Source organism: Chrysoperla carnea, chromosome 1 (assembly GCF_905475395.1).
Source record: "Chrysoperla carnea chromosome 1, inChrCarn1.1, whole genome shotgun sequence".
Lineage (NCBI taxonomy): Eukaryota > Metazoa > Arthropoda > Insecta > Neuroptera > Chrysopidae > Chrysoperla > Chrysoperla carnea.
In genome coordinates, this window is record NC_058337.1 from 92,492,858 (window position 1) to 93,069,573 (window position 576,716).

The following is a 576,716-nucleotide window of genomic DNA, read 5'->3' on the forward strand; positions in this document are numbered from 1 at the left end:
TCGTGTTCAAAGTCATAAATTTTTTCGTTAATTTCTTTTTGTGACGGTTTGTGTTTCTAATAAGGAACATTTTTGGCATTTAAACTTTTTAGGACCCAATTAATCTAAATTACTCATTTACGAACTCGACCTCACTCTTTACATTTTAAGCACGATATAAAAATTTCAGCTTATATCTCTTGAAGAAGAAGATGCACTATTCAAAAACTATTTGCAAAAACAGTTACAAAAAGAACATGAATAACTTTTTTGGCTTTTCGGCGCAAGGGTTAACTTGCGGGGCTAACTTCCGTAATTTAGCGATAACTTGAAATCCTGTCATTTCCATGACTTGTGACCATGGAAAATTTTATTCAGAATGACTTAAACTACCTTTCCCCAAAATTTGTGCGAGGTCCTTTCATAATTTACTCATTAGAATCTACTGTAAAATAATATTTTTATGCATAGTGTATAAAATATATTCGTAATTTATGTGAGTTGAATGTATATTTTAAACAATATTAAACCATATAATTTTTTATTCAACAAAATTATAGGCTATGACTGCAGGCAAGAACAGGGTGTCGAAAGATACAGGATTCTTGTTATATAATCAAAAGCATTGGATGAAGAAATAAAATTCCACTTGCATGACATCAACATTAGGAAAATCTATAATTAAATAATGCAAGTAGTGGCCGCGTTTTTATTTGATATTGAATATGGTCGAGGTTTTATCCTCATGAGTAAAAGCGTCGTCACATTTTTTAAATTTTATCTCCGTTTTTTATAAATTTTTTTTGTATTAATGCCTTACTTAAAGGTATTATGGTGAAACATTGATCTTATTTTGGAGGCTGAAAGAACACCGATTGTCGTAAGGTATTTTCAGCATGGTATTTACAGCACATTCTAAGATAATCGAATAAAAAATGAAAAATCAGTATGTCCGATCTTATATAAATGGGGGTGTCCGTTGTTTGACGTCATAAATATTTTAATGTTCTGAGGGTTCGTTTAAAGCCAGCGCCAATTGTGTACTATATAAATGTTAATAAGATCAAACAAATGAAAGAATACTATGAGAGGCTTGGGCCAACTTGCTAGTGGATAAAGCTTAGGAATAAGAACCCTATAAACTATGCAAAAAGTATCTAATAATTTTTAATTTTCTAGTACGTCGATTTTACTACAAGAATAGTAATGATTGTTACACTATAATACCTTTTTGAAAGTTATTAAAAAGAGTAAACATTAATAAAAGGAAAAGTATGCTCATTAAAAATTCAATTACTAATCTGTGATATACACATGCATCCTTTTTAGGTTCCTAATTTTTTAATAATAAAATAAAATACATCGTGTTTATTTAAAAAGTATACATCAGGCATGGGCAAATGTAACCAGTGTCAACCAATAATACGAGTAATCTCGCTTCCTCCTGTATGAGCAATGCGGACTTGGATAAAGAAACACACAATAAAGTTAATGGCACACAATAAAATTATAACAATGGTGACTTCGACTTAAAATAACTCGCCCATGCCTGGTATACATCGTGCTTATCTAAAAAAAAATATAATGTTGGCTCATAGGCTTTGCTAGGGTTAGTGTACTTTTCAGCTTAAATATTTTATTGCGAACAAAACTTTGCGAAGCTGTTGTCTTGGATGCCTCAATCTTGACCTTTTTATAGATTTGAAAGGGGTTTTTTACATACGAAACCGAATAAATGAGGAAAAAAATTAATCTGGAACTTTTGAAAAAGTTCTATTCCTTGCAAAGAATGTTATATTTAGTGAAACAAAATCGTCTGTAAGGCTAGAATTTTCCTTCTGTATATATACAAAATACACCTTCAAGCCTTCTTTGCGCCTTTGAAGCATACAGATACTGCACTAATGTATTTTTTTATACTAGTTTTAAGGGAAATGTGTTGGCACTTTTAGTGTAAGCAATTTTGGTATTTTATTATAATCATTGATATCCACTGCTTTGATTATATATTTTTTGAAATGAATAAACTAATTCAATAAATTATACGCGGAGTCAATGAAACGCACGCTTTTATACAGAATATACAGGGTTAATCATGAGGAATGCACCGAACTCCATGAGTTTTTCATTTGTTTTCAAGTTATTGCGTAATTAAAAAATTTGATACATAAAGAAACCGCCAAGCAGAGATGCTACGAAAACCGTCACAGATTCTTTGAAATAGCTTAAGGGCAAGTTCATGTGTAGAAGACACTCCTGAATTTCGGTGCATTTCTCACGACTCACCCTGTTTATATTATAATGTGCGTTTTTTATGACACATGAGTGTACATTGTAGGGAATTCCCTAAAAATAAGAGTAAGTTGATTTGAGGTCATTAATACAGGGTCAAATAAATCATTGGATGATATAGAAGAAAGAACTAACTTTTGTGAGCGATAACAAAAAATTTGTATTTTTGTACGAAGTCAAATATTTTAATTAGTAAACCAAAATTTTTTATTTTTTTAAATATAGGGTGGGCACATAAAGGAGAGATTGATATACAGTAGAGCAAGTAGATATACTGATTACTTTATTGGACATTATTTTCCAAACATAATCAATTTGGAATACTAAAAATTATTAAAATCAACATTAGAAACATTATCCCCACAAGAAAGTAGTAGTACGCTTCCACCATGCAACCATAAGAAAACTAAAGGGAATTATTCAGAAAAATACGAATAAAAATCTATACCTATATAGCCAGCTTTCGTTTCAAATCAACGCGTCAGCACTCGCGTAAACTATTCGATAATCTTTAGTCGCGATAGATTTGCTAAAGCGCTCTACATATTCATTAAATATTTTTCGCGTTACATACTCTTTAACTTTGTTAATCATAACCTCTACTACTATCTTATTAAAAATAGTTTGATAACGTGATTATTGAATAATGTTTGGAAGTGAAAATATTAGAGTAGATTAAAAATCTAAATAATAAATTTCACAATATTTCAACAGGCCTGAAAACTCTAATGTTTTCTTGTAAAAATATAATAAAAATGTAAAAAGTTGGATTTGACCAAAACCAATGAAATAATTTTTTTAAATGTTTTTTCAAAATAATATAATCCAATCAAATTAGTTTATATCCCTACTTTAGCTGAATATTATTAAATGAAATTTACTAATATCTACATAATAGCTACTGAAGTATATCACGGAAAATTTATCGCTAGTTTTGACAAAAAAGCGATTAATCAAAGTATCTGTATGTATTTTCTTTAATATTCTTCAATATTTTTAAGCATTTGTCATTTTTAATTTATGTATGCTCTATGTCATTAAAATCGTACCAAATAAAATATTCTAAATGTACTAATCGCATATAATATTGTAATATCAACACTTAGAATGTTTTAAATATTCGCACAGTGCGTGAGTTTTATTGGAGGCGTTTCCATGGTAACGATACACTACTTTAATTTTAGAATTGTATGGATGCATATATATTTGTATGGATTGCAATTATGACTTACATTGAAAATTTAATATTATTGTCTCACAAACTTAAATAAATAATTGTGATAATTACATTTGAAAAATAATATTTATGCAATTTGATTTCTTATTTTCACAATTTTTAATGCATTAATTTTAATTAGTGTTTTTCATTTTAATTTGACATTTTTTATAACATTAACATGTAAAGAATTGCAAATTAGTCATAATAGTCTCCTATCGCCAAAATTTTTCAATGGAAGCGCTGGCAACGATTTTATTGTCCCTACCATGATTACCCCCCAACGAGTGAGGTAATTACGATTATTTGAATACAAAACGAGTTTGTGCAAATCGTTTTTTTATTAACCCTCTCTTGCACTGCATGAAATTGAAGCCTATGCTCAAAGACATGAGACGATAAAAATAGTTTATTATGGAAGGATAATACACATTGTAAATAATTTTATTTTATATAAAAATAAATAAAATTTTACAAAACAATTATTTATTACAGGAAAAACAAATAGAAAAACAATTTTACAATAATATATAAAGATGTATATTATAAATAAATAAATAAAAGTGTTTTTTGTATGTAGTACCTAATATTTAGTCATTTTTCTTATAAATTTTCTTTTTACACATACTTTTTTACTTCAATATCCTTTCTTTGTTTAACCCGTTTTTCTTCCTTGACATCTGTTCTGAGGAAATAAATCGCTTGTAACAGGTAAGTATATTATTCGTAGTAATTTTATTGTATTGTGCTTCCTATACAGTACGGAAGCCTTTATGACTCACTGTCAATTTATGAGAAAGTGGCGCTACACTAGCTTATTTTTTAAATGTGGACTGTCCACCAGTATAAATCTAACTTATAAAAAGTCACTAGTTCATTTTCAACAAGTGCACTTGTGACTTGTGGCATTATGGAAACGAACCCTTTTGAGAATGTCGGGATTATGTCATGTGCAGATTTCTAATTATAACGTCATAATAAACACTTAATACTACTTTTAAAGGTTAGAAATTAGAAATGTGCAAATGCAAAAGAATAACATCAACAATTAAAGCATTATATTTTTTAAATATATAATCCTAAAGAAAATTTTGAATTAACTACATAAGCTAAATTATAAAATTATCATATTGTTATTAAATCCGGACATATAATTATTAATAATTCAAGACAGTTTCGGTAGTGTCTAATTAAGTCACAAGTGCACTTGTTGAAAGTGAGTGACTTTTTTAAAAGTAGATTTTATACTTGTAGGTAGTACAAATTTAAAAAATAATTATTGTAGCGCCACTTTCTCATAAATTGACAGTGAACCATTCAGGCTTCTGTAATACAGAGATATGAAAAAATCTAGATTTATCAGGAACCGTGACAATACAAATATACGAAAATAATATCAGATTTATTTTCTACCTATGAAGGTGAAAAGCGTTGATATGGGTAGATTTACAAATTGTCAAATTCATTATATTAAGTTCTTCCTGATAAAGCCTGCTATATTTAGAATTGTTAAGGTCTACAAATAAGGTTTGAAATTAATAATTTGCTTAGAATTTCGGACCGAACATTCGAAGAAGATGTACAAAAGAAATGTTTTAATCGAAATCCAATTATATTTTAGGGGCATAAGTCTCTGACAACATATTATTATCCATATTTAACAGATTACAAAGTTATGGATTATTTAAATACTGGATTATTTAAATACTAATGTTAATCCAAATTTAATCTAAGTTTCCTCTATAAAATTATTTTCCATGATATAATTTTTGGAAATTTTATTCCTATAAAAAATTTTTAGTGAGTATAATTTATTAAAACATTTTACGTGAGTAGGTATTTGGAAAAACCTAAATATGTGTAAATTTAGAACATTTTGAAAACCCTTACCCAAAAAAAAAAATGTATAATATTTGTATTTTTAATATCTAACTTACGTCAGTATATTAGCATAATTTTATATCCTAGTGAAACCGATCATAAAAAATGGTTAAAACCCAGGTAAGTTAAAAAATTAAAATAAGATCATGTGAAATCAAGGTAAGTTTTTAGAACAAAAATTAAATCAGAGTTAAGGCTAAAATATATCAAATATTCTAGCCAATTATTATATGTCAAATGTGTATATTCTTTAATTAATGATATAGAAATTATAGATCCATCAAATTAATACATTTCTAAGATTATCCTCGAAGGGATTGAACGCTTGTATTTTTGCAATAAACGTATGTCTAAGGAGTAATTTGTATAAACCATATAACCAGCAATCGGTGGGAAATTTTTTGAGATCTGGATCTCAAAAAATGGATACAAGAGATCTCAAAACATAAGCATTTTCGAAAATTCCAAACCTTTCTTTTTTAGACCGAATATATGTTAAGTATAGAACGAATAAAACTTCTAAAAAAAATGGCTTAGATATTCCTTTAAAGTAAAAATTGAAGAAAATTCTTTACCTTTATATACTTTACCTATATATACTTTTAATGGTAAAGTTATAAAATTAAACAAATTATTTTCAATACCCAAACGTGTATTACTATATGCTAAACTTAAACCGAGAGCCTGTATTCAAATAAAATCTTTCTCTAGTCATCAACCAGGAAGTATAGAACAACAACTATCAGGATAACTAGTACGTATATTGTAATAAATTAGTAAACAATATTTTAATTACTTACTGAATTAATTTAAAACGATAGATAGAGATAGGCATACAACTATATTCTCCCTGGTTATGAATACTAAAATCTAATACAAATATTTTATTAGTAATGTAAATTTAATAATAAACATGCACATAAATTATTAAAAGTATTTGCTTAAACCACACTAAATAACTTATTTGATTCAAATACAAATGATGATAATTTTAAGCAATTGTTATGGTTTTACAATGATTGTGATACAAAATTGGGAAAAAATTCAATTTATGGAGTACACGCACGTTTCTACCACGTTTATTAGCCATACCGATATTCAAATTGGTGGGAGCGCTGGTCAGTGTAATAAACGTTTGCCAATTTCAAAATTAAATCTACCTAGCGCTCCCACCATAATATTAAACTATTAGGTAATTTAATTTTTCTTTAATAACTGCTAAAGAAAAGCAGAATAGATTAAACATTTATAGAAAATTGTTGGTGGTATGCTGTGATTTGGAAATGTTTTGAATTTCGCCGGTTTTCTAAAGTGTTCTACTGTTCTAAAAGTTATCTTCATGGTTTTTGCTAGATAACAAAAACTTGAAGCAAGAAGAATGTCTAGCAAAGAAAGAAGAATACCTAGAATCGGTACAATCGATACCAATGAATCAGTCATATGGGGACACAAATTTAAAAAATATATTTTTTTACAATTTTGATGGTGAATCAAGTTGCCATCCTCGTGGAAATAAGACTAAAGAATATTCATTGATGATTGTTTTGTTCGGAATGAATGGCAAGTTTCTGTCTACTGCAGAGTGAATTCTACTATTATTTCAAAATATTTCCTGCGACAATATTATCCAATTTTATATTTTTGTCTATTAACTTAAGCGCTAAAACTTTATTACTAAAGCTATCTTTTGAAAAAAATTGTTGTCTGGGCGAAGCCAGATACAACTAGTTTAATATAATTTTATATTAATTCAAGTAATTAACCGATAAGCGTGTATGCATTTTATTTAAGAGCGAGCGACATATTAAAATAAAATTCTTCAGAACTTGTATTCAAAGAAGTAGTAGTTTTTAAATTACAGACTTTAAAAGTATAATATACATATTTGAATTATATAAATGTAAATAAATATATGCAATGCATATGACTGACTATACATACAATGATACAGGGTGGTTAATAATAAACTTCTACTCTGTATATACACTTTGATTCGTAAAAATATGATTGTGAAGTCTTTACTCAATTTTTGTAAACTTTTATACCAAGTTTATTTAGTAGCAAGTAGCAAGTTGTGATTGTGACCTAACAAAGTATAATGCGAGTGGTTAAAATTTGATTTTTATCACCGTGTTATGAAAAAAATTAAATCGTTTAAAAAATTTTCTCAAAAAAAAAAGAAAGTAGTTCCCGTTTTGATGTTATATTTGTCAAAAAATATTATTTCGTCCTAAGCTATAAGGACTACACTTATGAAGGAATTTTTACCGTCAATTGTGTTGTTTTGAAAAGAAATCGCGTACATGCATTACAAACATTTATAGAGATGCATAGAAAGTCGGTTAATTATTTTTTAAGCTTTCGGCTATGTGTAAGGATTAAGTACACCAAAGATCGAATCATCAAAAGCGCGTATTTTTTAAGGAATACGTGCACATACTGACACACTTTTCCATTGTTAAGTCGGTTAGAAAGGAGCATACACCGATATTTACCATGAAAAAATATAAACTTTAAGCAAATTGAAAACAATCGCATATCATTGAAGTTCCTAAGTTAAAATTTGATAGTACTTGTAAACTCAGAGAGAGAGTGAAAATCGGAAACTAGTGAACCTACCCGCAACTAATAAGTAAGTATTTAACTGAATTCAATTTTTTTTAGTCACTTAGCAAACACATTTTTATCGAACGTAAGGGAATGTTGCTGTAGGACATAAGAAACAATATTTATTAAGAAAAAATCGTAGGAACGTCAAAAATTTTGCATCCTTTTTCTAAGGGAAACTACCTGTTGAATGTTATAAATAGCTGATAGTAATTTGTAAGTAATGTTTTGTACCCGAAAACTCACTTTCGATTAGATTCAAGATCAAAGGATTTAAAAATATCATTGCTTGGCTGTTTACTAAGTAGATCATCAAAGTACTCAAATGAAAAAAGCTAGATCAAATTTTACTCATAAGCTAAGAATAAATATAAAGTTATGTAAAAACACATATCAGCTATTATGAAAGTGAAGCTTTACCGAAATCTATTCTTTTTTCAAATTTTTTAATTTTTTTGAAATCGGCATTAATTTGGAATCTTTTAAAATCTTTCATTACTCGTTTGACTCGAGGTTTGATATATCTAGGTGCAAATCTGCAATATCTCTAGAAGAGTGTGAAGATCGACAAAAAAAAAGTTTAGAAAAATTTGTTTCTTTTCTGAATATAATTTTTGGAATTTGCCTGTTATGAAAATACTTTTTTCACATAAGATTTTTGGTTTTAAAAACAATTTCCGAAGGGGACACAGAATACTTTTATGAAATCTATGGTTTTTTGAAATCTATGGTTTCAAACTAATTTAGGTACAGGTAAAATCTATTAAATAAAGTAAGTTCACCGATCGTGTTACCAAGAGAAGAAAAAGCTATTTTTTTAATTTAACAACAAAATTATTCTCTATTTAAATGTATGCTTGATTAGAAAATAAGATTACTGTATCATAAACTTTAATACGACTAGGTGTCTAGTAAATAACAAAAAACAAAACGAAAAACATCAAAAAAATCCTATAATCTCTATCTGTTAAAAAAAATGACATATTTAAAAATATACAGATTGTTCTAAAATTAACAAAAAACAGAAATTGTCATAGAGAGAGACATACTGTAATTTATTATTTTAAAGAAAATATTGAGGAATAATTCAATATTCAAAAATTAAAGTTATCCAGATTCTTGAAAATATGTAAAAAGTGAAATTTCTTAATAACTGTACTCTTATTGACGATTCCGAAATTTTTTGATAATTTTTGTTAAAAACTAATAGCATCCTGTACTCACTTTCGCGGAAAGCACATAATTTTAAGGAATTTTAATTTTAAGGAATGACTTTTTAAACGACTTCAAACAAAAAAGGTGGAGGTACTCAATTCGACTGTACTTTTTTAAAAATGTTTGTTGGCTCAGAAATGTCGACTGGATGAACCGATGTTGATGATTCTTTTTCTATTTAAAAGCTGGTACTTACCATGTGGTCCATTTCATTATGGTCCAGTTCTGACTATGGCACCCATAGTAAAATCATGTAAGTCTTAAATTTGCATTGAGAATGTGCGCGACAAATGGACGAATAACTTATCATCCTAACCGATTTTTTTAGTGACAAATTAGTTAGTGTACTTCAGATTCATTAAATATCATAAAATATAAAAACTTTTAACAAAAAAACCGACTTCAAAAGGAAAACTACTCCAAAAAAAATTAATATGCACTAAAAAGTAAAAAAATTACGATAATATAATGTAACTACAATTATTGTTATTTTTGGAGTCGGTGTCAATCAAGTTTATGTAGCAAACTGTTCTGTCACAGTTGTTTCCTTGGCTGACACCGACTCCAAAAATAACAATAATTGTAACTACATTATATTATCGTTTTTTTTTTTTTACTTTTTAGTGTAATGTAAAATTTTAAAAAGGTGTTGTTTATCTTGGCTATTCTAGCGGTAGATTTACTTGATGTTTTTCATTTATTTTTCTTAAACAAAAAAAAAAAAATTACCAAAAATTCCGTGGTACAGCATGTATTAAACATACCTATTATAGGTAAGAGTTATTTCCATCAAACTCTTAAACTAAAATCATATAATTTTAAGTAATCATCCTGTATAATATAAATACAGATATACATATTTAATATTATGTGAAAAATATTGTTTTAAATTAATATGAGATAGTTAAAAGGATCAACTTTTGTCACATATGTTTTCTGTTGTGAGAGATTAATATTTAATATTCAGTGGTACACACAAAATAAACTGTATATTTCTACTCATATGTGTGCATAGTTTTGTAAACCACAAAAGCAGCATCAGTTTAGAGAGAAGATTTACAAACAGCGAACAACACACATTATTTATTTTATTATAAACAATTTTAAAATTTCGTTTATATTAAAAAAAAAATTAAAATTAATTTTGTGTTATTAAAATTGATTTACTAATAGTGCTCTGAATTTGTTGTTGGATGGTGTCGGGAAGATTTTGAATCTCAAAAAAAATGGTGTATAGTTTTTCATTTAAATTTCCTGTTTGCGCTCATCCAAATCACATAAGAAATAAATCATAATCGGATACAATTTTTTTTTTCTTATTTTAATTTAATATTTTTATTTTGTGATATTTATTGTTTTTGAAAATTTTAAAAATATTATGGAAATAGTTGGGGACTGTTGGTTTTTGTTGGGAATATTTTATGTTGTTTGTGTTAATTCTGTGGTTGTTTCAAAACATCAACAGGTATGGAATCAACATTTTTTATTAAATAAATTGAGTAGAGAAATATACTTTTTTTATTTAAGGTAGTACTATCGGTAATAGACTTTGCATTCAGAATTTAATGAAACTTGGCATAGTTGTCCATTATTATATCATAATTAACCAGTTAAAGTTTTAGGGGCTTTCAGACAACTGAAAAAAAGATATTTTAAAGATATTTGAACATTAATCCTTATGGGAAATCACAGATTTTATTTTATTTCACAAAACTGGACGTTAAGATTTTCAGTTCTCTGAAGGCCCCTAAAAATTTAACTGGTTACTTATGATATAATAATTGGACAACTATGCCAAGTTTCATTAAATTCTGAATGCAAAGTTATTATTACCGACAGTACTACCTTAAATAAATGTGATTGAGAAGTTAAGAATACTGAATTAAGATTTATAAAATTTATATTAATAGAAAAACGCTCACTTTTCTTTTACCCAAAATAGTTTTATTTCTTCAAGTAATACAATAATATATCTAATTTAATATGAGGAAATAAATTGAGCGATTTCACTAAAAAAAAATTATTCCTTTTACATATGGTTTTACATTCAATCACACAAACATAGTGATAATTGCAACTCCACCTCCATCGAAGTTAATATTTAATTTCTTAAATAAACACAAAAAAATTATGTAACCCAATACGAAAGGATACCATTTAAGTTATAAATTTTCGATGATCTCCAAAAGATTCTACGTATACATAAGTACTTCCAATAATTTTTCTAGAAGTAAGTACAGTTCTAAGAATCTTCACAGTTCTCAGAAACAGATTGCCTAAGATATCTCAGTATTATGTGGAAGCGCAAGAAAAAATATAACATAATTATGTATGTATAGCAATAAACTATTTCCCTGCGCTCCCTCAAATAAAAGTTACTAATCTGTTTCACTTAATTCCAAATTTATAAACGAATACCACCGCACAATGTCCCTGATTCCATATTTTCCGAGTTTAACCTCCTCGACGTCCTTTAGATCCTCTCGTCCTATGGCTTACGTATCTCGAGCCGTAACCTGAAAACTCGCCTTGTTCACAATACAGTATAGATGAAACCAATAATAATTATTTACAAAACGACTCTTTTCTTTAAAACTCCATGGTTATTTAAAACAAAACCTGGGCAGAAAATATATTTCCATACATTCCTCTCTGGGTCAAGTAAAATTTGATTATTGTACGTTCGTACGTACTTCGAGTTTTTCAAGTTAGAGTATAAAAGCGATTCAGACTTAGCCAAAAACTGTTGACTTTATGGCTATAAAATACTTACCTGCTCTACGACTAAAGGTTTATTTTATAAGCATAAGCCATAAGAAAATGTTTACGCTGTGATTAAAATTGTAGCTGTAACCAATCATATAATATAATAAATCTTTAAGGATGTACAAGCGCCAAGTTAATTTCGGATAAAAGGCTTGATTTTTTTTTATATGCAGTTGGCCTAAGTCTAAATCGATTTTGAAAATTTTAGGGAAGTGGAGTGGGTTTGACCGATTATTTAAATAAATAAATGACTTCAAAAGTAGGCATATTTAACATGGGTATTATGGGAAAACGGTAGATGGAGAATATGTTTTCATAGATTTCCCCAAAACTAGTCGGTGGAAATTAAAAAAAAAAAACTATTGAAATTAAAGTTAAAACCTTAATAAATCGTTGAAAACAAAAGAAACCCGTTGTGCTCGACTAATTAAGGATGTATGAGTACGGTATCGGGGACACAAATTTAAAAAAATATATATTTTTAATTTTGATGGTGAGTTATGTTATCACTTGGCAATAATATAAGACGGAAAGTAATAACAAATTTTTCGATACTTGGAATAATTTTCAAATAATCTAAAATTAAAAATTTTGTTCAATTATTTAGCTTTCAATATTTCGAAAAACAAGGCAGATATCGAAAAATTGTATTCTTATTTTCTTGATTCATGAAGTTATAACAAAATTCATCACCAAAGTTGAAACTTAGTTACAAATAATTTCAACCACAAGCCTAAACTTACCCTGTCGCTCATACTACCTTAAACATTACACGAAATCTACAAAAATAAATAGTGTGCAATTACGGAAAAGCAAAATAACAAGATTAAAATGAAATAAAAAACATCTATTGTTTTAGTTTTTGCACATTTTTATTTTACGTGAGTTAAGGTGAATCTTCTTACACATACCGTGAGTTTCTTGGAAACAGTTTTCTTTAACAGAACAACTAGCTTAATTAAATGATTTGTAAGCAATTCGTCAGAATAAAATTTATGCATATTATTTATATAAACTAAATAGGCATAAAATCAGATAATTAATTGTTGATTATGAATTTCTGAGTAACTCGTTTCCTCTTAAAAAATCTGAATTAAGATTACTGCAATTTGATAACTGAAAATCAGCAACAGCTGTAGAAATTATTTAATAAGCTAACCTGTACGTACCTTGACCTGAATATAATTCAATTTTTGAATTCAGACATATTAATGACATTCATTACAGTTAGAGCGTTAATATTATAATCTGGAAACATCGTAGAGCTTCAATTAATATATCTACTCATATACAGAGCTATTCATGTTATTCGACACGAAAGATTAATGCTAAACTGTAAGATATTGATAACATATTGTTTCTGGGATAGAGGCTTATTGGCTGTACATTTTAAAATTACTTGCGTTATGTACAGGATATCCGAAAAACAAGAAAAGTATCAAATTTTGAAATAAGTACACTCTGTTTATTATTGTATTTCAAGTTTTACGGTGATTTTCCTAAGGTTTACTTCACTTAAACTTCACAGTTTTTGAAATATCCCGAATTTTCTTCAAATTTAGTAACAATTTTAACGTATAAGTCCTTAAAGCTTATATCCGTTTTTGAAACCAGATTCAACTTGGAGTCTACTAAGCGATTGAGTTTTTGCCGCAATTGTAAATAAAGGAATTACGTTTACAGGTTGTCCCAAAATTATGACTAAAGAATTACAAGTTTTAAACGATAATAAGTTGGTTAACTTAATAAATGTTAATATGGTTTAACTCAACTTTTCTATAGCTATCTGTTCATGGAAAACGCACATTTTCTGAATGCGAACTGATTTAAACATATTTAATATGCATAAAATCACCTATGAATGATTCAAGTATACAATATGTTTCAAAATTGTACGGCTACTATTTCAGATGCGTGTTCCATTTCTCTACCCGAAAATAAGCAAAAATTCATATAAACATACTTTTGAAAATAATTTATTCTCTAAATACAGAAGACTTAATGTTTATTTATTTTTCTCACGTTCATCAAATTCGAAATCAAGAAATTTTAATCAAGGTTTAAAAAGCTTTACGACAATAATTGAATATTATTGCTTGTTTGGCAGGTGATTAAGAGCTTGTCAATTATTAATAAGCACTGGTTGAGTAGGTTCACACGAACTTCATATAAGTAAATACTGTTACTGTTGAACATCTTATAATTATGGCAGACACCACAAAATTTTCCACTTTTACAGAACAAACAGACAGGTATGTTTTTTATTCTATGGAGCGGAATAAAGAAATGATGCGACTCTTTGCACCATTTATTTTGAACATATCGTGTTGATATGCGTATTAGAAGCCGCAAAAAACTTATACAAAAAACATCATGATGCTGTTAGAGGCCATCCATTAATTACGTACGCATTTTGGGAGGGAAGGTTGGTTTTAAAAAATCTATTCATGTGTGTGTGTGTGTGGGTGGAGGAGGGTGGTGGATTTAACCCATTCTTACGGAAAGTTTTATGACTTGAATTTTAAAATTAGAAATAATGTATATATCGCGAACTTTAGTCTCTATGCTAAAGAATAAAAATCTTTAATCTACGTCCAACTGTGAGTTTTAGTGTAACTAAAGGGGTTCCAGAAATCTTTTTTTTGCTTACATAAATAAATAAAATTGTCAAAATTATGCTAACGTAGTTAATGAATGGCCCCTAAGAAGTTCCAAATAAGCATAGTTGGTGCTGTTAAATAACCATCATTTTGATCACTTATCTCAGAAATAAATTATTTGAAGCTAGAGAACACAAGCCTTAAAAGGTGTCATGCAATTTTGAAACAACCAATTGTAAAAATTTCACAAGGAGTTGCCGCAATGATAAGGACCGCACGTATACTTTAATGGAACAGTAAACTTTCATGCTCGTGCAAAATAGTGCCCCACCCCTAATGTAAAACATTTATAGAAAAAATAAAACAATGTTTTTTAATTTTGTTGCATCGGCTTAAATTCAACCCGCAACCCAGGTATACCGCGTGTGGATGATGGTACGCAAAAACCAACTAAGCCATTCTAGAGGATTTATATGTGTAAAATTATTTCGAAAAGTTAGTATATCCAAATCTGTTAACCTTCAAAAAGGTGTTATTTCTTCATAAAGAAGGCGAATGTAGATGGAACATAATTCTATACAAATTAGGTAGTTGAAATAATAAAAGTGGCGGCGTCTGACGACCATTTTTATATATCGATTTGTTATTTTCAAATTTTATGTAACAATTCGACTAACTATTATTTAATTAAAAAAAGTTCTTCTAAAGATTTATTTAAATGTCTGTACATACAATTACAAACACATATTAATTAGTATAAAAAGCTTTGCTTATAATGCACTTTTATACATCATATGTATGATAATAATCAAATAATTTATGTTAAAAGATTTGTGTCTCTTGTGAATTAAGTTTTTAATTGTCTTAGTACGAGTATATAAGTGTTTTGTAGTACAAAGTCAAACAAACAAATAAATTTTCAACACGATCAATTACTGTATAGTACAGAACAATTTTATTATTCTTTTCCAATTCTTTTACACTTTTATGTCTAAAAAAAAGCTAAAATATATGTGCATATTTTTTTTAACGGTTATATATCGGCATCGGTGAGGCTAGGAGACAAAAAATTACTTAAATAATCCAACATTGAAAAATGCGCTTATCAAATTTCAAACTATTTAATATTTTCATCGAAATTAGTGTCTACAATGAGCGTTTTTTTGAAACACATATATCTCAAAAACGATGAGCGTTTTTTTGAAACACATATATCTCAAAAACGATAAGCCTAAATAACAAGTGAAAACAAACAATTGACTGAGTAAATTGTTGAAATACCATGCATAATCAGTGTTGATTTCTTATCACATAACACATACAAACATGTGACACATACACTGATAATCAAGTATAGTACATATTATAAAATTTCCGCCTTATTGGCGCCCTCACGGGTAAACAGTGATGTTTACGAAAAAATGTTTCAAACAAAGTTGTTTAATTTTTGATAAGGAACATTTTTCACATTTAAACTTTTGTTCTATCTCTAACGGTTTACAAGATGGGTCCTACGGACCCAAGACCCAATTGACCTATGATGCTCATTTACGAACTTGACCTCACTTTTTACGCCCTGAGTACGCTGTAAAAATTTCAGCTTGATATCTTTTTTCGTTTTTGAGTTATCGTGGCCACAGACGGACGGACGGACAATCGGAAATGGACTAATTAGGTGATTTTATGAACACCTATGACAAAATTTTTTCCCTAGCATCATTATTTTTAAGCGTTACAAACTTGGGACTAAACTTAATATACTATGTATATTTCATATATACATGGTATAAAAAGTGTCAAGATACAAAAAGTGATAATAATAGTCAAAAGTATACAATCATTTGGTTTTCTAATCAAATATTTGATCAAAGACCGATGTCTATAAAACCAGGAGGCTTGGCGCAAAATACCAGCAAATAAAAATTGTTAAAAAATGTTCCAAATATAAGATCCAATTGGTTTTAAATTATATTTTATCAAAATCAAACAATAATCCTTAATTTTTCAATATCAAATTTTCATCAAAACAAGCCGTGGATAGTTCGTGGGTGCGGCCCTTGAGGTCCACACGAATAACTTCTCAACCTAATAAATAGTTTAAAAAAACAAAAGCAGACCGAATCGATCAAATTCGACCTAATACTATAAAATTCTTTTCGGATCATATTGCCGTTAATACGCTTCGTTTGACACCTCAACGAAGTCGGTATCATTTTTGTTCGCACGATATCGATCAAGAATTAATTATCTCTCTATAAACTCCACCGACTCGAAACAACTCGACGCAATGTTATGGAATTCTTTTCGGATCATATTTCCGTTAATACTTTTCGATCGACAACTCATCCAAATCGATTTCGGACCGAATTCAGGAACACACTGAAGAAATAATTTTCGTGCGTAAATTTAAAGGTATGTTGAAAATTTTGATTTCGAAAATCGCCCAATGACAATAACTTCCTATACTGGGAAGTTAATAACGAATTTTTGAACGACTGTATAGGTATATATTTCAAAATATAAGATCCCATAGTTTCAGAACAATTCGTTAATACGGGCTTGCGCTCGTGCACGTAAATTTAAAGACCACCAAACTGACCAAACTGACCACCTTCTGACCAAACTGACACTCTGATACGAATAGTTTGCGTCCGGTACCGTAATAATCGTAGCGAACTATTAAATGCCGACAAAAAGAGCCATTTTTCTACTTAAAGGAATAAAAGTATCTACATCAATTTAAACCTTGATGACAAATTGTTCGGTTCCGGAAAAAAAACGATGAATTATTGAGAATTTTCTACAAAAACGTTTAAACTTATCCCAATGAATTTGGAAACATATCTAAATTGTAATTATATTTCTAGTTTCGTTCGAAGAGATCAATTATGATCGAGCTTCACCCGCCTTCGGCGGGCTCGCTCGATCTTACAATTATTACTACTTGAAATGAAAACAACTTTATAAACACCTATAGATATTAAAGTTGATTTATTTGGAAAGTTTTGTATGTTTATGACGGTGAACATATAGTTGTTGGCTTGATGAGTAATATTATATTTATATTATTATAATATGTAAATAATATAATTGACAATTAGCACAATCAATTGACATTAATTTGCATACAACATTTTTTTTTTTTTCATTTTTTATTTTATCTAAATTAAAACGTACTTTAGTAATAATAATTAATTATTACGTTTAGTTATAAAAATTGCATATATTATAAAAAATAATGTTTCAAATTTCATACAGTTCATAAAACTTTTTCAGTTAAGTTTCTTATTATAATATTATTATCTTAGTTTCTGCTAGAAAGTTTTGAACCATAAATGTTTTTAATGGTTTTAGTATTTTGTTAATAGCTTCTACAAAAAAAAAAAAAAAAACTTGGAAAACTTGTTTGTTCGATCTTTGGTCATTTCACACAATGAGCGCATAATACTTTAAATTAGTGTCATTATAGTTATTCATTTTCATGTTTTCATTTGATAACGAAATATGAATAATGACTTATTTTTGGGACTAATATTATTACTGGGACTAGGTGGGTTTTTTCCTTGCAGGTATCTACAAACTGAACATATTTTCAGGCTCAAAAATATAGCGGTCAAACTTATAATATCCTTCTTTTTGGTTGTTTAGTTTTTTATAGGGAACACTTTTTATACTTAAAAATTGCATCAGATTTCTTAATTTTCTTCATTAAATAAATTATGAGAACTTGTAGAAATAGAAAAGCCAAACATTAAGCAATACGGTAATATCGTCGGAAAAAGGAAGCCAAGTTAACCTGCAGTTCGATTTAACACAGTCCTCGATAAAAAAAAACTATGTACTATACTTGAGTTGTTTTATCGAGGTCAACTTTTTGAACTTTAAAGTGTGTTTTGGAGCCAAATAGTACAATTTAATTGATTCGAATTTATATTTTTGATAAATATCCCGACTAGAAATTGTCCCAGTACTTATATTGGGGCCCGCTTGGGATTTGTTGGGGCATGGCCCAATAGGTCTATCCCAATTGGGATCCGATTGGGAACCTTTTGGGATAGCCCAATGTAAAAATAGGCGATTTTATAATAGTTTTTCCCAACTGGGGCCTATTTGGTAACTTATTGGGAAAGCCCAAATTAAATTAAAATAGGTCTATCCCAATTGGGATCCAATTGGGAACCTTTTGGGATAGCCCAATGTAAAAATAGGCGATTTTAAATAGTTTTTCCCAACTGGGGCCTATTTGGTAACTTATTGGGAAAGCCCAAATTAAATTAAATGATAAAAACAACGGTTTTGTTTGAGTGGGACCTGGTTGGGAACACGTTGGGATAGCCCGGTGTAAAAATTAAATAATCTTTACTCTATTTTTACCTGATTTTGAAAAATTTGATTGCTTTGAATAAAGCAAATATATATGTTCTTAATCTTAATACAGTTAATTGATTTAAAAAAATTTCCTACTTTATTAAAAACAATCATAATTTTTCAATTAATTTTTTTTTGTTTAAGTTATTTTTTTATAGTAAGTAAATAGTTAGAAAAAAATAATTTCCCTAAAAAAGTTTTAATTCAAAACGCTTTACTTCACTTTTAACTCTGTACTTTGAGTATTTATAAACTTTTCGTTTTTTACATAATCTATTTTTTTCTCTTAATATTATTCTGTTATTCCTATTTCCCTTCTATTTGCATCAAAAGTATCAGTTGTTCATTTTTGAACTTTCCGCGTTTTATTTATTTAAAACATTTCACCAGATGGCGCTGCGAGAAGTTTTTTATTTGTCATAATAAAAACACATTATGTACGGTCGAGTTTGAATCGAAAATAAGTGATTTTTTATAGTTTTTTTTTTGGTATTTTAATTTATAAAAATTCAGCATCATACTATATAATGAAATTTTTTTAAGTGCATTTACGTTTAATTGAATTTTATTATTTTGACACGTGTGTAACAAACATTTTGAATGTAATTGAAAATGTCAATTGGATATTGAGGTTATGTAAAATGTGAACTTGGACGTCTACTGATCAGAAGATTTCGTGAAACAACTCCGCACTAGTTTTTATTCAAGTATACAAGGTAAAAATTTCGATCACAAGTTATATTGTGATTATTAAAAAAAATAGTTCTTTCATTAATAATTTTTTTTTTTTTAATTATTATAGATGTCTTTATTAAAAAACTAGCTTCCAGTCCCGAAAACCCACTAGACGATATAGAAATTTTGAAGGCAATGACAACAGTGATACAAGGTGCTCGAGATTGGGATGGCCATCGTCTTCTTCGTTTAAAAAAATGATCATTCTATTGACTGGATCTATTGTATTTTTATAAATTTATAAATAAAAAAATTTGCTTGGTAATTTTCAGTTTATTTTTAATTTGAAGCTATAGGCTACATCATGATTGTATTGATTAACAAGGGGCAAATGATTTACAATAAGGTAAATTAAGCGGGAACAGACCGAGATTATTCGATTGGGAACCCATAGGGCTTGCACATTCGGGAACCTATAGGGACTGCCCAATCGGGAACCTATAGGGACTGCCCAATCGGGAACCAATAGGGATCGCCCCACCGGGCCCCAAATAAGTTTCTGCGTTACAGCCCAATTTGGGGTCCCAATTGGGCAACCAAGCTGGGTCCCAATTGGGAGCACGTGAAAATTTCTAGTCGGGATAGATTAAATTAGATTAAAACCTGAATTAGACCTGTTGGGCAAAGGCCTTCCTCCGTATATTCCCTATTAACAGAATCTTTCAGATCTCATCTCTTTTCAAAAATCTCATCTCCCCACCTTGTTGGAGGTCGGACCCTTTTCCGTTTGAAATTAAATAGTATCTATGAAGTACATCTGGTCGTCTATCATCTTTTAGTCTGGAAATTTGTCCGGCCCATTTCCATTTCAATTTTTTAATACTGACAGTAACATCTTTGGTCTTTGTTATTGATCTAATAGTGCTAGATGTAATCCTGTCAGCAAGTTTGTGGTTAAACATAGATCTTTCCATACTTCTCTGGCAAGTTCTTAATTTTTTGTAATTTGAAATGGTTAGATCAGATGTTTGAGTGCCTTAAGTTAAGATCGGAATGATGTACGCATCCCAAACTTTTCTTTTTAAAAAGAAATTTAATTTGCTTTTGAAAATTTTATTTAAGACCAAAAATTTTTCCATGTATATTCATTATTCTTTTTTGAATTTCAATACTGTTCTGATCCTGGAACGAGATTATTTTTCCGAGGTATTTAAAACTATTTACCCGCTCTATTGTCTCATGCTCTAAACTAAGTCTAAGGTTGAGACTATCTTCAGTTGCATTTGACATTCATTTGGCTAAATATTATTTTAAATCAGAATTAAAAGATCGAACTACATAAATTAAACTGTGTGCTATAAAAAGTACTTTGTTTCTTTTAATGTGGGCTTCGATAAAACGACTCAAATGTAGAAAGGAATATGCTACAAATTACTGCTCAAAACGCATTAGTTTATATCATAGATCAAATTCCACCATAATTTCCACGAATTTGTTACAATAACTTTCAAATACCCTATTTAATACTATTGTCAAAATTTTTTATATTTACCTATTTAATTATAAAAAGATTATTTTCCACATGTATATGTAGATACATATCAGGAAACAAAAAGGTCATAAATATTATTAATCCATAATGTGACAAATTCATTATCCTCCAAATTTATTACACATTCGGGCAAAATTTATAATTATTTTGACAATCATTAAGTTTTATTAGTTCCACATGTTTGTGATATTTAGCTAGTCAAGGGTACATTGAAGTAAAAAAGGATACATGTTTAATTTAATTAACCCTTGTAATTAATATATTTTATAGGAAATTAAATACAAAATTCATATTGGTTTCACCATTCATATTGATACATTTATATCATATGATTGTTTTATTGATATTGGCGAATTCTTTACCTCTGTGCTCATGCAATTCAAATCTATAATGTTTTCTCCCTCGCGCTTCGTTCTGTTGATAATGTACCGTGATACAAAATACCATATAGTTTTATATCATATCTTTATCTTTAGGCTTAAAAAAAAGTCAAATAACAAATTATTGTAAAATCTTTTTTATAACCTTTGTATGTGAGACATATTTCTACTCTGTTAATAGTTGTTTAGAATAATTTATCCCTAAAACTTCAATTCTAGGTTTCTGTAAATAGTACATTTCCAGAAAAAAATTTGATAATAATATAGTACAGTTTATTTACTTGGATTATAATATACCATTAGTAACCTACCCACTGCGTGCAAATTCCAACTTCCTGAGCAAGAATCACCCTAAAGAATTAATCTTTGCTCTCTTGGGCTATCAAATAGTCTTTCGAACTTACCTCAGTGCTCGCCTTAGAGCTCGCTTCATTCGAAAGATGGTGTAGATATTTTGGTTTACACCTTTAAAGAAAGGAAAAGGAGTCAAGGAGGCCTTAAAAAATCAAAAAGTTAAGTCCTCTGGCATAAAAAATAGACGTCAGTCCATCTGATCTTTTATAACGTATATAAAGTTGACTCTTCCAATGCAGAGTAATCTTTTACTAAAAATATCAGTAACAGTTGATTGAAAATAAGAAAAAACACTTTTCCTTGCAAGAGATAACTATGCCTGCTGTGATTTAGTAAAAGTTGAAAACGTAAATTAAGTAAATAATTATGTCATATTTTTTTCGGTAAGGATGAACGGACTCTATCGTGTGTTTAGCGTGAGTCTCACGTTAAGATAATTTTTAGTAGATGATTGGCGTGAACAAAGAATTATTTAAGTTTTTTGAGAAAAAGTTAATAGTTTTTCCGTGTGATTGTGTTCATTCACTATTCTAAGAGTTAAACATGCCGTTTCCTTTCAAACAGTCAACTATCTCAAGACAGTCAAGATTATACTTTTCCTAGCTTTAGTTAGCTCTGACTAAAACATGATGATCACATTTCAACACTTTGCGGTTTTAATAAAATCTTACTGGAATGACCAGCAACAGTCGACTGCACCTTGGAAGGGTCAGCCTTTATATTAAGCTTTAAATATGTTTGTATATAGTGGTTATATGGCGTTCTAACCTGATTTTTTCGATTATTTTTTACATTTATTAAAATGAATTTTTTTTTCCTTTTTGTTAAATACCCATAATTTCATAATCGTTTAGTGTTTTTATTAATAATGATTTGAGGTCATTTCAGTAACCACTTATTAAAAAAATTAATTTCTATTAAACAATTTTAAATAGTTTATATTTTTTTAATAATATATTTAAAATCAAAATAATATATTATTAAACAGTAGCAGTTTGAAAATTGATTTAAATCTTTTGATTGAATTTCTCAAGTACGAGTTTAGTATTTAATATAAATGGTTTCGTTCTTTTAGTATTCAAGATAAACAGACAGCTTTGTTCTTTTATCGGTTTAGTATTGGTATAATATCTCTTATTAAGGGGTCAAATTGAAAGCATGTAATCTCATTGCCTCCAATTGAAACCATGTAAACTCCTTTGCGAAAAATCTAAAGAACAAGAACCTCGTTATAAATACATTTATTTATGCCACGAACAATTTGCAAATAAGTTTCAAGTGTTGCCGTTGCTCTCACTTTTCAAAAATTTTTTGGCAAAAGTTATTTGTTTTTGGATAAAACATAAGAATTTGCTACAAAAATGATAAAATTCTTGAAAAATGATTAAATATAATAATAATGGGGTTTAACCTTCGTTTCTCTGACATATTCCTTAACAGAGGCCACCCACGTCATTATTTGTGAATCTTTATTTAACTACATGTTTAAAAAAAATTTACAAAAAGTTTGGTGGTATTGAGAAATTTTTTCTTCAAATCTGTGATAATTTTTGTAAATTGTTACTGTATTGTTGGTAATGTTTTGCTTATTTATTTTTAATTTTTTAATTTTGCCTAAAATGTTTGTAATGTGTTATATGAATAAATTTTTGTATGTAAGTCCGTTGTATGTTTTTAAATAGAATTTCTTAATATACAATTTTATTTCGAGTATCGTGGTATTTATTTCAAATAACTATACAATTTACATATATAAAAGTACATTTTATGATGTGGGTGGAATCGGTTACTTCCTTCTTATCCAAGCGACGAGAATGTGATCGATTCTGCACCCCCGGAAATATTTGTTCATACTGCCGCTGCCTGGATTCGAACCCGCAACCTCTCAGTCAGTAGCCAAACGTTCAAAGATTAACGCCTTAGACCGCTCGACCACTGAGCCGGAAAAATGGTTATAGTTGATCTCTGTTTGACGATGACCACGTCTACGTATACAATAAAAACTAAATGCTATACTTTCATTCCCCGTAAAATGACGTGATAAGTGTTTTCACTTTTTTTTTTCATTTCGTTTTCGGAAAACGAGGATAGAAACTTTTTATAGAATCACAATCACCTGTATATGCGAGTGAAGCTAATAAAAGCTAGTATTACAACTGCCTTTGAAAGGCAGTTCAAATCAATTCAAATCAACTACAAGCTTATAGAAGCGAAAAAATCAACTACAAACTACTATGTATTTTACCAATGTTAATTATTTAAAATAGTTGATTAATTAAAAAAAATTTTAAAAACATACTACGGAATCCTAAACTTGTAAGTAATAATAAATATAACGTAATTATAAGATTACAATTTATTTATTCATTTTGATAAAGAAATTGAATATTATGTAAAATTAATTATTTATTGTGAGATGAATGAAAACAGTATTTAATCAAAATGATAAGAGGTGTGCTTTTTGCATATCACCAATCAAATTAAAGTAAATTATCGTCATATTTTTTCTCGACGTAATTATAAATACGACTGAATGATTGTATTTTTGTTATGAATCTGATATAACTAATTATGTTATTGGGATAAACATAAGTAAACATTAATTCAAAATTAATTGATATGAAGTGAAAATCTTTATAGATCATGACTTTGAAGTCTGAAAAATTTATGCGGAAAGAATTTAAAGACAACGATAGCTCAAGAGTGACTGTAAGAAATTCTGAAAGATTTACCGTTGAGTTTTGATTTTTTTTCCTTTAGATTGTATATAACGAATCTATGAGAATGGCATCATAATTAAATGATATCAAATATTAATAAATATAAATAATATACGCTATAATTTTTATTTTATTCGTAATAAAAATAATATATAAATTAAAATCACTCTGGATTTTGTAAACAAACAGCAAATTTTAAGGTTATTTTTAATATTTTAAATAACAGTTGATCATTGAATTTGACATTTAAATTTTAGTCAACTCAATTTTTATTTTATTATGATCAATAAAATATTATATTGTGTTATTTTAATTCATTACAAATTATTAGTTGTAAAAGAAAAACTCAAAAATGATTGCTGATTTGACTACACTTGTTCTCGCCTCGGTACTACTTTAAAGTAAAAATTCAAAAAGTTGTGCTTCAATGCCCTTTTAACTCTCCTCTGATATTTAAACTTAGTTATCAAATTCATGAAATCCTTGCGCTAAGAGTAAAATTATTGCCGAAAGTTATAAAGATGGTCATGGGGTAAATCCGGTTCAAACCTACCACCGGTACAGACCATCCAGGGCCAACATTTTTCCGAACACAAATTTCAGAATCAGTAGTTCGTTATGTACTTTGCATGTAATGCCTCCTTACTTGCCTTTGGATTGTGTGTATAACTTTATTTATAAAAATCTCGTTTACGCTAACTCTTGCTTGCGTAAACTTGAGAGATAGGATAGTTTTTATCTCGATAGGTAATTGTCAGAGCGAGACGTGTATTTTTCCGAGGGAAAACATCTGTTTACAACCCATTTCCTTACAATTTTGTATGAATCAAATAGACTTTTCAAAATGGAAACATAAATATGGAACATTGGATTCATATTAAATATAACCAAAACAGATTATGTATTTCCACCTTGTCTAAAATAAGACACACAAACAATCCTTGATAGCTTTTTAAATTTTCCTTCTGATACTTCTTGAAGTTTATGACCTATTGCACCAGTTTAAAATCACATAAACAATATTTCAATTTATCAAAATACTGTTTAAAACTTTTTGTTGTTACTATCGCATGAATTGCATTTTGTTTCTTTAAACTTTTTCACCTCCATGTAGCAATTGCCACAAAAGTTTAATCTATACAGTGTGTTTGTACCTCTATACACTTATCATAACATCATGGTAGAAACTAATAATCATCTTCCGTTATACTACGTTTTCCAGATTTGCAGTTTATAACGAACGTATTTGTTATCCAATCCAAAATATCTACTCCAAAACAACAACATACTTAAGACTAGAATATTGCGGGAATAAATTTCCTATTAAAGAGGTTTGAGACAGGGCAACCCTCTATCATCTAAGCTCTTCAATGCAGTGCTCCAGCTAGTATTCGAAACCTTAAACTGGAAAGACTACGGGATCAGAGTTGATGGATTTTACTTGTTAAATCTTATATTAGCAGATGACATAGTTTTGTTTGCAACGAACGAGTAAGCTTCTATGATAAATCAACTTGATTTTCAAATCAAGCACCTTACTAAGCTTGCAAATAAACATCGATAAAACCTAAACCATGGCAAATGAAAATTCGGGCTCAAGTACCAAGCTGAAGAAAACGTCAAAAATTTAGTATATAGGTGTATAAAATTCAAAATAAATATCTAAACATATGAGTATGTTTGCTATGGCAACGGCTCAGTCAAGACCTCCATAAAGAGGTATTCTGCCATTGCTTCACAGTCACACAACTTCCTCGTACAATCTTTTAGATTATATATAGAAGTTTTATAGCTGCTTACACCAGATATTTTATAATGTATTATGAATGAATTATTTCCCATTCAAAAAAGTCTTTCCTAAATGTATATATATCGATGAACTATAAAAAAAATGACATTTCATGGTCCATAAACTAATCTAAACGATTTTATTAAATTTATTTATGATAATATCTCATTTTTTATATACAGAACACAGAACGTACGCGTAATTTTTTTTTAAATTGTTGTGTTAAATGGTCCATTGATCTCTTAATAAATTCCAAACTAATAAGCTACTTATATCATTTCTATGCATAATATGGACAGTTAAATTTACAAAATTTGAACTAATTTTGAAGAACTATTTGTGAATACATTTATTTAAAGAACGGTATGTAGTTCTAAAATAAGTCGGAATTCAAAATGGGATCGTGACAGAAAATTTTCAAATTGATTTGTTAAATTTTGACTAGCAAAAAATACAAGATTGAAATCTCCATCCAGCAGTCCAACTGAAATGTATTTTTGTGTACTAATTTATAGTAGGTCAGCCACTACTTTTCTGACAAAACATGTCGAAACTCGAAACAAAAAATTTGAGCCATTTTTTCAGTTATTTTTTAATTTACACCCCGAAAACCGCCATTGAATTTTGTCTTTTGTTTCTCAAATTTAAGCGATAGTCTTTACTTACTATTGACGCCAAACTGTTTGAGTTCACTTTTTTGCGATTGCGCTCCCACTCTCTCTTTAGAGCCATTTGACCATATATATATGGTTGGAAAAAATGCTACTGATTGGGAATTACCTCAAAATCATAAGTATCAAGCCATAAAGATCCATGAATTTAATGGCACTTTACCTACTAGATTATTAGCAAATATACTTCCATGACGTCTCACTACTTTCAACATTCTCACACACGGCAGAGACTACCAAGCATTCCTAATATCAATGACCTTTTCAGTCTAAATGACTTTTAAAATTAAAAGTACAAATTAGTCTATTAGACGAGGAAATTTAACACAAAAAACGTCAAAACCGTGAAAATTTCTAAAGTAAGATGCGGTTTTTTGGATTAGGTTTCAGAAAATATTTCTAACTTTGTGAATATTTAAGATTATTTGAAATAATTTCCCTCTTTTGTGCATAAAAAGGGGCATTTTTTTATGCACTTTTTTAAGCAATTATAAAAAATCATTATCCCATCAATAATGTACCAAATGGTCTGAAAATGATTACCCAAGGTGTTTTTGGGGTCGTTGAACACGAATCCGATGTAAAAAAATTCTTCGGAGAACCCGGAGACCTGGGCATTCTGATTTCAAAAGCAAAACTTGTTTTTATTTTATAAAGAGCTTGTAATGATCATGAAAAGTAAAGCTGTTAAAAATTGAAAAAATTCATTTTCTTATGATTATTTACTTTGTTAAATGTACAAAAACTATACAAAAAATTCATTTTTTAATGCACCATAACAAGGGAAATTATCTCCAGATAATCTGCAATGTTTACAAAGTACCGTGCCGTGTAACTTAATGCAAAAAACCGCATCACGATCCATCTTACTTTAGAAATATTAGAGGTAAAATGCTAAATTTCTCGTCTATATTTGCCTAATTTGGTCACTCATTCTCATATAGTAGGTTAGGTTAGGTTTAGGTTATATTGGCTGTCCACGAAGGACACACTTGAGCCATAGAGCCCATTGTGACACCATATATGTGTTTTACCACCTTTCCGCAGATAATTTCATTTATCAGCTCCTCAATTTCAGAGGCTGAGTGCACCTCTTTCATGCATATTAATTAAATTAATTCTGTTGCGACGGCGGGAATCGAACCCGCTACCCTCTGCATACCTCGGACGGAATTGGTTACGCCTTAACCAAGTGAGTTAATAGGACGACAATTAGCAAAAAAAAATCGGATTAAATTTCTTGATCAACAGCTACATTTTTTAACAACAGTGTACTTATTATAATAATAATAATAATAAAAACATCATCAATTGATTATAAATTCGAACAAATAAATTTGATATCTTTTAATAAATTTAAAAAAAATTTAAATTGCATACATAAATAATAAATAAATATTACCATATTCTATGTTCAGTCGTATTACAAAAAAAAACACGATGTTAACACCCAATCAAGTCTGACATATTTGATATATTTACAACATTTTTTTCTGTTTTATTTTTATAATACAAAATGTAAAGGCAAATAAATTGTAATAAAAATATCAATGCTCAAAAATTTTACTCTACGTTATTTTTCACGTTTATAGTTCTTTTAGATTGAAAAAACAAATTTTCGTGTATTAAAATAATTTTTGTGTACTGTTTAGATTCAGTATGGTAGGAATAGTCATAAAACCTGCCCCAATGTCTAGTACAACAAAATGCGTATTTATAGTAAGGAAATTAGATCTCGCACAAATTAGATGAAATCTACTATATTTCGGCCAAACTTTTTCAAATTTCGGCAAATGATAGTTTAAGTCATGCTAGAGAAAAGTTCCCATGGTCACAAGTCATGACAATGACAGGATTTCATGTTATAGCTAAATGAAAGTTGGAAAATGTACTCATTTGTGTAATATATGCCTATGTGTGTATAGGCAAATGCATAAACAGATATGTATAACCTTTGTATAACTACATGCATAGGTACGTGTGTTTTTTAATGCAAGAGGGTTGTTTTTAATTATTGTTTTTTTGTTTTTCTTTTGTTTTAGTTCGAATAAGAAGCAGTGTTAAATGTTCAAAGGATCAATAATATGAATTCCAGTTAAGATCAATATTTTCAGCTACATATAATACGTACAAAAATTTTTTTATACAAAGGAGCACATTTTCCAACTTTAATTTAGCGATAACTTGAAATCTTGCCATTTTCATGACTTGTGACCATGGGAACTTTTATTCAGAATGACTTAAACTATCATTTTCCAAAATTTGAAAAAGTGCGAGGTTTAGGAATTGTAAACGACTGCATATTTGTTCAAATATGTTCATCTAATTTAATTCTAATTATAATAATATTCAATAAATTATCAGTGGCTTATATTAAATTCTGGATTTAAATTTTTTCCTCATCCTAAAACTCCTTTGCGTCGATTTTCCGCGGCACTATCAACTAAATTAAATTTGCAAAGTAAACTGAAGTATATTATGGATTGCCAATCTAATAAATATAGATCTATGTTACTAGTTTCCTCAATACGCAATCCAAAAAAAAAAAATCATTTTAAATTACAACAATTTTATTTGATGGGAATTGGTTAGAGAAAATTTAAAATTTTAGAAATATAAACGCTTTTAAATCACTGGATAAAGAATTATGGTTTGTTACATTTTCCACTCGCTATTATACTTTCAGGAAATAATAAATTCATTCTAATCAATAAAATTCCCAAAGGCCTCCTACACACTAACATATTATTCATTTTCCAAAATAAATATATAAAAAAATATCATTTATTTAAAACTGAATAAAATTTGTTTAACGATTCTCTCAGCTTTGTGATTGTGCCTCTTGTTTCGCTACTGCTTAAGCAAAACTCTCTTGTTTCGCTAATGCTTAAGCAAAACATGCAAAAATTAACCAATTAGTTTTTGAGTAGACTATTAACCCTCCATCCACACTCCCGCGGAGTATCCTCGCCGAGTATACTCGCTAAACTTAGCCGAAGAGAAGCACATGGCTGACATCGAAATGGGAACAGCTGTGTACTCTCTATATGTTATAATAAACCTTGTAATCTGAACCAAGCAAGTATTCATGAGAATGATACTCGCCTGTACTCCTGTGAAAGCCTCGCTTGGCCTTTGACTAGGGAAGAAAAATACTTTCTAGTGAAGTCAGATAAGGCGAGACGGGACTCCACAAATATCACCCCCCACATTCTCGTTCCTGGCCTGACTTCGTGCTTCTTCGCGAGAATGTGGGGGAAAACTAATTGTAAGCAAATTTTTTAGAATTTTTTTCTGCAAAACTGAACAACGCTAATTAGTAGAATTTGAATTGCCTAATGGTTCAAGAAATTGCTTTATCATTCGACTTGCTTTATCAACAGACGATCAATTTTGTAATTAGGACGACAAAGTGTATGTTTATATTTATAAACACTATTCTAAAGTACAAAATCCTTGAACCGAACTAATGATCTTCTTACTGAATTAATAAAAAGATGAACAATTCATAAAAAAAATTTGGATATTTGCGCATTATTTCATAAAATTTTAATAAAAATTTACATTTTTAAACAAACTTTATGACGCTAATAAATTTTTTTTAAATTAATTATTAATTACAAAACCCAGTGGTTCGATGAAAATTTGTAGGTACTGTTTCTATAAAATAAGTATGTATTTTGCAATAGACTAGTAGAGCCTTAGCATTGTATTTTAGATTGCCACTTTGTTTTTATTGACTGCAATTTTTATATTTCGAGCCAGATTGAACTCATTATTATTGATGGCATTATATAATGTAGATAACCTAATTAAGTACAAATAAATTATAATTAATTGATCAAGTTCCAAGATAGTGGCATTGCCATTGTTAAGCAACTATTGTGTCCACTAACTTAGGCTTTTTAATTTGACTTCTGTATTATACAGGCTGGCCCTATAGGGTTTGTACAATGCCCCACCAGATGTAGTACAACTCAAAATAAATAAAGTAACTACACTCTAAGTGCGGAAAGCTTTTTTGCTTAAATTGGCTATGTTTATATTGTTTTATAGGACAAAAAATCCCTCTTTAAAAATTAAGTTAATCGCCAATCTATTGACGTAGAGCTTGGGGTGTTTCAAACTCTCCTGTATTTTGACGCCCATGCAAGGTAAAGGAAAGGAAGTGTAGAATATAGATTTAGTTAATTGTGGGCTTAAAAAGTACCCATGCTAAAAATCATTTATCCTTATGGTTTACTCGAAATTTACAATAATAATAAATGGAATCGGTTTCGACACAAAAATTGAACTATGAAAAATTACGTTCAATAGTTTCAATTGTTCTTTACATCTAAATATATCGTTAAAAGAATACTTAAGGGTCCATACCATGGAGATCTAGTAATGAATGAATATTTTATGATCTTTAAGTACCTACTCTATTAAGAAGTAAAAAGTATTTTATAAAAAATTGAATAGTTTTAGTATAATTATAGTTCTAAAAAGGGACAAGTAAAAGAAAATAATATTTCGGAGAATGGTAAGCGCAAATGTATACAATTTGGATTTACAGTTTACTCAAGGGAATAAATAGCATCAAAGGTGATAGAAAATATCTGATTTACACAATTCAACTATATGTTTCTCTTACAGACAATATAATCTCTGAGAGTCCAGTGACAACTTCAACAAATTAATTAATTATTATTTCTTAAATTGGCGTTCTGACCTAAGTATAGCAAAAGAAAAAATGTCACATTAAGTACTGGTTTTCATTTATTACTGATATTGTTGTTTTTGTTTTAACCCTCTAACATGTTATTTTTTAAACTAAAAAATAGCATAACACATAACCCACCAATTAGCTTAAAATTTGATTTAAAACACAAAAGAAAATAGCCACCTTAATTAAAAAAGACAATTTTTTTAAACTGTTTGCACTAGAAAAATTTTTTATATTTTACTTGAAAACATCTACACAATCATTTTCTCGGTTGTTTACCCTCTGGTAAGCGAATCTTGTCTTCATATAGCTACTTTCTCATAGATAACAATATCGCCAAAATATTTCAAAAAACTGTAAATTGATCCATAAAAAGAACATTGTCACTAAGATACACTATACCCTAATTCAAAATACATAATTAATACATAGAATCATAGGTATATAAAAATTAAATTAAATTATAACTTGGACATTTATCACTCAAGTAAAATAGGTTAATTAAATATATATCAATTATAATTCAATCAGAAAATCAAAATTATACATTTCAAAAGGTAATAATAATTTTAATTCTCTCTAATTAGTACATTATAATATTATTATTTATCAGAAAGTCACATAATTATTATATAACAAGATTCACACATTTAGATTTTAATCAATTTTTTTTAAATTTATTTTTTCAGGGCCATTTACAATATAATGATTTTATTCAACAGCCACAACAACAAAATGATCAATTATTGCAGCGTACAATACAAAATTCAACAATAATTAATAAGAGTCATTTAAATGATGGTAAGTTAATTTGTGTAAAATTTATTCAATAAGAATGAGACCATAAATCACAAAACTTGACTTGAATAATATATATCTGTCTGTCAATTTAAATTTGTAATTTGTGATGAATTATTTATAATATATTTCGGTGCACACATGCGAAAAGTTTGTTGTCAAAATAATTCTTTTAGATTTTTTATAGGAGTCATCAAAAATTGATTATTTTGACAGACAAGCGGAAGGACAGACAACCGAAAATGCACTAATTAGGGGATTTTAAGTACACCTATACCAACATTTTGTTCGTAGCATTAATATTTTTAACCGTCACAAACTTGAGACTAAACTTAGTATACCTTGATATATTTCATATATACATTATATAAAAAATACGCGAATTTTTCTTTTGTTTCATTTTTTAATTCGATAGGGTGATAGCCCGTAATTCTTCGTAATTTAGTAAAAACTACCTATTTATGAAATAAACTTCAGAGAAAAAATATATTTTAGGAAGTTAGAAAAGGGTAAGGGGCCCGACATAGTTAATTCGACACTGGCGGCTTTAGTTAAATTTAAGATTTTATAAACACACTTACAGGTTCAAAAACAACCTAAATGATCTACAAGTTAAAGGTCACTATAATTTACTAGGGAATCCTAGCTAATTAATAAAGTTTTGAAGCCACTTGAAATTGATTATGCAGTGATATTCTGACGCTTAAATACACTAAATTTTCAAAGTCTCTGAGTTAAACAATGATTATTAAATTCGATCAAATATCGCTTTGAATTATACGGGGGGCCCTGTAAATATTCTAACGGTTGTAGTTTTATGTGGAGGATAAAAATCTCAGATAAAAGCTAAGACTGTTCGAGTAATGTTAGCAAAAGTTGAAATTTTTATTATTACTAAAAATTACGATAATTAATTTTCGTGGTACCTTATACTACTTGAAATGATAAGACGATAAATTGTAATAAATTTATATTTTGTATTATATTTTACCAAATCAAAAATCATCTTTGAATCGGAACTACGAAAATATTCTTAGTTTATACAGGGATTTAAAAGATTTAAAAGTATTTTTACTAGGAAATTTTCACAATGGCTATCTATCTTTATTGACCTTTTCATTTTTAAGCAATTAAGAAAAATTTGTACATGAATGCAAACGATAATATTTTATTTCTAGAATCAAATTTTGCACCAAACTGGACGCAATGGTCACACTGTAATAATCATTGTAAACAAATTAGAGAAAAACATTGTATAAATCAACAAAAATGTGCTGGGCATGTATTAAAAGAGGAACGCCATTGTCTGCACACAATAAAATGTTTACAGCATCATCGTCGGCGTAGTAATGCACAACCAGGAAATAGTAATCAATCAAATCGTGAAACTTTACGTACATTGCATAGATATTCAAATAATAATGATATTTTTACAACATCATCGCCAACACCAACATATCCTGCATATATATATTCTACAAGACGAACAAATAGACCATTAAAAACTCAACAACGTCAACATAGTACAATTTTACCAACTAGGGTAACGCCAACAGTTACAACACAATCAACGCTATCGTCAACCTTAAATTATAACAATGCTGGAGGTTACACCTTAAACATAAACAATGGCCGATTAACTACACCAAATTTACCATACACTAATCGTCATAGATATCAAGGTTATTCCATGGCACGGATGCAACAGCAACAACAACAATCAAATAGTGCCATTATTGACAACAATAATCGAAATCAATTGAATAATGATTTACATTCCGCACAACATACTTCCGCCCAACATCATCGCCATGATCCAGGACATGTATCACGTGCGTACGATCGCGTGATAAAGCAATCAAAGCATGGTATACGTGGTAATGATAATGCAAATATTACGATACTTAGACGTAGTTTATATACGAAATGGAGTAATTGGACCAAGTGTACTCGAAGCTGTCAAACACAACGGTTCAAACATTGTAAAAAGAAGGGAACATGTAAGAAAAATGTGATAAAAGAAACAGCATATTGTTATGTGGAAGGCAGTCCATGTCATCGATGGATTGCTGATCATTTTGGTATTAATTATGACGACGATAGCGAAGAAGGTAAGATTCCATTTAATTTTTATTTATAATTATCTTTTAAAGTCCTGCTATTGAAGCAAAACTTAATAAACTTTTAATTCTCTTTATACTATATCGTACCAAATAAAATAAGTATGCTTAGTGTGAACTAAGTTGGAATCAAGGGAATTTTAATGGTAGATAGGAGATGTGCCCTGGAGGTAAGAATGAGATAAATAATTTTACGTGCAAAAGCTAACTATTATTATGAGAAAGTATTTAATGTTCAAAAAATTGCAGAGCTATACAAAATAACTTGAAAGGCATGAAAAGACTTTCCAGTATCGTGAAGGAATTCTGTTGCAATCAAAACCCAAAGATGCCCACCCTCTATCAAATTATGAAATATGAAATTCGGAAACAATCAAATATTGTTTTCGACAGTTATTGTCATAACATTTTTCATGGCCACGTAAAATGAATATTCGACGTCGAAAAATTGGCATCACTTAAAAAATTTTAAGATTGAACCCCCTCGTTGGCAGTTCGTGAGTGGAAATTTAAGGAGGTTTTTTTGAAATATATAACCTTCACGCTTAATACTGTTCAAGCTCGGATATTTAACAACATTCCAGTAATGAAGATCGATTGGATAAAAAATTTACTTAGGAGAAAGCAAACAATATTTTTCTTCGGAATTTTATTATTGAAAAATACGGCAAATTGATATTTTGAGACCAACAATATTGGTGAATGATTCACAATACAAAACAGTTCTTCACAACACTCCTCTTTAGAAATAAAATAAACAAATTATTTTGATTCTTGACATTGAATAATTTCATTTTTTTTATCATTATTAATTATTTTTAATTTTAATAAATTAATTAATCCTCCAACCTTGAACTTCACTAGTAACATTTTATTTCTGTCCCTATAAATGAAAAAAATATACCACTAACACGAGTAACGACTAATAAATTAAAAAAAAATTCTCTAAAAGTCTAGGTTTTTTATTTATTTTATTGACAAAATTATCAAGGTTGTTGTATCCATAATAATAAATTGACCTTATGCTTAAAAAAAAAATTTGCTTTACTTCAAATTTTATCATGAACAATGGATTAATAATGAAGTTGCGCTGGTAATGCACAAAATAAATTAAAATAGGATCATCTTATCAGACAGGCGCGTAACATAGAAAATCTTAATTTTTTTGTTTATTCATATTTAAAAGACGCCCCTTCATGATGATCAAGTGTTTGCCGGACGAAAATCTAGTCCCATTTGTTTACAACTGCCAAATTTATTCTTTCATTGTACCAAATAAAGTTTTCTTTGGGTTCTTTGAGTATTTTGAACAAAGGATTTTCCCTAAAATTTACCTTTTCCAAGCTATTAACGATTTAATGTTTGAAAAACCTCAGAATGGCCTTTATCAGGAATGGAAAGCAATGATTAATAATGAAATTACAAGAATTTTAAAATAATATTTGTCCATCTCTACACAAAATTCTCAAGATTAATTATTCGCCTACAGATTATTTCATCCTATGATTCGAGTATCGAGTTTTATTATAAGGAAATCGTATTTTTCCGAATGTACGAAAGATAGGTGATCGGAAGGGGTAGGTAGTTTTGATAGACCTATTAATCGTAATTTCCGGGTGGCCTAATAAATTTATAAAATATTTTTAAAGGACGCAAACGGAAAACAGAGTGTTTTAGATTCCCACAAAATTTACATTCCCAGGCGTGAATTTTTTATATTCTTTCGCAATGTAGACTCATCTCCTAAAGTTAGAACCATTTTTGCCGATCCTCCTTGTATGTTTTGAGCTAATAAAAAACAGATTTTTTTTCCCGTTTTTTTTTTTTTTTTTCAATTTATATGATAAATTTTTTAGAGATTACGATAGCGTTTTTTGTGTATTCTCAGTATTTAATTAGCACAATACTATTCCATTATTAATAATAGTATTTATTTTTATTAAAATTTTGCTTATTTTTGTAAACGGGCCTATTGTATTCAAAAAGTAGTAAATAATAAAAAATAATTTTTGTCTATTACAGAAGATTATGATTACAAAATCAACTATGATCAACAGTATGATTATAAAACTGACGACATACCATGGAATTTACGGAGCAATTGTGGTATTGCATTAATATCAAATTCATATACATGGCCAATGTTACGAATTGTTGGTGGACATGCGAGTGTAAAAGATAAATGGCCCTGGCAAGTAGCGATTATGAATAAGCATAAAGTAAGAACAAATATTTAACATTATTTTTATAAATATCCTAATAATAATAAGTTAATGTCACTTTACCCATTCATAAATTACGCATAAAATCGTGTCTTCTTCAGTGTCTCTGAAAAACTAAATAAAGAATATCCATGCAAAAGAAGGACACCTCAAAACTAAAAAAAACCTATTGACAGTCTTTTCCACCGCCTAAAAATATTATAAACAATAAAAAATAAACTATTGAATGAATTGATTGTTTTAACACCCTGTGTATACAGTGTTGAATACCAGTACACATATTATTATACCCTACATATAAAATATATCAGAGTATAATAAGTTTAGTTCCAAATTTGTTTCGCTTAATAAAATTGATACTACAAACAAAATTTTGATATATGTTCATAAAATCACCTAAATATATCATTTCCGTTTATCCGTTCGCCCGTCACCACGATAAACCCATGGGTGCATACCTTGCGAACCGTAGAGATAGAACAAAAAATTAAAATTTTTTAAATTCTTAGAAATTTTGTCGAAATTTTCAAAGAACAAGTGAAAACAAACAATTGAATGCGTTAATTGTTGAAATACCATGTATAGACATTGTTGAAATACCATGTGTAGAGTGTTGAAGAAGCAATCGTTTGTTTTTTGACGTCAGGTAAATAAAAAAAGATATAGCCACACACACATAACTGATATTCTCATACTAATACATACTATAAAATTTGTGTACTACAAAAAAATGTTTCAAACAAAAGTTGTTTATTTTGTCATAAGGAACATTTTTTACGTTTAAACTTTTGTTCTATCTCTAACGGTTTACAAGATGGGTCCTACGGACCCAAGACCCTATTGACCTATGTTGCTCATTTACGAACTCGACCTTACTTTTTACGTCCTGAGTACGCTATAAAAATTGCATCTTGATATCTCTTTTTGTTTTTGAGTTATCGTGTTGACAGATAGACGGGCAGACGGACAGGCGAACAGAAGTACAGACAACCGGAAATGAACTAATTAGGTAATTCTATGAACACCTATACCAAAATTTTTTTCGTAACATCAATATTTTTAGGCGTTACAAGCTTGGTACTAAACTTAATATACTACATGGTATAAAAAATGGCCGCTTTTTTATCTTTCATGAATCGCTCTTTTTTTAAACTTATTAATAAAAATAATACAATCACTGACATTTTCCTCCACTCGCTCTATTTTTGCGTTTCTTGGAATATGGGTATTTGAAAATTTTTTCACAGAATATTTACCCTTTTGATCCCTTTAATGTTATTTGATGGATCATCGAACTCACTATTTGAAGCTACCTATAAATCTTCAAGTTTTGTCCTAGTTTGCACCCTTGCAGGAAAACTATCATGTTTAAGAGAAAGTGTTTCAAATAATAGTTTTTTGTTTTCCCATAAGAAATCTCTCAGAATTTATTGATGTTTTCATTGTCTATTTTCTTACTGTTCCAATGTAATGGTAATGGACTTTTTCAAAATTAATTAGAGACACCTTTATTTAAAAAGTTGAAGTTATTCATGAAAATCAGTGTGTTATCCAATGGGTTTGTACTTATTATATTCATGTATTATTGATAAATGTAGGTATTTTAAATGTAATTCCTTTTTACGTTAAGTAACAATCTATTTTTATTATAATTTATCGCATTTATTGAATAAAATAATATATAAGTGTATGTTTTCGGTAAAAATATTCAATTTTTACGATGAAGATGATGTATTTTCAAGGTATGATCTTTCACTGAGCACTATTTGTATAACTTCTCCTGAAACAAATAACCTTTAAAGTTTCTTAAGTTTATAGAAATAACAAAAATGACATAAAAATGGCAAATGATTTTGAAACACTGTTGTCGTTCGCTACTAACAACCATTTTTTTCTATTAACAGTTACTTTTTTAGGTTTGACTATAAAGTAGTAATTTTAGATGAAAAAAGTGTAAAATGAGTAATTTTTTTTTTTGTACTTTAACCTGTTGGCATTTTTTTTAAAAATATATTCGAAGGTGCATAGATCAAAATCTACATCTAACTTGGTGCCGCTATAGAAACTTTGATCATTGCTATTGGCCAAATAGGCTAATTATAAGAATGAATCCAAGGTACCTATGAGATGCCCGTCTTTGATATACACATTTGCTGGAAACATTCTATTGTATCTATAGATGAAAATAACTTACTTTAGAAGAAAGATTCCTAGTGATCCTTTGCTCTATGAAAAATTAAAACAAATCCATCCCACGGGAACCATACATTTTAGCGGAATAAAAAGTAGCGTAAGTTAGCCGGGATAAGAGTGCTATTCCAGACTATAATCTATCTCTATGCCAAATTTCATCCAAATCCGTTCAGCGGTTCTGGCGTTATTGAGTAACTAACATCCTTCCATCAATCCAAACTTTCACGATTATAATATAATATATCAGATATGCTATTACATTACTCTTACATTATGTTCAGATGGCTCCCCCATGAGAGTGGCAACATCTATCTGGATAAAATCTCTCGGATTTACGTGGTAGCATGTAAGTTAACATTGCTAATATTGATTTGTTATAAACTTATAACCAACAATATTTTTATAATTGAAAAAAAATTACAATGATAGTTGCATTTGATTTCTTAAATTCGCCTTTCTACACTAACATTAGTTGCAACGGAACTCTTCGTATGACTATATCTATTCAATAATATTTCTAAAACTTTAATACTATCGTTGCAACGGACATAGAAAAAGGCGTAGCAACAAATGTTGAAACTTAATTAAACCCAAATTATGTAATAACAAATTTATTGTCCGTTATGTAGATTAGTCCCCAGTTGACATTCACTCGAACCTCAACGAATAATAATAACTCATATCATCCATCAAATAAACGCTCGTATTTCAAAAGAGAATATACATTATATATGGAATCTTTTTTTTTTCGTATTTATCGGAAAACATCTTAAAAATATTTTTATATTCATTTCGTTACTATCATATTTTTTTACGACCCATTTTTATGGAGTTGTGTCACCGCCATGTTTATAATTAATTTTTTACAGTCTCGTTTTTATTTCTTTGTTTTGTTTTACTGACGTTCATATTGTTATAAAAAGATTTCTTGAAACATTGAAGCGAAAATTTCCATCAATTTGGATAATATAATGACTACATTTATATAATAATATTTTACATTTCGAATATGGGAGTAAACAAACAAAATCAAGCTCGTAAAAATGGTTATATAAGCAGGCTTGAAAGGATTGTTTGGTGGGACCAGGGGGAAAAAACATATATCAAATTGAAATCGCCAATAAAATAAATTAATTTTTGATCCTTTTGAAAAGATTTATCAAATAATTAATAAATCAATAAAAAAGTACAAAATAATTTTGAAAGATATATAAAATTTAGTCCAAATAAAAGCGTGACATTAAATTATTAAACTGTTGTTAACCGCCCAACTAAAAAAGGGGTGTTATAAGTTTGACCGCTATGTGTGTGTGCCTGTCTGTGTGTGTCTGCCTGTCTGTCTGTCGCATCGTATCCCCAACGAATGAATCGATTTTTTTTTTTTTTATTTCGTTTGAAATGTAATTTAATGGAGAGTGTTTTTAGTTATGTTTCAAGCTCAAATTTAGGGTTCCATATTCAAAAAATTAAAAAATTGGTTATGATCTTCAAAATCGGTTCAGTTTGGAAAAGGCTTTAAGTAAAAGGTTATTTAAATGATGGAGAGTGTTCTTAGATATGTTTCAAGTGCGAGTTTAGGATTCCGTACCCGAAACATTTGTCGGGTGTTTTTTAAATTATGTAAATTTCTCTTATTCAATCACAAAAATAAGTGATCAAATCATAGTTCAAAAATGTGAAATGTGATGAGGCGAAATTCCTATAAAAATTTGTTGAAATCGGTGTGGCAAAGTTATCTCCACGTTAACTTTTACAGAAGCTTGTTATTCTTTTCAAAAATTAATCCAGCAAGACTCTCCACAATGAGACGAAAAAAAATTAAAGTTTTCATTAGATAATTTTAAAGAAATGAAATTTTTTTAGTTTTTGTGCTATAGAACATACCTATACATGAAGTATCGTAAAATCCTGAAAGATTGTATAGCTATTTGTTTTCCTCTATTTTTTTTATTTCAAAGGACTCTCACTAATTCAAATGAGATGAAAATCGACAAATAGGTTCAGTTAATGTCAGAGGATATCATCTTCCGAGGCACTTTTTCACTTTTTTAGGTCGAAATATCATGATATTTCGCAATTGTTATGGCTTTGACCACATATACTGAGATTTCAAATTGTTAAAAATCAGCCAGAAGGTTGAACAACTGTCAAGAAAATGTTTCTTTGGGTTGTCAACTTCCCAGCTATCCTACCTTCTCTGTTATGCCAAAAAATCATATTTTTAACACTTTGGACACGACAATTCCAGGAAATTAAGTTAGGGATTAAAATATAAACTTTTGGTGAGTTCAAAAACATAAAAAGATAATAAAAAAAAAAAAAAAAAACATTTCAATAAAAAGAATTAAACAAGAAGAAGAATCGAATGAGGACAAAAATTTTACCTTAGGGTAAAAGCTCTCCTGCTCACGAGCTTTTTCTTTTTTTACCCTTAGATTGTGATCAAGGAATGAATTTAAAAATAAATATTTCTGTTGTGAATGAAAATCTAAGAAATATAATCTTATAAATATTTTATAAAAATGATCATTATTCAAGCTTTAATATTTAACAAAATCTCTTTAATATAAAATAACTATAAACTTCTTATTCGTTGCTAGTTTTTTATGAATCCTTAATCCACGAAGAATATGAGAAAATCCAAAAGTCATTCTCTGATTTGTTAACAAACATTTACTTTATGGTCGTTAATGATAAGAACAACTTGAATTCAATAAACTTATAAAAAAAAAAGAAACTCATTAAAATTTTGGTAATAAACTAAACACGTTTTCCTTTTTCTATTTAAGCGCGCATACATAAATGGTATCTATAAACATTGCATAATTGATTATAACAATAATATTTATATTTGTACACTCTTGTTTAAATAACATAGAAGTACATACAAAAAGAGCAAAAACTTAAAAAAACCAATAAAAAATTAACATAACACCTGACGAATTTTTCCCCAATTATTTGACCCCTTTAACCCTTTTAATACAGATTTGATATGCAATTATTTGATATAAACTCGATGCGCTCGCAAGAGGGTTCCCCCTTTACACCTAGGACGGAATCCATCCTTTGATCCGCGTCCCAGAAAAACTCATGACATGAAATAAATAAAAAAAAAACATCTTTCTAGCTTAAAAAGAAGAAAAGGTGTAGTTTTAAGGGTTTTCCCAATTTTGGAGGGTTGTAATGTAGGGAATGAAGTATTCTGTTAATAAATAGCCAGTAAAAATCCCATTCTTCTAGCATATATTGAACAAAAAACGTATATTAAGGATTTTTTCCGATTTCCAGGGTGGAGGGGGGGTGTTGTAATGAAAAAGTTTAAGTTGTTTATTTTTTCATTAGAAACATTTTTTACATTTAAATTTTTCTCTCCTCACTCGCGGTTTGAAAATAAATTCTATACGTGCTCACGATTCAATTGGCCCATGTTGTTCATTTAAACACTCAAAGTCATTTTTTTGCGGCATTAACACGCTATAAAAATTTTAGCGCCCTATCTTTTTCACTTTTTAGAGGTATGGCGAGTAGGTAGACGAATGGGCGTAAAAACGGAAATGGACCAATTTGGTTTTTTATGAACACCTATACCAAAATGTAGTTTGTATCATCCAAAATTTCTAAGCGTTACAAACTTTAGACTAAAATTTAGATATTCCTGGTTTATTCCATAGATAAATAAATGCCTAAGGTATAAAAAGCGAGTATTTCATGTAAATTTACGACTGAACAAGCATTCATAAATTTTATCAAAATACAAAAATTCCACCCCCCAAAATTTGAGAATAGTTAATATTAGAATGAATAACTACTTCATCTAATATCGTTTCTGGTATAAATTTCTAGAATATATGACTTTTTTAATACGATTAGCATTCAATTAAAACTGGGTCAGAAATGAGCGAAAACAATTAATGAAATCATTTATGTATCCCAAATTTGCATAATGTATGACAAGAATAGAGACATATTGAATGACTAGAAAAATTATCGTATATCATTTCAGATCGATTCAATTTTTTTCAACTTGATTATACCAAATAAAATTTATTCAGTAAATAAAATTTAAATTTTATAGGTTCCATTTTGTGGTGGGACATTAATTTCACCTCAATGGATACTAACAGCAGCACATTGTTTAAGGAAACATTTATACGTAAGAATCAATGATCACGACATTTCATACAAAGATGGAACTGAATACGAATTTCGAATACAAAAAATGGTATCACATCCCGAATATAATCCCGAAACGGTGGATAATGATGTTGCGTTACTGAAACTTCCATTTGAAGTAAGTAGTATCTAAATATTTTTTTTTTTCCAAGAAATTTAAAAATTGAAATTAATTTTGTTTTTATGTTTAGATATCCCAAACTTTCGCGTGTTTACCCAGACATAATCAAACCTTACCATACAATATGATGTGTACAATTACGGGATGGGGTAAGCGAGGTGCAAAAGACGAACATGGAACAAAAATTTTACATGAAACTGAGGTAAGAACAAATAAGTTTCTTCGAAAGAGTTACATTTTTGTTTACGGTAAAAAATGTTACTATGGTATCTGATTTTCTTGAAAGCATCAATAATATGTTTGAAAAAAACTTTCCAGAAAGCTAGAATTTCATACTATTTTAGTGTCCAATTTTATAAGTACCCAGTAAAGATATACATATTCATAATTAGCCGAAAATGACCAACATACGAAATTTCGGGTATTCATTTGCTTCCAACCTGCATATGTTAATTTTGAGTGACCAGCGAAACCATGGCAAGGAAAAATTTATTTATTGATACTTATTTATAATTTCAAAATACTCACTTTTGTAATTTTTAAATTCGAACTCGAACTCGAATCAATTAAATTGTACTACTAGGCTCGAAAGCACACTTTAAATTTTAAAAAGTTGGCCTCGATAAAACAACTCAAGGATAAATTCAAATGTTACGTTTACACGCTATCTCTCTTAAACGTACATACAGGAATTTTGGAAATTTTCGACGGTCACCCTAGAGGGGTTTAAAGTGGGCAATTTTTAACTGGTTCTTAATCGATTTTATTTCAGCAGCAATCCGAAAATGCATTCAACATTTTTTTTTATTAAAACTAAATATGGATCTTATCTGAAACTTTTTTCAAAGTCACCATTTTCGACAAAATTAAAATATAAACATTTCTCATGTTTTTTTCCACACTTACCGGGAATGTAGCACAAAAATAGTTGCTATTTTGAGTTCCACAGTTCGCAGAGCGACGAAAACATAAGTAGGAGGGTAATTTTTTTCGATTCCTTGAGAAATTCATTTTGACTAGTCTGGTATTAATTGTTCAATTATTCAAAGTTTATTTTTAAACATTAAACGTATTTCAATAATATGTTTTTAAGGTTCCAATTGTACCACGTTCCGAATGTCGAAACGCTCATAAAAATTTACGTATTACGTCCAATATGTTCTGTGCTGGTTTTAAACATGGTGGTCGTGACACATGTGCTGGGGATTCAGGTGGACCATTAGTATGTCAAAGTAAACCAGCTGATACTGTAACAGGATTAAAACCATGGGTGGTGCATGGTATCACAAGTTTTGGAGAAGGTTGTGGACGAAAATCCAAATATGGTGTTTATATTGCTGTTGATAATTATGTAAAATGGATTCATGAAGTTATAAAAAATAATTAATAAATTTTTAAAACTTTTGTTTTCTATGTTTGTGAAGAAAATATTATTTTTATAAATCGTAAATTGAATAAAAATTAATTAATGCTTTATTATATTAATAAAAATATTTTTTCAATTTTTGTTATTGCACCATATCTTTTACACGGTCTAGCACACGGCATTTTTTAGGCTTTAAAAATTTGAAATCGATACATAGATCATTTCCTATGTTTTTTTAGCTCAACCAGTTTCTCGCATTCAACATTTTGGTGCAATTTTTATCGAAAAAAATACTCACCGGGTATAAAAAACATAAAATATACGGGTCAAAAACCTAGGAAATTATCTATATTTCAATTTCAACATTTAAAGCGGTCAGAATTCCTGTCAGTATCTATGTACTACTCCTTTCACAGATTATCACATTATTCGGTGTTTAAATTAAGATTTTGGAACGAATATTGTCGCCCAAATAGCGGTTTTATGTTGACAAATTTTTTGCAACTGACTAAAAAGTAAATCATTATACATGGTGCCCCAAAAGTGTGGAAATCACTGAAGATCTCGCAGTCAGCCGGAAAAAGGGTTTGTCAGAATTGTCCTTCTTGCCTCAGAGTTTCCTCCTTAGGAGTATGAACTAAGATCTTTGACCTTGGAATGACCTTGAAGGTCATGGTCAAAGTCATATTTGGACATAAAATATTATGTTTTTCCAAATCCGTAATAACAAAATATGAATTCCCATCGATTTTTGATTTGCTGTAGCTTTAAAGTTGTGTTCAAGCTCAAATCCGAGGTCACCATTCGATTTCCTGTCTAAAAGTATGTCGGATGTGGTGGTTATGCAGGAGTTTCCATTGCAAAAATAACTTTGACCTTGGAATAGCCTTGAAGATCATGGTCAAAATCATATTTTTGATCTTATTTTGGAGGTTCCCATTTGAATAATCGATTTTTGGTTCGTTGTAGCTTTGAGAGAATTACGTCGGATATGGTACTTTTCATTTTTTTCTCCGCTTACTCTGTGATATCTTCAGGAGTAATCATATTTTTGTGACACCATGTATTTATTTACAGGGTGTTCAGAAGTCCTTGAAAATCTGGAAATATCCTTGATTTTCAATTTTATCCTGGAAAACCTGGAAATATCCTTGATTTTTTTTCGCATCCTTCCTCGAACATGTGTATGTTTGTACTTAAAATCGGGTACGATAAATTTTCGTTTTTTTTTTTATCTTGATCTAATAGCATTTTGAAGCATCGGAAAGAAATATCTTTGATTCGGTCATGTATTTATAGTATATTGCATAAATATTTGTTTAAAAAACCACTAATTGACATGAAGTGGTATAAATATTAAAATGAATTGTGTAAAATGAATTGTTTTTAAAAAATTTATCGTATTTGATGCCAGTGTTCATCAACAATAAACTGATTTCTTCAACAATACTTTCTGATTGAATATTATGTCATTTGGAAGACAGATGACTCTGAAGCGAAGTTGAAAAAAGTTGATGAATGTTTATCTACAGATGTCACTACTATAAAATGTCACAGTGAAAGTTAAAAGTTGACAATTCTGAAACGTGTACAATCAAATTGCTCTCAATAACATATGAAAATTAGGAATGCTTTAGAGTTTTTCATAAAAAAGCAAGAAAATGGTTCGGAATGTAATAGCTGAAGATGCGTTACTGCCTTACATTCAAAACTTAGGAAAAATAGAACCATGTTCAATTGGTTTGATTTTAGGTCAAGTAAGAGTTCATGTTTAATATTAATTTTTTCTAATATTAATATTTTAATTATGTTTAGTCAACTCCATCGAAAGACTATGTTATTCATTTTGCAAGAACGCCTCAACCGGCGATAAAAAATGTTAGTGAAGAGAATTTAATTTCTTCAACGGAAAGTACAACCGAATTACGGCGTAAAATGACTAATTTTGTAGAAATACCAGAGTCATGGGTTGGAGATCATGCTAAACATGTTACAAGAATGTTACCAGGAGGAATGTATGTTTTAGGTACCTATTTTTTCTTAAACAAATAATTCGTCTAATCAAAATAAATTTTAGTCAATCTAAACGTTTCATATTCATTTATAGGAATTTTTATTTCAACAAATGAAGATATTTTTAATACGCACATGGGGAAAATTCGAAAGATTATGTCTCAGATAAATAAAAATTTAGGTTCAAATATTTATTTACATGGAAATCCACCATGTACCAATGAAAAGCTAGTTTTGGTTTATAATCCGTCTCAAGGAAAGTTTTCTTGTAAAAGTATTGAATTCGTAAGTGGTTCTCAGAAACCCGCAGAGTTTAAGTTTATGGCTAAACCAACAAAATGGCATCAATTAGATTGCAATTACCAATTTGATCACTTAATTCCTATAACTAGAGAAAAAGTAGATTGGAATTTGAAAGAACATTTACAAGGTATGTAAGTATTTAATTTTTTTATATATCCGTCTTTCAAAAATTTAATTTAGTTTTACCTTATAAAAACTTCATCAAATTCGTGTTTTGTGCCGTTTTCCACAAAGAGTATTTAGACAATTTTGATGATTGCCGACGATTATCTTAATCTGAACAAAACTGCAGCAGAAAAATTTTGATTTCTAATTGGTTAGCATTGAACAACATACCGGACGCCGGGAAATTAAATCGAACATAAATTGGATTTTGCAATTTTGAGAGAGATTCTTATCTAGCGGCCAAAGCAAAAGGCATTTCAGACACCCTTTTTAAGCAAAAACAAATTATTTACTCATTAACGTCATTGTCTATTCAAGTCGTTTATTTGATTTAAGCTCCTGCTAAAATTCAAAACGCAAATTGAAAGCTGTGAAATGGTTAAAGACGAACATTTTCGATAAATATTACTGCTTATATACCGAACGAATTATAATAGAAATTTTGGAATGCTAGGATACAGTCTGCCTTTTTAATACTCAAAAGAAAGATAGGTCTTAATACAAAATTTTATGCGGTCGTATGTGTTCATAATGCAAATGAACACTTAAAAATAGCTCATGATCGTTAATAAAGTTTTGTTTTAAAAAAAAGTTTTATATACTTTTTCCTTTACCTGTTACCAATTCAGTTACCAGTGTACCTGTTCAGTTGCGAACTATTTTTAGCTCCCGCATTAAGAACTCTCTGTTATGAGTATCAAAAGAGCAGACTGCATTCTACCATTCCATTATTTTTGTTTAAATAGCTCTTTATTTTAAAGCATAATTTATTCGGCGTAAAACAAACTGATGTGTTTTCTTTAATTTAATTTCTGATTAAGTCAAGCTTCTGTTGTGCTTAGGACAAACTTAGGACATTTTAAATAAATAGTTAAATTTATTTTGTTTTGGATCTTCAAAAAGATGGCTGCCTATTTTCCTTTCTTATGGCAGGAAAAATGGAAAATGAATTAGGTTGTAACATGAGGAATTTTTTCGAAGAGTCTTACACTAGCATTTATTTTTAATTTAATTTTTTCTGCCTTTCTGAAAAAATATACATAATTTCTTTTGAATTAAAACAGGTATTTTGGAAACAGTGGAGAAGAATTTAAGTCGAGCAGTCATTATGATTGATTTGGAAATAAAAAACGAAAACGATTGCTTAGAGCAAATAGGGAAGAAAAAAATTAAAAATAAAAACTCTCCTCGCATGGAACAATCGGAATCGTTAAAAAATTTACTCGTAAATATATTCGTGCCATGCGAAGATGATGTTACGAACGACGATCCAATTGTCACGACTTGTAGCGGTGATATGCACTTTAATGGTCAATTAGCAGTACGAGTATTTTTACATCAAAAAGCAACTATAGCAGAAGCTACACAAGCTGTTAAAGAGGATATTGTACGTAGTTTAGCAGCCCGATTTGAAATGCATTGGGATTCATTAATAGAAGAGGAAGCTATGTCACCCGAAGAAAAATGTAGTGTTCATGAACCACCTAGACGTGTTCTAGTACCATTACCATCTAGTAAAATTACGCTTAGCGATTATTTGTTTCCTGGTGAAGGTCCATCAGAAGCATTAATTTCATTAGAAGAGCTCTTAGATTTAACGGTAAATGAACATGATGTTATAAAGGATTTAGAAATACAAGCTGAACCAGGTGATTATTGTCCAGTTGAACAGCCAGTTACGAAGAATAAAAGTGAAGACGATTTACCGAATACATCACAAACTAGTAAAGTTGTAAGTTACATGTTAATTGGGGTTTTTGTTGTTGTACTGGCTTTTATTATTCAGTTATTACGTACTAAATATTTATAACTTGGTTCTTATTTTAAATAAATTATTAATATTTTTTAAAGTAATGTATTTTTTAAATCTATTTAAATTTTACTCTTCTTATTTTATCCATATTTTTTAACTTGCTGATAAAAGAATCAGCAAGTTAACCTCGAAAATCGAAAAAACAAAAATTTGTATTATATCTTTACATTATGAGATATTTGCAATATTATAACCGAATATATATAAACCAAGGTTTTGAAATTAATTGTTCCATTTTTATATTTAAGAATTTTCCCACCATAACTAATTCTAACTCCTCTCCCTCCAAATTTTCAAATATGGTTTTAAGGCTGAGAAAGAATTTCTTATAAGAAAGTCAGAAACAAATAACATTTTCTTAGAAATTCTGTTGAAGACGCAAACATATTACGCATCATATCATATTATGTGCAGTGTATTTGAATCTTAAAAAGAATTTTTGATGACGTATGCTTTATGTCAGACATTCTAATAAGAATTGGTTGGAAAAAAGGGAACAGGTATACAAAAATTAATAAATATTAATAAAAATGGGTTCCTGTAGATTTTTAAGGTTAGCTTGTATGAAAAATTTAATCACTGTTATTGTGGAAAGAACATAATTTTCCATATAGAAAAAAAACAAACGTTATTTAACATTTTTTTTTAACTCTTACTAGAAAATACTTACTTTTTGATTCTACTTTTTACCGTTTAGAATCTAAATTGGCTATTAAAACCCGAAGACCTAGGTGCAATATAATGTTAGAACATGATGACCCCCATCAAACTACAATTTTTGTTGAGATCATTTTTTAATAGGTGAGATAATCAGATGCCTAGATCAAATAGCAAACCACCCTATATATAAAGGGTATAAAGAGTGAATTTACGGTGATTTTTTTAATTTAACAATTATTTGATAATTCGATTTTATAGTTTCTAGGATAGATTTGTAATTTTATAAATGAAAAACTAAATTGATTGTGATTCTATTAGATTATATTACAGTCAACGAGGATCTACTACTTTTGTTGGGTCATCTTGAGTTTTTTTTTACAATTTGTGATTAATTTTCTTTTTCTAGAAATTATTTGGATGAAAAGTAATTTTAAACAACTTATATTTTAGAATGTCAGATGTCTAAATTTTTTGATTTTTTTTTACATTACCCAAGATTGGGGTCATAAGAACTATTGTTATTTCTCGAATAAAGATCTACAAAATGACCTTATTTAAACTAAATTTACTTGGAAAACTTTTTTCAGTATAATTCAATAATTAGTAGGTCGTTCTTTAGGAACCAAGTATGACATTTCCATGTGCGCTTTTATATAACTAGAAAATAAGTTTGGTGAAGAAACCATAATGCCTAAATTGAAACTTACGTCGTAAACAGTCCTGTGTATAAACTATAAAGAAAGTTATGTATGTATTGCAGGTTCATGTAGGATAAAAGAATCGTCGACACATTATTAAATGCAAATTAAAATGAATTTATTCAATTATAAAAAATAATACATTAATTGCATAGACGCATTGAGTAAGTGTTAAGTGTTCTTTTAACATTAAAAATTAAAAAAAGAAAACGAACTACCATCTAACTAAATTTACACTTTGAAAAATCCATTTCTGGATGTTGTTCCATAAACCTGAAATCACAAAAATAGATTAGTTAAGATTCAAACCATAAGTAATATAATGACAGCAATAACAGATGGCAAAATATACAAACTTTTTAATAACATCTTGTTTTTTCTGTTCATCGCTAGTGGGTAAGCCCAATTCCTTTTGTCTTTGATCGTACATCATTTTTTCAACCAAACCACGTGTTTCGCCGTCTAAATCGGATAATTTTGATGGCTCCGGCTCAATTTTACGTACGCTGATATCAGGATCGCTAACTATTAATTTCGGCCACCAATTCATTTTATTTACCTAAATAAAAATCAAATAAATCTTTATCATTTATTAAATAAAAAAACAAGAGGGTCATTTGAATTTTTCAATTTTAGTGTGAAAAAAAAAACAATCATGGAATGAGTTAATTTAGCGTGGTAATAAGCTTTTCATGCTCAAAACTTCCTTCAAAAGTAAATATTGATAATCAATATGAAATTTTATTAAAACAGTCGGTAATATTATCGTTTCTAGAGACCATTTTAATATAAAACGAACCGCATAAATAGATCTTTTCATTTCAATTACGATTCATTATTGTTTCGGATTGACTGTAATAAGTTAGTAGGACAAAACTATATTTACTTATATTACTTTTTTAACAAACATTGCCAGCTAGTGATTGGTTGGTCGTACTTTTCTAAGGAAAGATTCATTGTGAAAGATGCGTAATTATGCCAAAAGTTACGTTTTGATTAACATATTTAATTTCTTTTTATTTAATGCATTTTTTAATAATCATTATTTTATCGAGTAGTCGAATACGCATCAAAGCTCTTAGGAGTTTTATACTAATAGGACAAAATAAAAAAATTATTTGTATACCTTTTCTAGATTTAATAAAATTGTTTTTCCGTCTTCGATAACCCATGTCGATTCTTCTAATTTAATTTCATGTGGAAAATCATCATCAATAATTGGTTTTTGTCCTTTGATTCCACAAACTAAATGCTTCTTAGTTAATTGAACAACTAAATCCTTTTGCTTAGCATGGAAAGTTATTTTCAATGGAATGCGAACCTGAAACAAAAAAAATTGATTACTGAATAGAAATATTGAGAATATTTTAGACAAAAATCTAAACAATTTTACGCCATGAATTCTCGTTAAATTCGAATGGATTCACTCTTCTACAATTTGTATAAATAGGGTTGTTGTGTAAATAAATTTTTCAAATGGATTAAAGAACTATCCAAAAACTCTAATATATTTTCCATAATTTGTTAGTAACAATTTAGACGAACAAATTCTAGCTTTGGGTTCTATTACTCGCTTTAGCTTCTTAAAACACAAGGAACTGTACTGTTAAGATTTACAAGTGTAGTTTTCACTTTTTGTTTAAATTAAATATTGAGTACAACACTACGTACGGGACCGCTGTTGTTGCGGTTAAAGTATATCTTCTCCCTTCTAACCAAGATATGTGTTAGGGTTAAATATGGAAGCTTAGATGAAAATAAAAGTAAAAATATTTATTTGTTATGGCTCAATTTCTAAGAATTAAAGTTTCCATGCTAATTAAGCCGGTACTTATATAAATATTATTAAATAGATATTATTATTAATTAACGATAAAAAACATGATTATTATTCAACGCACTATAATTTTGATTACCTGAGAGAACAATCCTATCACGCAGGATGCGTTAATGTTATAAAAATAAACAAACAACCAATAATTATTATCAGATATATCTTACATATTCTACAGATCGTGTTTATTTGTCTTCTTTTTATACCTAATTAATGTGTAAAGAATAAATGTTAAATAATATATTCCTACGGACCATTTGGTCCTCTTTCAGACTTAGCAATGTAGCAAATGCTCGTTGATGAGCATTTGTTCTATCCATGAGGCTCAGACTTTCATGAAGCTCGATCCCGCGATCAATAGAGACTCATACTTTCATGAGAAAATAGTTTCCGCGGATCGAATTTACCAAAAAAGAACACAGATTGAATATTGAGTTAACAAAAAAATCGAGTGTACCGAAATAGTTCGAAGAACTGTGTCACAGGGATACCAGTATCCAAAATTGTCAAGGGGTTACACTAGGGGCCTTACCTAAATTACATTTTATGAATTTTTTGCCACACCCTCCCCGTCTTTGTCGCAGGTGGTCCATTTGTCAAACCTCCCCCCCTCCCTGGTGTGATATTTTCCAATTTTTTATGTAATTTTGATATGTGATGTCACAAAGCTTTTGTCTCCGCCTAGACCTTGTTACACAATGTCCCATTTCTTTGACCCTCCCCTTCCCTTACCATGTGACATAATTTATGCATATCCTTTAGGTTACAAGGCCCTGACCATTCGTTCTGGTTCGTATAACTTTATGAAGTCGAAAATATCATGAAAAAGTGAGGCCTCTCTGTATAATAACATTAATATTATAGTTACTATATAAAATACTATTAGTATAAAAAGTAATCATGTCAAGGTTTGTGACAAAGAATTTACTTGTTGCTTATAGAACTATAACTACCAAATAGCTGATTATACATATTACATATGTGCTACGGTATCAAAACACATACATTGAATCCCTGCCGTTGGATGTATCAATTTAGGGTTTTGATTAGTTAATTCTGTTTGAATAAAAAGCATAACTTTTTAGGTTCGTTTTAGAACAAAGGCATCGTTATTGTAGGGTTAATTTCTCCATGTTTTTTATTATATTTTCATAAATTCGTGGCTTCCGATATTATGTATGATAAGAGAGTATATGTTCCCTTGCAGTTTCCGGTGAGAATGCCCCTAGTTTAGAGGTTATCTCAATGAGTCCTTTCAATCTCAATAATTTCAATCAAATAGGATTGTTGATTGAAGAGACGTTTAAATAAAATATTTTGTTATTTTTTACAAATTTTCTTGGTCTAATTTTTATTTAGATTGGGGAGATAATTTGATTTGTATGCGTACTTTTTTCGAAATACTAATTTTGTATGAAATATTAAGATTTTCCGCTAAGATCAAGCGTTTTTAAATTTTGCTGAAGTTAAGATAAATGAAAATTTCTTTATAAAACTATCTACCCCTAAACTACAACTAAAGCAGTTTATATTATTTCGCTTTTGTCAGATGATTCTTATCAGATATGTTTTAAAATTTACTGCGGGCGTTTTTCAAAACACAATGGGATTAATTGCAAGTAAAACTAATAAAATGAAATAACAAAACCAGCAATCCTGGGAAATTGTGTTTTCATAGAATTTATGTTTTCACATATACCTACTACTCTTAAAAAGAATAGAGGCAACGATTTTCAAATTCTATGTCATAATTTTTAGGTACTATAATTAGTTCTTCTTCTTCTAGAAAGTTTTAAAATATTCATAATGCAAAAACATGAGCGAAAATCTGTGCAAACACATTTTTCAAATTAAATAATTTGAATAGATAAAGGAAATACTTCCCCAAAATCATTATTTTTATCAAGTTAGTCACTTGCTTAATATGATAAAATTTCATATTAATATTTTTATAAACGTGCAATATTGCAAATTTAAATGATACAAATAATAAGATTGAAATGATTACTTATGCACACATGTATTTTGGCACGTAAGCTAAATTAAAATTATGTGTGTAAAAATATTTGAAGTCTGCATAATTTGCAATTAATGTAATTTTGTTAATCCCTGATAATAAACAATGCGATTTCGGAAGTCTCAAGTCTGTAAACCTAAAGTTTCGATTACGCTTGTGTCAATTAAAACACACAATTTACCAACGTTTGTTCGAAGTATATTTTATTCTTTTAATCTACCTCCCCCACAAGGAAGCCTTATGACCTAAAATTAGTCTATTTCTTTCTACTTTCTTTCTCCTTCTACACTTTTTTAGACACATTGGGGAGGGGGGCACTGTATAAACTCAAGGGGAGTTTATACAGTGTGTCCAATGGGAAACTTTTTTATTATTTGTTTCATGAAAATAAGTTACTCTTGATACAAAGTCTTGCATGGCCTAGAACGCATTATGAAATAAGCAGATATCAATTTTTTGCATTCGTATACGAGGCTCCTTGAAAAAGTTTGCACAAGAGTAGGTATTTTAACTTTATTTAATACAATTTTGACAAAATTTCTTCAGAAATGTTGAGCCTAAATGAAAACTGTACTTAGATATTCAATATAATTAGGAAGCCAATTTTTTCTTTGGTACCAAACTAAAAACTACGTCAATAAAGTCGTAAATATAATAAATTGATAACAATATAATCACTTAATGTCTATATTCAAAGCGCACGTGGCAAAGACACGTGGTAGGAGCATGTTCAGCTTCTGTGTTAATCATACCTTGTAGCTATGAAGAAGAATGAGTTTATTTAAATTTTATCTCTTTTGGTACAAATAAAAAAAATATTTATTTATTTCTCCATAAATAAAATCTTCAATTAACTAACCAACATTTATTGATTTTTGCAATAATTATTATAACACAGTGAATCATTTTTCTTATAAAAAATGATCATTGTAATGTCTTAAAATAATCCTAAAAAAAGTTTTTCAAAAAAGTAAATATTTATCTACTTATTATTTTACATACATATATATCCTTTTATGATTTTTTCTTATTAAACTGTTCACCTTTATACAAAGTTAAGGAATGTCCGATGTTAAAATGTTCGCAGCAATCTCACATATTAAAAATACTACATAGTTGTTGAGGTTTAGGATATCTTAGCTTAAAAATTTCATATACAAAGTGTCACTTAATTACCGTGCCGTTTTTAATTTATATTAAGCAAAGTTGTAGAAAATAAAGTTAACTATAATTTATCATCACAACTTTTTCCAGTAAGTTTAATATTTACAGAAAAATTTACGTTCAATGTTCTAGAATAATATAAAGTTTTATTTTTTATACCATGTATATATGTAATATATATAAAGGTATACTAAGTTTAGGTCCAATTTTAAAAATATTCATGCTACGAACAAAACTTTGATATAGGTGTTCATAAAATCACCTAATTAGGCCATTTCCGGTTGTCTGTCTGGCCGTCTGTGTACACGATAATTCAAAAACGAAAAAATATATCAAGCTGAAATTTTTATAGCGTGCTCAAGACATAAAAAGTGAAGTAGAGTTCGTAAACGAGCAACACAAGTCAATTGAGTCTTGAGTCCGTAGGATCCATCTGGTAAACCGTTAGAGATAGAACAAAAGTTTAAATGTAAAAAATGTTTCTTATAAAAAAATAAACAACTTTTGTTTGAACCTTTCTTTCGTAAGCATAACTGTTTACCTGCGAGGTCGCAAATTAGGCTCAAATTGAACAGTATGTATTTTAAGGGTTATCAGTTATGTATGCGTGACATGTATATATACCACACATATATACTTGTGACAGTGTAATCAACACTGCCTATACATGGTATTTCAACAATTAACTCAGTCAATTGTTTGTTTTCACTTGTTTATTTTAAAAGCGAACGTAAATTTAAATATAAATATTAAACTTAGTGAAAAAATGATCTGAAGAAAAATTTTAGTAAACTTTATTTCCTGTAACTTTGCTTATAAAAATTTAAATTTTCCTAATATTAGTCGAGCAATTTTTTAAATTAAAAACGATAATTAACATAATTAACGCAAGCTTGAAAGACGCAAAAGAATGCCCATACTACAATTTCGTAAATAGTTCATAGTTTCTGTTTAGCCCGGTGATTTAGACCATTCTATACAACCATTAATCCTAGTTAGTTAAATTTTGACCAATAAAAAAAATTTAATTCAATAGGTTTTCTGTAACAATAACTATTTTCACAAATAAAAATATGTAAAACTAAAACAAAAAATATGATTATCTCATAAGTTAATAATGTAACTTAAATATTTGTTTGTATATTAAGTGTGTAAGTTGTATAATATTCGTAAATATTCAAAACATATTAACTACTTTAGTACCTTTAATATTAAGAGTCTAATATAACATTACAGTACAGTATATAAAGAAGTAAAGTTTCAGTCCTTGACTGAAATATGCAAGAATTATTAGTGCATATAACCTAAATGCATTATTATACAAACTGACCATTATAAATATAATGAGTATAATAGTATTATATGAATGGATAATATTATTATATGCTTAATATTATTGTCCGGTTTCTATAAAAAACCATCTTAAAACAATATATTTCAAATCAGACGAACAAACCCGTTGAAAAATTTATGTAAAACTATAATTATTTCTCAAAAAAAATTCTTAAATAAGATTACCCTATTCGAGAAAAAATATTGGTAAATATAATCCTTACTTTTTCTTGTTTTTATTTTTATAATAAAGGTGCGCGATTTATGATAACATGTTTATGTGATTATTTTTAAAATGAATTAAAAAGTGAAATTTTTTAAATGTTAAAATTGCGTAGTCGATTACAGTTGACCAGATTACATGGATCTGTGGAAAGGTTACTCTGTTTCGGATATTTTAACCATGATTTATTTCGAGGTTGTTTGAATTTTACCTTTGAATTTAAAAAATATCTGTCTCAATTCTCAAGCGGGATAATAAAAATATATACTTAAGCGAGAAATTGCCGAATTTGATCCCTAAATTATTCGTGAAATTTCTTTGCCGCTCATTAAATTATTCAAAAAGAAATTAAGGTGCTTAGAGATAGAACAAAAGACTAAATGTAAAAAATGTTCGTTATAAAAAAATAAACAACTTTTGTTTGAAATTTTTTTTCGTACATATCATTTTTTCCCTTTAGGGCGCAAATTAGGGAAAAGATTTGGTGTCCATTTTTTCTGAAATTTTCTTCATATTTTATTTGTAAAAAAAGTATCCACCTTTTAAAGTTTTTTTAGCGGGAACTTTTTATCTTGAAAATATCTGAAAACGCGTGCTCAATTTTTGCGGTAAAACACAAGAATTTCATGTGTAAAATAAGTAGTTCCATTTAGAAAAACAAACATCAAGACAACCCCGGACAAGGTGACATCTCCCGTACAGAATCCCTGTTTGAATATCAAGGCGACCCCGTACTAAAAAACTAAATAATAACAGACATCGGATATCGAAAAGACGACGTTCAAGCCAATTAATATACTCTTATAATATGTAAATGATCTCTAATATGTAAAGATTTATTTAATAGTTTGTGTAAAACGTGTGTTTGCAGATTAGAAATATGTATTATTGAAAGTATTCGGAACTTAAAACGAAGATCTAGCTGACGTTTAAGATGTCTAGCCTATCTGAGACAAGAAAAGGGAGATGTAAAATAAAAGTCTCAAAAGCTATAAGGCATATAATTACTTATCTTTAGAGATATTTTTACACATTATACAAGAACATTTTATCAATTTCCAAGCAAAATAGCTCGAGAATTAAGAGCTATTGATATTTGAATGATATGTTTATACATATATAAGATAACTTAGAGCAATACTCTACCATCCAGCAAATATAAACCAAAGATGCCAGTTAAGTTTGGTCTAAGTTGGAAGTTAATTTTCGTTTATATATTACTTTTTACTAGCGGCTATCATTTATAATTTACATGGATGAATTTTAATAATCTTTAATACTGAATTACAATTACATAAGAAAAAGAATAATTACAAAAAATTATATTTTAATTTCATTACAAATATAAACATTGAAGGAAAATACTTAGACGCGTGTTTCAATTAAATCTAATCATGAACTTTTTTTTAAAATAAATAATATAATGAATATAACTTCGTTTAAACCGAGTGGAACAACTGAAAAATAATATATATACTTACTTTTTTTGGAAAGGGTGCATTTGTACAACAATTGCTTATTTATATAAAAAAAGTGACCTTAAAAATTCAACCTTAAGACTTCGACCCCGCAGTAAACTTTTTTCACCGTTGTGTCGTGAATCATAATATGTTAAGTATTGAACTAGCCGGCCCTACTACATTATACAATCTTAACCTTTTTCCTAAAAAAGGGGTACTTGTTATCTTCATACAAAGCCCAACAAAATAATAATACCAGAATTGATCTCAATAAATGAGAAAAGGTCTCCACCTATATCTACTGTATGAGGATATATGAAAACAATAGTAATTGCTTTGTCACCTAACACTAAACCTTCGGGCTCTGTTTGGGCCCTAATCAATTAATTTATAATTAAACCACTCAATAATATGGTAAAAATTTCAACGTGTAAACTGTTAAAAATTGAATTAATTCGAAATATCAAGAGCAGAAAGATAGGAAGAGTTTGAGTAAAATCTAAAAGACAAAAAATATCAAAATACATTTGATTTAATTTGAGTGCAGTATTTTGGAGATGATCTAATTTACAAAACATATAAAATTTTTCCTTTAAAGGGCCATGCACGAACTAAGTAGATTTTGGGTCTCGGTCAATTCGATTGGTTTAAATAGTATGTTAAACATTTTCAATTCGTGATAAAAATTTCTTAAAACGAGGAAATTTAGGGCGAGAAAATTAGAAGTAATTTTAAATAGTAGGAAAAAAATTTAATACTGTAACAAAGTTTATTTTGTAACAACTATCACGAAATACCCTAAGAACAATTACCTATATAACAACAGTAAACGAAATTTTGTTAAAGAGAATATCCTCCGACATTTTTTTGTCTCAGGCTTTACTTTATAATTCCATTTTTTGACCCTTGTTGGGAGTATTTACCAACATATAACGAGATATGACTATGATTAGGACTCAAAACGGAAACCGAATGATTGTTGTTTCGTACATTCATTATCTCGAAAAATTTGTAAAAATTATATTTTTTAATCTGTCACAAATTCGGTCAGAAAAGTGTAAGAAAATATAGATGAGGTTTTGCTATATAAAATTACTCCTACAATTATATTATTTTGTATAGTTTTACTTCCACCCTGTACATAAAATACATTCATTCAATAATACTCAGTAGATAATTTTGTTAATAAGTTAATTTTTGTAATATAATTACTACTATATTCAAACATATAACACCTCAATATAATATAAATTTATAAATTATATAAAAATTATTATTGATTTAATTATAAAAAATATCAATAATTTATTTTATTTATTTTTATAAATTATATGGGTCAATGTTAAAAAATTTATCAATTTTATTTGAGAGCTAACCAGCAGCACGACAATAACAAAGGTATGTTTTCAACTAGTTTGATAATTTATTAGGTTTACAGTAATTTATTGTTGGCTTTAACCATCTGTGACAAAGTACAAATATTTTAACCGAATTTTTATATTGGCATTACACATGTCAATGCAGATATGATTTATAGACCAAACGTGACCCAATTTTAACGAATTTTGCTTTGTAACCCACATATATCCATAAAAATCAAGGCCTTAAGTATCGTGATAAAATGATTAAGTAATTATTCCAAGACGGTGTAATAAATCCAACATTGGCTTAAGCCCACTGGAATAATACGCCAAAGTTAGAAGAATATAACATCTTTTGCCGTAACATTTCAGTTTTTTAATCGAACTGAAAATTCAAGTTATTTGCAATCTGTTGAAAATTTTGCATTATGTTAATTACTTCAGAGCGATATTAATTATTTAAGTACTCGTAATACAGGTTATATCAAAGCTAGTTATTCTTGTCCATAATGCACTAAATTACAGGAGTTTTTTTTTATTTAAATAGGTTCACTATCACGTACAGAATGTAAACGTACAAAATCCTTACAAAAATAGACGGGGAAGTGCCTCCATTTTAAGGAAAACCGTTTATTTATATGGACATAAACAAATATTCTAAGCAACTTTTTCTAATAATTTTTTTCGATATCTCTATTTGTCATTTTGTAGTAGGCTGAGTTTAAGGTCCAGGTTTCGGTTAAATATCTTAAAAAATGTGACTGCAAATCCCCCTGTATGACTGCAAATTTTCAAATCGATATTCCTATAAATAACGAAAGAGTGAGAGTGTCTTGCGACACACTGTATATAACTTCAAGCTTTTCAAGATATCATGTCTGGGAAGTGGCATATATTTTTCTTGTCCACTTTAGAAATGAAAGCATTTTATTTCTTTAATAGAAAAATACAGTATAAAATTTTAAATAAAAATTAAATTTCAGGTATGTAACGGAAGTGTAGTTACATTAATTGAAATTAATCTTTAAATTAAAATATTACACGTTAAATCGTGAATACATTTTTGATGGAGGAGATCGTTTTACAGAACTGTGGCGTATTTACAGAATTTCTTCCTTAATATAGGATACTATAAGCTGTGAATTTACTACGGTCAGCTTTTTGATCACAAGTTAAATAAAAGAATATGATAAGCAAGGTTTGTTGATATTTTCTTGAAACAAGGGCAGACGAGAAAATATTTTCCTTGAAATAATTTAACGTTATATAATTTTATTTCACAAAAAATTTCGTAATTATATGAATTTCAATAAATTTTTAAGTAAAGGTTGTTGTGATATTACATGTTAATTACCTTCATTATATTCAAAAATGTCAATAAATAGGATTCATGATGATTCATTTATGATTTACATGAAAAGAAAATCATAAATAGCTAAATATAAAAAAGTAAATAATTATTCCAAGAATTAATTAATTTTACATGATTGTTCACCAAATTTTATAATCTTTTATTCACCTTAAAATCAAATTATTTTTAGATTGAAATTAATTCAAGTGAATTTTTCATCAATAAGTACCTACTGTGAATTAAACGATTATAAATTTTTTTAATAATGAATTAACGAGAGAATTTAAGCAAAAATTTACATATATTTTGTGTAAAGTTGGTGAATCGGTCAGGGTTCTTTTTAACTATAATAAAACAACTATTTTATGGAAATTTATTTCTACTAAGTATTACTTTTTAGCTTTGTTACCTCCGTATGTAATGTGGATTGTGACATAGAGAAAAAATATTCTATGTTGAGTTTTTATTCTCTCTTAATGAAAATCTAAATTTTTTTTTCTTCAGTTTCTTGCTTTGGAGATGAAAATTAATTTTAAAAATAAATATGAGAAAATTACATGAAATTATGAAATATCCTCCCACCATAACTTATAGTAGGCTACCTTTTACCCTCAGCAGCAGCTTCGTTCCCAAATTTTCAAATATAAAAACGTTATGATTATATTTTGAATAAAAATTAAGCTGATTGAGACAAAAGTATGTGTGAGTAAAAAAATTTATACACTTTTTTCAACCTCTTTACCGCTTGAACTAATATCTTGTGCCAAGTTAGGATGTGCCAAGATCACAACATCCTGTAAATAACATAATTTAATCCATTATTTAAGCTATAGAGCAACAAATAATAAAGAACCTTTCACACGGATGTAGTATACCTAACTCATTCTCTTCGAAAATTTTATTTGTGGTCGAGGTGACCTATATATACATAGTTTCAATACTCTTGATGTTTTGAAAAGAAAACTAAGGTTAGGTTAGGTTATATTGACTGTCCACGAAGGACACACTTAGGCTATAGAGCCCCCCCCCCCCCATTGTGATACCATATATGTGTTTTATCATATTATTTCATTTATCAGCTCCTCAATTATTTTTTGAGGCTGAGTGCACCTCCTTCATGCATATACCATACACTACACCGGCCCATCACAACTATTAATTACATTAATTTTGTTGCGACGGCGGTAATCGAACCCGCTATCCTAGGCATACCACGAAAGACTGTTACCAACTGAGCAACTAGAGTTGACGTGGGATAAGAAATGAAAGAATACTAAAAGTTTGTTAAAAAATTTATAGAAATTATATCGTTATGTAAATTTAAAATATGTGGTACTTTTGTTGATGGATGTCTGTTTGAGTACTCCACACCATCATCATATTATTGACTAAGATGTAATTACTAAATATGTATGTGAGATGATCATTAAATAAAAATATTATTGAAAAATTTGCATTTTGTATTTTTTTATTCAGTATTACAGGAAAAACATAATTGAATTCTTTTATGTTTCAAATCAAACGGATACTATTGATAGTTTTATTATTTATTATATTCAAGATATGCATTTAATTGTGCTTGGACATGTGCGTATTTTCAAAAGTAAAAAGGTAAAAGTTTGAAATATTTTGAAACGGTTTTGTCTAAATAATTCATTTGAGAAAAATCGCACTTGTATGAAGATGAATTAGGCTTTCCTCACCTAAGGTGTATTCCGGCTCTCAAAATCAATAAGTAGCTGAAATATCGTAAATTAAGTCACGTTCGTATTATACGAGTAAGTATTTGAAACGAGATGAAGTATAATAAGGGAAGTTATAATTTGATTTAGATGGTGGCGATATATCATGTTAAAGCCCGCGTAACCAAAGTACAAGCCGAAATTCACTTTTAATTTTCAACGTACGTTTAGAGATAAACTTTTTTAACTTTGACACGATTATTTTAGTAGAAATACCTTAATTTTAAATAAACAGGTCAAAATCATAAATAATCAACTGTCATTACTATTTACAAATTATGACGATGACACACAAATTAAAAAAACTACGTAAATTCTCACAATAACATTGCTTACAAATCAAGGTACGTAAAAAATTCAATTCACGCAGCATTCAAAAATTTCTTTTATTCATTTTTTATCAATAAAATGTATCTTTTCAAGTAAAGGATGATGCTACTGTAATAATTGTTCAATGTTAAATTAATTGACTTGTATTGTAATGAATACCTACATGATCAATCTTCATTCATGATTGCAATTAATTAATTAAACAAAATAATAAAAAAATTAACATATAAAAAAAAAAAAAAAAAACAATTATCTTAATAAAAATTTGTAATTCAGTGATTTTATAGAATGCCTATATAGGTAATATATGCGAAGTTTCTTAGTAATTGACGCCAGAGCATTCCCTGATAACAACAAAGGTAAATTTTTGTTCAAAGTTATTATAGCAGGTTTTAAAAGCTTTGGAAATCGAGGTCTTCTTTAACCCATTTGGGAGTTCTAGACAATTCGAGATACTGAGACCTCTAAGGCAATGCTCACATGATAAAATTTCCGTGGAATATAGTGGAATTCTTAATTCGCGAGTACGTATGTTTCTTGTAACTCCTGATTTGGTAAATACAAAAGGGTTTAGACAATTGTCCACATTGCTTAATATAAAAGAAGAGTTCTATAAAAAATAACCTTCCTAGAAAATGCTTTATGATTTCCATCTAACCTAAAAATATGACGCAGCAATTCCTAAAAATTGCAAAAAGTATTTGGTCTACCACTTGATATGAGAAATCTACATTTGATATGAGAAGTTTATCGTGAAATACCAGGTTTAACAAAATGTAGTTTTTTTTAAATTAAATCAAGTATAAATGATTAAAGATTCAAGGTACCATTTCCCGAAATATTTAAAAAATAAGAAAATTTTGCTGGTTAACCTCCATTTTTGTGGCCGGTGACAGTGACTTCTAAAATGGTATTTATTAAATTAGGAAAACATTGAAAACTCATCATTGAATTTTCGGGTGGAAAAATTTCCAGTATATTGTAGTAAAATTTATTTAATGAGGTATGAAAAAAGTGAGACACAGATATTACAAGAGCGTTAAAAAGTCTACAAAGAATGAAAACATATTCGAGAAAGACTGAAAAAGGATTGAAACAAGTACATCTTGTAACTAAAAACTATTTGTTTCGGGATTTTGGTATCTTTATAAGAAACTTTCTATAGCTCTTAACAAGGGAGGTTAAGCGTCAAACAAACTTCCAACGTTCGTTATTTCAAACAAAAAATCTCTTTGAATACTATTTTTGGAATCTACATATTTTAAAATGAATTTTATTTTACATGGTATTTTGCATTTTTTTGGAATTTTGTTTAAATAAATTTTTCTTATGAAATCAAATTTGTTTTTATTGACATCTAGGACATGTTTTGAATCATGACTATTGCTATTGTCTATTATTAGTATTTTGAATAAAGTATTGGTATTTGAAAAATTTTCGCCATCCGTATTTGGACATTTCACAAAGTATCTAGACATTTGTTAAAATTTAAGTTTAATTGTTGACATACATAATTTATGCATTATTGTTAAAAATTTATTATTATTATCAATAATCACACATATAACTACTGAATATAATTTTTATTATTTATTTTTTAGTATTGTTATTTTATTGTTAAGACACGATTTTTAATTGTTTTAGCATTCAAAAATATAAAAAATTTCATAATTTTTATTTTATTTAATTTTTTGAATGTAGGATATTTTAGTCACGAGAAATATTTTTATTAATAGAGACATTAATGTACAACTTAACTACTTAAGTTAATAATGGCTATGTATAGCCCCAGCAGTTCAATAATGTGATCAAGGTTTTCTTATTTTTAAAAATGGATTATGTAATTTTTTTATCTTATGTTAAGTCAACTGTAGCATTTGTGAATAATTTTTATTGTTAATGTTATTTATAAAAATTTATATCGTGCTATTAAATGTTTATAATAATTTTATCTGTGAGGGAACGGGTAGTGTAACCAATTCTAGACATTACTTATTTAATTCAAAAATATTTCCACTTTATAAAGTTTGATTTAATTAATAAGATTTACTCTTTACAAGTAACATAACCTATACATTAAATATAGACAAAGCCGTTTAAAGTTCGCAGATTGATGATTGCGAAAGTTTGGGCTACATATTAACTTCTTTCAGTAAAGTTATATAGTTCGAAATCCGCAATCAACATGGCTTAGAGAAAATTTTGATAGGAACAATAAATTTGATAAGATATAGGTTAAAAACAAGTTTGATCTTTTATCGCCTTAAAAAGTTATATACTTATAGCTTATTCCGAAAGTTATTATACACATACATAAAAAATTAAAATAAAGACGTCCTCATTCCGAAGTTGGCCGTTTCATATTGAAATAAAGTAAAAATACTTTCAAACAATTTCCTAATGATTGGAACAAGTACAGCTAAATATTTGTATTTACAATAGAATGGGATTAAATTTAAAATATTAACTCATTGATACAAAATCACTGAAGTTAAATAAACGAAAAAATCATTACTTCTATGAAAGAGATTGATTTTAGTTTAACGTCATGTATTCTATTGATTGAAAATAAAATTGCACTAAGTTGGAATATATAGTCCTGTAAATAAAGCGAATAGTCTAATTTAAAGAAAATTTCTTTGCGTTTGCTTTAAATACAGGATTTGGTTATAATGAACACATACCTGTCATGTCTAGCCAATGAGCGTTTGTGCCAACTACATGAAGATTGTTGTTAATCATTTACAGAGAGTTTAAATAAACTTTTATAATATATATAACATATTTTATACATATAAAACAACCATTTGTAGCCTAGTTCGTACAGCGTTGGGCTTAAGACTCTATAATCGATAGTAATCCATAGCTCCATAGCTCGCTGGTTCAAGTCCCATTCGAAGAAATCTACTTTTTTTTTTAATTAACTTAATAACTCTGCTCATGTGGTTGTGTCAATCACAGCACTACTTTGTTAAAATGTTTATAAGTGGTAGAACCAATTAAAAAAAATTGTTTAAAACTATGTTGCATTTCAAAACAACAATATTTGAAATTTGTTAGACGGTATACTACTTTCATACAAACAACTCATGTGGTTGTGTCAACTTCCCCACTCAACCCCGTTCGATAGTTCTATCACATTCGTGGCCCCAATCGCCATATTTGGCTTGCGACGAGGTTGAGACAACCTCATATCGGTTGAAATAAAGAATTTTTTTTCAGTGTACGGAAAGAAGAAAAGGAACGCTTAAATTCAACATCAGAACTACTAAATATCCATTCAGTGCTTAAATGATTATCGATAATGAAACATCGTTAATCAATCGTCTCTATAGCAAAGCAATCTCTAAGATTTCCAAATATATATTTTGGCCAATTTCATTTAGAACAATGATAATGAAAATTCAGAAAAATTTCCAAAATATGAAATACTTAAGTTTTAGAAATGAAACAAGCAAATCTCCAGTACGGTAAGGTTTAATTTTTATTTACAAAAAACATGTTCTCTAGTAAAAAATTTATTTTATTCAAAATATTTATTCCATTTAATCAAAGTTCTATGAAATTAAAGATGATACTTCTTAAAAAAAAATTTAAGAAATGTTTCAAAACCAATTTTTAAGCCAAAGAAATGTTTTTCAAAGAAAAATTAAAGTATCAACGTAATTTTTGGTTATGATATAGCAGAATTTCTAAGAAATTAAAAATAACACTACCTCACTTAAAATAAACGTACACTAAGTTAATAATAAATTTTTCAATAAAATTGGCTGGTGAAAAAAGACTTTTAATGATAGTGTAAGCTGAAAACCCATGAATCTTAGGTGTCTGATTCATCATGAATCAAACACCCAAAAATAAATTTTCTTCAAAATAGTTTAATTTTCTAAAAATAATAAAATTAAACAAATATTTACATATATAGGTATAATAAAATTGATGATCTAAAAAATTAGCTTTTTTTACAATGTCAAGGTTGAATAATCTTACTTTAAACAAAAAACAACAATAAATTCAAAAATAAATAAAAGTATTTAATGTAATGAAGGAACTATTTTGATTTGAATATGCAAAAAATGGTGTGCGAAATTTTATCATTTTACCTTTTTAGCCTTAGTTTAATGCATATAGGAAAGCATTAGGAAAACCTACATTAACAGATTTTATCAAAAACTATATCCCAAAACGTTACACTCAGTTACAAGTTTTCGGGGAGATAATCTTTATGTATTTAGTCATCTAAGATTTGTTTTGGATCAAGTCCTTAGTTTTCAAGCAGGTAATCATTATACACTTAGTCATCGAAGATTTCTTTTAGATAAAGTTCTTGGCCTAACTAGTATTTACAAAAATCTCCAAATATACATAATTTTAAAAATTTTCAAATACAATAGTCTCCAGACATCTAATCTGTAGCTTTTTTAGCCAGTTGAATGCTTATAGGAAAAACTTTGGGAAAACCTCCATTAACAGATTTTTTCAAAAACTTTTTCCCAAAACGTTACATCAAGTTTTCAGGCAGGTAATCTATTTGTACTCAGTCATTTAAGATTTTTTTTGGATAAAGTTGTTAGCCTTATTACCCCAACAGAAAAAATTAGCTCATTAGTTTAGGTATACTCAACTCCGATTAGGAACTAAAGTTATAAATTGTTATTATGTTTTATATGAGAAGACTTCAACAGAACTCAACATCTAACTTTACAGTATTTATTCATGGTCAGTGAACATGACATCGGAAAGTAGTTATTATGAAATCAAAAGTAAGTTTAACACTGATATGTGTTTAAATATTATATGGTAGGTAAGTATAAGTGTATTTTGAAGGTATTAATCAATAATAAAGATGTATGATAAAGTATTGGCCATGCGTGTACGTCCGATGTTTCTGCATAGGTAAAATTATCGCAGGAAGTTAACGAATTTTCTTAGAAAACATTCATAACATAACTTACCATAAAGATATATTAAATAATCATAAGGAAAATTGTTTTTCCAAAAACTATAGTTTACTGAACTATTCTTTTACTACATAAGGTAGTACGAGCGCCAAGGCAAGTTTAGACTTGTGGTTGCCGTGCATACGTGGAGTTCTGCTTGACCACGTAGATATAGGTACACCGAAATCGAAAGATATACGGAAATTTCAAACTGTTAATGGTGCTGACTACATGACAATAAGTTAGTGATCTTTCTTCAAAGAACGTAGGTCTACTTATTGAAGATACGTCTCTTAAATAGCTGAAGAGTTAAAGAGTGGCCTTTCCGAACTCTGTATCCACTTGCTCTATTTAGCAGGTATAAATACGTTGCCTACTATCTAAGTTTATTCATTAATACTGTTATTGGAAAATTGATAAAATACGATACGAAAAACGGCTAATACGATTCAGAAAGAATTATTTAACTTATCGATTTAAATCTTTGTGCAACTTGTTGAAAATAGCTAAATCTAGTCCCAAAGTTTTTTTTTATTGCCATCTTTATATCAATTTTTGACCAAAAAACTTTTTGTTATTTGCAATTGCATGCGCTTTTTTTTATGACTAAAATTATGATTAATTTTGACATTAAGGGACTAGAAGATGATATTAGTTACAAAATTAAGTTATATTTGTTTCAAACTACTAAAAGTGACATTAGAGTGGGAACCGATTTACATCGATTTGCACACTCTTTTTAGGATTATCTCCATCAATGTGTAGTAAACATGTGTTTTAGTTAAAAAAAATTTTGTTATATTCTTTAATACTTGCATGATATTATATAATTTGTTTTTGCCATAAATAATAAAGTTCCTAAAATTAAAAAAATCCAAAAATATTCTAAAAAATGGAAAAGATCGTTAAGCCCGAAACTAAAATATCATACTTACTTCAAAAAAATCATCCCTCAATAGAAACATTCCCATTTTTTCTTTATTTCTCAACATGTTTCAACAATTAAATCAATAAAATGAACCGAGTAAGTTCCATCCGTATGAGGACACAATGTCAATCAAATTAATATTCAAAACGTTATATTTTGACATAAAGTATTGCAAAATTTTATTTGTTTTGTAGTAAATAAAGAGACAAAATTTGTATGCATGTTAAAAATTCACTTATACTTATATTGTATTCACGTAAAATTAATATTTTATTTTATAAGACCTTAAATAAATTTTGGAAAAAATAATGAATTAATTTTTTATACAGTAGCTATTCAATATGGTGTCTAGCATACACGCGATAGAATAAAACATAAAATCCGATCTCGAGTCATAGCCCTACCAATTAACATTAAATTAAATACTTTGTTAAAAAATTTGTTCAGTTGATTTGGCATAAATGTCCAAATATTTGTAAATGTGAGGTGAAGTGTTAAATTTTTTGTTAAAATTTAATAAACTGTGTGAATTATAATCGAAAAGATTGTCATAAATGTTGAATTCAAAGGTAAGTAATTTTAAATTCATGGAATACAAAACACAGTTATATCAGAACCCATTAAACCCTTTTTGTACCATTATTTGCATTTTATATATACAATTTTCCGCAAAAATTTTTATATTCTTTTACTTTTTTTTATTGAGAATGAAACCAAAATGAGAAGATTATGCCTTATGTTTTATAAATTTCTAATGTGTGTACCTTGTAAAATATCTAGCATTCGAGTATTTTGATTTTTCTGTATCATGTGTTCTAATGCATAGCCGCCGATAACTAGGGATGGCTATACATTACTATTTTTTGTAAAAACTGGACGCGCACGATTTAAAATATCATGGATGATTCGGGGGGCTTCAAGCTCTTACAAATAGTCAAGTATGAGTGACCCATAAGAAAAATTATTATCTTTTTAATTTCCGAACTAAAAAAAAGTGGTTTTATAAGTTTGACCGCTATGTGTGTGTGTCTGTGACATCGTAGCGCCTGAACGGATGAATCGATTTTAATTTTTTTGGTTTCATTTGAAAGGTAATTTAACGGAGACTGTTCTCAGCTATGTTTCAAGTGCTTAGGTTTCCGTACCCGAAAAAAATTAAAAATTGACTATGATCTCCAAAATCGATTCTGTTTGGAAAAGGCATGACATATAAATAATTACTATGGAAATGAGCGGTCAAATAAACCTGGTTCAATTCATTTTGAAAAGTGAAATGTAAAATGATTAGGTAATTTAAAACAATAATTCAAAAGAACAAAGTCAACTCAAATATTTCAATTTCAATTAAAATATTTCCAAAAATTTGTCCCAAAAAATGATAGCTTTTTAAGTATCCTTTTCATCTCATCTGATGTCCTTGACTTATATTTTGATATAAGAAGGAGTGTTATTTGTTTATAAGATTGAGAACATTTTATAGCAAAGTTTCCAAAAATCGGTTTGTAAGTTATAAATCGCATTTGTCGGGGGTTTTTTAAATTATGTAAATTTCACTTGTTTATATAAATACCTTGCACAGGAAATGTTGAATGTTAGTGTTTGCCTAACTTTTTGTAAGTTTGAAGGATTAAAAAAACCAACACAATTATGGCATCCTTTTGGGCGCCATTTGCTTTTGTTTTCAAGAATTCCGAAAATTTTCGATAGTATTTCCTAGAACTTTTCTTTGTTTTTACCTGCAAATTTTCAACTTCCCATCTTTTATAGTTTTGGAGAAATTAGACATCAAAGTTTTGTCCTAATTTTGCTCTCACGGGTAAACCAAGATGTTAAAAAAAATTTTTTTTAAACAAATTTTTATGTATAAGAAACATATTTTACTTTTGATCTAATCTCTAATGGTTTAACAGCTCCAATTGAGCTATGCTAATCAATTATGAACTCACTTTTTACGTCCTGAACACGCTATAAAAATTTCAGCTTAGTATCAGTTTTCATTTTTGAGTTATCGTGGTGACGGACGGGCAAACGCAAATGAACTAATATTTCTAAGCGTTATAAAAAGAATGTGTATCAAATATAGTAGGAAAATAAACGTATGTGCCAATTTTCAGCCCGATAGCTTTAGTGGAAGTGGGCGAAACATTGATTGCAAAAATCCAAGACATACATACAAGTGATGTTAAATAAAAGCTTTTAATTAACAATTAAATTTTAGCGTAGGTTTTGCTAATGAGGATCTTGTTATACAATTCATTAGTGAAGGTAGGTAATAAAGTTATAAATACATATTATTATATTGGAATGTTGAGCGCTATTAGACAGAGTAATTAATTTTTGTATTAAAAATGTTGGTCAATAAAATATAGAAAAACCACTTTTTTTTTATCCGCGTATGTATCACCAGGCAGCGTGGATTTGTTAAATAATGTTTTGTGTGCAAATTTTTCACATTGAATAAAACGTGTGGATTTTTATTCACATGTGCAATAATGGTGAGACACACCTCTTTTTTCTGAGAAAATTTTTACGTACGGGATTACAATTTAGTTAATATGATATATATAGATTTATTTATTATTATATAGAATGCCTTAAATTTTAGTTAAACGTAAGAGGTAGCCAAAGCATCGTCACTTGAAATTGTAAGTTTGTTGGATAAATTTATATTTCTGCGGGAAGGAGGTCAAGTTTGAATTAGATATTTAGACTAGGTACCAAAATTATAATTTTGAGATTTTATTTAAACTGGGGAATATCTTTAACTTTGATTTTTAAATAATTTGCTCCAAGTCTCCAAAAAAGCAAAGTTTGGGGGTTATCTTGCAAAATAAAAGTCTGATCATCGTTCACATAGCTACTTGCCTCCAGATCCAAAGTTTTTTTTTTATTTAGTATCTAAAACAAGACTCGATTGACCAAGACCAAGACTGAGGCTACTTTTGCAAAACCAAGATCAAGATTCATCTGTGTAAGACCAAGATTCGATTTTGCAAGACGAAGATGGTCAAGATCAATACCAAGACAACTTCGATCTTGATTTTGTTCTTGGTTTCGCTCACCAATGGTGTATAGTTTGTAGATAGGAGGTGTGTATTTATATTTATCTTTTGTCGTTCGGTTTGTTGCAGTAGTACATACAGCATAAACTTTAAAACTTTAAATTAAATTGATTAGTATAGAGCTTATCACCTAAATTGAGGAGCCATAATATTTCTCCCGAAAACAAAAAACAGAACTCTCTTGAAACATAAAAATTTAACATAACTAAAATAGCATTTCAATAATTTTAAAAACTAATTTTAAGAAAAATGACTTTTTCACTGTGAATATTTAAATTAAAAATAGCAAACTAATTTCTATATGAATTAGCAAGCAATTTGCTAATGCTTTAAAGGCTGAATTGACTGTTTTAAATAAATTTTAAAGAAATGGAGGCCCTGGATTTTAGCCTACATATTGCAATGACTTTTTATCATAAATAATATTTAGATAAGCACTTTTTAAACTTATTAAATCAATTTTCATTATTTAAAAACAATGAAACATATTATTAAATATTCTTAATTTATGGTATTATTTCACATTTAAAGTCACTTTTTGAATATAAAAACTTTAGTTAGGTATAGTTAATTAATAACAATATTTTTTGAAACAATTTCATATGATCATATAATTGTATAGTATATTTCCGATAAATCATATACGTAATATTTTTTGATCGATTTTACATTTATAGAAATGTAAGTGGCATCACTTTTCTGTCTTATCTTCTTTGTCTTTGCTTTTGTCTCCAATTTCTTATTTTTCCATTAGAATAATAAAATCTCTTTAGTACTTCTTTCCTCTAAGTAACAATTCTGTATGTGAAGTATCTTGAAGCATTTTATCAATTAAGCGATATTTAGGCAGAAAAATAAGTCGGAGCTCTAATCCTGACGACTTTTAAATTAATTATTAGCTTACTTCAAAGGAATATTTGAAGTTAGCCATCGCATATTTATACCGTCTCTCTGATTACGTTATTGGTTAAAAAAAGAGGGAAAATATAAAGCTAGGCTTTTTATAGGTAAATTCAAACAATCCTAAAAATAGGTACTCCGGTACAAACGAATGCGCTGTGTGTTTACTCTTGTATCGCTAGTAAATTTTACAAACCCCCACGCCCCATTTGAAATGGGATTACATTAGAAAAATCATCTTCTAATGTATATGCTTTAAATGACAAATGTGGTATCGCAGTACAAACTTCACAAGAATAGCACATCCATAATAATTGTCTCATAGCATATAATTGTCACCCATAAATGTCCTCCCCACGGCTGCAGTTTTCATTAAAAGAAACTCAAAATGAAAAACCCTCAAAATTATTGCTTTTCTAACAAATAAATGTTTCTAGCAGAAATCAACTGAATTTGCAATATGTTTGCTAGTATAAAAAGATGGTTGGTATGTTTTATGCGCCGTACTCTTTATTTTTTCTTTTTTATATTCTGGAACAATCCTTAGTAGGGCAGTTCTCTCTATAATTCTGTCTATAAAATTGTAGTAAAAAAAATGCCCTGCGTATATAAAACTGAATATCTCATTAATGGGGCGGTACAAAAGAGTGCCAAGTGATTTGGGTGCCAACTTCACGGTGGTTAAAGAAACTGTTAACAAAAACTTAATAAATTTGTGAACATAAACTTGGGAGATTATTATAATTATCACCTTAAACATTATACATGACACCTAAACAACAACAATAATAATAATTTTAAAATGATTGTTGTTTAAGGCAATTGACTGTTATGTTGTCAACATAATCGTTATTTTAAAAGTATATTATTAATGATAATATTAACATAGTTTATTAATTATTATTATATAAATTTAAAGACATGTACATGAAAATTATATAAATACACAAGGTTATATTTAAGTAGATTACACTATATACTGAGCTAACAATCGTATTATTGTACCTATAATTATAATTATTTAATACATTCCATATAGTATGATCTCATGTACAAATAACGATTATTGTTAACGAAACAAATTTAATTCTGGTATAACATATCTAAATTCGAGTATTCTAAGTTCGACCAAGTGTTAAAAGAAGAACAGACCTTCAGAATAAAAATCGTAGTGGCAAAATGGAAAAAGTCATTTTACTCTCTTATTTAATATATGCAATTTCTGTTATGTATACCAGACATGAATACTTTTTTACTGCAAACAAATTTCGAGTAGTGCTGGAAAAGCCCAGAATCGTAGTGTCCGGAATGGGAAAGCTGAATTTTCTCCTTATTTAAGAGGTACAATTTTTGTTATCTATGCTAAGCAAGAATTTCTACACGTTTAATTGTATTTAATTTACCCGTTTTTATAAAAAATGTTTGAAACGTAGTGTCAGGCATGGGAAAACTGAATTTTCTTCTTTATTTGAGGTACAATTTTTGTAATGTATGCTAAACAAGAGTATCTCTATGACTATAATATTTAGACCTTAGAAGAACACTCGAGAATTAATCACTGTCATTGTAAATGTGCTATTAAAATTTTCGATATCAATTTTTTTGGTGTTTTTAAGAGTTGGTTCATGTTTTTTTGTGGTTCTACTATTTTCAATTTGGGCAAAAATTTTGTCCCATTCAAATTTGATGGATAATTTGAAAGGCACACTCGTTTTGCTTGGTGGTACACATTATTAAATTTTTTTTAAGGTGAACCTACGATATTGTAAAAAAGTTTTGATTTTTTGCACGGTACATACATATAAACCAAATATATGCTTTGTAGTCAAATAATGTGTTATTTTTAGCTTTACAATACCACGCACGCAACTACAAAAATATATAATATATTATCTGCAAGTGCTGTTTATAAATTTGATAATATAGATACTGCTCTTCAATCATCAATACTATAGTCGTCTCTATTCATCAAATGATGGATCTTCGATGAACTCATAATTACATTAAAATTTTGTTTTTATACCATCGGCAACCTTATATTTTTATGGTATTATAAACTACAAAATTGTCTAAATATTTTAGATAGTTTTTTATCACACTCTCTAGAACTTTTGATATAGAAATATTCAATTGAAAAGGATAACCTGTATGATTCACCATTTTTTCAGTCAACTTTAAACCATAAAATAATAAGCCCGATGACCTAACAATTTTTTGTGATTTTTGGAAACTTTGTTGATCAAAAAATGCATTTATAAAGTTTTATTGAAATCCCTAGTAGTATTCAATCCTTGCATGTCTTTTTAACAGAAAACATACTTCGAAGTGGCTAGACTTGATATGGACCTTGCTGGTTCTTTTACTAAGCTATGAAAATCTTTTACGTGCGCTTACCACACCTAAGTTACGTAACTGAACGGAGATTAGCAAATTAGAAACGTCTTTTTGTCATTAAACTTCATTCTCATTTTTCAAATCATAGGCATATTAAATATAAATAATAATAATAATATATAGATTTTTTAAACATATAAAATATGATTATATCTTTGTATCGAATTTAGTCTTTTTGATTATTGTGACAAAATTTTTTTAAATATTTATAAAAAAATCTTTTCATAAAAAAAACAACTATTAATTATCAATTTGAATCAATTACAAAATGTATGTATTAGGAAAATATGTTTTTGGAATTTATTTTATAAATGCGTATTTTTTTTTTTTTTCAATAAACAGGTTTTTATATTTTTTTAATTGGATATATAAAAATCAAATATAAATTGAACTTTGAACGGCGCCTTAAATTTATGGTTTAAAAAATAAAGTGAGGTAAAAACAGATGTTAAATTGTAGTAGGTACCATGCACATTAAAAGTGTATATTGAAACAAAAGATTTTTGACGTATAGATTCATCGATAAACATATTTGTACATTTGGTACCAATAATGGTCGAAATTTTGAATTAGCTCCCAAAATCAGAAAACGATTGTTTATACTACTAATAATACTAGTAATAAGGTAACGTTGTATTTATTTTGAAAATTCTTTATTTATTCTTCCAAATCAAATTTCATCCCCTTCAAAGTAATCCCCTCCCGATGCAATGCACTTATGCCAACGGATTTTCCAATCTTCGAAACACTGGTTATAGTCACTTTCTGGGATTGCATCCAGTTCCGTCTTCGTTGTGGCTTGAATCTCCTCTATCGTATCAAAACGGTTTCCCCGGAGCGGTATTTTGAGCTTGCTGAACAGCCAGAAGTCGCACGGCGCGATCAGGTGAATACGGTGGTTGCGGAACGATATGGGTTGAGTTTTTGGCGAAAGAATCACGAATTATGAGTGCAGTATGGGATGGTGCATTATCGTGGTGTAAAAACCATGAATTGTTTTTCCACAATTTCGGCCTATTAAGGCGGATAGCGTTACGAAAATGATGCAAACGTTCAAATAATATTCCTTGTTGACTGTTTGGCCGGGCGGAAGGAATTCATAATGCACAACAAACGCGCGCAGTTTAAATTCAAATGTCACCTTATTTTTTGGTGGCCTTTAAACTAATAAAGTAAGAAATAGGGCCTACAAAGAGAAGATAAACGCATCCAGATAACATGGATCTTTAGTAGCGATTTACAAAAAAGCCCGATCACAAAATTAAGTTTCATGCGAGTGCGCCATCCCGACTTGTCAAAATTTGTTAAGCTATCACGAAATAATGAAAAAATATTCTATTTGCTTCTATATGGAATTTTGTAAAATAATAACAATTAAAATATTCATTTTAAATAATAAATCAATAAATAATTCATAATACTTGCCCCCTATGTGTACAAGGTTAATTATATATGAGCCTTGGCTTAAAATTTGAGTATTTTTGGCAAATTTTAAAATTTTTGTTATCAATTGTTATTAATGTCATTAATTTTAAATTAAAATATATGAAAATTGTGTACATTTTTTAAGAATCTTGAACTTGACACATTTTTTCTTGAATTTATTATGAAATTTTAAAGAATTAATTTGATGTCATTTTCTTTGGTTGAAATAATCAATTTTAAGAAAGTTTGGAGATTTACTGACTGTGTGTGTTGCTGATACATTATGAATAAGTAAGTATTTACAAATAAATACTGTCCTTTTAAAAAATTCCATAATTATTAAGACTGCTTGTGAATAAATTTACAATTATAACTTTTTTTTAAGATGACTTAAGTAAGTCATTGACCTTGTTTATTACATAAACAAACGTAAATAAGATTTCATATACTGAATAGATTTTGTTTTTATTTACTTTAACTAGTCTTGTAGGTAATGGACTATTATGACTATTTTGAAGATGTTAATGACAGATTTTGTTAAAAACGAAATTCCTGAATATCAACGCAGGCGGCGTTAGTGACACTTTTTTGCCTTACATATTTCTTTGCAAAAATGAGTCGCCCTATTAGCTCAGTTGGTTAAGGCGTAACCAATACCGTCCGCGGTATGCATAGGGTAGCGGGTTCGATACCCATCGTCGCAACAAAATAATTAAGGGAAGGTGGTCAAACACATATTTGGTATCACAATAAGTTTCTATAGCCTAAGCGTGTCCTTCGTGCACAGCCAATATAACCTAACTTAACCTAGAATTAGAGTAATATGTCCATGCCATATTACCCTTATTTTGTCTCAATGTGTGTATTGTTTATTTTATATACGAATTTTCCGGATATTTTTTCAATAAAAATACTTTTGTTATCTACAGAATATTTGTGTTTTTCCTATTAAAAACTTGAATGGGATTAAGTTTTCAGCAAAAGTGTTTCAAAAAGTTATATATTTTTAGCTTAGATAAAGACTACAGAAAAAAAGGATAAAGGAGTTTTAATTTAAAAATTGAATTTGACCTGCCGTAAAAGATAAAAGAATAATTTACACCCACAAAATCATAATAGGTAACCGGATTTACACATTCCAACTCATTAATAAATTAGGCGCGACTACCTACGACTTATAACGACTCGAATCCTTTTACAAACATATAATAAAGAATTAAGTAATAATAAACTCATTCAAGTACCAAATTATTAAAGTTTATTATCTACTTGTAAGTCTGTTGTTGTTCTGTATATTTTTAAGTATTTCCGTGAATTGTATTTATAGACAATATATTTTTTCTTAAGTTAGGAAAAATTTTTACCTACGCATAGCATTTTTTACTATTAACATTAAATCAACAATATTTCATTGTTATTTATAGCCGCTTCTGTTCTTTAATTAAATATTTGTTTTGTATTATTATAATCTAGTAAGGTAATTGAATTGTTAACTAAAAAATTTTATGACCATACATGGACAGATCTTTACATTTTATAATGAAAGAAGATACATGAAAAATTTATTAATTTGTCGAAAAAACTTTTCATTTTTCCTTCAGCATTATAATTTTCCGATTCATTTAGCATTTGAAAGTTTTATTTGAATCAAATCTGCTAATAGTCTAAGATCCCAATTAGGATCGACCTTCACCGATCTGTTAACCGGATGAAAGTTATTTTTTATGAAATATAAAATGTTAACAAATATCCCTGCAATGGGTTGCCTAAAAAAAAGTGGTCCAGACTACTTTTAGTGAAAATATCAAGAGTAAAATTTTTAGAAATTTTTCACTGACTTTCATATCTAACGAATTTTGATCTACTCGAAAGTAAAAGCCATAAAGAATATGCAGCAGCTATGCTGTCTGCCTCTTTTCGTTCACTATTTTCGCATTTATACAAGTTGTGAATAGTAATTACGTTCATCTGTTAATTCATTTCCTCACATATATAAATAAAGATAATTTTATTGCAAATACGGTGGTATATGATTGTCCACAAAATATCAGTCAAAAAATAAAATTTACAAGCTTTCCAAGTTTTGATATTTTATTAAAAGTTGTCTGGACCATATTTTTTAGGGCAACCCACAACAGGGATATTTGTAAATATTTTACATTTCATAAAAAATAACTTTCATTCGGTAAACAGATGGGTGAAGGTCGACCTTAATTCGGATCTTGTACTATAAAGTAAATATAGAAGATTCATTTAAAAAAATTAAGTTGTTCTATATTTCACCTTGCACGCTTTTACTAATGCTGCTCAAGACCACTAGTTAAAGCTATCTTCAGTTTTTCAACTCCCTATCTTGTATAGTTTTGGAGAAACAGGACACCAAAGTTTTGTGGTTATTTGCGCCCTCAGGGTTAAGCAGTGATGTTTACGAAAAAAAGATTTTCAAACAAAAGATGCAAATTTTTTTTATAAAAAATAATTTTTACATTTAAACTTTTGTTCTGTTTCTAATGGTTTACAATTTGGGTCCTTTTTATTTGATTGAAGGAGCAACAAGTGAAATTTACAAAATTTAAAAAACACCCGACAAATTTTTCGGGTAGGTACGGAACCTGAAACTCGTATTTGAAACATATCGATGAACACTCCGAACTGAGCCCATTTTGAAGATCATCGACCATTTTTAGTTTATTCGGGTAAGGAACATAGCTAAGAACATACCTAAGAACACTCTCCATTAAATAACCTTTCAAACAAAATCTATTCATCCGTTTAGGCGATACGATGCCACAGAGAGACAGAACCATTTTAAATTGGTATATCTCAGTCAATTTTGAAGCCAGGAAGACAAAAAAAAAAATGCACAATTACTTCGATAATTTGTAAAAAAACTGATTTCTTTTTTTTAACCTCCAAAAAGGGATTTGGTTGGTTTCTTTGGTACGAAGTTTTTACAACCTAGTAACCAACTGTGATAAATTTAAAAGATGCAACACTTTTTTCTTTATTACCATGATTTTTTATTTAATTTTGTTGTGATAATTTCTGGTTTAATGTTCCTTCTAATAATTTCTTCTGCTGCTCATAAAATTGGAATTTCTTCGTCAGAGTTACTGTCCCTTTGCTGCTTGTTCTGCAGTCATGGGTCATCAAACTTTGATTATGTTTTAAGTCTAAATAAAATAAAAGTATTAGCCTCAAATTTACTAGACATATTGAATTTTATTCTTTGCTCTTTAAACGTTTTTTATTTTCATTTCTTACATAATTTTTTAACTCTTGCAAGGAGAACTAACAATTACTATTATTTTCAATATATTCATAAATGCCTTTCATCGCTTCAACACATGAATACTTTTTCGGTTTTTTTTCCTGTCTTTCATTTGTAGTTATTACCTGTATTATTAACCGCATACACTTTAACAACACCCACTTTATGTCTTTTTTGTCTTTGACAAACGCTTCGTGATTCTTAAACATCAAACTATCCTATTAACTTTGTAATTTGACTTTGAAAATATTATAAGCTAGTAATTTTATCCCAATTAAACAGTCACAATTTCGTATAGGATTGTTATACTCTTATTGTATTACATGTATTATTATTATTAATAATATTACATCAGCAAAAATTAAATATTGATCTTTTTATAATAATCAGTAATAATTTTAGATAAAACAAGTGAAAACAAACAATTGACTGAGTTAAGTGTTGAAATACTATGCATAGACAGTGTTGATTACTCTGTCACATTACACATACATACATGTCATACATATATAACTGATATTCCAATGTAATACATACTATACAATTTGCGCATAATTTGCGCTCTCATGGGTAAACAGTGATGTTTACGAAAAAATGTTTCAAACAAAAGTTGTCTATTTTTTATAAGGAACATTTTTTACATTTAAACTTTTGTTCTATCTCTAACGGTTTACAAGATAGATCGTACGAACCCAAGATCCAGTTGACTTATGTTGCTCATTTACGAACTCGATCTCACTTTTTACGTCCTAAGGACGCAATAAAAATTTCAGCTTGATATCTCTTTTCGTTTTTGATTAATCGTGATGACAGATGGCAGACAGACAGACAACCGGAAATGGACTTATTAGGAGATTTTATTAACACCTGTAGCAAAATTTTGTTCATAGCATCAATATTTTTAAACGTTACAAACTTGGGACTAAACTTAGTATACCTTGTATATTACATATATACATGGTATAAAAATCTATACCACATATAAAATAATAATAACAATAATAACGCCAGCATGCATATGATATGTAAGTGATGATAGCTCATTCAATATTTACAATAAAATATATTTTATAAAAGTAATGCTCTTATCACCTTCTTTTGTTTGATTCCTTTACGGTATACTTTTATTAGCATGTTGCAATAGTATCAATTTGATTTCATAATATATAATAGTTTAAATCATGTATAAAATTTTCTTCAATATACTCTGCCCGAAGACAGAAATATAATGCCGGTTTTCCACTCGTGTCGACTACTGCCGAAAAAAATAAAATTGCAAGTTTGTACAAACTTTTTGAAGACGGGCAATGGTCATTACAGTTTCAGCTTTGTTTTTGTTTTTCAACAAAAACCTAACTGTCCGTTTAGTGCCTTTCAGTGCCTTATGCAAAAACCGGCATAAGGGACTGAAATTGAATATTTTATTTGAATGTAGATTAAGCTTACATGAGTACAAGTGAAATTTACAAAATTTAAAAAGTCCCCGAAAAATTTTCGGGTACAGAACCCTAAACTCGCTTTTGAAACGTATCTTAGAACACCCTCTATTATATTACAATTTCCTTAGAGCCTTCTTTAAACTAAATCGCTTTTGAGGCTTATCGCCTATTTTTTAGTATTTTTAACTAAATTAAGTAAATTGTTTATTTTCATTGTTTTTTTTCTTGTACTAGAACATTTGTTTGTAAAATGCGAATCGATTTTAGGACATTTTAATATCGAAGGAGATTATTGTATAATTAATTTTTCAACAAGTGTATGGATATTTATTTATTTAGAATTTACATATTTAGAGTTTAAATCGAAGTCATGAGCGCAGCAAAACTTTTATTCAATGAGGTAAAAAGATATATTATAGAAAAAATGGGATTTCGCACGATTTCGATAAGAACACGATCATAAAAAAAAGTCTGTAATACTGTAAACCTGAAATAGCATGTTTTGCGAAAATCCATGATCTAGATAATCGATTGATTTTTTGAAATGTTAAACGTGGAAGTATTCAATTTGATTTTAAAAATTAATTCGAACTTAATTCATTAGTATTCACGTACCATATTTCCCAGATTTTTCTCCAAAAATTTTAGCATAGTTTGTTCATAACAAAAAAAGGCACATGGTTTTTCCTAATAAAGAACCGACAGGTTTTATACTACGTAGAAAATTGACATTTTAACCGTGGGCCATGTACACAATTCATGAAAATCGAGATTTTATCATTGTCTTTAGATAACTTTTATCTCAAAAATTCTTTCGATTACGTGCAATTATGAAATATTTTGATATCTCGAATATTCTCCGAAAGCTTACGATTTTCGAAAAAATGTTTTGAATAAAGAATGTTGAGTATATAACTTTCTGTGATATTCTACCTGTCACCTCTAAGGATCCAAATTGACATTTAAAGCAACCCGGAGAACTAGATGCAATCTGATGTCACGACATGATGTCCTGGATCAAACTGTGCAACTTTTATTTAAGTTATTTTTGATTGGTTAACTACAAAACGAGCAATTAGTCATACTATTTTACAAAGGTCCAACTTCGTACCGTCTAACATTCGATTCTTCTTTTTTTTAAATACTTATTCTGCTATTCGGGACAAAGGCTCAGCTAATAAATTTGTAAAGCTTAGCTATAAGGTGCTCTCGAGATTTGCGCTTAGCAACACTTTCAGCGATTCATTTTTATATAATAGATATTAATGTCTATTATATAATAGATAGATATATAATAGACATTAATATTTATACGATACTAATGTCACTCAATTGTTTTGCTTTCCCGGAATCCCTCTATTAACACTTTATGGTATGGTATTAAAGTTCAAATTGACTTTTAATTATTATTACGAATCTTCTGTATGGGAATATAGAAAAGTGTTGTTTTTAGACTTTTTCGGACAATTTTTTAAATTTTTCTCCCCGTAAGAACAATCTTCGTACTTCAAGGAATATTATAAAAAAAGAATTAGTGAAATGGGTTCAACTGCTTTCGAGATTTGCGCTTAGCAAAACATTCAGCGATTCATTTTTATATTATAGATTGGTTCATGTTTTACGCTCCTGAATAAAATTATTATTATATATAATAAATACTCTAAAAACTCTGATCATATAACAAGAACAAACACATTGATGAAAACACAAGTTAAAATATTTAATAAATGTTACATACCTACTACAGTACATATAAATACAATATTCGTGTATTTTATATATTATTTATATATTTGAACCGGTTATCATCAACATTGTAATGATTACTATTTAATGGATGCAATCATACGAGAACTTTATTTTTTTATAATAACTTTAAATAATAATCAGAATCAAATAATATAAATCTTAATAATAGTTTAAATAAATGTATACGGTATTCGAAATTAATTTACAAGAATTGAAAATTAATGTTAATTATACTCAATGACAAAAGCAAATAGCTCGTTTTGTAGTTAACCAATAAAAAAATAACTTCAACAAAAATTTCATAGTTTGAGGGGGCCAGACATCAGATTGGATCTAGTTTTTCGGGTTACCTTAATATCCAATTTAGATTCGAAACGGCAAAAGATAGAATAAGACTTTAAATTAGAAAATTGTTCCTCATAAAAAAACTAGCGATTATTGTTCAAAACATTTGTTCGAAAAACGTTAGCTTTCAGAGGAAGCTTAGCGAGTTGAAAATATGTCATTATTGTATTTACTCGAAAGCAAATGCGTTTAAAATTTATCGATAACTGTAGGTCAAAACCAAGGACACAAGCGAATGTCCTCTATTGCCCTTGACAACTTTTGGCTAAAGCATGTTTCCGTAGTTAGCGTTTTTTCTTTGGATTAAATGCAATAATGACATATTTTTAAGTCGCATTAATAATAAAAATATTAAAAGCAAAAAATGGTGGAAACGCAAATAAATAATGCTTTATATTGCCTCATTATGTACCTATGTATTTATTTCCGCTCCCACCATATTTATCTAGAACTGTGAACAATGTATGTGAATAGTATTGAGGTATTATTCAGGTATTGGGAATATTTATTTATTAGAGCTCTATATGCAAGCGAAGCGAGCTCCACTTCCAAGGACTTCACTCAGTCCGTCGGACGAAGGCCTGTCCAAGAGATAGTAGTCAAATTTGTGTTAATAAATTAGAGCTGCAGGTTAATGAAGATTAATAATTGCTGATCAATAGTTGCAATTAATTAAATTGTATATGAAACGAAATTCATCGGATCATCTAGAGGTATCAATATCGAATAAAATGTTCATAGTTAAGACAGGACAACGTCTGTCGAGTCAGCTAGTATATATATAGATTTTATGGTGTATGTTTATATAAGGGTAAAAGTAGTTTTCTATGTCTAGTCAGTTATGCTAAATATTAGGTCAAGGACTAATTCAAAGTCGCTATGTTCCCAATATAACCTAACAACTTTTGCTTTAAACATTTTGCACTATGAAAGATAATTTTTCGTGTTATTTGCTTGTATCCAGTTAAAAAACAACATATACTGAATTTTAGCAAATAATAATTGAAAAAATGAGCAAGACAAAAGTTCTAGGATTTCGCTCGTGCAATCTAACAGTGGGCTTGGATTTGACCTTAACCTTGACCATGAAGGTCACTTTAAAGTAAGTCGATTTTTTTCAAATGAGATTCTTAAATGATTAAATTCATCATAAAAGTATTCGAATAAAATTAATGAATGATTTTCATAACTTCCACGGGTGCCCATAAAACGTTGGTAATCTTCGATTTAGCATTTTTTTGCCACTCCTAGCCCCTGATCATGCATAAATTTTTAAGGCCATGTAACTACCTTAGTTTACCATCACTATTAGTAATTCAACGTCTTTATTTGAAAACTCTATAAAATTCTATATAACTCTATATAACTTCTACATTCCTCGATAATTATGAGAAAGGCCTTACTTGTTGCACACAAGATAATGATTTGCCGCCCTCTTGTTACTCGTTACAAGTAACATTATTTAACTAATGATCAAACGCCCAATACACGTTCTTGTTGTTCATAATACATTGCATTTAAATTATTAACTTTAAATCTGTGTCTAATGTTTATAATTCTTACAAAAAAAAGAATGATAGTGAAATTTTTGTTTACAAGCCTCTATTTTTGTACAAATACAAAAAGAAAACTAACGGTACTTTAGTACATTAGGCGCTGCGCTATGTAGATTATCAATTGCATAATAAAGTTGTCTGTGTTTAAATACTTTTCATTTTATCGATAGTATTTGAAGAATGTTTACGTACAAATATTTCATTTCATTACCATGTTTATATAAATATAAATCTTTATGTAGAATATTAATTTATAAATTTATTCATGCTGATAATTCACGAAAATGAACGGGATTTTAATTTTAAAGGAAAGTTTGTTAACTTTTATTCAATTCTTGTACTAAACTGGTCTGCTTGTACTAAACTGGTCTGTAAACTTATGAGAGGAAATTTACGCGTGCCTATCGTGAATTATGGAAAAAAATTTGTTTTCCTTAATCTTGATGGTCTCTTGGCTTCTCGCAAGCATTAATAGGTCAATATTTTACGATAAATTTCATACTTTCAATTGACAGAATATTACAAAAATATTCCTAAGAAAAATATTGGCAGAATATTACAAAAATATTTCTGCTTAGAATTGCATTTTTTAGAGTCTATCTATGCAAAGATTTAGATATGGTCATAACAAACATTTAGACAAATTTACACATTTGGACAAACGGTCATAGCAAACATTTAGACATGGTAGAACGCACAAAAATGTAGCTGATTCGAATATGATCCAAGAAGGTTTGGGTAGTGAGATTAAACAAATTTTTCTATTCGTTGTGTGCGTAGTCATGGTAGGGATAATAAAATCGATGCCAGCGCTTCCAGTGAAAAATTTTGGTGATAAAGGGGGCTGTTATGAATAATTTGCAATTCTTTACATGTTAATGTTATAGAAACTGTCAAATTAAAATGATTGAAAAACACTAATTAATTAAACTTAATGCATTAAAAATTGTGAAAATAAGAAATCAAATTGTACAAATATTATTTTTCAAATTTAAATTATCATAATTATTTATTTAAATTTGTGAGACAATAATATTAAATTTTCAATGTAAGTTTTCAATGCAATCCATACAATTATATATGCATCCATATACAATTCTATAATTAAAGTAGTGTATCGTTGTCATGGAAACGAAACTCACGCACGGAGCGAATATGCAAGGCACACGGAAACCTCTTTTTCCATAGTCTAATGAAATTTAAAATTTTTTCTATTGTCGAGTGAAAATTGATATACTTTTAAACCCTTTTCGGGTCAGAAACAACAAAATGGGAAACCTTGAACTCTCACCATATCAAGAAACTATCTTCTTATTAACTTTATGATGAAGAGATTTCATCGATCGAAGTTTACGAAAGTTGTGCGTTGTGTCTCAAAAACACTGCTACATATATATTCAGAACTGCTACATATATACATAAAATTCGCAGGAGCTGCGTTGGCTAAGCGAATTCCCTCAGATGCATATGTATATACATAATACATACCGAACTTTAGTCTGCGTAAAAAAAAGTTTGTAGGAACTTATATGATAATATATAATTGTTAATTTTTAAGTCGCGGACCAAATACGCTTACTCGCTTTGCTTTACTCGAATATCAGTTTTATCCTTCAACTCATTTCTGAGCTTCATATGCAGGAATTTAACTATTAAAAATAAAAACTTACAGAATGTTTAGTCCAAAGGAGAATCATTCTCCATAAGAGATCTGCAGTCATTTAGCCTTCTTCGAAGCAGATCAAGATAATGTGGGACGTTTCCTTCTAATCTCATAGTTACCGCCTTTGATGTTTTGGAAGTTAATTTAAGATCAATCAAATAATGAAATGAAACTATTATTTTTTATTATTATTAAAAAGAACTAACTATTCACGTAATCCAAATCACTTGATGGCGAAATAAACAACGATTCGATCGATGAATCAATAATATTAGAATATACAAGTAATAAAATATGAAATTTTATGTACTTCTTCGTTCTTCTCCAAAGTTAGCCCGGAGATAATATTTAGCTAGCAACGATAAAAATTAAAAGATAATTAATAATATTAATACGACATAAAACTTGTAGAATCTTATTAAATAACCCAGTATTTTAGAATATCCGAAGCCTTCAAATATTATAAAAAGTTTTCTAATTATCCATTCATTTATGTCAAAAATTGTCGGGAATCCCGCATTAGTTAAATATGTATGAAGGAAAATAATAGTAAATCAAAATATTTGTAATTATCTGTTCAAATGAATGTTATTAAGTGAAGATTAATTTTTAATATATTTATTCTACTTCATATATTCATAAATTATATAATATATTAGGTAATATTTAAAGGATCTATATTTAAATCCGTCACGATCCTTTTTCAAGAACATATCGTTTAATGTCATGCACTATCAATCATATCTATAAAGTCTGACAGCTGATGGTATTACTTTAGGAACACAACACAATGTTTTTATAGTTTTTTAAAATTTAATAATTTTTCGATATAGACCGCGCGAAAATTGTTATATACGCATTACCGGGCGATAATAACGATTATGGACAGGACGATAGTAATATTAAAATCTTAAATATTAAAAATAAGGAAAAATAAGGGCACAATAGAATCGATTACGTCTCATTTCCTACACAGTTCGAAATCACTAAAAAATATAAATTTTTGAAGATAATTACTTTGTGTATTTTCACAGGTTGTCAAAGACGACAGGACTTATGATCCTGTCAAGTATGCAGTGATATAAATGTTTCCGTTTTATTATCAGAATGTATAAAATAGGCTTTTGCGGAGTATGATTGTACGGTCGCTCAACGACCTAACTTTTACATGTATTTCTTTCTTAAGAATTTCATGTCCGTGCATAGGAAATATATGTTACAGATTTTACATCGTTGCACGATAATCTTACAATCATCCTTCGCAACGTCAACTTTACACATTCTGTAAAGAAAACGGGAAAAAATATTTATTTCACTTCTGTTTTGTAGTGGGCTAATAATTATATTATTTTTGACTAGACTGCAGGGAAGTTTTCGAGATATCTCCGAGGTATTTTCGACTATTTAATGGATCAAGTTCCGCATATAGGGTACAGAAATGACAAAACAAATTGCTAGCATATATTTTAACTTTTAAGTCGATGCACTGTCAATCTTTGGAATTAAAAAAGTTTTTCAAATACAAATTGGAAAACAAATTTATGTCTAATTTAAGTTTTAATGGAAAAATACAAAATACTTAGGTAAGTGTCGTTTTGGGCTTATAATTTTCTTCATATAATGTTCCCTGTTTGCCAAATTGAAAAATGTATTGAGTACTGATTCGCTGAGTTAATTGGTATGTTAGAAATGAAGAGTGGGCGTGAGTTTTAGTATATCTGATTCTTTTCTAACAACGTTTTATTATTCGGCAAAACGAGATTGTATCTTACGTAATATGAGGAGAAGGTCGAGAAATTTTATGTACATTTACGTGCGGGTCCCTTAAAGTATTCAATGCTATGGAAGTCAAGTTATAAAACAATTTTTGTCAACGCTGGATAGGTTTAAACTTTTATATCATTGATCGCGCATTAACTATATAAACGCTAATAGTATAATTTTACGAACAATATTAGTATAATAAATATGTAAGATCAATCAAATAATGAAATAAATGAAGTTATTATTATTTATTATTATTAAAAGCAACTAACTATTCACTAATAGCATATAATCAAAACCACTTGATTACGAACTAAACAACGATTCGATCTATAGATCAATAACAACAATAATAATAGATCATCATCACACGTTATAAATAATATGCAGATTTACCACATAATCTTTCTTTTAAACAAAGTAGGTGATGTATTAGAGTTAAGTTTATATTAATATTGCAACCCATTGAAATATGAATAGTTGATATAGTACATTATTTTTCAAATTTTTTTTTATTACCCATCATTACATTATCAGTTTCTATTAAGGTAGTATAAGCGCCAAAGCAAGTAGACTTGTGGTTGAAATTATTTGTACCTTATTTTCAACTTTGATCATGAATTTTGTTATGAATGTAGACAAAAATAAGAACAAAATTTTTCGATATCGCCTAGGTTTTCGAATTATCGAAACCTTAATAACTAAACAAAATTTCAATAATTTGAAAATTACTTCAGATATCGAACAATTTTATTCTTACTTTCCGTCTTATATTGTCAAGTTATACCGTGCTCATACACCATTAATTAGGGGGAATTTTTTGTTTTCAATAATTTATTAAGGATTTAACTTTAATTTAAATAGTTTTCTTTTTAATTTCCACAAACGTTGATTAGATGATAATATCAATAAGATTTATCATCAAGGACTTGTGGTCCAATTAGATATCGTAATTATTTTTCAAGCATCAATCTTTAACATAAAATCTAGCGCTGAATCAATTATCTTGCTTGAAGAGACAAAAAGTATTCAAGAAATCTATAACATGATATATTAGTTTATTATGTACCTTGAAGGTATCGATCAATTCATATCGGATTCTGTTCCGATTACGTAAGATTATTTGTAATATTGAAAAAATATAATTTTTATTATTTTTGCTGCTAAATTATTAAATGTGCGATCGTGATAGCTTACAGGTTTTAAATAATAGCATTGTTAAGGTACTTAACAATAAAAGTGTAATATTGTAAACATTGTTAATTATTTAGCTTGTTAATTATTGTAGCTTGGAATAATGTAATAAAATTAAAATTTATTCACAGGAATTCCCAGATGAGCTTTCTGAAATTCGCCGACGATTTAGAATATCATCATAAATTCGCATGTTTCATTCATGAATCAATTTATTAATTTTTTAAGTGAACTTTAACATTGATCGTTCAATTGAATTAAAAATGTATTGATTATTAACAAAAAGAAACATTTTCACCACTAACTTATGCCTTACTAATGATATTTGTCACCTAAGAAGCACATTCCATGAGATTTTAGCAAAATTCGAGCGGTTTCTTTCAATTTTCTTTTGTTAGCCGATTTGTGTAACTTAAAGCAAAGCTGGAGACTTAACAGTAATTAAATAACATAAATATAATTTTTAGAAAATCAAAAACACCTATGTTTTACTGTGCTCCACCTTTTCAGTTTGATCAACCATACATTTTTTTTAATAAAAACAAAAATAAAATTTGAGATATATTGAGATATAGGATAAAATGTTAAATTTTAAAGGTAAGATATAAAGGACACGCTAGAATAAGTACCGCAAAATCATTTTTCAAAACCTTGACATTTCAATTCATTTTAAAATCTTATCACAAAATTATTAAATAATTAATACTTGATTAATTTTTAATTAAAAAAAAAAGTAAATAAACACAGACTCTAGACAATGTAGCACATAATGGAGAATATAATTTATGTCCACTTAAATAAAAATTTATATCCTGTAGAACAACCTAAAGCATTTATTACCTAATAAGTGTTATTTTAATTAATTAAAACAATATTTTTTTTAATAATGAAATTTTTAACAAATAAGTTTAATTAAGATGACAAACAAATCCTTTAATAATTTAACTATTTTTCATATTTGATTCGTAAATTGAGAAATTTTTGTCAACAATGCCACATGAATGCTGAGAAAATAGTCAATTATTTCTTAAATATTTCTTTTCGTTCGAATTTTCCAAATTAGTGGTGAAAGAATGCGTATGCAGCGCCAGTTTTTCTTCTCTGGGTGTTATTTTATTTTCCTGTTGCTTGTTTCTGTATATATATCCCCTCACTTATCATTGGCAGACTGTAAAAAATTGATTATTTCTAGCTGACAGTCTAAAATAACTTACATTTTTTAATCGACAAATCAAGTTAAAGAATGACAAAAAACTCATCATTATTATAATTTTTATGTGAAGAAATTCTCGTTTTATTACGCTTCTGGGTGTTTAATTTATAATAGTACTACTAATTTTAGTATATTTCCTGCATTTGACCTTTATTAATAATAATAATATTTTTATATTGAACATTAATTTATGGGTTGTAAAATTTTCTTGATGAATAAAAATATGTTTTAAAATATAAATAAACAGACTTTTGCTTATAATTAGCTTGTGAATGTAGGATAAATTGTAATTACCAACTTGTATAATTACCCTTTTGTAAAACAAACAGCTTTTGTTTGAAACATGTTTTCTAGTTGTATACGAAGAGAAAATAGAGAAAACACAAAACATCGAATAGATTGTTTCAGTTTTAGCATCCTAAGAGACGGATCTAAACATTTAAACATTGTTTTCTACATGTACAGTAGCATCTGGTAATAGTACCCATAACTCCTTAACTATTGGATTTTGAACAAAAGTCGAAAAGGCACTGTAGACTTAAAATTGTTCCGAGAATACATTCTTATCTTATGGCCATCTAGCCACAGCGCACAATGTATACATAATAGTATAGAGCTTAAATATGTACGAAATAAAGGGCCTGGAAAGAGCACCTTGTATGTAAACCAGGCATGGGCGAGTTATTTTAATCCGAAGTCACCATTGTTATAACTTTAATGTGTGTCTCTTTATCCAAGTCCGCATTGCTCATAGAGGAGGAGGCGAGACGGGTATATAACTCGTCTATCTATCTCAGTTTCTCTTATAGTAATGAGATATGTAGAAAAAGTCTCTGTCTTACTCGTATTTTTGGTTGTCATTGGTTAGGTTGTCACTGTCTTACTCATATTTTAGATACAGAAGTATGAGGGACTTCTTTAAACCATGCTTGCCGATGCTTGTTGTAAACCTTTAAAAATTACATCAATAAATTAAAATTACATTAAAACCAGGCATGAGTAAACGTGACTTAAAAATTTCATTTCAACATTTGTTTTCTACCTATCTCATTATGGGAGAAACTGAGATAGGGAGAAGAGTCGTATACCCGTCTCGCTTCCTCCTCTATGAGCAATGCGGACTTGGATAAAGAGACATACAATATAGTTTATGACACACAATAAAGTTATAACAATGATGACTTCGACTCAAAATAACTCGCCCATGCCTGATTAAAACATTACAAACATATATAAAATATTCGAAAGAATGCTTCCTGATAAATAATAAAAGTATGTACGTATAGTTTTTAAAATCACAGTGGGAGTTTTTAAAGAAAACAAACGAGCATTATAATGTTAAAAACCTTCAAATACCCTATGCATACATTATATTATTACTATAATAGGTCTTTTTCACTTACAATAAGAAATTATAATAAAAATAGAATAACATTTTCATTTCATTAACTTTAAACAATAAAATAAAAAATATTTTAATTATTAAAAAAATATTTTTAAAATAATCAATTTTAAATAAAAGACTTATTATTATTAAGGTATATATCAGAATAATTATTAAATTTATTAAAAAAAAAAAACGATGGAAATGATTCCACAGAACTTTCATTATGCTTTCAAATTCATTTCAAAGCACTCCATACTTTTATCTTTGTTTTGTTAAGGTGTTTGTTTCCCTACAGTAATACAAAAATATGTTATATATTGTGTGCAAGTGCTGCTTATAAATTTGATAATATGGATATCGTTCTTCAATCATCAAACTCTAACTATAGTCGTCTCTGTTCATCAAATGATGGATCTAATCAAATTAAAATTTTGTTTTTATACCACTGGCCATTTTTACCCGATATTTAAATCTATTTGACCCCCTTATAATATCTGATGGGAAGCACGGATCCAGGGGCTCATGACATGCTCCCCAAACCAAATATAAGCCGCCATATCAAATACTATCTTTTATAATAATAAGTCTAAAATACAAATTTGTGATACGCCGACCTACTTTTTTCAAATTATTGCAAGTTCAAAAATTAACAATAAAAATATAAGAATGCAAACGAGCACTTCTACATTTAAGCGATTAAAATTTGTAACTTTCAATATCTGTCAATAATTGAAGTATAATTTTATTTTAGAATTATCTGTTTTATTTGATACCATTCGCGAGCCATTACAAAGTTATACTTTAAGCTAGTTATTTTTCTAATTTCGATTTCTACGTGTTGTGAGACGTCAAAGCCCCAAATTGGAGAGATAATTTAAATTTTTTTCCTCTGACTAGATTACAATAGTTTCTTTTCTACTTTTTTTCTCCATAAATGGATATATAAACGAAAAAAAAAATCAATTCAGTTTTACATACTATTTTTCCTTTATTGTAATTAATTATTAGTTGTATAGTTAATTATTAATTAAATATTAATTATATTTATAAAAAATTTTAAATAATTGAAATATTTAATTAGTGTTCAAATCAAATGTTAGTAATTCATTTTTTTAAATAAAAAACAGTGCATCAAATAATATTAATAAATAAATGAAGGCTGTCCTTGTTTCTTTTTACCAGAAATTTACCATTAAGAATAACCTTTAGTAATTAAAACATTCCAAATAAACAACACTTAGTTTCTATACAGAGACTGACGTAATGCAAGCTTTCGAATACTGAAATTATAAAGATCCTCTTTCCATTTATAAATGACTAAGCATTATTATCAAATCGGCCAATAAACGATTCAAAAAATGCAATAAGTTTTTTGCTTAGATTTTTTTTTATATGTACTATTCGAATGGGGTGTTATGGCAGTCTGTAAATATAGGTGATTTCAAATTTTCGGTTCAAAATATACCACCCACATGTCACGCTTGACTGAATGATTAAAAAATTTTCATTTATCGAAATTGATCAACTAATATGAATCTCCAGTTTTGACAAACCAACTTGATACATATAATAGTTAATACCCACACTCACACTCCGGAAATTTTGACTTATTTGTTATCCGGTAAAATATGGTTTCGTTAAATTTTTTTCCCATTTATTCCATTAATTATAATTCCCATTTCTTCTATTAATGCTACGAGCAAAACTTTCTCATAGGTGTTCATAAAATCCATTCTCGGTTATCCGTTTGATATCTGCCCGTCCGTTCGCCTATCTATGAGTGAAACAAGAAAACACAACGAAAAGCTGAAATTTTTATAGCGTGCTCAGGACGACGTAAAAGCTAACTTCGTAAATGAGCAACTTAAATCAATTGTGTCTTGGGCCCATAGGATCCATCTTATAAACCGTTAGAGATAGAACAAACATTTAAATATAAAAAATGTTCATTATAAAAACAACTTTTGTTTCAAACATTTTTTCGTAAACATCACTGTTTACCCGTGAGGTAAAAATAAGGCGCAAATTATATAGTATTTATTTTACGGGAATATCAGCTATGTATGTGTCACATGTATGCACATGTGGCTCTCTAAGAGTGGCTATATTTCTTTACCTACATGACCTAAAAAAACAAACGATAGCGTAATCAACATTGTCTATACATGGTATGCCAACAATTAACTCAGTCAGTTGTTTCTTTTCACTTCATACATATCGAAGCCTAACCATGAACGCGATTTTTTCCTGTTTAAGGTCGGTAACATTTTTCTTAGCTGCTTTGAATATTAATTGAATCAGTTGCTTTTTCAGTAAATTTTTAGTTTAAAAATTCAGTTTTGAGAGTATAATTCAATTTTGAATACCAATTGTGTATTATCCTACATGTAATATATTAGCTATTACTTTTAACAATTTTAACTACGATTGTGTATTCTATTATCATAGTACTCACTTCGGCCATGTAATTATCGCTGATGAAAAATAATTATGATTTTACATCATTAAAATTTGTCGTTTGTAAACGGATTTGAAATCAAGTGTTATTGATATTTTATAGAGAGTGAGATATATAGTTTAAATAATGTAATACACACCCATAATAATTTAATAATCTCTATTAAAAATTAAGAGTATGCGTTGTAATTAGTTTATATTTAGTTATTAACGTAAGCTGCACGCATATTTATCGATTTGTATTAATAGATTCATGCACGAATTACCGATTATTAAAAAAAAAATTATTATCAAATTCTTAGTAAATAAATAACAGTAAAATAAACATCTTGTGGCTGTCATATTTAGTACGAAAGTTAACCTTACAAAGATATCATGGTGTCGATCAATAAAAAAAATTAGATTTTAATATTCAGCTTCTTACTTATTATATCTTTGACTTAGGTATATAAGTTAAGAAACAAGAACGTTTAATTTTATTCCAAAAGTTCTTAAAGAAAATAAATTTTTTCGAAAACATTTATTAAAGCCCATATTACCAATGTAATTTCAAAAAGTTGTGTTTAACTTAAAATTGTTTGTCTCCAATAAAGTTTTTTTTTTCGCTTCTCGAACTCTTAAAAAGCATGTCATATTACATGCTTGATTATATTTCATTTTCGATCACAAAGTCTTCAGGGAAACGAAAAGTAGTTGAAATAGAATTAATTAAGTAACTTTGAAACTTTTATATACGACCTTTTGAAATCAGAGTGACGATATGATTATTTTGATCACTCAAAAAGGAGAAAGATATCAAGCTGAAATTTTTAAAATGTTCTTAGGACGTAAAAAGTGACTTGGAGTTAGAAAACGAGCAAAATAATTGGGTAAAGTACTGATACAGAACATCGTCTACACAGGTTATTTTAAAAAGGGAGTTAGTTGTCATTTTCACTTTTATTTTAAAATTTCAATTCACATTCAAGATATTTTATAGCATATACTTTTAGCTCAAAAATATCAATAAATTATGCGTCTTAAGTTTTAACGCAAATAAATAAAACAAGTTTGATGTATAAAGTGTGTTTTCTAGTAAGTAAATTGAAAAGACCCGCTAATGTTTAAGAATTGTAAAAATTTTTTATTACCAATTTCTTTGTTTTAAAGTATTTTGGTATATATTTCAATTTTACACGTATATTGGCGTAAATACGGCCTGGAAAAACTTAATACTCGAACATAATTGAAATTTAATTTGAAATGTGTCTTTAACTTGCATTGAAGTCTCTACACTACTACAAACATTAAAAAATTATTTATATTTTACAAAACTCTTTTTAAGTCTCAATTCTTTATTTTTTGTCCCTGCCAATGTCATGCCTCTTTTGCAACAAATGCCAGGCAGTTTCATAATTCTAATAATAAAAACTCAAATTCTCTTCTACACGCAACGAATATCTGATGCCATGAAAGCTTACTTATTGATATTGACCTGGAAATCCCTTGCCAGGTCGAAACTACAATAGAGCATTAGCTCAATTGATCGTAGCTCATTGGGGCAGGATAGACTTGGTAATTTAGTGATACTAAATTAACTTCAATAAAGTCAATTTGCTGCCGTAAAATCTAGATTTAAGTTTTATGTAACGAAATGTTTTGAAATCGCGTACAACATTGCGAATATATCATGGGTATCATGATTGTTTCTACTAGGTAGTATATATGTGAATAAAAATTTTGTGTCGAAAAAATACTGTTATTTTTACTTTGCATTTCTACTATTTTATTAAAACGAGTGATTTTTTGATAGGGCTCTCAAATTTGGTTTTGCTCCGGACTCTTTTTACTTCTACTTTCGACCCTGGTCCCTTGCGACTGAATCACGGATTATTGTATATTATAGTTTTACAAGAAATATTTTAACGAAGTATTTACTTCTAAATTAACAACAGTAGTACAATGACTCATTTAATAATAAATAAGGTTTGGTTTTTCATTTTTTAAATAAATCGTGATTATTTTAATATACATTAAAAACAAACTAAAAATACACATTCTTTTTACGCAATTTATTTGGAATATTGTGCAAGATTTTTTGAATATATATGTTGAGGTTCTTCGATGGTCGGTCAGAGTTAATTTCATATATTTTTGGAATTAATGTTTTAACCTTGATAATACATCCAATTTATAACAACCACGCCATTAAAATATATCGAGTGCACCAAAATTTAATAATGATTTTCCTTTTAATCACTTAAAACAAATCGTTACCTCCACACCTTGCTAAAAACAATTTCTCTTATTTTCTTTGAAGTATTGCTGGTAAAAATACCAATATTCTTCAACGATTTGTCTTTCTATAACCTAGCACTGCATTCTATTATTTGAGGCTCACTTTACGTTATGCTTACTTTTGAGACACTTGATATGATACATAAACATTTATTATAAAAATAATTTAAAAATATCTATTTTGAAATAAATGTTTTCAATTCATTTTAATTAAAAAATTTTATTTAAAGTATAGAGAAAAAATAATACTATATTTGAAAACCATACTGTAAATTAACTTAAAATCAAATATAGTGAAAACTAACATAAAGCAGGTCGAAATACTGCACTCTTAAAAAAAGCGGATATTAAAGTGCTTATATACACTGCTATCCTTAAAAATGAGGAGGAAACGGAAAATGTGAAATTTCTCGCTTAATATTAATCAAATGAAAGGGCAAATTGTTCTAGGAAATAATTTTAACCTTAACTTATCAGAGGGACATATCAATCATATGACCATTTTTAATTAAACGCACCTTGAATAAGATTTACAGCGTTTAATGTCCGCCATCTCTAATAGCCAATCACGGTTAACTCGACCATAATTTTGGGTGGCAACATTATTAACTTTTAGATACTAAAAGTGTCATAATTAAAAATAGTTAAATGTAGCTGAATCAGAAAATCTTTAAGGCATATCATTGTCGCGGCATGCATTGTTTTCTATGAGCTGTGTTCGATACAATTAAAATTGTCTAATTGGCAACTCCGAAGTTAGGAATTTATGAAAAATGCTCATTGCGCGTACTTTGGCGTCAAATTAATGTAAATTCCACAAATTGACGGCATACATAGAACACAGCTGTTGTCTAAAAAACTGTTAAGCGTTAAACAGTTAAAATAAATCACATAAGACATAAAGCAGTAATTATACCTATACACCATCATACACATAAATATTATAGCTCTTCGATTTCATGGTTGAAAACACAAAATATTCCTGTGTAAATTGCAAATGGTTAACTTACATTGCATTTTAGCATACATTACATTTTTTAAAATTCACCAAATGCAAATGTATTTTGACTCATTTCTAACTGTAGTGAGATGTACAAGAAAAAAAACAAAAAACTATCTTTGTGTGTGGGTTATTCTATTAACAAAAGATGAAAATTGAAAAGTCGCAAAGACCTCAGCTTACACTTCACAGACCCCAATTCTTTTTTCACTCACATGGACCCCTTGTAGCCTTGGAAATCATTGATTTAAATGAAGAAGAAATAAATAAAATTTTAATTAATTTATGCATAGGGTAGGTTGGTCTATGAGTACGCAATCTCAATAACTCAATATTTACGATACGTGACCAATTAAACAAACTACAAATATTTAAAAAAAAGACAATACTTTTCGGTACGCAAAAAAGGGATAACTAGATGTATGTCCCGAGTGAGATCGATTCCGGTTGACGCAACTGGGCGGCGTTGTACATCGTCCGATTAGAAAATATTGAATGTGTTCAAGAGTACGCACTTGACCATGTTGCAAGAGTACGTGCGTACTCTTACACGCAATGTTTTTTTAAAAATCTCCGGATAGTAATGGCAATATTCCCGAGGATTCATCACTGCCCTTATGCCCAACAGTTGAAAGGGTGCATTTTGATAGAAGGAATCCGCACACCACTTACGTCCATAGTCATTATAGACAATATACGTTTAAGCTGATTATCGACAATTCCATATTTGAATTTTAAATGCGTACTCGTAGACCAATCTACCCTAATAGTTTTATTTTTAATAGATCAAATTATATTTTTATAATCAGTGATTCATAGCTTTTTTCATTATAAATTTTTTAATTTTTACTTATGATAATTCATGACCAAACAATTAGTAAAGCCATCAATTATAGTAAAGATGTTAGCTGGAAAATCTATGCATATTCTTTTGCAGAAATGAGCTTTTGCACACAATTAACATACGTCCTTGGGGAACTGAAGAATTTGTGCTGAAGATAGTACTACCTACAGAATTATGGTTTTTTTAAATCTTAAAAACAAATTTTTACCATACGTTAAAAAAATTTTCTAAGAAAAATAATAGTTTAAGAATTATGCGCATTTTCGTTATTTACACGATGTGCTCGCACAAAAATTGGTTAAGATACGATGCTTAATAAATAATTTGTGAATTTTCACATGGAATCTGTAAAATATATTTTATCGAAAAAATGTATGTTTAGAAAATAAAGGTTAAACAATTTTTCTCAAAAAATAAGAAAACAAAGATATTGGTTTGCTTTTCGTTCTGGTGAAGCCAATACTTATAGAGTTATGGCTCATTAGACATAGTATTTTGTTCATATGGTTTTAGTTTCAATTTTATAGTTAGTTACGTGTGAAATTTTTATTTCCAGACTACAATTTGGAAATTTATGAAAAATAGCTCGCGATTTACTTTTTTAACAGCATAAAAAACTATTTTAATGTTATATATAATTCCTTAACAAAATTTGTGTTGTAAAAATTGATACATATGTTAATATGATATGTACGTGTGGTTTACAAGCTTTTAATAAAAAATTTCTGTTAAATAATATGTATTTATAGGCGCAAACTATAGTTCTTTTTTTATTGCTAGGTAGAGACTTCCTTAGAACTAAAATCCATATACGAGAAAAACTTATCCTTTATATGTGTCATTTTTATAATAGTATCACATCTGAAACGTAACTTTAGAGCGCAAAATCATTGTGTGTCTCATTTCAGACAAATAAAACACGTCGTTCTGCCAAATTCATGCCACTAACCTCTATACTAATAATTTTGCAATTTTATTATTATTCATTTGATAAATTGCATTTAATAAAAAACTGCATTAAATTTGTTGGTGGATAAGGTATATTGAACTTGAGCTATAAATTAATTAACTAGTCCTCTTTTAAATAAGCTGTCAAATACAGAACAATTTTTTAAATTATACTGAATGGTAGATTAGTTTGACGACCATTTTTTATTGCTGCAATAAAATTGCGAACAATTATTTATTGGAAAAACCTAGGGGCCTACTAATTAAATGATTTACCGGTCACGGATTTAATACGGATGATAATGATAATTTAAAATTGACCCACAAAGACTAGGGGCATTGAACCAAAAATCAAATTTTATTGTTCATTCAATTATAAACTGCAATTTTGTGTCCAAGTTAATATTTTGAAATATCTTCAGTATTTTTTCCTATTAAGGTAGTATGAGCGCCACGGCAAGTTTAGACTTGGGGATGAAATTATTTTTATCTTATTTTCAACTTTGATAATGAATTTTGTTAGATCTTCATGAATGTAGACGAAAAATAAGCATAAAATTTATCTTCCTTAGTTTTCAAAATATCGAAAGCTAAACAAAATTTTCAAAGTTAAACACGATTTTGTATCAATTAATTCATATTTTAAATTCATTCCCATTCTAGGGTAAATAAAATACAAATATTTAGCTGTACTTATTCCAAACATTAGGAAATTGAAAATGAAGTTGTCATTATTTAAATTTTTTCAGTGCACTTTCTTATAGCTAATTACACAAAAGCCACTCATCAACTCTTTTCAAAAAATTATTTTATACGTATGAATTATCAATTAATAATAACAAATTGAAAATTCAGATTTAAATCTAAATATTGCTTCGGTTCCATAAACCTTAAATTCTTCAAGTTATAATGAAATTCATCATTAATGTTGAAAATTTGATAATTTCAATCCTCAATCTACTTTGTTCGTACTTCCTTAAGGATAACAAAATACTAAAACTATATGACGGTCAATAAACTTCATCAATTAATATTATAACCTATTATATTCCAGACACAAGAAAAATTGATTTTATTTGTCTTTCAAAGATGATTACTTGCTTGAAGAAAAGGTTAGTATCCGTGTAGGAAATACCAACCTTGTAAAGAATCGTGATTTTGCCATTATTGGATTATTTTATTGGTTGCTAAGTATATATGAAGGTTTAAATTACAAACATGTTTGTACCCACAATTCCCATTTTGAAGCTATAAGCGATAAAGCAAACATTAAATCGCAAAAATGTTCCTTTATATCAACAATGCCAACAAATTTTATTCGAAGTTTTTTTTTTCGAAAACCTAATTAATATGCCACGGATTTATCTTCCAGTGACCCCTTTTAGTTCAAATGAGCATGTAAGGTTACATATAAAGACAAAAAGCTGGAATTTATCTAGCATCTAATGAGGGAGAAATAAGACCTTGCTGTCGAAAATTCATGGTGGAAATACTTTAAATGGGGCAGAAAGTCGCTTTACTTGTAGAATATACCTAAAAAATGTGTGTCATGCATCCCAGCCCTATTGAACTGATTTATAATGTAAAATGTGATTTTATTTTTATTCAAATGTGTAAAACTTAACCATATTAAAATTAATTTATGGCACATGATTAGAGATTAAATAATTAATTAATGTACAAGCAACACATAGCCAAATTAACATACCGTTACAAATTACATTAAAAATCGTTTGTGTAATGGAAAATTTATGATATATCGAAATCTAATCAGTAATATTAGTTTACTTTGAACCGGTATTGATTAAAAAAACTTATTTACATCTGTTGATGTTTTTTCCCAATCTTGAAGAATTTATTTATATTCTATGTATACGCAAAAAAAAAAACATACAAAAAGATTAAAATATTATGATTAAATAATTTGAAACTAATAAAACATATCTGTAAATTTGCAAAATAACATATATAAAAACTGGATTTGAAAATATATTGTGAGACCAAAGTAACTCACTCGCAGAGTCTCTATTAATAAATAAAATAATAACAGTTTTAATTGCGGTTTAGTGCCCTATATATGGTATTTGGAAATTTTGACATTTAATTATTTTTATAATTAATTGATATAGAAATAACTGTAGCTAAAAATGTTTTTATTTGAAACATTATTTATATCAACTGTTACGAAAAGATTGGGTCAAATGTCTTTCTTATAATGAATGTTAAAAACCGAAAATTGTGGAAAAAAAATGCCACTTTTTCCCATAAAAATAAAGAATATTTGAATCCATTTAACAACAGCTACAAAAACATGTTTGTGGTCTGCGATTGTTTAGAATTATTTTAGAGATACAGGCGTAATCTTGAAGATATACACTGCTCGAGTATTCTCCTTGACCGTAAGTTCTGTTAAAGCAATCGGAAGTGCCCAACAAGAATCTTAAATTCAAACATCAATTCTGTGCTAACTAGTTTGACCTTACGCCAAAAAGTCCGGCGGTTATTTTTGTTTTATTTTAGCCCATAAGCTATTAATGGTATCTACTCTGCTTTTGCAACTTTATCTTATTTTATAAGATTTAAAATTTAAAATGAAGTACGTCAATTATTGTTGTTTTTGTTTTTGGAATATATAGAAAAAAAGGTAAAAAATCAAAGTTAAACTGACGGGTATATTATTAATCGAAATATCTCCGAAAGTCTGTATCTTTCCAAATTTAGTTTATTATAAATTTTCATGTAACTATATACTAAAAGAATGTCGTCTAGTTAATTACCATAAATACCATAAATAAAATCATTTAATAAATAAAAATGAATGAAATATCAAATTTGCATAAAAATAAATCATTTCAAATACATACTAAGCAACTATTTCGACTTTTTAAGAAAGTCGGAAGGAAGTATGCTAAAAAATTGATTTATTAATTTGTCGTTTTTAATAATTAAACAATGCATATACATTTTCAAAAATTATATGGATCATTATTCATAAATGGAACTTATTTTACGAGAATATTTGAATTCTCATTATTTTTCATGAACCTAAAGAAATGTTACCAATGCTTTTATAAACAAATTTAGCGAAATATAACGGTAAAGAGTTATATAATGCGCCCACCTGATATGATTATTATGTTAATGTTATTTAGCATTTAATTTAATCATGCCAGTTCAAAAATGATCAAGTCAAGTCGATTTATTAGTTCATTGAAAGTGGCCAAATAAAAGATATAAATCCAACTAAATAGAACACTTTCTGGCAAAACAATCTAGCAATGTTTTACCCAAAAATACGCAAAATTTTTCGAAATTTGGAAGCTGTAACTTTGGCACTATTTAGGTACTTGAAAAGAAAAATTATTCAACTGTTCATCTCGTTAAAGGGATAGGATTTTATTTCTAGGGTGGTTTGGAGCATTTCCAAGAAACAATAATAAAATAATTGTTCTTCTTTAATTTAAGATCGCTAATGAACAATTACTTACCTAAAATAGAGAGCTTTAAAAATTTCAATTTTCTTACCTGAAACAAAAGAACAAATAAATTATTTATATAAATAATAAAATTAAAGATCATTTATGTGATGTCTTTAGTTAAAGGTATTCTTTGACGTATAAAGTGTACATTGTAAAGAAGTTTGCAACACTTTTATGGGAAATAGCTTTAAAAGTCTTAAAGCTATTTTCCATATTTATAGGTAAAATTTTCTACAACTATATACCTATTCATTCTTGGAGAGTATAAGAAAAATCATAATGGCCGCAAAGTTTTAGTTTTCCGGATATTTTACTTTAGAAGTTTTTAAGCATTATTTTTTGTATATTTTGTATATGGAAGTAATTGAGAAATTCACATATGTGAATATTTGTGTAAGTGATCGGTAACACAAATACGGTGGAGAAATAATAATACATGGATAGACATGTAAAGTGGCCTAGTTCCAATTAATCTTTGTAAGGAGAAGAAAATATTAATACCTGTACATAACCTGACAAAGGCATCTTAATTATTTAGGGTCATTAATATAAATTAAAAATGAATACATTAGCTGTAAAAATCCTCATTTGTTGTTAAATAGATATTTTCATGGCTACCAAAATGGATTTAAAGCTTGGATAGTGAGGTAAATGATACTTGAATGATTGTGGATCTATTATCGTCAAATGTATGGAAATCTATAAGAACTTTTGAGTCTTTAGACTTTTGTTCTACTCTTTAAGAACATTTCCTAATATTTTGGAAAATATTGTTATTTGCTTTGAGGCGTAAGTTACTTATTAAAATTGTCTAAGTAGATTGAAGATTACTTTCGGAGTTTTAAGTCAAAGTTTCGGATAAATTTCATTTGCGCAAACTTCCAACCTCGAATTGAAAACTTGATGAGAAATAATGAAAAAGATCAGGCATACAGTATAAAATTTAAAAAAAAAAAGAAAGTAAACACAATTACAGCTATTTGCAATTTGGTATTAATAAATATATTGTTCAAAATACTGAATAATGTTGTTTCTGTTCAACTTATTCGTAATAAACTTTGCATATTAATGGCGTCTTTTGTAACTGTATTAAAAAACATTTTTTTTCTGTTTTAATCAAATGTGTATATCTATAGATATTCTATTGACTATTCTATGCAAATTTTTTGACAAAATATTATCAACCATTTGTGTATATATTTTAATTTAAAGTATGTGTATTATATGCAATTTATGTTACCGTTATAAAAATTTTGAATATTAAAAATATCACAAACTTTCATCGAATTTTGAAAAAATATTTAACTATAAAATTTATATTTAATAGTTTCTTGCACTACGCATACTTACATCGCAGTAACAAAAACTCGTCAGCAGCAAATTCACTCGTATTTCCCCTCAATCAATGCTTTCTTCCCTTTATAAGGAGCAGTTTCATTAGATGTTTTAAATTGCAAAAGCAGGCAATGACTAATAAATCGTGCCTTACTTTGCTGAATGTTGCCAATTCCTTGGCCAAGGATAATAAATCTAGGTTTGAATTGCAAGCACTTGCCAAGATTTGGTCGAAATTAATTTGCGAAGCCTTCATATACAGGTCCTCGCCCACACGTCTAGATCAATGAACCAAGTTTATTGTTAATTTATATTTATGTTTTCCGCTATTATGATAGTAGAGAGAACTGTCGTGCGATTAAATATACATACCTAATATCCATAAATCTTAAAAATAATAAACACAGATAAAATCCCGGTAAAAATACACCATGATATATTATGATACCACAAAAAATGAAAACTTTTTATTTGCATCCAAGCTTAGGCCAAGATCTGACACTCAACGTTAAAACGATGTTATCATTAGATGCTATAACGAAATTGGGTCAATTTTTGTTTACAAGCTTAGTCCAAAGCTCAACGAACTTCAAACAGAATTGAACCAATATTAGCCCGGTTGTTATTTCCTATAACGGTTAAACAATTCCTTTGCTATTTTAGAATTGGTAATGTCTGTATACCAATATTCAATCCGTAATAGTTTTAACACTTGTGTAATAATAATGGAGGTACTAAAGTCCAAAGATGACCAACAGATCTGATTAGTGCAACTGTTTCTATGCAGGTGTAGAAAAGTCAGTTTGGTAGAAAGTGTGGTCTTTTAATTTACGTACGTGAACGCGCTTACAAGTTCGTAATAACCAATCGTGCTAAAAACTCACGAAAATGGAAAAGAAAACAAACCTTATTTGGCATTTTGATGAAAATTTGATTTCGACAAAATTACCATCATTGTATGGTTTTGATCAAATATTTGATTCGAAGGCAATTGGATTTTAGATTTTGGACATTTTAAGACCACGATTTTTGACCAAACTGACCTTTTCTACACTCACATATGAACAGCTTGCGCCCGGTCCCGTAAAAATCGGAGCCGTACTATTTTATTCTGATTTAAAATGACTTATTTTTTCAACTATGATATTATTCAGTTCATTCAAAAAAGTTATTAAATAAGACAATATAAAGATAATAAAACAATGAAAAACAACAAAATCTAAAGATTTAATCCATTGGAGATTTTACTGCGAACTTAAAGTTAAAACTTAAGAATTACAAGAATTTTAAATCTTTCGAAATTATGTTAAACTTAAGCATCAACCAATAGTGGCTACTAGTTTCATTTTTGAAATAATATATTTCTTAGTAAATTGCAATGTGTGAATTATATTTGTTTTTAAATAAATATAAAAGTTTCTCATTTTTTATTTGTCGTTTTTGTACAATTTTATTCAAAAACAACAAAGAAAAGTTATTTTGAAGTCAGGTATTCAGTTTTGTTTTTATTTTAAGTCATAAAACATTAAATTATTGCTATCGTGGAATTAAGTATTACCCAATACAGTGTGTCGCATTTAAGGTTGAGATACCATTTTCGTTATTTATAGGAATATCGATTTGAAATTTTGCAAAGTCATACAGGATGATGGGTCTTATTTTTTAAGATACTTAACGGGAATCTGAACTTTCAGCTCACTCTACTACAAATTGACAACTAGGGAGGGCTGGTTTTTAATATTTTAGAGATGGTTAAAGATATCGAACAAAAATTATTAGAAAAAGTTATACCTAGAATATTTTTGTATACCCATATACCGATTTTTTGGTCTACAGTCATAATTATTACACGTTTATTAAAATATTTGAATACATAGCACTATTCAATTATCAATTTGTCCAGTTTTTACGTTCCATAGCAAACTAGTTATAAAATTTAAAAATAAACTTTTATTACTAGTGTGCTGTGGGAATGGACTAATTAAAAGTTAAAGAATTAGATTTTGGTCAAAATTGAATTTAAATCATATTAAATGCTGATAGAATAAGATCCGTGATTTTAAAAGATTCATTAGCCACAACTTTTCAAAAGCAGTTCCAAAATTTTAGTATTAGTTTAATTTTTTTCGTCTTTAAACGATAATAGGGTAGTTTCCTGATGTCGAATTGGCCATATTACCCATAACAACGTAAAAGTAGATTTGATACCATAACAAGATTTCAAAGTTAAATTAAAATCGATTAAATAATGAAGAAATTGTAAACATTCCAAATTGTTGCCTGTCTCTTTTTTGAGAAACAAAGTTTTATATGTAATCTCTGTAGCCATACCGTACAATGACGTCACTAATCGATATTTTCCTCTTTGTTTAATTAGGATTTTTAAACGTTCATATTTTGCGTATTTCTAAAGGTTTTGAAAACCAACTTCACTTTTCTATTCGTGAAGTGAGAATTTTTCTTTATCCGGAGTGATTAAGTCAACATTCCCATTAATGAAGCCCATTTTTTATGAACAAAGGAACTTTCGCCTAGAATTTTATCTTTTACATCGCTATGTTCTTCTTATGAGGTGGTTTTGGGATATCTCATGTTATTTAAAAAAAAAAATGATGTGATGTTTAAATCACATTAACTGATAATAGAACATCGGGCGGGTCAAGGTATGCCAAAAGATAAATATACACCACAATATAAAAAAAAATTAATTATTTATTTATATATTGATTAATTATTTATTGTTGACTAAATGGTCAATTATATAGTGTTAATTATCATTCATTTAAATTAGTTCAATGTGACGTGTATGTGTGTCCTTGCCACACAAAAAAAATTCGATACATAAAATTAGCAACATTTAATATGATATACTGCAAAAGTATCAACAATTACTTCCTGTTAAATGTTGTTATTTTAAAATTTATTAATGGGATTTAACGCTAATTATTGGTTATTATTATTAAATTTATGTATATTTTATCATCTTTGTATTGATAGATGATGAAAAAAATTAATGGATAGATCCTTGCTGTTAAATAGGACAACTATATAGAACAAAAAATAACAATATCTAAATCTTTTGTTATCCAACTACAGTTAGTCGAAACAAACTTTCGCTAATAACGTGCACTGAGAAATTTGTAGATAATAAAATGACGCATCGGATAATCGAATTTAGTCAATAATTGATCAGGTCAAATAAATTTCAATAATAATACTTGTCCAAGAGATACCATCAAAAAATTTTATTTGAGTATTTTATGGTTATTTGTGTGATATATGAAATAGGATGGTAGGAGCGATATAATTCAGATTGGGAAAATCATCAAGCAAATTACTGACCTTTGTTATCATTAACAATGACCAGTTTCAGATATATCTGAAACTGGTACTTCAGATATATGGAATACTGCAAGTATACTTGCAGTATTCCATATGATTTTATACCATATTTATATTCCTTTTTTCTATAAATACAATATTTTGATAGACACAAATAGGTATTTCACCCACAAAATTAAATAAAAATGTCATTTTGAGGAAAATCAGAAAGTTTTCGGGTTTTTCTATTATCTACTAAATCTCAGTTTATGTTGTCATTGTCCATTCTTTAATTACTAAGGATACCCAGAAGCTCTAATTCAGGATGGATTATTTAAATCGATTATGGCTAAAAGCTTGTTTTGTTAACCAAATAAAGAATAACTAAAACAAAAGATGCATAGTTTGATAAAGGGCATCAGTTCTAATATCAGACTGGACCTAGTTTTCGGCGTTGCTCTAAATTGTACATTTAGATCCTAAGTGGTAAGAGATAGAATAACACTATAATTAGAAAGTTGATCCTCATAAAAAAACATTTTTTCGAAAATCGTCAGCTTTCGGAGGAAACGAGACTTAAAAATATGTCATTATTGCAATTAATCGAAAGAAAGTACGTTTAAAGTTTATCGATAATTGTAGGTCAAAATCATGGACAGAGTTATCGATTTCTTTCGATTAAATGCAATTATGAAATATTTTTAAATGCAATTTGAAGTCGCATATTCCTCCGAAAAATGATGATTTTCGGAAAAATGGATTAGATGAAAAGTGTTAGTTTTTAATGAGGATCAACTTTCTTATTTTTATTTAAAGTGATATTCTATGTTTTACCAGTTAGGATCTAAATTGACTATTAGAGCAACCCGGAGACTTAGGTCGAATCTCATATCAGAACCTGATGCTCCCATCAAAGTTTGCATCTTTTGTTGAAGTTATTAGCCATACTAGATTAAAATGGTGCACTTTTGTGCCAAAAACAAGTAGAAAGTAGTTGTACTATGAAATGTCCAAAAGTATAAAAATTACATCAAAATATCATAATTCTGTAAGTTTTAGACGAAGTAATTTTTTTTTTTTTTTTTTTTAATAAATAAATAATATACCTTTAGATATTATAAATTTGATTCATATAATTATTGTTATAACATATGATGGCCTTGATGGTAGATATTACTACTACAACTGCATTTAATTCCACTGTGGTAAGTAATAAGTCAATGGTGAGAATATATCTCAATAATTATAGCGTATGCATACGAAGAAGCATATGATATCGACATCTGATGTTTGAGTATGTAAATTATCACCTGTAATGTAGTGTACTGGTGAAGCCACGTGAAAATTAATCATAAATTTAAATCAATTTGTAGTCTTATTATTTTTTTAAATAAATCATATTATATCTATAGACTGGAAGAAGTCAGCAAATGATCTAGATCTGGGCTAACAAAACTACACGGTTAAAATATCTTATGGATATCACTATGTCAGTTAGTATCGGTGTCAGCACAATACTGTGTATTGTATTGAGAGAATAGTAACACTAATAATAGTTAGGCCCATACTGCTTAGCAATATCCACAATACGTCTGGTGGATAATCCTATCCAAAACGATAATATTACTTATGCTACCATAGATATTATAGTATCTGTCTCTATAAAATAAAAAACTTTAAACCGAAGACTACAATTTATAATTTTCCGTTGTATAAAAATGAGAGTTAAATCCGCGATGATAGTATTTTTTTTAGATATATGCAAATGTACATAAACTTTAATAACATAAAAAACCACAAGTGTTACCTAGAAATTCTAAATAAGCAGATATAAATCAATTTTAAAATACCGTAACTTTTATTCAAAAGTATTATTTTGAATTTTTATTTTCAGCCAGAGATTTTATTAATCGTCTGGAGAAAAGTTTTAATAAACAGAGTCTTCGGTCCGAAACCAGAGTGATGGCAATCCAAGACCGCGAATTGACAAATTTTAGGTAATTTTTCCATTCACAGATTTGTAACATTTTTTTGTTAATTCAATTCTTTGATTAAAATTAAAACAATTTCTTGATTGAAAAAAGTACTGAAATTTACATTCCCTTTATTTTGTTTTGAGTAGTATGTATTGATTTTATCGCATCTAACTGTCAGACTATCTGATAACTTTATATAACTATCAATAAACCGGAATATTCTAATCAATTTTATTATACAACTGATACATGACTCAAACCTGCATACATGCATTAATACTTTTTTTTCATCTTCAATATCGATATTAAAATGTATATAAATCAATTACGAAAATTTCCTTAAATAAAACTCGACTTTATAGACACATGATTCAAGATGAATGTGTTTCACCATCCACACATATCACGTATTCAAAACATATGTTTGTTATGATTTACGTTTATATAAGTTCTTTAAGGCAGTTGGAGCAATAAATTAGTTGAATCAAGGCTTCAATCCATACCCATATAAAAGTATCAAAATTTCGATCATCAGATATATTCATCTATTAAGCTATCAATTACTGCTATCATTCTATGTTTTCCAAAGGTCAAATTTGTATCAAATTTGTATGTCACACAACATTAACTATAATAATAAAGAAATCGCAGTTTGCACCAATCTGAGACCAAGTCAACGTCCACGGCCAAGACACACCATATTAACTATAATAATAAAGTAATCGCAGCAAAACCTTAGACTTGGCACGACTTTGTCTAGATTTCATTACTTTAGAGAGATGCTTGTTTATCTCTTAAAAGTAATAATCCTTTGAGACATGGCTAGTTTTATACAGAATGTTTTTGGTGGGATAAAATTTACTGGATCTATAACCACACATTACCTTATCAAGTTTGAAATTACGCACTAGCGTAAGTTTCAAATTTTGCTCTTGGTGCTTGCACAAAAGCGTGAGATTTTGTCTCAGCACAAGAGTAATGATTATAATACGAAAGACCGGACTGAAGAGTTAAAAATCAATATAATTTTGTTGAACATTTGCTGGCTTTAAATTTTGGTCTTGTATGACGTTTGTATTAAAATATTCAGAAATCAATAGTTAATAATCTTTAAAATACCAACCTCCTTAAAGAAGAAAATAATAATATACTTTAAGAGGATTGAATATAAAATTATAAATTATATTTGTAAATGAAGGTTAAATTTTTAAGTTTGAAATTTTTATGATTTTAGTATAGATATTATTATTTTTACTGAATTTTTTAGTAATGATATATTCCAGCAGATACATACCTATAAAATAATTAACTGTATATTTATTCAATTATTGTTAATTACTACTGGTTTTCGAATAAAAAAAAATATAAATAAATATATAAACAATATTTTAATACACATTTTTTTTCTTTTACATTAAAATGTCAATCAATCTTTTTTCGTTTCAGTCAATTAATTTGGAATATTTTTTTAAAATATATATATGAAAAATTTATGTGAATATATCTTGAGATTTTGTTCAGTCACGAAATCGCTTTTCACCTACTGAGGAGAAGGTCGTCAAGTTTGACCATATTTTTTATTTCTGTCTATAACTTTCATTTAAAACCGAATTTGGGAAATACAAACACATTGCTTCAAAAAATTCACCAGGCCTGAGAAAAAGAAATATTTTTCTATAAATACAGGGTTTTCGGTTAAATGTGATAAGTCTCTGGAGCAGTCATAATTAGGATTAAATCTTAAAAGAGCGGCATTAGGCTATGGAATAGAGTATTATTATAAGAGTAGCATACATTATAAGAGTAGTACAAAGCGGTCAACATTATTTTTCAATTTTTTTGATACATTTTCGATTTATTGTGGATGTAAAGTGGTTGAAGATTGAAGATATATGACATCAAAATTACCCCTTCAGAATTCCGAAACTTTTATACCTCCCCCTAGCCTACTATTTAAAAAAAAAATTTGTTAACAGCAGGAATCAACGCTTTTTATTACAATTAATGAACATTATTAAGGCGCACTTGACCTATTGCGTTTAAAACCTGAATGTGTGATTATTGTTTTCTTCAAAACATCGTGCAATAATTAACACTTTCATTAACTCTTTGCATTATTATAATAGACCTTTACACAATTTGTTTCACAAAAAAAAATATCATCGTTCAATGTAAAAAAATATAATTGACAGTTTTTTATCTGACGTAAACATTTTTTCATCAATATCACAGGAATGCAGATTTAAGGTGAAGGCCGATTTAGGATTGAATTAAAGTAAAAATACCTTTTGTCGATTAAATTATGCCAGAAAATACTCCAAATGTTGAAAATCTGACGGGCTGCATAAAATTCAAAAATGCATTTTTAGAGGAATATTTATCTCTGCTAACCCCTGTCTTCCAAACCACTCCAAGAAGAAACAGTCTATAAAATGAACATTTTGTCTCCGGAGTTTTAGACATTTTTCCCGGAGATTTGTGCTATTTTTGATCACAAAATTAGCATTGAAAGGTTAAAATTGAAATATAATCAATTTACTGTTTTAATTTTTTCCAAGAGGTTTATTGGTTGGGGATCACGATTCCGGGGTCTAAATTCTAAAATATTACTGATTTTGTCGACATCCAATTGATAAGCTGCTGGCCAAACAAAGCAGCATGTACATAATAAATATATTCATTATTTCCTTTCTACCTCCCTTCTAATGGCTTCTCTTCCCATGTCCTTTTGAAAACAAATTTGATAAAGTTTTACATATCATTCGAATAGCATTACATATTTTTCAATTATTCAACTAACATTTACTCATACTAAAAATATATTTTTGTGTTACCTTGCTATAATATGCTCGCACAATCATTAATAATAGCTCAGAAATTAGATTTTTTTGTTGGATCCTTATTTCCGTATAAAAAATGATAAATGATTGCATGATAGATGTTCGCTTTGAAAAAAGATGATTTTCTTGAATTTGATGAATCTAACCAATAATCAAAAGAAATATTTCTCTTATGTTTAATTGAAATAATCACCTTGAGTTTTTGGGAGTAATTATTTTATTAAACTACACAGAAGGAAAAATATTTATTTAAATTACAATGTATTACAAAATAAATGGATCACCGACCAAACAAAAAGTCATTCTCGAATCGTCATACAATCAGAGGCATTGTGATTTTTTGGAACATAGCCCCTTATCACAGACCCTTATGGCAGACGCCAGCTACGTCGAAAAAAGTTTTTAAGATTTTAATTAAAGAACTGTTGAAATTGTCCACTGCCTCACTATCTTTTTTCGAAATTCAAACATTGGAAGACGGACAAACACTTGTTTTGGCTTGTACCATAAAATTAAGATCTGTCCACTACCTGAATTAGGTTTAATTTATAAATTAATATATACTACCAAAACAGGAAATTTGACGCACTTGTAATATTTTCTGCGCACTTTTTAAGATTGTTCTTTGTTAAAATTTTAAAGGGATTGGTCTAATATCGCGCATACGTATTTAAATTTTGATAAAAATTTCCCACAATTAACATTTATACAACAAAGTGACCTTTTTTAACTGTCATATTATACCGCCTATCAAATGTCAAAATCATCATTTTAGTTAAATAAAAAGATTATTAATGGATCTGTTATTTTAAATGTTGTTACCGCATATTTAAGATAAACAAAACATACTGTATAATAATTATTATTTACTGTTTGAAACCCGTTAAAAAATCACAATCATTTAACCATTACAATTTATCATACATTTATGATTATTTATTTTCTATTTAGTGCTTATTTTAGTTTATAGTGATAAATACGGTATCCAGAAACAAAAAAATGTGGTGTAAGGAACATGCGCGCAGAAACAACGTCTTTTGTTGCAGTGGCGCAAAACTACGAGTTCCTATCGTTTTTTGCTTGAATCAAGGTTGGAAGTAGTTCCCCGAATATATAGACTTATTCCTTTTCTTATTAATTGGATTCATGACCCCCCACTATAAGAAACTGTGAAATTTCTTACTATTAACTAATATTTGAAATATTTTTTGACACAGAATATATGTTCGTCAGTAAATACATCTCGAGTTTGTTTTAGACTCGAACAAATATAAATAAATGAACAATGATAGGTGGTCGAGTTTTAAGTCGAGTTAAATCTCTTACCAGTTGTGAACAGAAGCTATTTTCTACCTTTTGGGCTATGCAACACCCACAAACGGATAATTATATTTTGATTACAGTCTACAAGGGGTTCGTTTCTGTTAAAATCACCAGATCTATTCGAACCGTACATGAGTTTTCTCCGTGGCGTTTTCTATGGTAACAACACTACTTTTTTTATATAATTGTATGGATAGACATATAATTCAATGGTTTGTATATACGGTTTAAATTGATAATTTAATAATATTTTCTATCAAATTTAAATCAGTAATTCGATTTGATTGTCCCTACCATGACTATGAACCCAACGAATAGAGAGTATTAGAAATACATAGTATATTGAATACAAGTTCTTAATTTAATTAACTTTGATACTATTTTTCCTGGGTAGAAGACATCGGACCTGACTGATAATTACATAAATTGATAAATGCTATAATTAAACACTTAAAAAAATTAAATACTATAAATAAGAAAAAAAAAAGTAAATATTTGTTTGCATTTATAATGATGTCCCGCGTTGATTACGAGGACATGCAAGATGGTAATTAAACTAGGAAAAATAAATTTTGATAGAGACATTAAGTATTTACTAAAATATACTAACAAAAAATGATCAAAGTTCGCTTTACACAGTTAAGGGCAAAACTATAGTCATTTAATTATTAAAATATTTTTTTATTCATTTAATAAAATGATCATTAACCTTCCATTTATTGACTGAATGAAAAACTATTTAAGGACTGTCCAAAAGAAATTTTTAGAACTCGCTGGAGTATAAAATTAATACCATTGTTACCAACTAGTTTTACTTCACAGTTTATTGCCACGATGAAATTTACACCGATAATTATGTTTAATGGTTTTGAAACTGGCTTATATTTAAATTTCGACTGCTTTGCGAGTCTTATTTCGATTTAATAAACTGACTTAAAAAATTATAATCTTTATTTTTTTGTTAGGGTGATGCTTATTCTTGAAACTCTTATATACTACAGATCTACTATCCTCCTATTATTTGGGCCAAATAAACTAAAGTCAAATATTGGAGCCATTTCCAAACGTGCTCTTTCCTCATATTGTCCACGGGAATCGCCTTTTGCCAGTTTGAAAGGAAACTAACACGCGTATCAAATTGAATAAGATAAACAAAGTTATGGAAAACACATCAAATATGAGGTCTCTCGAGATTACCGCATTATAGGAAAAGAGTAAAAAAAAAGGTATCAACAATTTATCCACTTGACGTATTTTCTCATATTTCATATTTACGGAGTTATTTACTTTTCAGTGTTCTACAATACAAAATTGTTTGTCAGAAAATTGAAACTTTCTTATAAGGAATTAGATATGTTTGATATTGCAATGCATTTTGATATTACAATGTGCTAGTTTTGGAAGCTGTATAATACCTATACAAATTTCGATATTGGCGCGCAAAATAAGGTAACCCTAAAATCCGTTCAAGAATAAAAATTGAGCTGGGCTTGTTACGTATATACCAGTATCTTGATTGATTTATGATACAAGCTAGTTTGGAGGTGTATGATGGCATGAAAAAATAGCGCGCAAGGAGGACATGGCACGTTGGTATTTCGAAATTATACAATAAGTGACCCCTTTGTGACACCCTGCAAGTAATGAAGCTATCAAATTTTATTATAGCAAACGAATTAAACAAAGAAACTTTCTCCAAGAGAGGCACTATCATAGTGAAAAGAATTTTAGAGGTTTTTATAAAACTTGAATTTGCACCTTTTGACACTGCCAATTATGAAATATTCGTAATGATATGCAGACTACCATAAATTATATAAAAAAATTATATAATACACAAATTTAAATTCAATTCCTTGTTGTAATGCTTATATACTTACAATTGTAAATTATGTTGTTTTTGCGTAATCATAGGTACTTCAATTATGAAAATGCATAAAACTGAAGGTTAATATCAAGAATTTTGTTGAAAAAACAAAACAACAAATTTTAAAAATACCTAGGCTTTTAAGTAAAAATTCATATATCGAATACATAATGCTCTTGGATGTCCGATGTAAAGAGTTTTGTCTGAAATCTAATGTCAAATATAAGATCTAGGTAATTGTTTTGAATGAGCTTAAGCTTCCTTAGAGTGGTGGTTAATAGTTTATTGTGAGCAGGCTTAAAAAGCACTCTCTTTGCTGCGCTACTTGCGTGAGTAAAGTACAATACGTAAGGTAAATGACAAAAATAAAATTTTTAAGTGTTTTTTGAGAGAATCTTCGACGTGTGGATGACTTAGCATGTTTTTTCAAAAACACCTTCAATTCTTTTCTTAATTTTTATCTGTTAACATAGTTTATAAAGATTCCACGAATTTCACCAAATACAAATTTTTTGTTATTTCATAATTAAACGTTAAATACTTCCTTACTCCATTTTCTGCGTACAAAATGATATAAATAAGCCATTTATAGGTAAGAATTTCTTTTAGGAGAAAGAAAAACCATTGTATTATGTAGACTTTTATTTTGTGTTATTTAAATTCTCTCATGTAATGTACGGTTTTCGAGTTATTCGCAAAAAATGACTGGAAAGTTTTTAATGAACATCGACATGATAATTAGTTTTTATTGCTTTTCGAAATAAAAAATTAAATTGGTTACTATTAGTTATTCAACATGTTTTTTCGCTCGTTGTAACATTTATTTTTTTACTTAATAAGAAAGTTATTAAGAATTATTATTTATTTAAAAAGAAGTATTTTAAACATTTCCTATTTTTTTCACATTAAACTACACCAAAATCTAACAAGTCAGAAAAAAATAGTAAGATATCTTCCGTAAAAATAATACATTTTTTCAATGCTAGTATTAATAATTAATTTAATAACCAATTACAATTATAAATCGTCATACTCATTATTAAATAATATTATTATTAAAAATAATTATTTATAAAAATAGGAAATATATATTTTAAGCATATATGTGACTCTGGTTGGTGCAGAAATACTATTCGATTTGATTTAAAACATTGATATTGCTATTAACTCCTAATTATTTAATATTTATTATTTTTTGTTTGTTTTGAAACAATATTAATAATAATTTAATTAATTAAAATTTATAATACCATGAAATTTTAAAATTAAAAATAAAACCGATAGGTAAACAATAACCTAAAATATAAGGATGCTGAAGAATACTTTCTTCCATGCCATCACAAGCATTTCCATAGACAACTGCAAATGGCAGGAAATATGAAAATTGGATAATAATTAAGTCATTATGGTCAGAAAATATTAAAAGAAGGTATGATGTAAACCTTATAAATTAGTTTTTATATTTGAAAATTAATAGTATATTACATATCTGGGGAGCAAAAGTAAAGAATGTTTCAGATATCGTTCATTTCAGACATTCAACATGAGATTTCAGACATTCCATACTTGCTCCCGTGGCGTGCATACTATTTTTGTCTCCAACGGAGGCAGAAAAAGGCAACCTCGTTTTGCACAGCGGGACGAAAGTTGACACTTTCTGCACGGATGTGAGAAAAGTACTTTTCGATAGGAAGAATAAGAAATACCAGGAGATCTATAAATGGTATGACCCTACCATATTACGACAGAATAAACAAAATAATAAGGTGGAAGTATTGAAAAACTAAATCATTACAACCTTTTCTTAAAAATTTAACCTAAACCCAAATTAACGGATATCGGATTTCAATTTTTTTCGTATATAGCGATTTTGAGGTAGTGACACTAGGTTTTTTCAATTTGTATATATCCATAATCATATTTTATCAATTTTTAACATAGGTTTTATTCTTAATTTTTGTTAGTTTTACTTAATTTTATAATTATATTGTCACCATGTTACATAAACGCCGTTAATTTAATTACAAAATTAATAAATTATTATATATAATGACCTTGGTCATCAACAATATTAATTTTAGATTTTATCATTGTTGATGGTGTTAATACACAGTTAGACACGTAAAAAAGTTAATTATTTATACAGTTAGTTATGCATTTGAAAAACATGAAATTTGTACCTACAAAGAATTAATTTTTTTTAAATTTCAGCAGCTAATAAATTTTTTTTATTTATTTATATTTATATTTTTTTAACCAAATCCAGTTTTGAAGAGAATAAAATGCATTAAAAATAATTATATTAAAAAAATCTAAGAAAAACCATGCTTATATTAAATTATGATTTGAAAGTAATTTATTTAAAAGTTTAAGAAACATATTGTACTTTTTAGTCCAGCTTTTTTTTATTAAAGTATTTTCATATTTTTATAATTTTTGAAACTATACACAAAGTAATACCCCGAAATCCTTAGCCGTCTTTTAATGAGATCTGTTTTTTTTAAAGAACCTAAGGTAGTTTTTAATTTTAATAACAATTATTATTTTTTCTAATTTTATCATTGACATTAACAGATCAGGAAACAAATTTTATATTTTTATTTAGGTAAGAAAGATAAGGGTAATTAATACATACTTTCCACCAGTTAAATCGCTTGTAAGCGATGACTAAATTATCAATAACAACTATGATTTAGTTCCGTAGCTTTGACAGCATGAAAGCGCGCTTAAGGAGATATGTAAGGATTGAATAATACTAGGATTTTCAATAAAACTTTATAAATACATTTTTTGATTAACAAAGTTTCCAAAAATCACAAAAAAATCCTAGGTCATCGGGCGTTTTTTTATTACTTTATCGTTCAAAGTTGGCTGGAAAAAATGATGAATCATATAGGTTATCCCTTTCATTGGATATTTCTATATCAAAAAATCTAGAGTGTGATAAAAAACTATATACAATATTAGGACAATTTTATAGTTTATAATAATATCATAAAAATATAAGGTTGTCGATGAAATAAAAAGAAAATTTTAATTTGATTATGAGTTCATCGAAGATCCATCATTTGATGAACAGAGACGACTATAGTTCGAGTATTGATGATTGAAGAACGATATCTACATTATCAAATTTATAAGCAGTACTTGCACATGATATAATTATTATATATTTTTGTAGTTGCGTTTATATGTATGTGCCGTGCAATAAACCAAAACTTTTTTGCAATACTGCAGGTTTACAATCACCTTAAGGCAAACAATGAACGGTTTTACTAATTCTTATCGACCAATCGCTATGGAAATGTATCGGTATTAAGTTACTGTAATTTCTAATAAACAAAGGAATGAATGACTCAAGCGTATTAAAAACTAATTCAAATACATATTTTGATATACTCACGTGTTTTTTTCATAATTTGAAATTCAAATTATGTGTTTGATAATTTATTCAATATTCTTTTTTTTTTACAAATTTGCTTTTATAAAGTATACAAATACAACAGTAAATGTTTTATCCGGTAGAAGTTTAAGCGGTAAAATTTATGATTCTTCTCACAAGTTTTAAAATATTTATTTTTTTTAAACAAATATGTAAATGACGCGCATATCCAATTAAAAAAGTATTTTTTTTGTATATGTCTGGTTAATTGACTCCAGTGAGACTGGGGAAATCCGTTTATTAACTGAAGAATGAATTGAATAACATGTGAATAATTTGGATTGAAATATTTTAAACATAATAAAATCAAAAATTAAACTTTTAACAGTTAAAAAATTTGGGTGAAGGATGAAGAGTGAAGATAGCTAGAAGACAACGCTTAAAGAGTTTCAGCAGACAACAGAGCATTTTGTGACAGTATTTCGCCTTTTAATCCGCATCTATAAGGTATCCACGCCTTATGTGTGTTTGTTTTCTGAAATTTTTTAAGTTGGCGATATAATTTTGAAGGCTTGTGAATTTTGAAGGCATGAAGGCATGCTTGTGAATTTTGAAGGCATGAACATAATTGTCCGAATCTGTCGAAAATTATTTTAATCTCTCTCAACCATAGAAAAAGACAAGATGTGTCCAGTTTTCAGACCAGGGGGGGAGAGAAGCAATACAGAAATTTAGGCCTAAAAATTTCATAAATTCAGCAGTATTTTGTCATTAACACATTCAGCCAACCAAAACATTGATAAATTCATGTCCAGGGGAGGGAAGTTGCCCTGACCTACTAAAATTAAATAAAAATAAATAAACTTTGAGCGAATTAAACAAATGATCAGAAATGAAAAATTTTTCGGAGGTAAATTATTCGGCAAATACCGAAAATTGAAAACTTTGTTGAATCATTTAGCTTCCGATATTTCGAAAACCAAAATATATATCGAAAAATTTTATACTTATTTCTCGTATACATTCACCAAATATAACAAAACTCGTCATCAAAGTTGAAAATAAGTTACAAACAATTTCAACCACAAGTTTCAACTTGCCTTGGCGCTCGTACTACCTTAAAATGCTTGAGCAGTACAAATCATTCTTTGTCATTCTTAAGGAAGAAGGATTATGATTACATAACATTGTACATTTCGGAAGATCAACTTGATAAGACACAAATTTCTCATGGACAAATATTATATTATCTGTATAGGATAATTTTAATTTTTGGGATTCTGTTTTACTCTGTAGAATTTAAAAATATAATCAATCTATAAATCAAACTCACGGACCATCATAATAACCATTATAAATGCAAGAGTCGAAAACAATTTTATTAATAAAATAAATATTTATTATTCGGTAAACGTAGTAAGCATTTATATTTATAATTTTTTTTGCAAATAATAATATTATAATTTTTGGGTCATTGGAGTCATTGGACTCTAGAATAAATGGTGAATTTTAGTGAATCTTGTTATCAAAACGTTTAAACTTTTCATTATATAATTTTTTATTAAAGTTACATTTTTTATTTATATAATTTATGCATAACAACATATATGATGATTATGATTGTTGATGTTGATATTTTTTATATAAATATTGAATACAGTACACACCTCCTACCAGGAAAAACTAATTTAACATCTATTGTTGGAATGAATGCAAATTATTAACTTTTTAATTCAATTGTTGTTGTTGATTTCATATAAAGTGAACACAATATAAATATACATTGTAAATAATTAATAGTAACAGAATAATTATTGTTCATTTCTGTCAGCTAATGCGTTAGCTAAGCGAATTTCCTCTTAAGAGATTGAAAAAATAACATATTTTTCTTTAAAAAATTCGATATCGACACCACAATAAAAACACTAGAAGCAGATAATTTTTAAATTTTCCAAAAATTTTAATTTTGCAAACTGAGCGTCTAGAGAAAAAATCACAAGAGTACTTTTTTGCTTAAAACTGATCAAAAATATAAAAATATTTTATTTTGAAAAATTCAAAATTCTGTACTTTTGGTGTTTTGAGCAGTCTTATACCTTTTATTCAAATGAATGGCAGTACGCTATAAAAAATGGTTCATTATATTTTACATACAAATGTTAATTTTTAAGCATGCGTTAATGCGTTATGCATGTTATTTTATACATTTTTCGGTTGCTTGTGGCTGTAGTCCCATATATCATTGGCAGACTGTAAAAAATTGATTAATTTTTTCTGCCACTACCTAACAGTCTTTAAAAGTGGGATTGTTAACAGTACGGTGGTCAAGTGAACCTAGGCCCGCATTTAGGTCAAGTGAACCTAGCCCCGCAATATCTGGACACGCCCAAATGTTTCAAAGTATTTTAACATTAGAACATTAAAAAGGGGAACGAAATATTTAAAAGTGATAATCCCATCTTGGTTCATTTTAAATAAAAAATGGAGCCTGTGATTTTTTAGAAGTTGACCGTTTTCGATTTAAAACCAGGCTTATATTTGTAGAAAACCTAAAGATAGTCGTTTATAACTCTGAAATAATTTTGAAAAATGAAATTTTTTAAACAAAATGTTACAATAATCGTTATAATTGAACACATTTGTTAACAAAACCCAACCACTGTTCAACAATGAATTAAATAATTAACGCTCGCTAATGTTAATCCCGAAAAAGTTATTGGAGATTACTACATTCTTATTTCTAACTTTTCGTTTGAGAATTTATTCCGCAATTATCTGGAGTACAAAACAACAGGCGTTGCTAAGGTAATGTTTGTATACAAAGCAAAGTCGCATCTATCGAATGTACATATATTCGATAGAAACGCAATTACAATGTCGTCACAAGAACTACCTTTTTTTTGATTTTAAGCATCAATTGATGTCTTTGAAAATCAAAGTAAAGATGAAAGTCATAATAAAATGCCCTCTGCCGAGCACTAGAATATTAAGTTTTCCATTTTTAGGAAAAATGTTTCGGTGAATAGCTATCACATCTAAAAAAGATCATATGACTTCAAGGAATGGCGTGACTTTGGGAGATACATACGCTACACTCAATCGATTTCGGGAACTTCACAGACGCCTCGGTTAGCATTAAATTAATTGATTTTCTTTCAATAAGAAATGAGACGAACCTGCAGAAAACATCAACAAAATCAAATCAATAAAGTATTTAAAGGATAGAATTTGCAAAATAATGGAAAGGGGCCAATGACAAGACTTTTTACTTGCTACCAGTTTTTTTTAAAAACAATTATTATAATGTATCCTTTTCAAATTATTAAAATTAATTTTTTATTTCTGATGACAAATTTTATATAATCATAGAGATAGAAATCATTATATACGAAGCGAAATCATACAAAAAATTCATTTTTTAAAATTATTAATATAATAGCGGTTTTTATATTATTATTTTTATTGTTATTTAATATTTTAAATATTATTTAACCTTAAATTTGTGGTTAATTTAATATTATTTATAACCTCCGGTATTTGAGACTATCATCGTAATCACACGATGACGATTTACAAGTGAAGTGATTTACAACTTTTTATTAAAAGTATAAACAAAAATAAGTAATAAAATAAAATCAAAAGTGAAAATAATTATGTAGTATAATAATAAGACGACTCCAAAATGAAACGAACACGACGAAACAAAAAAATTTTCATTCAACCTCAAATAGCCGAAATTTCACGAAAATTGTAGTTCGTTTTAGAAGAATTAGATTCTCTTTTTGAATTTTCGCTACCTCTTAAAAAGTAATAATAAGTTTTCGCGAAAATACGTTTATTTGAGGTTGAGAGACACAAAATTTTCTTGTGTTAATTTTGGCGTCGAGTGTATTTATTTTAATAATAAAACAGTAATAATGTATTGATATTAAAATGAAATAACGAATTTCATCGTGGCAACCATAGATTTTCAATTGAATATTCAGGACCTCCATCTTCACATTTCATATATAGTTAGTTTTCGGCAGACAAATTTATTAGAAACATGAAATTTGATAAAGCAACAAGTTTGTTACATGTAGTACCAATCTACATCAAATATGAACGAACGCATTAGTACCAAAAGAAAATGAAGTTTTTTCCAAAATTATTATTATTAAACAAATACGTGCCAAAAATAATGAAGTGGATTGAAAGATTAACATAATTGAAGTTTCAAACTTGAACTAAAATTTTACGGCAAAATATCTTATGAAACTGTGCTCGCAATTAACCAACAAGCCCTTGAAGTTTTTATTTCAAAATTACTATTTTTTAAAATAATTTAATAAAGTAAAATTATAGTATTTATTTTATTTTGGTTTTACATACTTTAGTAACAGTTGTCAGTTTAACCAAAAACCCAAAATACGGACACACAAATTATTTAATTTAAATTAGGTACCAATTTAAGTAAAAATAATTAAAAAAATATTCATCAGTTTATATTCAGATCACGGTCTCATTTATTTATTATGTTTATTTTGTAAACTTTTGTAATCCACATTAGAAGAATAAAATATCTAAAAATCACTTATCCTTTAAATTCGGAGTTTGCCTTTTCAGTGGACTACTTTATCGAATTGAAATAAGTAATGTAATGAAGGTTAAGGAGAGTTATTTAGGTACACATGCATCTCTACGGGGTGCATACCTTCTAAATAATGTCTCAATAGATATCTATTATATACAGAATTGCAGATATTTATTATTATTAGTTATCATACAGATTACATACACTCATAAAGTACAGTACAGTTTAAAAGCATGTAAAAACTAGTACTATATTTAAATATTTATGTGTGCGTTAAGGATGGATTTCTATAGAACATATACATAGTGATCAGTTTACATCTAGGCATAGGCCTACCACGAGTATAACAGAATACATGCAACAATGCGTCTAAGAAAGAGGTGTTATATGTGTTGAAGCTTCGCTACGCGTTGAGTTAGTTGAAAGCCGCTTGGAATTGTAAGGCATACTTTGCAATTTCATATAAAATCTATAATACCTCTTACTTGGATGCATTGCTTAACGCATGTACTCTGTCATACTCGTGGTAGACGTCTATGCCTAGATGTAAACTGAACGATTAGTATATTATTGCTATTGAAGTATACAACATTTTTACAATATTGTACGGAGAAAACCAGCTTAAAGAATCGATAACAAAAATTTTCAATGTTTATTATTTTTTGTTTCTATGGAATGAATGAATCAATTGTTTTTGGTTTTTTATCTAATTATTTGTTAAAAAATTTCGAAAATAAAAAAGTTTTGAATAGTCAAAATTAGAAAAAATTAATTATTAGGCATAGACATAATTGGGCATAATTGATTTTCATTTTTTGATAGTAGGTATGTTGTTCCTGCGCAAAAAATTTGATAAAAGAAAATTTTTGTTTTATCGGAGATGGATGATAGTTGATATTGTTCGCTAAATTTATAATTGAAAAAACCCATTAGCTTCTTTCGCATATATATCGGCAACTTCGCTAGCGATAAACTAGCGTCAATTTCCTTAAAGGTTTTAATGATTGAAATTTTCAATAGAATGTGGAGAAAAGTTATACCAGCTTATAAAATTATCATGTAAAATAATTAATTCAAACTAATTCCATATGTAGAAAAAACTTAATTGGAAAATTGGAGATCAATAATTTGTAAAAAGCACGAACATAAAGATTCGTAAGTTTAAAAATAAAGATAGAAGAGTACTTTTGACTGAGATAATAAACTCTTGTCTAATAATTAACATATTTTTTAAAGTTTTTCTTTTTTAACAACGATAAAATAATTGAATACTTAAAATTAATAATTTTACCTTCTTTAAAATGATAATATTAAAAAATTTAATTAAACGGTGTGCTAATTATTAAATCCACTATTATTTTTTCCCAAAAACAACTATAATTTTTCATTGCTATCACACTTTTTGGGAAACAATAAATCTATTTTGTATTTATTTTGTATTAATTAATTTATAAATATCAATTAAAATTTTAAATACTAAATTAATTTTAAGTGTTTATTTTCAATTTAAATGTAGTAAGATAAATCTTTGCTGACATTGGACATAAGTTTCCGAAGGTTTAGTATAATTCGTTTATTGACGTTCTGAGAGAAAGTTATTGTTTTCATCTCGAAATTTAAAAAAAGACAAAATCCAGACTAAAAAAGATCAAATTGAGCAACAGATATTTTTTGGCAAGTGGACATTCAATGAGCGCGACATTGGACTGTTTTTGTGGATGAGGCTATATACACAAAAATTGCGCACTAAACTCTATCTAACGCCTGCTCTACAATTCGTGCTACCTTAAGCCCCAAAATCTGAAGAGAATCTCTTCAAGAAAATGGAAAACTAAGGTACGTTTTAAAGGAAGATCAAGCAGATCGTTGGAGCCTATCGAAAAGGTTGGATGAGCATTTTAAAACGCTCACTGTTGCCTGGGGAAAAAGTAAAACCCAAACCACACGAATTATTGACTGGTTTCTAGACATATAACCCATCAAAATCGTTTTCGATTACGCGATAACAGTTTAAAATATTGAATTTCAGATTGTTTTGGTCGAATTCCGGCATATAGATTTTAAAACCCATAAGGTATATAACTATAACTATAATTATGACAATATTTTGAGAGGCGTCCAATGGAGTCTTTCGTAAAAGCATTAATAGTCCGGATAATTGACGGTGGTTAATTGGCGTGGCAAAAATTTTGGCGCTTTATTGTGCATAGATGTTGTGTGATAGACTTGCTAGTAAAAATTCTCACTTTTGTTTTCTCCTCCACATAAGTTTTAACTAATGTATACCTTACGGCTATATTTAATTTTAAATGAATTTGTGCAACAAAATGCACTTTCTAGATACAAAACAAACTAATATCATTTTTTAAAACGTGTTCTTCAATGCGTCATACAAGAACAATTTTTAAAATAATAAAAGTATATTGAGAGAAGTAAGAAAAAAAATTCAAAAACTCGATTTTATATACATTTAAAAGATCAATGGCATTATTAATGCAACGATGAATCAGAAAGTGTGAAACATCATCAACTTACTGAACTACATAATCATAACAAAACAAGATAAATTTTAATATGTTGCAAAAAGGAAATCATTAACATAATATGACATAGGATTTTATTTTACATAATATTGTCTTATTTTCATTGATCAATTTCGTAGAAAATTAATTCAATGTCGGAAAAAAATTATAGGATCTTAAAAAAATATTGTATCTTAAAAAAATATTGTAATTATTTTATGGATATGTCATTAAACTGCATATGTATTGAAAATAATCCTAAATCCTGTTTACTTTTATTTATAGTTCGATTGAAATATTTCAGAAAATAATAATGGGAAATTTTAAAACTTTCAACTGTGATTTTTTTTTTTGTCGGAACAAAAAAATCCTTCATAGAACACAGATTAAGATATTTCAAGGCCCAGGTTCTTTAAAACGATTCCTAAATTAAAAAATTTTATTTATCAATTAACCACCTGTTTACCTATACATCTTTTATGAAAAATTCATATCGATTCTCAGTACGTTTTATGAGAAATTAAGAATCAAAGTCAGCTTTTTAACCCAAAATAGGTCTTATACAAAAAAAAAAGCGCTTACCTCGATAGATAATTCTTTATAAACCATACTGAGAATCGTGCTGAATTTATAAAAGATGTATAAACAGATTGATAAATTAAATTTAAAATTTTTGATATCATTTTCAATTTTGCACGTATATCGGGTCTCAAAATACTTTTGATTTTTTTTTTTTTTTTTTTGAGCTGCAAATTCAGTGTGATGATATATTGACAATAATGCATCATTGCACTGGCTTGTATTCCAACAAAATAAACACAAAAGTTGATATAACAAAAATAATAGATAAAAAAATGTAAACACACGCTTTTGTAACTAGCTGAACTAAAAGGTAGAAAATAATTTCTTTAAATTCAAAAAAATGATTTTATCGTATAAAAGCGTGGGGTGCTAAATTGCAATTATTTCAAGTAAATGTTTTATAGGCAGATATTGGTAAAAGTAAAGTCATTATAAAATATCTTAAAAACACCCCACGCTTTTTTACGATTGATTTTTTAATTTAAAGAAATTATTTTTTACCTTTTAGTTCAGCTAGTTACAAAAGCGTCTTTCTAGTTTTGTTAAACTATTATTTATTTTGTGTTTTTTAGTTTCTTTATTATTTATTTATCAAATATGCAGTATTAATATGGTGGAAGCGCAAATAAATGTATATATTAGGCAAGGTCGAGGCAGAAATTCATACCACATAATTAATTTTTTTACTGGCTTTAATCCAATCAATAGAAGCAGAGATATTGAAGAAAACGTCACCAAAGGGAGCAATGTAGAGATAAATTTTCCTAAAACCGTGTGAAGAACGTCGAGCGGATTGTTCCGGAACCGGAAATCTTCTTTCCTGTATTTTTTACAACGAAAGAAACCTATTTTAAAAATGAGCCTTCTCAAAAAATTTTCCGAATTGATTATCAAAATCCGGAAGATTTACTCAACTATTAGTCATATATATTTATTTAAAGCTCCTCGTACCCCTTTGATACAAATTTCTGATGAGTAACCTTCCTCAGTGTGATGTAATACATGGATAAGGTCCAAAGTGGATTCGTATTTTGACTAATTCTGCGATTGTTCAATCAAATCTTGCAGCTTTATTTGAAAAAAAAAAAACTTCCAGTATAATTTTTCTTTTAAGAAGAAGTAATAATCGCAGACTAAATAGATGCTACGATATATGCATTAATCTTAACAAATGGTTGGTAGTATAAACTAAGAAACGGAGATCGGTCAAGATCACCAACAACAACAAATCTATCCGCGTATATCATTAATTAGAAGAACAAAAATGTATATATTCAAAATCCCCAGAAAAAATTACATATTTTTATACAACAAAACTGTATGTATGCATATACTTATAATACACATTTTTAATAAAATGCAAAGGTAATATATTATTATAGGTATTTCAAATGAGCGGAGTATATTAAAAATATATTTTGTTTTAAGTTTCTTTAGCTAATATTCTACTTCTGAAAGTGGAAAGTTCAAAAAGATACATTACAGGTAAATGTGTTCGATAACCGCTGTCTTTTATATAGTTAGACAAATACCTGTAGAAACAATGGATTTATTTTTTTGATCTATTGGTATGCCGGATGTATATATTCATTCTCTAAAATCCCTACACAGTGAGTATAAAATGAATTTCTTGATAGGATATTTCTAGTTAACGTCCCTAACGTAATGTTATGTTGCATGAATCACTCAGATAAGCCACCCTTATTTAAAAAAAGAAAAATTTTTACCGGAGTTTTACATGTATTTCCATTTATTTTGCATTTTTTATCACAAGAAACTTGTGAAAATTTGTTATAATAAAAACTTCAAAGTCCCACTTATTATTTATTTTAATGTATTCGAAAAGATTGCGCAAGAAAAATAATCGAAAATTGGATACTTCTCTACTACAATTGATATCGAATTTATGGTTTATAGTGAAACTCTCTTTAACCTTAATCGGTTAATGTTCAAACTTATAGTAGCGCAAATTTTTAATAACAATTAAATATAAAAAAAATGTACTCACTTTCCTCTGGAGTAAGGAGAAATCTATCGTGATTTTTGTATGTTTTTGTACTATGAACCCAATTTTCATTTACTTATTTTTCTTCTTTTTTCATTTATTGCGCATTTATCTTCTGACAGATTTCTACAGAATAATAATTTAATGTATCGGAGAAATAGTAATCTCTACAATATATTAATTCTTCGATTCAATAAAACAAAATAAAAGATATCAATCATTCAGAAATAGAGAAACGCTTACTTCGTGTGTCTGGACATGGTTTTAGACAAGTATTTATCAAAGGATCGCGGAATAGAAGATCGGTTAATACTCAAACCAAATGATTTATCTGTTCAACACTGGAATATTTATTCAGTAAACATTTCGCGGAGATATTAGAAATGTGTAACACGAGTTACCAAAAAGCGTTCCTTAGGGCATTTCTGTGATCTAACGAAAATAAGCGCCTGTGTTATTCAGAGAAAAGAAATAAAATTTTACTCTAAAAACAAAAATAGTGAAAAGTAAAACAAATCACTATTTTGTAGAGGCTTTTCACTATTTTCATTATTTCAAACTTAAGAGAGTAGAGTTTAAAATATCAAACTACTTTTCTATTACTCTAATAACCTCCTGGGAATAGTTCTTTTCTGGCTCAACTGCATATTTTTTGAGAATGATGAAGCAAAATAATAATGTACAAATACAGTAAGTGAACAATTTTCTGTATTGGAGACGTTTCACAATTTAAAGATCAGCAAGAATAATTGAGCCAAGAGGTTAGTTAATTCCTTCTTTGGTCTCAAAATATTATTCCATTTGAAATTTTTATTCCATCGAAAAATGGACAAAAAAAACTTAGTAAATAGTTGCCCAGGTACTGTTTCTATCTAACATTGTTTCCCAAATGAATTCAAATAAGAATAAGAATGAATATTACGTGCCATCGGAATAGGTAAGTAATCATTTTCATCTGGAGTGTAAAAAAATAAATGCGTTAAAATAATTTAAAAAATTTACAAAATAAGTACCCCAATACCTGCAAAGAAAGGCTTCAAAATATACAGACAAGGGCAGATAATATAGAAATACACTTTGTATATTCCTTTCTACATTATTTAAGCCACTAGATAACATAACACCACTGTCCTTAAAAAACCGAGCTTTTAAGGAGATATGTACGAAGTAAAAAAATTTCAACGAAAAGTAGCTTTTGGTTATAATATTAATTGCCGCTCTTAAGATATATTAAACACGACTAGTAGTATTTAATAAGATATGTCTAGTGTTTTGACACTTCAGTCATATTGGCCGACTGCTACAAAGCAGAACTAACAGAGTGAAATAACATTCACTTTATTTAAAAAAATTATATCACAATCTCTAGTCGATAGCTTGAGTTCTGTGTTATATATTTAATTATTATACAGGAGCTAGCGCTTTCGAGAGGGCATTGTTGACCATAACAATTAGGCAAAAAAAAAACCACGCCAAATTATCTCAATATTATTATTGTTGTGATATAGTTGGCGCCTAAAGAAAAATAAATTAACTATCCAAAATTTTATTAATACAGTGATTGTGTTTTGTATATATTTTTGGAAAAAGTTTCTTTTTCTGTGCTAAATTTTTTGTCAATTTTTTATGTGTGCAAATTTTGTTTATAATCCACAATGGCAGTTGACGGATACATGGTAAACAACGTGAGTAGAGAATTTTTTCTTAACACCTCTATGTAAATATATACAATTGTGAAGGTTATATTTTCCCGTTTGAATGTATGTGCAATAAAACTCGTTGCATAATAATTATTGCAATTCTATGATTAATTAGAAAAAAAATACTCGGAAGTCCAGGATGCTTCCACAAAGCTGTTTTTAAAATAATTAAATTTTTTTGTTTTTTATTTTATTTTATTTTATGTTTTCGTTGAATTTAATCAAAATGCAAATACTGGCTAATAAAAATATAAAAATAACAGACCGGCGTCTATAAGATCCGTTTCGACAATTAAACATGATAATGACCTTAGGTGGTATTTTGCAAAAAAAAAAAAAAAATATTTTCACAAACAAAACGTCAAAATAACAACTGATATTTTAAAAAACCAGTTTTTGGCTAACGATTTCATATATCAAGCTTGCATGTATGCGGATGGCCTAACATAAATTTTGTGATAAGCAGATAGTAGCTACATAGGAGTTCCTAAAAACCCAATTCTTTTATAATATTGTGATGTGTTAACCTTTGTTACGGATTTAAATAACATTGGCTCAAGCAAATGACTCATTCTAAAAGAATTTCTTCTCAAAAGATTACTATAATCTTGAAGTTGATAAAGTGATTGGATTTTTTGAATAGTGTGTCAATGTAATAAAATTAGTAGAAATTACTCATTTGCATCTAGCCATTTAAAGGGACTATTTATTATAGGTACCGATTGAAAGCTATCTTGTTAGCTATATAAAATATAAGAATTAAGACGTTTTTACGAACGTTCTTATGTATAAAACAAAGAAGGACTGGATACTGTGTGTTATTGGTATTGTATGTTTACAACTTAAAGTGATAAGTCTAACCGGCTGTGTGTATTCATGTATTCACATATACAATAATTAATCTTTGTTTTATACATTAGAACTCTTCTTACTTCACATAATATAAATGGTTAACGATATGGTTTACAAACAGTATACTACAAAAGTATCCGTATCTTGTATTTAACGATGGCAATCAGTATCGTTATCGATAGAAGCTTAGTTTAGTTAAAGTATCTATATATCAACTATCGCAATAACCAACACCGTCTAAATCAAGTCTAATGTCGTTAGGTAAGTTTAACGATAATGATTAGTGCCCTTTTTCTACTCTAATGGAGTTCGTTATTCGCCCAATTACGAGTCAATGATATCTAACCGTAATGCATGATTTAAAAAAAAAATGTAATAATATTTAATGCAACGTCTATGGGTTATTTTAGACGTTTAATCTGAAATTACGACTTGTAGATACCTTACAGTCTTTTCGTTTTTGAGTTGAACTGACGATAGAAACAAATATGAATTTGTGTAAATGGATTAATTAGATATCATCGACATTTCTGTGTTAAAAGTGTTAAAACTTATCCTAACCTAATATATTTATTTATTTTACTTTTAGTTTGTTGGAAATTTAAGTTCAAAAAGTAGTAAAGAGCTAAATAATAATAAATACAGGATATTTTAACAATTAAATTAATTATTAGTATTTATTTACCTAGTTGAAACATTTATATGCCAAAAATAATTTACTTCCCCGCATAATGTTATCAAAAAGGTGAGTTCCTATTTGAACTTTGTACCAAGTTATGTTATAATGAACTCTCAGGCAACGTAAGTCAGTGATAGTAATAAATAAAATTAATGATTAATAACCTTGAGTAATTTATACTTCTATTTTTATAATACAAAATTGTCTCTATTTTGTAATAGTTTTTTTTTTTTTTATAAATCACTTTTAATGAGTTTCCGTTAGTAAGTGAATATAAATTGTTAAGAAATCGTTAGTATTTCATGACATTTCCGAAAAGTCTTCTTCATGGAAGACATAGGTAATTGTGATTTTACGTGAAATTTAATAAAATAAACGACAATTATTTATATGTTATAAAAAACATTCTTTTAAGGAATTTTTATAGCATTTTGTTTGATTAATTTTACAGCGACAAATGCGTTCTTTTATGGTATCTATCTTTGCAGGGAATTCTTGCCGGGGCAAGAACAATTAAAGTTAAAAAACATGAAATACTCGATATCCCGAAGCCTCAGAAAGTAATTTGAACGCATGTAGAGAGCACTATAACACTCTTTTAACATTAAAATTTTCATTGTTTTTAAAAATTATTCTGTTCTTATTGAGGGAGACCCAGTGACCAATTTTAGGTGGCCATTACAAAAGTCACGAAACTTTTCATAGTAAAACCTCAATACCTACAGATACTGAAAAGCCACTACTGGCAGCCCTGTGTGGTCGGGGTGGACTACCCTAAATTTTTATGGAGGGTAAGAAATAAGACTTATTTTGGTTAAAGTATAAGTCATAAAATTAAAGGAAATTACTGACGAAAGTATTTTTACTTCATTGAATTTTTGCCAGAGCATTTACATCCCTCCTAATTGCTGACAGAACGCTATAAATATTCATTAAAAAAAATCCAATTTAGTCATTTCATCGGTAATAAAATAAATTAATTATTCATAATATTTAATGCAAGAACGAAATTCCATCCAACAGTCTGCCAGAGCGAAAAACGTGTCCGTGTGAGTGCGAGCAATGCATATGGAAACCTATGAATTAGAGTGAGAGCGCTTATTGGGCATTGTTGCATAGGATTCAACATCTCAGTAGTCGGTATTATTTTCTTGTAAAAAATATGAAAAACATTATTTAAAAAAATGTTTTTAAGAAATTTTCCATTTTTTGCTAATAAAATCGAGCCTGTATCAATTTACGTATTTGCTCTTATCTGTTATGAATTTCCCTGCAAAAATTCATGAATAGAACCGAAATTTATTTGCTTTTTTACAGGGTAATTGCAAAAGATGTGAGTGGGAATATTATAAAGGGGTAATGAAATATTTTAGCGATAATATTTCAAAAGCAAAGCATTTGCGCGGTAAATATAAATTTTCTTCTCATTTAGATGAGATTAAAGATCTATGTTCTCTAAAATTATGTAACGTACATTTTTATACCCTCACTTTACTTTCATATTAACGGCAATGATTTACGACAAAAAAACATCAATAAATTGCATCAGTTTATATTTAAAAACTTTTCTTAATGGAATTTAAATTACAAATTAAATAAAAAAACAATTATATGATGAATGAAAATTTCAGAAAAACATTATTCTAAAAATAAATTAAAAATCATAAATAAATATATGTATATTAACTAATTAATGTATATTAATTAAATAAAAACTGGAATAAACATTAAATTGAAAGTAAAATCTTATATATGATTCTGAAATTGAAAACAATTAAAATAAATAAAAAAATTTATACATTATTACAAATTAGTGAATATTAAAATTATATTTAAATATTATTTTCACATTAAAACAATTACAGTTTTTTTTAATGAAGATTTCGTTCACATAAACAAAATGTAAATTATTACACTTATATTTAAAAAATTAATTATAACTATTTGCGATGAGAGAATTAAAATTAGGTCTTTATAAATAAAATTAAAATTAATCTTATATAGTATTTATTGTTAGAAATTTTAATTTTGTTTAGAAATTTTTGAAAATGATAGAAGGCTAGGAAGGAATTGAATACAACAGTATTAATTGCGAAAAAATTGCAACTTTCGATCCAAATTTCTTAGAAACTGCTTAAAGATAGGTTTTTTTTTTGTTAATTTGCAAACTAAACTGAAAAGAACTTAATTTTCTTATATCTTGGGATATATGATGCTTTAACAATATTTGATTACCCCAAATAAATTTAACTTTAGCGATGTTTCAACCGAAAATTATAGCTTGTAGTAGAAATCTTTGTTTATAAATCTTAAGAAAGTTTGTCAAAAAGATACATTCGAAGTAAATGGTCTTGATTTTTGGGAATATTGTGTCTTTTTCTTATGGCCTGAATGATTTTTCGATTTTTTTTTAATCTAAAAAAGTAATATATTTATCTATTTTCAGTAGAAAAAAATATTTTATGATTATGTACAAAATAAACAATTGATTGAGCTAACTGTTGAAATCCCCGGTATAGACAGTACAGTGTTGAATATTAGTGATTCAATAATTTTTTATAAATCATAGAAGTTTAAAAAACAAAAACTTTCATATATAAAAAAAATGTGGCTTTCAGGTCGTTCTTTCCCTGAAACAAATTTTTAAACAAAAAATTGTCCCTTTTTAGAAATTGAATCAACACGAATTTTCAACCATCTATCTTGGAGGAAATGAAAACTAAAGTTTTGCCCTAATTTTCGCCTTTACGGGAAAACTTTATTGTTTACGAAAAAACGTTTTGAACAAAAGTTGTTTATTTTACTATAAGAAACACTTTTCGCATTTTTTGATGGACGGAATAGTCGGACAAACCAAAATTTCTAAGTGTTACAAACTTTCGACTAAATTTACTATACTTTGATATATTTCATAGCTATTATACATGGAATAAAAAAGCCACAAGAAATCATTGTTTAAGTTGTAGAGTTTTCTCGAATATTTTTACGAACAATTGTTACAGGTACGTCAAACAAACATAATATTTAATAATATGTAACAACACACCAAAAAATAATCTTATATAATTTCAAAGAATAAACACTTCAAACAAAATACAAACATTGCTTAACAAAAACACTTGTAGTAACAACAATTGCTACAATAAAATGTATTTATTAAAAAAATAAATATTAAACTTAAAAATATAGTTTATATAATAACCATTAACAACAATAACAATTAAACATATTTAAAGTGTTGATGACTTATTAAAACACCGTTACACGTGCACAAAAAAGTGTGTATACAGTATACAGATATGATTAATACAATATCGGTAAAGCCAGAAAAGTTAGGTATTCTTAAAAAACAAGGGTTCTTTGATCTTTTAATTTAATTCTTCCTGTGACCGGTAGAAGTTTGTTACGCAACTTCACATATAACCTTGGCAAAATTAATAAATTATTCAAACAAATATGTAAAATAAGCATAATGAACTGTTATCAATCTTTTCGTGGTGGGCGCGATAAGCCTACGTAATTTGGTTACAACTACTAGTGAGGCTTGACCTACAATCGGCTTTTTCCTCAATTTATCGTAAACGCCACATAGAATCGACGGTGATAAATTTTTGAGTCCGTTCTAAATTGTTATACATATTTCCAAATTATAACAACAAGAGTTCATCAAAATGCTGTTCTAAAAAGCATGGTGCATTATATAACATTATTGTACTTGTAAAGTAAGTGGCGTAAGAGATTTTTTCGAAAGGAGGTGGGGATACATCAATATCTTCACCGATAATTTTCATCATTTTACACTAGAAGACTTAGATCAAGAAGTTTCTTTCCACCGTTCCCTATCAATTTCCCCCTAAAATTTCTACACCTTACATCTAGAAAAAGATGCTTTTCCGGCTGTAAGTTTATTGAGAAATTGTCGTTACTTTAAAGTTATCTACCATTTAATAAAGTCCTCCTGTTGTTACTTGAACCGTCATTGTATATGTATTACCCTGTACATGGTAATAATTAACAACTGACGGTAATCAATTTATTTACGGCATCCTAAATATTAAAAAAATTATAACAGTAGTGGATTTATAAATGATTTTAACATTACTTCAGATAAAGACACACCTACATACAAAAAAAAACCCAAAACGTCACTAAATTTCAGACTTTTTTATGTCATGGAGTAGACGACAGAATATAATCATTACGTAATGAATTTTAAAGTATTTATTCATAGTAAATACCAATACTCATATTTATAATAAAATAAATTTTATTAAGTATTAATTTGTCAACACAAATGCGTAAGCATATCGCGCACACCGCGAAAGCATTGATTCATGTCACTGAATAGGCACAAGTAGTTTTGTGTTATATAATGGTAAAACAAAATTATTTTAAAGTTTATTAAATACAAATGGATACACACCCGTTGAAAATAAACAATATATTATTTTTTTTAAGTTTAAACTATCTCCCTACTCATTTTGTATCCAATAAAAAAGCTATCTGTTCGACTTTACTGCATGAACCTAAGAGCATAGAAAAATTGAAGTAAAATTTCATTGCAATTTTTCTATGACCTTAAGGAGGCTCTCACCTGATAATACTTCTCCAAGGAATCAAATGAAATTTCGACACATTGATATCACAACAATTTTAGGAACCCGGACAAAATTTCAGCTAATAGCATAAGTAACAAATTTTATTTTCGGCTTTTAAATATAAATTACTCTACAGAAATGAGCAAAAGTAAAATAATGATACAGTAGTAAAATAAATATTACATTGCCAGGCAAAAGAAAAGTTTTTGATAAAAATATAAATTTTTAAAAACAATTAGACAACACTGCAATATTTACTTTTATACTCTTACCAGATGATTTTAACTTCCCGTGAAAAAGTTTCTTTAAACGCCATTAGATTTTTGTTTGATAAAAAATATTTTTCGAACCGTCTTGGAGAAATACGCGTGTTTTTTTTTACAAATTCATGCATGTTTTCTATATCCTACTTTTTGTATACTTTTTCCCATATTATCGGATATTGCACATAAAACAGTCAAGCCTATACTTTTTTTAAATATAAAATTTCTAAATTGCATAATATTGACGGAGGTTCTTTTTGTAAATTATTGTTTATTGTTGCTGAACTGCCACAAGTCAAAGTGTATACATATTTTGATTATAGTATTTTTATTTTTGATATTAAAATGCAATTAATATGGTTAAGTCATCAACATTAATTAATTTTGTTTAATCTGCTGTCTACAATATTTTTAAGTTTATGATTGATGTTCAATTACGATTTTAAAGTTTTTTTAAACTTAAAACTAATACGTATTTTTGTAGGAGATGAAAGGGATGAGATATAAAATTGAACCTGCAAACCTCAAGCTGAAAATTAATTTGAAACTGTTTAATTATCCTTAAAAAGCACCAGTTTTAATATTACTTAATCCTAAAATAAGACCCCAACTTCTTCTCTGGCATAAAATTTCATTTTACTAAAGATGTTTTGGATACTACAATACGTATTCGTTCTTCCGAATAATACCTAAAAAGTTGTAATAAATTCACCACTTTCTTTGTACTAAAAATCACATCGATGAGTACCCAATGTAGGTTATTTCTAAATATTACATCATAATAGTAACCTATGACTTCTCGGCATCAATCAAACCGAGCACATATTTACAATACGTAAGCGAATTATTTAGTCAAAAAAAGAAAAGAATAACCTTTTGTTTACAAACATTTTTTTCGTTATAACAAAAACAGCACTGGGTAATTTAAACTAAATTACACACATAAATTTGTGCTAAATCTTTCATGTTTGCTGAGGTATATTGATTTTAAGAATATTTCGCAATGTTATTTATTTGGTCTATTTTGTTGTTTGAAAAAATTGCACAAAAATAATATTATTGAACAATAATTACAATTAAATATATATTTTTTCTCATATTTTCTAATATCAAAGATATTTATTTACCTTAAAATTAACAATGTACTGAGGGTTCATAAAATGTTGAAAAAAACAACATCATAAATTGATCTTTCTTTAAATCGTTTCCCCCTAGTAAGAGTTTTTATAATTTAAAACGATACATGTGATATAATTTTCACTACACAATGTAGTATTATTGCATCCATACAAAAAGCCTCTGTAAGTTTTTATTAAGTTGAAATGAAAATAAAAGAATAATAAGAAGTTTCTTAATAAAAAATTTTCTCTCATATTTACTCACATTTTTTTTGTGAAACTTTCCGGCCTGGCTCTTATCCTGGCGAAGCGTCAAAAATGTAATGAATGAAAATTATATATTATAAATATAGTCAAACCAAAGTAACACAGAACTGGATAAGCAAGAAAAACTGTACAAGTGAGAATATTTATCAGGTCCCGGACTTTGACCTCTCAAAAACCTCTACAAGTGACAAACAAAAACCTGTATAAGTGGCAGTCTTTTTTCCTACCCTGACCTCTTTAACTAAGAGTCTTTCTTGCCTGTACCTCCATAAGCGACAATTCAACTTTTGCTATGTATGACAATAGATTATCCTTTACTATGTTTATTGTATTAATATTTTGAATATTATTAATAGACCTCTGTAATTGAGACAGACCTCTCCTGTACCTCTATAAGCTCCAAACGAATTAGTGAGAAACCTCTATACGCCAAAAAAAAGTTCACGATCCCTTCTAATTTCTCTTAACCAGATTTGACTGTATGTGCATCGCCCGAATATCAAAACGGGCCTACCCTTGTAGCAGGCGAGCATTCTAAATTATAATTGTGGATGGTCATCATTTATTTATTTTGATAAAATTTTGATAATTTGTTATACATATTTGATATATTTACGTTCCTTGCTATGTCTAGATCCATTAATAACCCATCTAACATAGGTGTAATTTGCCTGAGTTTTATTTGAAAGCGGTAGGTAGTATCGAATATTACTATTAAAGAAATGTATTTGATTGAATAAATTAAGCCGTCTCAATTTTTTTAATCAATGTTATTACTTTCAAATATTTATTCAAAATTTTCATTTTATCTTTACTCATTGAAAAATGAGAGTTAAACCTATGATTATATGCTTGATTATATTTAGCTTGTTAGCTTACAATCTGAGGCTGAAATTTATCGGAAACTTTTCTTAGGAAGTTTTTAAGAATATCAATCAATCTAGAGAAATTCCAAGATTCAACGATAATAATATTTCATAAATATCTGAAGCTAGTCAGTCGTCAATATTTCACAAATACCTCTTACAAGTATGTATACATGGACTTGATATGACTCACAAAACACTGTTAATTTCATAATATAAATATTTTGTAGTTGTTAGTTGGCACTGGGCCCAATCTCATATAGGCTCGCCCATTTAATATTTTTTCCATAATTATTGATTGCAGTGATTGTGTTTGTAAATTATACAGTTATTGGGTATATAATATAATGGTTCTAAAATATGTAATTATTAAATAATTACTTTCTTTAAAATTCTATACGAGTTTTAGTTCAAAACTATTTACTAAAAAATATTTATTATAAATAAACAATTTTTAAATTAGTGTGTAAAGGACCTGCTCATTAAGGGTTTGGCATTGGCATAAAAGAATGAACTGGCAGCTTACAACTGCAAAAATGGACTGGCAGTAAAACTGTCTAATAATATAATGTTTGCCAATGATACTGATTTTTAGTTATTTTGAAATATGACTGTTAGCACTAATATTCAATTTTCACATTTTATGTTTGAAAACTGTTTCCGCAAACTTAATAAATTCGGGGAAAAATGTTTCGAAAAAAAGTTATTTAACGATATAAAGACTAACGTTCTAAAATAAATCTTCCTCCATTTCTTGCCAGTTACAAATATGAAGTATTTTTTAGCCCTCTACACCTAATATAAATATAGTGGGAACTTGAAATTAGTACCAATCAACATATTTTACAATAACTAAATGCCTGCCTGTGGCAATGACAGAAATTAGTTCATAAGAACTTGAAATTAGTTCCAATCACCATACTTAACAATAACTTAATGCCTGTATCCGTCAATGAAAGAAATTGTTTTATAAAAAAATTTTTAACCAGAAATGCAGAAAATAACAAGTGAAAATAAACAATTGACTTAATTGTTGAAATGCCCTGTATGCACAGTGTTCTATATCAGTGCTTGCGTTTTTTTAATAAATAAGAAAAGTCTAAAAAATCAACACATTTGTAGCCTTTTAAACAAATTTTCAACTCTCTACCTTTAACAATTAGTAGAAAATGGACAAACGAGTTTTGCCTTTAGGAACTCAAAGTCACATTTTACGCCCTGAGTAGTCCGCTATAAAACTTTCAGGTCGATATTTCTTTTTGTTTTTGAGTTGTCATGTTGACGGGTGGACGGACAAACGAAAATGGTCTAATTAGGTGATTTTATGAACACATATACCAAAATTTTGTTTGTACCAATATTTCTAAACGTTAAAAATTTGAGACTTAATTGAATATACCATGATATATTTCATATATACAGAGTATAAAAATAAACAATAAGAATTATCAATACTTAATCATTAATAATATTAATAATATTTTGCTCTTAATCTAAGCTATTATATTATTTTAGAGCTTCTTACATGTAGAAATTTAAGTGTTACAAAAACGAAACCATAAAAATTAAAAAAATTCAAAGTCACTACCTTTACATGCCTTAATAACCACATTTATGAAAAACCACTAGAACAAACTTGATCAAATATGACACCATAATATTACATTTCGATTTTATCAAGTTAATAATTTTAATGAGAAGACTATAAAGATAAATAACAAAGATTGATGAAACTGTCAAGTAAAAAACTCATTTTCGATTGATTATAAGTGCATCGAACCATTTGGGAATTTCCAATCAAATATTAAAGAATGTTGTTATTAAAATATACTTCGTTATCTTTAATAATTATGGATATAACAATCTTAATTTTGTTTAATAACCATGGATCAACAAAACATATCGAAACATTCACTATATGTTTGTTTCTTTGTCCCAATCAGTGTTGCCAACGCAGTGGTTTTACAGAGTGGTTTTAGTCTTCCTTTATAGTGGGCAAAAAAAAATTGTGCTAAATATCACGAACATCTTAGCCAAAATAAGTGGTCAATCTCGGAATCTTAACGGAATAAGCTGAATTTTTGTACAAACCTTAATTTTGATTTTGTACAAATGTTATCTCAAAAGTGACATATGGTCCACGCGTGCAAATTCTTAGATATTCAAGGTCAAAGGTCTCGAAAATCAGTTTTTTTGTGAATACCTCGTTTCTTTTGCCTTCAATCGTAATAATATTTATTATAAAACTTGTAGAGGATATAACTTTCTACAAAATTTGTCTGAAACTTTTTTTTGTATGTTGAACCGTTTTTGAAATAGAGGGCGCAGAAGTTGGTGCGTTCAGCTTAACGTACTTCAGAGTTGGGTCAATATTTATAATTATAAGGTATTAAATAATGATTTAAGTAGTTTTAAATGAATTTAATGAAACCATAAGATGGTTATTCCTTTAGATTTTGAGGTGAAACCCTAATAAGATTGAATTAAAATAATCGACTTTTTTTAAATCCATGAACTGAAAATTAACTTAGAATAGCTGAGCCCGTTTATGATATACATACAAAGGATACAAAATATATCTTTATCTCATATTACTATCAAAATAAGACTATCAGGGTTGTTTTAAACATTTGATTTTAGATAACAGTCTTATAGTACTGCAAGAAAGTGGAAATTAATTAAGTCAATTAGATGCGCATTTACCTATAATTCCGATGAAATTTCATATCCGGAAAAAATGTATATGTTTATAAATATGAAGGAGAAAAATTAATTCAGGAGTACCGTATATCAATTAGGTGGTTTGGTTCAGAAGACAATAAAACATACATTAACCTTCAAAATTTATTTAAAAACATAAATCATTAATCAACCTTCAACAATATACAGATTAATATCAAATTAACTCTTCCTTTAACAAAAATCTGTATCATAAGTCCTCCGCTCTTCAATTGCAATTATAAATCAATACCAGGTCATAATATTCGCAAAAAACACCAATTGGTCACGACAAGGTCATAACAACAAGAAGTCTGAGGAATTACTATAACGTATTCAAGGATTTTGAATATTGATACTTGTACAAGTGGTAATAAAAATAATATCATATACGTCTCAGCGCGATAGCGTCCAACGTATCTACCTGTCGTTTGTATAATTTACAAAATATGTTATGCATAATATGTCTGCTTCATTGATTGTTCCATGCATTTTGTTTTTAAAGATTTCATTTTATCTTATTGTAATTGGTTTTGTAAATGAAATATGATTTAATGAGTCTCTTTAATTCAAGAAAAGAAACATGCCATCAATTTGACTGAAACTTGTTTTAGCGTCTAAATCGGATAAAATATTTTTGAGATATTTATCATTCAAAATGTATAACGTAGCGTAGACTATAAATCTTTGTAAACGCTTTTCCAATATAACAACAATGAAAGCTCTGTCCCAGATAATTATAGACCAAACAAAACACAGTAATTATAAATGAAATTTCCATCCAATAGTTCCTAAGCAATTTTTGGATCCGATCCGAATGACGGTGAAATTTCTAACATTTGTCATGAAATTTATGTAAAAATTTGGTTCAAAAAATGCATAGGCAGATTTCAAAAATCATATTCACCAAAAATTTATTGCAGAAAAATCAACGAACGTCAATTACATAGAGCAAGAAATCATTTATTTCTTGCTTTTTGACAATTTTATTGAACCCTTGATCCATTAATATATATTAATTAATTTTTAATGTTAAAATAAAGCGAAACTAAATGATATATATGTTTTTCAATTAATATTTCTTTGAACATAGGAAGTAATTTTTTTATTAAAATAATTATAATTTAATTTATTAATTATAATTAGCTAATACAAACATTTAATTTTTGACAATAAACCTAAATGCATTGAAAATAATAAAAAAAATTCCTTGATATGAATTTATAAATTAACTTACTGTACCTGGTATGGGTTGGTTGCTACGCAGTAAAAGAATGTTTGGTTGTATATTCTGTTTATTAAAGTGCTTTTTGATACACAATATTTTTGGTTTTTTCGTCTTGTGTGTACACAAAGTCAGCAGATTTCCTGACGCGGTAGCAAGCCACGTGCAGTCTATATGGCAATTTAAATTATAATAATTTTTGAAGTTCCAGATTTCTTTATTTAAATAGATTTATTGAGTCAATAATCATCATGGACCCCCTTGTGAAAAGACTCTACTAAAGTTACTTCACAATCGGATCAATTGTTTAAAAACACTAACATACATTCATTTTATTCAGAACATAAATTTTTACATTATTTAAAAAAAGTCACTGTTTACATGTGAGGGGTAAATTAGGCTGGACATACATACATGTATTGTATTGTATATACAATTATTGTATGTATGTATGTGTTTGTTTATTATTATTTCCACAGAACAGAAGAAAGATACTTCTATTAATTTATGTGTAAGAGTAACTATCTTTCTTTACTTACATGACGTAAAAAGCTAACTATTGGGTTATCAACACTGTCTATACAAGGCATTTCAACCATTAACTCAGTCAATTGTTTCTTTCACTTGTTTATACTTAATTTTAAATAAACATATGCGTTCAAATAATAATTGCATGTTTTATAGAAAACAATCCATATTATATGCATGTCAAGTGTTGCAACAAGAATAGTTAAATTAATTAATTGTTAATTTATTCACATTGCGCTAAACTTTTATTAGTCTAGAACGTAGGTATATTGTAATGACATTAAATGTAAATTGTTTATGTAAAAAGATTTCAAAAAATAAATTTTAAAAAATATACGAAAATACAATATTGTAGAGTTGTTATTTAGAATTCATTTGCAAATAATATTATTTAGTAAAAGGCAAATTAACAATAATAATTTGAAATATATTTAATAATTATTATGCAGGATTTAAAATATAGGAAAATATAACTTTGCTACAAATATAAATTAGGAAAGCAAAAATTTTTATGTCGAATAATTTTGAATTTCAGTCAAAATTTAATATTTACATAAATGATTCACTCTCTGATACACAAGAGTAAAATATTGAAATTCGTTAATGAACTCATTCAAACTTCTTTCTCGAAAATTTGGAACCACTTGGAGAGTTTTAAATGACGGGGAAGGGGTTGGCTGACTGCTATTGCTATTTTCTAAATTGACTACTATTGTCCTTGTGTAAAAATCCTAACCTCCTGACGAGATTGTGATACAACAATACTTTTGTTTTTTCTGACAACCGAAGTTTTCGCGATATTCGTCTTTTTACTGCTAGAAGAGGTTAAATAAAAAATTTTGTCTGACCTCTTAAATCGTCTGTTATCGAGTCCTAAATAAGTTTCAAACCACGCAGTCACGGCCGGAATTTTAATTGTATGCCCTTTTAGCTGTATTTTTCAATGATTTTTAAATAGAAAAAGAGATTAGAATTAAAACTTTTGTCATATCACGTGGGGATAGGTTCATTTGGTACTCGCTAACATCCAGCTAAGAGGCGAGACAAATAAATATTTTCAATTGAACCACCCATGTAGCCAAAAACTGAATTTCTCAGAGAGATCGGCTTTTCCAGCAAAGTTGAAGATAACAACACCTTAATGATAGAAATGTATGTATCAATTACACTTGACGGCTAATAAACGTCAGCGCGAGATTGCTAAAAAGCTCTAGGTAATTTTTCCCAAATATTATGTAGGAATTTGTTTGTGTTTTTGAATGAAATTGTGTTAGTTAATTTTTGACTGTTCATAAAAAAATTGTTAATAAAAAATGTCTTTAATATTACATTAAATTTTTATAATGCTTACCTCAGATCTGGCATTTGCAAATTAAACTTGAATTTTTCTTACCTGAAAACAAATGAAAAATTGTACATAAGACATAAATTAATAAATTTTTGTTTATTCAAATTTTTATTGGATTTTAATGGACATTTTTGGAAATGTTTTTCATCTAAAAATTTAAATAAAAATTACATTAAAAATTTAATCATAAAAAATGTAGATTTTCAAAAAAAAAATAGTCGAAGAGAGAGCTGTTTAATGACTTTTTTATTTAAGAAATTACAAATAGAATTAATAAATTAAATTACAAACATTATATTTATCTGCAAAAAAGTAAACAATAACAAAAAAAATTAGTTATTAACAAGCATAACTGACAAGATTAAAATACATTTAAAAAAAACTCCATTTCTCCAGACCACTACAACGTGTAACAAAAAAGGAAGTGACATTCTAATAGCTCAAACATCAATAAAACAAGAAATGAAAAGCAAATAACGTCTGAAATGGGCAAACTCAAATTATGAAACAATTCTAACTTTGGGGTTAGAAATATTATATATTATTTCTCATATCGCGAAATCTTCCTCATTCATGATTAACCCCTCAATTTAAAGATTTTCGAGCTGGCTTATGATGAAAAACAGACTCACGATCTAATGTACCGCTTAGATAGTAGCTCGTTTTGCAGTTAGCCAATTAGAACATAGCTTTCACAAAACTTGCAGAATTTGATGGGGGGATCAAAAATAACTTCAATAAAAGTTGCAGAGTTTGATCCAGGGCGTCATGTTCTGACATCAGATTGGACCTACTTCTCCGGGTTGCTATACTCAATTTATATCCTTAAAAGTAAGAGATAGAATAACACTTTAAATTAGAAAGTTGATCCTCATAAAAAAATATCATTTTAATTTAAAACATTTTTTAGAAAATTATCACCTTTCGGAAAAATATGTCACTATTGCATTTAATGTATCTATGGCTTTGAAATGAATATGAAATTCTAATTGAAAGACCATTTGACCTTAATCATCAAATAATCTTGGAAATTTACCTGGGCTTTAAAGTTATTAACACAAGCGATTGACCTTTCTTGTCCTTCATTACTTTTGTCTCAAAAACATTATCTAGTGCTAACGTATTTTCTTTCGATTAAATGCAATAATGGCATATTTTTAAGTAGCATTTCTTCCGAAAACTAACAATTTTCGAAAAAATGTTAGTTTTTTAATGAGAATTAACTTTCTAATTTAAAGTGTTATTTTATCTCTTATCATCTACGATCTAACTTGACTATTAGAGCAACCCGGAGACCTAGGTCCTATTTTTAAATCAATCTTTAAATATTTTAATGAATAAGTATTTTAAATTTTCGCCAAATAAATAAGAAGCTAAAATAATCTGTGAAATAGGTAATAGACAGTGGGTTGTGTGTCCAGCTAGGACAGCCTATAATATCTAGTTTTCACCAAGCAAAAAGTAGGTCGGCTATGAACATGGACGAGTGGGTATAAGCACCCGAGAAAATAATAATATTCCAATACCATTTGTTTATAAACTGAATACATTCTAACTCGCTCGTTGCACTGAGCACTCGCTGGGTCTAAACTAGGTAATAAGATGAGACCCATTTCCTATGACACTCGGTACACGTAGACATTTCCAATTTGCGATTATAATAAATAGTTATAATATGCAAATTTCTTAATCTATAAATATACAATTACAATTTACATGTAGAATTTACTTGAAACATAATTCATTCTAAAGTGGAAAAAAATGTATGTGTGTAGTATACAAAATAAAACAGACAAAAAATAAAGTATGCATTATTATGAAAAGGCTCATTGTACCGTAGCCAAAACAAAAATAAATGAATATATATGTAAAGTAAGTAAGTAACCTAATTTCATTTGTATTCCGTGATTAGTATGAATTTTATTAAGTCATTTTACTTTCATTTCAATAAGTTTACAATTTTTATATGTCATAGAAAATATAGTGGTTTAATTCCGCATTTTCAAATTAAAAATGATTTTAACAATCGTTCTTACATCAAAAATTATTTATACAAATCTCAAATAAGGTTTAAAGATGTGCTACACTTTTAACTTTACGCAAGCACAAGGTTAGAAATGAACAGCAAAATTTTCATTATGTATGCAAATATTATTGAATAGCGGCATGAATGTAATTAAACTTTGACATAAATTTATCAAATATATTATCTGATCTTTACCCAATTATGGAAGCAGGTTATGTTTGATCCAATTTTCATTACGTAGGTATACCACCAACAAAATCAGGTTAAGCCGAGCTTAGAAGACGAAAGGACCAACTGAGAATGGTCTATTCGTTTGGGAGCTAGTTAAAACTTATAAAAAATGCTGTTACGTAATATATATGCCCGTAAAAGAAACGATAATTTAACTTGTAAATTAAATTAAAATAATTATATGCAATTTTTCGCAATCGATATTAAATCAATTTCTAATATTTTACTAAGATTAAATCCCAATATTAGAGTCAATATATTATTGGACTCTTTTCCTATAAATAAAGAAATCATATTACCTATAGGCTGTAAGAGAGTGCCTTATTTCCAAGTGTCTTCTTTGAATCGGCCTTAAAAATATACCAACGAAGACTAAAATGAGGGGAAATTTACAAGAAAACTGTGTGAATAACATATCAAAAAATGCTTTTTCAAATTTTTAACCACTTAATTTTACTTGACGATACGATGAACTTATGCCAATATTTGTAAAGGCAGAAAATTGTCAAACTTATGTAAAACAGATCCTTAAACGCTTTACTATTTGCCTATAGACTCATCGTTTTCGAAGTAGTAACATAGAATTTAATCATTTAAAGATGTGCGACCGCCAGGGCAATTTTGGATAAAAGGCTTGATTTTTTTTTAATATGAAGTTAAAAAATTTTTGAAAAAAAAAATGTGCCCGACTAATTAAGGATGCATACGCACGGTGGTGGGTATACAAAAATATATATTTTTTCAATTTTAATGATGAATTATGTTATAACTTGACAATATAAGACGAAAAGTAAGAATACAATTTTTCGATACCTGAAGTAATTTTCAAAATATCGAAAATTGTTATTTGTTTATTTAGCTTTCGATATTTCGAAAACCAACGCAGGTATCGAAAAATTTTATTCTTATTTTTCGTCTACATTCATTAAGTTATTACAAAATACATCAAAGTTTAAAATATGGTACAAATAATTTCAACCACAATTCTTAACTTGCCTTGGCGCTCGTACTACCTTAACGTGGTAGATATATCTATTTTTTGTAGCTTATCTGCAAGTTTTTAAAAGGGTTTAGAAATTAACTGAAAACATTCAAATTCTTCTACAATTTCTACATATAGTTATATCAATTCATTGAGCAATTATTTACCCAAAGCGATTCACAAGACCATCCTAAATAATATATATATATTTTTATTATTATAATATACAAAAACAAAAATAATTTCCCGCTATTTATAATATTACCAATCCAATTAGTCATAAATTATAATAATTAATAATATTCCATAATACACAAAAGTACAAACACCTTTGTGTATAAAATAACATCTACATCTACATATAATATAATATGAGATTTAAAAAAAAAAAAACATTCACGTATTGAAACGACCTTCAACCCGTGTGTACGTACGGTTATTTGCACGCTTACATTACATTATTATTATGATACATTAATGTATCGTATAATAATAACCACCAGTATGATTATAAATTGATTGAACTAATTATACAATAATTAAATTTATTTTTAAAAATACAATGATGTAGGTATTGCAAATATTATTAATTCATTTACAAAATGTTCTTTATTTACAAACCTGACAATACGGATTCGATTTCTATCCGCGGTAAAGATTTGCCAATGTGCGGGTAATTTAAAAATAGATCAAGTTCGAGGTGCTCCGTTTTATTAATTATCAAAAAAGTTTATTTGTTTTAACTCTATTTTTTGGATACAACTGAATTTCATCGTGAATATAGACCCTTAAAAATTATTTTTTGTCCGTGAATTTGGCAAATACATCTCGTGAAATATTCAAATGACGAAAAAAATCACAATGCTTTTAAGATCTACCGATAACCGATTCCTTTTACGAAATATAATGAACCGAACGAATGGTGGTAGAGAAAATATAAAAGTTTTCATAAAGTGTGTTTTTAAGAGGAATAAAACTTTAGATAAAGGCAGCTACATGGGTAGACACTTCTTATGTAGCTTTTAATTTGTTTTTCTTGTGATTGGCAAATTAAAATAAAACGATTTTAAACAAATACACCTTTTTCACATTTTATTTTATTTTTTTTTTTTAAATGAAAGTAAAAGTCTTGATGATGATATGACCGAGAAAACAGACAATGAAAATCATTAAAATTCAAATTGGCGAAAAAGATACGGAAAACGAAGTTACACGAAGGTCGGTTTGACGTCCTTTAAGTTGATAATAATGATATATTAATAGGACTGTTGACACTGATTTATTGTCATTGCTTGTCGGATTGACATCACAGATCACGTGTGCGGTGAAGCCAAAATAATAGTTTTAAATTATTTCAAATATTTTTTTAACAATTTTTTTGATAGTGTTTTTATTGTTAAAAATGCGTAATTTTCGAGTTACAGGCTCTAATCAACCTATATTTTCATAAAAAATTAACAAAAAGCATTTCTGTTTTTCATGAAAAAGGTCTATAGTAGTAGTTTACTTCCAAAATCAATGTTATGTTCGCATATTACTCATACTAACACTCATGAATTCTATACTGTGACCCACAATTTTTTATTTGCATATCTTTTTCGTCGAGTAGAAGTTTTAAAAACCTTAATCTTTAAGTTTAGGTTTTGGTTTAGAGTTAAATAAATATTTGACACTTTTGGAATATAAGACAATAATTCCAGATACTGAATTTATAGAGTATTTTCTAGCAAATCTACCTAATACGACATTAGCATGTCCAGATATCCAGCGCAATTTACTGTTGTGTACATTCTGAGACATCCAAACCTACGTAGACCAAGACTATAATGTTGTTATTCTTAATATTTTACAAACACTGTATAGAATAAAATATTCAGTTCAATTTTTTTTATAAAGCAATATGATATTTTAAATGATTTTAAAAACCACATAGAACTGCATTAGTTAGTTTATTATGAAGATAAAATATGAAATAAGATAGGTATACATGAATTATATTACAAATTTTAATGTAGTCACACGGTATTATAATAGAATACAATAATATGACATATTATACACAAGTTTTTATATTATTACAGAAAAAATATTATCAGAAAGCATCATTATCATGGATTAAGAAAATATTTTAAGCCACGATACATTGGAAGGATAAGTTTTGTGAAATAAGCATTAAAAATTATTAAAATAGCGCTTTTTTGACTATCAAATCGCTAACGTTAGTAAACACTCTCAGTTTTACTCGACTGCGGGACACAAAGGGGAGTAATGTATGTTCGTTTGTGGCGCTCTACAGACGGAACGTAGAGTCCGATTGTAATGATTTTTATGTCAATCCAAGTGTCTTAATCTTGCGAGTATCGCTATAGAAAAACATGCCAGTAATCGAAATTCAATATGGTATTTTAAAATCCAAACTAAAAAATAGAAAAAAGGTAATTCAAAAATCGAAAAACCCGACTGCATAAAAGTCAAAAAAACCAAACTACGTTAAAACTTTAAAGAAAGAGAAGTCCATTCTATTGAATGAGTAAATTTAAATAATAATCGAAATTTGGAATACTATACAAAAATGTAGAGGAGGCTGGTAATTATAGAATATTATAAAATGAGGGAGTGGAAATCTTTTTTTTCGCATTTCTACCCTTTGGTCAGAAAGAAACAAAACTTGTACATCGATTTTTGTTGCTTTAGGAAATTTAAGGAGTTAAGTAATGCATAGAGCAGCCTTGGCATAATTAGGTTTAGTTTTATGCTATCTTTAGTAATAATGTAAGCACATTATCTCCCCAACCAATATCGATCTATACTTTCAATTATATCTGCAATTACTCTTACTTTCTTTGAAAGCTATCACAGAAAGTGTGAACAACGCACTTATAATATTATAATATGGTATATTATTACCCTCTAAACTTGTTTTGAAAGTCTTTACCAAACAAAGAATAAATGTAATGTTTTTTCATAAATATATTGAAAAATTATAAATAGTTGATTCACACACTAAAGAAGGTGAAATTTCATAGTTTGTATCTAATAAAATTGTGTATGAATATGAAGCGAAGCATTTGCGTTGAACCCAAAATTGCGAATAATAATGATTATTAGATCATGAGACAGAAACCGTTAAATAATACTATTTTCGTATTAAAAAAATACAGCCGAATCATATTTTCATACCCAACTGTTGATGTACACGCTAAAAATTTTTTACCGATATTACGATAATTATAGGCGTGAACGCAAATCTGTTTTATTTCTATGATTTTTTAACAGCTAGGGCGCATGAGCCGATGTCAGTATTGGTTCCATGCCCATACTGACTGGTGATATTCACAATACTTATGGCCAAGAGTTCCCATTTAACACTGTAATGTCACTGATGCTACCTACTAATGGCATACCAGCAATATTTATTAAAATGACAAAATAGGTTAAGAATAATAGAGTGAAAAGCAGTGTGACAGCAAACAAAGCGTTTACACCTATACTGAATAGGATGATGGCAGTTCAATAATGCGTATTGATAAACGCGGCAAAAATCATAGCTGGAAAAACAATTGTCATTGCGATATCTGCAAAGTAGTATGCTATTTACTAATGTAAGTGGTGCCCAACTTTGTCCATTATCTGTCCCTATAAAATACCAGCATTGTAATAAACGCCAAGTCAACATACATAAAAATTAGCAGTTTGATTTGTGTTTAAGGTATGGGAATGTAATTGGATCGTATTTTTGAAAATCGAAAGGTATGAAGAGCTAGTAATTTACATTCAATCATTTTTAATTTTAGCCTTTACTGAAGCCTGTGCCTGTTTTTTGAGTTATATTACTCGTGAACAACGCAACGATTTAGAAAAAAGTAATCAGGATATCGAACATCGGATAAACAACAAAATTATATCTGTATGATGAGAATTTTTATTTCAGTATGTGTAAATTAATTTAAGGTTAGGTCAAATCATTTCATTTACAAAAAATAACAACATATCATCTCGTTAGATGCGTGATTTTTTTTATCTAAATGGAAATTAAAATTTAAAATTAAACAAAAAAAAAAAAAAATGAAAGTTTTCGGTAGATAACAATATGAATTTTTTAATTATTAAATTTTTTCACATACTAGTTTCATATTTTTTGTTAATGTTCCATAAGAAACAAAACAAATTAATTAGATATTACAATAAACATTAAAAAATGATTTCACAAAAATAGTTATTATATTTTTTAAACTTCCAAATTTTTTTCATCAAATAATAGATGAGATATTAAAAGAGTCATAAAACAAAAAATACATAGTAAAGTGATTTTATAAAGCTTGTGAAAATTGTACCCTTAAAATTATTTTACGATTTAAAAAAAAAAAATATAACAATCAATTAAAAATATTCAATTTAAATTACATTAAAACAGTATTTGTAAAATGGGGGATTCACTTGTTTATTTACTTGCTTGTGATGTCATTGGAAAGTATTAAAACTCATCCAAACATTTTGCAAAAACAACAACTAAAAAAATTTAAATTGTAGGTTTTGAAGTGAGTACGTCCATGTTTTCGTTTTAAATACTCTGACAATGAGAGAAAAAGTTTTGCATCTGACAGATGCCTCTTACGAATGGAAAGCAAACATAATTAGCTGAAGGCTAGTAGGTATATAATAGTTGAACTTATGAATTGTATTTTTGAACGACCAATTTCAGATTTTTGAAATTATGAAACAGGATTTATGAGACATAGAACTTATCTTAGTTGACTTAATTTATCATCAACCAGATGGAATCGATCGCTAAAATACTAATTTCTCACTGTGGGTAAAAACTGATGCTTATAAATTTATTTAAAATTACTCCCAAAAATTCCATTGACATATCTCCACCTTTGTGATCACCTGCTAAATTATATTTTGCATTTTTAAAGAATCAATTTAAACAAATCTTATCTGATTGCAAATAAAGTAAACAAAATAAATTTGAAACAATTTAAATAAATTACTGTATCTTATTCATGCAGCAGATTAAATTAATTTAAATAAATAAATGAAAATTTCTCCAACAAGGTCGAATCGTGCGTGCATTGTGCTTATTGAAGCAACAACAAACAGTGTGCAACAATCTATATCTACCCACGACAAAATAAGTAACAAAAATTTTTTGAAATGAAGTAGGCATTTGGATTTGTAAATACAAAGTGTCTACTAAATAAATATCAACTTTATATTAAATTTTTAAGCAGTTTGAAAATTTTCAACGTGAAGAGACTTTTATAGTTTTTTTCTTTACTTAACGTTCTCTTTGTTTCCTGGCCGAAAGAGATTCATGGGTAAGTAGGTATTGTATGGGTTCATTTTGCCGATATTGGATAATGTAAAATTTAGATTTCGTTTCTGTGAAATTTTCTGAAAATTTTTTTGTCATTGACATTCAAAATGAAAAATTATCGAAGATAATTAGGTATATTAGATTAGTAATTAAGGTATTTTAGATAGGTACTTGCGATAAAATTTTAAATTCGCCCACGCTTATTTCAACTAATTTGTATTATAAATACGTATTTCGACTACAATTTAGTCCACCAGTATGAATTTGCCAATCGTAATTATTCTTCTAATATATGTTACTCGCCGGTAAATTGTTGGCAGTTTCACGTTTTATTACACACAAAAGTTTATCTAGACGTTGGAGTGAAATTTAAATTTCAGTTTTACTAAACTAAAAGATTTATTCTTAGAAATATATTCGTTTTTTGATTGTCCACTCTATATAAGAGATTGTATAATTAGATTATTATGAATATTATTTTATTAATAAAATCAGTGTCTGTTGATTAAAAAATAAAATGATTTATCTTAAATGTAGATCATAATAATTTTAAATGCCAACCGCGTTAGAAAAGAATATAATAAACTTCAGTATAAAGTTGCCCAACCTTTGTGCACAAACCGATAAACTGAATATAGCCTATATACTAATTTAAAGGTATAAAAGGTAAAAAATATCCTCCATCATCACAATTTAAAGGATTGGCACTTTAAATATTATTTTGAAATATCCTGTTACAATTTTTGTATTGATGATTTTAAAATTATTTAATTTTGCAAAATAAATGAAAAATATTTTAAATACTATATTTATATTTTTACGAAATATCCTGTTTGAAACAGTTGTTGAATACTTTTAATGGGCCGGGCCGGGTAAAAATGCAAATTTTTGTTTATTGATATAATTAAAGGTTATATTAATTAAATTAAATAAATAATTATGGGGTTTTAATAACTTCTTTTATTAAGTTAATTGACTGATAAATTTTTAATATAATCAGTTTAATATAAATTCATTCATACTTAACTTATGGAAACAACGTTCTGTTTTGAAGGAACTTTAATGCACAAGGTAAATTCGAATAAATGCGAGGGAAAAGAGATGATATAAAATTTTGTTTTGCTAAAAGGAGATGGGCAACCTTTGAATGCAATCTTTGATTGCTTATAACTTCTTTTTTTTGATCAATTTTAATGGCCCTTTCAAATTTTGTCATGGTCAAGTCTAGTTTTACATTTTTATGGGTAATATGGCCAATTCGACATCAGGATTATTCAACTATTATCGATTAATTTTTCAGAGGCATAATATTTTGGGTAGCAGAAGAGAACGATCATATACTTTTAAGGAAGTCAAACTGAAAAAGTGATCATCATAATTAATACCAGATCAATAAGCGATCAAAAAGCCACTAATGTACCCAGGGTTTGATATAACATAAAGTAATTTTTCATGGACACGCGATAATAAAAAAATATCTGCACAAGAATAAGACAGACTTATTAGATGTAGAATTAATGTGCTTGCAATATAGCAGCCAAGTCAAGATCTACTGTCTAAAATAACAATTTCAAGTTCTTTTAAATTCAAAAAGTCTAACTAAATTCGATATTATTATTCTTTTATAGTAAGTCATTCAAAACATTGTTTATAAATGAACAAAGGATGTAGGCACGTTAAATGTCAATGGCCGCTATTTTAAAAACTAATCCAGATTATTACCTGATTCAATAAAGCTAAATTTTACCGATGACCTGGTCGATATCTAAAGATTTGTTGGGTCGCTGAATTCATATATAATGTCAGTTTTTCCGATTATCAACCCCTATAAATAACTATAGAAATCTTTAAGGGGGATGTAAATGTGTTTTTTAACGGTTGATTATGAGAAAAATTTAAAACTGACATTATAGATACCGATTCTCAACAGTTTTTAACTTTTTTTCCTATTTTTAGCAATTCTCCCCTTATTTGGACAGTATCCCCCCTTAACGACAAAAAACTTTCAAATTGATATTAAAGTATTTAGCTACTCAAAAACTCCTGGATAATAATTTCTAGCAATTTTTATGTATTTTAGGGAGTGATTATACTTCCATTTATTAAATACTAGCGACCCGCCCCGGCTTCGCACGGGTGCAATGCTGATATTAAATACACTACAGAAAAACTGTGAACGTTGTATATAAAAACATAGCGGCCCGCTCTGGCTTCGCACGGGTATAAAATATATAGCCTATGTGATTAAAATCGATCCAGTAGTTTTGATTTATTCATTACTGCCCGTGGCCCGCACGCGTTAAATTTGGAGTAAAACAATCCCCCTTTCCCTATACCGTGAAGATTTCCTGCTATGAATATTTCCTCAAAAAATGTAATTATTTACGACATCACATTAGAAACCTCAAAAATAGCAGTACTTCTCCACTATTTAATGGATGTTATTATACATATAAACCTTCCTCTTGAATCACTCTATCTATTAAAAAAACCGCATCAAAATCCGTTGCGTAGTTTCAAAGATTTAAGCATACAAAGGGATATAGGGACAGAGAAAGCGACTTTGTTTTATGCTATGTAGTGATGTCCAGTTCACAAAACTAGAGGGTTCAGCTTGGTTAAAACATCAAAACAATCCTTTAAAATAATTATGAAAATCGGAGTTGAGTCAATTTTTTTGACCTTATTGACTCGGGTATATGGTATAATTTGTGTAGCGAAACCTCTCTAACCGATTGTTTGGAATATGGGTATTCCCAGACAGTGATTCATCTAAGATAAATCATGAAATACAAGATACATACATGTTTATATGTTACTGTAATCATTGTTCAAATCCAGTCGGAATTTTATAAAAACATAATCAGAATAAAATATTTAGCGAATTATAACAGCTACATCGCACATCGCGATATTGTTTTTATTTTTATTTTATAATGCACAAAGCATTAAATACATTTTTTTTTTTTGTAAATAAATTATATATAATTTTCACATGATCGAGGCCGACAATAAAAAAGCGATCTTTATGTGTGTTCTTATACATTGAGGGGTTTGTACATTCGTTATAAAATTTATCTGAATAAGAGTTAAAAAGATTGGATGCGTTTAGTTAAGGTGATCGGACAGTCAATTTACTTTGTGCTCGCTCAAAAATTTATTAGTATCGGCACCCCATATATGACAATCCTTTTTTTTAAGTATATACATGAGGTCCAATACTCTCTTTCAAAAACAAAAAAGATTGAAAAACAAAAATTTGGACTCCTAAAATTTAATGAGTACTAACATATTATCTGTCAGTACTTTTTCTTTTACTAAACCTTCTACCATTTGGTTAGTTTCATCATTACACCAAGTTTTTATTTCTCGTAGAATTTTTACAATCTGTACCCAGTTCTCGTACTTAATCTCAAAGAAAACGTCTATTATTGATACACCACACTTTGTGATTTTTAGCGAATTGCCGAAAAAAATGAAGCTATTGCTTTTGTATTGATGATGAAATTTTGAAAAATCAGTTTTAAGTAAAATAGTAGTAAGTAACTAAGTACCTTGTGATTTTTTCTCTAGACACTTAGTTTAGACAAATTTTTTTTTACTCGCTTTGGTGGCTCGCCGCACCTTTATTGCTCATATCCGGCTTATATCTTCAGCTTTCAGAAAAATATGCAATTTAGAACAAAAGATGTTAATTTCAGAAAATAAATTTTATACCTCTCTGGTAGCCCCAGAATATTCTCCATATTTTTCTTATTAAAGAATTATGAGAATGAAAAAATAATTTGTAATAGCGCTTAATTAAAAAATTATTTTTAAATATTGTAATTCTAGAATAACGTTCTTTGTTTCATTTTAAGTGTACATACCTAAAGTCATTCCGGATCCCGGATTCAATATAAACCGGCTTCAAGAGTAATTACTTAAGTTCACGTTTACGTCTGTAAGTATATTACTATTAAATACATACGCACATCAAACCTTGAGATATTTACAAAAAGATATGGAGAGAATTTTCAAAAAAGGTGGTGTTTTGTTTGTTGTTAATATATTGTTAATTATTTATTTATACCGGTTTTTGTTTATTATTATTGCTGCAATATTTTGTTAAAATAATTTTTATTAAATATTTTAAAATGTGTATCAAATTGATTTGATTATAAATTGACATACATTTTTGTGAAAAGTTCAAAAACACAATAAAAATAATTTATGTTCGATATTAATCTAGAATATATATTTTTATTATATTAAATTGAAGGTAGAATAATTTTATTTGCTTATCATAAATCAAAAATGTCTATATTTTATTTATATTTAATGAATAATTGGAACTTATCCTTTTGATTTTCGTATTTTGATGCATACTTTTACTGCATAAAGGTCCATATTACAATCAAACCAATCTTTGATAAAAATGTTTCATATTTGTCAAACGCATACCACGTACAATGCAATAAAATTGTTTGATGAAAATAAAATAATTAAAATTTTCGAGCTTCCTTAGAAGACAGTGATTTAGAAGATTTTTGGTAGTGTATAATATTTTTAAAGCTTCCCGAACAAGCGATTAAATAAAAAAACTTCAAAAGAAAAACTATTCCAAAACAAATTAATATGCACTAAAAATTAAAAAAAATAACGATAATATAATTAAGTTATAATTATTGTTATTTTTAGAGTCGGTGTCAGCTAAGGAAACAACTGTGACAGAAAAGTTTGCTACGTTAACTTGGCTGACACCGACTCCAAAAATAAAAATTATTGAAACTAAATTATATTACCGTTATTTTTTTACTTTTTAGTGCATAGGTATTAGTGTGTTTTGGAATAGTTTTTCTTTTGAAGTGAATTTTGTTAAAAGTTTTTTATTTTGTGATTTTTAACGAATCTTAAGTACACTAATTTGTCACTAAAAAAAAAATCAGTCATCAAAATAAGTTGGAGTGATATTGAGTTATTCATCCATTTGTCGCGCACATACTTAATGCAAATTTAAAACTTATATGTTTTTCTCATGGTTGTCACATTGTCAGAACTGGCCCAAATTTAAATGGGACCTCACGGGAAGCATCAGCTTTCAAATAGAATCATCAATCGGCTCACCCAGTCGAAAGTTCTGAGGTAACAAACATTAAAAAAAATACAGTCGAATTGAGAACCTCCTCCTTTTTGTTTGAAGTCGGCTAAAAAATTGAGTAATCACCGACTAAAATTTATTAAAAAAATTAATTTTTTTTCAAGAAAACAAAGGTTAAAATTAATTTTATATATAATACACCAGAAGATCTGACAATACTTCACAAATGCCAAATTTGTGGTAAATATTTAATAAAATTCTTTTGAGGCACACAATGATTGCTTGATTGCAGATAGCTTATGCTATAAAAAAATTTTTCAAGTCAAAGATTCAATCACAATTTTAGTGTGTTTCTTAATAGACCAATGATTCACGAAAGCTTACCCTCTGTTCACAATTTTAAACATCCCAATTAGTAGTGAAGTTAAGTCGCAAAAGATGAATAAGGAAGTGATATTATTAAAGTCCTTCTTTGATTAATATCTTGCAACGTACTTCAGTTCATTGAATTTTGTTAATTTATAGCATCTTTATTATAATAATTATTGTAATTTTTAATAGATCAACTAATAAATATTAATTTCAATGGTAATTACACTTGAAAACTGAACATGTCTGTAAGGTTGTGACACACCTAATTAAATTTTTCTTACAATTCAGTACAGAAGTACATGCATATACGTTTGATGTTTACTTAGGTAGTATTTCTAGGCTGACAACTCATAAATATGAGATAGTTAACTAAACTGATTTTCATAATTTTTACATAAAATCCAAATGTATTTCGAAATTAAATGACATTATTGGAAAATTAATATCCGGATTGCTTCTATTTATTTTAAAATGGTAAAGCAACTTACATTATTCGATCAGACTAGCATCATTTGTTTTACCATTAATAAATTGTTTAAAGTATAATTAAATTAAAGTACCTTCAATTATTAATTTGTATTAAAAATAATGATTTTTAGCATTTATACATTATATTATTTAATATATTATATTTTACTATGGAAGTGCAGGGGAGAAGTATATTTTATCAAAAAACAACCTATACTCATCCCGGAACTTCTACATTATAACAAAAGCATGTTTGTTTCGTACTCAACCGGATTTAGCGCCCCGCGTGGAAATGTTTATGAGTATCTCATTCAATTAAAGCTTATTTTAATAAGAATAATGAAAAGTTATAAAGTTTGTAAATATTTACGTTCGCAATGATAAATTCAGTTGTGCAAAAAAACGGATAAGCTCCGGTTAGTATGTAGTAGTTTCGGGAAGGGTAAATCGTTTAAATAGGAGGTCATTTCGTGAACAGGAACACATGCACAAACACCATCTGTCGATGCATAAATGAACGATAAGTAAACAACGTTTGAAACATTAGTTCTTATTGTTTTTCCAATTGTCTGAATATTCTCTTATCAAAAATACATCCAACCAGGGCTTTTTCAATGTAATTTAAAATTCATACATTTTATTAATGTGTAAATAAATGCAGCTAGTCCGGAAAATCCGGAAAACCCAATCATCATATCAAATCGTTCAGGTCTCGGGGCATCGTCCAAAAGTTATACGATTACTGATGCACATCCCGATTATATTAATTATAATTATAACATAATTTCATTGATATCTTTAATTGTCGTTTATTATAAAATAATAAATTTCTTTTTCTTTATTACAGGTACGTATTTCATTTGTTAAACTTCCCACACTTCTACATTCTACAAACTCCCAAATTGTACGAAAACGGTAAGATTTTCAACAATACACATAACAAAATTGTTTGCCGCAATACAAATAACAAGCATTTCTGTGTTAATTGTTATTAAAATTTTACTCTGAAAGCGCAGACCCTTATGTTTATCTTTAATTATTCTCGGCGCTTCCACATTTTACTCCTTAACTTTGACTAATGACATCTGAAATCATAGATAGGTATAATATTTTTAAGACTTTGTTACGTGTTGAATTCAGCGAGTTTAAGAAAATAAAATTCAAAGAAAAGTATGTCTCTAGAACCCATATTAAAAAATAAAATTTATTAAAATTGACTAATTATAGGTAAGTGTTTTAGAACTAAGCTCTTGAAGTGTGAAATGTATATTCTATAGCACTTTAAGAACTCGATATATCCTAGTTTTAGACATAAGAAAACGTATTTCGATATAAAATTACTAAAAATTTCCATTCAAAAATTATCGACTTCAATTCAAGAAGTAATTCACAAAAGACAATTTCAGTCAAGAAAAAAATAATTTTAATACATTTAATAATTACATCAATATAAGCCCTTGACTTTTACATTTTATTATTTTTTTTTTTTTTTTTTTTTGTATCCATCAAGTAGTCGAGTACATGTATGTTGTAATTTATTTTAATTTTATTTCGGTGTTGTTAATTATATGTGAAATTATTGATTACATACCACAGAAGGACAACCGCTTCTGGAATTTTTAGGTGTATTTAAAAATAGTTTATATTTGTTTATTAGTATAATGATTAGTTCTATTTTTAAATTACGTGTTAGAATATTCATTTAAGGTAGTTGCCGTGCTATGAACATAGTGTCAGAAAATTATTAATTTTTCTATACTCATTAAGGATATTATAATACAATTACCATCAAACTACTGCCAGAAACTTAAGTTATAAAAAAAATTGTTAAAATATATTAACGCTAACTTAAGCCATTTATGAAAAAATGTACAAGACGAAAACTTGAACATAAACCTTGCAACTTGCCTTTTTGATTGAATACTCAAAATAGAGATAGTTCTAGATACTTAAAAACAAATTCTATGTAGTCGTGGGTACTACATAATGCAAAGATTCTAGGTTAGAGACTTGAACTTCCTGACGTTTGTTATTAAAGATATAAAGGCTCCACTTTGATCCTTATATTTTCACATAACCCTCCCACATTGACCCAACATTCAAGACGTGGGATGTATACTGTTTTTCCTAAAAAATAAATTGTCCGCGAATTCACTGCATCGTCAATAGAATCATTTTTAACGTTCAAAATACAGATAATTCAAATACGAAATTTTATGCAGTTGTGGGTGTACAAAATTCGGAAGGATAAAAGACAGTACGCTTTTCCGTACTCTCGTACATACGGTTGCTACGAACATGAACTTTTTTAGCCTTTCGAATTGTGTATAAATGCATAAAATTTCGCATTCCTCATTTGGAACTATCTCTATCTTCTACGTGATTCTGTAAACCACGCAGCAAAGTCGCGTACAATTCTTGTTTTAATTAAATAACCATAGTAATGGCCTAATCAAACAACTAACATTAAGCAAATTTCAAAAAACAATAATTTACATAAATTTATGTTACAATAGAATACAAAATAATGCTATAAAATCAATTAAAAAAACTTCCAAATTCATAAGTACTTTCTTCTTTACGTTTTAAATATTTACTCTTTACGTTACAAATATTAATTAAAAATAATACAAAATAAAAAACAAAACACTAGCAAATGTCTCTTCAAGATCACAAAAAAACATACTTTGAAATAAACCCAGGCGAAGAATATACGAAAATATGGAATGAAAAACTCAATAATGACACATCTTTATTAAATCAAATCAAACTTGTTAAAAAAATTATCGAAGAACTTCACGACAATATAAGTGAATCTAGTGACGGAACTGCTAAATCAAAATCGGGGACATTTAAACGGCCCAAAAACCTTCTTCCAAAACAAAATGATATTATAAAAGAATCAAAAAAACTATTAAAACGAGCCGATGAATTAAAAGACGAGTTTTTATATTTGTGTAAATCTGTTGATGCCACTACACATACATGTCCAAAAAAAATTAAAAAAACGATTAACCATGTTAAAAGAAAACAATTAACTATACCACCTCCTCCGCCTGAAATCAAAACAGAACCACCAGAGGAAAGATTCATTCAAACTGACCTGGAAGATTTTAATGACAACGAACTTAATTTATTAGTGGATCGTATTTTAGATACGAATCCAAGAAAGATTGTGGAAAAAATCATCCATAATCCGGTATTATCATCAATATTGAATCACGAATGTCCATTAAAGAAAGAACAAAAAAATAAAACACCTAAAAAATGTCGAAATCCACCTGAACACGAATTGAAATCGTCAACTTTAAATGCAGATACATCAGAATTATATAAAAATGTTGGACAAAGTGAACATTGGAGTTCGTCATCGAACTCAAAATCAGGGCAATATACAGTTTATTCGCAAGGTCCAGCACAATCGCCTAGTAAGTCTTCTAATGACACTTATGTTACTTATCATTCTAAATTTGGAAAAACAGAAAAGTTTCAACGTCCAAAATCAAATCCTCATTTAAATGATTTTAACATACCTATAAAAATTCCTTCAACCAAAAGCAATGATTGGCCATATAAAATGAAATATGAAACAATTGATCCCTATCCAAAATCGGAAAGATTTGCAACAAGTTTAAATGATAAACAGTACAAAATTAAATGTAAAACTAGTGAACCTTGCTCAGATTCGACAAATCGATGTCACGAAATTATGGCAAATGACTCTAAAACAAAGGAGGTAAGTAGCATATGTAAAGAGGAGCCACAACGTAAAAGGAATTATTTTACCAAAACAAACGATGATCATTGCGAAGAAATGTATGGAAATATATCGAAAATTTTGGATTGGTTTAAGATGAATGATTTGTACAAATGATTATTATAGGTGTGTTAACTAAATAATATATGAAAGAAAAAAAATGTTGCGGAAAATATTTAATTTGAGTGAAAGTTATTTTTTTAAATGAGTCACATAAAAGGAGACATATATGTGATGGACTTAACTTCAATAATATTATAAAATTTGCCTTGACAATCAGCATATAATATTTTTAATACACAAATAGTCAACAGACAATTCCTTTTTATACACTTCGCAATTTATGCCTACTGTTTTCCAATTTTTTTAAATAAAGTTATGTCGTAACTGTTCATATTTGATTCATATTATATTTTTTGGATATTATGTAACAAGCATCGGAAGCACAGTTAGTTAAGTTGTAAGACTTAGGACATTATAATCAATAGTAATCAATATGTCATTGGTTCAAATACGACTCGAAAAAATATAACTTTTTTTTTTTTAAATAAACCTATTATGAGGTATAAACTTTTTATTTTTTTACCTGCTCATATAGTTGTGAAATTACATCAATTACATTTTGTCACAATATTTATAAATGGTAAGAACGAATCAAAAAAAAAATTGTGCTTGAGCTTGACCCGTTTCTCCCCACTCACCCAATAGACATGTAGTCGCAAATAAATTTTATTTCGAGATTTTAATGAAAATCATTCCATTTTACAGACAATCGATAATTAATTACAAGATTTTGTTACAAAATGTTTCTAATGGTTTTTTAAGAAGTTTGTTAAAATCGAAATAATATTTTTGAATATTGTTTAATGACGCGAAGACAACCATTTTTGTATTTTTCGAATATTAAGCTGCTTATATAAATAACGCGTTTTCTTAGATGAAGCAGAAACACATTTTTATATTTTTTATCAGCGTGGAATTTTCGAACTAAACGTAACGAAGTTGTAATACGATATTCTAGTTTTAAAAACATAACGTTAAATTTTGAAGAAGTGAAATTTCCAATACACAAAGATAAGTACCTTAAATCTATTAACATAATGTACCATTGATCCACGGTAAATTTGTATTCTAGATTCTACCTTCCCGTTCTATATTATATGGTAAAGCTTAAATTTAATAAAAATCGAGAGTTTTGGAATTACTGTCTTCTCTAATTTTTGAAGACATGTTTCGTAGCCACTATTTCCAGACGATGATGAAATATACTAACGCAAAAATTACTTTATTAATTTACAAAAATGAATTTATTAAGACGAAACAGTACAAATTAAATTCGCATAAAATATATTAATAAGACAAGCGCTTATCAAAATACAACAAACAAAATTAAGTAATTTCACTTTCTCTGCCTTTATACTAAATATAAACAAACACACATGAAATTATACAGGTTCTTTAATTTACGCATGTGTAAGTGTACAAACACAGACATTCATTTATACACACATACCTACAACAAGTGCTAACACAAAAGTATAACTTAAGTAATATTAAATAATATTTAATAATAATTAGACAAATCGCAATAATGTATTTACAATAAATATATATTTATACAATGTGTCTCTTATAAAAGTCCCAATACATCTACAATTTACTTCAATATAAATAAAATGTATTCATGCAGAGAAATGATAGCAAAAAATATGCACCAGTTAAAACATTTTATGATAATTCATTCCCGCACTAGGACGGTCATGAATTCATTACGATTGTCCAACTTGTGCTACGCACTCCTTGTGCAGATTTTGCGGGCTTACGTTAATAATACTGTTATCCCTTACTGTTATTTTTTAAAAATTTTTTATTTCATCAAAATTTCTTTTTAAGTTTGGCTTTAAGTTAACTCGTTTAATTAAGCATGGGCATGGATAGCAAAAATATGCACCAGTTAAAATATTTCAAGTGTAGTTAACTATGTATAACATAAAGTACTTAACGTCTCCGATAGCTAAGAAAAATTATTCAAGTTGAGAGTGCATCCCGATTTCAAAACAATAATTTACATTCTGGAAGTTTTATTAAATATATAATTTTTTAATTCATTATTTTTATCCTGGCCAGAATTTTTTGGACAACAGTCTATTCACATGGCAGCCAATTTTAAAATAAGACGGACCTGTCCAATCATCTTAAGTAGGTGTTGAAACTCTCTTTAATACACACCCTGTATATATGCATAAATATTAAAGGCGTATACTTACTAATTATTATAGTAAAAAAAAATTGTTCAATACAATTTTTTGTTACGATAAAAATTAGAAATCGTTAACTAATCAAATTATCTAATCAAAATTCATTTGAATTTTTTATTAAGTTATTTTTGTTCTTTAGATAAATATTGTTTTAGTCACCAAAAATAGAGGTACTATATATTTCATAAGATTTTTTATAGTTAGAGGAATGGATATAATTTAATTAATAAAATATTTGTTATTAATTAATTTTTCTTCCGAAGCGAAACAGATTTTATTGTTCATATTTTTAAATTAAATCAAGTAACTGAATCGAATTTTTTAAAATTTAATTAGATAATAAGATTTACGGTGAATTTACTCACAATTTTTATTGTTTAAAAAAATTAATTGAAGTTGCAATAATTTTAAACCAAAATAAGTTAAGTCTTAGCATATTGTATCAATCATTCGGATACACAGGCTATGAATCTTAGCTTTCGCATTGCCGTGCTCTAATAAAGAATACGTCGAAGCATTGTAAATATTACAAAAAATTTATATCTACTAAATGATTAAAAATATAAATAATTGAAATGTACACTTAAGTCCGATTCTTAAATGCTTCACCATTGGTTGAGCGTTATTCTGATAAATTTTACTCTTCAGGTTAAAACCAGAAGAAATCCCGCCCTGGATGTTTTTGTTTTTTGTTTTTTTTTTTTTTGTCTAAGATGGTCAAAAATAATTTGGAAAAATGAACACTTTCAAAATTGCTCTGTACTCTGTTTTTCTTTAAATTAAAAAAGTTCATACATAGTTTATAGAACATGGATTCCAAAAATGTATTCATTTTTTCGGTCGAAACAAATTTTCTTTTATTTTCAAAGAAATGCAACAAGGGTACTTTCCTTACCACGGTTAACACAAATTTATGAAATATTTTACACAACGAATACAGGTTTTTAGCAATTTCTTTGATTATCAATTCGAATTCGCGTTTTTTACATGGGCTGTTCTTTTGCATTAATATTTCAAATTCATAATTTTAAAGATTAAATCATTGTATTTTAGATTATAATCCCAAAAGAAAAAAATTCTTGAATAAACTTTATTTTTTGGGTCATTGTTACGAATGTATTACACAGTAAAAATTTTCCCATAAAATCGTGTATTTTGCAATAATTTTACACTGATTTTGATTGATTAGATACCATTTAACAAGTTAAGTGTGGTCACTTGTTTCATGGCCATACAGGGTTTTAGTTAATATATTAAAAATGACCCTGTTAACTTATTAATTTTTTTTTATTTACCAATTTTTACGGTTGACTTAAAATTTTTGCACATTTTTTTCTTATAAATTATTGTGCAATTTTTTATCTCACTGTTTTTGCTAACCTTGAAGATGGTTTTAACTTCTATAACTTAAGTTAGACATATAAACGATTAATAAATCACGCTACAACTTTTATCAACATTAGAATTTCGTTGGTTATTGAAAATAAAAGTTGTAAAAATTAACCTCACTATAAAAAAAAACAATTGTAATATAAATTTGCCATATTTTATCAATAAAGTTTCGAAAAAATTTTCAAAGAAGTTCACGGGGGAAAAAATTATTATTATTGAAAATTGTCTAGTAGATTCTAGTGAAACAATTGTATAACTTTTACAATATTACGTCATTAATTTTTCTAATAAGGAATTGCTTCTTAAAGAAGTAAGGGACATATCCGTTATATTATACGAGTAGAGAATCGTGTACATTATAAAAGGTTGTCCGTTAAAAATGATATCAAATCTAAAATTAAACAGCTTGTGCACGAGATAAAATGAGAATTATCTCAAAGCAAGTAAAGACGCCTTCAACTCGCTTGGCTACTGAACCGGTTTTGAATACTGATTATTTGCTTACTTTTGCCTTTGTAAAACAATCCCTCTATCCCTATTTTGAATGTTATGGAAGAAGGAAAAGTGAGCTCAAGAGAGGTAAAGGGCAATAACGTGGTAATCTTTACTTTTAAACCCAGCGAAATAGCATGCCAGTTGTGTATATGATTCCAGACAAACGTACCTCGCAACTTCGCTGTAAGGGACGGGTCCTCAACGAAAAATACCATTTCTCTATTACTCGATCGCGTAAATTTGGTATCATAGATGATATTGTTTGTGCTTACTTTTAAGGGCACTAGATCAAGCCTCGCGTTTCTCTGACTTTTACATGTTATTTCATTATTTGCTGAAAGAGTTGATATAACATTTATTACCAAATAATAACAAGTGAAATTTACAAAATTTTAAAAACCCCCGACAAATTTTTTGGTTACGGAACCCTAAAATCGCATTTGAAACATAGCTCAGAACACTATTCATTAAATTGAGACAGAGAGATACACACACATAGTGGTCAAATTTAAAAGACCCCTTTTTTTTAGTTCGAGGGTTAAAAATTAGACTTCTTTGGACGAAAGAAAACCATATGGGTACATGGCTTATAGCAATGATAGTAAAGATGGCAATGGAATGTAATAATGATATGTAGTAATTTTTAGTTTTTTCTTAAAATAAGCATGTAACACGGTTTGAACTGGGAATTTTTATGATACGGAACAGGCCTTCATATCAAATTTATTCCAAATGTATTTTTTTGCTAATAGTATTTAAAATTGGTTCCGTTATTCTCAACAGAGACACGTCACCGTATTAGTCATCACACCACAGAAAACAATACTTTTGGGGACACAAATAACTGTTTTAGTTTCATTTTTTTAAAAACACGTAATATATTTAAATTTCAATAGAAATATTCATACCATAGGCAAGGCCGGTATAGATAAAATTACTAAATCAAAAAAAGAAATTATTATTTCACCAATTAATATATTGAGACTTTTACACGTAAGTACATTGTATGTACTCTACAAAATTTAATAATAAAAAATTAAAAGCAAGGACAAATATCCTAGAGCAAAATTTTATATAATATTTGATATAGAATATTTTATTATTATTATTCACTTCCTTGTCAATTTTATTAATTAATAAGATACCTATTTACTTTTTTTTGGTAATTTGATACACATAACTAAAAAATTTTATTATAAGCTAATGTATACTTTTTTTTTAAACTGCAATTATCGTAAAAATATGAATTTTTTTTGTACTATATTAGGATGAAGCATATTCATGTAATGGAAAACGCAATTAAAAGTATTTTAAATTTTTTTTAAAAACGTATAACCTTTCTTAGAACTAAAGATTAAATATCTATTTTTTTACTTTTATTTATTTTTTTATTATTAAATTCAAGTGTTTACAAAGTCTGATTTTAAAGAAAATAAGTTTTCACTTAAAAGCTTACATGGTACAATTTAACAGAGTACTATGTTAAGTTATGGAGCCCCTATTTATCTTGAAAATTCGCCTGTTTGAATTTTTATATAAATATTTCCCAAGAAAGCACGTTTAATCAATCTATTTTCCCACTTAATAATATTTACAATTGATTTATTTATATTTAAACGATCAATTAATCAGCTGTGTAATTTAAATAAAAAATACAGTTAAAAAAAAAATTTTTTTAACCTTGATTTCAACATAGAATTGAATTCTCTGAATGAAAGTATTATACTTAGTGATAAAAATATTATTTTTATGAATATTTATTGTAAAATTATATTTATTACACTATTAAAATAAATATAATAAAAGATTCATTTAAATTCAATTTACCCATTTATTTATTTTTATGAAAATAATTTAATAATATACGTATATTACTTCTATCTGTAGTATTAAAATTACAATGTTTATTTATATTTGTTAATCGTTTTTACGTGTGACTATACTCACGTGGACAGACTGCAGTTACACGAGACTTGCATTCCATCGTTTAGTTTTTGGAATGCAAGTGATCACATATAGCCAAAAAATATATAGCCGAAACTGCTCGAGCTATTTGACCATATTTTCAGTATCTAAATAAAGTAAATTGAAAAGTGGCAAGCATTAATTTTAGTTCCCGTGGTAAATTCATCAGTTTTGTGCTGGATAAAACATAAAATCAATGTAGATACATGAAACATTGTTTTCATCATAGCTCCGCTACTTTTCGTGCAAATGACTAGAAACTTTTTCATTTTCAGGGTTTTTTAGAGTACTTTAAAAAATGTATATAATACTTTTTTCAAAAAGCGTCCTATTTTTCAGTTATTTAACGTTAAGGAAGTTCCCTCACCAGTAATAGAAAAAAATAAATTAGTAGAAAATGATCCAAATTTTTAGTATGTTGTAGTTAACGATACATATTATTAAATAAAAAAAAAAATTGGGCATCTTATCGATCAATTAAGAGAGTAATTAATTAATTAAAAATACACTAAATAACATAGCATGATATGAGGATGGTATGTTATTTAGTGTATTTTTAATTAATAAAAACTCTCTTAATTTATCGATAAGATACCCAAATTCTTTTTAATTTAATACTATGTATCGTTAACTACAACATACTAAAAATTCGGATCCTTATCTACTAATTTATTTTTTTCTATTACTGGCGAGGGAACATCCCTAAATATACTCCTAATTTCAATCGCCAATAGCTCGGAAAGTATTGACTTTTCAAAAATATACTTGAGTGCCACTTTTTGGTTATTTGCTTTGATTCCCGCTGTCATCTTCTACATACATTTTATTACCGCCTAGAAGAAGTGGTTACCACCCTCTGGGCGAAAGCACCACTAGGCACCTTATAACATTTGATATAGTAAGTGAACAAAGCTTAATCCCAAACTTTCATCGAAATCAGTGCCATAGATCAAAATTTAAACATTCTTTCTTTTTTTTCTTCTTTTATTGGAGTATAACAACAAAGGTGTAGTTGCAGAGAGCATCCCCAAACAGAGCCATAGAAATTAGAGAATATTGGGAATTATACTTTTATTGTTTAAAATATTCTATAGCTATCTTCTCCTGTCATGGATACAAAAGAAAAAAAAAGCACCGATGCCAATAATAATGTTTTGTCAATAAGACAAAAAATCAAAAGTAAAAAATGTATAGCACGATATGTTTTTTTCTCACATTTAAAAAATAAAACGACCAACTGACAGCCTAACATTAGCAATCAATGTATAATAATAATTATTATTTATATACAGGGTGCTCCAAGAGCTCACGTCGTAGTAAAATAATTTAAACAATTCTGCTCACATCAAATATTTACCTATATTAAATTTAATCTGAAACATAAGGGCTATATAATTTTGCTAATTAGATTTTGTCTGGGTCTCCAAGCCAAATATTTGTGCATGTAGGTGTCTTAAATTGATCGAAAACATTGGGTTGTTGAGAATGTTTAGATCGAGCTCACCCTGTTATTCACAATAGTGATGTATTGCGTTGTAAGAATTATATTTGGCTTACCACTCCCTGGCATACGAATCACTTTAAAAAGTTCCACACGGTTAGTAAGTGTTTATAATAGTACAATCTGGTAATAGAGAAAAATGAATTTTAATCGTAACTCGAATGTCGAATTTATAGAAATCGGTTGTTACGATTAAAGGAAATCCTTTGACAATTTGAAAAAAATTACAATAAATTTGCAATTTTTGAAATGGTTGAAAAATTGAAACAAAATTCGAAATTTTTTTAATAGAAAATCAATCCTGTGGACGGTTACAAACCGTTGCCATTTATTATATTGTCAAGGGCTTCCTTTGTGTAAACTAGGGCCTTGGTTAAAACCTAATTTTTCTTTCAGCAAGACACAACCTCTATATCCTTTACACGAAAAGAAAGATTTCTAAATAAGTAATAATTAACTCTCAAACGGCATTGACTTAAAATAAAAATAATCGAATTGTTCAAATAAAACATATAATTACGACTGTGTCTTTGTAAAACACTACGTGATTCCCTGCATACAAGCAAACAAATATATACCATCTGTCATATATTTAAAAAAAATTACAAATTACATAAAATTCATCAATTAAAAAAGAAGTAAATCGTGATTCAAGTAAATGATGTATTAAAAAAAACCACACATCATAATATCATTGTAAATCATGGATAAGTAATTTTCTAATTAACCTATTCAAGTAATTGACATCTTTCTATACTCAAGTATATAGAAACAAAAAAATTACTATAATTATTACATTTACTAGTAGTTGAAACACGTTGAATCACCAACGATTATCTGTTTTTTATCAATTACATTCTTGATCATTATTCATTAAATTTTTTATCGTTTTTCGAAAAAGAAGAAGGTAGTAAATTCGGTATTCATTTTTTTCTATTTTCAAGTACGTACACTCATTTCTACAAGTTCTGATTACCGCATTTTAATTGGAACACCAAAAGCATTGGACATTTTCTCCCAGAATTATTGTTATTAAAAATATTCGAAAATCAAAACAAAAAAAAATTCGTAGGGCGGGAGCTGCGCTAGCCAAGCGAATTCCTTCAGAGATAACACATTTTCTAAAAATCGAATATAACATTATTAATTTTTCAAGAATTCTTATTTCGAAAACTAAGCGCTTAGAGAAAAAATCACAAAGGCACTTTTTTCCTTAAAACTAATGAAAAAAAAAAAAAACAAACAAAAAATTTATTTTGGAAAAATTCAAAACTTTGTACTTTTAACGAACTTGACCTGTACCAAATACCAAAACCCTTCTTGATACCAAATTGTATTCAAATCTTCTTGATACCAAATTTTGATGGACGTTTGAAGAAATTTTTCCAAAATTCTACCATCAATACAAGAACAATAGCTTCATTTCCCTCGGCAATGCGCTAAAAATATCTTAAACCAATTTAAAGAACGTGAAATTTTTCGCAAAGAAGCGATTAATGCCAAAACACAAATATCTAAAGAAAATTGCATTGGAGTAAAATAAAAATCAAATTATAGAAGAGAAATCAGGGATTTCTTCATGTTTTTAAACTTGTTTATATTAATTGTATTTCTTAATAATTTTTATTATCGGATTGTATTTCTAAATTATCGGAAAGAAACTTGAATACTGAAGTTGTGCAAATACTGATAAAATCTGTTGTTCATCACACTCGTATTCTTGAGAAATAAAAGTTATAGTAAAAAATTTGTTTTACAAAAAATATCAGAAAACTCAGAGAAGTTCTTTAAATAAAGTTCCTTTTTTTTTTCTTTTCTTTTATATTTTGCATTTTTTAAAGAAATTTGTATTAAAAATTGCCCAAAACTGTAAGTACTAATTTAAAAAAAAAAATAGAAGTTGTTACGAAAAAGTTAAAAAATAAAAACTTAAATTGGTTCAACTATTAAATCAATCTTACAATACGAGCTATTAAAAAGTCAACCCAAAAGAATTCAACCGTTTTGTAATCAAATCATGCAAGTCAAATTTGATCCACTTCCCGTTTTCCGATTGCGATTTAATTTTGCATGCACATTTAGTTTGAATGACAATGCATAGTAAGGCTTTGGCGTCCTGATTTTCCCATCGCTTCCACCATATTTGATATGAATACATTTTTTAAATCTTAAAATAAAAAATTAATGTGTAATGTATTATTAATGTAAAAAAAATACTTTTTAAGGGACAAGCTTTTATTGTACTAAAAGTAGAAAATAATTTTATCTATGAGTCACTCATACCCGACTATTTGTAAAAGCTTGAGACGCTTAATATCAAGAATGAATCGAAAAATAATTAGGCATGTAGAGTAGATAAGGCGTTCCGATTCATTTTTGATATTTTAAAATGAGCGCCTCAAGCTTTCACAAATAGTCGGGTATGAGTGGCTCATAGATTAAATTATTCTCTACTTTTTAGTACAATAAAATTTTATTTCTTAAAAAGTCGAGGTTTTTGTCGAGGTTTCTTCCTATTGATCAGCCTCAACACAGTAACATAGACACCGGAGGACTTACAAGAATGATTTTATAATGATCAATCGTTAAAATTATATTTCTTATTATGAATTGAATCAAATGTTAGATGTGGTTTGTGTTAGAAATTTTAAAAAGTGTATCTGATAAACAATTTATCGATTGTTTTAATGTAGATTTTTTTTTAATAATAATAAAAACTTAAACAATGAAATGAAATCTGAAAAATAAAAACAATACGCAAAGAAAAAATTATGATTTTATTACTTGTAGTAGGGAATGAACAGAAATCATATTGTTGTCAATTTCTAATTTATTAATATTTGAAAGTCGTTCAATAATTACGATTAATAATAACTCTTGGCTGAAAAAAAAATTGTTACTGATGTTTCCGTTTGACAAATTCAGCGATTATTAATGTCATCAGTTATTTCAAACATTAATGTAAAAAATTTAAAAATTTTCATCGTGAAATTTATTTGAATGCTTTAAAGCTTTAATTGAATTTGTAAGTAAAAAAGATAGAAATTTGTTAAAGAAAATAGTTGAAGTTAGGACCTTTTAAATTATGACGGCATTAATAAGATTAATATTAGTCGAGATATATTTTAATGTATTAGAAAATTATATAAGGGATTAAAATATTGCAGTTGTACATGTCAGATTATAAATGATTTAAAAGATACAGATAAGTATGGCACGCCATTTTACTATTTAATGTCCGAAAAAAAATGATCGTAATAATAATACATTATTATTATGTTATCATCATAATAATAATCATTTTCATTATGTACATAATTTTAATTCAATCAATTTTTATTATGTACATAATTTTAATTCAATCATTTTTATTATGTACATAATTTTAATTCATATTAAATAGTAAAACGGCGTGCCATATATTTCCATTATGTACATAATTTTAATTCAATCATTTTTATTATGTACATAATTTTAATTCTCTATTTCCATTATGTACATAATTTTAATTCAATCATTTTTATTATGTACATAATTTTAATTCTCTATTTCCATTATGTACATAATTTTAATTCAATCATTTTTTTAAAATCTAATTCAAATAAAATTAACTGATTTATTATTATGTATCATCATAATAATAATACATTATTATTATGATGATACATAATAATAATACATTTTTATTATGTTATCATCATAATTTTAATTCTCATCTCTCTTTTCTCATCTTATCTTATATCAATCTCTCTTTTACTAAGATTTATTTTACAAAATATAAAATATAAAATATAAAATTTCTGATTGAAAAAAAATAATTATTTAATTTTTTTCTCGATAAAAATTAGCCTATTAAATAGTAAAATGGCGTGCCATAGATAAGATGATAAAACATGACATGTAAAAAATAAGAATAATACAATTTGTTCAATATTGTGACCAAGAATGCTCTCAAAGAAACATCAGAAATAGAAATGAAGACCTTGTAAGCAAATTGATCGACTATAGTAATAATTTTATTTTGTACTTTTTTATTCATCATACATTCGAAGATGCTCTCCTACATAATTTTTTTAAAACGTATTTTGAGGCGATTAGTGGAGAACCCATAAACGTATTACTATTCCCATTTAAAAACCAGAATTATATCTAGATCCAGATTATTTAACGTACTCAGAAAATGCCAAATGCAATCAGTTCTTGTGACTCGAATAAAGGGCGAGAAAAAATAATACATTATTTGTTGAATTCAGTTAAATTTATTTTAAATTAGTAGAATTTTAGATTTATACGAGAATAACAATCAGCGCATGAAATCAAAAAATACCATATTAATGAAAATCTATCTTTTAAACCGCAAGAGATTGGAAAAATTCAAAAAACGTTCATTTTTTTCATATTAATTTGCCACCATTTGAGCGCAAAATCTATAATTGAGCATTTAAATGACTCCCTTTTCTAAACGTTCTAATTAATGAAATAAAAACATTACATCTATTTTCTTTTCTGGGTAAAAAAAAAGTATAATTTGAAGATTTCTTGTCATTGTAGCACAGTTTTTTGATATGAAATTATTGTTAATAGCTGACAAAAGACTGCCTTGTGATTGATTCTCATACTGAAATCATTATTACTTCCATGGATTCTTATAGGATAATGTATTTCTATATACTATATAGACCCTCTAATGTCAAATTTATAAAGTATTTTGATTTAATATTAATCGAAATGACAAATTTTTTCTAGAATCGACTGTAGTCTCGGTAAAAAATAAAATAAGCTGGGTTAGACACACTCCTAATAAACTATATATAATAAACATACTAGCCTTAAAACTAGCCTTAATTATCACAGAGAATTAAAGCTAGTATGTTTAGAAAAGGGACAGTTCCAAAAAAACTCGGTTAAATATACACAAAAAAACCTAGTCATTTTGGTAAGACAGTTTTTGGCTTAAGAAGGATAAATAAAAAATAATCAATAAATCCCCATAATCAAAAAGAAGATAAGCGAAAAACATCTGGCAATTTTTTATGATAATCCAGTACGTTTTTTTCAAGTTTATTTTGATTGTATATAGAATTATTTTAAATATAAATTTATCGAGTGTATGTTTATTATATATTTTTCCATTTAACCGAATTTCCCATCGGTTTCAAGAGCATTTATCAAATGATAAAGTTTTTAAATTGTTCTTCTGAAAAAATTATTGATGTTTTTCAAACCCGGATTCAACTATTTTTACACATACTTAAGAACAATACTTCTTACTTAGACAGCAATAAAACGACGTTAAGTGTGATATTTTAAGTTATATAACTTAGTAAATGTTTTTATTACCAGAAAATGATATCATATTTTTATTATTGAAGTATTATTTATTTGAATAACCTATACAAAACTCATCAGGTGTCTCATCTATTTATATCCTATACATGAAAATGATGCCTGCTAATACGAGTAGGTTTTCTGATACAGATATATAGACATACCTATTATAAAATAGAGTTTTACATGAGAAAAAACAAATCTTATACCCACTAATAACAAATTGTTAAAGCCTACGCAAAGATTTGTTGCTGCATCATCTTCTAGCCAAATTAGTCCATCTTATTTGAGTAATTAATTTTATTGTTTAGTGTTTTAAGATGTATTCCGCGTTCAAAATATTATATACATTGCCTCGTCGATTAGAAATTTTCCAAATGAATACAATTCTCTTAATTCTCTTATGACTGAATGGGAAAACATCATAAAAGAGAAATGTTGGTAACGGAGTCAGAAAAAATAGAAAAATTAATCATTAAGGTATTTCTAACGATATGCGATCAAAAGTAGTTTAGAACGAAAAATTCCAAAGATAAGTTTCAACAATATAAAGCGGTGAAAAAATTTTAAGACCATTAACCGCCATTGTTAGTTATTCAAAATTTTCAAAGTTGTCAAAAAGTATTTAACATATAAAGGATAAGAATCCATACTATTATGAAGACATTTTTGTACATTTTTAGTTCGCATTTTTGCTATAAAAAGTAACTCAAGTAACGAAAAAAAAACTAGATATAAGAAATAAGAAAAAAATAGCGATGCTTTGAGTCTAAATACGATGTAATTGACAGTTCAGTTTATGAAAAACTAAATAATTAAGAAAGATTTCTTTTTGACGAATATTTAGTCTAATCCAGAAGAAGTGAATTGTACAAGCGACGTTGTACAATTTGTTTATGTGCTGTGCCTATTGTGATGAGCAATAGATAGTATTCATTGTATAGCTGACAGATTTATTTACTGCTCTTATACAACAACTATTTAAAGAGCTATATTTCTTCTCGTTTTAAGATATTGCGTTCTCTCTCATGTCGTTAGAAATAAGTTACAATTATTGTCGTTAGAAAAAGTTACAATTATTTATAGTTTATAAAAAAACTAAGAAACATTGAATAGTCTAATTGTAAAATTTGATTTCTGTGATAAATGAAGGACTCTATTCTCGCCAAAGAAATGAAATCAGAAAGCTTTCATGCTTAAAATTAATTATTAATAATTTTTCTCAAAAATAAAATTGCTATAAATACAAGATTTTGTGTTCTTTTAATTTCATTTTATTTTCTCAAATAGAAAGAAATTGCTTCGATTTTAATTTTAATACTTATCGTGATATTTTTTTAAGAACATTATTACGAAAAATTTTCTCCCGGATATGTTAATTGATAAACAAATTTTATTTTAATTGAACATACACAAAAAATTATGTGATTGTAGATATTTCCTGTTTATTTCCAGTTACATTTCGGTAAATTATTCACTTTTAAAGTCATTTAAATTGATACATTTTAAATTTTTACTTAATTTAACTAATTGATAAAACTAAAATAAATATTTGTTAAAAACTTTTTAACAAAAACAACGTAATATACTTCAAAATAAAAACGCATAGAAAAATATTTTTTTATATCTACGTCCAAGTGAGTGTATGTTTTATTAATAATTATTTAATTAATATTCCAAAGTTTACAGAGTATTACAAACACTGATTGCTCTTAATGAAAAAACCAAAAAGAATAAAAAACAAACAAACCGTATACTATCGATTGAACGCGCCTATAAGAAGTATCTTCAATATTGCAATTAAAATTCTTTTTAAGTATATTTTCATTTTGTCTGGGATATGATATTACCCTTCTTAGAATTAACAAACAAAATGACGAAAGCACTGTTTCAACTGTTGAGTAACGAATAAAGCTTCAGAAAGTAGTATTCTAATGAAAAGTACGTAATACTGTGTCCAAAAAATAAGGTGACATTTGAATTTAAACTGCGCGCGTTTGTGGTGCATTATGAATTCCTTCCGCCCGGCCAAACAGTCAACAAGGAATATTATTTGAACGTTATGCGTCATTTGCGTAACGCTATCCTCCTAAAAAGGCCGGAATTGTGGAAAGACAATTCATGGTTTTTACACCACGATAATGCACCATCCCTTACAACATTTCGTCAAAAACTCAACCCAAATCGTTCCGCAACCACCATATTCGCCTCATCTGGCGCCGTGCTACTTCTGGCTGTTCAGAAAGCTCAAAACACCACTCCGGGGACACCGTTTTGATACGATAGAGGAGATTCAAGCCGCAGCGAAGACGGAACTGAAGGCAATCCCGGAAAGTGACTACAACCAGTGTTTCGAAGATTGGAAAATCCGTTGGCATAAGTGCATTGCATCGGGAGGGGATTACTTTGAAGGGAATGAAATTGATTTGGAAGAATAAATAAGAATTTTCAAAATAAATACAATGTCACCTTATGTTTTGGGCACAGTATATCAGAAATCATTTGTTACCTGACACTGCGCTTGCAAGGATAAATCGTTCCTATGCCCTAAGCACAATTATTGGAATTAGTATGATCCAAATTTGTGGATTTTTGTTTATTGTATTTAAAAATAATTAAATGGAAATATTGTGTCACAAAAATTCCACAACTTGCTCGTTGACTAATAAATAAGGGGAATGAAAATATAGCATACAAACTAGCATATAAACCTACAAAGTCATTCAAGAACGTTTAGTTTTCGAAGTCGGTTAAAATTAGTTAAATAAAAGAAAGTGTCTATAAAAGCAACAAAACTATAATTATTATTCATGTTATTGAATAACTTTTTAATTCTTCTTAATATTTAATAATTTTTATTGATAAAATAAATAATATAATCGATTGCATAATTATTTGCATATATTTAACTTGTGCAAAAAAATGTGAGATTTAAGTATTTTTAATGTGCGTAAATATTTACATATCTCGATATTTTTTATATTTTATTGTTGTTTGTAATAATTAAATCATCGATTAACTATGTGCAAAACTATTTATTACTCTTCAAAATGTTATTTCCTATTTCATCATATTGAATGAAGTCAATAATCTTTTATGTGATTTTTTTTTCAAGTTGTTTCAATACGGATAGTCTTAAACGAGCATTGTGAAGGTTGAACATTGATTGATACAATGAAGACCCCGACTACTACAAAATCACGCTCTGCAATGTATGAAACAAAAGAAATATTCTTATCTGACATTGTTATGATAAGTAAAATTATCAGTACAGTCGGGAGATCGTTCTGTGGAAAACTTTTAAGGGCATTATTTCACGTTTTGTTAGGCTCATTTGCACACTTATTATTTATGTCTTAAACTTTTTAATATCATTTAAGGACTAAATTAAGCTGGTTCACAAAAAATTGAAGGATGTATGAGCACGTTAGTGAGGGCACAAATTTAAAAAATATTTATTTTCAATTTTGATGATAAATTATATTATAACTTGACCATATAAGACGAAAAGTAAGAAAAAATAAAATAGCGAAAAATGAAAATTTTGTTTAATTATTCAGCTTTCGATATTTCGAAAACCAAGGCACATATCGACAAATTTTATTCTTATTTTTCGTCTACATTCATGAAATTATAACAAAAAATACCATCAAAGTTGAAAATAAGATAAAAATAATTGCAACTCCAAATCTACCCTGCGCATACATTCCTTATGTGGACGGAGACACTTGGTTTTTTTATTTTCTTTGCCGTTGCTTTTTAATTTGTTCTCATTCATTCCAAGTGAAAATTATCAAAAACTTTCAAAATATGTCGTTTTTTGAGATTCCTCCATAAGAGCCAATGTATTTTATATCGATTTTCAATGCTGAAATTTTAACCATATATTCTTGGAGTAAAAGTCTGCCTATAAAAAAATTTTGAGCCTTAATAAATCAAACATTGTTGTCATGCTCATACATCCTTAAATATTAAAATTTCTCCAAAATTTAAAAAATTGTAAAAAATGTTATATGTACACATTTTTGTATTGAAATTTGTAGATTCAAAAAATCATATTCATAAATAAAAGATTTCGTCTTATTATTTATTCGTGATAGGAATTAAAACGAGCAGTATAAAATATTTATTTAAGAATTTTCTCAACTCTTGAAAAACCTTAAATTGATATCAATGGAACCTTTTTAAAAGCAAAATTTAAGGACAAAATATGTTTCTTTTATTAAAACTTAGAAAAGTTTACTTGGCAACATATTTCAGTAAATATAAGAAGCAATTAAAACTGCTTTTCTTAAACGAATTGTTTTTTTTTTTTTCAAGTTCAGATTAGTAAGCAGTCAAAAATTCAAAAGAGTTTCTTTATAAATAAAAAACCTTAATTTACCTCAAAACTGAGTGATATATTTTTTTAAATCAAAAGATACACACATTAATCTAAAATTCAAAGTAAGCGATTTAAATTAATTTTTTCATAATATGTATATATCACGTTTTTGAAATTTAAATCACCCATATAAAAATTATATAGATATTCTAAATATATTGATGATATAGGATCTAAAATTATTTCATCAAAATTTATATTAATTTTAATAAAAAAAAAATTACGAAGAGTATTTAAAATTGACGTTCCCTAGATGACCTTGCTTCTTCAATAAAAACCTATGTAATTACTAATAATAATAATATTAATGATTTTATTATTTGGATATTTAAATAATTTACTTATTACAAAATTATGTTAATAAATAATTATCTTCCATCAGATCATTTTAATTACAATTGTCAATCATTAATACAATCTTTTTAATTACTTTAAGAATACTTTTGTTTTTTTCATTATATCCTTAAAAGTTTATTTTTAATTTCATATGCTGCAATACATTTTTAATTTGAAATTCATCAATTTAAAACAATTGTTTTAAATTATTCAACTTAAAACAAGTGCGGGTAAAACATGATCTGGTTGGAAACTATGCTTTTGCCTCACAATTATTTAAAATAAAACTTTGCTTTTTTAACGCTTTCCCGGCAATAAATGCATTGAGAAATTGTCATTATTTTAACGTGTTCTGTGATTTGATAAAGTACTGATGTTAATGTTACTTAAGAAAGTCCTGCCTATTTAGGCCTATAAAATAAGTACATAATAATATTTGAAATTCAGATGGATAATTCCGGCAATTTATTCTGGTGGAGTCATTTTTTATCCACCAAAAATGACATTTGTTTAATCAAAAATTCCATTGGCTTATAGTAGTATTGAACAGTTTCAGACATACTAGCAAGCAGGAGTATATGATCAACTGTCGTAAAATTTCTGTAATATCTTTTAAACTATGAACTACACTTTTTAAAATTAAATTTAAAACTAATTCCTCATAACGATGAGCCTTAAGCTCTATAAGCTCTTTCACATAATACTTCGATACAATTTATTAAAATTATTTTTCTCTAATCTAATAATCAATTGACTAAAATTATTAATCTGTAACAAATAATTGATACAAAAAAGTATATTATTATTTGTATAAGACCCCGCGTTAGAAAAATTAGTTTACCAAAAGTGTGAACATTAAATTTTTAAGTCTTGTAGCTCAGTTATGCGGTATGCTTATGGTAGCGTAGTGATAATGAAATTATCAGCGGAAAGGTGGTAAAACACATATATGGTATCACAATGAGCTCTATAGCTAAACTGACCATTTTTTTTAAGCTCAAAACGGGACGTCCATATATTATCTGTATGGATGGACCATAGGCACTATAATATATATGATATTATATATCTATTAGGTAATATGACCAAATGGGAAAATGAACAAAGGCGTCTAACCCATATATATAAGGCTATAGGCTACATTTTATCCCGGATTTCCTACGGGAAACGTCAACATGAGTCGGCCATCTGCGAGATGATTTGGCGCGGGCATCACTATCTACACTATACAACATATAACATACACAAGAATCAATCCGTGCAAAACTGACAATGAATAGACAGACACACAGCACACCATACCATACATTTGATATTACATATAGAGTATATGACATTACAGATAGAGCGAAAGAATAGGTTAGAAAAGAATAGAAAGAATATAGGTTGTCTATGATTTTTCTTGATCTATATGAATATATTATTTTGTATCATTGTTTTACGTTCATCAAAGCCTAAATTAGTTCAGCTAAAAAGTAACACGACATTCATTGACTGTTAGGCGGTACGAAGTTCGCCGGGTCAGCTAGTATTTAAAATTTTCGCGCGGTGTCAGAAAACGGGACTATTTTGCGTCCCGGATCATTGTACGGGGACAACGGGACGTATGGTCAAATAAAGGGACAGTCCCGTTTAAAACGGGACGTATGGTCAGTTTATCTATAGCCTAAGTATGTCCTTCGTGGACAGCCAATATAACCTAACCTATATAAATTGTAATTCTTAAATGATATAGAAGATAACCACTAGCAAATGAATTACATATATAATTTTTCCTGAAATATAATTAATAATTCCTATCAACAATCACAAAATTAATTAATTCTCACTTTGACATTGCGAATGAATGAAATTTAAGTGTACAAACAAATTTTACAAATATTTATTTAAACAAATAAATAAATCTAAAACAGCCTTCGACAATAATAATTGTAAATATTATAAAAATAAAATTAAAAAAGTGCATTAATTAATAAAATTTGTATATATAATTTTTATTTATATAATTAATTAATAAAATATTTAATTAGTTAATATTAAAATACAAATATTTATATATGGTATATGCCAATATACCAACACCAAGTACACAATATACAAAGATATATTTATTTTATTTTTATTATTATATATCTCTTAGGGTGTGGTGCAGAAAAAAAATCAAAATAAAAAGTTCAAGGGAAAACAAAACAACTGCAATATCTGTATCAGTATAGGAATTGGCAGATTGGCTCTCTACAGCAGTGTGGTTCAAATTAATACTCTACTTTATCAATATTTTGGATTTGAATTTCATCTATTTTTGTTTACGAGAAAAATCAGTTTAAAAATTATGACCTCCACCAAAATGTATAAATCAAGGTCAAAGGTCAATGTTCTCCTATATGATATTCTGCACATATCTCACACGCGAAACACGGATTTGTACCAGGAGTAACGAATGCTCTTGTTGCATCAAGTAGAAAATAAAATTCTAAGGCGAAAACTTGTCTTCCATAATTAGCTATTAATTAAAATAGGCAGCCAATCAGAAGCGCGCTACAGCGGCATAATACAGATTCTACAGATAAAAAGCTAAAATTTGGCATAAACACTACTGCCTCCAAAACTTCAGTAAATCATATGAAATTTCATCTAACTTGATGGGATATTAAATATTGTTTTTCAAATTATCGATGTTTCATTTTTAATAAAAAATTCATATTTTTAAATATTATAATGATTGAATAATCTGAATTGAGACACACTTTGTTATTAAAGTATTAATAGAAAAATTAGATCTGGTTTTTAAGATAATATTTATTTTAATCTATTCCATTTCTTTTGTTTTATTTGAGTGGGTAGGGGCATTAACATCCTGTTTATAAAATATAAAAACAGTTATTTGAATAAAAATAGAAATATACTTAGATGTATCTAGGGGGTTTAAAAAATTCTACCGGATCAATATTTATAAACATTGATGTATTTTTCATGTGGAAACTTTAAAACAATCTCCTACTTTATAGTTCTCATAAGTTGAATGTATTTCAAGATTTGTTACAAACCAATGGCCATATGGAATGACTCTAAAGATTAGATTGTGAAGTTTCCAAAGAATATTTATGATGGCACTACAAATGGCCCAAGAATAAGCTGCATACTCACACAAAGCATTGAGTATCATCTCATTAGGGAAGTATAGGCTACTCGAATAGATATTGAACTCATAGCTCTTAAATTCCTTGGACTATCCCTTTGACGTAATACGATCTCCTTTGCTGATTGGCAGTTGGCACATCTGAGCATAAATGTCACAAGTACTATATGATGAAAATAGAGTAATTAAGATGTACGCGAATCTAAACTTTCCTGTTTTTTACACTATTTTACATATACCTCGACGTGGTCACGCGGTTAGCACTTGATCTCACTTATCGCGTAAATTCGAGGTATTACTGTATTGTAAAGATCTCATGTTTAATAATTAAAGGAAATGATGTCACTTTGGAAAATTCAATAGTTTTTTGTAGCAATTCCTAAATATTATAAAAATGAATCCTTCAAGCTATAATATAAAAAAAAAAAAAAAACTCAATAAGGTCACTTGTTATACCATATTGAAAAAAATTTTCAGACCGTTAAAAAAACTGTTACATAATCAACACCAATAATTATCAATTTTTTGCGAATTATTAAAATAAATACACGCAAAAAATAATATAGCGAGACCTCTTTTATTGAAATGATTGATTGATTAAATTTTTTTTATAATCGTAATTATTAAGAGATCCGTGAAATAATTAAACTAGTGTTCAAGGCTATTCAAGGATGTTTTTTGTGTTTGATTACTTAATTTTTTTTTTACTAAAAAAAAACCCACTGATCTTATACTTTAAAAATAATTTTTACATAAATTAACATTTTAATTTGATTAAATAAATGCACATCTGTGGAAAAATCTGCATTGCCGTCCTTGAAAATGAAATCCTAGAACATGGACCCAAAATTTTAACCAAAAAAAATTGACATATTAGATAATCAGACCACACCCAAATTAAATTTATTGGAGCAAATCAATTTAATTCCCACAATCACCAAATTGGTTATGACAACTTTTTTTATGATAAATTTCATGTCCTCAAGATAAATTTTTATAAGGAAGTATTAATTTTTTATCCTATGAGTGAAACAAATTTACAGTATGTAACAGAAATATCAGTAAGTCGTTACAGCGCAATAATTATTAACATCTTAGCTCAATGGTCTCTAAAACTCTAAGCGGAAAGTCTTAAAATCTTAACTCAATAGTAACAAATTTCTTATTTAGACTTTCAAAATCAATTTTATAGTCGGCCGATTGTATATCATAAGGCTACATCCTACAAGATCGAGCTGGGCTCTTGTAATCAAACCCTCCCTTTCGAAATAATGCTAACGCGGAAGAATATAAAACTAGAATTCCCTTCATGAAGTGTGGACAATTGCTCACTCATTCCTTCTACCTGGGCCCCCTCGATTGAACTTAGCAAAAATATTTATACTAATAAACCTTTTATCTTATTACAGATAACATCAAATGCTGATAATAAGCAAAATGTTGTGCCCATTGAAAATTTTGTAGCAGTTACAAAGAATAACAATGTCATCGTTAACAACAATGCAAATCTCAACAATAATAATAATGCGTTGAGTTGGCATATACCAAGGCCATCATTGATATCATCACAAGAGAATAGTGTTTATACCTCAGTTGGTTCATCGGTAGTTACTGATTACCATCATCATCCCCATCCACCAAACAAAGGTGGACAACGAGGTGGTTATCAGAATTTTCGAACTGGTCGAGGTTCAACGTCTACACAGGGTTCTAGTTCAAGTAATAATAGTACACAGGTATGTATATTTCGTTGTTTTTTATAAACTAATCGCATATCAAAAATTGTCGAGCAAATATTTTTTAAATGTTAATATATAAAACAAAGTCGGGTTAGTTAGACCATTTTCAACTCAAGTACTTATACCACCCTTTTGTTCATAATTTCATGTTTTTTTTAAATTTTTGATATGGAACCTTAATTTTTTTTAATAAAATATAGCCCATGTAACTCGCTGATAATGTTGTTTTCTATAGATGAAAGAATTTTTAAAATCTTTTAAGTAGTTTTTGAGATTATGCATTACAAACATACAAAAAAAAATTAATGACTTTTAAGGGCCTCGGGACCTCTCAAAATAAACTTCAAAGTTTCGAATTAATTAAAAAAAATGGAAACTTTTCTGTTTCAGAGTGCCAAATCCGGTTCATTATTATTAACCGTAGCAAATCTAGCCAAAATTGATCAAGAGCAATTAAAAATAGCCAAAACACATGATAATAAGATCAATCATCATGATCAACATGCAATTAATTTACAGTATTATTTAGAACAACAAAATCAAAAAATTCATAATATTCCAGTAAATGGTAGTGATGTCATTACGTCTTCAACAACAATCAATCCATTAAATACAACAACAATAAATAATAATAAATCAACAAAAGACATTGATACATTATCGATAGCAAGTTCAACACATTTTACTGTTGTCAATGGTTTAGATCGATATCGTAATAAAATTAGTCAAAATAATAGTTGTTGTCGTAAACATAAATTAACTGTATTAACATTAACGATGTCATCAATATTTATGTTTGGAATCATTGTGGCTGTATATTTGTTTGAAAGTAAGTATTCAGATTTATTTATTAAAATTTACAGTGAAAGCCCAATATAAGGTCACTTAACAAATTGGTAAATTATCCCCACATTTGCTACACAAATACAATCGGAAGTTTGATTTAGTATTGATAAATCGCATAATAATCAGATGGTCTAAATTAATTTACAGCCTTGAAAGCATCCAATATTATATGACGTTTCCTAAAATAATCTCGTTTAATATTAACGTCAGAAATCAATTTTTAAAACTTGTCCAACGATATTAATTTTATCATCAACAAACAAATGAGCGAACACGTTTAACTTATTTTATTCCTGTCGGACTTTAAAAACTGGTACAAATTTTTTCCTATACAAAATTTTTTTAGGTTTTATTTTCTCATTACTTAACTGAAATTACGAAATCTTAAGAGAGTAGCTTTCAGGGGTATAAATTTAAAATTAAAAAACGTCATTTAATATTAGAGGCCACCTTATTCTCCATCGAAAATCAAATAGCAAGGTTTTATAATTCGATGAAGTATGAGTATAACAGTCCTAAAAAATTTAACTTAGTAAGAGATAAATATTTATTATACAAATTTTTACGCACGTTTCATTTCAATTACGTCAATTATTTTGTTAGTTTGTGTAATATTACTAAGTGTAACTGTAAACTTACAAAATAGCACCTAAATATATATAAAAAATAATGTTCTCTCAATAACTGTAAAAAAAAACACCTTTAATGAAAATAGTTCCGCGTACACATATGCTTCATGTTCTTTATATTATTGTTATTACATAACTAAAAGACAATAAAAGATGACGCTGATTTCATGCAGCAGGAAATTATAGCATCACTATTCTATTGTTAGAGAAATATTCTAAATATATATTTTTATATGCAACTTATTATTTATTGTGCAGTATAATTGGTAATAAAAATTCAAAGTTTGTTTTAAAGAAGTTCTTTGATACTATTCGAGAAAAATCTAGCTTTAAATAATAACGTTTCTAGCTTAATCGCTTTTATCTAATCTAGCTGTAACTAAAAAAAACTTTTTGAGACTGAAATATTCGTTATTCGTCTAGAATCTTTATCATTTCGTTGTCCACATAAATATTTTTTACTTAAATGGATCAGATGCTTCAATTGACCTGGATGAATCTAACTCATTGTTTGTGTATTTTATACTATACAATCAAATATTTTATATGCTACAAACAAACGCATACATAATATATGTAACGTATAAATTTAACTTATTTAATTTCCGTCCTCACGGGTTAACAGCGATGTTTACGAAAAAACTTTTGTTTCAGCTCTAACGGTTTACAAGATGCGTCCTTCATTGGACCCAAGATCCAATTGGCCTATTTTCCTCATTTATGAACTCAACCTCAGTTTTTAAGTTCTAAGCACGCTATAAAAATTTCAGATTGATATCTCTTTTCGTTTTGAGTTATCGTGTTAGCAGACATACAACCAATACTCGAACTTTTTTATCGAAATTAGGGTAAAGAGTCACTTTTTCATCGTTTGATAAGAAGTTTAAATCAACCGACTCAGTAAATATCCAATAACATTGCGAACTATCGAACTATATCAAACGTGAAGTTTGATCAAGTGCTCTTAAAAGTAATCAAAAACAATAACATTCATGATAAGGAACAGAATCAATGCACCTTATAGCGAAGCTGCGGTTTACACTTAGTTGGTATCATATATCACATAAATTGCCATAAAATACTCTTTCAAATAAAAAAAAAATACATATCTCATACAGTCATAATATCTTACAAATTGTAAAATTTATTCGATTGTGTCGAGCTTTACTTTGTGGAATTGCATTTTAATAATTGAAATATACACGTAATATGTTTTAAAAATTTTTTTAAATTTTTTTTATTTAGCAGTAATCCAACATTGTTTGACAATGTCTTGAATTAGACGAAACATGTAACAAAAGATTTTTATTTAAAAAAAAAAAATCTAAATAATCTAGTTGGATTACTGCTAAATAAAAAAAATTTTAAAATATATTACGTGTATATTTCAATTGTAAAATTTATGTTTAATTAATTAAGTGATCATTTTAAATGAAACATTCTTTATTCACGATTATCATTTAACACTGAGTACTAATTCATACAATATTTTGACTCATTAAATAACGGGGATATAGCTCAGTGGTAGAGCATTCGACTGCAGATCGAGAGGTCCCCGGTTCAAACCCGGGTGTCCCCTAATTAATTATTTTGTAAATTTTAATTACTATTTATACTAATAAATTTATTCTTTTGTTTCAGTGCGAGCAATGCATTTACGTAATTCTTGAGTTTAAATAACCGGAGCGCATACTGAAAATGGAACCGTCTATTACGAATTTAACGAGTCTTAAGTGTTAATGCTCAAAACATTTTAAATTATTAGAGTGTTTAAAACAGTATAAACAAAAAAATCGTATTCTTAATTATTTATAATTTATTTATGTAATTACTAACATAGTTGATTGTTACTGCCAAAAATTATAATTTACCACCGTTTTTATTTTGACGAAATATCCCGTTCTAAAAAAACTGTTTCAATTTTTTTTTTCATTATAAGAAAATTTTACCCTAAACTCAATAATGAAATCTACTTCGAAATAAATATGTAAAATTATTTATCTTCAGAGGTTCAAATCTGTTTTGAAAATTTTGTAAAATCAGAAATTAAAATTTGTATGAAAGTTTTAACACTTTAATTATTTATGTAAATTAAATTAATTTGTAATTTATTTTATCTTTAATGTAAATATTTTACTGTGATAATTGTAAAAATACTCTTATTATTAAAAATTAAAAATTTAATTTAAATTTATTTATCCTATTCCAATTTTTCAAATAGCTTTCGAATTTTTATCGTTATGAAATTCTTTGAATAATTGTTCAATTTGGAACAATTAAACGCCAATCCTCTTTGTGACGCAGGGTCCATTATAAATGGAACCCAAAAAACAAGTTATTTTAGGTGGTTTTTTTTCTAGCGCTTTTAAGTTCACCAGTTCTGAGTTATGAAATTTGTTGATTTTGTCAAAGTTTTTAAAAAATCTTAACATATCCTTTAACAAAATCCTAAAAAAAATTGGAGTTTATCGCAATGCGAAGCCTTGTTTTATAAGTTTCAAAAATAGACAATTTTAGCTGAACTTTATGTTAATCGCAAAAATTTAAATTTTTTTAAGTTATTGAGCCGTTATTTTTCTAAATTGATGTTTACTCATAAATAGAGACAATTTCCTGTTTTGAATAGTTTTCAGCCTAAATACGATCGGATTTGCAATTTTTTAAACATGAACACCTTGAAATTAAAAAAAAAAAAAGAAATATTATGAGTAAGCTTTTTGTTTAAAATTACTTTTAGCAAAACAAAATAGTTTAAAAAAATTAGGACAATTGGAAACTATCCTCTTTTTTAATAATGAAAACATTCGTTTTCCGAAAATATTTATATTATTTTCTAATTATTACTCTTTGAATATTATGAAAATATAGTTAAGAAAATCAGTTAAATACTTATGGGTTAATCAGAACAGGTAAGTCAAAGTATGATATTTAAGTAAGCAAAAAATTTCATAATCATAATTTTGATATTATTAATATGTAATTAATGTAAAAGATGCAAATAATAATAGGCTCTTGAAAAAATTCAGAAAAAGCTTTAAAATTTCATCTCAAAAAAGATAGTATTTTCTCGAAAAACTATCATTCCAGGAAATTAACTTAGAATTGCCTTCTCGCACAACCATGGATATCTCCAATAGTTTTTGAAAACTTAACTCTCAAAATAGTGGAAACTATGAGTAATTTCTCGATAAGCTATTAGTCTAATAAATAAGCTTAATACTTCTTACATAAACATGAATTTTAAATATTTAAGTTAAGCTTCAAACCTACTCCATTATGCGATAAATTCTTGGCGCTCTGATTTGCTAGAAGCAAATAAGTAAAAGGATTCTGCATAATCATAAGAATGTTAAAATTGTCTAAGCAATTTGAGAAATTTGCGTGCAAAAATATGAAAATTTTATACAAATATAATGTTTGGAATTTGCAATCTGAATATTATGAATTGTGCCCCTGTAATTAGCTAAATTTACCTAGGTAATTTTTTGCATTCTATGGTAATGCAGAATCCTATAATTATTTATAGAAGTGGGTGTCGTTTTCCTTTTGAAACAGTAGTTTTTTTAGATACTGTTGAAAATTACTTTCAAATTATTGTCTAATATATCTTTTGTTTAGTATCATTGAAATCTAAACCCATTAAATGATTAAATACATTTTAAACAAAACTAAAGATATATATTAAAAAATTCAATTTACGCAAATAAAAAAATATCAACACTAACCTCAACATCTTGTAGAGTTTGCGTCCATTTGTAATTTGGCATATCAGCACCATTTCCTTTGTTTGGTTTTAATTTCCCTTTTTCCTTCTCATCTTCTTCATCGTCTACTGTCTCCATTTTCATGGATTTTGGATCATTTTCAGTACTTTCCTGCTTCTTATTATCAATTTCTTTTTGTAATTTTTCAGCTTCTGCATCCGTTAATTCGGTAATTGAAGCCGATTCTCTAGCAGGCATTGAACTAGAAGCAGCCGCGGCGGCTTCAGCTGCTTCACGTTCTTTTCTTTCTTTAGCTAGCTTTCTTTCGGCTTCTTTCTTACGTTTTTCTTCTAATTCCTTAGCATGTAACTTACGTGAATTCTTTTCCTCTTTACGAAAAACAGTCATAACGTGCTAAAACAACAAAGAAAGTTGTTATACAAACTATTACAAAATTTTCAAACTGAAATACCTTTTCCCAAGCTCCCTCTTCGCCGCCAGTAAAAAAATCAGTTTTTCTACCTAAGAAGTTTGCAAATGTTTCCAACAACTAAAATAAAACGAATAAAAGATGTTTCAACATATATTATTTTTAGGTTATGGTACGCTATAAACAAATTAATACGTACTTTTGGAGGACCACCGGGATGTTGTTGGGCAATTGATAGAAATAATGCATCAAATTGTTCTTCTTGTTGAGCCATTATCACGAAATTAATTTATACTTTTCGAATAATTATTAAATCACGCGTTTCACGTTTTCCGATCTATTCTGACAACTTTAAACAACCACTTTTGAAGTTACGAATTGTTTAAATTTTATGCAATCGTTGTTACACTCGTGATACGAACTATGTATGTATGTAGTTCAAAAAAAGATAATGATGTATCACTATCTCTTTTTAAGGATGAACACACAGACAATACAAAATTCTAGGAATATTCTGGAATTTTAATACAATGCAAAACGTATTATATTGTTATAATGGATTGGTCTATAACAGTATTGCTATGACAACTATAAACGGTGTGAAAAACTTATCAGCACGAACGAAATAATTTAGAAATATTATTCTAGACAAGTCCCCGGTCCGAAAAATTGGTCAAGACTATGCTCTGGATGCTCCTCTCATCAACTTCGAAATATAACAATAAGCTTATAGTTATGTCAATATAAAATTGAAAGGGGCTAATTCGTTTATGAGTTGGTTATTTAGCTTAAATTAAAACTGATTCGAACAAGTAAACTTATAAAATTTAAAAACATTGGTGGAAAAAATATTTGAAAAATGAATAAGTCTTAATAAGTCTTAGGAAACTCTGAAAAAGTCTTAGAAACTTTAATTAAAAAAGTATTAAGAACCCTGAATAACTCTGAATTAGACTAGTCCGAAAACATTGAGAAATTCAAAGTTCCTAAGACTTTTTCAGAATTTGTTATTCTTCAAATACTGTTTTCACCAGGGAAACCCCTGAAAATGCAGGGTTTTCCTTTTAGCTCTCTAGAAACAACCGATTTTTTTGAAACATAACTAATAAGAACATAAATTACTTGCCAAACAAACAAAAAATCAAAATCGGTTCATCCATTTAGATTTATTACGATCAAAATTTTACTTGGGGTTTTTGGTATATCAACAAACAAAGCAAAGCTAAAATAAGACACTGTTGTGTATGTTATCTGAAACGCTTCTTATTTACGACAATAAGTTACTCGAATTTTACGAAATATTTTTTTGTGTTATTAAAAAGTTTGTAGATTATGCATATTAAGTTATGCAGTAATCTCTTCCATTTTTTTTGATTCGTCCTTTACTCCTGAGCACCCTGTATAATAAATGTATTTATCAATGACTTCGTATGCTGATGGACACCGGGACTATGATTTCTTCTGTTACCATGGATTAAGTAATATAACGTTAATTTGACATTTAGAATTATAGTTTTTTAGATTTTATCCATCTTAATTATCGCTTTCCCGTCAAAAATAAAAGTGTATGTATTGCGAATTCACCTTATTACAACTAATGGTATGTGAAATTAATATTAATTACCATAACAACTATTTGTGTAATTATTAATTCGTATTAATTTGTAAGTAGAATAATTTGCTTAAACGGTATTAAGATCAGGAATCATGAATGATACAAAAACAATTCGAAATCAAATATTTGAGGATCGGAGTATTTATGCGGATAATTACTACGAGACTCTCGAAAGATCAGCTGGCACGAATTCTTTTAATCTAGAATATGGAGCAGCTTCCACAGCGGTACGCTGTGCTACTACTTTACTAATAAAAGCTGGTTATATCCTAATACAAACTGCATGTATACCAACCTGGAATGTATACTCTTTAATATATTTTAATCTAGTAGATTTCGTAAGTGCAACATTTGGATTTCTTTGCATTGGATTCTTTCTTTCATTTGGTAAGAAGAAAACAATATTTGCAAAGGAACCAGACTATGATGAAGCCGTTTTAGGTAAATAAAACCAGTGATTAATACCTACAGGCAAAGAAAGAACGTTTTGAACAGTAAAGTTTGAGTTACCTTTAAGAAAATATGAAAAAATAACGGTTGTTTAGGGAGCAATACACAATCTTTATAATACCTACTAGTTTTCTGTATAATACTGGTCTGAAGATTTGGTCGAGGAGCGGTCTGGCGGATTTTCATCAAGTTTTTTTTTCAAGGTTTTTAGTTGCACATCTATTCATGGCATACCTACGTAATTAAAAAAAGCTAACGTAAATGATGTATTCTTCGCTCGAAGTATATTTATGAGCCTTCCAGTTTTAGATTCGTCTGTGTATCAGATTAAATCTTGGAAGTCAAAAGGGACCACGCTCTTCTCTCATGACTATCTGTCAAGTTTTTTTAATTTGAATTGTCTAAAGAATTAATATGCCATTCTTCCCGACGTAGGGAAGAAGCCTGCGTCGGAGATCTCAAGAGTATTTATTGAAAGTAGTTTAGACCGCAAATAATTCTTCAAATGATGGTAGTTGCTTCACAAAGTAAATTGGTATAGGAAAATAACTATAGATCATATTTATGACTATAATTTAAAAATCTCTTTGTTCCAATCCTTTTTTTTATTAAAATCTTAATTTTTTTATAATTACGGAGGATGGAAAGTTTATAATAAGAACCTATTAGATGCTTACCAGGATTCAATCTGACTAAGTTTGTGATAAAACCCAGTTTTTAAGTACATAAATTAAATAATTAAATTTAAATTTCAGGTTGGTGTGTAGCTGTATTTTCATCCACTATTGTAACAGTTTTATTAGCTGGACGCTTAACAAAAACAGCGTTTTTTATTGTCACTACCGTTCTAAATTGGTTAATTGCACCTCTGTTCTTTTATTTTATTTATTCAGAACAAGGAGTCATGTATAAACAAACGCTTATGGACGTTACAGTTTCAGTGAAAGATTATGGAGGCTGTTTGTTGATTCATGTTATTGGTAGTTTAATTGGTTTAATTGGTATCCTATTTCTTGGTAGAAGAGTTATGCGTTTAAAAGAAATATATGAATGTTCAATGGGACCTGATGCACCTGGATTGGCTGTTGCGGGCTATTTTTTCATAATGATTGGAATGACATTTCTTAATGTACCGTCACGGTCTTACGAACAAACCCATCTTCCACAAGACTATACAGGTTTAATATTAGTTAATAACTTGTTTGCGGCTGTTGGAAGTATGACAATTGTTATAATTTTTGGTTTATATTATCAGACGTATATTAGTTACTGGTTTCTTTTACGAATTATTCAAGCTGGACTCGCTGGAATGGTTATGATTAGCGCTGGGCAGGATGTTTTTACACCACTTTCAACGTTAGGAACTAGTGTCTTGGCAGGGATAACCTTTTATTGGGGAGCCCAGTTCGCATATTTCTCTGCATTTGAAGATTACTGTAATATCGTAGCAATACATTTGATACCCGGTTTTATTGGCATGATTTTGCCGGGACTGTATGCATCAACTGATAATATGGGGTTTGGTACTGTAGAGGCTGTTGTTGCGATTGCTCATCTGTTATGGCAAATAATATGTTTAATAATAGCCCTAGTAATTGTTATAAGTGCATATTCTGCAATATTTTTTATATTACGCTATTGTTCCTGCCTACGCAATTCTATGGAAGAGATACAATATAATCGAGCCTTAAGAATTCAAAAACACACTTCTCGCCGTAAGTTTTATCAGCGAATTTTTCCACCAAAACCTACATCCATTGCTTTACTGCCTGGTTATGATTCAAAACAAATTTTTAAGAATCAACGTCTCGAGAATCCTCATGAAATGAATGACAGACTTATGCCGAATAATGTTTCGATGTTTGCAAAATCAATGACAAAAAATCCATTTCAAAATGAATTCGAAGAACCACATAAAAAAAAATTTGTGAATTTTTTCGAGAATCCTGATGTTATTGAGAAAAGTATTGAACCTGAATTTCTTTCACTGAGAACAAGGTTTACTACAGCTAAATCAAGCAGTGAACCTTTGTTGGACATTCAACCGCTACCAACCATCATTCGTCGACGATGTTCTACAACGGGAATTTTAGATAAATCATTGCTAAAACAACGTAAATTTATACAAAGGCCGTGGAATATTCATCAAAAGGTCCGATTGTATGATCTAAAAAAAACCGAAAAACGATGTAACATTGCTTTAGGAAATATTGAGAAATGCCATACAATGGAACCTATAACGAATGACGATCACTACTCAGTTGAAGTAATAAATTTAAATGATGAAACTGTGAAAATAATTAAAAGTCCAATAAATATAGATGATTATTATGACAGTATTTCAGAATCTGAAATATAATTATTTAATTATTCGTTGTAAATAAATAATATATTAATAATAGAAAATAAAAAGGATTTTGATATTTTCAACAAATTGTCTATTTTTATTTCAAAGAATGCATTTGTACAATTTAAAATCTAGGAATATTTTTTAATAGGTAATAAATAAACATTTGTTTTATATCATACTTGAACATTTTTAATAAAAGAATTGTTTTTATTTTTAGTTTACAAATGTAGCTAAAATTAAAAATAAGTACAAAATTGCATGAGAATTATTTTTTTTTATGTTTTTAATTTGAACTTCCTTTACAATATTTCATAAGTGCAAATTTTGAGACGAATAATATACCTATATATTTATTTGTCACATGCTATTTTACAATGTCCTTTTCAGCCACAAAACTCACAGAAATTAAGGAAAAATTATGTGTTAACATACTACAAAATTAGAAAAGAATGGATCATCGTTTTATCCCAATATACGACCAAATTAGCTCCAATAAAAATTGGAAAGTCGATGCGGTGGTGTATTTTGTATTTATTGGTCGATATCACGGTCTTATATACTAATAAAGACAACAATCAATATAAAATTAGATGCTAAAAAAATATATGAAACCAAATTTCTGGATTTTGCAGCATAAGTATGTTTAAAAATGTATTTAGAAAATTGAAAGTTTCAAAACAAATCCAATTAAGCGTTATAGTGACATAAAAGTATATTTTCAGTCTCAAATACTTAATTAACACATCAGGAAAATTAAATAAATATTTGAAAATAATTGATAACTGATTGAAGTTAAGGTTATCTACTGGTATGCAGGAATTTGAATACTCGATAAATATAATTATTATATCTCAACAAATATTGTTAAATTTAGATATATCAAATCCGTAGTTGAATTAGTTACAAAAAAAAATTTTTTTAAATGACTGCTATCAAATCAGAATATTGCAAGAACAAACTAATATTAAGAAATGACGGTTCATATCTTCGACTAATTCACTTTGATTTTCAAGTAACATTAATATTTTCCATATTTTCCCAAATAATTAGCCTGTTATAAATTATTCTCATATATTTTTATCTATTTCCCCGAAATACTATCAAATCTTGGTTTTGTATATATTCCGTTTTTTTAAATTTTCAATAAACTAACTGTTAAAAATTATTATAAATTTTTGTGGTAAATCACCAAATTAAATTTAAGACAACGATGATAAAATATTATCGATATTAGTCGTCGCTACATACATTTTTGTTCAATTAGGGATACGTCTATATTGAGGACTTTGCTTTGATCACTTTTATAGATAACTGGAACAATATGAATTCAAATATCGATTCATTATTAAATCAAAAATCACTTCGTATAGACAATTAATTTCACTATCTATAGTTCTAAAATTAACTATCTAGCTGCCTTCATAGTTCTAAATAGCTATTTAGAAACGGCGCTGAATAATACAAAGAAATAAAATATTCAATTTTTGAGTAAGTGTATATGAAGAGAATTTAAATGGAGCGGAACAAGTTAGAAATATTGGATTTATTTTCTCAGATTTAATAATTCTAGTGTTTTCTTCAATGATATTTAGTGAAATAACATCGAAAGCGTTTTGAAATGGAATATACCACATGTTTTATCATTCTAATGTTATTATACCATGTATATATGAAATATACATAGTATATTAAGTTTCGTCCCAAGTTTGTAACGCTTAAAAATATTGATGCTACGAACAAAATTTTGGTATAGGTGTTCATAGAATCACCTAATTAATCCATTTCCGGTTGTCCGTCCGTCCGTCCATCCGTCCGTCCGTCCGTCCGTCTGTGGACACGATAACTCAAAAACGAAAAAAGATATCGATCTGAAATTTTTACAGCGTACTCAGGACGTAAAAAGTCAGGTCAAGTTCGTAAATGAGCATCATAGGTCAATTGGGTCTTGGGTCCGTAGGACCCATCTTGTAAACCGTTAGAGATAGAACAAAAGTTTAAATGTAAAAAATGTTGCTTATAAAAAAATAAAAAACTTTTGTTTGAAACATTTTTTTGTAAACATCACTGTTTACCCACGAGGGCGTTAATTAGGTGCAAATTTTATAGTATGTATTAATATAGGAATATCAAAGTGAATATCTTTTGTTATTTACGTGACGTCAAAAAAACAAACGATTGCGCATCAACACTTGCGCATTATATGAGAATATCAGTTAAATATGTCAGATATGTATGTATGTGAAATGTGACAGTTATCAACACTGCCTATACATGGTATTTCAACAATTAACTCAGTCAATTGTTTGTTTTCACTTGTCTTAATTTTAAATTTGTGATGTACAAAAAAATCTATAGTTTGTTTAGCATTTTAATAATTTTGTAAATATTATAATTTTTTATTTTTAATAAATTCTTTTTTAACATTTTAAAAACTAAATAATTAATAAATTTAAATAAAAATGATATTATAAAATATTACATTGTGAAAACGCTATTTAAATGAATTAATAAAATGTTATGTGCTAAAATTATTTTAACAAAACTTGTAATTTAGGTATTTATCAATTGTCATAAAAAGTATAGGAGTAGGTAATTCGGTCCTTTAGATTTAGATTAAATTTTTTTTGTTGGCACCTTTAAAAAACATTGTTACTGGTTAGACTTAATGAATTATGAACTAGAAATATTAATGGTAGAAATTTTATCATAATTAAGCTCAATGAATTTTACAAATGAAATAATAATAATAATAATTATAAGACATGAGTGGTTTTAGAATGAATCCTAAAGCATTAACTTTCAAATATAAGGACCGATATAGTCGGACGAATTTGAGGCAAAACATCTAGCGCGAAAAGTAGTTGACGTTTCATGAGCAATGTGTCCACAAAAAGAGTTAAGAGTTTACAATTGTCTCGCTCAAGTACAATCGCATATCCTCGTATTTGACCTAACTACTTATTTTCGCCCCAGATGCTTTACCACGAACGTTTGCTGGGGCTTATAGAAACACTAACGGCCCATGTACTAGAAATTCTATGGTCCAAGTCATATTTTCATGCGGATATCTAGCAATTAGATCAAGAGAATAAGATACAAAAAACAACGGATTTAATTTTTTATTTGTTTATAGGTACCGAGTGCCAGAGAATTATTATACAAACCTAAATTTCTTTTATATTAAAAAAGAAATTCCAATTTTGGCTAGGAGCTATTGGAAAAATCACTATTGACGTCAAGTAGTCAATATGGAAGTCATAAGCAAGCTTAAATCTTTAAAAAAAACAGCAGTGGTCTATGGAAAGACAGATCATTAAAAGAGTGGGCTATTTTTTATTTGAAAGTTCATTCATACATTTGAACTGTATGTTTTATAAATTGCAATGGGCTTATTAATATCCATTGTAGTAATAACCAGAAAAAAATCAAATAGCAGTTGTGGTTTCCCCGAAAAAAGTTTAATATTCTAATGCCGGTTTTCCACTAAACAGACAAATAAAAACAAAACTCAAACTCAAAGAATAACTTTTCGAAAACTTTTTGAATACTTGCGTGTTTCGTGACAGTTTTATAATAACAATAATAATAATAATAATTAAATTTGGGTTTTTGAACTTTCCCAAAACCCGCCAGTATTCAAAAAGTTTGCGAAAAGTAAAGTTATTATTGGAGTTTGAGTTTTGTTTTTGTTTGTCCGTTCAGTATAAACCGGCATAATTTGTAAATTTTAATAATAACCAGAATTGCTTGTGCATTGATACATCACAAATGTCAGGTAATAAATAGTGTCAGGTCATTTAAAAATGGCGATCTATTTTAAAAACAACATTGTGTAATAGTTTATCGGTTGAACTCAAAGCAGAAATTTTTTATCAAGAAAATTAAGTTCCAATTAAATTGAATATTGAATCGTTTTGTTCCTTATGACTTAAAACTTCGAATGGTTTTCAATAAAGTATAAATCAAAAAATACAAGATATTTTCTTTCGCTTGAAATCTGTTTAAAAGTCATAATTGGATTTTAATAGGTATTAAAAAAATTTCTAATATTTTTTAAATAATTCAATAAGAATCATTTTTTAATTCCTGATTTCTCTTGAGATTTACCATGATCTTCAAGCCCTTTTAACGATATCATTTCTATTCTTTTCCAACAATAGAATGTAGAAACGCGAAGCTTTATTTTCAAAAATGTTTCTTTTGTTACTGATTTGATATTTAAATTTATTCTTTTAAGGATTAAGGTAAAATTTTTTAATCTATAGAATTATATTGTAGGGCTATTTTTTTAATACAATTATTTTTGCTCATTTATGCCAAATTGCGTTCCCAATCTAACACAGCTAAAAATTTTTTCTTTCCGAACACTACAACATTATGTTATATTTTAATATCGTGATATTTTGAAGCTTCTTTTCTCTTATTTAATTTGATATGTGGAAGACAGGAGAGTTTGTGCCGAAAATATTTCTATTTTGTATATTTTATTCACGTTTTTTAAAGTGAATAATTGTGCTTAGAATCATTTCATCATTTTACAAATTAACTAGTTTATAGTTAAATTGCCCTTACCACTCTGGAAAAATTCGATTCATTTTTGTCTTCTTTTCAATTTTTATTTTAAACTAATTCGGTTCCAATAATATTGACGCTTAATGTCTTTATATTTTGAAAAAGCGAGTCTAATTTGAGTTAAAATATTATATAATAATATAATTTTCTTTAATTCATTATTTTTTATTCGAGTAGGTATCAAATTAATAATTTAAGTATTTCCAAATTAAATAGTTATTATCAAAAATAATGTTGCACTTTTTTTACAATTTCTGTAAGCTAAATAACTAGGCCATCTCATGCTTCTGTAGTTATAACAACTTTTGCATTAACCACTCGAGCATTTCACGTTTTATTTTGTTATTGTAATTTAGATTTTAAGGAGCTTTAATTATCAAAAGCGACAAACAATGAGAAATAAGAAAAAAATCGAAAAGATACTTTTACCGAAGGAACTCTTTACATTTTCTCAAAATAAAAGCCCACTCTGTTTGATTGTTGATCTTTTAGATTTACTTTTTTTGCTTTTTCGGTGTAATTTTAATTGTAATCACAATCCTGTAAGAACTTGAATTGATTTAAATATGTAAAAAAATAAAATAAAATTTATGCAATTGGCATAAAATTCAATAAATTTGTTTAATAAATATATATTATTTTCAAATAACAAGCAGTTAATTAATTAAAAAGGCCATTTGAATTAACTTTAAAAATTAGAGATTCATAATATTTTTATAAGATAATTAATTAGTCATAGGCAATTTATATGATGTAAAAAGTGTTATTTAATATAATGAAATTTATTTTTATTTGTATAATATATATAATTTCTTTTTTTTTTTATAGTAAAAATCTGAACAAAGTTGATATATAAATATGAAAGATTTTTTAAAAGTAACTTTAAAATTATAGAATTTTACTCAGTTGTGATCAGCTAAAATTTATTATTCGTTGAGTAGAACACAATTTAGCGGTGCTAATAGAAATATTATTTATAACTTTTATATCGTATCATTACATTATTAATTTGAATTTTCAATATATATATGTATCACAAATGTAATAATAATATTCCTTGTATTTTTAAATAATGATATTATTTATTTATAGATATAGGCAGTAATATTACATAAATGATAAATAGATTATGTGAAAACTTAAATAAATAATATAATGAAACGATATAGGGTTATTAAGTATTTCTACGAATATTGATAAAAATGGTTTTGTGCCTAACGAATTATCGTATTTTAAAACACCTTGAGTTTGATCTTGCAATTCAAGATCATCTAACAGTCACTCCAAAATTGTTACTGATCAGAGATAGAAGAAGAGTTTAAATTAGGATGCTGTTCCTTTAAAAACAGCAAATTTTCTTGTTTGAAACATTTTTCGATAAACAAATAATTACGATAGAAATTCAATGCAAAAATAAATAAATTTTGTTATAAAGTAAAAGATATTCAGAGTCAAGGTAGATAAATATTTGAGCCCGCTATTTATTTGTAAGAATTTTTTACCTGATCGATTAAAATGGTCCACCCTGTAATATTTATACAATAGTGACGAGGCGAGTATTAGCATATTTTTTACATTCATGTTTTTGGCCAAAAAATGAAATTATATTCGGATATGTTATGAAAAAAAATTTTTTATTTATTTTTTATTTACTAATGTTTGGACCTTCTGTCAAATTTGACTGTTGGACAATTGCAATAACTCTTTTATGCTAATGAAGAATTTTATATATATCGCGAATATTTGAGATAAATACGCATTCGCGAATGTACAAAATTTGCCCCATCACTAGTACACATAACCTAAATTAAATGTTCTCAAAGAAATTTTTTGCTAAGATTGATGCAAAACTTAAAAACGTATCTTCGTTTACTAAATAACTAAATGAATCTTCGATATCGTTAGTAAATATTGTATAAATTAAATTTTACACTAAATGAAAACCTTAAAGTTACTTTTGATATCGTCATAAATATATTCATGTATATATAATAAAAGTATTTATGTAGTTATTCTTTTTTTAAATTAATATCCTCTAATGGTTAAGAGAAATACGTAATTCGTGCATTTGTAGTTTTAATTAGTTATCATATAGTAAATATAAATCACAGAAAAAATTGTGCATTTTTTAAAAGGATGTGCATTTATCTAAAAGAAATGCTTGTTGCAGCTTAAATTATTTTTAAATTGGTTAATATATTACAAAAAATTAACTTTTCGTTTTTAATGTATACTCAAAATTGTTACATGATCGATCGTATCTTTTAAAATCACGTTAAATAAATTAATACAGTACAGGCACCCATTTTTTTTTTCATAATTCGCAAAAATTTGTACACTCGTATTTATTTTTTATTTTGTTATACTTATTTGAATTAGCATGTTATTGGTTCCAAACTCGAAAGACCTTTAACTAGGTATTAAAATAATTACTCTTGATTATCTGCTTTGATACAAATAAGCTGCTTGAAAAAAGTATTCGCTGCGTGTATAATATTTTCTGCAGTATATTTGAAATTATATAAAAACGAGAATATTTCCTGGAAATATGACAAAATTATTGAATAGTTTTGGCATTTCTGTACTTTGAGCAAAAGTGAAATAATTTAGCACCGTTGTTGTTTCGAGTATACATTAAATTTTGTGCTTAAAATGGTGCATGATTTAAAAGACCTAAAATTTATATTAAATATATACAGCTGTTTACCTTTTACTGTTAATGCTACACAAGGTGTTATCTTTTAATTCGGATGCATAAATTTTAGGTCGATATATTTTGTACATTTATTTAAATAATCATATACGAGTAAGTTCGAAAAATGTCATTAAAAAAATTTAATAACATTTGCATAATAATTAAAAGTTAATTGATTGAATCGTGCATTAGTTACACTTAAATCAATAATATTTAATTTCCAGATATGTTTTCTCTAAACAATTTCGGTATCTCAAAGGGTGGATTTTGATATGATGAAAAATTTAAAAATGTTTACTTTGAAAGTTTTAAAAATCTGAATTTGAAATTTTCGATTAAATTCAATTCTAGAAATTTTTCAATTAAATGTTAAAGGTTTAAAATTTTTTTTTTAATCCCGAAGTTTATGCTTTTTTGTATCTGTGCTCGACGAGTATAAGTTTTATTACTAAGGTGGCAAGAGAAATTACTCGAATTGTGCCTTACAATAGGTTAAAGGCAAATTAAGCAAACGAAAACTTTCTTTAAGACACATGAAAAAAGCTTGAAGATATGTGAATAGATATTTAAGGAGTCGCTCAATTTTTTGGGACGAAAAATATTTTTGTTGTTTTGAAATTTGAAAATACTTTTGATAAGGATACATCCGTTGAAGAATTTAATATTAAAATTTATATCACAATTTTCGACTCCGAGAAATTATGAGTATACAAATTTATCTCCATGACGTAAACAAGCAAATCACCATAAAACATTTAATTTATTTTATATTATTCACAACTCTAGTTTGTAAGTAAATTAGTAGAAATTATGCCATTTAATTAAATGTTCTCACTCTCTTGTTCACTCTCCTCTTCATTTAATATTTATTTAAACTCAGTATTTTTGGAGTCGCGAATAGCCGAAATAAAATTCTTACTTTTGCAAACAAAAAGAAATCAACTAATGATTTTTTAAATAAATGTACATCCGATTATAATATTTAATCGATTTTATAAGCAAAAGGCATTAAAACAGCATTACTTCAATGTTAAAAAATCTCTAAATAACAGCCGAAAGGGACGTAGTACATTCAGAAGCTATAAAAATATAACATGTTATTTTTTTATGAATAGTTTTGTAGATTATATAATTAATAGATAATAATTAGATATATTTGTATTTGTTTCTTTTATTAAATATATGAACATAACTTTAAAGATTTAAAATTTAATTTCAATGAATTTTAAAAAATTTAATTTACATAACAAGATTCTATTTATAATATTTATATAATTATTTTATTTAATATTATAAGATAAAAATAATGGTATTTATTTTATAATAAATTGAATGAAGAATGAGAACGAGATATTTTAAACGTTTATGTCCACCGTCTGGCTATTGTCTCACGAAAATACTTTAGAAATTGGAAATTACAATAATTTTTTCTTTTTTGTTATCGGTTGTGGAGTTTATCCAAAGGAAGTCATTTAATACGTATAATACAATTAAAAATGAGGTGGAAAAATATTCGTATAAAAATTTTAAATTTTAACAATATTATAGAATAAAAAGATTCAAATAAGTGAATTTATTTCGCAAACTTCATCTGAAAACAGTACGGAATATAATAAATTGAAATAAGGTTTCGTTTTTATTGGAAACAATTTTTTGAAAATGTAATGATATTAAATCAAAGCTTAAGAAAAAATATAATTCGTTTGGTATGAGTAAATTGTACCGGATCAAGATCATAAACATTTGTATTAAATTAGACATAAGACACCAAAATTTACAAGTTATAAATCTTGTAGTTTCGTGAAACATGGTTCATATTCGCTGGTGAATTTTATAAAAAAATTTCGGTTGAATGTGAAAGGGAGACAAAACGTTTCCCTTTGTGATCACGTATTCTAATCGCTTCTAAAACTACTCTTTTCTCACGTTTTGCTTTTTATTTCAATTTCGAGTTATAAGGTATTTTGAGTAAAAATGTAACTAAGCCTGTTACCGCCGGCTTATTTATCCAAAGAAATTTCTGTCATAATTCTATTTACTGTAGTATGGTTAGTTTGAAGAATATTATGAGTATTTTAGTTACAGCAATTAAAATCGTTTAAGTATACTGTCTTCATAATCCAAAGTGCCCTGACTCCAACCATTTTCCAAATGTTTTATTATGATAAAATGCAACTTTCTATGAAAAAAATTTCAAAATTCGATACAGTGATTAGTTGTGTTAAAATGTATACTGCTCCCCATGCCAGTTTGAGATCGTTTTGAATGATCCTAAATAATTTTTTTATTAAAAACAAAAATTTAATAATTGATTAAATTAATATTAAAAATTAAAAACAAACATTTGGGCATTTAAGATACTTTTACTTATTAAAACCATTTGAAAAAATCAAAATTTTATGTAGATGAAGAAATTTGGAGCCTTTTAAGTTATGAAGGCAGTATAATAGATAATTTGCCTTTGAATTTATCATAGCCAAAGAATATTTTAACATCAAGAATGAAAATGATGGGGATATTAGTTGGTCACTTTCATCTATCTCATTAGTTAAATATCACTGACTTATTGGTTGTTTGTAAGTACGATTAACATTAGGATAAGGATGGTATTGCTGTAGCAAAAGTGTACATTACATTTTAAATGAAGTGTTCAAAGTAATAAGAGTAGTATAGAGAACTAGACAAGTTATTACAGTAGGATGGAAAAGTTCACATCAAACATTCTTTTGCTAGACAAACGCCATTTGGGCAATTCTAAAACTGTTATTTAATGCTTTCAGCTGGACACTTTTTTAGTTTGACCCCTTTTTTAGATGGACCTGCTTATCTCTACTCTCCATACGTACAATGTATGCCAACAAATCCAACTCCATACGTACAATGTATACAAAAGATTTAAGTTTGAATAAGAAAAATTTAGCCCTGTAGATATTCTATGAGTAGTAAATCTTCGTTGAAGAATTTTACGTTTTATATCAACATAGTACCTACATTATATGAATCTGCGTTCTTGTGGTAGTTATAATATTCTTTGGTGGCAAGAAAATAATAAACCGAAGTACTTATGTTTAGTCAAAAACAATAAACTTTTCAATTTAAAGTTCAAAACATGTTTCGTTTGTGGATTAAAATAATTTACGTAGCCATAGTATTTACATTTTGAGCTCTGTGAGAAAGAGGATAGATTTTAACACATTTACACCAAAAGTGGTGAAAGATTAGTAGAAAAAAATCATTTTCTGGAAGCAAGAAAATTGGAAGACAACAGAAAATATGAAAACTAAATACAATATTACAATAACTTATAACACACATCCTGTGATTGTCTTTTTGTTTGTGTGTTGTTTGAAAGTTACATTGTGCTAAAAAAAAAACATTTTTTGTTTGTACAAAAATTTTTCAGAAATAATCTCAAATATTTGGTATATGGATTTGGTTTTAATGCAGTCTTAAAAAATGTTATCAACCACCAAGGTAATCTTAGTACATGAACATCATTACATATTTATATTTTAACAAAAATAGGACGGAAAATAAATGATTTTGATTAAAATAAAACCAGAATTATGAATTTGGGAATATGCGAATGACAGATCGTTTTTTATATGGTAAAAACTTATTATAAATCTAAAATCACTCGCTCATACTTATATGACATTGGGAACAGAAACATTGACGGCTGTTTATAATTTCTAAAGGCTTAATTTATAAAACTTAGTTCACTTTCTTTAGATGATGTCTTCTGGGCAATTGAGAGCCGGTATTTACAAAGAAAGTAAATTTTGATAGTATAGGAATTTTTTGACGTAGATAGTTATATATTTTAATCAAGTTTATTATCTTGATTAGTTGTATTATAATTTCTGCACACCATCAAAATCTGGGGGTTTTATGTATGGGATACCGACTCGTAACTTTAATTTTATTGCTCAGCAGTTACTTACATGTTTCTATAACACAGATAGTTCATGCAATTGTAATTATCAACATGCAGATTACAGATAGCATTGAAGTAGAAAGTTTAACTAAGATTTACCAATTTACAATTTTTCTGGATCAGCCCTTATTGTATATAACGTGGTCCAATCGTTCTGGCAGTGATTTATTTATCCAATTTTTAGACTACTTCGAGTTTATGCCATTAATAGTTAAATTTATATTCTGATATGATTTTAAAAAATTTCGCTCCCAATGTACCGTATTAGCTTGAAAAATAGGATTTTTTTACAGTTCATGAAATACATTTATATTTACATTATATGTGTATAAAGTTATAATTAAAAACAAAAAAATTTTTGATTTTCGATATTTAAATCTTTTTAAAATTTCGAATTTTTTAAAAACGGTTTTCTATAGTGATATTTTCAAAAAGATTAAAATTTAATACAACCGGGCATTGATGTTTATCGCCTGTTAGTACGCTTTATAAATTTTTTAATAATTATTTATATTTTTGATAGTCTAAAATTGTATATGACTATGTGATATACAGGCTGGTAGTGCTAGACCTTGACATGTAAGTCGTCACTACCCTATTAAAAATGGTAAGTACAAAAGTTATAGATTTTTTTATTACCAATAACTTTCCAATTTAACTTTTTTCACTAAAATAAACACTTTACCCACAAATCGCTAAAAACCATTTGTTACCCCTTTTCACCCCCGGCGCATCCCTTTCCGGCTAAATTCAGCTGTTTTAAGTTTGTTTCCTGAGTTATACATATTATGTCTTATACAAAAAAACGGATCAGATCCTGCAACTAATTTTTTCCAAATTTAACTAATATCAGAAGTATTTAGATTGGTCTATAATCTATATGGACTTTAAGAACTTTAGGCCATCAAGTTAACTCTTACTAAAAGTTTAATTTAAAACTTTTTTAAATGAATGTTTCTGTTACATATAATAGCAACCTCCTTAGAGATTAATAAAGTTCTAATAATAATTTGATTACATACATTTTCTTAAAAAGACCGATCTTAAAATAATTCTCTAAAAAAATTTTAAAATTCTCTTTTGATGGATCACAGTAGAATACCGTTTTCAACATTTTAAAATCTTCGTATAAAATATAAAGGTATATAATTGTTTGATCTACACAATTTTTTATTTCAGATTTTTATACTTTCGAATTACACAACCAAATTACATTTCACGAAGTTTAAAAAGATTTTATTTTATGTAGTTTCAAAAAAAAGTTAAAGTTAAACAAATTGTTCGACTGCTTGGAACTAATATTCGAGATCAAATTAAATTCGGTTAGGGAAACAGTAAAAACATGTTTGGATTAAAAGTTGGCGATAATTGAGATTCCTGCAAAAACTGATTTACCAAAATATAACATTAAGGCCCATTACGTATGTTTTTAAAGAAAAGTATTGATACTTTTTAATGTTCCAGATTATTTTTCATTACGCACACACGTTAATTAGAAAAAAAGTGAATATTCTTTAACAAATGTGTTCAAATTGTGTTAGTGGTGAGTTTTTTTTCTTTTTTTAAAACAATTATTACCCAACAATAGATTATTCGTTTATAATCATTTTTTTTATAAAAAATTGTTTATATTTAATATTTTATTTTGATTTTAATGTAACGAATTTTTTTAATTTATCCATGGTTGTCTCTTTTTTAAATGAGTCTTGAAATTGAACTGTATAAGTTGGTGGTAATTTCATTGTCAATGGATCACGTAGTCGACGTAAATCTTTTTCAATCCAACGTATTCTATCCTTTAACGAATTGTATTGATTTAAATCCAAACCTAATTTTTTCGCTTTTTTATGTAACGTTAATAAATGTTGACGATCTTTTACTTCTGGTAAAATGTATTCCTGTAAATATATAAAATATAAATTAATTAAGAAGAGACAAGAGAAACATGATCAAAATACATAAGGTCTGTTCTTCAAGTAAAGTCCTTATAAAATATTTTATAAAAATTATTTTCTATTTTGTAGTTCAGCTAGGTACAAAAGCGAGTTTTTGAGTTTTTTGAACTATTATTTTTTTAATAGATTTTTAGAACCATCAATCAATCAAATTGTCCTTCCAGTAGTCATATGCTTATCTCAAACAATAAGTTACATAAGCTTCACTACACGCCTTGGTATTGGGCACAATGCAACGTGTTTTCAGATATGGAAAAAATTCATTAATCCAAAAAATCCTGAACAAGAAAATTGGACAAACTTATTAAATTATTGTATTACTAACAGTCCTTGATAAGTATGCGAAGTTTCAATACCACCCGACGTTTTGAAGCGGGTGAAAATCATGTTCAAAGATTCTGTTACATAGATATATAGCAAGCTAATAAAAGCGTGTTATAAATCAAAATGTATGATAAAATTTGGAATCTCACAGGATTTGTTCATAAATATTATTGTCTCGATATACTCCTCCTATATATTGATCAATATCGATACTGAATCAATAATTTGGGCGTCTGAGGTAAACTGGATGTTTTAGTACTTACTTGTTTCGTTAACACAAAATATGCGTAACCAGCCATTGCAGTACCATATGTTACAAAATATGTTACAGGTTCCATAATATCCCATGAATATTCCCACCAGGTTAATCTTGCAAGTATACCAAATTGCACGGACATTAAACCTAACCCCAGCCACGTTAATACATTCGTTCTTCTTTGAGCAACAACTTCTAATTCTTGACGTTTCTGTTAAAAAAAAGTTATATTATAGGAAATTGCTTTTCAAAAAAATCAATTAAGTTAAACTTACGAGTTCCATTGGTTCAATTTCACATTTTAATTGTTCTAATGTTTTATGTAATTCTCGCTCTTTCTGAATTTGGTGTTCTTCTACATTTAAAGCTTCATAAAGTTGATGAACTAAATTTTTAACATCACTTAGTCTGTGAAATAAAGCATTTAATATTTATTATTTGTGATGACGCTAATTTTAAAATTGACAGTTATTTCAGAAATAAAATTGTCTGATTAAAATAGCTAAAATTTTGAGTTAATATTTTTAAAATGATATATTAAAGTATACCGATTTTAAGTTTTCTTGAGCATAAAGTTTTAGAGTAAAACTGCTCCGTTCGAGCGGGTAGTAATCATATGCAGTCTGTGCCTAGCGGCCATCTAAGCTAGTAATATTTAAGTCTTTTGTTTACGCATAAATTTTAGATTTTGACATGTGACATCACAAAGATATTGACCCACACTGCTCCTTGTCACACATGTCACATTTGATTGAACTCCTGCCAATCCTTTATCATGTGACGTAATTTATGGATGGCCCCTTAGAGTCTATTTGTATAAAGAGTATTCAAAAATTTTCAGCATTTTGCCACTCGAATCCCTCGATTAAATATTATTCGGTTTGTTTTTTGCTAATTAATGAATATAAAATTATTCATTTTTAGGGCTTTTATATTATGGTATGGTTAATTTCTTCAACTATTAAAAAAATGAATGAATATATATTACCTTCGAATTTCTTCTTGTGTAAGTCGTTCTTGTGCCGGTGTATTTACAAAATATAAATTATCATTTATAAGTATAAAAAAATCATCTTCTAATAAACTTTCAATTGTATTTGATGCAGCTATTCGAATACCTTCTTTTGATTGTATTGTAACACGATCAATACCTTTATCTTCATTCTTTATCATTTCACGGAAATCGCCAACTGTATTTGATATTGGTCGTAATGTAAATCTACATCGTTCTTTACGACTTGGCAGCGGTATTGTTATTTGAGGTAGCCCACGGTAATATGTTATACTCACTGTAATAAAAAAAAAAAGAATATTAGTTAATATTCATGAAATTTGTAATGTTTAAGATTACAATAAGTTTGCATTTATATTTCATATTTACACCAATGTAGTATATTTGTTTGCATTTTTTTATTTTTCACCTAACCTTACCGTTCTCGAAATATAGCGTTCTTTTTAAAAGCATTTTTTAGTTATTATTAATAAAAAAGTAATATTTATCCATTAAAAAAACTCGTATGATAGTTAAGCTCTACAAATTTAGTTTACTATGATTTCTTCGTCATTTTCCAATGTGTACGGTACCCCTTTGAAAAAAATATTCGACCAGTCATCAAATGCACACGATTTTTGTACTTTTTGGGTCAAAATTACTTTATATACAGAGTTTTATCGAAATTGGAGATTAAAAAATTTCTTGATTTTTTGCAATTTTTTTAAAGGGTAGTACCCCTTTGAAAAAATCGAGAAAAACGAAAAAAAAATTTATGTTTTGGAATTTGATGAAACTCGGTGGATAGGGTAATTTTGATCCAAAAAGTATAAAAATCAGGTTTATTTAATGATTGGACCTATAGAAAGTTACAGTGTCAGCGAGAAATAAGTGAGAGCTATAACGTGATAGTCTTTGTTTTGAAAGGAGGAATTGTCCAGCAAAGCGGGCGGGTATCTGCTAGTTTACCAGTAAACTGCTGGTAAATTACCGGAAAATTAACCAAATAAGTTTAAATAATGCCATCGAGCATATCTACAACATTTTACCGCCGCAATTAAGCATAACGCGGGGTATATAAATATTAAATGAAATTTTGTATTTCTTGTTCTAGTTTTATTATTCAAAATAGTGTGATCAAATTAACTTTTTGAATATTTTAATTCTGAGTTCGGAGAAAAAAATTGAATTTAGTAGATCATTATGATACAAATTGAAGAAACTAAAATCTAACATTTTTTGATGGTCGGAAGGGGTCCAAAAAAATGGTAAAGTGGCCTAATCCGGACTTCGCGTGAGACACCGTCGGATTGAGTTAAAAATAAAAAAGCCTTTAATAAGCTTAGGCGCCGTAAAAAGGCGAAAAAAATGAGCTGCGAATGAACCCGATTGGTCCATCGATGTCCCCACAAATTGCAAAAAACCATCGATTTTGCTCGAAATTTCAAAACTTCATAGCTTTTGTTGTTTTAAAGATTCAAAGCTGAGATTTAAATGGATTGTAGCTTTTGTGCCCATGAAGTATCACACACAATTTCAGCAAGATCGAATGTATACTTTTTGCAAGCCGTAGCTGAATGCAAAAAACAGGACTTTTGTAAAATGGCCCTAAAAAAGTTGTGGTGCGGTAACGCGCTATTTTTTTTACACATAGTATACATAATGTGATATGATTTATATGCGCTCCCACCATTTAATGAAATTTCATTTTTTTGGTACGGAGCCCTCAAAAACAGTTGTACTGGACCAAATTGTAAATCTAAACCATTCTCGAATCTCCACGAACACACACAAAAAAATTCATCAAAATCGGTCCAGCCGTCTAGGAGGAGTTCAATTACATACACACGCACACAAGAAATATATATATTAAGATTTAGAAAAAAACATCTTGCACACTAAAATGAATTTGAACTATTTTTGTATATTTAAATGAATGCCATTTAAATGATTTCATTTAAATAACTACATTCAAGTTATGTGAACTAAACAGACATACAATAATTAGGTGGATTAGGTTTAGAAGAGCGTTCAAGGAATTAAAAAAAATAAATAACAACATATTACAATTAATATGATTTGTTTTCTGGTCTATTTATTAACAAATAAATAATTAATTAACTAATTACCTACAAAATAAATAAACATTATAAATTTATAAAAAAATAAAAATAATGTGTGCAGTCATAATACTAAACTAATGCACATCAATTATTTCATTTATTATTTTATTATTATACGAATAATAATTAACAGAAAATATGTTATAAATTATTTAAACTGTATACTGTACCTATAACTACTAACTATAATTCATAAATATTGTTTATTCTATGTACTGTTTTAACTAATAAATGAGTCACGAAACTAAACAATATACATTCTTGAATTTTTACCTCTATACGTAAGATAAATGCGGGAAAACTCGAAAAAAAATCAGAAGCGAGGCTACACTTGAATTTATCATACACGCCCCCCTTGATAAATTAAATGTCAAAAAACTATTTTCATAAAATTGAAAAATTAAATGTTTTAAATTAGTTTGAAGCAATTTAATTCCTGTGTACGTACTATAAGATATGAGAATCACTAGAACAAATGAGAAATGTCGTATCCATGATGGGAATTTTTAGCCATCACGAAATGCAAATTATCTTTGCCTTACTTTCGTTCTACGAGTTTCAATATACTGCATGCGAAATGAAAAAAATAGATTTGAATCGAATGGCTGTCGAATAAAATTGTTTGTCTTAATAAAATAAACATTTTTTTGCTCTTAAAGATTTTCACCTCATCATCACGATATTATTAAACAAAGCAGAGGAAATATTGTATTTTGATTTTGACAGTTCGAGATTTAAAAAAATTGCATAATTATCAACGATTTTGTAAGTGACAAACTCAAAACTGTGAATCTCAAACTGTGAAAGTCATATCGTGATGGAGTCATGAAGTGATGGTTTAAGGAACACAAGCAATGCAATACGTACAGATAGGCACGCAGAACATCAAGAGTAACAATTCAGAAGGGTGAAGACAAATACAAAACCAAGGGGCCACGATGGATGGATATACTCTGTATAAGCAGAATGTCCATCGAGTTAGACTCGAGAGCACCAAAGGCTAGGTTCGAAAGGATTGAAATTTGACCAAAAATACTTAATATAGTATCTGAAACTTTTGTTTTTCTAGGAAGGCCTACGCAGAACAGTATACTAAAATATCAAACAATTTTCAATCTTTTTATCCATGACAATATATGTTTATATTGAGAACATACTCTGTATATAGATGTCTCGTGACGTTCGTATTATAATTTTATTTAATAAAATTATATTTTTATATAAAAAAACATTATTTAGTAGGATTGCTCGAGCAAAGTATTGTATTGCTTAGATACGATGCGTGTAGATTTATATCGGTATGACCCAACAGCCAATAATATGTCGCAAATGGATATATATAACTATTGTAGATGGAAGTAAGGATGATTGTTTGTTTGTTTATTTTGTTTGTTACGCTTTCACGCAAAAACTAGTGAATGGTTTTTAATGAAACTGTACAGCAATACAGCTCATAGATTAGAATAACACATGAGCTATAAATTTAACAGATATAGATACTAAAAAATTTTTTTTACAGAAATCTTTAATTTATGGTTCAAAATCATGATCACAGATGGAGCAGAGTTATGATAATCATTTTGAACCATAAATTAAATATTTCTGTAAAAATTTAAAATAGTTAATGTCACAATTCATGGCTACCTTTTCTGATATACTCAATGAATTATGACTACTTTACAATTAAAAAAATTGAAAACTGTGCATATCTTTTAGTTCCGTAAAACAATCCCTTCAAGTGTTATGGAACGTTTATAAGTGAGATCAAAAAGGTGGAGGCTATAGAGCGGTGTTTTTTACTTTTAATCCCAGTGAAGCGGGCGTTTATCAAGCTAGTATAATATAAAAATTGACTTCATATTGCAATTATTATAAAACTGTATAATATGGCAACCCTAAAAATCATTTACCATAATAATATAATAATAAATTAGTAAGATATAACTAAAAGATTATATTGAAAGAAATATATTTGCTAACATGAGAGAGGTAATCAGAGAATGCACAGTCCCGGTTTGACATTCAGTTAAAAAAATATTTGGACTGTAACAACAATATATTTTCATTATATAATAACAGAAAAGTAATTAAAACACGTAACCAATTAAAATTGTTTTATACAAGTTCATCATTTTACTCGTGTTGTATTTTTGTATACACTTTATATAAACGATTCCAATAATGAAAATAAATAAAATTTAGATTAGTCTGTTTTGATTTATATTATTCTATGAATAAAATACCTTTTCAAAAAATTCTTTCTTTCCATGGAGTTTTAAGCATATGCCAACTTAAAAAAGCACCCTGTATATATTTTGGGATTTTTGTTTTTTATGAAATGTTAGCTTATTTTGAGCTAGAGAACATGCACCTAAAATAGTGACATTAGAGATATGTTATAACGGATATAAATGAACCTATTAACAACACCTGGCTTTCAAGAGGAGTAATGTCCTTATGTAACTAAAATAATAATATTAAGCCATAGTATTATAAAATAATCGATAGCAATTTGACCTACTTTTTAGCCAACTACACACAGATAAATTGCTTAGTTTATGTTTATAAATATGTATGGTGTTAAAATTTTCGTAATTAAGATATTATAACCGATAAGTATATTTTGTAATTATTAAATATTAACTAACTAGTTAAGTTTACTGTTTATATGATCATCACAAAGTTTTAGTACACAGTGAATTTCCTTTTTAATTGTACAGAATGTTCACACCTCACACGTAGACGTACGACTGACTCAAAAACCATAAAATTTTTAAATACTCTTACCCCGGAAATGCTAGATACTTTTTTTGATACTACAATGAAAAAATATTAAAAGAATGACAACCTCATCCCGAAGTTGGCCGTTTCATATTGAAATAAAGTAAAAATACTTTGAAACAACTTCCTAATGAGAGGAATAAGTACAGCTAAATATTTGTATTTACAATAGAATGGGATTGATTTTAAAATATGAATTCATTGATATAAAATTCTGGAAGTTAAATAAACAAAATCATTACTTCTATGAAAGAGATTGATTTTAGTTTAAAGTCATGCATTTTATTGATGGAAAATAAAATTTTACTTAGTTAGAATATATAATCGTGTAAATAAAGCAAATAGACGAATTAAAAGAACATACTTTACGTTTGCTTTAAATATAGGATTTGGTTACTACGAACACATACCAGTCATGACTGGTCCATGAGCGGTTGAGTCAACCACATGAAGATTGTTGTTACTAATTTACAGAGAGTTTGAAATCAATTTATTAATCATTTTTATAATATATAACATATTTTTATATCCGAAGAAAACTTATTTTTTTAAATAAACCTAATAAACTTGCTCATGTGGTTGTGCCATAAGTGGTAGAATCAATCAAAAAAAGATTGTTTAACACTAAATTGCATTTCAAAACAACAATATTTGAAATTTGCTAGACAGTATATTACTTTCCATATAAACAATTCAAGCGCTTGTGTCAACTTCACCACTCAAACCCATACGGTAGTTGTATCACATTCGTGAACCCATTCGCCATATTTGATCTCGCGATGAGGTTAAAACAACCTCATATCGGTTGATATTAAAAATTTTGTTTCAGTGCACCATCAACAACGTAAGAGAATAATCTTTTCGTGAAAGGAAGACATTTAGTTTCAGGCAAGTTTCATTTATCTATTAAATCATTATTTATCTACATATAAGTAAGCTAATTTTAAGCAAGAAAAACTACATGTTATAATACAAAATTTTTGTACTGTAATATTTTAAAATTAAGGTAAGCTCGGCTTAGTTAAAAAGAATAATCATCATTTCTGATCCAATCAATTACTTAGTTTTCCTATAAATATATGATCGTTCGAATGGATTAACATTCTGTACTCATGAAAGAAAATGTATGTTATTCAGTTAATGGGTAATAACAATGTTTAAATAAAGTCCTTAAAATGAGAATTTAATTCAGTTGCTTGGAATCTTGTTAGTACTATTAAGTAAATGTATATGACAATATTAATAGAACTAATTTAAAGTTGAGGGTTATCTACTGCTAGTATTCAATCATTTAGAGTGTAAGATTTAGAAGTGCTATCTAGTTCATTTCAAAGGTTAGAAATTAACGATGTATCTTACTGACACTGAAATAAGAGAGATAGATAACCCTCCTTTTAGCAAAACAAAGTTTTATATGTAATCTCTATGGCGATACCCACGTATGGGTATCTTCCTCTTTGTTTAAGTACGAATTTTAAACATTCAAATCTTGCATACTAGTAAAGATTTTAAAAACCAACTTCACTTTTCTGTACGTCCAGTGAGAAGTGAACCTGAAGTGAAGTGATTTAATCCGATCACCTATTAACTATACAGAATGTTCGATTTACATCTAGGCATATAAATATCACGAGTATGACAGTACATACGTTAAGCAATGCATCTAGGTAAGAGGTATTATAGGTATTACATATATGAAATTGAAAAAATGACTTGTATCGTGGCTTATCTGTTGTAGTTCATCTATTCAACTAAGAAACTCCCACTCTCCAAGCGTCTTACAACTATCTCAACGCATATCGAAGCTTCAACACATGGATATAATACCTCTCACTCACAGCGCTGCCGTCAAATTTCTCGTTTGTAACGTAATTTCGAACTTCATTATGGTTAGGCTCAGACATTTGTCATAATATCATTAAATTTGACGCATTTCTTTTTGATCAACGGAAAAACACGTATCGGCTTATTTTGAGGGCAAATGAAAGTATTGTATTCAGTTTTTGCATACGGGAACTTCTCAAACAGTTAATAAGAATCATTGAAGTGGAAGATAGCGCAAAACCTCTTATCCTCTTTGTTTCCTTGCTTACGGCTAAGAATTTATGAGTTCGATTTACGTAAGCCGTAATTTGTCAATTTGGTAATTTTATGAATTGATTAAACTGCTATGCATGGGTAAAAGGTGCCTACAAAGTTTCATGTTTTAAAGGAATGATTCCTATGCTGCATCAGACGCACGCGTCTGACGCTGTGTGTATATTGCTGTTATATCAGTATACTGCTCTTATGAAATTTAATGGAAGCGTTGTCTATGATGTGTCACTGCATCTGGTGCGACGTGCGATTTCAGCTGGAAGGAGCCATGCAGCTATACCTCTCTTTGAGAAGTACTGACGCAGACGCAATACACATACATATATACAACACTTTGTTTTAGTTTTTTCAGGTACGGAACCTTTCCATTAAATAACCTTTCAAACAAAACCAAAAAAAGGAAAATCGGTTAATCCGTTTAAGCGCTACGATGCCACAGACAGACACACACACATAGTGGTCAAAATTATAACACCCCTTTTTTAGTTCGGGGGGTTAAAAATAGAAGGGCTTACTATAAAATAATAGGCTAAAACGCTATGGAACTTTGTTAAGGGATGTTTTATGAGAAGAACAACAAAAAAATTAACATTTTTTAGCCGTCGTTCCCGTCCATGCTCTTACGCGTGAACGCTAATTAAATAAATAAACAAACCAGAATAATATGATATGACAGTTAAAATAAAGTTTTCAAAATGATTATGTAAAAGTTTGAGTATATATACACCAGACATAGTTAGTACTCAAAATAACTAACATTAAAATGTTTAAAACAAAATATGCAAGGAAACATATATTGCACACTGTTTCATATAAAAAGTTTTCATAATTTACATAAATGCAAACAAAAAACACTGATGTAGTTAGTTATATGCATTTATATAACAATTTGTAGTAAATAAATCAAATTGTGTACAGAATAATGAAATAACTGCAAGTACTGTCAATTTATTCTTCGTTATTGGTTTTAATAACAAAGTTTGTCAAATATTCTTACAACTTCATATAAGGAAAAGTTTAAGTAGACACAAATTTAAATTAAGAACTTTAAATTTACTTTTGAATCGAAAATTTATGTAAATGTTGATTTGAAGTATATGTTATATTTATTATGCGTCTTAATGTACAGATGATTCGTATTATTATAAATGTAGCAAGCTAAAAGTGAACGCTTGTGAAACGAAACATTACAAATTTTTTGAAACATTCGTTTTAAGTTGTTATACTTGGAGAGAGATAAAGAAGGACCTTTCGTCTTTAAATTTTATTGTTTACCTCGTGCAACAAAGGCGTCCATTAATCCTGGGACACCTTATATAATCAGTTATTTATGAATAGAAAATTATAGAAATTTAGTTTACTTTTTTGGAATGAACAAAAACATTGAATAAAGAAAAGTACTTAATAAATTTACTGGAAACAAACTGCCGTAATAAAGATAGGAAATAACTCATCAAAGGAAATACCGATTAAAAAAGGTGTAAGACAGGGAAACATAAGTACTGTCACCTTTGCTTTTTAACATGTATACAGAAAGTATATTTATTGACCTAAATAACCTTGAAGGGATTAAAATTGGCGAAAAAAGTCAACAATCTGAGATATGCTGATGATACAATTTTAATAGCCGATAATGAACAACAACTTCAAGTATTAATAAACAAGGTAAATGAACTTAGCAAAGCATTAGATATTAATATAAATCCAAACAAAACCGTAGGAATGGTTATATCAAAAGCAAAGGTGACAACACAGCCTTGTAATATTATGATTCATAATACCCCCGTTAAATTTGTCGACAAACATATCTACCTAATATCAAAAGACGGAAGATTCAATAACGAAATAAAGAGACGAATTTCAGTAGCCAAAGTTAATTTCAACAAGCTCGAGAAAATTCTATGCAATAAAATATTCAAATCCGAACAAAACGTGTTGGAGAAGAATTTTTAAAATGAAATGGGATGATTATGTGATAAATGAAAAAGTGTAAAAAAAAAGGAAATTTTAAACCATGTTCTTCGCAGGCAATTATCATTCTTAGGTCACATAATCACAAAGAATGGATTCGAGATTATATGTTTGACGGGAAAGTTTGAAAGAGAAAAAGCAAAGGGAAGAAAACGTTTAAGCTATCTTGATAGTTTAGATTTAAAAAACTTAAACTCTAATGAAATTGTACACATGGCTAGAGACAGAGTAAATTGGAGAAACATGCTGATCAACAACGTCTGTGGAAAGCAGAGATGATACCCTCATCACCACTTAATAAATATCTGATAAATAATAAAACGAATAATTGGCTCAAAATAAATCGAAATATAAAAAAAAAACTGATAATTTATTTTTATCACTGCGTTTTCTGTTCTACATATGATCACATCAATGTTATACCTTTATTACATATTACCAAAGTACATACATACCTCAAACCCTAATACATGGAATACAATCAATTTCGTTTGTGTTATCTTTCCTATAGGTATATTTTTTCCAAAATAAATTCTCTTTTTCTTTTATATAAAATTTGTTTTTATCGAATTATATTTTTAAATTAGTTTTATATCAAGTATGTACCACATACAAATACAATCAAAAGCAAAGAAAGTGAGATCGAAATACAGGGAAATGAAAATAAAATTTTGATAAAATGAAAAACCATTCTTTTTATATTCTCGAATGTATTATAGATATGTGTTCACGACTTCAATCACGTGATCAACGGATTCTATTTTTAGGTGAATAATTATGAAATGGTGGAAGCGCAATGAAAAATAGAATAGAATTTACGAGCCAAAAAAATTTTCGAGTCGACTGTATGCTATTTCACACAAAAGTTGGCCATTCAATATAAAATATAATTCCAATTTTCGATATGTAATAGTTCGTAATTAAAATTTTTCGGACTCCACGAGAGAAAGCCCATTGTTGAGAGTACTCTCAAATAAAAAATATTTCAGTTTTTCAACATACTTCAGAATTTTCAATGTAAGTTAATTAACAAAAACAAAATTTTTCAACTTTAATTGTTTATAACTTTTGCAATTATTTCTATATTTCACCAATTTGAATTTGTCGACTTTATCATAAGGTTTTAACAACTTTTTTTACATTGTTAAAACTGATGCAATTGATAAAGTGTTTAAAAATTGCTTTGTTTTATTTCGGCCTTTCAAAAATTTGTTTATTTTCATTTGACATATTTGACAAGAAATAAATCCCGATATAGATCGAAATGATCAAATTTTTTTGATAGATTGCTAATCAAGGCTCCTCTTTTTAAGTAAGTTGCATTTGACTAGAAGTAGAATTTGACTAGAAGTAAATTTCGAAAAAATATTAGGACCGGATCCAGACCTCAAAAAAGGTTATGGGCACGGCACAGCCACCCGAAAATCGGCCAAATGCGAGTCGTAGTATGAACTCGCTCATGATCGATATAGAGCAAGGATATGTTGATTTAGTAGTTTTAGTAGTTGATTTACTATCATTAATAAATCGCTGGTACATCCAAACCACTTTTTTTACTGCTTGAATATCGATATTCTAGCCCTTGACAGCAACATTTGGTTCAGGTAGTAAAACTCCCAACTGAAATTGGTCTAGTACCTCCGGAGACAATCCTTGCCCCAAATCATTGATAACGGAATCTTATGCGGGTATGTAAATTGACTTCCGAAAATACCTATGATTTTTTCCGATTTTTGAAATTTACATGCTTTGAAACGAATTTTTCCCCTAAATAAATGTCCCTCCTAAAAATTATCAGATGGGGGTTTAGTATAAAATTAGGAATAATAGACTAACTATTTGAAGCGATTCATTTTTTTTTTTAAATTTTATTAAATCATTAGTCTATTAAGTTGCCTATCATGCCCATATGGGTGGATCCGCCACCGAAAAATACGTATAAACAGGCAAAAACGTAGATATTATAAGTTAAAGTCTGTGAATAATTGAACATGGTACTTCCTAAACTTTTGTATATATACGGAAGTAATAAAATACATTAACCAAAACACATACTATGAGAAAGATAATCATTGAGTTAACCACAAAATCAATAACTTATTGAACTCAATGAACTTTTGATCTGCACTTGAACGATTGTTTAACAATATAATAATATTTTAGTTACTATATTACCATACATTTAGCTTTGAAAGAGAATCAAATAATACTACACATCGATGAGGCGGCAATGGTGGCTGCTTATAGCTAATACCTCTAACTATAACATAGAAAATTCTATTGTCTATTATACAAAGAATTATTAAATTTCCATTTAGTTAAGGTTGATCGGACATTATATGTATAAAATAATATTTCGAAAAAAATTCTGACATGTAATTAATCATTGGAATGGAATTGGAATTTGAACATGTTGTGAATAGCATACATTTATGATAATGTTGCTTCACGTTGCTCCACCTTGTGTAGTGTTTCTATTGATTAAAGAGTAAAAAAACTTATATCTCGTAAATTTTAAAAAACTTTAATTCGTAGCGTAGAAGCTGTGTTAGCTAAGCGAATTCCCTCAGAGATTGAAAAAAGAACACATTGTTCTTAAAATCGAATATTATATTTTTCATTTTTCAAAAAATTTTTTCAAGAAAACTAAGCGTCTAAAGGAAAACAGAGTACTTTTTTGATTAAAACTGAACAAAAAATACGATTCCGTACATTTAGTCAAATAAAAGTGTGATGTAACAAAATTAAGTTTATGAAAAACAGGTTATTAGTTTTTTTTTTTTCGTTTCAGTAAAAGTAATACTAAATTAGTTATTAAGTTTTCATGTTCAGCGAAATCGTTTAAGGATTAATTACGGAAATTTATTTTGCGACAGTAAATCAACATAATATATTAAATGTTTTGCTAAAATTCCTTCAATTTTATACAAATACTCAGTAGTTCTTATTATAGATCTTGAAAGAACTATTTTACATTATAAGGAGCTTATAATATAATTATTATTCGTATTTGATCTATAGATGGTCGATATTATTTTAATATTATAAGTAAACTTTTTATATAGTCTGTCAAAAGGTTCTTATTGAGAATCGTGACACATTTAATACTCCAAGTGTAAATTTACAATCATAATTTAATTGGATATGATTTTCTATTATCTACCATTCAATGTATTTCGATATTATATTCAAATATTTTTATAAAATGAAAAAAACATTTGTCCATTCAAAAATATAATTATTTTGCATTTTAGTTTTGTAAATATCTGGCTTCTTAAAACACAGCAATGTTAATTATTGTACTGGAACAGGAATGTGAAACTTAGAGGTTTAATTTTTCTCCTCCTCTAACCTATGTACCGCTTTTGACAATCTTTTTAGTAAATCTTGAAATCTTTTAGTAAAATTGATGTTAGTAGATTGTCTTGATCATGAAACGTAAAGATATGTTAAAAATTTCTGTTGGAATTTTCATGCCGACTAGAACTTCCGTATATTGTAAAGTTAACAAATACAAAGACGTTAAATTAGGCGACTGATTATTAAGTATAAACAATTTTCGAATTTTTTTCAAATTAAATTGATGGACCGTTTGCAAAATAATCATAAATCAAATTTTTGTTTTATGAGGAAACCTATTTTTTACATTTAATTTACAAATGAGTTATTGGTGTAGGTTGAGCCTAAAGATAGACTTAATGGTATTCAACTTTTGGATTGCGCGGTAAGAGTAACATGAGTCATATTTTTTTGTCGAGTAGGCTTCACACACAACACTCGTATATACATACACAGCTGTTTTTGTTCAATTCGTCGGCTACCACATTTTTTCATAAATTGATTAAATCTGCGTTATTATATCTCAAGATACAAAAGGTCAAAATTTGTTTTTTCTTTTTTTTTTTTTTTTTAATTCAGAACTAATAATAGATTAATGAACAGTTAGTTTTTTCAGAATTAAAAAAATCTTAAACACAAATTTTCCAATTCTCTGCGGGTTAATGATTCCGCACTTTAATTGACTTTATTTTGAGTTAGAGACGGTCAATCGACTTCAAATTTTGATGGTAATATCCTTAATAAGTATACAAAAATTTAGAATTTACTGACATACTGCCAATAGCACGACAACTTTCTTAAATTTACTGGTGTTTCTGTTACATGATCTTCATTTTCTGCTTACAATAAAAATATATTTTTTAAATTTTTAACAATCCTGATTATTATCATAAACAATACTTATAATAATGATTCGGTGTGTATTTGAAATCATAATGAATGAATGAGAAACAATATTCGATAAGTACCTGAATGTCATTCAATTAAGTACCCTTCACTAAGCAATCCACTTCAATAATACATTGCCTCCTCTTCCCTTCGCCATTCATCAAAACATTACTTCACGAGATATGCTGACATCACGAGAATATAATAATTATGTAAAGGAAAATCTTTTTCATTTTACTTTCATAGTCTTAAAATGTAATTCTCAATAAGCTCATTTTCTTAATAACAGTTACAAACCTAATTGATTGTAAATTATTTTGTTATACTTTTATAGATTGCTAACTTAGATAAATTTAACAGATTTTACTTATTTATTAGATACATTTTTTGGGTAAACTTTGGGCTACTTTTCTTGAAATTTTTTCTTTAAACATAACTGAGACGGTATTGCGGGAACGGAAACCTATGTTGTAAGATGCATCCATTAGAATAAAGATTTTTTTAAATCGTATAAACTAGATAGTTTAATTGTGATGTATTGCAGTTTTTGAGAGACTTTTGGAGAGGTTTTTTTTTTGGAGAAATGTTTTGATGATTTTGTGCAAAATGAATCACTACGGAATAACAATGGAAGCACTATCATTTTCGTACAACGTAACTGTGAAAGCATTATACTTTGAATTTCGCATCCAAGCCAAGCATTATATTTTATGAATTTTGTTTTTTGACCTTGGTGAAAAAATATACATGATCATTATAACGGCAGCCAATCGGAAAAGAAAAATGTGGCTGATTGGTGTATTCTCCTGAGTTTACAAAATCAAAGTTGATTATATTATCCCTACTATTTGAAACCTAATCGGGTGTCAAGCCGAGCAGAATATCTGAATCGATTAACAATGGCCCGATCGAAAACCTTAAAAGGTTGATCATCTGATTAGTTGGGCTGAATATAATTAATCCAAATATGCCCGGCAAGGGTCTTGATAAGGTCAAATATTTTTTGCCAAGAGAGCATGGACCTCATCGAGTTGCAAATCGGACAAATGTAATTGAGCACCGGATCAGTAACCTGATAAGCCTAAATATATATTCCCCGTAGTAATTAATCTAATCGGGTCACTCTCATCAGGCAAAATAAAATTTTCTCCAATACACAAGTCCGGCAAAGAACCTGGCAAGATTATTTGTATATTTCCCCGAACGTATAGATTGTAATAAACCGAGAAACACGTAAGTTTAAATATATAATGCATCTATTTTTGCATTTCTTAAACTGTTAAGATATTCTATCAATGTTTAATTCAAAATATATACATATACCTTTTTATTAAATAAAAGTTAGGTTCATGTTTGCAGTATGCTTGAATTTATGAATAGGCAAGAATATTCTTATACGTGTCTATGTAGATATAGAGAAAACAAGGAAAAAGTTGTATCAAGTTTTAATGAGTATATAAAATAAAAATAAAAGATGAGGCATACAGTTTTCATATGGAAATTTTCATGTCAGCATTGGAAATACGGAAATATTTATCATGAATGCACAGTCTGTTTCTTAAGTAAGTGCAAATAATGCAGAGGTTTTAATACAGAAGCAAAATATCAACCCTAATTTTCACCCATATCGTTGGATTTTACTTTAAGTTTTATCGTTTACCCATTAAAAATTTTAAGGAAACAAATTTTTTTGCAACTTAGGAGTGGTAAATAATGTTTATTAATCTTTCTGAATCGTCATTTTATAATAAAAATACAAATTCCCAAGTCTAAGTATCTTTTTTCATTTTATAAATATAGACCAAAATAGTTCCTATCTCATCATGTATTTTCCCGCAATATTGTTTACATTAATTGTATAATGTGTAAGACAAAGTATCTGGCAACAGACAAGGAGAAACATACCTACATTATGACATACTGACTAATTTGGTTCATACCATTTTGAAATTTTTATGATAATTTGACTTCAATGCAATTATTGTAATACAAATTCCTATTCTCTCCGAAACCACTGACTTCAACAAAAAAATGTTGAGGACAGTTTTTAAGCAAAATTAAATTTTTTAAATTTAGAAATTTAGCTAACTACAGTGTTTCTGATAACCCTTATAACTCGCAATATTTTTGAAAAAATTAGTTTATTTTTATTATGTTTTAACTTTGACCCTCCGTTTTATTTCGATCTTCCAATACTTTACAGGCTTACATTATACTATTTCGATTAACAAGTATTTAATTTGCCAGTGGGCCTTAGGAGAACGTTTCAGTGCTATGAGTGTTTGGTTTGAACAGTCTACACATCCATGACTGTATCTTGTTAGTTTTAAGTAAGATCTTCTCTTTAATTGAAAGTTTTCCTCTACCTGTCACTATCAGAATTTGAGTTTATTTATCCCCTCGATGCTTAGGTGGATTCTTATATTCTATTTCTGATAAATTTGTTTTAGAAATCTTATTAATTTACGTACCTGAGTTGAATTTTAAATAAATTTGAAAGTCTAATAAGACTGTCTATGAAGTCCAGAAGTTTTGATAAATGCTTTTCTTTATCTATCTTACTATAAAACACCATCACAAATAGTGGTTAAGGATTTATACAGGACAGATTGTATTTTATACTGTATGAGCGTTTATAAATTTATTTTAGCCCAAGGTACGTGATATGATGATTATTATAAACACACATTTAAAGAACTTTATTCAAATACGTAATATCTCTTCAAAACTGGGAAGCTAAATTAAGATTTAGTTTTAATTACCAAATAGTTTTTAATTAATTTATTGAAATTAAATAAAGTTTTACAGTGTTTCATCGTACTTATGTTTTTTTCTCAGACAGAGTCATTTAAAAACCTGTTGTGAATGCCATGTTACGATTTGGTGATTCCCAATACCCCCATATATCTTTGGTTACGAAAACAACCATTACTCTCATAATGAAGACAAAACATTCTTTATATTTTCATTTTTTACATATTCCTGGGAACATTGAATTAAGGTCTTGAAAATGGACTTCAAGGATCTTAAAAAACGACGAAAATTGACTTTAAAGAATGAAAGATACAAAGAAGTATATTTTAAAATTATCACGTACAATTATTTTAAAAATAAATTCTATTAAAACTAACAGAATCGTATAAAGTGATGGCTTCAAAATATGATTTTCCTCGTTTTTTAAAATTTGAAGTCGATTTGCACGATTTTTAAGCTTAATTATATCCCAGGATACGAATGTATGCTTAGACGTAAAATTGTGCTCCCATGTCAAAAACGTAGGTTTTCATTTAAAATTTTCAATTAAGGTACAAAATATAACTTTGAAAATCGAATTTAAGTTTATGAGTAATTTTAGAGTATCGGAATTTTTTTTCTACCATGTATCTTTGCCACGCTAAATAATAAATTGGTAGCTTAAATAATTAATCTAATTCCTTAATGTATTTCGAAAAATGAAGCTACACTTAAGATCAATCAATTTCTTCTACAAACAATTCCAATCAATTTATTTTACTTTTTTTTCAATCGGTCAGCTAGCTTGTATATGTTAACAGGGGCAAACAATAATAGATTTTAAGTAGTTGAGTATTTTTATTCTATTAAAGTAAGAAGTGATATTATGTTAGTTTCTTTTACTTTTAGTTAAAATAAGAAGATTTATTCCCTTCAAATAGTTCAATTTATTTTCTTTGAACAAGAATAAGATAAAAACAATATAAAAGTTGAAAATTGATTTCCTTTATATACCTCTACCAACTGAAAATATATATCAATTCAAATATGTCTAAATGAATCAATTGTGGTGTATGCAGTTTTAATTAAAAACATCCACAAATTATTTCTAGTACGATATTCGATTGGAGATATTAACATTTTTATTACTTTCATTATTTTTATAAATTGATTTTTCAGTCAAAGTAACCCAAGTTTTGTTTTCTGAGTTAAAGTTTTCACTGATAAAAGTCTTAAATGTCACTATTTTTTAAGATTAAATAAATAACAAGCTTTTTTCACAAAAAAATCATAATAATAATTGTAGGGGTAACAGAGAGTAATCTCTTGCACTTTGTTCTCGATCATTTGAATCCTTCGTTTTTAAGGCTTTGTGCACCTTAACAGTTCCTTCAAACTGACGATTAAAAATTTGTAGGAATTGAGTTAATGTTAACAAGTCGATCCTAGTAGCTGAGTTGGTTAAGGCGTAACCAATTCCGTACGCGGTATGCCTAGGGTAGCGGGTTCGGTACTCATCGTCACAACAAAATTTTAATTTTATTAAAAGTTGTGATGGGCTGGTGTAGTGCATGGTATATGCATGACGGTGGTGCACTGATCTTCTCAAAATAATTGAGGAGCTGATAAATGAAATTATCAGCGGAAAAGGTCGTAAAACACATAAGTAGCCATTATAATTTAATGTTAAGAAAGTGTCTTTAGGTTGTGTCAACTCCTCATGCTTTCTTTCCAGCCTCTTCATGTCGATATATCATGTTAACAAAAATTATACAGATAAAAAAGGGCGTTTCCTACCAAACACTTTTATATGTAGTACTAAAAATAGTACTTTTATTTTAAATTTTCTAGGTGTTATTCAAAGTCAATTTCTGTGATATGTATGATTTGAAAAAAAAACCAATAACGTTAGATAATATAAAGTGTTTCAAAATTGCACTACAAAATCGCATTATTTTAGGGTCGTGTTTTTTAGTACAAAAAGAAAAGTTCATGAATGTTAAATTATCAAAAATGAGAATTTTGGGCATTTGAAATCACCTGAAACAGTCATTAAGTTAGCGACGAGAAACATCATAATACAAAACTTGAATTAGGCATTGGGGCGAATTTAAAATTTGAAAAAAAATTCATAGTAACATATGACTGAAAATCATTTGTTACTGAGATATTGGAATTTCAAGAAATAAATTACTTAACAATAAAACATTCAAAGTAATTGTTCAAAAGGGCCAAAGACAGATTATTTTATCGGTTTAAAACATATCTTTTAAACAGGTAAAACTAATCAGATCATTTTGGTCAAATTTTCTGCTTACCAAGTGATCGAGAATGTTATTCATCAGTGCAAATGAAAAGAAGTTACTACTTATGAATATGTTACTAGAGTTCTATCAAACCAAAGTGGCACTGAGCAAGAGAGAGTGTATGATGAATGTATATATGTATATACGTACACTCGTATCTACACTCTTTCTTGTTCAGTGCCACCTTGGTTTGATACAACTCTACAACTGATACTAGCACGGACATACTACCTGAAACGAATACAGTTGAGTCTCAATAACTGAAATCCGAATACTTTTCGTCCATCTTTGAAACCGCTCCCTACGCCTGGTAGAGAACAATCACATAAATAGCCCTAGTTTTTAGATTTGGATTATCGAGATTTTACTGCACAAATAAAATTAAAAAATTCCTATAAGCAAATAAATTCATTCGTATTATTATTACAAGATAAGGTCAGATACAGATACAGATAGTACCGATAGACAAGATATCATACAGCACATAAAATACCACAAACTGATCGTATATATCTCTGGACATGGTTTAATGCTTCATAGCATTTGTAGAGTATGCGGCCAAAAAGAACATAATATGTGGTAGTAGGTCTAGGTATATACAATATACAGACATTCATGATAGCTTGGAAGGTAAAAAGAGCTATTATCTATATGTATAATATGTATGTATATATACATATGTACAATCTTAATCGTATAAAATTATATGTATCTGAATAAAAATTTGTTCTTCGATGCTCAGGCTTTACTGAATTCAATCCTTTGAATATGATCGTTTTAGTTGAATAATTGCAATTCTTACGAATCTGATGCACTCGTGAAGTTCGTTTTGACATTTTTCGACATCTCTGTCTGTCATGGTGAAATAAGTCCAGTCTATGACAGAGGAGTGCGTACTAATAAAAAACAGTAGCAAACTATCGAATTACTCCCAACTTAGATGTCCTACTATTAGCAGCAAAACATCTTAATTTATTTTATAAAAAAAAAACTGTATAATCCATGCAATGATTCAACAAACATGCTTCAATTGAGTTATTTCAAATCGGGCGTATGACACCTAGATTTAAATGTATTATTTGGTTTCGGATTCAAAGACCTAATACATACAAAAATACTGATGATAATTGTGTTTTGAAGCTACTAAATAACTATAAATTTTTAATTATTATAAATAATATTGGCAATGTTATTTTTAAACTACGTATCATTCATATAAACTAAAATGAATAAAATTATAACAAATACTCAAAGAATATAAACGTTTTGAAACACAATGTGAAAAGCTAGTAACATAATAAGTGACTTTGACTTTGACTTTGATAAATTTTCTCATTGATGTTACCTACTCTATTTTATATAATTATGAAAGTGGTATGTCAATCGCCGTGTTACCGCTGTGTTATTCCTTTGAAAATTATAGTAACATTTATTAACATAACTTTATTATTCCCATACATTATGTTATATAATGGTTAATTATTACAAGCAAATTTAATATAAACCATTTGTGTGTGCTATTTTATTTCCCTCACTATTTAAGTGCTTTTCCCGTATCAATGTCAAATATAGACAAATGCAACCAATATAACTTAAACTATGGGAAATGTAAGACTACAATTCTTTGTACAAATTATAAGTGGCAGTTTTTTAAAATTATAGTGTACAATCATATTGCACATCAAATATTGATTCTACTGAAAAGTAAAAGAATAAAAAACATTATTCTCATTTTCTATCTCTGAATAAATGTAATGCTTGCTTTTAGTGTTCCAATAATAAACTTGAATTTGTACGTGTATCAGGGTAAAAATTTTATTCTCAATAAAAATTAACAACACAAATATTCTTGGTTCATTGCATATTGTATATTATTTGTTCTCCTATGTCGTTTTTGGATTTATATTCGTATAATAAGGGTTTAATTTTAACATGGTTATAGTAACAAGTGAAAACAAACAGTTGACTGAGTTAATTGGAGAAATACCATGTATAGACAGTGTTGATTACTCTGTCACGTTACACATACATACATATAACTGATACACAAACTTGCGCTCTCACGGGTAAACAGTGATGTTTACGAAAAAATGTTTCAAACAAAAGTTGTTTATTATTTTATAAGAAACATTTTTTACAGTTAAACTTTTATTCTATCTCTAACGGTTTACAAGATGGGTTCTACGGACCTAAGACCCAATTGACCAATGTTGGTTATTTACGAAATCGACCTCAGTTTTTAAATCCTCAGTACGCTATAAAAATTCCAGCTTGATATCTCTTTTCGTTTTTGAGTAATCGTGATGACAGGCGGGCAACCGGAAATGGACTAATTAGGTGATTTTATGTACACCTATACCAAAATTTTGTTCGTAGCATCAATATTTTTAAGCGTTATAAACTTGGTACTAATCTTTGTATACCTTGGTATATTTCATATATACATGGTATAATAAAAATATGTACCTATTAATGTTAGGTATGTGTAATATTATTTATTCATAGGTCGTTTATCGTAGGTCGTTTAAATAATGGATTCCATTCAAAAAAATTTAATATAAACTCGTCTGCAGTAATTATTACCATGAAGTTAGTTTTATAGCAGTACACTTACTAGATCATCAAAAACTTTATGGACATATTTTGGAATAGTACATATTATTTTTTGAAAAATTTTAATGTCCTATAATAACAAATTCAACGTTGAAACATTTTTTTATCAGAGTAGTTTTTCAGGTCTCATTTTTACACATTCCGTATCTTTTTTACCCCGTCTAGAAAGAAGGGTGTTATAAGTTTAGAGTGTCTATGTATTGGTATCTGTGTGTCTGTCTGTGGCATCGTAGCTCCTATAGGTTCGCACCATTTTTGATTTTTGTTTGAAAGGTAATTTGATCGAGGGTTGTTTTACCCGTGTTTTAAGTGCCAATTTAGGATCTCATATACGAAACAGCTAGAAAAAAAGCGATAATATTAAAACGGCTGAGTAGATTTCCTTGAAACATAGCTAAGAACACTCTTGATTAAATTACCATTACCATTTAGGACCTACGATGCCACAGTTAATTCAACTTTACTCATTGTCAGTCAGTTAAGATAAATTTTGATTTTTAGTATATTGGGTCAAATTGTTTTGAGTAGAGTTGGGTTGGGTTAAAAGTTGAGTTTTTTGAGTTTTAGGGTTTTAAAACCAATTCAACTGACTTTTCTCCCGCAATTCATTTGAATATTCTTCAAAATTGGGTTTTTGGTCGATTTTTTTATCGAGAGCTGTTCCAGATTGAGTTGGACTGGGTTGAGTTGACATGAGCTTGCTGGTTTTGGGGTTGAACTTTTCGGATATATTATTCAGAGAAAATAAATAAATAGAACTAAACTCATGGTTTCAACGAGAACATCAGAAATTTACGAGAATTCAACAAAAAAAGACGCGAAATATAGACACCTTGGATATTAGGATATTAACCTAGTTTTTTGGTACTTTTGACATGAGTATATTATCTTGCATATTTAGCCGTGCAACCGTATCATGTTCGGTACAATTATTGAAATTACGGTATTTCCTCATACTGTACATACTGTACACATAGGACGAACATTCAGTATTAGCTCGACTAACGCCACCCCGATTTATGCAAATTCGATGTTATGCGACTTCTTAATCATCCTGTTTTACATACTATAACCTTTTATTTATGACCGAGTTATCACTCGATCCTACCTATTGCGTACGTTCGAGGTATGACTATACAATATTATGACATTGAAAAAATATAAACAAATCAGGAGCGTTATAAAACTAAATTGCTTTAATCTTACTACCATATTTTGATAAGCATAGTCTTCTTACGAGCCTTTATTTAACTTGCAATGTATGAATGTATGCATGAATGAATATGTATGTTTGTCCGGGTGGAATCTTCTCAATTTTGAAACAGCTATCGCCAACCGATTTAGCTGAAATTTTGCTACAAGTTTTTATTTTTATTTTTAAGGGACAAGTTTTTATTGCATTAAGAAGTAGAAAATAATTTTTTATTTGAGTCACTCATACACGGCTATTTGTAGATTGACGCGCTCAACATCAAGAATAAATCGAAAAATAAGTAGGTATGTGGAGTGGATGATATTCACTTTGATATTTTAAATTGAACGCCTCAAGCTTTTACTAATAGTCCTGTATGAATGACTTATAGAAAAAATTATTTTCTACTTTTTAGTGCAATAAAGGCTTGTCCCTTAAAAATTATTTTTGATTAAAATTTTTATTAAATTAGAAAAAAAAGTATTAAATTATTTTGATTGTAATAAAAAATTTCATGTTAAAAACGTGAAATGCTCTGCCTGTATTATTACAGGTAACTTATATTGTGGACCCGTTTTAAAGTTATTCGATTATTTTATATCTACTTACAGTTTTAAAAGTATTCTTAATTAAAATTCAGTTTTATTTGAGAAATATATTCTGTTGGTAATCGAATAAAAAAATAATTTTCTTTTTATTAAGTTTAAAAAATTAATATTCAAAGAAATCCAAAATTTATATAAAATTTATAAAAAAAGTTAGTATTTGCTTCTTTTCATAACGATAATCCAACAATTTGGAATAAAAAGGATTTGGAATAAAGTGGAAATAAATTTTCAGACACTAAATACAGTTAAAATTGAATCATACAATTATACAGACGGACGCTACTAACATCAATAAGAAATGAACCTCAACGTTATACGGGGTACCGACCGTTATAGTCTTTAATAAAATTACATAAAAATGTAATAATTCTATCTATTGTAGTGGAAATTAATAATAATATACTATAAAACACAAATTTAATTACCTTTTTCCTTATTAAAAAAAATTATAGGTTTATTGTAAAAAAAAACACTTGGTTTTTATTTCATTTTTTTTCTTCTTTTACTTTCATAAAATGTTGTTTCTTAAAGTAAAAATTATTCAAAATTGTTTTTAATAAAAATTAATTAATATGTTTTATAAATTCAAAAAATATATGATTTAACGGTGTAAGAGAAATATAGGTTATACGCATAATATATTTATATGTTTTTAATTAGACACTTATTTGCATATTTATTAAAAATAACAACATAAAAATTCACTGACAAATTAAAATCAAAATTTGTTTGTTTGTTTCGTGCGATATAATATCGTATATTCATCTCAATAAAATAAAGTAGTTTTAACCCTTCTATTGAGCAAAAAACAAGCCAAATTTACAAAATTTAAAAACTCTAAGAAGAAATTTTTCGGGTACGGAACCCTAAACTCGCACATGAAAGGTTTTTTAGAACATCCTCCATTAAATTACCTTTTTTCTTAGGGCCTTCTCCAAACTGAACCGATTTTGAGGATCATCGCCTATGTTTTAGTTGTTTCGAGTACGGAACACTAAACTTACACTGGAAACGTAGCTAAGAACACTCCTCATTAAATTACTTTTCAAACGAAACAAAAAAAATTGAAATCGGTTCATCCGTTTAGGCGTTACAATGTCACAGACAGACACACAGACACACATAGGTCACTAATTTTTTTTAATCGAAATTTTTACCCATATGACTCTTAATATTGTCGGAGAATTTGGTACGATGATCCAAAGACTCACTATTCAAGATATGCGCGAATATTTCAAGTTAAAAACGTAATTTTATGGCTTTCTCGAATAGTTGGAGAGCTAATGGCCTCTACGACATACCCATTTTAAGAGAGCTAAAAATTTCTTTAAATATAAACTTATGTTTTGTATTATTAACAGTGGAATGACAGGTATATCCGAAGTAGGGGTAAATCACTTTAACAAAGCTCAAATTTTTGGAGGAGTAGCAGTTGATACTTATATAAACACGAAACAAAAAATGTCATATCGTAAGGTTTGTGGAAAATGGCTGCCATATCAAGTCAACGATGTTACTTGAGATAAAATGTATAACTAGAAATGGGTATATACAACACAGAAGTCCTTAAGCGAGGAATAAGACTTGGATGAAAAATAATGAGAATGAAATACCAATTCATATACTAGTTCGAGATGCTACCGAGATGATCATAATCTTCCCGTTATGATCCAATCAATTTTGGAGAAAATGAAATATTTGAATAAATTTAATTTTTAATTTTGTATCGGTAAGTTAGGCCTCAAAAAATGAAATTGAATGACTGTTCGAAAATGCGCTCCATAATTAGTCATCTAATAATTATGTTATTCTACCTAACATCAGTTTCACCATACTTGTAACAAATGACTTGAAATTATGTCCGTGTTTATAATGTCCGTGTCTACATAGTCTATAATGCGAACAATCATAAATAACAGGGCATTCATGAACTTGAACACGGCAAAAATGTATTTATTGACCACATATATTGACGTGCACCAAGGCTAATAACATGTGGGCATAGATATCTTCATAAAATTTGATCCTTCTCTTGTAAGAGCGAAAGCGATCAATAAGTACTTCTGGCCACCTGATCGCTTTTTCTCTCACACACATTTCCGTACGCATTAACTTTACGACTGGATAGGGAACGCTCAGTTCATTATCTATTTCTATGTATTATGCTCAATTAATCTCAAAAGGAATATTGACTACTTTCAACGTTGTTTATGATTATATTTATGTTATGTATACTCGTCAATATATTTCCAGCAGTAAGTCACATTCTCATTGTGCTCATCACATGAAATGTAATGGTACTATATTTGGAATGTTTTAACTCGTGAGTTTATAAAGGCATAGAGAATGCATTAATGAGTCTGATGAGCTGTACATATATAGTAGTAAAATAATCATTCTAAATCATCAAATATTTCTTTAATTAACAAAATTTTGTCATCTATAAATCTAATTGGGATATATGATGCATCTGAATAATTATATTTTGTAATAATTAAGTGATGTTATCCACACAGGCGGACTTAATTTCATTTCCGGTCGTTTATTTACTAAAAGAAAATAATTTAAGTAATTATCATTATTGTGGCATAATTTTATATAAATTGTAGGTACAAATTTTAGTTTTTTAAATGTATTTTACAGATATACTCTTGGCTGATCAAAAGTGGCTTTCCCTTTTTAATCTAGTAGAATTCAGAGGGATTAATTTTTTGGCGCAATGTGTTGCTTGAATCGGATCGATATTAAAGTGTTTTTAGAAAGCGGCTCAGGGGATTCCCAGTTAGGTACATTTGATAAATATCTGTCAAATCGTTTAAAATAGATATACTTTTTTTTTACTGTATTGTTTATTGTAAAGATCTTCAAATAACTGGATGCGTAGACCAATGCATTCATTTATTTGCCACCAAATTATTTGAGATTTACACTGGAAATTCTAATTTTCTACATTCATTAACATAATTAGTAATCTATATTTATTAATTTCTATTACAAATTTTATATTACGTTTAAAAAATTGAAACATAATCGTATAGCATGCATTAAGTATTTAGAACTATTATACGGAATGCAATCAATAAATATACGATTTATACAGAGTTGTATTTACCTAAAAATAATGACACATTTAGAGAAATTAATTTAAAAGTTCAAGTTTAATGCAAACCGTAGGGGAAGGTGTACTACCTACAAGCAAAATTTAAACTTATGTGCTTTTGAAAGTCATTTTTTAAATATCACAATGGACATCGTCTCAGTTTATAGCACTGTTATTCCTCGACTCGATGTATTTTTTTTCAAATAAATGAATTTTTTCTAGAATTTTAATAATAACTTTTGATAAAAACGTGTTAATCTTGGTAAATGAAGTATAATCCATGGTATAATTTCAGAACGTATCATCATGGATTACATCCTGATATTTCTAAGATCACTAGCCCTGTTTCTACACGGTTTTTTACACGCATTCTCTGAGCATCCAGCCAAGGCTTTCAATTTAACGACTCTAGGAGATTAAGACTTCGTTTTCCCATTTAAATTTGCTAACCTGTACTTGGTAATTCATAAAAAAATAAGCATATAATTGTGAAATTTAGGTTGGTACATATTACCATGTACCATGTAAAATAAGAAAGTTGTTTTTTACTAAAAAAGTAACATATTTTGTTCGAAACATTTTCCGCAAACCATACAGTTTAGGCAAAAACTTACTGAAAAGTTTTACCCAAAAAAATTATCCAATAAATTCAATAAAAGTTGTTTAGTTTTCTTTATAGCCCATTTTGGTTCAAATTGAATGAACAAACGGACAAAAAACTTATTTTTGGTATCGATTACTAAACGATTTGATTTACAAAAAATGTTTGCGTATTTATAAAGAACAACAAAAATTTTCTAATTTGAAGCGATCATCTAATGTTTGTCAGGTTTGAGTCAGAGTTAGGTATTAATAAAATCTGAAAACTTAGATCGAATTCGATGCCGGTGAAGTATACCTTTCAAAGAAACAATTTTCATTTCAAGAATTTGCCTCGATTAAACTTATTTTCACGCATGTCAAGTTAAAAAAACCACCCTGTATATGTAGCATATACATGACAATAATGTCAATTCACTTATATAACTTGTGCTTCCAAGTGAGTAAATTTTTTCCCACCGCTTCGACCATCATACTATAAAATTCTGTTTTGAAGCCTATGTTCGAATTCAATCATAATAAATGGAAACAGGTAAAAATTAAGTTCAAGCAAAATAATTTTGGCTAAGTGATTTGATATAGATTATGTTCAAACGAAAATTTGGGTAAATACATTCCTGTATATTGTTTTAAAAAAAAAAAACCAAATTAAATATATTATTGAATGAGCAATATTAAATATTTTTTTAAACGTACAACATATAATCCAGTAAATATGTATGAAAATATGGGGTTGCTGTGCAAAAGGTCGGGTAGTTTTGATTTTTGGATATGTTGTTAGTGTTGAGCCCATGACTTAAAATCCAAGTTTTCCACCTCGGGGTGCCAAGGCGCGCCGCGGGGCGCGCCACTTTTTAATGAAATATCGAAAATTTGACCATTCCTAAGTGAAATCTCGCGAACGGTTTATTTTACAGAAAATATTATTTTAATAAATAAAAGGGTAATAAATTTGTGACAGTTTAAGCCCAACACCAGGTTTGTAGCGTAAATAATGGCTGAATTATAGATCTTCAAAATAAATTAACTAAGATAATTGGGATCAATGATATAGGTTGGTAAACCTGCATTATTAATTGATCAGCTGAGTGTTAGTAGTTTAGTAAAAACAAATTAATTCTATTGTCATGTTATTGTCAGATTTGTTGTTTAAAATGATCTGAATGTTCGTGCATGGTTATTGCTTAAAAGTATCATTTTTAAGATACAGAAGTGGCTAGGTCAAGAGAAAAACCCTCTTGAATGGGGCTGGGTATCTACCAGATTTGGGCTCTCTCCCCTCAAAATGGACAGAGATGCAGATTGCCGTAAAGCTGGTCTTATATGTTCTTCTCTATGCACCTGTTCTCTAGGAGAATCTTGCGAAAACGTTTCGGAAATAAATCCGTTTGAGGGGAGCTTTGAAGACGAAGACGACATGCTGGCGTCAATAAATAACTCTAAACATGAAGATATAGGAGAGTTAAATTTTCCACTGGATGAAGAGAACAAGGAGCATCAGGCAGAGCTTGAGCATTTCCATCCTGGCCCATCAAAAATGCGAAAACTTTAAATAGATACTGTTATCGTTATTTGTAACAAATACTTCCAAAGTGTACTGTATTGTTTTAACTAAATAGGACATTCATTGATAAAAAAATGTTAATATATAACTCCTACAAACACACTTTTCATTCTTTCTTTCATAATTTTATTAATACTTTCTTTTATTCTTTTATAGCAAATAAACTAACATACACAATTAAATTATACGGCGTTTGATTTAAACAATTATATTGTGGAAATATTTTTAAAAAATCACGATTTTCACAAATCTTTGAAAAATTGGTTTATTTTGAAGGTTTGTATTTCAGCCATTATTTACGCTACAAATCTGGTGTTGGGCTTAAACTGTCACAAATTTATTACCCTTTAATTTATTAAAATAATATTTTCTGTAAAATAAACCGTTCGCGAGATTTCACTTAGGAATGGTCAAATTTTCGATATTTCATTAAAAAGTGGCGCGCCCCGCGGCGCGCCTTGGCACCCCGAGGTGGAAAACTTGGATTTTAAGTCATGGGCCTAACACTAACAACATAGGAAAAAATCAAAACTACCCGACCTTTTGTATACCACAATGTATTATTTTACTGAACTAATACAATTAATATTATAATAATAACATACATATGAAGTGTTCGTTAAAATAAAAAAACATTAAAGTTACGCTAAAGTAAATTTGCAAAAGATACAACATCTTCTTGATACATTTTCATGCACACATAAACAAACATACTGATGATGGACATATCATGTACTCATTTTAAACACTATTGTTGAAAACTATATTATTCATAATTATTTATTTGTGAATTTCTAAAAAAGAAATATTGTTGTAATTTTTAACAATACATTCTATTATTGATGAAAATTGATAATTTTATCAGTGAAAATTTAAGTGCGGAAAATTCGATTCCGGTTGGTGAGTGTGTTTAATTTGTAAGCTTATTTTATTTAATGTAATGTGATTTTGTTTTGTAACACATAAAAAAAAGGAACGAAAAAAAATATTACGTTTTTGTTTGAGAATTGTTATAAAAATTTGTTAAAGTGATTTTTCTATTTTGTTTATTTTCGTTATTCGTAATCATTATTCCAGTGTATAACGTGATACAAAATCAACGACGAGTATCCAACAATTGTAAGTGAATTTTTTTTCTTTTTTTTTTTCTTTTTTCAATCCAATTTAAGAGACATCAACAATAACTTCGCATTGGGAAAAACATTTTTTAATATTTTCCAATTTTTAACATTAGATCGAACATATTCCTGGTTAATTAAAAAAGTGAGTAAACGTTAGTGACCTTTGTGAGATTCAAAAGCAAGGCTGTTAAGAATATACACACGTGAAACTTACAAAACTTTTATTGATTAATAACCCTAGTTTATTTATAAAAAATTAAATCAACCGATATATAAAGTGACAGTTAGCTTCTTTATTCCTTAGTTATCGAATTCATGAACGATGTAAATTCACGATCAATTTTACTAATAGTACGATTGTGTAACGAAATTCACGAGCACCTAATTCTTTGTATGATTTACTCAATGCTTGTTATAAGCAAAATAATAATAATTACTACATCTTATGATAAACGTCAAAAATTCTACATTTACTATTAATTACTACTAAATAAAATTAGTATATCATCCTTGATACGAACTGGTTGATTCTGAGCTCTTTAAAGAAAAATTAAAAAAATTAATCGAAAAGTGGTTTCATGCGAGAAAACTATTAAGTGTCTCTTGTCTCTAATCACATTCTATCATATATCGGCCTTCTTTCTCCTAAAATGAAACAGTATACTTCTACATATTACATACAACGCCCAAAATTTAAAATTCCATTTACGAGTAAATAAATTTTCTGTTACATATTATCTAGATCTACTATCCAGTTTTAGTTATTTTCAGTTATAGTACAAGAGACGGTATCAGGTCGAACTTCATCCATCTGATAACCAGACGAGACATATTTTATATGATATTATATTGATTTATAAACTCGTCTATAATAGTTTTTCAATTCAAAAGTATTAATGGCTATTCTTAATTAAATTAATTTAAATCAATTTTTTACATAAACGGTTTTTTGCAGGCAAGCCTATACCATTTTTTTAATTAAATTATCTTTCAATTGGTTAACAGAATGGTGTTGATCTATCGAAAGCCAATATAGGTAACTATAACGATCTAATAACCAATCGAAATTGGCATCAGAAGAAAAATTTATTACGACAATAATGGTATAGGCTTGCCAGCAAAAACCATTGATGGAAAACATCGATTAAAATAAATTTAATTAAAAGTAGCCATGAACACTTTTCGATAGAAAAACTATGCGTGTTTATAAATCAATGAAACTTCATAAAAGAAATGCCTCATCCGGTTATCAGATGGGTGAAGATCGACCCTAAACCTTCTCTAAATGGTCTTTGAGACCATTACCTGTTAGAACATATAACACTTTACATTTTATAACTAATCCTTAATTTATTGTTGAAGAAATACACCCGGTATATAAAAAGATATTCGTAATCCAAAAATATATGTATTTACATAAATTTATAGTTTTTACAGTAATGAAAATGACACAATCATGGTTTTTCATCTTTGTTTAACTGTATATAAAATAGATAATAATAATACATACGATAAAATGAATTCATTTTTCTTTTTTAATGTTTATAACATTTTGTGTACACGACAGACGTAGATAGTTAGTTAGAAAGAAGATTCTTGGTTAGTTGGGTGTAGATTTCAATGTCAGAATGCTTAACTACAACATGTAGGTCTAGAAAGAACATATAGAATATTAGTCTACTTTTAAGTCTTATGTATTATGTATATATAATACCGAAACATGTACAGGGTGGGAAGAGAAATGTGTGATTCTGAAAACGTTGTAAAACAAAAACTGATGAATTAAAAAAAAATTTTTTTTACATCTTTAAGTACTTAAAAATATATTTAAGACAATTATTCAATGGTTTTTTCAAATGAATAAAAATTTGTAATATAAGACCAAGCAATTAAGTTATTTATTATTAGTTCATTTTCGTTAAATTCTGAAACAAGAAATTTGTCAACGTAAAGCAATTTGCTAGTTTCAGAATTTGACGAAATGATTTCCTATTTTGCCCAGACTGTATACAAACATGAAATTATGGAAAGATAATGGCCAAAATATGTAGTTCCAAGTATTATTTTAGTTATGTATAAAATATATATCTGTGAGGATACGGGTCCGGAAAATTCTTTTCAAAGTACATGGCTTGCAGAATGTATTGCGTTCAGTAAATTTATCAAATTATTCATCAGTTTCCGCATTTTAACGTCCTATTGTCCATTCCGTTCTTTTAAAACTTCAAATTTTGGTGGTAGGTTATCCTACTACAGTTCCTTCCACTCGTGTTACTCGTTCGGATCTTGCACAGTTAGATCGACTAATTTATAACTTGTTAAATATTAGTTTAAAAACACAATTTAAAAGTTACTTAAAAATACTTTTTATATAATTTTCTATATAAATGATAATAGATGCTATTGTGTAAAAATTAGGAAAAATCAATTGGTTTTTGTTCCACAGCGCTTTCAAATCGCACACCTTGTATATGTATATAGGTGTAGATAAGGCTGGGTATTGTATAATTTTGCTCATAAAAACTGAGTAACTATGAATAAAAAATTAAATACATATGTGTAGTTTTAAGAAAATGCTTGGCTTAAAAAATAATTTTCGAGAATAACTGTTTTCAGACCTATAATGCTGGCAAACCGTAAGGATGAGAAATGTTATGACTAAATGTTATGACAAACCTACTCTCGAAAAATTTTGTTTATTTTTCTTGAAAATAAGTTAAAACAAGTGAAAACAAACAATTGACTGAGTTAATTGTTGAAATACCATGTATAGTCAGTGTTGATTTCTTTATCACATTACACATACAAACATGTGACACATACATAACTGATAATCAAGTATAGTACATATTATAAAATTTCCGCCTAATTGGCGCAATCACGGGTAAACAGTGATGTTTACGAAAAAATGTTTCAAACAAAAGTTGTTTAATTTTTGATAAGGAACATTTTTTACATTTAAACTTTTGTTCTATCTCTTACGGTTTACAAGATGGGTCCTACGGACCCAAGACCCAATTGACCTATGATGCTCATTTACGAACTTGACCTCACTTTTTACGTCCTGAGTACGCTATAAAATTTCAGCTCGATATCTTTTTTCGTTTTTGAGTTATCGTGTCCACAGACGGACGGACGGACGGACAACCGGAAATGGACTAATTAGGTGATTTTATGAACACCTATGACAAAATATTTTTCCTAGCATCATTATTTTTAAGCGTTACAAACTTGGGACTAAACTTAATATACTATGCATATTTCATATATACATGGTATAAAAAGTTTCTGTATGAGTTTTTGGGGCTAGATATTCGCTTTTTAGGCAAAATTGATACTTCTAGATTAAAAATTTTTCTTTTTAATCTTCTTAATAACCATCGCACTGAAATTTGTCTCATATCATTCGAAAACTTCAACTAACTTTTTTTAAGCCTTTATGTTGTAAACAAATTTTATATCACTCTTTTTGTTTTTAGAATATGTCAAAACAATACCCTTTTTCCATGTTTTAGACATTTTTTCGTCTAAGCGGCGGCATTTTGTAAAAAATAGGTCTCATCATGGTTTTCTACAGTTGCTATTCAAAAGCTATGCAAAATTGCAATTTTTTTTGTGATCTTCAAATAATGAGCTTTTTCTTACGTTATTTTTTCATGAACTTTTGAGGTTTAATTTTCATTGCACAAAACCATTTACTAAAAAATTCGGTCAATGATTTACCCTCACTATTTATATAAACACGAAAATATACTAATGCCACAAATACAAGGTACAACACGAAAACTTAAGAGGGTAGGTTTTGGTTTAAAAGCACACTCGTATCTCATTCGGACATAGAAAAATAATTGAAACTGGTTCATTTTTTTTATATTTGATATATCTACCTTCAACCCCTTGTATATGGTTTGTGAGAAATGAGATTCATTTAAGTAAATGACTATCATGGTTTTTTGTTGGTAACATTCTCATATAACCACTATATAATGCTATGAAATGTCACAAACTAATATTAACTTTCATACTAAATGATTACAGTATTTTTAACATTTACATTTTATTAGAACTCTGTATATATTAAATTTAAATATAAGAAAATTATATGTCCTTTGTAAGCAATTTAGATTATGATTTTTAGAGTTTTAATAAAGAAAAAAATGCAATACATCTAAAAATAGAAGAGGGCACCTTTAAAGTTAAAAAAATTGTCTAGGAAAAAGAGTTATAATAAAGATGCAGAAAAAAAGAATAAACAACTGCAAAATGCCAATTTTCACAGACTCTTCGAGTTGTGAGACCATGAGTTAATATATTTAAAACTTTAATTGTAGATCGACAATTACTATTCAAATTTTTTGTCGATAAAACAACGTATATCTTTCAGGATTTGTATTATTCGAAAGGTATTATAGAACGATTATCGTATCATTCAAACTTGAAACGTACAATTTAATTTTTTGATTTTGGAATTTCGATTTGTGCGTTTTTTAACGATTTGTATTTGTCTGTCGTATATGTTAAACGAAAGTCGATGACAACACAAACTTGCATATTTTTAAGTATTGTGTTGCCATTTAGTTCCTTTAACACGTCACCGAGCAAAAAAAAATTCATTTCAAGGGCAATGAAAGATAGAAATAAGCAGGCGACGTCTATGATTAAATATGATGGCAAAAATTGCCATACGAGCGAGACATGTTACCCGGTTGCTTTAATTGCTCGGGATAGTAAACCTTATCAAAATGGGCAATTTTTGAAGGAAGCCTGGTTAGCATTCGCACCCCCACTTTTTGATGATTTCGATATTAAAGATAAGATAATTCAGCGCATCAAAGATAATTCTCTATCTGCAAACACAATAAAAGAAAAAATCTTAAAACTGGCCAGAAATGTAACAGATTAACAAAAATTTCCATTAACTTCCGCCCTTTTATATTGCTAGGTCTTGAGGGAAGCATTAACGTCACTAAATCTGCATAATTTGTAAATAAATACCTATTTTATTTTGTAAATTACTTCAACCACAAAAAATTCAAACCGACCAAATAATATTTATGACATAAAGACTTACGATTATATTTTTCACAGAAACATAAAAGCCAATGCTCACCTGAAACAAAAATATAAATTGTAAATTACAAAGAACGACAAAAAAAAGTCAGTTTATTCAATAGCCATACAATTTTTATAAAGGTATTTTCTCTTACACATAAATTTAATGTATTCATAGGCAAAATACCCGTTGAAAAATTAATTGCATCCAAGTGCAACATCCGTCATTGTTCGTTTTCACACAACTGTTATCCTCCGTGTTTGCTGACAATACTATGTTAAAATGTAACTGCATAGTTTGTAATTACTCTGACTTAAGGAAATATGCAAGGATTGAATAATACTAGGGATTTCAATAAAACTTTGCAAATACATTTTTTGATTAACAAAGTTTCCAAAAATCACAAAAAATTCCTAGGTCATCGAGCTTTTTATTATTATTTTATCGTTCAATGTTGGCAGAAAAAATGGTGAATCATATAGGTTATCCTTTCAATTGGATATTTCTATATCGAAAAATCTAGAGAGTGTGATAAAAAACTAAAATATTTAGTAGTTTATAATAATACCAAAAAAATATAAGGTTGTAGATGATTTAAAAACAAAATTTTAATTTAACTATGAGTTCATCGAAGATCCATATCATTTGATGAACAGAGACGAATATAGTTAGAGTATTGATGATGGAAGAGAGATATCTATATTATGAAATTTATAAGCATCACTTGCACACGATATATTATATATTTTTGTAGTTGCGTGGTATTGTAAAGCTAAAAATAACACATTATTTGATTACAAAGCATGTTTTTGGTTTATATGTCTGTACCGTGCAATAAACCAAAACGTTTTTACAACACTGTAGGGAAACAAACACCTTCATTAAAATTTCATTAATATCTTTCATGAAAAATTCCAATTTTTAGATACTTTTGGTTCATGGAAGAGCATCGCACATCGCATCAAACAAAATATATTTTTAAACACATGTCATATAAAATGACAAAGTTTGTAGGTATGTAATATATGCATAGCACATATTCTTGGCAAGTATTTTTTATTCTCCGAAAAGTTTCCTCTAAAAAGAAGGAGTTTTAGAGCATTGAAAGCCCAAAACTAATTCTACGTGAAAAACTCACAATTATGTTAAAAACTATTAAAATTATTTATTCATATTATAATGTGGAGAGAAATTTTAATATAAAAGTTTCTTTAATTTAAGAAGTTTTAATTCTTTTGTTCAAATTCTAGATATTTAAATTTGTTCATTCAACTGCACTAAAAGCTTCTGAAGTTGGCAAGCTTCTACGAATATTCCTGTAGAAAAATATCATTGTTAAGATCACCTTCATGAAAAATAAATAAGTATCCTTGGAATTAAATCGTTTTAAGCCACCAAAATCTTAAAAGGTTTTGATTCCATTTTTGAACAGTAATTACCTTTTAGAATAAAACAAATTTTTTAATAAAATACAATCTTAAGTAGAAAATTAACCGAAACAAACATTTTAAGCTTTCAAACTCTTATAAGTTTTGGATTAAAATTTTTGAATCCTATTATTTACTTTTCTTTCTCTTTAAATTATTTTCATAAATTCATGTCGACTCTTATTAGAAATACAACTGAAAATAAAAAACAAAGTAACTAAATTTATTACGTTAAAAATTTACGACTTGTCAAGTGTTGCATAGTAGTTAAAAAGTACATTCTAACACAAATCAACAAGAAAAACAGAAATGCACAAGAAACAAGAAAAACATGGCATGATATTCCATAGATATAAATGCAATTTTTCTTTTAATTTGGAAACACAGGGTGCCCAGTATTTAACACCCATGTCGCAATTCTTTTTTAGAATATGAAATTTTGAAAAGAAAATTTAGAATTTAATAATTTTTAATGTATCATCTCAGCAGATACGCCATCTAATATTTGATCTTCAAAGACGTTCGCAAAAAGTGTATATATGCATACACATTAATGCCCTTTATAAGCAGGCAGATCCTTTTTATGGTGTTGAATTTATAGATTTTAGTTGTTAAAATGTGAAATGAGTTGTTGAAATATTTTTAAAGGTATGGTTAATTATATAAGAAGACTAATTTTCTTAAGATTAATTTGAATAACTACTATAAAGAAAATTATAACAAGCGGTATGGGTTTTTCATTAAACGTGATGAAATGAAAATAATTTGATATTTATTTCTTCTAAGTGACTTTCTCTACATCTTTATTCATCAATATTTCAAAAACCATGGTATATTTCGAAAATTTTACTCTTTTAATTTTCGTCTAATTTTCCCAAGATCCAATAGGATTCAACCTCAAAATTTGAAACGTAAGTCTCAAATATTTTCATACACTCATTTTTTTTTTTGGAACGTGCTTAAGAAACAAGAAATTTTTAAAATCTCTTATAAGTATATTTTGAAAATTATGGTAATTTTAAATGTCGAAAAAATTATTCGACTAATCACTCTCCTTAAAATTTTCTCGTTTAGATACTAGAAATATACCTGCTGCAAATTTAAGGCTGCAAACCTGCTGCAAATGTAAGGTTTGTCTAACCGTGGGCGCAGATTCGTTTAAACAAACTTCTTTAAAAAAATAAGGTACTTTTGACATTTAACTGAGTTGAACACGAGTTGAACTTATTTTAAAATATGTAACAAAAAAAAAAAAACGAGGGTGGAGTAGTGAAAATTCATCCTAGGTACATAGATAATACATAAAAGTTTTTCTCAACAATATTACACCAAAGAAAGCGCATCTATTTACTGCATTGTGTATTTACACCAGCTAGGAATAGACATTAGATTTTAGAAATGGTTATAATTAAGCTCTAAGTTATATTTAAATGCAACTGCATATTTTAAAACTCATAAGAGACGGATCTAAAAGTTTTGCATCGATCCTACGCTCTAATACTTAGTAGTTAAAAATATATTTGTAAATATTTTGAATGGATAAAGTCCTCGTATTATCCTCCTCCATAAACAAGTCTTCTCTACGCTCTAATTGCTTATATACAAAGTGGGGAACGATGCGTTAAAGATACCAAAAAGATTATAATTTAAATTTTATTTCAATCGGATTAAAATTTTGAACTTGCATTTAGTTTTGAAATAGTGGTGAAGAGGAGGAGACAATGTCTCATCTTCTCTGTCACTGCCCAGCTCTTGTCATGAGGAGATTGACTTACTTGAGCCAGCTTCTCTTCGACGACCTTTCCGACCTAAAATCGATCAACGTCATAGCCCTCCTGCTGTTCTTAAACAGCTCCAAATGGTTCATGGAGTAGTGGCCGGGGGTGGGTCAACCCTTTTACGGTATCACAACGGACCCTATGGTCTAAGTGTGTCCCACCCTAGGACAGCCACTCTAACCTTACCTAACCTAGTTTTGAAATGTATCCTATCATCAGATAGCACCTCTACTACGAAGATATTTGTAAGATAGTAAAAAGTTTCTTCTTTAGATAATACAGCCATTTTTATTTATCCAAATTGTTATTTATGACAAATTAACGCGTATCAATTAAAAAACTTTTCATTTGATTGGAAATTTGGAATTTATAAAGCTTCACAGATCGTAACTCCAATAAAACTGACAATCACTCCTACTTTCTATCATGTTTTTTTTTTTTGACGATGTTATTATTCGATGTAAAATCAAGACTGTGGCAGCCTTGGTTTCCAGACCTGTTTTAAGCAATCTTGAAACAATAATTAATGCCTCGGTTGCTATTTCCTCTATTAGAGGGAGGTACACAGTATATTGCCATAGATTATACAGTCGTTTACACGTAATTTTTGACAATATTGAAGCATATGTGCAGAGTAACCCATGTATTTTGAAAGTGACATTATATTTTAAATAATATAAGAGTAGGTCCATGGTTTAGGATTGTTGACTTGTGGTATACAAAATAGTTCGGCTCTGAATATATGAAATGAACAAACATATGGAAGAGATGTTTTAAGTCTTGTGGTTTGTTGTTTTACTACCATGTACTAACTTTTATTGAATAAATACAGTAAATAAATCCCATAAGTTATTTTACATCTGATTAGGAACGTTAAGCTCTGCATTTTCACTTTTGAAAATATAACAAAAGCATCACTTGAAACTTTAAATTCTACAATATTTGATAAAGTCATTTTGCCAAGTTGAAAACTTAATAGACAAGATAATTAAAACAAAAACAAGTTGAACATAAAAATGCATGTATTTCCTTACATTAATGCCAACATACTAATTAAAGGTGTACGAATAAACTGTGATGATAAACAGAGTATGACGATAAATAAGCAGTACACTTCACGAGAGCAGCTTATTTTCATATCCTACTTATATGTAACAGAAACATGAGGGGTATGCGTATGGAGTTAATTAAGTCTAAAGTTTGCAACGCAAAGGAATAATGATGGTAGAAACAAAATTTCGGTACATTTTTTATGAAATAATCTGTAAGTCTGAATGAATAAGTAATAATAATATCATTATTTTAAACCCCCGAAAAATGCATTTTTTCTGCTTGCAACTTTTTCCAAATTAAACCTTTTTTCTTGAAACATGGCTAAGAACACTCTCAATCAATTCCTTTTTTATGTCGAGGATTAAAAACAGTAATCTTACATCTATTCAATTACGTAGATTAGTTCACTCAAAATAATAAATTAATATCTTTTACTATTTAAAGCTGCGAAGTGTTCCAAATTCTTAAATATTATAATTTGAACTCGATAGAAATAATCTACTCGAATCACTAATCGTTTGGAAAGATAAAAAAATTAAAAATTATTCGATACACTGGTTTTTACTCGAAAAACTAATCAGGTATACCAACATCTACAGTTCATTTGGATAGACAAAAATAAAAGAAGCTCTATCTATAACTTGCACGCATGTGGTGTATAATCTCTGCCAGTAGTTAGTTGAATTTTTTTCCATCTCATTTGTTAATTCTTATTTAATAGAACAATCATGATTTCTAGTAAAATTTCCCTTGTTAATTTAAAATTTATACATTTATTTTATCATTAAATCTATTTATACCTTTGTGACATGCTACAAAACGCAGATATTCACGAATTGTTAGTTTTCAGTACTTTTGAGTCCATTTGTATGTCCCAAACATCTTTAACACATGTAATAAGTTTCTAACATCTGTAGTCGAAAACTTAATAATAATAATATATGTGCATGAAATTGTAATAAGGTTTAACATTAAAATTGTAATAATTTTCAAAATTGATCCTATAAACTAACAATAGTCGGAGTAGTAGTAGCAGACTAACTTTATAGCTGTTTACTGTCTCTTTGAACTTTTCACCGATAGCATAAAATAGCGTGATTCGAAAAATATTGGATCCTTTAAGAATGTGAAACATCGTTATGCAAAAAGTTGTACTCCAAATTTTCGAACTTTTTTCAGTTTTTTGCCTATAACATTTTTTTACAAAACGTAGTTTCAACTCCCCTTAAGGGTCCAAATAACATACCAAACAAGTGAAAACAAACAATTGACTGAGTTAATTGTTGAAATGTCATGTATAGTCAGTGTTGATTTCTTTATCACATTACACATTCTAACATAGACACATTCTAACATGACGCATACATAACTGATAATCAAGTATAGTACATATTATAAAATTTCCGCCTAATTGGCGCCCTCACGGGTAAACAGTGATGTTTACGAAAAAATGTTTCAAACAAAAGTTGTTTAATTTTTGATAAGGAACATTTTTTACATTTAAACTTTTGTTCTATCTCTTACGGTTTAATTCATGTTCTATTCAAGTATATCTAAAAATTTTCGCCTTCATTACGTATACTCACTGTACCGAAAAATACACGGATTACATATAGTATTGTAATCCGATGCATTTTTTGTGACACTGAGTATACCTAAATCACTAACTTATAAACTATATTTTCATTTAAACTTAAAATAAAATTACACTTCGTTGGCAAATTAAAATACAGTTTTTTTTCATCATATAAAGTAATTAAGTCTTTTAATTAAATAACCAAAAAAACAAGACAAGTATAACAAATTTTTTAAAGGAAAAACAAAAATCGAATAAGTTTTTCATGACCGTTAAATAAAAAAAAAAAGTAGTGTGGCCGTCACACGACTTCTATGTACATACATTCTAAAAAGTTTTTATACAGTTAAGATATATTTTGCTTTTTGGGATTTTTTAAAAACAATAATATTTTACCAGAAAGATAAGCAAATTTTCCTCGTTGAAAAGGAGATTTGATTTCAAACGTGTTTGATTTTTTAAAAACCTTTTTAACATTAAACATTTTCTATTATAAGTATTTTGCATTTTCATGGAAATTAATTTGTAAGCGGCCATTTTATTACAAATTTTATCTATTTTCAGAAAAATTTGGTATGACAGCTCTTATCGTGACAGAAAGGTCTATCACACCGATTTTTAATATTTAAAGCCAATAAAATTTTACCCTAATGCGGATTTTTTTTTTTTAAATTTGGAGTTCCACTTTCGAAATATCTCTGTGTAGCAGCTCAAAACTTTACCAAAATATTTGTCACAACAGAAAAAACAAATCCTGCAGGAATATTTTTTATGGTCTGGCACACCTAGTCCATATTGCACCTATCGTTAAACAGTATATGTGAAATTTTGAAATCCGTGTAAGTGCAGTTTTACTGTCACGGACTCCAGGGCTATTTGCAAAAGTTTAGAAACAGCTAGGAAAAAATGGCACACATCACACATGGTATACTAGTGAAGACAGGAGTTCAGATTAAATTTTTTAGGTACATATTGCAAACTTTATATGGAGGTAAAACATGTATAACACTGGTTATATATTATTTTGACCATGTTTGTGTTTTTATCTACACCCATATCCAGATACAACCAGTAATAAAATCTATTAAAAAAAAACTTTTACACCCAAATTTTTTTTTCGTTATCTAAGCATAATATCTATTTTATTTTATACTATCCTTTCCTATTACATAGAAAAACTGGATATATAGGTATTATTTTCGATTTTATTACGTATAAAAAAACAGACGACACTTTCGAAAGTAAAAACAACGAAACGAAAATACATAAATATGTTATATAATACTTTTTATACCATGTATATATGAAATATATCAAAGTATATTAAGTTTATTCCCAAGTTTGTAACGCTTAAAATATTGATGCTACGAAAAAAAATTTGGTATTGGGGTTCATAGAATCATCTAATTAGTCTACTGTCCGTCCGTCTGTGAACTCAAAAACGAAAAAAGATATCGAGCTGAAATTTTTACAGCGCGCTCAGGACGTCAAGTGAGTAGAGTTCGTACAAAACGAAGTGGCACCGAGCAAGAGAGAGTGTATGATGTATATGTATGTGCACTCGTATCTACACTCTCTCTTGCTCGGTGCCACTTCGTTTTGTACGAACTCTACCATATGACCCATGTAAACCGTTAGAGATAGAACATAAGTTTAAATGTAAAAAATGTTCCTTGTCAAAAAATAAACAACTTTTGTTTGAAACATTTTTTTGTAAACATCACTGTTTACCCGTGAGATAAGATGCAAATTATATAGTGTGTATTAATATGGGATTATCAGTTATGTATGTGTGACATGTATAGGTTTTACTCACGAGGGCACACATTAGATGCAAATTTTATAGTATGTATTAGTACGGGATTATCAGTTATGTATGTGTGACATGTATAAGTATATGTGTAATGTTATAGAGTAATCAAAACTGTCTATATATGGTATTTCAACATTTAACTCAGTCAATTGTTTGTTTTCACTTGTTATGTAACTAAAAATGTGTATATGCATTATTTGGGCGTTTCTTTATGCTTGCCAAATACATATTGATTATGACCAATTTTATATTAAATTGAAGTCAGGACCTAGAAATAAAACAAGGAATGTAAATAATACTTTTTTCTATACTATTTTCTATTACATAAGATTGAAAAATAGGTTCCAATAATATGGAAATCTGCGATACTATATTCTTTTTTTTTTAAAATATTATAGAATTTGAAAAGTATAACAACCTCCGAAAATTCTTTTGGTGAATAATTTAATCATTCTGTGTAAATGCTACATAACTAATTTCCTTTCTTTGGAAAATTGTTACCTACTGTTTAGACAATTAGCAAGCAAGAAATCGTTATTTTCAAACTTAATGAATTTTCTCGAAATTAGCTCGAATTGGGGTGAATTTTCTCGAAATTAGCTCGGAATGGATAAAATTATTTTGGGAACAGTTAACTTTAGGAAGAAAGACTACGAATACAAATTTAGGTCTATCAGAAGCAAGTTGTTGTTGCAGCCCCTCCTAAAAAAGGGAGAGAAGGTAACTGTAGCAAATTTCAGTTGGATGTATTAAAAAATGCAGTAACTATTAAACAGGGTGTTTCATTTTGATATCTATCGCCGACAGGAATCGTTAATAAAAATCAGCCCTGAGTAAAAGGAGGATGCATCGCTACACTCCTTTTATATCGAAACCAAAAATATATAAATTATAAGAAATTGTAATTCTGTATGTAATCATTTTTCTTTATTTTCATTTAATTCGATTGCCACATGTGAATGGAAAATGGAATTATTGTTAAATTTTAGTACCCGGGCACCATCTATGAGTGGGGAATAGAACTATTTTTAAATTTCAGAACACAATTTCGTAACATTTCGATGTGATGATTCCCTTTTTTACCGATTCACTTTCTGTATTATTTGAGTGGCGCGCGTAAAGAAGTTTTACTTCAGTTATTTTAATAATAATAGTCTGTATAATCAGTACATGATTAATTTGAAACTTACAGAAACATCAGTCAGACTTCAACATCTAAATATTTTTTAAATAATTGCTAAAAACTGTAAAACATATTTTCTACAAAACTTGCTTAAATAATGAAAATATACGAGTATTTAATGTACATATTATAATAAAGAACAATGAAAATGATAGACGAAAATTATTAAACAAAAGGAAAAAGGAAAACTCTTGATACTTCAAATTATAACAAAATAATAATGATGATAATGTTTAACGTGTACCTACATACATAAAATAAAATGTATACACAATACACATTATAAAAGAGATAATTTCCAGACGAAAAGAAAAGAAATTGACCGTAGTAACTATTGGAAGAATCCTGGCTTGCGAATATTTAAATTAAAAAACTGGAAATAGCAAATTCCCATCAGTTTCGGATCGAGAACCAACTGGTTTTATCCAATCGATTCGTCTAACACCTAATCTATGTATATGAAACCTTTGAACAGCGAAATAATTAATTTGATTGGCAGGCATTAAACTAATGTTTAATTAAATGAATGAGTATGATTTTTGAGCGATTTTAATGTACTGCTAAAAATGAGACAAAAACAAGTTGTTGTTGCATTCCCTCAAAAAGGAGGTAATGGTTAATTAAGATTTTATATCTGTCAACATGGAGTTTTTGTTTCAGAATCATCTATCGGTTGGTAATTGATTTATATTACTTCCATGTACAAAATTGAGAAAAATTATGTAATCGCATAACAATTCGGTATTGAATTTTCAACAGATATATTCAGTTTCAGTTATCATGAATCCATTTTGATTAATTTCGAAGTTTTAAGGTATGTACTTATTGTATCTCGTCAAAATTTTTTAAACGTAGCTACATATTCGTTTAAATTTAAGCAATTTTTTTATTATTAAATAGTTAAAATATTAATAAATATAAAAAATAAATTTTTTACAAAAATTATAAAAAATTTTTAAAAGTAATAAAATATAGCTATTCAATGGATTGGAAAATACCCAATTTCCTTTGTTGTTTTTTCAATTGGTAAAATATATTGAGGGTTCTTAAGGAAAAAAACGAATCAGTTTGTTGTTTTGAATAAATAAATTGTGTTTTAAATTCGGAAACAGGCTCTTACGGGCAAAATTGGTGGAACGATTATCGATATAAATTGGGTAGATGACTTATATCGAATTTGCCATAAAAATGTAAATAAAAGTATAATACCTTAACAAAATTTGAAAATTGATTAAAAAACGAAGAAGTTATAAACATTCAAAGACTGTTGCCCGTCTCTTTCTTGCAAAAAAGGGTTTGTATGTTATTAATCTCAATGGCGATACTCAAACATGAAGCCAAATTTGTAATATCTTTTTCTTTGTTTAATTATGAGTTTAAAATGTTAATATTTTGTGTACTTCTAAAGATTTTCAAAAACCAACTTCACTTTTAAGTCCGTGCAGGGAGAATTCTTTACTTGAAGTGATAAAAAAAATTGAGTCAACATTCCAATTCAGTTCTACTAACTGTGAAATCAACTTTTAAAATCAAAAAGTGTCAGATTTTAATACGTATTTTGCTCATTCTCACAAATCGAAAAGGACATTGTTGTCCATGTTATAATACTTGATCTATATATATATATAAATACAATACATATCCGATGATAAAAGAACCTTCAAGTGTAACTGACTATGTGGTTTATAATACTAAAGTAACCTTTTATAACGAGTAAGGTATATGCAAAGATGGGGGTTTATAGGTACATACACAGTACATGAAATTTGTACATTTAATAAATTTAACTTCTGCAAATTTATCAATGCTAACCACTAACTGATCTGCATGAAAGTGGTTTATTTTGTCCTTTGTCAGAATTAATTCTGATACACCTACACAGTGTTATAAAACATGCTGTATATATTTCGATATTATAATCACTATTTGTTGGGAAAAAATATTCTGCAAAAGAAATTTGCTCCTTTGGGAAAACAAAAACAGTTTATTTTTTTATATGATTTGCGGAAATTATACAGGGTGAGCCATTTTAATCGATACATCTAAATACCACGTTTTGTAGTTAACCAATCAAAAAAAAAAAAAAAATTTAAACAAAAGTTTAATGAGGAACACATTATGTTCTGACATCGATTGGACTTAGTTCTTAAGGGTACTTTAAAAGCCAATTTCGATCCTAAATGGTAAGAGAAAAAGTAACACTTTAATCACAAAGTTGATCCTCATTAAAAAAAAATAACAAGTTTTGTTTTCGAAAAACGTTAGCTTTCAGAGGAAATGCGACTTAAAAATATGCCATAGCACGCTACTTTTTACTAAATGCTTTAGCAAAAATTGTCGGGGGCAAAAGAGGACATTCGCCCGGGTCCATGACTTTGCCCCATCGATAAACTTTAAGCATATTTTTGTCGATCGTAATAATGATTTTTAAGTCGCATTTCCTCCGAAAGCGGAAAATGTTTTAAACAAAAATAGTTAGTTTTTTATGAGGATCAACTTTCTAGTTTAAAGTGTTATTCTATCTCTTATTGATCAGGACCTAAATTGGCTATTAAAGAAAACCCGAGGAACTAGGTCCAATTATGATATCCCCCACCTAAACTCTAGCAAGTTTTTTAAAGTTACTTTTTGATTGGTTAACTACAAAATGAGATATTAAGGTGTATAGATTGAAATGGCCCATCCTGTATGTTTTGAAACGAATTTTTACATATAAACAGTTTTGCATTAGTTTTTATGAGACTTTTCTGAGGAAAAGAAAAATTACTTTGTGGCTGATTTTTTATATCTACGTGCTTTGAAACTATTTTCATGTGATATATAAAGAGGGGACAATGACATTGTGCGAATTAAATAAAATACAAATACTTCACGCGGTAACTAAAGGAAGCTACATTTTCTTACTCTGTTATCATAAACTGCTAAGTAGATTCTGCGTTTATATCTTCAAATTATATTTTAAATTACATGGAACGATGGAGCATTATTATGTATTAGATTTTGTAAAATATTCTTCGTGTAAATGGAAAATGTACATTCAATATAGTTTTATACAATTTGTGTGGTACCATCATGGTGGTTTAGATGTGATTGCTGTAGTGCTTTTCCAATGTGAAATGGACGAAAATAATTGACTTGGAATTTACAATATTTATGTCTCTATATATTATTTTATAAAGGTTTTTATACGTTGTTTCACTAAAAACGATCTTTTTGGAATGTTTTTCAATTTGTTTTTAAGAACAGATTTGCAGACAATTGCAAATATGTTTGCAACAATTTGCAACAACCCCTACAATTTTTCGGGTACGGAATTATCGCACTTGAAACATATTATATTAGTTCACGCTCCATTAAATTACCTTTTTCCTTAAAGCATTTTGAAGATCGCCGCTAATTTTTTAGTTTTTTTCGGGTACGGAAGTCTGTACTCGCACTTGAAACATAGCTAAGAACACTCTCCGTTACATTACAACTACAAACATTACAAATGACAACCAAAAAACTGTTTATCCGTTTAGGCGCTACGGTGCTACAGACAGACACACACGCACACAGACACACATACGTAGCGATCAAACTTAACACCCTATTTTTTAGTTCGGGGGTTAAAAATGACATTTTAACACACGTAGCATGAAAGAAGCGTGTGAAATTGACGTGAAGTGAAGGAGAGTTACCGTTTTGACAAAAAACTAATATTTGAAAGAATATTATATTTAGAATCATTAAAAATAAAAAATAAAATTATTCATCGTTTAGTTTCCCTATAAATATTAAATTATATATTACATTTACAGTATTATTTATAATAAAGGGGTGTTTTTGTGTATTAATTGTATTCTATTTGATTGTAGTAGTGTACACTACGGTAACCATGTTAAAAGTTAGTTGTATGCAGTGACTTGTATAGCTATGTATATACATATAGCATGGGTAATAAGCCAATAATTGATTTGTAAACCATCTAAATAGTAATCTACGGGTGATGATCGGACTGAAGAATCAGTATTTATAAATGATTTTCTTATGTGAATTGTAAAAATAAAGAAAAGTTTTTTAGCCCATTTTTCAAAAGGATTCTACACGGGAATTTATTTTATACGTTTAATAAATTATAGTTACTCAATATTTGTATAAATTGTAACCATTATTTTGTGTATCGGTGAAATAGATTTTATAAAAAATTTAAAAGAAAAATATATTATACATACATATATGCAGAAATTGTTTATGTTCCCAAGGCGTTGAATTTCAAATAAGATCGATAAAGTAAAACGTTTTACATTCAGTATATGTTTACATTTATAGTCAAAATATGTCAGGTTCGAAACTATTGAAATACGTTTCGATTAAAATATGAAACATGGAAAATAAACTTAAAGGCCCTAAACGGAAAGGGCCTAAAGAGTTAATTGTTAACAAATAAATGAAACATTAGCATACTATTAAATAATATCTCTTCTGAATTAAAGTTCTCATCTGATGTATTAAAGTCAAATGTATTCCCCAGATGTTTAGGTATTTCACCAATTTGCTCTATTAATATTTTTTTAAATTAAAACGTGTTTTGCATTTGAGATATGGGCAAGTCAAGCAGTGATAAAAGCAACATCCTCGAACGTAGTGCATTTAAAGTATACATGGAAAGTTAAGATTAAAAACGCCTAAAAATTAATACAAAAATCCTACAAAAACGTGTCTGAATTCTTCCCCGAAGGTCACCTGAAAGTTTTTGAAAAAATTGTTCCTAGCAATTTTCTTATAAACCATTTTTCTATGTTGATGGAGAAAAAACGACTAAATTACTTCGATAAAATTGCGGAACGTATGAAGAGACACATGAACGCATGGTGTTAACCTTCATTTTCGAGATGCAGGATGATGCCAGTGAAGTTTTAAAATAAAAATTACAAAAAATGCTCATGATTACCTACATGGTCCAAAAGTGTTTATTTTTGAAATATAGGATAAGAGTTTTAAGCTTTTTGTTTCAAAACTTTTTGATTGAATACCTAAAAAATGAAAATATCTATAAACATATACTGTGATGAAAGAAAGCCATACCAAAAGTTCATGAAGTTTTTTTTTAATCACTCTGTACACATAATATGTTCTAAAAGGATTAGGAAAAATATGAGAAAAGAGCTTTGTTGATTCGTATAGTCTATGTGGTTTAATTGAAAATTGCCGCACTTTTTACAGGTTGTATCTTCCGCTTTTGGTTTGTACTACATTCTGTTTGTGGTTTGTACTGCATAGAATTAGCAAGCAAAAAATTGTTTTTTCAGACGCAGCGGTGCAAAATCTTACTGCTTATTCTAAGCAGTACAAACCAAAAAGGAATTAAGCTTAATAATTGATAATAATTATAATAATGGGGTTTAATCTCCGTTTACAGACATCCCTATATAATACAGGCCACCCAAATCATTACAATTAAATTCATGATGTGGGTGGAGTCGGTTATTTCGTTCTTATTCAAGCGACGACACTGTGATCAATTTACCGCCCCATTAATTATAATTGATTAAACTGCCGCTGCCTGGTTTCGATCCCGCAACTTCCCAGTCAATAATCAAACGGTTAAAGGTGCTTTTGCCTTTACTCATTCGGCCACTGAGTCGGTTAATCAAATTTCATTATAAAATTTGATTATATTCGATAAGTTTTCCATACTAATGATAAGGCATACGAATCAGTGAATCTTGTTCCTAATCTATTCTGCTTTAGAATACGAAGAATTCATATGATTAGCATAAATTTGTTGATAAGATTATTTGAATTAAATGTCACGTAAAAGTTTTAAAATTTAATAGCAAAAAAGTATAGAATTTCATTTGGATAATATTTTTGTTACAGCAGCACTAAGTAGTCGTGACCATTATCATCGTAATTATCTTCAACATTATCATCTACATCACCACCATCATCATTATCACCATCATCACAATCAATTGCACAGAAAACGTAAAACGAGTCATTGTCGATTAACAAGGACAAATAGTGTACGTAGTGATACAACATACAAAACTAGAAACAGTGTAAATAGTAACAATAATAACAGTCGTTGTTCACGATTATTAAAGCATTGCGTTGAGTGGTTTTGTAACAAAATAGGTTCGACACAGAGTCATCATCATCCACATCACCCTACATCCACCGCAGCAAATACATCACCACCATCAATTGGTGGGAGCACCAATACTGGTCTACACAATGAATTTGAAACGATTGCTGATGCACAGGAAGCATTGTGGTTTGTCAGAGAAAATATTGAGAAGAAAAAAAGGTTTGTGATCATAATTCCTTTTTCTTTTTACTATTTTTATTAGAGATTATTATTTAATCTTCTTTTGTTGTTCTTTTATTTATTTTTTACATTATTTATTTTTGTATTTATCAGCCTTGGTCCAAAGAAAAGTTCATTTTTGATTGTTTGAAGTTGCTACTTAAAATATAAACTTAAAACAAAAGAGGTAATAAATAACATGTTATATACTGAAATATGATAGCACAGAGATTCATCAGAGATTTACAGGCCAATAAAACAACGGAAAAAGACATGACTTACGTGTTGTTTTCGGTTGCAGGTCAGAAATTGTTTTAATCTCTGGAGGGGGGTACTCACACAATGGACCTGCCGAATCCACTCGGGAAATACATCTAAGGAACAAAAAGTTCCATAGCACCAGTATCCTTAAATACACCATTTACGAGTTATATCGCTTACAAGGAAGCAAAACATAATTTCCAGTGGAATTTGTTTAATAACTCCAGTCTCCAGAGAAACAACAAGTACAATCCGTAACTCTATTGGCCTATTCAACTTTTATCATTTTTGTCTTTCGACTTTTGATCTTCATTAAATTGGTCCCCGAGAAATTCATCCTTTACCATTTAATCCTCGGTTATTTCGTCCTTCAATCATTCTTTTCTATTAAATTATTTAAACATTGAGATTGGAATACCCATCGGATTGATTGTGACTCTAATAGGGTCATGTAAACACGGGTTATTGGTACATGCGTTAACTCTGTGATTTAAATACCCAGACATTCTATAAACTAATCATGCTCCATACAGAATATAGTTAACACGAACTTGCCTTTAGTGTTAAACATGCAATTGAAGTACAGTCGTTCTACGGGTTGATAAAATATCCGGGCATGAGAGTTGGTTGATTATTGTCGTTCTACGGATTCTGGTCTTAGGGACGAAATTTTTCTTGAAATTAGCTTAACCATGGATAAAACGACTGAAGGATGAAATGCCCAGAATATTAAAATTATCAAAGGATGAAATCTCAAGGACGAAATGATTATGATGTAATATACGAGAATGAATCGACATGAAACCTGAAATTGAGATTCAAATAAAAGCAATTCTGGAGGTTAAGTATTAAAAATATGAGGAAGTAGATCTGATAATTGACAACCTCATGAGACCAATAAATTCATTTTGCCAGATTGAAAATTTTCGCAATCAACTGCTCTTAAACAGTTTCTAAGGAAGTGTTTCAGATTGACCTAGAAAAAAAATTGTAATACTAATCTTTGTTATTGCAATCAAAAGGTTCCAGACGATGTCATCGAGGAATTTCGATGGTATTCGATAATTCGAGTAGCAAGCAATCGTCACAAATTCCTTTGATGAGCTTTTTTTTAATTTTTTAGATGCAGTACAGTGAGTTGTCGGACTTACACGGTAGGTTGTTCTATATACCCGAAAATATTTTTCATCAGATTACGCAGGTGATCATTTTCATTGAATTAGAAGATTATAGAAGTGAAAGTTTCTACCTAGTTTCATTCTAGTCCTTGGTGATTAATTGTCGAATCCAATAAATAATAATTACATTTTAATGTAGTAATTATTTTTCGATAAAAAGAAAGTAGAAAGAAATGGAATGTAAAAAGAGTAATGTCTTTCAGCCATTGAATGTTATTCATTTCATTAGAATAATACACAAAAAAAGAAAAGATACCAAATTTAACGAAGTCATGCAACAAAGTTTTGTATACCGGATTTATTTCCTTAACATGATAATAAATTGTGTAATTTTTAAATTAAAAGAAAATTTTTTTGTGAAAATGTCTCCCTTAACTTTCATGCTTTATTTACAAGCATAAATTTATTATTATATTGTCTTTATCTCAATACGATAGGCAAATAAATTCTTCTCTTCGAAACTATGTTTCGAACCGATTAAATTTTATTATTGTGGAAATGCCAGGAAATTTGTCATAACGATGCAATTTTACACGATTTGTGACCAAATCACGTCTTCAATGTCATTAGGATAATTTTATGACAACTCAGTGTTATGAGTTACTAACACTGACTTCACTAAATTCCATGGGATACTCTACCATCTTATTGAAAAGGTGCTGTGTCGTAATGGGAATACATTCTTATTAAGCTTTACAAGGCTAAGTAGTCGAGCGGGTTAAAGCGCCATAGATTTTAATCGTTTGTCTACTTCGAAAAAGGTTGCGGGTTCGAATTTAGGCAGCGGTATTGTGAACAATTACAATTAATGGGGCGGTAAAATTGATCACACTGTTGTCGCTTGGAGAAGAACAAAGTAAACTATCCCACCCACATCATGAATATAATAAATAAAGATTGAACAAAATAATGATGTGGGTGGCCTCTTTTATAGACCTTTATGTCAGAGAAACGGAGGTTAAATCTCATTATTATTACTGAGTTTGAGATTTGTACAATCTTTAAGATCCGTATTTACAGTATAACATACTGATGTAGCTTTGACACTGTAACCCTACCTTTGTGAGTACAGAATAGAATTGCAACCTTTTGACCTGTATTCAGCTTCAATTCTTAGAGTAATAGCGTTTAAAAACGAATATATTATAATTGTATATACTGTTTATAAAGCATCTCGTTAGCGATTTTAATATATGAAGTACGGAGAGTTTTTATGGACGTTCTTATGTATAAGACAAAAAGAGACTCTTCAGAAAATTTATTGTGTGATGCGCACGCAATCGTATCATTTATTAGTTGTTTGTGTATATTCGCTCCGTGCGTGAGTTTCGTTTCCATGGTAACGATACACTACTTTAATTCTAGAATTGTATGGATGCATATATAATTGTATGGATTGCATTTAAGACTTACATTGAAAATTTAATATTATTGTCTCACAAATTTAAATAAATAATTATGATAATTTACATTTGAAAAATAATATTTGTGCAATTTGATTTCTTATTTTCACAATTTATAATGCATTAAGTTTAATTAATTCCTGTTTTACAATAATTTTAATTTGACATTTCTATAACATTAACATGTAAAGAACTGCAAATTAATAATAACAGCCCCCTTTAACGCCAAAACGCTTTTCACTGGAAGCGCTGGCATCGATTTTATTGTCCCTACCATGACTACGCACACAACGAATACCTGACGACAGCCAACTTAAATCATCACACAATAAATTGTCTGAAGAGTCTTCCTTTGTCTTATACATAAGAACGTATATGAAGCTCTTCTTACTTCATATATGACAGTGGCTAACGAGATGCTTTAAATGGTAGAGAGGATACATTAGAATACATAATTGCTTTTATTACCTGTATAGCAAATTTAACAATAAATAGAAACTGAAAAAAATAGAGCAGCTAGTATTCCCAATTTAAACTCCAGGCATATGAAAGTTAAATTATTTATGAGACATAAAAAAATACCCTTGTATTTACTGTATAAAATAGAGTTGGTAATGTTATTTGTTTTTTACCTTAAAACATAATCCACATTTTTCTTTTGAATAGCTACATACAGAAAAGAAACTACAATTTTCATTTGTTTAAATTTAAATGTGAATAGTCGAGTTTTATCTTTTTTTATTAAATTTTAATAAACTGTTGTTAGAAAATATATACCGAAGGTATTGTAGTAAAAAACTTATGCAAACAAAAAAATAATATAGGTAAATATAAATTAAACTACACAAAAATTCTTTTCAACAATGTTAATATAGAAATTGTAATCATACTACAAAAAGCTTACCTGGATATTAAGTTACAGTGTGTGTAACGAATCATTTGGTCATCAAAATCGGCGTATAAAGGAAATATATGTTTATACTGTTGGTGATAGACAAAAGATTTAGATTATTTTACTTAAACTTCTACGTATACTTCCTGCTCATATCGATCGTAATGAATTGAACGCTGGAAACGACCACTCTTTTCTTCTCAGGCCGAGTTTTTAAAAGTCATTTAAAAGTCAAAATTAATACTATCTATCCTGAAAATTTTTGATCTTTCATAAGCACGGAGCATTTAGTCTGATCCGCCTGCCAGTCGAATAACTTTTTTAAATAGTGCCCCATTTATTTTGGACCCCTTTTTAATTCTCTGTGTTTTTCATTCTTAACTATTACGTAAAATAATTTGGTCCTACACCTCATAACATATCTAGACTTTGGTGGAACTATATCATAGCAAATATATACCAAATGGACCATTTTTACTTGTCCAACGATACACATTAGGATGTACCAAAACAAAATTTTTCTTAATTTTCAAAAAAGTTACGATATCCCCGGTCAGCATTTTAGTTCGACTTAAGCGGCTTTTGTGGCTTCAACCCACACTCACATAGTTGGATTTCCTGACCTATGCATGTTATATAAAGCCTCGGGCTTCTCATTCTCTAAGGCATCCAACATGTGTTGAAGCAACAATAGTAACTTTTTTTAAGGTTAAATGCTACCGGAAAGATTGTACTTTGGTCTAGGGGATAAAGAAAATAATATATAACCCACGGTCAATATGGAATACAAACTTCCTGGGTTTGGGTCGTATTATATTATTAATCCTCAAGTATGTCCAATTATTCTTAATTTCACGCACCTTGTTGAGTGGGATATCCTAACATGATTTTAGTGGATCTTCCAGATATTTCATTTTATAGCACTTAGAAGAAGATAAAAACTAAATTCACTACAAATTTATAGTTAGACCATTTTAAATTGAACGAGTAAAATAATCTATAAAAAAATTCTCCACGCAATATAGCCTGGCACTCTGCTTATAAGCAATATTTTTATTTTTGTCTGACCTGCTTGGCCTAGTTTTAACAAGCATCACTGAAAGTGGCAATAAATCAAAGATCCGTATACGTTTCTGCAGATCTCAACTCTGATGATCCGTATCCACGTATACTTGAGTTATTTTACCAAGGCCAACTTTTTGAACATTAAGGTGTGTTTTCTAGGTAAATAGTACAATTTAATTGATTCGAATTTCTATTTTGCCGCATATAAGATATTTTAAATCAGTATTAAAAGATCGAACTATTGAAATTAAACTGTGTGCTTTAAAAACGTACTTTGTTCTATTAAATGCTAGCCTCGGTAAAATAACTTCAAGTATAGTAATACAATTTGCGTTAGAGAATCCATTTTAGAAATATATTTTCATATTTTGTCATCTGTGGCTTAGGATGTGTGGTGCGTGCATGTCTGCAATTCCCTGACCGCTTTTGTATGCCACACCAAATAGTCTCTTTATAAATAAATGTAACTTTTAGCTGAAGTGACAAAGGTCTACGAATGTGTTATATTTACTTTTTACATCATAACATTATAATGAAAAAATTATCGAATCTCATAACATTCAAATACATAATAAGAATAAAAATTCAGTTTACATAATGTATTTTTGATTCGGGTTAATGTTGTGACTAGCCTTTAAAAACATATTCCGTATTTTTTAAAATAGCAACCGCCATATGCAAATGTGAACTTTTTTTACAAAGTACAAATGGGAACTTTTTTTACAAAGTATGCTAGTAATGTCAATATACACATATTTTTATATATTTTCCCAAAAATATAACAAATATTTATACAAATACATTTTTTTAGTTTGCATATATTAAAAAATACATAAACGCAAATACTAGTCGATTGTGAATACATAAAATTGAAAATAATATTTCATGACTTGTTTATTTATTTTTATTTTTATGGCAAATATTTGAATTCTAATAAAATAGGAAAGTTATTTTTTGCAATAATTTAAAAACTTTTGTTAAAAATTCATTACGCTCCTAATTCGTGTCCAAATAAATCAGAGACATCGAAACATCGGAATTTTTTTTAATGTTAAAATTTACTTTATTTCAACTACAGTACTAGAGTATATTAAGTTTAGTCCCAAGTTTTGTAACGCTTAGAAATACGGATGCTACTTATTGACAGAAATTTAAACCTTTTTTTTAAACCTTTGATCGAAGGTGTTTTTTATTCTAACAAGGTGCAAAGAACTTCTCTGCATGACATATCTCAAAATGGCATATCTTGAAAACTAAAAGGTATTTTAGGATTCATCAACTCTATAATTGTTGGGCAGTCTCTAAAAAATACATTATTCGTGTTGGTTGAAATATGGTAAAGGGGTGTATTGATAGATCAATAGTGCATCATTTTCTCGCTTCTGTTTCAGTGTTTGCTGATTAGTATATCCGTGTTGAGTCAAATGAGGAAAAATGAGAAAAATTGGCTTTAAGAAACAAAAATATATTGATATTGATCTGTAGTCAAAAATTACATTGATTTGAAGTGAAAGATGCACACAGATACAAAATCACATTAAAAGTTTTAAAATTATTTATGCAGATTACAAAATATATATAAAAAAGAAATAACTTTATATTTATCCAATAATGGTACAGGAGCTCGTAACGTCAGCAGAACAAGAATTTTATTATTGCTGATTTTATGATGTTCTTCTTGCTCTTTCAGTTAGAGCTTGGGCCATCTGGCTGGCGGTAGTGGTTGCGTTTAGTACTGCGCAGCCCAAATTTACAGGTAATAATCCTAAAATGTAGAGGTAATAATCCTTTTAAAAGTGTTTTAGTATGTTTGTAATTTTAATATTATGTTATATAAGTATACAAAAACCAAAAATTTAAAAAAATATTCAATAAAATTACATAAGAAAAAAATACCGATTCTTGCTGGATTCGAACTCGGGACTAATTATCACTAAAATGTTATTAAACATTATTTCAAATAATTGCGCTTTAACGATCATGGCCATTTAACACCCATAGAGATTGTCATAACATAATATATATAGGACGTTCTGTTATTGACTGCAGATCGTCATCCTGCCGAATAAGCTCATAACGACGAAGGAATAAGTTATTTTCCATTTTTGGATCTGAAGCCTACTTTGCGAGATAATTAACAAAATAAATTAATATATCTTTATCGAATCACAGTTCAATAAAATTTTGAATGAAACCAATTAAACACTACTTAAATAGAGGATGTGTTTTATCATAGTAGAAGGCGTCTCTAAATGCAAAATTATTACAAAAAAACTCTATTTGGCTACTTATTATAAAAACTAACCCATTAAAACCTTCACTGCTTTTCTTTGTAAATTAAGTGTTGTACGCAACCTATCGTGCGATATCACATACCGTAAGCATTAGTTTAGCAAAACGGACCAGTCCGTTATTTTATGATAGTCTTCTCTATATTCTAAATTGACACCTACTAATTTAATGAATTTGATAGGTCTGTGAATTCATAAATCTTTCTATTTTCCCATAGTCACATCTTTCGCATCAGGCTTCAAATGGAAATTTGGTTCAAATGGAGCTTTTCCATTTGCCTTGACAAGCTTAATTTAGTGGTACAATTTTCTGCTATCAATAAAAGAACACCCTATATATAATACTAATGTCATTGGCATTGCAATATTTTTCAACTTTTTCGCTTTTATTCAAGGCTTAGCAACCGAATTAACGTCTGGCTTTAGGTTTTTGTATACTTAAATAACATAATATTAAAATTACAGACATACTAAAACACTTTTAAAAGGATTATTACCTGTACATTTTAGGATTATTACCTGTATATTTAGGCTGCGCAGTACTAAACGCAACCACTACCACCAGCCAGTTGGCCCAAGCTCTATCCTAAAAAGCAAGAAGAACAACATATCATAAAGTCAGCAATAATAAATTTCTCTCTCGAAAACGTTGTGAGCTCCTATACTATAAGAAGTAATACATGCAAAAATCGTTTTGTCCGACACTTCATAAAAAGAAACGACCGTTGTTCGACGACATGAAAATGGTAGAAAAGCACAAGATGTCGAACAACTCGCATCTGCTTTAATTAAGTGCCAGACAAAACAATTTATTAGTCATTCAATGCATTAGTCATTCAATTATCTTCCCATTTAAATAACAGTAAAACGGATATATAAGTTTTTGAGGCTCGTGAATGAGAATGCCCGCCATCGATCAATTTTTAGACGTGTATTTATAAATGACAATGTATTCCGATGAGCACCATGTACTAAAATTATTAAATGTAAAATGCAATTACGGTGCATATAACATATAAAATATGTTGTTCCCATATTTCATATATGTGTTCCCATATAGTGCAGTAAAAGTGATAAATATGAATTTATGGAATTTTAGTAATTATAATGGAAAATTTTAGTCAAGTATTTCGAATACCTATCATATAATTTAAAACAATAATAAAGCACAAATAGTCAAATATTATATGGAGCAGATAAAATACGTATTTGCTATGATAATAATTCAAACATTAGATAAAAAATGTTTAATAATTGGTAGCCACCAACTAGTCATTTAGCTAAAAAAAGGAACGTGAAACTTTTGCAAATATGTAACTTTGTTATCCTTGGTCTTTTGGGGCTATACCCGACCTCATTTTTACGGTAAGGGCTTAAATATACGAATGTCCTCTATCAGGCCGAGTTTTCATCACAATCGGAATTTTTAGACTCGGCAATGCCCCTGTTCTGAAAACTGTTCTATTCTCTGTTATAAGAACTATTTCGTAAAAGAAACATTAAAATTTGTATTCTCTTGAAAATAGTTGAATTTGCTATCGCCTTTTGTGACGCGTATGGTGACGTTTATAATGATGTCTTCAAAGATAAAAATTGTTTATTATTTTTTATTATCAATACCACTGCTTTGGTGCATCATATACAGCGCAGGCATAGCTTTAACAAGTTATTGACAGTTTATTCGCGGAACATAAACTATTCTGCTGTAGTATAAAGCAAGTATTTCTGTTGTAGTAACAAGAGCTAAACGTTGCAGTAAAAGGGCTGCTGGCACACTCAAGCCTAAACACGCGCTGCTATATGATATTCAAAGAAGTGATAATAACAAAGCATATAAATACAAACGTAAAATATTATGCGAGTGCGGTGCGCGGGCTTTCATCACAATCGTCGATTTGGCTATGATTTGTAAGTGCATAAATCTAGCAAGGTTATTATAACGCTAAGCTCGGTCGAAGTTTGACATATTTCTAATGTGGCTTTTTCGATAGGTAAACGCAACGCTTAAAAATCTTAATCTCCTTTTTATGTAAGAGAGATTACCATAAAAGAGTAATTGACCATATTATCGGGTTTATTAACTTTCTGTCGGTCATTGGCCTTTTTCTGATGTTTACATATTAAAACTGAATTTTTCTGATTTTTTTATTATTATTAAAAATTCTAGCCCATGATGATCCTTGGGGTTTCTAGACCTTAGTTTCTAGCTGACCAGTTATCTAGAAACCAAGTTACAAGATGATATAAAATGAATTAAAACAGAACAATGCCCGGGTAAGGGTAATCCTATATTATATCGTACACAATGTTCCAATGTTCCAATATTATATCGTATACAATGTTCTTATATGTTCCGTATATTTTTTCATTTAATGCATATTATTATTATGTAGAAACTATCTCGTTAGAGTCGAGAATGATGGAACAGCACAATAAAAAATTCTTATAGGAAAGGCTTTTATGTATCATTTTCTTTTCATATCACGTATATTATTTATAATACGTATACTACATTAATAACAAGATTAAGATGAAATGAAAAAAAAAGCTTTAGTAGAACGAATAGCTAACAATATTAACGTATTGGGATCGCTCATGTGATTACAGTAACCTGTAAACAAGGTGATATATTCATAATGCGAAGAAACGATTACAAAATATATTATCAAAAATTTTTTAATGTTTAGTGTGTTCAGTAATCGAAACATTTTTCGTTCGATCATTCCACATCTCTCTGTACCAATCACTCAAAAAAAGATACTGTTTGTTTTTTTATATACATCTAATATGATTCTTAAAACAATAGCGTGTGTACTTTTTTTAAAGCTGTATTCAGTCTCGCTTAATTACATACATTCCAATGATTTATTTACAATGCCTTATTCGATTAATAATGCATTTTTCCATAAATTAATCAGTAAACGAATTTTCATAAATACGTAATCAGAAAACCCCTGGTTATTATTGAATCTCCATTATCGAGATTTTACTTTAATTTGTAAAGTTAAAGAGTATGATTATAGGGGGAGTATTCCCTATACATGTTAAGCTAGAAATTTTCGATTCCATTAACTGTTAACATTAACTAACATGAAATTTTTCTATAAAAAGGATGAAATTAAAAAGACTCGGATGTCCTTTTATATATTATATGTTGGAAAGACGACGCGACGATCCCGGTGTGTAACAAGTAATAATTTATATACGGAAGCCTGAATGGCTCACTGTCAATGTATGAGAAAGTGGCATTATACTAGCTTATTTTTTAAATGTGTACTCCCCACAAGTATAAAACCATTCTTAAAAAAGTCACTAGTTCACTTTCAACAAGTACACTTGTGACTTGTGGTATTATGGAAACGAACCTTTTTGAAGATGTCAGTCAGTGATGCTTATCCTTTAATTAGCCACTACCGAAACAGTCTGGAATTATTAATAATTATATGTCCGGATTTAATAATAATATGATAATGTTTATAATTTGTCTTGTGTAGTTAGTTACAAATTTTCTTTAGTATTATTTAAAAATTATAATGCTTTAATTATTGATGTTTTTCTTTTGCATCTGCACATTTCTTATTTCTAATCTTCAAAAGTATTATTGAGTGTTTATTATGACGTTTAATTAGAAATCTGCACATGACAAAATACCGACATCTTCAAAAAGGTTCGTTTCCATAATGCCACAAGTTTCAAGTGCACTTGTTGAAAGTGAACAACTAGTGGCTTTTTTAAAAGTTGGTTTTATACTTGTGAGTAGTACACATTTAAAAAATAAGCTAGTGTAGCACCACTTTCTCATAAATTGACAGTGAGCCTTTCAGGCTTCCATATATATACGAAAATCTGTATTATACATTATGGTATGTATTACAACATAAAGACATTTATGTACAAAACTTATAAATAATAGAACAATGTTCTTTCTATGTAGGTACAATAATATAATACCACGGCAACCTTTTCTTAACGTATTAAGAGAAAATTAAAGAAAATAAGCATAAAGAGAAAAGAAAAAATACATTGGAAGGCGAATAAATAAGGTCACTAGATATGGTAGTCAAAATTCTGGCCTAATTTGGAATAAAAGGCTTGATTTTCTTTTATATGAAGTTGGACTAAGTCTAAATCACTTCTGAAAATTTCAGGGGGGTTGCCCGATTATTTAAATAAATAAATGACTTGAAAAGTAGACATTTTTACATCGATCTTATGAAAAAACGGTCGATGGATGATATGTGTTCATAGATTTTTCCAAAACTAGTCGGTGAATTTAAAAAAAAAAATTATTTAAATAACCCATTGTGCTCAACAAATTAAGGATGTTGAGCACGGCAGTGGGCACACAAATTTTAAAAAATATATATTTTCAATTTTGATGGTGGACCATAATCGATCATTTTATTATGGCATGCGGTTCTGTATGCTCAATCGATAGAGTTTATTTTAAATTTGAAATTATCCGATTGAATTGACAATGCGGAACTTACTCAAAAATTTTGCTCGTATGAGAATGTGTACAAACACATACTACAGAGAAACGCATAAGCTTTCGAATACATCTATTGGATTACTTTCAAAATAATTTTTATACAAAGTGTAAACTCTCAAAGTTCTTAGATAGCTTTTTTTCATACTTCCAATCCTCGACACCAAGCATTAGACAAAAATATTTTAGCTTTTTATTTAAAAAGTAGAGAGTACAAGCATTCGAATGAATTGTAGATGATCACTATTCGACTATTTTTTAAGGGATACAGTAGTTTTAAATTATATAATCATATAATACATAATAATGATAATATCTTACTGGAAAACCCTGTACAAGTGTTTTTAGTGGTTGTTCATAATTTTTTTCTCATTTTTCTCATTTTTCAGATCTTTAAATCTCTTCGGAATACAGTAAATAACTTAAAACATCTCTCATATATACGGTTATTTTTCTCATATAAGAAAATCTGTGTAACAGTCAGTCTATCAAAGCTACTTGTCTACTTCCACACAAATTTTAAGGAACAAGGAACAAGAAACAAAGTAGTGTAAACTATCTCACTAGAATCATACATAAAAAAAGACAAACTTTTGTTTCTTTCAGTTGAGTATATTCTTTTATTTTTCATTTCGTGGTAAAGAAACAAATACAAAACAAAAGCAACATGACTGTATAAAATAAAAGTTTATCAAAATCATTTTTATAATGCGCACCTTTTATACCATATACGCATGAAATATATTAAGGTATATTGAGTTTAGTCCCAAGTTTGTAACACTTAAAAATATTGATGGTACGAACAAAATTTTGGTACAGGTGTTCATACAATCACCTAAAGATAAGAGATGTCAAGCTAAAAATTTTTATAGCGTGCTAGGAAGTATAAAGTGGGATCGAGTTCGTAAATGAGCAATATAGTGCCCTGGGTCCGTAGGACCTACTTGTAAACCTTAGAGAGAACAAAAGTTTAAATTTAAAAATTGTTCCTTATAAAAAAATAAACAATTTTTGTTTGCATTATGTTTTCGTGAACATCACACACTGTTTACCCATGAAATTAACACCCGTTAAGGTGCTTTTTTTTTTTAAATACAATTGTAATGAAGTCGGCAAATTCCATAAAAAATCCAATAAATAATAATAATATAAAACAGGTGAAAACAAAAAATTGACTGAGTTAATTGTTGAACCACCATGCATAGACAGAGTTTATTACTCTATCACATTACACATACATACATGTCACAAATATAAAACTGATATCCCCCCTATAATACTTACTATACAATTTGCGCATAACTTACGCCTTCAAGGGTAAACAGTGATGTTTACGAAAAAATGTTTCAAACAAAAGTTGTTTATTTTTTATAAGAACGATTTTTTACATTTAAACTTTTGTGCTATCTCTAACGGTTTACAAGATGGGTCCTACTGACCTATACGTCAATACCCAATTGACCTATGTTGCTCATTTACGAACTCCACCTCACTTTTCGCGTCCTGAGTACTCTGTAAAAATTTCAGCTTGATATATTTTTTCGTTTTTGAATTATCTTGTTGGCCGACAGGCGGACAGACAGGCAGACGGGCAAACGGACAGACAACCGAAAATGGACTAATTAGGTGATTTTATGAATACCTATACCAAAATTTTGTTCGTAGCATCAATATTTTTAAGCGTTACAAACTTGAGACTAAACTTAGTATACCTTGCATATTACATGTATGCATGGTATAAAAATCCAAATGAAACAAGTAAAGATACCAACAAACGCACATACCAACAGAACATTTTTATAGATGAAAATAATAAAAATATAAAATATCAAACAGAAAAAAGAATTGATGTTATTGAAAAGTTTAAAAATAAAAAAATACGGTAAAAGTATTATGAAGGTACACTTGGTGAGAAAAGCAAGTGTTCTGGATAATATATTTCCCAAGTATAAAAATATATATCGTTTTCTACAATACGTATTATATTTATCCTGTAATGTATCAATTGTTATATATTACCTCAGACTACAGAGAATTTTTTTCTGCATTAAATTACAGGAGTTATTTTTTATTTAAATAGGATCAGTATCCCGTACTGAATGTAAATACACAAAATCCTTACAAATTTGGAAGGGGGGAATGCCGCCATTTTTAGTCAATTTTTTTTTAAATCTTAAAAAAAAATTCAAGGGGTGGTCGCACCTTTTGCAGGTAAGAAAATTATTTATTGCTAATTATAATCTTGCTAAGTTTTAGGATTTTTTTTTTTTAGAATTTGTAGAAAGTTATCATTTTCTTGTTTAAACAAATATTAGAAGAGATATCGATCAAATAGTCAATAAGTAAATCGGTTATGGAGATAGCCCAAAATAATTTCCCTTAAAATGGAGGCTTTCCTATTTTTGTAAGGATTTTGTGTATTTTCATTCAGCAACGGGATACTAAACCCATGTATCTAGCTTCTATATATCCTGTATTATATATCTTTGTTATTAAATAGAACATAGTTACTGAGTGGATCGTATATGTATCCAAGTCGTTTATTATTTGTACGATATCATAAGGGATTAAGTAGGTGAAGAAAAACTTTATACACAGTATTCTATTTAAAAAAAAAAAAAACAAACAAACAAACAAATGAAAATAAACAATTGACTGAATTACTTGTTGAAATACTCTGTATAGATACTGTTGAATATCATTGCTTGCATTATATTTTATAAGTTTGTAAAACATATACATCTACGTCAGGCAAGATGACAGCTTACCGGTGCCGGTGGTCATTTTGTATTTTCGATAGTTTTCGAATTATTTTCTATATTTTTTTTCGTTTTCTGCATGCTTGCCCTAAACATTAACCGCCCTAAACATTAACCGCTTTGACCTCCTTAATAATCAGATCGGGTTGTTATGAAATTACAATCAATAGACTCACCATTGAAAGGTACCTACAGGTTTCAGCTTTTTTTAACCTTGCAATGTATGTATGTAACTATGTTTATGCTGGACTCTTGCAACTCAATTTTGAAGCAGATATCTTCAACCGATTGAGCTGAAATTTTGTATACACGTTTATTTTGGATTTTCATTTTTATGGTAAGCAAAACCTGATTTTCCAGTTCCATCGGTTCCATCATATTTTAAATAAAAATAATTTTTCAATGAAAACTTTTTACTGTACTACAAAAATAGAAAATAATTGTGTAGGAGTCCCACAAACTTGACCATCTGTAAAAGCTTAATAACTGCAATCTCTCGATACTCTGATTTCATATACGTATGAAGAAAAATCAAGTTTAACGTTTCTTCATGGGATTTTAAAAAAATGCAACTCTTCGTTGGAATATATTACAGAGAATATTCACATGATCTAAGAAAAATAATAAATAACTAAAGAACTTTTCTTGAAAATATTTGTTTGGAAACCGATTAGCTACATTACATTTTTGTGAATAAAATGACTCTGACTACGTTAGTTAAATAAATATAAAAATTTTTTTAAAATTTTTATAAATATGTTTGTTTAATTAAATAACACCATGAAAGTTCAAGGTAATTTTCTTAAAATAAACTTTTATTTTCATTTTTCATTAGTTTGATATAACCGTAAAATGTAATGAATATGATCTTTAGAGGCCAGACCTGTAATGCAATTAATTGTTTTTTCAAGTGTTATAATAAAATTCATCTTGAACCACCTGTTTTTATTAATTTTCTATAACTTTAATTATAATAATTATTTCCATTTTAAAATCAAATTTGAATTGAAGTTTAAAATTTGTTGTTGTAGTTTAATAGTAGACTTACAGAAAAAATAGTCAGGTAATAAATTATATCATATAAAATTTATTTTCATATATTTTGCTTATTATAAATATTCCACTTTATATTGAGAAATTTTGATCTTTCCCTTTGTTTTGGAAATTCCTTTTGTTTCCTCGATTTAATTGAAAATCTAATTAGATCAAAATATCATTCAGCTACATTAAGTACCTGTCAACAATTCAAAAGGATTGGGTTATTTTTATACGGGCTTTTGGGCGATATTAAAATACCCTTAACTTTAAGAGTTTTTAAAGGAGAGAGAAAAATCTTTTGTTTGATAAGCAAAAGACTCAATCATTGTTACTATAAGCCATTTCCCGATTATTCTTTATAGAAGAAAATTTTCAACATACTCGATTAGAGTTAGAATAAAATGAAAATATAAATGAATATATAAAAATAAATGGTATAATGATTTATTGCCCGGCTATCAAAAGTACCAAAAATATATACCATTGTAAAAAAAATTCACTATGCGATGGTATGTATCCATTTGATTTTTGCCTATTTGCGTTAATAGTTTGGTGTTCGCCTTGATGTCTGGCCGCATCATAAGATGAATAATCAAGAGGCAGATAAAACGACAAACACACAGACAATTTTGTAATAAATAGTGTTAAACAAGTAGCACCTACAAATGTCGACCATAGAGACAAAAAAAAATTTTTATTTCGATTTTCAGAACTAAAACGTTCTATTATTTTTCGAAAAGTAGTAAAAAATATAAAGAATCTAAGAATATATATTTTTTGGCAAATTTTCAAGTGAAAACATATTTACTCGTTATATTTATTTGAAAGACACAATCACAATTCTTTTTAAAACAGTTTATTTTATAGTTTTTATTACGTGATATATACTTTAAACACATATTACATGTCACATTGTCTTTAATACGAGATCTGACACAGTAAAGAACTATTTATTGATATTGGATATAAGTTTATGTAATACATGCCACTCATTTCTCTTTGCGGTTAGTAATAGCACATAGAAGCAAAAGCACTTTATCTAGTGACACTTTTTAATATATTTTAAGTATTATTTATGCACATATGTTATTTACAATGCAAAGTGTAAATCGTTTATTAATTTTACTAAAGCTTGTTCAGCTAGTTAAAGGCTAAGATTAGCATCCTTATCACTGGTGCTTAAGGCTAAAACTCTTCAAAGTGTTGGAGGTGATGATGCACTTATTGCCGATAAACATTTAAGCAGAGAAAGGTGCAGTCTGCGCAGCTCTCAGCCTGAATCTAGCCTCTGCTTGGGCGGAGAGGCACTATGATCATGTTCAGGCGTCGAAGTATTTCCAACAAATTTTAGATTATGATTTACATTCTCTTAATTTTCAGAATTGTTAAGCATACCTTCTAGTAGTAACGGTGTGGAAATTTATAATGGCAGATTTAAGCTTAGAGGCCAGATCACTGTATTGTTTATCGGGTGGAAGTGATGTCTTTAAACTAAGTATCTTTGTCAATAATAAATATGAATACTCTATCGATGTATCGATGTTCGAAACGTAATGCAATCGAAGGTCGATTCAACTAAAGATGAGCAGGACTGTCGCTCCTCTTTGAATGAGCTGTGAGCAAGATACATTGTAAACCTGACACGAGCGTTATAAATAGAAACATTTCAGGGAAATTTAAATGAGATCTGCATACTGCTCTTAAATGAAAACATTTTAAGAAAGGCTAAAAATTCTACCAGAGTATAATCGGAAGAGTTCCGAAATTATACTGTCCCTTCCACGGACCTCTAGAGGGCACTGTCTGAAAGGCAGTCATATGAAACTCGGTGATACATATGAAGCAGTGCATCACTATTACCACAGGAGTTCTCTCAGTGGAGAATAGGAGGCGGAGAAAAAAACCACTCAGCTATTTTGTCAATATTGGCACACTTGAGTCCAACATTCTTTGACGCCCTCTCGAAATTAAATCGCTTGACTTCAAACCATTGAAGAAATTTCATTGGTTCAAGGAATAGGAGATCCTTGTGAGGCCACCACTTTCGTCAGGTTATCCAATGGCTCTTATGGCATTAGTATGTCACGTCAGTACAAACGCTGAATCCTAGCCTGAGCTAATCTAGGAGTCTTTATAGGAGGACTAGCGACCCGCCCCGGCTTTGTACGGGTGCAATGCTGATACTAAATACACTACAGAAAAACTGTGAACGTTGTATATAAAAACATAGCGGCCCGCTCTGGCTTCGCACGGGTATAAAATATATAGCCTATGTGATTAAAATCGATCCAGTAGTTTTGATTTATTCATTACTGCCCGTGGCCCGCACGCGTTAAATTTGGAGTAAAACAATCCCCCTTTCCCTATACCATGAAGATTTCCTGCTATCTTTCTAATATCTAAATTCATACACTACATTTTTACTTATTTACTTTTTACATTTTTAACTATTAACCTCAAAAATAGCAGTACTTCTCCACTATTTAATGGATGTTATTATACATATAAACCTTCCTCTTGAATCACTCTATCTATTAAAAAAACCGCATCAAAATCCGTTGCGTAGTTTCAAAGATTTAAGCATACAAAGGGACATAAGGACATACGGACAGAGAAAGCGACTTTGTTTTAAACTATGTAGTGATGATGATGAACACTAGTCAACGGATCAAGTATGACGATTAAGCTAAAATATTGGATGTTACTTTCTATCCTGAAATTAGCTGATCTGATTGCAGTATAGAACCAAATGAAAAACTGACCAAGCGTATGAGTCTACCACCATAAAAAAGATCCTACAAGCCTAGAATATCCGTGATGTCAATTATAGAACACTCTGTCTATGGTGTGCATTTTTTGTGATACAGAGGAAACATTTATCAATATACATTTTATGACAAACAAAGCTTAATGATTGGAATAAGAAGAAAATTTTATTGAAGATTACAAACAGGAAAAATAATTTTTCATGACGATATGTAAATATCCCTTTTTGAAATATATAGTTACACTATGGCATATACCATAGGTTGATATTTATTATATTTTTTAAAGTCAAGGTTGTTGGCTTCCTACAATATTGTAAATAAGTTTTGGATTATATGCATGGTAAGAGTATATAAGCTTGTAGCGAAATATTGTATTGTTTTTGTTTGTATTATACTCAATTCAACTTTTTCTCGTACAATATATACGCAGAGATCTTTAAAATTCTGTTAATATATGATATCTTTCTTCAACCACAATACTCTAATCCTGATCGTTTTTGTTCAACAATAAAATTGATTAACTTTGCGTTATAATATCTCAACAATGAAACGGTCAATAATTCAGATTTTCTTTTTTTAAATTAGAACAAATGCATCAATGTCCAGTCAGTTTTTGAAAACTTCTGCGAACTTTAACTCAGTTTATCTCCAGTTAGAGACGATAAAATTTATAATCAAAATTAAAATTTTGATGTTTATATCCTTAAGAAGTATACAAAAATACTGAATTTGACACTATGCCCAATAACATGAATCTTACTGAGACTTATATGAATTCCAATTATTCAGTTTTTTATCAAGTTGGGTTATCAAAGTGTAATGGTCGAAATGATCAACGGAAGATATAATTAATTGTATGATAATTAACTTATCATTGCCTACTAAATAATTATAACGAGTAATGGCTTTTTCAACATTTCATATTCGAGGATACGAATGGTTTGTATTGCACTCTATTTTAATTCAATGCCTAGTTTTTTTGTTAATTTATCATCAATAAAAGTCATAGTACAAGATCCGAATTAAGGTCGACCTTCACCTATCTGCTTACCGAATGAAAGTTATTTTTTATGAAATGTAAAATATTTACAAATATCCCTGTTGTGGGTTTCCTTAAAAAATATGGTCCAGACAACTTTTAATAAAAATATCAAAACTGGGAAAGCTTGTAAACATTATTTTTTGACTGATTTTGTGGACAATCATATAGCACCGTATTTGCAATAAAATTATCTTTATTTATATATGCGAGTCAATGAATTAACAGATGAACGTAATTACTATTCACAACCTGTATAAATGCGATTATAGTGAACGAAAAAAGGCAGACAACATAGCTGCTGCATATTCTTTATGGCTTTTACTTTCGAGTAGATCAAAATTCGTAAGATTTGCAAGTCAGTGAAAAATTTCTAAAAAATTTACTCTTGATATTTTCACTAAAAGTAGTCTGGACCACATTTTTTTAGGCAACCCATTGCAGGGATATTTGTTAACATTTTATATTTCATAAAAAATAACTTTCATCCGGTAAACAGATGGGTGAAGGTCGATCCTAATTGGGATCTTAGACTATCAGTAGTTAGTAGTGGTTTTATTTTACAGAATTTTTTCCATCAGAGCTAGGCTGGACTAAAATTTTATTTGGTGTGAATTTATTTTTTATTAATGAGAAGTTCATATTGTCAGTGATTGTGAAAATTTGTTATAATCAGGTCAATGTTATATTATTACCTGCTGTAACTGAAATTCTATTTTTATTATCCCTTGGGTTCTTCTTGCTTATTGTTAATTCAAAACATTTATACCTAGCTAGTAAGTATAGAAAACATCGTATTAGAGTATAATCTCTACAATGCCATCAAAAAGCCAGTAAAGAGTAAATTGAAAATTTTCTGTATACGACAAAACAACATGTTACAGTTTTTATTACTTTTGGCAATATTTTAAGTACTTTAAAATAATGTCAAAAGTATTTAACAATGTAACATATTGTTTTTTGTCTTATACAAAAATTTTGAGTTTACAATATATACAAAGTTGAAGCAAGCTTGTTGAATGACTTTGAAAACGATTGTCAATACTTTTAGACGGTACGAAATATTTCCTTTAATACTTCATTAAGTTTAATGAATGTGGTGTCATTTTAAAGGCTATTTTAGAAAAAGAGCCAACAATTTATGAAAACTTCGAAAATTATTGTTTTTGTTACGAAAATCAAAATTTTTAGACATTCAAGAAACGAAAGCTTAGTGCCTTCTTGGGTGTAAACTGGGTCCTTACTCGTGGCCTATTTGCAGGTGCGAAAATTTCGCACGTATCACCTAATTTTTATTAAGAGCACATATACGCTATTGCTTGATTTGCTCTATTACTAGATTTGTAAATTAGCGAGAACGTCTATAATAGCTCGTTAATCTATAATTGATCGTTTTGTAGTTAAAAAATAAAAATATAACTGTAGAAAGAAATAACAAAAACTGTAGAGAATCAATTTAATTTCTTTCAATTAAAAAGTTAATCCTCATAAAAAAAAACTAACAATTTTTGTTTTAAACATTTTTTCGAAAAAAGTTAGCTCAGGGGAAACGCAACTTTAAAATATGCCATTATTGTAATCGAAAGAAAATACGCTTAAAGTTTATCGATAATTGTAAGTCAAAGTCATGGACACAGGCAAATGTCCTCTATTACCCTTGGCAACTTTTGGCTAAAGCATTTTTCGTAGTTAGCGCGTTTTCTTTCGATTATTTTTATGTCGCATTTCCTACGAAAGCTGACGATTTTCTTTGCAAATTTTTTAAAGCCATTTTTTACATTGGATAACTACAAAACGAACTATTCGCCATCATGGATTAAAATGGTCCATCCTGTATATTCGTTATATGCGTAGCCTGTTTAATAACGCTAGATCAACTCTAACTGCAGTGTACCAATAAAAATTTTGGCTGAAAATTTTAAAACAAAAAGTGTATATTTGGCGATATACATTTGAATTTTCAGAATTTTTAATTGCACTGTATACACGAACTATATTTCAAGGTTAAGATACAAGTACATATTATATCCCTAAACACAAATGTTTACTAAATCTGGATTAAATAACATATTTATAAAATGTAAAAGTATACTGGTGAGGGTTGCGTGTTCCAAACACGTAGCATCTTACATCAGTATCAGAAGTGTTTGGGGTTTTAATTTCCGCACCTATTTTCTTCGCTATTTTTTTCGACCTATTTTTCCGAGGCTATGTTAATCTGAATATAAAAATTACACGAATTACATTATTGGCGGATCAAACTCTATTTAAATTTCGTTATACATAAAAAGTCATAACTTACGATTTTATCTTCATTAAAATGCTTAAAATTTTAAGCTAAATAATGCTTACCTGAAACAAAACAAGAATAAATCATTAATAAACGATAGAAAAAAAAAATTGAGCCTCTAATAAATTTCTATTCAACATTTTGTTTTATCAATGTACAAACAGAGTACATAAAGCTTTTATACACTTAAAACAAAAGCATTTGATAAAGTATATAGAAAAAAAAACTTTTTTATGTGTATAAAAACAACTAGTGATAAATATACACTTCAATGAACTTAATAAAGCTTGTCTCACCTCATACAAAAGCCAGCTGTAAATGTTGAAACAAAAAATAGTTGTTATATGTACGATAGCTTATTAAAATTGTTCACAAGGAATTGCTCAATTAGTCACAGAGTACTTTTACAATCAAAAAAGTTTTGTATCTTCAAACTGACTGTTTAATTTATAGGAATACATGAATGTAATTCAAAACTGATTATTGCAAGCATTTAACATGAAGACAGCTGAAAGACCATTTTTGCTTAGTAGTTTTACTACTTTATCATAAAGAAATAAGCCTGTGCCAGAATTATTTCAGAAATTAATAATTTGCCCCATTTGTGTGAGCTCTATGGATTATTTTCTGTGAGAATATGAAAAGTTGCTATATTTTGTCGATACATCAGACATAGGCTAGGTTAGGTTATATTGGCTTGTCACGAAGGACACACTTAGTCTATAGAGCCCATTGTCATACCATAGAATGAGGATCTATATGGCGTAAAATAAAATTTATGTCGTAAAATAGTGCCTCAGTGTGAGTGGCTGGGAACTAAATAAAACCATTCAACGCATATGTTGTATGTTCTAGTGAGTCATTTCGTGGCGCTAGTATATATCTCAAATTTATTACAAATTCAACTTTAAATTCATAATCAATTTCAATACATGGGATCCTCTATGTATGCGTTATATATATCTATGGTTTTACCGTTGATATTTTCTTTTATCAGCTCCTCAATTATTTTGAGAGGCTGAGTGCACCTTCTTTATGCATATACCATGTACTAAACCAGTCCATCACAACTATTAATTAAATTAATTTTGCTTGACGGCGGGAATCGAGCCCCTCTACCCTAGGCATACCGCGAACGGAATTGGTTAGTCTTTAACCAGCTGAGGTACTAGGGTTGATCATCACAGACATAAAACGGCATGATAATTTTTCCAAATTTTTCGCGATATTTTTAATATTTTTATGTATTTCTAGTATTTTAATGTGTTTAATTTCGATTTAAAAAATATTATTTTAAAAAACATCCTTCATAATGGCTTTCAAATTTACAGGATCAGTTAATATATTTTTTGGAGCTACAAAATATTTGCCTAATGATTTTTGTCTGTGGTCATAGATTTGCGCATCATAAAAAAATCTTTCTATTACAAATAAATATTTATTCACCTATATTATTTCGAAAATAAGTATAGTAATTCTATTTAAAAAATGCATTTATTTAAAATAAAATAAAATTCCCTAGCGAATTATCTGCCTCTGTAATATAATTTATTTATATCAAGGGACTCTTATCATACTACCACTATTAATTAATTATTCACAAAATATTAAATAGAGAATATAGATTTATAATAATAGCTGTCATTAAAACATAGACCAATATTCTATTTTGTCGACAAATTATGAACAAATAGTTTGGTTATATAATATTAAATTATAGCTAGGCGTACAAGTGAATAGTTCTTCATCATTGAACAATTAATTATTATTAATATAATTTTTTTAATCAAGTTCAAAAATAGTCATCACAAGCAGAGTTAGAAAATAAAATAGACCAAAATTTTATATGTTATAAGTGTTTTTATGGTGAAATGGCAAGCACTTTGATAAAAAATTGATTCGAAAATTTCAACTTTGGAGTCCCCTAGTCCTAATCGGGGGAATCGAGCCAGCTACTCTAGGTTAACCGCGACGGAATCAATTACGTTATAACCAACTATAAGGCCGCTAAAGTTGACATCATATTTACACATCTTTATTTATTCGAGAAAATTCTTGAAAATGCTGCTCTATTATATGTACATTATATTATTTATATATATTCTTAGATTTAAGCTTCTAGATTCCATGAAAGGAAACAACAAAGTAGAGCAACATTTTCAGGAATTTCTTCAATGAATAAAAGTTAATAATCAGATCGGAAAATGTAATAATCAGATTTTTGCATTTCTATACGAGGTTTGTCGAAAAATGTAGATTGTACACAGGGGTAAACAAGCTTTATTTTTTACAATACCGACAATCTTTATCGAAAAAAGCTGATTCTAATTGAAAACTACGGTCAAATTTGAACTATAATGCATGTACCACGAAAAAACAGAATTTGTTATTTTTACTCTGAACTTTTTAAATTCATCTCTGTATTCCATTGACAATTTATGTCACAGATCGACACATTTAACCTAGCATTTTGACATTTGATATCAAAATTTCATTTGTTTTCAGTGCATCCTAGATTAAATGTCAACTTGAAGATTGATACTACAGATAATCTATAAATGCATTCTAGATTAAATTTCGATCTGTAGAAATAAATTATCAATGCTAATATAGAGAAAAGTTAGTAAAAATAACAAAATCTGTCTTTTCATGATAATATTGGAATATGTGGCCGTAGTTTTCAATAAGTATCAATTTTTCTCAACAATAAAGGTACTTTACCTACTTTTGAGTAACATTTGCATTTTTCGTCAAACCTCGCATACGACGGCAAAATCTTTCCTAACAATTTCCATAAAGTTTTCCATATGATGCCGATTAAATTGAACACGCTGTATATACAATATGTTTCATATTGACATTCGATAAAAATTACTTTCTTGTAACTTTATGCAAATAACCTTTCATAAAATGTTAGAATCACTTTCAAAAATACCACTAATATAACATAATGAATAATAAAAGTAAAAAATTAGCGTGACTGGCTCAAACAACCTACACATGTGTAAACTTGGCGAGGGTTACAAACATAAACTACATAAATTGTAATGAGTTGTGTGTCATTGTCACTTATTGTGTCGTCGTAATTGAACAACATTACATCCACTTTGAAAACAATATAATAATTTATGTATATAAACAATAGGACGATAAACTATTCATATAATACACACTCATACATGTTATAACTAACTCATAGTACCTAAATATATACAGGATGTTTTTAAGTTGACACATGCTTGAAACTCGAAAAAGTAAGTTTAATTGATACAAATCCTCCAAGCCTAAAATATTGGGTCTACAGGCGTACATCTTACGCACATATTAAACTTGACCTAGGTTTCAGACTCAATGAAAATCTCAAACTACTACATAACCGGTAATCGATAGATGAACATTTTAAATTAGAAAGTAGTTTAACATTTTTTGTTCTGTTGAAACTTTTTTTCGCAAATCGTATAGTTTAGACAAAAACAAACTGAAAAGTTTTCCACAAAAATTGTTTTTTCGCATGTCTTCTACGGAATCTAGGCACTCACATAAAAGTGGTTTGTTTTTCTATAAAGACCATTCAAATTGAATAAAAAAACGCGCAAAAAGTTATGATGTAGTTTCTTATTGGGTTTTATAATGTGTACTATCCATTAATGCCTAAGCTATTCGGCTTATAAAAAAATATTTCAAACAAAAAATGTTTAGGCTTTTATAAAAAACAACTTTCTAATTTAAAGCGTCTAATTCGTCTAATGTTTATCGATTATGAAATAGAGGGAGGTTTTAATATGAACCCGAAAACTTAGATTGAATTCAATATCCGTTTAAAATAAACGACTTTGTAATTAACATTTTTCAAGTTTTAATATTCAAGTTTCATGCATATATCAAGTTAAAAAAGCACTCTGTATATTAGGTACTTAAAAAAGGCGTATTGTGTTAGTTGAGTATCCAAAACGTTTGTTAACAAAATTTATTTACATTAATCGAAAACGGTTTACCTTTGAAACGTCAAAATGAATAAAAAACTTTTTTGAAAATAAAAAACAAACAGCTGACTATGAATAGAACGTAAACTATGTTAATCTAGCTCCTCACCATCTCAAACCAAATATGGTATTTAGTTACTCTTCTCCCCATTTTGTTCTATAAATGGTTTAATAGTAATCAACGACTAAATATGATAGGGCTAGGTTAAGATTAGATCCGAGAATTTTCTAGGGCTTTAAAGTAAAGCAAGGCGAGGCGTTATTTCCTTTAGTAAAATGCATGTTCCTTATACTGTTTCACCAATCTGGGCTATCAGATCAAGTCAACTAATTTTTGTAGCTATTATACAAAATATATTATTTCTTTACCCAAAAACTAACATTGACTAGGTATGGCAGAATGCAACATCACTTATAATTGGAGTTTTATTTTTGAAATCTTTTAGATTGTTTTTGAAAAGTTTTTTCTCTAGCCTGTTTTTTGTTGGGTACTCGATATCTTCCAAATTCTTTTATCCATACTCTATTTTATCAAATTACATGATTTACCCCTCATTTTAAAGTTTATCATCCTGGTTAAGGAGGAATAAAACAGGCTGGAAAAATAACATTAAGATTTAATTTTGTTCATTATGTACTTTGTATATCATATCTGTCATAAAATTGCCTATAAATAAAAAGAAAGTTAATTACTATTACACTGCGCTGTATATTTCGTAAGAATAGAGCTAGAAACTTTATAATTCTCATTTTCTTTATATTTTGCTTTAGTTTCTGATGTAAGATAGAGTTTGTCGATTGAAAGACCTGTATATATTTCACAGTAAATGTAATTTGAAAAATAAAATTTTAATTTTAATAAGCTATTTATAGCGAAGAATTAAAATTATTCAATTTATTTTTATGTATCCGTAGAGTAGATTATGGGAGTTCATACATACATTTTTGTCAATAAAATTTTGAAACAGTCTGTAAATATTATTTATCTATACTAAAAAGTAATAGAAACATGGGAGTATCAAAGGGGTGTCATGACTCACGACAACATATCATGACTTACAACAACATCAAACATAACACAATGTTCAATAAAAAACATTATTGTAAATTAATTAAACAAGCAAATTCATTAATTAAAATAATATGATTAAAATTTGTTTATAAAACTTGTATTATAAAAAAGTTGTTTTTGTTAATCCATGGACTTATGTATCTAAACATTAAAGTTTATCAAATTTATTTAGAAATAATGAAGAAGGTCGGTGGATCGGGTCTATATTATACAAATAGATTTGACTTCATTTACTCTTTGCAAACATTTTCTAAATTTAAAATACATTGTTAATAAGAATGTTTGCAATAAACTTCATTGGTTTAGAAGTGATTCAAGGCCCCAAAGTTATGTTTTCGTGTTCTTAGGACCTATTGTAATTTATGTTCAACCTTTCGAAAATTTTTCTTATACTTTTCCCTTAATTTTTATTGGCCGTTGAATTTATACTTACAACTTTCTCTAGTTATTTAGCTAATAGCTCTTATAATGGTGGAAACGCAAATCAATCCATTTTTTTAATATAATTTTTTCTTAGTCCGGTACAGAGCCGTAACGAGGGGACATAGCGCCGGTGGAAAATATTTAGGTTGCGCCTTATATATATATCGGAATCGGCTCTTACGATGTTGATGAAAATTCATATACTGATAGTATTTAACATAAGAGTAAAGGCAAAATGGGTTACTTTTTAGTGCATGTTAATTTGTTTTGGAAAAGTATTTCTTTTGAAGTCGGTTTTCTTTTTGTTAAAAGTTTTTATATATTTTGTGCTTTTTAGTGAATCTAAAGTACACTAACTAATTTGTCACTAAAAAAAGAATAATCGAAATCGATTGGCGTGATATTGAGTTATTCGTCCTCTTGTCGTGCATACTTAATGCAAATCTAAGACTCTTATGGTTTTCTCATGGATGCCGTTGTCAGAACTGGATTAAAATGAAATGAGACCTCATGGGAAGAACCTTCTTTCAAATAGATAAAGAATCATCAAAATCGATTCACCCAGTCGAAAGTTCTGAGGTAACAAACATTTAAAAAAAAATACAGACGAATTGAGAACCTCCTTTTTTTGTTTGAAGTCGGTTAAAAAATAATTACTTTTAATAGTTTAATTAAAAAATTATTGTCGTATAATTTTTAACTTTTCGTAACTTTTCAAATCTATCAACGTAACTTCTGGTCACAACCCAATGGCAACAAATAGAAAACGACATTTATGTTCACATATAAAGCGTCTAAATAAAGAAGAAAGTTAAAAAACGCTTTAAAACAAATCATTCTTTGTTTCTGATTATTGTCATTATAATTTACATAGAATAAAAACATTTGATGTATATCTTATAGAATTTTATTAAATAATTAAAATAAAAAAACAACAAATGCTTTTATATAGATTGGAATATATTTTGAATGATCAAGTTGATAAAATGAGAAATTTTATACAGATAAAAAGAGTTTTTCATGAAAATAGGACATTTTTTGAATTATTCATTATTATTGGATATAAAACATAAGAAAAAAGCAGAGGTATTTATGGGAGAACGCTTACATAATCTTCTTCTATGTCTTACTGGTACAGTGAAATCGTTTATGAGGTCATTCTAGTTTTTTTGTGTAAAAAAGTTTGTGAAAGATTTAGATCATTAAAGACTGGATGTTATATTTCATTAGGCTCTACACACACAGGTAAGACATACACACAGGTAAGACTCTGTTTCCGAGATCATTTCTTTAAAATTTAATCTTTTAAGCTTTGATTCGCGAAAAAATCAGACCAAGCCATAAAAAAAGCGTCACAGAAACTCAGTCAACGTCAGCATATTATTGTTAAAGATAAACTAATATTATTGTAAAAAATTTACTAATTTAAAGTTAAAAGTACCAATTTCGCTTTGATAATTGATAATTTCTTAAACAAAACTTGTACGATAACGCTGAATAGAGCTGTCTAAGAAAAGCTCTTGCCAGTGGTAAAATCAGTTTTCATGCATTTTACACGCTCACTTTTTATAATTTTATTATGAAGAAATTGTATGCCAAAGAGTTTTTAACTGTGTGTTTTCGAATATTATAAATGCCCGATTAATGCTCAAGAACCGAAATATTGTCAAATTTTCGATGACTATTTTTGGATAAACATGGAATATCCAATTTCCTAATATATTTCAATCTATTAGATAATAAATACATAAACAAGAATACAAATGATTGAAAAGTAAAAAAAAACTTTTTTAATACTCGGTTGAATGAAATTGGTACTTCGATTTCATCATGAACAGTTTTTACTTTACCTATTTCTGTTTGATGCAAACATTTATTCATACATACCTATGTGGTTGGTCAAACTCTATCTTATCTGCCATTAAGGAGAAAAATATTTACTACATAAAAAACACATTTATAAAATACTAGCTGGGAACTACCCGCTTTGCTGGGCAACATCCCTACTTGCACCCCTCCCTCCACATTTCCTTGCGTTGGATAACAGTTTTGTAATGTACACGTCATGCTCTTTTATTTGATACCCCACTTAGGTATATTTGTAAATATTCGATATTTCCTTCCCACTTTCTCGCTACACCTTTCTACCCTCCGAGGGCTAAAAAAATTTCTAAATGTAATTTTAAACATTCTGACCAAGTTTTGAACTATTAAAAGCCATAATTGAAAAATATGAATTTTTTATTCATGAACACCCCCGCAACCCCCCTTGTGGGTGGAATTTCGTAAAATCCGTTCTTAGCTGACCTCTACTTGGCAAAAGGAATATTCCTGCCAAATTTCAATTCTCTAGGTCTTATAGTTTCAGAGATATCGTGATGAGTGACTATCTATCTATATCTATAGAAAGTCTCCTATATATATAAGATAATAGCATTTCTTGATCAAGCATTGTGTTCATCAAATCAAATATATTGTAAAACATGATTATATTCGATTTATTGAATTGTTTTCATGTACTTAATTCCATATTAATAAAAATGTTTCAAATAAAAGTTGTTTATTTTTTTATAAGGAACATTTTTTACATTTAAACTTTTGTTCTATTTTTAACGGTTTACAAGAGGGGTCCTACGTACCCAAGACCCAATTGACCTATGTTGCTCATCTACGAACTTGACCTCACTTTTTACGTCCGAGCACGTTATAAAAATTTCAGTTTGATATCTCTTTTCGTTTTTGAGTAATCGTGATGAAAGACAGACGACATACAGACAGCCGACAGGTACACGACAGACAGACAGGCGGAAATGGACTAAGGAAGTGTTTTTATTAACACCTATACCAAAATTTTGTTAGTAGCATCAATATTTTTAAGTGTTACAAACCTGCGGCTAAGCTTAGTATACCTTGATATATATTTCATATACACAGGGTATAATGACACAAGGATTTATTAATTGAAAAACGAATTAATAATTTGAAAAGAAGTCTCTTTCACCTTAGTGAAGTGAGCAGACCACGTTACAAAGTTTTCAACTTTTCCATGTGGACAATTTCACTTCACTTAACTTAACCATAGGTAGTGAGAAATTGCTATTTTTTATCGTGATAAAATATAAGAGTGTTCATTGTTTTTGAAATCACTATAATAATCACCTCAAATTGATATTTTTGAACTAATCGTATGTTTTTATACTTGATAAAAAAGGTTTTCCGCTTTTATGTCAAGAGTTTTTCAAATTTTACTTGTCTGATTATGAAAAAATTGTTTATTATATAACAATTAAAATAGTTTAGCAGCACATATAATAATTGACGGTATATGAACACTATAACAATCAAAATATATATTAATTTATTGTTTCGTAAATATTAACTCATTTTATCTGTTTAATTAAATTATGTGTTTAATTTAATAAGACCACAAATATTTGTATCACTTCAAAGCGGCTGCAATAAACCGTCATTGAGCATGAATAATTTTTGCATGGACAATTTTTTTCGAATCCCGTTTAAAAAATGCTTTTGAACCATAAAGTGCAGCTTGCCGGTGGGTATCCCGGTGGAATATTGTTTTAACTAATTTTCTTATTATATATAATTATATTTTCTTATTATATAATACATTTTAAGTATTTCTACGTTCAGGAGCACTTTTTAACGGGACCCTGGAAAAATTTTCCATTCGAAAATTATTCATTGCTCAATCACGAATTTTACCGGGTCTATTTGGCTAATACTTGTTTTATTTTATTTGTAATTGTCAAGACAAGGTTTCTATGAAAGAAAGGTTTCGCTCATTAGATTTAAACATTTGCCACAAAAATGTTTGTAAAAATAAAATTAATTATATAATTGGCGTCCATCTAATTGACTAAGAGATGGAATTAAAATTTTTGTTTAGCGGGCGGGCAAAATGGGACCAAAAATATAATACTATCAATGAATTGGAAGCTACAGGTTAAATAAAATTCCAAAGTTATAATCAAATAAATTGTAAGTGGAACGAAGTTCATTGGGCCATCTACTTTAAATGGAAATATATTTACATTTAACATTTATTTTGAACATAAAGGTAAATAAATAAACATCCATACGCTTTATGTTATACTATTGATATGTTCAAACTAACAACATAATATAGTAGAGTTTAGCTTGGTTATGTAGTTTAATCAGCATATTTTACATACAGTGTGTCGCATTTTAGAGGAATACATTCGCATATTTCCGTTATTTATAGGAATATCGATTTGAAATTAGTAAAAGTTGTTTATACCCATATACCGATTTTCATTACAAAATTCGCATTTTTAACTTTTTCATTATTTTAGCCCACACTCATAATTATTACAAGTCTATTAAATTATTTTGTCCAGTTTTTACATTCCATAACACACTAGTTATAAAATTAAAAAATAAACTTTTATTGCTATAACAGAATAATGCCATATATTCAAATATTTCAACAAACTTGTAATGATTAAGAGTGTGGACCAAAATAATGAAAAAAATAAAAATGCGTTTTGTCATGAAAATTGGTATATGAGCATAAAAAAATATTTTATGCAACTTTTACGAATGGTTTTTTTTCCGATATCTCTAACCATCTCTGACGCTAGACAAAATATATTGAATTAAAGTTCTGATTTCGGTAATATATATCTTAAGAAATGTGACTTATCACCTTGTATGATTGTGTAAAATTTCAAATAAATATTCCCATAAATAACGAAAATATTAGTTTGCCTTCATCTTAAATGCGACACGCTGTAGATAGAAATACGTAAACAGAAAAATTTTGCAGGAGACACAACAGCTATGTAAAGAGAATTAAACTCGTATGCAAGTGGGCAAATATTGCAATAAAAAAAAGTTCATATTTTGATAAATTTTTGAAGACTCTAATTGAGCGAATTTGAAAAAAAAAATAGATACTTGTTAATTGCTTCAAGTTGCTTTATATTCTTTATTAACTTGTTTAGGATAAACTTCCTTTTTTATAAAAGACAAAAATCATTAAGTAAAATAGAAATATTAAAATTCGGAAATATTCTCACAAAAAAAAAAAATAAATAAATAAAAGTTCGCCAAAAATACAAAACGACTATAACTACAGATGATTTCACATGAACCTAAGCTTAAAAATAAAACGTAAACAATTTTCTGAATGATTTGTACATCACGGTTCAGAAATAAGTTTATATAAAAAACATTATTATGTCTTATTTTAAAAATGTTATTCATCGTAGAACGCAGTAAATATTAATATAGAGGTAAATATTTAGTTTAAAGTAGGTGATTTGAGATAACTTTTACACAATCATGCAAAGCTTAGTTGAACATTCAAATATCCGAATGAACATAATGTTTCTATATTGAGTTTTTAAAGTTTAAATACGTTTGCTTATAAAGGACAACGTCATTTTATTAAATCTTAAAGCTTTGGTGTCCTAAGAGAGCAGTGAAGTTATATAACGGGGCACGTATCTAGACAAGGATAGATAGTATTAAAATTCCATGTGCTTTTTAAATTCACCATAATTATGTAACCTACATTACAATTTTTTGGTTACGATAACGAAATTTGTATTTTTTACACAAAAACAACTTGATATTCTTAAATGTTGGGCTCCCAAAAGTTATACATGCGAAAGTTAATATTTATTATTACGATTATTATTTTACGATTAATAGAAAGTCGATTGTAACATTAAGAAAGAATTAAATTAAAATTTTTCGATTTTTACATTAAATTTCGTACGTCCTTAAATGAGCTGGCGGAACAAATGAATGTAAACCTGGTATGGGTACCGGAACACAGAGACATTCCAGGAAATTTTGAAGCCGACGAGCATCAATAAATATCCGGGAGTTCCATTTGCGAACTGTATGTTGCTTCTCAAAGACGATATCTTAAAAAAGGCAAATCTTAGATGGAGGGAGGAACGTACTTGTGGTACTACAAGACAGATATGGTCTGAGTACAATCGTAGTCGTTGTACTCAGACCATATCTGCCGAAGATATTATATCACATCCAAGGGCCTCTGTTAGCAAAGTTGTTGCGGCTATTACAGGACACTGGTTGGGACAATGTCTCATCTTTTCTGTCGCTGCCCAGCTCTTGCCATGAGGAGATGGACTTAATTGACACAGAGTCTCTTTGACGACCTCTCCTACCTAAAATCCGTCGACGTCAAAGACTCCTGCTGTTCTTAAACAGCTCCAAATGATTCATGGAGTAGTGGCCGGGGATGAACCAACTCTTTTTCGTACCATTGCCATTCTAACCTAACATAACCTAACCTACATTAAATTTTCACGATATCGGCGACCAGAAATTTAGAAAAAAATACTATTTAGACAAAGGACCCCGCACGATTAGATAGGAAAATGGTTCTCTGAGAAACTTTATTAAACCACCACTAGAACCACCTAACCACTCTAACCTTACATAACCTAACATACATTAAATTTTCACGATATCGGCGACCAGAAATTTAGAAAAAAACACTATTTAGACAAAGGACCCCGCACGATTAGATAGGAAAATGGTTCTCTGAGAAACTTTTTTAAACCACCACTAAAACCACCTCTATCACGGCCACAAAATTTTTTATCGGTTAATTTTTTAACCGTTATATGGCTTATAGAAAACCATTCGTCTAATCCAGGGTTGCCCAACCTTTTTTTGTCCGTGGGCCGGATTCATCATGACATACGATTTCGCGGGCCGGATTCTTTATAATTGCATATCTTAGTAACACCTTTGAAAAAAATTCAACATTTTCAATGAATTCACGAATATGTTTGTGCTGATTCATTTTTTTTAAATATTTATAAATTTTATGAAAATGTTGCGTTTTTTAATTTATTTTTAGAATTAAATGAAATCATAAAAGGTTAAAATTTCAAAAGAACAAAATCTGTACTCACGATTTATTAATGTGAAGTCTGATGTTGTTTTGTGAACATATGTGAGCATCTCCTATGAAATAATTACCACAAGTAACTCCATGATTATAACTAACTTCACTCTGTAGTCACCTCGACTATCGGCCACTCGCGGCAGCACTAGTCGACATCGGCATGACACACCGTGTCATGCCGATGTCATGTACAAATACAAATTATTCAATCAAAATACATATAACAATATCAGAAATATTGTAGTTAATAAAATTCACAGAAAATACTTTAATAAATTTAAAAAATAGGCGGTATTTGGTCAATAATTTACGAATATCCGACTAGGAGCTCGCGGGCCGGATTGAGCTTCTTCGCGGGCCGGATCCGGCCCGCGGGCCGTAGGTTGGGCACCGCTGGTCTAATCGTTCGGGGTGCTTTAGAGAAATGATATATTCATTTCATCAAAAATACTATCCAAATTAAATAATATAAAAACCTAACCCCACAAAAAAAAAAATAAATAAAAAACAATAATTAAAACAATTAATAGAACAAGTTTTTTACACCTACAACTAGATACAAAGTGTACTTCTAATAGTGAAAAGTAAAATTTTCCACAATACTAAAAAAATTAACATTTTTAAGAAGAGAATTAAACTGCGCTTTAAAATATATCAGCAAATAGAGTTTATATACTTTCTCGATTATAATAGCAAGTTGTTGTTTTATTTTATTTTACTGAAAATGAAAACAAGATCTCTTATTTGTTTTTTGTATTGTTTACGGATTTTATCTACAATAATAATATATTCTTGTGAATAAGAAGATTGTCAGCAGTATTTGTTATTCTATATCCATTTTACAAATCACTGTAGTAATAAATACAATATTTGCAAAAAAGAGTCGGAGTTAGGAGGTCTTGTGCGTTTGCGTAAAGCGAGGCTAAAAAAAACTCGAAATTCTAAGATCTGTTTACATAAACATCTATAAACACAGCTTAATTCTATAAACACTGATTGCATTTGGAAAACTGCTTTCAAATTTTTCAGAAATATTTTTTACGTGGCATCGGACTCTAAACACGAATCTTGCACGAGGACCTATGCATAGAATTTATCCATAACCGGATTAATACTTTCAGGCCCTGGCATCAGATTTAGTGCCCTTATGCAGTTGGGAATTCCTCTCTTCTAGCCAGTGTTGTATTGGAGGGCATAGAGCATATAATATGTGGTTCGATCACGCAAACTATTGTAAGTTTAAGGGTCCTTCTATAAATTACGTGGCACGTTTAAGAGAGGGAAATAATATTGAAAAATGTGACGTCACACCTGAGGGGGGATGTTTCACCATTGTGACCACTTGTGATCAAGGTGGGTTTGTGGGATCAAAAATCATAAAATTTGTGCGGCGTTATGTATGTATGGCCCCGAAATTCTGATTTTTACGGTCTATATGCCGTATATTTTCGGTTGGTTTTACGACTACAGCACTGCCTATCGTATAATGCATTCTTACACAATTGAAAATTGAAACTAGGTAGTCTCACTTTAAAAACTACAAACGTTATATTAGATATGCAAACGGACTTTTAATAGGTTTTTGTAATTTTTGCGAGCCTATGACGAATTATACAAATGTGACCAAAATAAAAATTTTTATGTTAAATGTTATTGTGCATGTCAAATTTCATCACATTCTGATAATAATATCTTGAGAAATACACTCGCAAAAAAGTCCGCCTACTTATCCAATGGGGCTGCTGACTTATATTAGATCTTAATCAAGTCATCTTCTTCAAGCTGGTGGAAACCTTAAACTTATGGACGTCTTAGCCCCATGCTTAAAACGGCCCTGGAATACTCATGCAAAAAAAAAAAAAATGAATAGAATGACAAAATATAAGTGACGTATTATATTATGTAATAATAATTTCATATTAATCTTCATCAGTTGAGTTTCAAACTACGTAAATGTTTTTTTTAGTAAATGAATATAATTATTCTTGTTAATTGCAATATTGTTGTTGTTTTTCTTTTAAAATGTTATATTAATAGAATTATTTGAATAAAAATTTTTCATGTTGAATAATTTTTACATAATATCCTGTGTTTAAAAATAACATAACAATCTACTGCGTTTGTAAATGAAGTCAATTATATATTTTATCAATATTTGTTTTCAAAGTTCATTTATAAACGTTCGTTTTTAAATTTTTCACCTAGAGGCAAACATGAGCGTATCTCATCCCAAGGAATTTGAAAAACCATTTAATTTTAATGTATTGGTCCATATTCGTTTTAATGAAGTGAATTTCTATTGAAATTTTAAAAACGAAAATTTCCGATACCGATAACTCAAAACTTGTGCAAAAGATAGCTGTACAACTCAATAAGCAGCTTTTTAGGTAGAATTTTATGTTAAGGACAAGCAACTAAAAGAACAAGAAAAATTTACAAAATTTAAAAACCGCCGATAAATTTTTCAGTTAGTTTGGAACAAATCATTCACTTATTTGTTCCAAAAAAGATGAACTCAAATTTCCCCCAATTGTGCATGCATAGTACAAACATGAATTTGTTCTATTGAGAATTTTTTTTCATTGTTTAAGGAATAAATGAGTGAATTTTCGCGAATATAATGACGGCTCAATTAAAAATGGAAATAGTTCAGTTTTTTTAAATGTTTAGATTACCGAAATAATGGGTATTAGCACAGATGATTAGATATTGTTAATTAAATAATGTGCCTTCTTTTATTAAATTTTTAGAGATTCTAATAAAAAAAAAATATTTATTCGAATATTTTATAAATAAGCCACTTCCAAACGTTAAATTTCGAACAAAATGTTAAATATCTTATTGTTAATTACAGTTATATCATTACAATAAATATAATTAAATTAAAAATTAAAATACAGTACTCATTATAATGCACTTATATAGAATATCATAATAATAAAATAACATATTTTTTGTGATGTTTGAAATCTAAAATACGATAATGATTATCCATCGATTAAGTTCATAAAATAATAATAGTAATAAATAGTTACTCAATAAATATTATATACCTGTGTACATAATAACAATTACTTAAACAAAAACATAAATAAATAATATATAAGATATTAAAATTATTCATTTTAATGACATATATTATACAGACTGTTCGTATTAAATTTATAAAATTAAATTTAGATAAGTGGTGTCTATTTATTATTAAAATTTATCGTATTACTAGCTGCTAGTGATTTTTCGACTCATTATTTTTCTCAGTAAATACGATAAGAGTAAAATCAAAGATTGAATCATTAAACTGTAATTTTCAACCGTCAATATTTGAAAACTGGGCCAAAAATCGAAAAATTTTATTCTTACTTTTCATTTAATTTCGTCAAATTATATCATAACTCATCATCAAAATTGAAAATATAATTTTTTTTATTAATTTTTATAACTAAAATTACTGATCGTAAGCTGTAATTCGATCGATATGCGGGTTTCTAATTTTTTAATTTCTTTCTCAAGATGTTAACTTTTAATTAGATAGTTTTTTTATTTTCTGCGGTCGAATCTGAGTGAAAATTATCAAAATATTCCGTTTGTCAGCGACTTTGTTATCAGTGGACTTGCTTTCCTTGCAAGAGGTTACTATCTTGACGAACCTCCCTCCTCGTTGCGGCCTTGGCTCGGCGTCACAGAAAACATCATTACACGAAAAAAACAAAAAACTTCATCTTTCTAGCTTGTAAAGAAGTAAAGGGGTAGTAGTTTAAGAAGTCTTTTTTCGATTTTGCGAAGGGTAGTGATGTGGGTAGTAAAATTTTTTAAAGTTTCTGTTTATTCGACTTTATTTCGAGTTGAGTGAAAATCCTATATTTCTAGCATGTTTAGAACAAAAAACGTAATTCTATGGTTTTTTTCTTTTTCGGGAGCGGGGGGGGGAGGCGGCTGGGTTTATGTAATGAAAAATATAAAGTTTTCCCTTAAATTTCAAGCAATTCTCCCTCAAATTTCAAAAATCGCACCTTCCTATCATATCTAGAAGTCCCTTAGAATTATTTGTATAGATCAACCAATGAGTGAGTGAATCAGATTCAAATAGAGCTATATTGTATTTTAGAGACGGTTTTCATTATGTAGATCCTGAAATTGACTTTTAAATTATAATTGATATCATACTTTTAAATTTATATAGTAAGGTAATGTGTAATACCCCAATTACAACGCATCTTGAATCTTTATAGTTTCTCAACAAATCGTTAAGAAATGCATGTAAATTTTGATTTAAGGTATTACACTCTCCCCAGTATTATATTTAACTAGGAATTTTTTTGTACAGAAGAACAAAATGGCATTGAATAATGATGTCAGAAAATAGACGTGTTCATACAGTTTTTTTTTTTTTATATTTATTACATCTGACAAACTTTACGTTGCTAAACATATTATCTAACACTACGTTTTATAAAATATTATGTTGGAAAACAGAGAAAATATTTTTTCAAAACCGTCATAATTCACTATTAAATTGTCTGTAAGGCAATTTAAATTGTATGAAAGCTATAAATTTAATTTGATTACATAAAATAAAAAAACTTTGATATGATTGCCAATTATTTGTCCTCTATATGTTTAGATATAGGGTGAAAAAAAACAAAAAGGTGAAAAAAATTTCAGGCAGAATGACAATTAGAATTTTTGATTCGATTACTAACGAAATGCAACCTAATTGACTGGCAGCTAACAATAATTTCCAATTCTCACCAGACATGTAGATTAGCCACCATGCTTAGTGGTGGTAGTGGGAGAACTAAAAATTCGCCTATGTTACGATTACGGAAAAATGTTTCGAACAAAAGTTGTTAGCTACTTTATAAAAAAAAAAGTCAAACAAGTATCTTGGAATGATATTATTGCAATTGAACCAGCTACACTAGCTTCAATAAGCCTAAAACACAAAATCGACTGTCTAAAGCTGCAGTGGACCGAAATATAGAAGAGATACATGAGCGAAATAGACTAGGGATAAAGAATGAAATGTAGATATATACTTCTATCCCTATATATTATAAATGTGAAAGTAAGGATGTTTGTTTGTTACGCTTTCACGCAAAAACTAGCAAATGGATTTGAATGAAACTGTACAACAATATAGCTCATACATCACAATAACTCATGAGCTATAAATTTTAAAGATATATTTAAAAAAAAAATTTATTCTGGTATTTTACTGCTCCATCTATGATAATAATTTAAAACTATAAAGATTGCTGTAAAAATTTATAATAGTAAATGTCAAACAATTCATGGCCTTTTTTTCTGATATATTCAATGAATTATGACTATTTTACACACAAAATTGAAAAGTATGCAAATATTTTACCTGGTCAAGCAATTCCTACGAGTGTTATGGAAGGAGAAAAAGCGAGGCTATAAAGCGGTGGTTTTTACTTTTAAGCCTACTTTTAAGCGAGCGGGTATCAAGCTAGTAGTATGTATATACTTCTATATTATTCTCATCATTTACCCGTATAAAATGAGTATTAACTCCTCATTTACCCGTAATATTGTCAATTTATTTTACCCTAAGTAAACAAACTGTATTGTTGATTTTTCAATGAAAAAAATGTATTAAATGAATCCTAACAATTTCATGTTTGGAAAAAATTATTTTCACATTAATAAAAGTATGTAAAATCTAAAATAACATACAAAGCGAGCATTAATAATACAACTTGTTCTCGAAAAAATCATATTTAACACCAATAACTCCCCTCTTCCAATTGAATTCACTTCACTTAATACCAAATCACCTAATCAAAAATTGTTAACAATGATAAATACATTTTCTGATTCCAAATCATTTAACCAACTCAACTAATATAATATATTACACCACACATATTCGAAATGGTACACACTAAGAAATAAAATTATTTTGCATAAATCAACTGACAATATTCGCTTAAACTAAAAAAGAAAGTTTTACATAAAAAGAAATGACAGGAAAATGTACCGTATAAATAAAAAAACTAGTATTTGCTTTTATATTTTGATGGATAAACGATAAACTTTTTGTAACGTAACGTGAAAAAAGTTATCCTAGCTATATCATATATCAAATATGTATATAAATAATTTTAGGTAGGTACAAGTTTATATCCTTCAATGGTACGCTTTTTGAAAATCGACCAACAATTCCCACAGTACAAGACGTTATAAAAATATGTATTTATGGCAAAAAATTTGGCGAAATACAGTTTGTAAAATACTCGTTGTAGATAGTAAGATTAATGACTGGTAAAGATGCCTTTTTTCCGCAAGGGATTTGGTTGAAACTGAATATATTATTATTAAACAGTCAAATACCTTTTTTTGAATTGCCTACTGAGATAATTGACTTGCTATGAAAATATTTACTTCCTATGAAAACATCCAGTAATTTTTTCTACTTTGTTAGCATAAAAGTTGCAAATGACAAAAGGGTTGAAATAAAGACCTGATCTGTGTTTTTTTGAATTAAAAAAAAAAAATGTTTTATCCGAACGGAAACTTTGAAAATTTTTGCTTATTAACTTCCTAGTATAGGCAGTTATTGTAATGGGTCCGATTTTCGGGGTCAAGACAAGGTACGTTTGATGGTCAGGACAAGGCATTAAGACCAATTAAGATAAGACGTGTGTATGTATGTATGTGTACGTGCGTACGTTGTAAGTCAAAATTAAAGCAAGAATTGAACCATTTTAAGTAATATTACTAAACCAGTACCTGTAATTCACATATAATGTTATGGGTATAACAGTTAGAATGATAAAACACGTGCATTTGTGACACAGAGGTACGTACACTCTATGTCACAAAAAATCCACCTGTTCTACCATTCTAAGTGATATAGCTATAACATTATATGTGAATAATATATACTGTTATAATAATATCACTTAGAATGTTTCAACTTTGCGTTTATTTTTTTACTTATATGATATGTTGCTTATTTACGAACCTAACTTTTTACGTCCTAAACACGCTTTAAAATTTTCAGCTTGATACCTCTTTTCTTTTTTTTGTTATCATGCTTACGAACAGGCAGACGGACAGCCGGAAATGGATTAATTATGTGATTTTATGAACTTATACCAAAATTTTATTCATAGCATCAATATCTTTAAGCGTTACAAACTTGGGACTAAACTTTGTAAACTTTGATATATTTCATATATACATGGTATAAAAGGTGAGGAGAAAACCTGTCAAAGATTTAATAGCGCAACATTCATCTGCAAAAGTATCAGAAGTTAAATTGATTATTTGAAAAAAAAGAAATTGATAAAATTATATTTATTAACCATTTTAAAATGGCATGCAAAATTTTAAATTATTCATGATAATATGATAGTATGAAGACGGACTTATAAAGGACAAAAATATGTCACTCACACCAATGCAATGGTAACGCATACTGCCTTGGTGATCGAAGTTTTGAATTTACATCTCAAATAATCTACATTCCTATCTTCGATTCAATACATATACAATATCCCTTGTATCAAAGTAACTGCACTGAACAATAGCAATATTTAAATTTTTCTTTTTAACATTTTAAGCTTGAAAAAATACGATATAATCTTAAAATACGAAATATGTAATAACCTTTTTATTGTTATACGACAAAATCAAATTAAAATCAACTTCTAGAATACAAACATTACAAAACAAATAATCAATATTATTTTTTTAAATAAGGGATAAGTATGATATCAACGCCCTAAAGGACTTTAATATTCAGTTATAATGAACATAATAATCGATAAACTTCACTGTCACTTCTACTTCTACTAAAATTTTTACGAGATAACTTAATCGAGAACAAAAATCTAAGTAAAATTTGCAAAATATAAAAAAAATCATTCGATAAAAATCCTTCGAAAAAATTGTTGATAACCATATTTATAATAATTTTTGTTTAAAACTTTGAATATTAAAAATGATTTTAAAATGGCAACTTGAAGAATAGAAATTTTTTGTCTGGGTAATCGCGAAGGAATTCCCATATAAAAATAAAATGCTTTACCCCCCCCCCCCAAATAAATCACTTTTCATAATAGTTTTAACGAATATTTTTTAAAGAGAAATTTTTAAAAAGTAAAAAAATCTATAAGCGGCAGCGGTCGGAGCCACAGGCAAAAGCAATTATTACATGTACTGTTTAATTAAATTAATATCGAATATTTCACAAAATTCCGTTAAATAATAATGTACCTAACATGTAGATATAGGTACGTCTAGTATAGGCGCTGTAAATGATTACACATAAACTTCTATCCCTATTTTGTTTCTTCTTTTTTTAGATTTTTTTTTTAGGGCTAAGCTACGAGTTTATGGAGTAAGTTTTTCAAAACGGAAAATTTTTTTGTCTTCGACATCTAAAACGAATAAAATTATTAGTAAATTATTTATCGAAAAAACTGTAGCCTCCTTAAAATAATCAGGTGGAGTTCGAATGAAATTAACATCAATTATAACTACTTTTAAGGGTTTACAAATTTTCGATCGGGTTGGTATAAAATTAGGTACTATAGGCTACAATTCGAAGGAACTAATTGGCATTGTATAGTTTTTATAGTCTCGGAGAAAAGCTCTGGAAATCTTAGAGCATTAAATTGCGTAATATAGGTTCCAAAGATTTCCTCCGAAACTAAAAAATATAGAACATTGCTAATTGGCCAAGTTGTGGATCTTTAGTACCTAATTTTATATCAACCCTATCTGATAATATTTGATATTATCGAATATATCTTTTGTAGTTTCTCCATCTTTAATTGTTTCTCCTAGAAGAAGGAATATGCCATTGTGCTAATTTCATACGAACCAGATTTGTGTAATATTAAGAGAATAAAATAAAAACTGGGGTTAACGTTTTTTTTAGAAATCGAATTTCACCTCTTCCTTTCACATTTGGAATATTATCTGATCGGATTGATAAATTGGGCGCTATTGACGGCCAAGTCAAAGCTACGTACGAATTTTGAACTTTCAACAGCTTAAAATTTCGGAGAATGCACCTCTGGAAAGCATTTTGCGTACGCCACACAGAGCTTTTTAGTATTTACGAAATCTATATACACTGATTCGTAAAGCCTGAAAATCGAAGAGGGGAAGCGTAAGTTTTCTGGCTCGATTGCATTAATTTCTATAAATTACTTTTTTTTTCAAAAAAAGGAATAAAAGTTAAAATTACCCTCATCGAACACCCTCGTTTACAATATTAAATAAAAGCATAAATTAGTATAAAAGCATGTACGTGGGTTTTACAAATTTTAGGTTTATTTAATATATTTATTATTTACGTACTAGAGAGTTACGGTCTAGTAAATTGATAAATGCATATGTTTGTTGCATGTATGTATGTATACACCTGGTGATCAAATACAATTTAATATCCGTCCGATACCAACAAATTTTATTTAAAAATTACTATTCAGAAACAGTTTTATTTTTATTTAGTCAATTCACAGGATTTCATAAAAAAAAATGAACTGTGCACGTGAATTCTTTACCACATCGAATGAAATAAATATGCACGACATTATACACTTTTTAATCATACAGACCGTGGGACAGAGAGGGCGCTTTGTAAAATGATTAATACATACTTTAAGTTTCGTTAGTTACTCCCTTTTTGCGAGTCTACCAAACTTCTCTCTACAATTTTTTATGAAATCACTCCGTTATCAAATGAGCACGATGACGTCATATTTAAGCTATTGGTCTGAAAAAACGCAACAGGGAATTTGTCGAACACTATGACCACTTGATAATATTAATAATTATTTAACAATTCAACAAAAATGAACTAGGTATGTATTGAATGGCAAAAATACTTAAGTACGGTATGAAAAGGTCGTAGGCAAGCTCATTGGTGCAATATTTATGTCAGACAAAATATTTAATTGTTTAATAATTATTAGCTCAAATATGATGTCATCGTATTCATTAGAGAACGCAGTGCTTTCGAAAAAAAGTCGTAAAGAGAAGTTTGGTAGACTCGCCAAAAAAAGCAACTCCCGAAATTAAAAGTATGTATTAATCATTTTACAAAGCACCCTTTTTGTCTCACGGGCTAATAGGCTATACATATTCGAAGCTCCCTCCGCTTTGGAGAAGCTTATTTTGCAATAAATTTATAAATACTAATAAACTAGGGGCGGAAAAATAAACGCTCGAGTTGTAGCAATTTTTCACTTTTTTCAAAGATTTTGCACTTTTTTACTAAAGCGGGACAAAAAATTATGGAGTTTTTGTCAGATAATTTAATTTTGTGTAATAGCTAATGAATAAGATGCATTTGTAAGATACAATACACGTCTATATACATCTACAGACGTAGGAAAAAGTACGGCATCAAATTACTCGAGTTGTTTGCATGTTGCTTCAGAGTATATACTTGGCATGCCTATGCCAGAAAAAACTTCTTTGTAGGAAAATATACTCTTCTATAATACAGTATACAGATAATAATAATGCTTGTAGCAAAAAAAAAAATAATAATTTTCTATTAAAACAAATTCTTTCAAATAACAAGTAATATCAACTAAAACCGGAAATTATCGATAATGTTCTTGGCAACGATAGTAAAATTTCATTAAAAATTCTTTTCATGAAACTATACTATAAAATTAAATTTATTATCTATTGATAAAAAATGTAGGCTCAAATCATGAGACTCAATTAGAAATGTCATTGAAGCAAATCTTATAAAATTCTATAAACAATCATGAAATTTCTTACAAGGATTTCTAATCAATATTATTGTCAAATTTCACGTGATTCTTTATTATATTTTAATAATTATTATTCATGTAATAAAATTCATGAGAGTTTATGAGAAATTATTACTGATTTTAGATTAATTTTAAGTTTTCCTATTTTTTTAAATAAAAATGTAAATTTAATGGATTTTAACCGACTTGTAAAATAAGTTTTTGAATACGTTTCCTTTTTTTCATAGTATAAATGTACATATTTGTTTATCCGCCATTTAATTTGTGCTGTCGATGTGGTAATTCACAAAACGAAGTGGGCGACACTGACATCTCCATTCTTACATAAAATTTTTCCTGTGCTTCCACAATTAAATCTACAGCAATAAATGAGGTTAGCATTTAGGGCAAGAACTTAGCTTTCAGAACCATAGAAAAGCTTTCAGAACCATAAAAAAACTGGGCCAATGCACAACATTTAAGAATCACTACCAATTTCTACGAATGTTTGGCATTTTTCTAATATTTTTATTGGGGCATTTTTTTATCTGAATCCATCTTTAAATTGAATTTGATTAACTGTAACTACACAATTATTCATAAACTAAAAATTTTAACCTTTCAAAAGAGCTAGGGTTATCTATGTGTGACCATTTTTAGTGGAGAAATAGCTGAAAACATTTTGTTAAACGATGCAAATAAGTTTTTTGTTAAGGGCGACCATAAAAGAAGTCTGTAATTGGTAGATTGGCAGAACGTACAGAGTTTCGTTAGTCAACAATAAATCTTGCGTTTAATCAAGTTTTCATCCCTGACATACTTAACACATTAGTTTTAAGTATAAGTTTCCAATAAGTTTGAGTGTATTTGGGAATACACACCATCTGATATAATTTTGCAGAAAGTTTTGGAACTTGTTCGAGTAACTGTAAACACTACATTTAGTAGGTTATATTTTTTTAGTAAAAAGTTAATACTTTTGTAAATAATACCTGTATAAATTACCTATTACAGGGGGGTCGAAGTTGTAATTGCAAGATTTCGTCAAATGATAGATAACGTTAAAGTAATGACAATCTCTCAATAATTTAAGTATAATTGGTAAAGCGTTCTTTTCTAGATACAGGGTGTTAAAATTTTAGAAATATGAATATTGTCAAAACGTCTACATAGAAAAAATGAAAAATGTGGCATGGAGCAATGCATAACATTATTATATTTGCAATAAAGTTAGTAGCGCTATCGAATCTTTTCTCGAACCGTAAAGTTAAATATCCATATCTCAACCATTAATATTCGTAATTTTTTTTCCATATAGAGCTTAAATCATATAGGATCCTCAGCTCGTACTATCAAAGTTTGAATTCTTCTAAGCATGTGGCTTGGTAATATTCAAAGTTATCCTTTTTCTTCCGAAATTTCAATACCCTTTATATAGAAGGACGTTTTTCCGGCTATAGTGTATTGACAAATAGTCATTGCTTATGATCCCTAGACCTAGCATTTAATGAAGTTCTGTTGTTATAACTTGGATCACACTGTATAGATAGGTACGTTACTTACCTAGGTAACACACAAATGATCATATTTTGAAGGACAATACAATATAATATTATATTCAGTATTCAGTCATTTATTTGTTTAAGTATAAGTTATTAATTCATCAAAATAAATGTTTTACCATCGTGCATTGCTATAAAGTAAATGACTGTTGTTTCTAAATTGTAATTATAATTCATCGTTTTATAAAATTGACTGAATGTTTTCATAACATTTTACTCATAATAAATATTTTAAGTTCTTGAAAATTTATATTATGAAATATAATATTTTATTTAAACACATGATAATGATAATAGAAACAGTTGATAAATGTCGATTGTTTTAGTGATTTCAGTAGTATATTAAAACGTTTACGAGACGTACGACCAGCATAGTTTTAAAAATATCAAGGATATATTCTTAATTCATACGTAATCTAAGTAAAGTTGAAGTAATTTTGAAAATGTGGGGGGTTTTGGGGATGATCACCCTTCTTTAGAACGATAGCCTTCTCTTGCTCTCTCTTATAGGACAAAAAACTTTGTTAAAAATATCAGTGCATGAGTTAGAGAGTTGGTGAAAGTTTTATTTTAGATTATGGTGGAAGCGACAGAGAAGTTTAGATTTTCAAATTCATTGACCATAAATAATAATTTACGTTTTAGTTAACTCAAACAAAACACTTGTGAGTGGATGACTTGGTGAAAATCTTTTCTGAACTCTTCGGTTTCTTTTGATAAACCGTAATGTCTATAATATAATTATTTTATATTAATTTTGTTTAATTTAAGTTTACTTACGAATTAGGTGTTGTTTTCAAAATGTTGAATTTTTAAATTTTAATAATTATTATTAGGGCCGTTTTACCGAATGGTGCATATAAATATCAAATGTCTATAAAATTTATATCTTAAAATGTGTACAAAAATGGTTAATATCATTGGCATATAAAAAATGAAAAACTCTACCGCCTCGACCGAATGTTACGAAATTTTTTTTGGATTATATTGCCATTAATACGCTTTGATCGACACCAACGAAGTCAATACCATTTTTTGTTCACACAATATCGATCAAAAAAAAAATTACCACGAACCTACGTACGTACACACACAAACGCAAAACAAACAAATTTCGTTTTCGAAAATCGGACCCATTACAATAACATCCTATGCTGGAAATTTAAAAACTCTTATATAGTGAAATAATCGTCATAAGTTAATTATTTGTATTGCCATCAAATTTAAATAATTGCGAATTCCCCATATATAATTTCATAGACTATAATTTCAATTTAAATCCTCATACAGTAAAAAGTACCTAAATACAAAATACATAGGTATAATTTATTTATATATTTTTTTTTTTATAATTCCACATGACTCGCAACTGAGTCAGTTTATATAACTTTTTACACTGAGTATAAAATGTAATTTGTACACAGTTAAACATACTTACCTTAACGCAACATTGGTTTAAAAAGAGACTTTTTTTAACAGATCCATCAATAATTACTTTTATTTTCATTATAACCAATCTAATTTGATTGACATAAACAAATCAAAAACTTTTAACTAAATGGACTTAAATAAGTAATTAAAATTGTGTTAATTTAAAAAATAAATAAATAAACATAAATGAAAGAAGAGAGTGTTTTTGTGAAAGAAAATATATTATCAGTGAGTGAACGGTAGTGAAATTTTTGTAGGGATAAAAAGAAATGAATAAAAAGCATTTAATATGATTTTCTATATGTTTATTCATTTGTGAAGGTTTTTATTTATTACGATTGTTTTTAGTACGTGGATGAATGATGGTGGTGTGAATTTACAAGAAAAAATTTTATTATTATTTGTATATATCATTTTCATTTGACATGTATTTTCTATTGATTTTTGATTAGTGTTGTATTTATTTTGTTTTTGTGATCATTTAAATCTAATTATCTTTTGTGATTTTAATGAAAAATTGTTTTTTCAAAATAATATTGTGTAATACATTTTGATTCGAATAAATTAAGGTATGTTTTTAATTACTTACTTTGTTTACGATAACATAAAAATTCTGTTTAAACTTATCATTTATGCATTTTCTCGATTTAAATTTCGATTTTTACCCCAATTTCCTAGCTAAGTTTTTTGTATTTTATAAATACGTATTTCGACTACCAAGTAATCATCATCAGTATGAATTAGCTAATCGTAATTACTCTTATGTTACTCGTTGATAATTTGGTGGCGGACTGCTGATGACTACTTGGTAGTCGAAATACGTATTTATAAAATACAAAAAACTGATCTAGGAAATTGGGGTAAAAATCGAAATTTATTTCGAAATATCCTAGAGTTCTCATTAATTATCTTTGATAATATTTATATTTACTCGATTAAAAATTTAAAATATATTTGATTTTTCGCATTTTCATAACGACTGTACGTGAAATTCACGTAAATTTGATTTAAATATTTATTATATGTCGATAAACAATTATCAAATTGAGAAAGTCCTTGTTGTACAAATTAGGTTTTTCTTCAATTCTTTTTCGTTGCAATTTTCACCTAAATATAATAAATAAAGATAAAAAATAAAGAGTGTTTAGTGTTTAACACAAAAGAAAAAATTAATGACGAAATGTGAGTAAAATGAAAATGCGATTTCAATAAAAAAAAAAGAAACTCATCACAATATAATCAAAGAACTGTTATACGATACTATGAAACTGTGACCATTAATTTACTGTGTAAGTACCAAAACCATCGTCGGTAGTTAAATTTATTCTATAAAACACTACAAAAAAAAAAAAAAAAAAAAAAAAAAAAAAAAAAAACAAGAAACAAAATTACAATAATACTGATAAAATTATTTCAAGATGGCAAAATAGTCAAGACCACCAAATTTTTTTGCAATAGTTCACAACCTTTGGGTGGTTTATTTTAGTCTTGGTAATGTTTTTTTATACGAATAAATTTACCTTGAGTTGTAGGCCTACTTTTTATACCATTATTATATATGAAATATACATATTATACCATGTTATATATGAAATATACATATTATATTAAGTTTAGTCCCAAGTTTGTAACGCAAAAAAATATTGAGGCTACGAAAAAAATTTTGGTATAGGTGTTCATATAATAATCTTATTAGCCCATTTTCGTTTGTCTGTCTGTCAACACGATAACTCAAAAACGATAAATGATATCAAGCTGAAATTTTTACAGCGTGCTCAGGGCATAAAAAGTGAGGTCGAGTTCGTGAATGGGCAACATAAGTTAAATGGGTCTAGTGGTCCTACCCACTTTATAAACCGTTAGAGATAGAACCAAAGTTTAAATGTAAAAAATGTTCCTTTTAAAAAAATAAACAACTTTTGTTTGAAACATTTTTTCGTAAATACCACTGTTTATCCATGAGAGCGAAAATTATGTAGTATGTATTATTTGGAAATATCAATTATGTATGTGTGACATGTATGTATGTGTAATGTGACAGTGTAATCAACAAAGTCTATATATGATATTTTAACAATTAACTCATTCAATTGTTTTTTTTCTTTCACTTGTCACTGAAATATTTTTGTTGAGTTATAATAAAAAGTATTGTTGAAATAATTTTGACTGAGATCATTTTTTAATCATCTTAGTCATTCTAAATTTATTCAAATATTTTTTATTGACGTAGGTAATGTTATTGTTAAAATAGATTTTAAGACCTGGTATTAATATTTTGATAAAATAATTATCTTAAGGTGGTACGAGTGACTTGCGGTTGAAATTCTTTAAAATTATATATAGAATTTTTCAAATGAAAAAAGAGTGGTTAAGAAAGCGGAAAAATGAAAAAAATATAGACAAGAAAATCCATAACTCTTGAATATTCTTTTATACCTTCCTTTAAAAATTATATTTTACGGTATTTTTCAAGTTATGTTCTTAAAAAAATAAAACTTTATGTTATTGTTTTTCATATACGTCATCCGTTCATGTAGGTATATAGAAATATTTTCCTCTGGAATTTTGTCAAATTTTTATAAATATTTTACTTCTTATATTTTTTTGATTCCATGACTTCCAAAAATCAACAGGATAGCATACAAATTTGATATAATTTAAAATGTAAATTTATACATATCGTCATCGTAAACTACTGTAAAACTGTAACGCTGTTTATTATCTTATCTACAATAAACTAGTGAGCAGCAAGTGATGTTATAATGTATGTTGTCGTCGTTTGGCCTAATTTTTAGAATATTCTTGAATGTCGCGTTCCATTGCGCTTGTATGTTCTACTTTTATGTACCTTATTTCCTCTACAAATATAACCAAATATGTATCATATCTGTGTATAGTTCACAACTTTATAGCATAATGCTAGAATATTATTATTATATTTGCATAATTTAATTGCACTGAAGTTATAATTAAATTTTTAGATATATTCAGGTCAACATTTTTGAATAATTAATAAATTTATTGACTCATAATATTTTTATGATAAAACCAAATTTCAATGATTTTTTATCCTGTTGTACATTGCGTAAAATAAAAAAACAATTTTTGAATTTTTTGTAAAAATTATTTATTGCGATTATTGTTTCTTATTCTTATAATTTTACCATGAAGACGAGTGTGTGATCTCGAAACAATTGTCGCAAACGAAAAACTCAAAAACTGTTTTATTTTAAATTACAATAAGAGTCTCGATAATTAATCGGAATACTCGATAATCGGGAACGTCCAGCTAGTTATAACATAATTCACCATCATAATTGAAAAAATACAGCCTTAATAATTCGGTAACAACGATTTTTTTCTCGTTTTAAATTATTTATTTAACTTTAATTTGAATAGTTTTTTTTTTAATTATACGGACTAGTTTTGGAGAAATCTATGAAAACATACCATCCATCTAACCTTTTCCTACTTTGAAGTCATTTATTAATTTAAATAGTCGGAAAACCCCTTCTAAAATTTTCAAGATTGATTTAGATTAAGTCCAACTACATATAAAAAAAAAGTCAAGCCTTTTATCCAACGTTGCCCTGGCGCTCGCACATCCTTAAACCTTGGAAAACATTAATTACTTCTATGTTATGACACATATAGAGATAGAAAAATACATCCACTTATGTAAATTAATTAAGTACAAGCAGTGTAGAAAAACCTCCAAGAAAAAATTGAATAAATTATATAAAACACAAAATCAGCATTTTTACTACCTATCTCATCAATTACAAGTAGCCGAACAAATTCAATTATCCTTGACAATTATTACATATCAAAATAAAATAATACCTGCAAAGTAATTATAATTTAGTTATACTATATATGATGACCTTAATTATGTCATATAACTATTGTTTTCATAATCAAATTGAGGTTGCAATTATATAGTTGATTTGCTTTAGATAAGAACAAATCATTTATGCCAGTCAAATCAACTTAATAATTCATACTACTATTATTTTTTATTAACTGTATTTGCAATTTATTTGGTATTATTATTCATTTACTTTTGAAGTTTAACCTTTAAAATGACTTCACTAAATAAAAAATTGTTTATAATGAGTTATGATGTGTTTATGATATGAAACAATCTTTGTGTGCGGAAAGGCAAGGTACCTAGAATGTTGAATTTGGATAACTTCCTTATATAATTGTTCACAGTGTTGTTGGATAAATTTCGAAACTATTCTGAATCATTTTAGATCGTCTCCCAAAAAACAATCGTGTTATAGAGAAATTTTCACTCCACCTTGCAAGTAAATATTAATTTTGGAAATCAAATTATTCATTTATGCTCCACGTTTCAATTTGGGTTGGTTATATAACTTCCACTTCAGTGTTTAAAATTGATTTTATCCAAAAGTATAAAAATCAGGTTACTTTAATGATTGATTTTAGTACGTATCTCAAAAACTATTCGACCAGTCAACAAATGTATCCGATTTTTGTACTTTTTGGGTCAAAATTACCCTTTATAATGAGAATTGAAAAAATCGAGAAAACGAAAAAAATTTTTTTATTGGAATTTGATGAAACTCAGTGGATGGGGTAATTTTGATCCAAAAAGTATAAAAAGCATGTTAATTTAATTATTGGAGCTATAGAAAGTTATAATGTCAGCGAGTATCATGGGCAAAACTTTTCAAAAAAGTTAGAGTTCCCCGAAGCAGACGGGCACTCCAATAATATTGTATTTACTCGTTTGGCATATATCTCCGATAAAGTTTAGAAATCAAATGATAAATTAAAAGAAATTTTGGTTTATTTACATAAATTTTATTTTATTTCGAAATATTGACAAAGTAAATAAAAAAAAATACAGTATCAAGGATAGCTTAGTGTAATCAAGAAAAAAAGATTATTTACAAGGGTTAATATTTATATTAAAACATAATATTCACGGCCTTGCAAAAAATTAATACTTAATACACAAATCTGCGTATTAACAGAATGTGTTTTAGTTCATTGGGAATACAAATTATAGGGTTTAAATAAAGCGTTTTTGAGAGAATTTATATTAATAAAGGTAACAATATATATTATTGTCTACAAATTAAATCAATATTTGCATAATGGGAATAGATAGATCTTGGGTCAAGGTAAACAAATTTTATTAAGGACGGAAATTTAAGAGACATTAACAATATGCCTGTTTATTTTCCTATTGAAAAAAATTATTTTATTCTTAAAGATGTTCCAGCATGGTATTTGCAGTTTCTATGTTAAAGCAATGGTACAATTTTTTTTTCGACAGAATTTAACGAAAAATTAAATTTAAGAATTTAATAATGCTTACTATTAATTCCCAAAGTTTCAGAAATTTTGACCGTTTAAAATGGGAAATAATTATGCCAACGTCCCAATTTCGATCAATTTACGTCAAAATTAATATCTCGAAAGTGAAAATTAATTTCTAAATTTTTTTTTAGAATTGTATTGTATAAACATTTTTTTCTACTTTTTCTTCAATATATAATAATATCATAAAAAATAGTTGGAGAGACCGGACATTTTACATGCTTTAAATGGGACATGACCCTCAAAATCGCGAACTTTGTCTTTAAATATCTCGCGATCTAAACGGTCAAAAATTATGAATTTTTAGGAATTCATAAATAAAGCTATTATAAACCCGAGAAAAAAAATTCGGCCAAATCTGTCGAAAAGTGATTTCATGCTGGTACTACCTTAATCATATTTAAAAAGTTATTAAAAATTGAGAAGATTTAGAAAGCCAAGAAAACATATATCCATTATTAAATTACACACACTGTAAAAGGATTTATAAATCTTATAAAATTAAATATTTACTTTTTGTACTGATCAGGTCCGACACCTGTTTTAAAAATAACATTCACAAAGTGTTTACGTTGATTATCTCATTCTTATATGAACTAATCAAACATGCGAATGACTTAAGTAAATATAATTTAAAAAAAAGTATATCAAGATGATTACATTTAATAAATATAGAGATATTTATAATTAACAAGCAGAAATCTATAAATAGATATAAATTATTATTTTTTAATGACTAATGAAACATAATAATGAATGGGATTGGATAAATATGCTCAACAAGCAGACACCATCTACAGATAAAGTTCTGTAGAAGCATTCGCACACTCCAATTAGTATTCAATCGCTATTAATTCATATAGTGATTCCAATTCTTAATAGAAAAGACTATAGAATTTATCGAGTTGGTGAACAAAATAAGCTTCATTTGATTTATGCTTTTAAAACTTTGATAACGATTGATTTGAAAACTGATAAGACGATAATTTCACTAATTTATTATAGAAATTTCTTTTTTTTTTTCTTTCTTTTATTTTATAAATAATAATCGAAAAATTCTGAAAATGACATATTTTATTTGCCAAAGACTTATATCATTGTATTGCCCTTGCACAGTTGTACTATCCCAATGCGGTCATTACTAGACACCTTATCTAAACTTTCGAGCTAATGATATACAACCATAAACATTAAAAGCTGGTAAACGGTTATATACACCTAAGTTTTTTGGTATATACTTACAACGACGTTTTTACAACGACATCAAATGCGAATAACAGAAATCTTGAACGGCAATGTTTACATTGAACACAAAAGAGCGGCAAAAAAAGAGTCGGAAGTTTCAATAAAGTATAATACTTTAAACTTTGATTAAGAGTATTAAAAATTTCACCTTCCACTTCCACGTACTTACTACTTTTGACTAATTTCAAATTTTAATAACCATAGCTTCCATTGATTCAAAATTTAGTTTCATTAGTTCATTAGTTTTTTGCATCACGAATTGAGTGAATTATCCATCTCAATCGCCTGAATACCTTTAACCAACCATCTGTTTCATTTTATGCAGTTGAAGTTGAAGCAGTGTCATTGGCACTGTAGCTTTTGGATGATTGACAAAGGAAATTTGATAATTAAAAAATTTTTGCGCACTGAATTTATTGTCAAGTTTTTGACGATATATTTTGGTTTACCATTTATGTTAAAATAAGTGTCAAAAAGATTGAAAAATTAAATCGACGAAAAACTCGATTTCATGAATTCGATATTCGAGACCCTTTTAAAATGGCAGCAATGAGGTTCAAGCCAATGTGATTGAAAATCCGAGATAATTTTGTCTACACGAAGGCAGTATTATTAACACACGATCTGTTATAATGTATGTATAAAGATGTAAAAATATCAAGATTGTTTTATTTTTAAAACTTTTTACTATTAACAAGTAGATATTATTTTATAAATAGATTATAATTATAAATTATTACTTTTTAATTAATAAAACATATCATAATGAATGTAATTGATAAATACGCTCGCATGCGTTTACATTTTTTAATATTTCATGATGATAGATAAATCACGACAGTATTAAATGCGACCACAATAAATTTTTATACATAATTAATGTGTCTGATTTTATGCTGAAACAAATTGCATGTTTTATCATATTTTATTCTATTAAACAAATGTTCACAAAGAAAGTCAATAAATAAAATTGTGTTTCTAATTTCATTTCATGGATTGATTTATATTCATTATTATTTATTAGTTATTTAATTTATAAACTTGATAAAAGCTAATTAGTGATTTTAAAGTATCATCAAGATGTGATAGTTCTGGCACTGAGAAAATACAACAAACTAAATAAATTTTTTAAATTTTTTGAAATTATTTACATTTAGACTGAGAGCTGTTGAACGACTGATTTTCTCAAACGGCTATGGAATGATGGAATTTGAACATAATTGCTATTTGAATTATTGAGGATTGCATATTGATAACTTCGATTGCGTCAATGCAATCAACAACAAAAATATTGTTGCGGGTCGACGCCATATTGACAGTGTATGGGTTTCAGAGGTAGGTGGTAGAAAGTTTAACTAAATTTAAATGGCCAGTCTAGGCAATTAGTTAAACGTTATAGATTCAAATCATTTGATTGAATGCCTGAAAATATTCAGGATGCTAGTTATGAATTGGTTAGGCTGTGAATGAATCAGATTGCGTTGACGCAAAAATTTACAAGGGAAGAGTGTATAACAAAACCTTGGAGCTAAGAAGTATGGTACTATGAAAAACTGGCCTTAACGGCCAGAGCAGTACTCAGATACAGGCTATGACAACGAAATTTCAGATAGTTCGAAAGTTTAATTTCTTTGAGACACTGTGGCAAGTCAGTAACTTTTTGGTGGTCGGGAATTCTAAAAATGTAGTTGTAGGTCTAACATATAATATTTTGATTGCTTACATGTCTACCTTGTTATTGAGTTACGCTATTTGATCTCATGATTGTCAAATAACAATATGTTATGTTTTAAATTACGAAAATGAACAATTTCTACTGTCAGATATTTCAGTTTTTTATCAAATGGTCACCCTATTATACGAATGACCTAAGCATCAGCCAGTCAGTTCATTTAATGATGTATTAGACGCTACTGAGTATCATTAAGACGCTAGTTAAAGGGCACCGTTTAGTACAAGCAGTGTTAGCAATAACAATTAACTAAGCCAATTGGTCGCGAGATATATTTATTTTTTAGTTCTAATAGTTTTCAAAGATATAGTTAACGTATCCATTTATATTCTCTATGTCATTTTTCATAAAAATCTTAGCAGTTTGAAGGAATATCGATAGACTTAATGATAAAATATACCTTAGGCTGGTCAAGTGCACCCTTTGTATGTAAATTTACAAATTTCCTTCGATTCCTAAACCAATTTTTTGTCTTATAAACACGTATTTCAACTAAAATTTAAAAACCATTAATTTGAGTTAGTTGACTGAAATTGATGGTGATTACACGATGATTATAATCTTCTCCTGGAAGTATTATATGTTATTCGTCGCTAATTTTATAAAATTTCCTTTTTATGTCCATTACAACACGAAAACTACAAAACTCAAACACGAGAAATATCAAACAGAAATTTAAAACATCATATAAACCTACAGTAATTTTAAGTTTATTCGTAAAGTAAATTATTAACATAATTTAGAGATGGAACGTTTTTTTGGAGTAGTGTATAAGTATACGGATAATATTGATAATTTGATGTGATGTGAAATATGATCTGTTGCAAAATATTCATGTGGAAATTGAGATATGATAATCCATGCCTCAGGCCTAAGCTGTCAAAGCATCGTATTATTGACACAATTTCTGATGATATGTTATGTTATAGTTTCGATTATAAGCTAGACATGTACCGATATTTTATCTTTACATTTTTGATGTAGAGTTTTCATAATTCACTTCGTAAACCAATTATTATTCTATTTCGATACGTTTCTTTAATATCTCAATAATTTTTTTATTTTATTTTTTTAAGTTAAAAAAATTAACAGACAATTTAAAAAAATTGTTTAAAGTTGAAGGTAAATTGCAGGAACAAGAAAAAACACACGCATTCAAAAAGTAAGAAAAAAAGGAAACTGAAAAGCAAAAATACTTCCTCATTTATAAAATACAACAGTTGTGTATATTTTAAATTAAAAGGATTGCTAGATATAATTGTACAATTCTGTGAGAATATAGTTTTATATTTTTTAAATACATTTATTTTTAACGGAAGGATGCTAATTTAATCACATAACATGGATATTAATTAGCTTCTATTGTGATTTATTCTACGTAAGTAACAATTCTTACATTTCAATGACAGCATAATTATTTGAAATAAAATAATATGTTTTCTATTGACTGGTTAAACGATCGATTAAATTCTGGAAACTTCGTTGGATTTATCTGATCCTAAATTTAAGTGTTAACATTTCAGTTCGTTTTTGCCTCAACGTATTCACCTTCACGTTCTATAAATGTAATTGTTCCTTTACAAACTTTTTTCAATACACTCCTATAAATCTTGGAAGTTTTTCAATTTGTGGGACTCTTTGATATTTTTAACCCACTCAGTGGTCTTGCGATCTAAGTCTTAAAAATGTTCGGCTACTGATTGGGAGGTTGCGGGATCGAATCCAGGCAGCGGCAGTGTAAACAAATATTATTAATGGGGTGGTAAATTTGATCCCATTGACGTCGCTTGGATGAGAAAGAAGTAATCGACTCCACCCACATCATAAAAATTTAATTGTTTATTGGATGTAGTTTAACATAAAATCTCTACACAATGAGATAAATTACGATTAGGTAATCTTCTGATGATGAGTACTTGGTAGTCGAAATACGTATTTATATGATACAAAAATTTAAATCGAAATATCGCAGAGTTCTCAGTTTTGATCTCTGATAATATATATACTCATAAACCTGGTAAGTTGAACCTCGTTTTATTTTGGATGCAATAACGTCCAACATGCCTACACTTCACTCACACTCTTTGATATAAACAAAATATACATCGCTTATAAGGAGTATCGGCTACAACAACGTTATTGTTGATGTCTTTAATGTCGTTATAACAGATTTTTCCTCTATGTTTGGATGTTAAAGAATTTACTGAGATTCAGACACATGTCTCTGTCGTACTTCAAAATTTTTCACCTACGAACACATTTTAATAAAATTTCCGTGTGCATAAATGCATATTTTAATTAACAGCTTACATTGTAATAAATAAGAGCAGGTTAATAACAGTTTCGAATATGTTCAACGGTAAAAATCAAAAGTATGATCAAGAAGTGAGGGCAGGGGAAATGAAGGCTAAAATTTGGAAGTCTTTGTCTTTAAAATTGAAATTTCCGAGCGAAGCGGGCGCTTAGCTGCTTGTATAATATAAACACACACATGTCTACAATGCAAACAACATATTCGTTGTGTGCGTAGTCATGGTGGGGATAATAAAATCGATGCCAGCGCTTTAAGTGAAAAATTTTGGAGATAAAGTGGGCTGTTATGACTAATTTGCAATTATTTACATGTTAATGATATAGGAACTGTCAAATTAAAATGATTGAAAAACACTAATTAATTAAACTTAATGCATTAAAAATTGTGAAAATAAGAAATCAAATTGTACAAATATTATTTTTCAAATGTAAATTATCGTAATTATTTATTTAAATTTGTGAAACAAGAATATTAAATTTTAAATGTAAGTTTTCAATGCAATCCACACAATTATATATGCATCCATTAATTCTATAATTAAAGTAGTGTATCGTTGTCATGGAAACGAAATTCACGCTCGGAGCGAATACGCATATCGCGTAATAATACACAATGATGACACCTCATAAATAATAATAATAAAATGTTTTGGTTTAATAAACTATAATTCCGGTGTTACAGGAGGACTATACTATGTGACTAATACTGAGTAGTAGTGGCGGCGCGACGGCAAGCGTATCGTATCACATTTTATTGTATTCAACTAAAATATATCCTATTATTAATCCAAACACAACAGTTGTAAACAAATAAAATAACAAAAAATGTATTATTTTTTAATCTTATTGTTCTGTATTACACAAATTTGTAATTTTTATTATAAATATAATTCTTTCTATGAACTAAATTTAAATAAATTTTGCATAAATTGTTGACATCTATATACACTGTACGGAGGTAGTAACTGTAAAAAGGTGATTTTTTACCATGTTTATATGCAATATATCATAGTATATTAAGTTTAGTCCCAAGTTTGTAACGCTTAAAAATATTGATCCTAAGACCAAAATTTTGATATAGGGGTTCATAAAATCCCCTAATTAGTCCATTTTCGATTGTCTGTCAGTCAACACGAAAACTCAAAAACGAAAAATGATATCAAGCTGAAATTACAGCGTGCTCAGGACATTAAAAGTGAGGTCGAGTTCGTAAATGGGCAACGTAGGTTAATTGGGTCTTGGGTCCGTAGGACCGATTTTGTAAACCGTTTGAGCTAGAACAAAATTTTAAATGTAAAACATGTTCCTTAAAAAAAAAAATAAACAACTTATGATTGAAACATTTTTTCTTAAATATCACTGTTTACCCGTGAGAGCGCAAATTAGGCGCAATTTGTATAGTATGTATTATATGGGATTACAGTTATGTATGTGTGACATGTATTTATGTGTAATGTGACAGTGTAATCAACGCAGTCGATACATGGTATTTCAACAATTGACTCAGTCAATTGATTGTTTTCACTTGTTAATAGTACATTACCAAAGAGGTTATATATAACATAGAGGCATAAAATCACAGGAAACGCAATGAGTGAATTATTGACTGTTAAAAAAGGGACCGTCTTCCCTCCTTGTCTCTCAGCCTGACAAAGCGCTTTATTAATATTTTGAATTATTGTATAAACACGTGCATGCCTGTGTATTTCATCAAGGTAACATAAGACAGACGAAATTAAAATTGATGAAAAAACGAAGCAGTTATAAGCAATCAAAGATTGCATTCAAAGGATGCCCATGTCTTTTAAGCAGAACAAAGTTTTATGTGTAATCTTTGTATGACGTCACTAGTGGGTATCTACCTCTTTGTTTAATTAAAAATTTTTAACGTTCATATTTTGCATACTAGTATGGATTTTTAAAAAGCAACTTTCCTGTTCGTGAAGTGAGAATTCTTCAAGTGAAGTTATTAAAAAAATTTAATTCGATCTCCTATTGCATACACATATGAAGTTTCAAATTCGAAGACATACGTATTCGCAGAGAAGGAGTCAGAACTGACTCTCTTAATTTGGTTAGAAACATACAGGTCAAACTTTGTAGCATTATTTTATTTACATTTTTCATACATAACGCAAACTTCCTTGGAGATGTGTCTATAAGTTTTACACAATTTATATAAGCTACATGTGATAAAAAGTTGAAAGTTCATAGCATGTGCATCATTTAAGACACACATCATAAACAAATAACCAACAATGGTGCTAGCTCATTGTTTTAAATGTCACCACCATTTGTTTATTTCCTCCCCACTCTATTGTTTTAAATAAATAATGATGCAACGAACACGAGTTGTGTTGATTGTTGTTGAGTTAACCAAAAAAGGGTAGTAAATGATACTAGTAGGATACAATTTGCTAGCATAGTACAACAAACAATATTTGAATAAATAATGAAACTGCCTGTATAGAGAGGTTGTAAAATAATGATGATCGGAATTATGCCATCTTTTTTTTTAAACTTTATTCGTTAAGAATAAGTTGTTAGTATATAATGTAAAATGATTTTAATTTTGGTAAATTTTTTTTTGCATTTTAAATCTATTATGCTTAATCGCTAGAACACTTGAGGGAACAATTTAATCATTATTATAAAGTGAAATTCGATACCATGCTAACTTAAGTCAGTTTTTTAGAGTATTATAAAGTTTGGATCCACAAATTCAAATCACAAATGTATTCGTTGCGTTGTCGTCTCTTGTTACCATACCTACATTAGTACAACATAACACTTTTTTTTCCAGCGACCATGTCAGCAATTCATTCATTCATCCAATTTAGTAATAGAAGCATATTCATTCAATTTAGTAATATTTCTTTACATAGCTGTATGACGTCAAAACAACAGAGCAATAGTTATCATTATTCGAGCGTTTTCGTCGAATTTCGTCAAATCGAATAAAATTTAAATGCCTTTCTTATGGCACTTATCGATTGAATAACCTTTTTTCAATCTAATTGAGGCTTTTTGTAAAAATTTTTGTATTCTCAGAGCGTGCTTCTTAGCAGCAGAGTGTCATTTGTATCGGATCAACTGTTGTTTTTAATTAAATTATGTTATTTCTTAGCATGCTCCTTGTCAAGTGGTATCAACTGATTATCACTTGATATAAATTACTATTTTGACCGCTAGATAGAGTATTTTTGATGCAAAATCCAATACTTAACGAATAAACTAAATTTTTGTTTTTACGAATTCTCTATACTTTTATTGTAAAATACATTTCAGCAAGTTAAATATTAAAGGAGATTTTAAATTGTCTTTGTTAATAGTTACTACGGTAGAAGAATAAGGCCAACATTTTAATATTGAAATATGATATGTTATAAGTAATAATATTTAAGAGCACACTAGCCATATATTCATAATGGCAGGGTGGTTGTTCTTACTTTGTTACTTTATTTATGTGTACTGTACTGTATAACAGGAGGCAAGTAACTTTAGTCAAGTAATTTTTTATGACAAACACAACATAGTGAATTCCTAACCTAAATTCCAGAATTTTAGGGGAGGTATAGTTGTGTGTTTTGCTTACTAAAGCTTACTAAAATTTAAAAAAAAATTACGCAACAGTGTAGTAGTATCAGCAAAGGACCCCGCAATTAGATAGGAAAATGTCTTTCTGTGAAACTTTTTCCAGCCCTTTCTTAAATGTTCTTCTGATTATTCTGATCAAAAGATCTCAAGTTCACTAAATTTTTAACTGGAAATTTTCGAGTTACGGACAATCAGCTACACATACACTACATTTATATAGCCCGCAACCCGAAAATTAATTTTGTAGTCGTGAGTTATTTTGATCAGAACGATCCGAAGAACATTTTGGGGGCGGTTTGAAAAAGTTTCACAGAAAGCCATTTCCCTCATCATATAGGTTGGTACTATAAATATAATATAGGTTTAGCTTTGATCGCCCGTAGCTCGAAAACAACCCGTTAAAAAATTTTGTGGCCAGGAGAGTTTTTGATCAGAACTATCTCAAGAACATTTTGGGGGCGGTTTGAAAAGAAAGCCATTTTCCTAGTCATATACTAAAACTACAATATATGTGTAGCTTTGATCGCCGGTAGCTCGGAAACTACTCGTTACGAATTTTTGTGACCGTTGGAGGTTTTGACCAGAATGACCCAAAGAACCTATGGTGGGTTATAAAAACATTCACATAAAGCCATTTTCCTATCTAATATTGCGGGGTCCTTTCCTGAGATAACACAGAAACTGTATCGCACTATAATATAATACATGAAAAATTAAAAGAAGAATTTCGGTTTGAGAAGCCTTGAAATCTCAAATATTTCTGTTGACATTTGAGTTTAAAAAAAATTTGTTATTTTTCATTTGCCTTTTTGCTAAGAATGTCCTATTTTAGTAATTCTCGGATATCAGACTATATCGAAGTAATGTGGACATGGTAATTCGAGGTTATGCGTTAATATCGTCCCCATAAAAATCATCAGTTAAGTTCCCTCGCCGGATTCGTCGATTCGAATGTTTTTACGTGAAAATGTTTATGCACTAATTATTGTAACAAGTATTTCCAACAACTTTTATTAGAATCTGTACTATTATTGACGTCAAATAAGTTTGAATAAATCATTAAGGCTAATAACAAAACAACAAAATCAATGCCGCAATTTGGCTTTTAAAAAAGTTTATAAAAATGGCATTCAACAACTTGGGCAAAAATCGTGTTTTTGCAAAAGTTTTTACAAGCTGTTGTTCAACACTTTAATCCATGTCATCGTCTTCAAATTGCTTGCTTATTAAGCATCCAAATTTTAGTCCAAATTTTTTTAATATCTTCTAAATGGAGTAATACATTAATTATCAATGTTTAGCCTAGACTAGTTCATAATGCTTGGTTCAAAACAAAAGAAACAAACACATTAAAACACGAAAAGAGAGAAAATTTAATAAAAATATGTATTACATCTACATGAGAAAATTATGATGAAAAAATAAAATTTTAAATGTACTTTTATTATGATTTATATATTTTATTCATAAAACATTTTTCCACAAACGTATATTTATATAAAAGCAAAAAATTAAGAAAAAATTGTTTATTCATACACACAAGTATCGTTTAGTTCAATAAAATGGAACAAAGGCTATCTACAAATTCAAAACATACTCTATACCTTAGTATACAAGGTATACTAAGTTTAGTCTCAAGTTTGTAACGATTAAAAATTGATGCTACGAAAAAAATTTTGGTATAGGTGTTCTCATAGAATCACCTAATTAGTCCATTTCCGGTTGACTGCCCGTCTGTCCGTCGGTCTGGCAACACGATAACTCAAAAACGAAGAGATATCATGATGAAATTTTTATAGCGTACTCAGGAAGCTAAAAGCGCGAAGCAAATTGATATTATTATATTTAACCCTTGGACTACTGAGGTAGGTACTCGCATGTGTACCACATTTTTATGCTTCTTTTTTCGCAGGCTAAATGATGATTGTGATTATTTGTTCTTATATAAATAAGTATAGTTTTTAACAATGCTTTTGAAAATTTTAACAAAAAATTATTCTTGAAAAATTATTTCTATATTGGAAAATTGATACTTGAGTAGCCTCAGGCCATTTGTAAAAGTAAAATTACATTTGAAAATCATTAAAAGTTTAAATAGGGATGTTGACAAAATTTTTTTCATCACTTCAGGTGAAGAATTGTTACTGGACGGGTAGAAAAGTGAAGTTGATTTTTGAAAATATTTAATAGTATGCCACATATGAACGTTTAAAATTCTTAACTAAAAAAAGATAACACGTAAAACTATGTTTTACAAAAAGGAGATGGGCAACAATCTTTGAATGTTTTTAACCTCTTCGTATTTTCATCAATTTTAATTTCACTTTCAAATGTTGTTATGGTATCAGGTCAAGTTTTACATTTTTTTGGGGTAATATGGCAAATTCGACATCAGCCAACTACCGTAATGCTAAACTTTTATATTAATACAATAAAAGCTAACTTTTAAAATGACCTTCAGTTAAAATTATATATTCAAACCATCAACGTTCCAGTTTTAATAAGGCAAACGCTATGACGTCTCTTCGTTCCAAGTACACGCCCGAAACCATTCATGGACGTAATCTTTCTACGCTAAGTAGATGTTTGCCGAACTTTATAACATATTTTATGTTGGAAAGGCTTTTTAAAACTCATCGTATAAATGATTAAGACTGAACAGCGCCCTATGTATTTTTTTTTTTTTTTATTTGAACGAATAGCTCACAAACAACAAAGCAGCGACATTAAAAAGTACTTAACACAATTGAATTTGTTCTTAAATTTTGTGAATTTAAACGTCCGAATGCTAAGAGAAATAAGTCCCCACTTTAAAACGACAAATTTGTTTTCGCTATTTGTGTATTTGTAATTGAATCATTTATTTGAACTTGATGATACATTATTATTCAGATGAAGTATGTATACTCGATTGAGAAACAAGGAACAAACACAGGATAATAATAAAAAAAACAGGAAATTATAAACAAAAGTGTGAAAAAGAAAAAATATTTTTTTCGTACCATCAACCGTCAACAGTCTACATAATATTTAGTAAAATTTATGAATAATAAAAAAATTATTATTTATAATTGATTTTCGCTTAGAATTACGTAGTTTTTGTTAAAAAATATTTGAGACTAGAAGGAAACCAAGAATTCAAGACAAATTTCCATAGAAAGCCCGTTAGAAGTAATTTACAAAGTTGGTTTTTGAAAACAAACATGCTACCGGGATAGGAAATACCGTAGAAAATTTGTTTATTTGTTTTGGCAGCCCAGTTGAGGTAATTTCACTTATCATGGATATTTGAAGAAAAAAAAATGTATGCAAGACACAGTAACATAAAAAAAATTAAAATTACAAGTCAAGTTTCCGCGAAAATCTAACCTAGATCAATTACAGTTCATTCGAAGAATTTTGAATTTACAGCTCGAAAATTTTTATCATCCCCTGCCACTTAGATGCTTTACGGTAGAGACTATAATAATGAGTAAAATTATTTCTTATCTCCTTAAGTGAGACAATACACGGTAAGAAATGCATGGCGTTTACTACAATGCTGGTATGGTATAGAGACAGATACATATTATAGTATCTATGTTAGCATAAGCAATATACACTATTTGATAGAGCTATCCACCAGAAGTACTATGGGTATCGCCAACCAGTATGGGCCTAACGCCCATACTGCATTGACTCGTCCATCATAACTTTTACTAATGTTACTATTCCTTCAATACAGTATACAGTATGGCATTCACTCCCATACTAGTGATATCCACGAAAAAATTTCTTACCGTGTACCAATAATGAAAATCTTGAAATTTTCTTGAAAATTATACCAATTGTGTTATTTATAATTTATTATAAGGCTTATCTATCTTATATAGTTGGCCGACTATGCATTGCTTCTTATGGAAAGATTTTACATCAAATTTTAAAAAAATGCAATAGAAATTTTATACAATAATACCGAACATTTACTTGATTTGGACTAGCTCATACTCAACCGATTACTTTATATTAATATTTACAAAACATGTAGTACTAGTTACGATTAAACGGAAATGTCTTAATATAAAACGCACACAAAATATTTTTATATTTTACTCATAAATACTGCGAAAAAAATACATAAAATTTGTTGCAGAAAATTCATTAAAATATTCTGTATTAGTATTCAAAAGACTTTTACTACGGTAAGTTTGCATAAATTTTCTTATTATTTATTATATACTATTTTTTAATCAAAAAAAAAAAAAAATTCTACAAACCATAAATTCTTAAAAACTTTTTAAACGGCTAAACCGAATGAAGAATGATGTAGTAATATTTTTTTAGTTTTAAACAATAAAACAACTATTTACCATATATTAAAAGTACAATCAGAATAGAAAAATTTGTATAATGTAAGATATGTATGAAATATATATGAGGAGTATATTAAATTTAATCCTAAAGCTGTAATGTTTAGAAATATTAATGATATTAACAAAATTTTGGTAATGAGAGTTTAATAAAATCACATAAATAGCCCATTTCCACCTGTCTGTATCCAGTGTGTTTAAGAAAAATTCTTCTTATTAAAAAATCGACAACTTTTGTTTGAAAAATTTTTTCGTTACATCAATGTGTTTCCTGTGATGGTATAAAGTTTATAATTTGTAGGCAGCTTCAGATAGTCAACTATTGATTCTAATTTCATATAAATAACTTTTTAATCGATCTCAAAGTGGCTGCACCTATTTGGCTAATTCTTTTTTTGTTGTATTGATAATTGTCAGCAGAAGTTTTGTATGAAAGAAAATATTTGAAATACTCAAAAGAACAGTTGAAAAATCGAAAAAATCAGCTTCACGTCCGCTCACTGAAGAACATTTGCCACTGTCAATACTTAATTGGGAGACCGGTATATACAGTTGCCTTTTTATCATTTATTTTTTATTAAGTATTACATTTGCTAAAATGTTTGCAAAATTTGATAATTTCGTATCCAAGCCAGGCCAAAGAAAGTCTAATTGTCCAAAAGATATGACTACAGTTTGCGTTTTGCGGGCGGGCTAAGCGATGCCAAGGATAGAATAGCTATTAATGAATAAGAGCTGCATGCGCGCGCACCGAGCTCCAAGGCCAAGGCTCAAATATTTTAGCTATTAATCAATTGTATCCGCAGGTAAATTAAAATTTATAATCTTATTAAAAAAACAATTTTTTGATTGATAATAGCCAAATTGTCACAATACTGACACTTATCCTGACCTATAACGAAGCAAAAATCTCTTTAATAACTCTTCAAATATTATAATTTTATAGCTCTAAGCAAAGTCATACCAATATCAATTTAATGATGAAAATATCTTGAAAAATTGAATAAAAACATCATTTTTTATATTAAATAAAGACGAAGTGTTTTAAATATCAAACAAAATATACTATAAAGATTAAAATTGAAAGAAAATTTATTAAAAACAAATTGAAAAACTTATTAAAATATATCATAAAAGATAACAAAATCCATCGATAAGCCTTTATTATATTATATATAATAAAACTTACGATACCGTAAACAAGATAACAAGCATATACAATATACATACCATATACATACAAGGTGGCCTTTCAATATGAGAAGTTCTCTTCCGTTAAAAAAAGTTAATAATTGTTTTATTTATGATTACTTTTGTTTAAATTTTAGTTGGTCCCAAATTATAAAATCGGTAAATTAATGCCCAATATGGTGAAATACACTATTACTGCGTGTACTAAAATGAAAATTCCGCTCGGTATTATTAGCAACTCTTTTATAGAAATGTACTTTTACTATTTTAAATATTGTTTTATTATATGAATACAGTGGCGGAAGACGCGTTCTATGTATATTCATATAAGCCTTATCTTCGTGATCAAAATCAATTTTTAATTTGAAGAAGGAAGAGGTGGTTTAATAAACAATCAGAGTGGAACTTATTCTTCAGTCGCAATGGCCAAAATTTTCCATTATAGTCCATGCCATGAGCGTCTCTACGGGCGGACACGAAGGATCACTTGCCTCTCCCTTCAATAGCCCTCAATTACAAAAATTTCTTCTATTTTCATTAAAACAACGCCTATGGTTCGTACGTAAAGGTGGATACAATTTTAATATACAATATAAATGACACAAATATAAAACACACATTTATAATCACTATTAATTATTAAAAGGTTCAATTAAATCTTATTTTATGGAAAATTTTGTGTTGAAATGATAAATTATACTTAACATTTATATAAATATTATTTTGGGAATAATTAAATAATTTTCTTATTATTTAGAACTAATAAACAACATACTTAAATATTTTATTGTACATTAAAATGACGCTCATTTTAATCATTTTAATGGTAGTTATTCATTACTTGTTGTTTAATAAAATTTTAAATTTGAATAATTATAGTATACTCGATTAATTAATATTTGTATATTATAGTTTTACTAGATTAATTAATATTTATACAATTAACTATCTTAGCAAATTTCCATGACTAAGTGGAATCTGCGTCGTATTAAATGAACTGGGTGTTTTGTCGAAAAGTAGAAGTAACATCAATTGTTTATAAACCAATAGCAAAACTCCGACAAACTTTCGGCTACAGAACCCTAAACTCGCATTTGAAATATATCTAAGAACACTCTCCATTAAATTGCTTTTTTCCTTTAAACCTTTCCCAAACTGAACCGATTTGATCAACGCCAATTTTTCGTTTTTTCGAGTACGAAACAGTAAATTTGCTATTGAACACTCTCCATTAAATTACCTTTCAAACAACATCAAAGAAATCAAAATTGGTTCATTTGTTTAGGCGCTACGATGCCACAAACAGACAGACACACACACATAGCGGTCAAGACTGAAAAACTAATTTCTTTTACTTTAAATCTCTTTACATTTCTGTGATTCGCTATTCATGGGTTTTATAAATATCAAAAAAATTTTGTGAACGGCTCAGTTAAAGAAATACTAATACTAATTGAATTCTTAGTAAATTTAAAACAAATCTGCTATCAAAAATTTGAATTTCAGTTTCAAGAAATGAAGATGCTATATATCAAGTCTGTTTCATGCTATATTCTTTTATGGGCTAAGTGTGAGTCTCAGGGCAGAAAGTTAAGTCCAAACCAGAAATATTTTTTGGAAATAATCTCAGCTTTATGAAAAAACTATCAAGCTATACCTTCAATGAGCAAAATGGTCGACCAAAACAAAATCTAACGTAAAGTCTTTTCTGTTTTACCTTCCAGATAGAAAAGACGCTAAAGAATCGAGATTTAGACAGAAAAAATTATGGTCTCAATTTAAAACCAAAGTTTTTGTACAACTGTAAATTTTGTTTTGTTCTAGATGAAGCTTTTTTGTCTACAAAAATTAACGCCATTTACAATACTCAACATCTACCAAAAAGATATTCAACTAAAATCGTATAGACATACAGAAATTACTTACTCTCTTGAGAAATACATAATTGAAATGAAAATTTACTCTTGTTACAAAAAAAGGAAAAAAAAAAATTAAAACTGGAATCGCTTTTAAAACGAATTTTATACTAAACTAATTTTAATTAAACGCATGCTTGGAAAATATTAATTAACACTAAATTAAAAAAAACAAAAAATAATCTGAATATAATAACTACGATGTATGTATGAATAAAATGGGTAAAATATTATTTTCACCCCCTTACGTTGTGAAAAGAGTTTAAATATTTTTAATTAAAAACTGAAAATGTTTCGATTTATGTACTTTTAATGTGTACATTGTTTAACATATTTTAAGGTTATTCGATCATTAACATAACGTGAAAATTATTAAAAAGGCATGTAATAATTCAAGATAAAATATATATTTTCAAATATCACCATCGGATGTACGGATTGCAAAGAAAGTGAAAGAGGTTTTAGTCGAAAGAAACCTGATTTCATTTTTTGGTTTTATTGGAGTTTTTTGGCTGTAAAAATTTGTAATAATTTTTGTTTCTTTTGTGTTTCTGTTTTGTGTTAGGCAAGTAACCGAAGATCGTATCATTGATAAGATCATAATCCTCTGAACTTTTAAGAGAGGTAATGCAATACAAGTTATATTTCATTCAAAATGATTATGATTTCAACATGATACAATATCAGATTACTAATCGAAGAACCCCAATTCGCTCAATAAAGAAAATTAAAATATTAACACTATGTAGTGGAATATTTAATTTTAATTACAAATATTATCATTTAATTAATGAATATTATCTTTAGAGACAAATTTGTTTTAAAATAAAAATTTTAATTGTTTTTTTTTTTTTTTTTTTTTTTTTTAAGTATAATGTCACCTATAAAACCACAATAATTAAACACAAAATACGTTTATTTTATTTAAATTGATGTTTTTTGTTCAGCTATTTGCTTCATTAACGGCTTGAACACTTTTAATTAAGAGATATTACACCTCCATATTTAATTATTAGTTGGCTTATGAATGTAATTATTTGTATATTGAACTATGAAAATAATTCTTAGAACTCTATCAAAATAATTATATTCTAACTACAAATGTTAAATGAACTTGACGCAGATAAATTTTGAAATATTAATATTATTACTTCTGTTGATTTAAGAACATTTATTAGGTACACAGAGAAATTTTTTGTAACTTTTTTTGAAACTTTGTAAAGTTTTAAATATACTTATTCTTACGAATAGATTATGTAGATTTTGGAAAAAGAAGCTAATTTCTAATTTACTAAACAAACTTTAATTAAAATCATTTGTTACAAAAATTGCAGAATCCTTTGTTAGTAAAATTTCAGAATCCCACTCTTATTTCTATAAGCAAAAAAAAACATATATTTTGAAAATGTGCCAACGCTTATTCTCATACACCGACATCATGCGTTTGTATAACAGCAAGTGGACTACATTGCATTTATATTATGTGTACTACAAGAACAATGAGTGTATACGATGTTGCCAGATTTTTATTATCTCCGCGTGACTTTTTACCTTTTACCCCTCTAAGTGTGATAAATGTTCTTAATATGAGCTTCTTCTTCTTCTCGAAAATGTAGAAAAAATTATTTTGTAATAAATTGAACCTCCATTTCAACAAAACGTAGGGAACGATTTTGACATAGTCAATTTAGTTTAAAGTAAACAAAACTATTTATATTTAAATAATTATTAGATGATTATATATGGATTCTTCACACGCTATCGAAATCAAGCGTCTGTAATAGAATAACACGCCTATCCTCTTGTACAATTTCATACTTTTTTTTGTGATTTTTAAAAAAAAATTTTGTTAAAATTATTATTTTATTTTTGTTACAGGGTAGGGGAATCCAGTAATCCAAAAGAAGCACGACGGTCAATACGTGATCCGACCAAAGAACGAACCTACACAAAATATCCATCTGAAATTGATTTATTCCAATATCGTCGTCAACAACAGCTCTATCAAAATAATAATCAATACCAATCATCGACTGTTGATTACCAATATATTGATCATCATCACGATTCTGTTGATTATTATAATCACTCATTATTACCAATATGCTCCGGGAATAATGGTAGTGTCTTAAATGGTCCAATATCGGGTCGAACTAGTCAAAATGGTGGAAGTACAACAACGGGACGTGCAACATTAAGACGTTCTAGATCGTTGGCTGTAACACGTGAAGATATTTACACAGATTTAAAAAATCAAAATTTACGCACACAAAAACAATTAGAATCAACAGCTGCCTCATCAACTTCGGGAAAAAATCGCCGTTCGCAATTAATACCACGTGCACGGTTGATCGACAAAGGATCGTTTAAGGAAAGGTAATTTTTTATGATTTACAAATACTTTTAGATACATATATGCCAACAAGGAAGATATTAGTCTAAAATTGGATTATGTCGTTTTAAGACTGAATAACAAAAAAACGAAATTTTGTTATAATTTTTAAGCTTCCTTAACAAAATCTTGGAGTTATAATCAGCAATATCTTTATAAATTATAGCTCATGTGCTATTCTGATGTACGAGCTATAATATTGCCAAATTTCATTCAAATACATTGAGTAGTTTTTGCGTGAAAGCGTAACAAACATACAAACAAACAAACAAACAAACTTACTTTCATATTTATAATATATTTATATATTTTGGAGTTGGCAACCCTAATTGTTTAATGAGTTTGTAAATATTTTTATTGAAAAATTATACATAATGCTGTTGTTCATTTGGTGACTAATTGGTTCATTTCGTAGCCGTTTACGAGATATTATCTTCCGTAATTTTTCTTTACATTAAAAATGTGTTTTTGAAACGCATGCTGTTGATTATTACCTAGTTATTTTTACAATTACTCGATCGATATGAAATTGTTATGAAAATACGTTAAAATTGTTGATATACTTCATATAATTATGTGGGAAATATGTGAAAGTTCACTTCGTATAAATACTAGTACTTAATCAATACTAACTACTTATGTAAAGGATATCATTAACCGTTTCCTTATTACATAATGTAAAACTATAATAAATCTAATATTTCCTTCCCTCTCAATAACTCTAGTTATAAATAAATATAGAAAATGAAATGAACCAAAACACCGCCCATTTACATAGATTTATGACAATTAGGCCTAAAAATGATAATTATATAGCATTGTAAAAACAAAATAAATTCGATAAGTATATTCAAGATTATTTCTGGCATTATCCGGGAAAAATATTGATTTCGTACAGAGATCTCAGTTTGCCCAACGACTAATCAAAGTCAATAGAAAACGTCTTGGTTTGCTGATGTGTTGGCAAAGAATGACGAATCAAGTTTGTTTTTAATTCATATTATTGTTTTTTGCTGTTATGGTAGCAGAGAAATGGCCACTGGTTCAAATTTTGGCCGTGAGAAACAAGTGAAATTATATCATACTATGCATAACAACTATTTGAATATCAAAGGGATTGATCCAAGTTATAGGTGTCGATGCAGGTTGATGCTAAAATACTTATTGTATCCAAGCTTGAAACTATACTATCATTCAAGGTTAATTCAAAATTGAAACCAATTTGATTCGACGCTTGGTCCAATGGTTCCAGGCTTGAAACAATATTGAATACCTGGTTGTTATTTCCACTATTAGCACTGCCTGATGCGTAGAATGGATAGAATTCTATTTTTGAATCATTTATTTATCGATTAAAAAATTTACATTTATTTGAAAAAAGTGTTTATCATCAATCAGTGGGACGAAAACAAATCAGTTTATTAATCATAACATCAGTTAAATGAAATTGTATTATGTTTTTATATGGATCACTAGAGAACAGATTTTGCGTTTCACATTAATTTATTGTTATAAGTTTTAGTTTTGAGGTCTTGTTTTGTGGACAATATTTAAGTATTTGTTCAAATTGATTAGTTCACGTGATTTTTTCTTTACATTAAATATAAACATGTGCTTACTTTGAGGAAAGTCTTTACATTTTCAATAAACCCCGGTATGTCGTTGGTAGAATGCAGGGCATCGCTGTGTGCCATAGGGGTCCTTTCTCTACATTTTTAATTCTAAATACTCTCTTAAAAAAAAAAATTTCATACTGGTAGCGCCTATGTTTATAAGTACAAAAATAAATATTTACTGCCCGTGAAAGCACGTACATTAAAAGACCTGAACGAAGTAAATACTATTACCACTCGATAAAATAGTTATTTACGAAATGTGCACTACGAGTGCGTAGCACGATTGCGTTATTACACGTTATTACATTGCGTTATTACACGTATATCATACAAAACCTTGGGCAATCGCAGAAGTACGTTAATAATGCGTAATTACACGTATATCATACAAAACCTTATTTATGCCTCTAAAATGTGTAAATAGAACATTAAAAAATTTACTATAATATCTTTTTGTTAGTTTACATTTTGCCAGTAGTTTGGAGTTTGGTAATGAATTCATTACGATACAAGTGCGATAATGAACTATTTTTCCCACGCATATTTAGTAAGGAAAAGAGTTCTTATCTCACAGATGTAGATAATAAAATTACTTATAAACAATCTACACATGTTGCTCAATCTATTTTTCTTCTTTGTGCATATTTTCTGTAAAATTAGCTAATTGGCTGTTGTAAACGTAAATTTTACATGTCGATTGCAAATGATAATTTGAATAATCATATTTTAAAAGCAATATAATGTAAGCTTTCTTCCAAACTCTACCAAGAAACTTTGAATAAAACGCAAAAAGTTTTAACTCACCATTTTATCTTCAAAAAATATTAAAAATGGAAACCAATAATGCTTACCTGAAACAAAAATATAAATCATTAATAAACGAAGTAAGCTAAAAATTCCTATTTATGTGAAGTATGTAAAGCTTTTATAGCAACGCTTTTTTTTTACATATTCTTGAGTTGTAATTGTTATTCAGTCAATCAATGTTTCATGTTTTCACGAAGAAATAACCTATAATACGTAATTTCAATATCCATCTTGAGCTTATCTATGAACTATGGCTCCAAATTCAGTTTTCACAAAAAAAAAAAAAAAACATAATCCACTCTCTAGTAATAATAACGTACCAAACAGTATTCTATTAAAAATATAAAATCAACAACATATTTACATATTTTAAACGTAATAATAATGCAAATAATGAAAAACTATTTGCATTTAAATAAAATCGTTTTTAATAAAAATTTTTAATAAATTGAAATCTAACAAAAAATTAAAAACATACAAAAAAATAAAATCAAATTAGTCTACGAAAAAATTACGTAGAAAGGCTTTATGAAAAATTATTAAAGGGAGTTTAAATTTTTCAAACAATATTTCAAAATTTACTGTAGCACAACTACTTTCGAACGTTTATTCATAAATTTTGAAATTTTTAGAAGGGGCGAGGTTTTTGAATAATTATTTTAATTTTTAATTTGAATACATTGGCTTTTCTCAAAATCTCAAAATAGGCATATCCGTTGGGTTAAGAAATTCAACATCAAAATTGAAAATAAAATTTTTTTACAAACTGTTTTTATTTATTAACAAGTTTTTTTGTTTTTAAACGCTGCTGTCTAACTATTTCAATATGACTAGACAAGGATGCAGATACTTTAAAAATAATCCACAATAACCGAGGAGGTAGACTATTGGACTACACCAGCTCATTGCAAATATACTTGAGTTGTTTCATCAGGGCCAATGTTTTGAACGTTACACGTACAATTTAATTAATTCGAATTTATATTTTTACTAAATATAAGTTATTTTAAATCACAATTAAAAGATCGAACTACTTAAATAAAACATTCGATTCGTTAGAGCGTTAGGAAACTTTGTGACCTAAATTGACTTATAGGAAATTAAAAATATGCATTTTATAATAGCATTTTAAATTGACCGTAAATACTAAATTCACAAATGTATTCATGGTGATGAAAATGATTTGAAACTGTGACAGAATTGGTCTCCGAGATACCTGATGCCCAGAGCGATATTCTCGTCATCTCCTGGAATTTTCGGGAAATTCGTTATAAAATTGATTCAAACTCGTTACTCAGAGGGTTTTTGGAGTCGCTTAACACGATATCGCGACATAATCGATCTCCGAAATACCTGGTGCTCAGAGTGAATGGTATACCCGAATTACGAGTTTGAACTGATTATATAACGAATTTCCAGAAAACTCCTTGAGACGACGAGGATATCGTTCATCTTGGGCATCAGGTACCTCGGAAACCAATTCTGCGATATTTGTGTTCAGTGACCCCAAAAAACCACGGTTTACAAGTTTAGAATCATTTTCATCACTATGACCCGAACTGTGAATTGAGTATGGTCAATTTAAAATGCAATTGTTAAATGCATATTATTTATGAAAATTGCATATTTTTAATTTCTTATAAATCAATTTACGCCACAATAATGAATCGAATTCAGAAAACCGCATTCAAAATCTTACTGCTCAAAGTATACCAACACAGACGTTGGCACGTTTTAACTGACATAATAAAATAAAAAAAATTATATTCAAAAGTACAGCAAAAAAACTTTTACAATCGAAATTTAAATACAATTGTTTGCCATACCGATCACATTAACAATACATGAAATGCTTTTCCAAAAATTACTTTTTAATACCATCAGTGTAATTTTTTTATTGCACAAATAGGTACAATATGTTTTTGCATCTAACATTTAATGATTATTAAAAATGATGACTTTTTCTCTATTATATAAATAGGCAAAAGTTTTTCTTTTTTATACAAGAGAGGATGTGAATTAACACCATAAAAATAAAACAATAGAAAAAAACTTTCCGTTACGTTCGAGTTAGTTAACTTTTGTTATTGTGAACAAACTTCTTTGATGGACAAAATGAACTTTTCATGAAATAGCACAAAAGCTAGGTTATATTACTGTAGGCTTTTATTATTTTATTGCTGTTTTCCCTTACTCTTTTCATTCATTATAGCGAAATAGTTTGTGAAAAATCATTTATTGACTATTTTCATTGTTGGATTTTAATTAAGATAATATCTCTGATGTTACGATAACAATAATAATAATGCACAGTGACATCAAAAGTCTGGGAACGATCAAATTTTTCGTCAAACATGAATGTAAAAAAATGGATATAGAATAGGCTTTTGTCCACTAAGAATATATCGGTTGAGAAATAGTTTCTAATGATTAATCATGGTATGTAGATAACAAAACACAAAATTATTAAAAAAAAAAAATGGATTATTATTATTTTTATAAAATAATTTTAGTAAAATTATGCATCCGGACAGGTGACAGCAAACACCAATCAGACGTATTGTGAAAGTATTACATCACGCCATAACAAACACAACGTAAACATATTTTCTCTGAAAAATAACATAATATATACCAGGATCTAAAAAATAATCCTAAAAATTTTTGAGATGTCCGTTTGATAAACTATACCATCAAACATAAAAGTGTTTAAGTTTAATCCAGCTTATATAACGACGAAAGTAAAGCCCAAATTTATTATAGTTTAAAGCTGTCTGACAGGGAGAAAACATCTTTTGATAGTTAACCAAATAGCATGTTTAAAATTCCTTTTTTTTATAATATAACGAATGTAAGGCCCAATTTCATTCATCTATGCTACTTGTTACCTGTCAAAGCCACCATCATTCAAACTTCAAAATCGGGGCTCGTTCTAATCTATATTGGGGACATACGCAGAGAAAATTTCAGCTTTTATGAAGTAACGAAGGCCAGATTGTCGCGGGATCTTACTCTATTAGTAGTAATTCACATAAAATAATCTAGATATCTATCTAAAAAAAATTTCAAAATCAAATGCCAAAATTAAGACATAGAAAAGTCAAAATAAAATCAGATGAAAATGATAAGTTTTCTTAATGTAAGTTTTTTCTTCTTAATTTGAATAACAATTTATAGAAACATGTCCTTAAAGCACATCATAGGGAGTTAGTAACAAAAAAAATCATCGATTTAATGAAGTAATATGTCTAACTAATATCGTAAACAAATCATTAAATTTCACCTTCATAAAAATGAATAACAATATAATTATTATAGACGTTGCATAATTTGATTATTTCATGGTTAAAAAAAATTATTGTACTCTAGTACTACAGTAAAGATCAAACGAATAAAATCTTTTTAATAACCTTGTCATTTCAATTCTCGACTATTATATTTTATGATGTACATTTTTTGCAATGTTGTTCTGTAGTAAATAATTAGTATCATACAGATGATAGTCTGTGATTGAATTTTAAGTATGATCGTAAATACGTAATCAAGATTACAATTGTAGGAACGAATGAAAATAGCAATTGATCGTTGAAAAATTAGTTTTCTGAGAAAACTTTATTTTCTTATTTTTGGATTCTCTGCATGCTTCGGAACAAATTTTCAACCAAACATTTCTCACCAATATTTGAGCCCGTCCATTATTTTTAATATTGCTGGTTGAGTTTGGTATCCTTTTGCAGTTATCATGCTCACGGTCAAAACTTAATATATCCTGGTATAATTCATTATTTAAAGGCTATTATAAAGGCAATTTTGGTCTACATCATAGATAAATAAATTAGTTTCCATTATAACCATTATATTGAACATAGGGACAATACCTTATAACAGAATCTGTGATATGATCGCATATCTTGAGCAAACGTGGGATATAGAAGTATAAGAAATATAGTATAAAAAGTTGTATGTTATTATCCCTAGAAATTGGCCAAAAGTACATACATATTTTTACCCAATTTTAGGAACTCAATTGGATATTGATACTCAGTTGGGAAATCCCTCAGTTGGGCTCTCATGGCTTAATGGCTCGATATTGCGCTTGCCACTTTGGGGCATGGGTGAAAACTCATAAGGATAACTCTATGTAAAAATAAATGACCCGATATTGAGCCTGCCCACTTGAAACATAAATGGGAACCTATTGGAATCAGCCTATGTAAACATAAATGGCTCGATATTTTGCTTGTCCAGTTGGGACATGACTGGGATAGCCTAATGACTTGTCGAATTTTTATTTTAAACCCACATCAGTTGATATTTGTACGGCAACTCATTGGGACAAGCCCAACGTTTAAAATAATATTTCAAATGTTATTTTTTCCACATTAGGATTTTTTTCAAATTTAATTATATAATTTGTGCACCAAAGTGAGTAACACAACAGTAAATCAGGGACAAAACGGCAACGTAAGTGGATATGAATACAGACAACTTCATTTTCGTTCTTGTGGAAAGAGCTGATTGGGACCCAAATACGTATCTCCGCTGTATTATCATTTATAATCCCAATTGGGCAGCCCAGCTGATACATTATTAAGTGCACACGCAAATTTCTAGCCATCTTTATCTCCAATATTTCAGTAGTAATGACCAAAAAACTTATTTTTGGCTGCTTTTTTCAAAGATGGAAATTTTTAGTACATTTAATATTTATATATACCAGCATTCTTGATGATGCTTCGTGGTAAAGTTTCTTCTATTTTTATTTTAGTATAAACGTATGCAGAAAAACCACCTTAAAATTTATCTCTATTTTGAGTATTCCAAGAGTATGATCCTCTGCGGTTTCTATATAGTTGATTTTTTTTAAATCTCTCGGTATATAAATAAACCAAAGTAAAACCATAATAAAGTTAAATAAAGTAAGAATAACAAGAACAAGTAGTTGATAATACTGAAGAGTATAAACTACGATATATCATCGGCGACGATGAAACTAGATTAAGTATATGATTGAATAAATAAATTCATTATTTTCGACACGAGATGCGATACTTAATCTCTTCAGCTTATGTGTTCACTTGTAATTAAGATTGATTGTTCAAAGTCTGACGACTAAAAACAAAAAATCGTTATCATGATTAATTATTACTACAAGATTATAATCACATAGAGGAAACTAAATTTAAAACAACAACAACTCATGAGTGGTAAAGTCTTATTTCCCTCCCATTAAATGCTTCTTAGTATTAGATGCTTATTATTGAAATGGAATTTTTCATGTACTGTTCATGTAGAAGAATAAAATTTGCACGTTAAAGTGAGAATGGGAGCTCGGTAAGTCGACACAGTGAAAGTACAATCCCTTAACTCCTAAAACAAATTGTCAACCCTTTAATTAAACTTGGTGAGCCTGTGGAGGAGCGCAGTCTTAGAAATCGCGAAAAAACACGATATTATGACTTGAAAGGAGGTAGGGGTGCCGAGAAGATGACCCTTCCTCGACATTCATATAGATTTTCAATATTCTAGCTCAATTAAGAGTCCACGATATTTTGGCAGAAAACAAGGGGAAACGGTAGGAGGAAGTTTACACGCTCAAAAGGTACTTTCTTGATAATGATTTAATCTCCGTGTAGATTGTAATTTTCAAGCTCAATTTAGAGTGTCTGTCATGTTCAATTTGAAAAGTATTTTCCGAGTGCTTTTGAGGTACCGGTTCTTTAGCCAGTATGTATAAATCAAATATTCCCAACGCCGCACAAATAGTCCTCTAGGGGTTCTATAATACATTTCCATCCCTCTTCGTTGGCCTTCTACACAAAGCATCAGTTTATATTTCTGGGGAAATATGGCTAAAAAAACATAATTAATTATGTAGAAATAATAGTTATTCATTAAATAAAATATGAAACTGATTTATTAGAAAAACTAAACAAAATTTGTGATGCATTATTATAAATCATCTACATTATCATCATCTTAATATATATATTTCTTGTGTGCGTGTGTATGTGACTGAACTCCTCCTAGACGGCTGGACCGATTTCGATGAAATTTTTTGTGTGAGTTCAAGGGGATTGGAGAATGGTTTAGATTTACCATTCGGTCCACTACAACTGTTTTTAAGGGTTCCACACCAAAAAAGTTAAATCTCATTAAATGGTGGGAGCGCATATAAATCATATCACATTATATTACAACTTACTATGTGTACTATGTATTTTTTATTGTCAATAGGCATTTATTAGAGCCATGTGCGAGCGCAGCGAGCTCCACTGCCGAAGGCCAGGCCAAAGGTCCAAGCTCAGGCCGGTCCAATAAATGGGAGTTAAATTGGGGTTTAGCGGGATGAGTGTAGCAGACAGGCTAAACGTAGTATAGGTATTAATGAATTGTAGTTACGTTTCCACAGGACAACGTCTGTTTGGGCCGTTAAATAATTTTGTGAATTCAGATGTTTTTTTAATTAATTTTTATTTGTAAGGAGTTTTTGATTTTGGAATGTTTTACATCAGATTCGACGGATGAATCATCTTAATATATATATTTCTTGCCATTCATGATTCAATATTATTCTTACAATATTAGCTCATTAAAAAAAGACGTGTGTACAGGACAACGTCTGTCGGGTCCGCTAGTATAATAATATAAATTCTATGATCGATCATATGAGAAAAACTATAAACCTTGAACATATGGACTAATGAGTAGTTTTATTGTGATATACTTATAATAATACATAAGACAGTATCGAATTTTTATAGCATAATTGAATCCATATACCAGGTACGCCAATTTAAATATCGCAAACGCAAAATTATGTTTCTAGATTCTCTGAAGTGTTTTAGCATAATATTTAGGAAAAGTCTCGAAGCATTTGAAAATCTGCGATTTTTGCGACACTTTTGAAGCTCGTAGCAATGAGTTAGAAGATTTTTACTAATAAATTATTTATGTACTAAAAAATTGAAAAGCTAGTAAATCGCCCAGTATTAAGCGACTAACATGCAAAAGATATGCAAATTTTGGAAACTTTGTGTTGTTTTAAAAAAGCTACAAGGGCCCTTAACATTGTTTCTGGACACTATATTCGAAATGTAGCGTGTACATTGGGTATTTCAGTTGAGTTTCCGAAGTTTTCTTCCGAGTTTTAAAGAAATCTGAAATTTTTGTTAAAATAATTTTGGTTTAGTGTCTACTACATGGCCCAGAAGTAACCAAAGTCAAATATTTAAAATCGTTATTAATAATAGTCGAAAGAGCGGCCAAAACCGGAACTTCTTCAATATCGCATATTTTGCCAGAAATCCTAGTATTACGATATTATTGCAAACTTTTGATTCAATTGGCTTAAATTTTTTAATATTTTATTACTATCAGATTTTTTTCCAAAGATCGATCTTTAATGCATCATTATTGTAAATTTTAGCGGAATTTGGATAAATTCATTATGTTTTTAAAACTATAGTTCTAAATATTATAATATTTAGAATACTGTTTTTTTTCAAATGAACACAATTTATAAAAGCTTTACGCTCCGTTTTTGTGTGCCACTTAGTAATGTGTACAAAATCGCTTTCGTTGAAAATGTCGGTAATAAATTTTATAGATAACCAACCGTACTCCGCTAGGCAGTATCAGTAAAATTATATGGTTTTATACACAAAATTTATGGCTTGTTTCATTAGTTAAGGATATAACGATATCTTTATTTACGTATAAACATTTTGTTTTATATATTTCATGGGTTAAGTTTCACCTCAAAATATTTTCCTGAATTAATAAAATTACGAAATTATTTTCCAAATTTAGAATTACTTGACAAATATAATTTGTTGGGTGTTGTTAGAGATATTTGGGAGGTATATCATAATGCTACTAAATTGGAATAGAACAAAACCAAGGAAATGAAAATAGGATACTCTTCAGTTAATGCTAAAACTACCTACTACGAAAATTTTTTAATACGATTTTCCAACTAAAAGAACAGAAATTTTACATGTATTCTTATGGAGACACGTACTTAAAATTATAAATTAATTTCCATTGCCATAAGAAAGCTACAAAACGTTCCAAATTTTCAAATTATATAATTTGTACATGAAATTTGGAAGCGTACAAAAATTATAAAAATTGATTCATAATAAATCTGATAAGTTTATACTAGCTAGCATCTAGGTACTAGAAAATTTTCAATTGATATAAATAACCTTTTATTTCTGTTTTCAGGCCCACATACCAAAACTTAGAACGCAGCACAATAAAACGAGCATCTTGTCGCAGTAACAGTGTTACCGATTACTATCAAGGTGTAAACGAAAATCATATCATACCTGTTCCACAAAAATTGGAAAAATTACAAACAGTATTGAGTTCTTGGCCAGAAACCCATAATATTATACAAACATATCCTCAAATCAATAAAAAGGAAGCACAAATATTAGATTCGAATAGCACTACAAATGATACCAGTAGTAATAACGAATTTGATGACCAAGACGATTATATTAATCACGGTAATAATACTTCAACGCATGCACTGATTGCTGGTCGAAAATCACATAATCCAAGTGAGATCGATAGTTTAGATTCGAATTTCCAAAATAAAAGTAGTACAAGTTACATTTGCGTGGATGAAGATCAGTATAACGACTCATCAGATGAATTAGAAAAACCTGGCAATAATTTAGGTTTACCGTTGCCAAATTACTATCCTGATTCTGTTTACGATACCGATTTATCACTCACACATTGTCATAATTCAACATTTGATTTAGATGAACCACCTGCTCAGCATACTGAACGTGTATTACCAGAAATAAACGTAACATCTTACGACAGTGCTGGAGAGAAAGAAGCAAATATTGACGAAGAATTTGAAGTAACGTCTAAGGCATATCAAACAGATTCATCAACATTAACTATTTCCGACGAGTTTAACTCATTTGTAGAAATTCCATTAAATAACGAGCCACCCAAGGAATTAGTTTATACTCAATTAGAATTTAAACCAAAAGTTGTTGGAACTGAAGTGAAAAAACCTATTGAGCAAACTTACGATCAGTTACAACCTAAAAAATCGGAACCCCCACACAATAAAATTAAGAACTTTATAAATAAAAATATTATATCAGTGTTTCATTCCGAACAATCAACTAAGCGGAATAAAACGGACGATACACCACGCGCAAGCGCTTCAGAAAACCAGTATTATTCTTTACCTGACGTCACAATCTGTAAAAGTCTACGTAAGTGTGCCCGTATTGATGCGAAATTACGACAAATAGACAGTACGGAAAATCGTTTTGTTGTAAATATTGGTCCACAAATTATTGACACTGAAGAAGAAATTAGTTCTGTAAGTGTACAACCAGAGGAGCAACAACATCAAGTACTTTCAGTACCAATTGAAATTGCAACTAAGTGTAAAATATCAACGGAGAAATTAGACGGACAATCAGGTGCATCATCGTTGGATATTAATTTAGATACTTTCCACGATGAAATTAACGTGAATTCGTTAATTAACGCTAATAATACAGATAAAGTTACGATTCAAGTTGCAGGAAGCAATACTGAAGAGAACAAAGATAACGATAATCAAGTTCAGGAAACACATCATATTGAAGAAACACCCAGTGAAATTTCAATAGCTGAAGAAAATCAATTTAAAAAATTGCGAGGTAAATCTAAAAATCAAGATAGTTTTAAATTATATTGTGCACGCAGTGAAATTAAAGTAAATTCCGAGGATAAGAAACCAAATGAATCTGGCAAAACGAATGATAAGAATTGTGCAATGCCCCGTCCACAAATTATAAATATTATTAAAGACGCCAAACAGTCGCCTATACATCACAATTCGGTCGTAACCCTTAGCAACGACACACTAAAAAATACATATAGTAACATTATTGAAAATAATAATACTACTAACCCTGTAACACATAAACAAGACAACGTTACTATTGTAGAATCATCTCCGACGCCAATTGCCTCTTCCTCATCACCACAGGAATATGAAGAGAAAGTAAATACAGTTAAAACTTACTGGGATAAAATGATTGATAAATGTGACGTAGATACGAAAAAAATGGGACAAACAGAATCATCAACAAAACCAAAAATTACACAAGAAATTCCAAAAAAAGTTGAGGAGCCAAACGTAAAAATTATCGAATGTAATTTACCGAAAAAAATTGAAGTACCAACAATTAACATAGAAAATGTACGAAAAATATTTGAATCAAATGGATCAAATGAAGAACCAGTAGAGCAAACACCAACCGTTAGTCAGGTCGAACAATGTCGAAAGTTATTCGAACCAACTCCAGAAATCGATCAATCAGCGGAAGATTCACGAATGGGAGCATTCGTTAAAGAATCATGTTCATTTTTTGAAAAAGCTTACGGTACTCTCAAAAAATCGCTAACTCGTGTAAATGAATCTGAAGAAACTTGCGAGGACAAAGAAAATTACTATGATAGTATTAATTATAACTTAGAAATAGTGGATACTAATGAAAAAAATAATGAAGAAAAGTCTGAATCAAAAGAAAAACCAAAGGAACATGTTATTGTGCGTCGTACTAAAAGCGCTGAAGAAGAACAAGAATTCGATCATATTCGTTACAAGGTAATGAAATCGAATCTATTCCAGAAAAGTATTTACAGTACAAGTAAAAAGGAAGCTCAATTTGATGGACTTCTACAATATTTACAAGATTACAGTTTTCAAGAATTACTTGTTAACAATAATGTTGTAATTATTGAGCCAGTTCGAACAAAATTTGAGCGTGATGAATCGAAAGCTAATCAAACAAAAATATCACGTCCGGCTAGTACAAATTCTTTGCCACATCGAAAAATATCAATTGTTAATGAATCAGCACAAAAAGATGATGATGACAAACAGAAAAAAAGTAACTTAAAGAAACATTTCTTCTATCATCCAATTCGAGTAAATCGTGAGCTAATTGAAGAAGAACTTCCAGATCCAGAAACTGTACGTAAAGTACGCACATTTTTCGAAAAAGAATTTGGTGATGAATCAACAATAGCTAAGAAATTAACAAAATCACAAAGTACGAAAAATCTATCTGAGACAAAGCCAAAACCTCGAAAACGTATTTTACGTTACTTAACAGTTGATACTAATTATGGTAACAAATGGGATTCAGGGAGTTTATCCAGTGGTGTTTCAAGTGGTGGATCTGAATTATGCTGTGATGAATTATCACCGAAATCGAATGATAATCTTTTTTCAAGTGAGGAAAATGTTTGTGATCCAGATTTACAGTATGATGCAAGTGTTAGTCAAGATGTTTTAAAAAAAATTCGTGAATGTGGTACTACAATTACATATTATGGGGGTAAAGTTGTAAATGCTCAAAATGGACCTTTATCAAGTCCGATGAAATCAATAATGGATGAAATTAAACAGAATAACAAGAGCACGAAAAAGCAAGGCCGAACATCTACTTTAGAAATTAAAAAGCGTCAACAAGTGCCCTCTTCAATCACAGAGATTACTACTTCGAAAACTGATGATAATGAAATAAATTCACCATATCAAGGTATTAGATTTAAGCTAGTTAAGTCAAACAGTTGTTCGAGTCGTTTGGAATTAATTGGAGCTACAACAAATGAAAAACCGTCAAAATATTTACAAAAACGTAAAAGTTGTAACGATGTTAAACCACTAGCAAATAAAGAAACTGATAGTTTTAAATCAACTGAATTTATTGAAAAAACACAACAAAACAAAATTAATGAAAATAATAATAATAATAAGCCATTATCGAAAAATTTAAATCAACTAAAAGAATTTTCCCCGCCAAATCCAAACACAAAATTTGGGGAAATGATTTTTGAAGAATTTGAAGTTGCAGAAAGTTTAAAACCAGAGAAATAATTGAATTAGTGCGGAAACAATTTTTAGAAAATATATAAATAATTAATTAGGTATTTACATGTTATAAATTATAATTTTAATTTTTAATTTATTTTTACGGTGGTATGGTTTTCCTTCTCTTGTCTTACATTAAAAAATAAATAAAAATAATGTAAAAAATAAATAATACTTAAATTATTCATTAATTAGTTTTAATTTATGTATCTAATTATTATTATTTATTCTTGTTATTGAAATAAAGTTCTTAAATACGTCTTGTTATTAATTCTTTAATTACCATCTTATTTTTAGAAAACAAGAGAGTTGGTGAATTGGACAATGTGAAGCTGGAAATGTTGAACGATATAACAATTTCCAGTAAGGGTTGAGTACACATACAAATCAAACGAAATAAGTTCAAATTAGCAAAGATTAAGAATGTGAAAAGGAAAAATTTAAGGTCAACAATTTAAATGTGCAGTTCATAGCGAATGGGGAGATAGACTTAGATTGGGAACAGGGTAATTACTTTACCCTCTCGAAATTTCAAAAGTTTTGGCGTATTAATTGTTTTTTTTATGTCGACAATAATAAGACTAATATCGAGGAGCTAAAATGAAAAATACAAAAAAAAATGAAATTTTTCGAAATGCAAGAAAAATGAAAGAAAATATAGAAATTTATGGCGTTTGTTAACAGAAAATACGACATACTTTCACGAATAATGATTAAAACTTCAGGTTTAGGAATTCAAAGAGTCCTTGGCTAATTTAGAAATACAAATAGGTTTTGAAAATTTCTAAGTAAAACTTTTATTAAATCCTCGTAAGGTTAGTATACAAATCTGAAGAGCTCGTAACCAATGGAAAAGTATAAAGTGGTCGAAATTAGATCCCTGAAATGCAAAAATAAATTTTTAATCGTTTACCATATTTTGACTGTCGAAAAAGTTTTCTTAAATTATTCTTGCATTCGTTCTTTCAAAATAAAATCTCCACTACCAATTCCATTTTACTTATTAGTCTATTGATTATGTCGTATAGAAAAGAACTAAGGCGTCCACGGGTTTTTATAGCAGAAATCGTTCAATGGGTTAATAAAGAAGAAAAACCGCGGAATGCTATTAAATGAGAGGGTGGAAATTGAAGATAGGGGTGAAAAAGCACGCTTTTTGTTTTTTTCCAAATATCTCGCTAAGAACAATTTCAAAAAATTTTATATAAAATAAGTGGTATACTGAAAAATGTTTTTGGTTAAAAATTGACCAAGATATAGCCATTTTAACCTGATTTTTTTCGCATTTCATACCTCGTTCGCATTTTATTGTAAATATTATTGTTTTAGTCAATGCAAAAAGGTATTTTACGTTTATTATTTAGGAATATATGAAAATTACAACAAGTTTTGAAGAATCTCATTTTCCTCCTACATTTTCTCAATAATGTTTATCAAACGTCGTGATATCTATATCATCATCTATATCCTCAATAATGTCGTCTTCTGCAATATCAGATTCTATCACATTATTACAATTCTCAGGCATCCTTTACAAAAAATTGAACAACTAATTTGCAACCACAGCTACTATGACAACTTTTATTTCTCGTGTTCGCTTAAAGTTGTTTCTCAAAAAAAATAAAACATATCAAAGTTGCTGCAATGTGAAGCTTTTTGAAAATTTTTGAAGAAAAAAAAAAGTTTTCTTCCAACAGTTTAATTGAAAAAACTATAAATTAGTTAGAAAAATTTAAATGAAATAGTTTTAACTAACGTAATTCATTTTAATTTTATCCAACATTTTTCAAATATAAAAATTATTTCTCGCTAATGCAGGTACATGGGTACAAGTACAGCAAGTGTGAGTGTATCTTTTATGTATGTATGTATTTTTATTGTAGCTATAGTTCCTCCTAAATAATATAAATAAATAAAGCTCGACTGTCTAACAGAGGTTTTTGTTTCTCGCTAATAGAAGTTTTGAGAGCTTAAAATGACGGGTCCTAGCTATTACTCTCACTTATAAAGTTTTCTCACTTACCCAGGTTTGACTGTACTACTTTTTACGATACAAAATATTATTATATAACTAAGTATTTTTTTCCCATGTTATAAGCTAAAATACTCGAAACCGTAAATTTTATTTATTTTTTCCGAATTTCAAAAACTGTCCATTCAACAGACAAAAATTTGAAATCACTATAAAGTTTATACAAACAAAATGAATCGATAGCGCTACGTTCCTTTAAAATAGTTATTTCCCCGATATTTTAATTATATTATAAAATTTATTTCGACGAGTCTATATATTATATTTCATCATTTATATTAAACATTTTAGCATTTTAGCTGTTTTGTAAACCGATATGACCTTTTAAAACCACTGACCCATTTTGCCATAATTATATTATTACGATGACAAGATAAATCTATTAAAAGTTTTATTCTAAAAAAACATTAAATACGATAAAAATATAATGCATTCAGAAATAATTCACTAATCTCAGATTTTCATAAATAATTTATAAAAATCGGAGATATGTTTATATTAATGCTGTTATTATACAACAAGAATATAATATAGAGATATGTTGAATTTTCCAACATATTTTTCACAGACATTCCAATTAGAGAAAAATGCATTTTAAGTAGGAAAAAAAGATATAAATAAAAAAAAACATAGGAATGAAAAAATAATACCATCATCATCACTATGCTTCGAGTTACACCAGGATAAAATAACTATCTTATTTAAATACAAAAACAACATAGAAAAATATAATCCAGAGAGAGAAAATTTATTTTCTAACCGTTACTTCGAAAACATGTAATTTTATCTAAATACGTATTGTAAACATAAATAGTTTCTGGACAGAGTGTTCCATGGTAAAATATAGTGTCAGCTAAAATCCAATATATCAAATTATCATTTATCAATCTAAGAGACGGGGACACTAAGAAATTTGAAAACCTAGAAATTTGAAGCTTGTTGTTTTAAAACGAAGTTAATAGGTTTTCTTCATTTCTTTGATTTAAGAAAATGTATTTTTCGATTCCAATACTCCTTCGCATTGTGGGCCTGTTTGATCTAAGCCACCAAAAAAAAACTCTTTCCGACAGCAAGAAAGGCTCTTCCGACAAAGTTCAGGTGAAGATTTTCCAAAGCGGTGTTCACTTTGGAATTATATTATAATTTCTTTGCAAAATCGAACTTGCAAAAAAGTATATTTTTAGAGAGCTTGACACCCTGTAAAAGATCATTAATTCAAGCAAATAAAATGTAATTTATATAATCATCCTAATGCGAACCTGCTACAGAACCCCTATATATTCTTCATGTAGTGATTTGTTCAGTTGGATTAATCTATTTTCAAGAAAATTGACAAACATTTCGTGCTCATGTAATAATATAACTAAAATTTGTGTACTTCCTCGCTTTCCTAGCTCTCGAATCCAATCTACCAATCCCTAATTCTCATGGAATCATCTTTCCTCCACTTACAATACAAACGTTGTAAAATTTAAATAAAAGATAAAAATAATGAACGTAGCCTCTGCTGTAGTAAAAAACCAAGGTAAATGTATGTTACAGCGGATTCCTATATTCTCAATAAGTGATTTTAATTCCCAAGCTGAAATCGGATAACAATCACTAAGCTAAATATTTTTTTAACAAAATTGGAAAAATATAGACATACTTGCAGTTATCCGCTCGCGTCATTAGACATATTGAAAACAAAGATTACCGCGTTATAACATTTACTTCCCTTGCCCGTCACTTACCTCCCATTAATTATTTGTTGCGGAACCCTAATTTAAAAAAATAAAATATATATCATGTAACTTGCTGATAATGTAACATTTTAATTCTTAAATAGGTAGTGGATTAAAAAAATGACGGTTTTTATACCAACTTTAATCCTCGTTTCACTGCCTGAGGATTTAAATTACCAAAAGACCGTTCTTACATCGCACAATGGATATGCAAAGCGTAATGGATAACAACGCTAAATCGGATGTCAAGGTGCCAAGTCAATTGGGCGTATAGTTAAGGGGCCGTGGTTAAGAGCGTATAAGAGATCTCGGGATGAGTCAGTGAGTGGTATTTCGCTTATAATATTTTACTATTTAATTTCTTGTGACATCAGGCGATCTTGAAAATCAAAGGTACGAGTTTCAACATTAATTCTGCATTAATCATATATATTTTAATACAAAATTTCACACTCCAATTGGACCTCAAAATAACGTACAAGATCATTTTCAAGAAAATTTCACACTCTAAATGAATGAAAGCTATCGTTTAGTTTGTCTCTTAAAATACAACTTTCCATTCACTTTTTCGACAATAATTTTTTTGATTTCTGGTCTTTTTCACATTCAAATCGATGTTTGGTGTTTGTACTCCCGATTTTCCAGTTCTTTTTATTGTGTACTTCATAAAGAAAGTATGCTTTTTCTGAAATACATGCACTTGGTGTAATGTCACCCATTTTCACGAATAAATCCTTCAAATTTGATTAATACTTCATGTGTTTAATACACAGATTTGCATTACTTTTGACAAATATGGCGATAATATAACGGCCTTCCTTACTTTATACCTTAAATTAACTACTTAATATGGTTTTAAAAATCCAATATAGTTTGAATATAGTTTGTTAAATTGTTATTTGGTACCGATGACGTATCAAATAAAATGAATAGCAATAAACTGAACAAATAAACTATTCAAATAAAAATCACTCAATTAGATTTCACTTGAATAAATTTTCTCATTTTGGAAGAAAAATACACATCTACTTTAAAATATAAAATATATATTCACCTTTGCAAAATAAGAACTACATCATGTAAGATTATATTATCTTATTTTTGTTTATCAATATGTATCTGCCGATTTCCGATAATTGATTGTTCCTTAAAAGCTTTACAGTATTTTTACGAAACATACACACATCATACGCTTATACATAGCTGAAATTAAAGATCTCTTTACAAATTAAGAGAGAGTCAAAAATGATGAGTATATAAAAGCAGATATGGTCCGAGAGCAGATGTCAAGGTTATAGTTTATTTAAACAATAGATAGTTGTTATGGCCCGCATGGGCAAACGGCACTTACAGAAGTCCCTCACAGTTCTTACCTTAAATATACTTATCTATCTCATTACAATTAGATAAACTGAGATAGGTGGAAGAGTCGTATACCCGTCTCGCTTCCTCTTTATGGCACGCAATAAAGTGATGACACACAATAAAGTTATAACAATGGTGACTTCGACTTAAAATAAATCGCCCATTATAGATTATGGTTTAACATTGATCTTTTATTTGTTATCCTGACAATTATTCTACCTTTTAATACTTGGGTTTTTTTTTGCAATAATTATTTACTTTTAAATTAGGTTTCTTCGCGGAAGTTTTCTGACCATAAATTCTTACAATAATAATGGAAATTTTGTACCGTTGTTGACACAATTAACTAATATGTTTCAGATACTTAAGCAGTGAAATGTAAAGGACGACGCAAATGGTAATTTTAATAGCACAAGTATATTTTGTGCACGCAATTCGAAATTTTATTTTAGAAACTTTCATAATGGTGTCTAAAATAATACAATGAAACTGCGCTATAATTATGGGATCAAATTGAAATGTTATGGCCATAAAAAAATTACATCTATGTTACATTCGGTTCTTACACTTAAAGTCGATATTAAAAGCAAATACTTCTTTGGAGCTCACATCAGTTAATTTAAGAAATTTTAACTTACGATTTTATCTTTGTAAAAATATGTAAACTTGAAAACCAAAATAATGCTCACCTGAAAAAAAGAAAAAAATATAGAAGCAAACGAGATAAAACAAAACTAAATCCTGTAATTTTTTTCTATCTTTTGTTTTATCAAAGTACAGACAGATTTAACATTCCCCATGTCTAAGCTCTATTTTTAATCTTTTGAAAAATGTGAAAAATTTACAATTTTTATACCATGTTTATATGAAATATACATAATATATTAAGTTTAGTCCCAAGTTAGTAACGCTTAAAAATATAGATGCTACGAAAAAAATTTTGGTAAAGGTTTTCATAGAATCATCAAATTAGTCCATTTCTAGTTGCCCGTCCGTATCTCAACACGAAAACTCAAAAACGAAAAATGATATCTAGCTGAAATTTTTACAGCGTGCTCAGGACATAAAAAGTGAGGTAAATGGGCAACATAGGTCAAACGGGTTTTGTAAACCGTTAGAGATAGAACAAAAGTTTAAATGTAAAAAATGTTCCTTATAAAAAAATAAACATTTTGTTTGAAACACTTTTTGGTAAACATCAGTGTTTACTCGTGAGAGCGCAAATTAGGCGCAACTTATATATTATGTATTATATGGGAATATCAGTTATGTATGTGTGACATGTATGTATGTGTAAGTTTGATGTATTTGTAATCCTGGCTAGCTCATATTTTAATTAAAATTGCGTATACTATTTAAAAAAATCATATGGTATGGAGTTGTAAAGTTTGTTCTATTTTACATCCAACAAACAAATATAAAATTATATTTAATATAACTTTTAAATAACAATGAAAAAATATACAGGGTGTTCTGTTATTAACTGCAGATCGTCGGCCTACAGAAGCTCATAAAGACGAAGGAAAAAGTCATTTACCAATTTTGGATTTGAGCCCTAGTTTGGGCGCTACAGGTATGGCAAAAATTGATAAATTTGTTAATTCACTGACTATGATTCGATAACCAGCAGCCAATGATAATCAGTAGATATGAGTATATTTCATTCAAGAATATTAAACTAAAGAAGTGATATGAACTGATTTCGCCCAAACTAGGGCTCAAATCCAAAATTGGTAAAAGACTTTTTCCTTCGTCTTTATGAGCTTATTCTGTAGGCCGACGATCTGCAGTCAATAACAGAACAGCCTGTATAAACGGGTTTGTTATAAATTAAAAGAAATGTTTACATAATTAAAATAACTCTAAGGCATCGGCATTTAAGTTTTATTTTCTAAAAGGTAATTTGATCGAAAGTGTTCTTAGCTGCGTTTCAAGAAAATCGGTCGTTTCGTTTATGAGCTACAGTACCACAGGCAAACACACAAAACAAATAGAAAATCAAAATCGGTTCAACCGTTTAATAGCTACAATGACACAGATAGAAATACACATACATACTTACATACATCTATTGCGGATGAACCGATTTTCTAGAAAAATAGGAACACTCACAAATAGTAGAATACTATTTTCAGAAACAAAAAGTTTAAAATTGAAAGTGCTATTTGCTTTCTGATAAATTATCTAAAATAATAAACAGTACAAGTCTTTGCTTGTTAAAATAGGTTAATAAAACTAAGAATTTTTGAAGGATGCTCTTTTATTGACAAGTTAGATAAAATATTAAACGATTGAAAAAGAATATAATTTTCATAAACCATAAAAGATAATAAAAATGCATGATATAAGACTTTTGTGTGGTACATAACGTAACATCCCTAGGAATAATAAATATTTTTATAGGATTTTGGTATTATTCTTTATATCAAATTATATGCTTCGGTTTTGTTAAAGTGTTTAAAATAATGCTCAATTTTTATAATCTACAGTAACACGTGTTGATTTGATTATAAATGTAACATAAGCTGTTCAACAATGTAATAGTTTATTAAATTACTTTGTTTTTAACCGACTTCAAACAAAAATGGAGGAGGTTCTCGATTCGACTGTATTTTTTTTATGTTTGTTACCTCAGAACTTTTGACTGGGTGAACCGATTTTGGTGATTCTTTTTCTATTTGAAAGCTGGTGATTCGCGTGTGGTCCCATTTCAATTTGGTACAGTTTTGATAATGACATCCATGAGGAAACCATACAAGTCTTAATTTGGCACTAAGTATACTTTTTTTAGTGAAAAATTAGTTAGTGTACTTCAGAAAAAGTAAAAAATAACGAGAATATAATGTGGTTACAGTTATTGCTCTTTTTGGAGTCGGTGTCAGCCAAGTTAATGTAGCAAACTGTTCTGTCACAGTTGCTTCCTAGGCTGACATCGACTCCAAAAATAACAATAATTGTAACTAGATTATATTTTACTTTTTATTCGTTATTTTTTACTTTTTATTCGTTATTTTTTACTTTTTAGTTCATATTAATTTGTTTTGGAAAGCTTTATTATTGAAGTCGGTTTCTTTTTTGTTAAAAGTTTTTTTGTCTGTTGTAAAGTTAATTTGTAATATTTTGCGGGGTAATATGTAATGAACTTTTTTCTATAGCCAGCTGCGTCAGGAGCAAAGAGAGACTATAAATATGCGAAAAACCCATGTATCTCTTATAGGTTCAATGATTCTATGTAGGATTTTTCCCTTCGCTATTACTTTAAAAAGGTGGAACAACATTTGATGTAACATGATTTTCTAATAGCACTTAGAGTCACTGCCGGATTTAGGAATTGGGTGATAGAAGGCACTAGAATATAACCTACCTCTCTCACTATGTAACTGAGTAGCAATCTGTTCATTTTTGTAGCAAAACATAGTAACATATCGTATAGTAATCCCATTTGAAGTAATTAATGCTTCTAAAGCCTCTGTTAATTGTATCTACTAAATGATAAGGGTGATAAGAATGTGATGATATTAATAAATTCCTCTAAAGTAGAATGTACCTCTGTGTCACAAAAAATTCACGAATTACATATAGTATGTAAGCTGTGCATTGTTTGTGTCACAGTTTTTTTAAAATAACTTTATATACTGAATTTTATCGAAATTGAGAATTATTTCCGATTTTTGGCCATTTTTTTAGGGGTACCCCTTTAAAAAAATCGAGAAAAATGCAAAAAAAAATTTTGTTTTGGAATTTGATAAAACTCGATGGATGGGGTAATTTTGAGCCAAAAAGTATAAAAATCAGGTTAATTTAATGATTGGATGCAGAGTTTCAGAGATATCGCAATATTTGGATCGATTTTAGTCCGTATCCCAAAAACTATTCAATCAGTCAACAAATGCACCCGATTTTTGTACTTTTTGGGTCAAAATAACCTTATAAACTCAGTTTTCAAAAAATTTTTGTTTTGGAATTTGATGAAACTCGGTGGATGGGGTAATTTTGATCCAAAAAGTATAAAAATCAGGTTAATTTAATGATTGGATACAGAGTTTCAGAGATATCGCAATATTTGGATCGATTTTAGTCCGTATCTCAAAAACTATTCGATCAGTCAAAAAATGCACCCGATTTTTGTACTTTTTGGGTCAAAATTACCTTATATACTGAGTTTTATCGAAATTGGAGATAACAAAATTTTTTCGATTTTTTATAATTTTTTTAAGGACCCTTTGAAAAAATCGAGAAAAATGCAAAAAAAATTTTGTTTTGGAATTTGATAAAACTCGATGGATGGGGTAATTTTGATCCAAAAAGTATAAAAATCAGGTTAATTTAATGATTGGACCTATAGAAAGTTACTATGTCATGTCATGAAAAATTAAAATCCATAAAATTGTGAACAAAAGGGAGGATAAGTGAGGGCTATAACGTGATAGTCTTTGTTTTAAAAAGGAGAAATTTCCCAGCAAAGCGTGTAGGTATCTGCTAGTTTTTAATATATTTTCATTAGTTTTACCACAATCTCTCATTTTTTCATAATGTAATGTTACCAACAGTCCCTTAACATGCAAGAGAAAAAGACATTTAATATAAAAGATATTTAAGATAGAAGACGCCTGAAATTTAAAACGAATAATGTGCTTACTTTCTTTGGAAAAATATTTTATTTTGAACAATTTAAGAACGTGGATTATTTTTAAAATGTTCGAATTAATCATATAAAACGTTAAAGTGTACAATGATTAAGTAAATATTGTTTGTACCTTCTTTAGCAGACAAAGTGAAATTGAAAAGAAAACATTTTAAAGAGAACATTTTCTACTTCATTAAAACTGAAGAGAGAATAATATTTCAATTGAATTCAACATCATTTATAATAATTTACTTATTATTTTTAGGTAAGTATTACACCATAGACTAGCATAGACTAGCAGACACTGATGCAAAAGTTCAAGAAGTTTGCTAAGTATCGCGACCTAGAATAGACCGAATTTCATAGTCATTGACAGAAAAATGATGTTCACAGCGCTGATTGTCAGATCGAAATCGATATATGATTCATCATACCACCTTCCATTCGTTGTGTGCGTAGTCATGGTAGGGACAATAAATCGATGCCAGCGCTTCCAGTGAAAAATATTGACGTTAAAGGAGGCTGTTATGACTAATTTGAAATTCTTTACATGTTAATGTTATAGAAAATGTCAAATTAAATTTATTGAAAAACACTAATTAATTAAACTTAATGCATTAAAAATTGTGAAAATAAGAAATCAAATTGTACAAATATTATTTTTCAAATGTAAATTATCATAATTATTTATTTAAATTTGTGAGACAATAATATTAAATTTTCAATGTAAGTCATAAATGCAATCCATACAATTATATATGCATCCATACAATTCTATAATTAAAGTAGTGTATCATTACCAAGGAAACGCCTCCAAAAAAACTCACGCACGGTGCGAATTTATGATTTTAAATAGCCACCAATTTATCACGAAGTTACCGCTTTAGAATCGGTATGACGGTTCTCAGGAACTATTCATTAATGACGCAATTAGAGCTCTTCTTAAAAAAAAAAATAAATTGTACTTGTAATAAATCATTTTAAATTATTTGCTAGCGTCTCCAAGCCTACTACATAAAACACAAATAAAACATGTACAACTTAATTATATGAATTGCCAATAATCCAGTAAATATGTATGAAAATATGGGGTTGCTGTGCAAAAGGTCGGGTAGTTTTGATTTTTGGATATGTTGTTAGTGTTGAGCCCATGACTTAAAATCCAAGTTTTCCACCTCGGGGTGCCGAGGCGCGCCGAGGGGCGCGCCACTTTTTAATGAAATATCGAAAATTTGACCATTCCTAAGTGAAATCTCGCGAACGGTTTATTTTACAGAAAATATTATTTTAATAAATTAAAGGGTAATAAATTTGTGACAGTTTAAGCCCTACACCAGGTTTGTAGCGTAAATAATGGCTGAATTATAGATCTTCAAAATAAATTAACTAAGATAATTGGGATCAATGATATAGGTTGGTAAACCTGCATTATTAATTGATCAGCTGAGTGTTAGTAGTTTAGTAAAAACAAATTAATTCTATTGTCATGTTATTGTCAGATTTGTTGTTTAAAATGATCTGAATGTTCGTGCATGGTTATTGCTTAAAAGTATCATTTTTAAGATACAGAAGTGGCTAGGTCAAGAGAAAAACCCTCTTGAATGGGGCTGGGTATCTACCAGATTTGGGCTCTCTCCCCTCAAAATGGACAGAGATGCAGCTCCTGAATCCCTTCTTAAAATGATATCTTGCAATTGTAAGAAAGCGTGCAAGAACTCATGTGGTTGCCGTAAAGCTGGTCTTATATGTTCTTCTCTATGCACCTGTTCTGTAGGAGAATCTTGCGAAAACGTTTCGGAAATAAATCCGTTTGAGGGGAGCTTTGAAGACGAAGACGACATGCTGGCGTCAATGAATAACTCTAAACATGAAGATATAGGAGAGTTAAATTTTCCACTGGATGAAGAGAACAAGGAGCATCAGGCAGAGCTTGAGCATTTCCATCCTGGCCCATCAAAAATGCGAAAACTTTAAATAGATACTATTATCGTTATTTGTAACGAATACTTCCAAAGTGTACTGTATTGTTTTAACTAAATAGGACATTCATTGATAAAAAAATGTTAATATATAACTCCTACAAACACACTTTTCATTCTTTCTTTCATAATTTTATTAATACTTTCTTTTATTCTTTTATAGCAAATAAACTAACATACACAATTAAATTATACGGCGTTTGATTTAAACAATTATATTGTGGAAATATTTTTAAAAAATCACGATTTTCACAAATCTTTGAAAAATTGGTTTATTTTGAAGGTTTGTATTTCAGCCATTATTTACGCTACAAACCTGGTGTTGGGCTTAAACTGTCACAAATTTATTACCCTTTAATTTATTAAAATAATATTTTCTGTAAAATAAACCGTTCGCGAGATTTCACTTAGGAATGGTCAAATTTTCGATATTTCATTAAAAAGTGGCGCGCCCCGCGGCGCGCCTTGGCACCCCGAGGTGGAAAACTTGGATTTTAAGTCATGGGCCTAACACTAACAACATAGGAAAAAATCAAAACTACCCGACCTTTTGCATACCACAATGTATTATTTTACTGAACTACAAGAAAAATAGCATAAAATGGAATTTCATATTACAATCAAGCATTACATTTTCTCTCATAAAGTTTCGAATTATAAATCACGTGACGTTTTCATAGATTGTAGGTATAAATTAAGCATTTAAAATTCACCAATTTACATTTGTTATGCTAAGTTTGCATGCTCAGAAAATTGATTAGAATTGCACCTTATTAATTTGACTTGTACAAATTAATTTTCAAAAGTTGCACAATCGTTGCATGTAAACACACAGCATGAAGCTTTCATAAAGTTGAAAATTTGATTTGAGTGAAGTCAGTTCAGACAGAAAAATTACATAAGAAAATAATATTTTCATGAGCGTGTAAACGAGAAACGAGAAAATAGCTCCAACTTTCCAATTTCATGGACTAAAATTGATTGACCATATTGACCAATCGAAATTTTCATCGAAAAACACCGATGTTTAAAGTTGAACTATTACCTAAATGATCCTGATATTTGGTAACTTCTGATCACTGTTCATAGATGGCGATGTGTTTATATTTTTAAAATAACCAAATGTTTAAAAGGCCAAGACCATATCCATGACAACAAACTATTCTTTATGAAAAGTGCTTCTTGTCGAGAGAATAAAATACCGCATAAAAAAATTTATAAAAAATAAAAGCGAACTATTTAATTTTTTAAGGTTAGAGTAGGAGTGGGTATTAAGAAAATAATGCAGGTAAACACACCATAAAAACTTGAAAGGAATTTTAAACGACAGAACTGTAAGTAAATAAACAAAATTAATGAAAATTGTTTTCATTAAGTGAAATAAACTAATAAAGGAGTATATATTGCATAAATAACAATACCAAATTGTTTCTGACCGCAAATCAACAGTGTTCAATTTCTAAGTGTTAGAGTAAATACATGGTTGTTCATTCATGCTGATAACTCATGTGAATATTCTACAGAACGTGTTTTAAATAATTCGATAACAACTAATAAATGTAGGTATGTATAAAACAGATAAAGTGTGAGTTAGATTTGCATGCGCAGGATTTTTTTTTACAAAAAAAGTAACTATCAACCAATAAAAATCTTAGTTGTGAAAGATAGTATCAAACAGTAACGCTTATAAAAAAATATTGTGTAATAAAAAGTATTGTGTTTTTTATAAGGAACATTTTTTACATTTAAAATTTTGTTCCATCTGTAACGGTTTACAAGATGGATTGCTGTACCACAATATAAATAAAGGTTACGAACCCAAGACTCATGTGATCTATGTTGCTCATTTAGAACTTAGCTTTACGTCCATGTTATAAAAATTTCAGCTTGATATCTCTTTTAAGTGTTTGAGTTTTCGTGTTCACAGACGGACAGTCAGACAAGCAAACAATCTGAAAAAGACTCTTTAGGTGATTTTATGAACAACTAAACCAAAATTTTGTTCGGACCCTCAATATTTTTAAGCGTTACAAACTTGAAACTAAACTTAGTATATCTTGATATATGGTGGGTCCACACGATACAGACTATTGTTTGTATAGATTGAAAGTCTGAGTAAAAATGTTCATGTAATGGTAGGTCAACACGATACCAATTTCACAAAGACTTCTATTGAATATTGTCTGCGCAAAAAATGCAAACAAAAGTCGGTATGCTGGTAAAGAGTTAAAAAAGTCTGAGCACGAAAGTTGGAAGTATTCCCATACTAATGATAAGTCTGCACATACATTTCGTCATCATATTTACATAAACATTTTTACTCAGACTTTCAGTCTGTACAAACAATAATCTGTATCGTGTGGATCCACCATAAGACTTTAACATCATATCGACTTTTGTTTGCACTGATACAGACCTATTGCTGTATATATGACCAATATGTTTACAGCAACATGGCAACAACAATAATAAAGATAAACCAAGTAGTTACGGCTGATCACGCTGGAGATGTGATAGAATTAAGACAAAAGTTCATTACATCGAAAATAATTCGACAAACGTTTGTGACCGTACCTCCTAATGACACGGCTTTGTATGCAAGTAAAAAAAATACGAATATGAGTTTCATATGCACTTCTAGTAGAGTGAAATTACGCCTTGTGTATGGATTAAAAGTTCGGACAGCGAAACTTTGGGGTTTTTCTTTTCACATCAAAATAAGTATTTTTTGAAATTTTTTACTTTCCCGGAGTAGTGCAACATGTCTAACCAACAAAATGGTGTCAAAAATGGAATTTTTTTCAGAAATTTTATCATTTTGATTTTATATTCGCAAGAGAAGACATCGGTGCATATCCAAATTTGGTAGGTTTGTAGTCAATGTTAAGAACTACTTCTCATATTTTTTTTGTAGGGGTTTCGTCCCTTCCCCTCCCAGTTATATATATATATGTATAAATACATATGGTAAAACAGTTCATTTGACTGTAACCTGAAAAATATTTGATTGATTTTAATGAAACTAATATCAATAGTAGGTTTTATTATTTACAACTTTCGGTTAAAATTTTAGCGAAATCCGTCAAATAGTTCGGCCAAAATTTCCAATTTAGCGAATTGTTTAAAATGGCTGCCATTTTGTCCTACGAGGGTAAATTTTTTTTAAATTGTAGCATTTATTATCTTTCGATTGGTTAGACATGTTGCACCACTCTGGGAAAATAAAAAATTTTAAAAAATACTTATTTTGATATGAAAAGAAAAACCCCAAAGTTTCGCTGCCCGAACTTTTAATCCATATAACAGTCTTTTTTGCTTAAATTTACTCCAGTTTTCTACGTGGAACTAAATACAATATTTTAATATCAAGTAAATTTTACTGTGCAGATAAACAACAAACGTTTTAATGAAGCAAAAAAATTGAAGGATAAGAAATCCAAAAAGTAAAAAAGATTTCCTTATTTGGTTACACATTTTATATTTTAATTTTGTGGTTTTAATATTTCGAATAATTAGAAGAAGATTTTGATATTGATAGATATAAAATTTATTGTGGAGAACTTTTATTAAAAAGAACAAGTATTGAAATTTGATTTATCGAAATTTCGACAACAGTGGTCGCTGCGATCAATTCATTTGTGAACATAACATACTGTGTCCTCTGTCAATACGAACAACCCGAGTATACGAATGTTTTATGACACATACAGTAAATATAAAATATCTTCTAATTCTATAAGCTATATAGAAACCACATTACAAAACAACACACAATCACCACTCTTAGATAAACTTTAAACAACAATCCTTTCTATAATTTCTATTACATATAAAATACATTTAAATATTAGATAATAAATTTTCCATATAAGTATGAAGTAAATACTATAAGTTTATATTAGAAGTTGCAGGAGAGATTTTCACAACACATAATACATACATGCATACAGGTGTAAATATAAATTATTAGTAACCGACCTACAAGTATTTATACAAGTCTGTGTCTTATAAATATTTATAGCACTTAAAGATATTAAAATCGAACAAATTTGTATCATGAATCTGGTAGATTGTACTGAAAGTAGCAGGTGTACAGAGCACAATATAAATAAAGATAGTTTATTTAACTCTAATCGGTACTTTTGGAATTTGACGTAGAAAAAAGTGCTTTTCAATAATATACAATGTAATATATTATTAGGGCCTGCTACGCCTTTTGCAAAATGAGAACAAATTGATTATATTTTTCGAACAAAAGTTTATATTTTTTAAACGGCTTCTCACAAAAAAGGAGGAGGTTATCAATTCGATTGTATTTTTTTTTTATGTGTGTTACCTCAGAGCTCTCGACTGGGTGAGCCGATTTTGATGAATCTTTATCTATTTAAAAATTGCCCGTGTGGTCTCATTTCATTTTGGTCCAGTTCTGACAACGGTATCCATGAGAAAACCATAAAAGTCTTAAATCTGCATTAAGTATACACGACAAGAGGACGAATAACTCAATATTACGCCAACCGATTTCGATTTTTTTTTGTGACAAATTAGTTAGTGTCCTTCAGATTCACAAAAAATTACAAAATAAAAAAAACTTTTAACAAAAAGAAAACCGACTTCAAAAGAAAAACTTTTCTAAAACAAATTAATATGCACTAAAAAGTAAAAAATAACGATAATATAATGTAGTTAAAATATTGTTATTGTTGGAGTCGGTGCGAACCAAGCTAATGTAGCAAGCTGTTTTGTCAGAGTTGTTTCTTTGGCTAACACCAAAAATAACAATAATTTTACATACATTATATTATCGTTATTTTATTACTTTTTAGTGCATATTTATTTGTTTTGTAAAAGTTTTTCTTCTGAAGTCGGTTTTGTTTTTGTTAAAAGTTTTTTTTTTTTATGAGAACAATTCACTGTACCCCTGGGCATCGTTAAACTAAAAGGAAAAAAGCGATTTCAAATGATCGTAAATCCCTCTCCAGATTATTTGAAGTTGAATAAAATTTCAATAGAAATTGTTGTTAAGAAATTTTATGGTTCATATTTTTAATTAGTGAGGTTTATTTATGTTTCTTGTTTATTGATTATACATATTGTGTTATGTAAGTGTATTATTATTTATTCGAGTCAATCTGGGGGAGATTTGTAGCACTATTGGCTAAGGACACTAGTACCACGCGCAGTGATAGTGAGAGAACGAGCACTTTTTATGTTTTTTTTTTGTATGACGTCAAAGCGATAATTACGATTCGAGCGGTGGATATTTCAGGTCAAAGGTTTTTGAGAGTAAATCAGATAAAGAGCTTAAAGGAAGAAAATCAAAGAGGTATATTGGGTGGTGGTATTTGTTTATATGGTATAAAAAACCCAGCAAAGCGAGCGTGTAGTAATATAATAAATTTTTTGGTAATGTTTGAATTTTGTTATGAAAAACCCAAAAATTAAGTTTATTAGGTCCAAAATAAATTCTATATGAAATAAACATGTACTTAACGTGTAACACCTTGTATGTGTAGATATATTGATTGCAGTAATCATAAAATGGGAATATTTAAGTATATTTTTATGGATTACACTGAGTGATATTTGATTCTGAAATTTTGTTCTTTAAAAAAGCACTTAACTAAATATGAGATGTGAAACAAAAGTTTTAATGTTTTAATAATTTATTTTTTAATTTTTTAAAAGCCTTAATGTAATGTTTGTTAATGTATTTTGATTTTCTGCTGTGATAATTTCAAAATTTCTGAAAATAAAATCTTTTTTGTTTTTTAAATGCAAATGGGATTTTGACTCTTGCTTCAGAAAAAAACCATCCAGCACATACTTAACAATTCAATGCTGCCCATCTATTTCTCCTGTTTAAAACGAGGTAGATATAAATAACATAAACCATAACTTGGTGGCTTTTCAGAAATAAACCTATAAATAAATAAAGTTAGTACCCGATAAGAAATTTTTTGTGGATATCACTATGTCAGTATCGGTGTGAACGCCGTACTGTATCGGTTTAAACGCCATACTGTGTACTGTATTAAGGGAACGGTTACATTAGCCATAGTTATGGAGGACGAGTCAATGCGGTATTGGCGTCAGGCCCATTCTAGTTGGCGATATCCACAATACTTCTGATGGATAGCCCTTTTCAATACTGTAATATTACTTATACTAACATAGATACTATTGTATCATCTGTCTCTATACCATACCAGCATTGTAGTGACGCTATACATTTCTTACCGTCTATATATTTTTACTAGTCTAAAATTAGATACAAAAAGATAAAAAATGCAACTACAAATGAAGTTTACACGTATATCTTCATGTAGCCAAATTGACTGCGAATGAATGGAATCGAAATTGACTATACACAAAATAGGAACTAAGGAAATTTCATATACAATTTGTTTGAAACACAACACATACATATCCGCACATACAAAAACTTTGTAAATGATTCTACACAAACTTATATTCCCGTTTTGCACCTTTTGCATATAAACAATTTAATCTTTTTTTAAATTTTGGACTTTCTGTCTTCGATAAAAATAGGTAGGTACAGTCAAAACCGGTTATAGCGACGAATTAATTAAATGATGGAATGTAGACTTTTGATTGGACCACTATACACAGTTCCTTAACTAGGACGTGGCAAAGGAGGCACCGGCGCATAAGAAATAGAGGCGCAAAACAAAACGAATGTTTTATACGTAAAACAAAAAGTTCGTAAATAATCATGTAAAGAGCGCTCATTAATTTACATAAATTCATAGAGGCACAAAAATTCGATTTTTTTGATTACACAGGCAAATTTTATCCGATTTTATTGAAATTTTTAATGAGATCCACTAATTTCGGGTCACTGTTATCAGCTGTGATGCCTGTTTTTCGCTAGCTATCATTTATGTGCTTAATTCCGGGACCAGGATTCCACATTCTGGAAACATAATACAGTTAACTATGTTAATTTTGATCACAAATTTGAAAAGTATGACCCAAATTTAGTAGGATTACATACTTGGTTTATCAAAATTGGATAAAATTTGGATATGATGGAGCAAAATTAAATATTTTGGATTCTGATGGCGTCATAAAGTCAAAAAATTCGATTTTTTGGATAACACAGGCAAATTTGATCCAAATAATAACCAAAATTTAAACGGGGCGAGGTGTTCAAATTTTTTAACTGACTAGATTACAATAACTTTTATTAATCGTTTTTTTTTTGCAAAACCAGTAAGTTAAAAAGTGATTCACAAAATTATTCTCCGGTGGGAAACGATTTTACATTTCCACAACTACATTCAATAAAAATTTATCTCATTGTGTTGTATATATACAATATACAACATATACGTATACAAAAACATGCAAACATGATATTTTCCATTAAGGCTTTTCTCCCGAGGTAAATAACCATGTATATTAAAATCACTGTGAAAGGATATGAAGAATATACGAGGTTTCTATCTCTTAGCATATGTATACTATACTACATCAAGAGCTCTATGGCAGAAGTGCTTATCCGCCGACTTGCCGATTTTGAGATATTTTATCAATGGATTTCATCTATTAAGGTATATTGACTCCAATTTTTTAAGGATTTAGCTAAAATATTATTAACATAATATAATTGGAATAATATATTTCCCCATTCATGTTTAGCGTTTTCCTCGGGCTCCTACATACTGACCTCTCAGAAATTAAAGTAAGCCCACTTTAAGATACAGCGTTATGATTTTATAAATATTTATTTTTTAATTAAAAAAATTGGAAAATTTGTCATATTTTCAGCGCCTTTGATGGCGGAAATACACTATTGAAGTAATAGCAATCAAATACATGTGGACAAGTTATTGAAAAATTAATAAGGCAACTACCAACAGTTAAAAGACTTGTACAGCAAACTTAAAAGTGAAAAAAGTGTAAATTTGTATTTTGGTAGATACGCCCTTCCGACATGAGAGACTCCATATAATATTGTTTTTTGGTAATTATTGTTCTTTTTATATCAAAACAATCCAACGACCGTTATAAACGAGGCCATCGTTTCAAGCCAACACACAAAAGCAAGTGCTGAACTAATTTCGATGTATTTATGCTCTTACTTCTGTTAAATTTTAATACCCAAGCACCGATTTGAAATTCTGGCCTTGACAATTGTGGTCTTGATATTACAAGCAAAATATTTGCACGGGTCTTTATACATATTTAACCATAAATAATTTATAAATTGTTTATCCTCAGACATAAAAATCTAGGATTTTTTGATATTAAAGAAGATATAATTGGAAAAGAGAGACGGGATTTCCGATTTTAAGGCAAACGCCGACTAGTATGTCGTCCTTGGAATTGAAAATGCGTTATTTCTATCATTTATTAACACAAAGGGAAAGACCTGGGCTGGGAAGTCTCAAGGGAAGCGGACAGCAAATATATAGATATGGATAACGCCGTAATAAGTTAGTTTTTCTTCTTACTTCAAATTTTTTTTACAGATTAGCTTGATTTTTATTTTATACGATAAGGGAGTTTTGAAATTTCCAAAATTTCATTTATTTGGTCGAATAATAACTTGTCTATATTTGAAGACCAAGAAAGTAGAAAGACAATGTAGTAGTGCTGACAATTTATATATTTAATATTAATTCCTATCCACAATATCACTTATTCTATCTTTTTTTAAATATAATAATTAGTATTTAGGAGTGGAAACTATAAAACATTTTAGAATTTTTATGTTTTAAATTCTAAACGCAATATGCCATCTATAAACCTCAATCATACAAAGAAATAGTTTTTGGCAAATGTTTAAAAAGACAACATAAAATTGTACTTCAAACAAATCAAAAAATGTTTAAACAGACATATAAAAGTATATAGAAATAAAATGACGAATACATAAAAAATAATACAGAAAGATAACGTATTAATTTAGGTAAGTCGATTTAAAAAAAATAAAAATTTTAAACCGATATAACGAATCCGACCATAATCACATTTTCAGCCGAAATCGACACTTATTTAGATTTGTGAAAATTCATATTATAGCCAAGGTTATATTTTGGAGCCTTACTACTGCGCAGAATTTCCCATTAGCAAAAAAATTCGGCGATCCTGGTAACATATCTCTCAGAAGAATATTTATGATTAAAAATATACTAATAAGTTCCTCGCCTTGACTAAAGTAAAAAGAAAACTTTAAAAGTTGCCAGCTTAATTATCTGCAACAGAATTTTCCGTTTTTACTAACAACTACATCGATTATTTATTATATAACCGTTGTTAAGATGGCCTTATTAAAAACAAATTTACGATTTACGAATGAAATTCAAAAGATAATTAAATTAATAAACAAATTATTGTTAAGTAATTATTGTTAATAAACAAATATTAGCAATTGAATATTTGCAAAAGCATTTTAATTGAATTAGTTTATATAGCAAGGTTATTATTTCCTTTTTAATACGGAAATAAACATACATGCCACTTATCTGATCTCAAACATTTCATTTCTATATTTACGCTTCTCTTTCACACAAACGATAATCGAAAATGTGTATTTACAAAATAACATGTATGTATTTGAAGAGAAATGTAAACATTAAACATCGAATAATTCGATCTGGCAAAATGTACATTATAGATTTTTACTGTCAACACATTTTAACAAAAGAGCTTCTTCTATATTCTATTATGTTATTATCTACATTGTTATTAAAAAGGCCTATTTAAAAATTGTATAAAAATATAGAGGCCGTTTTTGGACGTATACAAACAGTGTTTGAGTTATCGTAGTGCATGGCATAGGTATGAAGGACATATAAATGAGGAACTGGAATAGCTTCGCCGGAAAAAAAATTGGTCAACAAATTATCACAATAGGCCTTAACTGAATAATAACTGAAGTGTGCTCCACACTCCATTAATCTGAAGCAGGGTAAGCCCTTATATCTTATTAACCTAACAGTGGAAACTAGTTTGTCAGTCTTCATTCAGGAAAGTGGAAATCACGTAATTAATATTGACTATTCAAAACAACATCAGCTTATCATTTTCATTGGCTAACGCTAGGGACTTGATACTGCACCAATAATAGTATCAAAAATAATAAAGCTTAAATCCGGTAATTATATAAAAAGCATTCATTGAAATGAATTCAAAGAGCCATTGTACTAGCGACGCACAGTAGAGTATTTATATCAAATTCCTGACCAAAACTCAACCCTTTTGTTTTGCATTGAAAGTTGTTTCTTGTTGTAGTTTGATAACTACTCCATCACAGACAGGCCACTTGAGTTGCGTCAACCTCTTCCTCGGACTGTTTTGTAAGCCACAATCTACCTGCTCTAACGTATGCATCTTATTATTGTTATGGTTTTCGATTAACCGTGTCATTCAATTTATGTTTACTGTGGTTATTTCAAATAAAAGGTACTTTTGCATCTAAATAGTCCTTTGAATCAATTTTGAGCAAAAATTTGGTATAAATATTCCGATGGGTAATATTCCCCAGAGAGTAATTATGATAAACTAATTAGTATTGATGACGATTACATTGTAGAAACACCGTATTAAAACGTATTTTAAAGTCATTCATTTCAGCTGACAAATCCTGTTTATACCACAGTAGAAATTTACATAGAGGCGTCCATAATCAAAATATTTTTTTTAGGTTTTAGGAAAATCCTATGTTATAAACCCAAATTTTGTTCTTCTTTGGTTTGGTCTGGTGGTTCTCAAATCCTCTTAAGTTTGGTTTGGTATACAAATTTAACATGTAAATTAATAATAGAATCTGATAGAATAGAATAATAGAATCTGTTCTTAGTGCACACTTAGGCATATAAGGAATGTGCGTTGATCGATCAGTTTTTTCTTAATATATATATGTAAATAGATATATTATTGCAATAGGGTATTATCGTTAGTCAAGAATAAATTATGAAATTTGAAAAAAGTTAAAATGTATGTAAAAATATACTTAAATATTCTGATTTCGAGTCATAAAAGCACATTTTTCTTTTAAAATATTAAAATTAAAAATCGTAACTTTTAAACATATCACGTGACCTAAAACGCGGGCAAGCCTTGCTGTGATGTCATATCGGTATGAGCCATAGGCCATCAATTAGTTCAATGTAGACAGCTGGGTATAATATATACAAAGATAATAAGTATTTATATATATTATAATCCGATGTCTATGAATATATCTGTCAAACTTATTTGTGTTATTTCGTATAATGATACCGATATTACGTCATCATATTGGATGACTCGCGTTTTTGACAGTTTAAAAAAAGTTTAAAATTTAATTTTAGTTTTTGGCAAGAAAGCGTGTGTATTTTTCCAAAATAAATTTTTGGTGGCTTTTTATTAGCAAAATCAACATTTTAAAGTACTTTTTCAAAAATAGTAGAATACCCTATTAATTTACACGATATATGTCATTTCATAATGTTTCTTAATTACCACAAAACATAATATTCCTTAAGAAATAACATCAACAGATTAAATTGAAAATTAAACTATAATTGATACAACCTACTCGTTTCCTTCCAGCAATCAATTGAACTATTTCTAATTATACACGTTTGATGTCAAATCATATTCCGTGAATAGTGTTATATTACATTGTCGTATCTATGTAAAGATTACCTTATCAAAATATTCCCCTAAAGACATGATTTGTTTGAAAGAGAAAAATATCATTTTTATAACTTGTCACAATATGTGATATTTCCATTAAATCATTCAAGAAAATAACTGTAATAAAAAAAAGTAGAAAAACAAAAAATCAAATTGAAGAAAACTTGCATCCATATACACACAGTTTTATGCAATGGATAAATGGATACGTAGTTACGAATAGGTTTTTGAGATAGAATTACTTATAAATTTAAAATATGCCAAAAATTTTCCATATTTTGCACAGGCAGAAAAGTGAAGTTTTTAAAAATCTTTGGAAGCACACAAAGTATGGACGTTTAAAATTCCTAATTAAACAAAGAGGAAGAGATAGATCAGTGACGTCATTGTCCAATATCAACATAATATAATAAAGAGATAATAATTATAAACTACATATAAAACTTTATTTTGTTAAAAGGAGGTGGGGGACAATCTTTGAATACTTATAACTTCTTCGTTTTTTAATCTATTTTAATTTTGCTTTCAAATTTTGTCATGGGCTTTTAATAAGAAGTATTCAGGAAGCTGTTAAACACTCATTTATCTTTCCTGAAAGCCATAAACTTTTGGGGAAATTCATTTCCTTACGGCTTCACATTCTTGCTAAAGATTTAACGCATTAACCAGAAAACTAAAATCTTGTTGATTTTACTTTAGTTGACATTTAGTATTTCAACCGCTGAACACATTTCCCATCATGAATTGCAGGATTGGAAGACCTTCCTTTTATATTATCTTAGTTATTGGTACAGTAAAATAACAAGTCAGTCGATATGAAGAGTACAGTATAAACAGTGAATATGGAGAGTTCCCTACGGACAGTCAATAAGAACGGTGGATACTACAGTGGACACAAAGGACGTTCTTAAGGGAGGAATTTCATCGTACGTGTTAATATTTTTTGGTATTCTTCCCTCTCGTGACATCCAAACAAGTGAATCGGTTGTATTAATTGAGGAGGTATCATAAGGTTTATCTTGACTGGTAGTGTTTTTTAAAAGGTCACGTTAATCAAATATAAGCAAAAAGAAAAAGCCATACTTTTTGATAATTCAAGATCAATAGGATCTGTGCCAGCAAACAACCTTGACTTTAAAATATTGTGCCCAAGTCTGTTGCTTCGATTTAATACACTATTTTTTAACTCGACTGCCATATTCTTCAATGTCATAACATTCATAGGCATACCTTAAAAAGGTTTTTTTGCCTTAACAAGCGAATTGGTAACTATTTACCCAAATATACGCCTCATTTTTGGTACTGACTCTGAAAAATATTTAAGAAAACGAAATTTCATACATTTTGTATGTGTTGTATCATAAATGATTGATCACATCGAACAAACATTATGATTAGAATTACTTACGGTAAAACTATTCTACTAGAAAAATCTACGAAAGTGTATTTGTATATCACCACACGTCACATGTTTCCCTCATGAAACTATTCAAAAACTTGTGGTTGGTTGTTTAAATAAAATATGTTGTATACATGGTATGTTTTCAACTATGCTATGAAAGATGAAATGGCTTTCGTATTTAAGATAAATTTAAACTGACCATAAAAATAATGAAAATTTAAATTAAACTTTAAGTGAATGAATACGTTAAGAGTATTGGCAACAGTAGAGCAAATTAGGACAAAAATAATAAGATTTGTAATTGCCTTTCTTGTGTCAAAATTAAAAGTCATTTTCGGCAGAGTATTTAATGCACCGTTGCGTGAGAAGTTATCATGAATAGGTTGAAATTCTGAAATTAAAACTAACAAGTGAAAACAAACAATTGACTGAGTTAATTGTTGAAATACCATGCATTGAAAGTGTTGATTACTCTGTCACATTACACAGACATACATGTCAGACATATATAACTGATATTCCCATATAATAGATACTAAACGATTTGCGCATAGTTTGCGCTCTCACGGGTAAACAGTGATGTTTACGAAAAAATTTTCAAACAAAAGTTGTTAATTTTTTTATAAGGAACACTTTTTACAATTAAACTTTTGTTCTATCTGTAACGGTTTACAAAATGGGTCCTATGGACCCAAGACCCAAATTGACCTATGTTGCTCATTTACTCAGCTCTTTGATATCTCTTTTCGTTTATGAGTTATTGTGATGACAGACGGACAGACGACAGACAGACAGACAGATGACATCCAGACAGACAGACAACTGGAACTGGACTGATTAGCTGATTTTATGACCACCTATACCAAAATTTTGTTCATAGCATCAATATTAATAAGCGTTACGAACTTGGGACTAAACTTATTATACCTTGGTATATTTCATATACATGGTATACAAAAAAAAAATGTAGAAAAACTATCGCAATTATAAAAGACTAGGTGAGCAAATATGGTACAACACATTATGGTACAGGAGCTCGTAACGTCAGCAGAACAAGAATTTTATTATTGCTGATTTTATGATATGTTGTTCTTCTTGCTCGTTCAGTTAGAGCTTGGGCCATCTGGCTGGCGGTAGTGGTTGCGTTTAGTACTGCGTAGCCCAAATGTACAGGTAATAATCCTAAAATGTGCAGGTAATAATCCTTTTAAAAGTGTTTTAGTATGTCTGTAATTTTAATATTATGTTATTTAAGTATACAAAACCTAAAATTTAAAAAAATATTCAATAGAATTACATAAGATAATAAAAAATAAAAAAAATTGCTGACTGCTGATGGATTCAAACTCGGAACTAATAATCACTAAAATATCTTTTCTAATACTTGCGCTTTAATGATCATGGCCATTTAACACACACAGAGATTGTCATAACATAAGATATATATAATACTAATGTCATTGGCATTGCAATATTTTTCAACTTTTTCGCTTTTATTCAAGGTTTAGCAACCGAATTAACGTCTGGCAAATTAATTTTAAGTTTTTGTATACTTAAATAACATAATATTAAAATTACAGACATAGTAAAACACTTTTAAAAGGATTATTACCTGTACATTTAGGCTGCGCAGTACTAAATGCAACCACTACCGCCAGCCAGATGACCCAAGCTCTATCCTAAAGAGCAAGAAGAACAACATATCAGAAAATCAGCAATAATAAAATTCTCTCTCGATAACGTTGCGAGCTCTTATACTATTAAAGTAGACATTTTATTCAATGAAAAAAACAGCTGAGTGTATAAAGTATGGTTAACATTTTTTTTTTACTCGTGGCGCTGACATCTTGATCGTTAAAAACGAATACTTTTAAAAACAAAGAGCTTTTAATATATCTGTCATCCAATAAAATAAAATAATTATTCCATTGGATGGTATCAGATGAGTGGAGCTTGCAGTAATAGAAAATAATTTGTGATAAATTTCGAGTAGTTTTGTTTAATAAATGAATTATTTTATCAATTTACTTTGTACAAATGCAATGGACTGTTAAATCTAATTTATTCAAGTCATGTGCAAAACGATAAGTAATTAAAAGCTCATAAGTTTTTTACTTTTTTTTAACTCTTACAGAATGCAGAGAAATGCATAAAACTACAAAACTATATAATGTTCACTCTTATATATTTTATAGAATCATGCTGGTATATACGAAAACATCTGGAAAGCTGTTGTTTTTTTTATTATATTTTTTCAGCGTCTTTATTTAGAAAATGAATCAAAGCTAGTGCAAATATAAAATATTTATATAAACAACTTGATAAAAAGTATGTTCTACACATACTTCCATTATTTTTATAGCTTTACTGGCATTCAGCGAAAAAACTTGGAGCGAGGCTACACTCGAATACTACCAGACACATACTCATTTTAATCACCATAAGATATGAGAAATGCTGTATCCTTGATACAAATTAGAAAATTAAAGTTATGAAAAAAGCTTTCAATGAAGAGTTGTTTGTCATTAAAATTTATTTATTTATTTACAATTTTCTGAATCTTCCACAGTTTAAAAGTTTTCAATTTTGAGTCTCCTGTAAACTACCCTTCCTCCTCTCCCGATTTTGTTAAAAGACAATGAAACTTTTCGTATTGTTATTCAATATTATTACCAACAATCAAAAGGCGTGGCCTGTTTAACACACGTAGCATGAGAGCAGCATGAGTACATGACACTCTTTTCAATTTTTTCCAGTGAACGAAACTTGCCGTTTTGACAAAAACCAATTTGAAGAAGAATATTATATTTCGAAGTATAAAAAAACAAAAATTATTCACCATTTAGTTTCCTAGCATACATCCTAGCATATATGTGTATTCATTCCTTATGTATGTGTGAGACAGTATCTGTAGAGTTACAGTAACAGTAAAAAAAAACCTAGTTTAATCATAGTTATGTAGATACGTAGCAGCATGGGTAATAAGTCAATAATTTTTATTGGACTGTTGGGATAGAACTACCTTAGCGTGTCGATTAATTTAATAATTATATTATTATTAAAGAAATAATAGAGAATAAAATTGGTATTTATTTACATTGCAACTGTTATATAATTTCCACGTTGAACCATTTAATGTGTTCTTCTAAAGGAATTAATTAAAACTTACAACAGCTGATTAAATTAGGATAAATTTTTCATGGGATTTATACAATTATACCTGCTTAAGGTAAAATAACAGAATAATTTTTATCATTGTGAGTTTATAAAATTTATTTATTTGATAATAATTTAATGCAGATGTAGATTAGAATTTGAACCAAGTCTTGTAGACAGATCCAATAGCAAAAGGTTTACTACTGCTATTCACACACTGATATACTGAGTTATATGAGAGGATGAGTGATAATAAAAGGGGCATATTTTAATTGCAATAATCTATTCACATATATGTATAATCTATTCACATATATATATATTAAGAAAAAACTTACTGATCGATCAACGCACAGCTGAAACAGCTGGGTCTAGAAGCATAAAATTTTGAACACACATTCCTGATATTCCTTAAGGAGTTAAAAAGGGGATGAAATTTTGTACATGAAAAACCCATGTAAATGATTTTATAGACAAATATAGATCAACGTTTGCTATAATGCTATGTTACTAAAGTTTTTTTTAACTTCATGTGGTTTATAATATTTACAAACGAGAATTCTATTTATTCATCTCACAAGCAATAGTAAGGAAAACTTCTTTATAAATCGAAAATCTGAAACTATTTTATCGATGTACGAAAAATTTGAAACAATGGCATAAAGCTATATACAGAAAGTTCGAACCAGCGAATTCGAAAAGTTCGAAATTTCTAAACGAATTAGAGTATAAAAATTTTCTTATAAAATCAAATATCAATATAAGTCCTTTTGGTTTTGATTATATGTCATAATCACAATGGTAGATTAAAGTTTATAACATGCTAGCGAGCATATTGGAAAACCGATCTTACAATGGGTCATTAAGCGGTTCACCGAGATTTGTCAAGGCTGATTATAATGTTGGCTGCATATTATATTAAGTATTGTATGTAAATATATGTTATAAAGTTGAATTATTTATTTACAATATCTGTCTGTTAGGATACAGTTCATCTTATGCTGTTTCTATCCAAGGAGTGACAGCTAAATAGGTAGGTTTGCATTTACACACACACTACAGGATAAAATAAAACTAAGTTATTATAATATTTTTGTGAAGATTGTGTTACACCAATCTGCAACTATTTTGGTAACCCAATCAGACAATGTGAGCCAAACTCTGGCACATCGGGGCTACGATCCAAGTTGAGGTTCGTAGGAGATTGGTATATTTAAGAAACAAAATTCCAGGCAAAGATAAAAGGCAATTATTCCCACGAGCCCAGTTATTACAATTAAAAAAATGTTATTGAGAGTGCTATAAAATGGCGCCGTGATTTGTACAAACTTTTCTTCAAACAAACTGCAGGATTAAATAAGTCCGCCATTATTCAACTTCCCAGTATGATAAGGGACCATTCATTAATTACGTAAGTGTAATTTTAACGAATTTTGAATACCCCCCTCTCCCCATGTAAACATTGCTAAGATTTCTCGAATCCCCTTCTTCTTACATAAGATTCAACCGCGTTTTGCCGAATAAAAAAACGTGATTAGAAAAGGATCAGTTACATTAAATTTCACAATTTGACGTACATAAAAGATTTTTATTCTTTAGCACAGAGGCATTGTTGTTCGCAATGTACATCCATTATTTCTAATATTAAACTTCAACTCATAAAATCTTACGTTTCCTTACAAACTTTTCATAGTCGCTAAGAGTGAACCGTAAAAAACCTACACAAATAGAGGGACTGGCCCACCCGTCATTATTTATATCTACAAAATAAGTATATGAATATACAGTATTTTTGTTAGTATATAAATTTATTTAGTTGCTCTCTATGGTATATTCTGTATACCATAATACATTTAAATTAATTCCTTGAACTTTGTCCTCTTCAAAAGTAATTCTATTTAAACATAAACAAAACGGATATAAGTACACATTTATTGTAATTATTCTATTATTGTTATATAATATACATCTTACTTCACTAAAATTACAGTGAAACTTCAATCGAATTATCGAATCATGTATTATTTAACCGCCGTGATTTTTATAAATGAGATGACGTTAGAGTAGTGATAATCGTGACGCTACGTGAACCATCAAATCGGTTAGTCAAGTAAGTACTTAGGGAAGTGAGAAAATGTACAGACCTTTTAGAACACAGTTTTGAGAAAGGATATATTGTAGAATATATTGTTAAAATATTTTTGCTAGATTTCTATGCGTTATTTATCTTAGTTTTGGATGTAGTGCATTTGGTGAGAAAAACTTTATGACTTATTTATTTTATAGACTAGGATCAGTGGTAAGGAACACTAGAAGAAGAAGTGTATGAAGACATATGAGCAAGAAAGATCGGTAATGAATATTTAGAAATCGCGAGGACTGCACCGATTTTTGTTTTTTTATATTTTTTTCACGTATAGAAGACACTCCTGGAGTTCGGAACATTCCTCACGACTAACACTGTATTTTCATGCTGGCTAGCCTTTGTTGTGTAAAACGTGGTAAGAATTTAAAAAAGAAATGCCAAAAAGACTTTTGTATTTGATGTAAAGACCTCTAAACAATGCATGGCTGATGTACTAAAATACTGGAAACCCACAATGTGTGGAGGCCTTGTTATTATACTCTGAATATCATATATGTGGAAAATAAGGGCGTAGACGAAAATTGGAGCAATATGGTTTCTGGTAACACCCAAAATATAAATCTATAAAATTTTCTGTACAAGATACCATTGGCAATATGCGGTATACACATTTTGGAAAATTAAATACCTCACTTTACAGTTTTATGAGAGATTTTTTCATATAATTAAACGACACCTACTTTAAATGACTATTATTGGTAATTTAAATGATTATCACAAACAAATTTTAATTCCATATCTATATCTCCTAAATTAGGACTCAGATCGAAAATTGGTAAATAACTTTTTTCTTCGTATGAGCTTATTCGAGAAGTCAAACGTTCCGCAGTCAATTATACTCCTTGTATATAGTATTAAAGAAATAAGATGGGTGTATTTTATTGACGTCTGTATATTATTGCCAACATTTGTGAAAGTGCACTTACATATTAAAGAAAAATGAGATTAAATTTCATTTTCTTGTGATAAGTTAATTTCACAAACATGTCTATTTGATAAAAATGTTGAATTCTCACGAGGATTATTAATGTTATGAATATTAAAATACATACAATTTGGATATCGTACGTTTGAGTGAACAAATATGCTACACAGAGATTTTACTTTACATGAAATTACATATTTACATAAATAAATATATACCTATATATTTATTTATAAGCAGAAAAATTTAATTGCAATTAAACCAATGAAATTCTCCATATATATTAATATAATATTTAAAATAGTTTGATTTTTTAAAAAAAAAAAAAATATGTTTACATCTAGAAAGGAAAACAAAGTCGAGTAATTCCATTTTTTGTGACATAATATATTTTCTGGTACAATGGTTTTCTGGCACAGGCAAAGTAGAATTTGGATTAAGGCTAAGTAAAGTCAAATTGAAATTTATTAAAATTCCACACTTTCATCAAACAATGGTTAAATGGTTAATGGTTAAATTTTTAAAATTTTGCGTGCGAAATACCCACTTTGAATTTGCATTAAAAAGAAAAGTAAACGCCCACTACATTAAGTTTTGATGTCATCTGACAGAATTACATGTATAAAATGATCCAAAAAAATGTTTATTAATGATTTGTTTTTAGTTTGCTGAGATATTTTTTGAAAGCAAAAACTTCAGCTGATAAGTTTCACTTAGTAACATAAAATAACAAATTAATTCATGGGATAGAGATTACCTTCTATTGCTTGATTAAAAACATCCTTAAAAATAAATGTATCATATTAAGTACTCCATTGAAAAATTAACTAGCGGGTGTGGTAGGCGTGGTTACAAATTTTCAGAGTCGATTTTTCTGCATTTTGTTGGTTTACTCTGTGAGTACCTCTGTTTTTCGGAAATTTTTCAAAAAGTTTCACTTGTGGTTCGATATTAACATACCATTCTTAACTCTTTTTCTGCTCTTTTTTGAGCTTTGAAATGGCTATATATATATATATATAAAATTTGACTTTTTTATTTTCCGGCATCGAGTAGCTTAGTTTATTGACCTGTCAAAAATCCATCCAAAATCAAGAATTTAATTTTGAACAAAAGACTACCAAATAATAAATCTTTTTCTTAAATGCAACGTTTAGGAGATATAATCAAAAAGGTGTTTGAACCTTTTTTTTCAAGATGGCTAAATGGATGGGCCGTGAACACTAGCAACTCAATTTTAAACTTAACCAAGATACCTATACATAATGTAACTTCCATAATTACGAGGTTAAGAGTTATTTTTCAATGGACTATAGGTTTATCATAATATGTAATATGAATGATGTAATATAAATATATATATATATATATATATATATATATATATATATATATATATATATTTATAAAAAATTATTTTTATCAAAAATACAGTCATAATAACTAAATAAAAAATTACAAGCAATTTTTTCAATGTAAGTACAAAATCTATCTATTCGCTTTTGCGTATAAAAAATAATTTTAAGAATTAATGAGTTTTCATATAAGCACTGAAAATTATTATCAGAGTACAAACTTTATCCCTATATATATTATAAATGTGAAAGTAAGAATGTTTACTTGTTTGTTTGTTACGCTTTCACGCTAAAACTAGCGAATGGTTTTTAATGAAACTGTACAGTAATGTAGCTGATACATCAGAATAACACATGAGCTATAATTTATAGAGATATATTTACAGATGGAGCAGATGTATGATCATCATTTTGAACCATAAATTAAAGAATTCTAAAACAATCCCTTCCAAGTGTTATGGAAGGGAGATAAGTGAGATCAATAGAGGTGGGGGCTATAAAGCGGTGATTTTTACTTCTAAGCCCAGTGAATCGGGCGGGTATATAGCTAGTACCTACGTATTTATAAATATAAAATAAAATAAATAAAAATATATATAATATAATAAAAATATAATATAATGTAATAAAAATAGAAATAATTTGTATTAAGAGAACGTTTTCGATTATATCCACGAACGGAGTTGTTTGTTCGTATATCATGTTTGGTATATATCAAAAACGTTGTTCTAAATTGTTTATCCCGCCAACATTGCGGCCCGCCATTATAAAAATACGCTCAGTAAATAATTTTCCCAATTTTTTTAATTTTATGAAAATATTACTTTTATTTTTGGTTGTTTAATTTCCAATTAAGGCGTCGGATCTATCATACCAAAACCATTGAGATTAATTACGAATAATTCATTGTATATTGGAGGATAAGACGCCACAGTGGAATTTCACAACACTCTTTAAAACTTGTTAGGTTTTACTTATGTTTACATAAGAGGTTCGTGAAAAGACGATATTGTGCTTATCCGGATTATTTTTATCGAGTCTATAACAGAGATAAAATGAAGATTTTTTCGCGTTTATGAATGGTAAATTTAAGTGCAACTTTGCGCTACACTTTCAAAAGACAATACGAGACAATCATAACGAAGCCTAGAAGTTTATTTCAGACATTTTTGGGGTTTATAACTATTGTCTCGGCTACCCCCTACCCATCAACACATCTAACCAGAATAATAGTAGACAATAATTAATAATGAGAAAAAAACAGGAGTGGAAATAGAAATACATATTGTAAAATTAATTCCCAATGCCTCTCCCTAATTACACGTACAAATGAAATTTTATCACCTAAATCAATAAAAATAAGTAGTTGAAAATAGGGTTATAATGTAAAATACTATTAAAAAAAAATAGTGTATATAAACCTATTATTTTAATATTTTATATGAAAAAAACAAGTGTTTTCGACATCAGCCATTTTTTCAAATACAATCTTCAGATGATTTCTAGATATATTTATCTACAAAAATAAAAAATGGTACAGAATGTTTCAGAATAAAAAAATCTGTTTGGCATTTTTTTTCCAGTTGTGGAAGTCTCACAGACTCGTCATTAATACTTTTTCCGATGAATCTCGAAATGTATCAACTAGAAACTTTTTTCCCTTCTAGCTTCTTTTTTTTATTAATTATGTTACCAAACTGCGGATTTTGGCGAGGATGTCCCTTCAGTGATAAGTGAGTGAGATAATTGTAATTTATCGATCTAGCAGACTTGGCGCTTTATTTTGTGTAGCCATTTGGTAATGTAAAAGGCAATATATTTTTGGTGTTTTCTTTCATAGTTAACTTAATAATATAACATAAATTAAAAACTGCGTTATCTCATAGTAAACTGCTGATTTATATATTCTACAGACACTATCGAATAACTTAAATTATAAATAATTAATTATAGAATCCAAAAATGAAATTAAATACGAATGAATCTGTTAGAATTGGGGCCGCGCTGGGTGTTGCAAAAAAGGACGCCACAAATGAGAAGGTTAAACGAGAAGGAAATAAATTGAATTAAGTTATTTATTACCTAGAAACGACCCGATAATAAGCATACGAATATGTTGAGAATATTTTCGACACATACGAAGTTCCATCAAACGAGTAAATCGTATACTTTGACTTCCCTTATCGGTGAAGAAGGTGCTACATTAATAAATTTAATTTTGAATCGCATTAGTTTTACAGGAACAAAAACCAACTATTTTCTATTAACTTTGAAAATAATGCAATTTTTTATTAAAATAAACGACATTTTCAATCCCGAATAACTCAAAAAATTTGAACTTTTACATGTTTTGATTTACGCAACTGGAATAAACTAGACTGGAGTAAATTATAAATAAATTGTTCTGAATGACGGCTTATTGAGAGTATCAAGGACATGTGATATTTATGTCATACTTATGTCAATATTATGTTAGTAAATAATTGTTTCTATTACAATATTCATTTTTATGTCGGAAAAATACACTATAATAAATATTGTCAATATGCAACTCAAATGTATTTGAAGTATTAAAAAGTACACTAGGAGCCATCATAAACATTCCTTAATTGTCCATGGCTGCAAAACCTAAATTTTTTGTTTTGCCAGAAATTTTTATAAACAAATAGGAAAATAAAGATTGTTTGGGTGAGAAAACCGATTTTAGACTTTTTAGCTCATTCAATGTCTCTTGTGATTTTTTAAGAGACCTTTTCAAAAATGTTAATTAAATAATGGAATTTTTGAGATTGCCAAAATTCTTAAATAATCTTTGAACACCCCATGACAAAAACCATCCCATGACAGATTGTTGAATATTTCATTCTAGAACCATAATTTTTAATTGTTAAAAATATGTTATTGTAATAGAATTTCTGTTAATTGCAATAGCATTTCAGAAATTTTCGACTTTTTCTAGTTACAAGTATGTAACTCTAAAGGGGTGTAACCTAAGGGTGTAAGGATGTAACCTAAAAGTTTTTAAAATTATCAATTCTTTTTGATTATAAAGTTTGTTTTTAACAATTTAGCACCACTTTAGAGCTAAACACCTTCGAAAATTGAATTCAGCGCATAAAAATACCTAACAAGTTGGATAAAGTCACGGGCTTTCACGGCTACGGAAAGTGTCTGAGCTTCTAGACTAATAGAATATGTGTAGAATACAACAGCAATTAGAGGAAATAGGGGAATTGAAGAGCTAATTATTTGATGGTAATTTGTTACGCCAATTACCAGTAGTAATTCAATGTTTGTTTACAGTAAAACATAATTTGCATCGTGGGAACAGGCAGCTTCATCGCATCATGTTTTAGTTTTTTTAGCAACGAATGTACTTATCATTTCAGGATGTATGAGCGCCAGAGTAATTTTTAATGAAAAGCTTGATTTACAAAAAAATATGCACTAGGTCTAAATCAACTCAGAAAATTTTATAGGTGGTTGACCGATTATTTAAATAAATAAATAACTTCAAAAGAAGGCATATTTGACATTAGTCTTATGGTTAAACGATAGATGGATGGTATGTTGTCATAGATTTCTCCAAAGCTAGTCGAAGGAAAAAAAAAATTTAGATTAAGGTAAAACCTTAATAAATTATTGAAAACAAAAAAAAAACCCTTGTGCCCGACTAATTAAGAATGTATGAGCATACGGTAGTGGGGACACAAATTTAAAATATATACATTTTGAAATTTGATGGTGAATTAAGTTTTAACTTGACAATATTAGACGAAAAGGAAAGGAAAGAAAAATAAATTTCCATTGAAACAATTATGAATTTGATTTGAAAACGTAATAAATAAATAACAGGCATCTTTTCTTCAAAACAATAATTATTTTACAAACAAAGCCTTATTAATGTAGGTATTAAAAAAAACTCACCTTCTTTTTGACTTTTATCCTTGTCAAATGGTTGTTCTACGGTTAAATCTTTTGAAATAACATTTTCAATAAACTTAGATTTATTTTCATGACTGTGTGATGAAATTTGTTGTAAAGAAGACGTTGAACTAGTTTCTTTATTATTCTTATCCTTCCTAATCTTATCTTTATCTTTTTCGTTTAAATTCGTGCTGGTACAAAATCGCCGATTACATTTTGACCACCGTCGTAATTGTATTATATTCTGTAACAAATGAGAAAACAAATAAAAAATCATATATCACAAAATAATAGTTTTAAAATAAAAATTATTTCAGACCATTTTTATACAGTACGATGTTTAACAAAAATTTGTGGTTCAGAATATTCTCAAATGATCATTTTCTCAAATAAAAGTTTCAAAAATCAAGGTGTAATACGGAAAATTTTGAGCTTTTGGTAGATATCGGTAGTGGAAATTCCAGGAGAGCGAAAAGTTTTTCGATAACTGGACGTTTCCAATTATCGAGTGTTCAGATTATCGAGGCTCTTTGTATTAGGCCTGACAAAAAAAGGTTAAAGGTTAATAAAATTATTTATTCAAACAAACCTCGAAACAAATTTGTTTGTAGTTGTTGTCACGTTTTTTAAAAAAATTCGTAGCGCAGGAGCTGCATTACCTAAGCGACTTCACTCAGAGATTGATTTTCTTAAAATCGAATATTGCATTTTTAATTTTTAACTTAAAACTGATCAAAAAATAGAAGAACATTTTTTATTTTGAAAAAATTCAAATTTTGTACTTTGTGCGACCCTCCACCCCGTATTTATCTGTTGATATTTGTCATAAGGGAAGTTGACTTTTCAAATACCAAAACCCTTCTTGATACCACATTTTATGCAAATCGGACTTAAATTTCGGCCGCCAGAGAAGGTCAGACTCATAAAAATATAGAGATACAATTATTACACTTATAAATACAATTATTACATAGCTCCATTTCCTTCGGGAATTCGCCAATGATTTGGATTGCCTGTTCGTTTATCTACTTGCTTGAAACGTCGGAAATTTTAGAGCATACCTCATTAAAATTATTGAAATACCATTAAATATACTTATTTACTGCAATATTATAGTAAATACATTTACAAATTCACTTCGATAAAAATCTCTTATAGAGCATACTCGATCAATTTTTTTTCATTTTTGGTTTCCAAATGTCAACCAATGTTTTGTTCATTCATTTGTACAGCAAAATGCAAAACTTTTCCCAAAATGCAAATCAAAAGAACTGTACATATTACGAGACTCACATAATTTCAGAACTTGTGGACAAAGAAATAGACCATGCCAGACTTTAACTAATACACAATTTTAATTGCCTTTCTCCCTTTTTCGGTTTAATTTTAATGGGATACTATCATTTTCATAGTCAGAATTTTCAAAATTATTGATTTTCTCAAATCAATCTATATATTTTTAAGTATTATTTACCGCTTCTAGAATAAATTGATTTGGCAACCCTGTCAGTGAATATTTCCCGAGAGGTGGATTGGACATCAAAAAACCAGTCTCTCATTTTATTAAGAACAAATTACATTGTATGTAAGAAAAATAATTTTTTATATACTGTTATTATAATTTCAAAAACTCTTTAAGAATTTAAAATAAGCTACGAATTCTTATCGAATAATATTATAATAACCTGTATAAAACCAACAAAAATACCTTACAATTTTATTATACAAAAACGTAATATACCTGATATTATAATAAAATATGAAAAGCTAACACACTCCGTTATAGCACATTATACATTCTTCGCTATCATTCCGGCATCAACGAACACATCACCATAAAACGCGTACATGTTCAACTGATTTCCATCATGATCTTGAACAAAGAAGGTGTATAATTGTATCGTTCGATTTATATTACATTGAGTAACAAGTTCTTCGTTTTATTGACGTGAATATTTTAAAGAAATAAACCGGTTTAAGGGTGTACGAGCGCCAGGGAAATTTTAGATAAAAAGCTTGATTTTTTTTAAATTTGAAGTTGGGCTAAATCTAAATGATTTCTGAAAATTTTAGGGTGTCTAGCTAAGTTGGCTACATATGGAAAACTTTTTTATAATAAGGTTTACGAAATGAAGTTATTCTTTATAAAAAGCTCTGCTTTCAAAAATATTAACATTTAGCTACTCACTTTTGAAATCATTTTGAACAGAAAATAAGGGAAACGGTTCAAGAAATCACTCCCGAGTTATGTAGGAGTGTATTTAAACAATTTTGTAAAAGAACAATTAAGATCAATGTTGGATATGCCTATTTTTGAAGTCATTTATTTATTTAAAATAATCGATCACCCCCCCCCCCCTTAAAATTTTCAGAATTAATTTAGATTTAGTCTAATTTCATATGAAAAAAAATCAAGCTTGTTATCCAAAATTGCCCTGATGGTGAACTATGTTATAGCTGGACAATATAAGGCGAAAAGTAAGAATAAAATTTTTCGATATCTTGAGTAATTTTCAAAATATTGAAAATTGAAAGTTTTGTTTAATTATTTACTTTTTCATTTTTTGAAAACCAAGGCAGACATGGAAAAATTTTATTTTCATTTTTCGTCTACATTCATCAAGTTAGAACTAAATTCATCATCAAACTTGAAAATTCAATCACAATTTTCAATATTTTTAAGCGTTGCAAACTTGGGACTTAACTTAGTACTAGATATATTTCATACACACATATCAAAATTTAGACAGATATATTAAAGTGAACATTGACAACTGAATTAATTTTAAATAATGATTTAATAGATTTATCAATACCAATTTTGAATGGAATATAACGAGCTTCAGTTCCGGTTTATAAAGGGTTTTCCATTAAGAGTAATAGAACTTTAAACAAAACTAAATAACTTATTTATGAAATATAATAAATATTTTAAATTATTTAAGTATTTAATGACAGTTTTTGTATGCTCTAGAAGACATACAAGAAGAAATAAAATTTTTCGATTTCTCGACTGTATAGATTCGGTTTGATATAACCGTTGTTCGATATATAATTGCGCCTACTATTCAGAGCAGTCAATAAATCTTTACGACGATCGCGTCTTTACGATTCTTTGAGGACTCTTGTGTGTTCTATGATTATTTACTAAACCAGTTGATTTAAAATTTCTTGTTCAAAGATGAATGAGTCGACTCATGTTGATGATATACACAAGTGATGATAACTCAAACCAAAATTATTTAAGTTAGTTCTACTATTCTTGATGAAAAACTCTTTTTATCATGTAATGCATAATATAATATCTCAAATACACTCATCATGTCATACTGATTTAAACAATAGGTGTAACATATCTGTAATACTACTGTCAATATTCGCATAGGTAGTATTTATGTAAAATTTGTATGATTAAGTGGGTTACACCATTGGCTTGGTAATGCACAATATATTCTTGAACAATTGTTATTTAACAATAGCCACAATTTACTCTTAATGTTAACAATCCTATGATAATAGGTAATTCAATAGGGGATCGAACTAAATTTTTTGTATCACTTCAGATGAAGAATTTTCACTGGACATGACGAAAAGGGAAGTTGATTTAAAAAAATTTTTTCTATTGTGCAAGATATGAAAGTTTAAAATTACTAATTAAACAAACAAAGAAGACACCCACCAGTGACGTCATACGTGGGTATCGCCATAGAGATTACATATAAAACATTGTTTTGCTAAAAGGAGGTGGGAAAACTTTGAATGCAATCAAAGATTGCTTATAGCTTCTTCGTTTTTTAATCATTGTTAATTTCACTTTCAAATTTTGTCATGGTATTCAAAAGTCTAGTTTTAAATTTTTATGGGTAATATGGCCAATTCGACATCAAGATTATCCCCGCTTTTCATTTCGCGAATTTAAAAAGTTTTCTTCCGAATTTAATCGGATGAGTATGCATTTTATAGTAAGTATCACCTGATTTTCCCATCGCTTTCTCCACATTTGATAATCTTACTTTTTTTTGTTTTGAATTAAAAATTTTAATAAAAATTACTTTTTTGGGAACAAGCTTCTATTGAACTAAAAATTAGGAAATAATTTTACTTATGAGTCACTCCTACATGAATATTAGTAAAAGCTTGAGATATCCCTAATCATCCTTGATATTTTAAATTGAGCGCGTCCAGCTCTTACAAATAGTTGCATGAGTTTCTCATAAGACTAATTATTTACTTTTTTGTTCAGTAAAAGCTTGGCCCTAAAAAAGTATGTTTTGTTTAAATTTTTTTTCATAATCGCAGTTAGTTATTGAAAGTTTCAGCTATCGCTTTTTAGATTATAACGACTATAAGTTCAAATTACACTTTCTTGGCGGTCATTTGACCTAAAACTTTAAATAACACGACTTCAGAACATCTAACGTTAGTTAACGTAAACGTCATGTGATAGAGGAAACCCAGCCACCTTATTGAAATCTAATTACTAATAAAAACCCTTCCACTTCTTAATTATTTCTAAAAATATCATCACAATTCACGATCAAGTCATATTACTTCAAAATTCCAATCGGGGATGGGACTAAATTTTTTTATCTCTTCAAATAAACAATTCTCACTGGATGTGCTGAAAAGTGAAGTTGGTTTTTTAAAATCTTTACTAGTATGTAAGATATGAACATTTAAAATTCCTAATTAAACAAAGAGGAAGATATCCATTAGTGACGCCATATGTGGGTATGGCCATAGAAATTACCTATAAAACTTTGTTTTGTTAAAAGGAGATGGGCAACCTTTGAATACAATCTGTGATTGCTTATAACTTCTCCGTTTTTTAAATTTCATTTTTTGTCATGGTATCAAGCCTAGTTTTACATTTTTATGGGTAATATGGATAATTCGACATCAGATTATCCCCTATTGTTTGTTATATAGGTAAATAAGTGTATCAATATGGTACGGAATACATAAAACAGTACAGTACGGAATACTATAAATAGAAATTTGTTCAACAAAATATGTTAAATTTAATAACATTTACTTGTCTGTATATGTAACATATGAATAAACGAGCTAGATATATAATATGTAACAGAGTGACAGAATACTGAACAAATCTAATTTAACAACATTGAAACAATCAATTTTACTGAGATGAATATCAGTACCTACTGGACAATATTCTATAAGTTAAAAATTTGATTTCCAACAATAGGTTTCTGTTGTGTAGTTACACCTATAGTGTATTGGTATTCCTAAATATTATGTAACGAATATTGTTTGTAGGAAAACTATTTTGGACATCTAAAGAGTGAATAAATTGGATTTGTGCATTTTTAATTTGAAATAAAAACAAAACGGTATGAGATATCCTTCGACCACCGAGTTCGCTTGATTCGCTGATACATTCAGGTTGAGTTATTTTAATCTATACACCTAAATATTTCGTTTTGTAGTTAACCAATCAAAAAATAACTTAAACAAAAGTTGCAGAGTTTGATGGGGGACATCATGTTTTGACACCAGATTGGACCTAGAACACGTTCAATTAAAAAGTTGACTCTCATTGAAAAAACTAACAATTTATCTTTAAAGCATTTTTTCGAAAAACGCTTTCGGAGGAAATGCGACTTAAAAATATGTCAATATTGCAATATATCGAAAGACAATACGTTTAAAGTTTAACGATAGCTGTAAGTCATGGATACAGCGAATGTCCTGTATTGGCCTTGACAACTATACACGAAGACAATAAAGTATAAAACTTTTTCGATCCCTTGCACCATTAATGATAATTTTGAAGAAAAAAAATTTAGGAATATGTAATGAAGCCTCACATAAAATTACTACCTGATTACCTAGGTTCACGAAATTACATCTCAGTGGTGTTAGTAATTTCCCATATTTGATTAGCATATTTCTGCCGTTTGCTTTTTTTACATCCAGGAAATATATTTTAGTCTAGACAATCTCTGAAGTATGTTAATATTTATATGTTACTAGCGACCCGCTACGGCTTCGCACGGGTGCAATGCTGATACTAAATACACTACAGAAAAACTGTGAACGTTGTATATAAAAACATAGCGGCCCGCTCTGGCTTCGCACGGGTATAAAATATATAGCCTATGTGATTAAAATCGATCCAGTAGTTTTGATTTATTCATTACTGCCCGTGGCCCGCACGCGTTAAATTTGGAGTAAAACAATCCCCCTTTCCCTATACCATGAAGATTTCCTGCTATCTTTGGAATATCTAAATTCATACACTACATTTTTACTTATTTACTTTTTACATTTTTAAGTAGTAGCAGTACTTCTCCACTATTTAATGGATGTTACTATACATATAAACCTTCCTCTTGAATCACTCTATCTATTAAAAAAAACCGCATCAAAATCCGTTGCGTAGTTTCAAAGATTTAAGCATACAAAGGGACATAGGGACAGAGAAAGCGACTTTGTTTTATACTATGTAGTGATATTGATCTTGTTTCTAAGACATGCTAGTTTATTTACTATTCCTACAATCAAACCACATAAACAAAATACAAACAATATTGCAGATGTCGATTTGAATATGTCAGATACATACATATAGTTTATTAGAATTACCTAACAATTCATCGATTCTTACCCGTATCTCTTGATTAGCATATTCAAACGAAACTTACGTATGTAAAAGTACACTGTAGGAATAATAGAAATTCTATTAAATGCGATTTACATAAACTAATTTTATATCTGTACTTAATACAATAATAATTGAAACAACCAATTAAGGTTAATGGACTTAATACATGAATTTTCTATAACATATCTTCAAAGAAACTTACTACAGTCATATAATCTACATTTAAACAAGTGAATATTACAATTGACTGAGCTAATCGTTTAATTATTTATTTTTTAATTACACATCTATATAATCTATATAATAAGTACCTATGCAGTTTTATATTGATTTATTTTGATCTAAAATTGTGGCGAATGTAACAAATCTATGCAAAAATTGATTGTAACTAAAACTTTTTCAATCAATTCAGGATGCCATGAATTTTGAGAAAATGCAAACATCTTTTTATTTGAAAATTTGTCAAATTAATTTCTTAATTGCCGATTTGTATTTTTTGTCAAAATTTTATGTTTTATCATAGAAAAAAATTGAGTTATGAAACTTATTAGAAGTTAAAGAAAGCAGAGATAATTTAAAGTAAATACCATGAAGGTTATAAAGAAGGAAAACGATGGCTACGTGTTAAAGCATAAGCGCGTCTGTCCCTGAAAATTTGTAGAATTTATAGTTCATTTTTCAGCCACCAGCCGCGCTGTCATCAAGAAGTAGTATCTGCGAAGTTAGCTGTTTATGAGTACAAGTAGATGAAGTTAGTTGCATAATGTACAAATTGATATATCATTTCAAATTAGCGCACAACAGCCCGCTTTTATTGATACTACTTAGCGGTCGCAGCGCCTCACTTATTTTATCCATATTTCGGGGACAATATTTTCTATAGCGATCGTTCTCCTTCTTATAACCTTCATGGTAAATACAATACAATTTTTATGTTATATCATAATAAATATCCTAACCAAACAAAACATAATGTATTCACATATTGGGTTGACTACGAAATCAGAAATATGTCTTTTTTAAACTAATACCTACTACAATTGTTTCATACAGTAAAAATTAAAAGTAGCTATAAAATTAAATTCTTTAAAAAATCAAACAAGTATTTGACTTCTAAAGTTAATACCTTAAATTTTCAGAAAAATGTCTTCTAAATAAAAAAAAAAGCGCTACATTGATAATGTACCAATTACGAAAGGAATATAGTTTCTACCGGGTCTCCCACGACACTTCTCGATTACAAAAATGTACGCTGATATAGAACGATGATACGTATCTAAGTACGGCTAAGAAATTTTTAAATAATACTTTTTCTTGAGATTCTTTAAATACATGATTGGTGTTGTTATTATATATTATAATTCTATTTGACTTTTCTATGGCCTAGATTAGCACTTTTAGCTGTTTTCAAAGTTTCAATAGACTATACATTATTTTTGGATCGTGATAAATGATGAAGAATTATTATTATTATTATTCGTAATGGTTTGTTATGAAAGCTCGATATTAACATAATATCAACATATCGAAATTAACAACTATTAACCAAAAAAAGTAAGTCAACACATTATTTATCACATAAATTACAAGATCATAAATAATAAATATAAGAAAATAATGAAAGAAATTATAATTTATTGATTGGATGTTGTTCTTTAATGTGTTTAAAATATGATATCTTCATTTATGCATTATTAATCAGACATGTGGTATTATTTGGAACAAATTATTCTACTTGCCATTAATTTTATAATATTATTTATTCACGTAACAACGAACGACATGACGGATTTATTCACTTCAAGTGTAGTCTAACAATTATAATATTGTAAACACAAACTTAATTACATTAAAATTCATAATTTATTTTCTCTTTTTTGCTAAGTTTTGAACATTCATTATATAACGTTTTTAGTTGAAATTGATTAATTAATTATGATTGAAACTGAAACGCTTTTTAAGCTCAGAAAGATAATTTCGAAAATAACGCCAATGAAGAGTAGCCCTTTTACGATTTAATTTCAAAAAGGCTCCCGGTCTATTTAAAACATAATCACACTTGAACATTTTGATTTGGATTATGTGTGCAAATTATCAAGTTAATCGAACAATTAGAAGTAAAAGTAGGTTAAATTTGATTACATAGTTACTTTTACACGTGACTACTGACTGGGAGGTTGCGGGCTCGAATCCACGAATACGAACGGATAAGAACGATATAACCTACTCCACCCACATCATGTAGTTTAATAAATAAATAAAGATAATAATGATGTGGGTGGCCTCTGTTATAGACGTGGTCTGAGAAACGGAGGTTAAACCCCATTATTATTATTCAAGATATATTATAAACACGTTGGGATACGATCATACGCCAGGATATCGAACAAGTAAAAATAATGTTTAATTACGAATTATGACTAAGTAAATTATGCCATACACATTACATTACACAAATGTAATAACTTTGGCTTGATTAAGACACGACGATTTGAAATCGGCTTGCTACTTTTAGCTTATAAGAACTGTATGTACTAGCATTATAATAGTTATGTAATGGGGAAGTATTGTACACTTTGACGTACTGAAATCGACCGACCTAATAAAGGGTTAAAATTCAATTTACAATCTCATTGTAAACAACTGATATAAATTATGCGATAGGTATACACTATTTGACAAGATAATATACACCCAAATTGAATTAGCAAGTTTACCTAACTTTTGGCACAAAAGGTACATTTGTCATCACCTAATAAACAACAATAGTCGACATCGACACAATATGATTACATTACAAGTAATAATAATAATAATACCATTTACTGACAATACTCCTATACATACACCTCCGAACTTGTAAATTCTAAACTCAAAGAAGATATGTAATAGGTATCAAATAGTAATAGGTATTAGTAAAGAGAACTGTTATATTATTAACATACAATTTTAGTTTCTTGATGCAATTAATTATAATGCATGTGTTTTTAATTAAAATAAATAAGATTACTTTCATCAAGTTAATTAATTTTATAACAAAATAAACAATGCTTAAAGCTACGATCTTGTGAATTTATCCACAAAGAGATTTTAAAATCAAGCACAGAAAAATTTTATATTCATTTATCTTATTTATATGATTGAATTTATGAGTATTATATTTATTCTTGTAAATCATTTATGATGATTTTGAATATATGATTGGCATGGCGTACATAGGCGTTATTTAATCCAACAACAACGCTTCTTCTTGTATAGAATTTTAAATAAACTCTTGGGAATTTGGGGGGGGGGGTTGTAAATAACCGCTACTTTATCCTATATAAATATTTTTGCTTTTTTTAACTTATTTATAAAAACAATACAAGCTTTAATATTCAACACTGGCTATATATTATGGCTAAATAGGGTATTCTATCATCCTCTAATCATAAACTAAGTACTACGTGTGTGTAAAGCATTAATCAATTAAAGAATAAATACATTTAATAAAAACTAATTAAAATAAATAATTATTTGTCAACTAAATTATTTGAATATTCAGACGCATACTTAAGCATCATTGAAAAGTTTGATTACAAAACTATTCTATTAAGTAACTTTAATAAAGAGAGGTCACCTATGTAGGGAATAAAGGTTGTATTGAGTATGAAAAAGTTGGCGAACAATGATCAAACCTTTTTTAACATCATTGTTAAAGATGAAGTATAGGTACTCCTAGGAAGTGAGGAATGAATGCACAATCTCCGGCCTTGCAAATCCGCTCCATCGCGTGATAAATAAGTTCCTAAGTCGATGTGGAGTATTTTCTCTCGTAGGACATATACATGACAGGATGGTCATTTTTGAAACAGAGGAAGAGGGTGAAATAAAATGAATAACAATTGAAAAAAGTTTCTTCTCCTTGCCAAATAAGTTCCCTAACGACAGCACAAATGTTACGGAATGCCAGCATGCATACCCCCTGCCCTTTCCGATTAATATCAATCAAACTATGTTACTATTTTTCAGGCGTTTAGGAGGAGGGAGAGGGGGAAAATGTCTTCCAGCAATATGTAACGTTTGTGCGATCATTAAGAAGCTTATTTGGTGAGCGGGTAGAACTTTTTCGCAATTTTTACTAAATTTATTTCCCTATAAGTATATGCCCTGTGGGAGAAAATACTCCACATCGACTCCGGAGCTTATTTACCACGCGGTAGAAAAATAGGGTCCATTTTATACGTGCTATATTCTACAATATTATGTTAAAATTCGTAGAAAACTCAATCCTATCCACTAACCATCATTTGTAGACTCAAAAACAACTAGCTATACGTTTGTTGTTTCAATGCTTGTGGCCAACTAAGATATCTATTTTTAAAATACTACACAATTCGATATATCTTTAAATAAATAAATGATTTATAATCGTTCAAGAATCGTAAAAAATAGTTGAAGGTTAAACTATTATTAAAGTAATACGATAAAATTTTAGGTAATTAATTATTTAAATTGGTGCGCCACATGCTGAACATTGATTAAAATTGAAAAATAGTTTTCTTGTTATTATTCAAATAAATGTAGTCGCTTGATAATTCATAAAGTAAGTACATCGAAAAACTGGCATTGAATAAGATAGCTTAATTATCTATCTCGTATGAGTAATGTAACGAACCTCATTAATTAATTTTATCTTTAGACAATATTAATAAATTCAATTTAAAGTAGTGATGAGCAAAATTAGTCTCGGTCTTGCAGGCTTGATCTTGGTCTTGCAAATTTTTCAAGGCCAAGACGAAGATCAATACCAAGGCCAAACAAACAAGAATCAAAACCAAGACGCAACTCGGCAAGACCGAGACGACTATTTTCGCAAGACTCTTACACAGAGTTTCTACACAAATCCCCTCTTGAACTCCCCTATTATTACATTTCAATGCATTTAAACGTTTTCTATATTTTTTTTTTTTTATTTTTCCAATAATTTTTTTTTTCAAAAAATTTATTGGTTATGATACAAAAATCATTAATAGCTTGCGTATATAAACTGTAATTGTAAATACCATCAAAAATGTAATTGTAAATATAATTTGTAATTAAATAAATAAAGATTCACAAATAATGATGTGGGTGGCCTCTGTTATAGGCGTATATGTCAGAGAAACGGAGGTTAAACCCCGTTATTATTATAAACTCTTAAACGTTACACAATACTGGCAGACATTTCCCCTCACTTCATCTACCCTCAAGCACTCAAAGGAGTAAAACTACGGTTCGTTTCCTATGTCCTACGTCTTATGAGAAAAAATGCACGCGGCAGAAAGTTACATGGATTTTTTGACGCGCCATATCCTAGACATTTTTGTAAGCGATTACTTCTAGACACTAGGATACCATTATACTTAAGTTTAAATCGAGGCATGTATATTAAAATACGAAACTAAGTTCTAGGTAATACTCATGAAAAATGCTATTCAAAAGAATGCTATTAGGATGCGGATAGGATGTTTAATATGTCTTAGATATTTCTGAATAAAATTCAATACAAAAATCGTATATTTAAAAAAATTCAGTTTATTTAAAAAATAAGACATTTCTACAAGTTTGCTGTTTTTGGAAAGAATCCAATAATGATATATCAGTAGAAACATATTTAAACATGTCACCGACATTTCAAAATACAGTGCAACCTCGATATAACGAATCTGAAGGGAACCAGTAAATATTCGTTATATCAAGTAATTCGTTAAACTGAGGTTTGTTATATTGAGGTTAAGTTGGTCTAAAATTCGTTATAAAGAGGAAAAAAGTGTCGGAACCTCTCGCGACATGAATTACATACTATGGAGTATACTAACTGTCATATATTGGTGGGACTTTATACGTTATATAAAGGTTTTGAATTGACGAATTTCGTTATTTAGAGGTATTTAAATTTTTTATGTAGTTGAAAATTCGTTATAAAGAGGCTGTTCGCAAAAAATATTCGTAATGTAGAGGTATATTTTATATTGACTCTTATGGACAATTCAAGGGGATTGCGAAAAATTTGTTAAATCGAGGAATTCGTTATATTGAGGTTCGTTATATTAAGGTTGCACTGTATTCGTTACCTACGATTCGGATTATTAAAGTCAACGTTTTTAGGGTTCTGTAAATACATTTTAACAGTTTTTGTAGTCGTAAGAGTCGAATTAGGGTCCACCTTCACACATCTGTGTAGCGAATTATGAAATGTAAAATATTAAGAAATACCCCTGTAATGGGTTGCCTAAAAAATGTGGATAAGACTAATTTTTAGTAAAAATACTAGAGCAAAATTTTTTTGGAATTTTTCACTGACTTGCATTTCTAACAAATTTTGATTAACTCGAAAGTAAACGCAGCAGATGAATTGTCTGCCTATTTTCGTTTACTTTTATAGCATACCCAAATAAATACAACTTTATGGCAAATACGGTGGTATATGACCATGAAATACCGGTAAAAAAAAACCACACGAACTAGATCATTCATTGATCTAGTCTCCAAAGATCGTTTGTTTCAGAAAATCAAAAGAAAGATACAATTTTATTGTACTAAAAAGTAGAAAATAAATTTTTCTATGAGCCACTCATACACGACTATTAGAAAAAGGTGGAGGCACTTAATTTAAAATATTAAGCATGATTTGCCGCTTTAGTACAATGTTAAAATATTGTCTCTTAAAAAGTATTTTTTTATTTAAAACTAAAAAACGTATGTACATCAATGGTGGAAGCGATAAAAAAATCAAGTCATGCTTACCATAAATTTAATCGTAAACTCGGAAAATCTGAAGTGGGTCAAAGTTGACTTGTCAGATTTGATTACAGGTGCTACAAGTAAAACTGAATTGTAAAAATAATAAAACTGAATTGAACTTACTCAAAATAAAAATATTTTAATACCGATCTGAAAATCTTATTTAGCACACATGATTCGATACACACTTAACGAACTTTTCAAAATAACTTTAATTGCGTCAATAATCATTTAATCTTGAAATTTTTTTGTAATAAATACGCGTGTATAGATGTTTATAAAATTTCGACAAAAAAATGTCGACACAAAAAATTCTAACTTACAGGAAAAAATTAACATTTCGAACTGTATAAAAAAAGCTAAAAATAAGTGTAATCAAAATGTCATTTTTAATTAGACAAATAAAATTATATACATCAGATTAAATACACAACAAATGAAAGTAAAGAGGAATTAAAAACACGCCAAGAAGGAAAGGCAACTAACCAGAATGGAGAAAGGTTGCCTATTTACCATGTTAGACAAACAACACAAAACGTTGGTATGTTAGGTATCATTAAAATAACTTATTTCGTGATAAGGAAATAAAGGAATACATTTTATACTACACACAATAACAGTAGGAAAATCGTACCCTCAATTTTCATCAAACAAAGCACATTTTCTCATACAATTATTATTTGTTATGAAAATTTATTATGAAATATGAGATAATCCTAAAAATTAACCAATTTTTTCATTTACAGGATTTTGAAAAGGGATGAAATTACGTTTAACCTTTTTCCAGATTTTGGAAAGTTTTCATTATTTATTTTATACAATGGGATCCACATTGCATTCTCAATTCGGATTAATCCGTTTATCAAAATAATACAAATATTTATAAATAATTTCAACATAACTAATTCCAATAGTTTTGAAGCATTTCAACGAACTTTTGACATGTTTTCAAAGAGTTTAAACTGTACAAATTTCATAAATAAAATACCATTTTTGTCGATATTTGTGCGTTTCTATACGTGTGTGTGTATGTTTCAAATTGCTTCGAGACGCAACGAGTTAAGAATCATCTATAAAATTATTAGGTTCAATTGAAAGTACATTAACCTTCATCTCTGGAAGGAAGAAAATCGAATTTTTGGCACACCCATCATAAGTTTCGTGTTCAAATCAAAGACGAAATTTTTTTTTTTGTTCGATTATTTTTGAGATAGGTACTCAAACCCTAATACTTAGTTATCTTTAAAATGTCAATGCTCTTGATGTTATGGCTTCCGAGAAATTTTGTCTATTTAGTTCCTCTATCATTAATTTAAGAGGCTAATTGCTGAAATAGTGAATGCTGTTTTAAGGTTATCATCCGTTGAAAACTCGTCATAGAAATTTTCATGTTTTCTAACTAAACTTTGCATTAAAATAAAAATACAATTACCATTTGTACATGCAACAGAGGAAGAAAATACAAAATATTTATTTCCATCATAAAATTTTTGATAATAACTCACATATTTCTATTTCACTGAAACAAAACAAGTTCAATACACAGGTACTGCAATACCTGCAATGCCAGGTATTAATACAGTATTGGAAAAAGCATGCCCCTCTTAGTTGAATGCCGTAATAGGGCCAAAATTCTGTCAGAATTGGCTGTCGTATGTTAAAATTTATTAAAATTTTATCAAAATTTATTAAAATTTTATCAAAATTTTTTTAACATCTGTACCTAATAAAAATGGGTGTTCCATTTAAGATTTAAAAGTTGACCCCTAGCTCAGAACAGGACACTAACGGGGAGGTTCGATTTCTTTTTTCAAAATAAAATGCCTTCTTCGAATTCATCGATTTTATATACCTATCAGGCCTGACTTCTCCGCCATACGATTCGCCAAGTCGCGCCTTAAGTTAGTCATAGCGTTACTCGTCAAAGTATAATCAATTAAAAGGGATTCACCTCGCAAAACACTTGCGCTTCTTTTCAAAATTTTACCTCAATTTCAAAAGGATAAAAACCATTATGAAAACAAAAATGAGATGAAAATTATTTATTTTTAATGTACAATAAAGAACAATATTTTTTATACACGTTACAAAATTACAACCGTCTCATTATAAAGTGATATTTTCCCGCTTAATAACAATAGATCTTATTTGACATAATCGGAAACACCAACAAACAGACCGGAATGTTATTAAAAATCAAAATTTGTAACGGTTACTAAGCGTAATTTTCACACTACATGCCTCGCCAAGACTGATATGACGTTAATCATTACGCAGTCAGAGCATTCACTTTCTATTATCACTGCTAGTGGTTGATTAAGAGAATCCTGGTGGACCAGATGAGTGGCCAAAGAATTCCACTTGTAGGGTGACTAAAGGCTCAAGCTTTGAAGGATAAGCGAGGTAGTGTATGTGCAAAATGAAATACTACATAAAAAATAAAATATAAATTAAAGAATAATGAACCAATTCAAGGTTAAATTAAAGATAGATTCTACGACATTGAAATTAACAGACACAAAAAACTAACATATTGTGTGTTTAAATTTTTACTTCATCTTTTATTTATTAAATTTTTTTGTTGACTGACGTATATATACTTTTACTCCAACGATATTAAGTGTCACTGTATGAGGTTTTCGATATAAAGGAAAATTTGTATATAATTTCAACAATTTTTTTGAATACATGCCAAAATTTATTTAATAAGCATGATTGTTTTCATTTACATACAAAATTTTAAAAGAACTGAAAATATGTAACTTATAAATTTAAATAAAGAATTTCTTTAGTCTGAATGCCCATCAGCACATTATTGGTGGATACACCTTTAGAAATTAGTGTGTTAAATATTCTTAATCTAGCAACTTTTCTTCTATGTAAATTATCGTCGCAGAGTCTTATCTTTCGAGGTCGAAATTTTTTTATTGCACTAGTAAGTCCTAAATTGTTGATTTTAGGTTTGTTTTAGCAATTCTGATTATTTAATTTGTAATTCCAACATTTACAAATTCTCAGTCGCGCAATCTGTGAAGCTTATTCTTGAAAAGAAATTTTTCCGATTCCCCGAAAAACAACTGGCGTACAAGAATTCTGGTAGAGAAAAAAGTTGTTCGGCTAATTATAATTCAGTCATACAATAATTGTTGAGCGGTTTATTTATCAATTTGTTTATCGGCACCGGGACTATTTTTTTAAACGTTTTTATTCACATTAAAATTATGTTTGATATTTATTTTTAAACGGACTTTTACTGCAATGAATTTAAACTCTTATATAAAAATAGTGATGTTTCATTTGTTTATTCTCCAAATGGCGATTAATGTTATTTTTATAACCAACAAAACTTTTACTTTAAATTTTATTATCTTCTTAAACCTAAGACTTCAGAATGAATTTAAATGAAATGTCCTGAACATTGCTAATATTAAAAATATCTGTTTGACCCCGATCTCAGTAACATTTCAACGTATAATTATATATAAATATATTTTTCTGGCTTACATCCTGTGTACAAAATCTCTCGAAAATCATACGTTTAAACACCATAGGCATACTTTTTATAAAACAATTATCAAAAAATAATGCGTTCATGTGCTAGGCGCAACAATACTGTCAAAAAAAATTTCATTTCATCTAAAGCATTGAGATTTTGAGAGAAATTTTCACAAGAAATATTTCTACACAAAAGATTACCACTACTTTGTGCAGGATCAACCGTTTGTTGATAACCTTCTCGTTGTAGAATTAAGTTAATTAAATTCTTTGCATAATTCTTATAGTTAAGTACTTAAATAAATTGGAATAGAAAAATTGGAAATACATCTACAAGATTTTTTTCTAACGCAGCATCGAAATTATGTATCTTCTAAGTGGCACACAAATGAATATTTGATGATGAACTAAATAAGGAAATGAATATATTTTGGGAAAGTTATAAAATTTTTAAAATTTAAGTTCTAGAGCATACCCTTGTACTTTTTACTTTTAACGGCAACAACTCTATCTCTTTTGAGAAGCAATCTCTTTTTTATCCATTGTATTAGAAAATCGATAGTTATAAATGTCACAAAAAGTAATAAGCAATTTCTAGGAAAGCATGCTTTTAAAAAAAGTTTCAAACAAGAATTTTAAGGATTAATATAATTATTTCAAGAGCATATGAAAAAAAAACTATAAATCCTTTTGTACATTTCAGTGCATATTATTACGTTCAAACTTACTTACGTTTAAACTATTCCGCTAAAGAAAACTTTTCTTTTAACTTTTACCAAAATGGAGAGTAAAACATTGGGGGATTTTCTAGATGTCCTGTTACTTTTGTGGCCCGTTAACCTACCATTAACCTTTCCATAAATATGGTAATAGTCAGTTTATACGTAAGGCACAAAAATAATACTTTTATTTTAAATATTGCCTTTTAACTAGTGTATTTCTTGGTGTGTCCACGGTTCATTTTTAGAATAACTACTTCACCCTTTCTTGAACGTGGATGGGTGGTATACCGTACCAACTTTTTGCTACCAGCCGTGTTTACACAAGTAATCCGGCTCTAAGAATATGTATAGGTACTATTTGAAAATTAAAATGTAAACTTTTTTTGAATGAACGTTTAAACTGACTGTTAGTGTAGAAACATCTCTGTACAACAATAAATTCTAAGTTCGTGAACTTTTAAATTATAATCGAATTACTGAACTAACTCGATAATATAATGAAATTTATAAAAAGGTACCTACATAACAACAATATAATTTAACTCGCATGTCAATCAACCATTTCTCGTTATTGAACAAGATTGGTTGAATATTACATACAGGGTAGCCCACCACACATGTTTAAAAAAATCACAATCCAAATAATTGTTACTGTCTGTTCATGTTGTTTATATACGAGGCATAAAATATACTCTTGTTAAAAAGTTTAATATTAATTCATGTTTATTAATATTACAAAAATTATTGTAGTTTTCAAAAATGTTGTGTGACAAAAATGCAACAAATTTCTAAAAATCATTTATTTTTGTAAAAACTAATATGGCATACACTTTTATAATATTGTGTTTCATTTTTTATATTTACAGCAACTTACCCATCAGAAATATGAATATTTTTTGATAAAAATTCATGTCATCTTCAATAATTCAATAATAGCCAATATTCAATAATTATATATAAGGAAGGTTCGAACCTGACTAGTACACTTATTATCCTCATACAGACACATGTCGTATACATTATTTTAAGTGGCTTTCAGTTTCTGGATTTACATGAACTCTGAGATAACTCTAAAAGTGAATACCTTTTCTAGCAGTTTTTTAGCGGGAGTACGCGGTCATACACAACAGCATTTTTATTTGAAAGTTGAAGCTTCACAATAATTAAAACTCAGTTTACGGAATTATAAAAAGTGCATTCAAAAACCAGGACTCCTATTTTAACTAAATGTTTGTGTGCCAAAACTTGAATTAATTTTCGGGTGAACATGACCAAGATCATGATTTGCCGATCTATTTTTAACTTGTTTTGTTCGATCTTATATAAAACTGTCCTGGTCTTACAAACTGACGCAATACCAAGATTTATTTATACTAGGAACAAGATCGAAGATCAAGATTAAGTGTGTAAAACAAAAATCGGATATGGGTTTTGCTCTTGTATTTATTCATCAATATACCTACGGTAAATAGATATTCGATAAAATAAAACTTTACTTTTTAAAAATAACAACAATACATATTCCGCAGTCGAGTAAAGCAGTTGACGTCGTCGTCAACGGAACATATTACTTATATTTCTATTGAATAATATATTTAAAAATATCAAACAAAGTAAGCTGAAATTTTGCGCAAACGTTAATCATTGTGTAAAAATTTTATTCAATTCTTTTGAACAAATCTCTCATGCAAGAGCTTCCATAAGGAAATGTATAAAACTTTCAAAAAAATATATTGTTTTCTATGAAAAACCTAATATTTTTTACGGTTGTCACCCTGCATATACACAATGTTTTCAACTAATATGTCAATTCAGTTCGACAACAATAGAAGTATCAAACAAGTTTAACCATACACATAAACATTGGTGTCAAAGCGAATCAAGTGATTAGTTGATTGTAAAAAAAAAATAAAAAATAATGAAATAAACAACTTCATGGAAAAAGGGAATTTTCGATCAAAAGAAAAAAGACAAAGCATTTTCAATTAAATAATAAAACTGAATACGTAATATTTTATTTTGTACCTTAGTCTATATATGTACATTGTACATATATAAAAAGAAACTGACTGATCGATCAACACACAGCTGGAGCCACTGTACCCATCTAGAAGCTTGGAATTTTGAAGAAATGTTCCTTAGGGGATGTAAGTGTGCGGTAAGAAGGGATCTTTGTAAATTCATCCACTTAAAATAAGGGTTAAAATAAGCGTTGAAAGTTTGTATAAAACTTGGTAATGTTTTAAGTAAAAAATGTAAATATGTCTTTATGAGGATAAAATCGGGAATAAAAGTTTGTATGAAAGTCAGCTTTTTTGAATTACTCGTATGTATAAATGATAAGTGTTTTATATTAAGAGCCAATCCTGTCAAATTTTGTAGGTGCACTTCTTGCACAAAATATAATATCGCTAAGACAGCCTATATAGCTTAAGGCTCCATGAGCTTACGGATAAAAAGGTATATATAACTCTTCACGAAAATAAGGACAGCAAAGAGCTAAAAGAAGATAAAAATTTATACTTGCCTGGCTCTTGAAATACTTTATTCCAAATAAATAAAAAAATCCAAATATTTATTATTTATAATTTCTTGCGAAAACGGAAATAGAAGTTATGAGATGTCAAAAAATTTCTATTTGTAATTTTTTCGTTAAAGACTTTCACCATATAATTTTGAAAAACTATAATTTTAACCACAAGTACAATGTATTCAAAATCTAAACTTTTCGAAATGGGACTCATTTTTTCAGTTGAAAATCAGCTATTTTCAATTACATAATAAAATAGAGTAGCAGTAACCCAATTTTTGAAAAGTACAATAATTTTAATTAATATTTCTATTATCACAAGCTCAAAATGGTTTTTCCATTTCGATCATTATTATGTATATATCCATTTTGTTTAGAATGGAATTTCGAACGAAGTTAGTTTTTAGCATGTATTATTAAATTTCTACCAGAAACTTACTGTTTCTACCAAAAAAATCGAAATAAACAATTTTATGACACTTTTACGTTTCCGTCTACACAAATTATGTTGTAACATTTAAGTTCTTGAAGTAATTAATGCTAAAGCCAGAAGTTTACAAAAATGTTTTTCTATTATTTTTACAATTTGTTTACGAATTGATCCGAGTGCATACCCGGGTTGGAAATGAACAATTTATGCTGCAGTAGTAAACTTGTATATTTGAAACAGAAATGTAGTAGATTGAAAATGTGAATACTTTTAATAAATTCAATAAGTTTTACTTTGACATGCAAATCAAATGTGATAATTATTTAACAGAATGCAAACACATGAACATACGGCGTGGGGATATCACGAATGAAATCGACATTACAGGGTGCATCAGGAAAAATGTGGCTAATTCTAGCAGATTACAGCATAGGAAAATAGTATAAAAAAGATCATTATTTATTATCCGACGAATAAAACTTTATCAAAAAGCAAATAGAATAGTAGGTATGCTTTTCGTTTCTGTAAAGTCGATATTTAAAGGTCAAATTATAACACATTGAGCGTTAGCATATGAAAACTGTGCGTTATTTGAAAAACAAATTTCAAAGGAGGTTGTAGTTGGAATATTTCTGCTCGTTTCTTAAAAATTGGTCAAGATGTTTTTATTTAATTTCTTCATTTTACGTGGCTTTTTTGGTGCTGAAATCAACAATCTAAGCCTATTTTTAAGAAGTGGTGCCACGATGGTATGCTCTGAAAGGGACACAACCTTTTCCTTTTGAGTCGCAATTTTACTCTTGCTGCGTTTAGCGTATTCACGTGGCCAGATTATAGCACGTATGTTAGGAAATTATGATGCCAGAATTTTATTCCTGTTACATGAAAATTTAATATTTGCTTTTTAGGCTAAGATAGATATAAATTCGGGTCTACTGTCCTGCCACCACGTCTTAAAAATTACTTAAGAGTGCATGCTTGTGTGACTGTGTACAAAATTTCACTTTTACAAAATGAAATTGGATCGCCTAGCCTTTGCAGAAAGTTTCTCATTGTCAAAATGCTACGTTTAATGCGCCATAACTCAGTAAGTATCGTTCTCACAGAAAAGGGTACTAATCTCTTGGCTATTTTATAGGCTTAATTTATTTCCTCAATTTGGTTGATATGTAGGCTAATTTTTATGCTAGGGCTGAAAGGTAAATTATTTTTCAAGTTACAAACCCATTCCCAAATGTCTCTGCAAGAAATGTCAATGGCTCTGGGTTATACTAACAAACTACCTCCAAATGTGCAAGTAATAGTTTTGTCAAAGTCATGCTAGTAAACCTTATGCTTAATCCTTCCGAGTTAAGCACAGTCCTCGCAATTAACAGCAATTTCCGTCCCACACAGGTGCCTTATTCCGTTTCCAAGTTCTGCTGAATCGTCTATTGTTCAGTTTTATTATGAGTAAAAATATCTAGTAAAACTAGATAAACTTAGAACACCCAATAAGTAAGATTTCCATTAATAGTTAGTCATAATATTATGTAACACACTTCTATAAATTGTATAGCAGAATTTCATAGTATAACAAATCATAACAAACAAAGTAAACAGAAATTTCACGAAATGGTTGTAGTTCGTTGTAAAATAGGCAAAGGGTAAAGTATATATAATAAAGAAGAAATTAACTTGAAACACGCACACAAGCTAATCCTTTTTAGTTGTGTTATACAGCTATTTTATTATTCTAGCAAGTTGTAGAATGAAATAAAAAAAATGTTGAGATACGATTTGATTATTAATACAGCCGACAGGTTGGAAAGGTGGAGATAGGTGGAAAAAGATCGGAAGTTAATGAGACTTTGAGATGTTGTACAAAGATGGTTAATTAATATTTTCTCAAATTTTAGATCTCGGTGAATAAGGGAGCGATGGTGAGGCAATTGTAACCAGGAACAATAGAAGATGAAATAGCAGCCCCGAAACCACAGATTATCTGGCAACTTAACAGCAAAGCTCTTTCTGGTTGTTATTTTAGGTGGTACTCCTTAAATGATTAACCTTTTGTTACCATTAAATGGTCAAAAAAATGTGCCTTGCATGCGTAATATTTTGTTATTTTTGGAATTATCCAAAGTTTTCCTAGTAATTTCATTAAATCTTTATTTATGTTCAATACGCTGAATCATCGTTAAAGAGAGTTTAATACAATTAAATAAACAAAATCATATTAAAAAGTAAGGAACAGAAGTTAGAGAGTTAAAATCAGATAGTGCCTCTATCTCTGTTACTTCGTACTCAGTTCAGTCCGCGCTAGAAGGTCCTAGAGAACCAGCCCAGTGCTACCTAAGCCACAATGGACTTGACTCGTTAAACTACTGACTGAGAGGTTGCGGGTTCGCATAAAGGCAACGGCAGTATGATCAATTATAATTAAGGGGGCGATAAGTTGATCACACCGTCATCGCTTGGATAAGAACGAAGCAACCGACTCCATCCACATCATAAAGTTAATTGTATATATGGATGTAGTTTAATAAAGATTAAAATCATGTGGGTAAACTCCATTATTATTATTATTTTTATTACTTCGTACTCAGCTAAGCTTTTCATAAAGTGCATTTTTTCACTTTCCTTGTTACTAACCAACCTAAATGGGCCAACTAGGTTAAGCAAAAGATACATTCTCAAATTTAATCGCCGAGCAAGTTCGTACGAATATTCTCTTTGATCATAGTTCATGTTTCTATTTTCTTATTCACTCGTTCGCAACGTCTTGAATAGACTTCAAAAGTGTTACACGGTTAAAATACTCTTAACTTACGTTAACTGCACCACTTAAACAATTTTCTTATTTGAGCTTATTTCCCACATTTGTTTATTATTCTTATGTACCATACACGTATACTAACATCTCTATGTTATGACAAACCAGTTATTGATAAGTACATACATACATACTTACAACCGCAGCTACCTACTACACCTCCGCCACTCGTATCAAGTTATGACAACAACGCCCTTCTTGTAAAAGTATCTTACACCGACACACAATATACAGTGTGTGTTTGAAGCATCTTGGGATAGAAATATGTCTGTAGTATGACTGAATACAGAATACTTTCGTTTAGTAATGCATCTAAAAGAGAGGTATTATATACATACATTGAATTACTTGTAAGACACTTGGAGGTGGGAGTTTTTTAGTTACAGATAACTAGTAAGTTAGTATGCAACAAATCTCCCACTCTCTGCATGCATACAACGCAACAGCTTGTCCTATCGTATCTGTTTATCGTATCTGTAGTGTTACAATACATGAATAATACCTCTCTTTTAGATGCATTACTAAACGAAAGTATTCTGTATTCAGTCATACTACAGACATATTTCTATCCCAAGATGCTTCAAACACAGGCTGTATACCGAAAGGTTCTGACATCCTGCCAGAACAAATTTACTTTTCTAACTAAGTATTTAACTTGTATTTCTAGAATTTAAAAAAAATTTATAGATTATCTTTGTGTTAACCTTCGAGTCCGAAATCGTTGAAAATAAATAACACTTTCGAGAAATGTATGATTCCAACGCCTAAAACAAATGTTGTTTTTGTATAAAGATAAGTACAGGAAAGTTCGTAGGACAATTCTAACCCATCAAACACCATTTTTAATCGATTTTTGCTTCAAGTAAAAACTGTCCCTTTACTTGTGGCCCCCGATACCACTTGAAATATTAACCATTAGCACTTCAATTGTTGAAGGATGAAAGTTTCTACTTCATAAGTGTCAAAAATAATATTAATATATTTAGGAGTACAACAATGGTGCGTACTTTAAAATGGCACTTCTTAACGGAGCATCCTATATTTGCTTTGGTTTCTTTATAGGGTTAGAAGCTTTGAAACAAATGTTAATCAAGGAATTTTTTCTCAAAAACTGATTCCTTTAACCCTCCTAATATATTCGCATTAGCTACGTACAGAATAAGAGGAGCTACTAACAAATTTGTAACCTTCTATCTTTTATGATTTTGGAGAAAATTAAAATTAAAATTTGTTCCGCATTTGCACCCTTACAGATAAACAATGATGTTTAGATCTTTGAAACTACGCAACGAATTTTTATGAGGTTTTTTTTAATAGATAGAACTAATTTTTCTAATAAAGTGACTCAAGTGGGAGGTTTTTATGTATAATACATGCTTAATATAGTAGAGGAACGCTAATTACTTTAGAGCTTAAACGAAATTATGAACAAAAGGAGTGCAAGTGATGTCATATGAAGTCAAGGTTGTAACATAATAATCTTTGTCTAAAATTGAAGTTGGTCAGCGAAGCGGCTAGTTTTTAACGCTTAATATAGGCGTTCACAGCTAGTTTGTTATAAACGATTCTAGCAATAGTCCGGCGACATATATACAAGTTTATAATAAGTTTAATTTACTACCCGATATATTTCACACACTTAGTGTATAAAAATCACTTCAAAATAATAATGGTAAGTTGAACCGTTGATAAAATTTTAAACAACCTGTATAAGTATGTCACCAACATAAAACAACTTAACTAACTTAGACATGGGTTACACAATTTCACTATCAGTCACGTACCTACCACCATATACAATAATACTTAACTAACTACACATTGTAATCAAGTCATTCAACTTTATTTTTTGATAGTAGGTACTTTGTGTACATTTAAAATTTAAAGGTTTATTTTAAGCACGCGTTTGTGCTATGTTTAATAATATAAAATATACTCCTTCCAAAATATGTAAGATAATATTCTTTAACTCTCTTTATTATGAATGTGTGAAGTTGGTACACCTGTGTTAAAATATACTAGAGTGATACCCACCCGCTTCGCTGGGTTAAAAAGTAAAGATTGATAAGGATTGCTCTCGCTAAAGCCCTTTCTATAACACTCGAAACAAGGGTAAGGATTGTTTTACACAGGTAAAATATATGTATGGTTTTCTATTTTTTTTAAATGTATAATAGTCGTAATTATTCATTGAGTATATAGGAAAATATGACCGTGAAATATTTTCTCTTCTTCTTTAGTGTCATTACGAAAAATGAGTAGTATATTACACATCTAGGTAGCTAAAGTAAAGAATGTCTCTGATCTCATGTTCATGTTTGTCACTCTCGGCTTCGCCTCCCCGACGGAGGCAGAAAGCGACAACTTCGTTTTGCACAGCGAGACAAAAGTTGACACTTTCTGCAAGGAGGTGAGAACTAATAATTATTTATTCTTATTTTTAAATGAAAGTAAATGTCTCAATTATAATGGTCTACATTTTTTGTTGAGCCATAAAACTGAGAAAAAAATTAATGAAAATCATGCAAATTCAAATGATCGAAAACGATGCGGAATGTTATTCGAAAATTGACTGCCATGTTTACGTTTAATATATACTCCAAGTCAAAACAAACGCAAAACTTAAATGATTTTAAGTGTTATTACTATAGCATTGCATGTGATTCACATATAATGTTATAGTTATAGCACTTAAAATGCTATAACACGTGAATTTTTTGTAACGCAGAGGTACATGCATTGGATCGGAAGAATGTCAAATCATTTTACATTTTATGCAAAATATTTTTCGATTATTCTTATTATTATTAATTTAATTTTGGAAAAAATTAAAAAATAATTTAATTTAATATAATACTTTATTGGAGACACATATCAAATCAAATTTGTCTAATTTTTTCCAAAACTCAAAGATGTCACTAAGAATCAAAAAAAATATAGTTTAGATATCAAACCAAGAATTTTTAAGCCTATATTAAGCTTTCAAAACTTTTAGCAGCTTCATGACCTTAAAACTCAAAGACAACTCAACAGTCCAAACGTTATGTGCATTCAATTGGTCTAAATTTAGTTTTTTATTAGTGCCTTACGTTATTCGATATCCGTAAAAATTTATCCTACTTTAAAAGAGCTTGTTTTAAACTTATTTTCAATTAACTTCAAAAAATTTGTGAAAAGTTAAGTTTTTAGGTAAAATATTACCCTACACCACTCGGCGATGGATGAGTTCAATCGTGGCATCACCTCTGAAATCAAAAGTATGTTCCCATAAACCATTCGTACAAATCGGAATTGCGGAATCATTAAATGCAAGATCGCTTGATATTCAGATGCTTATCATCCGTAATTATAGGCTCCCATCCTGTGGATTTTTAATAAAATTCTTCTTGAAAATTGATAATTTTACGACACTGTGTAATATAAAGAGTTAACAGCCTCTGGGAACACTTTGCCCAGTATAGGTATAATAGTATTAAAACTCTTCAATCCTATTACAGAAAGCAAGTTCACGTAATACCTAGTTGTTTGACAGTATTTTTCTACTCAACAAATAAGCACATTTATTGTAACATATACTTGTTGATATTTGTCGTTTTATACCACACGAATAAGTACATTAATCTTATCATAAAGATTGATGGTACCGATTCATTCTTCTTGCGATAGATATAATATTAGTTTTGATATAGCAATGACATGCAGAACACACCAACACTCACTTAAAAATCAACTGGAGTTCCTATGTCTAGTAGTGATGTGACGAATATTCGAATCCGCATTCGCGAATATTTTTTATGAAATGTAAAATATTAATAAATATCCCTGTAATGGTTTGCCTCGAAAAATGTGGTCAAGACAACTTTTAGTAAAAATACCAAGAGTAAAATTTGATCTACGACTACCCGAAAATAAAAACCATAAAGAATATGCACAGCTAAGAGGTCTGCTTATTTTCATTCATTATTATCGCACATTTCATGTTGATAATAATAATTACCCCATCTGTTAATTCATCAACTCGCATAGCTGAATAAAGATAATTTACTTGCAAATACGGTGGTATACGATTGTTCACAAAATATCGATAAAAAAAGGGTTTACAAGCTTTCTAAGTTTTGATATTTTTATTAAAAGTAATTTTAACCATATTTTTAGGCAACCCATTACAAAGATATTTATAAAAAATCACTTTCACGCTTCAAAACGCTTCATTTGAAAGTTAACTTCGCGAATATTGCAGATAAACATTCGCATTCGCCCCATCACTAGAATATAATATTAGATAACCTATATAATAAGCTAAAGGTATACGCTGTTAACAAACGACTATAGGACGGAAATAATATTGACATAAATTTTCCTCTTGACTTTTCCTCCCAATCTTTCTATCTATTCATTACTTTTTATTTGAATTCTGTTTAATACGTTAATTATTGATTACTTTACATAATAATACCAAGTATACTTTACATTTTCCAATTTTATTTCATATTTCATTCGTGTCAGATTTAATGTGTGAATGACATTAATAAATAGAACTGCCTTTAAAACTGCAAAACAAAACTTCCAAATATTCGCCCGTGTTATTAGTTGAAAAATGGGTGCTTGTAGTACTCGCATAAAAGGGTTCTTTTATAAGAGCTGTGAGAGGGGATCAACAGAGAAACATTTTAACGGATTTTTCGCAAGACATAAATTAAAGAAGGAACAATCGTATTTACACATCGATGAATGGGTCTTGTAAAATTTAATAAAAAGTTTCAAGTAGCTTTTCTTTTCCGGTGAATATTTCACGAAATGTAAGCTCCCCAAATATTTAACTAATTATAAGCCCCGTTCCAGCGATAATTAACGTATAATATTCTAAATAATTTTCTTTGAAAGTGTTTATCGATTACTACCATTGACATATTTTTCAAAATTTTTTTCTTTAGGAGTGTCGGATAAAAAATCATATTGTACTTTTTAATTCCGTCTATGGAGTTTTGTTGGCTTTGTTTCGTAGACTCTTAGGGATTTTAAGTTTAAAATAATGGCAATAGCTTTTTTTTCATATTATACAAGATGATCAATACATTATGACTTTCAAAACGGCTGAAGTATGTTGGAATTCAATTTTTCTTACTATAGAATGGGTCCATATGATTAACAACGAGCATACAGTAATTGGGAATTAAATATGAAGTATCAATCATCTATAGATGATTGATAAAATTTTTCTCTTTCTTGCGAAACGGTATTTTATATGAAGTCTGGATGGCGATATATAGAAAAAAAAACTTCTATGTATCGCTTTTTCTTTAAATAGTACATGGTAAGAAAAGTACGGCGTTTACTACATTGCGGGTATGTTATAGAGACAGTAACTATAGTATCTGTGTTAGAATAAGTAATATTACAGTATTGAATATTACTATCCACCAGAACTATTGTGCTCGTCCGCTATGCCAATGTTAATATTCTCTCAATACAGTACACAGTATGCCGGTCACACCAATACTGACCAAGTGATTTCCAAAAAGTTTTTTACCGTGTAGTTTTTTAAACGTGTATATATGTAGCGTATTTTTATAGATTTTATAAAAAACCAACTTCATTTTCCTGTTCGTGACATAAAAATCATTCACCTGTAGTGGTAAAAAAAAATTTTGTCATTATCCCTATTGAACAAGAATGTAAAATAAAGTACTTAAAATCAGATCTTATTAGTACATATAATAAATGTATTTAAAACGATTATTAATATTTAATATTATTATTACTATTATTATGACTATTAGTAATAATAGAGCGGGCGCTGGTTGGGGTTGAGTGTGCAAAATATGAGTACCGCATTTTGTCAATTGATTCTTGACCAGAAAATCTTAATAGATTAATATTCTGGATCTTGCCAGAAACCCTATTGGTCCAATTTTTGCATACCCCCCCCCACTCCACAGAAACAATTAAATGACATTTTTTTGAATCTAGTAAAAGTTACTCTAGTTTCTATTGGTCATTTAACGTCAAAAAGGCCCTTTATGATTTTTTCGTAAACTTCTTCGTTTTCGAGATATTAACAGTTTAATGTTTAGAAAAACTCCAAAAAGGCCATTTTAAAAGCTAAAAAACTGGGCTTACAATTACATTTTTGAGAATATCAAAATTCTAAAATAATGTTTAAACGCCCTTTATGATGTTATAATTCTTATTAATAACAGTGTGTAAGACTGAAATATTTAGTACCTCTGTCTTACTTATTGTTAATAATGGGAATTAAAAATCTTTTTAAGAATTGAAAATTGAGCCTCTAGAATGAAGTAACCTGTATTACTCTTCAGAACTTATTAAAGAACTTCAGAACTTTTTGGAGTTTTTCCAAACATTAAACTTAATATCTCGAAAACGAAGAAGTTTACGAAAAAATCACAAAAAACCTTTTGACGTTAAATGACAAATAGAACCTAGAGTAACTTATTTGATTCAAAAAAATGTCATTTAACTGTTTTTGTGGAGAGGGGGATATGCAAAAATTGGACCAATAGGGTTTCTGACACGATCTAGAATATTAATATATAAGCCTTTCTGGTCAAGAATCAATTGACAAAATGCGGTACTCATATTTTGCACACTCAACCACATGAAGCGTCTGTACTAATATATATAATGAGCTTTTTACAAACTAATTCACGAATCATGAATATTATATTTAATCGTATTATAAATATTCTGAATATGAATATGTTTAATATAACATTGATTGCGTGTTCTATTATATATAAAAGTAAATTGAATAGTGAAATAAATTTATTATATGGAATTTTATAAGCACATTACATAGAATCATCAAGTAAAAAGTGCGAAGCGTTAATTTCTTCACTTACAAGATGGGAAAAAGGTTCCAATTAGTGGTATCTGTAATTTTCACTGAATTCCATAATTGGATGACCATGGAAAGCATTTTATTTTGGTTTTTAAATATATGTTTTACTAAACTCGCAATTATATTGAAGTTTTGCCCATGATACACGCTGACATTCTATAGGTCCAATCATTAAATTAACCTGATTTTTATACTTTTTGGATCAAAATTACCTCATCCACCGAGTTTCATCAAATTCCAAAACAAAATTTTTTTTTTTGCGTTTTTCTCGAGTTTTTTACAGAGATGCCTCTTCGATAAATTGAAAAATTCGAGAAATTTTTTTTCTACAATTTCGATAAAACTCAGTATATAAGTTAATTTTGACCCAAAAAGTACAAAAATCGATTGCATTTGATGACTGGTCGAATAGTTTTTGATTTACGGACTAAAATTGAACCAAACATTGCGACATCTCAGAAACTCTGCATTGTAACTTATTATAAGTGAATTAATTTTTAAAATCGGTAAAGAAGTTAATTCAAAAATAACGAATTTTCATACCAACTATCATCCCCTTTTTACCACCAAAATTACAGAGTTTCATATAAACTGTCATCCCCAATTTGACCCTCTTAAAGAATCAATTTTTATGAAAAAAGTAAAATAAACTTTTGTCTCCAACCATGAGCTCATATATCAAGTTTTATATTTCTAACTTCAAAAATGACATAGTTTGAGACAACCTGATATCAGTTGATCTTAAGATTTTTTTTTTTCAGTGTATCCAAGTAATCTAAGAAAAATGTTGATCGGTATTGAAAAGGTGTGGATAACGAATCTGAAGCAATTTTATAGATAATACAAGCAATTCATATTTCATTCAATTTATTCAAATAAAACAAAATGAATAGCAAAATATATGAATAAAAACAAAAGAAATCAAGGTATATAATTTCTTACAAAACTTCACGTACTTTAACGTTTTGATACGCTATCTTTTGAAGACGAATTTGAAAAATAAAAATTTAGACATAGGAGACGTAATAAATTAAATTAAAGAAACTGAATGATTGGGTTAATTTATTCAAAAACGTATATATTTTAATTCTGAAAACTTTAGATCATAAAAGAGCGAACAAGTGTGATAGTTATTAATATACCAAGAGTTCAGTTTGTGCAGAACTGGAAAACAAGTCACAAACTTTCAAATTTTCATCCTGCCGACAGAGAAGCTAGTTAGTTTTTTGACAATGAACCACCACACATTTGCCAACAGAGACAAGTGAGCTTTTTATAAGTTATAGGTTAGTCATTTTAGTTCATTTACTTTTCGCTATGTTCTCATTATTATGTCGAATACAATAAATACTACAATTCAGAAATTGTATTCAATGGCACCCAGCAAAATGTGTTTCTTCGAAATTTCTAGATCCCCAAACAAAAATATACCCAAAGTTACCCAGCGTACGTTGAACTATGATATTGTCATTATCTTTAAAAGTTTTGTATTTCAAAGAAAAATTACTTTATTTACGAGCCAGAACAAAACATTGCAACCGAATTTTGTGCTTTTTGGGTCAAAATAACCTTATATACTGAGCTTTATCGAAATTGGAGATTACAAAAATTTCTCGAGTTTTTGCAAATTTTTAAGGAGCACCCCTTTGAAAAATGGAGAAAATCGCAAAAAAAAATTTTGTTTTGGAATTTGATAAAACTCGCTGGATGGGGTAATTCTGATCCAAAAAGTATAAAAATTAGGTTAATTTAATGATTGATTACAGAGTTTCTTCGATATCGCAATATTTTGATCGATTTTGGTCCTTATCTCAAAAACTATTCGACCAGTCATCAAATGAACCCGAATTTTGTACTTTTTGGGTCAAAATTACCTTATATACTGAGTTTTATCGAAATTGGAGATAATAAAAATTTGGTACGGAATACTTGTGCTAAAAAGAAAACTTATATAGAAAAGAGATGTGGTATAATATATAACTCTCTAATATATACTATTCAAACATTTAAAGAGATGAATAAGTAATTTTACAAGTGTTATTTCAATTATGTTGAACAAGTTTTTCCTTTCTATTATATTTAATTTATCAAGATATGTATACATTTATGGATGCTATAAAGACGTTGAAACAATTAAAATTCTCAACGTTTGCTTTATTTGATATGAATGCGTATTTAATTGTACAAATTCGACATCTAGTTATAAAATTGTAACATTGACAAGTGAAAAACATTGACTGAGTTAATTGTTGAAATACCATGTAGAGACAGTAAATAAAAATAGATATATACTGTTGAATTGCCATACACACACATAACTGATATTTCCATATTAATACATACTATAAAATTTGCACCTAATTAGCGCCCTCGTGGGTAAACAATGATTTTAACAAAAAAATATGTCAAACAAAAGTTGTTTATTTTTTTATAAGGAACATTTTTTACATTTAAACTTTTGTTCTATCTCTAACGGTTTACAAGATGGGTCTTACAGACCCAAGACCCAATTGACCTATGTTGCTCATTTACGAACTCGATTTCACTTTTTATAACGACCTAAACACGCTATAAAAATTTCAGTTTTTATCTTTTTTCGTTTTTGAGCTATGGTGTTGACAGACAGACGGGCAGACGGACAGACAACCGGAAATGGACTAATTAAGTGATTCTAGTCCCACCTATACCAAAATTTTTTTCGTAGCATCAATGTTTTTAAACGTTAAAACTTGGGACTAAACTTAATATACTATGTATATTTCATATATACATGGTATAAAAATAAATGAAGATTCAATTACAGAAATTTAAATATGCCATAGCAACATTGTAATCCCACCTTCATGCAAACCGACTATCCACGAGTTGCCCAAAACTATCCTATCTTGTTCTAACTCAATTCATATTGACTCAACCCAACTCAGTAGTTTGGATTAAGCTGAATAAGTCGGGCTGATTAAGCATTGGTTAAGGAGGTTCTTGGGCTTTTTCTGAAGAAAAACTATGATTTTTCTAGCCAGATTATAAAATATAATAAAACGAAATTTCTTTAATCCTATTTATCAGTCATTTGTAAGATAAGTGAAGGTAAATTGGGAAATACAAAAAAATAAGTTATTAACCTTGGCGAGTGTTAAATTAATGAAAAATAAGTAGCCTAAAAAAAACTATTGATGAATCAAGATGTTACTATTGGATAGAAAATAGAAGTTCCAGAGACGAAATAAGAATAAAGTCTTATCGCCAGGAATGAACGGCATAAGTTTAGGAGTAAAGACTAAGATTAAGAGTAGTGCAATAGTATTGCAGTCTTGCAATTAACTCTCAAGAATCTACAATCTTGCAATACTCATAGCTTTTCATCACTTGGTTTTAGCATTTTTGTCTTACTCATTGGTCTTGGTCTTGCAAGTGTTGTTTGGTCTTGCATATATGTAAGAATATGATCAAAGTACAACACCAAGTACACTAAACAGAAACAGTAAATTATAAAAGAACCAAAACCAATGTGTAAGACATAGAGCCAAGTTCAAGTCTAAGGGAATAAGATAAAGACAGTCAAATCATAGTCATCGAATTTTCCTGAAATTAATATCTGCCACTAAACTAAGCGAGAAATTTTTATCACAATCTCGTTTTTCAGTTTTGGATTCAATAAAGCACACAAAAACTTATGTTCCAGATTGATATTGACAGACATCGAGTCCACGATACCTCTGACCATGCAAGCCAGCTCTACTAACTCAGTCACGAGAATATGTGGCCATGTGAATTTTTTCAATATTTGATGTACTTGTATTTTTGTATAATAGGTTTCGTAATTCACAAATTAGATGGTTTTTTTTTCATGAACGCTTGTTTTAATACCACATTTTTATTTTTTACAACTCTATCAGAGTTGTCCTTGTCTTTATTAGTGTTTCAGGTAAGACCAATAAATTGTTAACTATTAAAATTATACTATAGGAGTCATACTACACATCTTGTAGTCGGTAGATGTAGTCGGTTGTACACTAAATGCGTTTAATACGCCATTTTCCAAGAAAAATTTCCCTGTTTGTTTAGTAAAATTGATGCCAAGCACTTAAATTAAATTCAACATATAAATACACACACAAAAATTTTATGGAGACATGAATATTCTTTGACAAAGGTTGGCTAGGCTCCTAGACACAGCAACACACACACGTGGAAAATTTTAATAAAATTTAAAAATTCATCACAGGTTCCCTATTGACCCACATACATGCTTACATATAGAATACATAGTATATTACAGGTTATACTCTGTATGATACATAGTATATTACTGGTAATACATGCATGTAAGAAAAATTTTAAAGGAAACGAAAAGCAGAAAATCAATACAAAAAATAAAACCCAACATAAGTTAGTGGTATTACTTCTATAATATGTAAATATAACACATTTAAAATAAAAATCTTCCAGTGAAAGTACACGTCGTGCAGGCACGGACAAACATAAGTAGTGTAAAACAGGTTGGGACCAAAAGTATTCTTTGAGTATTCTCATCAAATTAATCAATGTAACTCTTATATGTGAGTGAACGAAAATGTTTGCGAAGTAATCCGAACAACTCTGGTTGTATTCCCGTGTCGGGATCATGGAGACTTAACCGCAGTTCGGAAATTCATAAAAATGAGCTATTTCCCTTTTAAAAACTCCGAATCCCGAAAATATATCTATAAAAAAATTTTTCATCATTTTAATACGTAAATGTCTCTCTGCGACGTATTATGTATAATGTACAAGGAAGTTACATTCTATCATCTAACCATACCACCATTAAACCATTTTTTAGATTCCTATAAAAAAACTTTTATTTATTAAGACTGAAAGATAATATAAAGCCATGAAAAAGAATTTCAGGTTGGCATAAAAAATGCTAAATTCAATATCTTTTTTTTTACAAAAGATATTTAGGATTAAAAATTTCAATATCCTTTAGACATCGCCAGCAGTTGTCGACAAAAATCGGCGCCATGATAATAAAGAAATGTAACATAAAATAAGGTTCTAAATAATCATAAAATTTAATAAATACCGATATTCTCTTTTAAAAGTTCGCTATTTTTCAGAACCTTTAGTTCTTACAAAAAATTTAAGAAATAATGCCATGGATTACTAAGGCAAGAAGACACGAATGTCGAATTAAAAGCATTTTGGGTTTAATGAATACCATTTGTAAACAGCTTTCTTAACAAAAGAGTAAGTCAAATAAAGATTTCACAGCCTTTTTAATTAATATACTAGCACATTTTTGCAATATTTTGAACTTTATATCTCATATCTTTAGATATAAAATGAATCTCAAGTTTTGGCTTGGCACTTGTTTAGTAATGGACACATTTTGATTTATAAGGGACTATTGCAAATAAAAAAAATTTTCATTTGTTTACAATAATTCTCACTTCTTACTAGTATGCAAGATAGATAAGATATTTTTACTAGTATGCAAGATATGAACGTTTAAACTTCTAATTAAACAAAGAGGAAGATATCCACTAGTGACGTCATGTGTGGGTATCGCCATAGAGATTACATATAAAACTTTTGCTAAAAGGAAACGGGCAACCTTTGAATGCAATCTTTGATTGCTTGTAATTTCTTCGTTTTTTTAATCAATTTTAATTTCACTTTTAATTGAGGCTAAATACAAATCTTCAATAATTAAAGTGATAATGCATGTCGAATACTGACTAAAGCTCATTTTACCAATCGGATTACATCAGATTTTCGCTCGTTATTCGCCGAATAAGAAATGTGACTCGCCATTCTTAAATTCAATTATATTTCCCCTTTCCTTCAAAAACTCATTCACTATCTTATAACCTGAAAATGTGCACTGGGTACCCAACAAATAGTCTTCTTTTGTTACACTCCATGTATAACATTAAATGAAATATATTTTCCGTCGAAAAGGCTTTTCCTTTGTATCTGAAAATTAAAATGAAAACATATATGTTTTAAATATTTATGATGAAAATGGAACTACATAGAGCAAGATAGAACAAGCCAACGTTGATACATTGATCGTGAAAATATATTTCTCCACATAAACGCACTCAATGATGATTCGATACAAATTTATTTATTGCTCCCCATACATTCAATTCAGATATCATAGCTATGATTTTTTATGGTTTCTAAATTAAGTATTTGTTCCGTGTTTGAAATATTTTTGAAAAGAAAATGGATAAGCTACTAGTGTTTGGTAAGTACATTCTATATTCTCCATGATATTCTAATTAGCCCCTTCAGGACTAAAATTTGCGCCAAATTTTTTGTTGAAACTTATAGCTTTGAAAAAAAAAACGATTTCTGTGTTATTTTTATTCAATTTGGTCCATTGCAATTTATTTGGACTAAGTGTAAAATACAACATCAATCAAATGGCTGCCTTTATTAGCCAAAACAAAATACGCCCACGTTTTGGCTCAAACAATCACTTAGTGGGATGTAATAACGTTTCATGAATCTTTTGTGGACTCTCCGTTCTTCAAATGCGCCAATTTCGCTTATTAACGCCGCCAGAGATTGTAAAATGGGCCTATGATCGCTTGAACCAGTTTACTGAAACGCCTTGATTATTGACGATCTTCCACTATCCCGTACTCAATAAAATTTAACACCAAACGACAAATAGTGTTGTCAGGCGGTGCCTGTTAGCCAAGATATTTTCGACGGATATGCACGTTGAGTTAACAAATTTTAAAGACTATTTTCAATGTATGGCGTCACTATTTCACCGCGTTTTTTCGGTGTGAAGCGATTTATTGTTAAAATTGTACTAAATTGACGTTCCAATAACATGTCTATTCAACTCAATCGGTTGACAAATGAAGTTAGTAAATGTTGTCAGCGTGTTTCTAAGGACAATAGAGTTGAACTTTGGACAAGCCTGAGAAATATATTTTGTACACATTTTTTACGAAATTCTATTTGGAAGATCCAATTTTGGTTGTTTTTTTAATATTTTAAGGTATATAAATGAAAACTGCATTGCGTCTAGTTGAAAATAGTTCCAAATGGATTAAAACTTTACATCAGTCGTAACAATAAAGAGAAGTTTAAATAAAAATAATAAATATAAACAAAGTTTTATTAAACTCTTTTACCTGTATATTTTTAAATAGTAATCTCTATTTATAGTACAAACACGTTAAAAAGGGATGGTGTTTACTTTATTAAAGTTTAAAAGATATCAGTCAAGTCATTCTAAAGCCATCATTATTTTACTGGTAAGAATTTTATACAGAATGATTCAACTTTACAGCAAATTTTTTTTGAAAATTATTGAAATCAAATTTCACAGATTAAAATATTGGTAACAAAAGTTACTATCCGATTTTTTGTTTGCTATAGAAATTAAGTAATAATCAGCAGAATAATGCATAAACCTTCGAAGACATATAAGAGATTTCTTGTAAAAGAATTTTACGCCTCGTAGACACTTCAAAATTCATTGAAAATTATAATATAAATTTTCCGCCCTTCCAATATTTATACTTTAAATAAAAGGCTTTTGAAGGAGCTGCACAATATCCAGATTGGACTATTTTTCTCGGAGATACAGCTGTTCGAAATTTCCGAAAAATTTTAATTTTATTCAAAGGAGTGATTTTTTAATGAAACAACAAAAAATTGACATGTTACAAAAGTAATAAAATTCCTGAATTTTATCTTTTATCGACTTTCCCAGACTTTTTCAGTATGAATGATATTTTAGCTTCCGATTTTTTTTTCGCTGTGGATGGGTTTCATATTAGCACTTAAAAGTCTCTGGTTACTTTTTTGTTAACAAAGAAAAAGTAGTTACATCAATAATCGTTGTCGCATAATACACAGTATTTGATTTTTCTGAGCAATCTGTACAATGTTGCACTGCAATTGTGCAACATAACCGATTTCAAAAGAAGGAGGAGCTTATCAATTCAACTGTTTGTTTTGTAACTTTGTTACACGATTACTCCGTCAATTGATTTTGATGATTTTTTTTTTATTTGGTGAGTCCTACTTCAAAGGTGGTCCCATATAAATTTGATTAACCGATTTCAAAAAAAGGGAAATTTTTTTGCAAAAAATAGAACGGACTTCTAAAAAAGGTGTAAGTCATTTACGTACGAATGTAGACCTAAACGCACTAAAATATGAAGAAAAAAGTAAAAAATAAATATTAACGATTCATAGGCTTCAAAGCTTCGACTTCAAAGCGAAATTTCTCACAAGAAAATTATTGATTAGAGACGATATTTTAAAATTATTGGAACTTTGTTCCTTATCGCACGATATTTGTTTGATGGTTGGGAGTTAAAACCAAAAAGCTGCAACAGACACCAAAAACCGACATCTAGAATCAAACAAGTATTTGACTTCTAAAATGAATAATTTAAATTTCCAGAGAAATATCTTGTAAATAAAAAAGTAAGCGCTACATTTAAAATGTACCAAGGTACGAAAGGAATATAGTTCCTACCGAGGATTCCACCACATTTATCGATCGTTTATACTTTTTACTTTTTTTTGTCTATTCTACTTTTTGGAAAATTTTTTTAAAAATAATCCTTTTATTATAGTTAACGTATATTGTTAGACATCGTACACATATGCAATACAAAACAAAACAGCAAAAACTAACTCCCAAAAGAATCATAAAACAATGCTTTTTTTTGTGCAACTTTATACATTTGACATAAATATATGGATGAATATATTTTTTTGTAGGATAGTGGTTTGGTTGGTTAACTGTACACTGTCACTGTACTGTAATGACTCTATCAGGAATCAGTTAGCATTCTAATTAGTTATTCCTGTATAGTAGTAACATGAATATTAAATAGTATTAAAAAGAACGGTAGAACGCCCATGCTGTCATTAAACATTAATAATTATAAGCGAATATCAGTCGTGTTAATTATTATTTATGACTCGAATTAGAAATTTAAAAATGAACTAAATTATAAATGAACTACAGATTTTCAACATTTGAAAATTAGCTTTAGGTCAAATTGTTTGATATTTTGAAATAATGTTCTATTCGAAATTCTAAACAAAAATTTCCATCATTGTGGTTAATTCTTTCTACAAACCCCGGCCTAAGCCCCTTGTACAGAGATAAGTTTATGACAGCTTCTTGTCGATAATAAAACGAATTTTAGTGAAATGATTTGATATTGAGGAAATTTTAGCAATCTGAATTTAAGAAAATGCAAACTTCAGTATGATAAAAAAGTATTTTGCCCAAAATATAAAACGGTTTGATATACCTTTTTATTTTATATCTTGGGGAGGGGGTTATGAGATAATATTAGAAATTAGCTATTGACCAAAGCCATTTCTTAATTTTAACATCTAAGATTTGATGAAAGAATAGGTACTTATTTAAAACGCAACAAACCGGGTGAGAAAAGTTTTTCTAAAACTTTATAGTAACAGAACTTGCTGATATAAATTACTATTTTAAAAATAGATAAAATGAGAAACATAAAACAAAAGATCAACTTCTTCATATGCTAACATCCTCTGTATACAAAAATGAATAACGTTTTTTACAAATATCTCAACAGCTCCACCGCTTGTCTCTCAAAATTTCGAGAGAGCGTCGAAATTCTGGTGTCGGGCATATAACAGATTATAATATTTTTATTTTTCTTTCTTTTCACACAAGTTCTATTCTATAATTCATTAGTCGCTTAGGTTTACAACTATCATCAAATTTTAGCCACAATTTTCGAAGTATATCATCTAAAAATTTTAATTTTGCCATATCTCTCCCTACTGTTTTTTTGATATTACAAGGTTTAAGCTTCTACTCTTGCAAGCTTATTCTCGCATTCTTGTTTTTCATAACAACTTTCAAGCCTACCCGCTTTCTTATTTTTCCTGACAACTTGCAAGCCTATCCGTAATCTTGTTTTTCCTGACAACTTGCAAGCCTCTTCGCATTCTTGTTGTTCTTTGGCTGCAAAATCACTCATTATTTGGTTATCCGAGTAAATTATGATACTCCAGTGTGAATATAGTTTATGTATGGCTAAATATGTTCTTGTATCGATTTACGTCAATAATACACTGCAATCTCATCAGCCCAAGCGACTTTTTTTTAAATATCGAATACCTTTGAGTAGCTCCGAACGCAAAGGTAGCAAGTTTTGGCATATAGAGGTATTAAGTTTATGCTGATGTCAAAATTTTTTTAGTAACTAAGTAATCCTTTGGCGGGCTCAGGAAATCTGGATCATGATAGCGTTTCATCTTTCCGAGTCTGAATGCACTGCTTGTCGCCTGTTCTTTAACGTACCAATATCTGTTGATTTATATTTTAATAAATTTTAATTAAGCTGCCTGAACAAATATTGATAAAATAATTATTCACAAAAGACGAAAGCAAGATAAACTTTTTTTCATTTTGACATATTAAAATCATCGAAAATTATTCTTGTTTTCGTCTTCTAACTGAGCAAAATATTGTTTTATATACATTTTCTAACGCTCAACATAACTGAAAAATTAAAAATAAAAACAACTAAAATTATAAAAAAAGGGTATCAAAATTCAAAATAAGGTAAATAATTCAACAAAACTTTACAAAGGATAGGATTTTCTCTAAATAATTTTTATTTTTAAGCATTAAATCTTCGAAAAAACGCAGAAATTGTAAAATTTTACACCCTTTCTATGCTAAATAAAATATTACAATCTCTTAGATTTAAAAACTTTTGATCTGTATTCTGTATCTATCGTCAAAATTCGAAAATGTAAGGGCTTAAAAATTTTGTACTTTTTTTTTTTGTAACATATCTACCAAGAAAGTATAGAAAAAAACGATAATTAATCCGAAAAAAACACTTCTCTCAGTCTCCTTTTTAGGTGTTTCGTGTAGAAACATTGTATGTTAAGAAACATTTTGCTTTTCAAAGAACCTTCGAAAAAGGGGGCACAAAACTTATAATTTAAGGACAAATTATATCCGTGATTGCTTACATATCCATTCATGTACATAATCTTCAATTTTTTACTTTTTTCTCACGAAAAAATGTCCCTGTACCAAATTTATAGAAAACTTTCTTAACTTATTTATTACGGTTTAAAAAAAAAAGTTATGTTTTCAATTCAACTTTGATAGTAAATATAATTTTATAGCTTTAATGTAACTTGTTGGGACTCTTTTATTTACTACAAATCAAAATAAATGAAAGTAGCTACTCAAAAAGAAATTAAAAATTTTACAGACTAACTAATACCACAGCACATAACCAGTTAAAAAATCGTAGCAAAAAATATATTTTTAACACCCGCATCTAGTTCGAAACACTACCAAATATTTATGAGGGTAACCAATTATATATATAACAAACAACATCGTTAACGGATAACGTGCTCAGAATATACACACTCTCTAAATCTAATAAAAGTATTTGAAAATGGACATATTTATTATGATAAAAATACTACCTGTATAATATGTTAGCAAAACTTTTAACTATATCTACTTAGGATTTGATGATTTGATTTTACAGGATTGTTTTTATCGTAGGAAACAGGCCAATTGGATGATTTTTCATTTCGAAGAAATTTCGTTAAGAGAAAAGTGTAAATGTACATCTAGTGGATAGCCCTATTCAATACTGTAATATTACTTATGCTAACAAAGATACTCATATTTTCTGTCTCTATATCATACCAGCCTTGTAGCGAAAGAATATAAATAAGTATACGGAACTCCAAACTCCCATCTGGCATTCTCATAGGACAAGGTATTAATTTCGAGAAGAAGTATGTGTGTGTGTGTATCATTGAGGTGTCGATTGAAACGTATTAAGGGGAATATGATCCGAAAAGAATTTTATAACATTCGGTCGAGTCGTTTAGAGTCGGGCCAGCTTTTTCTTAAATTTTTTCCTGGTCGATATTGCGCCAACAAAATATGATATCGATTTCGTTGAGGTGCCAATCGAGGCGTATTAACGGCATATTATTCGGTCGAGTCGTTTCGAATCGTTCTAGTTTTAATTTGTTTAAATTTGTTATAACTTTTTATTATGGTGGGAAATTATTCGTGTGGACCTCAAGGGTCGCACCAGACTCTACCCAAGGCTTGTGGGTAGAGTCTGGTGACATTTATGGAAAAGAAAAAAAGTACGGAGTCCTCCCATTGAATACGAACCAAAAACTCGCTGTCTAATTATTGCGGTTTATGAGATATACAGCCCGCTAACAGGCAGGCAGACTCGCAGCGGAGTCATACTAATAAAGTCCCGTTGGTTATGCTTTGGGTACGGGACCTTAAAAAATAATAGTATCGTAATATAAGAATTTAATCAGAAAATCAAAGTTTTAGTGAAAATTCGTTGATTTTCATTTTCGAAATCAATACTCAATGCATTATTACATGCATCAAGAATACTTTCAAATTTATTTCAAAACTTTGTAGACTAATTAACTGTCAATAAACAAAATTTTATTCATAGCTAAGTTATTTATAGAAATCTTTTAAAACGCCATGTGTCGAGTGAAATAATAATTAGTAGGAGTTGGTGCGAATTCATTTAACATCCTACTATTAAAAAAGTTTTTTGTCACATGTCTAACATGACTTATATAAATTTAAAAAAATAATTTTGAATAGCTATTACTCATTATTTAATGTATATCATATTCTAATAGTCCCAAATAATTTATTTCTGTTTAATTTTCCAATTCTTTTCGAGGAAAAATTCGCTTATTTATTTTGGTTTAAGATTAGGAAGAATTTAGAAATTAAAATTTTTAATTTCTCTTTCATTTTATTATTGCTTGTTGGATACTTTCCGGTCAACCTGAATCATATTGGAACCAATATGAGGATGTGAAAACATCCTCAATTACAAACTTGCATATGAGAGTCCTCAATAACAGCTCCGATTTTGATGATTTTTTTTTTTTCAAAATGATTATTTTTGTATATTTTTTAAAATCAGAAACATTTTAGGGGGGGGGGGGGGAATAATTTAGAGAGGGAATAGGCAATGTCGCGATACATCGATACCCAGACTGAATCGCTAATGATAGAAGTTTGAAATTTCGAGAGGTATATATTGATTTTATACTGTGTCATTTAAAAAAGGATTTTTCGAAATGCATCCCCTTAAAGATGAGATAGGTGATGAAAGTTTGTATAAAAATATATACAAACCTTTTTTTTAAGTTCACTACTTAACCGATTTTAAAAATTCTTTCCCCTACACAATTTTCCTTTCAGTCAATTGCTTGTTTTCACTTGTTTACATTTAAACTTTTGTTCTATCTTTAACGGTTTACAAGATGGGTAATACGGACCCAAATTCTAATTGACTTATGTTGCTCATTTACGAACTCGACCTCACTTTTTACGTCCTAAGCACGCTATAAAAATTGCAACTTGGTATCTCTTTTCTTTTCTGAGTTATTTTGATGACAACCGGAAATGAACTAATTAGATGATTTTATGAACACTTATACCAAATTTTTGTTGGTAGCATCATCATTTTTAAGCGTTACAAACTTGGGACTAAACTTACTATACCTTGTTATATATTACATATATACATGGTATACAAATTTTTGAAGTAAAGGATGCATAAAATGATCTTGGAAATAAATTTGTATCGTACAATCGTCTACTACTCCAATTGGCACGTATTCAAAAAATATTATCTAGTACTAAAGTTATTTTCTAAAATGATAAATTTGATGTTTTAGTTGTACCATGTATTAAAATATTGAGGTTAACTTTAATAAAGCTTTGTTTCCTATCCAAAATGCTGCAGTATTGTTTTCTTTTGTGTATGCATGATATAAGGAAACTGAGAAAATGTATTATATTATTTCCGTTTAATAAATTTCTTCATAATTCAAGGTTAGGTTTTCTTTTATGTAAGATCATTGAATTCCAATATTGTTTTGTCGTTGTGAACGTGTTAAAGTATATATCTGCGTGATGATATACTACAAAGATGTATTGTAGATTGTTAACAATGCGTTCGTTCTACACGATGTAAAAGATTTTTCCATGTTTATGAACAAAAAAAATATCTCGAATAACTTTGACATACAAAACTCATATAAAAAAATGTGCTTTTATCAATTGCACGAAAGCAATGATTTTTCACAATTTAGCAAACTTTAAAAAAAAATCATTTTAATTTTTCGAAATATTAAAAATAAAGTAGTTTGAGTGATAGGCTCTAAAGAAAGGACAAAAAAATAAACTTTTAAAATAAAAAATAAAATCAAGATCGATAAGTCTACTCTAATTCTGCCCATTTAAAACCATTTAGTTTTTATATCATGTATTTATGTAATATATATTAAGGTATACCAAGTTTAGTCCCAAGTTTGTAACGGTTAAAAATATTGATGCTACGAAAAAAATTTGGGTATAGGTGGTCATAAAATCACCTAATTAGTCCATTTTCGGTTGTCTGTCTGTCTGTCCGCCTGACAACACGACAACTGAAAAACGAAAGGAGATATCAAGCTGAGATTTTTACAGCGTACTAAGGACGTAAAAAGTGAGGTCGAGTTCATAAATGAGCAATCAGGTCAAGGTCTTGGGTCCGTAGGAAATAGAAGAAAAATGTTCCTTACAAGAAATTTAATATAGGAATGTATCTAACACAGGGTGTATTCGAGCAAAAGGTCAATAATCACGAAGGATCTGGAATCACGCTTTTCACAGCTAAAGCGTCAAGCGATTTTTTTGTATTTTTATGAAGAGAAAAAATTTTTGTTCATTGAAATTTTGATCTTTTACAGTATCCGTATTTTTTTACTACGTTACAAGTAACAAACTGTTCACAAACTTTACCGAACAAATTTTTAGAGATGGAGCAAAACTTAAAGTAAGAAAAATATTTATCATCAACGACTTTTGTCCGGAAATTTTCGAAAACCTACCGACTTCGTCATCAATTAAAACTATTTTGAATCATAATAAATAAAGTGAATATAATTAAAGTATGCAGTTTTTAACGAACAAAATAGTTTATGTATAGGATAGACCGATATCAGTAGAAAAACCATATCCGGAATAGAACACTTTAATTAAAATTTATTGTAGGCTTGTATGGGGAATATCATATTAAAAAATTGATCAATTTCAATTAGGTTGTGTTCCATATATGCTAAAGATTCATGCAATTCGGAAATTTTATCAATTGTCTAGAGCGATAGGAGTTTCAGGTGGTTTTGAATCCACAGCGCGACATTTTCCACGATATCTAAATCGACGTGTTTTCACTCGAAGCAATAATCACATCAGGTCAAGAGTTATTAAGGGTGGATATTTTTGAAATATTCATGGTATATATCTTCTTTACGATTCACAGAGTATCAATTTTATCAACGGCTTTTATCTTAAAATTTTTGTTTTCGTTTTAAGAATAATTCTCAAATTATTTACTAATTCGGCAATACTTTGAGTTTTATTCCCCGTCCAAATTCTTGCTTAACACCTTTACTAAATTGATTAACAATGACAATGAGTGCAAATAAAACTTAAATTTTCGTATTGGAAACACAAGAAAGTTGCGACATTGTTATTGCCGTACTTAGTCAGTAATTCTTTTAAATGTCCGATTCTCATTCCCCTTCAATAATATATTATATATATTAAATTAAAATTTATTCATTTTAACCCACATATAATTTAATGATTTATGATGAGGTTTTTTCAATAATTTGTGAAAATGTTTTCTTAATAGAAAAACTTTTTTTTATTCTGAAAAAAGAAAGCATCATTAATTTAAGTGATATTAATCATTAATTATAATTGAAGTAGCGTAATGTCAAAATATAATAATTTAGTAATAAAACGTTATAACCCCAAATGTGTTAACATGTATAATTTTTCAGAACAAGTCATTATTAATGGTCCAGGAGAACAGACAGAAATAGAGAAAAATCCGTAGGAGATAGCTTCATCCTCTCTGGCTTTTCACACTGAGGGTCTCAGGTGCATTTTTTATGCGTCTACCTTAAATCCAAGGTGCGAAATATATTCCCGAAAGTTTTAGGAAGGTATGCAAGCATAATTTAATACAATGTGGCAATAGGGTACTTTCGGTAGTGAAAAAAAAATTATGAAATTTTTAAAAAAGTTAAAATTTATGTAAAAATATACTTAAATATTCTGATTTAGAGTCATAAAAGATGAATACATTACAAACTTATCTGTGTTATTTCGTGTAATGATACCGATATTATGTCACCAAATTGGATGCCCGCGTTTTTGATAGTTTAAAAAATGTTTAAAATTTAATTTAAGTTTTTGGCAAGAAAGCGTGTATATTTTTCCGAAATAAATCTTTGGTGGCTTTTTATTAGCAAAATCAACACTTTGAAGTACTTTTTCAAATATAGTAGAATACCCTATTATGTCAATCACTGCCAATTTGCTCATGTATCACGATTCAGACAAAATCATTGAAAAAGCCTTCTCGTACTCATTTCAATTTTAGAAGTATATATTTAAGCCCTGATTGAAGTTAGAAGAACCTAGTTTTGATACATAGCGGCAGCCAAGACAATGCCTTTAATTGGTTTTAAAGTCTGGACGCAACCATTCAATTTTTTGCCCGCGCATCTCCCGAACCATAAAAAGTTAGCTAATCGATTAAAAAATAAAATAAAGTAATTCAATTACATTTCTTGTTTAAGTGGATTGATACTAAAATTTATAAAAAAACATTCATATTTAAAATGTTTTGAATTATACTGATAATTTGTGGTTAACACGCAATACGGAAGAATTTATATTTAAATCATCGTTTAAAATCATAAGAGTTTTCAAACTTTGTTATTATTGAAAAATTAAAGAAAACTTAGTGAATAACTTAGAAGAAAACGTTATTGATTTTCAAATTAAATGTGAATAAAAAGCGTAGATTTCGATGGTTTATCACTTAAAACATGTACCTTGCTTATTTTTCTTATTAAAAGTTTTTTTTTTCAGTCTCATTAAAATTAGAACAAAACAAATAACTTTTAGGAACATCGAAAACGCTTAGTTTTTGTTCACTAATTTTGAGAGTAAGAAACCGTTTTGGGACGTAAAAGAATAATATTTTTGATAATTTTCCGAAATAGGAAATGTTTGAGGCTCGTCATTATAAAGACGTACAGGGCGGACCATTTTAATCTATGATGGCTTATAGTTTGTTTTGTAGCTAACCAATCAAAAAATAACTTAAACAAAAGTTGTAGGGTTTGATGATGGACATCATGTTCTAACATCAGAATGGACCAGATTCTCCGGATTGCTTTAATAGTAAATTTAGATCCTAGAAGGTAAGATATAGAATAACATTTTAAATTAGAAAATTGATCCTCATAAAAAAACGAACATTTTTTATTTAAACTTTTAATTAAGACTTAAAAATATAGCATTATAAAAATATTTTAGACATGTTATCAAGGACAGTTACTGTCACCCGCCTGCGTTAGTAAATTTTAAGCCCAGGTAAATGTTCAAGATCATTTGAAGATAGAAGAACTAGACTTTCTAGTCAAAGTCATGAACACAGGCGAATGTCCTCCATTCCTCTTGACAACTTTTGGTTAAAGCATTTTTCTGTAGTTTTAAATGTAATCTGTTAATATTAAATAAAAAAGTGAGTTTTTTATAAAGATCAACTTTATAATTTAAAATGTTATTTTATCTCTTACTTATAAGGATCTAAATTAATTATTAAACAACCCGAACAACTAGGTCCAATCTGATATTAAAACTTGATGTGTCCCATCAAACTCTGCAACTTTTGATTGAAACGAGCTATTAGCCATTATAAATTAAAATGGTCTTTATTCTTCACATAAATGATAAAATTATCGTTATCGCATCGCGTACATGATCACGTACTTTTAGCAGACAACTTTTAAATAATTATTATAAACAATTAAATATTAATATTAGTATTTATTACTATCAATTAAATAAAACAAATTGGAATATTAATTTAATATTTATAAACCAAATATAATCAAATTTATTCATGCAAATGCATTGCAAAACTGAACAGTTTATGAATAATTTGGATACAAAGAAAGATATGCCTCATTAATAATATTATCATTTTTCAGACACATTAATAACCTCTACATTGTCAAAATATATCAAGGTCTTTTTTTTTATATGCAATTTCAACATATAAAACATTGGCGGCACTCATATTAAAAATAAAAATTTTTTTTTGTTTCCGATTGTAATTGTGAATTTTGAAAACTCGATAGACCGAACTGATGGCATACTAATACAGAAGTTGAATTAACTTTTATTTTTCGCCACAAATTCATATATTTAAACAAATAATTCACCTAAAGTATATTTAAGTAATATTTTTTTAAATTAATCATTTACAAAATTTAAAAAACCCCCGACAAATGCGATTTATTCCTTGTAACCCGATTTTTGGAAACTTTGCTATAAAATGTTCTCAATCAAGTCGGTTCAACCGTTTAGGGGCTACAATTCCACTGAGAAACACACAAACGCACTGATAAACACTTTAAACTTATAACACTCCTCCTAAAATCAATATCAAAGTGATGGTCAAGGACATCAGATGAGATGAAAATAATACTTAGAGAGCTATCATTTTTTGGGACAAATTTTTGTAAATATTTTAATTGAAATTGAAATATTTGAGCTGACTTTGTTCTTTTGAATTATTGTTTTGAATTACCTAATTATTTTACCTTTTCACTTTTCGAAATGGATTGAACCATGTTTATTTGACCATTCATTTCCATACTAATTATTTATATGTTAAAATTATATGTCATGCTTTTTCCAAACTGAATAGAGATTTTGAAGATTATCGCCAATTTTTTAGTTTTTTCGGGTACGGAACCCAAAATTCGCACTTGAAACATAGTTCGCTCTCCTTGACTTACACTCTCCGTTAAATTAGCTTTCAAATGAAACCAAAAAAATTAAAATCGGTTTATCCGTTTAGGAGCTACGATGCCACAGACAGACACACACACACACACACATAGTGGTCAAACATATAAAACCCTTTTTGTTTAGTTCGGGGGTTAAAAACAAGTTGAGAGACAAACAATTTATCATCTTGCATGTTATTTTATCATTTCCCCGTTCGGTGGAGTTACTAAAGCGATATGTTCACGTCACTGGTGCTTAAGTGTTCAGTGAATTTTTTTTCAATTTTTCTAAAACTTGCGGGCTAAGATAAAATTAAACATGCAACTTTTCTTTAAAAAGTTAAGTATGGAGACCGTAAAAAAGAAAATAATAAGAACAAGTTCAGGTAGTTCAGATAAAAATATAGGGTGTAGGATATCGATACAAAAAAATTATTTTTATACTACATAAAAATAAATACTAAACACTTCTTCAAGGTAATCCGGTCGTCAAAAATAGGATTTATGATCAATGAATACATAATAAAACATTTTCCTCGTTTACCGTTGATAAGTTTGGGTTTGTGATTTGTGACGGATCGAAATCGCATCTTAAAATAATGAAATGATCATTAGACCGTGAATCTTAAAGAAAGTAAAAATTTATATAAATTTAAAAAACTGTAAACTTTAACCGCGTTCCGAGTTTTAATAGTAAAGAAAATTTTCGTCTTTAAACAAAATTCCACGACTTTTTCTTAAAAATAACCGAGCCACGAAACTTAACTTTTTGTATAACAATTACTAAAAGGCAGGCCAGATGGAAAGGGAGCACAGGCTATTAAGCAAGTTAAAATAAGCCAAACTAAAATACCAACTTCACTGTTATAAGAACGTTTTTGTTTACTAATGAAAGGGAAGAAATTAAAAGTTTATTTTTAGCTTTTCTGAGTAGATATGTGTTTTTACGGTTCGAATTTTCGCAAAAAGTTATCACTTTTAGTTTAACATTTATAAATTTCCGCCTTTCCAAAGAATAATTTGCTAATTTAAAAATTTTCTCTTTCTATATCATTCACGCACATAAATTGAATTTTAAACAATCCTTAGAGTCAAAATCACAGGACCAGTGGATCATTTTTTACAAAAACGCTTTTTTTGAAATTCAGATTTTAATCTGTGTAACTATGGCTAAAAAAAAAAAAAAGTTGAATGAAAATTACATATTATTATCTATTAATTGTATATAATTATATAATTTTATTAATTATGTATTATATATTATTATATTATTTATTATATATTATTAACTGACAACTGTTTGCTATATAAATCATAGGCATTCTTTTCGAACATGCACTAAGTCGATATACCGATACCTATTCAAACGATTATAAATAATCAGAATTCTCATTTATTCTCTAATACAATATTAACATGTTATTAGAATTGAGTACCAATAAACAATTAATTTATCAATTGATTAAATAAATAAATTAGTGCAACAATAGATGTGAATAGATACATAGAACATGGGACTAAAACAATATTAAGTAAATGGTCTATAATAATTTTCAATAAATGAAATTGCAGATGTTGTAACAAATAGTTAAGAAAGCTCTTTTAGAAAAATACGACTCCACCCAAAATCATTAAAACTTATGGTAACACTCGAAAAAGGACAATCGTAGCAAAGTATTTAAAATATAAATAATAAAAGTAGAATTAAATAATAAAATGTAATAAAAAACTAAATACTTGGGAAGAAAACCAGGGAAAAGTATAACCTCAATACAAAATAAAGATGTAAAAAGATTATTATTCATTCGTAAACACATGACTCTGCAATGCGCAAAGGGGGGAACAAGACGAAATAATACACTTAAAAACACGACATTTATATTATATACCTCTCTAGAACGAGATAACATAATTCGAATATTTATAGCACGTGTTCTTGCTACAAAAAAGTAAATTATGAGTTTTTTAATTGTTTACTATTTAAAATTTTTAACCAAACAATCAATCAATGATGCAAGCCAGACACGTCAGTTCAAAAAATATTTCGTCTCTTATCTAACCGGCGATAAATTTTATTAATTGATAACAGAAAATAAATATATAATTCTTTGGAAAAGTGTGCCATTGCATTTTTTCAATAATGAACTTTTTTTTTTTCAAGAAATTATACAAGTATCCACTTATATTTTAATTTGAAAATTTTAAGAAAAATGACTAAAAACTAATTGTTATTTAATTACTCATAGGATAGTGTGACTAAGCGATATCTTAAGTCGATTTAATAATACAAATAATAAAAGCCGCTAAATATGACTTTTAACACATAACCTAAATAATAAGATATTTAGCATATGATAAATTGATAAAAAAAAAGTTTGACAGCTGTATTACAACAAAGTGGCATTCTCATGCATAAGAAACACACATACAGTATTTATGTATACATTATTTTGGTCTAACCCAGGTATTCTAAAATTAGCAATAAAAAATCTAAAAATATTACATTAAAATAACAGAAACAATATTTTTTTTTATGATAATTACTTACATTATTATAAAAGTTATCACTTATTAACAAAGAGTATTTAAAACACCGGCTTATTTCTATGTGTTTAAACATTTTTGTTGAACTAACTAAACTACGAGACGCCATTTTCGTCTCTCATAAAACTAACGACATAAATTTGTATGCAATACTCTTCATAAAGTAATATCTCAAAGCATGCGATCTCTTTTCAATATGACATTTCTGTTTCGTTTTTGTTGTACTTTCAGTTTCTGTATAGTTGATCTCTATCCTAAGACGTTTTGGTTATACATATTGACATGCTCGAATGCGTTGTAATACTTTTATTTTCAAATATTTTCATATTGTTTTCCATTTATTTTATAATAAATTTGAATCATTTATATAATTGGAACGATATCTTTGACTATTTTCTTTACGAGCTTTTATACAAAATGTTCCTTTATTAAAGGAAAAGTTGGTTCTTAACGCAGAAATAAATTATTTCCCGCTTAAATAAATTTGAATATCTGATTGCGGAAAACATTTGAACTAAGAGAAAATGCATTTTCTTTAATTTAATTTTATAATTTTTTTCAAGAGATGGAGCGTTTACCGTTATCATATAGAAATCTACTTAAATAATCTGTAAAATATTTTTGAAAAAAGTTTGTTTCATGAATTGAAAATTATCTTCTTTAGGAAATTTTCGTATTCGCGGCGCCGGTGCATATTTTTTTATTTGATTTAATAAATCTCTATACAATGTAACTTTTTGACCTACTACTGGTTTGATGAAAAAGAATCATTTTGAGCTTAAATTTCCGTAAAATATTCATGTCGAGGGAATTCATGAAATCGTCATTAAACTATGTTGGGTAATATAAATTATTTCCCGCTAAAATAAATTTGAATATCTGATTGTGAATGGTTGGTGAGTGTATCTGGACAAGGAGATTAAAGTCTATCAAGCAGTAGTACTTCGGAACGATTATTTATGACTACTTAAAATAACTTAACCGTTTTTAAAAATAGTTTCAATTAGAGAAAGCTATATTATGAGCGATTAACATGGGCATTTACACGACCGCTTCGCCCGAAACATATATTTCGAATGTTATTGAGGGTGGATAAGAGAAGTCAATTGGTGTAAAAGCTCTAAGGCGGCAGCCTTTGCTTTTAAACATGCCAATTGTAGGAAATTTTAAGAAATAAAACTTACTACCAGGCCATTTTTTCGCTAAGTTTAACATTTACAGAGAAATTTACGTCCATTATATCCTATTATATTCTTTTTAAGTATATATATTTTAATTTATGTCTCTGGATTTATTGGAATGATATCCAAGTTTTCTGAGACTTTTTTGAACATAAAAAGGGATTTAGAAAAAAGTAGGAAAAATAATTGTTCTAATTATCATTACAATCGAGAGTCATTTTTTGAACACGTACTTAATTCTCTCTAATTTTCAAGATAAGTCAATTTTTGATCTAAGAATATATTCACGTAAGTATATAATTTAAAAATAAATTCAATCCAGCTTGGCTAATGCTCATGCAGAAACTCTATAGCTGCAGTGAAATTTTTTTTTATTGTTAGTGTTGGCTTGTGTATAGGAAGAGGAGATTTAGGTTACAAAAATTAAAAAAGGCATTCAAATACATTTAAAAAGAATTTATTGTCAAGTTTTTAACAATAAACAGAAAAGTCATTTATATAATAATAATATTTATTATGGGGTTTTGACTTCTTTTAAGAATTTTTTTATTTCATATACATATTTCATAAATATTTACAACATTAACATAAAAACATAATTATTACTTTATTTTTGTTTTTAAACATGGCACTACAACTTAATATGTCTTAAATTAGCTTTTCAGTCATTGCAATAAATTGGATATGTTGAGAATATTATAGAAAGTCAAAAAAGCTACTGATTTACCATTTTGTTTTTAGAGAGTAGCTCATTGAAAATAAACTGAAAAATATTTAAGTACTAAATTAAAAATAAAATTTGTAAACTTTACAATTATTATCTAATACATTAACTATACACATGCGCTGTTCTCTCTAATATAAATTCGCAGCCACAAAAACAAAAATATTTTTATTAAACTTGAGTATTGCCTTGGTTTATTTTGATAATTGATACATAGTTTCTTTATAAATCTAGAGAATTATACAAAATATCAAAGATTTATAATTGTCATATATCTTTCATATTCAGTATGAGATAAAGGAGTGATGTACTTTAAAAAATACTAGATTGCGCAATATAGCTTGTAAAAAATATAAAAAATTAAATTTACAAAAATTTGTTATTTTACAATCTAATAATTTTCATTTTTATATTTTTATATAATTAAATGACCCTTTGTTTTTATAGCAAAAAGGTTTATAAATTACAAGTTTTTCATCACAGATAAAAAAGTAAAAACAAATTTTTCAAAATTTAAGTTAATCATTATTTTTATTTCAAAGTTTTTGAGCGCACATTTATTTGGTATACTAATAAATAGGGAATTTGCATGTCTTTTATTTAAATGACAATTTGAAGATATTAGAAAGAGTTAAATCCTAAATGGCAGCTAGTCAAAGACCGCAGTAAATACAAATTGTTTTTAAAAACAATTAACAAAATTATTCATTCATTAATGATGATTTATATTTGAAAAAAATTGGGCAGATTTCACTAATGGAAAATTTTCCATTGTTATTAAAGTGTAATTATTTTTCATGAGTAAAATAACTAGTCTCCATATTCTTGGCGATCTGATTTGTTTATTAAGTTTTATTGACCAAACAAATAAACAATAAGGATTATTCTCTAATGAGTTATTGGTAACATGTTGAAAAAAAATTAGTAAAAATAGATTTTTACAAAAATTTAGAAATAACTACTAGGCTATTAAAAATATATACAAAAAATAGTACAAACCGTTTCGTTCATATAAAAATAAACTCAACCATAACTGATAATACTAGCACGACAGCGACCGAAATGGAGCCACGAAGACTTTGTTATTAAAATTATTAAAATTACCTGACATCGCCACTTTGCATAGCGACTTTGTATGTCCTGACGAACACGGGCACATATTAGTCAATTTGATAGACACATCTATTTATTTAACTGTAAACTTTTCACTCTTTTCATTAATAACAAATCATCACCTAAATTTTATTATAATTCGAATACTCTACAATATTTCCAGTATCGAATATCTTAATAAATAAATTCTATATTAATACCATTCTATCTTATTTCACAGAGAATGTTGGAAAGAAAAATTAAGAATTCATCAACAAGAACTCATAGTAGTTTGAGACAAACATACTCACTCAATTAATAAAATATGACCATAGGTTCATTCTTTCACTATATTACTATCAAATTAGTGAATCTTTAGTAGATGAAGCTCGGAAAAAAACCAAATAATTGAAATGTTTAAGATTCGCAATCAACATTCAAAAGGAGCCATTACTTAGTATAGTAATGCTTCTACCGTGGAAAGTTTCTATAAATCCTTGCTATTACAATATATATGCAAATACCCTATTATCTGTCAAATATGGCAGAAAAAAATATGGCGATTGAAATTTTGAAGTAATACAATTATTTCTCTGAAAATTTACAAAATAAGTACATTGTTATTACACAGTTAAATTTTTTTTGTACATATATTTAACATTTATTTATTAAGAACAACACTAAGCTGCTATCGATATTTTGTGACATCAAATTATTAGCTCAGATTTTCTGTCTCATTTAAAAATATTAACTTAAAAATACATAACACTTGACTTTATTATGTAAACGATAATCAATGAAAATTCATTAAATAATAGTCGGCAATTAAAGAAAAAAACATAGATTTAATAATTTAACGATTTTAAAAATATTAAAATAAATTTTATTATTATGATAATATATTACGCTAACCTTTTTACGATTAAAAATAGTTTCAGAAAACACAGTTTTAAGAAAACTATTTAATAACTTTTAGCGAGTTATATCAAGTCCCTACTCATTTTTTCACTTAACCTAAAATATTTTTCTCTATATTTTAACATCGACGTAATATTACCTAAAAATCTTATTTTTTTCAAATATAAAAAACTTATTTCACAGTACTCGAAAAAATTATTGAATGGGTTACTAAATAGCCAGCAGTATTTAAGAGAACGTTATTAAAAAAACTTCAGAATTGATTTAAAGGACATGCAGTCCAAATTTAAAATATTTTAGACTCGTCATCATGAAGTTAAAAATAAGTGTTTATAAATTAAAACTATCACTGATACGTACGGCAGATTATAAAATAAATTTAAAATTCACGTTTTGGGGGATAATTTTTAAATTTTTTTGTTATTTATTTCGTTGTTTCTCATTCTTTGATCCAATTCATGAAAATTTTTAAATCGCTGTTGACTAAGTATGTTTTTCCAGACTTTTATTATTTTATTTCGAGTAAATTGAGATAAGAGTTATTATTTGAATTACCCATACCCTAACTCAAAATCGTAAATTTTAAAAACTTTCAGTCTTACACAACAACATCTGCCCGGCAATTCCGTTTCAAAACAGAAAATAATAAGCCGCATGTTCATATTGTAGAAATATAAAAAAAAGTGTCTTGTCTATGGGCTTAGACCAGATCACGTAAATCATGCTGGTTGGTCAAATAAGATAAACAAATCGATAATGATTGGCTATCATTCGTTTCGACGGACAATTAAAATACAGACAATACAAATAGAACATTTTAATAATAAATAAGAAAATGCGCGAGCCAAAAGCCTTTTTGAACCAATTAAAATAGAAATATACATTTATAACACAAATATTGATTTGATATTCTATGTTTTTACATAGACAGTTGATACGAAGATAAATAATATGTTTTGTTTATTTAAATACGTACTTTTTTTTGGTACATTTAAAAATGTACGATATTCCCCGTATATTTATATAATTTTGCATGTACCTCGAAAACAAACTGTTTTTCCACGGGTTTGCGGTGGTTCCTTAAGCTGTAAGATATAAATAATATCTCTGCTTGTTAATCTGAGTCCAAAATTATAATAACATGCGATCCGATCACAAATATTGTTGTGTGTGAGTTCAGCTTTAAGTCTCCCACTTTTAGACACTATAATTTTTAAAAAACTCGAAAATGTGTAGCAGTAACGAAACTTATTTAATTGAGTCAGTCATAACTTTAAAAATAAAGACAATTTCTAAAAATAATATTATGCATAAAAAGAAGAATCAAAATAGGTGAATAATTAGTTGATTGAAAAAGTAAATATGTAATAATCACTTAATCATCTCTTCATTAGCAATCATCAAACTTTACGCGTATTTTACAAACCGGCTGTATTCTTAAGTGTAATAAAAGTTATGAATAAAACAATTCGAACTATACATATTAAACTAAATAACAGACATTTAAAAATTCTAGCTACCTAATAATATGCACTTAGGAAAACAGCCAAAAACATTTAACAACATTAAAATTAAGAAAGAAATTTAAGAACAATGAATAAATAAAACATTATTCAATTAGGCCGATCGAGCAAAAGAGATTCGAAAATAGCTTTTTTTAAATTAATAGAAGTGGAATTTCTTACGTCTGGGTTTTGACAAATTCGAATAAAATTATGTGTTAAACACATAATGAGTTTCAAAATATATACAAGAATTATCTAAAACATAACACTTGTTATTTACACTTTCGAGTGAACCATAATAATCATTCTTACTTGTGAACATTTTTTAAGTAAATGTTAATTTATCTTCGACTATCACGTAAACGAAGACAAGGTAATATTAAGAGATAAAGATCAAGAAATCTATGGGTGGGCAGAAAGGGACAAAGTATCTCAGGACTATGAGCTTTAGAGAATGGAGTAGCTAGTAGCCGAACTTAATCGCGTCATTACTGTGCAAGTTTGTACAAAAAGCGAAAAGTTTATAGCCTGTATCTCTTACAGGAATAAAAATACAAACGACACGTAAGTAGTAAAACACATCTTAAAATTTCCTGCATATATTTCGAAACGTCCATTTTTTTAAAATGTTATTAACCCTTTTAGACACGATTGAAATTTCACTTCAATAATAAAACTATTTATTGAGACAGATAATCTGAAAATTATTTAATTTTAATATAAACATTTATAAAAGATTTATTGTTACGAAGTTGTTGTGTCACTAAGATCAGTTTTTAACCACTGTGGAACATTTCTGATTCCAATACGTTTTAATAATTTTAATAAAGCAGTATTATGACTTAAATAATATCTTTGGAGTAATTTCATACTTTTCTCTTCCATTGCTGGATATTGTCTACCTTTTGAACGCCCTAAGCATTTTGTATGATCACCATTAATTACTTGACAGAAAAATCCTTTTTTTGGGTCATATCTAAAAATAAAAAAAGATGTTTTTAATGCTCAAATTTCGGCATATAATGAGCTCTTTGAATACCTTAAATGTGTAGCATAATCTACAACTGGAGATATTTTTAAGAATCTTTGGAGTTCATTCATTACTTCAACTGGATTCGATTTTAATTGTTCACCGTCGATTATGTGTAATTGCTGGGGTAAATAGTATGTGAGCCATCGTTCTAGATGTTGTGCATATTTTCCAGGATTTAAACATCGATTTCTTAAATCCCTCAATGGTTTTGGCGCAGTATCTAAAAAAATGAATTTATTAATATCTTAATTCAACAAAAACAATTTAAAATTTACCACGATTCCAAACAATTATTTTATATAAGCGTATAAAACTTTATCATTTGAAAATATTAGGGTTAGCGCTGGAGGGAATCGACATATGAAAGAGTATGCCACGGGATTTCTCTTCAAATTCTTATACAGGCAGTAAAGAAGAATAAATAAAGCCATGATGCCTTCAGAAAGGTGCGTGTCGTTAGTCAGAGATAGTTGGGCGACGTTGCGTTTTGTGGATTATTAGACATTAGAAATTTTTTTAAAAAGTTTTTCCGAAAATCAAAGTTAGACAATTTCAGTGAAATCTCTTCAAAAAGTTAGGAAATCTCTGCTTACAGCAGAAGAGTAGGTTAATAACATGAAATATGTATATTGATTTCTAAAATATTAAAAATATAATTGGGGAGTGTTTGTTGGCAATATGGTTGCTGGAGAGTTAGACAGTGGGGCAGAATTCTCTTGAAATTGTAAATTTTTTATGAAAAAGTGTTGCAACGTTTTGGCATGCAATTTTTTTTAAATTCTTGCCAAGCGGATTTAGTAGGGTAAAAAATATATGTTGCCGACTGAAACATGCGTACTGTTAGCAGGATATATATAACCACAATTTTGAAATCTCACTTTCCTTCTTGCAACAAAAAATTGTCTATTATTATATTCAGCCTTTTACCAAGCGACAAGCTAAAGAATGTTAATTATTGTTTAGTTATTTTAAACACGTCCAAGATCTTCAAGACATTAGTTGTCAGATAATGTTTAACTTACCACTAGCGGTGATGACTTGATGAAAGCTATAATTATTAGCAATTAAATCACCATGCGATTTAATATGTTGGTACCATGAATAAGCACGTTTTGCTGGTGATATTAATATTGTAACAAGTTTAGCTTTTGGCAGTAATGCGTGTGCACGTCTTGGTACTAAATCTCCATCGAAATATGTCGCCGATTTTTCAAACATATATCGTGCTGTAGAATTTGATTGTAATGGGAAAAAGTTCATATACCAATCTAAACCGCGTAAATAATTGTTGGCATTGAAAAATTGAATTTCTTCAAATGTATCCGGGCTAGGTAAATTACTAGCAATTGCTGGGTGTATTGATAAAAATGTGTATAATGCAGTTGTGCCGGTTTTTTGTGGACCAATTACTAAAAATCTCGGTAATTGTTCACATGATTTGTTACGTGACCATATTCGTTGATGGCGAACATCATCACAAGGATTCTAAAAAGTAATTTACAATAATTAAAATTTTAGTTATAGTTAAAATTTAAAAAAATATTTACCCCCCACACTGGATCAGTTTCTTCTGGATGCAGTTTAAAATACGTTTCTGCTAATTGCAAAGGTGGTGCAGACGATAATTTGATGTTTGTCCAGCATTGTAAAAAGCGTATAACACTTTCAAAAGTGTATAATGCGAGTCGATCGTTTCCATAATTTGACATGTGGGTCATGAAGATGTTAATCTAGAAAATAATAAAGTTTTAGTTTAAATAAACCAAAAATGTAAATCCAATAATATTATATATGGAATAAGATTTTATGTTTGCATAGGGTGGGCCTTTGAAAATACAAACTCTTTATGTAAAAAAAAGATTGTTCCATGCCATTTGTGTATCAAAAGTCGTATTATTAAAATTTCAACAGCAGCTCCTTTTGCAGGCCTGCATTTGCCCGTCAAAATTTTTTATTTATTTACACAGCCGCTTTTTTTTTCTAGGCGCTATAGAACTGAATATTTACAGACCATGATTTTTAAGTTTATTTTAAATAAGTACAGCTAGATATTTGTATTTGCAATAGTATGGGATTGAATTTAAAATATGAGTTCATTGGCACAAAATGACTAAAGTTAAATAAACACAAGTGAAAACAAACAATTGACTGAGTTAATTGTTGAAATACCATGCATAGTCAGTGTTGATTTCTTTATCACATTACACATACAAACATGTGACACATACATAACTAATAAAGTATAGTACATATGTAAATGACTTTATAGGTTTCTGCATTACCGACCGACATTTAGTGTATAGTTTGTACACATATTATAAAATTTCCGCCTACCAATTTTCGCCCTCACGGGTAAACAGTGATGTTTACGAAAAAATGTTTCAAACAAAAGTTGTTTAATTTTTGATAAGGAACATTTTTTACATTTAAACTTTTGTTCTATCTCTAACGGTTTATAAGATGGGTCCTACGGACCCAAGACCCAATTGACCAATGATGCTCATTTACGAACTTGACCTCACTTTTTACGTCCTGAGTACGCTGTAAAAATTTCAGCTCGATATCTTTTTTCGTTTTTGAGTTATCGTGTCCACAGACGGACGGACAACCGAAAATGGACTAATTAGGTGATTCTATGAACACCTATGACAAAATTTTTTTCCTAGCATCATTATTTTTAAGCGTTACAAACTTGGGACTAAACTTAATATACTATGTATATTTCATATATGCATGGTATAAAAATTCACAGATTATTTTAAGCTTTATGTGATGAAGTCAGAAGTCAGTCAAAGAAAAATTTATTTACTATTACTACTGAATATATTACAATACTAGCGTTAACCATTATAACGTATGCTCATGATTTAAGTGGACGAAGGAGAAATATTATCTCCATTATCATAAATAACAGCAACATCCGCACGCTATTTGAATTATTACACATTCTATTGCTGCTAATTAATAGCGTTATTCAATATCTTAAGCTATAAATGAAATCATAGCCCAAATTCGTATCGAATATATTAAGGCATTGGGTTTTTTAAATCTTGGAATAGTTCAATCATCAATTATCATTGTAAATGAATTTATCAACTTACCGGATTATACACAATCGTTTGAAATAATTCACCGCCTTGAATAGCCTCGTCCAATTTCTCGCGTCCACCTGGATACAAGTCAATAAACATTGTGTGTGTAAATAGTCCACACGTTTGTCGTGGTAAAACCATAATATTACGATGTATGAAGCCCCTTCTTAATCGAGCCGGTCGAAGATGAGGATATTCTTCAGTTGATGTCACACGTACATTCCATACTCGTTTCCATGCTTGGTACAAGATTTCATGAACAGGATAAACGCCTGAATGATGTGGCGATACTGAATATCCTGAATCAGTTGGTATTCCCTTTTCCTTAGCAAATTGTTTATTTAAAATCATATCAGATTGTAACACAGTTACATTGTCGTAGAGGTGAGGCTGTTGATGATTCCACATATGTGAGAACCACATAAATTTATCAACATTCTCTAGAATCATATCATCACCTAAATTTTCTTCATATGTTCCATGGTGAAAATATTTCCCCGAGAATCCTAAATTGAATTTAAATCCAGGTACCATTCCTTGTATACGTTCTTGTGTAGTTAAAAGCGCCCTTACATCATCTTTTTTTAATCGTGTACCTAAAATAAATCAATTCGAATTATTTTTGCATGCTAGTTATAAAAATTTTCTACGTTTTTTGATGGCGAATATGCGATTTCAAAATTAAAATCAACCATTCTTTCTAGCAAAGACTAGACATTTCTAAAAAGGATCACGTACTATTTTTATCGAAAATAAATTTCTATCAAAATCTTGAAGATTTTGGAAATATTGGGCGTACAATCTAAACTAACCAAGTCTGACTTACTCTTCACAGTCTAGATGGCATTTTTATTTTAAAAACACCACTCAGGCTGTAAAGAGTGGCTAGGTCAGTTTTGATTGTACGTCCACAAAATGTTGGTTTTGGCAGAGTAGTACAAAAGTCCGAATGAAGTTGAGAAAAAATGATGAGATGCATCCTTGTGTAGAAATCCTAACTGCCTGATCGTTAATAATTGATGGTATGGTAAGACTTTTGTTTCCTCTACACTTGGCTTGGAAATCCGACATTTCTCATATATTCAGTTTTCAGTAAAAATCATTACTGATAAGAAGAAGTAAGACACAAATGTTAAATTTAATCCCTTCCAGCAGCCGAAAACTGAATATCTCGAGAAGATTGGATTTCCCAGCCAAGTGTGGAGGAAGTAAAAATATTTTCTTATCACAAACTATCAAGGAACTACACTTTCAAAAATCAGATGGCTAAGATTTTTATGTGAGGATGAAATTCAGCTCCAGTGGATGCACCCAATAGCATCCATTATATATATCTATACCATATTCATATAATATACTGACACAAACATCCTATGTACCTATTTTTCAACTTCAATTTTTTTAGAAATTTCGACCGAATGCCATTTTTTACGAGGATGGTACGGGATCTTTCAGAAATTTGAAATTACCTTTTTCTCCAACAAATATATCATCAACGTCAATAAGAATCATCCTCGATAATGAAATACTAAGTTGTCCATGACTTAAGTAACTTAAGGAATCCAGAAATAAAAGTTTATGCAACCAAAATTTCAATCCTGATCCAAAAATCACTCGTTGAATATTATCAAATCGACCATGGTCTTGAATTACAGTCACTAATGGTGTCTTAATTGGTCCTTCAGATGGATAATCTTCCGTATTTCTATTAGCCCATTCTAATGGCTCATATGTTGAATGATTTGGTTGAAAAATTGTCCAATCTTCACCAGGTAAACTACCCCACGCTGTTTCACCAGCTCTTGTTAACCGTAATATAGGCGATGCGGCATTTAAGGCAGCATCCTTGTATAAAATAAATAAAAAAATTTATTATTTACCTATTTTTAAAAAATAGAGAAACATGTATTTAATTGTTTGTTAACTTTACGTCTATCCATTTGTTAACTTAAGTCCGAATACCTTCGTTTAATCGATATTATTCTCAAGTTTTAAAACTGTTCGGACACTTTACTTAAATGTAAGTAAACGTTTATAATTTCCGTTATTAAAACAGAACATAAAAGGCACAATAGCTTACAAACGATTAATTAGTTATGGATGAACCATAAGACAAAATGCAAAGACATCAGACTATGAAGAAATGTACATATAAATAAATAACCATGTATCTGCTCAGAGACATAGTACTTTCCTAGAAGGGTTTGATTGTCGCCCAAATAGTACATTTCTTCATATCTTGTATTCTGAAATGTTTAAATTACCTTTAACCGAAGGTTAGTATGAATAAATAACGGAAATCCTTTGAGTTTGGATCCAACCAAAGTTTCTTCACTAGGACTGACAAACCCAATAATTCCAACCAAATACTCCCGACAATATTTATCCAATAATTCACGATTCCAATTATCCATTTGTAAATATTTGTTGAAGTTTTCGAATACAATAACACCATATCGACCTTTATCCAAATTTGTTAGAACTGGTAAACTTTTTCCCGCAACTTCAACTTTATACTTAATACGATTATACACTAATAGCTCAGCAATATCACGGCCTAATTTTGAATACATAGTCTCCACAAACACTAACACTTTTGGATCAATACGTAATCGTGCCTCAGAACGATGATCATGTGATACCGGGTTCAAACGGGGTGCACCATTTATAAGTGAACATCGTATTGATGGTTCAGGTCTTGTATCCCGATGAATTAAGCTAAAACATAAACAAAACTTTATTAAATAACCTTTTCTTAACAAACCATCTAAAATTTTCTTTGAACATGATATGGAACAGTTTGGTGAGATAAATTTTAATTTTAAGTAATAGTTTGTGATAACATTCAATGAAATAAACGGAATCTTTATTTGTTTTGAGTAGAACTGTTTTTATCTATTCTCTACATGTTAATTTGAGTTTTCACAAAATGATTTCATCATTTGTGTAATAACATTGCCTATATCTGTAAATAAAGAAAGAATATCATTCATTAAAAATATAGGCAATATTATCATATTAATGAAACAAACATTGTGTAAAAATTAAAACTAATAGTATAATGAAACGATATAGAAATATTTCCGAAGAGGCACAATATGCAGTCTCGCGCTTATATTTTACAGGAAAATCTAAGATGCTCAATTTTGGACGTATAGCGTAATTTTGGACGTGTGGGTGATTGCTGGGGTTAATTTTGGGGCAAAATTATTAAGCGAATAAAACTTCTATTAAGTGCAACTATGACATAAAAAAAAACAGTCCTTGTGTCATCTCTGAAACTACTGAATATATAAAATTTTAAAAAGTACGGAATGTGGAGGCTCACTTATGATTTGCAGGAAAACCTAACAGGCCCCAGACCGACACCTTAAAAATTTTGTGATTATCTCACTGTTGGATTTTGTGTATATGTTTCTCATGTCTTATTGGGTAACTGCTTACGTAAGAATATTCTTTGTAGCGTTCTCTTTCACAAGTCCCGTAAATATTTATTGCGCGGACAACATTGAAGCTGAACTGTTTATTCTAATTGGATGATCAATGAATAATAAAAAATTGGAAAAATCATTTTGCCCGAAATTTATAAAAATTCGTTGACCGACACTCGGAAATTGAAAATTTCAATTTTCCGCTTCCTGTGAAAGATAACGCCTTGAACCGGGAATTTTGAGAATACTGTTTTATGGTTATTTAAAATAGGGTCAGATAAACAGCGCTTGTAATTTCACCGTGAACTAAGGTGGCGACATGAGTGTAAATGGGACTAAATCTATGGTAAATCCCGGTCAAATGTTAAGGGTCTACTACCGTTACCTGCCTTCCCTCTTCTTTACGCCCTTGGGCGTAATATTGTACGATAAACGATAATTAATAAGTCAAATTACGATAAACGTAATTTGAAACATAGCAGAAATCGAAATAAAATTGTCAAACAGCTACAGAGGTGCAAACTATAGTACATTTTTAAGAATGTTTCAATCTACATGACTTTATTTTTTGTTTCTGTGTAGCATCAAGTTTGATTTTATCATTGGGTCGTTTGTAGAATTACTGGACTACATCGATAACCATTCACTGTGGATTAAATCAATGTAAGAGATATTCCTTTTTTCTTTTAAGTTTACCTTTCGATTTTTGCTTTGTAACATGCCATGCTATTTTGAATGTGGAGAATATTGAAACACATAGATTCAGTGAAAAGAAACAACGAATTAAGTATCTTCAAAGATAATTAATTGAAATTTCTTAGAATTTTGTGATGCATTCCAGTTCAAATTTATTACATTTTATTTAATAAATTCATAGTATTCTATTCGAATAACCGATGAGCGTAAGAATCATGTGCTGGGATCATACACTAGGATAGATTGAATATCTATTGGAATTTAGCCAAAATACTTTGTAACAATAGATCAAACCCATTAAAGATAAGTGGATGATATTAATTCTTATGTGCATATGATGAGAATGGTTGAACATCGTGTTCTTAATATGTTATTGAATAAAAAAGTAATTTTTAAGCATAATTTTTCAAAACAAACGAACCCATTTGTATGTAAGAAACCTGTTATATTCACATGTTACATAATAGTTATTACCGTTCATTATATTAAAACTAATTTAAAATAATGTTGCACTTCAATTAATTATTTTAACTACTTTAGTAAATGAACTAGTTTCAGAAAATTATTGAAAATCTTTATATAAAGAGTGATCAGATAAGAGCTATGTACCTTTTTAAATTGAAGTGAAAACAAAAAGGAGTAAGATATCAATATGATTTTTATTGATTTTAGACATTGGATCCATATCACAACCACATACCAAATTATTAATTTTTGTGGCTGAAACGTTATTCATGAACAAATAAGTTTATCGTAGAGAGGTAGAGAAGTTTATCGTGGATTTATTTTAACTTCAAATGCTACAAATTCTGTGTTCAAGTAGATCCATTATTTCATGAAGGATCGATTAAGCTCATTTTTGTTAAATGGCTTTGTGAGAAAGCAAAATTGCCACTTTGGAGTTAAGAATACTGTTTATTAATCATGATTATATTCACAAAAATTAACAGTTTGGTGTGATTTATGGCATGGAAGTGAAAATGGGTTTTGTTTCTTTCAGAAGAGAACAGCGTTGTTGTTACATCGAAGAGGCGTTAATTTGCATGAAATTATTTTTAATAATGATATTATGAAATTTAGATATCCAATTTTCTTTTAAGTTTTCTAATTTTCAAACATCGATTGCGTAAAAGCTTATTACCTCAGGATTGAAACCTAGAAACTTTTGTCCTTTCTCAATAACTTCTTTCATAAGAATATTCTTTGTGGAGGAGCGTTCTCTTCTAGAAAAATATCCGTTTTTTGTTATTCTAACAGAATTATAACTCAGCTTTGTGAAATAGTTTTGTGAAATATGGAGAATAAATATAGACCGTCTGAGGGAAAGTTTATCAATCTTACTTCAGTTTGGGAATAAATTCATATACTGAGACTTTAATTAGCAATATTATTATGAACTTTTCAGTAATGATAAGAATAACATCCCATCAAACTCATGGGCGACATATCTTTTAGCCTATATCGATTTTTCTTACGACTTTTTATTGATAGAGCTAAAATAAGAGCCACACATCCTTTGTGACGATCGGACAATCTCAATTGCGAATGCAAAACTAAATACCTTGTCAATGTTGGGCTATATTTACAAAACTTTCTTGCCAATATACTGGGTGTGTTCCGTAATATTCACTAGTATACTGGCCAGTACTTGACGTCATATTTTATATTAGTCAACAAAATGACATATGTATTTGCTCTATGATACTCTTCAGGAGCTACTTTGAGCGTATAAATTTTTTTATTGTATACGTCAACTAAGAGTAAGCCTTTTTTAGACGCCATTATTTCTTCTTAATGAACAATAAATAAATAAATTTCTTGCACAAACACCCGGTGAACACATGTACACTTTCATGTCCATTTTACCAGTACAATATGGCGTCGATTTCTGACGTCATGGGCACTGGTCAGTATACTAGTTAATATTACGGAACACATCCACTGACTGTTTGAATCTCGCTTTACGTTATGAGCTACATTTACATTAGATTCACTTTTGAAAGCTTGTTCAATAGATGAGAGGGGTTTATTTCTACATAGACACACGGTACTTATATGAAACGTATGTTTGAAAAAAAAAAGTGAAAATATATACCTACCTAGAAAATGGTGCAGACACCAAATAATGAGTATAATAAATAATTGATATAACACTTAATACCAACAATGCTGCCACACATCGTTTCACATTTACATGGCGTATAAATAACGCTGGCTGTCTTGTACTATGCAATACATTGTTATAACGTCTCATAAACAAATTGGCAGCACTGTCTGTTAACAATGGTGATGTTTGTTTTGTATCGTCAAAAGTCATATTTGTATCATTTAAAACATTAATTAATTAATTTTAATTGACTTTGATTATTATTTTATTATTATTATGATTTATTACTTTACAAAATGAATTAAAAATTTTTTTACACATTTTTTGTTTGTTTGTTTGTTTTACTTAAGTCACGTATTTTTAATTAAAAAATTAAATTATTTTACTAAAAAATCATAAAATAAAAATGAGGTATTTTAATTGTTTTAGGTAGATTTTTTTAAATATTTTTTTCTTTTTTAAATTACTACTTATTAAATAAATGGCACTGCTACTCTTTTCTATTTTTTCACTCAATTTACAAAAAACTTACATGTTTAAAAAAATATAAAATAAAATCGAAAAACGCGGTGGAATGCACTTTTTTTGTTTAAATTGAAAATTTATCCAAATTCACACCATTTATTTTGTTTGTAAAATAAAAAAACAACACTACCTAGGAATTAATTTATGTAAATAATTAACTGTTCGCCATTTACTATGTTTGAATATTAATTTTAATTTAATATGATTTTTTGATTTTGCCATTTTCACTTTTATTTAATGTTGTTATGAAAAATTTGTTTTGATCATTAATTAAAAAATATTGATTGGTTGTTTGATGTCTTCGATACGTCGAGAAGACATCTCCATCGATCGTCATACAATCTTGATAAAAATAATTCATAACGAGCTGATTATGTTGTTTTGGTTGATTCGATAACACGTTTCAAGAAAATCTGTAATAAGAAAAACATAAAATTTAATAAGAAATAACAATACAATACAATAATACAAATGTAATTGGTCTTTAAGAAATACTTTGATTCGACTAGTCGGCCGACCAGAAGAAGATAATACATGAAAACTACTAGAAGAAACACAGGAAATTTTCTATGACGGTTGGGAAATCCTATAATTTAGATGCAATATGGGGCAACTACACAAATTGAAGTAGTTTTACAAAAAACTGATAAATGTTTCACATGTCTTGGAAATTAAAAAATTAAACTTTTACATTTATAATACTTGTAAGACCAACATTACTATTTTTTTTTCCTCATTTATCGAAACAATTCACGTGAGTGTGTAGTGCGTTTTAAATGTTTCAATTAAATTGTTACAAATGTTGTTAATGAATCTAGGAAAATAACATCGGAAAAAATAGTGACGGAAAAAAATATTCGGAAAAAATAAACTGGAAAAAATAGACTCAAAAAAGTATCCGGAAAAAAAGTAACTGGAATACATTCGATAATTGAATAAAATATTAATAAAATCGTAAATTTTTTTCTCTTGATTCGAATTTTTATTCATAAATATATAAATTATTAATATTTTCGTTCAATGAAACTATTTTATATTTATACCATGTATATGAAATATACCAAGGTATACTAAGTTTAGTCCCAAGTTTGTAATGCTTAAAAATATTGATGTTATGAACAAAATTTTGGTATAGGTGGTTATAAAATCACCTAATTAGTCCTTTTCCGGTTGTCTGCCTGTCTGTCTGTCGTTTGTCCGCCTGTCATCACGATAACTCAAAAACGAAAAGAGATATCATGCTCAAATTTTTATTATATTAAAAGTTTAAATGTAAAAAATGTTCCTTATAAAAAAATAAACATGTTTGAAACATTTTTTTCGTAAATATCACTGTTTAACCGTGAGAGCGCGAATTACGCGCAAGTCGTATAGTATGTATTAAATGGGAATATCAGTTATATATGTGTGACATGTATATATATGTAATGTGACAGAGTAATCAACACTTTCTATACATGGTATTTCAACAATTAACTCAGTCAATTATTTGTTTTCACTTGTTCATTTTAAATTACCTTTATATATGAATCAACATCGTTATTTATGTAGTAACAAACTTTTGAATTATTATATATAATAAATATTAGATATCAAAATCAAAACTCAATAATTTTCTTTGCACAAAGAAAATATCGGGTGCATATCGCTTTCGGTAATACCTCCATAGTAATAGTGTCTCATTTTTGAAAGCAAGGGCTAAAAACTTCAGAACCCAAGCAACTCCTCTATAGCCGAGGAGGAAAGAACTTTAATCTTTTATAACTCTTTATGTTAAAAGTTGTTTCATAGTGGAGAAATGAAGAAAATAGTTAGAAGCAATAGAAAAACAAAAATCTTGAATTTTTCAAAGCTAAATGTTCTATTTTACTCGGGTATTCAAGAAAATTTGTTTAACACTTATCGATCAAATGTCCCTCGAAAGATGCTTTATCAAGAAAGTTTTCTATACTTTTAGAGGTATAAATATACAAGTTTTGTTTGTTTGTTTATGCAAACAATTGAAATGATGTGCAATAAAAATGAACAATGAAATTTGATGATGATGCACAAACAAGTAATTGAATAAAATATTACCAGAGTGCATTGTGTTTAGTACATTACTAAAAATTATTTGTAAACAAATTTAAATTGAAAACACTTCGTCTAGACTTTGTCAACAATCTACCAACTCATTTTTATAATAGCAAGTATATGTTTAAAAAAAACGATTATTTAGATAAAAAAGTATCTATTCATCAAAAATTTAAATGACATATCTGTCAAAAGTGGATGGGTTAAAAATTTTTAGCTTTTCTTATAGGAAATTTGGTCAATATCACTAGAATAGTATCATTAATATTTTCTTGTTGCTTTGCACAACAAAAATTTTACTAAATTCTTAAACGGTTTTATTTTGTTTTATTGGTATCGTAGAACCTCGAGAACGACTCATCAAATTATTTTGAATTAATGAAGTAAGACGCTTTATTCCTTACAGATACTGAAATATTTTTAAAGAATACCTTGGACTTAAACACACGGTTTAAATATTGGCATTTAGTAACTCAGTAGAGTAAAATAACTGTATAGCTCGAAATCTTTAACGTAGTTATATTGAATACGTGCGTAGGTATTCAAAAAAAAAAGAAGAAATTTCGATTAATTCATAATTCATAAATTCAATAAATACTATTTAACTTCGAAAAAAAAGTTCAATACGTGTACTCGTTAACTTATAAGACCTATAGCTTGTCATTTGCTTAGACAGCTTCGACGATGCAATCAATACTCGATTTAACCACCGGGAATTGTAAATACGAAGTATATTGACATCTATGATCATTCAATGGCTAAGGCACTTGATTAATTAAACTGCTCATGTCATTCCGGGAAAAATATAAATAAATTACGATAGCGCTTAGTAACTTCCGATAGAAATTAGTATAATAACAGCTAAAATTATTCAATGATTGATTTGATTTCGGAAATTGGTGATGTTTTAACCCAGTGCATGTGTATGTTTTGTTTCGAAAGTTAAGTTTCGAAAGCTCAAAACTTAAAAGCAACAATCTTACAAAAAATTTATAAAATTATTTTTGCTTTTTTAATAAATCTAATTTACCTTTTTCTATGTTTAGATTTAATAAAATATTGAAAATTTATAAAAACTCCATTCGAAGATGAATTCAAAATTTTTAGAATAATGTATTTAGATACCTGTAATCAAATTTTAAACGGAAACTGTTCTTCTTTATACTAATAATAAAACTCGAATATAATATTCTTCCGTTATTAAAACATATACGATATTTATATACCACAATAACAAGTTTCAAAACTTTTTAACGTAAACAAAGTAAAACTTTTCACAAAAACATTACCACTTATCACACATCAAGTCTGAGAAATAACACAAAAAAACACCATAATAAAACACATTAAAAAATAATTATCCCCACTCAAAAAAAAATTAAATTGGAAAGGAAATACAAATTAAATATTCTTATCATATCTAACCTGTCAAAATATTCGACAACAATACCGTAATAAATTAAATCGGATACAGACGACATAGTATTAATCAAATAAAACTTTTATTTATAAAAAAAATATATATAAACATAAACAAAAATAAATTAATGCTAATATAAACTCATAATGTTTTTTTTTTTCGTTGGGTAGTGTGTCGGAGCGGCGTTCGTTATAAACTGATTAAAAAAATTACTGTAAGTTTGCAATTTGCATCCTTATATTTTTATAATATAAATTGATATTGAAGCTTGTCCGTTAAGATCTCTATTTCATTTCCAAAGACGAAAATAGTGGTTTGTGTATTTAGTACGAAAGGTTGCTGGTACCTCGAACAGCGACCGTGGAAGTCTGGGAATGTGCTTTTCCTACGAAATGCACATGCATTTTTTTCTAAAATTGTTCATTAAATAGTGATTTTCAAATAATTAAATTGGTAAAACGATACGGGAAAATAAATTTCCTGGCCTAGCTCGGAGTTAATTTTCTGGTCTAGGACTTTCCTTGCTGTAATTTGTTTCATTGCGCAGTAACCATTTAATACCCGAAAACAGGTTTTCTGGTGTCTCAACGCTACTTTAAAATCGAAAACTATATTTTTTTTCGGGATTTAAATAAAATAATTATTCTTTTGCCATATTTTTACCAACTCTTTTGAAAGGTAATTTTTTACAATATAATGAACTAGAGAAAATAAATTTATATCTAAGATTCGTTGATTTATATTCATTGTATGTACTGTCCATATACCTGCAAACATTTTACTTATTAAATTTTAAAAATAAAAAAAATAAAATTTTTGTTACCTCAATATAATAAAAAATTTAGAAAGCACATTGTATTAACATGGTGGACTATTAACATGGACTAAAAAGTGTAAAATCATTTTAATTATGTAAAACATGGTCCTCTCTAAACTTATTCTTATTAAAATTAGTTTATTTAAAGATATTAACCACCCTATACACTTGATAACATTGAATTTAGTATAAAAATTCAAACTATTTTGTACTTTTTAGTCCACTAGACGTTGGTTTTTTTTTAACTGTAGGTATTTTAAATTTAAAACGAAAAACCACCGTCGCTTTCTAATAAATCGTTCCCGTGTATTGCTTGTATCCTATTCAGTCTGTATAATTTTAGATGACTTAAACGCATGAAAATGAGCGGAAACTGAATTGATTTGAAAAATTTGGCTACATTTATACATTCAAATCGACATTATTGCCTGAGAGTCCAAAACTTTATTTATCACAAAGATGATTTAAGGAAAAAATGTTTTATTTTTTTTTTTACCTTATAATTAAAATTTGTCTTCAAGGCCTAGGTGTTAAATCAAAGTTTCCTTGACACACTTCGATTTTCCTAATACAGATAGTCGATTCCAACAGGAGTCGCTGCTTATAATATACACGATTGTGAACTTTGATGACGATACAATATGTACATTATTTTGACTATCTATTTATGAACTCTAATCATGACACTCTTCGAAAATTTAATACAAAATAGAAATTTTCGAAGAAAGGGTGAGAAGAAATATGTTTTGTAAGTGAACGTACGAATAAATTATCATTTTTAGACTTAAAAGTTACTTAAAAAAGCACACTGTAAATAAAAAAGGTAAAAAAATTTCGGCATGCATTCTTATATTTTCCCAAGTTGCGTATAAAAAATATTTTTTACTTTTTAGTCAATACTTCAATAAAACTTGAGTAGCTTTTCTTTTTAAAGCTATACATTTTTTGTTAGATTATCCCTTTTTTAATATTATTCTGTAATTTCAGGACTTTTTATTTTCTCGCATAAAATTGATTAACTAGTTTCCTTTAGAGTTTTAGATGAAAAGCAAAATTAGAAACCTACATTATTTCAGAGAATTCCAATTTTCGTGGAAAATTCAAATCGATCCATCGCAGTCTAATTTGTATTATGTATATTAAACATATTATAGCAATTAACTAAGCACTTATTTAATAACAGAAAGATAGATATTCCACGTTAATTATTGTTCACTTTTTCTTTTGGTCTGCTTATCTAGGCATATTTATTACTTAACAAATACTAAAACTTTAAAAATGCCACTTTAAAAATGCTTTTGTTCTCGTGCGACACTAATTTTGAAGTGGTTTAATTTAAATTACGCATTATATCACAATTAATCTGCTAGCTTCTCGGACATATTATAATCCTCATTCCCGACTCCTTGAAAATAAAACGTGTTTCACTTTTAATTATTTATGCACCCACAATGAATATATTATTATTATAATTATTTTGTTTACAGTATGCGCAATGAATATGCAGACAGTTATTATCATTTTAAACAATAGAAGAGATTTTATATCAGTGATTGAAAAAGTTTTTATAGCGTCTTTTGATGTTGTTATTATTTCGTAGAATTGCAATAATATAATTGATTGATGTTTTTAAGATGATAGGATATTTGACAACAGGATGAGACGATGTTCGCGTGTCGACTATCCATGACTGTCCAAATTAACTTTGTCTGCCAAAGAAAGAATTTATTATACTTTTATAAAAATATATATTTTTTGAATGCATATAAAATATTTATAAGAAATTTTGTTTGTTTGAAATGAATATATTTCCAGTTGCTTTCTTCAAAGGATTAGAGTATATTAAGTAATTTCCAACGACGTAATTAAAAAAAAACTTAGCTTCGTGTTTTCACGTTTTCAAACCCCATCGATATAACGTCGGAATTGAAATTGAAAGGTATTATTTAATTTGCAAAAGGCATGATCGTTTTTTAAAATCGATAATTTTTTGAATTTTGGAAATTTTTTTAAGATAATGATTGGGAAATACTAAATACAAATTAGGTCATAAATTAACATGCAATGCAGCATTATATCAGCAGATTAACATCAAACTATTGTTATTCTGAGAATTTTGGAGAGATCATTTAATGTATTATTTACAAAGTATTGGTTTATCGTCTAATTAGCATAATGAGGCATCATTTGAACAGATTTATTTTAAGAAATAAAAGACCTTTTGGCTAAATTGATTAAAAATTCAATGGAAGATAACCGAATCGGTTCTAAACATGCTGATTAAAAGTGTCAGGCACAAAAATTTACTGTGAACAATTTTCGAGATATGTAGAGTCAAAAGTCCCCTCACTGTATGTACCTAGAGTATCCAGTATTTCCAAGTCGAAGGGGTTCCGTTCATAATGTTTAGGAATGAGTGAAAAATTACTATAGCATAGATAAATTTTTACATTTAATTCGAAGCGAATATTCCTGGAATTAAAAAAGTTTTCTCCAGTTAAAATAAAATAACATTTATGTAATGTACACCATATTTTTAATAGAAATTGGAGAATACATGAGGGAGTAGTTTTGGTGTTAATCTATCTCATCATTTTCTTAATTGAGCGTTCTCTGTTTGAAGCACTAAAACTCGTATTGAGCATTGATTTGCTGGGATATTTTACTGTGTCTTCATGCCTACCGTATGCTATCAGTATGCCATATAATAAGCTGAAATTGGTTTATTATCATCTACCACAATTTTATCATCTCTATTATCCGTTTTTGAATATGTCCATTGTCCATACAGCTGGTATTCTTCTTTGCCGTAGCTAATGATTTTATCCTGAATGCATGAAGGGACTAATTGTTTTTGAAAACTTCCATCATACTACTTCTTAATTTCAAAAAACTAAATTCCATAGGTTGAATGTGCATCAAATTTAAAGTAAAAAAATGTATGCTAATAATAAGCAAAAACCCCAAATAACACAAAAACTGTTCAATTTATAACCTTGGACCCATTGAGTCTTTTTATCAGTAAATTAAGAACTACCTTCCGCCAAAATTTCAGCCAATTTAACCGAAAGCTGTTCCTTCATAACAATTCTGTAGTCTTCTTTATGAAACAATTAATTTTTTTAACTATTAAGAAATGAAATTTTATTGTTACAAAATAAGTACAAATGAGTTTAAATATTATTAACTGTTTCATTTGTCATTACCTTCATATTTTTATCATTCATCAAAACTTTACCCAACTAAGAATCAGCTCAAGATTTATTAACGAATAAATAAACTGAGCTGAAAAAGATTCCAATTGAAACTGCTCACAAATAAAATAACGCCATTTTCATAAATATAATATATAAATATTTAGTGATGAGACAACCGTTATATGAAACTTAGTTGGATGAATTATTTTCTTTATATGATTATAAATAAATATAAATATTATTACGTTATGTTATATTATGACATATACATTACACAACCTGTATAAACAATTAGATATGATAACATAATTAGGTACAGATATTTGATTATTATTATTATAATACATATTATAATGCAAACCACTGGACGTGTATCTAACATTTATAAGCATAAATTCCAAAACTTGATATTTTTATCGCGTTGTTTGTTATTATGGTGTTTCATAAATATACCGATTAAGTTGTAGGGGTACAAAAGGATATAAAAAACATTTTAGCTCTATAAACATATGTACGATAATGTGATATAGCATACCTCCACTCTTTTTATACCATGCATATGTAATATGCAAGGTATACTAAGTTTAATACCAAGTTTGTAACGCTTAAAAATATTAATGCTATGAACAAAATTTTGTTATGGGTGTTTATAAAATCACCTAATTAGTTCATTTTCGGTTGTCTGCCCGTCTGTCCATCTATCTGCCAACACGATAACTCAAAAACGAAAAAAGATATCAAGCTGAGCGTACAGCGTACTCAGGACGTAAAAAGTGAGATCAAGTTCGTAAATGAGCAACATAGGTCAATTGGGTCTTGACCCATTTTGTAAACCGTTAGAGATAGAACAAAAGTTTAAATGTAAAAAATCTTCCTTATCAAAAAATAAATAACTTTTGTTTGAAACATTTTTTCGTAAACATGACTGTTTACTCATGAGGGCGAAAATTAGGCGTAAATTGTATAGTATGTATTATATGGGGATATCAGTTACGTATGTGTGACATGTATGTATATGTAATGTGATAGAATAATCAACACTATCTATGCATGGTATTTCAACAATTAACTCAGTCAATTGTTTGTTTTCATTTGTTTATATCTAAGTATGTATAATGAATGTTTTTTGAGATTTTTAAGGATTTGTGTACCTTTGGAGTCCCTTCAAATTGAGCTAGAGGATTGGAGATTTACTTATGATTTAAATTAATGATTAGTAACAACTTTCAAAGCATCCAGCTTCCCAGAATCTCCACTCTTATATTTGTTTGTGGTATCGATTATCTATGTACATATTATTTTTTTGATTTCTATTCATGCTAGAAAGATGTTGCTCTTGATATTCGACGAGAAATTAATCAAAAAAACACTGGTTTTCCGAACGGTTCGAAATATTTTAATTTTTCTTTGTAATTAATCAGATTCTGAAGCGAAAAAAAAATTGGGATACTGTGATAGAAAATATCTTATTTTACAAAAATTTCAGGTACAGTCAGTGTAACGAAGACATCTGCATGTGAGCTTTCAGTACTTTCAGTACGTAATCTAAGTAATTAATACTTAGCATGAAACAAAGTCTTCCCGCTGTCTGTACCTATCATGTCCCTATATATGCTTAGATCGTTTAAACTACGCAACGGATTTTGATGCGGTTTTTCTAATAGATACAGTGATTCAAGAGGAAGGTTTTTATGTATAATACACGCATAATATAGTATAGTAAGAGAGTGAAATAGGGGTTGAAAGCAGTGTACTTCAAAAACTAACAAGTTGTGCATCGATTAAGCTCAAATATTGACAAGATATACAACCAGCTTCAAGGATTGTTTCTTAACGTTAGGAGGGGTGGAAAGATGGAGCGAAAACCCATATGGTGTATCAAATAAAAAAACTTGACATGTACATTACAAAACTGTAACTACTACACAAGGGGATATGGTGGGAAGGGGTGTAAGTGGGGATGTTTCTCAGCAAAGCGAGTAGTTTACATCTAGTCACCAATAAAAAAGGGAAATGTGGACTATTTTATAAAATTTATCCTGTATCTATTAAGAATTCTGGCTTCTTTCATGTATAAAATGCTTTATATCAAAACGGCTGTTTCTGCACTGTCAGTTAAGTTTTAATACACAATTATACTTGATATCCAGCTTGCATTTTATTACATAATCCGTACCATTTCTTCAAATATTGAACAGAATACAAATGTAAATAAAATGAGATATGCAGATTCAATATACCATCAAAATATTCAGATTTTTATCTGCACGCTAATATTTGAGATTTTTAAGGACCTCCCGAATCCCTTCAAATTGAGCTAGAGTGTTGGAGATTTACCTATGAATATTGAAAAGTATGTGGTACACATAGTGTATTTCAAAATGTGTAATGATATATAGTTATAATGAATATATGACACACTTAGTTATTTGCTGACAATAACAAAATTGAATGTTTTCAAACTTATAACTCCTACTTAGTTAGTTAACTAGTAACACATAAATATTAAACAGAAACACATACATTATAAATAATATTATGCAAAAATAAATATCAATTTTAGAAGACAGAGCAAAGCATGTTTAAATGGTTGATAACTTAATAAGTAAGTAAAAACATTTTACACTTTAACTTTAAAATATAGACATGTATATTAAATATTAGCTATAAATTAAATGATTTAAGTCATTTGTGAAAGGTTAAAAGGTGATATGAACTTTTTAAATTGATTAAGATGTCATATTTTTATATTTCAATTTTAATGTCCTGGTGAATGAATGAGAAATTAACTTGATAAATTTATTATTATTATTATTTATAGAAATGACATTTTTTTATTTTAATTCTCTATGATATATACATATATGTCACCGGATTATTGTAAGAATCGTTAGTTAATAATAAATTTAGTAAAATTGTAAGCTAACCATAGATTGTGTAATATTTACAATCTTAAATGGTATGTAATAGTATATGGTCTCCGTTTTCCGACTTTCCTTAAATGGTCATATTGAACGATATCATTTTTATGTCAGTTTCATGTTTTAAGGATAATAGCCGTATTTGACCAAATTAATAAATTAGGGATTTCATCAAGTTTGGTGTTTGATGCAAAGCTAGAAAAGTTTTAAAACAGTCCACGAAAATATTATTAGTTTTGGCCCTTTAAAAGAATCACTTCTGTTTCTTTCATATAATCACTATCCCTATCCTTTTATATTATAAATGTGAAAGTAAGGATGTTTGTTTGTTACGCTTTCATGCAAAAACTAGCAAATGGTTTTTAATGAAAGCTTACAGCAATATTGATACAGGAACTAAAAAAAAATTTAAATAAATTATAACTGACGTTTACTATTTTAAATTTTGACAGAAATCTTTAATTTATGGTTAAAAATGGTGCTCACAGATGGAGCAGAGTAATGATCATCATTTTGAACCATAAATTAAAGATTTCTGTAAAAATTTAAAATAGTAAATGTCATAATTAACGGCTACCTTTTCTGATATACTCAATGAAGTATGACTACTTTAAAATTTAAAAAATTGAAAACTGTGCATGTTTTTTAGCTGCGTAAAACAGTCCCTTCAATTGTTGGTATGGAACGTTGGTAAATGATATCCAAAGAGGTGGAGTCTATAAAGCGGTGGTTTTTAATTTTAAGCCCAGTGAAGCGGGCGAGTATCAAGCTAGTAGCAAATAAATGCTGATATTATTAATCCAGTTCGTCTGACAGATTGGCATAGACGGTTACGCACACGTGTACTTCTTTTTTAATTTAAAGATTTTAAAATTTTAAGTTACCTACTACCTATTCAGTCATTTATTTCGATTTTCGGAGTAAGCCGTTTTATTTATACTCAAATTCGCCTTTTATATAAATAATTTCTATAGAGCGATAAAATCGACTAATAAAGCTGTTGTATACTTACATTTTTTTATTTTTCGATTACGATATTTCGATTAATTTAATGTAGTATTTTAAGTGTTGTCCCAGGTTATACCTATAAAAATAATGTCGAAATCAAAGTACGCTATAAAAAGTTTATGGCATTTTGATTCTTCTTAATAATTATTTTAATGATTAATAAACTGTAACTATACCAGAAATAGATATACCTAGGTATATATTTTACGAAAACAATCGTTCAAACTATTCAAGTGATGTTGTCTAGCTATAATTAAGCTTTTTTAATCATCTTTCTTTATTAAAACCAAAAAATAATGATACTATAAAATGATCATGTCAATTGATTCGTTTTTACATTTAAAAGCAGAAAATGTTTTTAAATATTTTTTTAAGCGAATTCCCGAAGGAAATGGAGATATTGCTTTTGTACTGATGGTGGAATTTTGGAAAAATTTCTTCAAATGTTCATCTACATCTACTACATCTCCTACTAGATGCCAAAAATGACCATCGTTAACATCTGAAAACTCTCTAGCGGTCGCAATTTGAGCCCAATTTGAATTAAATTTGGTATCAAGGAGGGTTTTGGTAATTGAAAGGTAAAGTTCGTTAATGAGAATAATCGACCGATAAAAAAGGGGTCGGGGCCGCAAAGTACAAAATTTTAAATCAGTTTTAAACAAAAAAGTACCTTTTTCTCTAAGCGCTTAGTTTTCGAAATAAAAATTCTTGAAAATAAAAATGCAATATTAGATTTTTTTTAAATGTATTATTTTTTTCAATCTCTGAGGGAATTCGCTTAGCTAACGCAGCTCCTGCGCTACGATTTTTTTGTATTTGTAATATACATTACTCTTAAATTTTAATATGAAAAGTCAAAATTAAACAGAGGTTTGAAACCGATAAAAAATACACCTGACAATCTTAAAGCTGTTTGGCATCGTTTTTCATACGAAACGTACAACAATAAACGGTTGTATATCATCTTTAAAGTTTTGTTGTTTTTTTCCACTTTTTATGATACATGTAATTTAAAACAACAAAAAAAGAAAATCACAAAAAAATAACTTGAAAAAAAATTTGTATATTAACAATTTTGCGAGAAAATACAGCAGCTGTTTTATTTAACTTTTTGATAATATTAAAGTTGTTGCAAACACACACTTTTTATTGGTTAATTTTACCAATAGAAATTTTTCTTTACCTCTATGTGTTTGAAGTGTTTCATATTTTTCTTTTAAGAAGAAGACGGTATTATATAATCTTCTAACAGGAAAATGATATTAAAACTTTTTTTAATACCAGAAAAAAAGTTTTGTATTTGTGTTTTCTGTTCAAAATGAAATAACTTTTTTGTGTGTGTACGGAACAGAACTGGGTGTGTACGGAACAGAACTTATTAATTTGGGTTATATTTCTATTTTCGAAGTAAAATAAAATTAGGTCAATGTTTATTAGTTCCCTTCGAAGAATCTCTTTACGCAAGAAGCGGTTCACAACAAGAAGAACCTTCTCTTGAAATATATAGTTCTTGTGAGTTGTATAATATGTTTTATCTAAACTATATTTTGATATAACTTAATCCCCTTTCACAGTTTCACATGCTTACTGGCAAAGGATATCATAGAAAGCTTGAGGGTTTGCCGAAGAAAAATTATTTTTTGTAAACAAAAAAATAACTCAGACTTATCACGAATGTATTTAGTTTGTGGCTTAGTTTTAAATCATAACTCCGAAAAATAAGAAGCTTGGTCATATACAGGGTGGACCATTTTAGTCTAATCACCTAAATATCGTTTTGTAGTTAATCAATCAAAAAATTACTTAAACAAAAGTAACTAGACGTTAAAAGCGACCTTAAATAAAATTAAAAAATAAATAAAAAAGTATCAAAGTTTGGTTGGAGACACCATGTACTGAAATCAAATTGGACCTAGTTTTTCGGGGTTCTTCAATAGCCAATTTAGATAGTACAGTAAGAGATAGAATAACACTTTAAATAAGAAAGTTGATCTCCATAAAAAGACTAATAATTTTTGTGCACAACGTTTTTTCGAAAAACGTCAGCTTTTCGAGAAAATGGGACTTAAAAATATGTAATTATTGTCATAAGAAAACAGTAAGTCGAAAGAAAACACGCTGACTACGGAAAAATGCTTTAGTTAAAAGTTTTCAAGGTCAGTAGAGAACATTCACATGTGTTCATGACTTTAATCTACAAATATCGATAAACTTTAAGCGTATTTTCTTTCGATTTGCATTTCCTCCAAAAGCTAACGCTTTTCGAAAAAAGTTTTAAACAAAAATTGTTAGTTTCTTTTATGAGGATCAGCTTTCTAATTTAATATAATCTCCAGAACATGATGTCTCCTATCAAACTCTACTACTTTTGCTTAAGTTTTTTTTTGATTGGTCAACTACAAAACGAGACATTTAGGTGTATAGATTAAAATGGCCTATCCTGTATATTACCCCATTTATATTAATAAATAGCATGTAAGTAAACTGGCAGTGTTTGATAAATGGCATTTAGGTAAGTCATAGTCTTGAAATAGAAACGAGTTTTAACACATAAAAATTTAATAAATTTTTTCATAAACAATGATCTAATTTCATTATTATTTTTAATCATTCAATAATTATGAATGCAAACTTTTGGAGGAGCCTAGAACTTTTGTTTGAAGGAATCCCATTAGTTGATATGAATGGCACCAGAGCCCCAGAGCAGGGCTCTCTCTCATGCATTTGTCGGTTTAAAAACCAGGTTATGTTTTTGAGATATCTAACCAGAACAACTCTATTACTTAGAAACCTACTATAGTATGTGACCTACTATGCGCATAATATACTTTAGGTTGGATTAGGTTATATTGGCTGTCCACGAAGGACACACGTAGGCTATAGATCCCATTGTGATACCATATATGTGTTTAACCACCTTTCCGCTGATAATTTTATTTATCAGCTTCTCAATTTCAGAGGCTGAATGCACCTCCTTCATGCATATACCATGCACTACCTCAGCCCTACACAAATATAAATTAAATTAATTTTGTTGCGACAGTGGGAATCGAACCCGCAACCCAAAGCATACCGCAGACGGAATTTTTACGCCTTAAGCAACTGAGCTAATAGGGTAGTATATTTTACGATTTGGAAATATTATCACGAAGTTCTTTTCGATGTACTTTAGTGCCCACATTACACAGATTTGTGTTTGTGTTCATGTGATTAGTATTTTTGTTTGGCGTAAAAATATAATGTGTGTTAAGTTTTATAGTAATATTTAGTGTATAATACTGTTACGTAGGTTATGTAGGTGGTTGTTACGGTAGTTACCGAATAATGATATCATTTGTCGTATAAAATGTCATAAATATTTATTATTAAATAAATTTATTACCAAAGAACATTAATTTTCTGATATTTTTGTATCAAGTTGTGTGAGACATGTCATAATAAACAAAAGTTATTAGACAATAGGATACGAGTGTGTTTTATCCATTTGTGTTGTGTTTCTACAGCATGTTCAAAACAAAATTTAATTAAAACACCTGAAGTGTACCCCACATGATTTCCTTGTACACTTAGAAATTAGTTTAAATGACTTCGTCCCGGGCCACAATGAACGTGAGATATGAGACATTATTTACTAGCTCTCCTGGAGTTTAAACTATTTTATCTGCTCGATGGAGGCAGAAAACAGGATGTTCGTTTGTGAGAGCAACTGATTTTTTGCCAAGACTAAAATAAATACATAATTAATGTTTTTATACTTGCTTGTCTATAGGGATATAAAAAATTTTCGATTTTCGAATTTCAAAAGAAATACTCTTTTTACTAGATTAGTTAAAACCATTTAAGGTGAATGTAAACCTACAGTATTGTAACCCTAAAAATTTTGGTTTATTGCACGGTACATACATATAAACCAAATACATGCTTTGTACTTTGTAGTCAAATAATGTGTTATTTTTAGCTTTACAATACCACGAAACTACACAAATATAAATAATATAATGTGTGCAAGTGCTGCGCTTATAAATTTGATAATATAGATATCTTTCTTCAATCATCAATACTCTAACTATAGTCGTCTCTGTTCATCAAATAATGGATCTTCGATGAACTCAAAATTAAATTAAAATTTTGTTTTTATATCATCGACAACTTTATATTTTTATGGTATTATTATAAACTACAAGTTTGTCTAAATATTTTAGATAGTTTTTTATCACACTCTCTAGATTTTTTGATATAGAAATACCCAATTGAAAAGGATAACCTACATGATTCATCTTTTTCCAGCCAACTTTGAAAGATAAAATAATAATAAAAAGCGATGACCTAGGAATTTTTTGTGATTTTTGAAACTTTATTTATAAAGTTTTATTGAAATCCCTAGTATTTTCAATCCTTGCATATCTTCTTAAGGAAGTCTTGCGATGATATCAGAATTTTTATACTTTTATCTTTAAAATATATCTGGGTCCGTAGTATGATTAAATAAGGGTGCAAATATCACCACTACTTATTTTAATAATACATAATTATAAAACAAGTTTTCTGAGTCCACTTTATTTATATTTTAATTTAAATATGTAATTATAATTATTTTATCCGATATATTATACTTCTTGAACAAAAAGTAATTTTTAATAACTATACATGCGGTTGTTTATTATATTTTACAGCATTTCTGTAGTAGTTTCAAATATGAAAACCATAGTTATTTACTCAATTGTTTTATAATTATTGCAAACTGTAGTAAAAAAAATAATAGTAAAAAAATTACTAAAAAATGCTTTTGTAACTAGCTGAAAAAAGTTAAGTTCAAAAAAAAAAAGTAAGAAAAAAATCATTTTATCTTAAAAACAAGGGTAATTTTGCAATTATGATACAAAATGATGATGAACTACTACTATTAACAAAAAATCAAACTTTAATCTGTTTGAAGCTACGGTAATCATACTAACGGAAAGTACCTTGTTTAATAATTCATTTTTTGAAACTCATGTTTGTCCTGAAAAATTATTCACTACAATAAATATGCCGAATATTAATCATTTACATGGCAGAAGCATTTTTAAGAGAAACTCCTAGATACAACATTAAATTTTTCCAAAATTTTAAACAGCAGTATCTCAGCGAAAAATCATCGAATTAGGAACAACTATAGCTCTTTTAAAAACTTGTATTTTCTAATTTTGGAATATATTGCTCATGATTGTTATCACTCCTTGCCGCTTTGAACAGAGGGCCGAAAAGGTGAGAAATTTTATCACTAAATTTTATAAAAACTTTAGAAGCGTAACAGAATTTTTAAAAATGTTTTACAACAAATTTTTAAGACCATTGAAAAGCTGGTTTAGTTTCCTTGAAAATGAACTAAAACAAAGTTTCCATACGAGCTTTTTGGACCAAGATATTCGCTTTTAAGCAAAATTGACACTTTTAATTTAAAATCCCTTATTATCTGAAATAATCATCGCACTCAAACTTTTCTGATATCTTTTGAAAACTGAAACTGCCTTGTAAGCCTTTGCATATTGTTTTGTAAAAAATTTTTCAAAAAAATTCTTTATGAAAATGATCTATGATGTTTCTCACTAGGTATTGTTTTAAAATATTAAAAATTTATGTAAATGAATAATCAAGCTATCAGTTGAACAATATCTGTTTGAAGACGAAAAGTAAAAGAGAACGAAATCTAAAAATCTTTTCAACATTAAGCATTAATAATTATTCAAAATTTTTGTTACAAAAAGGATTCCACCCCGGAACCATATTCCATTTCACTCTATAGTCAATGTTATACTGGGCATTATAATTTTAGCGAAACCATTGGAGTAAGTAATTATAAAAACATTCAAATGTAATAATCATACTTTGATGCATAGAATAATGCACAAAATTTTTTATGAAACCACAAAAACCATGTATATTTTTTAAAAATAAAACATATTAAATAAAATAATAATAGCATGTAGATTACATTTTTCTATATATGTGAATCAAAATTTTTTTTTACAACACTGCACTGCGCTTTACAGTTCCTATATAAAGTGTCCACCGAAAGTTATGTCTCCCCATGTTATACAGTGTGTCTAAATTTCTATTAGCTATACGGTTTTCAATGTAAAATGTGAAGATATATTTTATGAACAAATGTGATAATTCATTTTTATAAAAAGTGATGATACAAAGGTGAGTTTCCTACCTAATTTTAATTTAAAAAAAAAAACCCAAAATGTAATATTATCTAATTTATATTTTTATTATTCGAAAATACTTCATTTAATATTATGTCAGCCAAATGCCCGCCTCTGGACCTTCTGCAACAGTTTAATCGTTCGAGGTAATTTTCTATGACTTTTGAAAAAATGGAGAAAATCGGAAAAAAAATTTTGTCTTGGAATTTGATGAAACTCAGTGGGTAATTTTGATCCAGAAAGTATAAAAATCAGGTTAATTTAATTATTGGATGCAGAGTTTCTGAGATATCGCAATATTTGGTTCGATTTTAGTCCGTATCTCAAAAACTATTCAATTAGTCAACAAATGCACCCGATTTTTGTACTTTTTGGATCAAAATTACCTTATATACTAAGTTTTATCGAAATTGGAGGCAAAAATTTTTTTTTCAATTTTTTGAAATTTTTTAAGGGGGTACTTTGTGAAAAAATCGAGAAAATCGGAAAAAAATTTGTGTTTTGAATGGATTTGATGAAACTTAGTGGATGGGGTAATTTTTATCCAAAAGTATAAAAATCAGGTTAATTTAATGATTGGATGCAGAGTTTCTGAGATATCGCAACTATTTGGATCGATTTTAGTCCGTTTCTCAAAAACTATTCGACCAGTCAACAAATGCACCCGATTTTTTGTAATTTTTGGGTCAAAATTACCTTATATACTGAGTTTTATCGAAATTGGAGACAAAAAACATTTGTCGATTTTTTGAAGGGTACCTCTTTGAAAAAATCGAGAAAATCGGGGACAAATTTTTGTTTTGGAATTTGATGAAACTCAGTGGATGGGGTAATTTTGATTCAGAGAGTATAAAAATCAATTTAACGATTGGACCTAGAGAAAGTACAATCGTAGCGAGTATCATGGGCAAAACTTCATTTTCAAAAAAGGTTACAGTTATGACGTGAAATTCTTTGATTTTAAAAGGAGAAATTGCCCAGCAAAGCGGGTGGGTTTCTGCTATTATAATATATGTGTAGCTTTGACAGCCCGTAGCTCGAAAACAACTCGTGAAAAAGTTTTGTGGCCGTGCAAGTTTTTGATCAGAAATATCTGAAGGATATTTTGGAGGTGGTTTGAAAAATTTGTACAGAAAGTCATTTTCCTAGTCTTATACTAAAACTATAATATATTCGCAACAACAACATCGCAAACCAATTTATTTTACAATTAGTAATAAAAAAAATACAGCATTTATAAAAATTGTTTTAGAAATATGTTACAGATTTTGTATACATATTAGGAGTATATATATATATGTACTTACCTGATACCCGCCCGTTTCACTGGACTTAAAGTAAACAAGTGAAAACAAACAATTGACTGAGTTAATTGTTGAAATACCATGTATAGTCAGTGTTGATTTTTTTATCACATTACATATACCAACATGTGACACATACATAACTGATAATCAAGTATAGTACATATTATAAAATTTCCGCCCTAATTGTCGCCCTCACGGGTAAACAGTGATGTTTACAAAAAAATGTTTCAAACTAAAGTTGTTTAATTTTTGATAAGGAACATTTTTTACATTTAAACTTTTGTTCTATCTCTAACGGTTTACAAGATGGGTCCTACGGACCCAAGTCCCAATTGACCTATGATGCTCATTTACGAACTTGACCTCACTTTTTACGTCCTGAGTACGCTGTAAAAATTTCAGCTTGATATCTCTTTTCGTTTTTGAGTAATCGTGACCACAGACGGACGGACGGACGGACGGACGGCCGGACGGCCGGACGGACGGACAACCGGAAATGGATTAATTAGGTGATTTTATGAACACCTATACCAATTTTTTTTTTGTAGCATCAATATTTTTAGGCGTTACAAACTTCGGACTTTTAGCCTCCACCAGTCTTGATGTGCACAGTTTTCAATTTTATTAAATGTAAAATAGTCATAATTTATTGAGTATATCAGAATCGTTGGCCATGAATGATTTGACATTTACTATTTTAAATTTTTACCGAATACTTTAATTTATGGTTCAAAATGATAATTATAGACCTGCTCCATCTATAATCATCAATAATCATCAATTTGAACCATAAATTATAGATTTCTGTAAAAATTTTAAATTGTAAATATTAGATTAAATTTTATTATTTTATTTTTTTTTAAATATATCTTTAAAATTATAGCTCATGTGTTGTTCTGATGTATGAGCTATATTGCTGTACAGCTTCATTAAAAATCATTCGCTAGTTTTAGCGTAACAAACAAACATCTTTACTTTCGCATTTATTATATATAGAGATATTAGATATAATGAGATATTAGTATAATATTAACGAACACTTGGTATTTTCTATGAGACCATCTTTTTATAAGGGATGACCAAGTATATAGATACAAATGAATGTTGGTGCCCTACTTGAATATTAACATAATACCTATGGGATCAATTAAGGTGCAGTTTATTATCTGTCTGCATGCAATTTTATTCAATGTTAGAAATGAAATTTCAACAGAAACTGAATGAAATACTGAGTTATATAAAATATAATAATTGAATGTTATTTACCTTGAAAATATTTTATATAATTTTAAAAGGATTTAGAGTTATATTCATTTTGATTATTTGAAATATTTAAGTGAATATAAATTTATAACTGTAAGTTTATTCAAGCCCTAATTATTTTGAAATTTGTGTTTTTGATATTTCAAAGTGTTCTTTTGTAAATATTTGTTGTATTAAATAATAATTACAATAAATAAACTAATAAGTATAGAGCGTTCATTACTGAATATTCGTAAAAATGATAAAATACGCTGTACTAAAGTTCGTAAAAAAAATTAAGGCTAAAAGTAGGGACAAAAAGATCTTCAAGTGGAGATGAGCGTGATAGCCCGAATAAGAGTGGAACGGTAGACAACACATACAGCATGCTGGACACCGTATGACCGATGCCGAAGTAAGAATCGTCGAGTAAAACGCCGCGACAAACTTGATAATTTTGCAGTTGGTCAGTGGGCGAGACTCTGAATAGGAAACAATGGCGTCTGATGGAGCAGGCCTTTACCCAATGCGATAAATATCTAGGTTTAAAGTAAACCCTTCTTATCTGTGAGCTTGACATATTTTAAATTGCTTTTTACAACCAAATTTTCCTGAAAAAATAAGTGTATGAATATTTTAAATACATTCAACTCTAACGATGTAATGATGAAAATTGTTAGGATTTTGTTAAAAACTTATAATATCAAAATCCATACGAAAATTAATTCTCTCAAGTGCAACATCTAATATCTAAGCATATACAGCGTGTTCATTTTAGAGTATTCAACTCTTGACCGGATGTGATTATTGTTATGAGTGAAAAAATAGTACCTAGAGAATTTAAGGTTTCAAAACCTTCGCCCCCACGCACCCTAACTTTGAAATTTCAAATGACACTCCCTGCCTTGTGATACATCATTTGAAAGGCCATAAAATTCTCTATTCAACCACGATAAAAAAAAACAAAATCGATAAACTACGTAGAAGGTGGTAGTTATCCTGGATGCAACTTTGAGCTTTTTAATATCATTTGGAACAGTTGAAAAAAAGTATTTAGAAAATGATTGGATTTTGGGTCTTTTTAATTATCACGCCAGTATTAAAAACGGCGAATTTGATCAGAATGTTTTCATAAATTTAAAATGGTTTTGAAGACCCAATATAATTAAAACTTATTATTCAATGATTCGTTTTATATGAGGTCAATTTTATCAGGAATGTGAGAAGAGACACGGTTAGAAAACGTCAAATTTTTTATATTTAGTTCATTTGAAAATAGTTTTTACAAATTTTATTTATCACCATCATTTGTTTGGAACATAAAAACACAACGGTTTCTGTTTTGACAGCAATAGATTGTGTATTGTTTTGTTGTTGTTTTTTTTTTTTTGGAATATCACGCTATAGTATTAGAAACACGATTAACGTTGACAAGATATCAGTTTAAATAGTCAATTAAAATTTATTATATCCAATACAATGACAACACACTACATTGAGTGTTTACCAATATACAGATTGTGTTTTGAATCATTGGATGATTTCATTTAAAAGTCTATAAAAAAGATACATATATCAAACTACATGTTAGCCAATTTAACCGCTACCGGATACTCAAAGGTTTTCTATTAAATACGCGAGTAAAACTTTGTTTATTATTTTTGGAGGATAATGAACACTAGTCGACGGTCCTAGGTCTTTTTCCTCTTAGGTCTTAGTGGTTACTAACTCTCTCCTAGGTCTTAGTGGTTACTAACAGGAGAAACAAAATTCAACACAAATGGAAAGTTTGCTTTGACGTTATTCAAATAAAACGATAATTAAATAAAACAAGTGAAAACAAACAATTGACTGAGTTAATTGTTGAAATACTTGTATAGACAGTGTTGATTACTCTATCACATTACACATATACCTATACATGTCACACATACTTAACTGATATTCCCATATGATAAATACTATACAATTTGCGCCTAATTTACACCCTCACGGGTAAACTGCGGTGTTTATAAAAAAATGTTTCAAACAAAAGTTAATTTTTTATAAGTAACATTTTTTACATTTAAACTTTTGTTCTATCTCTAACGATTTACAAGATGGGTCCTACGGACCCAAGACCCAATTGACCTATGCTGCTCATTTACGAGCTCGACCTAACTTTTAACGTCCTGAGTACGATGTAAAAATTTCAGCTTGGTATCTTTTTTCGTTGAGTTATCATGTTGACAGACGGACTGACGGACGGCAACGTAGCATCAATATTTTTAAGCGTTACAAACTTGGGACTAAACTTAATATACTATGTATATTTCATATGTACATGGTATAAAAAGTGAAGAGGTGTTACATTTTACAAAACAAGGTGGCTTTAAACCGAGATTCAGAAAATTGATTTTATGGATTTGTCAGTTGACGGACGGACAGTTTTCTAGTTTCTAGTTTTGGAGCAATATATGTTGCACCAAAATTTGTATCACCTCCTGTCGCATTACTGAGGATAGAAATGGTGAGAAATTCGAGTATCGTGGTATTTATTTCAATAACTATCTGCCAACTTTTCAACTCTGTACATTTTCTATTCCACAAAACTTTATAAATCAATCAATTGCATTTCTCGAGAGCCAGTATCAACTCCAAATGGCTCAATGTAGATTTCGTTACTTTTTGTGTTAAAAGGGTTTTCTATGAATGCTAGAGTGGTTTATTATTAGTTTTAATTCGGGTGAGATATAGAAATGGTACCTAATCCTCGTTAACCGATTCAGAACGATTTTTTAATTTTGTTTTTTTATAAATAAATAATCTTTGCGAGTGGAACTAAAGATCCGCAGCTTTACATCTAAAGAGCCACACGTTACCGACCATTGGGCTAGGTGAAATACAGTGTGTTTCCCAATGAAATACTACACATACTGCATATTGCATATAGAATTTATTCTATATCTACAAACTGTGTATATGTGGAACAAATAGAAGTTAATCATGATCAGACAGTCGAGTCGGGTGATTATCAATAATAATAAGTGTTCTGTGATATATAAAACATATAACACACACTGTGTCATATAATGGATATATCCATCATAAAAATGGTTGTGTTAAAGGGTTATCACAAATAATATAATACAATGATATCTATCCAACAACTTACTACTATACAGTAAACTCACTCACTATACACTGTACCTTCTGTATTCGTGTTTTTGACTGAGAATAATGGTGCAATTAATATGTTTTTTTTTACGTCTATGTACAGTCTACATCTACATTATAGTAGTATGTCGGTACTATACCTATAATGCCGTTGTTTTTGATGTCGAACATCGACGTATAGTTCGCATCTTTGATCGTATTTAGAAAAAATTAAATACTTTAAAATTGAACATTTTACCCAGTAATAACAAACGTAATGATGTTGTTCAATGTTGTAATGCAGTTTCTTTTGTATGTTCAATTTTAAACTGTTTAACAACTTTTCTACCCTTTCTATTTGAGTAGATATAAATTCTAATATATCTTTTGTGTAATTTAGGCTTCTGCGGTTCAATGAATGGATTAATAAGGCCTAATTGGTAGGACGCTTGACATGAATCCAAGAAGTCCCGGTTCGAGTCCTGGTTCGAGTGTATTTTTTTCAATTCTCTTTAATTAAGATATTACTAGACAAGATATTTGTCAATATTTAGTTTACGCCTGTATGTAACATATTATATCAAAATATAGTCGAATAGACCATGATGTAAATATCGTGTGCATGATTAAATGTAAACAACAACAATAAGTAATAATAATAAATAAGTAGATAAACAAAAAAAAAAATTCATTGAGTTGAAAAAATTGCATTCGTGTCTAGAATTCGAATATCCTAATTGGTAGGACGCTTGACATGAATCCAAGAAGTCCGGGTTCGAGTCCTGGTTCGAGTGTATTTTTTTCAATTCTCTTTAATTAGGATTAATAAGGATTAATCCATTAATTTGAAAATTAAATTAATCCATTAATTTAAAATGATTAAAACGCAGAAAATAAACAATTACATCCTTATCCCAATATATTTCCCTATATATTCTAAATGTGAAAGTAAGGATGTTTGATTGTTTGTTTGTTTGTTACGTTTTCACGCAAAAACTAATGCATGAAGTTGAATGAAACTTAACAATAATATAGCTCAAACGTCAGAATTACACATGAGCGATAATTTATTAAGATACATTAAACAAAAATTAAAACAATTAAATTGAATCTTACATTACCATAAATTAAAGATTTCTGTAAAAGCAGTCAATGTAAAACAATTGGCGGCCATCTTTTCTCATATACTGAATGAATATTGACTGTTTTACATTTAAAAAAAAGCAGAATTCTGTACATAGATTTTACCTGTGTAAAACAATCTCTACCTCTATTTCGAGTGTTATAGAAGGGGGATAAGCGAGAACATAAGAGAGAGGGTGCTATAGCGCGGTGGTCTTTACTTTTAAGTTCAGCGAAGCGGTCGGTTAACAAGCTAGTTAAATATAGCGGAATAATCTAAGAGTTTAATGTCGTCTTCTTACATGATCTCTAAAAACTTTTCAGAGAAATAATGTTGGTGCTTAGGACTTGACACTCCAGTTTCCAGGATGGCAAGATAAGCTAAGAAATGCTACATCGCATGAACAACAGGCTCGAACCACTTGTAGGTTTAAAAAAAATAAAGTTTCCCTACATGAACCGATAAGAGTCTGTTTGACAACATTCCCTACACCACTCTTTGGAATATCATCAATTTTGAAATTAAAACTTCTACGAACATAAAAATGACAACGTTTGAAACACTGTCATGTCCCTGGGTGTCGATTATTTAATACTTTACAAATAATTAAATATCAAAAGTGCTAGAACTCCAAGTAAAATTCTAGGATTTTAATATTCAGGACATTACTTAAGAAAACCTTTGAAAGATATTGGTGGTTGCATATACCAGTAATCCGTGTTGCCACTATAAAGAACTCCACATGTTCCTTATGGCTTCTGTTTGTTTAACACACCTCCAACATGATCTTAAATTAATCGAGATCAAATTATGTTGAATTGAAACCTAGTTGTCGAATTTTCATTAACTGATTCCTTGGAGACATGTTCTGTTATATTCATTAAAGTTGAAAAAAGTTCATCATGGAATCAAATTCTATATAAGGAATACACGGTACTACTGTTGATTCACTTTTCTTCAAGAATTTATTCTAAAATTTTTCTTGGCCAAAAATGCCCTAAATAGACGTATGTTTTTCAATATATTTGTATCTAGATGTCATTGGAGTGAACCGATCCAGAGAATTTTTTCAATGTTTTGAGTGTTCTTTTTTTTCCATGACATTTTCTTTAACATTATTACGTCATATAAGGGTTGGATGGATCGTTGGTTGCTGCTGTGTTATCGGGTATTTATTCGAACTGTAATCACATAAATGACAGGGAGCATGATGATGTGATAGTAGTATTTTTTTCACAGACGATATGTAAGCACATATATCCGTTTGGTCAATGGTGGATGATGTTCTGGAAAAATGAAAATAAACGATAACAATTTGTATTGATACGAAAAAAAAAACACATTATTATTGTAACAAAAAAACAATATTACATGAAAAACCTTCTGTTAAAGGTAGAGAATTCAGCTATCAACACTGTTTTGAACATACTAAAAGTGTTACTATCTTTTGTTATTGGGAAATTTTTTGTCACCCTATTAGAATAAAATGGAATAGCAATGGGATGATGTATATAAGTTACCTCCTAAGTTGAGACACATGTAGACCAACAGTTAATGATATATACCGAATTCGTGGGCCTCAATTCAGCCATCTCTTTCATTTTTGTTTGCAAATTTAAGAATCGATTTAAGCCACAAGGATGTACCTGTATATAAGTTCGATATTACTGAGTTTGTATTTCGTTAATTAAACGGTGTAGTAAGCAATACCAGTTTTAATTCTAAGTTTGTAACGCTTAGAAATATTGATGATACGAACGAACTTTTGGTATAGGAGTTTGGTATGAAATCACCTAATTAGTTCATTTCCGGTTGTTCGTCCATGTCCATCCGTGATAACGATAACTCAAAAACAAAAAGAGAAATCCGGCTGAAATTTTTAAAGCGTGATCAGGACGTAAACAGTGAGTTTGAGTTCATAAATGAGCAACATAGGTCATAGACTCTTGGGTCCGTAGGACTTATCTTGTAAACCTTTAGAGATAATCGAACAAAAGTTTGAATGTAAAATATTTCTTTATACAAAAATAAGCAACTTTTAAATGAAAATTTTTTCGTAAACATCAGTGTTTACCCGCAAGGGCGTTAATTAGGACAAAACTTTGGTGTTCATTTTCTCTTAAACTATAAAAGATAGACAGTTGAAATTTTGCTGGTAGCTTCAACTAGTTGTTTCAAATAAAAGTTGCTATTTTGTCCTAAATTTTTTGCTAAAATCCGATGATGCAAGATGTTTTAATGAGTACTTACTCCGTTTTGTAACACAACATAAGACAGAACATAGAAAAAGACGAACTTTAGCGACAACTGAATATCTTCATCTGTCTTCGATATTAAAGTATTTTTAATGATAAAGTTGAAATAGAAACATTTACAAAATTGCATTCCATTAAAAATTTTTGGAAAAGATCTGAGAATTTTTATTTTTATGAATAGTAAGTAGTTTTTAAAGATTTTAAAAATCAAACCAATTAATTCTAATGGAATAATAAGGACATTTTAGACAGACTGTATATATTTAGTGTTTTTCATTAATTTTCTAGTTATTATGTATTTTACATAATATGACAGATTGTTTGGCGACATCTTATACTGAATAATGAATAATGATTAAAGATATATCAATATTTGATTTCATTAATCATTGACTATTTATTCCATCAATCATTAACATTTTGTTTTTAAATAGAAAAGAGCATTATTGTTAAATATACTTATTATATATACAACTAAACAGGTGTATCGAATTTCTGACTTCAGAAAAGTAATCAGCAACCCCGAAAACCCCGAGTACACGTTTCTGGCCCATTTTGTTGGATATTTTCAAAATTTTCAAAAATCACCTTTGAAATGGATTTTAATAATCAGTCCATTTGACCCCCATAGCAATGGGCAAACTTTCTAGCGGACAAGTTAGATGTAGATTTTGAAGACGGACCTTCCTGCACCACATTTAAAAAAATTGGATAGGTACATCGAGGTACAAAAAAATTTACTTTGAAATGCTAAAATGATTTGTCTATATGTATATCTATAATTACTATGATGTATTTGCTCGCCAGTTCGGTTTCGTGTACGTATACTAGCTTTATAATATTTGAATAATATTAATTTTACTGAGAGGAATAATTATTCATAATAAAAACACACATATATATATATCAAAGTAATAATCACAAAAGTAGGTAGTAGCCACCTATCATTTTAATTATCTACCTCAAACATTATAGTTCATCAATATTAATATAACTGAATATACAGAGTGTCAGGAAAAATAATGTGAATTATATAACATAATAGAAACAAAATAAGTATCAATTTCGTATGATATTCGTTGGAAATTTGTCTTATAATTAGTATTCTGGAGTAACAAATTAAAAGAAATTCGTAAATCTTCCAAGCATTTTATAGACCTTCTATTAAATGTTATTAAATTTTAGAAACTTCTCTATAACAGAAAAAAATCTGCAGTGGGATTACACTCGACTTTATAATAAAGTTCACTTTAACGAATTATTTGTTGAGAATTATCTTACCAATGAATATGCCAAGAATTTTGAAAAAAAATTAATTCACCTGAAACAAATAAAAATAAAACTATTAGAATTAATTCATTTGAAATTATTTGAAAATTAAAATGTATAAATTTGAAATTAAATGAAAAAACTTGAGTTATTTAACCGAGGCCAACTTTGAGAACTTCAAATTGTGTTTTTAAGCCTGATAGTACAATCTAATTGATTCGAACTTATATTTTTGCTAAATATAAGTTTTTTTAAAGCAGAATAAAAATATAAACACTTTAAACACATTAAACTGCGTGCTTTAAAAATGTACTTTGTTTCTTATAGGTAGGCGTCGGTAAAATGACTCCAGTATAGTGTACTCGTCAAAGTTAGTCGAAGTGAAGCACTGACCATCACACTCTCGTCTTACTAAGCTACTTAATATTACATTCACATTTTCGTTCCTTGCCCGACTTCGTCCCTTCGACTTAAAGGCGCAAATTAAGACAAAATTTTGGTTTCCTTTTCTCCAAAACTATAAGAGAAAGGGAAATGAAAATTTATAGGTAGCTTTAAAAAAAATACTTTCGAAAATTTTCGAAAACCAGATACATTGCGGGCTTTTGGCCGCCATAATCGTGTTGGTTTTTTTAAATTTTTCTAATTTGTTAAAAGTCATGCAAGCACTGAGATTCAACACTTTCTATAGAAGGCCTTTCAACAATTAACTTAATTGATTGTTTTCACTTGTTTAGTGTATGGAAATAATTTATCTTTACAATATTTGACACCAACTAAAATGCATCCTGTACGTCTATCTATCTATCTATTGAACATAATTTTTTATAATAAAAGGTATGTTCGCATAATTAATAATCAATAAACCTAAAAATAAACTATTCATTATACACAGACAAATGAATTTATTCGATCATATCATACTGTTATTTTACAGTATGTGTAGCGCATCATTGGACCTTATATGGCTCATCCCATGTAAACCAAAATTGTAAACTTTTTAATTAGCTGATGGTTTCTAGAACGAATATTTTATATAAAACGAATATTAATACCAAAGTTTCAACTGATAGTAAAGTAGCTAGTAAGCAAAATTATTTCTTTAGTACCTATTAAGAAACAATACGTGTATACCAAAAACCTTACCAATGCAATAGGAGGAAGTTTATCGGAGATTAGAGTATTATGAGTGAAATTTAAATGGTTTAAGTTGGGGGTGGCGAATCTTTATGTATCAATGTGTCATTTTTTAAATGAAAACTTCTGTTGTAACGTTGTGAACTTTTGGAGTGAAAAAAAAACCACAATAAAAACAACGTTTCTCCCCCGATCACTTAAGTTAAGTTAAGAGATGAGTTCAAAAACAAAATGAAGTCAAATAATTTTGACTTCATGATTATTGGGAAAATAATAATTCTAAATACTATCAACTAAAAATGTTACCAAATCCTGAAAAACTTTAAACAATAAAATTGCTTATCATAAAAATCCATCAACTTTTTCTCGTAACTGTTTTTCGAAAACCCAATAGTATAGAAATATCAACTCAGGAATGATAAATATTCGAACAAAAGATGCCTTACTAAGTTATCTGAACGAATTTTAGGTCAAAGCGTTGGATTTTTTCTCTATGTGAGAAAGTAAATTACATTTTTTTTTAAACGCTAAAACGAAAACATTTTCCAATAAGACACATATTTTGAAAGGTAAATAAACATATGCCTAATTTTAAAATATACGGCGGCTCTATATAAATGAATTAGAACATAAATATCAATTAGTTGACACAGGTGTACCATAAATAATTTTACTTACGTATAACAGGTATTTAAAGGAAATATTAGTTGCTAAAGGTTAACTATAATAAACGTTAGTGGGAGCTATATTTTTAGAAAATATAGCTGTATAAAAATGTTAGAGTTGCATCATATATAAATTGTATTATTGTTATTTAGAAAGTCGACGTGTTCGAAGTCGATTTTTTTATGGTGTAATAGTTGAATAAATCTACCGGATTTTGATAAAGAACTCGATAAATTTTTGTAAATGCCTAAATTTTTTTTAATAGGCTTCTGTTGTTTTAAAAATACATTAAAGGACTTTGCCGGTTTCGGAGCGATTTGGTGACGTTTTCTTGAATATCTTTGCTTCTATTGATCAGTTTGAAAATAAAGGAATTGAGTTGAAATTCTGGAAAAAGATATAACTTATGATCATAAAAAATGCTGATAAATTTTAACCCGATACATAATCTCAATTTTGACAAAAACGAGCAGCTCGTGTAGTTCAAACAAAACATCGGACATTTTTTAAATTGCAGGTTTTTTATGTACTTTCGGATAGTGCAAACGAATTTTTTTCAAAACCTTATTATGAACCAAAACATTGCAAAACAAAAATGCAAAATACTCGGAAAAATTTCGATTTGCATCAATTGGAAATCAATTTAAAAGGTACAACAATTGGAAATTTTCATACGTAATGATGCAAGTCTGGATTTTTTCGTTTTTCGTTTTTTTTTTCTTTTGCATTTTTGTTTTGCCATATTCGGTTCATTATTAGGTTTTGAAAAAAATCGATCACACTATGCTGAAATATTTCAGAAAATTTGATTTTCTCAAAATTGAGATTATGAATCGGGCTAAAATTTATTTTATTGTGGCCATAAGTTACAGTAATATAATTTCAGTTATTATAATTTCAACTCAATTCCTTTATTTTTCGAAAAGTTATCACAGAAAGTTGAAAATACAAGGTTACAACGGTTTCTTGAGATTTTGAAGTTACTTCTTTTTTTTTTATTCGTCTCAATCTGATTAATAGAAGCAGAGATATTCAAGAAAACGTCACCAAAAAAATAATGTTGAGATAAAACCGCGTGCAGAAGTTCACACGGATCGTTCCGGAACCAGAAAAATCATTTTCTGTATTTTTTACAACAAAAGAAACCTATTTTAAAAAATTAGCTATTTGCAAAAATTTATTAATTTTTAAAATGATTTATCCTGTAGGTAATATTTAAATTCAAAATTTCGAATACTTGAAAGATATTCCAGTGTTTGAGAATTATATAGAATGTTCTATTTAACTTAGGATTGAGCTGTGATTTCAAAAAAATAAAAGTTTTTACAAAAAAAGGTCATTCAAAATTGTAAAGTGATAAAAAGTTGTACTGAGTAGTTTAAGATCAATAAAAGGGGCTAAGAATTTTCAGAACAGGCTGTATACATTTAAATATAACAAGACCATCTATTATTAAACAACAATGTTGAGCATAATAATAATATTCATTTTTTTTTCTCATAATTTTTAAACAAACAAAACAAAATTATAGTAGAAAAAAAATCCTTTGATAACATCTTAATTATTAAACATATTTTTTTTTTGGTAAACACACACCCTATTTTAAAATTCCTAGAAATGAAATATCTTACAAGTAACAATGAACGCACGCATTGATCAAAATATACAACACAATGAAATTTGATCTTGAAATTTAATATAATTTTAAAATGGGAAGTATTTCAAAAAATATATAAATAAAACAAGATATTCAGTTCCATTAACATACCATATAATACTAATTTTGATTAAACATTACATGATTTTATTAAAATAACAAACCAAATATAATTGTGTTGAATATACAAACGATAAGGTTTCGTAAAATCAGAATACTATCATTAACTTCCTAGTATACCTAATAATACAGGTTATATAGAAGCTAGTTACTCTTGTCCATAATGCACTAAATTACAGGAGTTATTTTTTTATTTAAATAGGTTCAGCATCAGGTACTGAATGCAAATGCACAAAATCCTTACAAAAATAGGCGGGGGAAGTGCCTACATTTTAAGGAAAACCGTTTTGGGCTATATCACGTTAACCGCGCACTTAGGCCGTAACGGTTTTTCTAAAAACGGCGGCACTTCCTTCTTCCAAATTTGTAAGGTTTTTGTGTATTTACATTCAGTACGTGATAACCTATTTTTAGAGAAAAATTACTTCAGTAAATCAGTGCAAAAAAAAAAAAATTCTCAATTATCTGTAGCTGTAATGCAATTTTAACACGTAATATCTTCAACAATATTAGTTTTAGAAAGAAAGAAGAATAAAGATAATTTCTATAATGTTCGATTAACCACAAACAAAAAACACTATTTTACCAACGGAATCCTAAAATCTCGTAACCGCATTGCCACATTCGTTTAATTTAACCATTGATTTGCATGAAAACTTATACTTATATACAAATATTTGTTGCTTAAAAACAAAAGGAATGGAATGTTGTGGCAACACCTATCAAAAAGATGTAAGATATCTTGTTAATAAACAAAAACACTAAACAAGAATTATTATCATTAATCTTTACAAGAAAAAAAAATTGATTCCTTGCCAATTTCTAAATTTCCGCGTACATGTTGTTTTTCTACGAATGTTTTGGTCTTTGACTTATAAATTATTTTGTGAATGTCGAATTTATATTTTTTCATATATTACTCTACAAAACCCGAAGTCTTTTTTCATTTTGGTAATTGAACGATCAATTCATTACATTGGTTTTGATACTCCTTTAGTTATTTTAACGGAGTTTTGTTTTGGTGTGATGAAGGAAAAGCCCTTCACAACATTCGGCATAAAGTTTTTAGAGTTTTCATTTTTCCCTTGAAAGGTTATTTTCATCAACGCGTCACTATAAATTCCTCAACGCGTCTTGTATTCATTCTTTGTATTCTTTCTAGACGGATTTTAGTCGTAAAAGAACTTTACTGGTTTTTCGTAATTTTTCTTGAAAGAAATCGCCACTGTAATTACAAAAGGTCGTATGGCAAAGTCTCAAGTTCATTTTTAATTGATTATTAATGCCATTTTTTGTTCCCCGTGAGTTTTCGTGATCGATGATAAAATATAATAGACCACTAGTTGACTGACCTAAGATGCTTTTAAGGCACTCGGGAAACGAAAAATGAACTTAAATAAAGTCAATAAAAAATTTATTATAATTTTGACATACATATGTTTGAAGTCAAAATTTCTTTAGGCACGTTGATCACTTTTAGAGTGAACAAAAATCATGGAACTTGCATCATCGTCACGGTCCATAACATATCACATTGAAAACAAAACGATTCTCGCATGATCATTGAAGTTAAGTTATATTGAGCACACTAATTCTAGGATGAGTATCGCTTGAAAACACTGTGTTTTGTTGCATTATTGATAACAGTTTTTTATACACACGTTATAATTATTTCAATTTACAAATTGCAAAGTTATTCCAAAGTTTTAAGTTTTCACTTCTCTCGACAGTCCCCATGGCTGACTATATTTTTTTAAATTACATTTGACATAATAAAAAACACTTTATAGAACATTTATGCTTTTTTCTTTTGTAGATAGTATTTTGAATATCTGATTTGTATCCCTAAAAAGAGTGACATCTTCCCACAAAATAAAAGCGCACATCAGCACTATGAAACTTCTGTTTCTTGAATCATTTTCATACTACTCTCAAAAGTTGACGACAATCACTTTTGTCTCAACGATGTTGCTTTATTAATACAGGATTCATTTTCAAACAAATTTCATACAAAGCAAGCCTCTTGATAATATTCCTTGGAAACCTTTCTCGCTTAACACTTCGTTTCATGCTAAATTTTAGAAACAACTGTACCGTGGACTATTATAGACTTATTTCTCACAACTAACTTCGTTTTCTGTGAATAGAGCTGAAAATGATAATAAAAATCATTTAGAATACTCTTATTATAATACATATATTATAACTGAGTAATCATTTCTAAATTATAAATAACGTAATATAAATATTATGTTACGTAAATAATAATTAAAACTAGATAAAGTAAATAATAGCGGGATTAAAACTAGATAAAGGATACCACAAAAAAATCTAATCAAATTTCGTAAATAATTTTATTAAATAAATAAACAAACCAGTATCTATATACTGTAAAATATACGAAAATATACGATACTGAATCGACGTGGGATTGAAATGAACACAATATATAGTTTGATATTTTCAGTTTGCCGTGGGAGACGTATAATATCCGTGCACACAGATTAAGGAAGGATGTTTAAAATATATCGAAAATATGAAAACAGCCGAATTTTTGTCTAATATTTTTGTTATTGTGAATATATAAACAAAGTGTACCATGAACAGCGGACACTTTTAGTTTTAAACACTAAAATACCCCGCACACATTTTTGAAATTATACGAACCTATGCTCTGCGTCTTAAGAACTAAATTTTAAAAATCTTCTCTTAAATAAAAATAGCACAACAAAATTAAACAAAAAATCATGGTAATAAAGAAAAATTTGTTGCATCTATTTTTTCCAAATTTCAAATATTTTTGTATTTTTTTACCCAGTTTTAAGTAAAAAATTATTCTTGTTATTTTTTTATCTAGACGCTTACTTTTCGAAAGAACTTGAAACAAAAATACAATATTCGATTTTCGAAAAATGTGTAATTTTTTCAATCTCTGAAGGAATTCGCTTAGCTAACGCAGCTCTTGCACTACGAATTTTTTATAAATAAAAATGTGCTGATTACTTCATTGTTAAAAATATTGTTTTTAGCGACAATGTTATCGTTTTGATGTTTTTTTACTTTAAAGAAAAACATTATGACAAAAATAAAGCAGGGAAATAAATGAAAATTTTAGCAAAATACGTGGATTTGTTTAAGAAATTTAATCGCGACCTTTTATCTTTGATAGTTATAAAACAATTAAGGATCCAGAATTAACGGTTTCTTTCTGTACAGCAAAAGGTCTTCTCATTTAAGTAAATATATACAGAGTGATAATTGTATAGATACGAATGCTTATAAGGTTACGTACATTTGACATTTAGATATTTTTAAGGAGTGAATTTTAAAGATACGAAATTGTATCTTTATCCACCTCGTATTTAAAAATTAAAAAAGTGCAGAATAAATTAGATTGATTATACTTTTCATGAAACGTTCAGTTGAGTAAATGATATCTCCATACAAAAGATAGGTCTCACTTTGCCAATATACGTAATTTTATTTTCATTAGCAATTATGAACGTGCTACTGATTATAAATTACGGTATCCGGATCTTATGACATCCTGTACGTATTTTAATCAAATGTGGATTTTATTTTGATACTTCCAAGTCATTAAAAAACCATTTGTTAACAGTAAAAAATTATATCAAGTTTTATTTATTTATTTTATAAATAATTTTTGAATATTTTATCAAAATTATATTAAATAAATAAATATTTAAGATAATATTTTATCTGCTCGTTGTAATTAAGGTCACTATCATATTTTGTAGCCTGTATTTTGTAATGGTTCTTTGATAAGAGAAAACTTTATACACAAATGAAGTATTGTGTTTCCGTAACGTAAGTTGTAGTAATTTAGAGTTATAAAAATTGGTTTGAAAGACTCATACGACCACTAAATGCAAATAAAATTAAAATAATTTAGTTATTATGTACACATTTTATTACTATTAGTTTTTGAGAATATATTCATGACGATTTACGAAATGGATTAAGAGCCAGGCCAAAAAAATTTGTTGAATTTACTAAAGCTGATGATTTGAGGATTGATTATAGTAGTTGTGTACACACACATACTGCGGTCAGTCAAGCGAACGATACAATAGGGGTCAGATATATGCTATCGAAACGGTTAAGTTTTACGTGATACTAAAATGTACAAAAGCTGAAAATTGTTATACAGCTTGTATATTGCATATAAATAACAGTTATGACAGTCAGTCAGTTAAACGTTTGAACAGGGCTGGTCAACCAGCCCTTATATTTATGAACAATAAATACATTAGATTCATTTATGATTTCCGTGGTATTTAAATGAATCTGATGTATTTATTGTTCATAAATAAGGGCTGACTGACCAGTCCTGTTCTAATACCTAACAGACTGACAATCGTAACTGTTATTTATTTGCAATATACAAGTTGTATAACAATTTTCAGCTTTAGTAAATTCATTTTAGAACCACGTAAAACCGTTTCGATAACATACATCTGACCAGTGTTCTATCGTTCGCTTGAGTGACAGCAGTATGTGTGCGTGCACAATGACTATGACCAAAACACAAACTATCAGCTTTAGTAAATTCAACGAATTTGTTTAGGTCTGGCTCTTCCATTAAAATATAATATGAACTAGAAGTACCACCTATATATTGGGTGCATAATTTCAGACTTGATTATAAAGGATAACAATAACACTGGGAGTGATAATTGTTTTCCCTCACTCTGACTTTTGTCCCCTTATATTTTAAAGAAAAATCAGTAATACTTCCGCAACAAAATTTATTTTAAAAAAAAAAACTTGTTTATATGTTTATGGTATGTGCATATGGTTTACAAGATTGTAAACAAACATTTTTCGTTAAATATTTTGTATTTATGCAAGCTGACAAGTAAAGTTATTTTTTCTATCGCTAAGATAGTATTTCTTAGTATTAAAATCGAATAAGAAATATGTATAACATTTTCTGTGCTCAAGCAAAATGATTGCCTTGCTGGAATGAATACATCAAATTCTTTTATAATATTTTCCAAGTAAGAAGAGTATAAAAAAAATATAATAAATAATAATATTCAATTGAAAATAATTCTTATTTATTAAAAATGACAAGAAATATGTCATATAAAATAAAGTATATGTCAACAACATCCCAACCTGGGTATTGTTTGAAAAAATTATTAACATATATTATTAGTTTAATATATGCAAAATAACAAGTAATTTACTAGCAAATTAACATACCCAACATTACAATAAGTTTTAAAAAATAGTAAGTAGGTATATAATAACTGATGTAGGCCATCACATTATTTTCTTGTAATCTGTAAGTCCAAATGAATTCAGGGATAATCAAAATGGAAATATTTATTGAAAACTGAAAATTGAAGATTGTCAACACTGCTACGAACCAGAGGGTATCTCTATATATTATAAATGCGAAAGTAAGCATGTTTGTTTGTTTATTTGTTTGTTACGCTTTCACGCTTAAACTAGCGAAGAGTTTTTAATGAAACTGTACAGCAATATAGCTGATATATCAGAATAACACATGAACTATAATTTATAAAGATATATTAAAAAAAAAAATTAATTTAATTAGCCTTTTTCCTGGGAAGATTAAAAAAATTTGAAAAATAATATTTGTGCAATTTGATTTCTTATTTTCACAATTTGTAATGCAATAAGTTTAATTAATTAGTGTTTTTCAATAATTTTAATTTGACATTATCCATAACATTAACATGAAAAGAACTGCAAATTCGTCATAAAACCTCCCTTTATCGCCAAAATTTTTCACTGGAAGCGCTGGCATCGATTTTATTGTTCCTTCCATCACTACGCACACACCGAATAGTTACCAAAAAAAGTCAACTCTTGCTAACACAATTCATATTAAGTTTAAGTTTATAAATTTTAAACTTACCCATATATTATTTATAAAGAAATACTTGAAAATTTCCTATTTGGTACGGAATTACAACCATAAGATTCTATGAAAAATTCCATAAAGTAAGTTAATTATTTAAAAAATATATATACATACAGAAGGGAATTTTACCGCTCTTAAAATATTCGTTCTGTTTATTAGAATTGAGTGTAACCAGACTAAGCACCCCTAGAGAACGTGTCTATTTTAAGAAAAGGGGATGTTTATTCATAGTCTTAACGCACGTGTCTAGTGATAATAGTGATCTTCTTCTATTACTTTCTATTCTCTTTTTTTTTCAAGACGACACTTATTCGATAAGTTGGTTATTGAGAGATCATTCAAACATCATAATTGGGTGATTGTTGTTATTCAAGACAATCGAAAGGATTCGAGGGTTTTTATCTACCGTTGGAATAAACTAAAATGAATAAAACAAGTAAAATTATATATTGAATAGCTAGCTCTAAAGTCATGAACCTATTTAAAATTGAAATTACTATTGCAAGAAATGAATTTTAATGAATGCGAATTAGTTTATTACCATTTTCGGCAATTTCTAATCAAAACAATATCTAGATAAATCTAACGAAAAATAACTGACTGTTAAGCTATTAGCTTGCTGAAGTTACTTTTTTTTCAAAGAAAATTAATAGCATTCAAAGACCCGGTGGAAAATGAAGTTAGGGCTATAAGCAAACAAAAAAAATTAAATTGGACACGACATCTTGTTGGGTAACGAAGTGAGGGTGCTTTCTAGAGGTTGAAAGCAGTTTTATGCGATATGCATCAAAACTTGATCTTCTAGGGTTAAGTGATCAGCACAAAAGTTTTTTATATAAGAAGCTGTACAATTTTTGTATAAGACATTTTTCAAAATAACCTCAACTTTTCGAGAAAATGGCGGAAAATCGACTTTTTTTTATTTTAATCGAGTTTTTAGTTTTTTTTCTGATGTATAAAAAGCATGATTTCTTTTCTAATGTATAAAAACAAATAAAAGCATGGCTTTTTTTCAAACATAAAATTTTTCTTTTCAATAAATATAACTTGATAAGTGGCCATAATTTATTTCCGTTTCTCAACGAGAAAAAATTATTTTTGATCAAACAAACTTTGGAAGATCTTCAGATGAAAGGAGTAATATAAGAGGGGTGATTCTAGAAATCTATAAATATTCTTAGATTACATATCCATAGAACATAAGCTGATTTCAAGAATCATCCTGGTTAAAATCATGTTTTTGGGTCAGGGCTTTCGATTTCTTACATTCATTAAATCGAAAGTCAAAATTATTCCAATGATTAGAAATGGTGGCGCAAGGATAAATACAATACAAATACTACTTGCTGCTCATTGATACCCGAAGATTTGTCATATACTAACAGTGAGAAAAATAAAACAATGCCTGAACATGCTTAAAGTCTATAAAAAAGCAGTAAAAGTTATAAAACTATTTCAAAGAATAACTCCATTAAAACAATAGATAGCGAAATTCCTTTAAAGGTATACAAGATTTAATTAACGATAATAAAAGAAAAGTTTACGTATGTCATTTAATTGCAAGAAGTATGTCTTTACGATTCATCATAATCTTTATGCCTCGTACATATTTAACTATATAGTTACGAAACCATCTATTACAGAGAACGCGGTTACGTAGTATACGTTTGTGAAGATGTGAATGTTCAAAAAAGTTTTACATTTCGCGTAAAAACAACGTATCCAATAATCCTTCGTCATAAATTTAACATTATTAAAGTTACGTTATTCATCATATGGGTGAGATAATAGTACAGGATGGAGGAGTGTATGATAACATGTCAAAAATAACTCTACAGTGGTTATTCACCAAGAGGTATGTAAATTGTTTCTAGCTTCTGTACGCCAAATTTTTCTTAAATAAATGAAATTTCCTGCTGGGCATTATTTACTCTCTTTGTAAGTAGAGATATTGGTTTTAATTTAATTATTATTGTATTAAGAATATTTTTGTAATTTTATTTAAGCTTTTGTGTAATATTTTTAACTTTGTACTTTGATTTTACCTGAATTCAACAAGAGTTTATATTTTACTTCGGTATACTTTGTAATTAAAATTGTTATTTTTATAATTTATAATTTTGCTATGAAGAAGAGGCTGTGTCTCGAAACAATTGTCGCAAATAAATGATAAAAAGTCAAAAATTGTTTTTTATTTTTGATTTAAAATGACCTTTTGGCAAGTATTACCCAATAGCATAAAAAAATTGAGATATTAAGTAAATATTAGAAATATTTCAAAATGATTATTTAAAATCAAAAATTATAGTATCACTAATTGTTGTTTGCAATAATGGAAAAGTGCGTTTTAGAAAAAATTGGCAGCGCCGGATGAAGCCTTGATGGGCCTGGGGTTAAAGAGGAGGGGCCGTCGGATTAAAAAAAAAGTATTTTAAATAACTATCATCTGTCTACCTGTTAGTAAGGGCTAATCTCTGACATGACTGCACTGCTTTTGACAGAACATTCATCGGCAGACAACTGATGTTATAAAAGATAACTCAGGCTACTTTTACTTCAGAATAAAATTAGGGTTAAATTTAAACCAAAAAATGTTAGCATAAGTGAGGTTCCGGTAAGTAAATTCTATAAGGTAGTTTTTGAGTATAAGTTGCCCAACGAAGTGGATGGATAACTACTAGTTTCAAATAAAAAAAAGAACAATATAAACAAAAAGACCATTAAACAATGCTTGCAGCTCTCTATCGAAAAATGACAAAATTACTTATCTACTTCAGTATAGAAGAAAATAATAATAATAATAAGAATCTTTATTGTGTTTTTAAGTATTACAAGTTTTACACAAGAAGGTTTGGTACAAACAATCGAAATTTATACATAAGTCAGTGCATAGAAGAAAGCTGTATGCCAGATAATGTCATATGACTATGCGACATAATTGCCAGATTTACTTTCGAACGTGTGTTATGCCCACAGATATAGAGGATGATATAAGTATACTTTCATCAAATTTACTAAAAATAGGTTCACATGTTTTTTACGAAAAAAGTGGGACACTCTGTGGCTTTAAGTAGAATATATATTCATGGTACACTGTGTATAAAAAAAATTCTAACGGTAAAAACATTAAAAAACAAAAAACAAATATTTGTCGTCAAGGTTTCTATTTTTTAAAATCCATTCATTTGTTTTTCATCATCACAAAAATAAATGAATATATAATGAACAAAGAGAAGCAACAAATAATATAATTATGTTTGTCTCTGTTCTTAACATTGCTAGTTAAAGAGTCAACTAATGAGAATTGTCTGGGGGGAAAATGTAGTAAATAATTCAACCATAATTTTATACTTTTAAATCGCTTTTTTACTTTTTCAATAAATGAACCAGTCTGTCCGCCATTATCTATACTTTATATTTGCCAAAAAATTCATTTATTGAAAATTACTAAAGTAAAAACTACTTTCAATGTAAACAACTTTAATTTAAAGATTTCCATTATATCCACATCTAAAAACAAAACTATTTAGTTGTGTTTTGCATTTCCAACGATCTTGCAAGGATCACAAAAGTGTTAGTTTAATACGTAGAATAAAGCAGCATGCAATACCTATTAGTTTTTGAGAGGTTGCAGTCTAGCAATCTAAAATTTTTCGATACCTGAAGTAATTTTGAAAATATTGAAAATTTTGTTTAATTATTTAGCTTTCGATATTTCGAAAACCAAGGTAGATATCGAAAATTTTTATTCTTATTTTTCGTCTACATTCATGAAGTTATAACAAAATTCATCATCAAAGTTAAATATAAAGTACAAATAATTTCAACCGCAAGTCTAAACATGCCTTGGCGCTCGTACTACCTAATTGTTGAAATACCTTGTATAGACAGTGTTGATGACGCAATCATTTATTTTTTGACGTCAATTAAGTAAAGAAAGGTCTACTCTTAAATAGCCACACACACACATAACTGATATTCCCATATTAATACATACTATAAAATCTGCATCTAATGTGTGCTCTCGTGAGTAAACAGGGATGTTTACAAAAAAATGTTTCAAACAAAAGTTGTTTATTACAAGGAAAATTTTTTACATTTAAACTTTTATTCTATCTCTAACGGTTTACAAGATGGGTTCTACGGATCCAAGACCCAATTGATGTATGTTGCTCATTTACGAAGTCGACCTCACTTTTTACGTGTTAAGCACGCTATAAATTTTAGCTTGATATCTCTTATCATTTTTGATTTATCAGACAAACGGATAGACGGACAGACAAACGGAAATGGACTAATTAGATAATTTGAAGAACACCTTTACCAAAATTCTGTTGGTAGCATATTTTTAAGCGTTACAAACTTGGGACTAAATTTAATTTACTATGAAATATTTCACCAAATTTATTTAATTATTTTTAATTAAAATGAATAACACAATTTATAAATTGAGCATACATAAATTTTGAAAAACACAAATGAATACATTCAATAAAATTGATAGTTAACAAATTCAATTGTTTTTCTGATTTTTTTTCTGGTAAACGGTCAACTCCTTGACTATATATAATAATATTACTTATATATACAAAATCTTACATACTAATAGAATTAAAAAAAAAAAAGATTCAACTTTTATAATAATATGACACAAACTTCATACAACAATCTCATCTATATGCTGAGAATGTGATACGGGCACTGAATATTAATAATATTTTAAAGTTTCCTCTTCAATTTATAAAAACATTCCATACAGAGAGAGTACGAAGGAATATTTTATAATAATAAATAATATCCGCGTCGTTTTACTTGTTTGCAAAGGTACACATCGAATTAAAAAAAACAATGATTTGAAAACAATTGAAAGAATTTTCCAAAATAAAATATTAGGTTTAAAAAAAATGTGGGGCGTTAATATCTACTGTCCAAATATCTTCTGTATTTATAAATATGGGATTGCAATTTATAATTTTCTTTTTGGTTTGAGCCTCACGCATAATCGCTTTTTTCAGTTTAGTTTTTTGGTTTGTAAGTTTTCTTTACTCTAGAAATTTGTCTTTTATTATTTTTACACATTTATGTACATGGTGTCCAAAAAGTATAGAAACTGGGTGACATATCGCAGAGTCAACAGGGAAAAAAAATGAAAAATACCATATCCATCGTATTTTTTGACGGGATCTCCAATGGTGACCTTGGATTGGAAAATCAGAATAGTTTACGTCCAAATAGGATTTTGATTATGACCTTTAAGGTCATTCCAAGGTCAAAAATCGTATTTAATAGGAAACTCTATAGGAAACTCTAAGACAGGAGGGGCAATCCTGACCAATAAAGGCAAGGAGATAAAATGGCAAAATTAACTGGGGGTATCCATACTTTTGGGCAATCTGTATGACATGCTTATCATTTATAAATATTTTTTCTTTCTTTCTACATTGAACAAGCGAGAAGTTGATAAAATATTTTTTTACTCTCAAAAATATAAATCAGTATTTTTCAAATTATTTCTAAAATAAAATTACTTGTCATCGAAATCGGTTGGCGTGATATTGATTTATTCGTCCATTTGTCGGGCACATCTTAATGTAAATTTAAGGCTGATATGATTTTCTCATGAATGCCATAGTTAGAATTGGGCCAAATTGAAATGGGACCACACGCGAAGCACCAGCTTTCAAATAAAAAGAGAATCATCAAAATCGATCCAATCAGTCGAAAGTTCTGAGATAACAAACGTAAAAAACAATACAGTCGAATTGAGAACCTTCTCATTTTTTGAAGTCGGTTCAAAACCTGAAAACCGTGGTTGTTTTCAACAATGATTGTTTTTTACAATTCAATACATAATATAAAACAAAGTCGCTTCCCGCTGGTAATTCGAAGTATTACTAGCTACGAAGCGAGTAGTTCGTAGCTAGTAATATATATTTTACGTTAGTAAAAATAGAAAATTAATTATAGTGTACCTTACTGAGCTATCCGAACTTAAATTTTTTAATGTGTTGGAAGACTGAAACAAATCTTTTATATTGAATTCCCTTGTTGCATTTATTTTCTTACTGTAGGCTCGAATTTTTTTATCGATATTGTACATATATCTTACATTGCGGCGACAATATATACACACACACAAAACTTGAATTGAAAATGTAATTAGCACCAAAAAGTCTTAAGTAAAACTTGCCATTTAATAATTTCATTAGAGATTTATTCCATACATACCAACTTATTATCATATGGTTGTTATACTATAACAGTATAACACTGTAGTTATAGTGTATAACTTGGTGGTTGGTGATGGTCCTTAGCGTTGTTGGTTGTCGATATGATGGTATAATTGTAGTCAACGCAGCGTATATAATCATTATGATCACGCTAGTAGCTAGAATATAACCCATCATGCAACCAAGTAAAGTAAGCAGTCGATGAATATTACTTTTATAGTACTCTACTTTTCATGAAAAACTTTTTATTATATACACAAAACGTATGTAGAAATAGATAACTACAGAATGTTAAAAGAAAATTGAAAATTCAATTTTCTTCATATCATTTCCGTGGTAATAAAATTTTTTTGCTATGTATCGTTATAGTTGATCCAATTTCATTTTGAGATCAATATTTGATACTAGAGATAAGTATTTCAATTCTCAAGATCTTCAAGTATCTACTTTAGTTGTGGGAAGTAATAAATGGAGTATTAAGAAATAAATTTTAATATAAAATAGTCACACGATCGTTTGAAACCCTATTTATTGTACTGAAAACATGAATCTTTTTGTTTTTTTTTTTTTTTGTGAATAAACACTAGTTCAAGTGTAAAAAGAATCATCTTTCTAGTTTTAAATAAACTGAGTATTATTTGGATATCATTTCTAGTTTAATATCTTTTTCTTTAGTGTATATAGAATATCTTGAGATTTTGACATAACTCTAGTTTTTTGGTTACTAGAACGAACTGCTATCACATTTTTACGGTAATCGGAAAAAGTTGACCCAGAATAAACAGAAAAATAAATCTGGGTATTGTTGTAATTACCCGGAGTTGGTTGGGTTGAGTTTATCGACTATAGAGGAGTAGGCTAGGTTCTGAAATTTTTAGCCCTTGTGTTAAAAATGGAACACTTTTTTGGCAGCGTTTTCACCCCTAAACTAAAAGTTTTTTGGTATCATTATATTTATCACCACTAAATCACCACTACCGTTTATATACGTTAGAAGTAAATTACTATCTCTTATATTTTATTCTTATTAAGTATAGTAGAGTCTAGATAATCGAGATTTAACAAGAAGCCAGTGTTTCTCGGATAACTAAATTTGTTCGGATACTGGGATTGGAAAGAAAAATGCTTGATATACAGTGTGTTTATTTCAAAAGTATTCACCTTTAATCGAAAACACATCGATTTAGATATCGAAGGGGAAGTTCAAAAATGGTACCTAGAGAATTTTAGGTTTCATCTTTTCATCTCTAACCACCACAACTTTGAAATTTTAAATCGCGTCCCGAGCTTGTTATACCTCATTTGGAAGGGCATAAAATTTTGCTTCAATCATGATAAAAAAATTAAATCGATTGATTGGTTGTTAAGATAGACTACACAGAAGATGGATTTCATTCCTTCCATTTACTGTGAGGTCTATCTTAAAAACCAATCGATCGATTTCATTTCGATCATGGTTGATGGGATAATTTTATGTCCTTTTAAATCAGGTATAACAAGCTAGGGAGTGCCATATGAAATTTCAAAGTGGTGGTGGCTGTGGGTCAAGGGAAGAAACTGTAAAATCTTTAGGTACCATTTGTGCATTTTCTTCTCGATATCTAAATCAACGCAACGTGTTTTTACTTTAAACTACTGCAATTAATAATTACTTGTAATGGAGAACGAACAGTAAACAAATCTGACTTACACACATCTGAACCGGTTTTGTTGATTACACGATCACGGATATACGATCCTTTGCCATAAAAAATATTTTCCCTCATTAGATGCTTTTTATTGAAAACGGATGTTATTATTTAAAGGACATTCCGGTATATTTCCTAGTTACTCGGGTTACTTTATCTGATACATAGATAATGAAACATCTATTAAGTATGGCCGATTGTGGGAATAAACGCTAATTTTGTATCTTCCGCGTATTTTGGTGGGGATGTGTTTCAAAAAATTAACAAATTCGAAAAAACATATTATTTCGATATAAAATGGCGCAAGGGGGCTGAGAAGTTGGCAGTTTCGTATTAGATCCAAGTTCTAAATAATAATTATTAAATAACGTTTTCCACTGATTTGCTCAAATAGTAACGATTGTTTGTATGTTCAAATAACTATGCTCGAGGTATACTTAGCAAAAGCATAGCTAAGACTATTCCAATAAAAAAGGTTTAAACAATACAATTAAGTATGCTAGCTCTAAAATTACTAAATTTCCATTGACCTGACAATGCAAATCAATCTAAAAGAGTTTAAAAGTCTAATTTATCATTTTTACCGTAACATTATAAATAACATAAATAAATTGCCTATTGCATATAAAACCAATGTTTTATTGTAGACACGTGAAGTAATTTTCTCAAGTGAAACTTCGAAATTAATAACGACAACATTAATTTTCTGTTTTCTATAAATAGATTTACCTCTATACTGGTGTAATACAAAGATTAGTTGATTATTGTTATAAAGTGAAAGCCAATTAATTATAAAGAAAGCACAACAAAGCATGAATATTCTATAAAAATATAATTTTTCGAACATTCTGTACATAATTCACAGCTCCATATAATAAAGTTTTTGGTGGTGAGAGGGAGAAAATGTAAGAAGATTGGTTAGGTACTTCAATTCAAGATTGTAATAAAATCTTACTGCTGCAAAATCATTTGATTCAACTCCTACTCTTCTTTGTCTGTCCTATATACACATCGTTCTGGAAGACAACAAAACAAAGTCATGTTAATTTCTAATAATGGTAATTTTAGTTGAGAAAAAAGACTGGGGAAAATGAAATTTAATAGTGTACTTATTAACACATTTCCTTTCCATTTTATATATTGAGAAAAGTTTGGATAAATGTGGGCTTGTTTATTAACTGTGTACGTTGGATGTGATAAGCTGATAATACAATAGCGCGATGATGGGGTGTTTTTTAGGAATGATTACGATAGCAATGTAAAATTTTTCTTAATAATGCCTCGTTATTATTGTAATTATACGAAAAATTGGTCATTAAACGGTTACAATTTTCTTTCTTTTAATATCAAATAAGAACGTTTGTTGACTTTTTAGATTAATGTATAGTAAGAAAACAACTGAGTAAATTGTTTAAATACCCTACATATGCTTAGAGAAAAATAAAAACATATAAATGGTATAAAAGATGCTAACATCACAAAAAAATTTATTTCAAGACAGCTGGTATTTGGATTATTCATATCTTAATGATATTAGTTAAGGATGAAAAACGTATGCCTAGCATTCGAGACCGGTTTCCTTTATTAGGGCGCATCATTGACAAAAGCAGCCAAAATTTGGTGACTTTAAATTATTAGGGCGCATCTTTGACAAAAGCAGCCAAAATTGGCCGTTCTTTATATGATTTAGTTTTATAATTCGTCACGAATCTACTGGGTTTATGATAATATGTTTTTATAAGCAAACAATTTTTCTTTTAAAAACATTTTTATCTTTGTTCTTTTTTTTTAAAGTTCAAAAGATGGGTCTCGTCCAATCAAGATCCAATTCTCCGATTTAGCATGTCCTAAACATTTCAGCGCGTAATGTCTTTTCGTTTTTGAGTTATCGTGTTCATGGACAAACGGATTTTAAGAACACCAAAATTTTGTTCGTACCATAAATTTTTCCAAGCATTACAAACATAGTACTAAATTTAATATACTGTTTATCACATAATTTCAGGATCAACAGTGTAAGGGTTTTACAACGGGTGTGAAAACTAGACTGAGTGTCAACAAAATCTAAAGCAATACTCGTTGTAAAAAAATTTTTCTGCCGTTTTGTGTCTAGGAGGAAAAGTTGGGCAAAAGTACCTCTTAATATTTTATTAATTTAGACGTTTACATGAGGTTCAAATATAATTGTACGCAAAAAATACAATAAAAGCAATTGAATGAATCCTAGTTGCTAATTAAAGTTTGCTCTAATAAATAAATAAATATTATTTCTATTTTTTTTTTTTTTTTGAATTGATTAAGTCAATACGACAATCGATTTAATGTACAATAAAAAACGATTTTTGAATTTTCCGTTAAATTTCGTTAAATTAATCATAATTTACGGAAATACAAACATTGTTTTTTATTTTACATTTATTATTTATATGTAAAGTTATCATTATAATTTATAACAAGTCTAGTATTTGTCTAGGTCATGGCTAATCGTAATTGACTTCCACTTCAAATTCACCGATACAGTCACCAACTGAGCGACGAGTAACATTTAGAATAAAATACAGAAAAAAATACGTATTTCGACTACACCGTAGCTATCAATACGATTAGCTAATTAATACTGAGGACTGATGGCTTAGCTAATTAATACTACTGATCCTGATAATTCTACAAAATTAATACTAGAAAAAATTGATCTAGATATTGAGGCGAATTTGAAATTTTATTATTTATTGCAAAAGCTGATTTTTTTTTCTTTTTTTTTAATAATATAGATAGAGTTCTTTCTAACCGAACACAAATATTATACATTTTTTATTGAATCACATTTACGTGATCAATCATATAACGTGACGTCATTTATCAATATTGTCAAATGAGATTGATAATAAATTTTCGTAAAATTATTATTATCAAATCAAACAATGGATCTGGATGGACACAAATTGCATTAGAATATTATTTATTTATTTCACAGACTGATCATATACAACAATTGATACAGATAAATCAAATTTCCTTTTGAATAAACAAACAAACATAGAAACAAATGATATAACACACAGGTGTCCGTTTGTACATATTTTAAAACAAATGAAAACAGTATGTAATTCCGGACATGTTTTAAAATACATGTAATATACCTAATACATTCATTCAATAAAAAAATATAACAAAAGCATTTCCGTTAATGCGTATAACAATGGATCCTTGTTATTAACACCTTTTTTTGAAACGTACGTTTTTAATCTTTTGAAAACAATTTAATTGAGTTATTGGTCTGCTCGTATCTAACATATCTTTTAATTTCTGAATGAAGGTTTTTCAAACGTGATAACCCGTCCTTTAGAGGTAAGTTCAATTGACATGATTCTCGACATTGTGGAAGGAATTATTGAGTTATTGAAGTTATTTTTCTTTACACACTAGTTCTTCTACAAAGTGATCCGAACTTCATCATTTTAATTTTAGTTTAGTTTCATTCATCATTTTAATTTTTAGTTTCCTATAATAGTAGAAAATTCCAGGTTTGACGATGGAATCGATGCATGGTGAGCATTGGTTTTCCAAGATTTAGCCGGCCCTGAACCTTGGTCAATAAACAAAAACTAAGCTTGCCAATCCTTACCCAAGGCTAATAAATCAAGAGTTGCTCTGGTAGCTCTTGGGTAAATAAATCAATTTTATCGTTAATTCGTGACAGCAAAGGTATGTATATCTAGCTATCGTAATTTTTCAACACTTAATTATCATCACAATTTTTAATATATTCCAAAAATAAGTTTGTTATATATTTTTGGTTGTTTGTCTTTGACAAATTTTTCAAGAACAAGACCAATATAGTTATCCCTTCGACAAGGAAAAGCAGGCAGGACCACTAAGAATCCGGACCAGGATCAAGACACTTTGCAAGACCGAGATCTAACTCTGCAAGACCAAGACTTATTTGCGCAAGATCAATACCCATAACAAGACTTTTACCAATCTTATTGTTGAAAATAATTAATAAACCGCCTAGAAAATTTTCCTGTGTGCTTTTTATTTATTATAGCTGAGTAAATTTTTCTTTCACTTTTTAAGTAAAGACTGAGGCTGACAGACTTTTATCATCTGTTTTCATCATTTTATATAATATGTACGTAGATGATTGATTAATTTTGTAACGATTATTGAAATTAAGACTCCAACAATTCCGAAATAACACAATAAGACTTAAAAGTTCAAATCATGGATGATAGAAAATAAAAAAACAAGACTCGATTGACCAAGACCATGACTAAGATTATTTTTCAAGACCAAGACTCATCCAAGACCAAAACTACAAATGCAAGACCAATACTAAGATAGCTATGGTTTTGGTCTTGGTCTCTTTCATCACTATTTTCATGGCTCGGAATGTTGTTTTCAAGTTTCAACTTCACCACGGCGCAGGATCTGAGATAGGAAGTAAAGGAGGTACGTATGTGGACTATTAAAATAAAAAATTAATTAGTAAAAAAAATCGACAATTGACCAACGAATGTCTATCTAACTGAAACTTCCATGTGGTATAAAATAGGTTAACCTCCAAACAATTATATAACAGTTTTAAACTAATAATATTTTTAATCGGTTTAATAGTTAGAAAACTTTAATTCATTAAAAACTATTACCTTTACATTACAGTTTACATACAGGTCACAATACATTTATTTTGCAGATATATTAATGATTTTCTATTGGAGATATTAATACTGTTGTGCATGATATTCAAATAATGTTAGGGAATAGACTAATATCTAGAAACTATTTGTCGGTTTTTTGTTTACCAGAAATATGGCTTACCTTTTAATTGAGTACACTCAAACCTTACATCAATACACTGAATTATGTATACATTGTAACGTTTGTTATTAAGTCACGAAAACGATTTTATATCGCCAGTGTTTTTTTTTTATTTATTTATTAAAACAACAATGGCAGCCTTTTGGAAAACCGTTTAACCTATTTTGATATGGTTCATTTCATCTTATCAACTCAATGAGCATGATATCCAAAAAATGAAACTTGTACAATAGATATGAGCTGATCATGTTCAGCGAAGGCTTACTTCCACTTATTAAAGCAGATAATAGATTGATTAATAATACGAAGAAAGTCTATCGAAAGACCTCGTGGTTGACGTATTGATTCTAGCCTTTTGTACCAAGATTACAGTAAAACAGTTGAGAACTTACTGGTTTTAAATCTTTTTATTTGGACTTGTGAAGTATGCCATTTTAAACTGATTCATGTCCGATTCATATTATGAATCGGAAAGAAAGGCATAAAATATTATTAGTTTCATAAAGATAAGTCTCTTGACCTCTGACGACCAAAAAAAAAATCGTTGTTATTGTTAATATCGGTTGAATACCGTTAGGCAAGCCACATCTCTTGGGGATTTTGTTGCTTCTAAAGACGATAATTTTCATATACTTATAATTTATTCTATAAAAATCAGTTAACCCAAAATAAAAAAGTAAAGATTTTAATCCTAACTAATATTATCATGCGGAAGTAGCTCTGTCTGTCTGTCTGTTACGTTTCCACAGCTAAGTCGCTGAACCAATTTTCATGATTTCCTAATAAGAGATAGATGGAACCGCGGAAAAGAAACTAGGGAACTTTTTGTCGCGAACATAAAATTTGAAGAGGTGAAATGGGGGATAGGACATAGAGTATAATCTATTTTAATAATGTCTATATCATATTACTTTTATTCACGCCAGAATGGTGGGGAATTTTCCATTCGACTCCTAATAAAGTCTGATTATAACAGAAAATTTCAAAAAATCCATATATACGATCCGCCTAAACTCCTTTTTTCCTTTAAGTTTGCTAGAAAGACGTGGTTTTTGCTTCCGAAAACCATACCCACCCCCGTCGAAATAGATTAATTTCTTTTTTATTTGCTATTTTCTTTAGATCAAAGACTATTTATATTGATTTGGGGCTATGTTCACCCGAGGTGTTAAGTTTGCGACCAACTACGAGTATCGTGGCCGAAGATCGCCTATTATGCAAAGGTTGGAAATAAAGTTGGTGTTAAGAAGGCGGGCTAAGCGAGGATAAAAGGGTTAAAGAATAAGGTAAATTTGTTTTTAATATTGGCATTTTCTATATTACGAGTGGTAAATAGAGGGGATAATGGTTCACTAAATCAATCATTAAGGACGTTCCTCAAGAAGGATAAATATCTAGTTTTCTTAGGAAAATTTACAAGCCGGCGTTAAATTTATGTTAAACGCTGTTTAAGTTTGCGTTGAGCTGTTAAAAGGCTAACTTTCTTAAGAAAAATTTGGAAAACTATTGGTTATAAACATGAAAAATATTTTCCTATAAAGAGATTATAGCTAGCGGCACTCCATAAAATACATTTAAAGTGATGAAATTGCATGCATTTTCAGGGATCAATATTTCAAAAACTACAGCCTATATCAAAAAATTTTAATTTTAAAGTTTGGCCTGGTTTTCCCAAGAATTTCTAACACAATTAGAAATAAAATTCGAAACAGAAATCTCAAGTATCTTTCTCAAGTGAATTAATTGAAATAAACTATTATCGCGAGCAGAGCCAACATAAAAAACAGAGTTATAAATAAATTTTAAACACGTTTTACATTAATAACTTAAAAACTTTCAGGACACAGTCTGTATACAAACTGCATACATTTTATTGGTTTCTATAGAAGTTTTTTGTGCTACAATCATGTATATATGATTACACAGTAGTATGAATGTGAATGTGTGTATTCCTATACTATTATATAATACGTGAGGAATAAATAGTAACATTGGATGAAAATTTATATAAATTTAATGAGAATTCCATTCGTACAATAATTTTGACAGCAGGTATTTTATTAATTCATCGATTAGTTTAGTTTTTATTTTAAATAACCCCATATGCATTTATAGTTTGTTATTTCTGTAATATCCTTTATTATACAGCAAGGCAATTTTGAAAAGCGTTAGCTAGTTCCGCGTATCTTAACTTTTATTGGCTAACCGAATAAACACTTTTAAATCAATACAAAAATTTTGAGTATATATTACAGATATTGTTATCCGTTAATTGCTTTTACGGATGCGTTCTCGGAATGCCGTTTTCAAGAGTATTTCATTAAAGAAAGTATATTTCGTGAATTAATTCAAACAAATATTCTGAGATGTGGGACTCATATAAGTTGTTGTGAATAATATGTGGAATGGATATCTTATTTATTAAAAATAAATATATTATTTACTGATTTAGAAGTATATTTGCAACCTTGTGCCATTACATACGAAATAAATTTCGATTTTGTTCTCTCTGGAAACTTCATGAATATCTTGCAATATGAATATACAAAATAATATTCTTAGAATATGCAAAATAATCATGAAACAATCGGATTTTGTTTATATACAGGCTGTCTTTTTGAAGTTGGCATATAATTAACCGAAAAATAAATATATTGATAAAAATTTCTATAGGCGCACATCTTACGCAGACATTAAAACTTCACCCAGATTTTCAGGCTCAACCAAAAGCTCACTCTATTTCATACCTGGTAATAGATAAATGAACACTTTAAATGAGAAAGTTATTATCGATAAGAAAGGATATAAGATATTTTTTCTTCGAAATATTTTTCCGCAAACTGTACAGTTTAAGCAAAAACGGACCGAAAAGTGTTAGCCAAAATTGTTTTTTCGTATGCCTTTCGTATTGTTCTTTCGTATGCTACAGAATCTAAGCACTCTAAAAAAAAACTAGAATGTGGTTTTAATTGAAAAGGGAAATTTAAATTGAATTCAAAACTCGTATGCGATTTGTGCTTTTGAAATTTTTGCGAAACATTTTTCGCTTGAAGCATTTTCCTCGATTCAACTTATTTTTCGAGTTTCATACATATGTCAAGTTAAAAAAGCCATCCAAAATATTGAAAATGACATTAAATGAAGTGTTTACTGGTTATTCTATTTGTATATTTATCACAAGAAGTCCAACTTATAACCAAAATTTGGCAGGCTCGCTTAGCTCTTAGTAGATTACAATATTTATGTTCATGATTTTCGTGCCTATACATATTATTTATCATTAAAATGAATTTATGGATGTTAAGGCAATTATTATATTAATGTTTTCTATTCTTTTTTACACACGATGTTTCGATAGCATTTTTTCAAGTTGCTTAAGGATGTATGAGCATGACAACAACGTTTGATTTAAAGGCTCAAAATTTTTTTATAGGCGGATTTTTATTCAAAGAATATGTGGCTAAAATTTTAGCATAGGTATCCATGCAAATTTTTAAGCAAAACGTCATTGAAAATCGATATAATATATATTGTCTCTTATGAAGGAATTTCAAAAAACGACCTATTTTGAAAATTTCTGATAATTTTCACTTGTAATGAATGAAAACAAATTTTAAAAAAACTTTCTAAAAGAAAGTAAACATATAAACAATGACATAGAAAAGAAAAAACCAAGTCTCCGTCCATATAAGGGATGTAAGAGCAGAGTAGATTTAGGGTTGAACTTCATGAATGCTGACGAAAAATAAGAATAAAATTTTTCGATATGTGCTTCGGTTTTCAAAATATCAAAAGCTGAATAATTTAACAAAAATTTCAATTTTCCGTGCTCATACATCCTTAATCTATGTTTAAAGAATCAGTAATTAGAAGTTTTTAGATTTTTTTATATTTAAACAATGTTTATGTTTGTATTTTCAAAATTAGTAAGTTAACATTAGACGGTATAAAATTGCTTAAAACACAATAGTAAAACTTAAGTGGATTTAAAAGAAAACAAGTGAAACTAAACAATTGACTGAGTTAATTGTTGAAATACCATCCATAGACAGTGTTGATTACTCTATCACAATACATATACATACATGTCACACATACATAACTGATATTTCCATATAATACATACTATACAATTTACCAATGTTGCTCATTTTCGAACTCGACCTCGCTTTTTACTTCCTAAGTACGCTGTAAAAATTTCAGCTTGATATCTTTTTTCGTTTTTGAGTTATCGTGTCCGCAGACGGGCGGGCGGACGGACAGACAACCGGAAATGGACCAATTAGGTGATTCTATGTACATCTATACCAAAGTTTTTTTCGTAGCATCAATATTTTTAAGCGTTACAAACTTGGGACTAAACTTAATATACCTTGATATATTCTATGCATATATGGTATAAAAAGCCATAGAGAAACCATTAAAACAGAATATTTCGATGTATTTTCTTCAACTTAGATAACAAACGACTTTCATCGTGAAATGTGTTTTTAAAGAAAGATAAAAAATGTTGATCTGATAGAGGAAATAAAAAAGGGTTTAACTTGAAAAAAGGTATGTGTTTATATCAACATTTTATTATTTTGATATAATCATAACAAGGACACAAAGAAAACATACAAATACAAATGGACGCATGTAGTACCATTCTTTTTCTATTTTGTCCCAAGCATTCGAAAATGTAGTATACATCTTCTGATAAAATAAGATGTGTGTATAGACTGGACAACAAAATGAAATGACATTCACTTGACAAGTTTTGTATAGTAAGCTTTATTCAAAACAGGGTCTATGAACTCCAGGGATAGCCTAGTTGCTTTTTATTATATAACAAATAAGTTTTTTAATATTACACATATCAATTTTAAAATAGTTTTTTCTTTAAGAATTTTTTTTATTCATTACTACTATTCAATGTGGATACAACGATAACAATTTTTAAATGAATACTATAAGCCAATCTCCTGGTAGTCAAAATCGAGCCAGTTTCAAAAAAAATTGCGAAGGGCTGAAAATACTTTTCTAAAGAGTAATTTTGTGCGCTGATTACGAACTTTTGGGTCATTTTGCTCTCCAAGGTGAAGATAAATAGATATGTCCATTTTTATGTGCGAAATTTGAATTGAACAAGTAAAGTTCGATTTTCTTGCGTCTAGCTTTGAACAGAGGAGTCAGATCAAAAAAGTTTTCAGGCAAAATGAGTACCTAGAGTACATAATCACAATTTTCTGTCCACTTAAGGTCATTTGAAGGTCATGAGCCCTAGATATGGCCCCGAATGCCAATTTTTACCGTTTTTTTCGAGTTGGAGATAGATTCTAAAAATAAAATGTATAATAATATGTAAATAAAATATTAATAAAATGTAAAATAAATGTATAAACTAAAAGCTCATTTTCTATGAAGGGGATTTTCAATAAATTCATTTAGCTTTGAAGCATTTAAAATTTAAAAAAGCTTTGTATCATATTATTGCAAACATATCAGATTCACTAATAAATTAACTGCCTTGACAATTATTTTTACTATTAAGAATAGAATTATTTCAACTTATTGGTAACGGCTAGTGATAGAAATTTTTTCACAATTTGAGAACACATTTTATCGATAGTACTGATCCAATATATGAGTAAGCTATTCGTCTTCGAACCCGTATGCGTTCCGCAAAGCAAGAAACTTCGCATTTTAAATGTCCCAAAACCTTAACACCGTAGAAGACTTGAAGCCCTCGTAAGGCGATGTTTGCCCTTTACTTATTATGCCAACTGTCTACTAACAAAATCACAACCTTGATCAATTTGTACATTTTAAAATTATTTTTGCAATGACTAACACCTGAGAAGACGATGTTTGCAACTGAAAATTAATGGAAAACGATGATTTCCGTTTACTTATTACACCAACTATCTACTGATAAAAGCTCCACCTTGATCAATTTGTACATTTTAAAGTTATTTTTACAATGTCTAACACCTTACAACATTTTTCGAATGGAACACTTACATTTGCTCATTTTTTTTAACTATAATTAATTAATCCATAAAAATAAGTTTCGTCTTTGGTAAAATTATACATTTAAAGTTTTGTTCCCGACGTTTCGGGCCCTGCGGTCAATTGCTTACTTATGAATTGGGTCAGTACTATCAATAAAATGTGATCTCAACGTTGCTTTAATGATGACTTAAATTAGTTATGAGGTCTCGAAACCTTTTGAGGTTAATTTTGATAGAAAATTGTTCTTCGTCTCAGACATCATCGTGAGGAAAACGTATGCACGTACATATTTGTGGAACATTTTCTTACATGGAGACAGCAAAAAATTGACTCTCGGTAAATACAATACTAATATATATAGAATTTATTTGTGGTTAGCCAAGCATTAAAATAATAATTTCATATTAATTTTCAATAACAATAATAATTATAATTTCACTGCATTGTAATTACAATGTATCTATACACACAAATACGCACATACATACATATACTCTTTTATACATACGCTACATATATACAGTCAAATACATATACTCAGGGAAATAGAGCTGCGAAAAGTCAATTGGAAGAAAAGTGTGATCTAATTTTTTTATACAATACATCATTTTGTCCCTTATATGCATAGAAAATTGAAAATAGTTGGATAATAGTGAATTTTTGAATTTGTTTGTAAAAATTCATTTAGTACAACAATCAGACTGTTGTCATTTTTAGCTCAGACTCTCGGCCAAAAATTTTGTGGCCATGGGTAATGGGTACCCAATGTTATCAAAATAAAAATTTTAAAAAAATGCACAAATATTTGTCCCGGAATGAAAAGAAAGACGGTTTTTTTGGGAAAACTACTGATTTTGCTGATAAAATTAAATGAAGATAACTTTGTATCTTTACCGTTTTCTAATTATAAGCAATTGAAGTTTTGAAATTGACAAATTTATTTCTGGGAAACGGCGAGAGTGGAGGGGATAATAAAAGTATGAGGAGGTAGTACTTTTTATGTACTATTTATGATATTTTTTCGAATTCGTATTTATAATAGAAACGGTTTTATATCTGTTTGTTTTTGAAAATTGACGGATCGCCGCTGACAATTGAGGAGGTTAGCGACCAAAATAAATCTCCTCAGGTCGAAGTATGACTGAACTACAAAATTTCAAAAAATCAAGTTTTTTATTAACTTGCCCGATAATAAATGAAGAATTAAAATTTTGGGTATCTTTCAAGAAACCCGCCAAAAAGATCGTTTGGGGTTAATTTTTGTGTACATACATTTTGCACCATGGTCACAATGTGTACCTCAAAAAAGATTTTGGCATTTTTTGGCCGAATGAGGGCTGAACTATGGCTGAACTATTTTAGAATGTTATCACATCCTTTGAGTTTTTGAAGTAGCTGATTAAGAATCAAGATAAAAAAGAATCAAAGGTCAATGAATTATTTCGGAAAATAATATTCTTTTGCTGTGAATTGAAGCCGTAAAATTTTAAAATCGCTAATTCCGCTTTTAGCTCCTTTACATTCGTTATCAGCGACCCAATAAAATTTAAAATAATTTTATTATTTTTGTAAAAATTTCTTGAACTTTGTTTTTTAGGGGTCTAATGATGAACTGATTGATATACAATATACATGTACCTATTTTTCCGTTATTTCTCTGACTAATACACATGAACCAATATATAAACATTAAATAATACAGTTTGTGTATAAAAATTGTATTGTCATTATTTTAATTATAAAAAATATACAGTAGACAAAATAGGTATAGATAGATATGTCGAGTCTGTTATTAGACGAAGAAATGAAGGAATAAAGTTCGAAAAATTTGAGCAGTAAGTCGGATTTGAATGCTGTTTTCGACATTCGATTCGTCAGCGTAGAGCGTTAGGAAATTTTGTGACCTAGTCTGATTTATAAGAAATTAAAAATATGCAATTAGCATAATTAATATGCATTTTATAATTGCATTTTAAATTAACCGTTAAAATTAAATTCACAATTCGGTTAATGATGTTAAAAATGATTTCAAATTTGTTACTCGGGGTTTCTTGGGGTCGTTGAACACGAATATCGTGACAGAATTGGTCTCAGAGGTACCTGGTGCTCAGGGTAAACGGTTTCTCGTTGTCTAGTGGAGAATATCTTGACAGAATTGGCCTCAGAGATACGTGGAGCAACGGTACTGTCGCGATATTCCTGTTCAGCGACCCCAAAACCCTCGAGTAACGAGTTTGGACTGATTATATGACGAATTTCCCGAAAACCCTAGGATTCGACGAGGATATCATTGCACCAGGTACCTCTGAGACCAATTCTGTCAAAAAATTTCCTAATGATCTAACGAATCGAATGCCGAAAATCGCATTCAAATCCTACTTACTGCTCAAATTGTTCGAACTTTGTTCATTTTTTGTGCTTCTTTTCTTCGTCTATATATGGTATGCTTTAAAATAGAAAAATATGCTAAAACTAATAAAACTTTAATATTTTTAGAAATTAAATCGTTTATAATATCAATAGATAAAATTATTTTTAGTAGATAAAATGTTCGTGTTTTTTAACTTTAAAAAATATTTTTTTTTTAAATAGGTTTTCAGTTGACTGCCAAATCTATACATAGTATAACAGAAAGTCGCTATCCGCGTCTGTCTGTCTGTTTATCCGATAACTCTTTATAAAATCGGAATGGATTTGGGATCGATTTTCCTTTTCAACATCATGTCGACGGCTGTCAATGCCGTGCTACGTAAAAGTAAACCGGATGCATATTTGGTGGTGCCTACTTAGGGGTGAGAAAATTTCACACAGGTTATCTATGCACGAGCACGAGGCCGGACCGAATCACTAGTTATTACTACTCAAATAAAATACATCGTATACCTTATTTGTTCCGTTTCTTTCGAAGAAAATTATCTGAAAAAAAGAGAAAAAAACATTTTAGAAAATTTGTTATAAATAAATAAAGTATTACATAAAAAAAAAGATTTGAATTCGATAGAAAAATGAAAACGTATCTATCTCAATATGTTACGAGTTTCATCTATTCGTAGATTTAATCTCGTCAAAAAATATATCAAAAATATCCATTAAAAAAGCATACAAATTTTTTTAAAAGCCTACACACACGACCTATATATGTAATACGTTATATAAAATAAAAACATTGATAAGATTTATAAAATAACCGACCTGTTGTTGCTCCACGACCGACGAACGTATTATGTAATACGTAGTGTATTATATTTTATATTACAGTTCAAGTATTATAAACTTAGTCGAAGATAAATGGATATCCATATAGTCAAGGTACACCTATGTTTATAAAATATATTCATATTAAATTAGCTGAATTGTTATTCGTTATAGCGGTAAAACCTTAGGCCTTATTGTAAAGTTTATCAAATATTAGAAACTTTAAGGTAGTTTAAACAAAAGAATGGCAGTAAAGTTTAGAAACTATTTATAATCCACCAATCTTAGTTAAAAAAGGAGTTAACCCCGAAATCAAACGGAATAAGGTGAATATTTATTTGTACAAACCTTTATGTTGCATGTACAAATGTTGTCACAAATGGTCAAGTGTCTTTGCCTCCAATCGTATTTAGATTTATTATTGTAGAGGATAAATCTCTCTCCAAACTTTCCCTGAAACCTTTTTTTATACGTTGAAACGTTTTTGAAATAGAAGACGCAGAAGATGTAGTGCTGAGTTATACGTACCTTAGAGTACTTGTATAAGATCGAGTATCTTACGAGCAAGAATTACCACACCGACTGTAACAGCAAGTTTTTAAAGTATACCAATAGGAAAGATTCACCCAGCAATGGGTGAATAGACGTTACGCAAGCAATGAAGAAATTTTATAATTTTATAGAAAATCATGAAGTATAATGGCGACTTGTATTGACCATTGACCCTGCACTTATGTACGCAGGGCTAAGTGCTTCATCCCTTGCACCCTTTATTTCAAAAACAAATTGAATCATTACATTCATTATAAATTTCTTCTACAAATTTATAATGAAGGTTAAATACGATGGAGCAACCCCTTACAAAGGCAAGGGAAACGAGATATCAAAAAACTGATTTTTGCGAGCTTTGAATATCCAAGGTCGCTGACACGTGACCATATGTGAATTTTGATACAACATTTTTGCTATCAAAATAAAGGTTTGTACAAATATTCAGCTTATTCCGTTAGATTCCGAGATGAAACCTTAAGATGATTCGACTATTAGATAATTAATTTGAAGATTGCAAGAACGAAAAATCATTTTAGGTTTCGTAGCCTATGAATTATGGTATGTATTAGGCTAAGAATTATGGACGTTTTTCTCGAAATTGAAAAGTAACGACATCTGACCTAAGTTTATTTTATCGTTTCAAGAATATTGCGGCAAAAAAACATTTTTTGTGTAAATTGTTTTTTCCTATGGACTGGAGATAGTAAATAGATTATGTATGAAGAAGAGTAGCTGTAGACAGTGGCGGATCCACGAGAGCGAGACGAGTTTCAACCTCCCTCCAGGATAGTTCCTTGACGAAATTCTGGATCCGCCACTGGCTTCAGAACTGTTTAAGGTAGAGTTACTAGAAAGTTCAATTCTATCCATGATATGAGTCTTCGAAACACAAACTGGGAAACTGATAGGTATTGAACTTTCAGTAAAATTTAGGTACTTCTGTATAAAGTTATAGCTTTGCAAAATAGCAAATAAATTAAAGTAACAGTAACTATATTATATAACACTAATTTAATATTGTTTAATGGCTTTCCTATCTATGTCTTCTACTGAAACTTTGATTTTCGAAAATAATACCTGGATGATGTTAGAATATTTGAGCTATACTTCGTAAACATATAAAAAATACGAGGTTTATTTTAAAAAAATTATACCTACACATATAATGGATAATAAGTAACATAAAAAAAGAATAATCAATACGCAGACTCTCTTACCTACAATAAATTCGATCAACAACAAAAAAACACACCACCCAGGAAATATTCACTTCAAAGCGTCTCATAATGTATTCAAAAACAAGAGAAAAAAAACTAAAAGTATAAAAAAAAAATTATAAATAAAAATCTTTTAAAAATATACTTCTTGCCTCTTATTTATTGTTAATAAATTCTATTCAATTATCCACTCTTATATTTTTCTGTGTATTTATACAACGTAATCAATAAATAAAATTCAAAAGAATAATTTGTTTGTATTAAAAAATTGTTTTAAAAACAATAATAATGAACATAATACGAAAAGATTTACTGTGGTCTGGGATAATTTAGGGATTAAATCACCAATATTCTTTTGTTACCATGGGTACCGCACTGACAATGTTATTTAATACGATAAATATTTTTATGTTACGTTATTATGTATTTTAAATTGCATATCATAATTAAACATCTGATATTTTTCAAGGTTTTAATGGACTCTTAAGTCGTCAAAGCAACTGAAATCGTTCGCTTAAAAAATACAAATTCAAAAACCATAGTGCTAACAGCATATTTGACTCTCCCTGTTTGATCTTCTGGGCACTGTCTTCTTTTCTAGAAGTTTCTAAGATTTTATTTTAATTAATTCACGAAATACTTAATTTTATTTCAATAAAATAGAAATAAAATTTTTTTTGCGTTATCATATCGATACAAACAAGTTTTCTTGTTATTATTATCCCAGCTTTTAGTTTCCAGGAAAACGATTGATTAAAAATCGCAAATTTTTATCTATTTTTTTAAAGCCAGCATAATTATCGATTTGCCGAAGGAAATGGAGTTATTGTTTTTGTACTGATGGGGAATTTTGGGAAAAGTTTTTCAAATGTTCATCGATCCCACCTACTAGATGTCAAAACTGCCCATCGTTAAAATTTATATGTATATATGTATTTATACGTTTATGTATCTGTAAACTCTCTAGCAGTCGCAATTTAAATCCGATTTGAATAAAGTTTGGTATCAAGAAGAGTTTCAAAGGGTGAGGGTGGAAGGAGGTGATTCCAAAATAAAAAATTTATATGTTTTTTAATCTGTTTTAAATAATATGACTGCTACAATTCAGCGCACTTTTATCAGATTTGTAAATGCAATAGTTTTTTCAAACCGCTCTTCGAGTTCGCCTAGATGGAACTAGATGGAACTCAACTGTAGCATCCAACCGTAACTTTCCCAGTTTGAAAATCTTACGGTTCCGGAATGCTAGGTAACATGCCGGATCAGACACGACAGTTGGCTAGCTCAGAGAGAACGACCAGGAAAAAGAGTGCATACTTGGACACTATTGCAATTGCAAATTTGCTTATTGGATGTTTTTAGAGGATAAACTTTCTAATTTAAAACTTTTCTCTATCTCTTATTAGATAAGAGCACAAGATTTCACATTTTATTAAAAAGAGAGTAAAAGATAATACTAATAAAAAATTATTGTAAGTAAATATGTATTAATATTTTGAAGGTGATTTTATTTGTTAGATTTTTTTTGAACCATCTTGTATAAACTGCATTAGTGTTGTAAAAACTTCTTGTTAAAATTTTTAGGTGAAATAATTGACACATGCCAGTGTACATTTTACAAATTTTATTGATAGATAAATTTATATTCTATATTTTCGATGTATGATGTTCAGAAAATAACTTTCAAGAAAAACATTCGAATTCTAAGAATGAATGGATTATAATTTATTCTTTATTGCATTCCAAAAAATCATGAAAGGGGAGGTTCATTTTAAAATTTATCTACTATCTCGATGATATTAGATTGAAAACGCGTTTTTAAAGGATATAAATTTAAAAAAAACTTTTGGATTTAGACTCGAAAACTTATGAATTTCAGTATTATATAGAAAGTCGTACGAGGGAGTTATAAGTGAAGACATTTTGATTAGAAATGAATGAGTTTGTGGGAAATGTTTCCGATTAACTTGTAAAAACAATTTACACTACACGCAGGCTTTCAAAGTTTATAAAAACTAGCAAATACCCGCCCGCTTTGCTGGAAAATTTCTCCTTTAAAAACAAAGACTATCACGTTATAGCCCTCACTTATCCTCCCTTAAGTTCACAATTTTATGGATTAATTCTTTGACGGGGATCCCTAACTTTGAATGACGGTTTGCCCCTGATACTCGCTGACATTGTAGCTTTCTATAGGTCCAATCATTAAACTAACCTGATTTTCATAATTTTTGGGTCAAAATTAACCCCTCCACCAAGTTTCATCAAATTCCAAATCAAAAAATTTTTTTTTGCTATTTTTCTTGATTTTTACAATTCGACTCAAGTTATATGTATTCTCAGTTTGAGTTACAAAATAACGGATAGATTAAAAACGAATCAAATATGTCTCACCCTATATTATAGAAGTAATCAGTTTTTATTATAGTTAACAAATTTATAGATTAACACAATAAAAAAGCTATATAAATATTGGTTTGCCCCAAACAAAAAGATTTAAGATTAAAATTCCCACAAACATACAGGGAACCCACATGTGATACCAGAACTATACACTTTTCACCATATGATGACCTTTTTAGTAAAATAATAAAATTTTCTTGATAACACAAATTTAACGGTGTTACAACGAAAACATTTCTAATATATTCATTATTCATAAACTATTATTACACAATTCTACTAGTCGTGTCATTTAAGCATTTCATAAATGTTTTTTATACCTCAACCTATCGGGCCAGTTTTTTTCTTAAATGCTCAGGAAAATCCATATACCGGAATCTACATCTAACTTTTTAGCTAGAAAGTATTGGTTTTTGCTATGGGCCCAATAGGAAAATCATGGGCCAGAAACGTTCACTCAGAGTTTTTCGGGGTATCTGATCACTATTCCGAAATCAGAATTTCGATATAATTTCCTTCTCTTGAGGTAATTTACCTCGCTAGTCCAAAATTGCAATATTCTGTAAATATTCAACAAAATGGATCAAAAAAGGATACTCAGGCGTTTTTCGCCCCCGCTGGTCCAAAATAGCAGGATTCTATAAATATTCGACAAAATGGGCCAAAAAAGTATGCTCGGGGGTTTTAGGGGTCACTGATCACGATTACGACGTTAGAATTTTTCGCCCTTCGTTGACCTAGCACTGCAATTTTCTGTAAGTATTCAATTTGGACCAGCGGGATGGATTACCCCAGACAGGGGAGAGTATATCGAAATTCTGGCTTCAGAATAGTGATCAGCGATCCCGAAAACCTCCAAAAGTACGTTTCTGGCCCATTATGTTGCATATTTACATTGTTTTGAAATTTTCTAAAATCACCTCAAAAATGGATTATAATAATGAGCTATTTTATCCCATAGCAATGGCCAAACTTTCTAGCGGCAAGAAGTTAGATGTAGATTTGGATATATGGATTTTCCTGAACATTTTAATAAAAAAACTGGCCCGATAGGTTGAGGTACATAAAAATTCTTCATTTTAGCCTTTTTTCATCTAAAATGATTCGTCTATACTGCTTATAGCTATAACAACTAAAACCACCTACCATAGTATAACTATGGAAGTCTAGTCTCTTTCAAATACATAAAATAAAACAAAACAAAACCCTTAAAATAGTTTACTAAACATTGTTCACATTATATAATTTATACAGAGAGAAAATAACAATTATTACATAGATTTATTTGCATCAGGTTTAAGATCAGAATTGGATTCAAGCAGGACTATCTGCTACAGTTGCCTCTTGGTTGTGGGCATCGATAAACAAAGATCAAATATTAATGTAAATAAATCAGATTATAGATATTTAAACTCTGTGTCGTCATTAAAATCGTACCAGTTAACATTTTAAGTGTATTAATAATAATACTTTTTAAAGGGTGCGGTCAAAAGTTTTAAATGAAAATTTCATATAAGATTGCCATTATTTTTCTGAGGTCACCTAAAAAAATTTAGGGCCAAACAGCTGAAAATTTATACCATTAAAAAAAATAATTAAGAAATTTGAAAGCATGGCAATTTTTGTGTGACGCAGTACAAAAAAACTGCACCTATTGTTACCGTTTAGCGTTTGTTTTGAAGATGATATAACTTAAGTTAAAGGGGGCTATTAAGCTCAAGGGTGAATATTAAGTGTGAATTTAATATGAAAAATGTCAATAAAATGACCGCCTCCAAGGTACCAGGTGCAGAGGCTAAACGGTATCTTCGTCGTTTGGAGTTTTAGGGAAATTCGTTATAATCGGTCCAAACTCGTTACTTGGGTCGCTGAGCACGCATATCGTAATAGAATTGATCTGCGAGGTGACCCGTGAAACAGGTACCTAGTGTCCGGTTGGTCGCGATATTCTTGTTCAGCAACCCCAAAAACCCCCGATTAACGAGTTTGGACCAATTATAGAAGGAATTTCAAGAAAATTACAGGAGACGATAGGGATAACGTTTTCTCTGGGCACCAAGTACTTCGGAGACCAATTCTGACCTTTTCGGAGACCAATTCTGATCATTTTCATCATTATTAACCAAATTGTGAATTTATAATATTTACGGTTAATTTAAAATGCAATCATAAAATGTTCGAACGAATCGAATGCTTATTGTTCAACTTTTTCGAACTTTGATCGTTTTTAGTGTTTTGTTTCAAGGGATGACAAAGAATTTCATGAGTTTATTTACTTATTTTCAACCCACTTTCACTGTTAGTACTACCGTACTAAAAATGTCTCTAAAAGAATCTAAATACGATCCTGCTTTAAAAACACTCGCATATACACGAATAATCTAAGCATAAGTGTGGTATGGTCCTTTCTATTGTGAAATTTTGTATATGTGAAAACTATTATTCAACAAAATGAGGAACTTTTTAACATTATTGCCCTTCAGTTATATTTCACTTGTTGTGTGAATGTTATGTGATGGAGATGGTTTATATAACGATACGAAACGATATACGATGATATTAAGTGTATAGTGGTCGACAAGGAGGTAGCTATGTCAAAAGTTTATTTTCAAAATAAGGTTGTTTTGTGTGTTATTATTATTGGGTGTGTGTAAGTACACGTGTGTGTGTTAAGGATACACGTAGTAGTAAAACATACATACGTACGGTTCTCATATCAACACACACAAAAAAAAACATCTTTTGTCCTAAATTTTCTTTTTCATCTTTGTCATAACAATATTTCTGGTGATATAAAAAAAAAAAATATTGGATAAGTGATGAAAAAAAAGGTTTCGTTTTATTTTAGAAATTAGTTTGTTTGTACCTTTCAATTCGGCATTGCGTATTTACATAAAAAATTTATATGTTTATAAAAATTTTTGTTTAGATGCATGCAAAACCATAAATTTATCTACATACAAATTATTATTAATGAACAAAAGTGCCAAGTTTGCCAAATTTGGATCGGGAGCTAGACTTGCATTAGTACATACCAATAGAGCCGCCTTGGTTTTTACCTGCTTTACCTGCGAATTGGTTTTTACCTGCTGATAGATAAAGACGGTTGTCACGATAAGACGTGTTGGTTGTCGCTTAAATTTTTTTTTTTTCTTTTAAAAAAGTTTAAATGATTTTCAAACATATTTAATTAACTAATTAAACGTGTGATTCATAGTGTTAATGTTAGTGTTAAATAAATAAAACTTTTGTTCACTAAATATAAGTGTTGTTTTATGTTAAAAATTTCTTAATTGAATTTTTTCCATCAAAAGGTTAGTGTTTTATGTCAAAATTGTTTTTCAATCGACTTTTATAGACGATTCCGCTATTGAATATTTTGTTATAGTTTATAAAAACTTATATGCAGTTGGTGGCGCAATCGGTTAAGGCGTTAGTACACTAATTGTGTTAATCAGAGTAACGTCGATTCGATTCCCACACGGACATTCATTTTTTTTTAAATGTATTTATTTTATTTTATTTTTATTTTTTGATGTATATCACCAATTCAAAGTTTATTCTCTTTATGTTTTGTCATTTTGGTTGTTAATATACTAATAATAATATTTAAGTGTAGTGTTTTAATACAGTATAGACTAATTATAAAAGCGTATTCTCGGCAAAAAAAAAAAAAAGTACTTTTATCTCTTAAGCTTCTTAAGCAGAGTAAATCCTAAACAGGCTACATTTATTATTTGGTAGTAATATGAAAAATGATGGAACAGAAAAACAAACTGCCCCTGGAGGGTAGGACAAATTGTCCAGAATTCCCCTCTGAAAACGCTTCAGGGCTCTCTGTGGATTCTTTGGGGAGAAAAATCTCGCCTTTTAAACATATAGATGGTACATCAATGGAATTAAACAACACAAACCCATTTTCTAGACGGGACTCCATTCAAAGAACCCCTCCAAGAAACAGAACCTATTCTTTACCAGAGTTACCGGACACAAATACAATAACCGGAATACAAAAAGGAAAGACCACAGAAACTGCCAATCCCCCGAAGAGAAAGAGAATGGACTTTACACCAGAAAAAGTCAAAGAAGATAGCAAAGATTCTATGAAGATATTTCTAAGTTCTTTAAACAAAACGGTTTATCAAATCGAAAAGCTCGAGAAAGTTATCAAGGACTGTTATAAGCCGAAAAAAGAATTTTGCGACATTAGTAGCAATCTATCGTTATTAGCTGAAAAACTTAAATCGGAAAAATTAAGAAGTTGGCTTATCGATTTGGAAAATAGTTCAGGATGTAAAGAAACAGAAGTGGAACTGCGCTACGAAAATCAAAATCTCAAGGCAAAAATTCAAAATCTTGAAGAAGCACAGAGGATATCCCAAAAATCTGAAACAATACAAATTCAGTGTGAGGAATGTGTCAAGGTTCAAACGCTCAATCAGCGAAGAGCGCAACTAACGACGGACATGAGTTTTGCTGGTTTCCAAAAAATAACAGAGGAGGACTGGAATATAGAAGTATTCCCCAAATGCAAAACAAAAAAAGAACATGCCTGGGAGATCTCAACAAATTGCGATGTAATACTTCCTTGCAGTGTAGGCATTGTATCTAATAACAAGGAGATTAATAGAGCAATAGACAAATTCGGGGGTCGAAATGGGCTTCAGGAACAAAACAAAAAGGAAGGAGATGTTGCAATCATGGCACATTCCATAGGCTTTCCTGACCCGACGGGAAACATCAGGTACGTCTCGCGGCGAATTTACTGCCCAATAGTTAATCATCGAAAAGAAAAATGCGAAGAAGAGTACAAACTCCTATTCAAGTCTCTAGAGACCATAAAAAACCATTTACTAGAGAACAGCCAAAAAGAAATTGTTATCCCTGATATGGAAGACACTACGGGTGATACAATTATGAAAATGTTGCAGTTTCTGCTCTATGGTACTGAAGTTCAAATATGTGTTAGCCGCGTAAATAAAGACGGAAATCTTCAACCCACGGAAAAAGACCAAGCAACGAGTAATGAACAAGGATCGAAAAGAAATAATAATAGAAATCCTCAGAAACCGAAACGAGATGCTCTTATAATACGAACGCAAGGAAAGAGCTATGCGGAAACACTCAAACGTATTAAAGAAAACATAAACCCAACAGAAATAGGAGTAAATATCCAAAATATTACAAGAACCCGAAATGGAGAACTATTACTAAGCGTTCAAAATGGAACAGACAAAATGGAGGCTTTAAAACAAAAAATAAGTGAGAAACTGCCAGGCATATCAACATCCCTTCTTATTAGAAAGAAAATACTCCACGTTAGGGACATGGACGAAGTAACAACGCTAGACGATATTAAAAGCGCTATACTCAACTCAGTTGCAGTAAAGCCCGAAGACTACGAAGTGAGAGCATTGAGACCCGCTTACGGCCACAGGCAAAATGCAACGCTTGTAATGCACGAAATGGATGCAGATAAACTCCTTCGGAAGGGCTCAATAAAAATTGGTTGGCTAAATTGTGCAATCACAGAAAGAGTCAAAGATACCCGATGCTTTAGATGTTGGGAACTTGGACATGTGAAGTCTCAATGCAAGGGCCCAGACAGACAGAATCTTTGTATGAGATGCGCAAAAGTCGGCCACAGGGCAGTAGATTGCCAAAATACGCCGTTCTGCATACATTGTAAACAAGAAGGGCATCAATCGAATAGTTTTAAGGGACATGTTGGTGCAAACAGAAGAGAAATGGTGAGAAACGAACAAAATGGCCCTCACAAAGATACTACAAATAAATTGCAATCGGAGCTACCCAGCGAATGACCTGGCTATTGTTACAGCTAGAGAGATAGGTGCCGGAATAGTTGTTCTCAGTGAGCCAAATAAAAGAGCTATTGCAAATAAGAATGACTGGATATACGATGCTGATTTGGACACAGCAATAAAAATATTGGACCGAAATATTGCTGTTAAGAATCAAGGAAGTGGTAAAAATTTCTGCTACGTTACTACGCCCTCATTTACAATTTATGGATGCTACGCGTCTCCAAACAAGAAAATAGAGGAACTATCGGATATACTAGAGCAGATAGGAAACTGCATAAGAACAAGAGGCGTTGAGGCAATAGTTGTTGGAGATTTTAATGCAAAATCCCCACAATGGGGAATGATGGCGAACGATGCAAGAGGACAACTGGTTTCAGAATGGATAGCTGAACACGACCTAATCGTCAAAAATGTAGGGAAAAAACCGACTTTCCAAAGAAATGGCTACGGCTCGATACTTGATTTGACTCTAGCAACGACAGGAATTGGAAGAAAAATCACGCACTGGGAAGTAAGTGACATTGAATCTCTGAGTGACCATAATTATATCATTTTTGAAGTGAGGGAAGACATAAAGAACCATCATGTGAAAAAAATAGTAAGAGGTTGGAATACCAAGAAAATGGACGAGGACAAAAAATCCCAAGCCATTCAAGATTTTGTAAAATATTCCACAATCACACAACCGGCTAAAGAACTATCGGGCACGTTATCCAAAATATGCGATGCATGCATGCCAAAGAAAGGACTGACAAAGACGCGACAGCCCATGTATTGGTGGAACAACGAAATTGCAGAACTCCGCAAGAAATGCATCCGGAAACGAAGACAGCTTACGAGGGTTGCTAAAAAACACGATACTGCACTTAAAACAGTCCTGCAGGAAGAGTACGCCCTTTACAAAAAACGACTACGCAACTGCATCAAAACATCGAAAAAGAAAATCTGGGAAAGTGTACTTGACGACATTAATAGGGACGTCTGGGGTAAGGGATACGTCATTGTGAAGAAAAGACTCGTTGGGAACCCACCTAAATCCCAACTGACTATGAAAGCCACGGAGAATGTTGTACGATATCTTTTTCCGATACATGAACCCGTAAACTTTACTACCATTAAAGGATCCGATTTCAGAAACTTCACGGAAGAAGAACTAGAAGTGGCAGCAAGTAAGATCAAAAAAAACAAAGCTCCTGGTCCAGGTAACATACCACCTGAAATAATAAAAGAAGTAGCGCAAACTAAGCCGAAATATATTCTTGAAATATACAACGCGTTGGCAAAAAGATCAGAGTTTCCAAAGGAATGGAAAAGTGCCAAGCTTGTTTTATTGAAAAAGGGGGATAAGCCAGTTGAAAACCCTAGTTCATATAGACCTATATGCCTCCTCGATGTCGAAGGTAAACTGTACGAACACTTAATTCTCATAAGGCTCAAAAGGGAATTGGACCGTACCGGAAGCCTAGCAGACAACCAGTTCGGCTTCAGAGAGGGTAGACAGACAGTTGATGCTATTCGAAAAGTTATAGAAACAGCACAAAAAGCAGCTGCCTTCTCCAAGACATTTCGGCGCCTCTGTGCGGTTATCTCACTCGATGTTAAAAATGCCTTTAACAGTGCTTCGTGGCAGATCATTCTTAATGAGCTAAGGGTGAGGAAAATTGATGAAAGCCTTATCAGTTTAATAGCGTCGTATCTGTCGGAACGGGAAATAATACTAGAAGCAGAAGGAAAGGTCACAAAGAAGGAAGTCAGTAGTGGTGTACCACAAGGGTCTATACTAGGCCCAACCTTGTGGAATATCCAATACGACAGCCTACTGAAAATGAAACTTCCTATAGGAGTGGAGCTAGTGGGTTTCGCTGACGATATAGCTATGACTGTGGTAGCAACCAACGAGGAAACTCTAATGAATCACGGAAATACTGCCGTTCAAAGAGTGGTCCAATGGATGGAGAAGAGGAAACTGACAATAGCACCAGAGAAAACCGAAGCAGTTCTCTTAACAACTAAAAGAAACGTTGGTCCCATTGAGTTTGAGGTTCAAGGGGTCTCAATCCGTCCAGGCAAGGTTTTAAAGCAGTTAGGTGTTTGGTTGGACACCAAACTTAATTTTGGAGTGCACCTAGACAAGACTATACAGAAAGCCGAGAGAACCATGTCAGCATTATCGAGCCTCATGCCCAATTTGGGAGGACCCAGAGCCTCCAAAAGACGAATATTGTCCAGCGTAATTCATTCTCAATTACTTTACGCAGCTCCTGCCTGGCAACAAGCGATGAAGAAACAACACCTGCTGAGAAAGATGGTGAGACTGCAAAAAATCATTTGCATCAGAGTGTGCAGCGGATACCGGACAATTTCAGCTGAAGGTGCTGGTGTTATATCAGGCATACCCCCGATAGACCTATTAGTGGATGAAAGACTTCAACTCTATGAAGGTCGGCCTACTGAAGAAGTCAAAGTTAGCACAATGGAAAAATGGCAGAAAAGGTGGGAATCTGGGATCCATGGTCGCTGGACATGGAATTTAATTCCAAATATCAAAAACTGGATCGAAAGACCACACGGAGAGGTGGACTACTTTTTGACTCAAGCCCTGTCCGGTCATGGTTGCTTCAAAAAGTTTCTGTTTGACCGAAAAAGATCCGAAACCGATAAATGCCCTTACTGCAATCAGATAGATGACGCGGAACATACACTCTTTTTCTGCCCTAGATGGGAAGCAGCCAGAGAAATATTCCAGAGGAAAACAGGGGAGACTTTCACCTCGCAATCCATGATGAAAAGCTTGCTACTGTCACGAGACGAATGGATAAAGGCCTATGAAGTAGTGCGTGTCATTATAGAGACGAAAGAAAAAGAAGGCAGAGAGAAAACCTGATGTAATTTTAAAGACAGTACTCGCATTGAAGTAATGCTAACGCGGTTCCAATGCGAACTACTAGATTGAGGAGGGGTTTTAGTCGGTAGGAATCTCGACACTATCCACGAGGATGTCTTATGCAAGATTTCCCCTGCTCCTTACAAAAAAAAAAAAAAAAAAAAAAAAAAAAAAAAAAAAAAAAAAAAAAAAATAGAGCCGCCAGCTAACACTATCTTTGCATTTAATTTAATTCAATTTATCCATTCGTTTTTTAACAATATATACATTGTACAGAATCTGTCATAAAATGGTATAGGGAAAATGAAGAGAAGGGAGTTATCTATTCCAGTATTTACCTTTGTGTCAATCTAATGAAAATCCTACCCATTGGTGGGATAGCTGGCCCCTGATACTGACGACAATATGCCTTCCGAGTATCACTTATAAAGTGATTAGGTTAAGGATGTCGAATACACAAGAAACTTATATGAAATATATCCCTATATATTATAAATGTGAAAGTAAAAATGTTTGTTTGTTTCTTACGATTTTGCGCAAAAACTACCGAATAGATTTGAATGTAACTGAACAACAATATAGCTCATGCATCAGAATAACATATAAGCTATAAATTAAAAAGATATATTTAAAAAAAAACTAAAATTTAATCTGACATTTTGCTGCTCCATCTATTATCATCATTTTGAAACATAAATTAAAAATTTCTGTAAAAATTTAAAATAGTTAATGTAAAATTATTCATGGTCATCTTTTCTGATATACTCAATGAATTATGCTGTGTAAAACAATCCCTTCCGAGTGTTATGGAAAAGGGATAAATGAGATTAAGAGAGGTGGAAGCTATAAAGCGGTGGTTTTTACTTTTAAGTCCAGTGAAGCGGGCGTGTATTAATCAGGTAAAATAATTAAACAAACAGTAATTACAAGTCAAGCTAAATAAAAATGATTGCTTTGAAAGTTATGCTGTGTTTCATTTAACCAAAATACGATCGGTTCAAGAATACCTGGCAACTTCAAAATATAATTGGTCACAATATTTTGAACATTGTTTAAGATACCAAAACAGTTACCAGAACAGTGTGAAATTTGGGAAGTTTTTTGAAACGGAATCCAAAATATATAATACGAATAAAATTATAAACTTACATTTCATCAATGCTATTCACAAAATATTCTGTATGAGATGAAAAAATATACGCACGTTATGTTACGTCAAAAAAAAGAACAACACTGGAAGTTTCATTACATATTTTTTTTTTTTTTACTTTTTACAAAGAGTTATTATTTACAAACAAAAGCTGCTTACATTTACGAATATTGAAGATACGTTATATGTTTTACATTGCAATTCACTTCATTATTTAAATTCTGAGGCTTTTTCTATATTTGATAAGTTAAAGTGAATGAAACAGCAGACTCATTGGCACGAGAGGGTTTGTCTCAAACGCCTTTCACCTGAGCCTGACATTTCCATAGCAAGATGCTCCGTAATTTATCGAATCAAAGAATGGCTACGACAAACCCATCTTGATCACTGAGACTTAACCAGACCTAGGCCATTCGACTGTGTTCGTCTGAAATTTACTAGAACATAGTTGAGAATGGTGGTGGGATTCTTTACAGGATATTGTCGATTGAACTTTCACCTTCATAACATGAAAATCTTTAATGATCCCACTTGTAGAGCCTGTATGGAGGATGGCGAAATCTTCTGCAAGTTATTTGCGCCTGCATAAATTTGCAAGGCGTCTGATTCAGAATGTTCGGGTCGGATACTTTGGATCTATCAATCCTGGCAGAGATCCCGACGGAAAAGCGATGGGAATTCTACGTGGCATCTGGCGTCAACAGAATCCTATAACTTCATCCGTTCATCCTGTTCTTAAAGAGGGCAAAGAGAACTCATGATCTAGGTGCTAGGGACCCATCAAGTTTTTTTTTAGTGCTTTGGTGCTCGTACATCCTTAAATAGATTCGCTTTTAGAGCTATTACCGTCAACGTAATAGCGTTTTTTCACATAAAAATGTTTCCTAAAAAATAGCCCAAACAACATCGATTTTTAGTTTAAACCGCAATAGTACTTTACCACAGCACTATTCAAATATGAGTGAACTGGGTACTAAAAAATAGTCTACTCTATATTCTATAGTTATACCATTTATCACTGTTTTTCTTAAGACTGCTTCTGTCTGGCACATTGACTACTTGACGTCATTAGTGATTTTCTCAGGGGTAAAGAAGATGATATTATGACACAAAAATTAACATATATTTATAGTGGAAGTTGTGGAAAGTTAAATTGTTGGGAACAAACCTTGTACTATTGTCTTAAATTTTTTATTCATCTACTATCTTTACTGTCTTTACCTTGAAAAACAATTCTATTAAAAGAGAGAAATATTGCAGTATTTAAAAAAAAAACATTAGTACATAAAAATAACATTTGGCAAAAATAATTATCGAAATTTATAATTGCTTCATATAAATATGTTGTTATATTTAGTGAACAAAATAATAAAACTTGTTTTTATTTTTTATCAACATTGTGTCCTTCCTGTATGTCACAGATGTCGATTGACAAATTATGTCACATGTATAGTTCAATAGGGTATCACAAACAAATCACAGATATGTATTGTAAACTTAGATTCCAAATACTGGTTGAGAAAAAATTCCAGAAAAACAAAACATCAATGATCTCCACAAGATTCATATTTTGCCGCCAACTAGCGCATTTGCAAGACATATTTGATTTGGCGTGACCGTTGATCTGTATCTATGAATTTTTTTGTAACCGCTTTTTAGTATCCATATTTTTCGGATCATTTTTAGTTATGATATGACATGCACATGAGTCCTATGGATAGCTGAGGTAATAGCAGTACTCTTCTTTGACAGTACTGAAAATTGATTTAAGTATCTTCTGAGTACCTTTGCTTAACAGGATGTTAAGAAATGTATATAGAACATCGGCTTATCACCCTTAATAAATCCAGCATAAAATGATGTATATACCTAATCAAAAAGTATTACAAATCTATAGAGTTGAAACAAACATTGTTCAAACAAAACTTTTTTTTTTAAACGAATATTTTTGTTATTGTACTTTTTCTTTTACGACAGTTTCTACAGTCGATTTTTATGGATCCTATATATCAATCATACATGCTGTTAAAGATTTTAAAATATCTTGATATCTCTCATTTTGAATTATCACAGATTAGAAAACGGGGATTGATTAACCAGGTGCTTTATTAACAACATCTCGACCAAAATTTTGATTTTATGATCAATATTTCATAGCATTAATTAAACTCCTCGTATTTAATAAATGAAGACACAGTTGAATCTACTTGTCGACAGATTTGGCCTATTTTTTCAGACTCAATATAATGTTAGCTTCCGTGAGGTCCTGAAGTTACAGAAGTTTAGGTAGTTTAGATCGCACGACTTCGCGATTTCTCCAGTCAAAGCATGCAAAACTCAATGTCCTCCGAGGTATTTTTTATGATATTAAAAATTAGCTCGACAGAACAGAAAAAAGTAAAAGGGTTAAACGGAATGTTTTTAGAATAAAATTAAAAAGAAAATTTAGATATTAATTTTCGTTTTCGAGATAAATTTTGACGTAAATTTGTCAAAATTAGGAACTTCTTTTTAAATTCTGTCGAAAAAATATACCATAGCTTTAGCATAGGAACTGCAAATACCATGCTGGAAATACCTTAAAAAGTCCAATAAACGAAAACTTATGTTTCAATTATGTTAGTTTGTTTCAATTAAACTGTTTCAATTATGGTTAGCTATCTACGCGTGATTTAGAAATTAGTGGTATAAAAGAGCATAGTGTTATGAAAAATGACAATTTTATATATGTTATCAACAGAGAAAAATCGATGGCAAACAATACTTTTGTCAAAGATTAATTACCTTCGTCCATATATTCTGTCTGTTGAACAAATTTTTAAACAACAAAACACTAAACTGTAATCACATTTTTTACATTATTCAAAAATAACAATACAAAAATCAACAATTGAGGCCAATATAATTACTAAAAAGGAAATAGTAGTAACAATCACCCGTGGTTCAATGGTTGACAGCTTAGACTCCAATAAATCCAATGGTCTTCGGTTCGAATCCCAACACAACCAGAATCACGACGTCAAGTTAAATTAATTAATTCATACATCGAAGTGAGTAAAATTAGTAAATGAGGGAGAAAAGTGCAACGTAAGTGGGGAAGGGAGACATGAAGGCAAAATATTTCTTTTTTTTAAGGTGCTGAGTGAGATTGTCCAACTGGGAACTGATTGGGATTGTCCAATCGGGAACTGATTGGTATTTCCCAATTGGGAACTGATTGGGACTTCCCGATTGGGGCACAAATACGTATCTGCGTTACATGCAGAGAGACACACCGACAGACGATGTGAAGAAATAATAAAAACAGAGAGACAGACGAGGATATCGACTCTCTTTTATACTTCATACTATCTTCACTTTTTAATTATATTTAACGGCAGAGACAAAGTAAAAATTACTGAGCAAAGGTGAAATTTCTGTGTCGTGGTATTCAAATTGGCGACTACTTCAATACAAATCAAGAGAATCCAGTTCGATGGGGCGATTATAAAATATGTTGGGCTATATTAGCACACCAAGATCGTAAGAACATACTAAACTTCTGAAAAGGTTGCAATCGCGGCTTAGTAATGTTACCTTTAGAGTAATTCATTTTCGACAGTAAATGAATATTTTCTAATTGCTATGTTTAAAGATTGTAAGAATTCCACACACATTCCTCGGCATTTTCGAGTTTGTTTTAATTTTATGTATATCTAAAACCCCCGTTTGTAGAATAATAGCATCATAAAGAAACTATACGCAAAACTTCAAAAGTTTTTAAAACAAAAGGCTCCACATAGTTATATATAAACCCTACATAATAATAAATTTACAGTTTAACCTTGAACAATTTACAAATTAAGTTCCCTAATTTACCACGTTATACACTACGTTTGAATATGATTGAATAACATCTAATCAATACTGTAGTATGTGTATGATGACTTGACACGGCCTCTTATATACAGTGGAAACTCAATAACTCGAACCTCAAGGGAAATGCAACAAATTTTCGATTTAACAAGTAGTTCGATATACAGAGTATGTAATTGCTAAAATTTCGTGCGATTACATTTTACTAACTGCGGTTAGCAATTGCATTTTACTAACTGCGATTACATTTTACTTACAGACTATCAATACATCGCAGGGAAATAACATTTTTTTGAAGTTATAAAGTCTAAATGACTCGAGATACCACGTATTTCGGGATTAAGCGGTAGGGAATGGCATTTTTTTCGAATTTCTGAAGATTACGACTTAACAAATTTCGCGTTATCGAGGTTCCACTGTATTTCATAAAATGGCACTTATTTCCATAATACAAACTTTATTTTTTAACATATGCAGACTTTTAATTGACTTTGTTTTCGTAAAACCCATTCTAAAAAGTTTTTCATATGGTAGATTCAATCCATGAACATACTGTATATAGAAACACTTAGGCTTTTTCATCAAGTGCAGTCAAAAAATAACAAATTTTTAGGGTTTAAAAATTTTTAATTTGTGCCAAAAATTTTTTATTATTTTAAAAGCAACATTGTTGTCGTGGCAGTTTGTTTTTCTCTAACGGTTTAAGATATCGGATTAGTAGTTTACAAAACGTCTTAAATGGACATTATTCAATGTTTTATTAAGTGAAATTAGCTCTACTTGCAAGGGTACATGTTACAGCGACCCGAAGATCGTTTAAAAATACTCTCATGCTGCTCACTGTTAGTTCGATGGGTTTAAATTTACTCAATCGCTTTTTTTTCAATCAAAAATTATTTCCTAAATTTTTGCGTTCGTTTCCCGACAAATTTAATATTTGATTATTTTCAATCAATTATATTCAAATATACCCAAGTAAGGTATCGAATAAAAGAGCATGACGTGTACATTACTTACATAATTATTACGTCCGACACAAAAAAACATGGGAGTGGTATGCAAGTAGGGATGAAAAATCTGAACTCTTTTATCGGGAAGTTTTCAAATTTTATAAAATTTACGAGCTGTTAGACTTCTCATTTATTTCCATACAATCATAATGTACCACAGCGAAGCGTGAAAGGGTACAGCTAGTTAATTATATTTTTGAAATTTTGTTATATTGTTTCTCTGATGTTAAAATATATATTTACAGAGAAGTCCATTTTAATAATAAATCAAATGAATTGGATAAAAATCAGTTACTTGGTCAGACGTATCAAGGTTTTTAAATATAAAACAACTGTTTGGGTTACTATATTCGAACCATTTTGGGAACAAAATCTTAGTTTCTCAGTTGAATATCTCAGGAAAAAAATATGTTCATTCTTGATCACAACTGCAACGTGATTAAGAAGCAAACTATGTAACCATTTTCTCGCACACATTATAATACATTATCCATTATAAAATTAGATTTATTAAGTTTAATTAAAGGGCAAGTAACATATTATTTTAAATAGCCATGAAAGAAAATAAAAAGTCCAAAAAATATATAAATTATCCAAAAAACAAAACTGAAAAACATATGTTTAAGTAATAACATTATTGTCTGAAGATAAGAAATCATATATTTGATGACTAATATTACATGGTTTATAATACACATAATATAACACCCCCCCCCCCTCGCCTACTCCTTCAGTCTAATCTAACCCTAAAAACATGTGAAATAATACACACAAAACAACCCCCATCGTTTTTCTACAATATTAAAATAATAATACGTCATGTAGTCATGCAATATTGCGTCTAATATTCACATTAAAATGTTGTTAAAGTTTCAAGACCAATATTCGTCAAATTATAAACAACTTTTATACACATATAAAACTTATTTTGAAGCTAAAACGGATCGTTTGTAAATTCATTTGTTATCTGACGATGGTAAAATCATAAAATCATAGTGATCCAAGTGACTCATTTCTTGAAAGAAAGTTAATATTAAGCTCACATTTTCTCACAAGTATAAAAACGTTACTTGGATCACTACTGTTTTACCGACTACATCTTTGATTATAGATAACTTCGTTTCTAAAATATATATTTTTATTTTCTAAAATATATGTACACCGTATGAAATGCATGGCGTTTACTATGATGCTAGTATGGTATAGATTCAGGTACATTTATTTTCTGTGTGAGCAAAGTTAATATTACAGTACAGAATAGGACTATTTACCAGAAGTATTGTAGGAATCACAAACCAGTTTAGGCCTGATGCCCATACTGCATTGACTCGTCCGACATAACTATGGCTAGTGTTACCATTTCCTCAATACAGTACACAGTATGGCGTTCACATCGATACTGACATACTGATATCCACAAACTTCTTATCGTGTACCTATATAAATATCAAAACTTTGTAAATATAAGTTGAATAAGTACAAAGTAATACAAATATAGCTGCCTTGCACAGTGTCATAGTTACAAAAATTCTCTACATCTACAACATGGAAGTGATCAGACCCTTATCAGAATATTACTGTTATTAGTCGAATTTTTATAATAAATTCACACCTTCTCCCAGGCACATATTTTCTACAAAAATGTAATTTTTTTTGGGAAGATTTGAGTTTAATTGTTAAGAAATTGGTTTAGCAAATCTGTTACCGCAGACTGCTGTTAGACTATATCTGTCTCTTATATTTTACGAAACCAACAATCTCTCTCTTATATGAGCCTTTTTGTTTGTATGAAATGTTTATAATTACTTTCTAGCCGGATAACAAATTTTATAAAACTCTAATCGGATTACATTTCGGAGAAGATCAACATTTCTTTAGTTCATTTCTTGACTTTTTAATATTATTGATTCACCATGAATAACTCATTTACAAGCGAAAATTGTTCCCATTATCGAATCCAAAATCATTTAAACTAAAAAACAGTTGAAATTGGATATTTGACAAAATCAAGATTAATATTGACTGACTTGACGGAAACAAAATCATGACTAAGCATGCTATATGTAGACCAAGAACAAACAATAGGTGTATAAAAAAAGCAAAATCAAAATTACTATTAAATATGGAAGATTAACACAGAATGATCCAAGACCTTTCAGTCTTGTTGTAGGACCTTTGAGTCTTGGTGTAGGTCTTACTCATTGATCATAACTAATCTTTACAATCATTACCACTCAAACCTTCATAATAGTGTCCGTTATACTGTACTGTTTTACGACCGTTGGCAGCGATTATACCAAACAATTTCGAAGAATTTTTTGCTTGTTTCTTATTAAAACACAAACATCGAAAATCAAACATGCAAAATAGATTTTTATCGTTAATCAGAAAAAGAAATTTCTATGTCGTCGGAAATGACTAACATATTTGTGTAATTGACAAAGAAAAATGTATAATTTTTTTTGTAAATCGTCGAAAAGATCTTTATATAAAAATGTTTCAAAGTAATTTCAACTTAATTACTAAATTAATCAATTATTTTATGAACATGATAAAGAAGTATGGTATATTATAAATGACTCATATTTTTTCTACTCCTATGTTTCTTTCTCCACCATAATATTCACCGCTAAATAATGTTAATTTAAGTCCTACGCATGAATGAATTTATAATAGGTACACGTCGGTTAGATAAAATAGAACTACCAAAAATAAAACTAAAGTTAAAAAATAAAACCAAATTACCTCCATAATGATCGCACAGGCGTTACATACGGCTGGCAAACATTTCCCCTCAATCTTTCCTCCCAAACTCCCGAAAAAAGGTTACATGGTTTGATTGTTATTAATTGGGAAGGGAAGGGCATGGAGCAGAAACTTTTTTCAATTTTTACTCATTTTTCTCCCTTCTCCTCTACCTCGAAAATGACGAGAGAGAAAATGCTCAATATCGAATCAGGAGCTTATTTACAACGCGACAGAAAGTTAGGAGTCATGGATTTTTTTACGTGCCATATGTAAGTGTTTGTATTAATACAATAAGTCCACCCAGCTCACAATCAAAATTTGTCACACTCAGCAATTGGTAGATGTAGAGAATGAATGAATCTAATTTTATGTCTAGAGGGTTTGATAAAAATTATGTGCTTTTAGCCTGTCATTTTAGATTTCTGTGTATAGCCACTTTTAATATTCAACGAAGTTTGTTTTTCTGTGTTTCTCGGTATAAAGCGTCCTGTAATAAAATAAATAGTGTCAAATCTCTTTTTCCCAGGACAAGATTTGCTGACATGAAGTGAATTTTTCTTAATGTAAATGCTTACCATATTTTTCATTAACTAAAGAAAAGTATTTAAACAATTATATAAAAGTTTCTCCACAAGGATATTGGACACATGATTCGATAAAATTGGTTAATATATGGTAGAATTTTTAAACTGTACAACAATTGTTATATATAAATTACGTTTTATGTTACTATTCATTTACAATCTGGTCATTCTTTTTGAACTTAATGATATCGTATTATTTATATAAAAAGCAATTTTGTTAAAACATAATATTTTATAATAAATTATTACTCATGTAATTTGTTTCATTCTCTTTCAGTAAAAATACAACTACTGTTTTAGTCGTGCCTTTTATTTTATTTGTAAACAGTTCAGTTTTATTAAAACAAGCAAGAATAATATCATTTGAATCGCTCGCTCCATATATATATGTTTTTTATCAATTTATATTCGAGCCAAATCCAATTAGATTTCGAAAAAATCAATTTTTTACGTAATTTATTAAATTATTTTGTTAATTCACATCTGTATTTATTTTAAATTTTAAATATCGTTTTTTTTTTTTTAATGATTATGTATAGCTCTTACAACGAGTAAATGGCACTATCCCTTTTCAAAATTTGCGATCTGCGATTTCTTTACGCTTGAAATTTTGGTGTCCGTATAGGTTTGCATTAAGTTTAAAATTGATATCAATATAAATATGTATCATCTTAAATCGATAGGGTTAGAGTAAAGTGTTCCAGAAAAAAATTGTCCCTGGGAAAAATTGTTTCCAAAAGTTCTTCGATTTGTCATTAGCTAATGTTTTTATTTATTGTTAAAAAATTTCTATATTGTATTTCAATTTTTTATCGTAAAAAATTTGTTCAAGCACCTCAATTGTATTAGTATTTCTGAATGATCTATCCGCTATAATTACTAGAAATAAGTTACACCAATGAATACAATTAATCGAGTAAATGATTATGATAAACTTAGTATGATACTCTGAATGGAATATCAAATTATTCTCTGCAGATGTAAAAATTTTTAAATAGTGGAAAAGATAACAATAAATCTAAATTAAAACAAATTTAACTTTGCTGAATTTAAATTGATAAATTCTCAAAAAGATAAAATATAATTTAGAAAATCCTATTACGTTAAATGTTACATCGGAATTCGGAACCCACTGTAAAGGAATTTTTTTGAAATTTTATCATCAATTTCATTAAGCTCTTCTCATATGATATTCATAGAATACTTTGAATAAATGTTAATATTGTTTTTATATAAATTAATTTAATTTAATATAATTATAATTATATAATTTAATTTAATTAATAATTTAATTTTAATTATATAATTTAATATAATTATAATTATAATATATAATTTAATTTCCATAACATTCTGAACATTCTGTAAAAATGAATTTGCTTCTTTTAAAAATTTTCCAAAATATTCATATTCATTAAAACAAAACGAAAATTAATTAAATAAAAATTCTGAAGTGAACTCCACAAAACCTCTATACACACAAAACGTTTACACTCCCACTTACCAAAACTCTTTCAAGCGGAAACAGCAACAAAACGCCCTACCTTTTGTGAATCCTCAAAAATATATTCTATTTTTCCACCCCCTTCAATTGATTTTCGTGAGGGTTAACATAAGCAAAATGGAAGATTCATAAAAGAAATCAAAAGAGTGAGGTTAAATAGATAGCATACATTTAAAAAGTTTTACAGTGCCTCAGAAAATTTGAAAAAACCAAAAAATTTGCAGATTGATTAATTTACACTTTCGTTGGAATATAAAAGCTTGCAAAATTATTCTCAATTTATTGATCATATTATAAGAGGTAAAAATAAATAAAACGTGTAGAACATTTTTTAATAATTATTAAATAAATAATAATATTTATATAAAAAGTAAATATTTAATTTTAATAAAAGATCAAAGTTTATAAAATTACAAATTGCTTACAAATCAACATTTTCACGCACAAAACTAATTTATGTTTTCCATAAATGCCCTGAAGTTAATGTATGGTACATACGTGCAAATAGAGGGTATTGTTCATTGTTATTGTTGCTAACAAAACCAGAAACCAAAAATAACAAAATAAGGTGGATATGACCTTTGGAAGTTACACCCAGAACATTCTTGTTTGCATCAATAGTAAAGTAGGTACAAATATTACATCCCTATCCCTAATTATATTACAAATGTGAAAGTAAATTTTGTTTGTATGTGGCGATTTTACGCAAAAACTACTAAATGGAATTGATTGAAACTCTACAATAATATAGCTCATCCTACAGTATAACATATGAGCTATAATTTATAAAGATATATATATATTTTTTAATTAAAAAAAATAAATTTAGTATGACATTATATTACGCCATCTATGAGCATTTTTCTAACCATGGTAAAAATGGTAAAAATACAATCCATAAAAGAATTCTTACAAACCTTGACTAAAAGATACGATTTTATACATTTGTCTCTTCTAATTGTCTTGACAATACTATGGAGCTATAAACATTTTTGAGAAGTGGCGCTTATTTTGGTTCTGCGCTTGCTTAAAAATACTTTTTTGATGAAGCTATTTTTATGAGCTCAATAGTTTCCAGCGCATACCTTTGCTCTTAAAGTCGGTTCCTATCATATATTTTAGTATTCATAAAATGCAAGTTTTTTATTTTATTTGAAGGTTAAATGATAAAATAATATTTTTTAATAAATCAATGGCAATATTGAAAGTATTTAAAAAAAAGTATGTAACTAAGTCTCGAATACATAAATTCATACAAAAACAACAAACAATTAAAATTTAAGGAGAATTTAAGTGTATTTAATACTTTTCCATAGGCAGGCAGCCAAAATTTATACTAATTAGAATTAATAGCTGAAGAGTTTGTTTATTTGTTTAAACGCGCTAATCTCAGTAACCGCTGGTCCGATTTGGAAAATTCTTTCAGTGTTGGATAATGCATTTATCGAAGAAGGCTATAGGCTATATTATATTTTCAAAAAAATATAGCGTTCCTTACTAAAAGTCCAATAATTTAACCCAAGGTGTAAAAAAATGACCCGAAAAAATCTTTATCCTCACACGGCGTGTACTGCGATATTTTAGAGAGAGGTGAAGGCTATAACACGGTGGCCTTATCAATATTTTTTAGCCCAGCAAAGCGGGTGGGTGTCAAGATAGTTTTCAATATAACAGTCCCGACAAAAATATCTTAAATATCCCAATGAAAAACAAAATTAAATACATTTCAAAAGTAATACCTTTTTATACATAAATAAGTATATTACGTATAAATCTAAAAACCGATTAGCACACGTAATCATTAGACATTACTATAGATACAAAACAAAAAGTCCCCATATTGCGTCCATACCTGATATCGAAATATGTACCAAGACTTGATACCATGTTGTTATTTCCCAGTTGTTATTTCTTATAGGGAAAGAGCACGTGCTTAGTAAAAAAAAACTACCGAAAAATTATTCAAACACTGTTGCACAGTCAAAACTGGTTAGCGCGAGATGAATTCGCATGAGGAAAGTTCCGCCAAGAACTGCCGTATATATTATTAGTGGATTAACAGTAGACTAGTAGATAACACTTAGTGTCTGGCAAATTCCCTGCTGTATTTTTTCAGACCGATAGTTTAAATATGACGTTATCATGGACATTTGAAAACGCAGCACTTTTGAAAAAAATCGTAGAAAGTTTGGTTGACTGACCAAAAGGAAGCCACTCACGTTTCAAGTATGTAAGCATTAATCATTTAACAAAAAGGGTGCTGTCTCGCGGGCAAATACTTTTTACATATGTAAAATGTCTAAATGTATATGCTTTTATATTTATTTATTTTGAAAACTAAAAACACCGGACTCATATAGTCTAAGATCCGTATTAAGATCGTCCTTCACCGAACTCCTTACCAGACAAAAATGATGTTTTAGAGAACAAGATAATTTTTTAAATATGTTTAAATTAGGCAACCCCTTTGGAAATTGTCATTATTATTTTTAATTAAATTTATAAAAAATTAATTTTTTTTTAAATTTCACTGGCGTGTCTACTAAATAAAATTAACTCCGATGGAAAGTATATAATGTATACAATATGCTACACCTCAGTTGCAGACCTTTTTTTTGTCCCTATTACCTGGTTGCCGTGTTTAAACAGGTAAATTGATATTAGTAATTGCGCTTTATTGTTTACCAATTGAGACCAGTCTTAAAATGTAAGCAATTTAATTAGAAATAACGTAGTATAAAGTTGCTTGAGAAAATTCAGTCGTAAATGCGGGTTGCAAGGGTTTAAAGTTAAAAAATTCGGGGCGAGCAAAATTGTTAGACAGAGAGGCATTGAGTTTTCTAATTCTCTGTTATAGAAAAGGATACACTACTACAGCTGCGCGCACAGGCGTCGTAAACTGTGAGAGAGTGCGCATGTTCCATACTCCATGGTAAAGACAAGGATAAATTAAAGTACTATAGTGTAGTGTTTTGAATGCGTATTTTGTTAGTAAAAACGTGTTGTGTGCTGTAAAAAAGTACAAAAATGACAAAGAAAAAGTGTTTTTTATGCAAAAAAATTTCAGGTCGTCAACAAACTAGACCTACAGATTTTTTGAAAAGTCTGAAAAATTATCGTTTCAAAGAGGCTTTGATAGAGTTTTTGAGTAACTATTGGGAGAATGGGAAATTGGGAGAGACTTAAAAAATTTAATTAATGAAAAAAAATATTTTTGACAATGAAAGAACATTGCTATTCTTATAAAACTCAACAAAATCGCGTGATAAAAAATAAAGAAAATGATTACGAATGTTTTCACGAAGAAGCGGATACAAGAATGGTTTTTCATGCTTACAAAGCAACAGCAGGATCAAGAATTTTAATTAAATCGGCAGACACAGATGTTTTGATAATTTTACTCGGTAACATGCATAAAATTAAAGATTCTCAAATTTGGCTTGCAAGTTCATTGATGAAAAAAAAAGTGGCAATGATCTTAATTGCATAAATTGCACAGAATTGGCATCAAAATTGGGATCCGATCTGTGTCTAGGTTTACCTGCTTTCCATGCATACACTGGTTCTGATTACACCGCTGCTTTCTATAATAAAGGAAAGATAAGACCTTTCAAGTTATTTTCAAAAAACCAAAAGTATCAACAGTATTTCGCTTCATTGACTGATGATACTGACATTTTTATTGATGAAAAAATGAATGTAGTCCAAGAATTTACCGTAGCAATGTATGGTGTTAAAAACTGTAACAAAGTAAACGACGCTCGATATGAAATATTCGTAAAAAAATTTTTTGCGAAAGAAGATAATGAAAATTTTCTAAAAAAAGCTAGAAGTTTTGACTCAAACACGATACCACCATGCTGGGAATCACTAAAACAAAAAATTTTACGCACTATTTATATAAATTCAATGTGGCTACATGCAACTGAATCTAATTGCGTAAAATTAAACCCTGAAAATTGTGGTTGGTACCTTGATAGAGGATATTTTACAAATGACAGAAAAAGACAATGAAGAAGTTTCCTCTGACTTAGAAAACGATACAACTTCCGGCGATTCTGATCCGGAATAATAATCATTTAATTTTATATTTTGTGTGATTACTTCTTGTAATGTATTGATTACTCAATAAAAAATTTTCTATTTTCCTACTAAACATGTGTTAATAATTTTTTTTTAAATATTGTTTTTTGATTTGTTTTGAGAATACTCAATAAAAAAATTTCCTATTTTCCTATTAAACATGTATTAATAAGTTTTTTAAGAATATTGTTCTTTGATTTGTTTCAAAAACGTGCTTCTCTACTAGTTTCATATATGCCAAGCTTTTCAAAAATCATTTTATTGAATTTAATAAAAAAATCATTTTATCCACTCCAAAACACTACACTATAGTACTTTAATTTATCCTTGTCTTTACCATGGAGTATGGAACATGCGCACTCTCTCACAGTTTACGACGCCTGTGCGTGCAGCTGTAGTAGTGTATCCTTTTCTATAACAGAGAATTAGAAAACTCAATGCCTCTCTGTCTAACAATTTTGCTCGCCCCGAATTTTTTAACTTTAAACCCTTGCAACCCGCATTTACGACTGAATTTTCTCAAGCAACTTTATACTACGTTATTTCTAATTAAATTGCTTACATTTTAAGACTGGTCTCAATTGGTAAACAATAAAGCGCAATTACTAATATCAATTTACCTGTTTAAACACGGCAACCAGGTAATAGGGACAAAAAAAAGGTCTGCAACTGAGGTGTAGCATATTGTATACATTATATACTTTCCATCGGAGTTAATTTTATTTAGTAGACACGCCAGTGAAATTAAAAAAAAAATTAATTTTTTATAAATTTAATTAAAAATAATAATGACAATTTCCAAAGGGGTTGCCTAATTTAAACATATTTAAAAAATTATCTTGTTCTCTAAAACATCATTTTTGTCTGGTAAGGAGTTCGGTGAAGGACGATCTTAATACGGATCCTCTACTAATACTTGCCTAAATTTTATAAAGCAGGAAATAATTATAGTAATATTCAGGGTACCAAAATTGTATTGGATCAAATTATCATTGTTTTAACTCTAGGAAATAATCGAAAATCACAAATTGGTAAATATGATACTAGATATAATTAAGTTATTTTTAAATGACTATGAGATGATAAACTAACAAAGCTAATTGCTGTTTAGTATATGATATTAAAGCTTGCTTACTATGGTGAAACGGATACTGATATATAAATACCGCATTAAATTGTTTGTTATAAAATAACAGCTAGTAAATCAATGTTTAGTTCATTTTACGGAAACTAAGTGATAAAATGGGACTACTTCCGAAAAATAAATACTGGTAATTTTTTTAAGGTTTAACGCTTAGGAGATAATGGTAAGCAGCTGTATGGAAATTTAATGTTCAAGTTTTTTAAATAATTAATATTAGAAGTGAGCTGTAACCAAAATTCAATGAACCTTAAAAAATTGCATTTCGTTTGTTTCAAAGTTTCAAAGGTCTGATGAGGATGTGCAAGTTTGGAGCAAAAAAATTGAAATCTTAGTCGTGGTCAGAGTACCGTAATAGAAAGAGAAAGCTTCTGCTGCATGTGTTAAGTTTCATCTGTCTCTCAAAACACCCGGTATATTATTAAAAACGTATAAGGGGTATTTTTTGTAAGGCATAAATTTAAAGAAACTCCCGACATAAAATCGAATCTGATCGATTAGTTTATGTCATTGTAGCTCCTAAATGATTTGTACTCAAAATGTTTGGTAATTTCACTGTAAATGAACCTACACCAAAATCATATTTTAAAATTGCATCATTTATGTGATCTCATACTTCTTATTGGTTATTTTTTCCTCTTAGAATACGTAATCTTTAGCTTGCACCGATAAACCGCACACATAAAACCACTTGGAATCGAAGAGTTACTATAATACTGCAGATCTATAAGGTACTCGATAAAATGGTCGAAAATATCACTGCTAGATTAAGCTTCATGAAAGCTTCATTTTGTTTGTATAACTTCGTAATTATCGATTTATATCCACGATAAGAGTTCTTTTAATGATACAAAAAAATTTAAATCATTCAATTTAAATAAATTATTTGTGTAATGTGAAATATTTTTTTCTTTAAAGCCCATTTATCACATGCTTTCTATACCAGTAAATCAAAGGATTTCCAACTGAATAATGAAGTGTTGATCTAGTATGACACTCTCAACTCTACTATAAAATAAATATTTCAAATGTAAATCGCGTTATATTGACGATCATTTAATACACAATTGGTATTTTAAGCAAATTGATTTATTTTTGTTTTATATAACAATTTATATGATTGTTTTTTAGTTTACCTCAATGTATAAGATATAAAAAATTAATGAATTAATTGCGTGTAGTATTAAAATTCAGCGTTGTTGACTGTTTCAAAATTAAAGCTTGCAAGAAGTTCGTATTTTCGTGAAGTTGACATTCAGATTATTTCCAATCTTGGAACTCGAAAATTTTATTAACTTTTCGAAATATGGTATTCCCAATAACTAAATAAAAATGGCAAAATATTATAACTTCCTTATTATTAAGCTTAACTTATATTATTAAATGTATCGCGTTTGCTACAATGCTGGTATGGTACAGATACTCTAGTATCTACGTAAGCATAAGTAATACCTACAGTATTAAACACGGCTATCCACCAAAAGTATTGTGATATCGCCACATGTATTCGTTGTGTGCGTAGTCATGGTAGGGACAATAAAATCGATGCCAGCGCTTCCATTGAATAATTTTGGCGATAAAGAAGGCTGTTATGACTAATTTGCAGTTCTTTACATGTTAATATTATAGAAAATGTAAAATTAAAATTATTGAAAAACACTTAATTAAATTTAATGCATTACAAATTGTGAAAATAAGAAATAAAATTGCACAAATATTATTTTTCAAATGTAAATTATCATGATTACTTATTTAAATTTGCGAGACAATAATATTAAATTTTCAATGTAAGTCATACATGCAATACATACAATTATATATGCATCCAAGTAAAGTATTGTATCATTACCATGGAAACGCCTCCAATAAAACTCACGCACAGTGCGAATAGGCCTGACATCCATACTGTATTGACTAGTCCACCGTAACTATTGCTAAGGTTTCTATTTCCTCAATGGTCAAATCAGTATTGCGTTCACACCGTTTCTTACCGTGTTGTAATCTACATTTTATTTTTATATAGAAGTCATGTCAGTGTTTTACACCAGCTTATACATTCGTGTATTTAAACAAATATATAATTTTAATATACCTATCATAAAAATATTATTTGTATCACAGATAGAAGTTAATAACGATTAAAAAGTATATACAATTTTTATTTAACCATTCATATACAGGATGAGTATATAAGTTTAAAAACTAATCGAATAGTTCGAGAAGTGGATATTTATAATTCTCCTTCACTCTTGTGTATCAATTATATCGTAATTTTAAATAGAACACCTCAATTTAATTTTCATTGTGCGTTTAAATAGGCTTGGTGGTCGTAGTCCAAGGTACGTTGCAAAGAGAGTTGTGAAAAGCAAAACATTGTTTGGTTTTACCTGTTAAATACATCCATTCTCAATTAAGAGCAAATCTAGATGTCAGCAATGCAAAAGCCTAAGGTCTAAGCTAACCGTTTAACCGATTACATATAAATCTATAAAATTAAGTAGGATTTAATGATAACTTCAGTACATTGGAGAATGGTAAAGGTAATTTAAAAGTTCTTAGTATTCATTTAATTTTACTTTTAGTGAGGTTGAAATTTACAATGAAAATTCTTTAGTTTTAAATGCGAGCGTATATTTTCATCAATTTTTATTATTTTTAAATTTTTGAACTTTTGACGATCGAAAAAAAAAAAAGACCGAAAATTTTATGGATCCGGAGTAAGAGTTGGTTGAGTTGAGTTTGTCGACTATAGAGGAGTTGGTTGGTTTATGAAGTTTTTAGCCCTTAGGTTAAAAAATGGGACACCATTATAGAAATTTTTTTCGGTCTTTTTTCTGGGTCTATTTTTTCCTAAATCCACTTTTGACAGCTATAGACACTATCAAATAAGAAAACCAAGGGTGATATTTCGTATATCGCCATTTTTTAGAAATTAGATGATAACTAAAAGATGAAAAAAGGTGTTTTCAACCTGTATAAAAACGAAAACTTGTTGTACAAAACCGAATATCCACCCTGTCACAAAAAATGCAACATTATATGTGAATCACATGTAATGTTATAGTAATACCACTTACAATGACTTAAGTTTTGTGTTTATTTTGACTAAGAGTATAAGTGTTTTAAACAATATATTTTCAGTTTTCAAGCGATATCACACAGATTCGTCTGTGATTATTGATTATTTCAGTAGAAACAGCAAATTAGAATCAAAAGTGAGAAAAGAAAAAATAAGAAATAACATTTCTTACCCTCTTAATCTCCGAATCTAATTCGATTATTTTTCGTAGAGACACAGCTACTTGAAATTTAAGTACAACTTGGTGTGTTTAAGTAAAAACTAAAAATTATGTTGAAAAACACCTGAGCGAAGTGTATTTGATCGTTTCTATACTTCTTACACACCTGTATATAAAACTTTTACTATTTTTATTATTAATAATATTTTTATTGTAAATTGAGTTTAAATATTTCTGTGTAGGAAGTTTGTAAGTGGAATGATATTAAAATATTTCTTTAAGAAATCGTTACATAAATATTAGGTTATTACATATATAAAAATGATTTTGTCTGTAAATGACACATGTCTATAATTTAAACGGTACATTTAAAATAACAATTGGTCAATATGACCAAACATTTTTTTTATAAATTTCTAATTTTTATAACTTAATCTAACAAGCCGTTCAACAATAATGTAAGTCGTTAACAAAAATAGAACATTAAAATTATACATATCTCATTTATCTTACATAAGATCTTCAGAAAAGAAAGATTTGTCTTCCTGATTCACCTATCGGCGCAGAATTCATCATAAAAAAAATTTCAAAAATACGAACTTGACAGCATCTACATTACAGTTTTTGAAAATGTAGCTCAAAAGTTATTATCATCCACTTCCGGTTTGCGTCGAGGGTTAAATGAACCGCAAAAATTTTTCTATTCATATTCATTAACATTATTTTTACATGAAAATCGATATTACCATTGGCCAGCTTGTTTCTTTTTCTCAGCTTTATCATGCGAGCTTTTTTAAGCGAGTTATTCACTGTCCAAGCAAGCAAAATTGACACTTTTGAGACATTTTTTAAAATTTTCCTTTTTATTTTGACACTTTTACGAATGCGATCATTATTTCAGAAGATACAGTAATTTAAATTTTAAAGAGTAAATTTTGCACTCACAGTTAGTTAATAACTCGCTTCAAAAAGCTCGTACGCCAAAGCTTAAAATACGATTTTTTTGTAGCGTAAGGAAATATTGATTTTCATGCAAAATAACTTTTTCAATCGGCTTTCATTTTATAATTTCATGAATATAAATAGAAAATTGTTCCTCCTCTTTCAAACCTTTTCGCAAATGGGTTAATACTTGATAATAACTTTTGAGCAACATTTTCAAAAGTTAAATGTAGATGCTGTTGAATAGGGTACATATTGGCAAGATCCGATCATTTTCATTAATGATGAAATTTTGTGTCTGTGAGTGTATTTAATAGATTGTTATTCACGTTTTAATCTCAAGTAATCAACCGTCAGTGAATTAATTATATCCAATTTACTATGATATTCAACTTCAGGATGGATTTCCAGAGTGTTAAAATTGTGAAATAAAATAACAAGACTACATTGAACTGACTGATTTTTACAAACTGCAAAATTATTTTTATGATTTAACTTGAATTATATAGACATAAGACTAAAATTATGTGATTTATATAATCTTTATTTAGAAAATTTATTATATTATTATGTGATCTATATCTAGAAAAAAGCACACGCGAACACACACAAATCAAAAGTTAATAAAAGACTTTCATTTAATACTATGATCATATACGCAATAAAATTCATTATCTTAAAAAATAATTAAAATATAATTTGTAAAAATGATATATTAGACTTTTGGTGCAAATCAATTGTTTTCAACCCAAAAAACAAAATAGAAAATTTTATTTAGTTTTTACGTTTAGAGATGTCTAATTATAATAAAATAATATTTTAAAAATGTATGTATGTATACAGATTGTATGTATGCGTACAGATTATGCAATCAATTTGAAATTTCCCCTGGTGTTTTTAATGGTAAGATATTAATGTGAGTCGATCCCATTCGATTTGCATTCAAACCAACGCATCGCACTTGAGAAACGACACAAGTGAGGCGAAAAATAAAAATTTCTCTAAAATTGGACTCTTCTATAATCACCTATTGTTTCTCTTAATCTTATTATTTATCATAAACAAAGTCGTATCAATATTTTTCTAGAATTCAGCAAGCGATCACTTTTTTTTTTTATATCAGATTTTTTTCTATACTTCCTTACTTAAATTATGCGACAATTTCTGTCTTCAAACAGATTCATTATTTTATAAAAAAATTGAAGACACTCAATAGAAAATATTCATGAAATTTAACTTTATTGGCTGGACATTTGAACTAAACTGAACTAAACCATTATTTTAGTAATTAATATATTTGTAATTACCTTAAATTAATTAATAAAAGTTTAAATTCACTGAGATAAATTCAAATTTGAAAACGGGCGGGACGTCATAGTATGTGGCTTGTCAGACTTTTTAACATCTTGTATGGTATTAATTACTCATATTTTGTATGGTATTACAGTGGATATATACTATAATTATTACATACGTTTGTATTACACCTGTAGTAAACAGTACATTGAACTGTCAACAACTGACAGGTCACATGTCAACACGTCATCAACAGAGAGCGCTTAAAAGACTGCGTTTCAACATCTCAAAATTATTTTCTATTTTAAATATTTTTTAACACTTAATTACAGCATTTTTAAACAGTATTTATGTTTTTTACTATGCTATAACGGTGTAAACAATGAATTAAAAATATAAAAAAACATATATGAATATTCCCTATTGGAAATAGATTTTAAAAAATTAACAAATTTAGTTGTAGTGCTGTGATATAGAAGTGTAAAAAGACTTTACTTTTTGGAAAAGAAATTAGAGAATCTTATTTTTACCTTTAAGAGTCGTTGATTTACAAGAAACCATTTTTAAATTCACAATTCATGAACCAATGTACAAAATTTAAAATAAATCATATTGATATCTCATACTGTCTTGTTTTTATTTCATAATAAAAGTATATAAACCGAACACTTGAGGTTATTTTCTTTCAGACTAATTTTAATAAAAATATTAACGACTTTTATTTCACGCGGTCAAATTTGGAATATATCAAAATAGTAGAAAATTAATATGAAATATTATAATTCGTAATGGAATGTATCAATTATCGTAATTAGAAAGATAATGATGAGGCCACTAGAGGCAAAATCCACCGCGGCTAGTTCGTATTATTTTACACATACAAAAGAGAGCATAGACAACAGACACATACCATAACGATGAATTCATTATGATAAATTTTAAAAGTACGGTACTTAGTTGAACGGTCCGTACCATCCACACAAAAATAAAATTAGCGAACAATTAAATCAATTGGATTATTTGATAATACATAATAAATTTAATTTAATTGGTTTAATGAATAAAAACAATAGAGCTAACTGACTATTCCCATTGTATGGATTGATAATGGTGATCTAGATATAGACCACTGAGTCTGTAAAATATTGTCAGTGAAATTACCACACCTAAAACTTGATGAATTTTATAATATTATTTAAATTCAACTGTTCTAGTAATTCAATACCATTGGAAACTTCATAGTATTCTCGATTTTCACGCGCAAGTTAATCCGATCATAAGAAAATCAATCAAAATCTAACCTTAATTCTAAAACTGAGCCTAATTAAAAACAATGAAGAAACATAATTTAAAACAAGTAACATAAATCAAAATTTTTGTTTCAATTTGTTCTTAAAATAAAACTTTGTTTATGATTTCACGCATTTGAAAAGATTTTTTCGAACTAAAAACCGAAATTCGATAATAAGATACATATTATAAATTTTACTTATTTAGCTTTTTTCGTTAAAAAATTAATCGTTAAATTGAACACGATTTATTGATACAAATATTTTTTATATTGTCTCTTGAGCTATGTGGTTAGATAACAAACTCCCACAGGAAACGAATTAGAAAATTATCGAATTTTAAAATAAAATTCGATTTATAAAATTCGATAATTTTCTAATCTGTTTCCTGTGGGAGTTTGTTATCTAACCTCATAGCTCAAGAGACAATATAAAAAATATTTGTATCAATAAATCGTGTTCAATTTAACGATTAATTTTTTAACGAAAAAAGCTAAATAAGTAAAGTTTATAATATGTATCTTATTAAAGTTTTAATTTATAATACTGTATCAATGTATAAACTCGAATTAAAACAAAATTCTTTCAATAGCTCAATAGATTTATCGGTACAAAAGCAATAACTCGTATTCCTTTAACTTTTACGACATGAGACGTTCTAAGTGTCTATCTAGTTCTTCTGTCTGTATATTTGTGTAATCGACAAAGTTCTTAAATACGTTTGATGAAAAGCGGATCATACGTTTGAAGATCTTTTCACCGTGATGTAATGATCCGATAAATTATAAAGATATGCAAGCGATGGGAAAACTAAAATATATTTGTGTTGGTAAGTTTATGAATATTGATAATATTTTTAAAATATTTGTATTTATTTCTCGGTACACGCATAGATCGAATAGTAAAAAAATAATTTTTTCTTTTTTGGGTTTGCTCTTTTTCGTCGACTGAATTTTTGAATTTCGTAAATTTCATTTCCTTAATAAATCGTTTTTTTAACGAAAGCGGATTAAAAAAAATTTAATTCGAAATGCTTAAGATACAATAATTTTTATAACTCATATAAAATATACACTTACTCAATTTGGAAAAACGGCAAGCAGTCTGAAATTAAATAATACAAAAGTTAATCAAAAATTGTTCTGACAAAAAAAAAAAAAAAACAACACTTGGTTTCAATTTGGATGCAATAAGTGAATATTTCGTGTGGTAAGTCCCGAGTCGGTGCAGTAGTCTCGAAATAAAAATTTTCCCTACTAAATACACCAAACTACTATTTCTGCGTCATAAATATGGAGGGTAGAGAAAGTGTATATAAAAAGTGTCCATCGAAAAGCAGCAAATAAGGGTGTCACTGTTGTAGCAAAATTGTAAGTTTTAAAAGAAGTGCTCAAAGTAACAAGAGTAAGATAAAGATCTAAACAAGTTGTTGGAGAAGGATAGAAAATATCAGCGTTAAATATTCAATTTAACTATCTTATTTCATTATAATCAATATTTTGAAAACCTCCTGTACTGTTAGCAGCAATGGTATTGATAAATAGTACTTAAAACCTACTATCTCACGTGTAGTTGTAGTTCAGTTCGTACTACCTTTTACCAACTCGTATATATTGTATAGTTTGGTATATAATAGCAGACTCGGTAGCTATAAACTTTGAGTTATTAACAGATTGGAATTTTGGGTTGATTATTAGTTTAATTTTATAGGTATATTATTTAAAATGATGATCCTTAATGTAATAAATTATCTTTACACACTAAATTTATATATGAATAGTATGATATGACTGAATACACCTTTACATTACATATTATGATGATAAATCGATTTACAGAATGATTTATTATGACATTCAAATATTTTTTATGTTCTCTACTACAGTGTTTTAACTAATAATGGATAACAGATCTTCCTTAAACTAGAAATTAAAACTTTGTTATCAATTTCTAATAGCTACCTTCTCAAAACGCTTTAACTGGACCTAATTAGCTTCTGGTTAGTGAATTTTTTGTTGGAGCAATATTGATTATCGCTAACTTTAAGTTGTTTTTTTAACCATGCATTACTCTTGATAAAATATAAATTTAGAAATAAATACGAATTATCTATAAATCAAATCAGAAACAACTATTTACATAATTAAGGTATTTCCAGCATGAAGTTCGAGGGTCAAAGAATGTAAAACTCACTGTTCTCTACAGAATTGACAAAAAATAGGAGAGTTGAAAGGAATGTTTTAAGAATAAAACCTACACGTTGTTTTGTTTTCGAGATATTAATTTTGACATAATTGTCAATATTGGGAATTTAGGTACATAGATAATATCTCTTGTTTTAAACAGTCAAAATTTCTGAAACTTGGGCATTTAATAGTAAGTCCGATTCTTAGCCTGTGAAAAAAAAAATCGTTAAATTCTGACATGCAGGAAATACGTTAAATATTTTATTTTTTGTAATTAAAAAAGAAAAATTGGCAAAAACTTTCAATTAAATATTGATTTCCTACAATAGTATTTGGAAATTCCATTAGTTTGTGTTTAATTTAAAAGAATAAATAATTTTATTAACAAACGTATTAACAAGAACGTAACAGCATAATTTTCATCTGCTACATTTTAAGACATTTGTTTTGCAAATACTCTCAAATTCCAAAGAGCAAAAGTAGTTGATATAGTATCATTTTTAAAACGCTTATATTTTGAAGACTGATTGGAAAATCGTAAAACACGAAAAAATGTGTCGGCTCATGTTAAGAGAAGATGAAAATAAAATTTTTTTTTTTTGTGTGAGACCTCTTCATGAACGGCTTGAATACAGTTTTCCAAAAGCTACGATAAATCTACCGAAGGCGATTTGCTAAATAAAACAATGATTCGTACTATTTGCAACTATAATATAGTTATTATACTCCGCTTTCTAGGTTAAAATCATATTATTTGAACAAAGATTTTCCATTAACTGGATGGGGTTATAAACGTGGGAGGATAAAAAATGATACAAGCTTCTTGAAAATAAAATTTAAGTTTATACGGAGAAAAATGGTATGAACCATAAACAAAGAATTTCATTGTTAAATTTACGATTAGTTTTTTAAAAAAGAATGATAAAATGAAAAACTTCGAAGATAATAACTACAAAAGAAAAAAGGAAAATTACGTTGAAATTGAAAGGTGTTAATATTAACTAATAACAATAAAAATTTACTACAATATTTATAGGCGTCTAAATGATACATCGATACGTATTTTACCAGTATACAATACACCAAAAATATTTTTTTATGTACAGAGGGTTTTGAGACTTTTGAAAGTGAAATTATAGCTAAATTACAAAAATATATAAATAAAAAAAATCCACAAAGGTTATGTTATGGATCTATAGTGATCAAAAATGTTGTACATTATTCTTATTCCTAACTATTTATGGGGTGTATTTTTGAAAACAAGTATTGAACAATAAATAAAATTCACTAATAACAGACCTATTGCAACTAACTTTTGTTTCGAGATGTAAAAAAACTACTAGATATTAAAAAAAAAAAAAAATCAAATATATTTTCTCTTTGTCAAACACCGCTGATACAGCAACACACAAAAATTGGAAACAACAAAATAACATGATCGAAAAGGCAAATATGGATGGATAACTATCAAGAAAAAAATTTACACACGTGGTATGGAAAAATTATGTATGATGTCAGTGTATCTGTTCCGATCATCTTATTCGGTATACAATTCTGACCCCTAAAACGCATACTGACTTAAAGAAACGTATTATTGTGTCGTACTAGGCAAGAAGATCATGACTAAGGATTCCTCCATTCTCCCCTGGCCACTGATCAATATTTTACAACTTTACTACATAAAATTTTTGCAAATGAACATATCGAATTCAAACTTTTTGTTATTAACAGAAAACTATAATAAAATGGAGAAGATTTCTTTCCTTAAAAAATGAGATCCTTAATACTTTTTGTACTCGCATTCTTATACCTTTTATTTTTCAAAGTTAGGTTCCATCATAGAATTGATTCTAATGATGCGCCAAATTAGTCTAGGTCTTACAGTGTCGGTTTTCCAAATATTTCAATACTCAGATCAATATAGTTCTATATGAATAAATTAAGATCAAGACCAAGACCCAACTCTGCAAGACCAAGACTTATTTGCACAATGACCAAGACTCATAACAAAATTTTTAATATACTTTTTTTTTTAATAATTAATGTAAGTAAAACCAGAAAAATAAAGAAAAAACAATAACTAGTCTATTTTTCGGTATAACACAAGTTGGGTGTTACTAGATTATAAATATGTAGATACTAGATAAATTATTAATTTTGTAAGGATTATTAAAAATAAGGCTCCAAAAGTTTTGAGGTAATACAAAAAGTCTCAATCGTAATTTAAAAGTTCAAAACATATTTGATGCAAGAACAAAAACAAGACTCGATTGACCAAGAGCAAGACTCAACTCTGCAAGACAAAAACTCGGATTTGCAAGACACAGACATATTTTCGCAAGAATAAAACTAATAATGCAAGACCGACATTAAGATTCAATCGTCAAGTTCAAGATAACTATAGTCTTGGTCTCGCTCATCGCTATTTGATTCAGTAAACATGGTAGAAATTTTCCTCATTCTATTCAAAACTGATTAAGAGGAACATGGTGCACAGTGAAGCACGAGGTACCGTGAAACAAGCGTAATATTCGTATCTTATACCACGAAAATTTAGAAACGTAATTTGTATAATAACTTTATATGACTCATTTCGAACTTTTCTTGGAATAAAATGCAAATGGTTTTTTCACTATGTAATATGTTCTACTTTCATTCTCCTCCGAGATAGATACAAGAAAAGAGGCGGCTCCACCTGTTAACATCTAACGGTCTACAATCTTAGACGACTTTATAGTACCTTCAATGATTTATGTAATTTCTTCATAATGACGCTAGCAAGTAAAAATCGACAAAAAAAGCTCAATATAATTAGTAATTATACGTTCACATAATATCTTCACGCTTTAAATCATTCTATACAGATTAACCACCATCAATACCATTAACCAACATTACCCTCTCATCCACCAGTCAGCAGCCCCCAACCACTATTGCTAAGCACGCATAAAATGTACACAGACCACGCATTCGATGACGCGTCAACCATACAAAATATAATCACAAAATATGGGTGAGAAAGAAGAATGAATAGGATGAATTATATTATATTAAGGGTAGTTTTAGGTGTATTTTCATATTTTATATAAATTATCGGTTCTTATCAAATCAATTAAAATTGTGATAATAGAGGTTTTTGTGGTTTCATTTTGGTTGTTTTTTTTTGCTGATTTTGTGCCTACCTTGGGGGTATATAAATTAATATTTTTGTATGCGTGTTCGTTTAGTCATATATTTTTATACAGGGAGTTTTATAGATAATATTTTTAGTATTAGATATGACTGTCAATAATAAATTAATTGGATTATCTAATTTTTCTTTTATATAAACTAATTTGATCTTTTTTAAATAGATAAAAGTATTGTGCTTTAGAAACCTCATTGTTTACTGATTTCTAGCCGGGTGTATTAAATAGTGATTGATCTTTTTTTATCATACTGCATCATGTTTATTGTTTATTTATTCAATTATAATTTAATATTTCACTAGTAATAAAATGTCAAATAGAAAAACACTGGATAATTTAAGGAAACTATGACCAGCAACTGCATGTTGCGTTAAAAATATAACAAGAATTTCGTACTACTTTTTGAATATATCGCTGTTTAAAAACGAAAAATTCATATCTAAATCCAAACTACAACTAATGCTGCAATTTTTTATGGTAGATTAGCAGTGTGTATTGTGTTCCTATTAAAAAGAGGTTAAAATAGTTGAATAAGAAGAAAAAGAGAGGTTTCGTAGGACACCTGGTAGGAACTATATTCGTTTCATACCTTGGTACATTATAAATGTAGCGTTCGCTTACTTTTTTATTTACAAGATATTTTTCTGAAAATTTAAAGTATTAATTTTAGAAGTCAAATACTTGTTTGATTCTTTAAAGAATTAAATTTAATAGCTACTGTTAGTTTTTACTGTATGAAAGAATGGTACTATCAGTTTAAAAAAGACATACTTCTGATTGAGTAGTCAACCCAATATGTGAGTACATTACGCTTGATTTGATTAGGATATTTATTATGACTTTAATTGCATTGTACTTACTTTAAATTATCTCTGTTTACTTGACAAAAAATACGAATTGACAGTAACAAAAAGATTTTTGCATTTTCTCAAATTACATGTCAACCTGAATGGATTGAAAAAATTGTATTTGCTAGGTAGCATAGATGTCGGTTTTTGGTGTCTGTAATTTTTTTAATTTTAACTCCCAACCAGCAAACAAATTAGACCAGTCATTATAGTAAATTCACCTCGGAATTCGAGATACCCAGTTGTAAGTCTGTAAATAGTTGTATATTGACACCCTAAAAGTAGTCTCAAAACCTACATATGGTAGGGTGTAAGCAACTATTAAATTTCAAGGTCAAAGGTCACAAAAATCGGTTTTTTGCGCTTTTTTGGAAATATCTCATTTCCTATGGGTTTTTTGCTATTTGTATTTATTATCAATATTGTAGAATACAAAATTCTCTACAAATTTTGTTTAAAAAAAATTTTTATACGGTGAACCGTTTTCGAGATACAGGGCGGAGAAATAGATTGTTTCGATGAAACAATGGTTGTACCAGTTACTCAAGAAAAATTCTTATCAAATCGAAATAACAAAGATAAGTTCATTAATATGTTAATTGAAAAATTACAAGCTGCAAATATTACTACTAAACAAGCCAGAGATGATGCGGATGTTCTTATTGTTGAAACTGCAATTGAAGAATCAAAGTCTAAAAAAAACTGCAGTTATAATAGGACAAGATTTTGATTTACTTGTCATTTTAATTGGGCGTACACTGTCTTAAGAACAAGAAATTTTTTTTAAAAAAGTTGGGAAAGGAAATGTAAAAACGGAGATATACTCTACTAAAAGTTTTGATAATTATCCTCATTCCAAAAAACATATTTTATTTCTGCACGCATTAAGTGGCTGTGACACAACTTCTGCGCTTTTTAAAAAGGGAAAAAAATCATTTTTAAAAGTTTTTGGAAACTGACAAATTTGGATGAACTAGCTTCAGCATTTGAGGAAGAAAATTGTTCGGTCCAGAGATTATTAGAGAGTGGAACTCAAACCTTATTGGCAGTCTATAATGCTCCGAAATCTGTGAAAAATCTCGATCATCTTCGTTATACGCATTACGTCAAGTCTACAAAACTTAATAAACCTGTGCAGCTTTCAAATATTCCACCAACAAGTGCAGCTGCTCATCAAAATTTCAACCGTGTATATTATCAAGTTCAAACTTGGTTAGGACACGATTTGGAACCCCAGGTATGGGGTTGGGCAATGCGAAATGATTTTCTGGAGCCTATCATGACAATTTTACCATCTGCTCCAGAAGATTTGCTAAATACAATTTTCTGCAACTGCAAAAGTGGTTGTGGTTTGCGATGCGGATACAGGAAAGCGGGCTTGCAATGCTCTTTAGCTTGTGGCCAATGTAATGGGCAAGCTTGTCTCAATGCTCTATCATATCAGAGCGACATTAACGAAGATGGAACCTTTGATCTCGAAATCATGGAAGAAATTGAGACAAATGTCGTTGAAGACGATAATGAAGAACAGTTTGAAGAAGAGGAAGAAGATGTTTAATACTCAATAAAAAGTGGATAAGTTAGGAAAAAAATGATAAAATATAATATAATAGTTAATAAAAATTGACAAATATTTATAATCATTGATTTATTGATAGTTCATCAACTATATATGGCGCGTTTTCGACCGGAGGCACCGGTTGACCTGAAGTGATGCGGTGACCGCGCGCTTTCCGCCCTCTCTCTCGAAAACGGTTCACCGTATAAAAAATTTTTTTAAACAAAATTTGTAGAGAATTTTGTATTCTACAATATTGATAATAAATACAAATAGCAAAAAAACCATAGGAAATGAGATATTTCCAAAAAAAGCGCAAAAAACCGATTTTTGTGACCTTTGACCTTGAAATTTAATAGTTGCTTACACCCTACCATATGTAGGTTTTGAGACTACTTTTAGGGTGTCAATATACAACTATTTACAGACTTACAGCTGGGTATCTCGAATTCCGAGATTCTTACCTAATTTAAGCTTAAATGACTAGTCTAAATATCGTGCGATAAGGAACATATGTACTACTACATGTACTATATGTACTTCATCTTGAACGTAACCCATATCGAAACGTTATAGAGCGTATATTCGGAGTTATCTGCTAAAAATTGAAATTTCTGTACATTTTTAAAAAAAACTACGTTAGCAATTCAACAATATTACCGCAATATACATCATTATACAATACAATTGATGTGTGTGATGTCACCCATAATTTCTGATATAATATATCTGATCAAATAACATTTAATAATATTAATATTTCATTTGTAGATAGATCAATTTGATGCCAACCATACATACTGGATATATCTGATATAGGTATGTAAGTATTAGTCCAAGCTCCTATAACAGTAACAAATTTATCATATTGTAATACAGTAGCCTGTGTATGGTATAAGAATTCATCATCAATCCGTACTAAAACCATAGACTGGTTGAATCAAAACAAACAAATACACTAAAATTTTTTACTATTCTGTTGCTCTAAGTATTTTGTATCATTTTTTGTATTTGCGAAATAGAGCGAGCAACAAGAATGTAGAGAAATGGTCCGAGGTTTATTGGGATTCCCGACTATGCCTGACTCAGCTATTTTTTTTATACACGAAGCAAAAATACACGATGCAATAAGTACAAGATATCATCACTACAGTATCCAGTTCTTAGTTAATCTACAGCGAATTGGGGAAGTGAATGGATCATCTTAAGCAATTTCAACAAATATTCTCTATACGTGAGTTCAACATTTATAAAGAGCCACTCTTCAACTAAAACCAGCGCACAGTGTTTCGTCTAATGCAAGCTAGCGGGACAAAATTATTTTTTTACTTATTTTTATTGTTTATGTATTTTCTAGGTATATTATGCTATTTTAAGAAAGAAAAAACATAATTTGTACACATTAATGTATGTAGACCGTAGATCGGTATTGATATCACAATTTCGCACGTGTCATTACCATTCCCGGGGTGAAATGTAGGTAAACACGCTGTAATTAGGGGTATATACCTACATACGTACCTTACTTACTACCTAATTTGGGTAGAATTTATCATTTATCCTTCCTTCAGGTAGATTTTAACATTAAAAAAAAAAGAAAAGAAAACATATGAATTGTCAAAAAATATATTTGATTCGGTTTCAATATTTTTTCAAATTTTTATATATTAAATTAACTAAAATATGGTAAGAATAAAATAAATAAGCTAAAGTACTACGAAATTATTTAGAAATATAAAAAAACTTAAAACTATGTAGGTTAGTTGCTAGAAATATAAACCTTATACTATATAAGTAACATATACTATATTTAAAAAATATATAATACTACATTAAAAATAAAAAAAAAATAAATATTAAAAAAAGTTAATAAAGAAAAAATGTTAAGTTAATAGTCGTCATAAGATTCTTCGTCATTACTATCCCATTCTGTAGAGTCTGACAACAAATAATCCTCCTCATTAATTTCGCGTACTAATGACGTGGATTTTGATGAAATTGAAGGTGGGGCAATTAACGGCAGAGTCTCCGCTGGCAAAGAAGTATAATTCATCCGTGGTAACTCTCTAAATGCGTTTATTACAGGATAGGAAGTAATCAGAAGCATTCTCAATAGATCTGTATTGGAGGCAACACGTGACCTCTTTCTGGTGTTTTGCTCACTGAATCTACGGCAATTTTTATTTCTTACTTCCTGAGCTTCCTTGGATAGCTGCCCAATTGGAAGAAGACAAGATTAATGACTTCTGTACTGTCTATAAGACTTCGTCTGTAGCGTTGCTGTTCTCGAATCTCTGCTTATATAGAATGTGCCCCGAACTACCATCACAGCCCCATTCACTTATCAAAATGTAGGATGAACGAGGTAACACACTTCTGATAACTTCCGACTGAGCTGCAACTTAGTTCTTTTGCAGATCGAGTTTCCAACAGGTCTACTACTCTTTGTCTCTTTGTTTTCATTGATAAGTCATCAAATGACTTTTTTGGTCGGCCTATATTCTGACCTCCTGAGGTCGTTGAATATGTTAAAGGGCACGGCTGGTTTACACATACAGTTAATTCCATCCCGCACCCATCCAACCAGTTCTTATGTTTCATTAAAAATATTTACCTATTGCATTTTGATGATGCCCACTTTTCACTAAATTTCGCGGAAAAACTTGAGATTTTCGTCTTGAGTTTTCTTGTACATTCTTCAGACATTTTATTCCGGCTATGTTTATTACATAAAGCATCAAAAATGCGATGAATTCTTTCACTTTTGTCATATTTTAGCCATTCTTCGAAAAAATCCGATTTCGTCATAGTTACGACTCGCTCTGAAAAAAGGACAATATTTTTCCTTGCGGGGGTTTTCGGGCCTTAAAATATATATGAATCTTTTCTTAAATGTTTGAAGTATAATATACAGAAAAATCTAGCTGGATACATGTGGATACAAAAAGTTGCAACCCTTTAAAGTTTAAATTTCACAAAAAATATTAAGTATTTCTAAGATATTAGTCTAAGCCATGGTACACGAAAAATGTGAGTGATTTAATTATAAAAAAAACATAAAAATAGAGTACATACCTTCAACTAAATGATCCATCACGAAAATCACTTTCCACTATCCCACAAATTTTAAGATATGCTATCGAAAGTGTGAAAAAAATTCAACCGATTTGCAAATGCTACACTACCTTTGTTATCACTGTACTTTGAACACAAACACCTACCTGGGTGGGATGTTTAGCCCAATGGTATCTTCGAATTTGGTACCTACAAAGGGTTGTTAACATAATGTTCTTATCATTTTTTTGAAATTGCGTTATGACTTTTGTCCCGCTAGCTCCATTTAAACGAAACACTGTGCAGCGCCTTAAGGAAACGCATTTTTTTATATGAGCTATTGTGCGAATTTATTTCCGAAGAGGCGGTAGATAGGTTCCCGGAGATAGGTTTCGAATTTGTTTTTCAGTATTCTCTTAATTTATACCAAACAAAGTATACCCTCGCCCCCCCTTGATATTATCAATTACGTTGCTTTGAAGTTAGGATTATAGGCCATCAAGTAACGTATCAATAGACAACTTTCTATTTTTTATAGCTTCGAAGAAAACCTCTGTACACTTAACTACACAATTTTTAACCAAAACTTGTCACTCGGTAAGTTTTTGATCATATAAAAAATCTTTTAAGGCTTTTCACGGTAAAATTTGACCGCCTCAACTTTCAACTAGTTTTATTAAGGTTTTCTAAAATCCCTCAGCTGGTAGAACTAGCCTCCAACAGAAAAGCATACATTGTCATTTATAATATTTCATATTTAACTCATTTTGAATCAAATTATTCAAAAAATTCTAAATTTAAGTCGGGTACAAAATTACTTAGGAATAAAACTATTCAGTAACAGTACTATAGGCTCTAGCGAATTTAATTTTTTTCAATTTTCTATCTGTTACTGGCATGACACCCTTGGACTGTATGATGTTAATTACATAGTAACCAAGGGTTTTGTCAGATGGTTTGTTGTATAGGACATTTTCGATACACACATTCTAAAATGGATATTATCTTGCTTCATTTGATGTACATAATATGTCGACTACACACAAATTATCGAATTGTATTTGACTTGATGCAACCAACATTCAGTAAATAACCTTTTTCATATGCTTCTTTGGAATGATTGTCAATCGCTTTATTCGTCTGTAATCATCTACCAATATGTTCTACATTAATTAAAGACATAGAGGTCATATTTAATCTTACATTTCGAATTGAAAGGATTTTCGGACTTTCTTTCACGTTACCAATTCCTTGAACAGATTTGTATCTTTAACTATGAAGCTTTTAATGTCCATTGATGATTATTCTTGTATTCTGTCTACAAATAATATGCATTAACTGGAAAACTATTAGACAAGACAAAATATACATTTTAAACTAAGTATACACGAATGTTAAACTTCGATAAATAGTGAGTGTTTTGGTTAATAGATGAAAATTTTTACATAAGTTAAAAATATTTAAACGATTTATTGATTTTAATAAAGCTCAAATTTGCAATAATAACAGTTCACACTATTCTAATAACTAAATAAAGATTTATATATAGTTGGATTGGTGAAAAAGAGTGAATGCTTCCTGGATAAACGTTCTAGTTTTGCATCTCGAAAATAAACTGACTTAATATACTTAAAAATGTTTAAGCCGTACTAAAGAAGTGATGGCCTCTTGGAATTTTTGGAAATGGGACTTTTAAATGAAGCTTTACAGTAATGGCATAGCAGAAAATTACGAGTATTTAAACAATTAACCTTATTAACTTATATAAATCTCTAAAAGGTGTGTACAGTCATATACAGGGAGGGCTAATTAAACCTATGCATCTGAATATTTCGTTTTGTTTTTTCTATCAAAAAATTACTTAAAAGTTTGGAAGTTTGATGGGGGACATCATGTTCTGACATCAGGTTGAACTTAGTTATTCGGGTTGCTTTAATTTTTTAATAGCCAATTCGGATCCTAAATGATAAGAGATAGAACAACACTTTAAAAAGTTAGAATGTCCTAAAAACGTCCGCTTTCGGAAGGCGTCTTAAAAATATGTCTCTTTAAGTATCGATAATTGTAGGTCAAAGCCATGGACACAGGCGAATGTCCTCTATTGTCCTTAATAACTTTTGGCTAAAGCATTTTTCCGTAGTTGGCGTGTTTTCTTTCAATTAAATGCAATAACATATTTTTAAGTCGCAATTCCTAAGAAAGCTGACGATTTTCAAAAAAATGGCTTATATGATTTAGGTTTTTTTCTAAGGATTAACTTTCTAATTGAAGTGTTATTAAAGAAACTCGAAGAACTAGGTCCTGACGTTGTAAGAGTCTGCTCTTACATCTGAAAATGCTGAAATATAAAATACGAAATAAAACTAAAAGAACTATATTTGAGAATTTATTCCGCAATTCTGTAGAGTACAAACAACAGGCGTTGCTAAGGTAATGTTTGTTTACAAAGCAAAGTCGCATCTATCGAATGTACATACATTCGATAGAAACGCAATTACAATGTCGTTACAACGTCAGAAAATGATGTCCCCTATCACTCTGCAACTTTTTTTAAGTAAATTTTTGATCGGTTAACTACGAAACGAGGTATTTAGATGCATAGATTAAATGGCCCGCCAAAAATGTATATGCGGCCCTAAAGTTGAAATTTGAAAACCGTTTTTTGTAGCTTAATTTCTCCAAACGCGAAACGAATGGTATTTTAGTAAAATTGGGTATGCTGACAATGCTTTTTTGAGAAAATTGTCCAAATAAAATTAAAATTAAGCAATTTTTACGTCCAAAGGATTGAAAATGTTGAAATTACTTACTCGCAATTTGCCATTTTAACCATTAAAATCAGTTTCAACAAAAAGGTAGACTAGTCTAAGATCCCAATTAGGATCGACCTTCACCGATCTGTTAACCGGATGAAAGTTATTTTTTATGAAATATAAAATGTTAACAAATATCCCTGCAATGGGTTGCCTAAAAAAAAGTGGTCCAGACTACTTTTAGTGAAAATATCAAGAGTAAAATTTTTAGAAATTTTTCACTGACTTTCATATCTAACGAATTTTGATCTACTCGAAAGTAAAAGCCATAAAGAATATGCAGCAGCTATGCTGTCTGCCTCTTTTCGTTCACTATTTTCGCATTTATACAAGTTGTGAATAGTAATTACGTTCATCTGTTAATTCATTTCCTCACATATATAAATAAAGATAATTTTATTGCAAATACGGTGGTATATGATTGTCCACAAAATATCAGTTAAAAAATAAAATTTACAAGCTTTCCAAGTTTTGATATTTTATTAAAAGTTGTCTGGACCATATTTTTTAGGGCAACCCACAACAGGGATATTTGTAAATATTTTACATTTCATAAAAAATAACTTTCATTCGGTAAACAGATGGGTGAAGGTCGACCTTAATTCGGATCTTGTACTAGACCTATAAAAACTTTTGTTAAATTTGTTCAAGTATTTTTAATATCTAAAAATATGGAAGAAAAATTACCTACTTAGGACACCATACTATCTCCATACAACAGTCGAAACCTATGTATTTTCAACACAGGACAATTCCACTAAAATCTGAATTCCACTGCACAAGTCATAGTAAACTACTGTGACTTGTGCTCCACTCCACAAGTAATTGTAAAATACTGTGACTTGTGCTCCACTCCACAAGTCATAGTAAAATACTGTGACTTGTATCAGTTGTACATTATGTTGTACTTTATTCATCTACGAGGATGTAGTTTTTTTTGTGGAAGATTATTCAATTTTTATTATCAATTCGAAGCTCCTTACTTACTTTATTCAATTAATTAGTATAAAAGCATACAAGGCTCCACAAGTTAAATATATAGATGTACCGTGAGATATAGCTCACTGCGTGCAGTATAAAGCAATTTCATTCAAGTCTTACAAGTTCTATCTAGACGTATAAAGTCTATTATGACATACCGTGTGCGGTTAAAAACCTCGCACGGCTTGAAAATCTCTGTATAAACGCATACCGTGTGTTATAGCTTACCGTGTGCGGTTAAAAACCTCGCACGGCTTGAAAATCTCTGTATAAACGCATACCGTGTGTTATAGCTTACCGTTTGCGGTTAAAAACCTCGCACGGCAAAAAATCTCTGTAGAATACGCTTTCCCATCTGTATTGTGTATACCATGGACGAGAGTATACCGCACACGGTATGTTACATTTCTGTAGAATACGCTTTCCCATCTGTATAATGGATACCGTGTGGACGAGAGTATACCGCACACGGTATGTTACATTTCTGTAGAATACGCTTTCCCATCTGTATAATGTATACCGTGGACGAGAGTATACCGCACACGGTATGTTACATTTCTGTAGAATACGCTTTCCCATCTGTATAATGTATACCGTGGACGAGAGTATACCGCACACGGTATGTTACATTTCTGTAGAATACGCTTTCCCATCTGTATAATGTATACCGTGGACGAGAGTATACCGCACACGGTATGTTACATTTCTGTAGAATACGCTTTCCCATCTGTATAATGTACACCGTGGACGAGAGTATACCGCACACGGTATGTTACATTTCTGTAGAATACGCTTTCCCATCTGTATAATGTATACCGTGGACGAGAGTATACCGCACACGGTATGTTACATTTCTGTAGAATACGCTTTCCCATCTGTATAATGTATACCGTGGACGAGAGTATACCGCACACGGTATGTTACATTTCTGTAGAATACGCTTTCCCATCTGTATAATGTATACCGTGGACGAGACTATACCGCACACGGTATGTTACATTTATGTAGAATACGCTTTCTCATCTGTATAATGTATACCGTGGACGAGACTATACCGCACACAGTATATTTCATTTGCTTCAAATAAGCCTTCCAATCTATATTGTGTATACCGTGGACGAGACTATAATGCACACGGTATAAGGGCTCGACGGCATAAAGAGTATACCGTGCACGGTATAAGGGCCCCACGGTTTAAAAGGGCAAAAATAATTTCATACCGCGTCTAAATAGACCGTATACGGTATACCGTGGACGGCCTAGACCGTAGACGGTATTGTGCGGATAGCCACTTGCTTAGATAAATCGTCTTCTTTTGAGCTGCATTACATCTGGTAAGGCGTTTTTCAAACCTTTTAGAGATACCCTGTTGTATATCTTTGTGTTTACTAAACTTATTAATTGAACTTAGTATAATATGTAGAAGAACTAAAGAATGCAAAAAAATAAATAAATAAAACACGTCGTATACATAAAAAAGTTTTCTGCAATTATTTGAAACAAAGAAATGAAATATAAAATAAAAAAAAGTAAAAATATAGTATATGGCCATTAAACAAAATTAGTATAGGAGGAAAAAATGGTTAAAAAACTGGAAAAAGAAAAACATTAACATTAGCAACGTTTACAAATAAATGAAATGGAAACGTAGGTACACATTGCACATACTACAGCCGTAAGCAGTACTTACGAAGAAAACTGTTTATACACATTCTGTTAAAGGTAATTTATCATTTCTATAAATGAAAATTAATCGATAATATAAACATACATACACACATACATACATACATACGTACATATACTCTGTACTCGCTACACTGTTAAATATACATTTAGAAAAACCATAGTTATTTTAAATACATTTTATACAGGAAGTGTAGAAGACTGCACCAACCATCTCCGGAAAATGTATAGTTTGGTCTCTGTCTGATCGAATTTCTTTTTAATATGATAAAGTTCATCGTTAAATGGTATAACGTTGTAGAAACTACGTACGTTTACAGTGAAAAATATCTTAAAGATATTAAAATATTTTAACAAAAAAAAAGGTAATATTATAGTTTTTTGTTTATCATAAACGAAAATGTATTTTCTTATATAAAAATGATTATATTTTCAGGTTTTAATTATACGAGATTGTTGAAAATAACTATATACGAATGAACTTAATGATCCACATATTCATAAAATGAAAATAAATGACACGGATTGCCCTGAAAATTCCCTCGTTTCTAGTGAAACGGATTAGGAAAATATATGTCCCACCGACATAAAAATGTGACAGACCGTTACATAGAGACACATAAGAGTCACTCTTTTTAACCGACTTCAAACAAAAAAGGAGGAGGTTATGAATTTGACTGTATTTTTGTTTGTTTTTTATGTCTGTTGCCTTAGAACTTTCGACTGGGTGAATCGATTTTGATGATTCTTTATCAATTTGAAAGCTGGTACTTCCTGTGTGGTCCCTTTTCATTTTGGTTCAGTTCTGAGAACTGCACCCATGAGAAAACCATAAAAGTCTTAAATTTGCATTAAGTATGCACGACAAGAGGACGAATAACTCAATATCACGCCAACCAATTACGATGATTTTTTTTAGTGACAAATTTGTTAGTGTACTTTAGATTCATTAAAAATCACAAAATAAACTTTTAACAAAAAGAAAAACGACTTCAAAAGAAAAACTTTTCCAAAACAAATTAATGTGCATTATTATGCACTAAAAAGTAATAAAAAAACGTAGTTAAAAGTTTTGTTAATTCGGTGTCAGGCAAGCTAATGTAAACATTTGTTTAAAACTAGCGAAAGTATTCTAATTTACAGAGTTGCAAAGATAGATAACTGAAACTCAATCTGCCTTTACATTAAGCAGAATATTATAAGTCTCATCAAAATTACTAGAAAAGTATAAATCAAAGACAACATTTGCTGGAGGGTACTCGGACTATTATCTAGCTTGTGTATATTTGTATACGTCAATGTGTAAAATTAAATATAACTAATTTTATTAATAAATTCACACACTGACGCCAGCTAAAGAATCCTCATATGTTGATTTTGAATAAAAAATAGGTCAATTTTTGGTTCTATTTTGTAAGATTAATAGTTTGTTTATATTTCTAATAAGTAATCGTCAATGTTTATCAATGCATAATTTATTACTGATAACATGTTAATTTCTAATAGGTTTTTTTAAAATAACTCTGATCAACAAAATTTGATTTTCTTTTTGTCACTTTGATGTGATAGAAAATTTCTTATCATTTTTTAGAGTGCTGAATTTGAAATTGCATTCAGAATTTCTCTGATACATAAAGTTTTCGGAATATTTTACCTCAACGAGGGAAAAATCTGTTTTTGTGTTATAATCGGCATTCCGTAACACCACTATGTAATTCTTTTCTCATATGGAAATTGGAAGCTTCTCTTTTCCTCGCCTCTTCCTTTAAAATACTTTTTGAATCCTTCCGACTAATATCAACATTTAGGTATAATTATTTAATTCTACTTAAATATTACCTATTTATTCTATTTCCTGGAAAAAGATTTTGGATAAATTCAAAATCGCTTTCGAAGGAGAATGGATGGTATTTTTTGATTGCGTAAATTTTTTTATCACTCAAAATTATACACCGGTGAAACATTACTCCGAATTTAGTTGAAAACCAAGTTTTTCCCACATTAAAAGGCAAATTTCACGAAAACGCGACTTGCAAGCAAATTTGCGCTCAGATTCGTATTCAGCACGTCAAAAAGTAAACTCTAGCTTCTTGGTCAAAATTTATGTTGATCAGACTAATTAATCACATAAATTTTAAAACTTTAAAGGAGAATTACATAGTTATTCATGTAAACAAAAAGTCATATTTTTCAGTCATTATTATTTTTCAAAATTCACAGAAGGGGGAAGTCCCTAACTTTTTGAGCAGCCTGTATATCGTTGAATGGCTTAAAAATTAAGGAGATGGGATAATTTTTCACCTGTGGAAGCTCATTTCTCGTGTACTGTTCACATGACATAAAAAAGTTATCGAACACTTTGATTTGCTTTTTAAAACCCTATCCAATCATGACCTTCATAATAACTTGCTCTTAAACAATCCCCTAAGCTTCTTATATCCCTATACGCATTTTATTAACATATCATGTTCGATATAGTTTTCGTTGTAAACATTTATCGAACTCTACTATAGCATTTTCATTGTCGCAATTGTTACTAAATTAGTTTGTTATAAAAATTTTAAAAAAATAAATAAAACAGGTTCATTAATCCTTAAAAATAAAATAAAATTGGTTCTCCCTGAAAGAAATCGAAAATATATAGTTGGCTAACCATATAATTAAGCCACCTAGAAATATTTATCGTTGCCAACGATAGCATGTACTGACGGGCACTCAGACAATTAGCTTTTGTGTACCAACCAACACATATTGATTTGTCTTTTAAAGTAAGTTTTCGGTGAATTTGATATCACGCCATAAACATTTAGTGAACATTGTGCGTCATTAAATGTAAAACATAATGAACGGTAAATGACGAGTAATAAACATAATAATAACAGCAACAATTTGGATAATAATAATAATAACAATAACAAAGTTTAAATTTTCCGTGTGCAGAAGATTGTTTTACATTGATTGTAATCTCATGCTGTTTTTAGAATATTAAAATAAATTGAATCTAGAGGTACTTGGCAGAATTATTTTAATTATATTAATTCAATCGTGTATAATAAATAAAGCACGTGACAAGAAAACTGTTTGCAAATATCTTAAAAAATAAATCCTTGTATTGACATTTGTAGGTAGATATAAAAAAATGAATGACGTAAAAAACCTTGAGGCACTTTAAAACTCTGGAAAGTGTGAACTCTATTTTTATGTATACTGTATCAGATATTGATACGAATTGTATGTTAGACTAGGGCGCCAGTGACTTTCCGTAACAGATCGATATCTATAGCTACACCCAAGATTTTTATGCATTTTTATGCGCTAAATTGAACATTCAAAGATACTTAGATTTAGAGTTCACAAAAAAATGCTTTAGCTCGAATGACTGACTGATTGACTGACTCACTGAGTCTAAACTGCTGGTCGTTAAGACCTGAAATCAGGAGGGTGTTTTTTTGTATGACGTAGGCTTCCGATAACAAATTTTCCGAAATTCTACCCCTAAAAGATGTGACATACATAGGGGATGAAAGTTTGTTTAAAAATCCGTCATTTTTGAGTCCACTACTTATAGATCAATCCTACTAAAAAAGGCTCTAAGTACCTATTTTAATTGGAACCTTATTATAGGTCAATTTATAGAATATTATACAGATGTACGGCTTCGCCATAATTATGATTGCTAATTATTTGCTATTTATGGTGATTATCTACGATTAAGTAATTTAGGCTGTCTATATTTGGATATATTAATTAGTATAATAATTAAAATATATATATATATGTATAATAATAGAAATATATAAGTATTTTTATGAAAGATAAAGTATATTTTTATTAAAGATTAATGTACAAAATTTACAAGAAAAACAATTATCAGAAAATTACAAATATCACCAACACAGGAGAGCAATATTTTTAAAAAACGAAAGGAATCAGCTGTCACAAAAACACACTTTAAACACAATGAGACAAAATTTCTCTAAAAATATATATATATCAACGCATTCTAGAATCTTTTTATTTGATGGGGTTTTAAAACGAAAATATTTAATCTGATTAGAAACTCAAGGTGAAATATTAAACTCATTTTCTTTTACTAAATCATAATATTGAACTTAAGGCATAATTTTCCAAAATATGGTGATAAGCACCCCTTCGAAATCAAATTTTTGTTTCAATGTGCGCGAGGTATACGAAGGGTAATAATAATGTTTTGAAAATGAAAATTGAATGAGAAGCCCCAAAATCTTTCAGAATATATTTCAATAGTTTCATTCATCGAGAATGAAAGAATTGCGTTTGTGGCAAAGACGTATAAATATCGTGTTATGTTATAGAAAATAGTATGTTTTGAAAACTACACTTATAGTAAGTCTATGAATAACAGTGGTTGACTATACAGAAAAGCACAGGTGCAAATGATTTCATTAAACTAAATTATTCTTATTTTAAATAGTTGTTACATTCTGTAAAATTATAAATAAATATTAAACCAACCCTACAAAATAAAATAAAAATAAAATGAAGTTATTACTTCATAACTTATGTAATTATTCACACATTGTGCGAAAGATCTTTTAAATTAATTGATATATGCATTTTTGATGGAAGAATTAATTAAACTGGTCTGATGGAATGCATATTCACATTGTAAACACATATTTCAAATCTAATTGTACAATTGTGTAAATATTCATTTATGAAATAGGGCAATGTGTAGTACCTAGATACACGGTTTCTTTAATCACTATAGCTTCGCGACAAATATTGATAGGAACTATTAGCTGAAGAGCTGAGTGGCTTTTTTGAGTACATATTTGAGGTACATTGAAAATATTAAAGTTGATAACATGCGAATGTGTGGATGGTAAAATTGACAACCTGGCTGGGAGGTTGGGATCTTAGTGACCTATGAAATTTTTAATTTGCACTTTTTTCCATGTAAAAAATGTTCATGAGGCACTTTGAAATCTAAACCATTTTAAAGTCTAATAATCATACGAAATATCATCGCCTGCCATGATTTGGTTGGGGCTAAAATAGCTTGGCTGGTGATTTTAATTTGCAATTTTTCCTATGCAAAATATATCTTCTTAAGAATGTTCCCCAAAAATTACGTTTTCGTAGGATCATCTTTGAAACGTGTATATACATTTCTAATTAATGCCCTTTACAAGCAGGTAAATTTTTTAATATTCGTTATGATGTTTTCTATAGATTTGAGCTATCAAAGTGTGCGTATTTTACATAGAAATTCTACATTGAAGTGCTTTTAAAGGTATGCTTTATTATGTAACAAGGCTAATTTTCTCAAAATTCATTTCGAAAACTAATATTCATTAGTTAGCATGACAAATATTTTCCTATAAAGAAAACTACTACAAGGGGCATTCGTTTTTCCATAAAAAACATTTAAAGTTATGAAATGAATTGTAATTATGTTAAGAAAATAAGTATTTCTTCTGAAAGTGAGTTTTTCTAAATCTTTAGGCATCAATATTTTAAAAACTATGTATGGAAAAATTTTTTTACCTTTAAGATTCGCCTAAATATTTTCATTCAATCAATTTTTTGAGAACGTCCTTAAGAGAAACTTATAGGATAATAAGAGTTTCAATCTTATATGCTAAATCGATAAAGATTAAAAGTTGAAGAGAGTGCCTTGAAGTACAATCGATGAGAGTAGGGTACATAATGATCTTGCACCATGAATTACAAGTGGTTATCAATAACTGTTTAATATTTTATTACTCAAAAAAAAAAATTTTAGTATTTCAATTTTTCATCTATCTATTTCCCTTGATATATTAAAAAACAGGCGAATGCAATCTATGGTACTACACTTTCCGCTACTAAATTGTAAACACAATTCTATAAAATATATTAATTATACATTTTTCTCGAGGATATTACGTTATTGAGTATAGCAATGGATATCCTAATAGTGTGTTATTGCCGTAGATAGTAGAAGAACCAGGGAAGCACTGAACTTACAGTGTGGAAAGTTCCCCATATAAGTACAAAATCGTTTCCTGTTCAACATCTTGTAATAAAAAAGTCTCATTTGATATTTTAATGTCAATTTATGTTTAACGAAGATTATATTTATATTCTCAGTTTGATGCTTATGAGTTTAAGCTTGTTTGCATTACTACCTATAGTATTGTATGATTACGCTTGAAAATTATTATAAAAATTAAAAGGTGAAAGAAAAATTGCAAATTTTCTTTCGTTTGAACGTAGTACTCTCAAATTAAACTAAATGATAGTAATATTCAATGATTATTCCAGGGAAGAAGCTTATCAATAAAAATTAATTGTTCTATGTATAATTGATAGCCAGAAATTCATAAAGTTGCCTACTAATTCCAAAGATATTGGTTGGCGAGGTATTAATATAAAATATTTATTTCAAGGAATATGTTACATTACCCCTGCCCACTTACGTGGGAAACACTCCGCTATGATTCGACTAAAAAATTTTCAATGTTTATTTTTTTTCCAAGGAATCAATCTGTATTGTTTTTGAAAATAACGTTTAAAAAAAATTATAATTACGACATCCAGTTACTACAATTAGTTATCAATTTTTGTTATTTTGTTTCTATAGTGTTAAAAATATATTTTGACAAAAATATTGTTATAAACAAGCGAAAACAAACAATTGACTGAGTTAATTGTTGAAATACCATGTAGAAACAGTTTTGAAGACGCAATCGTTTGTTTTTTGACGTCACGTAAATAAAGAAAGATTTCTTTCCACTCTTAAGTAGTCACACACACATAACTGATATTCCCATATTAATACATACAACAAAATTTTCACCTAATTAGCGCCCTCGTGGGTAAACAGTGATGTTTACAAGAAAAAGTTTCAAACAAAAGTTGTTTATTTTTTTGTAAGGAACATTTTTTACATTTAAACATTTGTTCTATCTCTAACGGTTTACAAGATGGGTCCCACGGATCCAAGACCCAATTGACCTATGTTGCTCATTTACGAACTCGACCTCAGATGACAGACGTACAGACGACAGACAGACAGACAAACATACAGAAATGGACTAATTAGGTGATTCTATGAACACCTAAACCAAAATTTTTTTCGTAGCATCAATATTTTTAAGCGTTACAAACTTGGGACTAAACTTAATATACTATGTATATTTCAAATACATGGTATAAAAACAACTGTTTTCGCGACAATGATATTTCGTAGATATTTGTGACATTTCACCGCAAAATTTTAATTGAAAAACCCAATAGTAATATAGACTGTCGCTAGTAATATCAAAGTTTATAGGAAGTTACATAAGAAAACTTACAATTTTCTTAACAAATATTTGTTAGTACAGCCTGTAATAATAAGAATATATATACAGTATAATATTATCATCAATGTATCGTATAATATACTGACAACACAACAGAACACCGTTCCAACCTACAAAATTTATCTTGATATTGGAAATATATAGTAGGTATGTTGGTTATACAGGGTAAATCAGAATAACTGGTACATCACGTGATCACGTGAGGCGGAGTTTACATACATAAGGGTTTACCCTTATACAAATATTTTTTTAAATAGTAGGAGATTTTTGAATAATTCAAAATTGTAATTGACCGTTTAGATAAATTTTAACCTTTATTGGTTCGTTTTAACATGAAATATTTATTGCTTTATTGCTTTACAAGGATATGAGAGAAATGATATATTTGAAAAATATAGTTTTATGTTCCGGGGGCCAGGCATATGATAAATGAAATTACTTCAAACAGGTAGTGTTGTAAATATGTTTTTTTGTTGGGCATAAGAAAATGTTATTTTCTTTTAATCGCTTTTCATTAAATATTAATTTTTGAGGAAAAAAAACACTTTGCCGGGAAAAATATTTTCAGTCATTATACTTGTTGGGATTCTTCAAATACAAAAAAGTTATTATTACAGACAATTTAGTGCTTCACGGTTGAATTTTTTTGTATCGTTTAATAAAAATATATAAATTAAAATAGTAAGTTGAAAAAGTTTGTTGTGACTGTTAGACGTCGGATATCTAAGAGCTTGTATGTCCCTATATTTTCTTCATCATTTCCGATATAAATGCAAGCGTGTAATATGTCTGATTGCCTGTTTGGATAAGAGTAGTGAGCTTTTTTAAAACGCATAAATTATTTCAATGTTCCATGAAATCAATAGACCTGAAAGTATTATTATTTTTGTTGCTCTTAAAATTATACTTAAAATAAAAATTATACAAGATGAAATACCTTTATTTACAAAAAAGTACGAGTCTAGTTTTTTTCTTCCACTTTTAATGTTTTGATTCAAAAACTTTTGAAACAAGTATTATTATTTAGATATTTTTGCAAAAATCTACTGTGAGGTAAACTTTCAAACGTAATAACTTTTCCAGGCAAAAATCAAAAATTTTCTCATATCAGAAGTAGTCAACTAGACATAAAGAACATACATGCAGTCTCAAAGATTAGGTGATCCCGAATATTTATAAGCCATGGCTCCAGGACTAATTGTTATTATTTTTTATCAAAAATCTCCTACTATTGGATATATGTACAACCAATGAAAATACTAAATTCAATACTGGTAATTCAATATGGTACTTGATGTACCATATATGCTGGTTTACCCTGTATTATAATATATACAAATACTATGTAATATTACTATACACAATATTTAGTAGGTACCTACGTAACGTATATACCTACCAGTATCAGTACTTTGTATATAGTATATATGTATATATATCTACGTATATATTCTTCATAATAATAATATAGTTGTTGCCATTTATAAATATACAATTTTCTACTATTTTCAACAAAATTAAATGTAAATATATTTTGTGGGTATAATCAAAGTACATTTAATACAGTGTCTTCAAATATTACTTTTATACTGTGTCCAAAAAATGAGGTGACATTTGTATTTAAACTGCGCGCGTTTCTTGTGCATTATGAATTCCTTCCGCCCGGCCAAACAGTCAACAAAGAATATTGTTTGAACGTTATGCGCCATTTTCGTAACGCTATCCGCCTGAAAAGGCGGGAATTGTGGAAAGACAATTCATGGTTTTTACACCACGATAATGCACCATCCCATACTGAACTCATAATTCGTGATCATTTCGTCAAACACTCAACCCATATCGTTCCGCAACCACGGTATTCACCTGATCTGGCGCCGTGCGACTTCTGGCTGTTCAGCAAGCTCAAAAGACCGCTCCGGGGACACCGTTTTGATACGATAGAGAGATTCAAGCCGCAGCAAAGCGGAACTGAAGGCAATCCCGGAAAGTAACTACAACCAGTGTTTCGAAGATTGGCAAATCCGTTGGCATAAGTGCATTGCATCGGGAAGGGATTACTTTGAAGGGGACGAAATTGATTTGGAAGAATAAAAAAAGAATTTTCAAAATAAATACAATGTAACCTTATTTTTTGGGCACAGTATGATAAGGTATATTGTATTAGAAATAAATTGTATCAGTTTTTCAACACACTTTAAAGAATGGTAGGTTTTTATTTACATATCACATATTTCAAAGACAAAATTTTCTCGGGTTTGGGTTTCCTGCAAATGAATGTGGTAATTATACTTGTTTTACAGTCAAAGCTGTTTTGCTTTTTTCATAAAGTATGAGCCTTTATCAAAAAACTATCTAGAAATTACAGAATTTTCTATCCTACTTAGAAAAAAATCTTTTCCAAAAAACCAATCAAAAATTATATACATGTTTAATATTAACCACACATTCATACAAGTGTTTCTTTCCATATACGGATTGGCCATTTTAATCTATGCATCTGAATATACAGATAGAGGCACCACCTATTAAAAAATGACCTCAACAAAAATTCATGGTGATTTTCGACATCACGTTCCGACATCAAATTTGACCTGGTTCTTCGAGTTTCTTTAATAGCCAATTTAAAATCTAAACGGTAAGAGATAGAATAACACTATAAAGTAGAAAGTTGATTCTCATAAAAAAGAACTGTTTTCATCCAATTATTAAAGCAACCCGAAGAACTAGATCGAATCTGATGTCAGAGCATGATGTCATTTTTTAATAGGTGACACCTCCGGCGAGGTATTCAGATACATAGATTAAAATTCCCAACTCTGTATTAATCTTTCTATTCACCTACATTATCGACTAAGATTTCTTATGACTTGTTTAATTCACTAACAGATGGTGAGACTATACTTCGCAATATACGTTAAATTATTAATGCTTCAGTATTCATAAAAGTAGGGTATCCTATTTAGAGTTGCAAAGCATACTATATTAGATAGTACAGTATTATACTATATTTTTGGTAAATATACGATACAAGCTGATTATGATTCTTTAAAGTTTCCGAACTTATATTTCGAAAACGAAATGGAAAAATGAAAAACCGAAATACACCTATCAACAGGCTCATTGTTAGTGGGAATGAACATATATAGTAGTTTTTCTACACGATGACGTTAAAATGGGACAACCTAGTTTTTTTTCCTAGGCCTTAATTTTTACAAGCCTTTATTAACCTTCACAATTGTGTGTACGTATGTCCTGAAATTTTGTAACTAACACTGAAATTTGGCACACAAATTTGGTTCTCGTGACAACGTTAATGGTAATGCCCTTACTTCCCGAACGCTTCCACTAAATTTTATATACATACGTTTTTTAATTTTAAATAATAAATACATTTTTAGGAGAAAGCTTTTAGAGTACTAAAAAATAGAAAATAATTTTTTATATCTCCAATTTCAATAAAACTCAGTATATATGGTAATTTTGACCTAAAAAGTACAAAAATAGGGTGCATTTGATGACTGGTCGAATAGTTTTTGAGATACGGTTTAAAATCGATCATTGCGATATCTCATAAACTGCATTGTAACTTATAATAGGTGAAATAATTTTTGAAATCGTTTAAGTAGTTAATTCAAAAATGACGAATTTTCATTCAAACTATCATCCCTTTTTCACCATCAAAATAACAATTTCATATAAACTTTCATCCCCAATTGGACCCTCTTAAAGAATGAATTTTTATGAAAAAAGAAAAATAAAAACTTTTAACTACACTGGACGTGCGTTCCATGCAGATAAACTGAAGTGATTTTTTCCTTTCTTGATTAATGAGTGTAATATTTATTATTATAGACAGAAATTGGATGGCAATTTTAACATTTATGATATGATTAGAAACATAGTGTTCATGAGAGGAAAGCAAAAATTTATAAGATATTTTATAAAACCGTAACTATTAATTGTTCTGTATCAAATATACTTTCTCAGATAATTGATTTTATAAGAAAAACTTTAAAAATAATTAGAAATCTTTAAAAGTCATTAAAATTTCATATCTTAAAATGTTTTGCCCTCAACTCTTCTTGTCTGTTTGAACTTTAAGTATATGGCTTCAAAACCATTGCTTCAAATATTTCGTACAACGATTAAATATAGTTTCAGATTTTCGATTTATAAAGAAGCATTCATATCATACCGCTTGAGAGAAGAATGATTATTTTTTGAGTATTGTACATATTGTATATTAAAAAAAATCTTGGTAGCATTATAACATACGTTGATCTAGATTTATCTATAAAATTATTAACATGCAGTTCCCATATACAAAATTTACAGTCCCTTTTCAAATTTCTTAAGGAACGTGTGTACAAAATTTCAGGCTTCTAGACCCAGCGGTTTCAGATGTGCGTTAATCGATCAGGCAGCTTCCATGTTTATATATATATATAGGTTTTAACTAGAGACAGCTGTTTAGCAATCAAAATTAAGATATGAAATTATATATAAATATATTTTAACATTTATTTTTTTAAATAAGTACCTGGAAGGAAAACAAGTAGAAAAAACAGAACTATAGTTATGAAACTGGAAAGCTGTGCTACCATGGAATAATAAGGAAATTCAACGAAAAATAAGTTGCAGTCCCTCAAATGGCTGCAATAAAAATCAAAAATTTTTAGAAACGGGTTCTGTTTTGCATTGAAGAAAAATTAACAAAAGAAACAAGTGAAAACAAACAATTGACTGAGTTCATTGTTGAAATACCATGTATAGACCGTGTTGACTAAGCAATCGATTGTTTTTTTACGCCATGAAAGTAAAGAAAGATATCCAGTCCCTTTACACACACATGCCTCGCACATATGACTGATATTCCCATATAATACAAAACTATATAATTTGCGCCCTCACAGGTAAACAGTGATGTTTTCGAAAAAATGTTTCAAACTAAAGTTGTTTATTTTTTTTAAAAGGAACATGTTTTACATTAAAACTTTTGTTCTATTTCTAACATAACGGTTTACAAGATGGGTCCTACTAGATTCAATTGATCTATGCTAAATTAACAAACTCGACCTCACTTTTTATGTCCTTGATATGTCTTTTCGTTTTTGAGTTCTCATGTTTACAGACAGGCAGACGGATGGACAACTAGAAACAGGCTAATTAGGTGAGTTTATGAACACCTATATCAAAATTTTGTTCGTTGCATCAATATTTTTAAGGGTTACAAACTTGGGACTAACTTAGTATACCTTGATTTCATACATGGTATAATAAAGAAGTATAGATCTGAAAATCATCTCTTTTCAAAAGTTATTCAGATTTTCAATTTCTACAGACATTGCCTCACATTATCATAAAATTTTTATACAGTATGAGCCATCAAAAATCAGTAAAAAAAAACTTTTAGCACTGTCATTAGCAACCAAAAAAAGCTAAACGTAAGTTGACCATAGAAGCACGCGACACATATTTCCGAAAAGATTAGGTTAGGGGGGGGGGGGGTTGTAGAGTTAGAATATTTATTTTATTTTATTTTGTTTAAATTTTATCACAATTTCCTAAAATACGGTAGTTGCCTCATGTCGAATTTGTCATATTACCCATAAAAATGTAAAAGTAGGCTAATAAAATTAGTGTACCAAAACAAAATTTGAAGATAAAATAATTGATTAAAAAACGAAGAAATTATAAGCATTCAAAGATTGTTGCTCGTCTCCTTTTGGCAAAACAAAGTTTAATATGTAATCTCTATGGTGATACCGTGCAATGACGTCACTAAACTATTTCTTCCTCTTTGTTTAATTAGGAATTTTAAACGTTCATATGTTGCAAACTACTAAAGATTTTCAAAAACCAACTTCACTTTTCTGCCCGTCCAGTGACAATTTTTCACCTGCAGTGATAAAAAAATTTAGTCCACTAAAAATTTAGGTTGCGTTGTGATTTTAATACAAGACAAAGGTATCTTTATTACGTTAGACTTTTTGCCTCTATTAAATAATTCTGGAGATGGTTTATTCGCTTAGGCTGAGTGGCTGATCGTGAGCATAGACGTACTGATCTTGCTACAAAATTTCATCTTTTTTCTATCCGTCAATGAAAAGATATACGAACCTAAAGTTTCTACAAAACTCGTGAGTTTTATAAAGATAGGTCGGCGAAGTTTGATGCTAAGCCGCAGATAGGTCCATCGAAACCTGTATGCACACGGATATCACGTTGCAGCATAATAAAAAAAGACACGGAATTATTTCAATATTTGATTGAAAAATAACGAGTCAAAGAGTCCAACTGTCAAGAATTTTGTAGGTACACAAGATAATTTACAAATAAATAATAAATTGACACTTGGAAATTAATTTTGAGTAAAACGCAACAATCTAAACTTATTGTAAGCCATCGAAATCATAGTACTCTTTTTTAATAATTTTTTGTAATTCACTATATCCACTTAGGAGACACTACTTCAGTTACACAACTTATCTACATACAACCTCAGCAGGTAAAAGTATACCTGCTAAATAGTTTAAGTTAAGATTTCTTTGTGAGACTCTGTACATCATCACATCTGCACAAGTTTCATGTTTCGGAAATTACAACATTAGTAAAAATGTTGAATATACATAGAAGCAATATACATAACATTCACATACAACATTATATAATAATAAACCTGACTTTATGTAAATATAACTAGGTCAACAATTAAAAAAGCATTTATATTCAAAAAATGATTTTCATTTACTTAATGTATGTTGTGAAAATAATGACCATTTTCTTTCTACACATTCAGAATTCAAATACTACCTCTTATACGTTTAATTTTAATTTTTTTTAAAATATAAATGTACACTTTTTTATGTTAAATAACTATTACTATTTTTGTTCATTTTATATTCCGGCACACCAATATTCCTAATGGTTACGACCTTTTGGAGTTCCTTAAAAATAATTACATTTCATGTTTTTTTCTTTTGCTGTGAGAATATTAATTTTACGATAATAACTAAACACACGTGTGGCCTTGAAATTCACTAAGTATTTTTTACTTAAATAAAATACAAATATTTAAATAAACACACTTAATTCTTAACTTTAGAAATAAATCATTTATAATTAAAGGATACTCTAACGATGATCGTAAACATTACAAAATCTAAACAAAACACAATGTTTTAGTAATAAAAGAAATATATAAACAATACTAACCAAAATTTTGAACACAAAAACCGAAACACAAGAAAGCCAAAAAAATTATTCAAATGCACTATTTTTTCATATAAAAACACATTGAAACTTACGGGTTGCCCCGTTATTCCAGACATAAAAAACAAGCATATTTTCTAAAAAAACATAAAATTCAAACACTAATATTTTTCGATACAAAAAAAAACCAGAATCTTATCTCAAAATTCTAAACCTAGGAACAAATATTTTATATGAAATGACTCACATTTTAATAATTAATAACTCTTTCATTTAACTTTTTTGTTTATTTGACAATGTTTTTTTTATAA

General features: G+C 28.8%; 8 protein-coding genes and 1 non-coding gene across 9 annotated transcripts; 6 read left to right on the plus strand and 3 right to left on the minus strand.

The window, feature by feature from the left end:
• Positions 1 to 10,198: 10,198 nt before the first annotated feature.
• Positions 10,199 to 44,808, plus strand: LOC123293753. Its single transcript, XM_044875062.1, has 7 exons — positions 10,199 to 10,655; positions 32,463 to 32,574; positions 33,750 to 34,682; positions 36,714 to 36,910; positions 43,182 to 43,397; positions 43,471 to 43,602; positions 44,494 to 44,808. Exons 1-7 carry the CDS (start codon positions 10,569 to 10,571, stop codon positions 44,785 to 44,787), a joined length of 1,971 nt encoding a protein of 656 aa, XP_044730997.1. The 5' UTR covers positions 10,199 to 10,568; the 3' UTR covers positions 44,788 to 44,808.
• Positions 44,809 to 46,324: 1,516 nt separating this feature from the next.
• LOC123304912 (protein odr-4 homolog) lies at positions 46,325 to 49,057 on the plus strand. Its single transcript, XM_044886461.1, has 4 exons — positions 46,325 to 46,523; positions 46,582 to 46,792; positions 46,874 to 47,209; positions 48,312 to 49,057. The coding sequence occupies exons 1-4, from the start codon at positions 46,428 to 46,430 to the stop codon at positions 49,055 to 49,057; spliced, it is 1,389 nt and encodes a 462-aa protein (XP_044742396.1). The 5' UTR covers positions 46,325 to 46,427.
• A 1,508-nt stretch (positions 49,058 to 50,565) lies between these two features.
• On the minus strand, positions 50,566 to 192,143 carry LOC123305257 (nuclear migration protein nudC). Its single transcript, XM_044886921.1, has 6 exons — positions 191,937 to 192,143; positions 191,780 to 191,857; positions 191,329 to 191,721; positions 51,545 to 51,739; positions 50,775 to 50,977; positions 50,566 to 50,691 (listed from the first exon to the last, which is right to left on the minus strand). Exons 1-6 carry the CDS (start codon positions 192,009 to 192,011, stop codon positions 50,640 to 50,642), a joined length of 996 nt encoding a protein of 331 aa, XP_044742856.1. The 5' UTR covers positions 192,012 to 192,143; the 3' UTR covers positions 50,566 to 50,639.
• Positions 130,759 to 189,548, plus strand: LOC123305258 (ras guanine nucleotide exchange factor Q). Its single transcript, XM_044886922.1, has 4 exons — positions 130,759 to 130,878; positions 185,799 to 186,125; positions 186,519 to 186,957; positions 189,245 to 189,548. The coding sequence occupies exons 1-4, from the start codon at positions 130,849 to 130,851 to the stop codon at positions 189,271 to 189,273; spliced, it is 825 nt and encodes a 274-aa protein (XP_044742857.1). The 5' UTR covers positions 130,759 to 130,848; the 3' UTR covers positions 189,274 to 189,548.
• Trnac-gca lies at positions 189,111 to 189,182 on the plus strand. Its single transcript has one exon. It is a non-coding gene; the product is annotated as a tRNA-Cys (tRNA).
• Positions 192,144 to 193,444: 1,301 nt separating the features above from the next.
• LOC123292182 (putative ammonium transporter 1) lies at positions 193,445 to 196,161 on the plus strand. The gene is made up of 2 exons (XM_044872747.1): positions 193,445 to 193,793; positions 194,558 to 196,161. Exons 1-2 carry the CDS (start codon positions 193,445 to 193,447, stop codon positions 196,159 to 196,161), a joined length of 1,953 nt encoding a protein of 650 aa, XP_044728682.1.
• Positions 196,162 to 208,996: 12,835 nt separating this feature from the next.
• On the minus strand, positions 208,997 to 434,250 carry LOC123290942 (calcium uniporter protein, mitochondrial). The gene is made up of 6 exons (XM_044871327.1): positions 434,141 to 434,250; positions 382,422 to 382,665; positions 210,880 to 211,180; positions 210,167 to 210,299; positions 209,899 to 210,102; positions 208,997 to 209,254 (listed from the first exon to the last, which is right to left on the minus strand). Exons 1-6 carry the CDS (start codon positions 434,243 to 434,245, stop codon positions 208,997 to 208,999), a joined length of 1,245 nt encoding a protein of 414 aa, XP_044727262.1. The 5' UTR covers positions 434,246 to 434,250.
• Positions 254,368 to 346,143, plus strand: LOC123306027. Its single transcript, XM_044887889.1, has 4 exons — positions 254,368 to 254,410; positions 259,664 to 260,093; positions 331,287 to 331,784; positions 342,453 to 346,143. The coding sequence occupies exons 1-4, from the start codon at positions 254,368 to 254,370 to the stop codon at positions 346,135 to 346,137; spliced, it is 4,656 nt and encodes a 1,551-aa protein (XP_044743824.1). The 3' UTR covers positions 346,138 to 346,143.
• A 5,304-nt stretch (positions 434,251 to 439,554) lies between the features above and the next one.
• LOC123304979 (bifunctional heparan sulfate N-deacetylase/N-sulfotransferase) lies at positions 439,555 to 450,154 on the minus strand. The gene is made up of 8 exons (XM_044886555.1): positions 449,908 to 450,154; positions 445,946 to 446,399; positions 445,151 to 445,526; positions 443,691 to 444,277; positions 442,137 to 442,319; positions 441,612 to 442,074; positions 440,596 to 440,809; positions 439,555 to 440,532 (listed from the first exon to the last, which is right to left on the minus strand). Exons 1-8 carry the CDS (start codon positions 450,123 to 450,125, stop codon positions 440,301 to 440,303), a joined length of 2,727 nt encoding a protein of 908 aa, XP_044742490.1. The 5' UTR covers positions 450,126 to 450,154; the 3' UTR covers positions 439,555 to 440,300.
• Positions 450,155 to 576,716: the final 126,562 nt, after the last annotated feature.

Bases quoted from the DNA above. Each gene is read 5' to 3' on its own strand.
- LOC123290942 (XM_044871327.1), bottom strand. From the start codon at position 434,245: ATGGCGTCTCGTAGTTTAGTTAGTTCAACAAAAATGTTTAAACACATA. The intron at 211,181-382,421 runs GTGAGTTTTTTT...TTTTTATTACAG, and splicing joins GGATAAAAGTCAAAAAGAAG to TGAGTATAACATATTACCGT. The intron at 209,255-209,898 runs GTAAGTACTAAA...ATATATTTACAG, and splicing joins ATTTTGTGTTAACGAAACAA to GAATACATTTTACCAGAAGT.
- LOC123304912 (XM_044886461.1), top strand. From the start codon at position 46,428: ATGGTTCGGAATGTAATAGCTGAAGATGCGTTACTGCCTTACATTCAA. The intron at 46,524-46,581 runs GTAAGAGTTCAT...AATTATGTTTAG, and splicing joins TTGGTTTGATTTTAGGTCAA to TCAACTCCATCGAAAGACTA. The intron at 46,793-46,873 runs GTACCTATTTTT...ATTCATTTATAG, and splicing joins AGGAGGAATGTATGTTTTAG to GAATTTTTATTTCAACAAAT.
- LOC123305258 (XM_044886922.1), top strand. From the start codon at position 130,849: ATGGCAGTTGACGGATACATGGTAAACAAC. The intron at 186,126-186,518 runs GTATGTATATTT...TTTCTGTTTCAG, and splicing joins CAAGTAATAATAGTACACAG to AGTGCCAAATCCGGTTCATT. The intron at 186,958-189,244 runs GTAAGTATTCAG...CTTTTGTTTCAG, and splicing joins GGCTGTATATTTGTTTGAAA to TGCGAGCAATGCATTTACGT.
- LOC123292182 (XM_044872747.1), top strand. From the start codon at position 193,445: ATGAATGATACAAAAACAATTCGAAATCAAATATTTGAGGATCGGAGT. The intron at 193,794-194,557 runs GTAAATAAAACC...TTTAAATTTCAG, and splicing joins CTATGATGAAGCCGTTTTAG to GTTGGTGTGTAGCTGTATTT.
- LOC123305257 (XM_044886921.1), bottom strand. From the start codon at position 192,011: ATGGCTCAACAAGAAGAACAATTTGATGCATTATTTCTATCAATTGCC. The intron at 191,722-191,779 runs GTATTTCAGTTT...TTGTTGTTTTAG, and splicing joins AAGAGGGAGCTTGGGAAAAG to CACGTTATGACTGTTTTTCG. The intron at 50,978-51,544 runs GTATACAAATAA...ATTTTTATTTAG, and splicing joins TTTTATTAAATCTAGAAAAG to GTAAATAAAATGAATTGGTG.
- LOC123293753 (XM_044875062.1), top strand. From the start codon at position 10,569: ATGGAAATAGTTGGGGACTGTTGGTTTTTGTTGGGAATATTTTATGTT. The intron at 32,575-33,749 runs GTAAGTTAATTT...TTTTATTTCTAG, and splicing joins TAAGAGTCATTTAAATGATG to AATCAAATTTTGCACCAAAC. The intron at 43,603-44,493 runs GTAAGAACAAAT...TATGTTTTTAAG, and splicing joins AAATTTTACATGAAACTGAG to GTTCCAATTGTACCACGTTC.
- LOC123304979 (XM_044886555.1), bottom strand. From the start codon at position 450,125: ATGACTTTTGACGATACAAAACAAACATCACCATTGTTAACAGACAGT. The intron at 444,278-445,150 runs GTAATTTCAAAT...GATTTATTTTAG, and splicing joins TATATTTGTTGGAGAAAAAG to GTACACGATTAAAAAAAGAT. The intron at 442,075-442,136 runs GTAAATATTTTT...ATTACTTTTTAG, and splicing joins AAACTGATCCAGTGTGGGGG to AATCCTTGTGATGATGTTCG.
- LOC123306027 (XM_044887889.1), top strand. From the start codon at position 254,368: ATGAGACAAAAACAAGTTGTTGTTGCATTCCCTCAAAAAGGAG. The intron at 254,411-259,663 runs GTAATGGTTAAT...TTTTTGTTACAG, and splicing joins TGCATTCCCTCAAAAAGGAG to CAGCACTAAGTAGTCGTGAC. The intron at 260,094-331,286 runs GTTTGTGATCAT...TTTTTGTTACAG, and splicing joins AATATTGAGAAGAAAAAAAG to GGTAGGGGAATCCAGTAATC.